At 45.5% G+C, this 576,716-nt stretch overlaps 1 long non-coding RNA gene across 1 annotated transcript; it reads right to left on the bottom strand.

Annotated features, from left to right (window-relative positions):
* Positions 1-272,966: 272,966 nt before the first annotated feature.
* Positions 272,967-555,288, bottom strand: LOC138503382 (uncharacterized). The gene is made up of 2 exons (XR_011279629.1): positions 554,835-555,288; positions 272,967-279,222 (listed from the first exon to the last, which is right to left on the bottom strand). It is a non-coding gene; the product is annotated as an uncharacterized lncRNA (long non-coding RNA).
* Positions 555,289-576,716: the final 21,428 nt, after the last annotated feature.

The raw sequence follows: 576,716 nt of genomic DNA, 5'->3' as shown, positions 1-576,716 counted from the left end.
TGTAGAGCCCCCCCCGTGCCCACCTACCTGGTCCTCGAAGCGGCCCGCGCGGCGTTAGGAGGGGGGCAGCAGAGGAAGGGTAGTCATGCGGCGGCAGCACCGGAATCAACAGCGGCGGCAGGAGCTCCACTGGAGGCTGGGATCGGCTGTCCCGACGCCACCCGGCGTCTCAGGGTTCCGTAGATGAAGGGTGCGGCGGTAGCAGCCGGCTGAAGTGGCCGAGGGGTCCAGAGATACTATCCGTGGCCGCGCGGGGCCCGCTCCCAGAGGAGGGCTGAGGAACCACAGCGCCCCTCCCCCCACAGAGGCCCGACACGCCGCGCTCAAAGTTACGTGAGCGAGTCGGAGGCGCCGGAGCCGCGGGCCGGGGAGATTAAGCGCCGGCGTCCGCCCTCGCTGCCGGCCGCCGCGTCAGGGTCAGGCCGCAACGCCGGGGCACCAGACTCAGCCAAGGGATAGCAGAAGGTTTCACACGTCCGCTCCGCGATCGTGGGTTTTCACAATAGCACTGGAAGGGTGCTGGGACGGGATCTTCAACTCTCTCGGCTCAGAGCACTGACATCAGGCGGCCATCTTCGTTCGGCGCAACAGCGCCCCCCGGGTTGTGTGTTTTAAGGAACTCAGTTAGTGGGTAGAAAACTATACACTCTAGGATTCTGGAATAGTGAGCACTGTACCATCAAGGCTTTGACCAATATCAGTATCTTTAGGATAGTCCATATAGCCAGAGTTATTTAACCTATGCACAGTCATATTTTGCAACCTAAAACCTTTGGTAAATGACCCTCATGACTTTGGGTTCTGATATTCTGACATGCTGTCTCCTTCCTCCCCTCTGATGTTTTTTTCAGTGTTGCCCTGGCCATCTTTAGTCAGACAGTAGTCTTGCCAGTCCATTTTGGTTCCCAATCTCTTGAGGGTTGGGACCTGACAAACGATTTTAGACCTCTTCTGTTTTCCTCACTGTTGTTTTCATGCTGTAAGTAATTGATTCTGATGTAGCTCCTTTTGGTTCTTATTTCTTTTCATGCTTTCTGATGCACATTTATGCTTTCTTGTCATATTTCTTCCAGCAAGCATGATACAATTTTAGCGAAAATGTGAGTGTTATTTAAATCAATCAATCACTTTATAAAGTTGAATCCCCTTAAAAATAGAATACCTTTTGTTCCTACACATAAAAACAAAACTATATTTAATAAAAAATTGTTTCAGGAAGCAAACATTTTGTAGTCCCTTCCCAGTTTGTCACTTCAGAAAAACCTTAAGGTTTTTAGCTGAATACTCATCTTCCTTTTAATTTTCACATCAACACTGTGTTCAAATCTGCTGATTTTCAACTTTTTTCATTAAGAACAGTAAAGCTTTTCATTCTAGAGACTCATTTCCGTACTTTGGCCCAGTGGATGGCCATTTCTCAAATTGATTCCTGAAACTCTCTGTTAATTGGAGTTCCTAGGTATACTTTGCATCCTTTAAAAAGATGTTTCAATGCAGCCGCCCGGTTAGTTCGCGGAGCTTGAAAGTTTGATTTTATCGCCCCCATTTTAATTAAATTGAACAGGTTACCCACTGATTTTAAGATACATTTTAAACTGTTATTTATTGTGAATAAAGCACTTTATTGTCGATCGCCTGAGTATTTATCTTGAAAATTCAAAATCTCTGGGGGGTCCAAGAGGGCTTTGGAGTCTGTACCTAGTTTTAATCATTCGTTTACTCAGAAAATATCATTTTGGGGAGTGGCCATTAAACTTTGGAACTCACTTCTGATACATATCAGACTGATTGAAAATGATCTTATTTTCAGGAAGAAAGTAAATCATGGTTTTGGTTTCAGGTTTTCTAGTCTGGCAGGACTGATTTTATAAGGGTTCATGAACTGTTTCTTTTATGAAAATCTTGATTGTTTTATATAAATGTTGAATTTCAGGGTACAGGATGATTTTTGGATGGATGAACGCAGCAAAGTAATTTCACCAAAATGCCAGGGGTAGCGAAAGTGGCATCACACTACCCATGACCTCTGATGACATCACAGGAAGTGATGTCATTTGACCACACCCCAAAGTGGCATCACAGGAAGCGATGGAACACGACCTTTCACCCCTTGACAAACAGGAAGTGGCATCACATAGCATTGTTCCTAAGAACATTATGAAAAATATGATATGATATGGCATTTCTAACGCACCTGTACACAAGTGCTTCTAGGCGCAACAAGACAAGGAGGGGGAAACAAAGGCAGGACAAAACAATGATCTTACTAGTCCTTGTGTCATTCAGGTCGCGCAATATGGTTACAATATCACTGTAATGTGATATTCATTTCATACAAGAATAGATCACCATATGTATCATTAATATCAGTGTATGTATGCCCATACTACCAGATTACTGTGAATGGAAGCAGACGTCCAAGGTTAAAAGATAATGAAATGTTATTATATAGCACTTACGCTTAAGTAATTTATATGGAGCAAATATACAAACAATATCACCTAGCACTGTGTTGCTACTCCTTAATCAGCCTCAGAAGGATGAAAGGCTGAGTTGGACTTGCCAGTATTCGAAACTGCAGATCACATAAACATTGCAGCAGCAAGCGTTCAACCCACTGAGCTATCTTAACGGCTATAGCTATCTTACTGGCTATAATAAAGTGAGCAATTACATGTCTCAATGTTCTCAAAGACAGAAAGCAAAGCACACTCAGTAGTGGATACCATTACATTGGTAACTGAGATTTGACAGCAGGTCAGTTCACCTGCAGGACTGGTTTAAAGTTGGCCACATGTCAAGCCTGCGTGGATCTACTTTTCAGGCTTCAGAGGTTGGTAAAATACATAATATTGGGAGGGTTCATAACACTGTATTAAAGAATGTATATTAGCATGGCGAATGCAACGCACTCAGATGGCATTGCGTACTCTGGGCCCTCTTTACCTGATACATACAAACAAACATCCTAAACAACATGCCAGGGAGATAGAAAAGATAGACACATTACAAAAAAACATTAATTGTGGCACAACGAATTCAAGGGCCAATTGATGTGTTATGGTCAAACATTTCTACACTGTACACAAGCTTTTACGCACAAGGATTTTGTCAAGTGACCGAGGACACTGAGATAGAAGGTCTTGTTGTGATCATAACAGAGGCAACAGCAGCTAAAAACATGCTATTCCTGCAACCTGTGAAAAGCAAAATACATACTACGAAATGGATGCTTATTTTACTCTAAATGCTTTTTGGAAGTTTTTGGTTGAATTGTGAATTTGGGGTGTTTAAGAGCAGACTAAATCAATGACTCACCCCCTGAAGTGTGCCAGAAACATAACTTTAATGAGTCTAGCAAATATTGTATAGAATTCCAGAAAGACAAATTATTTCTGATTAAGGGTCACTGCTCAAAGTTTTACACTTGTGGAAGCCCCTGTTTTTTTTAAAAAGAGGACTGAACAAGAAAGCCAGCCATTCCCAAAACAAAGAACTACATGGTGCTGACCACAGCCAAGGAGCATCCATTTGTGTGAGAAATAGGGGGTTGCACGGGAAACCACAGAGGTACCAAGGGAGACCTCAGGGGTCGCAGCTGCGACCATTGGCGACCCCCAAATTACATACCTGGATGAACTATGTTTCATGAATTGAAGTTTTTTTGTCAATCATATTTTACTGTACATGTGTTTTGTAAAGTGCTGTTATGCTCTAGTTAGCCGTGTTAGTGCTATAGAAATATGTTAAATGAAATCAATCAATCAACAAACTTTGCAAAAGAGCACAGAAAGATTTTAATAAACAGAAAGCCTTCAAATAATTTTGCAGCTAAGTATTCTCTGCTGTGGGCCGAGAAGCTCTACTGGCTAAACTAGGGTTCACACTCAAGCTTCTTTCACTTCGCCATAGAATAGGTTATTGGGGATTTTTCATTGTGAGTAATGGGACACTCAAATTGTTGTCAAATGTTGAAATGCTTGGGGTTTCACTTTGGGTTAGTAAGAGTAATATCGATGTGGACACTGCTCACTGAGAGGCTGCACTTCAGCCCACCTCACTGTTGGCTCCCAACAAGGCAGAAACACGTTCATTGGTTTACTGTCATTACTCTTGGTCAGAGTATAACTGCCTAGTATTTTGGTTCTGGACTTTCCATAGAGGATGTACTAGACCATTATGCAAATCAGTATTTCTCCTCTGGTAAGGCACGGTGAGCTGAAACGTGATTGCAGACCTTCTTGAGGGTGTATCACCCCATACACCAGGTTATTTGTTCTGGGTGCCACCTCCTAGTTGCTTAGTTTATTGCAATGACATAAGTGAATATTGACAATAAAGTCACATCCATCATGACATTTATCTACCTTTGGTCTGGGTAAGACTATTTTCTGATTTCACCCTCTTTTCCTTACTTCTCTCAAATATTCTTCCTCAGCAATGGGTACACATTATGCACGTATCCCTTTTTTTTTAACCACATGGAAACCTGAAGTGCCGGTGTGTGGAACAATGGGATCTATGGACTTGAAGTCCCATCGGTAGGTTAGGATAGTTTAAACCAATAACTTGTCTCACTACTTTGTACACATTAGTTGACATTTCCAGTGGTGAACCTATTTTCTGATGCTCATTTGTTCTGATTAGAAAGGCTTTCACATTTTTGGACAATACTAGGTCTTATTTCTCTTAACTGGGATAAACAACCTCTGCTTCAGTTTGTTGGATGCTATAAAAAGGACTCACTCAAAAATGGTTTAATTGATTAGTGTTTCTCCATATTTAACATAAGAAAGTCACCTGTGGCAAATGTTGTACTTTACAAATGTGCCCTACCAAGCATGAGAATAATTGTGGCCAATGAAAATGTGCACAGCAGAAGATGAAGGGCCCTTGAGCTAACGGATAACAATGCCACTTGTGAGCCATGGTTCTCATCTCACAGAAAGGACAAGATCTCAAAATATTATTTTGGCACAAATTGGAGATGCACAAGAAATGTGCAAGAAACAGATGTTCATGATCCTCAGAAATGTGCATGTCAACAGATGTGCAGGCGCTCAGGACATATGCAAAAAGGGTCACCTTATCAAAAATATTTTTGGCCAAAAGAATGCATGTGGATCCCTTGCACTGCAGCTTAGTCCCCTGGAAATGCGCAAGCCACCTTTGAGAATAAAGTGATCGGCGCATTTGAAAAAATTAGGCATCTAAAAAGAGCGCATTCTTTGTGCTATTTTTAGGTGCCCCATTTTTTGAGAATTGGGCCCAAGGAGCACAAATGATGTGTGAAGTGGGTGAAACGCACATATGTTAAACACATTAAGCATGCCAGGGGAAGTGCCCAGCATAAGTTTGCAAAAATAGTCCAAAAACCAGATAAAAAAATGTGAGCACCTGATTTCCTCCAAAAATGCCCTTTATTATTTGCTCCAATCACAAAGTGGAGCAAGTTATTCACCGAGCAAAACAGCAACACAGGTGTCAGCAACCACAACACATAACTCAGTATTAAATTGATGCTGGGCACTTCTCAAAAAAGGTCAATCCACTGAGCATCATGCTGCTGCGATGTTTGATGAGGAGCAGGATGGAAAGGATATATAGGAGGATGATATCCATATTTGCAGTTGACCGATGAAGAGGCTGATGTCCAGACAGTGGGAAGTATGGGTCTCATTTCACATACACTGTAGCAACATGTCTGAAAAGCTTCTTGGCACAAGTGTTTCCATGTGCCCTTTCAGTGGAGCAGTGGTATCGCATTGTGGATCTCCCTGGCCTCAGAGTCACTTGTACTACACCCGGTCAATGTGGTCCTTTCATCTACCAGGAAACATATACACATGGCCCATGATGGATGCACAAGAACAGGAACAGTGCCGGTATTTCATGATATTTATTTATTTATTTATTCTTTTTAAGTTTTAAAAAGATTTTTATTATGAGAAATCACATACAAGATGTTCAATAACCATTGATCATAAACATGAACAAGTGCATTATATAAATAAGACATATTAACAAAATTATTTAAATAAATGCAAAAGATTTACAACAATATCCGGTATGTGTAATTAAATGGATATAGCAAATCAATAACTCTATATTTTTTAAAATAAAAGAAGGGGGGTAACGAAAGAAAGAGAACATAATGACAAACTATACACATAAAAAAAACAAACAGGACAGAACACAAACAGAAGGAAAAGTGAGGAGGGAATAAATAAATAAATATGCAATGATGATATTAGTGGCAATCTGTACAAGGTAAGAAATCAAGAAACAGTTGCCAGTTCAAATTCTGTTTGCATAGTAGAGCAGGAGAGGAAGCTATACAGTTTTCTAGCCTATGGATGTTACAAATGTTATTCCACCAACCCTTATAATGAATGCTTTGCATATTTTTCCAATTAGTAGTAGTGGTTTGGAGTGCAACTATGAGACATAGATCAAAAAGATTTTTTGTGTGGTCATTGATAATTGTGGCATGTAGAAGGGTGTTCCCAAAGATGAGAAAGTCAAAACAAAAGTCTTGTGTTTTAAAAATGAGTTTGATTGTTTGCCATACCAAAGTCCAAAAGGATTTAACATGTTGACATTCAACAAACATATGTTTAAAATAGTCTGATTGTAGAGAGCAATTCCAGCAAAGGTCATTGGGTAACAGGTCATATTTGAAAGGGGAAACACGGGTAGTAAAGGCTCTATGAAGGAAAAAGAATAGGGTTTGGGTTAAACTGGCTGACAAAGTAATTCTCAAGATGTATTTCCACTGTGAAGGCCAGTCATATTGATGTTCTGGTAATGTACAGTCATCTTTCCAATCATTATGTAGCGGACCAGGCTCTGGAGTTGCCATCAGAAATTTATAAAAGAAGGACACAGTACAATTCTGTTTTAGTATATAAAACAATCTTAGTACATCGGGTGTATTGCAGTTATGAATAAATTGATCATAATTTTCAAACAGGGCAACAATAATAGTTAAGTATTGTTTCATGGCAGATGCAGGAAGATGATATTTGATAGCAAAGTTTTCAAAAACAATGGGTACATCATGTTAGAAGAATTGGTTATAGTATTTAATATTTCTAGATAGCCATGGCTTCCACAATATTGATTTGCCTTTCACCTTAATCAGGGGATTAAGCCAAACAAGGGGAGAGGTGAAGGCAAACAATTTGGCAAGAGATGGGAACATATATATTTTAAGATATAGTGCAGATTGATGTATACAGGAACATTTTATAAGTTTATTTTTACTTTTGATAAGGTAAATATATGATAGGAGAATTGGGGAAGCCACAGCTTTTTCCAGCTGTACCCAATTGGGAGTATTTTCCAATTCTTCTTGAGTAAACCACATTTGTACTTGCTTAATAACAAAGGCTATGTGATATTTTCTAAAAAGTTAAGAACACCCATACAGCGAGGTTTCTTTAGTTTACTAAGTGATATTCTACGTCGTCCTTTACCCCATAAAAATGTAAGTAGGCAAGAATCTAGGGACTTGAAAAAGGAAAGGGGAAAGGAGATAGGTAGCATATATAGAAGATAGAGAATTACGGGAGATATCATCATCTCTATGGACTAGTTTGTAGATAGTTTGTAGAAGGTGTGGACCACTTTGTTCTTGGTTTTTCATGAATATAAGAACATCCGCATATGCAGCTGTTTTAAAATGAAGGTTTTGATATTGTATTCCTAAAATACTATCATTTTGTCTGATAGTCTCTAAAAAAGGTTCAAGAGCTAAAATAAAGAGGATTGGAGAAAGAGGGCAGCCTTGACGTGTTCCTCTGGATAGAGAGAAAAAGGCAGAGAGGTGTCCGTTCACAAAAAGTGCAGATTTGGGCATTGAGTAAAGTACATTAATGAGGGATAGATAAGGAGGGCAAAACCATGCAGTTTGAGGGTTTTAAATAAAAAATCACATTTGACTCTATCGAAGGCCTTTTCGGCATCTAAGGCTACTGCAACATGTGGATCCTTCGATTGCTGTATTAAATCAATAATATTCAGGAAAAGTCTGATGTTCGAAGAAGATACTCTACCTTTAGCATATCCAACTTGATCTTTTTTAAGAAGTTTGGGAAGAAAGGGGAGAAGTCTGTTGGCTAACATTTGTGCATAAATCATACAATTCTTATTGATAAGGGAAATTGGGTGATAACTTTGAGGGAGTTCAGGGTTTTTATTGGGTTTGGGAAATACAATAATCATGGCTTCAGGAAAAGAACCACGGGCTTTCCCTTCTGATATAAAGTGGGAGAAAAGATTACTGAGTTTAAGAACTGATAAGTTGGAAACATGAGAGTAGAAGTCTATCGGAAAGTCATCAGGGCCATGGGCTTTGCCTTTTTTGAGAAGTTTAATGGCTTGGAGAATATCAGCAGGGGTAATAAGAGCATTAAGAGAGTTGAGATCTATCGTGGGATAGGAGTTCCTAGGTATGTTAAGTAGAAAATCGTCGCTAGAGGTATTGTCAGAAGAAGTCGCAGAGGAATACAATTTAGAATAGAATTTTGAGAAAATTTGAAGAATATCTGTATCTGAGCATTTTCTGTTTCATGAGTGGTCTTGTAGGGTGACAACTCTAGCCTTTTCTTTTTTGAATTTGAGATAGGAGGCTAAAAATTTGCTAGCTTTATTGAAAAGTTGATAGATTTTTGAGCATAAGAGCACAAGAGTATTGAGTAACAATTTTATTATATTGAAGTCTCAACTTTAAGACTTCTCTAAAGATCGTGGGCGAATTAGTACTGGTGAATTGAATTTCTAACGGTTTTAGATGTCTAGGAATGGATTCCGACTCTTGTTTCAGTTTTTTCTTTTATTGTCTACAAATTAGATAATGTTACCTCTGAGAACTGCCTTATAATAATCCCAATTATTAGTAGTGGATGTGTCTTGATCCTTATTTTCAGTGAAATAATTATTATGTTGCTGGGTGATAAAGGGTGTGAGTATAACATCGTTCAGTAGACTAGTATTGAATCCCCATCTATTTGAGGGTTTAGGTTCACTAGGAGATTGTAGTTGTATGTGAACAGGAGCATGATCAGAGATTGTAATGGATTCAATTTGGGTTTTAGGAGAAGGTTTGCCATGGAGTTGGGTATGAAAATATAATCCAGTCTTGAAAAAGATTTATGGGCTGCTGAGTAAAAGGTAAAATCAGAATCAGTGGAGTGAAGTAAGCGCCATGCATCATTAAGGCCCAGTTCTGATATAAAATTGTTGAATTGTTTATGAGAATTAGAATTGGTAAAACAGACGCTAGATTTCCTATCCAAGAAGGGATCTATAATTTGATTGCAGTCATCACAGACAATTGAATTATGGGGATTGGTTTGTAGCATGTGATTTCTGAGCTACCTCCAAAAATTAGTATCAGGGGATGTTGGGCCATAGATGCTAAGTATGGAGTATTCCTTGGAGTTAATCGATATTTTGAGCAAAACCCACCTTCCCATATCATCAGATTCATTTGAAAGTATGTTGCACTTAGGATGTTTACTAACTAAAGTGATAACTCCATTTCTTTTTCCATTTGCAGCACTATAGAACACCTGACCAACCCAATTTTTCTTAAGTTTGGTTGCTTCTTCATTGGAGAGGTGGGACTCTTGAATGCTGGCAATTGAGGGTTTCAATCTGTTTAGATGAGATAATACTGTTTGTCTTTTGATTGGATTATGTAATCCTTTGATGTTCCAAGATACTATGTTGAGTGACATGAAAGTGCAGTAAAGAATCTATAAACCATATTACGTAGATAAACAAAGGTGGCAAGTGGAAGATTGCAAACATTTTGTTGCTTAAGTGCTGGTCTGAAGGTAAGAAGCTCCTTTCTTCTTGCCGCTGTTGCTTTGGCTACATCTTGTGTTATAAAATTATTTTTCCTTCCCATTTTAGATTTCTGATTTGTCTGACTTTTTCCATAATAAGAGTGACATGCGTAAAATCAAGAAGAGCTTGTTTCATGGTCCTGGGTAGGTTGTTGGAACCTTGTGAGGGTCTAAAAGGGCAAATTCAATGTGCTCTTTGGATATTAAGTTATACTGAGGCCGAGAGGTTAAGAACTCGAGGTAATAGCACATATAGGAAAGCAGTGGGATTGTCCTTTTCAATTCCCTCTGGAAGGTCAATAATACAAAGATTATTTCTTCTGTTTTGATTTTCAAGATTTTCAGCCAGTTTTTGTAAAGTTAATACTGTGGCTTCCAATGAATTGACCTTGTTGTGAATATCTTCTGCATTTACGACCTGTCTTTCAACCTCATTCATTCTAGTCTAAAAGATAGACCACTGACTATCCAATTGTTGTAGTTTAGCATTAGTGCCTTCCATGAAATGTTTAAGGGCTCTAATTTCTGAAAATATCATTTGCAGGTAGATTTGCTTTTTTGCCTTTTGAGCGCAGCAGATTATGAAGGAGGGCCATTTTTGGATTGTGCTTTCTTTGTTGCCATAGTGTAATTTAATAGAGTATTCTTCCTCTCTTTTTTCAGTTCACTTCTTTATTTAATTTCTTATCTGTTAACTCTTTACACTACTTTTCCTTTCTACCTCTTTCTCTTCTTTTTATCCTTTTCTTCTTTCTCTCTTCCCTCTTTCTCCTTTTGGTTTTATCCTCTTCACCTCCTCCCTTGTCTTTAACAGTCTCTTTTTTCTTTCAATTTCTCCTCCTTTCCTTTTCCCCTCCTTGTATTTGTGTATAGTTCACTTCTTCTTTTTCCTCTTTTCCTTCTTATTTCCTTCTCTGTTTCTTCTCCTCCTTACTCTTTGCCTAACCTTCTCTTCTCCTCTTATTCTATCCCTTTCTTTCTCTTTTTACTCCTCTTCTCTTCCTTCCTTTTTCCCTTTTTCTTTTTCTTTCTCCCTCTTGTGTTAATTTTTTTCTTTTCCTTTCCCCTTTCTTTTTCCTCTTTTCTTCCCCTTCTTCTTCTCTGCTTTCCTCCTTCTTCCCATTCTTTTCTTAATTTATCTCCTCTTCTCCTTCCTCTTTTTATACACATTCCCCTCTCTTTCCCTTCCTCCCTTCTTCTCCCCTCCTCTCTCTTCCCCTCCTTTTCCTCTTTTCTTTTTAAAGGATTGTTAAACAATAAAGCAACAGTTTTAAATATAAATGTAAAATCCTTTCGTGTTGAAATAGAGAGAACAGAAAAGAAAAAAAAAGAAAAAAACCTTTTGTTGTTCTTTCTTTCTCCCCCAGTACCATGTTGTGTGAGAGGAGGGTTCCTGTAGACAGAAGTGGGCTGCGCCTGTCACAGCTGCCGCCCAGCTGACTGGAATAGTCAGTCTCGCCGGGTCGGGGATGACACGGCTTGAAGGGCCCAGCCTCCCGGAAGAAGACCTCAATGCAGCACGGCTACCAGGACCTCTACGAAGCTCCACCGATGCCCGGGACCGAAGCGGAGGGTAAGCGGCATCCAAAGGATCAAAAATAAGGTAAGTGGATTCATTTTTAAACGTACTTATGAAAGTGTTGAAATTCCACCGAAGCGGAACACACATACTAGGCCGCCATCTTACACGGCGCCAAGCCTCGCCCCCCGGTATTTCATGATATTGCTGGGTTCCCAGGGGTGTGCGGTGCCATTGATTGCACCCATGTGATCTTCATACCCCTGTCAGCTACAGAACTCTTGTAGAGGGACATGAGGCAGTGACATTCTGTGAAAGTACAGCTGGCGTGCACCGCTGACACCAACATCTTGAATGTGGATGCAAATGTCCCAGGGGCAACACATGACTGCTACATCTACCGACGCTCTGCTATTGCACAACAATTTGAGGGTGGAAATTGCCAGGCCTGCTGCTTGCTAAGTCCTGACATAACCTTCTACACACATCCAACTGAACATATGGCAACACATAGCACGTGATGCTTCTTGCATCCATAGGTGACAGTGAGCACCTCTGAAAAGACACATATTCACTCCTTTTAGCGATCCCAGTGACTAGAGGCCATCAGCATTACAATGCAGCATAAGTAGCACTTCAGGTCCATAGGTCATTGAGAGGGCTACTTTACAACCCACTGACCCTATGCAACATAATAGTTGGCTTTGCAGTGCAACATAATATAGTTTCTCATATGTGGTTTGCAAATTGAGATCTGTCTAGGACCGTCGTGGCTTATGGGGTGACCTGGTTGTGATATATTCCATCTGAGCAGGCATGCATGCTGGACAGGACTGCTCAGAGCATATATGTGTCTCTGAGGTCCTTCTGTGTGTATGATGGAAACATAGTCAGGCCTCTGGCCAGTGACTACATCTGACATAAAAATGCCCTGAGATTTTCTCCACCAGTGCATGATTCTTAGGCAAAACCTAGCGCTCGGTCTGAGGTTGATAACCCGGAAAATGTACCGTCAGGGAAATGTAATGACAACAATGAGAGCTGTATATTCTCTGTTTTTGCCAAGTGGTGAGCTAGCTGTGGACAATTTGGGTACAATATTGTAGAATAACAGCATAATCATGCTGTATCTGTACTACAACACAGGCAGTACTCATCAACATTCCTGAATGGAATGACCATGGCACTCTCTGTTATATGTATGATGTATACCTCTGTCCCAATGGCAAGTTATCTACATAGCAAATAAGACCCACAATAGAGTTGCAGTTAAATAAATAATATTCTTGTCTTATATTCATATATAAAACATTTGGAACATAAAACATGATAGGACCATTCACAAAGTACAAACATCAACAAAACAAGGAACACAATTTCTGTAATGTAGGAAAATTTAGTTATTTATGCACATGGTGCTTTCCGTGCCCACTCCTACCCTTGCCATCTCCACTCACATGTTGCCCTGATGGTTTTGCGGTTTGCATATGAATGGCTGGGGGTGCTGGACCAGCCCACAAATGCGCCACTGGATTAACTGCTCCTACTGGGGCTAGTGAACATTCCAGCCAAATAACACTCTAGGGCAGCTTTAGGGCAGCTCCAATTCTGGTTGCTGGGACATGCTTTCAGCATATTACTATGAGTGTAGGTATAATTCTATATGATCCATGCAGAAGGGTCTATTGTGCAGTTAAGTTAACTCCTCTTGAATTCCTCCCAGGTAGCCCTGACCTTCTCCCGGGTAGCCCTTGCCTCATCAACGATTGCCATGCTGTTATCAGAAACCTCTATTGATAGGCTGAGGTGCCCCTCACATACAGTGTCGCATAATGAGGTTAGCTGATGGTATACATCAGATGCTGACGATGCATCTCTTCCACCTATTAGGTGTAAGCAGTGGAGTAACTGAAAATGTTGGGGGGACAAGACATTTGAAGGAAAGGGGCAGGGTGGAGGAGGGTCAGAGGGTAGCTGAGAGGGATAACACTTAACCACTGGACCACACAAGTCATTTGCCGACGCTCTGTTATAACTTTTATATAACTGGTGTAAAAGACAGCCCAGTTTTAAGAAAGTTATAACAGTGCCGTGCATTTAGAGTTCAATTCTAAAGAGATGGCAAGCACACCCTATTTAGCTGAATGTAAGTAGAAGTTCAGCGACATGCGACCAACAAGTCCTGTATAGCTGAATTTCTACTTACATTCAGCTAAACAGGACATGTTTGCAAATAAATGGAGATGGGAGGTCTGCTCAGTTGCTTAGTCTCTGAATGTGACACAAAGCTCAGGTCACAAGCATAGGTTATGTAAGAAAAGCAACATTTGGAACAAAAGCTGCTGCACATTTAATGTGAAATGCAGCTAATGGGAAACCCCACTATCTGGTAAAAAACACTGGGCCTCATTACGACCCTGGCGGAAATCGTGGTGCAATATGCACCATGGAGCACGGCGGAAAGCTGCCGATACCGCCATGGGGGTTGGCGGATTTACCGCCCCATTCCGACCTTGGCAGGGCGGTAAATCCCCATTCCCCATTTTACCCTTCCCCATTCCCATTTTCGCCCCATAGGGCATAATGGGAGTGGGGAAGGCGTTAATTACGCCACCGTAAAATACGGTGGCGTAATTAACAACAAGGTCCCGTAGCGCCATGGATTTCTCCGCCCGGAAAAACCAGGCGGAAAACGCTCCATGGCGCTACGGGAACTCGTAGTAGGGCGGACGGGTCCGCCGCGAATACCGCTGGCGTAAACCCACTCCGCCAGGGTCGTAATGAGGCCCACTGTCTCTGGAGAACAGCAGAACAAAACATAAAATAGCTAACCTTTAAACTCCTACTTACAAAGAAGAAATCAAAACAGAAGAACCATGCAATGTGCAGCCAGTAAATACACACCTTGATAATGATCTGAACAGGGTTAATTTTCATCAGCATAACATTGCTTAATGTAGTTATTCCAATTGCGGGGAGAAAATGTTGACAATCCATGAGCAAGCTGCTGTGGTGAGGTCTTTGAAGATGCAGTTTGATGATGTCCCTCCAATGCAGCATTTTAAAGTAGAGAACTGCACCCTCTTGCCTTCACGAGTTGCTGACTGATAATGCCCGGTACAAAATGTCATGACAGAAAGTGCCACAGTAAGGAATGGCTAGACTGGCTACACCAAAATGCCAGTCTAGCCACATAATAGCACACATTATGCTTCCTTTATCATAGATGCCCACTATAAAGTGTCATGCCACAGTAAGAATTGCTAGACTGGCTGCACCAAAATGTCAATCTAGCCACATAATAGCATGTATCATGCTTGCTTCATCATAGATACCCAGCATTAAATGTATCGCGCCTTGAAACACTTGTGTATAGGCACGTTATAAATGTCATATCATATCATATCATGTCATATCATCATGCCAAAGTAAGAATGACTAGAGACTGGCTGCACCAACATGCTATTCTAGCCATGTAAAAACAATTATCATGCTTGCATTATCATGGATACCCACAAAAAATGTCATACCTGCGGTCTGCCCCCTTAGCCCACAGAAGCTCTTGCATACACACACACATAGCCACCATCCATACCCATTCACCCAGTCACACCTGCGTATGACCTTCACTGACTCTCACACACGCACCCAGAAGTCACAACATAACATTCACACACTTCATTGTCCATGCACTGACTGTGCATCAGAACATACAAACACATTGCATTCACATTCCTTCACACAGATGCACCACACACTCATACCCATGCACAGCATTCGCATGCACTGTACACACAACACATACATATGTATATACATACACATAAACATATTACAAACACACACACACATTTTGATACATTGAAATAAAAAAGAAATCCTGCGTTTCCAGTGCTGGTGCTATGATGCTCCATCTTTCTTGGCCTGATTTCGCCTAAGTTTAGCCGCCCGCACACTCCATGCAGACAGAAAGCAGGAAGCTCTGCAGGAGAGCGTCCCAGCTCTTATTATACAAGCCCTACTACGCAGCCAGCGAGTGACATGCTCCACAACTGCCAGACATGCAGCAGCCTAGCTGCAGTTAGCTGCAGTGGGCCCCGCCACCACCCAGACCAGCACTCTCACTTTAGTCAGGCCAACCACAGTGAGGACAGAGGCCTGGGGCCCGAACATGATCTCACGACCCCTAGGGCTGGGACTGGGAGCCTTGGCAGTGGGCCTTCTGTTGGGTTATCACCCCCTCCCATATAAAATGAGGGGGATAGATTGGTGTGCTATCAAAGATAGGGGCGACAAGCACTCTTGACCCCACTTAAAAATGTACTTATGGTGTAAGGGCTTGTACAGGGCCTGTTCATGCAGGACATCCTTCCCGCGTGCCGGGAGGTGTTGTCATTATGTGTCAGTGGTTTGTGTTGAGTAGGTTGAGTGTCAGGGTTCGTGAACTTGTTCATATGCCCTATCTGATGCACTTATGTCTAGTTACCCCTGGGTTTGTGCTGATGCCGCTTCCACCTCCTGTAGGTCGTCATCCCTCTCCTATGGTGGCATTTAAGAGTCGTCATGTTGCATGGTGACTTCCTGCTGGGGCACATTTGTATGGGCGTGAGCATGTTTATTGTTTGGAGTCTGTATTCTGATGCATACGTTTTAATCAGGTACTTTTCACAACAGGTATTTGTGAATATTGTCCCCTTTATTGTCCCCTTTATTGATGACCTTCTGGAATTCCCTTAATTGGTCATTGAGCCACATTGCCACTTTGACTACTGTGAACCACATACACATGTAAGGCCGCCACACATCTGTTTGCGTTCCCCTATGGGAATTGAAACGCGTGTGCCTTTACATGCACTGAAGCTGTCATATAGCCACACAAGAGTTACATGACTACATGTCATTATAGGTGGGGCTTCACATGTGAGGTTTGGGGACAACATTTGCTGGGGCTGCTTGTGTGAAACATGCTGCTACACATGACAGACGGTGCAAGTATGTTGGTTACACCGCCCGGTGCCCTAATCATTGACTGTACACAGAGCATAAACATGCACAGTGTCTGATCCTTAGGATGCATGCAAGTCTCACCCGGCTCAAGTGCTGTTCTATCTGATTTGCCAATTTCCTCAACAATAGTGTGCCGAGATTCCAGCTGCTGCCCCCCACCCCATGTTTTTAGTTAATGCCCCTACTTCCCGTGCCACTGTCATTGGCATGCTGGACTGCATTGTATTCTCCTTGCACACCTCATCATAGCACCCCAACGCTTTTTATTTTCTTCAGGGGAGCATGTGTCAACTCCTAAGGCATTCACATTGACCGCAGTTTCAGGCCATAAGACATTTATTACAGCGACTCTAGTCCTTTGGCCTTGTAGGTTGAAGTTTGTATATCCATGATCAGTCATGCAGTTAATAAGGAGGTTCTGCTCATCCTGAGTAAAGTTTCTTGCGTGTAGGCATTTGTCGCCTTCTTGGCAACCCTTGTTTTTCTTGCGTGCCATATTTTCTGACTGGATGCCTCTGGATGGTCTTTCCCCCTTACGTTTTTGATGCTGCGTCATTTACGTAACTGCATTTAAACTTCTATTGTGCTGAACTGACAGATTCGCATAAAACCTTCTCACGGCATCAGATTCACTATTTTTTGCCCACTTATTTGCACTTTATTTGCGTATAATTTTGCACAATGATACACGCAGCACATGTGTTTGTCATTTCTTTCAGGATCCATGAAGCGCAATGAGATGTCCGACGGGATGGCGTAAGCACACCTTTACTCTATCACGCATCTCCTCGTGATGCGCATGTCATTGAGAATATGCCCATTTATGTTTCAACGAACATGTATTTCAAGCCTTTGGCACAAAATCTCAACATCTTTTTTGGTACAAATCTGAGATGGCAAGAAATACACAAGAACTGTGCAAGAAAAACGTTCAAACATTTCACAGACATGCGCATCTGTGAGTTGCACAGAAAAGGGCACAATATGTGCAAAGTGGATGTAAGCATATACATCTGCCAAACTATTTGTGCAAGAGGGGAGTGACCAGCAAACGTGTGCAGAAATACTCCCAAAACACTGTTGTGTAAGCTTGAGCACATGATGTCCTTCATAAATTGCCTGTCACTATTTGGTCCAGTCCCATCCCAAAATATTAGCAAATATGATGACAAGGCAACACAAGAAAAACTCATGCAAATGACACTTTCAAATACCATATTCAATCGAGAGTGAAAGGCAAATGTAGACAAGTGAAACAGAAGTGCACGCGAGTCCTTTATACACTGTAGTGTGGCCGGTTCCATGTGATATAATCGCGGCAAAAAATGCCTTGGTAACAAAATATCGCGGCAAAAATGCCGCTGTTTTTGCGCCGAAGTCCAAGTAAAACATGAGGGGGACACCCCCACAACCCCGCTCCCCTTAAATGGTATAATGAGACACACTTTTACCGGGTCAAACGGCGGCATTTTTGCTGCAATATTTTTTTACCGCAACATTTTTGCCGCGATTATATTACCTGATACCGAGTGGCCTTCTTGTCAGAAAAAGAGCTTAAAGATACCAAAAAGAGCATACATCTACAAACACAGACAATGTCAACTTGTCAAGCATCCCAAATCACACCAGTGCCAAACATGTCTCTGAACATCACCCCCCAACCCCGCCTGGCTAACCCTGCGCTCTGGCACATTCCCAGTGCCCATCTTGGTGGATTGCCCCATGTGAACTGGTGAAAGGCCTCATGAGGTGTTTCCATTCCTCTTTGCGTTGGATCTGGAATAGCATCCTGTGGATATACATCTGATTAAATACTTCCATGGCTCCACGGTGCAGCGCTAACGGTCACATACCCCTCAAGGGCAGTGGAAGCCCCGTCCCCAACTGCCGTTGCCTCTGTATGATGAGCAACTGCTGGTGAGCTGCATCCTCACACACATGTTCTAGTACCTCTCCCAGGGCTTGCTGGATGTTGCTCACAGTGTCATGCAGACCTATATAGTGGTGTTTATCTGTTGTTGACTTTGCTAGCACAGGCAGAGCATCGCTAGGGGCATGCCAAATTAATGGCAGGCGTGGACGGGTTCCAAAGGATTTTCTGCAGGTGCTGCCTCCTCTCTGGTTGGCTCCTCTGTGTTTCATTTGGCCCCCCACAATTGTTTTCTGCTTCTGATTGTTCCAGCACAACTTGTTCCTGGGCCGTCTTGTGCAGTTTCACCACCTCTTTTTCAGGGCATTGAGTATTTGATGTCAGTTCCTCAGGGCATGGATTCTAAGAACCTGATTTACAAACATGTTTTCAATGGGACTTTCCCACGTTAAAACATTTTTCTGAATCAGGCCTCAAGTGTTGCTACCAGCCCAAGGGCATTCTTCTCACCCATGGACTGTTTTGGCACCCAGATTGAACCGTGCCATTTTATGTTCCTCCATGAGGGGCATATGGGCCTACCCCAAGGCATCAGAGACGTTTTAATTGTGTATGCTTCCCTATGGGGCTTTCTGTTACTCGTGTGTCATTTCTTCTTCCACAATCGGTGGGGTTTCCTCTGGAGGACATTTTCTCTTATAGTGGCTTTTTTCGAGAAATGCACATTATGTTTGATCCATTTTCAATTACGCGCGTTTTTGAAGTTTGTTTTAAGAGTGCGACAGCATTAGTGCATAACACGTGCGTATCTAGTGTATGTGCCGGAAACATGTACATTGCGTCAGGTGCACCATTAAATTCCTACTTATTTGTGCATCTTTTGTGCAACACAATGTACTATCTTGTGCAGTTCGAGTTTTGGTATTTTCTTTGAGAATTAATGTTGCAATGAAATGTGCAAACGCCATCTCAGGCTTTTGAGAATCTGTTCCTCTGATTGCCCATAAAACCGATGTGTATGTTCTAAAAAAGGGGGGTCCATTTTGTCCACAAGACATCTATATAATATATATGTCCTATGTTAACTTCTGTGTCCCATAGTAACAGTAGACCCCCATTCCAAAAAACATTTTTAGGCCGCTGAAGAGTGGGGGGCACCCACATGGTTAAATGTATGCTCAAAATATCAAGATCAGGCTTCACAAAATCAATGGAGAGAACTTTTCTCAATTATTAACAGCTTTGTGCAGCCAACATTCCTATTTTCTTCCATGGAACCCTACGTGGAGCAGGCCAATTCTTTTAACTCTTTTTTTTGCAAAAAGATTGAGCTGATCCAGGAAAATATTGCACTCAGTTTTCAGCATCACTTTGATGCTGCATCCTGTTCTAATGATTACCCTGCAGTAAAGGAAGACAAATTTCCCCAAAAGGGGAGCCTTTTTCCTTCTCATCGAAGATATGGTATTGGCACCAATGGGAAATTTGAAACCCATTAATGTCTGTCTTTTTTACTATTCCGGCAAGTGTGGCAAAACGGCTGGTGCCAGAGATCTCACCTTTGAAGACACAATTTGTAAATACATCTATGTCAACCAGGTCTGTACCTTAGGTGCTAAAATGGCCATGGTCACTACCCTTTAAAAAAAGTCTAATTTTGACCTGGGGATTTTGTAGAAATATCGAATGGTGGCAGGTTCACCCTGGCCGGGCAAAATGCTGGAGAGGATTGTTACATCCCAACTACAGGAATATGTAGAGAGAGAGAGTCCATATTGGACCGCCTCCAATCTGGCTTCCGACCAGGGTTTGGGACAGACACTGCATTGATGGCAGCATGGGGTAATCTCCTTGAGGTGGCAGACCAAGAAGAATTATCTCTACTGGTCATGTTGGATCTCTCTGCAGCTTTCAATATGGTGGATCACTGTTTCCTACTTAGACGGGTAGGGAGATCGGAATTACCTCGGACCAAGTCATCAAATGGTTTGCTTCCTTACTCTCAGAGTGGCAGCAAGAAGTGAAAATGGGCCGATTGACCCCAGACTCTCTCACTCACAGGAGTGCAGAGTCCCCCAGGGCTCATCACTCCACCTCTTCTGTTTAATTTATACTTGCACCCCATGGTGGATATACTTACAAAGCATGAGGTCAACTTCCACTCCTATGTGGATGACTCCCAGGTGTTTGTCAAAACAGGGATTGTGGAAGAGGCTATTCAGAAGGTCAAACAGTGCTTGGTGGAAGTTAGGGAATGGATATGCTCTAACTGGCTGCTATTGAATACCAGTAAAACGGAAGGAGCACTGTTTGCGCCTAAAGCCTTCTTGATCAAAGTAGGTGTCCAGGTCCACCACATTTTCTGGGCTCAGACCTACTGTTTGCCCCTAAAATAAAGAATTTAGGCTGCGCTTGGCAGGAAAATATGTATTGCACAGCCCAGGTAAGCGCCAATATATTTGCCACCTTGCGCCTCCTGCGAGAGGGTCTTCCGTTCCTTCCAGCTGAGGATCATTCAATGTTTGTGGGGAGCAAAGTGAATTCCTGTCTTGATTACTGCAACAGGTTGTTGGCAGGCATCCAGCTCACACAAGTTCAGTGCCTGCAAAAAGCTCAACATGCTGCTGTGAGGTTGATCTTTAGAGTAAGGAAGGCTGCTGGGAGGTTGATCTTTAGAGCAAGGAAGTCTTCCATAATTTCACGCTTACGGCAAACCTATGGTGATCCTTACAATGTCTCACTGCTAAGGATCGAATTGATTTTAAAATGTTGTGCTTAGTTTTTAAATGCGCAATCAATCTGACCCTACCATACCTATCTAAAATAATCCGCTAGTATCATCCAACTTGGCAGCTGCTACTGGCAATAACCTGCTACTGCAAATTCCCCTCTCAAACTGTGTGTTCAGAGGGGACCGCAGATTCGCAGTATATGGGCCAAAAGTGTGGAACATGTTCCCTCTGGAGATTCGAGCCCTTAAATCCCTCTATCAGTTTCGCAGGGCTTTAAAAACCCACCTATTTAAGTAATCTGGATGGGTGGGAAATACTAATGGAGATTGATCACCTGGTTTGGGCTGACTTCCTGGTTTGTGGCTCTCCCTTCACGTTGTCAATTTTTAACCTGCGTCTAGATACGATTTATTTAGTTAAGTTCACTATACAAATGTTTACAAATCAAAATCAAATCGAATGTATACTTGCAAATAATTTACAATTTTCTGTCCGCACCCCTTAGTTGTATTTGTGATGTCAACAATGATTTCTAAAACCTATCTGATTGAAGGCCACACCAACATTGCTTTCTTTTCTCCTTGCTTGTGTCAGCAAGTTCACTGCCAACTCATTTTGCATGTACCTATTTTTTCTCACCTTTAAACTGAACAAAAAACGTCTCACTGTATACAAGCAAAGCCATCATTGAGGGATAAATATTAAAAGATAGTTACTGCATAATGATGAAACTGCATAAAGGGACTGGTTATGAGTTTGGCGGTAGTTGTAAAATATCTAGACTTTACCACTTCTAAACATTGGATCATTTGTAACATTCAACCATGGCATACAGTACAATAATGCACACAGTATTGTTTTGACTGCATGCAGAAATTTAAAAATAGTGTATGATTTGTATTTGTTTTAATGATCTAGAGGTGGTATATATGTTAAGTGGGTAGACGTTACTGCATGTGGTAACAGTAATGTGGTATTGCTGAAGAAATCCTACAATCTATAAAATGACACTTTGTGGTGGATTTTCAAATCTTAAAACATAGCTATGAACTGTAGTTCCCCAGAGGAATTAATTTCCACAATAAAAATGGGCCCCAATTTCTAGCACTGTCCACAATAACACCCCCCCCCCCCCACCTGATAACTCCACCATTACCACTTGGAAAACGGAATGAGTGTTATTACTTATTGGAAACAATACGCAACATCTAAATATCTTCATGTGAATAGTTTGGAAAAATAGATATAATTGTCCCTATGTTTGTTCCATCATATTTGGTTTGAAAACCAAAGTGTTAATGACAATACATATTAATGTGCACAACTAGTGTACACATCTGTGCACAAAGACAGCTATTGATTTTAAAAGTACATTTCAAGCTAAATTCATATTAGTTAGAATGACTAAATGGCCAATAAATCAAAACATAAATATAAAACATGCTAGCAATAAAATAAAATGTGGGGTAAAAACATAAACATAAAACGATTACGTCCCTGGTAGAGACCTCGAGAAAACAATTAGGACCCAGTTGCAAGGCCTCCCCAATCACCATCAATTACTGAAGTCCTACACATCTGTTTTTTATCTTTGCTTTAGCAAAGAAACAGTAACAATACACATTGTTGATGATGCCCCCGAGATCACTGACAAAAACTCCTGTGGCCTCAATGGCATTCAACATCCTTGACCACTAAATTCTTATACCCAACCTGCATATGTTTCTCACAGATAGTAGTGCGATGGCTCACTGCCTTAGTTTCCAACATGCAGCAGCATGGCCTGAAGGATCCTCCTAGATATCCAAAAACCTGGGAGTCATCTTTTCTGGAGAAAAATCCTCGATCATGGGCAATGGTCACTTCAAACAGAATGTCCTCCAAAGTACCATCCTGTCCTTAACCATGAATCACAGGGTCCAGTTAATCCACTCTTTGGTCATGCCAGTACTGTACTACTATAACAGTCTCCTGTTGGGCTGCCCTAAAAAAAGAGATTGCTTGTCTCCAAGCATCCCAAAATAGACCAGCCCAAATCATATGTGAACTGAACAAATTCCACGATATATCCTCAAACTTGAAAAACATACATTGGGCAATGTTACGCTCACCTAGTCTCTGTGGAGGCATTGGGGCACGGTTGCAGCCCTCCCTGAACCTGAATCACCCCCTTCAGGCCTCTCCCTCAGTAGAAAAGCTGTGAGCAGTGGTACATGGTGATACTGCTCCTGTGTGGAGATAAGAGTTTGTGAGTGCACCAATCTGTGATTGTTGGACCTCTCGAACCCTTCACCCTGTAAGGGGATTCAATTCAACACTACAGCTAAGTCAACGCCTAGTCTATAATACTGAATGAAAACCCTTATTGATATATCTTTAGGTCCAGTTCATGCGTTCTGGATGACTACCCCTATATAACACCCCTCTCTTGGAATCCCCCTGACCCCACTGAGCCAAGAAGTCGTTCTGTTTTGCAAGTTTAAAAGGTTTATTTGATAATTTAAACAATAGATATATATCACCCTTTATAGTAAATTAATAATTGAATATCACACTTAATCTGATATGATAAATATCAACAACGGAGAATCTGGCACTAACACGCTTCTCTATAATCAATAAGGAGTTGACATGAAATGGATAAGGTAGCACACGGGTAAATAGGTACAGAAGTATAATGTGGTAGAGAATGCTTTATAAGGTTCAAGGAAATGCAAGGTTGAATGAATGAAATGCAGTATAGAAAACAACTTGATATGATTTCAGCAAAACAATGTAATCACTTTTCTCTGGCAATCCCCTCCCCCCTTTTATGCAATGCAAGGAAATGGAAGGAAAACACACAGTTCTCAGAAATGCAATCAAATGTGATTCAGTTCACCCCAGCAAGCTTAGACTACAGAAGTTTGAAAACACAGGCCCAAATTGCTTTGATATGTGCTGGCAATGAATTGAAAAGTATGCTAAAATACTTTTAATTCCCTTTCAGAGGTTCAGGGTGATTGGTATCTAGTTAATATTATTCCAGGCTCACACTAGCAATGATGCAGGGATAGTTAGCAGGTTAAACGAATTTCTGGCAATGGAAGGCAAGCAGCAGCAGCTTTTTACACGTGAAGAAATTTGCAAATCGCGGCAAAATTCGCGGATGCGCCGAGCGCTATTACAGAGAAACCACAAGGACTATCTCTATCGTTTTGGGGTCCTAGGAAAGCCTAGGATCCCAGCTTCAAAATGAAAGTTACTGCAAGTCTCTAGCACAAACGGTTGCGGAGATATGAGCGATTAAATAAAGGTCGTTTTTCAGATTTGAAATTTTAAATGCACACTTTTTCAGCTTTAAAAATGATGGCAGGATAACACAATTGCTAAGCTGCAGTTCTACTTAGGTTAAAAATGGATTGAATTATATTATTTTAACTAGGAGATTGGTTCTGCACAGTTTTCTAGGTACTCACACTATATTCTTGAGTGAAATGGGCCTCATCACGGATCTGGTCAGGGTTTTAAATTCGCCTCTGGTCTCTGCACTTCACAGTTATCTGGGTCAGCTCTCTCTGGTTCTCTGGTCTGGGTCTCTAGTTCTGGATAGATTGAAGTCTCTAGTTTGGCTCTCTGGAGGTTTGATGGAGGTAAAGCATGGATTTTTCCGGCAGAGCGTCCCGCTGCAGATGGAAGTGAAAAAGTCCCTATCTGTCCTGTCTGTATGCTTTTATGTGTTTAGAATGTGGGTGTGTTCTAGCATCACTGACCCTACCTCTCTCTCAGCTTCTAATTGGTCAAACTTCCATTTATCATTTGATTGGGGGAGCTAGGTTGGGTCAGAGTGATGTCATTTTACAGCCTGCAGAAAGTCCACTCCTCCTGTCAACTTACACACAAATCTAGATTTGAAACAAATACATATTTGCAGAGGTACATATTGTTTTAAAATCATATGCACCCATCATGCATTACAGGAGGTATACCCTGTTCAAACTCTGCTCTTCCTGGGAGCTTGCATTCAGAAATGGCACATATTTCACTTTTTAACTGATTTTGCAATTTCTGACATTGACCCAACTTTACATACATGTGCGCAGGGAGTACGGACATTAACTGATGAAGTTTCAGATTTTTAACATGCATACATTTAGAGTTATCCCCACTTTTCCGCTGACACCCCCCTGAACATACCACCGGTTCTAAAAACCTCTTAAACTGTGGGCAGAAAAATCACAAGAATTATGGTATCATTTATAAAATTTTCACATGTCCGCTCTATGAGTTATTCATCTTTTTAAAGTTATGTTCTGGCTCCAAAGGGGTGTGGTTTACCCTCAGCACAAGGTTGAATTTCTGGTTTTTCCAGTTCTGCCAAGCCAGCTTGCTCTCACAGGCAGTGCCCCTCCCCTTTCCTCAGGAGGAAGCCACTTTTTACGACCATTTACGACTCCTGCCAATAAAACCTTTGCCTGAGCCAGGACAGGGCTTTGTTCACTTTCCTGCAGAGCACAGGTAATTCAATTATCAGATAGATGGCATATCCTTAGTGTGAGCAGCAAAAGGGCAGCTAGGCCTGGGAACACAGCTGTGACTCAAGTTTCACTCCTGATGGGGGTAGTTGCCAGGCAGAATTCAGTTCCTTAAGCCAGGTTTCAAATAAAATGTCACTTTTTGTTTCCCAGTTTAAGTCAAGACAATTTTCTTTACATATGCAGCTAGAATGCTGATTCTAAGTTCAAAACTATGACATTTAAACAATTGCAACCTATGTGACACTCAAAAGTAGGTCACTCAGTCAATTTAAACATTTAGATTTTAGTGTCTTTAAATCCAGTGCAACTTAAACTGCTGACTCCATAGCTCAGCCAGTTTTGTTATAAGCATTGTTCTGGGCTCTTCATTTCCCAGATTTTGTAGGCACACAACACTCCATTCTACCAAATGTCTGCTGGTGTCCAGTGAGTTTTTAGATGTGTTGCAATGTTTAAAATAGACAGTTTGAGCCTGCCTTCAGAGAAACACAGGGTGGTTTTAAACTGCCGGCTTTTGGATAGTGGTGAGTACTGGTACTGCACCCATTTTTGGGATTTAAGAAAATGAATTCCCAACAATTCTAGGTTGCATTTGGCAATCAGCATTGCCATTCCCAATGGTTTCAGACTACTGTGCGGGTAGTCCAATGGTGGTTTTAAAGCGCTTTGAAGCTAACCGGCGCTACTGTTTTTCCTTTGGCAACCCATTTCCCTCATGGCAACCCGGCCTTTCATTCTCGCACTGGTGGGTGGCAAGTGAGGCAACCATTTTGGTGTGCGCACAAACTGCGCAGCTTTCCTGGATTTCGGCGCACATGTGGGTTTTCCGCCATCTTGAATTTTCTAAGCCCACAGCACCAAATGTTGTGGCATGATAGCTTAAACGTGGGTCAGGACACCCAACAAGCCCCCCCCACGCGACTGAACTTTGAATTTGAGTCGATGGGGAGTCGCGTGCCCAAGGGTTTTGACCCACGCACCGGTATGTCCGCATAATCTTCTTCCTCTTCTGTAGATGGCATAGTTCAGCATCTTCTTCTCCATCCGGTACTGATCGATCGGTTCTCCTCGCCAGTCCTGATGGGAGTATTGGGCGGTCCACTGGGCCCATCGGATCTTCGTTCCCGGTCTCCGGATCGTCCTCCTTGGCCCGTCTTCAGGTTTTCTTTCTCCTAGGACGACAAAGGAAGAGCGGCAATACCTACTCATAGACGTTTTTCCACCACTGTTGAGATAGTGGGGCAGCATATGCATTTCATCATAACGAAACATTACATTCTTATTTTGAAAAAAAAACAGTATAACTAAGAGACAGTTTCATGCAAATCACAATATTTTAGAGACTAGATGTGGTATGTTTTATGGTTGGAACTGAATTAGTCTGATACAGTACCCGCTAGGATTCCAGAGGATTCCTCCAGTTGTTGCAGAGTGTGCCTGGGATGGCAACATTTCAACTGGTTTATGTGGACCCACTTGTCTTCCCCCTCTGCCAAAGGACCTTTGGGGATGTGGATTTTGTAGGCCACAGGGGAGATTTTGTCTATGATCTCGAATGGTCCCTTCCATGTAGGCAAAAATTTGCGCTGCTTGGCCTGGTTCCTTTGGAAGTTGTATAGATAGACCCGGTCCCCCACCTGATATTCCTTCCTGGAAGTTTTCAGGTCATAGTGGGTCTTCATGCTATCAGCTGATCTTTCTAGATTCCACTGAGCATAAGCAAAAGCATGTTGGAGGTGTTTCCTTAAATTCTCCACATACTCATGAGTAGTGGAGGCATTTATCAGTGTCTGCTCTTGGGTCCTGTAGAGCAAATGCTGAGGAAGCACCATCTTGCGTCCAGTCATCAACTCAAATGGTGACATTTTGGTTGCAGATGAAGGGGTAGATCTGATAGCCATTAGGACCAGGGGTAATCGGATATCCCAACTTGGCCCAGAATCTGCCACAAACTTCTTTAATATGCTCACAATTGTCCGGTTATATCTCTCTACTGCCCCAGAAGAAGCTGGTCTACAAGCAATATGCAGCTTTCTCTTGACCCCCAGTATCTCCCACATCTTTGTCATTACTTCACTGGTGAAGTGGCTACCTCTGTCTGACTCAATCCTTTGAGGTAGACCAAAACGGGAAAAGATGTGGTTAATCATCAAGGCAGCTGCCGTTTCTGCCTTGCAGTTTGGGGCTGGGAGACATTCCACCCACTTGGTAAACAAGCATGTCACAGTCAACATGTACTTATTCCCCCTAGCCAAGCGAATCACAGGGCCTACAAAGTCGATTTGTAAATCTGACCATGGGAGTGTCATTCCCCTCTTTTGTAAAGGTGCCCGGTGCGTGAGGGATGATGGCTGAAATTGTGCACACACAAGACACCCCTTCAAGTATTGGTCGAGGTCCTGCCCCATGTGTGGCCAGTATGCAACCTCTCTTAAGATTTCCAATGTTGTGTGAAACCCCCTATGACCGGCAGTGGCCGCATCATGGGCGTGACTTAACATCAGGCTTCGGAATGAGGTAGGAACCACCCACTGATCGTGGCCAGCTTTGGATTTCCTTACCAACAAACCGTCTTGGATTCGGAACATTTTTGGACATTTCATCAACACTCTTAGGTCCTCTTTCCCAATGTAATCGGTATCCGTCAGGGGAAAGTTCTCAGGGTCCTCAAGGTGCTGGTAAAATTTACCAATAATTGGATCCCCCTTTTGAGCTGGAATCAAATCAGCATCAGGGGTCTCCTTACTCCATTGTGCAATTGAAAGGTCGTTGTGAGCATTTGTCTGGGACCTAGTGATAGCAGTGACCTGGATTTCCCCCAACAGGGACTCAATCTCAATTAGATCCCCTTGGATGGCCCCGGTTTTGGCCAGCTGATCAGCTAAGTCGATGGAAAAATGTCGGTCATCAACCGCCATTCCAATAATGGTGCCTGCGGCTAGAGTAATACTCTTTAAGTCGCTGTTATCCACCTCTATTGGAATGGTGTCATGTTCTATGTTGACTAATGGTGTTGGGTTTACCCCCAACCCTTGCTGTTGGAGAGAAGCATTTAGATGTATGTAAGCATCAGGGTTTTTCAACTCTTGTCCCCTTTTAACTTTCACTTCCAGGGAGAATTGTCGGGTCCTTTCTGGGATGGTGACTTCCTCTCTAACCTGAATTTCAACTGCATAAGGTAGCAATTGAGCTGACCTAAATGCTTTTTCTGGATCATCAAAGCCCATGGGATTATCCGCTAATTCGGGACCAAGCTTTGAAGTTTATTAGGTCCAAACTAATGGCAAAGCGATTGAGAATGTCACTGCCTAAGTAAAAGGCGGCAGGGACGTCTCGCACGACCCAACAATTGTGGACTATGCTCTTGTTGCCAATGGAGATTTTGAGCATACACCTGCTTGGCAGGAGATGTTTGGAATTAGGTGCTTCCAGGTCCATCTCCCATTCGTCTATCAGTTTGAAGGTGGGAATGGCTGGATCTTTTGGAAGTTGGCGAAACATGGCTTCGCTGATGAAGCTCTTACCGTTGTTCACATACACTCGAGCGAGAACAGAGTCCTTCCCATCATTTAACTGAACAGGGATGAACACTGCTCTCCAATTTGCTGAATATCAGCCAGGCTTTGAGCTGATTTCACATCTTTCTGGACTATAGGAGTGGGAGTTTCAGATTGTGGATTGGTATAAAATTTCAGAGTGTTTCCTTCCAGCGTGGAGTACCACTTTAGACTGGAAGGAAGGTTGATTTTCAGAAATAGAGAGGACCCCCCATCACCAGTCTGTTGTCCTACTGCTATTACTGTCACGTCTGGAATTTGGTTGTTCTGGAAGTGAAATTCTACTTGGTCAGATTTTTGTTCAACCATGTGGCAGGTGCCGTTTAAACTAACATGGTTGACACTCTGTTTTAATTTTATTGGTCGGCTAGTCTGGGTCCAGAGGACCCTGTTTACGCAATCTATTAGGGGTGACAACCTTCTCAGGAGGTCATTCCCTAGTAAACAAGGGGTGCCCTCTGGGGTCACAACTATGACCGGGTGTTTCAACTTATGTCGCCCAATTTTAATGTCCAAGTCTGCAGTCCCCTCAACGGGAATTTCCTTCCCGTCAAAGTTCTGTAGTTGTCCCGGAAGAGAGGTGAGAGGAATTTGGTAATTCTCTCCCCTTCCTGCATTCAGTCCATCAAAGGCCCTTCTGGACAGAAGGGTAGCTTGAGATCCAGTGTCCACCAGTGCCGAGATTGTACCCTGCCCCTGTACTTGTACCGGGGCATAATATCTTCCCTCCTTCTCCTCAAGGGGGCACAGATAGTGTACATTTTTGGACAACTGGTGGGCTAATTTTCTGGTTTTGGACATCGCTAGCGAAGAGATTTGGGCAGAATCTTGTGGAGAGCCTTGGGAATCTGAAAGAAAAATTTGGCAACTGGAGATCAGAGCCATTGTGGGTTCCCCTGGTTCCGGTTCTGGGCCGCCCCCCCCTTTTTGGAGGCAGTCACCAGGATGGGTTTGAACCAGGGGATTTTCTTGCTGTTGGTTCTGGGATGAGATGGTGGGCGGCGGTAGCTCAGTCTCCACATCTCCCCAGTCTGGATTTGCATCCCTAGGGACCCATTTTTCTTTGGGAGGAGTTCCCCCCTCTCTGAAGGAGAAGATCCTTTTCCCAGGATCCTCTGAGGATCCCTCTCCCTCAAATTGGAAGATCTGTACCTCCTCCTCAAACTGAGTCTGTTTGGGTCTTTTGTTTCTCCTACCCCCCCTCTGCTCCTTAGGAGGCAGACTTTCAGGGGCAAGAGATTTTGTTTCCGGTTCCTGGGTTTCCAGGGGCTGTTTACAAGTGAGGAAGGAAGCTTCCTCCAAGGCTTTACACCCCCCTTCCCTTTGTGCCTCCTCCCTGGGAACCGGTGAGTTATCGGGGTGCTGCCCCCGTCATTGTTCTGGAGCACCAGGTCCAGAGTTGGGTGCGTTCTGCGCCGGCATGCTGATCTGAGGGTTCTGCTGAGCCCTCAGTATGTGACCCATATCCCGCGCCATGTTTTGAACCTGGCGCTCTAACTGGGAAACCCGCTCAGGCTGATACGGGGCCCTGTTTTCTCCCCTGGGCTGATCCCGGGAAGGGTAGCTGTCCCTCCTCTGGTAATACCCCGGGTTGGGAAGATTTGGGTACCCCTCCACCCTTGGCCTCCCCTCTCCCGGATTCAGTGGTCTGGGCTCAGGGAATTGGGGAAAGAAGGATGGATGGTTTTGGGGCTGAAAGTTGGGTGGATACCTGGGGAAAAAGTTCTGCCCAGGATTTGGAGAGTTTCTGCCCTCCGGTGGGAAGTTAGGAGGGAAGTTCCCTGGGTTAGGTGCTTGGCTGGATCCCCCCCCTTGGGCTGGAGGAGTCCACACATAACCCAGGTTGGGTCTGTTTCCCTTGTAACGGGGACTTACATAATCAGGAGAGCGAGGGACCCCATTTGTGGGGCTGCCTCCCTGGCTCCCTGTCTGTGACTGGCCCGAGGACCTTCTGGGCCTAGCATTATTAGGTGCAGGTAGGTTTTTAGGCCCCCCCATCTCCAAATCTAAAACGGGGGTGACCTTTACCTCTGCCACCTTGGCAGCAGCAGGGGTGGTGTTGGCTTTGGGGTTTTTCTGGGCATTACTTTTGCTATCTACCGGTTTCTGCACCTCATAGATCCGGGTAGCCTGTTCAATGACCCAGTCTAAAGATCTTTTCTCGTGGAAATCCCTCACGAGCTGGGTCATGATATATTTGGGCAAGGCATGGAAAAACGTATTAATAAATTCCCTGCTATCTGTGCGCACCCTTCTTGTGGTCTGTGCAAAAGCACGCTTTAACTCCGCACAAATTCTTGTGGGGCCTGATCCTCCCCACATTGCAAATTGTAGGCTGCCTTGCGAGCCTCTTGAGGATTTCTGTGGACAGAAAAATGTTTCAGGATGGCCGCCTTATATGTGGACCATCTTAAATGATTTTGGTCCTCCAGCCCCGCAAAGAAACTGGAGTATTCCGGGGAGAATGTCCACTTTACATATTGAATACAGCTTTGGCTGTCCTTCAAATGGAAAGTCTCCATCATTTGTTCAAACAACTCTAAGTGCTCCCAAACAGAATACTTAGCGTTCTTATGGTAAGGCGTGATGACGCTCCTGATCGCCTTAATTTGCTTTAAGGGGTCCTTAAGCAAGGCCCTTTTTGCCTTATTGGCCTTTTTGGTTCGGGTAACCCTTGTCCATTCATCCTCGGACTCAGAGGCACTGCTCCCAGAGGTTCCCGTCTGATCTTCCAGGTTTTCCCGGATTCTGCGAGCCTGGGAATGGCTGGCAGAATGTGGGGACCTGGTCTCCTGTGTCCTGCGCAGTTCAGAGGAGTCTTCAGATTCCTCCTTGCTGCCAGGATTTGATGGGTACCCCCTCCACTGACCTAACTGGGCAGAGGTTTTCAGGATGCCCTTAATGGGCCTACTCTCCTGGGGTTCCCCACTGAACTGTACTGTACTTGGGTGCCCATACCCGGATGCCCACCCCTCCATCCTGAGTGGTACTGGCCTATGAGCCTCATACTTTTAGCTGGATAGTAATCTGCCATCCCTGTGGCCCTGTGCTCATGTGCACCAGGGGACATGGGGGTGGCAGAGTCCAGGGACTGAGAGGTATGAGGGCCTCTGGTACTAGGGCTCCTGAGGTTATGCTCCGGAGTTTCCATTTCCCAGCGAACCTCATCTCTATCCGCCCCTGCTCCCTGTTGCAATGCAAGAGCCTGCATTTGTGCCTTCAGTTCCTCTGTTAAGGCCTTACTCGACTCTATCAGTTTCTCCTGCATCGCTACCTGTTGCTGGAGCCTATCATTGTGTTGACAGAGGGCCTCATTCTCCCTCTGTGCTTCATGGTTGGTCCTGGAGAACTGGGCCAGTCTTTGCTGCAGGAGGTTTACCTCCTGGGCAATGTCCCTATTGGCCTGCTCCTTTCTTGCTAGAGCATCTTCCACCCTTCTGGTGTGCTCTACCAAGTTCTGGTTTTCTTTTTGGAGATCACCCAGCCCCTGGAGGGCCAGGTGATTTTCTTCCATTTTTCTTTTTAAATGGCAGACTTCCTGGCCTAAGGCGTCTCTTTCCTGACTAAGAGCCTGCATTTGTGCCGCCAGGTCGTCCCTTTGCCTTTGGAAGGCACCAGCTTTCTGGCGCTCCTGATCAAACTCTGCCTGGGTATCCAGGTCTTTCAGGATCAGTTTATTGCTCTCCTCTTTCTCTCTGTCTAGTGGGATTTGCAGGGTGGCTACCTGCTCTGTGCATGCCCTGTTGAAATTGATCTGTTGCTCCAGCTTTTTCTGGCTCTGCAGTAGGGGGTTCAAACTGTCTTGGTGCTCTTTCTGCAAGGCCAGAAATCTGGTATCCTGGTCTGTCTTTTCCTGTTGTAGGATGCCCATATCCTCTTTTATTTTAATGATATATTGCCTACTATCATTTTCTGCCTCCTGGCTCCTCTGCAGCCTCTGCTCAGAAGAGTCCAGATCAGATTGGGCCTTCTGTAATGCCATCTGTTGCCTATTTGCCAGATTTTGGCTTTCAGCACATCTATCCTGCATGTCTCCCATATATAGGTACAGGTATGCTGCTATCCTGGCAATCTTATTGTGTTCCTCTTTGGCTTTAGGAGCCATATATAGTTCACTCAGGGCCACATGTAAGGGACCCTGATCTCTATATACATCTGACCCTGTTTCAGTGACCTGTTGTGTGATGGCCTGCAACCACACATCCTGGCCCTGTTCGGTCCATTCACCTCTCACAAATAGCTTATGCAAGAGGTGCTCTCTGGCTATTTTCATGTCTACTAAGGTCGTCATTCTAGAGATTGGTCTCTGTCCTGACTTACAGAAGTTTGTATTTTATTTTTGCAGAACAGAACTTTTCTTGGAGTGTCCCTTTTGAGGAATGCTTCACAGCGTAATGCAGCGTGGTGATCCGACCGGATGTATGTATCCCGTCAGTTCGCACACTGTATTAAGCTGCACAAATGGTAAATCTAACCCAACGTCTCGGCTCGAGCCCCCAATTTGTAAGGGGATTCAATTCAACACTACAGCTAAGTCAACGCCTAGTCTATAATACTGAATGAAAACCCTTATTGATATATCTTTAGGTCCAGTTCATGCGTTCTGGATGACTACCCCTATATAACACCCCTCTCTTGGAATCCCCCTGACCCCACTGAGCCAAGAAGTCGTTCTGTTTTGCAAGTTTAAAAGGTTTATTTGATAATTTAAACAATAGATATATATCACCCTTTATAGTAAATTAATAATTGAATATCACACTTAATCTGATATGATAAATATCAACAACGGAGAATCTGGCACTAACACGCTTCTCTATAATCAATAAGGAGTTGACATGAAATGGATAAGGTAGCACACGGGTAAATAGGTACAGAAGTATAATGTGGTAGAGAATGCTTTATAAGGTTCAAGGAAATGCAAGGTTGAATGAATGAAATGCAGTATAGAAAACAACTTGATATGATTTCAGCAAAACAATGTAATCACTTTTCTCTGGCAATCCCCTCCCCCCTTTTATGCAATGCAAGGAAATGGAAGGAAAACACACAGTTCTCAGAAATGCAATCAAATGTGATTCAGTTCACCCCAGCAAGCTTAGACTACAGAAGTTTGAAAACACAGGCCCAAATTGCTTTGATATGTGCTGGCAATGAATTGAAAAGTATGCTAAAATACTTTTAATTCCCTTTCAGAGGTTCAGGGTGATTGGTATCTAGTTAATATTATTCCAGGCTCACACTAGCAATTATGCAGGGATAGTTAGCAGGTTAAACGAATTTCTGGCAATGGAAGGCAAGCAGCAGCAGCTTTTTACACGTGAAGAAATTTGCAAATCGCGGCAAAATTCGCGGATGCGCCGAGCGCTATTACAGAGGAACCACAAGGACTATCTCTATCGTTTTGGGGTCCTAGGAAAGCCTAGGATCCCAGCTTCAAAATGAAAGTTACTGCAAGTCTCTAGCACAAACGGTTGCGGAGATATGAGCGATTAAATAAAGGTCGTTTTTCAGATTTGAAATTTTAAACGCACACTTTTTCAGCTTTAAAAATGATGGCAGGATAACACAATTGCTAAGCTGCAGTTCTACTTAGGTTAAAAATGGATTGAATTATATTATTTTAACTAGGAGATTGGTTCTGCACAGTTTTCTAGGTACTCACACTATATTCTTGAGTGAAATGGGCCTCATCACGGATCTGGTCAGGGTTTTAAATTCGCCTCTGGTCTCTGCACTTCACAGTGATCTGGGTCAGCTCTCTCTGGTTCTCTGGTCTGGGTCTCTAGTTCTGGATAGATTGAAGTCTCTAGTTTGGCTCTCTGGAGGTTTGATGGAGGTAAAGCATGGATTTTTCCGGCAGAGCGTCCCGCTGCAGATGGAAGTGAAAAAGTCCCTATCTGTCCTGTCTGTCTGCTTTTATGTGTTTAGAATGTGGGTGTGTTCTAGCATCACTGACCCTACCTCTCTCTCAGCTTCTAATTGGTCAAACTTCCATTTATCATTTGATTGGGGGAGCTAGGTTGGGTCAGAGTGATGTCATTTTACAGCCTGCAGAAAGTCCACTCCTCCTGTCAACTTACACACAAATCTAGATTTGAAACAAATACATATTTGCAGAGGTACATATTGTTTTAAAATCATATGCACCCATCATGCATTACAGGAGGTATACCCTGTTCAAACTCTGCTCTTCCTGGGAGCTTGCATTCAGAAATGGCACATATTTCACTTTTTAACTGATTTTGCAATTTCTGACATTGACCCAACTTTACATACATGTGCGCAGGGAGTACGGACATTAACTGATGAAGTTTCAGATTTTTAACATGCATACATTTAGAGTTATCCCCACTTTTCCGCTGACACCCCCCTGAACATACCACCGGTTCTAAAAACCTCTTAAACTGTGGGCAGAAAAATCACAAGAATTATGGTATCATTTATAAAATTTTCACATGTCCGCTCTATGAGTTATTCATCTTTTTAAAGTTATGTTCTGGCTCCAAAGGGGTGTGGTTTACCCTCAGCACAAGGTTGAATTTCTGGTTTTTCCAGTTCTGCCAAGCCAGCTTGCTCTCACAGGCAGTGCCCCTCCCCTTTCCTCAGGAGGAAGCCACTTTTTACGACCATTTACGACTCCTGCCAATAAAACCTTTGCCTGGGCCAGGACAGGGCTTTGTTCACTTTCCTGCAGAGCACAGGTAATTCAATTATCAGATAGATGGCATATCCTTAGTGTGAGCAGCAAAAGGGCAGCTAGGCCTGGGAACACAGCTGTGACTCAAGTTTCACTCCTGATGGGGGTAGTTGCCAGGCAGAATTCAGTTCCTTAAGCCAGGTTTCAAATAAAATGTCACTTTTTGTTTCCCAGTTTAAGTCAAGACAATTTTTTTTACATATGCAGCTAGAATGCTGATTCTAAGTTCAAAACTATGACATTTAAACAATTGCAACCTATGTGACACTCAAAAGTAGGTCACTCAGTCAATTTAAACATTTAGATTTTAGTGTCTTTAAATCCAGTGCAACTTAAACTGCTGACTCCATAGCTCAGCCAGTTTTGTTATAAGCATTGTTCTGGGCTCTTCATTTCCCAGATTTTGTAGGCACACAACACTCCATTCTACCAAATGTCTGCTGGTGTCCAGTGAGTTTTTAGATGTGTTGCAATGTTTAAAATAGACAGTTTGAGCCTGCCTTCAGAGAAACACAGGGTGGTTTTAAACTGCCGGCTTTTGGATAGTGGTGAGTACTGGTACTGCACCCATTTTTGGGATTTAAGAAAATGAATTCCCAACAATTCTAGGTTGCATTTGGCAATCAGCATTGCCATTCCCAATGGTTTCAGACTACTGTGCGGGTAGTCCAATGGTGGTTTTAAAGCGCTTTGAAGCTAACCGGCGCTACTGTTTTTCCTTTGGCAACCCATTTCCCTCATGGCAACCCGGCCTTTCATTCTCGCACTGGTGGGTGGCAAGTGAGGCAACCATTTTGGTGTGCGCACAAACTGCGCAGCTTTCCTGGATTTCGGCGCACATGTGGGTTTTCCGCCATCTTGAATTTTCTAAGCCCACAGCACCAAATGTTGTGGCATGATAGCTTAAACGTGGGTCAGGACACCCAACAACCCTCAAATTGGATCTAGCTCCTTCACTGATCCCTGATAAGGATTAGTCCAGTTCAAATGCGACTATGCTTCTCCTTATGATTGGTAAGTCTTTGTTGAGCACTTGTGAAGCTGTTCGTTCTGTTTAATGTCTTTATATCTTGCGCCTATTTATGCCCGCAATAATGTCTCTCTTCTGTTTTCTTCCCTTAGATGGAGATGCGGCCTCAATGCAGCTGTGAGGGCCGAGACGTGGCGGGATAGAAGATGGATGCTACAGCACTGTTCGACAGCAGGTAAGTGATGGTTTAAGGAAAAGCGCATAGTATGGCAAAGCGCAACCTTAAACTGACTGTTTTTTCGATGTCTAACCTTGTCTTCTGTTTTTCCTTGCAGGCGCTGCTGTTGATGATGGAGCGTGTCGTTCTGCGGTGGCAAGATGAAGATTTCGGCATTCCGAAAACTGTAAAGATGAATACTTGGTTTGCCGAAGAGATGTACAGGTAAGAACAGCTTCCTCCAGTTGGTAAGTATGCTGGCAGGAAGCATGATGTCCAGGAAGCAGGATCTTCAAAGGTAAGTCTGACTCAGGTGACGGTGAGTGTTACGCTGCTTGCAAGTGCAGAATAACAGGAAGCGTCTGTCTTGAGGATCGGGGCAGCTTATATGGGTGAGATCGTGGGCACGCCCATTAGGGCCGGCTTACCAGCCACACCCTGCCACTCCTAGAAAGTGAGCACGTGCAAAGGTAATCCATTAGCAGCCACACCCAAGAATACACTTGGGGCTATTTAATGGATGGAATGTTCAAGGTTAATGCATTCTGCTTAATGGATGGAATGTTCAAGGTTAATGCATCTGAAGTGCTTTGTCCATAATAAAGGTTTTTTGGTGTTAAATGGATGTTCTTGTTTACTTTTGTTCATGAGCCTGGCGCCAAAGGCGCTAGGACAGTGTTCACTCAGGTCTCCTGTGCATGCGACTCCTGCATGCCTGTGTCCCTGACTTAATGACCATGACAGGCACCCATCCAATGCTGCATTAATGTCAAAGTTATGTGCATCATTAGAGAAATCCTGGACAGCACTATGTTTCCAATACAATGTGTAAGTACCAGTAACCCAGTACCCTCCTGCAAAAAAGCATGCCCAAAAAAAGTAACACGTTTCTCCTCCAAGCCGAAAAAGGCATGGAGGAGATACTTAAGTGTTGTATGCCCCCTATTCTGGAATGCTCCACCACAGATAAGCCTCATCACCACAAATTCAGCAAAAGGCCTACCAGATGGATCATTATTGAGGCATTCCCAGACATTGCCCTGCTGTAAGTGAGCCACTCTGTAGCATGCTGTCAGGTGTATTGACCCACGTATGAGTCATTAAGCTGCAACATTTGGTGCTGTGGGCTTAGAAAATCCAAGATGGCCAAAAAGCCCATATGTGCGCCAGAATCCAGGAGAACCGCACAGTTTGTGCGCACACCAAAATGGTCGCCTAACCTTCCACCCACCAGTGCGAGCGTGATGGGCCAGGGGTGCCATGAGTGGAATGTGTGCCAAAGGAAAAACAGCAGTGCCTGTTAGCTTAAAAAGCCCTTTGAAATCACCTTGGTTTCTCTGAATGCAAGCTAAAAATGCCTATGTCAAACATTGCAGAATATTCAAAAATCTCACTGAACACCAGCAGACATTTGGCAGAATGAAGTTTTGTGTGCATACAAAATCTGGAAAGAAAAAGAGCCCAAAACAATGTTCATAACAAAACTGGCTGAGCTGTGGAGGTCAGCAGCTTAAGTTAAACTGAACTGAAAACCAATAAAATCGAAATGTTTAAATAAAATGAGGGACCTACTTTTGAGTGTCACATAGTTTGTAACTGTTGAAATGTCATAGTTTTGAACTTAGAATCAGCACTCTAGCTGCATGTGTAAAAATTGTCAGTTTGATTTGAATGTAGAAAACTGGGAACAAAAAGTGACATTTAGCTGAAACCTGGCTTAATGAAACTGGATTCTGCCTGACAACTACCCCCGACAGGAGTTGAAACTGGATCCACAGCTGTGTTCCCAGGCCTGGCTGCATTCTGCAGCCCCCACAAAAAGGAGGTGACACCTCTGTGATTGAATTACCTGGGGACTGCAGGAAACTGAACAATGGACTCAGGCAAATGTTATATTGGGGGGGCCGTAAAGTGGCTTCCTCTTGGGAGAAGTGGGAGGAGAAGTGCCTGTGAGAGCCAGCTGAGCTTGGGGGAAGTGGATAAACCAGTTCTTCCACCATGTGATGTGGGAAGCCACACCCCTTTTTGACCAGGGCATAAGTTAAAAAGATAGATAACTCATAGTGCGGACTGGTCAAAATTATATAAGTAATATCATTATTCTTGTGATTTTTCTGTGCACGTTTTAAGAGGCGTTAGGACCCTGTGGTGTATTCTGGGGGGTTGCTAGCGGAAAATAGGGTCTCACTCCAAATGTCTGCATGTTAAAAATCTGACACTTCATCAATTAATGTCCATACTCCTTGCGCACATGTGTGTAATTTTTGGTAAATGTTCGATATTGGTGAACCAGTCAAAAAGCGCAAAATGTTGTCATTTTTTAATGCAAGCCCCCAGGAAGATCAGAGGCGGACAAGCATGGACCATAAGGAATATATAATGTGTACATGTAATTTCAACAAATTGTGTATCTGGGAAATATGTATTTGAATCAAATATAGATTTGTGGGCAAATTGACCAGGGGAGGATCCTCTGACCCATAAACAGACCTCATCATGATGACAATCCCTTTCCTTCCCCCAATCATGGGAGAGGGGAGAATTGGGCCAATGACAAGTAGAGAGGGGCAGGCTCAGTTATTACCAAGGCACACACCCACTTTCCAAAACACATAAAAAGAGACTGCTGGGACAGGCAGAGACATTCAATTCCATTTTCTGCGGGACGCTCTGCCGGGAGACTCCAGACTTCACATCCATCAATCTCGAAAGACCAGAACTTTACTTCAGAGCTTAAAGCAAGGGCCTAAACCCACAAACTGAGAACTCTTCTCAGCAGGCCTCAGCATCCTTTAAAATCATCTGCAAACTATTCCACAGCTGGGCGAGCTGTTTGAATTCTCTGCCAAGACATTTTGCCGGAACCGCAGACCAGACCCAGACCGCTGTGAGCAGAACCAGAGATCCGGATCGCCGGATCGCTGTGAGCAGAACCAGTGCCTGATTGACCCGCCGAGCAGAGAGAACCGCCGCTGGACGTGTTGACCAGATCCGTGACGAGGCCCATTCATTTCAAAATTAGGAGTGAGTATTCGCCAGAACTGTGCAGAACCCAATCTCTTAGTTAAAATAATCTAATCCAAACTATTTTAACCTAATTAGAACAGCCTCCTAGAAATTGTGTCATCTGTCATTTGTAAAGCTGCACAACTGTCACCTGTCAATTCTGCAGCTGCAAGCTGTCACCTGTCATTTTGAGTTTACTTTAAATCCAAAAATCTACCTTAATTAAATCGTCCGTATCTCTTGAACCGTTTGGGCTAGGAACGTGGTTTAACTTTCATTTTAAAGCTGTGATTCTAGGCTTTCCAATGAACCTAGAACCGACTTCCTTCCCTATACTTCTTCCACAATCGATTTACGCACTCGAGAAATTTACCGCGATTTGGGCTCAATTTCTCCACTTGTCAAAATAGCAGCTCCATTCTTTCCTTTGTTAAAATCCGTTTGCAACCTGGTAATAACTCATAGAGCATTGCTAAAGTGAGCCTGAACTAATACCAACAAGCTTCTCTCACTCACCCTGAATCTCTAGAGGGAATTAAAATCAGTTAGCACATTTTCCCATCCATTGCCATCACATTTAAAAGCATTTTGGGCCTGTGTTTCAAACTTCTGCCTGTTTCCCCTAAGCTTGCTGGGGGGGAACTGAATTCCGCATTGTATTTGATTGTATTCCCGAAGACGGTGTGCGTTACTTCCATCCCCTTGCATTGCATATAAGGGGGGTGAATTGCCACCAGGGGAAAAGTGATTACATTGTCTTTTGTTGAAGCAATATCAAGTTATTTTCTGTACTGCATTTATTCCACCTTGCATTTCCTTGAAATCATAAAGCATTTCAGCTACCTCATCCTCTATACTACTTCTAAGTAACCCAAATCAGTTTACCAGTAGAACGTTATCCATTGTTGATCACTGTCATATTTTAAGTGTGATATGCAATATTAATTTATCATAAAAGTGTGATAGATATATATTGTTTATATTTCTCAAATAAACCTTTTAAATTTGCAAAACAGACCTACTTCTTGGCTCAGTGGGGTCAGGGGGATTCTAAGAGAGGGGTGTTATATTAGGGTTGTCATCCAGAGTACATGAACTGGACCTAAAAATATATCAATAAGGGTTTCCCTCAGCATCCCAGACTAGGCATTGACTTAGCTGTAGTGTTGAAGTGAAGCCGCTTAACAAAGTGGGGGCTTGTAGTCGGAGATTCTGGGTTAGATCTATCACGTGTGCAGATTAATACAGTGTGCTAACTGACAGGAGACATACATCCGGTCGGATCACCACGCTGTGTTATGCTGTAAAGCACTCCTCAAAGGAACGCTCTAAGGAAACGGTCTGTTTTGCAAAAATAAAATACAAACTTCTGTAAGTCAGGAAGGAACTCAAATTCCAGAATGACGACACTGGTAGACATCAAAATAGCCAGAGAGCACTTCTTAGATAAGCTATTTGTGAGAGGTGAGTGGACTCATCAGGACCAAGCGGTCTGGTTGCAGGCAATTGCGCAACAGGTCACTGAAACAGGGTCAGATATATGAAGAGATCAGGGTCCCCTACATGTGGCCCTGAGTGAACTATATATGGCCCCTAAAGCCAAAGATGAACATACTAAGATTGTTAGGATAGCGGCATATTTGTACCAATATATGGGAGCCATGCAGGACAAATGTGCTGAAGGCCAAGATCTGGCAAATAGGCAACAGATGGCGTTAGAGAAGGCCCAATCTGATCTGGACTCTTCTGAGCAGAGGCTGCTCAGGAGCCAGGAGTCAGAAAAGGACAACAGACAGTAGATCACTAAAATAAAGGAGGATATGGATGTGCTGCAACAGGAAAAGACTTACCAGGATACCAGATTTCTGGCCTTGCAGAAGGAGTACCAAGAAGGTTTGGACTCCCTACTGCAGAGCCAGAAAAAGCTGAAGCAACAGTTAGACTTCAATAGGGCATGTGCTGAGCAGGTAGTCACCCTGCAAAGCCACCTAAATAGGGAGAAGGCAGAGAGCAATAAACTGATTTTGAAAGACCTGGATACCCAGGCAGAGTTTGACCAGGAGTGCCAGAAAGCTGGTGCCTTCCAAAGGCAAAGGGACGACCTGGCGGCACAGATGCAGGCTCTTAGTCAGGAAAGGGATACCTTAGGCCAGGAAGTCTGCAACTTAAAAAGGAAAATGGAAGAAAATCACCTGGCCCTCCAGGGACTGGGTGACCTCCAAAAAGAACACCAGAACTTGTTAGAGCACACCAGGAGGGTGGAGGATGCTCTGGCAAGAAAGGAGCAGGCCAATAGGGACACAGCTCAGGAGGTAACCCTCCTGCAGCAAAGACTGGCCCAAAACTCCAGGACCAATCAGGAGGCACAGAGAGAGAATGAGGCTCTCTGCCAGCACAATGATAGACTCCAGCAACAGGTAGCGATGCAGGAGAGACTGATAGAGTCTAGTTAGGCCTTAACTGAGGAACTGAAAGCGCAGGCTCTTGCAATGCAACAGAAAGCAGGGGCGGATAGAGATGAGGTTCGCTGGGAAAGAGAAACGCCGAGCATAACCGCAGGAGCCCTAGTACCAGAGGCCTTCATCTCTCCCAGTCCCTGGACTCTGCCACCCCCATGTCCCCTCGCGCACATGAGCCCAGGGCCACGGGGATGGCAGATTACTATCCAGCTAGAAGTATGGGGCTCATAGGCCAGTACCTCCCAGGAATGGATGGGCGGGCATCCAAGTATGGGCACCCAAGCACAGTGCAATTTAGTGGGGAACCCCAGGAGAGTAGGCCCATTAAGGGCATCCTGAAAACCTCTGCCCAGTTAGGTCAGTGGGGGGGGGGTACCCATCAAATCCTGGCAGCAAGGAGGGATCTGAAGACTCCTCTGAGCATTACAGGACACAGGAGACCAGGTCCCCACATTCTGCCAGCCATTCCCAGGCTCGCAGAATCTGGGAAAACCTGGAAGATCAGACGGGCACCTCTGGGAGCAGTGCTTCTGAGTCAGAGGATGAATGGACCAGGGTTATCCGAACCAAAAAGGCCAATAAGGCAAAAAGGGCCTTGCTTAAGGACCCATTGAAACAAATAAAGGCAATAAGGAGTGTCATCACGCCTTATCATAAGAACGCCAAGTATTCGGTTTGGGAACACTCGGAGCTCTATGAGCAAATGATGGAGACTTTCCATTTGAAGGACAGCAGTAGCTGCATCCAGTACGTCAAATGGACCTTCTCACCAGAATACTCCAGTTTCTTTGCAGGGCTGGAGGATCAAAACCATTCAAGGTGGTCCACATACAGGGCGGCCATCTTGAAACATTTTTCTGTGCACAGAAATCCTCAAGAGGCTCACAAAGCAGCCTACAATTTGCAATGTGGGGAGGATCAGGCCCCACAAGAGTTTGTGCAAGAATTAAAGCGTGCTTTTGCGCAGACCACCAGAAGGGTGCGCACGGATAGCAGAGAATTTATCAATACGTTTTTCCATGCCTTACCCAAATACATAATAACCCAGCTCGTGAGAGATTTTCATGAGAAATGATCTTTAGACTGGGTCATTGAACAGGCTACCCGGATCTATGCGGTGCAGAAGCCCATCGAAAATAAAAATAATGCGCCGAAAAACCCCAAAACCAACAGCACCCCTGCTGCTGTCAAGGTGGCAGAGGTAAAGGTCACCCCCGTTTTGGATTTGGAGATGGCGGGGCCTAAAAACCTACCTGCACCTAATAATGCCAAGCCCAGAAGGCCCTCGGGCCAGTCACAGACAGGGAGCCAAGGAGGTAGTCTCACAAATGGGGTCCCTTGCTCCCCTGATTATGTAAGGCCCCACTACAAGGGACACAGACCAATCCTGGGTTATGTGTGGACTCCTCCAGCCCAGGGGGGGGGATCCAGCCAAGCACCTGACCCGGGGAACTTCCCCCCTAACTTACCCCAGGAGGGCAGAAATTCACCAAATCCTGGGCAGAACTTTTTCCCCAGTTATCCACCCAATTTCCAGCCCCAAAATCATCCATCCTTCTTTCCCCAATTCCCTGAGCCCAGACAACCTAATCCGGGAGAGGGGAGGCCAAGGGTGGAGGGGTACCCAAATCTTCCCAATCCAGGGTATTACCAGAGAAGGGATAGCTACCCTTCCCGGGATCAGCCCAGGAGAGAAAATAGAGCCCAGTATTAGCCTGAGCGGGTTTCACAACTTGAGCGCCAGGTCCAAAATATGGCACGAGATCTGGGTCACATACTGAGGGCTCAACAGAACCCTCAGATGAGCATGCCACCTCAGAATGCCCCAAACTCTGGAACTGGTGCTCCAGAACAATGACGGTGGAAGCACCCGGATAACCCACCGGTTCCCAGGGAGGAGGCACAAGGGAAAGGGGGGTGTAAAGCCTTGGAGGAAGCTTCCTTCCCAACTTGTAAACAGCCCCTGGAAAACCAGGAACCGGAAACAAAATCTTCTGCCGCTGAAAGCCTGCCTCCCAAGGAGCAGAGGGGGGGTAGGAGAAACAAAGGACCCAAACAGACCCACTTTGTGGAGGAGGTAAAGGTCTTCCAATTTGAGGGAGAGGGATCCTCAGAAGATCCTGGGAAAAGGATCTTCTCCTTTAGAGATGGGTGAACTCCTCCCAAAGAAAAATGGGTCCCAAGGGATTCCAATCCATACTGGGGAGATATGGAGACTGAGCTACCGCTGCCCATCATCTCATCCCAGAACCCACAATACCGAAATCCCCTGGATCAAACCCATCCTGGTGACTGCCTCCAAAAAGGGGGGGGCGGCCCAGAACCGGAACCAGGGGAACCCACAATGGCTCTGATCTCCAGTTGCCAACTTTTTCTTTCAGATTCCCAAGGCTCTCCACAGAATTCTGCCCAAATCTCTTCGCTAGCAATGTCCAAAAGCAGAAAGTTAGCCCACCAGTTGTCCAAAAATGTGCATTAGCTGTGCCCCCTTGAGGAGAAGGATGGAAGATATTATGCCCCGGTACAAGTACAGGGGCAGGGTACAATTTCGGCACTGGTGGACACTGGATCCCAAGCTACCCTTCTGTCCAAAAGGGCCTTTGATGAACTAAATGCAGGAAGGGGGAGAATTACCGTATTCCTCTCACCTCTCTTCCAGGACCACTGCAGAACTTTGACGGGAAGGAAATTCCTGTCGAGGGGACTGCAGATTTGGACATCAAAATTGGGCGACACAAGGTGAAACACCCGGTCATAGTAGTGACTCCAGAGGGCACCCCTTGTTTACTAGGGAACAACCTCCTGAGAAGGTTGTCACCCCTAATAGATTGCGTAAACAAGGTCCTCTGGACCCAGACTAGCCGACCAATAAAATTAAAACAGAGTGTCAACCATGTTAGTTTAAACGGCACCTGCCACATGGTTGAACAAAAATATGACCAAGTAGAATTTCACTTCCAGAACAACCAAATTCCAGACGTGACAGTAATAGCAGTAGGACAACAGACTGGTGGTGGGGGGGGGGGTCCTCTCTATTTCTGAAAATCAACCTTCCTTCCAGTTTAAGGTGGTATTCCACACTGGAAGGAAACACTCTGAAATTCTTTACCAATCCACAATCAGACACTCCCACTCCTATAGTCCAGAAAGATGTGAAATCAGCTCAGAGCCTGGCTGATATTCAGCAAATTGGAGATCAGTTGTTTGTTTGTTTGTTTGTTTGTTTGTTTGTTTGTTTGTTTATTTATTTGGTAATGCGCTCCGAGCCCGTGGGCATCTGGGCGCAGCAGTACAAGAGGGCTCGAAACTTAGTTACAAAGCCTGACACAGGCTGTTACAGAAGAACAGTGGTTGGTTACAGTAGGTGATACAATGCATATAGAATATCAAGTTTAAACGCAAAGAGAGCAGCATTATAACAGGTTGTGCCGTTACCACTAGGGTGAGGGACGTTGCATGTCGTGCAACCATTTGAGAGCGTAGGATCTGAATCTTGTGTAGGGTAAAGGGCATCTAAGGTCGGGTGGGAGTGTGTTCCATGATTGTGCAGCTCTAACTGGGAAACTTGCACCTCCCGCTGTGGTAAGTTTGAATCTGGGGACTTCCAGTAGGAAGGAATTGGCAGATCTCGTCAGTCGGTTACAGGGTCTCCAGTTGATTCTTTCCGCTAGGTAGGGGGGTGCTTGATTGTTGAGGCATTTAGAGGTGAGGGAGATAGTTTTAAGAAGGATTCTGTCCTTTATCTTTAGCCAATGGGCTTCAATCCGATGTTTGGAGATATGGTCTCTGCGTGGGATGTTCAGAGCTGCTCTAAGAGCGTTATTTTGCAATCTCTGGAGTTTGTCAGTGACCGACTTGTTGGCACCTGAGTATAAGGCGTTGCAATAGTCGAGTCTAGACATGACAAGGGCATTGGCCAAGGTGAGGCAGCTGGCACTGGACAGGAAGGGTCTGGCGGCACGGATGAGTTTACACGTGTAGGTGGTTGAGGAGGCGAGGGAGTTCACTTGCTTTTTGAGGGTGAGGGCTGAGTCAAGGTAAAAACCCAACGTTTTGACCTCGCGCATAACCTTGATAGTATTGTTATCAATGTTAAATGAGGTGTAGTCCGGGGTGAGTTTGGATAGTTTGTGGTCTGAACCGAGGAGCAGGATTTCAGTTTTATCGTTGTTCAGGCAGAGGCCATGTGTGGCCATCCATGCTTGAATGAGGATGTAAATTTTGTTCACCAGAGCCAGGTCCACTTCGTAGTTGCCCGAAAGGGGTATGAGGATCTGGGTGTCATCTGCGTAATTAGTGTAGGTGACGCCCAGACTGTCCAACTTGTCGAACAATGGCTTGGTGAAGATATTGTACATAGTGGGTGAGACACAGGAACCCTGTGGGACTCCACATGTGATTTGGATGGGGTCAGAACAGGTAGTGGAGGAGAACACTCTCATAGTCCGGTTGGCTAGAAAGGATTGGACCCAAGCTATAGCGTCTCCTGTGAAGTTGGCAGCCAGCTTGAGGTGGTTGCATAAGACTGCATGGTCCACCAAATCAAAAGCTGCTGACAAGTCCAGTAAAAGTAGCAGCGCTGTTTTCCCATTATCCTTAAATTCCTCAATTTTGGTTTTGAGGTCTATCAGGGCAGTTTCCGTGCCATGGAGCGGGCGGAAGCCCGATTGGCGCGAGCCTAGTAGATGATAAGCTTCTAGGTACTCTTGAATTTGGAGATAGGCTACTCTGTCGATAATTTTTAGTAGGAAGGGCACTGTGGTAATGGGCCTATAGTTAGTCGGGATAGAAGGATCGAGGGTTTGTTTTTTGAGAAGGGGGAGGACCCAGGATTCTTTTAGGTTGGCTGGCACTGTGTTAGATTTGAAGGATGAGTTAATGAGCTTTGAGATGAAAGGGGCTAAGTCTCTGGCAGCGTCCTTTATTATTTGAGCTGGGCAGCTGTCGCCCTTACAGTTAGAGGGCTTCAGTGAGAGGATGGCCTTTTCAGTGTCGATGATGGAGATCGGTATAAAGCTAAAAGGGGGGATAGTGGTAGGTTCAGTTACTGGAGGCAGTTGTTGATCAGTGAGAGAGAGGGCGTCTTTTTTGTTCGTTATTTTAAGTTGAAGGGTGGAGATTTTGTTAGATAGGGCATTCTGTATATTAGTGCACCATATCTTGTCCTTTGGGACCGTGTCAGATGGTTGGATAGGGGATTCCATTTCCCGGAGGATGGCAAATAGTTCCTTGGTATTCGATTTGGCATTGGTAATTCTGTCATTGAATACATTTCTTTTGGTGTTGATGATTTCAGACTTGTAGTGTTTTGTAGCTTGGGTTAACTTGGCTTTGTTGTTGTTAGTGGGCGAATTACGCCAGATGGTTTGGAGTTTTCGTTTCTTCTTTCTAAGGTCCTTAAGGTGGGGGGTGAACCAGGCGTTGAGGTGGGCTTCTTGCTTAGCTTTGCGTAATTTTGCAGGTGCAATGGTGTCTAGTGCATGAGACATAGCTTTGTTAAAGGTGTCTACTAGTGTATCTGGGTCAGTGTTGTCCTTCAGACCGTTAATAGTGGAGAGGAGGAGGGGGATAAGTATTTCTGTAGTAATATCTTTTTTATTTCTGGTGGGGAGTGGTTGTATCATTTTGATAGTCTTGGGACTGGGGAGGTCAAGTGTGGCAGTGAAATTTATTAGAAAGTGGTCGGTCCATAGTTGAGGGGTGATGGAGGTGATGACTATGTTACAGTTGAGTTCTGAGACCCAGTCAAGGGTTCTGCCTTTAGCATGTGTAGGGGAGAGAATTTTTTGGGTAAGGCCTTGGTCGTTTAGGACAGCTGTTATAGAAAGGGCATTTTTATTGCCTGATTCATTGAAGCCGATGTTGAAGTCACCCATCAGCAACATTTGCGAGTGTTTTTGGGTATTGTTCGCTATGAGGGTAGTAAGGTCATCTTCAAAGGTTCCCAGGGGACCTGGGGGCCTGTAGATCAGGTGAATGGCTAGCGTGCGGTTATTGGAGAGTTGCATTTTTGCTGAAAGTACTTCGCAGGAAGCGCAGGGGTGTGAGGTGGTGAGTCGGATAGGCAAGGTGGTTTTTGCGATGATTGCTAGGCCACCGCCTTTAGCATTAGGTCTGTCTACTCTGTGGATCTGGTAGTTGTCAGGTATGGCTAACATCAGTGAGGGTCCTGCTGCCTCATGGAGCCAGGTTTCTGTAACGGCAAGGAAGTCAATGCTACTGTTGTTCAGTATGTCAGCAATTTCAATTGCATGTGCTACCATGGATCTGGCATTGATAAGGGATCCAGTAAGAGTTAGGGTGTTGTTGGGAATGGGATGACTTACAAGTCTTTTTGTGTGCTTATTTTGACTCTGGCGTATCTTTTGGTAGGGGTGAGTAGGAGTTAGGGTTGGAATTAAAGTTGTCGTAGCTAGAGTTTGCTTATCCATGTGTGTCTGTAAAGATGGAAGTCTAGCAGTATTGTTCGTACTGTTTCTTTTAGGTTCGTAAATGCAAGGTAGCCTTGCCCTGAGTCTCAGGTTTCTATCAATGGGGGTGCTAGAGCTGAGGGTAGCAAAGGTCATGATTGTAGCTAGGAGGGTCGAGGAGGTCAAATTTCTACACATGGTAGTTAGTGTGGTCCGCAGATGCACTTTACTTTCCTTGTTTGGTTGAGATTTCTGGCTAGGGTGGCACAAAAAGTATAGTGCAGGTGGCTGGTTGAAGCTGGGGCTGCGCCTAGTGGTAGAGGGCGTGATATTCACGAAGCACAGTGTGGGCTAGAGTGCATGGTCTGTTAATGATGATGGGGCACAACACAATCAAGGTGGTCCGTTAGCGACCATAGGGCACAACACAGTTAAAGTGGTCCGTTAGCGACCATAAGGCACAGCACAGTTCAAGTGGTCCGTTGGCGACCATAGGGCACAACACAGTTAAAGTGGTCCGTTGGCGACCATAAGGCACAACACAGTTCAAGTGGTCCGTTGGCGACCGTAGGGCACAACACAGTTAAAGTGGTCCGTTAGCGACCATAAGGCACAACACAGTTCAAGTGGTCCGTTAGCGACCATAGGGCGCAACACAGTTAAAGTGGTCCGTTAGCGACCATAAGGCACAACACAGTTCAAGTGGTCCGTTGGCGACCATAAGGCACAACGCAGTTCAAGTGGTCCGTTGTTCATCTCTGTTAAGTTAAATGAGGGGAAGGACTCTGTTCTCGCCCGAGTGCGCATGAAAAACGGTAAGAGCTTCATCAGCGAAGCCATGTTCCGCCAACTCCCAAAAGATCCAGCCATTCCCACATTCAAACTGCTAGACAAATGGGAAATGGACCTGGAAGCACCTAATTCCAAACATCTCCTGCCAAGCAGGTGTATGCTCAAAATCTCCATTTTCAACAAGAGCATAGTCCATAATTGTTGGGTCGTGCGAGACGTCACTGCCGCCTTTTACTTAGGCAGTGACATTCTCAATCGCTTTGCCATTAGTTTGGACCTCATAAACTTCAAAGCTTGGTCCCGATTAGCGGATAATCCCATGGGCTTTGATGACCCAGAAAAAGCATTTAGGTCAGCTCAATTGCTACCTTATGCAGTTGAAATTCAGATCAAAGAGTTAGTCACCATCCCAGAAAGGACCCGACAATTCTCCCTGGAAGTGAAAGTTAAAAGAGGACAAAAATTTAAAAAACCCTGATGCTTATATACATCTAAATGCTTATCTCCAACTGCAAGAGTTAGGGGTAAACTCAACACCATTAGTCAACATAGAACATGACACCATTCCAATAGAGGTGGATAACAGCGACTTAAAGAGTATTACTCTAGCCGCAGCACCATTATTGGAATGGCGGTTGATGACCGACATTTTTCCATTGATCTAGGAAATTAACTGTTAGGACAAATCCCCAAGGACTGTTTTGACAGTGAGGACAATACAACACCAGACAGGATTTTCACCCGGCATGGGGGGAACTTCCTGGTGTACACTTCTTGCCCTTATGGTAAGGAAGATGTGACTTGTGACTTCAGGAGGGTTGAGGTGATTTTCCAGGTCCATGAGGGCTGCCTTCCCCACCTGAAGCCGCCAGTCCAAATCAGCACTCTTACCAGGGACTTCTACACCCAGCTGGAGGAGGCCGCTGAGATAGCCAAACCAGAAGTCTTTCCAGGCTTCAGGCAGATGGTGGAAGACTGTAGAACAGAAGCAAAAGTTGAAACAAGTTTTCTTGGATTTTCAAGATCTCTTTGCGGTAGACTCAAATGACTGTGGTCACACCGACATCCACACCACAACAATTCCCACGAACCCTGGAATGACTCCAGTGTTTCTGAAGCAATATCGTTTGCCTCTCGCATCCATGGAGTCCCTTACTGAAATAATTAAGAACCTTGAGTCCCCGGGAATAATCAGTCCAGTCCACAGCACTTTCAATAATCCAGTGCTGGGAATATTGAAGCCAAATGGCCAGTGGAGACTCTGTGCCAACCTTAGGGAGCTCAACAAACGGGTCCATACTTCCCGATGGCCTCTGCCCTACATTGACCAAGGGCTGGTATTCACAGCAATACACCTGACCAATGGATACTGGACCTTGCCTGTCAGTAGGGAGGACCAATACAAACTGGCTTTTACCTTTGGGGGCCAGCAGTACACCTGGACCCGGACTCCCTTCGGATACCTCAACTCCGGCAATGAATTCAACATTTTCCTACATAAGGCCATGCCTGACCTGGGTGCGAGGGGTAACCTGGCTTATGTAGATGATGTCCTCATCAAAAGTTCATCTGTGGAAGAACACATAGCGGAGATCCGTTATGTTCTGAGGCAGTTGAGGGGGCCGGAGCAAAACCTTCCTTTCAGAAAGCACAGTGGTGTAGAACCTGTGTTAATTTCTTGGGGCATGATATTACTCCTCAGGGTGTCTGTCCCCAAGAAAAGAAAGTGGAAGCACTTCAGAAACTGAAGGATCCCACAACTCTGCGGGAACTAAGGAGCCTCCTTGGACTGACTAATTACAGCAGAAAGTTCATTGAAGGCTACGCAGAGATCACTAGACCCCTGATTCATCTCTTGAAGGGGGGGTCAAGTGGGAATGGGGTCCAGAACATTCCAGTGCAGTAAGACAACTCAAAAGAAGCCTCTCACAATATAGGCCTTGCCTAGCTTACCCTGTCAGAAACAAGGAGTTCTTTCTGGAGACAGAGTCCTCTAATACGTGCTTGACGGCAGTATTATACCAAAAGCATGACAAGGTCAATAAAGTAATCTCCTATGCGAGCAAAACTTTATCCTCTGTGGAGGAAAAATTCAACGATTGTGAGAAGGCATTGTGGGCATTGAAGAATTACCGCCCGTTCATCCAGGGGGAACACATCATAGTGGAGACTCCACACCAGCCTCTGCAATACCTCTGAAGTGACATAATCCGGGCCGGAAATGTGAGTAATTCCCTAATTACTTCCTGGATTCTGTCAATGCAAGGCTTTCCTGTAGAGGTCAGATATGGCCAAAACAAGAAGAGTCCCCTCGCGCAAGGTCTGGCTGACTTATGATTGTGCCAGAGAAAACTGTCTCGAGGACGAAAGTCTAAAAATCAAGGACAACATGGGGGCATACCTTAATTCCCCACACAAAGTCTTTGAAGAAGACAAGTGTGAGGGAATGCCCACTGTCTTTGTGGATGGATGCTCTTACCATGTTGACAACAACGGGGAGAAAGAACTGGTGGCCGGCATAGGGAATGCATGGGTGAATGAGTCCCCAGAATCCTCCGCTGGATACAAAATTGGTCCCCGAAGTAGTCAGGTGGCAGAATTGATGGCTGTGCATCAGGCCATCCTCACTGCTGTCCAACATCAACTCCACAAACTAGTCATAATCACAGATTCGGATTATGTACGGAACGGGTTTGTGGAGCACCTGGTTAATTGGAAAACCAGAGGCATGTTATGTACTAATAACAAACCCTTGAAACATGGGAAGTTAATGCAAAATATTGATGATCTGGTCACATCAAATGGGATGACCATCTACTGGAAAAAGATCAAGGGTCATTCCAAAGTAGAGGGACCAGACAAAACTGGAAATGACTTAGCTGATCAGATGGCCAAAACCGGGGCCATCCAAGGGGATCTAATAGAAATAGAGTCCCTGTTTGGGGAAATCCAGGTCACTGCGATCACTAGGTCCCAGACAAATGCTCACAATGATCTTTCAACTGCCCAATGGAGTAAGGAGACCCCTGATGCTGATTTGATTACAGCTCAGAAGGGGGATCCAATTATTGGTAAGTTTTACCAACACCTTGAGGACCCTGAGAACATTCCCCTGACGCATACCGATTACATTGGAAAGGAGGACCTTAGAGTGTTGATGAAATGTCCATAGATGTTCCGAATCAAAGACGGTTTGTTGGTAAGGAAATCCCAAGCTGGCCATGATCAGTGGGTGGTCCCTACCTCATTCCGAAGCCTGATGTTAAGTCACGCCCATGATGCGGCCACCGCCGGTCATAGGGGGTTTCACACAACACTGGAAATCTTAAGAGAGGTTGCATACTGGCCACACATGGGGCAAGACCTCGACCAATACTTGAAGGGGTGTCTTGTGTGTGCACAATTTCAGCCATCATCCCTCACACACCGTGCGCCTCTCCAAAAGAGAGGGATGACACTGCCATGGTCAGATCTGCAAATCGACTTTGTAGGCCCTGTAATTCGCTCGTCTAGAGGTAACAAGTACATGTTGACCGTTACATGCTTGTTTACCAAGTGGTGGAATGTCTCCCGGCCCCAAACTGCAAGGCAGAAACAGTAGCTGCCCTGATGATTAACCACATCTTTTCCCGTTTTGGTCTACCTCAAAGGATTGAGTCAGACAGAGGTAGCCACTTCACCAGTGAAGTAATGACAAGGATGTGGGAGATACTGGGGGTCAAAAGGAAGCTACACATTGCAAACATGCCAGCTTCTTCTGGAGCAGTGGAGAGATACAACCGAACCATTGTGAGCATATTAAAAAAGTTTGTGGCAGATTCTGGGCCAAGTTGGGATATCCGATTACCTCTGGTCCTAATGGCCATCAGATCTACCCCTTCAACTGCAACTAAATTGTCACCATTTGAGTTGATGACCGGACGCAAGACGGTGCTTCCCCAGCATCTGCTCTACAGGACCCAAGAGCAGACACTGATAAATGCCTCCACAACTCATGAGTATGTGGAGAATTTAAGGAAACACCTTCAGCATGCTTTTGTCTATGCTAAGCGGAATCTAGAAAGATCAGCTGATAGTATGAAAACCCACTACGACCTGAAGACCACCAGAAAGGAATATACTGTGGGGGACCGGGTCTATCTATACAATTTCCAAAGGAACCAGGCCAAACAGCGAAAATGTTTGCCTACATGGAAGGGACCTTTTAAAATTATAGACAAGATCTCCCCTGTTGCCTACAAAATCTGCATCCCCAAAGGTAATTTGGCGGAAGGGGAAGATAAGTGGGTCTATATAAATCAGCTAAAGTGTTGCCATCCCAGGCACACTCTGCAACAACTGGAGGAGTCCTCTGCAATACCAGAGGGGACCGCTCCAGAGTAATTCAATTCCAACCCTAAAATATCCCACATATAGTCTCTAAAATATTATGATTTGGAAAAAAAAATGTCTTATAATTGTATCTTGTTTTTTTGTTAAAATAAGAACGCAAATGTTTTGACTATAAAATGTATTTGCCACCCCACTATATCAATGGTGGGGAAGAAATGTCTATGAATAGGTATTGCCGCTTTCCTTTGTCGTCCTAGGAGAAAGAAAACCTGGAGACTGGCCAAGGAGGACGATCCGGAGACCGGGGGCAAAGATCCGAGGAGCCCGGGGTACCGCCCAATATTCCCATCAGGACCGGCGAGGAGAACCGATCGATCCAACCGGATGGAGGAAAAGATGCTGAACTGTGCCATTTGCGGAATTGGAAGAAGATGATGCGGACATACCAGTGCGTGGGTCAAAACATTCTCTGCACCCGACTTCCCCTCGACTCAAATTCAAAGTGCCGTCAGGTGGGGAGGCTTTGTCAGGTGTATTGACCCACGTTTGAGTCATTAAGCTGCAACATTTGGTGCTGTGGGCTTAGAAAATCCAAGATGGCCAAAAAGCCCACATGTGCGCCAGAATCCAGGAGAACCGCGCAGTTTGTGCGCACACCAAAATGGTCGCCTAACCTTCCACCCACCAGTGCGAGCGTGATGGGCCAGGGGTGCCATGAGTGGAATGTGTGCCAAAGAAAAAACAGCAGTGCCTGTTAGCTTAAAAAGCCCTTTGAAATCACCTTGGTTTCTCTGAATGCTAGCTAAAAATGCCTATGTCAAACATTGCAGGATATTAAAAAATCTCACTGAACACCAGCAGACATTTGGCAGAATGAAGTTTTGTGTGCATACAAAATCTGGAAAGAAAAAGAGCCCAAAACAATGTTCATAACAAAACTGGCTGAGCTGTGGAGGTCAGCAGCTTAAGTTAAACTGAACTGAAAACCACTAAAATCGAAATGTTTAAATTAAATGAGGGACCTACTTTTGAGTGTCACATAGTTTGTAACTGTTGAAATGTCATAGTTTTGAACTTAGAATCATCATTCTAGCTGCATGTGTAAAAATTGTCAGTTTGATTTGAATGTAGAAAACTGGGAACAAAAAGTGACATTTAGCTGAAACCTGGCTTAATGAAACTGGATTCTGCCTGACAACTACCCCCGACAGCAGTTGAAACTGGATCAACAGCTGTGTTCCCAGGCCTGGCTGCATTCTGCTGCCCCCACAAAAAGGAGGTGACACCTCTCTGATTGAATTACCTGGGGACTGCAGGAAACTGAACAATGGACTCAGGCAAATGTTATATTGGGAGGGCCGTAAAGTGGCTTCCTCTTGGGGGAAGTGGGAGGAGAAGTGCCTGTGAGAGCCAGCTGAGCTTGGGGGAAGTGGATAAACCAGTTCTTCCACCATGTGATGTGGGAAGCCACACCCCTTTTTGACCAGGGCATAAGTTAAAAAGATAGATAACTCATAGTGCGGACTGGTCAAAATTATATAAGTAATATCATTATTCTTGCGATTTTTCTGTGCACGTTTTAAGAGGCGTTAGGACCCTGTGGTGTATTCTGGGGGGATGCTAGCGGAAAATAGGGTCTCACTCCAAATGTCTGCATGTTAAAAATCTGACACTTCATCAATTAATGTCCATACTCCTTGCGCATATGTGTGTAATTTTTGGTAAATATCCGATATTGATAAACCAGTCAAAAAGCGCAAAATGTTGTCATTTTTGAATGCAAGCCCCCAGGAAGATCAGAGGCGGACAAGCATGGACCATAAGGAATATATAATGTGTACATGTAATTTTTCAACAAATTGTGTATCTGGGAAATATGTATTTGAATCAAATATAGATTTGTGGGCAAATTGACCAGCGGAGGATCCTCTGACCCATAAACAGACCTCATCATGATGACAATCCATTTCCTTCCCCCAATCATGGGAGAGGGGAGAATTGGGCCAATGACAAGTAGAGAGGGGAAGGCCCAGTTATGACTAACGCATACACCCACTTTCCAAAACACATAAAAAGAGACTGCTGGGACAGGTAGAGACATTCAATTCCATTTTCTGCGGGACGCTCTGCCGGGAGACTCCAGACTTCACATTCATCAATCTCCAAAGACCAGAACTTTACTTCAGAACTTAAAGCAAGGGCCTAAACCCACAAACTGAGAACTCTTCTCAGCAGGCCTCAGCATCCTTAAAATCATCTGCAAACTATTCCACAGCCGGGCGAGCTGTTTGAATTCTGTGCCAAGAACTTTTGCCGGAACCGCAGACCAGACCCAGACCGCTGTGAGCAGAACCAGAGATCCTGATCGCTGTGAGCAGAACCGGTGCCTGATTGACCCGCCGAGCAGAGACAACCGCCGCTGGACGTGTTGACCCGATCCGTGACGAGGCCCATTCATTTCAAAATTAGGAGTGAGTATCCGCCAGAACTGTGCAGAACCCAATCTCTTAGTTAAAATAATCTAATCCAAACTATTTTAACCTAATTAGAACAGCCTCCTAGAAATCGTGTCATCTGTCATTTGTAAAGCTGCACAACTGTCACCTGTCAATTCTGCAGCTGCAAGCTGTCACCTGTCATTTTGAGTTTACTTTAAATCCGAAAATCTACCTTAATTAAATTGTCCGTATCTCTTGAACCGTTTGGGCTAGGAACGTGGTTTAACTTTCATTTTAAAGCTGTGATTCCAGGCTTTCCAACGAATCTAGAACCAACTTCCTTCCCTATACTTTTTCCGCAGTCGCGATTTACGCACTCATGAAATTTACAGCGATTTGCGATTTTGGATCAATTTCTCCACTTGTCAAAATAGCAGCTCCATTTTTTCCTTTGTTAAAATCCGTTTGCAACCTGGTAATAACTCACAGAGCTTTGCTAAAGTGAGCCTGAACTAATACCAACAAGCATCTCTCACTCACCCTGAATCTCTAGAGGGAATTAAAATCAGTTAGCACATTTTCCCATCCATTGCCATCACATTTAAAAGCATTTTGGGCCTGTGTTTCAAACTTCTGCCTATTTCCTCTAAGCTTGCTGGGGGGGGGAACTGAATTCCGCATTGTATTTGATTGTATTCCCGCAGACTGTGTGCGTTACTTCCATCTCCTTGCATTGCATATAGGGGGGGGTGAATTGCCACCAGGGGAAAAGTGATTACATTGTCTTTTGTTGAAGCCATATCAAGTTATTTTCTGTACTGCATTTCATTCATCATTGCGTTTCCTTGAACCATATAAAGCATCCTTTCCCACCTTATCCTTCTGTTCCTATTCATAAGTTACCTCTTGCTGATTACTGGTCATATTCACAAGTGTAATATCCATTATCAATTTATTTATAGAAGTGTGATATATATATATATATATATATATATACATATATATATATATATATATATATATATAGTTTATATTTCTCAAATAAACCTTTTAAATTGACTTAGCTGTAGTGTTGAAGTGAAGCCGCTTAACAATGCTGTAAGTGTCAACATGCTTAATATCTTAACTCTATTTCATTTTGTTTCTCTATATTGAAGTGCATCTAAATGGGAATATGCTGTTCAAACCTTTTTACCGGTACTCACCTCTTTGATGGGGGTTGGGATTCGGTATGTAGAGAAGTGGAGGGGGTGGGTAGGCATGGGGGGGTGCAGTGATTCCCACTGTTTTTGTGGCAATAAATTGGTAAAACAATTCAATATTTTTGCCCACGAAGAAAATAAATCCTGTCTTCTAACATCGAAGCTTTGTACCCATCCCCCAGTTCATTACCTATTTTGCAATGCCTTCTCTATATGCAGAGGTATCCTTCATAAATGTTGATGCGTTATAAAACCCCAAAAATGAAATAAAATAAAATATCCACCCTCTTCTGTGACAACTGTGGAGTGCCTCAGAATAACAATGCAAATCATCCTGCTGGGTGGCAGTCTGCCATCTTGGGATTGTCAGCCTAGTACTACAAAGAAAGGAGCGTCCATTTTGAGAATCCTGCTGATGAGTATAGCATGATTTTAATGGGCGGCCACACCCTGATGCCCAGCTGTCATGGTGCCAGGTGTATTATTCTGTTAGAGAGCAGACGACTCTTCAATACTAAAACGTAAACATGTATGACCCAGGCGGATGGCAGAAAATGCAGTATTATATTAGAAAAGCAGAGAATTTCATGGCAGTTGCAATTCCTAATTGCGATGACAACTCCTGTACCTGACCTTGTCTTAATATTGTGCTTCATCCTCCAAAACGCCCTCTCCAAATCATTCTGCCCACGGCTATTATTCGGATATTGCTGTGCTTCCTAATTTCTGCTTGACTGACTGCTTGTGCTGTCTGAGAAGTAATCAATGGTCTGCGAGCACAGAAGGAACTGAAAGCCAAACTGAAAGTCTGGCCATGTTAACATGAGATTGGAAAACTTAATACAGCAAGGTAGATAATTATAAAAATTGATTGCTTGCGTGCAAGGAGAGCAGGCGCGACTATAAAAATGTGTGCAGCATGGAGCCGAAAAATGAACACTAAAGAGCAGAGAAAGGGCCAATGACTGCCTAACGTTTTCACAGTAAAACAGGGAGACTAAGAATAGAAGTTTAGATTTTTAAATTAATTTGAAGAATATGTTTGCTTAGAAAGGCTATTGCAAAGAACTTGCCGTGATAGGGCAGAGCATAAATCAGGTTAGTCTTCCATACAATCCCTCACTTTCTTTAACATTGGTGTGCAGAGCTTGTCTTGAATGTAAAATATGTTTCATTATAAACAAATGTATATATATATATTAAATTAAATGATTACACTTGCAATACAGACACTATGAACTAAAAAGTCTCACTGAGCGGTGTGAACAAGAAACCAAATTAATAACAGAGGTGGGCGTGATGAGATCTCTGCAAAACTGCCAAGTTGACATACATCATGCCTGACACCTTCAGCCAGTCTAATTTTTGAAAATTGCAAGTGGGACTTGTAAGCCCGTAGTTTTAACTAAATGAAACTAAAAATTCCACTGTGCAGCATGCATACTAGGACTGGCTTCAAGCTGCATTATCACTACCCTATAGTTAAGGTGAAACCTATCATCCATAGGAAAAGGGAAGATTGTCTGGTTAATAACTTTTGAGCTGCAGGATGATTCAGCACAGCGTTTGACATTCCTATATTAGAGGGCCGGCCCCCCAGGACTGGAAAGTTTCATGCACATCCGTTACAGTCCAAAAGATGTAAAGGGTCAAATAAGAGTGTTTTTTTCACTTTTTCATTTGTTTTCCCATAGAGAAAATGTCAAACATTTTGCTCATAGACACAGCCCAAACTGCTGGATGGATTTGCGCCAAATAAGTAACAAGTCGGGCGCAAAGCACTCAAAGGAAATCCTTTCTTGGTTTGTTGCAAATCCACCCAGTGTTTTTTTTCAAATTCGGCACAGTGTGGGGTGCCCCTGGAGCCAAAAAGAGAGCCAAATCTTGCATGATGCATTGCTGTTGCCAAGCTTTTTCAGCTTTGAAATTGGGCCATTATGCAATTCTTAAATCAAGTTCAGAATCAACATTGTAAAGTGCCCTAAAATGATACAAAGGTTGTACATTGGGGATTTGTGAGGGTAGGGAGCATGTGGCCAGGACGAGGAAGGATGATTGGTGAAGGTTTGGGGCTTGGGGATAGCATAGGGGTTTTTAATGCATGTTTCCGAGATCGAGAAGCTTCACACATGGTAAAAAGAAAGGGTACATGGTTTGTGCAGAGGTTTGAAAAGTTGCTTTTGGGATTGTTTAATGTTTGATTTGTTTTAAGGGTGGATATGAGGAGTATAAAGGAGGTAGAGTTGTGTTGATAGTTCCGGGAAATACGCAGTGGGCACTGAGATAAATTCACACTATTTTGAATGATTTCTCGATTTGTAAGACGTGACGAACGAAGAGTATACAATGTAAAAAAGGTGACTTTTTTATTCAAAGGTAAAAGATGCATGAGTATTGGGTCAAGAACTGTGATTTTCAATTCAGATTGTATATTCGTATATTAGAAGTTGATGGTATTGTGTTTACTTTGTTATGTTTATATTTATATGAAAAAGAGTGCAAAGAGGATTCGGCAGTGGTGTAGCTTAAGCTAAAGGTATATTTTCTTTTTCATTACATTCATGCAGAGGGGCGCTAGCCAATTAGGATGCTTGGAATTGCGTTATGAGCAGCCTGAGTGCTGCTGACCAGTGCCCCCTTCCCCTGTGCATCCTTCCCCTCCCTGCTTCTGCTTCGCCTCCTAGCATCCATGTGGTTTCCTACACGTGTGCTAAATGCGTTTAATAAAAAAATATATATATGTATATACATATATCTATATTATCTTGTGATGTGGAACTGTGCCATGCCATACCTTTAGCAGTTTGTTTTCCTGTTGATGATGTCACAGTCATCAAAAGATACAGTTGATTTCAGGAACTAGGCCGTGTAGCTGAGGTGTGCCGCAAATAAGTGTTTCCCCCCCTACATTTTAACACCCTTAGCACCTGCATAGGAAACTAACCAGGTGCCAGGAGTTGCAGGAGAGCTGGGGAGGAGAGTGGACACCTCTTAGATTACATTCAGTGCTTGGTTGGAGTGTAAATGTCTCGGTGAGTGTGCATACAAATGTCATCCATCAGTGAAAGTCATATGATGACAGGCACAATGCAATGTCAATGCACACATGTGACACACTGGGAAATGTAGATGTGGGGGCAACTTGCCTAGATACTTTGACATATAAGAGCAACAGTATTTTTAAATGCAAACTCCGACCAAGCTGAACCTACCTTTATATGCATCTCCCTTTCTTGCAAGCGTCATCTGCTGTCCCGGCGATGTCACTCATGATGCCAAAAGTGATGTCATATGTGATCTCATCAGATGTCAATTACATGTGTGATGTCATCTTTGATGTCCTGGGTGTAAGTCTTAGCAGTGCACGGTGGTGGCGCGAGTTATGGTTGCTTAGCTTACCATAACTTGCACATTTCTTTTTTTTGCTGGTTTTACTTGTAACTATAACATCCTTCAAATATTTTCTACTGAATTTCATAGGTTTTTATTAGTGCAACTTAACCATAACATCCTTTTAACAAAGTTGTTTTTACTGAATATATGCATATATATATTTAAATATTTTTTCAGAAGTATTAAGGTTACACCAACAAAAACCTACATTCTAAAAACATCAGAACTAATAAAACAAAGGTAATAACATAATAAACTTTATTAATACATCTGCAAAATATTATATTAAAAGCAAATATCATGCAATGAAGCGGAAGGACCACACTAAGGGGATGGAATTGCTGAAGCAAATACACAAACGTCAAGTTAGTTTAACTACTACATTTATTTCAAAAGACATCATGCAGAAATAGGGAAATGCATATTGTGGTTATGTGTTTTGCACTTCACAGTGCTTGTTCACACAAACTGATTGCTGGCGGATATCCGTCTAAATAAGCTGAAGTCCGTCCTCTATTTTCATCACATTCACAACCCACTGATGGTATACATGCTATACAGGCAGACATCTTTGAATGTTTCACCTACAAATGGTGAGTGGGCAGAGAACAGAACATGATGATGGCAAAGGAAAAAGGCACATGGCATATCTCCATAATACTAAATAGTATACTAATGCTGACAACGTGTTCAATATTCAGAGAGTTGACTAATGCATAATAATGTCATTGAAATGTTAGTGTGATGCCCCTGTATAACGTTAATCTCAAAATATTCTCATATAATTATGATGATCATTATTTCTGATGTTTGTAGACATTAAGTGTATGTGGATTTAACCTGAACTCTCTTGTAAAATATTTTTTTTAACAATTTCGACTTTTTTATGATTATGTGATTAATGATTTTGAGTGTTTGTTGTAATACTAGCATCTAGTATAAGTGTGTGTGTTGCATAAGATCATGTTGCATAACAGTGCATGCGTAAGTCTATGTGTCGCAAGTGCATGTGTTGTAAGAGTGTGTGTCGTAAGATTGGTGTCATGTGTGTTGTAGGTGCATGTGTTGGAGGTGCTCATGTTGTTGGAGCGTGTGTTGAAGGAGCATGTGCTGAAGGAGCGTGTGTTGTAGGAGCATGTGTTAAAGGAGCATGTGTCATAGAAGCATGTGTCATAACAGTGTGTGTCATTCAAGTGTGTGTCATCAGATGGCGTGTTAAGGGAGCATGTGCCATAAGAGTGCATGTTGTACGTCCACATGCAGTAGGCCTAGATGTCATATGGCCATGTCTTGTAGGTGCATGTGTTATAGGTGCAAGTATTGTACGTGAACATGTTGTAGGTGCACTTGTTATATGAGCATGTGTCAGGAGCGTGGGTGATAACTGGGCGGCACAGCAGAGGGTGGGAGGGAAGGTGAAATGGAGAGCAACAAGAGGGCTGGCAGTTGATTACAGGAATGGTTCATTGTCAATGGAATACACTGGCTTTTACTTGTTTCCTGAAAGGCCAGTATGAGGGTTCTGAGTGCTTACTCTATGTATGAAAGCTCACATTAACGTTAACGTATACTTTAACTTTAATGTGCGTTTTAATACATATGAAATGCATATATGACTTCTACAATGCATGCTTGTATGTAATTTATAGCTCCTGAAAACATACATCAAAGTAAGACCTTACTTTGCTGTCAGTTTTTAAAAGATGTAAATTACAGTTGGTATGAAAAATGTACATTTGTTCCATCCCCTGAAAATTAAATCAAAATTAGCCCTTACTGATGTGAATTATTAGATGTAAACTGCTTAGTGTAAGAACTGTGAAACTCATACGTCTGTTGATACAGTTCTAATGAAAAGTGTACATTTATTCTCTTTAAAATTGACATCCATTTTAGCCCTGACTTGCCTTTGATGTGAGTTTTCATCCTATTTTAAATATCCAAACTGTAAAACTCATAAGCTGTGCGTTTGTGTTTGCAGCACATATTGTAGGCCCCCGTTTGGTAGGAGTATGTGTTGTAAGAGTATGGGCCTCATTGTAAATTTGCCGGTCCGGTAACAACGGTACCGGTAAACTACCGGTACCGTTGTTACCGGACCGGCAAACTGAGTTCTGCTCGCATGTGCCTTCCCGCTCGCCAGGACTGGCCTGGCGGGCGTACTGGCACCCGCGAGCAGAGCATGTCGGATGCACCAGTACCATTCTGAATGGTGCCGGTGCATCCAACCTCCCCATTTCCATTGAGTCCTATGGGCTCAAATGGGAATGGGGAACATTTTTTTCTGGCGCCCGCGAATGGGCAATTGCCAGGTCCGGCAGGGCAGTAATGACCCGGTAATTGCCCATTCGCAGGTGCTAGAAAATAGCGCAAGTTTGGCGGCAGCCTGCCGGGTTTATCTGCCGCCAAACTTGTAATGAGGCCCATAGTTAAGAGTATAGGCACAATTATGACTATGCTTAATTACAGAGCATGTGGGCATTTAAGTATCCATTAAAGACTTACTATGGCTTTGCATTTATTCTGGCCTTAATGGCAATGCCAGCATTATAAGTGTTCTTACATATGGGGTGGCATTTATATTCCCAGTAAAGCAATGTTTTATTTCTATGAAATGGCATGTTATACTGTTGTTAATGGCAAAACCCACACGATGAGTGTTCTTACATGGAGGGGGCACATATTTGCAACCAGCAAAGAGATGTTTTCTTACTGTGTTATGGCAATTTGTACAGTTGTTACGGGCAAAGCCAATATGATGAGTGTTCTTATCTGTGTTTTGAGGTTGTTTTTGAAGCCACCAAAGGCATGTTTTCTTAATGTGACATTGCATTTTATACTTTGTTAAGGGCAAAACCAACATGATGAGTGCTCTTACATATTGCATTTGTGCAGTCAGCAAGAACATGTTTTCTGTGTGTGGCCTGGCATTATTTACTCATGTTAAGGGACAAGCCAACATAATAATGAGTGTTCTTACATGGGGAGCATTTGGGCAGCCAATAAAGACATGTTTTCCTGGTGTTAAGAGCAAAGCCAACATAATGTGTGTTCTCACTGGCCCATACTGGTCAACATTGATGTAACCAGCCTGGACAGGTTTTCCTTTTATGGGATGGAGTGTCTTGGGTAAATCCATAATGAGTGTTCTTATGTGACCATACATGCTTATAGGGCCAAGAGGATAGCTCAAGGGCAACATGTCTGTCTTGAAAGCAAGACAAGGCAGAACAACAGAGGTTCAAATCCGGTTCCCGCACTTAGAGACTGGTTTCTGGTGTTAAGCATGTAATAAAAGATGAATTAATTAAATAATGAATTACCTTAGTGCAGCAGGTCTGGAAAGGGTTTCTTGTTGTGGCATGTCATTTTGTACTAGCATCAAGGGTAAAGCCTACAGGATGTGTTTTACTTGGTCATACTGGCTCACATTGGTGCAGACAGTAGACATGTTTTGTTACTGTGGCATGGTTTCTGGTATTAACATTAATGGCATTTTGAGCAAAGCAATCATGAGTATAATCTCATGCTGCAATACTGGCATATATTGGTGCAGCAAGCATGAACATTTCTTTTTACACTGGTAGAATACAGGGAAATGGTCGAAGGGATCATGGAAATTCATTGGAAAATGCTTCTGTGCACTTTTGGTGACTTGGCATCTAATTGCTTTTTTCATGTCTTCCCCTACAAAACTCATTGTAAACTATGTGGCTTTTACTTAATTGTTCACATAAAGTGCGCTGTAAAATGCACCATTTTAACCCATTATTTAAAAAATGTTCTTGTGGTTGGTTGGGGCTTCCCTCGATGTGCTCGGTCGCTCTGCCATATTCATGGTAAATGTTTGGGCTCCTCCAATTAAAAAAATAATCAGCCGTCACTGAGTCGTACGTGTTAAATAAAGCCTGTCAGCTTGTTGGTTGTTTTTCCATACCACGGACATGGAAAATTATCATTATATCTTACTTCAAGAAAGTGCCTTCATATGATGATTTTCCCACTACTCTTTCTAATACTGAGACACCAGTGCTTAGAGAGGCATCAGCTTCACCTCACTGATGATCTCCAACAAGGTGAAACACGTGTATGGGGTTGCTGGTGGTACTCTCGTTCAGATTGGAATTGCCATTGTATTTCGGTGCTGGACTGCCCCTGGGCAGGACAAAGACTGATATGCAAATGGATATTTTCCATCTGTGAAAGGCACAGTGAGTAAAAGCAGTGGCTGCGAACTCTCAAGTGGTTAATAACCACTGAACAGGTTATCATGTCTGTTCTTGCGAGAGAGGGGCGCCCGCTACCTTTGTAAGACACCAGTATAACAGAACATAACAGCAGTCACTGAAGTTACCGCACTATGGGCGTCTCATTTAGTGATAGTTGCACTTTAGGAAAATCCTTAAAATCAAAATATCAGTTGCTCAGGTCCCTTCTGCTGCGCATCAATGTTTATATTGTAATATTGGTATGTAACAGTTACTAAGTGGACTGGACACAGCCATTGACAAATTGCAAAGAGTGATACATTTGCTCACTATGAAAGCACATCCAACTGGAAGTGATCCAAAGTTCCTGGGAAGAAGCCTTTATCAACCAGGGATTGACCGGCTTTGTCGGACATGCCAAAATCGGTTTGACACTCTGGGCACACATGTCAACAAATGCAGAGGAGATGTTTTCAGATGTTAAAATATGCAGCTCACCTTATCCAAAAAGGTGACCTATGCAGTTTTATGGAACTGTGCTTTAGCATACTCGATGCACTGGCTAGCACCCCATGCATATATTAGTGCCAGGATCCTGTGGGTGATGGGAGTGCATTTTACAGTGACAGACCCTTAAAGGACCCATCATTGTGAAATGCTAAAATAAAACTACCTTTCTATCCCGGTTTAAGAGATAGAAATTCAAGTGGGACAGCAGCGGCTCATACTGCTGCGCTCCCGAAAAACGCATAAAACGGGTAGCAATTACCCTGCCATGCATTGCACCACCACCATTACATTGCTCCTGTTCCAAACAGGCACAGTAAAATGTGATCATGTTCTGCACATTTTAAATCACATCACCTTTGTGAATATGTATTGTGCTTTCAAATGCAGATAAATATTCCCTGATTTGTGCAATTGTGAAAACAGAGCGAAAACGTACATCTGAATATGCACATGCATGATGGCACATTTAAATGCCCTATTTGAATCCTGCGTAATAATTTGGGAGCAAGTGAAGTGAATGGGCTTGCACAACCATCAGCTGCACACAAAAACATTTTGAGATGTGTGCCCCTTGTGTCATACGTTCCCTAGCTTGATTGTGTCAGGATAGTCGTAATGACAATCAACACTGAAGGAAATGCATTCATTTGGCTCAGAAGTGCTCGATGACCTTGATTCTTGTAGCCCTAATTGCAAAATGGACCCTGACTCCCTGGAGTGAGTCATCCTTATAACCCTGGAAGGGGGTTCAGTTCTGAATTCTGACGAGGTGAAGAATCGTGTTCTGCCATGCCTGCATGCCTTGCGTTTGGTTCTGCCTTTCCTCGATCAACCACTTTGGTCCCATTCAAGACAAAATACTAGCCATTTTGGAAGGAAATTCTGAAAGGTGTAATCGAATTTGACATGTTTGTGAAATCCCCAACTAATCTAAGTGAGTGGGTAAAGAAGGCTGGTGGAAGAGCTGGCCGGATGCAGGTGTCTGGCTTCCAGGATGAGGTCATTGAGATGAAATGTCCTCTTGGATAAGACCCGTGTCTATGCCACTCACTAAAGTGTAGTGGATGAGGAGGGGAGGAATTTATGTTACACTATTGCCACTACATGAAAAGAGAAAGGATATCAACCCTATAATGAGATGATGGTTTATCTGAAGAAATTGTTCCTTTAAACATGTAAGAGTAACTAGCTACAGGCATTGAATCATATGCTGTCCTTGCACTGACTCAATCTCATGCATGCTCTTTCTTTCTCTCTATTTCACTCTATGGCCCCCATTCTGAGTAGGGCGGTAAGGGATAACTGGCACCGGTAAGGAGACCTGTGCCGGTAATCCCTTACCGCCCCACTACAAGGTCCCTTAGCGGGTCCCATCCTTAACGCCTGGTCTGACCAGGTGTTATGGACGTGACCCGTTAAGGGACCTGGGCACAAATAACAGGTTTGGCATACGCCGGCCTGTTATTTGCGCCCTCCCCATTCCCATTGAGGCCTATGGGGGCTCAAATGGGAATGGGGAATGGTTTGGTAAATGGGGACTTACCGGTCCCTCCAAGGTTGGTATAGACCGGTAAGTCCCCATTGAACCAAACCGGAGTTGGTACCGGTATGTGAGGCAGTCATGGCGCAAATAGCGCCATGACTACCATCATACTCGGAAGGAGGGCCCATGTCTGCCTCCCTATGGGCAAGAGTCATGTTGTCAGGTGTGCTTTGGGTAGATTCACCCCAGGCATTGATGGCGGTAGCGCGTCCCTAGGAAAACACAAAGATATCTTGAAGAAAATATTGTAGGAGTGCTGTGTTTTCTTGCTTAAAAGTAGAATGAGAGTGGGAGGGACAGAGACCTCTGGGGACAGTCCTGTTTTTAGGAGTCATAGATTGTCATCACATGTGTCCCGTAGGAATGTCACATCACACTATTGGTGCATTGTCTGCAAGGGGGGATTGAGAAGGGGCATGGAGAAGCTCTGAATGGAGCTGCTGAGGTAGGCCTTGTAAGGAATCGGATGTCCAGACTGCAGGGTTTACAATTGCATTTATATTTTTTTATTTTTGATAATGATTAGAGTATGTGTGTAGTGTAACATGATTCCGCAGCTCCAACAACCGTCAGAGGCAAGCACGCAAAATGTAATATTGCCTTGGTGCACGCAGAAGAAACAGATCACTGGTTTTAATGTGGTGACATCCTTTCCAAGAAGGACGGACATTTTGAGAGACAAAATGGTGTCTATTCATTGCAAAATCTGTATGTATTGAAGTCATAAACCGAATTCTACACTTGTCTTACTGAGCATTCCCAAAACCTTGATTAAGCATATACATTATTTTCTGACAGAAGGTTATCAGACAGACAGTTTGTTACACCCCAGTGCACTGCCTCGAAACACAACCAATTAGAAAGGGGAAAGGAAATAAATGCCACAGTGAGGGACCCTGGATGCTTTACATAGGGCCTCATTACGACCCAGGCGGTAAGTTACCGCCTGGGCCGTGACTTTACCACCATGGCGTAAACTACGTTTACGCCATGGTGGTTGGCGGACTTACCGCCCCATTCCGACCTAGGCGGGGCGGTAAGTCCCCAATCCCCATTTACCCTTCCCCATTCCCATTTTTGCCCCATAGGGCACAATGGGAGTGGGGAAGGCGTTAATTACGCCACCGTAAATTACGGTGGCGTAATTAACTCCATGGTCCCTTAGCGCCATGGATTTTAACACCTGCTAAAAGCAGGTGTTAAAAGCACCATGGCGCTAGGGGACCTCGTACTCAGGCGGTAAGGGTCGGCGCTGTTAACGCTGCCGTAAACCCCTTACCGCCTGAGTTGTAATGAGGCCCATAGTCTCCGATAAGCGACGTTTGGAAACAAGAATGGCCCCGGATGTTTATTTTTGACAATTATGCCTTCAATAAAAAGGTTGTGTGTTTGAATCATTAGGTACATAATGCACAGTGGGCTTGGTGCACATTTCGTTCCTAAGAGCACTCACTGTAACATTAAAGTGCTATTAACCATGCATCATAGATACTCATTTGGACAGCTTTCATATTTAAATGTGAGGATAACATGGCTGTGATATCTGTCATTGGTCATTAGCCTAATTTCTGTAGCCAATGCTTCAACTTCCCTATGAGGAGAGCCTCGCTGAGTTTGGGGCCTTGTAGAATTGTAGATGAGGAGGGGCAGTGCCCAATACACAGGCATCCTTAGAGAATTAAATGTGTTGAATAGTATGGTAATAACGTGATGAATGAGGATTCGATCAAAGCTGACATGCCAGTGATGCAGAGTGGACAAATGAGCATCAATTGGGTACAGGCCTGAATCTCCACGAGGTAAATGCATGCGGTGTCAGACTACGATCATGTAAAATGATACCCATAAAGAGAGCATCGGTGTCACCTTTTCTGTGTTTTCAGATAAGCAATTAGGGTTCACATTTATCTTCTACAACTAATTTGTCTACTCCTTGAATAGACAACGAAGTCTTGAATGAGCCCATTGTGTACCTGTGTGTCAATAACTCTATGATTGTGCAGCCAGAAAGTACATCATATGGGCTTTATCTATGATTTTGATAACAGAGTTTAATTACCTGTTTGGAAAACTCGAGTTAGATATCAGGGTGAAAATGAAAGATAATAAAAATATTCCCATAAGGACACTGAAACAGATTCTTGTTCTGGTGACCACAAGAACATTAAAGGGTGAGAATGTCGATTGGAACACATGTAACCATCTTCATGTAAACTGTAAAGTGGAGGGGAGAACCGTGGCATAGATAGAGGTATGCTTAAAGCTCGATCTTCAGAGGTTCTCCATCATCTTTGTAAGATTGTGGGAAAACAAAACCTTGAGGATAGTTATTTGCAAATGGTCCATGGCGCTCTAGCCTGCCCATGGCATGTTCAAGCTGTCTCATGATGCATCTCCTTCTAGCTGAGATAGAAGGAGATGTCTGTCTTTACATTGGCTAATCTGTGAGTACTTGTGAAGAGGCTTATGATGTAAAGCAGTGCTCTTAGGAAGAGGAAACAGTGTTTGTGAGTTGCAAATCAATTGTGTTTCTTAATCTCTAGCGTCTTGGCCAATCACCTCATTGTTTCTGAGGCACGCAGATGAATTCCCCAAAAATTGAAATGCTCCAATGTTCTTGCTTCAATGTCCTGTTACAAAGTCCTCTTTTCAGTCTAACCCTTTATCCTTGTTCTTTCAGGTCTCCCAATCGATGCAGAGATTTCAGTGATTACCCTCAATATGAACAGGCAAGTGGTTCAAATATCAATACCTTGCAAAGTGTTTCTTGCAAAGTCTGATCTAATCAGTTACTTTCTTTTCTTTCCCTTTGTTTACTCTTAGAATATGAAGCTTTTAGCGCCAAGATGCCTAGAGGTCAAGTGCCCGCTGTCCGGATGAGCTGGAAAGTTGGGTTCTTCAGGTAAACTGTTTCCCTGTCTCTTTCTTTCTAGGTATTTGGACCTTGCTGCAGAAATATTCCGAAGGTCTGTTATGATGCAGAAAGTGCTTACCAAGTAGGCTCCTTGGAATGACTCGATCACCTGGATGAAGGCAAGGCTTTATGTATGTGAGTTTCCTGAAATCTTGTTCCAGTGTGTGGCCTTGAGGTCTTGCTGGGAATTGTAGTCTAAAAGGCCGTTTTACAAATGCATGTAATCCCACAACCTCATTCTCGGCTGTTCCTCCATTGGGGCAATAGAGCCCACCAAAGTGGGTTTGCGTTTTCTCCTGGTGTGCCTTGCCTATCAAGGATGGCCATAACACGGACCCAGGAAATTAGGCCATATTTGTGGGATGTAGCTGGTTAGATTTTAATGGACATATCCTGTTCTCTTTCATCCCTCCAGTAATGTTTGTCATGCAGTTCCTGAAGTTGGATGCTGATTTGTTAACGTTGCTCTTGATTCTTAGGACAATCTGGGTGTCTTCAGTGTATGTAAAGAAAGAGATGTTACAGCAATTTATGAGGTCAACCAATTGTTTGGAGTAATTGTTTAAACAAGAAGCTAGGGGTACTATTGAGCCCTACAAGGTAGGGATATTTCCTCTGGTTTGAAAGGAGGCAGTGCACCTGAGTGCATGTGATGAGACATGAATTACATGAAGGATTTGATCCATGTTAATGCACGTTTCTGGATTCTTGCATGGTGGAGGTGGCCAAGGAGGAATGCATGATTAACAGTTTCAAAAGAGATCAGTCGGGATCATGGCACATGAGCTACTTGAGTTGGACAGTCACCTGATATGGGCAGTTACCATCATATTGCCAGATTCTTTTCCTCTGCTTGGTTATCGGCCTGCTTGTTGGTGATAAAGAATTTGGTTGTCTTAAAATGATGGCTCCACTTTTGAGGAATTTGCTTGGAAATGTGAACTGCAAGATTGGATGGTAGTTGATTTTTCATTTAGGTTGGGGGATTGAGATTCGTTTATTAGCGGCAGACTGTCTATTGCATGTTTGGGTGCATTAGGTATGCATCCTGAGGGAAAGGGATTGTTAATTAATGTGCAGTGGACTTCTTGAATCAGCGTCCCAAGATGTTTTCTACTTTTTCTGGTGACATATGTCTCTTGTGGAGCCTACTGGTTTGCATTTTTTTTAACAGGCTAGGGAATGACACTTAGTTAAGGGTGGTGAAGGACTGTATACTGTGGGTGTGAGGAGAGGTTTTTGAACGGGGAGTGTTGGCATTTGGATCGAGAGGTGGGGAGTTTACACTGATATTTCTTGGAATGTAGATTTTTTAAAAGAAACAAGTAACTCATTTAGTTTTCTAGCTATATTGACTTCCATTATTTGTTGCATATCTCTACTCCTTTACTGCTTCCGACAAGGTTAAGCTATCGATTCAGAATCTGAAAAATGATCAATGATCTACCGCTTGTGGACATGCAATAGAGAAGCTGAGCGGAACATACTGGTGCCTAACAAAGCTACTCAAGCTGCAGCTTCAATTGAATGACTACAATTAGAGATGTGATGCACTGTGGGAAACCCTGCCGCAAGTATTCTCCTCATGCTCTTGGCTAAAAGACTGGTCAAAGAAAACCGAGGAACGATTCTCCTTGATTCCTGACTTAGACATTAGGCTGTCACCAAAGACAATTTTCTTCAATTATCTGCCTTCACTCCCCACCTTATCGAGGCACCAGAGGCTCGGGCTGACTAAAGCCCTTACGTCTGCAAAGAAAGTGGTATTGACAGCCTGGAAATGCTGAAGGAAACTGAAGATTGAAAAATGTATTACTTACCCAGTTGCTTTAACCTCTCTTGAGAGAGACTGTGTCATAAATATGCTCTTATGCAGGAACTGTCCTTGTCAGTTACAGCAGTGGGTTGTGTAGACAGTGAGCCGTTTCCCTTTTTACCCTTATCTCTCTGAGCATCCTCAATATCAGATAACCGATATACAGGTCCCAGGGAAACCCTCCGTCGAAAGAAAACTTGTAGTCTTGTCAGGTGTTGAACGGAAAATAGTAGGTTTTAGCGTTCTTCTCTGCAGGATTTTGGTTTGCGCGAATGTGTTCACCGGATTCCCTTTTAATCAGCATTCATTTCCCAGTGATTTAATCTCAGGAGTTCTGCCAAGTTTCTATCGGAATTGCGCATACATTGTATAGGAGCTGGTTCAGATGTCACACGAGTTTGCAGAAGACACGCGTAGCTGTGCAGGCTGGATTTGTTAGACTGGAGCATCCTGCTGAAAAAGTAGCAATACACTGTTGTCCTGGCAACACTTGCTTTTGATACCTACCAGGAAGCACGTTTGTGCTGAGCGTTCAATGCATGGATCGATACATGGCACAATAGGTGCCATCTTGGGAGGACGATAGAATAGTGTACTAATGAGTCTCCATCTTTTCCAAAGAGAATGCTGGCGGAATCGATTCATGACACTATGCCCCCTTCCACGCAGAGACATACCAGGCTTGCACGGATGAAGTCTATGAAGAAGTTTGACCAATATAGGATCATGGACACCGGAGGTAGGTTCCCAAGTACGGTCGGCTGGAGTATACCCCTTCTAATCCACCAGATACTGGAGGCGACCCTGATGCTAACAGGAGTCACATATAACAGCCACTTCAAATTCTAATACCGTTGTTAATACCAGAGGTGGGCGAGGCACAGTCTATGAAACCTGTCCCGAACATTTGGCTTCAGTTAAGACATGTGAAAAACCAGATGGATCCAAGACCAGGAAGGGGGAAGGTGTAACTAAATGGCAATCGATCCCCTCGTCTCTAAAATCACAATAGCACCACAACATTTAGGTGATAGATAGGAAGGCAAAAGATGCCCTGGGAGAAAATGAGAAGCCAGCCATACCTTATCACCCAGGCCTAGAGCAGGAGCAAGAGTACGGTGAAAATCTCTTGATCCAGTCCTAAGCTGGTTGAAGTGCTGCAAGAGCAGTCTTATGTCCAGCTTGGGCATCATTCACTAATTAATTGACATCAGGGTGGGTAGCAACTGGAGAAACTGTTGGAAAACACGTAGAGCGATGCCCATAGGTACACAAAAAAGGACTAAAGCCCAGAGTATATTGGTTGGCGTTCTTATAGGCAAATTCTGCTAATGGTAGGAGGTCCACCCAATTATCCTGAGTGGCTGCAATGAAAAAAACGCAGGCACCTTCCAGAGTCTGGTTTAATCTTTCAATCTGGCCGTTGGTTTGAGGGTGGAATCCAGAACTCAACACCCTTCTGATATTTAACAGTGTGCATACTTGATGCCAATATTGGGAAGTATATTGGGGATCTATGACAGAAAAGATGGTTTCAGATAAGCCATGACAAGAGAAAATAGTCTTGACAAATAATCTTGCCATTTGGGCAGTCGAATGAGGCTCTGGTAGAGCATGGAAATGAGACATTTTCCAAAAGAAATCGATAGATACCATAATAGACGTGAAACCTTTTTGACAGAGGTAATTCAACAATAAAGTCAGTTGAGATAACTTGCCAGGGTTTGGTAGGTGTGGGTAGTTTGACAAGCTGGCCAAGTGATGGTTTCCTTGGAATTTTAGTTTGAAGACATGTGATGCAAGAGGAGATATAATCGTGAACATCTCAAACCAAATCAGGCCACCAATAATGTCTTTGAATGAGTTCCAAAGAGTTAGTTATCCACTGATGACTTGATATGACTGAATCATGGCACATACTCAAGACATCTTTTTGCAAAGAAGTTGTAGGGAGAAACACTTTTTTGTCATGTAAATAATAACCATCATCAAATGAAAGATCATATTTTGCTGAAGGTTCCTGACAAAAGTCATTATGAGTTTGTTTGACTTTTAATGGTCTGCAGAAATTTGGAAACTGCATAAACAAATGTGACTTTAGATAACAGTTTCTCCGATTGAAAGCATGAGGAGTATGACCCCTCTTTACATGATAGTGCATCTGCTTGTGGATTAGCCTTTCCTGGAATTATCGTAAATGTGATGTTATAGGGAAAGAAGAAATGTGTCCAGTGTGCTTGACGGCTGTTCTGAGTTTCAGCATAGTGTAGACTTTTTAAGTTCTGATGATCCATTCTGACTTCAATTGTGGATTTGCTCTTTTAATCACCCACAATTCATTTTCCAAGACTGAATAATTCAATTCAGAATGAGACAATGTCTGAGACAGATGTGCCACATGATTTTTCAAACCTTGAGTAGATATTTGGTTCAGAACTGTTCCCAAAGCATTACGTGAAGCCTCAGGCTCCACTATAAAACATCTGTTTTGATCCGGAGTCTGAAGAATAGGAGCCGATGAAAAAACAAGGACTTGAGTTTACCGAAAGGCCTATCAGCAGTCTCTGGCCACCTGAGCTTTACTCCTTTCTTGAACAATGCTGTCAGGTGAAGGATGATATCAGAAACATTTTCTATGAATTTCCTATAGAAATTAGCAAACCTTAAAACATTTTGTAATTCTTTTACTGTTGATGGAGGATTCCATTCCAGTACTGCAGATACCTTGCTTGGATCCATGCAGGTTCCATTTGCTGATAACACATATTCAAGATAAATTACCTCAGGCTGATGATTTTTGCACTTTTCTAGTTTACAACATAGATGATTCTCTCGCAGGCATTTAAATACTGCCTGGACGTGAAGAATATGTTCTGCCAAACTATGCAAGTATATTAAGATATTATCTCAGTACAGTATGACCGAATGAAGAAGAAGGTCTGCAAACACATGGGCCATAAAATGTTGGAAAATGGCTGGGGCATTGTACAGACCAAATGGCATCACTCTTCAGTCAACATGACCGAAGGAGTGTGTAATGCTGTCTTCCATTTGTCTCTTGCTTTAATACGAATGAGAGGATTAGCACCCCTTCAATTAAGTTTTGTGTAAATTGAAGCCCCCTTTGCAGCCTGTAATATGTCAGGTATTAATGGCATAGGCTCACAAGGCAGTGCAGCAGGGCCATCTTGCCTTACATTGGAAAGCCACAACCATGGCTTTCCCCCTCCCCCCATCAAGGGGATGATTTGTGCTATGGAGGGAGTTATTTCCAGTCACCTGCCAGCAAAATCCAGTGCGAAAAATACAAGTACCAGAATCCTCAGAGCTAATTAACTTGTCACACCTGAAACAGAAATGCAGACCCGCCTGAAAAACAAAGAAACTCAGCCTCCCTGAAGATTGATGAAGTCATGAAAACGTGCGTTAGGAGGAGAAGCTAAAGACTGGTAACAGAGCGCCTGCCTTCACATCTTTAAACATTAATGGCATAGGATACCTTTCTGGGACAGTGACATTATTTAGTCCCCTAATGTCTATACAAGGACAACGTTTGTCTGTGTTCTTTTTAGGGATGAAGAATAGTAACACACCGGCAGGTGAAATAGATTCATTTATTAAGCTCTTCTTGAGATTGGTCTATAGATAGTCTTTCAATAAATGTTTTTCTTTTTCTAACAGAATATGCATGCAACCAAAGGGAATAAGATGATCAGGAACAATATTGATGAGACATATCTCCGGTGTGGAGGTAGTTCAGAAAACTGATTAGCTGAGAAAACATCTTGGTTTTCAAGATATTGATAAGGAATAGCTTGGATATTGTCAATCATTGCGATGAGTAAGGTGACAGATGAGGAGGTAGGTGCCGGGCACCAACCTACCTATCCTTCTGATAGGAATTTATGATACAATGCTCCGAACCTAGGAATATGGTACCTGCTGTCCAATTGATGTAGGGATTGTGAAGTCGTAACCATGGTAATCCAGGTATAACTGGATACTGTGCTGCTTTAATAATGTCAAAAGTGATTGATTCACTGTGGAATGCAATGTTCATAAGCATTGCAGAGGTTTGTTCATTAATTGGTTCTGAACTTAAAGGACTGCCATCTACTCCTTCAGCTGGAATAGAAATTCCTTTGGAAACGCAGGGTATTCCTTTACTGCTTGCCCACTGATCATCAAAAAAATTTCCTGCAGGTCTGCAGTCTACCAAAACTGGCACATTATGGAGTTCCAAATCGGAAAAGGATAAAATAACCTTCAGAACCACCATGGAGAGGTTCAATGAGGGTGAAGATTGCATTACGGATACATTGGGCCTCATTACGACTCAGGCGGTAAGGGTTTTACGGCGGCGTAAACAGCGCCGACCCTTACCGCCTGAGTACGAGGTCCCTTAGCGCCATGGCGGATTTAACACCTGCTTTTAGCAGGTGTTAAAATCCATGGCGCTAAGGGACCATGGAGTTAATTACGCCCCCGTAATTTACGGTGGCGTAATTAACGCCTTCCCCACTCCCATTATGCCCTATGGGGCAAAAATGGGAATGGGGAAGGGTAAATGGGGATTGGGGACTTACCGCCCTGCCAACCTCGGAATGGGGCGGTAAGTCCGCCAACCACCATGGCGTAAACGTAGTTTACGCCATGGTGGTAAAGTCACGGCCCAGGCGGTAACTTACCGCCTGGGTCATAATGAGGCCCATTTTCTTGTTTTCTAGGTGGAGCTATGGAGCATTTGCATACTAGATGATTTTCTGAGGCACATTACATGCAATGGCCTAATGTCCTCATCCGATTCCGTTTTTTGGTGGGTAATGGACCACGAGGCAAAGCCCAATTGTATTGGTGTATCCTGTTCTTGTGTTTTAGCAGGCATTTGAGAAGATTCTGTGGAAGTCCTTGCTGATCCGCCCCTTCTTTTCTCCAAGTGTCTCTCTTGTGAGCGATAATACAATTGCATTGCTAGCATAATCATTTCGCCCAAATTTGCCAAATGAGGAACTCGAGATATTTCATCTTTTCGTTCTTCTGATAATCCTCTTCTAAACAATGTTATGAAGGCATCATCTGGCCAAGTCGTGTGAGCTGTCATTTGCTTGAACTTTGTAATATAGGTAGAAATGTCATTAGATCCTTGTTTAAAAACTAACGGTTGCTCTTGGGAGGAGACAGGTATTTCCTGTCACTGAAACATAGCTTTTAAACTGTTTATAAAGGCTCGGTATGCGTTTAATATTTGATTGTCACAAGGGGTGTAGCCCAATCTATGGCAGCCCCGGTAAAGTTAGAAATAATGCATCCTACTCTATCTTTCTCTGTAGGGAAATAAGCTGCTTTAAATGCAAACTGAACTCTACAGGCACCTACAAGCTCTTTAAGTTTATGCAGGTTGCTGTCATATTCGCCACCGAGTAATGGACCCAGTGGCAATTCAGCAGTCGGGTTTGGGTATGCTATTTGTTGTCTTAGCATAACATTTTCCTGTTTCAATGTTTGGACTTCTACTGTAAGGGATTGTACTGTAGCAACCAACTGCTGCATCTGATCGATTTTTCACAAGGCGTCGCTGTCATAAATATGCTTTTATGGAGGAATTTAAGAAGGAGACTGACCTTGTTAGTTGCATCAATGGGTTGTAGGCAGTGAGCAGTTTCCCTTTTAACCCTTATCTCTCTGTCTTTCCTGAATATCAGGTAACAGAGATAAAATGGTCTCAGGGAAACCCTCTGGGGAAAAAATCCCTGTAGTCTTGTCAGGTGTTGAAGGGAAGATAGTAGGTTTCAGAGTTCTTCTCTACGAACGTGTTCACCGGTTTCCATTTTAATCAGCATTAGTTTCCCAGTGATTAGATCTGGGGAGTCCCACTCTGTTTCTATCAGAATCACGCATGTATTGTACAGGAGCTGGTACAGATGTTGCACAAGCTTGCGGAAGACACGTGTAGCTTGCTGGATTTGTGAGTATGGAGGGTCCTACTGAGAAAGTAGCGATGCAATGTTGTCCTGGCAACATTCGCTTTTGATACCTTCTGGGAAGCATATTCGTTCTGAGCGTGCAATGCATGGAATGATACATGGCCCAACAGGCGCCATCTTCGGTGGAGGATAGAACAGTGAACCAATGAGTCTCCATCTATTCCAAAGAGAATGCTGGCAGAATCAATTCATGAGAGTCTGTTTCATATCCTGAAAGATGCGTAGGACAAATTTAAGACAATTCGGAGCAGTTATCTAGTCTCTATAATGAAAAGCTTGTCTGGCCAATGTGCACTCTGAAAGTTGTTTATGGCCGGTTTGGCAACTCTCCTTGTGGCGATGGCCTCTGAACTTTAAGACCTCTATGTACTGTGGAAGCTGGTTTCATGATTGTCCTGTTTACTGCCCCTTAGCGGGACTAGTCATCTGCAAGTCTCTTTCTCACAGTCTGTCCCCTTAAAAGTTTCACCTGACCTCATCTCACATGCCTACTTCCCCCGTACCTCTGTTATATTCATCCCTTTGTTTACATCAACCCAATGTAATGTCTTCCCCCGTCACTCTACTCATTTCTGGAGGATAGCTCAGGGGCAACGTGCTCAACTTGGAAGCAAGATGACACGGATCAACACAGGTTTGATCCCTGGGTCCATGCTTAGAAACTTCTGGGTATTGAGCGTGTTATAAATAACCAATTACAATTACAATCTCCCATTTTCTTTCTCGAAATTTGAGTATGTGCTTTATTATCTCGTCTGCCTAAAAATGCAATATAAAAACAATGTTTAATAAAGTGACATAGAGTAGAAAGGAGTGGCCCCTGTGAAAAACACTGAACGGGCTGCCTTGGGATTGGCTTTCGACCACAACCAAATCCTCATATACAGGCTCTAATATTTACACCAATTTAAAATGTTTCTCATAATTCCTCTAGGAAGTATGGGAACTAAACAAAATATTTTTGGAATGTATGAAGCACACGTACACCTGTGGGTTTCTTTTTGGCCAAGATTGCAAGAAAATGAAAGTGAAGTAGAAGAGTTGAACTAGAGACCAAGAAAGAGCAAGGGCTTAAGGGCTTGTTGCAAAGGAAGAAAGCCAGGAAGAGAACAGATGAAAATCAGCAGAGAGTTTGCAAACTGAGGAGCAGGAAGCAGAGAAGATGAACCTCTGAGACATTGTGGCCAAACCTGGGAAGAGACATAATGAAAGTAGAACTATATCTTAAAAGATGGATTTTCTTAAAGCAGGAGACTTGGCTGATAAGTAATAGTTCTTTAGATTTCTTGCAAGCACTTTTCCATGCACAGAACCTGAAAATGGGTGCCCCAGTGGAGACTTGCGGACTGGCAGTAAGAACATTTTATTGGTAGAAAAATAACAATAGAGCATGACACATCCAACGTTGTGTATGCAGGGGTTACTGCGGTCATGGAAGATGATTAGTGTGGTCCTAATTGATGGTCATGAACCTCCTGTCTCCAGGGATAGTTTTGGGGTTTTGATGGTTGTGGAGGAGAGCCTGGTGCCCAGGGGATTATGTTATAGTTGAAATGCACAGCTAAATCACCCAATGATATGGTTTTCAGTGAATGATATCCGGGAGTTTGCAAATATGATGCTTCCTGGAGATGATTCAATAAGCAAACGGGACAACATTGGCCCAAGGTTTGGAAGTCTGCACCAGATACTCTATGCTATCTTTGTCTGCCATTGAGAAAAATGTTATGCCTTATAAAGTATTGACGTGTCCATTTGCACAGCTGACCAATTATAAACTGGTATGCTCAGGCTAGAAGGATTTGGGGGTCCTAAGTAGAACAGACCGCACACCGCATGCAGGGGCAATTAATGTTATAAACCAACGTGTTTCAAGCACACAAGAGTTTTTGTGGTCCTTAAATACTTGAACAGAAGATACCACTGTAGGTGAGATGATAATGTGAGGAGGGATGCTGGGTTAGTAAGCATTGAGAAATGCAAGCAATGGCTGGGGATCCACAAAGAGAACATGGAAGACCAAGGGAGAAAGGTTACTACAGTAATCCACCGTCATGATAGCCATGGGAATTCTAAAAGTGAGTTTGACTCTAAGGTGTGCTATCCCTGGAGGAAAATGGCCAGAGAAAGAACTTAACACGCCTTCCTTGCATTAATTGTAGGAGTTAAAAAGTGACTAAACAGCAGACTCGAACAAAAAATTTAGAGAACACAAGTGTCTTGCTCGGTAGTGTGAAATTCAGAAGGCTTTCGGGCAAAGAAATGCTTGTAAACTCTGAAAATAGGTTAATATGTGTAATATAGGTGGTAGCACTAAAATGAAATCTAGGTTTTCCTCCTGGGAAAGTTTGGTCTTGCTACCTTTGGGAGCTTCGCTGCCAATCCTGTGCCTCGTATGCTGCCATGCAGTCTCTCCCTATCCTGGAGAGGTATTGCTGGGAGTGAACATGTCCAAAGGGGAGAGGGGGTCAATCAGATTATTTCTTGGGGTTAAAGGATTCAAAAACGTACAGGACGGATGGGCTATCAAATGTGGTCCTTGAAGCCTACGTGGATGGGTGGTGTTATTGCGGGCTGGGGGTGTCGGCACTCTACAAGAAGGACTCCTCAGGCAGGTCCTCTGTCTCAGTATTGCGCTGGTGCGGCGCGCAACAAGTCATGGAGGGAGGAGTCATGGATGGCATTTGACTGGCGCACAGGCAGCCGTGCTCACCTTTTATTGACTAGATGATACGTCTCCCACGTGTTGACTTACACGAGACATTTGCATGAGCCCAGGAGGGACTTAAGTCACAGCAGGTTGGAGGAATTTCTGAAATCCGTGTGTATTGAAACTGGTGGAGGTAATAGCTTTCCGGACTCTTGGAAAGGTAGTATTTTGGGTTCCATGTATAGGTAAGGCTACAAGGGTCAAACGAGCAGAGGTTCCGAGGGAGAGCAGATCTGAGACAGAGGTATGGATTGGAGGTAGGAGCCGAAGCACGAGCTTAACCATCATACCAATCGTTTTGCAAATCATGAAGCGCATTATGTTTTTAGATCACCGAGAGACACGCGATATATAAGAGATGCAAAACAGAATGTACCTTATGGTAATTTTTAGAACACGCTCTCTGACAAGAATGGTAAGATGAAGTTTCTCTGTATCAGCATTATTTAAAATAGAAAATGCCCTGGGGGGCAATTTGTCTCAAAAGGTATGCGAACTACATTACATGATGAGCCTCAAAAAGGGTGTAGCATGTCTTCGAGTGTCGAAGGACTTTGAAAACTGGTTATCTTTAGCTGACAGTTGCACCTAACGGGAAACTGTAATAGCTTTCGGATTATGCTTTTTTTTTTCTTGGAATCATACGCACATCATGTGCGCAGTGGCAATTCCGCAATTGAGGACAGCAGTGTTTTGCGATTTGCGATTTTTTTAGGCCAATGTATATCTTCTATTGCACACCACATTAAACTGAAATCATTTGCATACGTCACTGTGGTGGGCCCAACTACATTAGCTTTAGACCCCACTTATTAGATAATCCTGGCTAAGCCTCTGTGCATGGTAAAGGCATAGTTACAAAATTCAAAACTTAATTTGTATAACATGCCCCACCTCAGGTCCTTCTCTAGGAACATGTACGGTCTTCTTTTGGAATAGAATACATGCTGCCGCAGAGGGTCTAGTCAGGCTCGGACTGGCCTACAGGGCAACAGGCCCATGGCTGAACCAAAAGTGCAAAATGCTGGTGTCTGCCCGTTTTTTTTTGGTCGAAGTGGGTCACATTTTTGGCCAATGTGGGCCAGTTTGATGAGTTACTTTAAATGCGGCATACATTTTTGACCAGTGTTGCTGAATAAATATTCTTTAAAAAGCACAATTTGCATCCCATTTAATCAAAGTACTCCCCCATGGGTACTATTCGAACAGTCTCACAAAAGGAATGAATAGCCAGTTGCAACTGTGGGCCACTTTCTTATTGGGGCCCGAGACAATTTTATGGCCCAGTCCGACCTTGCGTCTAGTCCCCACTGCAGTGAACAATAAAACTGAGGCGGGATTTTGCAAATCCTAGACACCTTGTGTCACCAGTGGAAGAAAGCACTTGTGGTATGTAGTGTGACCATAGATCATACAAACAGAGCCTTATTCATGAAATCTTTTCCTTACTTGTGTGTGCCAACTGTCCCCGTACGTAGAAAGGAGTAGAGTTTAAGTGGGGGCCGATTCTGAAAAGAGTAACTACGCAAGCGTTTTTTTCCCTGAACCCAAATCTACTATTAGTGGCAGGCCTACGTTTGGTGGGAAAGCACATTTTTGAACAGGGTCTTTTTTCACAAAGGGCTGCGCTGTGGCCTGGAATCCCTATTTGACACGCCCCCAACCGTCTGCCCTGCCCTCACACAGGTCATTACAATGGGAATGCACAATGCAGACGGGTCATATCAGACCCATGCCCGCATTGCCCTGCAGGCAATAGAAATATCAATGTGTGTATTTTGCTTTACTTTAACCCCCGGCTTGAAATGGGTGTGGTAATGCAACCAGTGACAGAGGCAGCTTTTGGGCCTGGGGTGCAGAAAGCTCCGGAAGGGCACCAAGATTCTAAATGATTCATGGGTGAGCCCTCACGGCGTGGTGGACCTTTTCAGTGGAGGGGTCTAAATGTTTTCTCAAATTAACACGAGTGACCAAGCAGGAGTGTTTCTAGGTCTGGAAAAAGATCCGGGGCTACGCTAATTTTGGGACTGTCGGGACTGGGGGCTAGCTAGCCTTTTTGGTTGTAACTCCTGAGCTTCTATCCGGGGCTACAACCAAAAGACCCAGGGCTAAAGCCCCTCTGCCCCCCCACCAGCAACGCTTCTGTGACCAAGCATCATTTTGTGGAGAAAGGGGTCTCTCCGAGAATTCTTTTTCAATACTGTGCTGAAATAATTCATTTTGCAGCACAGTTTTTGAGAACAATGGGATAATAAAATCCATACAATTTACAGTTGTTTCTATAGGGAAATATGAAAAATATCCAGAAAGTGTCATAATTCAAGGGCAGTAATGCATTGTGAATATTTTCAGTGGAGGTGCCTTAATATTTACTCAAATGAGCATGAGCGACTGAGAGTAGCTAGGGAGCCCAGCATAATTAAGCAAATTCAGGGTGTGCCCCCTTCCAGTGACATTGTTTTTAATAATGCGCAGCAATGATGCATTTTTGGAGAAACAATTGGTAAAAAGCCATACAATTTCCAGTTGCTTCTCCAGGGTAACAACCGAACAACTCCAGTAAATGCCATATTATATTTTCATGAGAATGCGGCCAAATGCATGAAGCTGCTGTTACAACCTGTCTATGCCAGTAATGGTCAATATAACTTACTTGCATAAGGCTGCAGCCAAATTGTATTTATGCCAATAATGGTCACTGTAAATCACATGCATAAGGCTATTCCCACAATGTCTGTTTGCCAAAAATGGTCACTGTTAAGTACATGCCTGACACAACCTCTCTATGCCAGTTCTGCCCACTGCAAATCCCATACAGGTGGCTCACTTGCATGAGGCTGCTGCCACAACCTATCCATGCCAGTAATGGTCACTGTAAATCACAAGCATGAAGCTGCAGATACAATAAATCTATGCCAGTAATGGTCACTTTACTTTAAATCAGTTGCATGAAGCTGCTGCTACAACCTATCTATATGCCTGAAATGGCCAATGCGAATCACATGCATGAACCGCCTGCCACAACCTATCTATGTCAGTAATGGTCACTGTAAATTACATCAATGAGGTCGTTGCCACAACCTTTGTTTGCCAGAAATGGACATTGTAAATTACATACATGAAGCTCTTGACACAACATATCTGTGCCAGCAGACTCCGCAAGGGATTCATAGAGACCACACACACACACTCTCTGCATTACATTCAAACACACAAACAAGCATACACACACATCACAAAAAACAAAACACAATATCTTAGGTCTTCTTTTCTGTCGTCTTCTCTCCAGGGGGCAGGAGAAAGGCCAGGCCTACCATAGGACTGTCACAGAGGGTGCGCCATACGGGTTACATTTAGGTGTTCATTGTCAGCGCACCCCAGAAGGACTTGAATACCCAGGGTGTGTGTGTAGATAGATCTATTTATTAATTTATTTAAAAGTCAGGGCTGGCACTCAGTCAGTGCCAACCCTGACTGAGTACCAGCCCAGTGGGGGACATGGAAAGTGCATCCGGGTAGCAGGAAGGAGCCTGGGGCCACTGACTGCCCGTATGACCCTGGCTCCACCACTGATTGTAAAGTACACTATGCCTTTCAGATGACGAGTGGTTTGAGGTCAATCAGGTGTAATGGGCAACCTGCACTCACATGGATGATGGTGTGGCCTTGGTCATCCACCCACACGCATGCAGGTGGGAAATGCGGATTTTGGTGTTGGCACTTCCAGGCACATATAATTGCAATGCGACCACACCGCTAGACACCTGTGTGCATGATGTGAATATCTCAGGATTAACTACATATGCTCAAATTAGACCAGCTATTTACAGATGTGCGCCCTCTGATCTTTGCAGCTTACAGAATGTGCAAAACATTGAGTGCATTCATTTTTCATACAGTGTAATTGTGATGCTGGAAATGCATTGGAGGGGCAGGGCCTCTTTGTCCTTGTCCTGTAGTCCTTTTTCATTTGTGTTCTGTATTGTTTTCTGCCCAGTAGTCCATATTGGGCTCCTGGCAGTGCAGCTCTTCCTGTTTTTGGTTTGGTGTACAGACCCATGGTATACCCTTATGGCACCCATGGGTGGGGGTGCAACCCTGTGCCCCTAGTGTATGTTTTTGGGAACCTGTGTGTGGCCCACAGAGCAGGGTATGGGCTGGTGGCAGCTCCATGCTGAATTTGACAGGTGCTCTGAGTATCCTCCATTTTGGGATATCAATGCCCTGCCATTGGAATCAGTTGATTCCTGGTAGGAAACAAGATGGCCCCTGTGGGTCTTGCTTTCTATTGCCTGTTACCTTGTTTTCCCAAAGTCCTGAGAAGCCCTGACTCTGTCCCTTCCCCCTGACTGGCTATTGGGTGGAAGTTCCATATATGGTGTTGTTGTGAGGTCCAGGCCAGACTGGCTGGAGCCTTCCCAGTGGGTGTATATTGTGGGTACACCTTGTGGGTGGGACCTGGGTGAATGGAGTGTGTGACCAATGTGCACTTCTTGTTGTGGATGTCTAGTTTCTGGTGTATGACACAATGCCTGAGACAGCCCTTGACACTTGAAGAGTAACAGGAACTGCTTATCCTTGACGCCCAGCTGGAAGAAGAAGAACTGCTGCTGCATTTGTTTCAACCCGATCCGAAAGCTGTCGAGTTCATCAAGGACTGATCCGAGAGGGGACCTGGTTAGGCGCCCTCTTCCCATACTATGAGGGACCATGGAGCACCACTAACCGTCGCTGAAACTTCCTTGAAGTCAAACCCTCGAAAGGCTGCCGACCGGAGATAGGAACCGCTGAGGAGAACGAAGTAAAGCACCTGGACATTGACACCATCGAAGTCCATTGCTGTCGACCAGGGTTCGGAGTATCGCCGTAACCGCTGGAGGCCTGTCGAAGCTTGATGCTGTGCCGCCGACGACTGGAGCCGCATGATCCTTTGCCTAAGACTTTTAATTCACGGACGCGCTCGTCCGCACCGCCGCCCGCCTTATCCCGCCAGAGAAGGCCTGGCCGTCAATGTGCCGAGGCGCATCCGCCGGTGGGTTTCCGGCCACCCGGAGACCACAAAGACTTTGACGACTCGACACCCTTGTCGGGGCACAGTTCTTCAGAAACTCTTTGCGGTCCTGAATTATTAAACACTGAGGTGCCCCGCACACCTCATCCTCGCAGGACGTCGCCGACGAGCACCACCTGGATCAATGCCAAGGTCTCGGCACCATCAAACTTTTCATTGATGCCGTCGACACCAAGTTCACCTTCTTCGACGCCTCTTGACGATTCGTGGCTCCTGCTTTAAAGGGAGTCACTCAAGAAGGATCCATCGACGCCTCATCGAAGAACTCTGCTCTACCAGGTACATTGGGGGGGGGTAGAAACCTTATAGAAGGAAATAAGACTTATAGAACAATATATAGACTGGGCTGGGGATATATCTTTAATTTACAGGTTGCCCAGGTGGAGGGATCTCCACACAGAATTATGCCTAGTTGGTAGGGGTCAATATTCTGCCCATTGTTCTAACCAACTGCTTTCCTCCTATATCTAATGTTGGTTTCTTGTATTCCTTTATCTGTTTGACATTTGACCAGAGTATAGTTGATGCACTTTAATGAAATCTGATAATAATTGTGGTACCACTTTAGAATTGTATATATTTGCCATTGTGGATTTTCTGAGCACAAAGTGATTTATTGTGATAGTGTACATAACCTTGAATATTAATTATATAAAGACTGTGTTTTAACTAATACAGTGTGTGGACATTCCTTTGTGGAGGCTTGGGGACTACACTGTACTTAAGAACCAGCCTGCATCACCTCCTGAGAAGCTAGGCCTTGACTGCTCAACCAGCGCTATCCTATGGAGAATCTTGGCTGGGGTCCTCTGTGCCTCTCCTCTGCCATATAGAGAGCCGGAGTACAGACACCCCCCTCCAGTCTTTACACTGGTGGCGGGATGCTTATGGTTTTAAGAATCAGTGTATAACCGTGCCACTTACAAAATATCAGCACTTTGGCAAATTGAGGTTTAGTTATGTACAAGATAACTGCATTACAAGCAATGGAGTCTATAGCAAATGTTAAATTGACTAGGATGAGCTTAGAGGCTCTCCAGAGTGCTTGTGAAGCCATGGAGTTAGACTTTGTGGATAAGTCTAGGGCTGAGTTTATAGCTGCCCTGGTGGACTACCAGACTGATGGTGAAACTCTTGAAGGGGGGATGCAACCAATGAGTACTCTGCCCCTGGGGTTTTTGCTGAATCTGATTCTGGGTTTCTTCCCAGAACATGTTACAGAGTTCTGGCACCTTTTCACCCGTGCATCCAGAAATTACATTAACAATGCCGTTATTTCTATATTGTGCACAATTTTACATAGTAAGTTATCAGTCTTTTTAAAATGTGTCTTTTGTCCTTGTTAAGCAACAAATGGTTCTTTATCTCCACCCCTTTGGTCTCTCCCTGGGATCCAGGAACATCTCCTCCCTGTTTCTCCTGGACAGAGGCCATTTACGACCCTTCACACCTCGCATTTCCTTTAGCTGGAGGATGTCCATTGTCTCCTTCCCCACTGAAGACCAAATTCTTCCCCCACCCTATAATCATCACTTAGGTGTGATTTCCTGCTGGAGAGAGCTGGAGGGATTGGCCTTGCCTCTGTGAGAAAAGTTGTTATTCCAGTTTGGGTGGCTTTAGCCATGCTTAAATTTACATGTTAATTCAGTTGCATTTTTCCTTGGCTTAAAACAAACTTGTGATTTCAAACGAGCAGCTAGAACACTTATTCCAGATTCTAAACTTTGGGATTAACAATTACAACATAGGTTACTCTCAGGAATAGGCCACTTTGATTTCAAACATTTGACTTCAGTTGATATATATGTTTTCAAGTTTATCATGCAGGCTTGTGACAGCTGTCATTCAGGCGGCCGAAGGTACTGGGCCCAGGTTTTAACAGATTCCACAGGCAGGCAACTTTTGCTGTGGATGTTTCTTTGATACTTTCAGCTTTTCAGGACCTTGTATGTTCACAATGATTTCTCATACTAAGTGAATTGTAGCACCCAGTAAGAATTTTGGATGTTTGCGGGTGTTTTGTACCGGCATTCTGCAGTTTCAGCAACAAAGAAAAAAGGATTTAAAGCAGGATTTTGGGTTTCCTTTAGCAGAGCACTGCTTTTCCCTCTGTACTCCATTTTCACCTATTGTGGAGTCCAGTGACATATTTCAGGAGTGAGATCTCTGTTCCACCACTGACAACATGCGTGGTAGATTGGGCACCCATCTTTTTGTGCTTTGTATAGCACGATTTTCATAGGTTTTGGCCCGCACCAGGGTTTCGCGGCCATTTTGATGTTTCTGGCACCATCAGAACACAGTGATGCCGCATGGCAGAGCAAAAGTGGGTTGAATCATCCCACATAATTGTCTCACCTTTTGTTTTTTGAGCATTTTTTGAGCATTTGAGCAGAAGGCTGTGGAGTCCCAGAAGCAATCACAGTCGAATAAACCAAAACCTTCCTCTCCTAAGACCCAAAAATCTAGTGGAGATAAGTCATCTGTGGGTGGGAATAAAAGTAGTGGTCCACCTGCTGCAAAGCAGGCTCCCAGTGGTTCCAGTACCATACCCCGCATTGCTGGCACTTGTTGGGACTGTGGGCCTCTGGATCACAAGAGGGGTGACCCAAAGTGTAAAGGTAAGGCACTTGGAGTCCAGGCTGTCAGCCTGACCTACCCTTACCCCATGTCTGAGGCAGAGGCCACTGTCCTCCCCTCCTCTACAGGGATCACATTTGGTGCTCCTGTAGAGATTTCCTTAGTGTCCCTTGGGGCCTGCGACTAGTACGCAGAAGTACTGGCGACTATCCCACAGAACACCCGTAGGTTTTTGAGACGTGTCCTCTTGAATGGCCAGCCTTCTACTGGTTTGAGAGACACTGGGGCAAGCATGACAGTGGTGGACAGGACCCTGCTCAAGCCAGAGGACTATGTAGTTGCTCCTCTGAGAACCACCAGGTTAGCTGGTGGGCCTTGCAAATTATCGCCTGTAGCCTTAGTCACACTCATGATTGGAGACAAGACAGCAAAGCCTCCTGTCCTGCTTCAGGACAATGTCCCAGCTAACATTCTGTTAGGTAATGATCTAGTGGAGGTGGGGTTGATCTCGGATGGTCTCCCCCTGACTGCTGCTGCAGTCACTAGGTCACAGGTGACACAGGGTCTGGCTGTGAGTCAGGTACCCGAGCCAAAGGCGAGGCCTAAGGCAAGAAGACGGAATACCAAGAAGGCCACCTCTGTGAAGGGGGCTCCTTCTCTTCCTGCTGTTCCTACAGCACCCGTTGGGATCCATGCTCCGGATGGGTTGGGTCCATTGGAAAACCCAAATTCAACTCCTGAGGGAGAAGAGACAGAAGACTCTCCTGTGGGATAGGTTCTCAACCCAGACGACGACCCTGATCTTCAATGCCTGCTGGCTGAAGGGGGACCCTCCCGGGCGGACTTCTGTAAGGGACAGAGAGAGTGCCACTCTCTCGAGGGTGTGAGGAAACATGCCCTGTCCCATGCACAAGGAGAAGTGCCTAGGACATTCTGGATCTATTGGGAGGGTGAGCTCCTTGTTAGTGAGCCCACTAAGCCTGAACCTGGTGCCCTCAAGAGGTTGGTGGTACCCCAGGTTTACAGGCCCTTCCTGCTGCAGTTGGCACATGAGGTGCCCTTAGCTGGTCATCTTGGTACTAAGAAGACTAAGCAGAGGCTCTCTGCCCATTTCTACTGGCCCCGGAAGGGAGTGGAAGTGGAGTCCCACTGCAGGACATGCCCGACTTGTCAGTTGTCTGGCAAGACTGGAGACAGTGTAATTGCCCCACTGCAGCCATTGCCAGTGATTGGCACACCATTTGAGAGGGTGGGCATAGACAATGTCGGTCCCCTTGACCCTCCCACTTCAGGTGGACATCGGTTCATCCTGGTCTTGGTTGATCATGCCACCAGGTACCCTGGGGCTATACCCCTTCTGACTGTTACTGCCAAGGTGGTTGCCAGGGCTCTCCTGGGCATTTTCACCTGTGTTGGATTCCCTAAGGAGGTTGTCTCTGACAGAGGATCCAACTTCATGTCTAGTTACATGAAAACCATGTGGAAAGAGTGCGGGGTAAACCATAAGTTCTCCACCTCTTACCATCCCCAGACCAATGGTCTGGTTGAGAGATTTAATAAAACTCTCAAGGGCATGCTAGGCGCTTTGGAAGAGCCCCTAAGGAGGAAATGGGATCTCCTCCTGCCATGCCTGCTGTTCGCTTACAGAGAGGTACCTCAAGAGGGTGTTGGTTTCAGCCCCTTTGAGTTACTCTTTGGACATCCCATGAGGGGGCCCCTTGCCTTGATCAGAGAAGGTTAGGAGTCCACCCCTCCAGGTCCCGAAAAGCAAGTGGGGGACTATGTGCTAGGCCTCAGATGGAGGATGACACAGATGATGAGTCAGGCACAGTAAATCTCAAGGCTAGCCAGGAATTGAATAAGTACTGGCATGACCTTAAAGCCTCGCAAGTGGATTGGCCTCCGGGACAGGAAATCCTTTTGATGGAGCCTACCAAGCCTAGAGCTTTGGCGGACAAGTAGACTGGACCCTTCAGGATCATCTCCAAGATGGGTGAAGTCAATTATCTGTTTGACATGGGAGCCCCTGGGGTAGCCCCTCAGTTATTCCATGTCAACAGGCTCAAGCCTTTCCACAGGCGAGCAGAAGTCTCATGTCTCTTACTAGCTTCAGAGCAAGAAGCGGATGAGAGTGATCCCATTCCTGATTTGCTGAATAGCAACCCTCAGGATGGCTCAGTGGAGGGAGTGCATCTCTCTCCCGATCTGACAACAGAGCAGCAGAGGGCCTGCAGGGCTTTGCTCCGGCAGTATGCCTCTCTGTTTTCACTGACTCCAGGCCTTACACCGTGGTGTAGGCACGAAATTGACACTGGTGATAGAGTGCCTGTCAAAAGCAGGTGCTACCGTATGTCAGATACAGTTAAGAACCACATCAAGGCTGAGGTTGCCAAGATGTTGTATCTGGGTGTTATTAAATCCTCAACTAGTCCCTGGTCCAGTCCAGTGGTCCTTGTCCCCAAGGCAAGTTCCCAGGCAGGTACCATGGATTGGAGGTTCTATGTGGACTACAGAGGAGACAATGCCGTCACCAAAACTGACGTGCACCCATTGCCCCGGGTGATGAGCTCGTGGACACCATAGGTGCTGCCAAATTTGTGAACACCTTTGACCTTACCTCAGACTATTGGCAAATAGCTCTGACGGACCATGCCAAGGAAAAGACGGCATTCTCAACATCTGAGGGACTCTACCAGTTTAGGGTCATGTCTTTTGGGATGAACAATGCCCCTGCCACCTTCCAGAGATTGGTCAATCATGCGCTCAGTGGGCTGGAGGCCTTTTGTGTTGCTTACTTAGACAATTGCCGTCTACAGTTCCACCTGGGAAGAGCATTTGACAAATCTGGATAAGGTGTTGCGGGCCTTGAAAAGAGCTAACCTCACTATCAAGGCCACCAAGTGCCAGATAGCTCAGAGTAAGGTCACATATCTTGGTCATGAGGTAGGAGGGGGTCAAATCCAACCTCTACCCAGTAAAGTAAAGGATGTACATGACTGGGAGACTCCCACTACTCAAACCCAGGTGAGAGCATTTTTGGGTCTCACTGGGTATTATTGCAATTTCATGGCAGACTATGGAACCATAGCTGCACCCATGACAGCACTGACTTCACCCAAAAAGCCGAGGAAGCTTAATTGGACTGAAGACTGTCAGAGGGCCTTTGATGGCTTGAATGATTTCGGAGTAGGGCACCCGTGTTGTGTGCACCTGATTACAGCAAGCCCTTTCTCATTCAAACAAATGCCCGCAACACCGGAATTGGAGCTGTCTTGTCCCAGTTTGATGACAAAGGAAGAGAACATCCGATCATATTCATCAGTAGACAACTTAAGGGTAGAGAATTTAGGTGGGCTACGGTTGAAAAGGAATGTTTTAGGATAGTTCAGAGCCTTAGGCGTTTTAGACCCTACCTAACCGGGTCTACCTTCAAGGTCCAAACAGATCATAAGCCCCTGAAGTGGCTTATGCTGATGAAGGGTGAGAACCGAAACTGCTCAGGTGGTCCATTAGCCTGCAAGGGCTAGACTTCACCATAGAGCATAGACCAGGGAAGAGTCAGGATAATGCAGATGGCCTTTCCAGAAGGTATGTTGACCATCTGGATGAGGGTGTCTATTTCGTGGGAGATTAGGCACCCTAACCTCAGTCTGGGACGGGCGACTGTGATGCTTGAAATGTATTAGAGGGACAGGGCCTCCCTGTCCTTGTCCTGTAGTCCTTTTTCATTTGTGTTCTGTATTGTTTTCTGCCCAGGAGTCCATATGGGACTCCTGGCAGTGCAGCTCTTCCTGTTTGTGGTTTGGTGTACAGACCCATGGGATACCCTTATGGCACCCATGGGTGGAGGTGTAACCCTGTGCAACTAGTGTATGTTTTTGGGCACCTGTGTGTGGCCCACAGAGCAGGGTATGGGCTGGTGGCAGCTCCATGCTGAATTTGACAGGTTCTCTGAGTATCCTCCATTTTGGGAAATCCAGGCACTGCTATTGGAATCAGTTGATTCCTGATAGGAAACAAGATGGCCCCTGTGGTCTCTTGCTTTCTATTGCCTGTTACCTTGTTTTCCCAAGGTCCTGGGAAGCCCTGACTCTGTTCCTTCCCCCGACTGGATGTTGGGTGGAAGTTCCATATATGCACTATCATCACGAGTTTGGCGGTAACCCTTAAATCCGGCGGTAGCGCTGTTACTGCCGGATTTAAGGGTCCGCCAAATCACGGCTTCGGCTGATTTCCCCCCCGCTCTTAGCTGGGGTGAAATCCACCGAAATCTCGCGCTCTTACCGCCGGCTGGAAATCCGCCGGCGGTAAGAGCGCAAAATTTCCCCATTGAGCCCAATGGGGAATGGGGCATTGCCGAATGGGCACAATGGGGAATGGGGATTTCCCGTTCCGCCAAACCCATGATCCGGCGCTAATAGCGCCGGTGGGTTTGGCGGTAGGGCAGATAACACCAGCGCTATTAGCGCCGGCATTACCGCCCAACTCGTGATGAGGCCCATGGTGTTGTTGTGAAGTCCAGGCCTCAATGGCTGGAGCCTTCCCAGTGACTTTATGTTGTGGGTACACCCTGTGGGTGGGACCTGGGTGAATGGAGTGTGTGACCAATATGCACTTCTTGTTGTGGATGTCTGGTTTCTGGTGTATGACACAATGACTGAGACAGCCCTGCCCGAAACTGGTATGAATGCAGTGTTTAGTGTTGAATGGCTGGGTACTTGTCCCAATACACTTTCCTTGTTGTGAGTGTCTGAGAGGGAGGGGAATGGCCTGAATGCACTGTATCTACGATTGGCTGACTGACTGCATTGACCCAGCAGTGTGGATGAAAGACAGAATAGTATATCTGGGGACCTCTCACCACTGGAAATTGTTCAGAAGCTGAGTTGACACATTAAGAGTAACTGGAACTGCTTATCCTTGACGCCCAGCTGGAAGAAGAAGAACTGCTGCTGCATTTGTTTCTCCCCGATCTGAAAGCTGTCGGGTTCATCAAGGACTGATCCGAGAGAGGACCTGGTTAGGCACCCTCTTCCCGTGCTCCGAGGGACCATAGAGCACTGCTAACCTTCGCCGAAGCTCCCTAGAAGTCAGATCCTTGAAAGGCTGCCGACCGGAGACGGGGACCGCCGAGACGAACAAAGTAAAGCATCCGGACATTGAGGCAGTCAAAGTCATTGCCGTCGACCAGGGTTCGGACTATCGCCGTAACCGCTGGAGGCCCGTTGAAGCCGGGTTGCCCAGAAGAGGGGACCACTTGACGCCGTGCCGCCGATGACTGGAGCCGCACGCTCCTTTGCCTAAGACTTTTGATTCACGGACGCACTCGTCTGCACCGCCTCCTGCCTTATCCCGCTGGGGAAGGCCAGGCCGTCGACGTGCCGAGGAGCATTCGCCAATGGGTTTTTCCCGCCACCCGAAGACCACAAAGACTTTGACAACTCGATGCCCTTGTCGGGCCACAGTTCTTCAGAAACTCTTCGCAGTCCTGAACTATGAAACACTGAGGTGCCCCGCACACCTCATCCTCGCAGGACGTCACCGAAGAGCACCGCCTGGATCGACGCCGTGGTCTCAGCACCATCGAACTTTTCATCGACGCGTCGACACCAAGTTCACCTTCTTCGATGCCTCTTGACGATCCGTGGCTCCTGCTTAAACGGGAGTCACTCAAGAAGGATCCATCAATGCCTCATCCTAGAACTCTGCTCTACCAGGTACATTGGGGGGGTAGGAACCTTACAGAAGGAAATAAGACGTGTAGAACAATATATGGACTGGGCTTGTGATATATCTTTAATTTACAGGTTGCCCAGGTGGGGGATCTCCACACAGAATTGTGCCTTGTTGGTAGGGGTCAATATTCTGCCCATTGTTCTAACCAACTGCTTTCCTCCTATATCTAATGTTGGTTACTTGTATTCCTTTATCTGTGTGACATTTGACCAGAGTATAGTTGATGCACTTTAATGAGATCTGATAATAATTGTGGTACCACTTTAGAACTGTACATATTTGCCATTGTGGATTTTCTGAGCACAACATGAGTTATTGTGATACTGTACATAACCTTGAATATTAATTATTTAAAGACTGTGTTTTAAGTAATTCAGTGCGTGGACATTCCTTTGTGGGCGCTTGGGGACTACACTGTACTTAAGAACCAGCCTGCATCACCTCCTGAGAAGCTAGGCCTTGATTGCTCGACCAGCGCTACCCTATAGAGATTCTTGGCTGGGGTCCTCTGTGCCTCTCCTCTGCCATATAGAGAGCAGGAGTACATACACCCCCCCTCCAGTCATTACGGTAATAAACTGTGTAGTCCGAGGTGTACCTTGCAGTTTTGAAGAGGATTATATATGTTAGAGCTCTAGCATTATCCGACGACTGAAATGAGTTGCTAATCCAGTCCTGTTTTTCATTTGCATTCGTTTGCCTTCTCGGGCATGTAGTTTTGCTGTGTTTATTAGAGATAGCCACAACGCAATCCCAGACTACGGGGGCAAATTCACAAAATATATTTTTACAATAATGAAGGGGTGCACTTATGGATCCCCTTAACTTTGGTGAACAGAACACGGTCCTATTCAAAATGGGAATTGGACTGAATGCCTTTTAGATGCGCACATTCGGATGCCTTTTTCCGGTGTGCAATTGCGCAAATGGGTTGGAGTTGCGAGGGAATTTCACATATTTCAAAAGTACATTCCAAACACCTGCAATTTGCATGACATGTCATAGCATCCTTCTATGCCTGTCTGAAGAGGCCCGGGGAATGTGCAGGGTATAGAAGGCATGTGTGTTTGCAAATATGGGCATTTTCATAAAACCAGGCCAGCAGCAGCATGAACCACTGATGTCCCCGAGTATATCTATCCCCCAAAGTGGGACAGACATGCATTGTTTCTATTGTTAAATATCTCACCGTGGTACGCTTTTAGAGGCCGGGCACAGTGAAATGCTCACTCAGCACCCACGTGAATGCTGGGAGCCTGTCATGCATTATTGTAGTGTGCGCATGCGTGACACTAATGTATTCAAAGAGGATGACCTGCAGGCTCTTTGGCATCAAGGCCCATGAGAAATCCGCAAGTATCCTTTGTGAACAGGGTTCCCGGTGCATGCCTCAGAAACATGTAACTCAAAAAAGCGCATGCTTTGAGCATTTTTGGAGATGTGTGATTTGTCCAGAGTCGGGTCGCATGACTAGATGAGCCACAAACTCTTGACATGAGGCAACTTGAAGCTTGATCATGACACTCCCAAAGGGAACGCTCAGGGTCTTAGCAATTGAGAATATGTGCTGTGGAATTCCTTTATTTCTCCTAAGTATAACAGAATATGATACTGCAGCCTCTGGTAGAAAACCTGCTTGAACATTTTATAATTATTATTTGGGTTTTTGTTGAGCGTCAACCCAGCATAGGAAAGCAACAGAGCTCTTGACAGGGTGATAGGGGAGCATAGCAACTAGGGGCATAGCATAGGAGCAGGGACCGAGTGATGAAGGGGGGAGAAGTGACAATCCAGAGATTCAGGAACAGTGGCCTGGGCTAGCGCCAGGTAAGGGGGGCAGCACCTGGGGGGGTTAACATTGACAAGGGTATATCATTGGCAGAGCACAGGAGCCAGGCAAGACAGCAGGGGGGCTGTACTGGATAGGGTGAATGCTTGCACTGGCCCTATGCAGTAGGCAAGGGGGAGACACTGTTACGAGAGGCAGGGGTGGGCTGATCTATAGGGAACTCTGGAGATTTCCTGGTAGGCCTCTGCACCCTGGGCCTCTTTTGTGTGGTAACCTATTCTATTTCCAAATGTTCTCATAGGCAAAGGGTTGGACTTGGTGAAAATGTGTAAAATGGGGCCACTTTGGAAATTATTTCTAGGGCCTCTATTGGTTCCCAGTCCACCCTTGACGAGAGGAGGGAAGTACGGAATGTATTTAACTAGATCATACATCTTTTCATCTTTTCGTAAAATAAACATTATGGATCTGATATCGTCTCCTTATGGACAAAACGTTGTGAAGATCTCTTACTTGCATACAACATTAACCTGGACACCCTACATGCAAATCCCACGGCAGCAAAAGTAAAGATCTGGCGTGCAGATTGGGAAGCCACGTGTAGTGAGCGCCTCATCGCCAGAGCGATGATAAACTCACCTGCAGAAGCAAGAGGCTTCAAGGTGCTACAAAAATACCTGCACTTATTTCCAAGTCCGAAAGCCCACAGACTCTTTATGCTGTTTCGCCAAAACGCCTTTAAAACCAGAGAGCGATACAGCCATTGGGCTTGCAACGCAGGAGTGAATCTCTGCTGCTGGTTTTGCGATAAACAAGTGGAATCACTTAAACATCTTGTGCTGTTCTGCCCGGAACTAAAAGACGTCCGCTCAATTCACCTGGGCCGTTGGAACGATGAGCATCAGTTTGTGAGTGCAGAAGAGTGGTGGATGAGAAAGTGGAATGGCACTGACATGAAACTAACCCTGCCATTAACATCTTTTTTGGCTTCAATTGAAAAGAGGTTAAACACGGATGCCTAGCATCAGACTGATCAACCCCAAACAAAGCCATGTGGAGTCATATACGCTGATTAGGCTGGAGTATTATGACAATGGAGGATGGGAGGGAGGAGACGTTTGGCGTTTTGCATTTGGGTTGATGGATCTGATTTGTTTTGTGTAATATTTTAAAGGTTTGAATTTAAACCAATAAAATGAATTTTAAAAAAAAATAAAAAACAAACATTTTGTGGTGCTGTTTACTAATATTTTGGTTGGTGTGTTTTGCTCAGCCGAAACTGCACCAATCAATTTGATTTCCTACACACTAACTGGCAAATCCCATCTGCAAAACTAAAAGAATATTTTGGAGGTGCAATAGCAGATACATTGGAATATTTTAGTTAAAAATGAATGCAAAATGCTGATGCGGTCCTTGAAATGAGGGTACCTCAGGGCTATGAGCAGATGACTCACATCAACATTTTGGTAGTCTGTGGTGTATGAAGGAAGCTTGGGGTTTACACAGGGATTCTATTTGAAAGTCAATTGCTTTCTTTGTTAATACAGTGTCTTATCAAGGCCAGCATAACATAAGAATAAAGGAGAAGGGGGTGGGACCGGACCCTGAAGGCCTGGCTGGGCTGAAGGTTTCTTCTCTGTTGACACCTGACCCACAGCTGAGCAAGGCATTTGGCTTGTGCCAGGAGCAAGTCTTCATTGGCTCATCCACCTCTACAATCACATAGCTATCACCTTGTAGGCCAATTGGATGTTTTCCTGCAAGGGCTTCACTAACTTTCGATTATTTTATCTTACTGCATGGGTTTGATGAAAAACGTCAGTGCCCCAGATGCCAACTGGATTTCAAGCTGGCCTGCCAACTATCCTAATTGCGCCCATTCATCCTTGATTAGTAAATGAGCCGTGACGGGATCTAGTGGGATGCTGTGCTTTGCAACCATATTTGATATCAATCGTATGCAACTTTGAGGAAAATTAGCTGTCTGCAACACCCATTTCCCGATGACGTTGTTTGACTATGATAGTGTATGAAAATACCTGGGTGCAGGTGTGAATGGTTAGCAACGTGACTCCTTCTGAGGGGACCCTCAGACTGACAGGCCTCAAACAGGGATGTGTATTTGCTACCATGCACTTTAATGTATGCGCTTGCTTTATTGAACACACTCTCAAAATCTAGAGCCTTTTGACCTTACATGTGTATTTATCTGGCAACAAAAAATGTGATGACTGGAAGGTTCTGAATGAATCCTAACCTCTTGCATTGCTATAAGCAGCTGTCCATGTAAATGTTTTTCAGCTTGCCATGCTAATACAGAAGGAGCGAGACCATATTGAAATCATGATTGGTAGAACCCAAAGGCACAGCTCAGCCTTGACTGCTAGATCACATTACCTCTGCACAAGACCACAAGCAAACCCAGACATATTTCAGACTTGGCAATTGCCAGTGAGGTGAAGCTTCAGTCTCTAGGCACAGCAAGCTCGGGGCACATGTCTGGGCATAGCAGTCACACTTATTTTATGTATACGTTGTCTTATGCTGTTGATGCAATAGTATTAGATGTCCTGCTATCAGATCCTATCTATATAATATATTATGCGATTAGTGTATGCCTAATGATCTACTTGGGAACCACTTGAAAGTCAAGATACTGTGCTTTGGCAAAGGTAACAGGGGAAAAGTGGGTTATGGAGGAATCTACATATCTAGGGACACACTCAGGGATGCCTTTGAATGTCTGGTCTGCAGGCTCTCTTTCTCTCTCTCTCACCTGTCTCCTCTCTTATTCTGGCCACCTTCTATCGGCCACCGGGCCAGTCCACCCTCTTCCTCTCAGAATGGGCTGACCTGGCATCTTCTCTCCTTTCCTCCTCCTCCCAACTCCTCCTGCTGGGGGATCTTAACATCCATCTTGACTCCTCAGGACATTTCCGCAACCTATGCGACTCTCTCTCCATTCTACCTTCTGGTCCGACGAACACTGCTAGCCACACCTTGGATGCTCTCATGTCCACAGACACCCCTCTCTCTATCCCTCTCACTACCTCACTCTCCTGGACTGATCACTCTCTTCTCTCTTCTCACTTGAAGCTTTCTTCTCCTTTAGCACTGGCACACCCTGCATTGCCTCCCACCTTCAAGGTCACCCGACCCATGAAAAGAGCGTCAGTGGCTGCCTCTGCCTCCACCTACTCTCCTCCTCCTACTCCTGTGGCTGACTCTCACCCTGACACAGCTCTCTCTAACTTTCACCTTTCCATCTCCAACACTCTCGACATTCTCGCCCCTGTCATAAGGGTCCGACTGATGTCTGCCAAAAAGTGAAACTCTTGGTACGACTCTGACCTGGCTGACCTTAAACACAAGTGCAGGGAAGCAATGGAAATGGGGATCTTAAGGCACACCCTCTGACAAGCTGGCCTGACGCCGTCTATAAAGGCAATATAGACTCTACCTCTGGTCCAAGAAAAGAGTCCACATTCAAGCCTGCATCTCCGGGGCATCCAACAACACGGCCAAACTCTTCAAAGTCTGCCAGGAACTGCCCAACTCTACTGCAGCCTCATCCTCTACTGCACCCACCCAAACCCTTTTCACTGCCCTGGCTGCACACTTCCCCACCAAAACACAGGACATCCTGTCCTCTCTCTCCTCTGCAACCACTCATGCACCATCATCTCTTGGGCACCCCTCAGCTGCCCCCATCGCTCCCCCTCTTCTCTCCTCCCTCTCCCCTTTCACACATGCGGAGGTTTCCAGACAAGTCCGGTCTATGAAAGCCTTTTTCAAATAGGTGTTCCCATCCCCTCCAAAACCATCAAGGACAACATTGACTCTCTCCCTCTGGCTCTGGCAGATGTCTGCAACCTCTCCCTCACTACTGGAGTTTTCTTCAATTCTCTCAAGCACTCTCTGGTGCACCCACTGCTCAAAAAACCCTCTGATGATCCTTCCATTCTGGCAAACTATCGCCCAATCTCTATTACTTCTTTCCTGAGCAACCTCTTGTTCAAGTTGGCTATCGCTCAGCTTTCCCTCCACACCAAAACTGTTGGTTGTCTCCATGACCATCAGCCTGCCTCTAGAGCATCCAGAGGTACGGAAACTCCTCTTCCGAACACCTGTGAAGACCTGTCCTCAAATCATAACTCTAACTCTACCTCTGTCCTCATCCTTCTTGACCTCTCTTCTGCTTTCGATACTGTAAACAACACCATCCTGATGTCTGTGTGATACCCTGGGCATCACAGACCAGGCCATGGCATGGCTAACATCCTTTATATCAGATCGTCCCTCCCAGGTGATGTTCCTCAGGGATGTAATATATACCCCTGGTTCTTCAATGTCTACATGGCCCCTTTGGCCCACAGGATCTCTGCCTTCACCTCCAACTTTCAGTGTTATGCCTTTTGCCTCTTTCTCCTCCTCTCTCATCCCTAACTGTCAGGCCTCAATGCAGTCCTGGTGTGCTGCAAATGATCTCTGCCTTAATGCCAGTAAGACAGAGATCGTCCTCATTGGGACCCCTGCTCTCGATTTCCCACTTTCACTCTGACCGGCCTCTGTGGGTCCTGTGCCCTCACCCACCAGTGAGGCAAAAAAATCTGGGGGTCATTTTCGACTCCAATCTCTCCTTCTCTTCTCACATCTCGGACATCTCTAAAAAGTCCCACTACCAGCTGCCCTCCTCAGAGGTAGTCTATTTTTTCTCACTTTCTCCCAGAGGCTAACCGTCTCCAAGGCCCTGGTTCTCTCTAGACAGTACTACTGCAACAATCTCTTTCTCAATCTTCCTACTTCTATACTCCGACCTCTTCAATTTATAAGGAACAGAACCACAAGACTTATTCTTGGCCTCAAACCCATGGGCCGCATCTCTCTGGCACTGAAATCCCTCCACTGGCAAACTGTGGCTGTGTAATCAAGTTCAAGTCCCTCTTCTCTTCCTCTTTCTCTCTCCCTCTCCCATGTTAATCTCCTTTCTCTTCTCTCCTGCTTCCCTCCTTCATCCTCCCCAGCTCTGCCCAGCTTTGCTGACTAGTTACCTGATGCACCTCCAGAGCCTCTTCCAACTCTCTGTAGGTGAGCCGTTTCTCCAAACAGAGATTTTGGGGGTAGAAATGTATCCTCTGTAGGTGCCTCCCTCTGGAACAGCCTCCCAGCCACTGTCTGTCTTGAACCGGACCTCCTCAAGTTCCGGAAACTCCTCAAGACCTTCCTCTTCTCTTCCTCTTTCTCTCTCCCTCTCCCCTGTTAACCTCCTTTCTCTTCTCTCCTGCTTCCCTCCTCCTTCATCCTCCCCAGCTCTGCCCAGTTTCGCCGGACTAGTCGCCTGCTGCACCTCCAGAGCCTCACAGGTCCCAGGCTCTCCCGCCAGTCCTACACTTGCCTCCGGGCCTCTGCACTCTGCCTGGCACTTCTGCCCTTGGGATACGTTCCATGAGAGGGGCAACATCTTTGCACTTAACCCAGGCCCCGCATGGACTCCCCCTCCCCCTTCTCACGCCTTCCTGTCTGCACACTTGTACAACCTTGAATGCACTAGGCCTAGCAAGATCGTTTGCCCTGTCCTCCCTATACCCCCAAGTTGGTTGCGCCTGAAACACTTGTGCATAGGCGCATTAGAGATGACCAATCATCAATCAACCTGATTGTTGTTAGGCCTCGTACGGCAGCTTATTGATTGTACCCCCGTCTCCCCCCGCCCCACCGGCTCCTCTCCTTCCCTCCTGTCATACACTTGCACCAGTAGAAATGCCTAAGGCCTAGTATGCTAGTTATTTTTGTTAGATCATTCGGAAATGTTCAAGGCCTAAGAATGACCACTGTATTCTCTTGTTCCCTTCCTGCCTTGAAGCACTTCACCTGTGTGTAAGCGCTTTGCAAATAAACAATTGCATTACATTTACATTACACAGTTTGGGGCGAAATTGTAATAGCAATCAGTAAACAATCCATTCATGGATAAAATGGTCATTTGACGTAAAGTCTGGAAGTCTGATATGACATATGAGACTGTAGTGTGTCCCCATGTGATTTCAAGTAATGGCAGGTTTGGGCCGGACAGTCCATTTCATAATGCTCAAGCTCGGCACATCTTCCGTTAATTCCAGGGCTGCCTATTAGTCTCGGGGGATGTCTGGCTTAATGAGTCTAAATATAATGAGAATCTTGAGAGGTCTCATTTCATTCTTCTTATCAAGAACTGCTGGTTTCTACTTAAAGTGTTTAAACTATTTTGAGGGTATTAAACATTGGCGTTGGATTTTATAGTTCATATCAGCGGTACAAACCCATCCTCAAAAAAAGGCCCTGAACACAGGGGACCTATCATAAAACATAAGAGAACTTGATTGGCAACACTACCGTTCAGGAATTAATTAATTACGTTTAGTAATTCTGATTATTTCAAGTTATCTTCTTCCTCGTCTCATTACTTACTATACCCACATGCGTCAGACACTTCACGATTTTTGTGAACCAAATCATAATTTATTTTAAGAAACTCTTCCTCACTCGCTTATAATACGCTCTTTTGTGTTCCGAGGGACTTCCTGACCACGCTGAAGAAGGAACACAGCAGACTTACCCCACATGTGGTGGATGAGAGCAAAGAAAGTAAGGTGATGATGAAGAGAATGAACGGAATATTGGAAATTCCCTTACGTAATTAAGGCATGACCTCTTTCTCCCTCTTACTCGTCCCCTTACTTAGGAAGGAGTACCAAAGTGTAGAACACTGCAGTCTGCTCAACGAAAGGCACAATGGCAGAGAAAGCACATAAAAGCCAAAACATCTGCAAAGCCCAAAAGGATTTCTCACACAAAGATGCACATGAAATTAGGCTACATATATTCCAAGTCATGGACAACCAGAGTTTCTGTTCAGACTGAACTCATAACTTGGTCTTCACAATAAGCACAAGTGTCGGAGCCCACCCTCACCCTGTAATGTGCCATAATGGTGTGTTGGGTAATACACCATTATGTCGCCCTCATTTGTGTGGCCCCACAGTCACTGCGATTTTGGGGGTGCACAAAATACTGACTCCCATTACTGCCCCAAGGAAAGCGGGGTTTGGAGGAGTGTGGTAAGCGGGGGACAAGAAAGTAAAAAAGTGAGGTGGGAGGTCGGGTAGGGGTATGCAAGATGAGGGAGGGGGTAACGTGATCTATTTGATCACTGCGCCATAACAGGTGTCAACATTTTTGTCAGTGCAGTTATGGGCAGCGCAGTGATCACATAGATTTGTGTGAGGGGAATCCCTCACTGCTGCTGTGCACACATCCTGGAGAGGAACCACGCTTGGATCTGCCGAGGAGTTCACAAGCTCTTTGTTGACCTACCTCTTACCAATGGAGCAAGGGTAATCCCTGGACCTTCATTTAAAAATGTAATGGAGGAATGGGCACAACTACTTATGGAGTTGATGGAAGGCCCCACACCCTGTTGGGATGCACTGAACGTCAAAAACAAGGTTTATGACTAATGAAAGGCAGATACCCCATCCAAATAAACAATAACTGCCTAGCTGCTATCCAGTAGGTGGAACAACTTCTCCTCTCTGGAAGACGGCTCTGGGTAGAAAATATTAAAGGAAATCTCCTGACCAGCATGAAATCCTGACTTAAGCTTTGTTAAGGCCTGAGCCCAGTACCTATTTATCAGTCAATGCCCTTAAACAGGGTCTGCAAACATCAATGCCCACCGCCTGCTGGAAGTAATAGGCACCAAGAATATCACTTTGTGTTTGAGGAACTCAAGATCCACCTCCTCATAGATTCAAAGTGAAATCTCAGCACGACCCTTAATACTAGCGCCAGGAAGAATCGTCTTCACTGGAGGTCCAACTATAGCAACATATGCATAAGATGAGCGGCATAGCCCTCTACCTCGGAAACGTGCTCCCATGTCTCTTGAAAGGCATGTATCACCACCCAGTGTGCTCTTAAAGTGGACACTGCCAATCCCTTCTTAAACCCTTGATGCAGGATTAGAGGGTCACGTTTAAAAGGGTATTTAGATTCCTATTCACACCAAGTCCAAAGGGTCCCTCAATTCCTCGAGTAAGACTGCAGACGTCTGGACTTCTATTTCTATTTCTATTTCCAGATCATCAGTTAGTCCCCTGTTCTGGAGCCCTTTCTTCTCAACCGTTAAACTGAGAAGTGAAGATGGCTCAGTGAAGTTTGGAGCAAAAGAATGGCCTCTAGAGGACAAGGGAATCTCTGAAGGGTCCATTCTAGTTCCGATGCCAAGTCCCTGAGAAGGGACAGCTAAGGCATTTGTGCCCAATATGGAACTGCCAACAAGACCAGGGGCCGTTCCCACAGAATCTTCTGCAGAACCTCGTTGAGGAGTGAAATGGAGGAAACACAAACAAAATCCCATGCTGTCACAGAAATGACATGGCATCTGCTTTCCAAACCAAGAGGTCTGGTGTCAGAGAGCACATTTTTGCAGTTTTGCATTGTGAGTCGATGTAAAGCTTTCCACCATTGGTGAACAGAACTGATGACTTATTCTGGAAAACCTTTTCTGGGGCGCAACATCATTTAGGAACAGGGGAAAAGCTGCTAAGAGGATCCGCCACCAGATGTCCTACTGCACGCACATGGACTGCCGACAGGGATTACAAATGCTGCTCTTCCCGTGCCTCCATCTGTACTGTGATAGCATTCAATCTCTGGGAATGTGTGCACCCATCCCTGTTGACATACGATGGAGCAACTTAGTTTTCTGACTGAACCTTAAATGGATAACCAAGGATCATGTGAGAAATGCACAAAAGAGCTCTGAAAACGACTGTCACTTCACTCCAATTGTAGGAGTGCAGATTTTACACATGGTTGCAACACCAACTGTGCCTGTCAGGATTGCAGGGTAGTACCACAGCCCTGAATGCTGGTGTCTTTCCTCACAACCTGTTGCGGAGGAGGGGACAGGAGACAACCCTTTCTCAATTTGCCTGTCATCCACCACTGCAATGCGTCTCTAATATCTGCAGGTACTTGTATTTTCTAATCTATGGAGTTGAAGGCAGGCATCCAGTGTTGCAGAATATGCCCTGCCACTGGCTGTGGATGGAGATGTTCCCGGGGACAAAAAAGTGGAAATCTGCCATGTCCCTTTGGGTTCGCAACCAACTTCTCAATGTTGCCACCGGTTTGGAAATCAGTTGTGCTAATCATGATTGCAGTCGCACAGTTCTGGGCTCTGGCAGGGATACTATCTCAATATATGTCTGGAAAGAAAAGAAGATCTGGTACTGGGACCAGCTATGATTCCTCCATGTTCAGGAGCAGACTGAGTTTCCTCGGCATCTCTACCACTGTCTTCACATGCCAGTCTGCCTACCGGGTGGAACCTGCATTCACTAACTAGTCGTTTAGGTTGCAATGTCATTGTGAACCTGTGCATGTAGAAACCCCACCACAGAAATTACACCTCCATAAATACCCTTGGCATGATTCTTAGACTGAAGGATAACCCCTAAAATTGGTAGTGGCTGACCCTGAATGCAAATCTCAGAAATCTTTGATGCACTTTCCAGATGGGGATGTGTAGGTAAGCCTCTTTATGTCCACAGATCAGAGGAAATCCCCTTTGCTGACCAATGGAATTACCTGTTGTAGGGACTGCATCTTGAACTTGATTACAAGCAGTAAGAGGTTCCACCACATCAAATCCATCACTGGTCTCCAGTCCCCTGAGACCTTTGTTACCACAAACAGGATTGAATAGAATCCTGGGCCCTGTTTTCACTCTGAAACCAGGATGACAACTTTCTTGCTGATCAATTCCTTATTCCCCCGGCAGAGAGTTGTTTCTTGACCTTGTGCCTTGGATCTGCTTTTTGTATGACTCTCGAATCCTGGAAGATCACACTGAACTCCAGTTCAGCATGGCAACTTGTTTTAACTGTGTTTAGGAACCTTTCTTCTGAAATCTCCTTCTGCCAAAGGTGAGAGACGATATACAGGCATCCCCCAACTGGGTGGTCCTCTACTCCTAACCCAGCATAGTTAGGATTGCAGCACAAGTAAAGGGAGGATAATTCCCACCTTATTATGGAATGAGGATTGAGAAGGCCTAGCAGATCTTGTTTTATCCGGTGACTTGAAAGGGTTCAGACAGAATCGGCGCATGGATTCCACCCGCTTTCCTCCTGGATTCTGCTTTTTCTGAATATTTGGGCACTCTGGGAGCCTTCAAACGCTTTGCATTGCCTTGTCAATTTTTTCCCCAAAAGAAATTCCTACCCAAAAAGTGCACCTTCACCAGACTTGTATTCTGGGAATCCTCAGTAGGTTTCCAGTATTTAGCCCATAGATTACATCTTCCAGAGATCGCCGCTCCAGATGCGAAGGTTGGTCCGCTGATATTATCAAATGCCAAGTCTGACATCCATTTGGCCTTTTTGCCGTTTTTCACTGTAGAGTAGATCCTTAATGCCTGCAACTGTGTCTGCAGATCCTTCAGCACTGAATGAGCTGCATATACTGCTGAACAGAAAGCTAGACTGGACCTAGTAAAAGATTTCTTGAGGGCTTCTTCCACTCTCTTATCAATGGGATCCAAAAGGGTTATGCTGCCTCAGAAACTGCAGTGAGTCCAATCATGTCCAGCAAAATTGGATCGACTTGTACTTATGTAGCCATGCTATCTTCCAACCCTGCAAGATCATACATTTTCATAATGAATTTCGGGATGGAGCCTTTCCCGAGCTCAGCCCAGTACCTCAGAATTATATACCAAATAGCAAGAACTTATTGCAGCCGATATGGGTTACCCCTTCTGTACTTGTGCTGAAACCTTGATTTAAATGGAGCATCTGAGGAAGGAAATTTCAACTTCTCCAACAAAAGTAGAATGATTGTGAGGAACTCGATCATCCACACAGGGAGAGTGTGCTAGCCTGGGCTTTTTGGATTTTCTGATAATGAAAATGAATAATGGGATACCAATCTCTGAGAAATGAGTGGGCCATTCTGCACACATTTCATCTGCTTCCCTCACCAAACACATAGCCACATGTACTCTGGAAAGACAGTGCCTACAGGCGCTGTCTTCCCTTATCATATTCACATGGAATGTGACAGCCCTGGGTGCATCAAAGCATTCCAAGAAGAGGGAAGACACACCTCCCTCCAGCCATGAGTAGCCTAATTAAAATATCAAAGGCTCTATGGATCTGCATTCCTTTGTTCTCCTTCTGGTGGCAGTGCATACTAATTAGAGATAATTGAGGCAAGCCTGCCGAGTGGGTTTGGTTGCCAGAGAGAGAACAGGAAGGCAGGACTAACACCACTTTGGTGTGCAATGTGTCAACTTGAAGCTAGTTCCCACCCCTCTGTATGAAATTCAGTGAAATGCATATCTGGGTCCACTATTTACCGTGAGCAAACCGCTGCAGAGCTAACCCCTTTCAGAGGGGAAAAGTATGTAGTTTGGGGGAGACAGGAAGTCTGCTCCCATAACATACTTCAAGGGAATACCTGAGCTCTAATCAAGAGTCACTGAGGGCTTAGTTAACCAGAGAGACACTTTGATCTACAACAGACAGGAAGATGGGTGGGACTTAGCTATATGTTGTCACCCCCTTGTCAGTCCTGTTGCAGAGCACTCTGGTCCTGACCTCATGCAAAACAGAAGATTGTTAGTGGGGACCCAGGATTGGTTCATTAAGGTAGGCTTAGCCTACACCAATAACTGGGGCCCATTTGGCTTTAAAAGAGGGCTGAACATTTGAAGGCATTGCAAGGAGTAACAAGAAGGGCTCATTTGGACCCGAGCTTAAGGTAATGTTTACCTTACTTCTTCCGCCAATGAAGGAAGGCCAGGAGTTCCAAGAGGGCAGCAAGATCCTCCCCTAAACATCTCCCAGGGAACAGAGGGAGATACTGGACTCAGAGGACCCGTCCAGCAGCTCCAGAACTGGTACCCAGCCAGCAGACAGCATGCCCTGCCAGGTTCTGACAGCAAACCTCCTAGGTGGGAAGTGCCAGAGAGTCTCTGGACAAAGGACAAGGCCATTGTCTGCTAACACCCTCCTGAGCTTTGGGCCGTCCACCTTGAAAGGACACGAGCGCTGCGAAGAAGCTAGGAGGAGTGTCACACAAGCATCATCAAGCGTCAATCTTTTTATCGACAATTTCGAGGCAGTCGAGTCCTCGAACCGCATCCGGCTGCAGCACTGACTGCTGTCATCCCGCAGTCACTAGAGCCGTCCGAGACACCTCAACCAAGATTCCATATCCGCCAACCAGCACAGAGACAACGGTTCTTGGCCCTGTGTTGCCGCGCCAGACAACCTGCAGGCGTCCATCCAGCCTCGCTTGCCGAACTGGCTGCTGCCTGGAACCCACAGCTGTCTCCTGCCACTAACTCTGTCTCACGTGCTGTGCTGCGCAGTGCCCTGGAACTGCCTCAATGCTGTCGAGCACCAAGAACTTCTTCAGCACCAGGTACATTGTGCTTCTGCCCCCTGGTCCTCCTCTGAAGGGCCCTAGACACAGTGACAACCCTTTGCCCCTTTGGGTTGAAACCAAATTACCTTGGACAGTAAGATTGATTGCTTTACCAACTGCCCTCCTGTCAGTATCTAGAGTGTTCCTTTGTGAAGCTGTCTGTCCTCTGTGTTCCTTTACAGGGTGGGTTGTACTTGTAGTGTGCTAGAACTGTTTGTTGTTGTAATAACAAAGTAGATGTTTTTTATACAACCTTGGCTGGACAGTCACTTTAATCATTGGTTAATAATTGTATTTTTGCTATGTTGCAACTAACCAATGATCCACAACCTTGGAGAGATAAGCCTGCCGTTCCATAAATGTTACCAAAAATTGGACAAGGAGGTCTTATAATTCACTTGTATTCCAATCTGTTCAGATCCCGTCTGGTGTACTGGAGGTGTGCGGTTGATTGATGGTTTAGAAACCGATATTCATCCCTGGACCACTGGTACCCGGAAGTTGATTTGTCACAATGTTATGACTTGTCTTACATATCTCCCCCTTACTTCATCTGCTTTACCAGCTCTTTCCACAGATGTCGAATGGGAAGATGACTTTGAGGAAGAAGAGAAAGAGGAGGTCTGCCCCCTTCTGGAGCATTTTCCTTATCTGCCAGAATGTTGGCAATTTGTCTGACTTGGCTTTTGGAAATCCTTTGAGGAGACCCTGCCCGGGAACGTTTAGCCCACTTGGACCTGCTCCCCCACCCCTTCTCTCTCTGGATCCAAATGTATGAATTTACAGGCCTACATTAGCCTCTCCATGTTGCCCAGCCAGCTCACCAACTGCACTATCAGGAGGACAAATGTACCACCACAATGGCGTAACCTATTTTCACCGGATGGGTAATTACAATAGTACTTACCTGCATTAGCAGCGGCCCCATAGCACAAGTCCGCCCCACCTCTCCTATTCCTGGGCAGGGAGAACATTGGCCTTGTTTTGATATTAGACTTGGCCCGTGCACATCCCTCCTTAACGAAATACCATCAAGAGGGTATTCCCACTGTGGCTGGCCTTGTAGGAGCAGATAACTTTCCTTTTCTGGCGCATAACCTTCTTCTTCCTGAGGGTGTTGTATCACTGAGGGTCCTGTTCACTACTCTCCTGCTCCAGCAGAAACCTGCTGTCCATCAATTCATGGACCTGTGAGCCCGGGGAACAAGAGAGCCTATTTTATGAGCAAGAGAAGGAGGAGCTTAAATAAAAGTATGTTTGGGCTCCTAAAAATCACCAAGTGCTTGGCGGGATGTGGGCATCCCTCATATGTAAGTTAGGGGACGACGAAGCGGAACAATGAGGTAATTCATAAGTGGATTTAAGGTCGGGGAAGTACCTCAGCATTACTGACAGGAGTGGCCATGTCATAGAAGGTGACAGGCATATAATCATTCTGGATTTAATAAACTTGAAACATCATTGATCGACGGCACACGTTACAAAATCCAGAAAGAGACAAGGCAGTGTAACCTGTGGAGGGAAGGAGTAGAAACACTATGGGCCTCATTCCGAGTATGGCGGTAAGGGATAGCGGCCACCGGTAACGAGACCGGTGGCGGTATTCCCTTACCGCCATACTCCGAGTTCCCTCTGCGCCCTCGCCCTTAACGCCTGCTTTGAGCAGGTGTTAAAGTCGAGGGCGCAAAGGGGCCTGCAAGCCAATAACGGTGACCGTAATGAACGGTCACCGTTATTTGCATCTTCCCCATTCCCATTGAGCCCTATGGGGGCTCATTTGGGAATGGGGAAGAGCCTTGGTGAATGGGGAATCACAGCCCCGCCGACCTTGGAATGGGGCGGTGATTCCGCCATCCAACAAGGCGCTGCCGGTCCCGGTACGGCGTCAACCAAGGCGTTAATAGCGCCATTGGTTAGCGCCGTACTCGGAATGAGGCCCTATATCTTCATTATATTTCTGGTCGCAAATTGAGGAATGAAAGATGGAAATTCTTTCAGACATTTCTGATTAAAAAGATTAAGTACTAAAACTACTGTTTTTGGGTACAACGCATGGTTTAAGTGTTACTGTGATTGGTTTTAGAGAACCAGAAATTGAAAGCCATGTAGCCCAAACAATAATTGTTACTCAATTTAAACAATTAATGGAATTAGACTGCCCCCTGGGCAGTGAATTGGACTCTGGATGTTCACACAGCTCTCGCATAGCTGCCATGTATGGCTCCAACTGCTGTCACTCATAAAAAGGCACACCCGCTATTGTTGGTTCACCCTTAACCTCCTTATTGCATACCTATGAAGTAAAGTATATTGTGCTCTTTCTACCGACTCGGATTCATCAGCTAACTGCCTGAACCTTATAACATTTGGAAGGACATCCACGGCCCCCATGCTAAATCGGAAACTCTATTCAGCAGGTGCTCAGCATCTGGCCAATAGAGGAACCTGGTGACACATTGCAGAAAAGGCTGTGAATCATCCAACACTCAATCTGGAGCTAAACCCAAAGGTATACACGAGACAAAGCTAGCCCAGTCTCGTTACCAGACATGAGACCTACATTAGAGGAGTCTGAAACAAAATGGTATGGTCGAAAGATAAAACTGAACCAAAAATGTGTTCACAATGCCTGGCTGCCCATGACATTTAATAACTGCAGCAATAACAAAATGGGAATGATCTGTCATAGAGGAACAATCCCAGGTTCATAAAAAAGAGGGACTCTATTGGAGTCTGGAAAAGGCAATAATCCACCTGTGAAGAGCCGGCTTCACAAGGAGAAGTGGAAGAGTTGAGAGGTGCCTCCATTCTTTTAATTACCATTTATTCTGTATGGGCAAGCCAATGACCGGAGGAGGGCTTACACAGTTATCTAACCATGATGCAACATGAAACTGCAAAGTACTTCCAGAACATCGGTCAACATCAATCTGGAACAATCTAAACAGTCGGCAGACATCTTGCCTTTAACCGAGATCTCAAGTGCTCTTTCTACTCTTATTTAATCATTCTACTGGGTCCAAGGCTCATGGAAGCCCTCAGATCCTAATGATGTATTTCCATGAGATACACAAAACAATGCTACTTCTCATGCGCCATGTGTGTTCTGCTCAAATTCATATGCTCAAGCCCCGAGTTTTCCAAGATGAAACACTGGTGGAGGCCAGACAGACAATGAATTCCCAAGATTCCTTGCTACCTATGACGCATATGCATGATATCAAGAAGTGGGTAAAATGGGACAAACAAAATGTAAAATTGTATATGACTGTTGTAAAGGTAAGTCTCTGTGGACAACCATGAGAACAACAGTAGGGTGTATTGGATAATAGGGCCTGAGAGTGTGCGCAAATAGGTGACAGGTAATGATGGAGAATAATGGCAGGGCAAGGGGATAGATAGAGAGCAGGGTGGACAGCATTAAGGGGGCTGGAGCTGGGAGGTATTATTACTATTTGTATTGTTATTATTTAATTCTTATATAGCGCTGCACGCCAGTAGGCCTCAGGGCACAGAGCTGGTTGTGAGTGGTATCTCTTGATTAGGAATAGAGTACCTATTAGTAGGTTAGTGGCAGCTGTGTGGAGTAATGGAGAAATAGGGGTAGAAATAGTGGTTGTTCGATGGGTGAAGATTAGAATACTATGGGGAAAGGTGTGTGGAGATGATTGGGGCAGTTAGTGAAGTGAGTAATATTGACAGCGTCTGGGAGGGGTTTGGTTGTTGGTGGTTGTAAGCACTAGGAAAAATGGCTATAGAGATGATTGGTGATGAGTTGTATTGTGAGAATCAGTAGAGATGCAACTGGCTATGTGAAGGAGGAAGGGAGCCATGCTGGGAAGTGGTGTTGGTAGTAAGAGTGAGTAATAGGGGAAATCACAGAAGAAGCTTTTTCCACCAGAAACCCTCTGTATTTCTCAGACAATTCGAATAAGAAGGTTTTTGGAAATTGCAGGTGATAGCCAGCAAAAGGAGTTGGAACTTAGGTGACTAAGCGAGTGCATGATTTTAATTGAATAAACCATATTGCGCTAATCTATTCCCAAATGTGGGAAGGTTTAAATATTGGAAATTATTTGTAATTGAAAATTCATTTTAAAGATGATTTTATACCATGAAATCATAGTGGGCACTGCAATCCGTCAGGGGCCGGGGTCCGCCCTATCTGCAAATCTTACTGACTAAATATTCCCGCCCCAGGCACCTGTGTTCCTCTGACACCAACTCCTTGTGTGTAAAGAGGTTTGCTACACAGAGCAGGTGGTCGATTTCTTTCCTCAGCGGGCTCCCTTCTTTGGAACAGCCTCCCTCTCCCTCTTCATCTTGAGCAGGACCTCCTTAAGTTCTGGAAAAGCCTCAAGACCTTCCTCTTTACCTCTTCCTTCCCTCCCTCTCTCCCCTGCTAATCGCACAGTAACTTGATTGGTGTGCAGGGCCCTTATGCATCCTCGGGCCCTGACTTCCCACATCTTATCATGGAAGCTGTTGTCTATCCTCTGAACTTGCCTTGGCTCACCCTCCACCACTAGAGGTTGCACTTACCTTTCTTCATAGCACTTTACCTGCTGCTCTCCATGAGCACCACAGCATCCACCCCATAGCACTGTCCCCTCTGCACTTACACTTTCTGAACACTCACTATGCACAGTAGGTTTGCCTTCCACTCCCCATTGTCTCTTCTTATATTGTTGTATTTAATTATTTAACATTGTTGTAATTACATTGTCTATCATTCCCTGTCCCCTCCCTGTTGCCCTGTGGGCACTTTGAAACATTATTTACTTCCTGTATAAGCGCCTAACAAGTGCAAAATAAATACATACAATACATATCTCAGTTCGGTAATCCACTTGAGTTCATTTACAAAAAGTGGCGGCTGCTTATTCAGGGCGTGGGGGCGCTGCCCCTCCCCCACCAAGGGAGTAGTAGAATTCAGAATACAGTCTGTTCACTTTATAATTTATTTTGTGTAGCATGTCGGCAATATGTTAGCTAAATAAATAAATAAGCATGTCGCATTGCGGCTGGGCCTGATCTGATCACACACAAACTTACAGAGGGGCGCGTCCCAATTTACGCAGTTTTCCACATTATTACTGCACGGAGCTCGTAGGCTCTGCACAGTTTATGTAATCCATGACATGGGCATCACTGTAGGAGGCTGGCGGGGTGCTAGAGCTGTGGCCCCGCCAGGATAATTTGTGCGTAAACAGCGTATAGAGAGGATCATCTCTGCACATAGTCACAGTTATTTGGAATTGTCATTGGCTGTTTGACAGCCAATGACAATCTGTTATTATGAGTGTGGGTGGGGTGGATATGGGCGCACGCGCACCTCCACTTTCTTCTCACTTGTTAATGAGTTCAGTTGCACTTACAGAGCTCTGAATCAGGGCGTGTTCGGCCTAGTTTACTTCCACACAGAAGAGCAGAGCAGGCATGTGTGGCCGTGCTTTAACAGTTGTGTGGATCGAGGAGAGGAGTCCGCTGCTGTCCACTGAAGTCTGAAAGGTAAGTAGCTCCACCAGCCTGTACCACGAGCGCAAGACTGGACTACTGGTGGTTCTGGACTGGTCCATCTGGATCTGGACCACCAGAAAGGCAGGCCGCAGTATGGCCTCCTCCCATTCCCTTCCTGGAGGAAGCCCGAGTCAGGAGCCCTGCCACTCACTACCCAGCTGCCTGCTGGCCCAGTTTTGTATTTGGATGCTCTTTGGTCCTGACCGTCCGTCTCCCCTTAGACGAAGTCCAGGTACTGAAGTGAACTAATATGAACAATTTTCCCCTTAGCATCTCTGCGTATGTAGACCACCACGGTGCACGCAGTGCTGTAATCGCCTGGTCTGGGGCAGCCAGCAACCTTTGGAGAGATAATAGATTGTGACTGTATTTCAAATTAGCCAGGCCTTCCCCTGCTCAGATGACACATCGCTGTGTGTGCTCGCAATTCAAATCGTGGTGTATAGCTTGTGGAAGACACCCACAAATAATGTATGTTTTATTTTGGTGTGCTGCGTGTTTTTGTGTGATGATGTTGAAAGGATAACGGTCTGAGTAAGTATGTTGCATGACTCGCATCGATCATTAACTGCCCATGACATGTAACATGTTTATTCAAATTTTATGACTAGAAAGCCTTTGGGAGCTAAACGCTGCCTTGTGTAGTATTTCTGTTTTTTTTTTCATTTAAAATTTGGTCATGTGTAAAAATGGGTAAGCAAGAGTCAGTGTTATAATATTCTTTAATGAAAGGGTTCGGCTCTTCTCTCACTAAGCTAGAGTGAAATGTTATAAGATCCTCCCTTCTTCCCCCAAAACACAGCGCAATGATCTCTGGCGAACGGCAGGCACCCCGCTATTTCGTCTGTCATTCAGGATAGAAATGGGCCATTTTGTTGGATGATCTAGGGCAGCGCATGTGTCTAGGGCCAACCTTGTGTATGGAGCACGCACAAAGGTCATTCTTGTTACAATTTGAAGTGGCAGAGGGGCCAGCTACAGAGCCCTAGCACATTTAGGGCCTAATTCACAGAAGTGTTTTATAAGGCAAAACCCCATTGGAAAACGCTATGTGAATCAAGCCCTTAGTAGTTGAAATGCATGAGGGCAGGCCCCCTTTACTACTACTTTGCATATGGGGCGAACCATGCACAACCCACAGTGGAAGACCACGTTTTATTTTACTTGCAATACCAGGCACATCTTCAGACATTTTGGGGCATATTACCTCAAGTTTGCACCAGTGCAAAATAAAACATGTATAGCAGGATATCAGCATTGGTCCAGTTTGCTTCTATTTTTGTAGGGATATGGCACAGTCACTTTTCCGTCCACATTACATAAGTATTTTGGCAATACAGCAAAAACAAGTTTTGCCCATGTTTGGCTTTTGCGCAATTGAGAATGGAACAAACACGGTGGCTCCAGAGTCCAGACTTAGCTAGGGCCACATTAACTCAAATTTTCAACCAAGGAATGTCAATGGAGAAATCTGATTTTTATCTCATGTTGTTATTTACTTTATGAGGAATAGAGCAAATGAATACTGGTTCACTTAATAGGGTGGATGCAAAATCATCATTGTTTCACATGGCTTGACGAGTAAACAAAGTGCCAACAGCTTTTTGCTCCATTGCAGCCCAAGTGCAACATTCCTCGCGCATAGTGGAGTGGACCAGCACCTGTTTGCTTCATTTACTAATTCACAAGGAGTACAACTAACCTGCGTTATAGGAAATATGCACCAGTGTGGTGCAGTTGTGCATCGTCTTTGCAGGTTAATTGGCCTTGTGAAAAAATGCCTTCAGTCCATGCATATTTACTGAAGGATATTAGTTTTTGCCTTACAGTGAAGGGTGGTGTAGTGAATGGTTATTGTGATATTGTTCTGATGCAAAATAAATGTTTCTCCTCACATTTTGGCACTTTTATAGTTCGGTACAGCACCTAGAGACTGAGTCCATAGTGTGCACTTATTAAATGACCCCACTCATATATATATATATGAAGACAGTTCTGTAACAGAGCTAAGCAGAAGAGAGATTAGGGTAATGTGCATTGAAGCACTGAAAATACTTTTCATCAGATAACTAATCCCAAATTGGTATGTTAGTTGCTTACTGTAGACGACATGGAAACTTCAAGTTGGTGGGTCTCAGTTTAGCTAAGTGACATTGACATGTGCTTTGATTGAAACTTTTATGTGATACAAATATACAGCATAGATGAGTGGTTATCGAAGTCCGCTCCCCAAGATAGTAATCGATTGCATATTCTCAGGGATAAAATACATTGCAATACAGTATATCCAAATGTAAATTATTTGTATATTCAGTGGTAATCTTGCAAACCTGGTGTGGTTGGGGTTCTTCAAGACCAGACTTGGAGTAGACTTTTGACAAAGACCTTCATAAAACGTAAAGTCGCCTGTTTAACTTCGAAATGTCAGATCCTGTGGCATGAGGTAGTTGTTAATGTTTATAGGTCTAATGAATCCTATTCCAAATTTCCTGGCAATGTCATTAATTCCTCCTCATCCATTTAATTCCATTACACACGTTTGATTGCTGGATCTGAAACTTATGGGCAGCCATACATTTATATTGGGTCTATACGAGGCGCATTAACCACAAGTCGAGGTGAGGAGGGTCCATGGACCAGAAATCCAGGTTGTGTTGAACTTAATATCGTACAGGGTTACGCACGACCACACACCACCTATTCTTATTTTTTCCTATGCATGGTATTCGGTTGTTTTGGTTTCAGAGATGGAAGTGTAATATAAATCATGACGCTGTGAAACTAGTTTGTTTGTGTTTTATACACCATCACACTTGCACGTGTAAGAATAATGTACCAGCATTAGTACCTAAAATCTAGCGCTTTTTAGATCATATTTGTATGGATTTGGACAGTAAATTGCACATTTTGGAAGCCATTTTTCCAAACTGTTGACGGTGGTAAAATCATGCACCCCTCTTGATGTGGGTTGGACTTGCTTGCTGCGCTCACTTGCTTCCAAATTCGCCCTGATACATTACGCCCCACCACCTTTAAAAGTCACCAGCCGCCACTGTTTACAAACTTGGAGGCTACCAGATAAAATTCTGATTTGAGACAGCTCAGCCTTTCCTTCCGTCTAATGTTGAAATAATGACTTGAATTAACTTGTCCAGTAGTAACATCTAAAGACCTAGCAAGATTGTTAATATACCCTCTAGGCCTCTTATGTATCCAGGGTCTAGAATTTGAGTACCACTAAATTGTTAAGTGTAAGAGCTGTCATTTAGAGTGCTATGCAATGGCAAATTGTGGCATGAAGCACTATATAAAAACAACATTCAGAGAGCTCAGCTGCCTTGCTGAGGGGCTAGTAATATAGAAAGATTAGCTAAATTATCATTACTTTTTTTCGTTGCAAGAATATTTGTACCCTACTGCCTGCAGAAATCATGCGAATCTCGTTAGATAACTGTCTGTGTAATATTTATTTCAGCCATGCCAACATGCTCTGTTCCAGTTTGGAGCTGCTAGTCCCGTCCCAGTTTCAATATCGCATGTGGTCCTGGGTTTACAATGGGGAAATCCAGGACTACAAGCCCCGGAAGGATTGGACTAGAATCTCGCGGCTGGAATGTGGAATTCTGATATGTTATTTATATTCCTGTTTATTGTAGGCATTTCTATATCTTTGCTTTTTTTTCCATAGATCGCATGCACCTATGATACCATGAAACCAGGGCCCTCTACCAATGCTGGGTGATGACGACTGTGCCTAGCGATTTGTAGCCCAGCTTTCTGCCTAAATCTTCCAAGGATCTGGGTCCCCCAAACTGCTTGAATGAGTGGGTCCTCGTCTCAATGGGTTTAGTCAAGCCAGCGCAAATAAAAGAACAACTTCCACTGCATATGTTAAAGTGTGCAGTGGTCACATTGTCCAGTACCACCTGAGTCACCCGGCAGCAGATCTCCAGTATGACTTTTGGTAAACCTTTCATCTCCCGCTTGAAGATCTCCTGACCGGCTGAATGATACAACTAATTTCTAGAGGATTGGGCTGAAAGCCTTGCCTACTTTGAGCCCGGCAACACAATGGGCCTCATTCCGAGTGGGGCGGTAAGGGATACCGGGCACCGGTAAGGAGACCGGTGTCGGTAATCCCTTACCGCCCTACTACGAGTTCCCTTAGCGGGTCCCTCCTTTAACGCCTGGTTTTACCAGGCATTATGGACGGGGCCCGTTAAGGGAATTCAGAGCCAATAACGGTACCGCAATTTGCGGTACCATTATTAGAGCTTTCCCCCTTCCCATTGAGCCCTATGGGGGCTCAAATGGGAATGTGGAATGGTTTGGTGAATGGGGATTTACCGGTCCTGCCAAGGTCGGACTGGACCGGTAAGTCCCCATCTCACCAAACCGGACACGGTACTGTTATTGGTGGTAGTCATGGCGCTACTACCACCAACCTCGTGATGAGGGCCAATGTTGGCAAATGTAAGCAGGAGTCCCGGAGACAGCAAGGGCCGTCTGCCCTAGAGTGAAGGCACCTGTTTCTGACACGAGCACCATCACTCAGACAAACACTTGAGTCCAGGAGGAAGGAAACAGCTGTGCATGAAAGCCTGACCCTTCGTATCACGCCTGCCCGCTGCACGAATACTGTCCATGTTTATGTGTTTTGGTACTGACGCCAGAAGTGGCTTTGTGGTTACAGCATGTGTCTACCACTCGTGACTTCTAATTCTATCTCTTCTACCATGACATTGCAAAAATCATTGTTTTGCCTTCTGCCTTCAAATTCTAGATTTCCTGTGGCTTCATATATTGTTTTTAGGTGGGAGAAACCTTGCTTCAGAGAGCACGTGCAATGACTGCTGGTATGTTCCAGTACACCTGCGTCTACTGAAATGCTTATTTCATGTCCCTCCCAGAATAAAAGTGTTTTAAGACAACAACCTTGTCCCCTTTGTTGCTGTTTTCTGTGACAAACCAAACTACATGATTGTTAAGGGGTACGGATAGGACTTCATAAAACTGACCCTAACAAAAGAGACCGACAAAGACATCATATAGGATACTGAGTTTTAGGATAAACCCTAAGGTGTCAGCATTATGTAGCTCCTGAATTGGTACAAATATCCCTGCATAATCTCAGGGTTCTTCCATCAAGAGTGAATGACAGGTATATGATATGATAGGTTATTTATAACACGTATGGTGCTCCGTGGCGTCTTGCTTCCAAGGCGAGCACGTTGCCTCTGAGCTATCCTCCCGGTGACCAGACATCTGCATCTGTGCATGATGAGACTTTATGGGGGAAGTGTTGATTATTAACGTCTGAGAAGAAAGTTGGCAATGTGACGGCAATACAGCCATTTTAGCCACATCTAGGTCAATCAATGCAAGGGCATATTAAGCAGTATGAAAATGTGCCAGTAATCTCTCAGGCACCATTAATGCTTTGCATGCCTTCCAAGCCAACAAAACAGAAAAAGGACCAGCTGCAAAGCCAACACAGTGGCATTATGGGAAAACGTTTTTTTTGTATTTCATATTAAGGAGTCTTATAATGAAAGGGTCACTAAACCGACATGTGGTATTTTGGCATTTTCTGCCTCATTTAGAGGCTGGCGGAAGAGGGCAGAACCTTGCCTGGACTGTCAAATTTAGAGACAGAATTACAGCAAGTCCTACCTCCGCCACCATGCTGCTCCACTGCCTTAACCAATCTTAGCAACAGAAACATCGGCTATTTGGTAGAGGTTGATGGGCAGTGGTGGCAGTAAAGCTACACCCCTGAGGGCTTAAAGATGTTTTTTCCACCCAGTTGAAACCCCAGCCCTAGACTTGGGAAAGTCAAACTAGTTCCCTCCGTGCTCAGCCATATTTGTGTGGTGGAGCAGAGGGATTTTCTTTGGGCTCCAAGAGGACTGGGAATGTGCTGGCACTGCCAACTTTTAACTGTCTTATGTCTGCCTAAGCACCAAATGGTCCAGAAAGTAATCAGGGAGGAAGCACTTACACCAGGTTGATTACCTTCACCAATGACATCGGGTGCAGACTCCACTATCCAGCCGCCATGGTTCTGCATTGCCTCCTAATCAGGTCTCATCGATGGAAGCAATTACAGAAGCAAATGAAGATGAAATAGCAAGTAAAATCATCCAGACAGAACAATGCTGTACAAGCCAGTGGGGTACTCCAGGCTTCCTTCATCGCCTGTGAAGAAACATATGGAGGGCAGTAACTACGTGTATTTGCAGCAATCACTGCACACTGAAATCGTCTCCATTCTACGTCTCGATCTTTAATAGCAGAACAAAGCCACATGCTTAAATCAATCCAATGGAAATGAAATAAAATGTTGCAAATACAAGAAACATGGCTTCACATAGAGCTGTTCTGAGAGCCGTAAATCACTCCAGACAGATGTCTGCCGCTTATTTCTAAATGCATAGCTCACGCCATACCCATTAGCTGCATCAAGGCACTTCACAAAGCACTTGCAAAACCTCGGCAGTTCACACACGCCATTGCAGCGCCCACAGTGTCCCTATCTTTGCCACCACTTGAGTTCCCAAAGCTCACCGGATTCCACCTCAAGGCAACTTCCATGCCCCCTATATCAATGCAAGGGGTGGCCTAATTACCAGACAAGAAACCAACGTACTTAATAGTCTATTAGCATTAGGTTACCTGCATAGTTAACTCTATAATTTGCTCAAAGGCTTCAAAACATACCCAGACTTAACAACGAGTCACAAGAATCCAATCTTGTAGATGCAAAGGTGTCAATCAGGGTCACCTAATAGGGAAAAAAAGTAACATGTGTAGGATCTCATCTGGTCGAGTATTGGTCAAGGTTTCATCCAGGATGACTCACCAATGTTTGAATTCCTTAATGGGCACCCCCATTTCCCTTCATGGGTTTCACGGAGGAGCATCTCTGCTGTTGCTGGACTGAATTCGAGCAGATTGCAATTCATCCAAGCACCCACTTCTAGAATGCCATTTTATAGTCTAGTAACTACATTTTAAAGGTTGCAGTCGAGCCTCAGGTGTCAATGGCATATGCGTAAAATTGGAAATAATGTCGTCTCAGGAGTGTTTCTAGGGGGTTTAAGTGCAAACTAAAAAGTAAGAAACACAGGGGAGATCCCTGTGGTACCCCCACACACATGAGTATGGGGCTGACTCATGGGGTAAAAGTGCAATGTCTTATTTCCTGTGAATGAGGTCAGACACACCATGGCTGTACTGTTTATTCTAGGCTGTACTACAAACCCAACGCAATTGCATGATTGATGGTGTTGAAGGCTGTTGATAGAGCGAGCAGATTTCAGGGGCCCAACACTGTCTGTATCCATCAGCCTATGTGTGTCAGGGCCCTAGATAACACCACTCTCTCTATACTGTGTGTTGGTCTAAACCCTAACTGATAGGAGTCCAACAGGCATCTTTTTTCCACAAAGCCCAGTAGTAGTTGCATCACTTCCGAGTCCAAGGTTTGTCCAGAGAGGGCAGAAAGGAGATAGGTTGAATGCTAGCAGGAACAATCCAGTGTACCAAATATTTTTTAGCAGGGGTCATTGCTAATTTAAATTTGTCTGATACTATTCCTGTTCAAAGTGAGAGGTTGATCAATCCTCCCACTTTCCATTGAGATGGATGCCTATAAGTTTAGACATTTTGGCTAGACACATATGATTTGGTGACCCCAATGTCTTTGGCTTCTTCACGAGGGTATCAGCTTCCAGGCTTGCAAATTCTTCAAATTGCCATCGTAATTGGCTGGTTGGCATTGTCCCGAGGTGATGAATTTAGATCTATGGGAAAGTATTTCAATTCCAGAGCCCTCTTGAAGCTAATAACCTTTCGCTTTTGGTTCCCAACCCTGGGGGTGGACGAGCAAGGGAGGATCACCTGAGTGGAGTGTCACAAGGTATTGGAAGGAGGATCCCAAGGGTGAGACATGGTATTCCCCCTTCCCAATAATACCCCAACTCACTCTCCTTCAGCCTTCATGGGGTATTTTCAATCTCACCCCATCTTCCCCTCCCCATTTTAAACAAAAACAGAGACGAGGAGGACACAACTAAAAGCAGTAAAGATTACCCATAGAAGCAATATGGGGAAAGTAAGGGTAACCTTCTATAGAAAGAACTCAAATTGTCCCACGAATAGAGTCAGGCGGGGTCAGGCATTTAAGAATGACCACTCACACATGACTGTTTTTTCAACTATAAAAGGTGTGGTTTTTCACAAGGAGGCAAACAGCTTGGGATGCTGTTCGCACCTGAGAAGCCAAGGAGCAGAGAGCAGCAGCAATGGATGCCTGGAGGAGAACAGTATGCTGAGACTCTGGCCTGTTGTTTGTGAGGGGCTACAGCATGGCTAGTGAGCTGTGCCTCCAAGGAGCCGGAGAAAGGCAGCCTGTATCCTGCTGGTGGCGCTCGGCTAAATGCTCATTCCCCTGGGACGTGTGCTGGTCCCAAGGGTGTCTATGAGGCAGGTGGTGAGACCCTCACCTCAACCCCATGTATCCAGAAGGACCACTTGTCAACGCGATGCTGCCAATGAGGGAGAGAGAGGAACTCGGGAGAGTGCGTTTGACTGAAGCGAAGCAGGAGAAGACACAGTTTTAAAGTGGCATGGAGAACAAAGTGAGATAAAGTGTACGAGGGACAGTGTAAGGGATAAATAGTATAAGAGAAATAGAAAGAAGGAAATTGCGCTAATGGCACAGAAGAAAAGTTAAAAGAAAGAAAGGCATTTGAACAGTGCAAAGAAGGGAAAGGGGAATAAAGACTTTTAAAGAGTGCAAAGTGTGCACAGTCAAGAGAGGACAGCGTGTTAAGTGTGCAGGAAGCACGAGAAAGAAACAGACAAGTGCAAGCAAGGGTAAACGTCAAGGGAAAAGAAAGTATGTCAGGTGCACAAGAGGCACGATAAGAAAGCAGAGGAAGGTGAAAGAGTGCACAGTAGAAAAAAGGAACAGCAAAGCAAAGGTGCAAGTGTGCATGAGGAAGAAGCAAAGGAGAACAAGAAGGGATGCAGGAAGCACCTGAAGGTGAAAGGTTTTAAAGGAGGAGCAAGGAATAAAGAGAGGGGTTACAGATCACAGTGGTCATGCCTAGGAGGGGCAAAGAACCCAGGGGTTTCAAAAGTCTCTGATTGTACCCCACAAGTGAAGTGTTGTGAAAGAACTGTATCAGAAAGAAAAGGAGCATCCTGACAAGCTGAACTTATGTTGGAAACTGAAAGGGGCCTGAGCTTGGGGAAGGGAACCCTGAGAGGCCTAACAAAGTTGGAGACTTGTTGTTTTGTAGTGTTGTGTAGTGTACTGTTGAAAGGTTTGAAGCTTGGGGAAGGGAACACTGAAAAGTTTCAAAAGGAACTGTTATATTTCTTTTGTGGTGTTTTTAACGTGAACAAATTGAGGCTTGGGGAAGGGAAATCCAAGGAACCAAAGACGCTGAACGTATTTGAGAATATTGCAAGGGCTCTGTGGACAAGGTCTTACAAACAGCCCTTTTGATTGAACTCATTTTTGTGACATTGACCAAACTACACCTGGTGAGAAGACCACCTGAAACCAACCTTGGTTTCCTCTTTCCTGGTGAACCACTGTTTTCTTCTTTTTTAAAGACTTCCTATCACATTTTTGCAAGGAGTGAGGGCAAGCATTCCGTCACCACTTCAGTTTGGTGCTCACTTTTCTTGACACATGGGGCTTTCACTGCCCCAGTTCTACTGCATGTCACTGCCTGCACCAGTTCTGCCCAAACAGCACTCTTATTGCCACAATCCTGGACCATGTGGCTCTCACAATGTGGCTCTCACAGTTACTGTTTGTTTAAATATTAATTTGCAGTATTTTATACAGTGATGCACACAGATCTGAACCACTTAAGAGAACTAGGGGAGGCAAGGAGGTTTTGGGTAGGATGAGGAAGGAACGTTAGGCAGCTAATAAAAGGTAAGGAGGAAATATATTATTCAAAATGAGCCTTTACAGCTGCATTCCTTAGGGTACAGTTACATAATGCCTACAGAAGTGCTAATATATTGGGATTCAAGCGCTTAGCAGTAGAGCTGAGAGAAATTGTTAAATTCTATTCGACCTGACGCAGAAGTAAAATCTGAAAGATTTCAATCCGTTTCACTGAAACCCACCATTCTGCCACCCTGGCATTATCAAAAAGTGTGGTGCAAACTTCCTTGGCCATCTCGTGACGAGAAAATGAGCCATGCAAAGTATCTCGTGCCTGAACCTAGCATTAGTTGAAAAGGGCGGCACAAATGTTCTCATGCTGCTGCGCAATCCTCGTACGAATCGAAAAGAGCATCACAAAGTCATGGATCATGGAAAAGTCACTGCACGAAACTACACCAGATGAAAAAAAAAAATGGACAGAAGTTTATCGTGCCACTGCAACTAACTATTATGGATCGAAAAAGACCTGCACACATTTTCTAATGTTGCTGCATGAAACTAGCACAGATCAAAAAAAGGACCTGTGCGAAGCTTCACATCATGCTATATGAAACTAACATGTGACTAAAACACCATGCAATTTTGGGTTACGGTGTGTAAGTGATTTCAATACGGCACTCCAACCAAGTCAACGCCTAGTATGGGATGCCCAATGGAAACCCTTATATATATATTTTGATGTCAAAGTTCGTTTAATTCTGGATGATGTACCCTTATATAACGCCCCTCTCTTTGAATTCCCACGGTCTCACTGAACCAAGAAATAGGTTTGTTTTGCAAATTAAAAGATTTATTTGAAGAATTGAACAATATATCACACTTTTATAAATATGAATAATATCTGAATATCACACTTATGAATATGAACAATGATCAGCAATTGGTAATGTGACAATATCAACAATCTCTTTAATCAATTAGGAGTAGGGATAGGAAGATTAAAGTAGCAGAGAATACTTTGTATGGTTCAAGAAAATGCAATGATAGGAAGAAATGCAACACCGAAATAAAACTTGATATGACTTCAATCAAAAGACAATATGATCACTTGTTCCCTCTGTTACTACTCACTCCCCCCAACATGCAATATGAAGATATTGAATGAGGGCACACAGGTATCCGGAATAACAATCAACAATGCAGTTCAATCACAATTCGCCCCAGCAAGCAGAGAGAAAGAGGGCTGATTTTAAACAGGTCAAAATGCTTTTAAATGTGGTTTGAATTGAATGGGAAAAATGCTAAAAATTATTTTAATTCACTAAATGAGATTCAGAACTAGTGAGAGTTGCTTTGGATTGGTTCAGGTCAACACTAGCAATGATTGTAGAATGATTAGCAGATGGAAAATGAAATTCAGCAGTTGAAAGCAAGAAATAGCTATTTTTACACGTGGTGAAATTTAGCCAAATTGCAAATCGCGGCAACTTTTCCCTGTGAGGGAAACGCGATTGTGGAAAAACTATAAGGAATTGGGATGTCGTTTCTAGGACGTACGGTTCAAAAGTTACAGAGGTTTTAGTGAAGGTAGATTTTTCAGAAACAGAGTCAAGATTTAAAATAAAAGATGTGCTTTAAAGATTAGGAACCAAGATGGACTTATACTAAGGAACTATGAAAGTACAAGATACCCAACGGGACAACCACCAGAACAGGGCGCCTTACACTCTGATTGCTGTGTGCCAGGAGACTTGACTTTCTTCAGAAAATATCAGCGCACAGATGATTATCACTACAATTATCACAGACTATATAATGAGAAGAATTCAGGATGGACACAAGATTCTACAATGCAGTTCTGGATAGGTTGAAATGGATTGAATAGGATTGCTTTAAACTAAGAGGTTGGTTATGGACAGTCCTACACTAAATACTTACAACTATGGCTTTGGAATGGAATGGGCCCATCAAAGATCTGGTCAAGGGTTCACTCGCCACCGGACAGGATTCAGGGCACCTGGAATCTGCTCTCCGCAAAGCACTCTGGTCTGCGTGGCCTCTTGGACTGGATCTGACGGGTTGGTTCTGGGTACAGCTCTGCTCTATGGGTCTCGATCTTGGTTCTAGCATGAGGTTCTTAGCTAGAACAGCAAAACAGCTCAGCCGGGCTGTTGGATTTTGTGGTGCCCCTTGGAAGTTTAGGAGTTAAATTCAGGTTTGCAAGATTTTTAAAAGCCTGCTGAAAAGGGTTCAGCTTTTTGGATTAGGCCTCTACTTCAGGGTTCTAGAGTCTGGTTCTAAAGTCTGGATCTGGAGTCTGGTTCTTCCTGCAGGGTGCTTCCCCAGGGGATCAGTTGATGAGTGAGAAAGCGTGTGTCTTGTCTGTCCTCAGCAGTCCCTATTTATCCATTTCCAAAGTGGGTGGGGAGGTTGATTATCTATGCCCAACCATCTAAGGATCTGATAGGTCAAAGAATTTCCCCTCTCCTGATTTGAGACAGGAGCAGTGTGTCATATGTGTCAGAGTGTCACTGTGTTTATGGTCCAAAGGAAATCCCTCCCCTTTGCTTTTACTTAGGAAATCTATTTTCCCCAAAAAACATATTTCCAAGATGCACAACGTATTAATAATACATAATTACATGACAGATTGCTTAAGGTACATTGCTGTCCAACGCTCATCTTCCTGCGAGCTTTATTTCATAAATGACAACTTTTTTGCACTTTTGGTGGGTTTCTCAATATTAGTTCTGCACCAATTTTTATACATGCATACACATCCCATCTGGGCATATTCTTGTAAGTTTTCATGTTCCTAACATAAACACAATGGCTGGAATATGAATAATTTCCAGGGTTCAGTCTCAGAACATCGCACAGATTCTAGATTAGTCTTAAACTGTGAGCAAATTTTTCATTTTAACAATCTCTAAGTTTCATATTTTTGTCAGTTCAGTACAATTTGCTATAAGCATTTTTCTAAAACATACATTTACTTAAACTTCAATCCACATTTCCAGTCTGGCCCGCCTCCAAAGCTGGGCTGAGTCAGAGGGTGACATGGCTTGCCTTCCTGCCAGAGCAGTTGTGGACAGTCACACCAAATTAGCATTCCTATTCAGTTGAAGGAACCCATTGTTTCTTTCTCAGGGCAGCAGAGGAAATCTCCTCCCCTTCTGATTAACAAGCCAATGCAAAATCCTCTCCTTTTGGTGGGAATGAACAAGGTGGGAGATTCTCAGGGAAAGAAAGCCTCTTGGGAGTTTTAGCTAAATCAGGTTACCTTATAGTCAATTGTGATATAGTTCCTTGTGAAAACATTACATTTATAAATTTAAAATAAGCAAACATATCTTTAATTCCAGTCTTTTTCAACATGAAATCAATGTGTGGCACTCTATATGCATTTGATGGAAATCCCTTCTTTGACAAATTTAGCTTTGAAAACACAAGTTTCTCCTGTCAGATTTAGAGATCGCCAGCACCTGTCGTAGGCGAGTAACGGTACTGCACCCATTTTTGACAGATTTCTTTCCATCAAGTATCTTTAAAAGTGGATTTTGTTCTGATAACATATGATTCTTGTTGACATTGTAATTGTATGGATTCCTACAGTAGAATAATGTGGAACACCCTACAAGGAGGTTGGATATTTTGGGTGGTTTGTGAGCCATGATTTTTGTAAATTTGACAACCAAGAAAACGGATTTCCAAACAGCTGTGTGTTTCTTTTAGCAATCAGCATTTCCTTTTCAAGTGGTTTCAGGCTACGTTGAGGGTAGCCCAATGGCGGGTTTTGGCAGTGGTCTCCTGTCTTCACTGAGATAGGCAAAAGTGGATGGCGGCCCATTTTTCAGATTTTTACTGCACAATTTTGGGTGATTTTTTAGCGAGCAGCATGCTTTCCAGTGGCCATTTCTGAGGTTTCTGCTGCCAGCAATGCACAGTAATGTTGCAGGGCCTGGACCAGTGGGTTGAAACATCCCACAAGCCCCCCTCTTGCGATTGGCGTTGGTCGTCCATCAATGGAAACTCGCAAGAATGGGATGTCAGTTTCATCTCTTCTGATTCCACCAATGGCAAAGTTCAGCATCTCTTCCTCCATCGGGGTGGATCGATTGGTTCTCCTCGCAAATCCTGATGTGAGTATTGAGTGATACTCCGGGCCCCTCAGATCTTTCCTCCCGGTCCCCGGGTATTCATCCTTGGTTAGTCTCCATGGTTTATCTCTTTCTCTTCTAGGATGACAAAGCAAAAACATATGTGTGGACATTTCCCCACCAGTATTAATGTAGTGGGGCGGACACATACATTTGATAAATCAGAACACATTTGTATTATTGTATTTTATAGGCTATATGTGGATTATTTTATAGTTGGAGTTTTATGGATCTGGAGTGGCCCCCTCTGAGGTTCCAGAAGACTCCTCCAGTTGCTGCAAAGTGTGCCTAGGATGGCAACACTTTAGTTGATTAATATGGACACACTTGTCTTCCCCTTCTGCCAAACTGCCTTTGGGGATGCATATCTTGTAGACGACTGGTGAGATCTTGTCTACAATTTCAAAAGGACCCCTCCAGGTAGGCAGAAATGTTCACTGTTTGGCCTGGTTCCTTTGGAAATTGTATAAGTAGACCCGGTCTCCTACACTGTATTCCTTTCTGGTAGTCTTTAAGTCATAGTGGGTCTTCATGCTGTCGGCTGATCTTTCTAGATTTCGCTGAGCATAGGCAAAAGCATGTTGGAGGTGTTTTCGTGTTTTCTCAGATTTTCAACATATTCATGAGTTGTGGAGGCATTGATCAATGTCTGCTCTTGGGTCCTGTAGAGCAGATGCTGGGGAAGAACCATCCTGCATCATGTCATCAGCTCAAACTGTGACATTTTAGTTGCAGATGAAGGGGTAGATCTGATGGCCATTAGGACCAGAGGTAATCGAATATCCCAACTTGGCCCAGAATCTGCCACAAACGTTTTTAATATTCTTGCAATTGTTCTATTATATCTCTCTACTGCACCACTAGAGGCTAGCCGGTAAGCAATATGTTGCTTCCTTTTGACCCCAAGTATCTCGCGCATCTTTGCCATTACTTTGCTGGTGAAATGGCTACCTCTGTCTGACTCAATCCTTTGGGGTAGACCAAAACGCAAAAAGATGTGGTTGATCATCAGGGCAGCTGCTGTTTCTGCCTTGCAGTTTGGGGCCGGGAGACATTCCACCCATTCAGTAAACAAGCATGTCACGGTCAACATGTACTTGTTCCCCGAGTGGAGCGAATCACGGGCCCAATGAAATCTACTTGCAAATCTGACCATGGCAGTGTCATCCCCCTCTTTTGGAGAGGCGCACGGTGTGTGAGGGATGTTGGCTGAAATTGTGCACACACAAGACACCCCTTCAAGTATTGGTCGAGGTCCTGCCCCATGTGTGGCCAGTATGCAACCTCTCTTAAGATTTCAAGTGTTGTATGAAACCCCCTATGACTGGATGTGGCCGTATCATGGGTGTGACTTAACTTCAGGCTTCGGAATGAGGTAGGAACCACCCACTGATCATGGCCAGCTAGGGATCTCCTTACCAACAAACCGTCTTGGATTCGGAACATTTTTGGGCATTTCATCTACACTCTGAGGTCTTCTTTCCCAATGTAATCGGTATCCATCAGGGGAAAGTTCTCAGGGTCCTCAATGTGTTGATAAAACTTACCAATTATTGGATCCCCCTTATGAGCCGTAATCAAATCAGCATCTGGGGTCTCCTTACTCCATTGTGCAGTTGAGAGGTCATTGTGAGCATTTGTCTGGGACCTAGTGATAGCAGTGACCTGGATTTCCCCCAACAGGGACTCGATCTCTATTAGATCCCCTTGAATGGCCCCGGTTTTGGCCAGCTGATCAGCTAAGTCATTTCCAGTTTTGTCTGGTCCCTCTACTTTGGTATGACCCTTGATCTTTTTCCAGTAGATGGTCATCCCATTCGAGGTGACCAGATCATCAATAGTTTGAATTAATTTCCCATGTTTCAAGGGTTTGTTATTAGCACATAGCATACCTCTGGTTTTCCAGTTAACCAGGTGCTCCACGAACCCGTTCCGTACATAATCTGAATCTGTGATTATGACCAGTTCGTAGAGTTGATGTTGGACAGCAGTGAGGATGGCTTGATGCACAGCCATCAACTCTGCCACTTGACGACTTCGGGGACCAATCTTGTACCCAGCGGAGGGCTCTGGGGACTCATTCACCCAGGCATTCCCTACGCCGGCCACAAGTTCTTTTTCCCCGTTGTTGTCAACATGGTAAGAGCATCCATCCACATAGACAGTGGGCACTCCCTCACACTTGTCTTCTTCAAAGACTTTGTGTGGGGAATAAAGGTATGCCTCCATGTTGTCCTTGATTTTTAGACTTTCGTCCTCGAGACAGTTTTCTCTGGCACAATCATGCAAGTCAGCCAGACCATGCTCGACTTCCTCTCCAATCTGAATTTCAACTGCATAAGGCAGCAGTTGAGCTGACCTAAATGCTTTCTCTGGGTCATCAAAGCCCATGGGATTATCCGCTAATCGGGACCAAGCTTTGAAGTTTATTAGGCCCAAACTAATGGCAAAGCGATTGAGCATGTGACTGCCTAAGTATAAGGCAGAGTGACGTCTCTCACGTCCCAACAATTATGGACTATGCTCTTGTTGCCTATGGAAATTTTGATCATACACCTGCTTGGCAGGAGATGTTCAGAATTGGGTGTTTCCAGATCCATTTCCCATTTGTCTATCAGTGTGAATGTGGGAATGGCTGGATCTTTTGGTAGTTGGCAGAACATGGCTTTGCTGATGAAGCTCTTACCGTTGTTCACACACACTCGGGCGAGAGCAGAGTCCTTCCCTTCATTTAACTGAACAGGGATGAACAACTGCTCTCTAATTTGCTGAATATCAGCCAGGCTCTGAGCTGATTTCACATCTTTCTGGACTATAGGAGTGGGAATGTCTGATTGAGGAACGGTAAAGAATTTCAGAGTGTTTCCTTCCAGTGTGGAATACCACCTTAAACTGGAAGGAAGGTTGATTTTCAGAAATAGAGAGGACCCCCCCCATCACCAGTTTGTTGTCCTTCTGCTATTACTGTCACATCTGGAATTTGGTTGTTCTGGAAATGAAATTCTACTTGGTCAGATTTTTGTTCAACCATTTGGCATGTGCCGTTTAAACTAACATGGTTGACACTCTGTTTCAATTTTATTGGTCGGCTAGTCTGGGTCCAGAGGACCTTGTTTACACAGTGTATTAGGGGTGACAACCTTCTCAGGGGGTAATTCCCTAGTAAACAAGGCGTGTCCTCTGGAGTCACAACTATGACCGGGTGCTTCACCTTGTGTCGCCCAATTTGAATGTCCAAATCCGCAGTCCCTTCGATGGGAATTTCCTTCCCGTCAAAGTTCTGAAGTTGACCAGGAAGAGAGGTGGGAGGAATTTGATAATTCTCCCCCCTTCCTGAATTCAGTTTATCAAAGGCCTTTTTGGACAGAAGGGTAGCTTGGGATCCAGTGTCCACCAGTGCCAAAATTGTACCCTACACCAGTATTTATACCGGGGCATAGTATCTTCCCTCCTTCTCCGCAAGAAGGCACAGATAATGCACATTTTTGGACAACTGGTGGGTTAATTTTGTAGTTTCGGTCATAGAGAGAGAAGAGATTTGGGCAGAATTCTGTGGGGAGTCTTGGGAATCTGAAAAGAAAAGGTGGCAACTAGAGATGGGAGAAGTTTTGAGTTCCCCTTGTTCTGGTCCACCCCCCCCCCTTTTTGGAGGCAGTCACCAGGATGGGTTTGAACCAGGGGATTTTGATGCTGTTGGTTCTGGGTTGGGATGATGGGCGGCGCTAGCTCAGTCCCCACATCTACCCAGTCTGGATTTGAATCCTTTGGGACCCATTTCTCTTTGGGAGGAGTTCCCCCATCTCTGAAGGAGAAGATCCTATTCCCAGGATCCTCTGAGGACCCCTCTCCTTCAAATTGGAAGATCTGTACCTACTCCACAAAATGGGTGTGTTTGGATCCTTTGTTTTTCCTACCACCCCCCTCTGCTCCTTGGGTGGCAGGCTTTCAGGGGCAGGAGATTTTGTTTCCGGTTCCTGGGTTTCCAGGGGCTTTGTACAAGTGGGGAAGGAAGCTTCCTCCAAGGCTTTACACCCCCCTTCTCCTTGTGCCGCCTCCCAGGGAACCGGTGGGTTGTCGGGGTGCTGCCCCCGTCATTCTTCTGGAGCACCAGGTCCAGCGTTTGGGGCATTCTGCACCGGCATGTTCATCTGAGGGTTTTGCTGAGCCCTCAGCATGCGACTAAGATCCTGTGCCATGTTTTGGACCTGGCACTCTAGCTGTGAAATCCGGTCAGGCTGATACAGGGTTCTGTTTTCTCCCCTGGGCTGATCCCGGGAAGGGAAGCTATCCCTTCTCTGGTAATACCCCTGGTTGGGAAGATTTGGCTACCCCTCCACCCTGGGCCTCCCCTCTCCCGGATTAGGTTGTCTGGGCTCAGGAAATTGGGTTAAGAAGGATGGATGATTTTGGGGTTGAAAGTTTTGTGGATACCTGGGGAAGAAGTTCTGTCCAGGATTTGGGTAGTTTCTGCCCTCCTGGGGGAAGTTAGGAGGGAAGTTCCCTGGGTTAGGTGCCTGGTTGGATCCCCCCATCCCCCTTGGGCTGGAGGAGTCCACACATAACCCAGGATGGGTCTGTTCCCCTTGTAGCGGGGACTTACATAGTCAGGGGAGTGAGGGATCCCATTTGTGGGACTACCTCCTTGGCTCCCTGTCTATGACTGGCCTGAGGGCCTTCTAGGCTTGGAATTATTCTGTTGTGCAGGCAAGTTTTTAGGCCCCCCATCTCCAAATCTAAAATGGGGGCAACCTTTACCTCGGCCACCTTAGCAGCAGCAGGGGAGTTGGTTGTTTTGGGGCTTTTTTGAGTATTCTTGTTGTTTATGGGCTTTTGCAGCTCATAGATCGGGGTGACCTATTCAATGACCCAGTCTAGTTATCCTTTCTCATGAAAATCTCTCACTAGCTGGGTCATGATGTACTTTGGTAGAGCGTGGAAAAAAGTATTAACAAATTCTCTGCTGCCCGTGCGCACCCTTCTGGTAGTCTGCGCAAAGGCATGCTTTAGTTCATGCACAAATTCTTGTGGGGCCTGATCCTCCCCACGTTGCAAGTTGTAGACTGCCTTGCGAGCCTCTTGGGGATTTCTGTGTACAGAAAAATGCTTCAAGATGGCCGCCCTATAGGTGGACCATCTAGAATGATTTTAGTCCTCCAGCCCCGCAAAGAAACTGGAGTATTCTGGTGAGAATGTCCATTTCACATACTGAATGCAACTACTACTGTCTTTCAAATGGAAAGTTTCCATCATCTGCTCAAAGAGCTCTAAGTGCTCCCAAACAGAATACTTAGCGTTCTTATGTTAAGGCAGGATGACGCTCCTTATTGCCTTGTTTTGTTTTAAGGGGTCCTTAAGCAAGGCCCTTTTTGCCTTATTGGCCTTCTTAGTTCGGGTAACCCTGGTCCATTCCTCCTCTGACTCAGAGGCACTGCTCCCAGAGGTGCCCGTCTGATCTTCTAGGTTCTCCCGGATTCTGTGAGCCTGGTAATGGCCAGCAGAATGTGGGGACCTAGTCTCCTGTGTCCAGAGGAGTCTTCTTATTCCTCCTTGCTCCCAGGTTTTGATGGGTACCCCCCAACTGTCCTAAATGGGCAGTGGTTTTCAAGATGCCCTTAGTGGGCCTACTCTCATGGGGTTCCCCACTAAACTTCACAGTGCTTGGGTACCCATACCCAGGTGCCCGCCCATCCATTCCTGGGAGGTACTGGCCTATGAGCCCCAGACTTCTGACTGGATAGTAATCTGCCATCCCTGTGGCTCTGGGCTCATGTGCGCCAGTGGACATGGGGGTGGTACAGTCCAGGGACTGGGAGAGATGAAGGCCTCAGGTACTAGGGTTCCTGAGGTTATGCTCAGGTGTTTCCCTTTCCCAGCGAACCTCATCTCTATCAGCCCCTGCTCCCTGTTGCAATGCAAGAACTTGAGCTTTCTGTTCCTCAATCAAAGCCTTACTAGTCTCTATCCGTCTCTTTTGCATGGCTACCTGCCTGTGGAGCTTGTCATTATTCTCACAGAGAACCTCATTTTCTCTCTGTGCTTCCTGGTTTGTCTTTGAGTACCGGGCCAGTCTTTGCTGCAGGAGGGTTACCTCCTGAGTCCTGCCCATACTGGGCTGCTCCCTTCTTGCCAGAGCATCTTCCACCCTCTTGGTGTGCCTTAACAATCTATCATGCTCTTTTTGGAGGTCACCCAGTGCCTGGAGGGCCAGGTGATTTTCTTCCAGTTTCCCTTTTAAATGACAGACTTCCTGGCCTAAGGTGTCCCTTTCCTAAACAAGAGCCTGCCTCTGTGCCGCTCATCCCTCTGCTTTGAAGAGCACCAGCTTTCTGGCGCTCTTCATCAAACTCTGCCTGGGTGTCCAGGTCTTTCAGAATTAATTTGTTGCTCCTGCCTTCTCTCTATCTAGGTGGCTTTGCAGGGTGACTACCTGCTATGCACATACCCTGTTGAAGTCCAGTTGTTGCTCCAGCTTTTTCTGGCTCTGCAGTAGAGAGTCCAAACCTTCTTGGTACTCCTTCTGCAAGGCCAGAATTCTGGTTTCCTGGTCTGCCTTTTCTTGTTGCAGGATACCCATATCCTCTTTTATTTTAATTATGTACTGCCTGCATTCATTTTTTGACTCCTGGCTCTTCTGCAGCCTCTGCTCAGAACAGTCCAGATCAGATTGGGCCTTTTCTAATGCCATCAGTTGCCTACTTGCCAAATCTTGGCCTTCAGCATATTTGTCCTGTATGGCTCCCATAGATAATTATAGATATGCCGCTATCTTGGCAATCTTATTTTGCTCATCCTTCGCCTTAGGGCCATATATAGTTCACTCAGGGCCACATGTAAGGGACCCTGATCTCTCCAGATATCTAACCCTGTTGCAGTGATCTGTTGTGTGATTGCCTGCATTTCATCTGTTGTATCATCACTCTGGCACACTTCATTGTCACCTAGCAAGAGGGATTTGGCAAAGCACGTTTTGGTTGCTTCTAAGATCAACCTAGATGCATCTCAAGTGCAACTCTCTGAAAAGATCTCCTCCACCAAAGAACCTAAAATTAGTTCTCTTGTGTTACAGGATCTCAATTTTTATAGCAGGTTGGACTGTTTTATGAAAGGGACTGCTCACATATGGGGAACCTACAGGGCACAGTGCAATCGATCATGGGCCTAATTGACAATTTCAAAAGCAATGTTTTCAATTCTGTGACAATAATGGATTATCTCGTTAGGTCATTCAAGAAAGACATATGAACCATTTCTCATACCACACTGGAACTTGCTGGTTGGATGTCTTTGAGTTCATCTGAGATGAAAACTAAAAGAGGGCACAGATCCCATCTAATGAGTGGGCTTGCAATAGCGACCATGGGAGCGAAGGTGATAACAACCTCTAATATTAGAGCCGAGATACATGCATGCCCAATTGAATATGGTGCTCCATCCGATCTTTCTATTACCAGTGTCACTCTCTAAGGCTCCTAACGATCCGACAGTGGCCTCTAAAATGTTGCTAAATCTACGCCCAGTGCCATTTCCTCTGCTGGGGGTCATTGTAGATGTGCCATGTCATCCACCTGAGCAGTTTGAACCAGCAATATCGTTAATTGGCCTGCAGCTCATCAAGATGGCGAGAAGGACTCCCTGGGTGGGGAACACTCCAAAGCAACTGAAGGGGGATTGCATTGCATTGTGGTCTCATTTGCCAATCAGCAGATTGCCTGTTACATCTTGAACTCCAGGAGTGAAAGACAGCGTTGACCATACTACCTCTGGAATATTTGTATCCAGGAGAGACTTATGTATCACAAGAATCGTTCCTGGGCACATGGCGTTACACTGCACCATCAGCAAGACCCTGTGCATTGGGAAACCGTATCCTGTCCTATGCCCAGAGCCCCCAATTGGAGAAGGCACCGTTACTAAAAACCTTACCCATTGCAACATCGGCACATTGCCGTCTGGTTCCACTTAACAATTGATTTGACTGTCTAAGCTCCCTGGTGGAGATAGATGGAGTCGTACCTGGCTTCAGTACTTTGTTGGGAGAGACAGTTGCGACGACGAAAAGCAACCCAGAGGCTGTGGCGTTCGTAGGGCCGTCTGTTAATGTTGTGACCCTCGTGGTACAGAATAAAGCCCCAGTGTTCAATGCCAGATTCAACACTGTGGCTTTGTTTCTATCATGGAACATAGCAGGGGCAAGGAGCAAATTTGAACGTCATGACATAACAGACTTATCGTACCAGTTTGATTTCATCCTGCTCCAAGAGACATGGGCACCTGGATCTTTAAGTGTTGATGGCTATCGATCATTTCAAATCCCAGCACAAAGAAGAGGGAGGGGCAGATCCTTTTAAATCTGTTTATGAATGCCAATTGATAGACAGATGAAACATCATCTGTTTTGCAATTTCAAATGAAAGTCATTGTAGATTCTAAGTTTGGGGTTATTGTTGTGCGTTTTTACAGGTTTGGGCTGTGCTCCATCCTCATCTTCTTCTCCCCACAATCTGACATGGTCATGATCATCTTTTTGAAGTGCACAAATCGTGCTTCCGCACTGTTTGATCACATTGCCTATAGTCGAATTCCTACACTTTACCCCCTTCTGGTTTCACATTTAAACAATCTCAATAATCTCTCTCTCTCTCTTTTTTCTGGTGTTTTCCCATTGGCTTTTTTGTATGCTACCATTATTCCTATTCTTAAGAAATGTTCCCTTGATCCTTCTATTCCTTCTTATTTCTAACCTATATCTCTTCTACTATTTCTTTCCAAAATGATGGAATGTGTAGTTAGGTCCTAACTTCACTAATTTCTTGACTCACATTCTCCTTTTCCTCTTGATGAATCTAGTGTTTCCTGTATTCATGGCTGTGCCTACTCTGTGTCTTGGGATGGCCAATTCTCTTCCTCTTAACCTCTTCAACATGGCATTCCTCCTCAATGTTCTGTGCATGGTCCTTTATTCTTTTCTCTATACACTACACCTCTAGCTGATATTATTTCTTCATTTAAAATATCCGGTCATGTATGGGTTGAGGGTCCTCAAATCTTTTCTCTTTTTCTGCTTTCTCTAACCCTCTACAATCTACTCGTTCATCGTGTCTTTCTGCTCTTCAGACAGGGATGCTTGCTTATTCTCTTCATTGGAATCCTTCTAAAACTTAAATTCTTTATTTCCCTTCCTCTTTCATTTCCCTCTCTCCTACCGCCTTCTGTTTTCTTTCCTCTCTTCCATCTTTCCTCCCTTCCATCCATCTTTTCTTGTCTACCTACAGGCCGTAATATGGGTGTTATTTCATTTAAAGATGTACTGATCACTCCAATAAATCTCTATATTTTTTTTTAAACATTACATTCACAGGGTTCGCCTGTAAGTGATGAAGCAGCATGCAACCAAACATGTACTTGACGATAAACTAGACATCAGTTATTTTGCATTTATCAATTGCTCAGTCTAACCAGTTCATATTAACAAAATGCATCAGGCAAGCCCCTTTAAAAAAATTACATTCACACTTTTAATGTCATTTTGTCTTTTCTTAAACTTGAATAACAGGCCCTTTGCAAGCACGCACATCTCTTTTTTTAACTTTTTTTCAGAGTTTTCACTTCCATAAACAAAACATTGAGCAACAAAACACGCCTTGTGTAACAGAGCACAATAAAACAGTCAGAACCCATCAGTCCGTGCTGCTAATGGTGATCTACAGCTGGAAAGCCAGCAAATCGCCCCGTTCTTCCATGTGATAGTGCAGGCCCCCACTCTACATTAGGTTTTACCTGCATCATTCATATAGGACCTAAGCCCTGTCCAGTAGTCTATGTGTCCTCTTGCTCATTTCCTGCAACCATGCCTCTATCGCAGGAGCCTGCCGCGCCCACCAGTCAATAGCCACTTGTCAGTGCAAGCTCGAGGATCCGGCTAGCCCGTTTTGGGAAGCTCTGTGTGAGCCCCAGTAGACCGAGCTCCAGAGTGAGAGTAATATCAGTCCCAGTTACCTCACTGAGCACACTTCATATTTTACGCCAGTAACCAGCGACAACAGCACAGTCCAAAGCCATATGCATGAAGCCATTTTACAGCGCGGTCCAGCACCAAGGGAGTTGGGATCATATTTCTTGATCTTCCTAGGGATGATGAAGACCCGGTGTATGAATTTGAACTGGAGCAGCTTGTGTTTATTATTAATGGAGACTTTTTTGACTTGCACATTTATATATCTCCAGTCATCCTCAAGTATTTTGTGCCCAAGGGCGCTTTTCCGCTTGAATTTAACAGCCCGCACCTTGTCCGTACGCCACCCCTGAACCATCCTATACATCACTGACTTGGTGCACTGCATATGGTTTTTATATGTGAGTCACTGCAGTACATGACACAGGCAGGGGATGAGTGGAAAGGTGCTACGTGACACTGCAACCTATGTCCTGACCCTATGGTTGTGACAAATCAACTTCCGGGGCACCAGTGGTCCAGGGAGGAATATCAGTTTCTAAACCATCAATCAGCCCCACACCTCTAGTACATCAGAAGGGATCTGAACAGATTGGAAACACAAGTAAATAAATTATAAACCTCCTTGTCCAATTTTGGTAACGTGGACGGAACGGCAGGCTTATCTCTGCAAGGTTGTGGATCATTGGGTAGTTGCAACACAGTGAAAATACAATTATTACCCAATGATAAAAAGGACTCTCCAGTCAAGGTTTATGAAAATATCTACTCTATTATTATTACAACAGACAGTTCTGGCACACTACAAAATATAACCCACCATGTAAAGGAACACAGAGGACAGACAGTTTCACGAAGGAATGGGATGCACTCTGGATGCTGACAGGAGGATAGTTGGTAAAGCAATCAGTCTTAACTGTTCAAGGTTATTTGGTTTAAGCACCATTGGAGCAAAGGGTCGTAAATGTCACTAGGGGCCTTTGGAGAAGGACCAGGGGACAGAACAACAATGTACCTGGTGCTTGAGATGATCTTGATGTTTGACAGCGTCGAGTCAGTTCCAGAATGCTTTGCAGCTTCTGCGACAGAGTTCAAGATGGGAAAAGCTGCGGTTATCAGGCAGCAGGCCGTTCGGCATGTGAAGCTGAATGGACGGCTGCAGGCTGGCCTACATGGTGGCTCGGGGTCAATAATCATTATCTCTGTGCTGGTTGGCAGATCTGGACTGCTGGTGAGGTGTCCCGGAAGGCTTCAGTGACTTCAGCATGACAACAGTCATTGGTGAAGGCGGTCGCGGTTCGAGGGCTTGACTGCCTCGAAAATGTCCTTGAAAGATGGACGCGGGTTGATGCTTGTTGTGGCACTCCTCCTAACCTCTTCAATAGGGCACATGTCGTCCTTTAAGGTGGATGGCCGGAAGCTGAGGAGAGTTCTTGCAGGCAACGGCCTTGTCCTTTGGTCAGAGAATGCCAGAGAATGCCTTACATATGACTGCTGGAGATATGGGCCCTGGGACTGGCCACACTGAGGGAGAGGCTTTAGGAGGAGGGAAGACAGGTGACACCACTAACTTTCTGGCATGCATGCTGGTTAATGCTAGATCAGCAGGTGCACATAGATATCATCTATATACTATACTGAAAGATACTGCTCCTGATTTCATGTGTATCATAGAGATTTGGTTCACTGAGAGTTCTGAATCAGATTAGTGCCAATCAATGCCCACCTCATATGCTGCACTACGCGCTGATAGGCCCTCTCCTAACATAGGTGGGAGGCTAGCAATAATTTACTGTGATTCCTACCATTGTCCTTTTAACTCAGTAGCCCACTCCCTATGAACTGCTGTTGATTAGAGCACATGTTAATGTTAACATGACTATCCACTTTTTATTGGTAGGTAGACCGCCGTCTTCTAGCCATGTTGATTTTGCAATACATTTTTCTCAGCTTGTGGCCAATTTGAGTCTGGCACACCCTAATTTAGTGGTGTTGGGTGATTTTAATTTGCATCCTTATGATCCTTGTGATCGCCATGCTAATAATCAGTGACCTGCTTATCAGAACTCTCCCTGGGCTTGTGCAACCATCTGCCCATGTCATGATCTCTGCTTCCAAAAGGTCAGGGTTTTCCCAACTCCCTTGGAAGCAGATCCATAACCCAGGTTCCGAGTGCCAACCAGTCCCAATTGGGACCTTTTGGACCCAGTCCTGGCGCCAGTGGCACCAGGCTCATAAATATGCCCAGTCCCAGCGCTGGAAGCGCCGGGCTCATAATGCTTGGGTGGACTTACCTGCAGCAGACCATGCTGCTTACTTGCCTGCCAGTTGAGTCTCTGATCCTCTTCTGTTTGGAACTACTTTTCCTGTTGGGTGGGGCAGGAGCCACTCCCTAGATTCAGAACACTGGAACTCTTCTGGAAAGCAGGAACTCTTTTCTTACCTAGGCGTGGCTGTGGAAGGAGACACCTAAGCACTACAGGAGGCTATTTAAACCACACCCGATGGATGAATCTTGCTTTGCGTTATTCTGCATCCTCAGCAGCAGAACGCTCATCGTGTCTTCTGCATCTGATCCTGGGCCTAAGGAAAAAGGCTTACCATTCTGAATCCAGTCTTCAGCAACACCTATAAAGACAAGAAGAACAGGTTAGCATTACGGTCTTCAGTGACAGCTCTTCACTTACCTGGTCCATCGGCTGTCACCAACGCCTTGCGCTGCATTCCGGCATCAGAAAGACAAAGGCTTACCTACTCTTCGTGCGCTCCGGAGGTCTTCACACTGCATTCCGGCATCTGAAAGACAAAAGCTTACCAACTCTTCGCACGCTCCGGAGGCCTTCGGCGCTGCATCCCGCATCTGAAAGACAAAACAAGGTGCGTTTAAAGACATTGGGGACTTTAATACTCATGTGCCATTACTCCTTTCCACATCTAACCCAGTGGGTATTCCGGCACCCTGCAGCCGCCCCGAACTTGTACCTGCAAAATAAAAAGACAGTTAGAGCGCATCGTGAAGCAGGCAACAAGCGCTTACTTACGTGCTTCCAGGCGCTTCTATTCATCACACGGGCTCCATCTTCAACTCACTTCAGCCCGCCATCCGCCATCGCCGGAACCCTGCAAAACAAGAGACATCATTACTAAAGACTTTAAAGACATTAGAATTACTCGAAACTTACCGTCCGTGCAGTAAACGACGGACAGCAGTCCTCTGAAGTCAAGAGGCCTGCTCCCCTTATCCAGTGAAGAAACTGGTTACAGCACCCTGCCTCGAGGCAGATGGAGAGCACGGCGTTCACTTACCTAAGATATCTTACCCTTCGAGCCAGACATACAGTGCACAGAGGTCCAGCCCAAAGAGCCAGCCGTGTGTTACACATCACCTTTGAAGATACGGTATACGCCCAGTCAAGACCGGCGTCTCTACGGGAATCAGGTGAGCGTTACAGAACGCAAAGCCTACCACAAAACTCCCGTCCAGGCGCTATGGAAACCTCGGATACCGACCAGCTAGCCCAGTTACTTGGGGAACTAATGGCAGAAGTGCATGCAGCCCGTCAGGAAACGAACGCTCTAAGAAGGGAACTCATTATTTCCAAGGAGCGAACAGATGATCTCGCTAGACAATTGCTACAGTCACAAGCCGGACAGACCCCGTTACCCGCATCTGGGGGAAATCTTCCTTCTACATCCTCTATGAATCCAGTGCAGATCAACCTACCAGGGAATGTACCTCTGGCTCCGCCCGAACGATTTTCTGGTGACCCAAAGAGGTTTGCAGTATTTATCAATCAGTGCCGGTTGCATTTCTTATGCCGGCCAGCAGCCTTTCCAACTGATCAAGCTAAAGTAGCTTTCGTGCTTTCGTACCTTAGTGGCAATGCGGCAGACTGGTCGATCCCTCTAGTAAATCAAGATGATCCGCTCCGCCATGATTTTCAAGCTTTTCAGCTCAGTATGGAAAAACTGTTCGCAAGACATTCACAGGGGCAGGCCTTGGACAATGAGCTTCTTTCGTTGCGACAAGGTAATCAAGACCTTTTGGCTTATATTGCGTCTTTCAACAGACTGATAGTGGAAACTCACTGGCCTGAGGACAAAAGGATTACGCTGTTTTATAGAGGTCTACGCGGAGAGCTCAAAGATGTGTTAGCCCACGTAGTGAATCCCCCACAAGATTGTTAATACTATATAGACTTAGTCGTTCAAATAGATCACAGACTGCAGAACAGGAAGGCCGATCGTTCCAAGTTTGATGCTCGAGTATTTTCCAAACCGCCTACTCCTTCCAAAGGAGTAGACTCCGGGGAACCCATGCAAAAAGGGGGTCTGAAAGGTCCTCTAACACAAAAGGAGCGGGAAAGGAGAAAACAGTTGGAATTATGCCTCTATTGCGGAAACTCAGGGCACTTTCTTCGAGACTGTCCGGTGAAACCTGCCAAGAAGGCAGTAGGAGCTGCAGTTACCAAAGTTACAAACTCTGAGCAGGGAAACGACCTCGCCCGACAAGAATAGAGGTCCTCTTGCCGAGCGTGAAAACCAGTTCCGTGACCTTGCATTTCGTGATACCTATGGTCCTCATTAGCCCTGATAATCCGGATCGATTACATGCAATTGAAGCTTACGTCGACAGCGGTGCCATCGGCAATTATGTGGATCATGAAATGGTTTTGAGGATGAATCTAACTCTTTGTCCCAAGGCTGTAAAGGACGTCATTACTACGGTGGATGGTACGGAGATAGCCTCCGGGCCAGTAACGCATACCACTCAAGAAGTGACGCTAGTAAGTCAAGATGGACACCATGAGAAGATCGTGTTCGATGTGATCAAGGCCCCTCAGTTTCAGATTATTCTAGGAATACCTTGGTTAGAGAAACACAATCCTCTGATCGATTGGCGAGCAAGAACGGTCCAGTTTCCAGAATGTGTCTCTACTTGTCACCCTCCACCTGGTGTTGCACTGGCAGCAATTTCTTCAGAGACTCCCCAGTTACCTCCCGAATACCTAGAATACCAAGATGTTTTCCGGAAGGATCAGGCTAACTCTCTACCTCCTCATAGGTCTTATGACTGCCAGATCGACCTGATACCTGGATCTACTCCTCCTTGTAGTAGAATTTATGCCCTCACCGAGCCTGAGAACCTTCACCTTCGACAATACCTGGATCAATACCTGTCAAATGGGTTTATTCGTCCTTCCAAGTCCCCTGCTTCTTCAGCTTTGTTCTTCGTTCCAAAAAAGGAAGGAGACCTTAGACCTTGTATAGATTATCGCTCCCTGAACCAGATCACCGTTAAGAATAGATATCCGTTACCTTTGATCCCTGAACTCCTGGACCAAGTCAGAAAAGCATGCATATATACAAAGCTGGATCTTAGAGGAGCTTACCACTTGGTACGAGTAAAAGAGGGCGATGAATGGAAGACGGCGTTCCGCACCAAGTATGGGCTATTTGAATATCAGGTCATGCCCTTCGGACTTTGCAATGCCCCGGCCGCCTTTCAATATTTTATGAACGATGTCCTCAGAGAGTTCATAGATGTGTGTGTTGTTGTTTACATTGACGACATCCTCGTTTATTCTTCATCGGAATCTGAACATCGGAAACACGTGAAAATGGTCCTCGAAAGATTGCGTCAACACAAACTTTTCGCTAAGTTGGAAAAATGTGTTTTCAACGTGACTGAAGTTGAATTCTTGGGATTCATATTATCACCTGGCGGAGTGCGTATGGATTCAAAGAAGGTCGATGCAGTTCTCAAATGGCCATCACCATCCTCCGTAAAAGGTGTGCAAAGCATGTTAGGCTTCGCTAACTTTTACCGCAGGTTTATCCCCGAATTCTCTCGAATAGTCCAGCCCATCACTGCCTTGTTAAAGAAAAACAAACGTTTTGAATGGTCTACCGAGGCGGAACAAGCTTTCCAGGATTTGAAGACTAAATTTATCTCTGCACCAATCTTAAAACACCCTCGCCCCGAACTCCCCTACATCGTGGAAACTGATGCTTCAAGCCTTGCCATGGGGGCAGTTCTATCACAAAAGGACCCGGTAACCAATCAGTTGCATCCCGTGGCATTTTGGTCCCGCAAATTCTCGCCTCCTGAAATCAATTACACGATTACTGACAAGGAACTTCTGGCTATCAAGTCTGCCTTTAAGGCTTGGCGGCATTATCTGCTGGGGGCCCGACACACCGTTACTGTGATTACGGATCACCGAAACCTGCAATATTTGAAAACCGCAAAAGCCCAATCCTCTAGACAACTCCGTTGGGCATTGTTCTTTGCCGAGTTTGACTTCATAATTACCTATCGACCTGGTACAAAAAACGGTAAAGCTGATGCCCTTTCTCGGATGGGAGTGGAAGAACACTTGATCAACCCTAAACCTGTACCAATCATTCCCGAACAAAGAATTCTGGGTGTAATCGCCACAGAATCCATAGAGGAAGTTGAGGATAAAGCCAGGCAACTTGTAACTCCAGCAGACATACAGAATTGGCATCTGCAGGGAAAGGACTTTGCAGTAAAGGACAACTTATTGTATTTCCAAGAACGATTATACCTACCCAGCACAGATTTACAGAAAAAAATAATCTCTTGTTATCACGATTCTTTAATGGAAGGACATCCCGGTATAGCCAAGACCTCAGAAAAGATCAAGCGCTACTTCTGGTGGCCGTCTTGGAAAAAAGATATCAGAGACTTTATAATGTCCTGTGGAGTATGCGCCCAAAACAAGAGTCAAAAGGAAAGACCAGCAGGCCTCTTACGCCCTATTGACATCCCACCTCGCCCTTGGCATACGCTTTCTATGGACTTCATCACCGATCTACCTCCATGCTCCGGATACAATACGATTCTAGTAATCGTGGACTTATTCTCCAAGATGGCGCATTTCATTCCGCTCAAAGGCTTGCCAACAGCAGCAACTCTGGCCCGAGAATTTCTCGAAAACATCGTCCGACTGCACGGTTTTCCTTCGGTTCTAATTTCGGATCGAGGTAGTCAATTTATTTCTCATTTTTGGCGAAGTTGCTGTCGGTCGGCTCAAATTGATGTGAGACTATCGACCAGTCACCACCCTCAGACCGACGGACAAACCGAGAGGACCAATCAAACTCTGGAACAGTATTTACGCTGCATGCTGCAACAAACTGAAAAAACTTGGAAAGACATCCTTTGGATAGCCGAATATGCCTACAATAACTCTGTCCATTCGGGAACTGGGAAAACCCCGTTTTTTCTTTTGTACGGCAGTCACCCTCGAACCTCGGAGTTGGATCCCCTCCAAGATCTTGAAACACCAGCAGTAGACTACCTGCATTCTACAATCACCCAAGCCTTTAAGGAAGCTGTTTCTCACCTTCAAAGGGCTAAAGAACAATACAAGAAAGGAGCAGATCAACATCGGAAGGAAGCCCCTCAATATCAAGTAGGGGATCAAGTCTGGTTATCCACCAAATATCTACCTCTAAAAGGGCCACGCACATTCAACCCAAGATACCTTGGTCCCTATTCCATCACTACCATAGTAAACCCAGTAGCAGTCAAGTTGGACTTGCCCCCGCACATGAAGATACATCCGGTCTTCCACGTCTCTCTATTAAAACCCGTGCAACCTCAAACCCGACTAACCAAATCTCCAAAACCTATCGTAGTTGATGGAGAACTCGAGTTTGAAGTCAAAAGCATTCTGGACTCCAAGATCTCCAAATCTAAACTATTCTACCTAATTGACTGGAAAGGCTACGGCCCCCAAGAGAGATCCTGGGAACCTGCTGAATATGTCCACGCTCCTCGCCTAATCAAAAGATTTCATCGAACATTTCCTGACAAGCCAAAACCCCCGGAGAAGCCCGGTTTGGAGGGACCTTGAGGGGGGGTACTGTCATGATCTCTGCTTCCAAAAGGTCAGGGTTTTCCCAACTCCCTTGGAAGCAGATCCATAACCCAGGTTCTGAGTGCCAACCAGTCCCAATTGGGACCTTTTGGACCCAGTCCTGGCGCCAGTGGCACCAGGCTCATAAATATGCCCAGTCCCAGCGCTGGAAGCGCCGGGCTCATAATGCTTGGGTGGACTTACCTGCAGCAGACCATGCTGCTTACTTGCCTGCCAGTTGAGTCTCTGATCCTCTTCTGTTTGGAACTACTTTTCCTGTTGGGTGGGGCAGGAGCCACTCCCTAGATTCAGAACACTGGAACTCTTCTGGAAAGCAGGAACTCTTTTCTTACCTAGGCGTGGCTGTGGAAGGAGACACCTAAGCACTACAGGAGGCTATTTAAACCACACCCGATGGATGAATCTTGCTTTGCGTTATTCTGCATCCTCCGCAGCAGAACGCTCATCGTGTCTTCTGCATCTGATCCTGGGCCTAAGGAAAAAGGCTTACCATTCTGAATCCAGTCTTCAGCAACACCTATAAAGACAAGAAAGAACAGGTTAGCATTACGGTCTTCAGTGACAGCTCTTCACTTACCTGGTCCATCGGCTGTCACCAACGCCTCGCGCTGCATTCCGGCATCAGAAAGACAAAGGCTTACCTACTCTTCGTGCGCTCCGGAGGTCTTCACACTGCATTCCGGCATCTGAAAGACAAAAGCTTACCAACTCTTTGCACGCTCCGGAGGCCTTCGGCGCTGCATCCCGCATCTGAAAGACAAAACAAGGTGCGTTTAAAGACATTGGGGACTTTAATACTCACGTGCCATTACTCCTTTCCACATCTAACCCAGTGGGTATTCCGGCACCCTGCAGCCGCCCCGAACTTGTACCTGCAAAATAAAAAGACAGTTAGAGCGCATCGTGAAGCAGGCAACAAGCGCTTACTTACGTGCTTCCAGGCGCTTCTATTCATCACACGGGCTCCATCTTCAACTCACTTCAGCCCGCCATCCGCCATCGCCGGAACCCTGCAAAACAAGAGACATCATTGCTAAAGACTTTAAAGACATTAGAATTACTCGAAACTTACCGTTCGTGCAGTAAACGACGGACAGCAGTCCTCTGAAGTCAAGAGGCCTGCTCCCCTTATCCAGTGAAGAAACTGGTTACAGCACCCTGCCTCGAGGCAGATGGAGAGCACGGCGTTCACTTACCTAAAACATCTTACCCTTCGAGCCAGACATACAGTGCACAGAGGTCCAGCCCAAAGAGCCAGCCGTGTGTTACACATCACCTTTGAAGATACGGTATACGCCCAGTCAAGACCGGCGCCTCTACGGGAATCAGGTGAGCGTTACAGCCCACCCATGAGGGTGGTAACATGCTTGACCTTATTTTTTCAGAGGCTGGAATGGTCTCCAGCTGTACCTCGGTTCTGGTTACCTGGTCGGATGATTTCTTAAACCATTTTTTTTTCCAGATCCCGCCCTGTCCTCCGAAGGCATCTCCTGGTCTTCAATCTCATAGATGGTGGCATAAAGTGGACTGACTGACATGACAGATCTACTATTTGAGGATTTTAGGATTTCTAGGGAGAACGGTGATGATCCTTTTTCGTCTCTCCTAAACTCCCTTGAGACAGTAGCTGATAAAGTAGCTCCTTGGCTCCTCCACTTTAGCAGAGGTGTGCTATACTCTTGAACTTAGATCTCAGAAACAGCATAGTCAGCATCTTGAGAGAAACTGGTGACTGAAATATGACACAGATACCCCTAATCTCTTTAACCAAGCTGTGCTTTATTATCACTAGATGATTCAATCTGCAAAAGCCAAATACTATGCCACCCGGATACCTGAAGCAGCCTGTGCTTCTAGAGAACTATTCTTAGTAGCCAAAGAGCTATAGGTGTGTCCCTCATAATTTACGCTAAACCTCCTGATGCCCAGGTAAGATGCGACGAAATCAGTACCCTTTTCCATAAAAAAATATTTTTATTCACAAGTTTATTAAAGATTGTTAAACTGTCGTGGTTATCCTGTAGACTCTGCCCAGTATTGGCTTCTCCTCTTCATTTTCGGTAAACCATTTTAAACTCGATCCAGTAAAGGATGAAACTATCTGGAAAGCTCTTATGGGCCTTAAATCCGCTCCCCCCTTAGATGCGGTTCCTCTTCATATGTTATGTTATGTTATGTTATTTGGCATTTATATAGAGCCTTATGTATCATTGGTATGATCTCAAAGCGCTGGTAGGTTGAATGCCCTTGGGAACCGTAGTTCAAGTCAGTAGAGAGCGAGAGAGTCATAGGGTGCGTGGGTGCACCCGATATGTGTGCAGCCAGTGTGGCAGTTGCATGATAGCTGGGCTCCGACGCAATGACCTTTGAAATCTGAGACCATGTGCACTGTGATCTGATGCCTCACGTACCCCTCCACTCTCACTTGTATAATGTACACAATATGCTACCCTCTATCCTTACATGTAAAGAATGTATATAATGTAATTACTGTATATAACACATGTCACTGACAAACTGTAATCTGTAACCTGTAACCAAGCGCTAAGTATTCTTGTTATTCTGTGCACTCAGCTACCTAAGGGTTTTCTGGCGCCCTATAAATAAACAAACAAACAAACAAACATAGCTGCTTCTTAGCGGTAGGTGTGGTGGTGGGGCAGTCAGTTGTATGTGTTCAATTCTGGAGGGTGGACACCCAGATTGATTTGTGGCTGCGTTATGCCTGGGGAGACGCATAAACTAGCGGTGTGTGCTAGCTGTGTTTAATTAGGATGATGAGGAGTATGTGGCGGGTGTTAGTATGAGAACACCTATACCGAATGTGTCATAGTATCGCTGTGTTCTAGTTGAGTGGTGGTGTATAGGAGAGAGTAGGCGTGGTAGTGTGAATCGTGGTTATCAGTAAAGTGCTTGAGATTGAGTGCTCCATCTGTGCCATCTATTCTATCCGGTTTATTTACTCTGTCTGTTCATTCCACTTCGTCTGTTAGTCCATTTTGTCTGTTACATCTATTTAATCTAATAGTCCATTCTATCTCTTCTATCTATTCTGAAAGCTCTTCCTCAAAGTGCCATGGGCATGTTGACTGATGCATTACAATACTCGTTTTAAATGGGCATTGTTCCGCCCACCCTTAAACATGCATTAGTCCTGCCCCTTGTGAAAAAAACAAATTTTGACCCTCGAGTGTCTGCAAATTATAGGCCAATTTCTTTGCTTGCCATAATGATGAAGCTGTTGGAGGCAATGCTTGCCCCTCAGATCTCTACATTTCTGGAGGAGAATGACTGCCTGCACCCTTTTCAAATGGGCTTTGTCCCATGATGGAGACTGAGTCTGTAATGATATTTTTGTTAGAGGATCTTGCGCTGCTTCAGCACCATGGAGAGAGCGGATTACATTTTCTGGAGGATCTCTGCATGGCTTTTGATATGGTAGACCACTAAATCTTACTGACCAGGCTGGGGCAAGCAGGTGTTAGCAATCCCGTCCTTGCATGGTTTAGATCTTTTCTGGAAGGCCACAACCAAACAGTCAACCTTGTCCCCTCTTCTTTTTAATTTGTAAGTCCGATTGTTGGCTGCCCTCATTACAGAATGCACAGTACTCTTCTATTCTTATGCTGATGACACTCAGCTAATATTCCGGCTGGACTCCTCCCAAGCTGCGTCTCCCAAGAAACTGCAAGGCTGTTTGGAGAAAGTTGGTAGTTGGATGTCGGCCAATTGGCTGCAATTAAATGGAAATAAATCTGAAGTACTGGTGGTCAGGCCCCATGTGAGGGACCACCTCTGGAACTCACAGTACTGGCCTGAGTCACTTGGCCCATGTCCAGCACCCTGTGCCTCAGTTAAAAGTCTTGGAGTGAAACTTCTTCGAAACGGATCATGTGAAGCCCAGATTTCTGCTATTGTAATGCAGGTTTTGGCAGATTGAAAGCCTTGAGAAAAATTCTCCCTGTGCTTCCATCCATAAACCGCATAACACTGGTGACATCTACCATAATGGGCTCCCTAGATTACTGTAAAGTTATCTACCTAGGACAGCCAAAGTAACAGATCCAGCTACTGCAAGTCCTTCAGAATTCAGCAGCACGACTGGCGCTCCAGGAACCTCGTTCAACTCTGTATCTCACTCTGTTACATTGTTTGCATTGGCTGCCGGTGGCCGCACAAATTGAGTTTAAGATTCATTGTACTGTCTACCGAGCCGTGTACAAGGTCGGTCCTCACTATCTTAAAAAGAAACTGGAAAGGTACTGTCCAGTAAGAAATTTGCATTCTGAATCCCACTTGCTTCTCAAGATCTTAAAATACCATTGAAAATGTCTGGGTGGTTGTTCTTTTTCAGTCCTGGCCCCTAGCACTGGTTAACTATTTCCCCTTTAAGAGAGCACTGAAGACTCACCTGTTCTAGTCTTTCTTCTTTAGTTAAAACCTGAGGCAATTGATCATTTTTGGGCCTGCTCCCACAGCGCCTGGATGCCCCAGGCCTTAGTTTGCGCTTTATACATTTAATAATAATAATAATAATAATAATAATAATAATAATAATGAGACTCTCTGGCACATCCCACCTAGGAAGCTTGCAGGCAGAACCTAGCAGGGCATGCTGTGTGCTGGCTGGGTGCCGGTTCTGCAGTTTATGGGCAGGTCCTCCGAGTTTGGTATCTTCCTCTGTTCCCTAGGAGATGTATTAGGGAGAGATATTGCTTCCCTTTTGAAATCCTGGCCATCCTTCACTGGCAAAAGCTGTAAGACAGACTGTACCTTCAGTCAGAGTCCAAACAAGTCCTTCTTCTTACTCCTTTCAAAATAGTCGGATGATCTGCCAAAAGAGGGGCCCAGCCCTCTTTTACAACCAAATGGGCACCAGTGATTGGTGTAGGCTAAGCCTACCTTAATGAACTAATCCTGGGTCCCCATCAACAATCTTCTGTTATGCAGGAGGTAATAACTAGAGTGCTGTGCAACAGAAAAGGTAAGCGGTGACAACATGTACTACTAAGCCCCACCCATCTCCCTGTCTATTGTGGATCAAAGTGTCTCTCTGGTTAATTGAGCTCTCTGTGGCTCCTGATCAACGTGTAGGTCTCCCTTGAAGTTTGTGGTGAGAACAGACTTTCTGTCTCCATCAAATCACATATCTTTCCCTCTGAAAGGGGGTCCCTCTGCAGGAGTTGCCTACTGTAAACAGTTGTCCCAGATAAGACATTTACTGCCCTTCATACAGAGCGTTGGCAGCTAGCTTCAAGCTGACGCATTGCATATCAAAAAGGTGTGGGGCTTCCCTGCCCTTTGTTAGTTCTGTGACCAGGCCTCTTCACAGGCCTGCTTCAATTAACTCTCATCAGTATGCACTGCCACCACACAGAGCTACAATGGGCAGGGCAGATCCATGGAGCTTTTGATATTTAATTAGGCTGGTCACGGCAGGAGGAAGGTGTTGCTTTCCCCCTTCCTGAGATGCTTTCATGTACTCATGGCTGTCACATTCCAGCTAAATGTGACAGGGAGGACTGTGGCTGTAGGCTTCGTCCCCCCAGCGTACACTTGACTATGTGTTTGTTGTGCAGCGAGCATAGGAACATGTGTTCAGATTAGCACCATGCATTTTCCGAGGTTGATCTCCCATTATTCAATTTCTTACAAAATTTCCAAAAAGTACAGGTGAACACCCACTCCCTGTTCAGATGGTGGAATACCTCACAATGGTATATCATTTGCTGCCTTTTGAGTGTTGAACCCCCATTATCCCAGAATTCTGTCAGCAACACAAAGCTGCCCACTGTAACTCAGTCATACACTGTGACAATACCCAGACTAGCTAGTTCCCTTCACACTACTGTGTCAAACGTAGTGAGCTCGCCACCTATTCTTTTAAAGCAAATGTCAGTGGGTTTAGGGTCAGACTGGCTGTATTTCACATGCAAAGAGCGCAAAGCTGCTATGGATGTGAGGACCGTGTTCACATTCTTATTCGACTTGCACTGCTTTCCCCATAGCTTCACAGTCAGCCTGTGAGGTGTTACAACAGCCTTCTCAGGTGTCACCGATTGTGCATACAGTGCTTCACCATACCAGTGCTTTATATGGAAGGCTTGCACCAACTTATAGTAGGTGTACAAGTCCGCCCTCCTACAGAGGGACTGTGAGAACCTCCAGGCTGCCCTAGCCTGCTTGCTTGCCCAGATGAACCTACACATGGCTGAGCAAATCCTATCGAAGTATGATCTTGGTAGTCTTACTGGAACATTTAAAAATATGTAAAGGAACTTGGGAAGGACCACCATTTTGATGATCAAGATTCGCACTATCATGGTGAATGGTAGATTGTTCAACTTGTCAAGCTTAGCTTCCACCACCTCGTAGTTATCTGCATAAAGGTCACTCATGCATGCAGATACATAAATCCCCAGGTATCTAACCTCGTCCAGGCACCAGTTAAAGCCCCAATCAGTCTAGACCTGGCATGTAGCTGATGTGAGCGAGAGGAGCTCTGGCTTAGTCCAGTTAATCCTCATCCCTGAGTATTCCCCGTACTCTATCACTGTACGCTTTCTAGGCTCAATATTGGACTTCTGGTTCGAGACATATAGCAAAAGATCATCAGCATAAACAACATCAAAATGATTTTGTGTTGGGTATAAAATCTGAGACCCTTATGCATGTATTCTGAATGTAACATGTGCACCAGCGGCTCAGTAGCTAGAGAAAAAGTAAACGGTGACACAGGGCACGCCTGCCTCGTTCCCCTATATAGAATGAAGGGGAGTGAGGCCATGCCATTCACCACAAGCCCAGCAGCTGCATTGGTGCATTGGAGATCAATTAACAATAGAAAGTACATGCCAACCCCCATAGGCTGGTGCACCGCAAAGAGAAGGGGCCAGCACAAACAATGTAATGCCTTTTTGGCATCTAATAGCATGGCCACTGCCTAAAAGATTGGGGTCAGTCTGAGAGAGAATAGCAAAGAGGTGCCAGAGGTTATGCCGTGTCGATCTTCCTGGTATAAAGCCTGCCTGGTCGGGAAGGACCAGTGTACACATAAGTGGGGACAGCCTATTTGCCAGCAGCTTAGCAAGGATCTTGTCTGTATTGAGCAACAAGAGCAGTCGGTAGGAAGAATACAGCCTCCCTGGCTTAAGGATCAGCATTATGATGACTTCTCTATCTGTGGGTGGGAGTGTCTGATTACATAAGGGTTCCTGGTATATTGCTGCCAGCAGCAGGGCCACTGAGGGGCAAGTTTCCTTGTAATATTCCACAGAGATCCCATCTGGCCCTGGGGCCTTCCCACTAAGAAGGTCCCGGATAGCCCTGCTGATTTCTTCCACCGTAGATTGGGCAATTAAGCCCGCTGCAGTGTTCTTACATGACCCAGGCTAATTCTATTTCCTCAAGATAGGGGTGTGAGGCGTTCAATAGCGATTGCCTCGGGACTGCTATTTAGAGCTGTACAGAATCTCACAAACGATTCCATAATCGCCTCCTAATTGGTCTGTACCACCCCATTTTCGATGATCTCTATAGTCAGGGCCGGGCCTTCTCAGAAACTAAGATCCAGGATAGTATCCTACTGGGCCGATCACCTTCATCATATTTTTTTAGCCGACACGCCGCGCCCCAGGTATCTGATTTCCATATTCGCAGCCTTGCGAAATTTGTCAAGCTTTTCTTTCATCGTAATAAGTGTCCCCGGCAGATGGTTCCTTACATATTCCGCCTCAAGATCCCCTAAAGTCCTCCCCACCCTATCTAACATATCTCTAAGCACTCTATTGACCCAATTTTCAGTGGATATAACCTTCGCCCTTAAATACACCTTGTACGTTTCCCAGAGTACAGACACCGCATCCACCGAGCTACTGTGTATATCGAGAAATTGTACCATGTCCAACATCAGGTCCGCTCTGAATGCTGCATCGCCGAGCGCGTCAGGTTTAAACCTCCAATTCCTGCTGAGCTGCCATGTGTGTGGGATACCCAGCTCAGCAGTGACAGAGGAGAGAACAATGTTCGTGGGACTATGCTACAATGTCTCACCCAAATCGCCAGCCGCTTAGACAGCAGCCACTAGACATATGCGGGAGTGGGGGTCATGAATAGTGGAATGTTATGTGTATTCGTGCTGCCCTCTATGGGTTTCCCTCCACAAAACTATCAACCCATACCTAGCACCCATTCTCAGTAATGACATAGCTGCAGTATGGAGAGGTCTAAACTTATCAGCTGATTTGTCAAGCAGCAGGTCCACAACCGTGTTGAGATCGCTGGCCAAACACACAGCGTAGTTGAGAAACTCATATAGCCTGACAGATACGCCATCAAAGAACACCGGAACATCCACATTTGGTGCATATAAATTGACCAGTACTATGCAGTGACCATCGATGGAACCTGCCCTATGAACAACTGTTATGACACCTCCAGAGTAGGTGGTGTACAATGAATGCCATTTCTAGTGCATCCTAGCCCGCCAGACCCCAGTGTGCCCTGTCTGTGTGAGATGGGTCTCCTGCAGCATAATTATAGTGCTCTGGTGCCTCTTCTGGGATGCTGTTTAATGGGGATAATCAGCCGCTGGACGTTCCATGTTAAGAGCGAGAAGCCTCCCTTGTGTTGATCACCACCAGGCCGCACAATCAATAATAGCTTTGACTAGAAGTCTCTGGAAGGGCATTGCATAAAGGCGCCACTCTCCCTGACATTTGCAAACTGTCAACCCTTCTATCCCACACCCAATATGGTCAACAAAAACAACACTCGCTCATTGGAACATCCCTAACCTCCAGTGTAGTTACACTCATCAAGCATCAAATAACCGAATGCTAGTACTAGACAACAGTTTGCGAGCCTCGCCATAAGGGGGGCACTTAACTCATGGCCTGCACAGAGAGCTGTTGATTTAATACATTGTCACTCATGCTAGTACATGCAGCACACAGGTGGAGTGCCCGCGTCTGCCACAGCCTGATAAGCATTACATCATCACCAGACAACGGAAGCACACAAGGTGCCCCACAGTCTACAGTCTGTCTGCAAAGGACGAGGACTCCTCTGGTACTTTGACGAAGTGCGGCCTGTCACCATGCAGAATCTTTAGCCATGCAGGGAATACATAGCATGTGATACTTTACATTCTTTGCCCTTAATTGCTGTTTGACGTCTTGAAAGGTTGTCCTCACGGTCAGGGTAGATTGACACGTTGGCATTCTCAAATCTTAGCTCGCTTTTTTCCAGAGACACCTTCAGGATTAAGTCTCTGTCCCTGTAGTTAAGAATCCACGTGATGATAGTTTGTGGGGGGCCACCTGGTGTCGGTTGGTGCCTGGGGGGAGGTGCACCCTCTCAATTAGGAAGTGATCAGAGAGCACCAGGTGACTAAGCAGTGTGGCCAGCTGTTTCTCCAAGAAGATCTCCAGTGAGCCCTTTGCCACTGACTCAGGTAGCCCCACTATGCAGTCTTCAGCTCCTTCTCTAGTCGAGTCTCTTTGACTTCCATAGCTATGCAGAGTGTCTTCCACTCTCCCAATACCGGTTTCTGCTTCGACTGCAGGGTGCCTTTCACCTCAAGCATGATAGCACGGAGCTCCATCACCTGCATCTCCTCCACAGCTCTGTCAACCTAAGGGTCTGTAGGCACCTACGTGGCCTCTTTTACAGTGCACACTCATTCAACCATCTCTGCTTCTTGGCGTTAGACCCTGGCAAGCTGTCAAGTGTTTGTGAGAGACACAGCCAGCAAGACAGAGATGATAACAGTCCTCAGCAGCCGTGCATTTACCACCGGCCCAGGGGCACCAGGACACCCTAGGATCGATCTGAGGACCCACTGGGGAATGAAAGAACTGGTGCCACAGACAGCAAGACCCATAAATGATCAGTCTGACCCACCATGCCCACACAGTCCCACCATGGGCCGGCAATCAGCCTCTCGCCATTGCACCTCAGCAGCGGGCCCAGCCGCCCAATGCACGCTCTCTCCCTCAAGAAGTGCTCGCACTGGGCTGGCCACTCCAGTAGACGTGCCCAATCCACTAGGCATGCCTCATCGCAATCCGGAGGCAGGCTCCGGGTCCTGCTCCATGCTGATCTTCCCCCTCAGCTCCACTGACCCAGCGTGGCTGGGTCACTGGTACGGAACAGGCCGCATACAACAGTGCGCCGTCACTTCCTGCAGTCCCCACCTCCCTGGGGCTATTCTCTCCAGCAGCTTCGCAGATCTCCCAGGGTGCAGGGCAGTGATCACCAGCCTCTAAGGGGCCAAAGCTCCACTCTAGGTTAAGAATTGCAGACTCCGCAGGCAGAGGTCACCAACTAGACGGCCATCGTAGTTGGTACCCTCTAGCGCCCCCATGAGTGTTATTTTTTACGCTTCTCACATTTCCTAAACTGCACGTAGAGGCACTGAACTTCTTATCGCCACTCGTATCTTGCCACATCTTCCCTGCTGCTTTGCTCTTCTTGTTGGTCTTGCAGCGTATGCTCTTGCCCACTCTGCTCTATCTATAACTCTTCTACACGTTTTCTTTTTCATTCTTCTGCATTCTCTTCTCATGCCTCACTTTTTTGGTGCACTTTCGTCTACTTTTTCTTTACCCCTGAATAGTTTTTGAATGCATGCATTGTCTGGTTCCTTCTCATATTTCTTCTGTGAATACTTTACATTCTCATTTACATTCTCTTCACTCTGCATCCTGATTTCTCCCATCTGTTCCTCCCCCTTCCTCGTGCGCAATCTCGTTTCCGGTCCTTCACTTGTACCTAAACATTGAAATTCCTTATCTCTCCATATGTTTACTGCCCACTTCTTTAACTCATTTTTTGCTCCTTACTTAAAGAGCATCTTCTTCTCTAAACCGCTTTTTCTTCTTGAAACAGTTTTAATATTGCAACATCCCTTGATCTAAAATGGATGTCTTTGATTTGTAAAGTCTTTATATGTACATCACTTTGACGAAAGCGCTATATAATTTCAATAAACTAAACTGAGCTAACTAAATACAAGAGAAATTCTGAAAATGGGATAAAAGTGCAGTACTCAATCATGTTATAGATTGTGTAACTTCCTGATATACATACTAAAAAAGAAATGCTGGGGGTGCAGCAATCACAACTGAAATGATGAGGCAATCGGAGATAGCATGATATTCGGTGCAAGGGTGGTGGGACTAGTGCAGGGGCAGGGTTGATGGGACAGACGGGAGGGCACAAAAAGGAGGTCTAAGACCAGGGAATGATGAAGTGACACCAGATTAGAGGGGCACAAGTCAGACTGGAAATGCTTTGGTCAGTAGCCATTTTATCAGGTATCTTTTGAATCTCCTGCAGTTCACTTGGGTCTGAACTCTTTAGATAAACTATTGGGGGAGTGGTAGTGATAGCAGCCTTGCCTCCCACCTGTTGTTGTTTGCAGCTGGCGCTGGTTAGTCTGTTGTTTTACTGTATCTGAGTGACCTTCCTCGGATGCAAGTTTGCGGGATTTGGATAGGTAGTTAGGTCATTCCCTTTGTCGACTTTTATACCTCAACACCTAGGCCATCACATCGCCCCTTGAGCCCACTTAGACTCGCTAGATGCAGCCTGCACCTCTCCTACCCACCACCCGATACAGTGGTACCACTCCTCTGTGACCCTCTGTATCCTAACCACCCCTGTTGTTTTTACCTCTGAAAAGTGCTCCGTTATGCATCTGTACTGTTGTATACTTCTGTAAAGTGCTGCGTTATGTATCTGTATTTGTATACCTCTGTAAAGCGCTCTGTTGCTTCTCGAAGCTAGGTCTGCGCTCAACAAAAACCATAATAATATTCATAAAATAATTTTATACAATGTACAAACATTTGGGAGCAATTTTACATTCTACTGTAACCCATTTCAGTGCATTGAGGCCAGTTAAGATGCAATTGTGGGGATTAAGGCTCTTGAACACATTAGCCACTCTATTGTGTGTGAGATTGAGTTGTCTGTTGGTGGCTTTGGTTAGGCCTAGGCAGAGGCTGTTGCAGTCTTCCAAGTTGAAGGTAATTGGGACACATGTCAGGTTGATTATTTGGAGAAGAGGCAGGATACTCTTCAACATACACAGTTGAAAATGGGAATTTTGGGACACTTCATGTATCTGCAGAGTAAACTAGAGCTCCACATATGGCAGGATCCCTAGATTTTTTTTGGGAGTGGGGCCAAAGGAAGTTGGCCGCTTGAAGGACAGATGAGAGGGGCTTCCAAAGAAAATGTGGTCTGTTTTTTCCAGCATTAAGGTAGAGATTGTTATCCAGCATTCAATAATGAACTGTTATGAGGCAGTTTTCGGTAGGCGGGTAGCTACTGGAGTGGTAAGAAGATTGAAGCAGAGTTGTGAACCCTTTGAGTTTGAAATGATATGATATGATAGGGCATTTATAATGTGCCTATACACAAGTGTTTCAAGGCGCCACGAGGAAGGGAGGGGAAACAAAGGGAAGACAGACACAACGATCTTCCTAGGCCAGGTGACATTGAGATTGCACAAGTGCAGGGGACATGGGTGGGGAAAAGTGCGCGGGGAAAGGGAAGGGGACAGTCCAGTACATGGGATCAAACAATAAGAGGTGCAGCCAGCTGGTGGTAAGTGCAAGGGTAAGTGCAGACAGCAGGTGGCCAGAGTGCAGGTAGGGGGATAGTAGGGTTACAGGTACAGACCCAAGTGTAAGGTTTGCCAGGGGGGGAAGTGCGGGTGTGCAACTGGCTGGGAGGGAACGTGGACCCGAGATCAAAGGGTTGCCAGGTGACCAGTGCAGTTTCAGTTTCAGCCAGGAATTTAGCAGTGGAGAGGAAGAGAGAAGGCAGAAGCAAAGAAGAAAGTCTTGAGGTGCTCCCGGAACCGGAGATGGTTTTCCTCAAGATTCAGAGAGGCAGGGAGGCTGTTCCAGAGGGAGGCCTCAGATGAAGAAAGAGATCTACCACCCACTCATTGCTTGGAGAAGCGACTGACCCTGAGGGAGTTGGAGGCGGATGCGCAGAGAGCTCGAGAAGGAAGATATTTAGGAAGGCAGAGTTGAAGGTATTGAGGACCCAAACCCCAGAAGGCCGTGTGGACAATGCAGGGAGTTTTGAACTTAATCCTCGCAGCCACTGGGAGCCTTTGCAGAGATTTAAGTGCTGGAGAGATACGATCCCTGGGCTTGAGACCAAGGACAAGTCTCACAGTCCTGTTCTGGATGAGTTGCAGAGGGCAGAGAGTAGAAGCAGGCAGATTTAGAAAGAGGCTGTTGCAGTAGTCCAACCTAGAGAGAACCAGAGCTCAAGAGACAGTGAGCTTTTGGGGGAAGGAGAGGAAAGGAAGAATACCTCTGAGGAGGTGCAGTTGGTAGTTTGACTTTTTAGAGACGTCAGAGATGTGAGGAGAAAAGGAGAGTCTGGAGTCGCAGATGACCCTTAGGTTCTTAGCCTCAAGGGTGGGAGCAGGAAGAGGGCAAAGGGAGGCTGCATAGAGTAGAGTTGGCATGTCTCAGAGAAACAAAGGCTAAAGGCTTCATGTATGCCTGAATAGGCATGGTGAGAAGGTGGGAAGGTAGAGTAGAGTGAGACTCCTCTGTCCTGTAAAATATGCTGAGATGTGTAATCAGATAGTGTGACAGGTATGAAACACTTGAAAAGGAATTACACTAGTCATTAGCACCTCTCCCCTAATTCCCATCATGGGATGTAGGTAATTAGTAAAGATTCTGTAATCTACAGAGTCGAAAAGCTTCGGACAGGTTTAGCAAGGTCAGCACCATGGGTTTGTTATTGTTATTGATGACTGACTGATTCATATGAAGGAGGTTATATATCTCACTCTTTTTTTCCCATTATTTTGGAACCAAACGGACAAGTAGAAACAAAGCGGTAGCCCAGTTGGTCAAATGTATCAAGTTTTATTTTCAGAACAATGTGATGGCTTCTTTTGGGGGGTGAGATGGTCCCCGAAATGAAGCAGGAATTGCAAAGGTTTGTGATGTAAACTGCCAAGGTAAGCATGACTTCTTTCGTGGACTTTGCTGGACATGGGGAGCAGCAGTCCCCACGGGTTTTCTAATTTGTGCATAGGGAGGATGGAGTATAGTTCCCCGTATACATTGGTGCAGTATCCCCTCCTAGGTTGAAGAGGAAATCTGATCGGATTTTTTCTGTAATGTGGGGGCTATTCTAGCAGCCATCTTTTGGTAAGACTGGGGGTATGGTCTACTTGGGTAGAGAGTGCTCAACTCTGTGAAGATTTTAAACACAACACTTAATATGTGTTTGCGTGGGTGATGTGATTTGGTGGAAGTGTTGTTTTCCCTGTACAGGCTCAAAGTGCTAAGCTCCCGGGGTGATTTTAGAGTAAAAGTTGCCTTGTCAAGCTTGCGATTTTCGATTTTCGCCATTTATGTTTAAGATGCCACATTTCTGTTTCATGGAGTACATCTAATTGCAAATGCCCATATGCCCAAATACTACCTCTCGCTCGTTCATTCCTGTTGGATATGTTAAGCAGCAGGTGAGAGTTTGGGGTTTGGGAATCTAAGGCTGGGCATGAGGGCATTTACAAAGCTGCTCGCTGCTCCCATGCATTTTGATACTTGGCACACCTGCATTCATTTAAGTGTACAGACGTAAAGGCGTTCTTTTGTCGCACACATAGGTAAAGGTGTGCAATAAGATTTATACTGCCAAATAACAACTCCTTAAGGATTTGCTGCCAGTCCTTTTAAGATCCTGTTGCATGACTAATTCCCAAACAAGGGGCCTTTCTTGTACTTTTAGGTTTAGTTCTTCAAAGGCAAATCTAGGTCACTGTCTGGGAGCCACCAACAATGGGACACCTCAAAGGGATTAATCCTGGCCCTAAACACATCGGCACTGCCCTTCTTGTAAGAGTGTGGGGTGCTTCGGCTGGGCAGCATAAATGCTTTACATTCTTTCAACATCGCTTACTGCCTGTTTGCAGGGCAGGTTTTACAGCCTGGCAAATCGAGGTGACTGCCTAGTGTGCCTTCAGAATGCGGCGTAGTGCAGATGATGCGGGGGAAGATACCCTGACTGCTTGTTGGGACCCCTGTAGTAGGTCTCTAGCAATCTCAGGGCAAGCTTTCTCTGGTGCTCTGTTGCCCTCCATGACTTTTGCCTCCTACTCCAGTTCCCATCATCTAAACACCTGCAAACACCTTTCCTAAGCATTTTTTAGTTTGGGTGTGGGCTGAGGTTTTGGGGAGAAGGATCACCCGGGGTGACTGCGAGCAACTGCTCTTGAGCCCCTCTTGCACCCAGGTCCCATGACTCGGCCTCCCCCTTGGAACTATCTACTGGGGTGGCATTCTCAGTCTTCTCGTCTACTTCTCTGGTGGTAGTCTATGTCAGGCCGTGACCTGCAGCTCCTAAGACCTCAGCAAAGGTGTGCTTGTTACCCTCTGCTGTCTGCGCCTGGACTTCTGCGTCGTGCGCCGGGACTACCATCTTCCACTGTGTCCATGGTACCATCCTCTTTGACTTTCCATCTTTGTGCCTTTCCTTGGACTGATACCTGCGCTGTTCTCCCATTATCATCTGCTGCTGAGTTTGTGGCATTGTTCTTGGACCTCCAAACTGACTTCCTCGTGGCCATTTCATCACCACTGCAGTGGGTTTCTCAATCTTATCCCGCCTCCCGTGTTTGGTGACTGGCGCAGTCACGTGTTTCCAGATGACTGCTATTTTAGGAGCCACCTTGGACATCTGTAGCCCTGGGCAACCACCTTTATGGGTGACCCCCCTTGAAAGGCTTTTATTTCCATTATGTATTTCTGTTCATCGCAGATCATGCGCCGACCAGTCAATTATTTGTCTACTTTTCTCCTTCCTATTCTTTTTTTTGCTTCTATGTCTCCTATCTCATCTAGAATAGCCTACTGCGCTCCCCCTGTGCTACCGTCTGCTAAATGCATCTAAATTGTCTTACCTCTCATTTCCTCTGACGCTGCTTCGCAACTCCACTCTGGTCTCTTAAATGTTCACTCTATCTGTAATAAATCAGATTCTATTCTTGACCTCTTTCTTTGTTCTAATTTCCATTTTCTCTGTTTAACTGAAACTTGGGTCACCACTGATAACTCTGTAACTCCTGCCTTTGTTCAAACTGCCTGTTCTTTTTTTCCCATACCCCCACCCACTTAGGCGCAGGGGCGGCACCGGAATCTTCTTCAATTCCTTCAGGACTCTTCTATCTCATCGTTATAATCTCCAAAGATTTCTTTCCTTTGAATACCACTTTTCCTAATTTTCTAATCCTTTCCCTGTCTCACTCCTTGTTGTCTGTCGTCCCTCTGGCCCACCTACTGACTTTCTCAAACATCTTGATCTCCTTCTATTCCATCCTCTACCTTCTTCCTCCCATTTCTTTCTCCTTGGGGGTTTTAATTGCCCCGCCACCATCTCTTCACTCTCTCTGCTGCTTTCTCTTATCAGTTGCAGTTCCTTCCTTCTTCCCACCTGTATGGCTCATACCTTGACTTAATCTTCTTTTCTGTTTCCCCCCTCCCTCCTGTCTCCTCTTCCCCCTTTTATGCTTCTGATCATTTACTTCTCTCCTTTTGTCCCTCCTTCGACTATCTCTATGCATCATAACCTCTCTTCTTTTGATTCTTCATCTTTCCACTGGTCATTGAGCTTTTCCCTTCCTATAATGTTGCTATTCTCCCCCCTTTACCCTGAGTTAGCTGCCAGTACTCTACACTCTTCTGTACATCTGTTCTTGACTCAACTTTCCTCCTACATCCTTTCTCCCCGAAACATAACACTTCACAGCCTTGGCTCACTCCAAGTCTTATTTCCCTTCGCCGTAGCCTCCGTAAAGCTGAGCGGCTTTGGAAAACCTCTCACTCCCTTTCCCATCTTGTTACACTTTCAATTCTGCACTCTTCTTTTGATTCTGCTTTACTGATTGTTAAGAAATCCTACTTCTCCGAACTTACACTTTCCCTATATCACCACCCTCGTAGTCTCTATCAGCTTCTACACAATATCCTCTCTCCAAAATCCCCTGATCCTTCTGCTTTCTCCTTCACTTTCTTCCTCTGAATACTTTACATCTAAAGTAGCTAACCTTCATCTAGCTTTTACTTCCTCTCCCTCTCCTTCTCCTGCTCCATTACTTCACTCCTTTTCATCATTCTCTCCTCTTACTGACCATGACACTTCTGCTCTTTTAACTCGTGCTCATTCTACTGCCTCTCCTTCTGACCGTGTCCCTTCTTCTCTCATTCCCCAAGTATATCCCCATCTTCTTCCTTATATTACTTCTCTTATTTACTCCTCCCTTGTACATTCTTGTTTTATTGCAGTTTTCAAGCATGCACTTATTCTCCCTATCCTGAAAAATCCTTCTCTTGATTGATTTTCTCTAGCTAATTTCCACACTATTTCCCTTTTACCCTGTCTCTCTAAAATTCTTGACCAGGACACCTATACCCAGGTAACCCATTATATGAGTCTTCATTCTCTTCTTCCTCCCTTACAGTCTGGATTCCACCCCTCTCACTCCACTGAAACTGCCCTTCTTCATGTTTCTAAGTCTCCCCTCACAGCCCGCCACACCAAGCTTTCCTCTATTCTTATTCTTCTAGATCTGTCTGCAGCATTTGACACTGTGGACCACTCTCTTCTTATCTCCTCTCTTTCCACGTTGGGTATCTCTGGGTTTGCCCTCAAATGGTTTTGCTCCTATCTTTCACAAACTGACTTATTCTGTTACTTGGTCTGGACACTCTTCTCCCTCACTCCCTTGTCTCTATGGTGTCACCCAAGGCTCAGTACTTGGTCCTCTTCTTTTCGCTCTCTACACCACTCCTCTATCTGCCGACATCTCCTCCTTTAACCTTTCCTTTCACCTTTACACTGATGACACCCAGATCTTTCTCTCTTTCTCTACGTTGGATTCTGCCCTGCACTCCACCATTTCAAACTGTCTTTTAGCTGTTCAGAACTGGATTTCTTCCCATTTTCTATATCTCAATCCCTCAAAAACTGAGGTTGTATTCTTTCCCCCTTCCACTAGCACTTTCACTCCATTCCCCCTTCCCTTTCCTTCCCCATGCCTTCTTTCCTTTTCACGTTCAGCATGCAACCTGGGCATTATCTTTGAACATTCCCTCTCCTTCTCTCTTCCTATTTCCTCTGTTGCCCGCTCCTGCCGTTATGCTCTGTTTAACATTCGCTGTGCTTGCTCCTACCTATCCTTTCATGCTACTAAACCTCTTCTCTTTTCTCTTGTTTTTTCCAGTATTAACTACTATTCATCTGTATTGCTCGGGCTCCTTGCCTGGCACCTTGTTCCTCTTCATTCTATCTATAACCCTTCCGTTCATCTCCTTTTTTCTCTACCCTCTCGGTGCCCTATTACCTCCTCTTTGCTCTCAATTTCATAACTTCTTTTTCGAATCCTGTCTTTCGTATCACTTTCTCTCAATCTTTTTCAAATGCACTCATGGCCTGACCCCGCCCTAGCTCTCCTCCCTACTCTCTTTTTATATCCCTCCACGCCCCTTACGTTCTCAGAATCTATTTCTTTTAACTGTTGCTACGCCTCCCTGTGCCTCGTCTTGTTTCTGCTCTTTTTGTCTCTTGGCTCTTAAATATTGGAACAGTTCTATTTCTAGGGAAAGAGTCAGCCAAACGCCACCATGCCTGAGCCATAATACATCACAACACTAACTCAAATTGCACATTTGCCTGGCTCACAGTGCACTCGCTACCATCTTTGTTGTGGACAAAACGATTTTTTTTTCTGGCCAATAAAATCACTTAAGGAACAGAAGATTCAACTGCAGTATATATTACAAATAGGGCATAGGAAACCCTGTGCCTGGTTTTGTTACTACGCAGCCTTGCAAACAACAGTTATCCATTGCATCTCATTAGAGGCTGGCTTTGTTCGCCCTCACTGCTTCGACTTTAACTACTGGCTAAATGGTGACTGCAATTTTGCTCTTAGTGGGACTAGCATAAGTACACTTTGATTTGTTGCTTACTACCGGACGTCTTGAATCTTAATGTATCTGCCAGTCCTTGCTATCTGTTGGCTAGTTGCTCCCAGCCTTGCTAAATTTTAATCTGCTGGTCACTATGCACCTAATTTGATTGTTTTGTTTTGGTATCCCAGTCACTATAATTGGACCTCACTGACATCGACTGACCAACTTTCCCGCCTCCCTGCCTTCCCTTAACTGGTACCCCATCTCTCCACCCTGATATATGCTCATGGACCTCTTATCCACTGCAACTGTACCCTTCATCAGGGGCCTTCAGTCACTCAGCTGCATGATATCCCCTTTCTCTCCCCCATTCTTGCTATCAGACCTTGTTACAACGGCACTCAAGTCACATTCTCTCTCCTTCAAACCTCATTTACTTCTCGTGGCTCCTGTGTGGAGTAACTCTCCTCTCTCTGCTCACACCGGCACAACACATTCCCTAGGGCTATGTAATGCCCAATCCTTCTGCAACAAGACTTCTTTCCTCACTTTGACATCTTTGACACCTACCACCCCCTCCTCCGGGTAATGGCTATTACAGAAACCTGCATCTCCTTCTATGGCTCAGCTACACTTGCTCCCCGTCACATCAACTCCACTACCTTCCCCCACTCCTCTTGCATATCTAAGAACCCCCCCATAGACTTCATCCCCTCCATTTCTCAACTGCTTCCTCCTACTGTAATAGTAAAAGGAAATATCGAGGCTGAGTACCCCAAAAGGAAATACACCAAACACGGGCTATGAAGATTCACAGATCTTTATTCTATAACTGTACAGTTTACAAAGAAACAAAGTATCAGATAGCTATCTGGCCCTCAGTACATCACAGTGAATACCAGCCCTTTCCGTGTGAGAAGTGAGAGGTACGGACATCTAAACAGTTCTGCTTTTTATACACTTCCGATCATAATGTCCAGCCCCCCGGCTACTAATACTCGGTCTAGGGATCGTGCCGAGTTCACTCCTAGTTTGTCCAACTATATGCATGTGGATCATCTTCAGTTTACACACTAACAAATCACAATGGCAACAGTGCATTCTTGGATCTTACAATAAGCCTTAACACATGTCCTATAGAATGTAGTTCAACAAGTGTCCACGTTCAGTGTTTAGACAGCATTGTGGTTGATGTATCTCCATGATTGGACTTGTTGGCATAGGTAATCCTCTGTCTACAAGTCAGACATAGGACAAGGTCTTTTTACTCAACCCAAACATTCGGCCAACAGACAGTTTAGACATTAACTTGTGCACAAAGGTCAGGATGGCTCAGTTACAAGTGGAAAACACTGTCCACAATTTTAGAACACAGAGTTACTTTGGTGTGGAAATCAAAATGGCAGATGGACCTAAAATGGCTGCTAAGTCAATCTAAGATCAGAACTTTGTAATGCGGATTTCTTCACAGAGCGACTGGGCTTAGGCCAATATATACAGTAAAGGAGGCACAATATGATATCCCGTTTAACAAACCCTCCTTTTGGCCTAAGCCAAGCGCTAAACTACTTCTAGTCAATTTACGAGTAACTCCAGGTCTCAATACCCATACATCCTGAATCACTATCAGAGATATCAATTGCCATGAGGTCAGATACTGAGATTTCCTTCAGCACGAATTTGTTGGATATTTTCTCTGGGGAGTATACCTTGTGCCCTAGTGTACCCATTGCTTGTGCACAACATCCTCCTAACATCGAACACATACCAGGAAGACATTGTATACAACAGCAGAAAAACACTAGAATACCTAAAATGATCAGTAAGACCGAAAGTAGCTTCCATCCCTAGGATCGTCGGGAGTCCCAGAACCAAGCGCTAAAATCACAGTTACCCTCGGGAACATGCACTTCTCAACTAAGGACGTGCAGATTTTGTATTGCTCTGAAAATCGTTGGGGAGGAATCTGGCACGAAAACACAGCAAGCGGACCCCACTAATATACATACCCCACCATGTTCAGCCAGGATGACATCTAATGCCATCCGGTTCTGAAGTGCTACTAACCTTATTGCTTTCTGTTTTAAAGTCATATTATAGAGTATGTCAGTGGTCCGGTTGATGGTCCTCTCCAGTACTCTCGCTAGTCTCCTGATATCTTCTGAATTCAATATTTGTCCCCAAAATGGCACAAAGGATTTAGCTACATCGCCCAGAAATTGTGCTGAAGTATAGCCATTCTCGTCCCGCCGTGGACGAGCCTTTGAAACTTCTATGGTGTTAGCAATTAACAGAATCCCTAAATAACAGGTTCCCTGCCAATCCCTGGGTAACCATGGAAATGCTACATTACCACAAACTAAGTAGGTTCACCTACATACAAAGGTCTGTCCTCACTAGTCAAATTCGCAATGTTGGCACAACCCTTAAAATCACCCATTGACTGAGTACCATTCCTCCGTATGCAGAAAGAAACTGAATCGGGGCTGTGGTTGACAGTATAAGAAGGTGGTGTGGCATCCCGATTGCATATAGGAGGCATCTTGAAAGAGATCAAAGATTGAAAAGGACGGGACAGTCTGTCAGGAGGCCTAATAGAAGCAACATTAGGCTTGCTCCTATTCGAAAAGAGTGAGCATCCCAGGAGCATTAGAACATGTTTCTCAAAATCGTTCAAATTAGTCCCATCAAAGTTCCCCGAGATGCTATTGTTCCATCGGTCAAAGAATAGTGCTCTTAGAGAAGCATAGCATGCAGTTGTCAAAGGTAAAGGATGAATATACCAACCCAGCCCCTGATCCCCGTGTTGCGGTAAATGCGAACAGACCCAACAATTGGATTTGTTAAAAATGGCAAATGTAGCATTCATAATGAGTAATAGAGTGTTATTGTGGTAACTCTGTCTGTGCTTAGAGTCTCTAGGGGATAGAGTGTGCAGATGCACAAAGGCGTAGAAATAGTGGGTATATTTTCAGTGGGTAACATATTCTCAAGCGGATGTACTTCTTCCAGATACCAGAAACCTAAGGCAATGACTATTATAAAACCAATTGACATTATCACAACACAACAATACTTTTTCGGGGGCCACCCATTTGATTGTTCGTTTTCACAGCCGGTCACACAGTCTCTTATCTGTTCCATAGGAGTGGGAGTGGTTGCAGGCATTGTTTCTTCAAACGACTGCACCAAAGTTATTTGCTGGCGATCTCCAGACCGCGCGTCTTCTTAGTCCTTTCACAAACCCTAGCCAACAGAATCCCCTTATATACAAATGATCAGGCCAAAAAGGCAAGCCCTTTGATGATTTTCCTTGATGGCACAGCCGAACCGTGCAGTAAGTCTACTTCCTCGGACGCAGATCGTACCTTGTGATCCCTGGTACTGAATGATCTGTGAACAACGTGTCGTTACTCTCTGATGGAAGCGGCGAATGCAAAGCGAGATCGGACACAAGATTTGGAACAACTTTTAAAGATGAAACTGTATGAGAGTGTGGAGATAAAGTGGCTGTTTCCCCAGGCCCCACGGGCTCAGGGAGAGTCTCTGACGCACTCTCAATGCTGGTTAAAGCTTCATGATTGTTGGTTACAGCATTAGTTAGGGGTTCTGTGTCTTCTGTATCATGTGGCACAGGGTGAGGAATTCTTTTGATATGCGGCGCGTGGATCCAGTGCTGTCTGCCCTCCACTCACATGGCTGTCTGTGTGACCAGAAGAACCTGGAAGGGAACCCGCCAAAGAAGTGCAAGGCAAGAAGATCGCTTGAATGACTTCGTGAGGACCCAATCTCCCAGCCGTATGCTGTGACCGGGGCCCTCATATCTCACAAGTAAAGCCTCTCGCACCTGGTGATAAATCAAATACAGATTTTTAAGTAACTGGCCACAGTAATCAGAAAGAAGTACATTCTCGTCCTCACGTAAAGAACGTGGCCTTGGGATGTTCCAAATGTTAGCTGGCCTATCCATGACCACCTGAAAGGGAGATAGCCCAGTCTTAGTTTGAGGGGTTGTTCTCATGGACAATAACACGATTGGTAAGGCGTCCGGCCATTTCAGTTTGGTGCCGGCACACGTTTTAGCGAGCTTGTTCTTGATGATGCTGTTGTGTCTTTATACTTATCCAGCACTCTGTGCGTGTCTGGCCGAATGGAAGCGTTTATCGATCTGTAATCCGCACATATCTGCAGAATTGCAGCAGCGATAAAATGTGGACCATTGTCCGACCAGATGACTCTCGGCAATCCAAATCTAGGAAAATATTCCTTCAGCCTGGACTTTGCCATTGTCATTGCTGTGGCATCTTTGACAGGATAGGCTTCAACCCATTTGCTAAAAGTGCAGATTACCACTAGTACATATTTAAGTTTGTTACAACGCTCCATTTCGATGAAATCAAAGTGTCTGACCTCAAAGGGGACGGAAGGTGGACCAAAACTACCTCTAGGAGTCAATGTGCCCTTTCCCACATTATGCTGTAGACAAATCATACACCCTTGAACGAAGCGCTCAGCTGCTTTAGGGATTTTATCATTTACCCACACATCTTGCAACATTTTGGTGATTTTACGAGCACAAATATGAGTGGGACTATGAGCCATAACAACCATCATCATAATATACGCGTCAGGCAGTAACCATTTCCCTTCAAATTTGTCCACCCAACACCCATCATAATCCAATTCTGCCAAACCCTCAGCCCATTTCTTAGATTCCTCTAATGTGGCATCGGCTTGGATATTCTTTACTGATTTGATACCCTCATCCAAAGTACAGGCATTTGTGGCTTCCCTTGAAGTATACATTTCTGAAGAGAGATCAGTGGCAGTCTGTTTGGCTATCTGGTCAGCGAAAGCGTTCCCTTTTCCTACATTATCTATAATCTTCTGATGTGCTGCACATTTCATGATCGCTAACTGAGTAGGGAGTGCAAGCGCTGAAAGTAACCGTACTATCAAGGACCCGTGCTGGATCTTAATGCCATGGGAGGTCAAGAAACCTTGCTGTGTCCAAAGTCTGCCGAAGTTGTGAACCACCCCAAAGGCATACTGACTGTCAGTATATATGTTCACGGTAAGCCCTTTGGAAAGTTCACAAGCTCGGGTCAATGCTATAATCTCTGCGGCCTGATTCTTTTGGTTTCCACAACCGTGCTCAATGTGGTGATTGCATAAGCAGCTGTGGATGTACCATCTGGGAGTTTGAAGCAGGAGCCATCACAAAACAGCTCCCCTTGTGGATTGTTCCATTCAAAGGAATGTCTCTTAGATCGATTCTGCCTTTGGTCTCTTGTTCTGTAGTGTAAAGGCAGTCATGTGACTCTTCGTCACTGCAAGCAGTACCTTGCGGAAAAGGTACAAGTTCAGCTGGATTAAGGACACAACACCTCTTTATTTGGATGTGCGGTGCAAACAAGATCAATTCGTATCTCGTCAATTGTGCGGAGGTGAGGTGTTGAGTTTGTGTTCTGTTTAATAGAAAATCTACAGAGTGAGGTACCATCAGGGTTAAAGCATGACCTAGGACCATTCCCTCGCTCTGTTTTACGGATGCAGCAACAGCAGCGACAGCTCTCAAACCTCTTGGCAAAGTGCGTGGAACAGGATCAAGGCAGAAGAAAAGTAGCCGCACGGCCTATTCTTCCCTCCATGTTCCTGCGTTAACACAGCCAAAGCATATCCATCACATTCATGCACATACAACACAAAGGCCTTTTCATAGTTTGGTGTGCCCAAAACCGGTGCCGAGCACAATGCAGTCTTGAGCAGATCAAATGCTTGCTGGTGTTCCAAGCTCCACGGCAATGGCGAAGAAATGCCCTTCTTCGTCAAAACCAACATTGGTTTAATCACTATGGAGAAGTTTGGGATCCACTGCCTACAGTAAGAAGCCATTCCTATCAAGGCTCTAACTTCCTTCTGTGTATTTGGGACAGACATACTAGAAATGATTTTTATCCGTTCAGGCGTCAACCTTCTTCCCTCCTTTAAGAGGCAACCTCCTGGCAACAATATTGACATTTTTAAAGTGAAGCTTTGTGTCCATGTTTAGCCCTCCTTACAAGCACTCTCTGAGTCAGCAGATAAGAGAAGATTGTCTACATACTGAAGCAGTGTACTTGTAGTAGGCAACTCAAGTATGTTGAGCTGCTCTTTCAAAGCCCTACTGTAGATGCTAGGACTTTCCGTGTAACCTTGTGGCGCACGGGTAAAGGTAAACGAGCGCCCCCCTAAGGTGAACGCGAACAAGTATCTACTGTCTTCATGTATAGGGATACTAAAGAAGGCGTTCTTTAGATCCACCATACTAAAGTGAGTAGCTGAAGCCGGAATTATGGGTAATATTATCGCCTTTTTTGTACACGGACAAAATCGGACTATTGCACAGACTACCTGCAATTTCCTCAATCACCCTTCGATGCACAAAATCAGAGAGTATGCATTTGAAAGCTTGCTCACCATCGACCGAGATTTTGTACTGTGGAATACGTGGCAACTTCACTCCATGTTTCAAAATAATCTTAACGGGCTCAATTTGCAAAACACCGACATCATTATCATCAATTGCCCATAAACACTCCGGAACATCACTGAATTCCGGCGGCAAAGGTCTAGTTAAGAACTGAGAGACAGAAAGTTGCTGTGCTGAAATCGTGAAACACACTCCATCAGAAGAACAATGAATTACTGCATTTAATTCCTTCAACAGATTCAACCCCAACAAATTCTCTCCGCAATCCGTGGACAAAAGGAATGGACAGTGGTCTGTAAATGGACCCAAAGAAATGGGTACCGGCGAGGAAACCGGACAGACAACTGGTGTGCCAGAAAACCGTAGAGAAACATTGGTTTGCCCTGACAGTGGAATGTTTGGAACCCGTGAATGGTCAATGGAACACTTATGTGCCCCTGCGTCTATCAAGAATAGATGTTTCCTGTTTCCCACTAACATCTCAACGTAGAGACCTTTCTGATTAACGGGAATAGGCGTTGGTTCCAAACTCTGCTTCGGGCAATCCTAGCGAAACAAAATGTCATCAAAAGGAAGTTCTTCAGAGAGGTAAGCAGCAGAAGGATGATCAAAAATGTTTCAATTATCCACACTTGGTGCCTGATTGTCCTGTGAAAAAGGTTGCTGTGAATCCTGTGAAAACTGACTTCTACAGGACCCCCTCCCCCAGGGCAGCCTCTGGATTGTCTACCCTTATTACCAAATGCGTTATTCAACCTCTGCTGGAGGATCGGGCATTGTGCATGCCCATGACCCTCTTGTCTGCAATAAGCACACTGGTTTATGTTTACAGGACCCAATGGCGCACTTCCCTGTGGAACATACTGACCCTTAAATTGTGAATTACCCCCTCTAAGGCTTCTAACAATTTGCTGTAATAGAACTTTTGTCTTTAAGTCTCCTTTCCTCTTTTCAACTCTTTCTTTTTCATTATTGACACGATTCTCATAGTACTGAGCCATATGTAATACCTCTGACTGAGACTTCACTTGCCAAGCGCTCTCGGAGAATATAATTTGTGACTTGATGTCAGGCAGCAATCCACGCACAAATTTGTCCAAGAATAGTCATTTCCCAGACTCTGTGGCTAAGACTTGCCCACTGAAATCTGAAAATACCTGTCGGAACCGATTAAAGAATTCGGTACCATCCTCAGACTTCCCTTGGACACAGGCAGTAAGCTTGTCCCAAATAATCCTCTTTTCAGGAATTATGGCTTTCAATTTTGTAACTATTCTGTCAGGCAAAGTTAGTATTACCTGTGGCGGTCTCTCGCCAGCTGGCCTTTCATGTTATTCCATGTATCTCCTAACCCAGGTACATCATCTACAGTCCTAATCTGCTTCCACAAGTCAACAGGCAGGCGTATGGTAAATAACAAATCAATATCACTTAAGGTGAATACTGAGGATTGCAAAACAGACTCCATTTCTTTATAGAACCTTGTCGGACTCTTCCTAATATCAGGAATAGATTGTTTTATGGTGTTCACTTCCTGTCTCGAGAACGGGACGTGAACAAACTGTGACACATAGTGTGCAGGAATATCTTGAGCAGCTGCACCTGTTGCAGGATCAGCCGGAATCTCAACTTTTGGGACAAATGTCGGAGGAACCTCTCTCATAGGCAACTGAGAAGTAGGCAACTCCGAACGCTTACTAAGCAACAGAGCCAGATCGAGCGCTAAAGCAGCTGAAGAAGTGTCAAACGAAAAAGCTCTCTTATAAATACTCAATAACTCTGCGGGACAACAAATCTTTCTTTTTATGCATTCATCCTGTAGGTACTCTACCATTACCTGTATCTCTTTCCTCTGCATTTCTGGCGTATACTGACTATATGTGTCATATACTTCAACAGGAGTTATCGACGTGTCTGAGATCCACCTAATCGCATCCTTCGTACAAATTCGTGTTTCCTCATTTATCAATTTATGACAAGGAGAGAACCGTTTCTGCAAAATATAGCGTCCAAACTATCACCATCTATTTATTCATTCCTTAACCTTTCCAACTCCCTTCTATACACAAAAAACCTCTCGACATGCTCATGTACTTTCTACGCAGTATCTCTAGAAAATGCTAAAGTATTCAGATCCCTTAACCCTTGTGGGAGATCTATATCATTTAGCCTGTTCCACAATTTGAATTCCTAATCCTTCAATAAAAAAGTTTTTCTCAGGAAAATTGTCTAAGTTATAGAGTGTGGCAAGAACATCGGCTTGTTCACCCTTCTCCATGCAATGTTTAGCCAATGCAGTCAATTCATGCTTCCTCTCTGAAGACACAGTATTACGAGTTACAATTCTTGATCCCGCTCCCCGATCTACTACAAGCGGTGTAGAACCACTTAGAAGAGGGAGACTAGGTACATTTTGTACATTCGGAAACAGAGGTGCTATCACTGGCGCAGTAGGCAAACCCACCGGAACGGTAACAATAGGCAAAGGTAGAGGAGCATGTGGGGAAGCAACGACAAGAGGAGGACCAACAGCCGGAGGAAGAGGAACATTAAAAGGAGCAAGTGGAGGAGCAGGAGGAGCTACGAGGAGGAGGAATAACAGCAGGAAGAGGTAAAACAGCTGGAAGAGGAACATACGGAGGTGGCACAGTGGCACCAGGCCTTCATTCATTTAAAAGTTTGTCAATAAGTTCATCAGATACATGAAAGTCTTTAGAAGGATACATTTTATGGATACCAAGTGAAAATGCCCTACCCATATTCCTAACTGACTCAGACTTGCTTTTTCGGCGTTCGTCATATGACGGCGTGCATGTTTTTCTCTACTCTTAAGTTGCTGCAAAGCTTCTTTCTTCAATTCTGTAATACATCAAATGCTGCAGATCTAGCCTTTTTCTTTAATAATATGGATTCTAAGTATTCAATACAAGGGATTTCAAAACTACCATTGATTGGCCACTGAAGTTCGGAAGCATGTCTAGTTTGTCTGTGCCAAATATCATTAAACACTATACTACCAATGCCGTGCTTATAGTACATAGTACACGCCGGCGACCCCTCCATTGGTGCCGGTCGGCCAAATTCCAAAGATTGTCTGTCACTGCAGAATAATGCCCTGAAGCAGGCAGACAATTTCTCAGGCATAGCAGAATACTGGTGTTACCTGGTCAATAATTTTACTCACGAGTGCAATGCACCAAAACAAATTATCAGGATACTTAAGAATCGGGTCACGACTCACCTGATCAAATCCTAAGGAGGTCCAATCGGATTTCAAAGTTCTAACTAAGGTCCCACATGGTTAGTGATTTCGGCAAATCTGCCCGCCTCGATATATGGACCCTCGTCAAGATGTCGTCTCGGACCGTGGGCTCACCGTCCAGGGATCGGATCGTGCAGCGCTGTTGAGGTGTCGCTTCTCATCCAAGAAAGGGGCCCCCTATTACACCGTCCGATCCCGGTCCGATAGCCGTGTTAACCTTCAATGAGCTGGCATCAATCTTGAGGGTTCCTATTCGGGCGCCATCTGTAAAAGCAAAAGGAAATATCGAGGCTGAGTACCCCAAAAGGAAATACACCAAACACGGGCTATAAAGATTCACAGATCTTTATTCTTTAACTGTACAGTTTACAAAGAAACAAAGTATCAGATAGCTATCTGTCCTTCAGTACATCACAGCGAATAACAGTCCTTTCAGTGTGAGAAGTGAGAGGTACTGGACATCTAAACAGTTCTGCTTTTTATACATTTCCAGTCATAATGTCCAGCCTCCCTACAGGTTAATAATACTCATCTAGGGTTCGTGCCGAGTTCACTCCTAGTTTGTCCAACTATATGCATGTGGATCATCTTCAGTTTACACACTAACAAATCAAATGGCAATGTAGTTCAACAAGTGTCCACGTTCAGTATTTAGACAGCATTGTGGTTGATGTATGTCCACGGATAGGACTTGTTGGCGTAGGTAATCCTCTGTCTACAAGTCAGACATGGGACAAGGTCTCTTTACTCAACCCAAACATTCAGCCAACAGACAGTTTAGACATTAACTTGTGCACAAAGGTCAGGACGGCTCAGTTACAAGTGGAAAAAACTGTCCACCATTTTAGAAAACAGAGTTACTTTGGAGTGGAAATCAAAATGCCGGATGGACCTAAAATGGCTGCTAAGTCAATCTAAGATTGGAACTTTGTAACACGGATTTCTTCGCAGAGTGACTGGGTCTAGGCCAATATATACAGTAAAGGAGGCATAATATGATATCCCGTTTAACACTACTTTTCTCACCATTATTGACACTTATCACCCCCCCACCACCCGAGTACCCTCAACCTCCTTTTCAATGACTTTGATCTCCTACGTGTATCCCTGCCCTTGCTGTGCGAACTACACTCATGGGTGACTGCAACCTCTCATATTGTGAGTTTAAGCTTTCGACTACCTCACTGTACCTGGCTCCCCCTGTGCTACCTGTCACTCGGTCACTCCCTACTGCCCACAACCAGTGGTGGAAATGGAAAAAATGTGGTGGGGGATAATACAACATAAGGGCCGGGGTGGGGGAGGAGTTTGGGGGGCAGTGCCCAGAGGCGTGGACTAGAGGGGCTGGGGTTCGTAGTGGACTTCCAGCAATGCTGGAATATTTATAAAACAGGAATCAGTTCTACATGTACATGTACAAGCATTGTGAATTACACACCAGTGCCAAAGTCATGGTAAAAGGCAATGCTGCTGCCTTCACGGGCACTTTTTTTAAAAAAAAAAAATATATATTTTTTCATTTTCCAGCACGATCATGTGCTTGGGCGGCTGACTCTGGCCGGATCCTGAGATCCGGCTCCAAATCTGGTGCCGGATCCGCCGAGAGCCAGCCCAATGACCAGCACCACCCACAACAAGTCAGTCCCCAATTGATTGGGCTTACAAAGACCCCAATGAATGGATCACCTCCTCTAGCTCGAAGGTTCATCTGGGCTGTCATCTGGCAGTGCCCGCCCCTCCTGAACCCCATCCCCTCCCGCACATCAGTGAATATACTGCCTAGGATTATGGTCTTCAGAATACACATATTCCCTAATGTGAGTTTGCTCACTTCTAAATCTCAATCATGCACCGTCGGTGCTGCCGCTCTTCCAATCTCATTCACCCTTACTACTTATTTCTTTTATCTCTGCCAAGGCTACTTTGTACTTTTGTAAAGCACACAGTTTTGGGACTGCCCAGACACATATACTTGCTTATGTACAGAGCTCTTCCTTCCTTCCTTCCTTCCTTCCTTCCTTCCTTCCTTCCTTCCTTCCTTCCTTCCTTCCTTCCTTCCTTCCTTCCTTCCTTCCTTCCTTCCTTCCTTCCTTCCTTCCTTCCTTCCTTCCTTCCTTCCTTCCTTCCTTCCTTCCTTCCTTCCTTCCTTCCTTCCTTCCTTCCTTCCTTCCTTCCTGAATCCTATGCAGTTCCCTTAGAGAGCACTACCGAAGATTAGGACTACAGGTATATGCAATAAATCACCTTTGGTATCAGTCTGTACCACACAGATTTAATTGGTAGCTGTGGCTGAGCAGTCAGACTTATCCCAAGAGGGAGATGAGCAGTATTCAAGGTTTACACAATAGGGCTACAATACTATGGAACAAGGAAGCAGTGACCAAAGCATTGCATCAAAAAGAATATATATATATTTATTTTACACACTCTTAAATTCAACACACAAATCACTATCCTTAAAGCAAGTTAAAAAGTCAAGAAAAGTATACACAACTCCCTATTTAAATTGTAGACAAGTTTGAGCAAGAGTGAAAACTGAGCAAAACGGCACAGTGTAAAACCAAGCAGAAATGGCACTCTAACAATTTCTTCAGAGGGAGTGAAAGGACACGTCATACAGGTTTAGACTCCTAAACACACCAGCAACACTTCCCAATTGGATTGTGAACAAGTTAGGCAAGGCAGTACTTTAGCATAGGCAATACCTAGGTGAAAATCAAGCAAAATGGCACTTCACAATATTAAAAAGGCGGAAGGAAAGGTGGTTATGAGAGTTTAGGTGCACCAACACGTTTCCTGATGAAAAGCAATCTAGAGAAGGCAGTTGTAACAGATTTAGCCAGAGTCAGTGGTACAAGGCAAAGTGCCCAGGATCAAACTGTTCTAGTAGCTGCAGTCAAGTCTTTGTTTAACGTTTGAAAAGGCAGTTGCAGAAGGTAAAAGACAATGTTAGACAAAAGGGGAGGACATCCCAGAAGGTAAGTAAAGGATTTAAAACACCTTTAGCAGTACCCAACGAAAAGGGAGGCCTGGCGGAACAATGTACCTTAAATGTGGAAGAGGCACCTGCAGTGGTGGTAGTTCCTGGCAGTTCCTCCAGTTCGGGGGATCCAGCAGAGGAAGAGAGGCTCGCGTCATGAAGGAAGGTTCGAGTTACTGCACTTCCCAGGGATGAAGCCAGCCGCGGTGCTGCCAAAATGAAAATAAAAGGTACGCTCCTTTAAATCGCGGTCGTGGTGGACTGGTGCCTGGCTATCTGGTCTCCTAGTGCTGGGCACTGGCGATTCGACCAAGGCAGGTCCTGGAAGGCGATTGGTGAACTGGTTTGCCCCACCAGCTCAAGGAAAGAAGACTCTTGCGGGTGAAGATCTTCTTGGGTCGTTGGAGAAAAGGGGTGAGGATCTGCAGCAAGGTTTCACCGGTAGCCCAGTCGTTGGAGAAGTCTTCGACTTCTCTCCTCTTCGGATTTCTTAGGTCCAGTGGTGACGTCTTGTCCTCCAGTCCTCAGAGACCTGCTTTTATGCAGAAAAACCCCCATTCATACAGCCTAGCTGTCACTCACACAGTGGGATGGCTATCCTGGCGGGATAACCCCCCAGTCTATCAGGGCAGTGTGCGACTAGGGTTGCCTAGGTAACCCTGTCTAGGGTGCCTATTCCCCCTCCCACACATCCCATCTTCCCCAGACTCAGTGGCACCGAAAGGAGGGCTTCTGTGCAGAAGCCCACCAAAATGACGAACAAAGGATCCCTGACCTGGGTTAGGATTTCAGAGAAAGACACGAGAAAGAAATATTATCAAAGATCTGGCAATAAAACCCTACCGGAGTAAAGTTAATAACAAAATAAACCTGCGGTTTGTTAGAGGCTGTAAATTGTAGCCTCGAACAATGAGAAAATCCCATAGGAAAATGTTTGCGGTCGAATATTTATGGTAGTAACCACTGCCATCAGCCAGAAACTTTGGAGAGAGGGACTAGACTGTACCCTCTCGAAAATGAACACTAGGGAAAAACTATTAACCCTTTCCAGTACTTCCATAGTAAGATGGGTTGTACTGGTTTTGTTAATAACTATTGACCAGTAAAGTCAATGGGGACTTTACATGCCCTGGGAGACAGTCAGTCCCAGGGTACGGAGTCTATGTTTGGGGGTCACTATGACACCCCTGTGTTACTGCACTGAGGGTGCTGTGTAACACACATGTAAAAAGATGATACCTATGAGGGTGAGAAAAACCCCATAGACCATAAGCACGCAAATAGCCTAAAACACACATCAGCAATCTGTCTAAGAGTGGGAAAAAGAGTCTCACTCTTATCAAGAGAAAAAAAAGAAACCCTTCAAATCCAGCAAAGCTGCTGGGGGACTCTATAGGTAAGGGAAATTAGCCTTTTAAGAGAATCCCTCCCTCCCTCCCTCCCTCCCTCCCTCCCTCCCTCCCTCCCTTCCTTCCTTCCTTCCTTCCTTCCTTCCTTCCTTCCTTCCTTCCTTCCCCTCTTCTCTCTCTTTCTTTCTCACTCTCTATCGGTGATAAACTGTGCTTTCTGGTGTACTGTTCCTGGCTTTACCCGGTGCGTGCCACGCCGAGGGAGCAGGAGGTGACTGGAAGGGGAAACCTGATGCAACACTCCCCAAGGTCCCCTGCATGCCTATTAGTGAGGCAGCCTGCCACATCCTCGGGCACAGCATGAGCTCCTCGGCTATGCCATGCCTCCCCGAGGGAGAACAGGAGCAGGTGGGCCTGCTCGTCCTCTGCTTGTCAAAGCGAGGCTGTTTAAACTTTCACAACATCCAACGCCCCAGGATATGCTTAAGTCGCTGTGTTGCTTTGCATGTCACATTTGCTTAATATGTGTCACGCACATGGCTGTTGGTCGGTCCAGCTACATCAGAGTTCGGATGCCTCTTAACTTGACTTACTTGTTTTTGCCTTCACGCACCAATACGCCCAGAACAACTGTGCACCAGTTCTTTGTCATTGTTGATGTTACGTCAAATGCTCATGGAATACCTCAGACTTGCAATAACCCCAAAACAAACAACATGATGATAATCATTAACGTTGCGGGGAGGGGGGGGGCTTGGGGGTGAGGGGGGATGAATAGGACAGCGCAAGCTCAGCTAATAATTACTTTGACTTCTTATGCTGTTTCGCAGCAATGTACATATGTATGGGTCTAATTCACAGAGCATTTTTCAATGGAATAGCACCATTATAAAATGCTCCTGTGATTTAGGACCATACCTACCAGGTTTCACGGTTACCGAAGTAGGTGGTACTATGAACTCGAAAAGGATGAAAGGCTAAGGCAGCATTGTCAAAATGTGCACCTGGTACCTGCATGTCACACAGCGATCTCAGTAGCGAATGCACAACTCACTCGCCACCGTACCTTAAAAAATAGCTTTACCCTTGACTGGCCGGGCTACCAAAGGTGAGCTAAACAGGTTCAGAGTTCTTCTTTTGCTTGCATTACTTGGTACTGCATTTAGGTGGACAGATTAGATCAGAGTTTTCTAAACTGTGGAATCACACCTCATGTTAGAAAATGATCTGTACTTCTACTTAGCGTTTCTCTTTAGACAACCTTCAAATGCGCTGTGATCTTATGGAACTGCCTTTCGCGTGTGTCCCGATTCCATAAGATGGGTGGCATGAGGGAATTCATATGTCAGTACCTTGAGAACAATAAAAACCTTTAAGCATTGGCATTTCACCCCTAATGCTATATTCCGCTCTCTTATGGTGGCCTTAGTTCAAATTGCAGTCACCAGGTGTGCACCGCGCATACCGCGCCTGCACTGTGGGTACTAATTGCCGTCTTCTTGTGTGGTTTAGTCATCGAGACTCCAGGTTAAGAGTCAGGAATCGTGCAAACCAGTCCCAGATCCCCACTGACGTGCACTTTGACCTTACGTAAGTCAAAAATATTCATCTGGTTAAGTTTCTTAGTACTTTAATTAGGATGAGAATTTTACACAAAAAATGTGCCTGGACAGGGATAATGGGTGGGGCGGGGGGCGGTGGGTGAAAATGTAACCCTTACATCAGGGCACAGCACATGGATTGCCACTGCATTATTTGTTATGACCCAGCTACGTCGAAGTGGTTTTTACAGAAAAGAATAAACACTTTATAAAAGATGTGCAAACACAACTTATTAACAATACTTTGTTTTGCTAATTCACAGTAAAATCCACTGAAAGCAAAGCAAGGCTTCCAGCCAACTGGGAGGCTAGCACACTGTTAAGGTAACCATTGTTGAGCACAATTTTAGCCTTACCTTCACTAAGCGTCAATTGAGGGCTTAGGCTCAGTCAAAAATAGAACTTTAAAGTAATTCTCACACTAGTACATTATAGATGTCCAGAAGAATATGTGCTGTTTTAGGTTTCCCAAAATGTATGAAGCTAATTAAGCACAATATAATGGACAAAAAGGGGAAAATGACAAAACAGTCCAAGATATATATGTGTGTGTGTGTTTGTGTGTGTATGAATACGCTGGTATCACATGACTCGCTTTAAATCATATTGATTGACTACTTTCTAAAAGTAAGAGTGGTATAATTCCTGATTCCTGACATGTAAGGGTAAAGAGCAAGATCCCTATTAAGCTAACTGTTTCCAGAAAGGCATGGAGATGTAATATGAAACATCAAAAAACGCGAGTGTTATCCACGTACTTGGAGTACCTCCTATCTAATGCCCATTTATAAGAAAGCTGTGCGGTCTTAGCCTGGAACTACCGTCCCATACCAATATTAGATGCGGATCCCTCCCCTCCCTCAACCTTTTCAAACATAGAGCCAAATGTTGGCTCGCCTCCTCCAATGCCTAAGCTACATTCGAAAAATGTGTTGCAATAACCTATGTAAGGATGTACTACTTGACAAACCATGTATCGTTGTACTACCTACCTATGTCTATTTCTATGCCTTATTTATTGTTTGATATATTATCACTGTATGCAACTTATGTAACCATTGCCTTAAGAAATGCGCCCGGTAGCCTCCGGGCCTGGTCTGCGCTATACAAATAAATAAATACAAATAACAAGGTATGTGCTTCCATTCTTCTAGAACGTCAAGAAACATGGTCAGCAAAGGTAGGCAGACTCTGTAAGGCTCACACTAGTTCTCATAAGCGGCATGGTACAAACCCGAATGGGTTTATAATAAAATGATGCAGGCGCTACAAGACCATTCACGTGGCCACAATAGAGCTATCTTCTGCCTTCGACCTTGTTAGCGGGAATCTCCTATAGCAGAAGCTCCTTTAACAGAGGTTAGCACAGGAGCAACTTGTCGGGGAAGCAAAACCATGCAGAGCAACAGAGGTTCAAATCGCGGATCCGCACTTAGAAACCGAAGTCAGGTACGGTATTAGGCGCGTTATAAAAAACTATTAAATAAATAAATTCAACTCCCGAACGAAACATAGAAATATTAGTGCCCTATCCACAATATTTGTTTGAAGAATTTAGCATTGTTATGAAATCGGAAACAGAAAGGGTGACTGTTTTGTGGAGTGATGTGACTACTCGCTAGCCAATTTTGGTAAAACGAGGATAAACTTAATTGAACACCCGGAAAAGGTTAAGTGGACCTTATGTCACTCAGACTGGTGTTTGACGGTGGACAAGTATCACAGTTACAGAAGCCTAGTTACACTCGCGAATCATTGGAAGATTTTTTCTTGTCTGACAGTTAGGTATGATTTCATTCAGTTTCAGTGGAACCTTTATTAGACAAGGGAAATCCTTCTTAGAGGAAAGGAAATTGAATCAGAAGCTGCTTATTGCCATTTCTGTGGGGATCCAGTGAACTTAGAAACTCTCAAACATATGTTAGTCGCTTGTACCCAGTTTAAATGTAGATGCGCGTGGCCCTTTAGAAATTGTTTGAAATTTGGGGAGATCTCTGGCAGTGATATTTTGGGTAAAATTGCTTGAGTGGGGTCCCTGTTGCATTGGCTTTGGCGGTGGTAACATTTGTAAACAGTCATTGTTTGGAAGATTATAAATAATGAGAATGATGATGTGCTTTTGATGTTTTGTATAACAAAATTAACTGAATTATTGTATATGAAATGACATTTTTTATGCCTTTTGTCAAGGATGAATTGTTTTATCTCATAAACAATAAAAAATTTAAAAAGTTATATGAAACATGCATTGGCTCGTAAATTACTGATGCTGCCTGTGTTTTCGGCACTGATTGTTTTGATTGGCCTCTTTAGAGGGTATCACCTCTGGGAAAATGGGGTGAAAGACTTCCGTAGCTATTTTTTAAGAAGTGTGGCAAGTTGCTGACTCAGCACCAGGGAAGCGTCGCAGAGGTGGCACAGTGCCAGCACCCTAAACATTAATTAACATTTGATAACAGCAGGGAATCCTCCTTCATCTACCACATGTGTAGGTCGCACTCCGGTTGGACCTATCAGGAATGAGGCCACGGATGGCCCAGGTCAGACAAAGAAGGACAGCCTATCTTGGGAAAGATTACATTTATGAGGGGCCCTTTTATGAGGGACTAGGACTTGTGTGATGTGATGATAAGAAGGTTTCAGAGCTGAGGGCACAGGGCGAGCGCTTCTGGTAGATGGACTTTGGAGTGGTCCTTTGCAGCGTTGGGCAAGAGGAAGAGTACTCGTTTCCATCAGTTATGTACTTTAAAGGGATATTAATTAGATATTTGGGTGAGTGATGTGTGAGTGTTGTTATTTGTATTTGTATTTGTATTTATTTATTTATATTGCACAGCCTGCCCATGGGCATCAGGGCGCATGTTTGGAAGGGTTACAATGAGAAGTTACAGAAAGGCAGTTACAGGAAGGCAGTTACATATTACAAAGTATAAATATACACAGGGCAAAGAAATATACATATAATTACAAGGTAGTTAGTCATCCCAATATGTACAAAGGTGATAGGATTGGTACAGCATGCAGTGAGTGTTTACAAAAAGGAGGCTGAAGCTCTGTCTTGCTCATAAAGCCATTGTTTTGCTCTATTTTTGAAGGATTGAAGGGAGGGGACATTCCTGAGATCATTGGGTAGTGAGTTCCAGAGCTGAGCTGCCAGGACTGGGAAGTTCAAGCCTCTGGCAGTCTGGAGCTTGAAGGTAGGAATTTTGAGTGTATTAGCTTGTGCAGATCTTAGAGGTCTCTGAGCTGTGTGTTGTGTGAAGCGCTCTGACAGGTAGGCCGGTGCAGCGTTGTTCTGTGCTTTGTAGCTAAGAACCAGTGTTTTGAGGGCAATGCGCCGTGAAATCGGGAGCCATCGTAAGTTGCGTCTAGTGGAGGAGATGTGGGTGCGCCTAGGTATGTTAAGAGCAGCCCTGATGGCGTTATTCTGGGTTACCTGAAGTTTGTCAATGTTTTTTTGACTAGTTCCCAGGTAAAGGGCATTGCAGCAATCAATTTTGGATAAGATGAGAGTTCTGGCTTTCAAGTCTGTAAGAATCCACGTGGGTGCTGGGAGCCTATGAAACATTATAGTCTTGAGCGTGACCTGGACACTTTTGTATGCAAGAGGGCTGACCAGTGCTCCATACATGCGGCTGCCAGCCATTCTGAAATGTGCCTTCCCATATGACAATAAGGTGACCCGAGCATTCCTCAAACCAGCACAAATAAAAGAAGGGCATCCTCTGTGCTTTTTTAATGAGAATGTTACCCTTAGTGTTTGAATACTTGAGTCAGATTATTGGGACTGCATTGACTATATTTGCATGGAGCAGCGGTGGTAGGAACTTACGCATATGCTTTCTCTCCTCACACTGAAAGTGCCACAGTTTCCAACAGTGCTCATGTGCGGTTCTTGCTAGGTTCAACCATATTGTCCTTGATGACATTTGTGTATTTTCCTTCCAGTTGGGCTTCATTTCCTTCACAAAATGATGTCCATACCCAGTCACTTACTGGAATGGAGCTATGTTTACCAATTCCCTTTCTGCTTAGAATTCGCCATTATTTGTATGATCTCTTCGCTATCAAGCACGAGCTTTGCCTCAGTAGGGGTCACATGCATACTTCAGTTGATTACAAGGGACCAATCCTCACAACGAAGCCATTTTTGCTGGCATACCACTTCGATCATGAGGTATAGTTGTAGTAAAATTGACCACATCACCCCCACCTTGTGTGAATTACACTAGCTGCCAATCCCAGCTAGGATCTGGTTCTAAACAGTTGGCTTCACCGACAAGGCAACCAGTGCCTGTAGGTTGGCCTACCTGAGAGTTGAACAAAAACATTGAGCGGCACATGGTCATCTCGCAGTACGACCATTGCCAGAATGGAAACTAGATTGGCTTCAAAGGGGAAAGCTAGGAAACAATCCTCGTGCTATGCTCCGGTCCTCTTGAACTCCATCTTGCTGGCAATCCCGATTTCACTGTTTAGATGCTGTCTTACCTGCAGCGACGTGCATTTCTTCCCTGGTGGGCCCACTGGTGGTTGGGGGATTGTGTCCCCTTGCATCCAGTGCATCACACACGAGTATCCGGTCCCTAAACATGGGGTCCGCCATGGTTTCCATGCACGCAGGCACTGAGGACCAGTGGCGTGGTTTATGCATGTGCAGTGTGCACAGCATGGGCCAATGTCCACAGCAGCCTAACAGCCATACAGGGGCCTCGGTTTGAGGGCCGGTCAGTTCAAAAAGAGCACAAGAGCTCCACCAGGCATGTCACAATTCCTCCTGCTCCCTGGAGGGGATGCTGACATGGATAGTAGCGTCTCCTGCCTACCTGATCCTGCTGCTGTCCCCTCCTGAGATGGTCCGCCTCTCTTGCTCCTGCCTATCCTACTTAGAGTTTCTTGCTGCCTGCTCATTTGTTTGTCCCTCCTTGATCTGCTTTCCCTGGGCCTTGCTTCTCCTCTCTACCTTCTTTTCTCCAGTGCCTGAAATAGTCCTTTTCTTCTCTTCTCAGCCTTTTCCTCTTTGAGCCTGCTTCTACTTCCAGGCTGCTGGGCTGACCTTGTCCAGTATTTGCACTGCCTAGCACCACGTAAATACAAGGGTATTCCCTCATTGTTGTTTTGGGAGATCGCTCCTATTTGCTAGCTGGGGTTATCATTCAGACTAGTGACTGGGGTTGGTTTCCCTTACCGCTCACAACCGGGGTCCCGACCGAAGGCCAGCTTCCCATGCTATACTGGATCACCAGAAGACCTGTATAACAAATACGCAGGAACAACATGGAGTGCACCTTGACAGATTGAGACACCTAACTAACTCTACAGAGCCAGACATGGAAGCATTTCAAGAGCTGAGGGATCAACTGAAACTGTGCCGAAGTCACCTGCCGACCGGCAGAGAACACCAAGTTAAAAGAAGCCCTGTCTGCCATGGCTTCTGCAGCCCTCATGGAAAATGACATAGGTCAGTCTGGTACCCTGAATTACGACAGAGACCTAAGAAGGCTGGCGGAATTTTGAAATCACGCACCATGCAATTTATGCCCCGTCCCATTCATTTCCTGACTGATAAGGGGGATATTGGGTATATCATCAGTCATCTTTCCTGCAACACTCTTGCCTGCGCTGTTCACCAAATTTGAAAATACCTTTTTTGACGTGTTTCAGTCTCCTAACCAAGCAGCAATTTCCTAGAATCACTCAATTGAAATAGAATAAGGTACCCAGAATTTGATTGCATACATTGGCCGATTCAAGCAACTCACCACAATATCCATGTGGTCTGAAGTTGCGCAGTTTACATTATTCCGTCGTGGGTTAGGAGAGGAATACAAGGGTGAGCTTGTTCACATACCAGAAGCAACATCATTTCATGGTTTGATGGACCAAACTATTTGGATTGACCATCATCTGGCAGTGAGAAGCACAGAACGTCAGCCTTTAGACCGCTTCAATACCCATCCATCTCCATGCTTGCCCAGTGGAACACCATCCACACAAGTGTGCGCAGAGGCTGACAGACTCAGCGGGACCTGGAAGCGCAGGATGAGGAGAACGGGTACGTGTGTGGCTGCGTGTGTGTTGTGTGTATGTATGTGTTTTGGATTAGGGGAGTCTTCGGTGGGGAGGGGTGCGGCGGGGGTGCGAGAGGGATGTTCTGGGTGCAAAAACTTGGATTTGGAGGTAATAGCGCAGGAAAGTTGAGGGTGGGGAAGGGGCAGGGGGTGGGAGGAGAAAAGGGGAGCTTGGGGGTGAAACTGAATTGTAAAAAAAAAGAAAAGGCGGTTTGATGTGAAAAGACCTTATTATTAAGGTCGCGGGATGTACGATCACAAGACAAATCGGTCTTTTTTCATGAGACCTTAATAATGAGGTCTTTTCACATGGAACCTCTCTGATTACCAACTTCCCAAATGGAATGATTCTCCAATGCTCCCTTCTCTGTTTGTACTAGAGGTCAGGCTGACCCGGGACAAGGAAAACACTAAACCATCAGAATTCTGGCCTTACTGGATTGCAGAGCCTCCGGCAACTATGTGTATCAGGAATTCGTCCAGACTTATGACATCGCTAGGATCTGCAAGGAACAAATAGCCCATATCCAGGTCATCGATGCTACATCCTTGTCCTCTAGTCCCATTGTTCATCAAACCATGGCCCTACAGCTCTCCATAAACCAGCACAATGAACAATTGGCATGTGATTTCATGTGCATTCCATCTTACCCTGTGGTACTTGGGTTACCCAGGCTAACGGAACACAATCCTAGCATCAATTGGAAAACCTGGGTTAGGGTCTTTTGCTCAGATTATTGTACCACTCACTGTTGTCAGGAGGGATGTCAAACCCCCATTCTGGAACCCAAAGTTTTGAAAGAAATCCAGGATCAGGTTTATTTATGCAACTGCATTTTGCTGCCCCAGAATACCACATGTACCAGGACGTATTTCGAGAGCCTGAGATGAGACCATTGCGCTTAATCATGTCTTTGATTGTGAAATTAACCTCATATCCGACCATACTTTACAGAACAGTCACATTTATTCCATGACTGACAAGGAAAAGAGAGCGCTGAAGAAATACCTGGCAGAATGTTTGAATCATGGATATATAACCCCGCCAAAATCTCCTAATCATGTCTTTGATTGTGAAATTAACCTCATATCCGACCATACTTTACAGAACAGTCACATTTATTCCATGGGGGTCATTACGACCCTGGCGCTAAGGGGTTAACAGCACCGTAAACGGCTCCGGCGCCGTTAACCCCTTAGCGCATAATTACAAGGTCCCTTTGCGGGACCCGATCTTAACGGCTGGTCTGGACCAGCCGTTAAAGTAGGGACCCGCAAAGGGACTTCAGAGGTAGTTACGGTACCGCAATTTGCGGTACTGTAATTACCACCTTCCCCAGTCCCATTGAGCCCCATGGGGCAAAAATGGGAATGGGGAAGGGCCAATGTTCAATGGGGAATTACCGGCCCTCCAACCTTGGAATGGGGTGGTAATTCCCCATTGAACATTGGCGGACTCGTTACAATACCGGCAGCAACCATGGTGCTAATATCGCCATTGGTTACCGCTGGTGTTGTAATGAGGGCCCACGACTGAAAAGGAAAGGATAGAGCTGAAGAAATACCTGGCAGAATGTTTGAATCATGGATATATAACCCCGCCAAAATCTCCTATGGGTTCACCTTCATTTTTTGTGGCCAAGAAAGAAGGTGCACTTCGGCCATGTATAGACAATTGACTTCTGCTAAGGATTGGTATCCTCTCTCCCAATTAAAGATATCCTGAAATCTTTACGTGAAACCAAGATCTCTTCCAAACTGGATCTTCGTGGCTCCTATCATTTAGTCTGAAGGTGGCCTGGACATGAGTGGAAGACACCCTTCAAAACACCTTTTGGGCATTTTGAATATAAGGTGATGCCTTTCAGTCTAAGTAATGCCCCAGCTGTTTTCCAATGCTTTATGGATACCATCTTCTCTGATCTGATAGGCCAGTTAGTATGGGTATACCTCACCAATATCCTGATTTTCTCCCCGTCTCCAAAGTCGCATTTGTCCCAGGTACGAGAGGTATTGAAGCGCTTATGACAACCTCATCTCTATGCCAGACTGAAAAAGTGACAATTCCACGTTTCTGTGAGGGAGTTCCTTGAATATGCCAACAGTTTGAAAGGAGTCCTTATGGATCCCAAAAATGATCAAGCCATTATCAAATTATCAACTGAAAATCTCCCCAATAACTCAAATCGGTCCAACATTTTCTGGGCATCGCAACTTATTACAGGAGCCTCATTGCCAAACATGCTAGGACCTGACCCATCTTTTGAGCACCAAATGAGCCTTCCAATGGGATTCGAAAGCAGAACAGGCTTTCCAGGCACTCAAACAATCTTGTACCAAAGCCCCTGTACTTCAACATCCAGACAACACACTACTCTTTATCCTGGAAACAGACACATTCAACCAGGCCCTGTAAGTGGTCTTGCTCCAGAAAAACAAGATTATGCAGATAAAACACCCGGTCGCCTACAATTCCTGGAAAGGAGTTATTGGCAATCAAAGCAGACTTTGAAGAATGGCAGCAACAGCTGTAAGGCGGACTCACAAAGTAGAGGTTCACACTGACCACTGCAACCTACAGTATCTTCAAACTCAGCAATGCAGGAACAGGTGACAGGCCTGACTGGCGTTTTTTTTCTACAGTACATTTACATGGCATATCTTCCGTGAACCTAGAACAAAAAGACTGATACCTTGTCATGCTCCTTGCAAGAAACCAAAGTTCGGGAATTGCCTGGGTACATTCTCCTATGACACATTATTTGGTCACTATACAACCACTGGTAAAGGTTGTACACCATTATTTATTTATTTATTTATTTATTTATTTATTTATTTACATTTATAAAGCGCGCAACAGCCTGAGGGCATCGTGGCGCGGTTAAAGACAAAGTGCTTAGTTGCATAATACATACTTAGTTATATGAGAATGCAAGAGGGATAAGGATGAGAGGAAGGATCAGTAGAAAGAGGGAGGGCTGTGTTAGTTGAAGAGTATGGTTTTTAGCATATTAGCGACGGCTGAGAGGGAGGTCTCAGCTCTGAATGTGTTGGGTAGGGCATTCCATAGTTTGAGTGCTATATGTGAAAAGCCAATCCCCCCGCTTTGGCCCTTTTGATGGGTGGGAGGCGCAGTTGATTGGTGTGGCAGGTTATTTATGGACGTAAAGAGGTATCTATGACTATAATCTCTGATAGGTAGTGAGGGGCTGAGAGGGTTAGACATTTTGTGAGTTAAGGTGAGGGTCTTGAAGGTAATCCTCTCCTTAACGGGGAGCCAGTGAGCAGCTCGCCTGGCTTGCGTGATGTGGTCTCTTTTCGGGATATTAAGTGCTGTTCTAAGGTCATTGTTTTGGATGACTTGAAGTCTATTTAGATTTTTAGCGGAGGTGCCTGCTATGAGAACATGACAATAATCTAGTTTGGCCCCAATGGTGGCTCTAGCTATAGAAAGGCAGTTCTGTTTGAATAGCTAGAGCTTGGTGGTTTAGGCAGAGGCGGAGGCAATGGTGCTGACCTGTCTCGTCATGGGCAGAGTAGAGTCTAGAAAAACCCTTAGTGTCTTTACTGAGGAGAAGTCAGGGATGATGGAGTTATCAATGGTGAAGTTGCAGTATTGATGACCAAGTTTAGATAGTTTTTCTTTGGGACCCATAAGGATAATATCAGTTTTTATCTCCATTGGCCGCCATCCAGGCTTGGATTGTGGTGTATATCTGGTGGAAGAATGCAGGGTCTTGGTCGTACGAGCCCGAGAATGGCAGAAGTACCTGCGTATCATTGGCACAGTTGGTATATGCTATGTCGAGGGAGTCCAGTTTGGTAAAGAGTGGCTTTGTGAACAGGTTGTAAAGAGTAGGAGCTGTGCAAGAGCCCTGCAGAACTCCGCAATGGGTGGTGGATGGTTCTGCACTCGCCTGGTTTGAGAAAACCTTCATGGCTCTTTCTTCGAAGAAGAATGTGATCCATGAGGAAGCCTTTTTGGTAAAGTGTGCTGCATGAGTGAGATGTGAGGTAAGAATCATGTGACCCACAAAATCAAGAGCAGCCGAGGGATCCAGGAGTAGGAGGTGAGCTGGTTTACCTTTGTCCCTAATTTTGGTTATTTGGTTTTTAAGGTCTGGAAGGGCGGTTTCTGTGCCGTGGCCTTTGCTAAATCCTGATAGTCATTTACCGAGGATGGAGTTGGATTTCAGTGTTGAATCTGGTTGTGGCAGCTTTATCCAGGATTTTGAGGAGGAATGGGACCATGGTGATAGGTCGGTAATTGTTAGGGGAGGTGGGATCTAGGGTAGGTTTTTTTTAGTAGAGGGCGTACCCAAGCTTCTTTAAGGCTGGAAGGGACATTTCCTTTTGTAAATGATGCATTAATGAACGCCGTAAGGAGAGGAGTCAGGGAATCAGCGCATTCTTTAATAATGTTAGGAGGACAGATGTCTCCTTTGCACATAGATGGTTTAAGATGTTGGAGGAGTTCGAGGACTTCCGATTCAGAGACGTCTCAGAATGAAAAGAGCAGGTCAGTGGGATTATAGGATAGTAGGCTGGGCAAGGGGGGATGGTCGTGGTTGGGAAAAGCTTTGGATTGCCCTTGTATTTTTTCTTGGAGTAGTTCTATTTTGCTGAGCAGGGCTGCTTGTATGCTGGAGCTCCAAGCTTCATCTTTAGTGAACTTGTTAGGGCAGGTGGACGGGGTGATTAGGTCTCGGAAAATGTTGAACATGTCTTTATATTGTGAACTGGCCTTAGAGATCCGTAGGTTGAATGAGTTAGACTTGGCTTTAAAGATTGCATCTTTATATTGTGCGGGTAGCCTTTTGAATTCTTCCTTCGTGGAATAACTGGGTTTGGAATGCTAGTTGGCTAGAGCATTGCATTTACTGGTACTTAAGGCCTGTAGTTCATCTGTGAACCATGAGTTAATGTGCATGGATTTTGTCTCTTTTTTGCATTCAATCGGGCTATGGCGTCAATTGCTCTAGTGAGGGTGTCAGCGTAGATGTCTGCAAGTGTGCCAGGATCACTATCGAACGGGGCCTTGAGTTCAGGGACTTCCAGGAAGGGACAGAGGTTTCCCTTGGTTCATTTTCTAGAGCTTCTGACCTGGGCTGGAGGAGCATGGGTGAGTGCTTTGGTGGTAGGTGCTGTAAAAGGGGTGAATTGGATGCAATTATGGTCCGTCCACGGGTAGGCATAGACACCGATTTAAGGGTGCAGCCTTTGCGGTGAGTTGGGCTAGTAACTTTTTGTAGGAACCCCATAACCATAACACAACGGATCCTGCCTTACACCGGGTTTTACAAGTACCTAGGAAATCAAAAGCTGGATGCTCTGTCATTCTGTGAGGACCATTTGTACATTCCTGCATAGCACATCCAACAGCAGGTCCTCTTCTAGATGCACGATTCCCATTTGGCAGGTCATCGTGGGCACCGAGCCGCCATCACTGAATTGCTACAACCGTTTTGGTGGCCACGGATGAGTCATTACTCTGAGGACTATGTTTTCTCTGCCCTGTCTGCGCACAGACTAAGATAGAACATGAAAAGCCTGTAGGTCTCCTGCATCCCCTGGAACTACCACCTCACCCATGGCATACCCTCATCACAGATTATATATCTATTATATTATATAGATTATATTATATCTGCTTCTGCTTCTTCTCCTCCTCTCCCCTGCTGAATTCCTGGCTGAAACCTTAGTGGTTACCTGGCCAGCCTCTGATCTCGGGGCCCAGGTCCCCACCCCCGCTAGTCGCATACCTGCACTGCCTTCCTGCAAACCCCCACACTTGGGGACTGTCTCTGTATCCTGACAGTCCCACTACCAGCACTTGACGCCAGATACCCTTGCACTTGCCACCAGCTGGCCGTACTTTTACTTACTGTTATTTATTCTATTATCCCATGTACTGCATTATCCCCTCCCCCTCTCCCTTGCACTTTCCCCCTTGTCCCTTCCCATGCACTTGCGTGATCTGGATGACACATGGCCTAGTAGGATTGCTGTCTCCGTCTTCCCTCTGTTCCCCCTCCCTTGCCTCATCGCGCCTTGAAACACTTGTGTATAGGCGCAATATAAATGCCATATCATATCATATCATATCATATTGTAGACCTGCATCCATCCAAATGACTAACAAGCATCATTATGGTGGTGGATGGCTTCACCAATATGGCACACTTTATACCAATGCCTGGTCTTTCTTTGCCCCCCAAATGGCAATGGCCTTTTTCTATCACATATACTGATTGCACAGACTGGCGGGAAAACATTGTGTCAGACTGGGGTTCCCTGTTCACCTCCCAGTTCTGGACCTCTTTTTGCAAACTAGTTGAGTTCAGTACGGCATTCAGTTCTGGTTTTCATTCTCAGACCAATGTCCAAACAGAGCATAATAATCAGACCCTGGAACAATGCCTGTGTTGCTTTTCCAGTGTCAATGCAATTGGACTGGAGTGAGTACTTGCTCATGGCCTAGGTGGCTAATAACAGCTTGATCCATTTCCCCAAAGGGATCAGTCCTTTTTATTGCTGCATGTAGTTTCATCCAGCCTTGTTGCCGATGCCTCAAGTGGTTCCCGGTTCAGTGGAATATTCCATCAGCTTGGTGCCTCATCTCCAGAATATCCACCACCAGGTCTTGTGTCATCTCGTTCCCTCTCGATTGGCTTTAAAAACATCAGCAGATAAACGTGTTGATCTGCATCCCTCTATCAGGTTCAGGTCAGGTTTTGACTTGCCACCAGAAATCTGCCCCTGCGCAATATCCCACGCAAGTTGGCTACACGATTCACCAAACCCTTTCGGATTCTGCTCCGTATCTCTGCTGTCGCATTCTGTCTCTGTCTCCCTTCGGTCTGGAAAACTCATCCTGTCTTCCACGTTGGCTTACTGAATCCCTATCACCATGATGGTTTTCAATGTCTGCTGGGCCTCGCCTGGGCCACCCCTGGTCTCCAGTACTCCTTAGTATGAAGTAGAGGACATATGTGATTATCACATTCGTCAAGGTCGACTCTGCTTCTTGGTCTCCTGGATAATTCTTGGGAACCTGTTGGGAACCTGTTTCAGGTGTCCATGCCCCCCATTTGATAAGCCATTTTTTTCTAACTTTTCTGTGAAAGCCCACTTCTCCATCTGGTCCTTGGGGTGGGTGGAATGGGCCGGCTCCTTCTCACCTGTGGCGTTGTGACTTTCCTTTGTGGTGGGCCTGCATGCAGTTGGGGGTCCCTGTGTACCCTGTGCGTCCGTACATGGGGCCATGTTTTTTTCCATGTTGCAAACGCGCCGGGGACCAGTGGCGCTGTTCTGTGCATGGACAGTACGCATAGTGTGTGCAGTTGCCCACATCAACCTGATGGCTATTCCAGAGCCTCGGTTTGAGGACTGGTCGATTGAACAGGAGCACAAGAGCAGCAGTTGTGTCAGAATTCCTCTTGCTCTGTGGATGTGCACTACTTTGGAAGGTAGCTCCTGTGTCTCCTGCCTACCTGTACCTGCACCTGCTGCCATCCCCTCTCTACCTTCTTTTCTTCAGTGCTTGGATCAATTCTTCTCTGACTTTTCTTCTTTGAGCCTGCTTTAACTTTCAAACTCCTTGGCTGCCCATGTCCAGTGTTCACACTACCTGGCACCATGCTAATACATGGGTGGTCCCTACTCGTGGTTTTGTAAGATTGCTCCTTTTTGCTAGCTGGGGTTAATGTTCAGACTAGCAACTGGGAGTGGTTTTCGTCACTGCTCACATCCTAGGCCCGACTGGATGCCAGATTCCCATGCTACACAGGATTGGCAGAAGACTCGGATATGAGGGAAGGCGGAACAATGGGGGTGCTCCTTGACATGCCCCAAGACTCCTTCAGTTTAGGAAATAACTGAAGTCACAGCTCTTCCAATGACACCTTGGTGTATTCTGCATTCCAAAAATTTTGTGCACTCCCCTAACGTTATATTGTTTGGTGATGATTCTGACTGATGTTCTCTTGATGACTTGTTACATTTTCTCTAACAATGTGTATCTCTACAACTTCCAAGCTAGGTGTGCTAATAATAAAAGGTGCTCCTTGAAGTGGAGGGGCATGACTTCTTTCTGAATTTCAAGAGGGCGGGTTTTGGTGTGATGTTGATGGGTAGGAATTTCCACAGACACGGGCAGACACTGAGAATGCCTATTTGATGGTTCCTTTCTTGTACGATTTCTGCCACTCTGCGATGGCATGGTCTGAACATCTGGAGATGAGATTTATTTGTATTTTATTTCATTTATTGGGTATTTATAATGCACCTATACACAAGTGTTTCAAGGTGCAACAAGACAAGGGGGTGCAGGGATGACAAAAACTAAAAACGGTCTTACTAGGTCTTGTGACATTCGGATCATGCAAGTGCAGTAACAAGAAGTGCGGGTGAGAGGAGAGGGGGGGAAGTGCAGGTCAGGGCAGAAGGGCCTGTGAGCTAAGCAGGGGGAGTGGGCCTGGAAGGAGAAGTGCAGGTTGAGGGGTGAGGGTCAGGGGAGACCGAGTGCACGGGTAGACTGGACGAGGAGGGCCTCCTGCCCGGTAAGATTCTGAAGGAACCAGGCAGTTTGTCAAGCAGCAGACATTGACATTAGCAGGGGAGGCGGAGAGGGAAGGAGGAAAAGGAAGATCATGAGTAGCTTCCGTAAGGAAAGGAGATCCGGCTCAAATCTGAGGGGGGAAGGGAGGCCATTCCAGAAGGAGGAACCTAAGGAGGTGATCTACCCCCCACTCTTTGCTTTGAAAAGCATCCGATCTGCAGAGAGTTGGAGCTAGAAGACCGAATTGTCAGAGCAGGAAGGTATTTAGGGAGAGAGAGTTTGATGTAGCGGGGTCCCAGGCAGAGTTTCTTTAACTTGATCCTCGCACCAACTGGGAGCCAGTGGAGGTATTTTAGTGCTGGAGAGATGCAGTCCCTGGGCTTGAGGCCAAGGATAAGTCTTGCAGTCCTTTTCTGGATTAGTTGAAGGGGGTCGAAAGGTGGAGTTTGGCAGATTGAAGAAGCGGCTGTTGCAGTAGTCCATCCTGGAGAGGACCAGAGCTCTGCAGACATTGATTTTATGGGGGAAGATGAGGAAAGGGAGAATACCTCAGAGGAGGTGCAGCTGAAATTGGGCCTTCTTGGCAAGGTCCGTGATGTAAGGAGAGAGTGGAGTCGAACATGACACCAAGGTTTTTAGCTGCACAGGAGAGTGAGGGGAGGGGGCCCATAGAGGGCAGCCAGGAGTGTGGGAGGCAAGGAGGGAGTAGGGGTCACAATGAGAAGGATCTCTGTCTTACTGGCATTAAGGTGGATATCGTTAGCAGTGCACAATGCCTAAATAGCAGATAGGCAGTCAGGAATAAGAGAGGAAGAGTAGGAGGTAGTGAAGGAAAGCTTGAAAGAGAGCTGCATGTAATCTATATAACACTGGAAGTTAGGAGAGATAGTGAAGATTAAATGGGCTAGAGGTAGATGTTGAAAAGCCAAGGTGAGAGGATAGAGCCCTGAGGGACATTGCAGGTGGAGAGTGAGATGGAGGAGAGAAAAGGGCCCAGTTGAACCTGGGAATGTCGGTCAGAGAGGAAGGAGGTCAACCAGTCCAGAGCCAAGGCTGTGATGCCAAGGGACACCATCTATCTCGAGACACGGGATGGAAAGTGGCAAGGGGAGTAGTGGAAGCTCGATATAGCCCCATACAACAAGCAGTCGCCAGGATGACTAAACAGGGGTGGGGGGGACAGGGAGGCGGGAACAAGGAGGCAATGAGGAAGAGGGAACGGGCAACACATATTGCAGCCCTCCAAGTGCAGGCAGTTAAAAAATAACAACATTTAAGCACAAACCCCACAGGCCACACCAAGGATGGCAAAGGATGAAGCCTCGGACAACTCCTACCTCTAGCCATGGGATGGAAAAAGATGAGCACCAGACCTGGAGTCCTTGCCTGTCAGATAGGAGGGACTGTGCATGCCAAGAGCTTTGTAATTGATGCAGCTGTCCTTGAAGGTTATATGTAATTGTAATTGGTTATTTCGAACACATGTAATACCCAGAGGTTTCTAAGCATGGACCCGGGGATTGAACCTGTGGTGCTCTTGCTTCAAAGACGAGTTCATTGCCCCTGTGCTATCCTCCTGAGGTTGTAGGGATTAGCATGCATGCAGAGTGAAGAGATTTTGCTTTGAAATGTAACGATAGATTCCCATCCAGGAGCTGGCACAGATAAATGTCCCTATATATTCTTTTGAATGCATATAGCAGTGATGCTACAATTACAAGCTTCAGTGATGCCAGCATTTTCTGGAAATCATAATGTTCTCCTTTTAAGCTTTGCTTTAAGAGATAAAGGGCCGAATTCATGGAACCTTTAGCACAGTGCAAAGTGACTTTGCACTGCCAACAAACACCCTGGTTCACAGAGCCCTGCAAAGTGACAACAAACACCTTGATTCACAGAGCGGTGGAACGTGTATTTTTGAAGAGCAAAGTCACTTTGCACTGCAAAAGTACTCTTTGCACCGCCCATTTAGTGCGGTGCAAAGAGTACTTTTGCAGTGCAAAGTGACTTTGCTCGCAAAAATACACTTTGCACCACTCTGTGAATCAGGGTGTTGGTTGGCAGTGCAAAGTCATTATGCACGGTGCTAAAAGTTCTAGGAATTAGTCCCACGTGGTACTGAAGCAGACACACTTCATGTACAGTATGTATTCCCTCATAGCGAACATACTGGTGTTTACAGTTGCTTGAACCATGCAGAAATAACATAACAAATATATTGTTAATATCAAAATGTGTTGGTTCTACTTCAGTTAAAACCCCACAAGAACATATCAGAAAACACTCTTACATACACCACAAAGTAAGTAATGCCCCGACCCCTTAGTAGTGGATAGTGCCATGTGGTGAGAATGTTCAGCTCCAGCAAGTCACCACAAACACATTGCCTTATGCAGGCTGCAGGAAGGTTCTTCCTCGACCTCCATCTGATACCCCTGCAGCTGCCAGATATTAGCCAGGAAGTAGGAGATGGACAGAAAAGGCAGGGGAGAGTGAACCGTGTTCGGCGGGCTACGCCATTGCATTGGCCACGGCAAATCAAATACCCATGGCCATGAGCGAGCAACAGGTCATCGCTGTGCCTACTAGGTATGGACACTGCCATGTGAATGTGGAAACATTTAACTCAAAATCAACATGGCATGGCAACGGGCATGTCTCTATTGCTCACGCTAACAAAAGTGCTGAATTTCTGTGCCTAAAGTGCTTATCCGAAAACGTGTTCATGTGGTTTTCACGTGGTGTTCACATGTCTCCTGATGTAAACATGACCTGCTTTGTGCAGAAAATGAGGTCAGGAGGAAGCTAATGGTTCTGCAGTCTGTGTTTCTGTTTGGAGGGCAGCCATTTTATTTCAGAATTCAATCACTCTTGCCATACTGTGATCGAGGATGGAATTCTGAAGAAATTATCTTTCTTCCCTGCGTCTCCCGCTCTCCATCTCCTTCTCTCCCTGACTCTGCCCTCATCCCCTCCCTCCATTGAGGTAGCAAAGAGAAAATAGTCAGTGCACCTACGGCAGCAGAGATTTCAACCTTTCCCACAACTGTGACTTCTACTTCACCACATGGTTCTCCTCGCGTTCTGGTGCTGGGGCTGTACTTCGACCCGGAAAGACAGCATTTTGAATTTCAGGCTGCTAACAACTTCCAATCTGTAGATTAGCATGTAAGAAAAAGTGACAGGATACTTCCGATGGTGATCAAATGAGGAGCCGTTGGGTTACAGAAGGGTAGAACGATTGTAAAGCACTGAGAAACCGCAGTGGGAACGATGTACCACTCATATCGCACCCCTCTCTTGGAACCCCCCCCCCCCCCGGGCACACTGAACCAGGAATCAGGCTGGTTTGCAAAGTTAAAATATTTATTTATGTAGTTACAAATTAATCACACTTTTAATGGGTATACAATAATCACCAATGGGGTGATGTAACACTAAGCAATCTCTTTAATGCACAAGGAGCAATAGTGAGCAAAACAATAAAGCACAGAAATAAAACTTTTGTGTGTGTGGTCAGAACAGATAGCAGTGTGGTTACTATTTCCCCATGCACACCCCTCAACCCCCCAATAGACAATGTAAAGAGATAGGAGGAGAGAGCTGGTATTCCGGAATGGTAGAATTCAAACAAAATAACAATCCCACTTTCCCCCCAGCAAACACAAGAGAGAAACGGAACTGATTGGCAAGCTGTCAAAATGGTTTCAAAGTTATCTGAAGAATGGATTGGGTGAAAACACTAAATATGGCCTACATTGCTGAAATGGTTTAAATTCTTATGGGAGCCGCTTTGGATAGTTACAGACAAAAACTAGCAATGATTTAATACTAAGAAGCAATGTGAAATCTTAAAATTAAGGTCGGAAGCAATCAAAAGCTGTTTTACACATGTCAAAATTTTCCATAAACGAAAATTAGCGACAAACTTTTCCTTGCCCGATAATTGCGATTACGGGAGAACTATATGGATTTGGAATGCAAATTAAAGCTGTGGACGTTAGCTACAATCAGACATTTTGTTTCACAACATTTGAGGGAGTTATGGACGTTTTAGTGGAGGTCGTTTTTCTGAGATAGGTGCAAGAATGGGAAACAGGAATGCACTTTTAAAAGACAAATGGGATTTCTTACACTAGATTATGACTATAGAAAAAGAGAATGCCACACATGAATCTCCATCAGTTCCTGGACAGGGAACCCTTCACGTGGTGGATACTCAATTTATTTCTGGGATTCACTTTAGTTACTCACAAGACTAATGACTTATAAACAAATAAGAGAAACTTGGCACAAGAAAAGTTCTGATAATTCAAAAAATACTCCTAACACTACCGGTTCTGAATACAAGATAGGATGGATTTCAGATACGAATTGGACTAAGCTAGGTACATAGGCTAGTGACACAGTTCTATTCTATAGATACTCACTATATGTGTTTCAAACAGAACCGTCAGGGATTCTGGTCAGGGATTCTGGTCAAGGATTCTGGTCAGGGATTCTGGTCATGACAGACTGCTGGGAACATCAGATTTGACTGGATCTGTTCACAGCACGGCACGGGACTGGATCGGGTCTGCAATGGTTCTGGTCACAGCTCGGCACAACTGGATTGGATCCTTTGGCTCTGGTGATGATTCTTTTGGCAGGCAAGCAGTACAGCACAGCCCGGCTGTATATATTTTGATGCTCGCCTTTGGTTTCTGGGGTTCTGGTTCTGGAATTTAAAGGCCTAGCTGAGAATGGTTCAGCTATGGAATGGGCCTTTCTGCTTTGCCAAGTTTCTGGAGTCTGGTGCAAGGAAGATGGATGTTCTGCTCCAGGGTCCTACGCCAGCAATCGGTTTGTGGGTGAATCTGTCTGTGTCTTTTTAAGTCCTGAGCTGTCTCTATTTATGCTTGTGATAAAGGGGTGTGTGTGCTGGTTTATCCTAAGCACGCCCCCTTGTCAGGGATTGGTCAGGGTCTCCTCTCTTCCTTGATAGGAGGAGAAAAACAGTGTGTCATCATGATGATGTGGGTTTACGAGGCTTAGAGTCCACCCCTAGCCTCTTGAGCACAAAATCTAGCACAAAATCTACTTTTGGTACAATACATATTTCCATGTGTGCAACCTCTATAACAATCATATATATAGATTACATATTTTGTGTAGCAGATACTCCTCCAAACCCCTTTGCTGTAAAATCTTGTGTCTGCTTTTTACAGAAGTTTGCCCTTTTTGTCCGGAACACAATGTCCAATTTCGGAGCAAATTTCTACAAATGTGCACATTAAACATGGGCATAAGTGTATGAAGTTTCATGCTTCTATCCAAAATACATTTTGTGTAATATCACATTTTTTCGCAGTTTCTTCCTAGAACATGTTCTGGTGCCTTTTAAAATGTGCAGTCAATATTTACATTAACAATGCTGTTCTTTTTGTGTTTTTAACAATTTTACACAGTAATTTATCAGTCTTTTTAAAATGTGTCTTTGGTCCTTGTTAAGCAACAAATGGTTGTTTGTCTCCGCCTCCTTCTATCTCCCTGCAGTTCAGAAGCAGTCTCCTCCCTTTTCCTCCTGGGCCCATGCCATTTTACAACCCTTCACACTTGGCAGTTCCTGTAGCTAGAGGATGTCCATTGTCTCCTTCCCCCTGCAGCCCAAACTCTCCTCCCACCTTATAATCATCACTTACGTGTGATTTCCTGGTGGAGGGAAGCAGGCGCCTGCCTCTGTGGGGGAAGCTGTTATACTGGTTTGGTTGATTTTAGTCAGGCTTAATTCAAATGTTATTCTGTTGCATTTTTTCTTTGCTTAAAACAAACTTGCAATTTCAAACAAGCAGCTAGAACACTGATTTCAGATTCTAAACCATGGGATTAAACAGTTACAACATAGGTTACTCTCAGTTCAACCATCTGGTTTTAGTTTTTACAAGTTTAAGTTTTAATGCAGGCTTCTGACAGCTGTCATTCAGTCGGCCAAGGGTACTGCGCCCAGATTTTGACAGATTCCACAGGCAGGCAACTTTTGCTGTGGATGTTTTTATTACCAATTCAGCTTTCAAGGACATTTTAAGTGCATAATGATTTCTTGAACTAAGTCAATTGTAGCACCCAGCAAGAATATTGGATGTTTGAGGGTGTTTTGTACCGGCATTCTGCAGTTTCAGCAACCAAGAAAAAAGGATTTAAAAGCAAGATTTTGGATTTCTTTCAGCAAATCACTGCTTTTCCCTCTGTGCTCCATTTTCAATTGTTGGACAGCCCAGTGACATGTTTCAGGAGTGAGATCTCTGTTCCACAACTGACAACTTGCATGGCAGATTGGGCAGCCTTCTTTTTGTTTTACAAAGCGCAATTTTCTGAGGTTTTGGCGTGCACAAGGGTTTTGCGGCCATTTTGATATTTCTGGCACCATCAGAACACAGGGATGCCGCATGGCAGAGCAAAAGTGGGTCAAGACATCCCACAGAGCCCCCCCCTGCCGACTTAAGTTTGACAGCCCGTCTAGGGGAAGTCGGGAGATTGGGATGTTCTTTCTTTCTTTCTGGTCCAGATGGAGACAGATGTCTGCTTTTCCCATCAGTGCTGGATCGGCAGGTTCTCCTCGCTAGTTCCAGATGGGAGTATGGAGCGATACTCCTGGCCCCTTGGGTCTTTCCTCCCGGTCCCCGAGTGGTCCTCCGTGGTGCTTAGAATCCTTGGTTTCAGTACTATTAGACAGAACAGAGCATGGTTATGGACATTTCCCCACCACTATTCATGTAGTGGGGAAGATGCATACATTTGACATACAATTGACAATATTTCCCGCCCGTAATTACTACTGATTTTAACAGGTGGAATGGTTTTAACAATTGGAATTTTCTAGGGGGCCGGAATGTCCCCCTATGGGTTTCGTGTTGGCACCACTATTTGCGGCAAAGTATGCCTGGGTTGGCAACTCTTCAGCTGGTTGATGTGGACCCACTTGTCTTTTTCCTCTGCCAAACTGCCCTTAGGGATGCATATTTTGTAAGTGGGTCCTGGGATGGTCACCTGTCCTCCATTTCTGAAATTCCATGAATCACTAGTGTCCAAATTAATATCCAGTTGGTTGAGGTGGTCCCGGCTCATATAAAAGGTGGAAGGAACACCTCCCACAACCCAACAAGTATCTACTATGCTTTTGTTATTTATTTAATTTATTTTATTTTTATTATTTGTTATAGTTGAAATTAATCAACCTTTCAAATATACATAATACAAATATATTAGAAAGAGGAAGATAAAAAACCAATAAATAATACAAAACCAGCACAAAATACCACAATTACATAACACAAGAAAAAAGCTTAAAAAGTAATTTGTAAATACATTTTCATTGTTGTGTGACAAGTTCATGACTTATGATTTCACTGACTTATGCTGACTTAAAGTCGCTATCGGTTCCAACTTTAAACTCAAAAGAAAATTAATAGTTGCAATTTGTAATGGCTGATATCCTGAGCCCAAGACAAGAAACCACGACAACTCTTGTGTAGCAAGTTGGAGGTAGTTGCAATGTCGCGCAAAATGAATTTCGCGCAGGGGACGCAGAACTGTGCATTCTGTTATGAGATGCCTCATAGTTTCAGGAGTATTTTGAGATGTACAAAAACGACAAAAATTTCCAACTCCATGCAGTTGATTCCTTTTATAAAGCAATTCTCTAGTGCCCCATAAATTAAAACGTAATTTTAAAATATGATGACGGTAATTCGGAGAAGGACAACATACTAAATATGATGGCAGGGTTCGCATTTTCTTATGCGGAAATCTATTAGCGTCAGCATCCTGATACATAAGACAACTCTGTTGAGTTATAATCCAGTCTATGGCATACATTTTTCTTTTGGCTGTGTCTGGATTGTAAATTAGTAGCTCAATGGATACTTCGGCTTTGATTAGTACCGCATAAACAGACATTAGCCATGTCTTGACAAAAACATGATTTGTTGAAAAAATATAAGATGATAAATATTTCATCAAAATTCGTGATGTGGTTGACATAATGCATTTTCTAAGGAAGGCACATTTGTGCCAATTGAAAATAGCCTGTAATGAGATCAAGCCAAGCTCATATCTTAGCCAGCTCACAGGAATACAGTTGGGCAGATGCAGGAGATGACGCCAATATCGCGCTTCCCATTTGGCCAAATGCATGGGTGAAATTTCTTGAAAAGTTTCCAAGCCGTACAGTAGGGCCGGGACTGTTTTTACAGTCCAGAACTGCCATGCAGGAAGGACTGAAAATTTGCCATATTTGTACATTAAGACAGTTGCTTGAGATATGAAGGCAGTTAGTTTGCATGCCAAGCGTGCAAGATGACTTGCGGGAGATTGTACATTCTCGAATACAATTCCCAAATAGGTATATAAGGGCACTCTGCTAATCCGAACATGGTTCATGTGCCAAATATGAGAAGAGAAACAACGCCTTTTTGGACAAACAGCCACAATTTGAGTTTTAGTAAAATTGACTTTCAGTTCATTATGCACAGTGTAAGAGTAAAATGCATCCAAAAGTCGTTGGAGCCCTACTTGAGTCTTTGAAATCAAAACCAAATCATCTGCATAGAGGAGGGACTGAATTGTATAACCATTCAATTTAGGTGAATCTGAAACGGTTTTCAACAAATCAAATCTTAAATCCTGAATGAAGTAATTAAAAATGGCAGATGCCAATAAGCAACCTTGCTTTAGGCCTCGTGATGTAGAAATTTTTTCAGATAACATACCGTCTAGAGTTAGACGAATTGTAATTGAAGTGTTAGAATGGAGCTGATGTATGATGTCTAACAATGTCTCAGGACAATGATCTCTGTACATTTTAGCCAACAGAAGCACCCGACTAACAGAATCAAAAGCTGAATTAAGATCAATAAAAGCAAAATAGACGGTTTGTTTTTGGTGAATGCAATGTAATTTGATGGCATTAAGAGTAAATAAGTTTATGGAAGTGCCCATGCCCGCTACGAAACCCGTTTGATTTGGATCACGCAGCTGAGCACGGCAAGTCCACGCATTAAACTCAGACAAAACAATCTTCCTGAATACCTTCCCCGGAGCATCAAGAAGAGCGATCGGGCGATAGTTGGCAGGGATAGTGCGATCACCCTTCTTGAAAATGGGGATGATAATCGAGGTCTTCCAAGAAGCAGGAATTTTGCGGATGACCAAAATTTCATTGAAAATTAGAAACAAAATACGGGCCCATTCTTGTGGAGAAGCCTTAAACATATGGTTAGACAACCCATCAGGTCCTTGGGCTTTCGATGAACTGATTTGTTTGAGAGAAGCTAGAATTGACTCTTCTGACAGACGAAGTTGCCAGGGTGATCGAGAAGCTGATGTATACTGCAATTTATCATAGATCGGATCAGCGTACAATGTCGAAAAATGTGAGATTCATTCTTTTTCGGTGACGCCGTTGATCTGAGCGTCACCCTGTAAGTTGATTTTGGGATTATTCAGCATCTGCCACATCTGTGCCGAATTTTTATTCCTCACTGCACCGAGCCAAGAGACACTGTCATGGTGAAACTGTAAGGATTTCCTCTGTTTAAGCCAGTTTTTGTAGCGGCTTTTGGCTGTCTTTAATAGCTGATAACAGAATGGACCATTATAAGAAATAATCTGTTTCTTAATGTTCCTATATTCAGCTTTTAACTTCTTGATTACAGGATCAAAAGTATGTGGATGATAAATGCGATTATGGCGTAAGATCGTGATGTTTTGTCTGTAGGGCTTTAACAGATCATAATAAGATACCCCATTGGTGTGCCAATCATTTTCTTCTAGAGTGAACATGAAAGAATGTAATTTCTGCGAGGTCCATCTGAGACGATTTCGTGCCGTGTTAATGGATGCTACGTCACGATGGACCTGGCGATGGGATTCATGTTCGAATATCCATGCAAATTTCACAGTTAAAAGACAATGGTCACTATTAGGATGTGGACAAATAGTGAGCTCTTGCGCTCTTTGAAACAAAAAAGAGTTTGTGTATATATAATCTAGAGTGCTCGTACTTAAACATCGATGCCAGGTATAGTGAGATTGAGTGTCACCCTTTATGGACCCATTTAATCTATGTAGGTTCCTTTCAGACATCAAATTTGTCCATTTTAAGGCCACTGGAGAAGGTGTTAATGAATCTCGACAATCCAAATTAAGGTCCCCCGCAACAATAATGTGGGATACAGATTTTCTGGTTAATGTGAGGTTAAGCATTTTATTCATACCTTCAAAAAAAACCTCATCATCCATCATGGACGGATTACGATAAACATTTATGAATGCTAATTCTTGAGAATGATCCCAGATAACGACCAGCTGAATCTGGACATCAACTGAGGCCCACGGGGCAATGCAAAAACCACTGGCCTGATGTACCCCCACTAATAAGCCTGATGAAGGACGGCCTTTGCTAGACTTGGCAGGGAGAAGGGAGATTTCATAGCCATCCCAAACCGGACAGGAGGTCAGCCAGGTTTCTTGTAAGGCAATTAGATGATACTTGATGGAAAATTGTGCAAAGCTGGAGGGTAAATGAGAGTGTCCTCTTGTGTTCCAACTCGAAGGTAAGCAGCCTCAGTCACTTCTGACGTTGATGGTTACAGTTGGTAAATATCATCGTTCTGTGCATCACCCAAAAGAGGCTGCGCGCCACTATATATATTGGGTTTGTGCCTAAGCTGTTGAATAGGCAAAAGCTCCTTGACTGGATCTTCTGCAAGGAGAAAACCCATACTGAATAATGACATTTTACATTGCCAGATGGCATCATGAACTAGACCAGATGGTATCCATAACCTCACAATTGAGGTTGTTAAATCAGAAACAAATTCAATTTGGTCAATATCATGTGATGCCACTTTTTTCAAATCCTCAATATCTCTAAAAATGTTGAGAACGCTATTGCGATTTAGATCATAGCTGGGAAAATTTCCCTCTCTACATTTGAGAATGAGTGTGAAAAAGGAAACACGCCGAGGATGTAAGTGACGTGATATTATCTGGCTCGAATTTTTCTGAGGAGCCCACTGTAAGTGGGGCGTAACAGGATAATTGGACTCATGATCTCCATGAACACATACACTGGCTTGGTGTTGACTTATCGAAGGCTGCAATAGATGATGAGTTTCGGCAGCTACTGTTGATGACCTCAAAGCATTTTGTGCTTGAGCTAAACTATTGGCCAGATAGACATCTATTTGTTGTTTGAGAGTATGCAACTGTGAAGGAGGGACCAGATCAACTGGGGGAACTGGCATTTTGGCTTTCTTCTGGTGGCCGAGATCAGTGATGTTAGAGTCAATGTTCATCAACGGCCCATTAGTAGTAGAGGAGCTTAATGGATCTCTATGAAGGGGTTTGGTGGTCTGACCTGGCTCTCTTGTATTTGGGACACCTTTGGACATGAAAAGTCTATGGTGTGCTTCATTTTGTGCTTTTAGTGTCACAAGCTGTCTGTCAGCCTCTATGTTCCGGTCTATGGAGGATATTAATTGGGACAAAGGAGATAAAATACCTTTCGTCGAGATCAAAGATGGCTGTGAAAAATGTTCCGTGGAGATCGACAAATGTTCTTCTGGCAGCTTGGCCGGTATCGAAAGTGATGACTTAAGGATCTTGTTTGCTATGACAGGTATCTCCCTCTGTTGGTGTATCATCGGCCTACTCTGACCAAAACTCAAAGGGTACTCCTGAGCAGCCTTCTTCGATTGATGAATGTCTAAGGGGGGCACTCCTCGAGGCCGGCACGCTTGTAAAGGCGAATGGCAAAACGTGGGGTTGCTCGCTCTGTTGGGGTTTCATTGACCAGCTCTCCCCAGCTCTCCCCAGAACCGGTGCGTTCATAGAGGTGGATGGCAGAACGTGAGGAGGACCTGGTGGTACAATTTCCCTTTGTTGATGAGCTGTCGTCTTGCCCAGAGCTTTAAAAAAGGAATTCAGTGTTTTTTTGGTTTGCTTCAGACCAACCATGTTTTTGGTCTTTTTTCGTGCTAAGGTTTTTTTTGGCATGACCTTTGGGTTCCGAACGTTCAAGGCGTCCAGATGACTGAGGCCCTGACCATTTTTTCTAATGTCAGATCTTGTCAAAGCTGGACTGGGCATTTTGTTATCTGATAGAATCTGACTTTGTATCTGTACAGAACACTTTTGAGGCGCTGATGTTATATCATGAGGTGCCTCACATGGGCAAATGATGCCAGGAATTAAAGGAAGGGCACAAAATCCAGCAATAGGTACGTTAGTGATGTGGACAGATTTGACTACTGGCGACAAAGATGTTGATAGATCCTCGCGCTGTTGAGAGGGATCGGTCATACTTTGTTTGCTTGGCGAGGGGATGTTTTTAGCAGCAACAGAGACATAATGAACCGACAACCATCTCACTAAATCGTCAAACTGTTTGGATTGATAAGAGACCTTTGTGTCTAGGGATTCAAATAGCTTGCACAGGCTCATGAGGGTAGTATTGATGGCAGACATAGCTGGTTGTGTCATAATCGTGTGATGTAGTCGTGTATCTGTCGTCACTTCTTTTGGAGCTCTTGGGGTCGGTAAAACAAAAGAGGGTAACAGAGATTGAGGGGAGTGGGGGCGAGACCGATCATTTTTAAGAGACATGGTCCCTAATAGATTAGCAGGTGGATGGATCGACATGCTCCCATCTATGATAGACTCATTTTGTGTTGATTCTGTCAATGGATTGGAGCGATCTTGTAATAAGGGTGGAAAAGGAATTGGTGAGATGCCAATATGGGATGAGGAAAGGCGTGAAACATTACGCGTCGAGGCCAACATGGTGATATCTGATAATGGAGAAGGATTGTTAGTTACACTGGGAGTTTTAAAAGAGCATAAGGGTTCCTTGGGGAAGACCTGTGATCCAATACCAGAGGTTCCCAAGTGCGATGTTGACATGGCAGAGATCGAAACTATGGGGTCATGCACATCGTGTTCAAATGAAAAAATGGGCTTTACTGGAAGCAGTTTCCCCGAATCAATGGCGGAGTGTGCCGAGTAAAAAGGTTGAGGAACAGGATCTGTTTCCACAACCATGCAGGAGGTAGAGCAGGTTTTAGACAAAAGGTAAATATCGGTACTTTGGGGGGGCATATTAGATGTAAGGCGGTAGGACATTTTTTTTGTTTGTTTTTTTTTGTTTTTTTTTTAACGACTCCGCGCTCTGCGTGATATAATAATAATAGTCAGGTAACCCACCGCTTCTTGTTCAACCTGGGATAAAGAGAGTCTACAGTGGTGGACCCCCACAGGGAAAATTCCGCCCCACCGCTCCGCGCACCGCGAACAGCACTCGCTGTACTCAACGTGTGCGCGGCGCCTGTGCTCGGAAGGCGGGGTAGTTATGGATGATGGGAAGGGCGGAGTTAGTAAGGGGCGGCCTCACAAACAGGAAAGAACCTTTAAAAGTAAAACAAACAAAGAGCACGATAAGCACTTAAATTCTTATGAGAATAGCATCCAACGTTGTAGTCAAGGAAAGGGAGGGAACGTTGTTTATGACGTAACTCAATAGGACCACCCTTTTTCCCTTTGAAACACTGGGAAGCTCCTGGGAGTGCACACGTGACTCAATAGGACCACCCTTTTCTCTTTGAGACACTGGAAGCTCCTGGGAGTGCACACACAATCACTACCCCTCCCCTGGATAGGGATAGTGAGCCCCCAAGAACACAGTCACCTTGGTCAGGCACACTAGGTGCAACTGTAAAAGACGTCCTCCAGGCAAAAAAAAGTTCCACGTTCACAGCAGCGCAGACAAGCGCAGGCAATCCACACGAAGTCTCCCTCCGGCAAACAACAGCGCAGGCGATCCAAACAAAGTCTTCCTCCAGCAAACAGCACTCGCTGTACTCGACGTGTGCGTGGCGCCTGTGCGCGGAAGGCGGGGTAGTTATGGATGATGGGAAGGGCGGAGTTAGTAAGGGGCGGCCTCACAAACAGGAAAGAACCTTTAAAAGTAAAACAAACAAATAGCACGATAAGCACTTACATTCTTATGAGAACAGCATCCAACGTTGTAGTCAAGGAAAGGGAGGGAACGTTGTTTATGACGTAACTCAATAGGACCACCCTTTTTCCCTTTGAAACACTGGGAAGCTCCTGGGAGTGCACACGTGACTCAATAGGACCACCCTTTTCCCTTTGAGACACTGGAAGCTCCTGGGAGTGCACACACAATCACTACCCCTCCCCTGGATAGGGATAGTGAGCCCCCAAGAACACAGTCACCTTGGTCAGGCACACTAGGTGCAACTGTAAAAGACGTCCTCCAGGCAAAAAAAAGTTCCACGTTCACAGCAGCGCAGACAAGCGCAGGCAATCCAAACAAAGTCTTCCTCCAGCAAACAGCACTCGCTGTACTCGACGTGTGCTTTTGTTATTCCTAGAAATTTTAACCATGCAACTGCTAAGCAGAGGATGTTTGGAGTGGAGTGGGGTGGTTCCAGATTCCGTACCCATTGCTGCACTGACTCTACGGCGGGTAGGGTCTGGTCTTTTGGGAGTTTGTTGAATAGTGCTTTGCTAATGAAGCTTTCTTCGCTATTCAAGTCAACTCAGGCGAGGACAGACTCCTTCCCGTAATTTAACTGAATGTTCACCCTTTTTCAGAATGCCAGCTAAGTTCTGTGCTGGTTTGATGTCAATTTTGCCTATGGTTTTTGAATAAAATTTCAATGTATCTCCCTCCAGGGTGGAATCCCACTTGAGACTCGAAGGGAGGCTGATTTGCAGAAATGGAGAAGAGTTCACCTCACCGTTGGTCCAATATCTATGACGGTGACGTGGGGTGCGTCGTTGTTCTGGAAGTAGAACCTGACTAGGTTTAGACTCCATGGTGCCATTTAGACTCACATGGTTGACGCTTTGCTTTAATTTAATTGGCCTGTGGGTCTGGGTCTAGAGGACCCAGTCAGGCAATCTATGAGGGGAGACAGCTTGCGGAGGATGTGATTCCCTAATAGACACGGAGTTCCCTCTGGCACCACAACCAAGACCGCGTGCCTCATTTCGTGTCGCCCAATTTTAATTTCCAGCTCTGCAGACCCTTCAACAGGAATTTCCTTCCCGTCAAAGTTCTGGAGCTGTCCAGGAAAAGGGGTGAGAGGAATTTGGTATTTCTCCCCCCCTTCACGAATTTAGCTGCTCAAAGACCCTTTTGGATAGCAAGGTGGCTTGGGATCCAGTGTCCACCAGTGCTGGAATTGCGCATTGCCCTTGCACCTGGACGGAGGCGTAGAATCTACCTTCCTTCTCCTTCAAGGGGCAAAGGTAATGGGTGCTGTGGGCAAGCTTAATGGGGAATTTGCTTATTTCTGACTCTGACACCTGGGTGGTTGGGTCAGGAGACGGTGTCAGAGTGGGAGAATCTAGCACAGGAGTCTCACACACCTCTATTTGGGGCGTCACAGGCTCCCCTTGTTCTGTTTCTGGGCTGCCCCCCTTTTCTGGAGGCAGACAACTGAAGTGGTTGGTGAGGTTTGGGGTTCCTCTTGGGCTGGTCTGGGTTGCTCCCCCTTCTAGGAGGCAGTCCCCAGAATGGAGTGGGATAATTTGGGTATCTGAACACCCAGTATTATGCTCAGTGATTTGAGGAGTCTCAGGCTCCTCCCTTTCTGATTCAGGGATGTCCCCCCCTTGTTGGAGGCAGTCCATAGAAAGGTTTTGGGGAGCTAGGGACTCTTCTTCCTTTGATTCTGGGCCGCCCCCCCTTGTTGGAGGCAGTCCCCAGAATTGGTTTGGGCATGATCCTGTGTGGGATCTTGGGAACCTATAAGAAAAAGGTGACAGCTAGATATGGGGGAAGTTTTGGATTCCCCTGGTTCTGATTCTGGGCTGCCCCCCACTCCCCTTTTTGGAGGCAGTCACCAGCATGGGTTTGAATCAGGGGTTTTTCGTGCTGGTCGTTCTGGGTACTGATGACGGGGGGTTTCAACTCGGTCCCCACATCTATCCAGTCTGGATTTGGATCCTTTGGGACCCATTTTTCTTTGGGAGGAGTTGCCCCATCCCTGAAGAAGAAGATCCTTTTCCCAGGATCCTCTGAGGATCCCTCTCCTTCAAACTGGAAGATTTGTACCTCCTCCTCAAAATGGGTCTTTTTGGGCTCTTTATTTCTCCTCCCCGCCCGCTGCTCCTTGGGTTGAAGACTTTCGGGGGCAGGATATATTGGTTCCGGTTCCTGGGTTTCCTGGGGCTATCAACAAAGGGGGAAGGAAGCTTCCTCCAAGGCTTTATACCCCCTTCCTCTTGTGCCTCCTCCCTGGGAACCGGTGGGTTGTCGGGGTTCTTCCCCCGTCATTGTTTGTGGCATTCTGAACCGCCATGCTCATCTGAGGGTTCTGTTGAGCCCTCAGCATGTGACCCAGATCCTATGCCATGTTCTGGACCTGGCGCTCTAGTTGGGACACCCGCTCTGGCTGGGACGGGGTCCTCAAGTCTCCCCTGGGTTGATCCCGGGAAGGGTAACTATCCCTTCTCGCAAAATACCCCGGGTTTGGAAAGTTTGGGTACGCATCCACCCTTGGCCTCTCCTCTCCCGGATTGGGCTGTCTGGGCTCAGGAAAGTGGGGAAAGAAGGATGGGTTGTTTTGGGGGTTGAAATTTGGCGGGTACCTGGGAAAGAAATTCTGTCTGGCATTTGGGGGATTACTGCCCTCCTGGAGAAAATGAGGAGGGAAGTTCGCTGGGTTTCCTGCTGTCTGGTTGGATCCCCCCTCTTGGGCTGGAGGAGTCCACACATAACCCAGGACGGGTATATTTCCCTTGTAGCGTGGGCTGATGTAGTCAGGGAGTAAGGGGTCCCATTTGTGAGGTTATCTCCCTGGCTCCCTGTTTGGGATTGGCCCAAGGGCCTTCTGGGTTTGGGGTTGTTTGGATTCTGTGCAGGAAGGTTTTTAGCCCCCCCCATCTCCAGATCTAAAATGGGGGCAACCTTCACCTCCGCCACCTTAGCAGCAGCAGGGGTGTTGGTTGGTTTGGGGCTTTTGCTACTATTTTTATTTTCCAACGTCTTCTGCACCTCATAGATGCGCATTGCTTGTTCAATGACCCAGTCTAGTGATCTTTTCTCGTGAAAGTCCCTCACTAGCTGGGTCATAATATACTTAGGGAGAGCGTGAAAGAAGGTGTTCACAAATTCTTTACTGTCAGTGCACACCCTTCTAGTGGTCTGCGCAAAGGCGCGTTTTAATTCCAGAACAAATTCTTGTGGGGCCTGGTCTTCCCCACATTGTAAGTTGTAGGCTGCCTTGCGAGCCTCTTGAGGGTTCCTATGAATGGAAAAAATGTTTCAGGATGGCTGCCCTATAGGTGATCTGATCCTCCAGCCCTGCAAAGAGGCTAGAGTACTCAGGAGAAAATGTCTATTTTACATATTAAATACAGCTTTGGCTGTCCTTCAGATAGAAAGTTTCCATCATCTGGTCAAATAACTCAAGGTGCTCCCAATCCGAATATTTTGCATTCTTGTGGTAGAGCGTAATGACGCTCCTAATAGCCTTTATTTGTTTTAGGGGATCCTTGAGTAAAGCCCTCTTGACTTTGTTGGCCTTTTTAGTCCTTGTCACCCTGGTCCACTCATCCTCTGACTAAGAGGCACTGCTACCAGAGGTGGCTGTCTGGTCTTCTAGGCTCTCCCGGATTCTGCAAGCTTGGGAATGGCTGGCAGAATCTGGGGGCCTAGTTCCTTGGGTCCTATGGCACTCAGAAGAGTCTTCTGATTCTTCCTTGCTCCCAGGATTGGCTGAGTCCCCCCAACCCCCACTGTCCTAGCTGGGACGAGGTTCTCAGTATGCTCTTAGTGGGCCTGCTCTCATGGGGTTCCCCAACAAATGTTACTGTCTGATCTCTGGGTAAGTTATATTTCTGAGGATCCATTTCTCTGATCTTCCCCTGATTGGAGTCTCCCTGATCAGAGAAGATGGCCCTAGCACTTGGAAACCCATACACAGATTCCGAGCCTATCCATTTCCGGGAGGCGCTAACCTATTAGCCCCATGTTTCCCATTGTGTTGGTGTACCATCCCCATGGTCCTTGGCTCATGTGAGCCAGTGGACATGGGGTTGACAGAGTCCATGGAATTGAGGAGATTAAGGTCTCTGGTGCCAGGGTTCCTGAGGTTCAGGGGTTTCCCTCTCCCATCTGAGTTAATCTCTTTCAGCCCCTACTCCCTGTTGATATGCAAGAACCTGACCCTTTTGTTCTTCTATTAAAGCCTTACTAGTCTCTATTAGTTATTCCTGCATAGCTATTTGTCTAAGGAGCCTGTCATTTTTCTCACAGAGAGCCTCATTGTCTCGCTGTGCTTCCTGTCTGGTTTGGGACTACTGGGCCAATTTTTGCTGCAGGAGGCTCACCTCCTGAGTTCTGTCCTTACTGGCCTGGTCATTCTTTGCCAGAGCATCTTACACCCTCCTGGTGTGCTCTAACAGCTTGTCATAGTCCATTTTGAATTCACCCAGTCCCTGAAGGGCCAGGTGATTTTCTTCCACCTTGGTTTTTAAATAGTTGACTTCCTGGCCTAAGGCATCCCTTTCCTGAATTAGAGTAGCATTCTGTGCAGCCAGGTCATCCCTTTGTTTTTTGAATGCACCCGCTTTCTGGAGCTCTTCATCAAATTCTGTTTGGGATTCAAGGTCTTTAAGAATTAATTTATTATTTTCTTCTTTTACTTGGTCTATGCAATTCTCTAAAGTGACCACCTGTTCTGCGCATGCTCTGTTAAAGGTTAATTGCTGTACTAACTTTTGTTGGCTCTGTAGTAGAAAGTCCAACCTTTCTTGACACTCTTTTTGTAGTAATTTGGTGTCTTGCTCTACCTTCTCTTGCTGCAGGAGATCCAGATCTTCCTTTACTTTTATCAAGTACTTTCTGGTTTCACTCTCTGAATCTTGGCTCTTTTGCAGCCTTTGTTCTGCAGAGTCCAGATCAGGTTGGGCCTTCTCTATTGATTGTACTTGTCTTTTTGCCAGATCTAGGTTTTCGGCATATTTTTCCTGTATTACTCCAATTTGGAGGTACAAGTACGCCGCTATTTTGGCAATATTGCATTGCTCTTCTTTTACCCTTTGGGCCATGTACAGCTCACTAAGTGCCTGATGTAATGGACCCTGATCCTGCCATTTATCTAATTCTGTGGCAGTGGCTTGTTGCTTGATTTCTTGCAGCCAAACATTCTCATCCTGCTTAGCCCATTCACCCCTGACAAAGAATTTGTGCATTAGGTGTTCTTTTGCCATATTAATTTCCACTGGGGTCGCCATTCCGGAAATATTAATTTCCTTCTGACTTATATCAGGGTTATTTTTACCTTTGCAAAACAGACCAACTCCTTGAGTGTTTCTATTGAAGGATATTTTTACAGTGTAGGACATTGTGGTAACCCAACAAGGTGTATGTACCCGTCAGTTAGCATGCTGTGTTAGACTGTCATGAGTGGTATGTCTAATTCAGGATCCCGCGACGAGCCCCCAACCTGTAAGTGATTTCAGTACGGCACTTCACCTAAGTCAACGCCTAGCGTGTAATGCACAACTGAAATCCTTATTTATTTGTGTCTAAACGTTCTTTTATTCTGAACGATGTACCACTCATACCACGCCCCTCTCTTGGAACTCCCCCCGGTCACACTGAACCAGGAATCAGGCTGGTTTGCAAAGTTAAAATATGTATTTATGTAGTTACAAATTAATCACACTATGTTTAATGGGTATACAATAATCACTAATGGGGTGATGTAACACTAAAGAATCTCGTTAATGCACAAGGAGCAATAGTGAGCAAAACAATTCAGCACAGAAATAATACTTTTGTGTGTGTGTTCAGAACAGATAGCAAAAGGAAAACCTGGGCGTCGTGAAGTAGCAGTGCGCTAGTAAATGCCACTATTTGATATAAGTATGTGGATCTGCTGCATTGCAAACCTTTTGTTGGCGCCCACCGCCCACTAGTAAGCACCAAGAAACTTAGAGCAAAAAGTATGAAGTAAAGGTATATCCAATGCGCAATTCCGAAAATTACAAATTCACATCAGAGAGTGAAAACAAGGTTGTCTGCTTGTTTATTGGTCATGACCACAGATAGCAGTGTGGATACTATTTCCCCCTGCACACCCATCAACTCCCCAATAGACAATGTAAAGAGATAGGAGGAGAAAGCAGGTATTCTGGAATGACAGAATTCAAACAAAATAACAATCCCACTTTCCCCCCAGCAAACACAAGAGAGAAACAGAATTGATTGGCAAGTTGTCAAAATGGTTTGAAAGTTATCTGAAGAATGGATCGGGTGAAAACACTAAACATGGTCTAAATTGCTGACATTTTTTAAATTCTTATGGGAGTCGCTTTGGAAAGTTACAGACAAACACTAGCAATGATGTAATACTAAGAAGCAATTTGAAATCTTAAAATTAAGGTCAGAAGCAATCAAAAGCTGTTTTACACGTGTCAAAATTTTCCCTAAACGAAAATTTGCGGTAAAACTTTTCCTTCCACGGTAATCACGATTATGTGAGAACTATATGGATTTGGAATGCGGTTTAGAGGCAGAGAATTATGTTTCTAGCACATAAATTGAGGGAGTTATGGATGTTTTAGTGGAGGTTGTTTTTCTGAGATAGGTGCAAGAATGGGAAACGGGAATGCACTTTTAAAAGACAAATGGGATTTCTTACACTAGATTATGACTATAGAAAAAGAGAATGCCACACATGAATCTCCATCAGTTCCTGGCCAGGGAACCCTTCACGTGATGGATACTCAATTTCTTTCTGGGATTCACATTAGTTACTCACAACAGTAATGACTTATAAACAGATAAGAGAAAAGTTCTGACAATTCAAAAATATTCCTAACACTGCTGGTTCTGAATACAAGATAGGATGGATTTCAGATAGGGATTGGACTAAGCCAGGTACATAGGCTAGTGACACAGTTCTGTTCTATAGATACGCACTATATTTGTTTCAAACGGAACCGTCAGGGATTCTGGTCAGGGATTCTGGTCAGGGATTCTGGTCAGGACACACTGCTGGGAATATCGGATTTGACTGGGTCTGTTCACAGCACGGCACGGGACTGGATCGGGTCTGCAATGGTTCTGGTCACAGCTCGCCACAACTGGATTGTATCTTTTGGTTCTGGTGATGATTCTTTTGGCAGGCAAGCAGTACAGCACAGCCCGGCTGTATATATTTTGATGCTCCCCTTTGGTTTCTGGGGTACTGGTTCTGGAATTTTAAGGCCTAGTTGAGAATGGTTCAGCTATGGAATGGGCCTTTCTGCTTTGCCAAGTTTCTGGAGTCTGGAGCAAGGAAGATGGATGGTTCTGCTCCAGGGTGCTCCCCCAGCAATGGGTTAGTGGGTGAATCTGTCTGTGTATTTTTAAGTTCTGATCTGTCTCTATTTATGCTTGTGATAAAGGGGTGGGTGTGCTGGTTTATCCTAAGCGCGCCCCCTTGCCAGGGATTGGTCAGGGTCTCCTCTCTTCCTTGATAGGAGGAGAAAAACAGTGTGTCATCATGAGGATGTGGGTTTACGAGGCCTATAGTCCACCCCTAGCCTCTTGAACACAAAATATACTTTTGGTACAATACATATTTCCATGTGTGCAACCTCTATAACAATCATATATATAGATCACATATTTTTTGTAGCAGATACTCCTCCAAACCCCTTCGCTGTAAGATCTTGTGTCTGCTTTTTACAGAATTTTGCCATTTTTGTCCGGGTACACAATGTCCAATTTCGGAGCAAATTTCTACAAATGTGCACATCAAACGTGGGCATAAGTGTATGAAGTTTCATGCTTCTATCCAAAATACATTTTGTGTAATATCACATTTTCCACCGTTTCTTCCTAGAACATATCACAGAGTTCTGGCGCCTTTTAAAATGTGCAGTCAATATTTACATTAACAATGCTGTTATTTTTTTGTTTTGAACAATTTTACACAGTAAGTTATCAGTCTTTTTAAAATGTGTCTTTGGTCCTTGTTGTTTGTCTCCGCCTCCTTCTATCTCCCTGCATTTCAGAAGCAGTCTCCTCCCAGTTCCTCCTTGGCCCTGGCCATTTTACGACCCTTCCCACTTGGCAGTTCCTGTAGCTAAAGGATGTCCATTGTCTCCTTTCCCCTGCAGCCCAAAATCTCCTCCCACCTTATAATCATCACTTAGGTGTGATTTCCTGGTGGAGGGAAGCAGAAGGGAGAGGCCCTTGCCTCTGTGGGGGAAGCTGTTATACTGGTTTGGTTGCTTTTAGTCAGGCTTAATTCAAATGTTATTCTGTTGCATTTTTTCTTGGCTGAAAACAAACTTGCAATTTCAAACAAGCAGCTAGAACACTGATTCCAGATTCTAAACCATGGGATTAAACAGTTACAACATAGATCACTCTCAGTAAGAGGCCACTTAGTTTTCAACCATCTGATTTTAGTTTGTACAAGTTTAACTTTTAATGGAGGCTTCTGACAGCTGTCATTCAGGCGGCCAAGGGTACTGCGCCCAGATTTTGACAGATTCCACAGGGAGGCAACATTTGCTGTGGATGTTTTTATGACAAATTCAGCTTTCCAGCACATTGTAAGTGCATAATCATTTCTTTAACTAAGTGAATTGTAGCACCCAGCAATAATATTGGATGTTGAGTGTGTTTTGTACTGGTGTTCTGCAGTTTCAGCAACCAAGAAAAAAGGATTTAAAAGCAAGATTTTGGATTTCTTTCAGCAAAGCACTGCTTTTCCCTCTGTGCTCCATTTTCCCTTGTTGGGCAGCCCAGTGACTTGTTTCAGGATTGAGATCTCTGTTCCATCACTGACAACATGCATGGCAGATTGGACAGCCATCTTTTTGTGTTGCAAAGCGCGATTTTCTGAGGTTTGGCACGCACAAGGGTTTTGCGGCCATTTTGATATTTCTGGCACTATCAGAACACAGGGATGCCGCATGGCAGAGCAAAAGTGGGTCAAGACATCCCACAATGCATAAGTCTGGCAGGACACTATGTGGGTTTTACTCCCTATTCTCACTGCAGTGGGATGCCAGTGGCTCTCAAAAGTTGAGTCAGTAGAGTTGGGATAAAGCTGGAGACTGTTGTGGGGCTCGAGGCGCTACATTACATAAAGGTATCGCCTTCTCCTCCACTCAATGCACTTAGTTTCATGAATTTTCATGAATTTTCTAAACGCATGTCTTTTGTAGAGCAGTTCCCTAATGTGGCTGGGAAACACCATATAATTATGGGCAGAACACCAGGTATGAATGAACAGCTACAGTTGTGGAGTAGCCCGGGAGGAGCAGGCTTCAGGGTGCTGCCAGTGCTGATCCAGACTCAGGGAGCGGAATACTCAGATGCTAGTTGGGGGATCAAAGAGGGTCTTCAGCACTAAAGCCCTGTTCTCTTTGCTTCATGTACTGTTGCCAGCCTGCTGGGTTGAGCTCACACCCTCTCTCTGTGGATGAAAGAGACCGTCTGAGTGAGGGACAAGTGTCCCCTGCCAGTCTCTCAGGGACCCTTTGTTTGAAGGACCCTGTTGCTATTCAGACCCTGTTTGCCCAAAGGATGAGCTGCGGCTTCTTAAAGATTCCTGCTGAAACTTTGGGGTCACTCATCCCCCCTAATCCATGTTCAGGGTGCGTTGTATAGGGGTGTCCACTTTTAGAGGGTGCTCAGCCCTCTGCTGCCCCAACCCCACATGAGACAGGCTTTTTTAAACAGGCCATAGTCCTGGGCGTACTGGGGTGCCACCAGAAGACCCGTCAGTTTGGGACTTCACCCCAGTTCAACAATGTTTACAAAGTCCCCTTCATAAACTCTTACCCTATGTGAGCCTTTCTATTCTGCCACAACAAGCATCAGCAAGGCCAACAGTTTGTTTCTTGTGTAGGCATGGAAAAGGCACTTTCCTTAGTGGTGTTAACTGGCCATTAATGGTAGCAGGTGAAAAATGGTGCAAGTTCCTGGGCATCTAATAGCAGTGCCTGACAAAGGCCTAATACATACATACAAGCCAAAACTGTTGGCTTTGCCATTCCTTGTTGGGTCACGGTAGGGTGAATGATACTAAATTTCTTGATCTTCTGGTTATCAATGGGAGACTCCCATGAGGCAAATACCCATATTTTGTTTGGTTCTTTTGCAAATACAACCTACAGGGATATTTCCAAACGTATTCATTTTTTTCTTTTGCAGGTGTACAGTAAATCATCTTATCAGTCATGAGTTTCATTTTTCTCACTTCCAGGCGTTTCTCCTTCTTTCCCAGGAATGCTCTGGATGGATCTGGACTGCCACTTGAGATGTTTATAGCTATTCTGCAGGGTTCTATAATCAGGATTGGTCTTCTTGTCTCAGCCTTTTGGTATTCCATCAGAATCTCCACTGATTCATTTCTGGTCAGGCTATGGTGTTTCCTAATGAACCTCTGTATAACTAGTGTTAAATAGCGGAGAATTGCACCAATCCTCCTCATTATGTGTTGGATAGTATTAGTCATCTGTTAGACCCACTTTTCTGCTAAATCCTTGACTCTCTTATACAATTAGTGGACTATTTCATGTGTACCGAACATAGGATCTAAAAACCATAGCCAGTGAGTCCCTTGTTCACATCCCAACTGCCCCAGCATACCATCCTTGTAGTGCTTGCAGCTGGGTATGTCAGCTGCATATCTGTTGTATCTGCATATCTGCCTATCCGCATATCTTTAATTTTTGAGAAAGATACTGCCTTCTACATATATCCAGCCAGCTACTTGTGTAGGCAATCCTCTCAACATTTATGTAAAATTAAATCTAGCCCTTCTCCTGGGTGATACTTCTGCAGCAATTACGGAGGACATTTGGATTAACTCTAGCAGAGGCTACATCATCTTGAAACTGCATTAAAGTGGCCTGATGTTAACTAAAATCATTCTTTTCCAACTTATCATATTGCTTCTTTGGAGGTTTGGATCTGTTCCCTCTTGTGGAGTTACAAATGACCGTCTGCCAGGATCACGACTAAAGCCATGATGGCAAGTCATTCTTCTTTCAATATTAATTTAATTCTAGGTGGTCTCAAGACTAAAGTCATGATACACTTCTTTTACCGTTATACCTCTTCTGTGTGTATGTTGAATCGCCAGGTCGGTCCTGATAATCCTCCTTCTAAAACTATATGATGAGAAAAATTCACCTTAAATGTTGTAATTTCTATTTACAACTATATTATTTTGTTTTTCAAAAGAATGATTAGATAATTTTGTCCACATAAACTAATTACAAACTGACTATTTGGATCAGCTGTTCATTATTTCTTAATGATTTGTGCTTTAGCTTTGGGTTGGAACGACAGAGCAACATGACCTGATAAGCAGTTGGGCATGTGCTTTGCTGAAAGAGGACTCCACCTCAAACATAATCTCTAAAATAAGAAAACTGAAGTTTTATATTTGACCACGGAACATCATGTCCAAGCTAAATTGGAAGCTCACATTCTGGAAGGATTGTAATAACAAACTGCTAGGACTTGTACAGTTAAATAGTACCTTAAACAAGGAGTCTCGGAAGTAGAAGGGAAGATCTTTGGAGAAGAAGATATGAAAGATTGTGGGAGATATGCATCTAGTTTATGGAACTACAATGGGGGGGCCTGTCACGTCGGGTTGTGGTTATCGTTCTTAGATGCTGCTTGTGAACTGGAACTGTGAATCGTGTGCAATCGGCTTGAACATTAAAAGTAATGGTCTTGTGGGGAAGCATGCTGAAGGGGGGTCTTGATTATAGGGACAAAGTTATTTAGTGGCCATCTAAATAACTTTGAATCAGGGTCAGGTGAGAAACCCAGGAAACTGGAGAATTAAAGGAGGTGTCAAATCCTAACCAGTGCAAGCATCATCCCAAACAATAATTATTCATAGCCATCCAAATAGCCTATTTTCCTCAGCGGATTCCCCAGTTAATCTTACCGGGAATAGCCTTTCCAGATTTCCAGCTGGCTGTGTGGGAGACCGCTGCTGCACTGCGCAATGGCCCCCCTTTAAATTTGTATCCTGATTGCTGTTCATTTTTTATTTTATTTCTGGTGCCCCCCCTGCCCAGGTGTTCTTCTTCTCCCTTCCTGGTCTCCCTTGCTCTTCCCCGCCCTCTGTCCCGCCTCCCAGCCCGCCCTCCAGCTTGATTGGCCTGGGCCTGCCCACGTTTTGATCCTAGCAGCTCGTGGCGCTCCTCACTCACCATTTCCAGCTGGCTCAGCAGTAGACCGCTGCTGCACTGCATCACGGCTGGTGAGTCCCCCTTTAAATTTGTATCCTGATTGTCATTCTTTTGTTTTTAATTTCTGGGGCCCCCTGTGCCCCGTGTGTTTTTCTTCTCCCTTGCTGGTCCCTTGCTCTTCCCCGCCCTCCCTCCCGCCTCCCAGCCCTCCCTCCACCTTGATTGGCCAGTGCTTTGTATCTTACTGCACCCCCCCCCCACCCTGGGCAGCCATCTGCTCGGCAGCCCCAGTGGCTAAGGGCCCAAGGCAAAGGTAGGCTCCCACTGTAGCAGCTCCTGTTGTGTCTGCAGGTGTCCGCAGGGGACGCCAGTTGCCAGTCACCTTCCAGGATAGTCCCACAGAGCTACCTACCCCTACACCTCTGACTCTAATTACCCAGGTATTACCTGTGTTGTTGAATATGCACCGTAGCAGTATTTTAAAAACTTTCTTTGTGAAACCTAGGACTTTTCTCCCTCCATTCAGGATTCTCAAATTTGGGTGTGTTTTTACCTGTGTTGCTGAATATGCACCATAGCAGTATTTAAAAAACTTGCATTGTGAAACCTATGCCTTTTCTCCCTCCTCTCAGGATTCTCAAACTTAGGTGCGTCTCCTCTCCTGTCATAAAACAAGCTTTTTTTGGAAGCTCTTTAATCCTGAGTGTCGTCGTCTTGTCCAATTGCTTGACTTGTTTGCCTCTCGTTGTCTTGTCTGCCTACTCCATTGTCCTTCTCTAGTGCCTCCCTCTCTCCCTTCCAACTCTCTCCTCTCCCTCCTACCCTATGGTGCTCTCTGTCTTTACTATCTTTTCTAACTGCTTCTCTATTGACTATCCTGCTCTCCTCAATAAATCTGGTTGGAAGAAGTTTAAAAAGGACATCCTGACCTCTCCTCCTCACTCTTGGCCTCAACCACTCAACTCCTCCTTCTTGGAGAGTTCAACATCCACCTGGATGCCTCCTGTCCTCCCTCTGGACTCTTTCTCGACCTCTGCGACACACTCTTACTCACTATTCTCCCCTCTGGCCCAACTCATTCTGCAGGGCAGACTCTGGATATTCTGATCTCCTCAGACCTTCCCCTCTCTGTCCCTCTCTACACAACTCTCTCCTGCAGTGATCACTTTCTCCTCTCCTCACACCTCACCCTGCCTAACCCTCAGGCCAAGCCACTTCCATCACTGCCGCCCACCTTCTCTGTCATCCGACACATGAAGCGCGTGTCAGTTGAGGCTTTCGCCACCACCTTCTCACCCCCCCCTACCCCTCTGGCCTGCTCTCACCCTGACAAAGCCTTCTCCATGCTCCACCCTGTCATGAGAATCTGCCTGAAGCCCAAAGCCAAGTGCAACTCCTGGTACGACTCAGACCTCGTCAACCTTAAACGCAAGTGCAGGGTGGCCGAGAGGAAATGGCGTGCTTCATGTACATCCTCTGACAAACTGGCCTGCTGCCTGCTCCAACGGCAATACCGGCTCTCTGTCTTAACCAAGAAGAGAGCTCATATCCAAGCACAAGTCTCTGTGGCATCTAACAACTCGGCTGAACTCTTTAAAATCTGCAAGGAACTGTCACGATTCATGCCCCTGACCCCCTCAAGCATAATAGCCCCCCGGCAACAGTGGGACTACAGCCCTTAAAAATGGCCCAAGGGCCTTTAAACACTGTAATAAGAACACTTGGAGTCAGTCCTGGCGCCTTTGGTGCCAGGCTCATATCGGTATAGGACAAGTATCAGTCATGGGTCTAAAACCAACATGGAGGCCTATAACACAGTTCTGTTCCTAGAACTGAACTATGCAGACCAGTGTTTTTAGTGTGGTCGGGGCCTTCAGGTGTGGCTGGCTATATAAGCCATGCCCAAGCTGGAACACACGTTTCGTGTTATTCTGCACTCCTGCAGCGTAATGCTCACCGTGTCCAGCTCCTGCTTACCTGCTTATTTCCGGCCCGATCCTGAAGCCATCGATCTGGATGCCATCACCGACCTGGAAGAAACAAGAACAGCATTACTAACAACACTTACCTGGGTAAGCAGTGGATCCTGGAACTATTCCGCGCTTCACTCGCTCGCCACTCCGGAACCTCACCGCACCCTGCAAAGGTGGAAGAAACAAGGACAGCATTACTAACAACACTTACCTGGGTAAGCAGCGGATCCTGGAACCATTTCACGCTTTGCTCGCTTGCCACACAGGAACATCACCGCAACCGGCACGGGTGAGAAAGAGGAGAGAAAACACAGGTTAGCAACACTCGCAATAAATCCAATAACAGCGCTGCACTCCGTGCATCAACACTTACCTGTAATCTTCGCCGCCCGGCACTGCAAGCTCATCTTGATCCAGCGCCCTTGTCAAGAACTCTAACCGCAACCATTCCTGCAGAAACAAAAGACATTATTAGAGAAACTGTATAGTCGGAAAAAAGCAACATCGAAAAGAAGGACAAAAACGGAGGGAGGAGAAAGGGACAAATTAGAAACTGAAATGACACAATAACTCACCTGAAGACAGCAAGAAGAGTCAGAGTCACAGCCGGTCTGGACCCGATACATAGGCCCACGGACCATTGAAGAAACTAGGTCCAACGGAACGCCCGCACTCATAACGCCCCCCTGCACAGAGAAGCAGGACGGAGAGCTCTACGCATAAAAACCCAAGGTGAGAAATAACCCCAGGGGAAGGGGATTCAGGATCAGAGGGTGGTGGGCGTTTCACCTACCACAGACCCAAGCCTAATTACTCCATTCTCCTGTCATAGGCGCTACCCCCCACCAGGCAAATAACTAAGCTGAGAATGCCCCGAGATAGCGCACAGCTGCCCCATCCAGCATTGTGTGGCGCCCCCGTGGATACCAGGTGAGCATAACAGAACGCAAAGCCTCAATTAAATATCCAGCTGGGCATCATGGAAACGTCGGAGACTGACCAGCGAGCCCAGTTATTGGGGGAACTATGGGCCGAGGTGCACTCCGCCTGGCAAGAAACCAACGTCCTTAGGAGGGAGCTGATAGTTGCCAAGGATCACACCAATGAGTTAGCCAGAGAATTACTTCAGGTGCAGGCTGGCCAGGCCCCGTTACCAGGAAGCATGCCGTCAGTTCCAGCCATATGCGTCAACCCAGTGCAGGTGGTTCTTCCTGGGGTAGTCCCCTTGGCCCCACCAGAACGTTTTACTGGGGATCCAAAAAGATATGCAGTGTTCATGAACCAGTGCCGCCTCCATTTCCTTTGCAGACCCAAAGCCTTTCCTAACGATTTTGTACTATCATACCTGGGTGGCAGTACCGCAGATTGGTCAGTACCATTAGTCAGCCAGGATGACCCACTCCTGCGGGATTTCAGAGGGTCTCAACAGGAAATGGAGAAGCTGTTTGCCCGACACACCCAAGGCTAAGCCCTGGACAACAAGCGCCTATCTCTCCGCCAAGGCAGCCAAGATTTGTTAACATATATTACAACCTTCAACAGACTTGTCATTGAAACTGGTTGGCCTGAGGAGAAACGTACCACATTGTTCCATAGAGGTCTATGAGGGGAAGTGAAGGATGTACTAGTGCAGGTGGGAAACCCTCCAAAGACTTGTGCAGAGTTCATCAACCTGGTTGTACAGTTTGACAACAGACTGAAAGATCGAAGAACTGGCCGAGCCAGAACGGACAATCGTGCTTTGTACGTATGCCCAAAGGAGAACATTTCGCGTTCATCAGAGAACTTTTCTGAACCCATGCAAATAGGACGGGTACAGAGTCTGTTAACCAAAGCCAAACGAGAGAAAAGGAGGCAACAGCAATTATGCCTGTACTGCGGGAAATCAGGTAACTTCCTCAGAGAATGTCTGGTGAAACCCCCTAGGAAAACAGTTGGGGCTATAGATAAAGAGGAAGCAGAACGAGAGTCAGAAAACTTCCAGGCCCGGCAAGCGGAGAGGTTCGTTTGTCGAGCGAAAGGAAGGAGCCACAGAACTCGCACCTTGCCCTGCCTGTGATTTTGATCAGTCACCAACCACTGTCTCGCATGCATGCTGTGGTGGCATACATAAATAGCGGAGCCGTTGGTAACTATATAGCCTAAGACCTGGCATCAAGGATGGGGCTTCCCCTCTGTCAGAAAATGACAACTGAGAAGGTCACTACTATCGACAGCACCAAGATATCTTCTGGTCCGGTGACGCAACATACAGCAGAAATGACCCTTCTGTGTCAAGACGGACATCGGGAAGCCATTGCTTTCGACCTTATCAAGGCCCCTCAGTTCCGGGTGATTCTAGGGATGCCATGGTTGGTGGCTCATAATCCCAACATCAACTGGCGTGCAAAAAATCTGACCTTCTCCAACGAGTGTGCTCACACGTGCTACCAAGTTGAAATGTCAATGTCAGATCCGAAGAAACTTGTTCAAGGTAAAGAGGCGATGGTACGAGGCGTAATGAATACGCTACCAAGCGAATATCAAGACTATCAAGACATCTTCCAAAAGGAGCAGGCCAATACTCTACCCCCTCACAGGCCATATGACTGCCAAATCGGCCTCTTACCTGGTGTGCAAATCCCATGTAGGATTTACGCACTCACCGAACCTGAGAATCTCCATCTGAAATCCTATCTGGACCAATACCTGACAAACGGTTTTATCCACCCATCCAAGTCCCCGGCAGCTTCACCCCTCTTCTTCGTTCCCAAGAAGGAGGGGGACTTGAGAACGTGTATTGACTATCGAGCATTAAATCAAGTGACATTAAAAAACCGCTATCAACTACCCCTTATCCCAGAATTGCTGGACCAAGTCAAGGATGCCCAAATTTACACCAAATTGGACCTCAGGGGGCATACCATCTTGTGCGCGTACAGAAAGGAGATGAATGGAAGACCGCCTTTCTACCAAGTATGGACTGTACGAATATCAGGTGATGCCCTTTGGGCTTTGCAATGCACCCGCAGCATTCTAGTATTTCATGAACGACGTACTGCTTGAGCTAATTGTCGTTTGTGTCCTAGTTTACATCGACGACATCTTGGTGTACTCCACTTCCAAGCAGGACCACGTCAGGCACATTCACTCCGTCCTTGCAAAACTCCGGCAGCACCAACTATACACCAAACTTGAAAAATGCTCCTTCCATGTCACTGAAGTCGAATTCCTTGGTTTTGTCCTCACTCCCAGAGGTGTCCGGATGGATATGCATAAAGTGGATGCCATTCTTAACTGGCCATCACCGCCATCAGTCAAAGGTGTTCAGAGCATGCTCGGCTTTGCAAATTTTTATCACAGATTTATCCCGGGTTTCTTCCAGATTGTATACCCGATTACTTCTTTATTATGTAAAAACAAACATTTCCAATGGACAGATGAGGCGGAAAAGGCTTTTCAGGAACTCAAGAAAAGATTTACCTCAGCCCCGTTGCTGTGACACCTCCGTCCAGATCTCCCATATGTAGTGGAAACTGACACCTCCAGCATGACAATGGGGGCTGTTCTCTCCCAAAGAGATCCTGGTTCCGGCCAGCTGCACCCTGTGGCCCTTTGGTCGTGTACGTTTTCTACACCCGAGCTTAACTATGCAATAACAGATAAGGAACTCCTAGCAATTTAAGTGGCCTTTAATGCTTGGTGACATTATCTCCTCGGCGCCAGACATACCATCACGGTAATCACAGATCTTCGTAATCTGCAATACCTTAAGACAGCAAAAGGTTCAATCATCCTGTCAACTCCGATGGGCCTTATTCTTCGCAGAATATGATTATGTGGTCACGTACCGACCTGGAGTCCAGAACTGAAAGGCCGACGCCATGTCACACATGGGTATCGATGAGAACACATATTCACCCCCAGACCCTGTAGCCATTATTCCGGGTGAAAGACTACTAGGGCTTACGACAAAGTTATCTCTGGATGATCTCCAAGAAGGAATTCAGCTCCTAATGAACAATGAGGCTTTACAAGAATGGACCACCCGGAGTGAACATCACACGACAAGGGACCAACTCCCATACTTCAGAGTACGTCTATATCTACCGAGTAAGGCATTACAGGAACAACTTGTTTCCAGCTATCACGACTCCCTGGTAGAAAGATACCCAGGAATTGCCAAGACCCTAGCCAAGGTAAAAAGGAACTATTCGTGGCCGATCTGGTGAAAGGATATCACCAGTTTGTGCTATCATGCAGCATTTATGCACAGAACAAATCCCAGAAACAAAACCTTGCGGGCCTACTACAGCTGTTGGAAATTTCGCCCGCACCTTGGCATACACTCTCCCTCGACTTCATCACAGATCTGCCTCCCTGCTATGGATTTAACACCATCTTGGTGGTAGTTGACCTATTCTCCAAAATGGCCCATTTCATTCCACTCAGGAGCCTACCAATTGCGTCCAATTTGGCAAAGGTGTTTTTATAGCAAATTGTGCGATTACATGGTTTCTCTTCCATCCTGATCTCAGAACGAGGTAGTCAATTCATTTCTAACTTCTGGAAGAAAAGTTGTGAGATTAAACAAATTGATATCCGTCTATCCACTAGTCACCATCCCCAAACTGATGGTCAAACAGAGCGGACGAATCAGACACTGGAACAATACCTAAGGTGCATGCTACATCAAGTTGAAGGGAATTGGAAGGATATGCTATGGATAGCCGAATATGCCTAGTACAATTCTCTACTCACCAGCACTCAACAGAGTCCGTTTTATACCATGTATGGAAGGCATCCACGTACTTACAAATTGGATCCCCCCATGGCCTTGGAAATGCCTGCAATAAAAACCTTACATACCACCATCACTCAGGCCTTTAAAAGGGCAGCAGAACACCTGGTTTGAGCTAAAGAAAGACAGAAAAGTTTCTCTGACCAACATCGAAGGAAGGTCCCATAATACCAAGTCGAAGATGAAGTCTGGTTGGCATCCCGGCATGTGCCCATAAAAGGAACTCAAACATTTTGTCCCAGGTACCTAGGACCATTAACCATCAAAGCCATTATAAACCCTGTGGCTGTAAAACTAGCTTTACCGTCAAAAATGCAGATCCACCCAGTATTCCATGTATCATTCCTAAAGTCTGTTCAGCCTGGAACTCGGTCAAGTCACCACCAAATCCTGTATTGGTTAAGGGAGAACCCGAATTTGAAGTCAGAGATATCCTGGATTCAAAATTCAACAGATCCAAGTTATTTTATTTAGTAGACTGGAAGGGATACGGCCCTCAGGACAGGACATGGGATCCTAGCGAAAACATCCATGCGCCACGTTTGGTAAATCGTTTCCATCTAAACCATCCCACCAAGCCAGGACCAGATGGAGGGATCACTGTGAGAGGGGCCTTAGGGGGGAGTGCTGTCACTATTCATGCCCCTGACCCCCTCAAGCATAACAGCCCCCCAGCAACAGAGGGACTACAGCCCTTAAAAGTGGGCCGAAGGGCATTTAAACACCATAATAAGAACACTTGGAGTCTAATTATCAGGAATAGGACACGTATCAGTCATGGGTCTAAACCCAACATGAAGGCCTGTACACAGTTCTGTTCCTAGAACTGAACTATGCAGACCAGTGTTTTGGGTGTGGTCAGGTTCTTCAGGTGTGGCTGACTATATAAGCCATGCCCAAGCTGGAACACACGCTTGTGTTATTCTGCACTCCTGCAGCGTAACATTCACCATGTCCAGCTCCTGCTTACCTGCTTATCTCTGGCCCGATCCTGAAGCCATCCATCTGGATGCCATCACCGACCTGGAGGAAACAAGAACAGCATTACTAACAACACTTACCTGGGTAAGCAACGGATCCTGGAACCATTCCGCGCTTCACTCGCTCGCCACTCTGGAACTGCACCGCACCCTGCAAAGGTGGAAGAAACAAGGACAGCATTACTAACAACACTTACCTGGGTAAGCAGCAGATCATGGAACCATTCCATGCTTCGCTCGCTTGCCCCTCCGGAACACAACCGCAACCTGCATGGGTGAGAAAGAGGAGAGAGAACACAGTTTAGCAACACTTGCAATAAATCCAATAACAGCGCTGCGCTCCGTGCATCAACACTTACCTGTAATGTTTGCCGCCCGGTGCTGCAAGCTCATCTTCATCCGGTGCCTTGTAAAGAACTCTAACTGCAACCATTCCTGCGGAAACAAAAGAAATTATTAGAGAAACTGCATAGGAGGACAAAAACGGAGGGAGGAGAAAGGGACAGATTAGAAACTAAAAAGACACAATAACTCGCCTGAAGACAGCAAGAAGAGTTGGAGTCACAGCCGGTCTGAACTCGATACATGGGCACACGGACCAGTGAAGAAACTAGGTCCAAAGGAACGCCCGCACTCACAACGCCCACATGCACAGAGAAGCAGGACAGAGAGCTCTACGCATAAAAACACAAGGTGAGAAATAACCCCAGGGGAAGGGGATTCGGGATCAGAGGGAGGTGGGAGTTTCACCCACCACAGACACAAACCTAATTACTCCATTCTCCTGTCATAGGCGCTACCACCCACCAGGCAAATAACAAAGTAGAGAAAGCCCCAGACAGCACACAGCCGCCCCATCCAGCATCGTGTGGCACCCCCGTGGATACCAGGTGAGTGTAACAGGAACTGGACAATCCTGCCGCAGTTTCTACCTCTCCTGTCCTTTCCCAGCACTCTGCAGGGCACTGGATTCTCACTTCATCTCTAAAACTCAGGACATCTTTTCCTCACTCTCCTCCTATCCCCTCCCTCCCTCTACTCCCTGCTCTTCCTCTGGCCCTTTTGCAGTCACCTCTCCTCCTTCCTTCTCTGCCTTTCCCCTGTTCTCCGCAGACGAGGTTTCTAGACAAGTTCCTTCTACGAAAGTCTCATCGAAACAGGTTCACCCCTGTTCCTCCAAAACTATCAAGGACCACATCGACTCCCTGGCTCCTGCCCTGGCTGATTTCTGCAATCACTCCTTCGCCACTGGAGTCTTCCCATCGTCCCTGAAGCACTCCCTTGTGCACCCTCTTCTTAAGAAACCCTCTGCCGACCCCTCCTGCCCGGCTAACTATCGCCCAATCTCCATCACTCCCTTCCTGGACAAGCTCCTGGAGAAACTGGCCATCTCCCAGCTTGATCTTCACACTGAATCAGTTGGTTGTCTTCATGACCATCAGTCTGGCTTCAGAGCTGCCAGAAGCACGGAAACTGCTCTCCTGAACATCTGTGAAGACCTGCTCTCCAATTGGACCCTAACCCCCCCTGCATCCTCATCCATCTTGATCTCTCTTCTGCCTTTGACACTGCCAACCATGCCATCCTACTCAACCGTCTCCGTGACAACCTGGGTATCACTGGTCAGGCTCTGGCGTGGCTGACTTCTTTCCTCTCTGACTGACCCGCCCAGGTCCAACTTGGATCCTTCCTCTCTGCTATCTTTTTCTCTACCTGTGGTGTCCCCCAGGGGGTCTAACCTCTCTCCCTGGCTGTTCACCCAATACCTAACACTTCTTGCCCACCGCATCGCCACTCTCTGCCCCAACTTCAAGTGCTATGCGGATGACACCCAACTCATTTTCAGACTACCCTCGGCATCCTCCTCTCCTTCCCTCATCTCTAACTGTCTGTCTGCTATCCAGGAGTGGTGTGCCTCCAATGACCTCTGCCTTAATGCCAGTAAGACTGACATTCTCCTCATCGGCACACCCGCTCCTTCTTTTCCTGTAGCTCTCTGGCTGGCCTCTCTTGGCCTTCTTCCTGCTCCCACCTGCAAGGCTAAAAACCTCAGGGTCACACTCTCCTTCTCTCCTCACATCTCTGATGCCTCTAAGACGTCACACTACCAACTGCACCTCCTCAGAGGTATTCTTCCGTTCCTCTCCTTCCCCCAGAAGCTCACTGTCTCCAGAGCTCTGGTCCTCTCTAAGCTGGACTATTGCAACAGCCTCTTTCTAAATCTGCCTGCTTCTACTCTCCGCACTCTGCAACTTATCCAGAACAGGCCTTCAAGACTTGGCCTTGGCCTCAAGCCCAGGGATCATATTTCTCAAGGACTGAAATCTCTGCACTGGCTTCCAGTGGCTTCGAGGATTAAGTTCAAAACTCTCCGTATCGTCCATAAGGTCTTCTGGGGCCTGGGGCCTCAATACCTTCAACTCTCTCTTCCTAAATACCTTCCTTCTTGAGCTCTTCGCTCATCCACCTCCAACTTCCTCAGGGTCAGTCGCTTCTCCAAGCAATGAGTTGGTGGTAGATCTTTTTCTTTGGTTGGTGCCTCCCTTAAACTTGAGGAGAACCATCTCCGGTTCCTGAAGAACCTCAAAACCTTTCTCATTGCTTCTGCATTTTCCCCTCGTCTCATCTGCTGACCTCCTTTCTGTAACCTGAACTACACTGGCTACCTTGACACCCTTTGATCTCAGGCCCAGATCCCTCCAGCACCAGCGGCACACACCTGTACTGCCCACCTGGCAACCCCCACACTTGGGGACTGTTTCTGTATCCCTACAGTCCCCTACCAGCCTTTGACACCTGATGTCTGCACTTATCCATACACTTGCCACATGCTGCCCGTTACTTTACTTATTGTCCTCTATTCTCATGTACTGCACTGTCCCTGCCCCTTCCCACACACTTGCACAATCTGAATGACACCTGGCCTAGTAGGATCGTTGTCTGTCCTCTCTTTGTTCCCCTTCCTTGCCTGGTCGCGTCTTGAAACACTTGTGTATAGGCGCGTTATAAATGCCATATCATATCATATCACCCCAGAGGTGATGCTCTAGAGTTACATATGGTTAAATTCCTTTCCATGATATTGATATTGATATTGATATTTTATTTCTATCGCGCTCGTACACCAGTGTTTCAGAGCGCAACAAGGCAAGGGAGGGGAACAGGGGAAAACAAAACAACTATCTTACTAGGCCCAGTGACATTGAGAACACGCAATTGCATGGGAGAGGGGGAGGGGAAAAGTGCATGGAAGGAGGGAGAAGTGGAGAGTGCAGAGCAAAGGAGAAACAGATAAATAATAAATAAATAAATAAATAAATAAATAAATAAATAATAAAGGCAACAGTGGTAGTGCAGCCAGCAATTGGCAAGTACTGGGTTTAAGGCAGCAGGCAGGGTAGGTCTGATAAGTGCAGGAAGAAAAAAAGGGGGGGACTGTATAGGTACAGATACAGACCCCAGTGCAAGGGGTGGGCCGGAGGTAGTGCGGGAGGGTGGCAGAACTAAAGAGAAAGCTTTTGAGGTGCTTCCGGAACCGGAGATAGTTCTCCTCAAGTTTTAGAGTGGCAGGGAGACTGTTCCAGAGGGAGGCCCCAGCCGAAGACAGAGATCTACCCCCAGCTCGTTTCTTTGAAAAACTATTGACCCAGAGGGAGTTAGAAGTAGAGGAGTGAGGAGCTCAAGAGGGGAGGTATTTGCGGAGGGATAGCTGAAGGTATTTTGGACCCAGGCCCCAGAAAGCCTTGTGGAAAACGCAGAGGCTTTTGAATTTAATCCTTGCATCCACTGGGAGCCAATGGAGAGATTTCAGAGCTGGAGAGATGCGATCCCAGGGCTTGAGGCCAAGGACAAGTCGTGTGTCCTGTTCTGGATTAGTTGTAGAGGGCGGAGAGTAGAGGCAGGTAGATCTAGAAAGAGGCTGTTACAATAGTCCAACCTAGAGAGAACCAGAGCTTGGGAGACCATGAGCTTCTGGGGAAAGGAGAGGAAAGGCAGAGTACCTCTGAGGAGGTGCAGTAAGAAGCAGGAACAGATTGCATATACTGTTGTAATACTTTCTGAAATGGTTTATTAAATAGAAAAGGTTTTGCCTTGTTTCATCACTGATAGAAAAATTGTCTCTTTCCAAAATACGGCAGCTGAATCTGAATAATGTGCCCTTCGGTTTTCCTCTTGCTTGCGTCCATCAAGTTCACATCTAGCAAGCACCTACAATGCTAATCTCAGTAGTAGCTCATTCTCTTTGAGTATGGGTCCCAAGCAGGTTTGTCTGGGAGCTGAGTCTGCCCGCTATATAATGACGATCACTGCTAATAACAACTTATGGTCAATGAGAAAATGGAGCATAGCAGAGAATAAAGCGTGATTTAAATCTATGTGTAATGGTTCTCATTCCACCAACAACATTTGCCCGAATCTTCCTCCAGTAGCAAATCTGTTGACCTTTGTTTTGGCAAATGTTTACCCTTTTTCTGGGGGGAAAGGATGGATTGGGAGAATTCTTCTTCTTTCATGTGAACATCATTTATTTGAGAATTACAGAACATGAAACATAACCAATTTCAGTTCTGTGATCTTCTCAGGGGAAGGAGAGTAGCCTGGGAGGGTCCTTATCTTAAAAAAGAAAGATGGGGATGCAGAGGGCCTCTCATCTGGATTGTTTGCCGTTGTCACTGCCTTTTCAACCTTTGGGGATGCAGGACATTGCTAAATTACAAACCTGAAGATTGAGATCTGGCGCTTGAACGCATATTACCCTATAAACATGTCTTTCCCCACCACCATCTGGACAAAGCACAATAGTACAACAGAACTGTGAAAATAACATTGAAACATTGTGAACTCAAGAGGGGCAGGCTATTCAGTAAATCAGTGGAGGTACTACTTTGAGTTCGAATCCTTCCAAAAAATCTAATCTGGGCCATTCCATCAATAAGGATTGATGTTATCAACACGGATAGTCTGTTTATAGATTTAAAGTACTAATGCCTATAGAAGATAATGACTGACAGGAAATGTGGGAGACTCCAAAACCAGTTCTATTTTTAAGTGTCTTACTACAAATTCAGCTGATATTGGATTTTGACTGGACTATAACACTACCACCTTAAACAGATTGTGGCGGATTCACAAAAAATAGCGCAAATTAAACGAGCACATAGAATGCGCTAATTTCATTTGTGCTATTTTTAGAAATGCGCATGTCACCTTATTCTTAAAGGTGATCTGCGCTTTTCAGAAAAGCTGGACAGTGGTGCAAAGATGTGCAGTACGCTCCCAACACTAATGTATGTAAGGCTCCCAGCAACCACGTGGTTGCTGTGAGTGCATTTCACTGAGACAGGCTGTTAAGGGGCCCCTCTCGGTGAAATGACTACAAAAGCATTTCCGGACTCGTTTAACCCACGACTGTCAAACTTCAAACACTAATCATGCAGAGTCAGAATTACCCTGTCATTATTTACCCCCCCTGAGGCTGTTTTTAACAGTCGCATCTGAAGAGCCTTGTTTCTGCTCATTTTAAAGCGCTTCCCGTTTGAGAATTCAGTTGTGCTTTAAAATGCACAGAAACGCCCCCTTCACTGTGCAAATGTGCAGTGGAAGGAAAACAGGCATCTTCAGATGCCCTTTGTGAATAGGGCTTCGGCTTTTTTGAAGCAAATGAGGAGATGCACCTCCTAGCTCATCTCCTCATTTGCCTCAAATAAAGTTTTGAGAAACTGGTCCATTGTCCTGAAATATTGCACGAGCAGGAGAATTCGATGATCTGCATGTTGATATTGCACTCTTGCAGGAAACATGGTCGTTGGCCTCTCCTACGCACTAGTTTTCAAACATTTGCTTGTGCTGTGGTTAAAACGAAGGTGAGCCGGAATTCGGGTGGTGTATGCATTTATATTGATATCTCACACAACTTGCAATGTGCTATTCTCCACCTGAATTCCTCGTATTTGCATGTTTTATTAAATGGCAAATGGCATTGCTGAATGTCTACAATGCACCTACTCACAAGGTATATATACTCCCATTGAATAAGCTTCTGAATCTTCTGAAAAGAATATGCGAGGCTGAAGACCTCAGTGCTTACCCCTCGGATTTCTTGAGGTGGGACTTTTTGATCCTGAACAATATTTAACCAGGGCTGACCCAGGGATTGTAATGGATAACTATTGCTGTGATACCCATGTCTGAAATTACATCATGGTTGCTTTAACTGGAGCCTGCGGTCCATAAACAGAAGAACTCGAAAATACAACTTTTTAAAGTTCTCGTTCCTCCTCCTGCGCAGATTATTTTATAACTAAAGGGCTTAAAGTGCCCTGTAGTTGCATACATGGAAGTTGTACATGGAACAGAGTCTAATCAAATGCCACTACAGCTAATTCTCCACTTCTGTGCAGTTGTTTAGAGCCTATCTATGAATACTTAGGTATTCGTGTCAATAACATTATATCAACTAATGGTCATATTGTTAGACGAGATAATGTCCTACCTGAGGTCGTCTTTGCATCCATACAATAGGTTACTAAAACAGAACTGTTCCCTTGTCTGGGGGTTGACAGTGCTTTTCCTGATGTTTATTTTTTGCTTCCTGTTACTTATACAAATGATTCACTAACTTTTTAATCCAAGTATAAACCTATTGCTTAAGAGGAGGTTGAGATCTACTCTTAGTTGGTATAATCATAAATGTTGAACCACAAGAAGGAAACAAATTATGGCAGTGAAGCGTGATACTAAGAACCTCATTACCATAAACACTTTCTTAAGACCTTAATATCAGGAAGTCTGAAAAAAGCAAAAGATTCTTGGGCAACAATTACCTGCTGTGATTTGGGTGAAGTCATTCAAATTTAAGACTCAAAGAAGGTTTTGGGAATTTCGAGCTCAGATTCAGAATCCCAGCTCTCTGTTAAGACATGATGCTTCTATAAACCTTTTCTTGAGGGGCGAGTTTGTTACTGGCATTTATAACTGTGATCATATTAGTGGGAAACAGCTTAATCCCAAATCACCTACAACTTTATTACTTGACCGCTCAAATTCTGATTTGAAGAAGTAAAAGGATCTTTTCATCTAAGCCATTTAATAAATAGCCTGGTCCTGACTGCCTGACTGTCTTCCCATGGATCTGTTTATGTTAAATATAGTTTTTGGCCCCACATATTGACTACATTTTAGTGCAATTTGGTATGCTAGAATCCTCCATAGCTGTGGAAAAAGATTTCTGATAGTGACCATATGCAAGAAGGGTGATCTAAAACTGATGAAATCTTGCTGGAGAATATCAGGTTTGGATTCCACTGCACAACTCTCCCTGAAATGTGTCCATCCTCACTTTGCTGCATGGGTAAGTGAAAAGGGACATATTGGCAGAATCCCAAGTGGGTTTTCGGGCTGGCCTGGGTACCACATAACAGGCAGTGCATTTGTATTGAATTAATTGCTCTTAAGTACTATCACAACACAGCATCTCTTTCCTTAGCATTTCTGGACCTTAGCACAGCCTTTGATGTGGTGGACAGAACTCATTTATAGGCCGACTTTGAACTCCCTGCTGCACCATCTTCCATTCTGCAGATTATTCGGTTCTAACATGCAGGGGAGTTGCTAGGTCTGGAAAAGATCCGGGGCTAAGCTAATGTCCAGGCTGTCAGGACTCGGGGCTAGCTAGTCTTTTGGCTGTAGCTCCTGAGCTTCTATCCGGGGCTACAGCCAAAAGATCCGGGGCTATAGCCCCCTTAGCCCCCCCCTAGCAACGCCCCTGCTAACATGCAAGCCAGAGTTAAATATGGTCCGAACAAGGGGTTTACTGGGTACTTTCATTTGACCAGAGGCGTTCGGAGTGTTGTATGGGTGTATGCTGGTCCCTTGTCCATTTAACCTATATATGAATGCATTCCAAGCAAGGCTTGAATCATCAGGATAAACTTGCCTAAGATTGGTGGATGGCCAGTACCTCTCATGTCTTATACCTATGATGGGGTATTAATAGCACCAACACCTTTTGCTTTGCAAATCTTAATTGATTAATATTTTTCCTTCATGTCGGATACATCTCTACCGATTAATTTCAACAAGGCAATTACTCATTGGTAGCAAATCGAAAAAAAAGTTATATGCGAACCCTTAATGTGTCACCTGCAAGGGAGTAATGTGTCACCTGCAAGAGAGTTAAACAGTTCACTTACTTCGGTGTCGCATGCATGTTTTTGATTATTTAAAAAGGCAGATAAGTTCACCCTCCCAAGCAAATGGAGGATTACCTTAGTTTATGGAATGCTTGGGGAGACAACCTATGGCTCAAATCTAAGGAGATTTGAGAAATTGCTAGTCCTACAGAAACGGGAAGACTCCTTCTTAAAATGGGTCATGTTTACCCAGCAGAAAAGAAGCCAGTGAAAACAGCCCAAGGAGAAAAGTAAACCATTGGATAAATCACCCATAAGGCAAGTAGTGGGGGATTAGAGGAAAAAACAGGATGACAGTGCCAGAAATGTACACATGAGGAAAATGCATCACTATACAAAATGATTCAACAGGAAAAAAGATGCTACCTATGCAGAGCACATGTTAAAAGTTCCAACAGGTTCCAACAGCAGTAAAGACATATTTATAGTGCTTAGCAAGTTACTTTCCCCCCGGCCCTAAATGGCTCTCTTGTTCCAGCTTAAGCATTTTGTGAAGAGTTGGCTCCGTTTATTTAGGAGAAAATAGTATTACATATAGAACTTTTTAAACCCACAGTGTGATCTGGACAGGTTCTGTGGCTTAGATGGTTATGTCTCTGCTACTTTTACAACTTTTGACTTTTTCCAGTTAGTAACACATATTTCTTTACTAGAGCTCATGTGTACTCAGTGAGCAACTGTCTCGCCCATGACTCCTGTTCAGCTAGGATTATTAAAGAACCGAGATCATTAATAATATCGAACTTGAACACAATTTAAAATTGCTCATTGATCTCTGTATAGGTTCCTGACATTCTCACGATGGCAGTAAGGACCCTGCAGGTCCTGTCAATTATCATCCTAGCTCACAACTCCCATATCTTGGCAACTTACTGGAGGTAGTGGTAGAAACTCAGATAAATACTTGTTTAGATCATGCTGGCTGCCTGGACGAGATGCAGGCAGGAATTTGTCCAGGGTGTAACACAGAATCGGCGGTGGAGCCACTCCAAAATGGCAATAGAGGTTGGGTGGATGTTAGCGGAATGGGGCAGTTATTTTTTTAGTTTAGATTTTATTCCTTGGATTTTATTCTCTGGATCCTGAAATCTTGTTGGGGTGGCTCTATACATCTGGTACGAGATGCAAGGCCTGGGATTGGATCAAGTCCTTTTTAACTAATCGTATGCAAGGAGTTGCCCTTCTACCATTTCACTCATCGCAGAGGAACATCATATGCAAGTGCTCCAGGTATCCTCCTAAAGCACTCTATTTATTTAGGTGTATTTGGAGACGTTAGTGGATCTGATTCGTGCCTGTGGGATTACTTTTTTACATGTACGTGAATGAAAACCCAGTGATTCCTCAATTTAGGAATACAGAAAGGGACTCGGGACCGCTTTAAACAATGGGGGTCATTACGACCCTGGCGTTAAGGGTTTAACGGTGCCGTAAAAGGTGTCAGCGCCATTAAACCCTTAACACCTGATTACGAGGTCCCTTTGCGGCTCCCGACCTTAACGGCTGGTCTGGACCAGCCGTTAAAGTAGGGACCCGCAAAGGGACCTTGGTGCTAAGTACGGTACCGCGAATGGGGAAGGGCAATGGTGGAAGGGGGAATTACCGCCCCGCCAACCTTGGAATGGGGCGGTAATTCCCCTTTCTGCCAAGGCTAATAGCGCCATGGTTCTCCGCCATCCGTGTAATGAGGCCCATAGTGTGGCGGTCCGGAAACAAGGGTGCCAGTGAACTTATCGCCACCCTTGTTTCAGGACTGCCACACTCATAATGAGGCCCATAAACTAAAAACCTTTCTGTTTCCTACATAATCTCTATCATCAGTCCGCAGAATACATTTAAAAGAGCTTTTGGCTCAAAAATACCTCTTCTCAGGCGTTATGCCTGCTCTTTATAAATTAATTTGCCACACCATACCCAATTCCCTACCTCATTATATGGTTCCCAATAAACGTACACACCTGTATTTGGGGGCTGTGTGCAAGGTGAATCCAGTTCCGTTGTGAATTTCTATATGGACAAATCTTTTTGCTGTCTTTTGGTGCATGATGCTTTTTTAGGGCCCACTTAGAGACAACAGCGATACATCCCTGTAGTTATTAAATATTAAGTATTTATTAAGTATTCTCAGTTGTTCGCATTGATGGAGTAGACCTAGCTCCCTTTGCGAGGTGGACAGAATTTTGTCTAAGCAACCTCTAATGGACACGTTTACCTTAGTAAGGAGAGACTTGGACATGGAGTAAATAAGTAATTCTAACCACTAGCTCGTTCTGCTGTCACAGGGAATTCAATCATATTTAATTTGTTGTCCTATACCAACCATATAAAAACTACTAGTGAGATTCCTTTTCAAGTGTTTTCATATTAGCAAGGACCTGACAAAATGGTTCTCTAGTGATACACATGTTAAAACTGTCCATATTGTCCTTTATTTGAAGATACTGTTATGTCTTTTCTTCTGTCCAAAATACTCTGATTTGGTGAAGAACATTTATACCAATCTTAAGCTTAGAGGATTCTGACGGTTTATCCCTAAAATGCCTCTGTTGCAGGCCCTACCTCTGCATTTACCTACACCATGAATGGTACAAAGTAAAGCATGCTAGAATTTAGTTTTAATATCTTTGTTTCTGATTTATTCATTTAGAAGTTGTTGGTTTTATACGGATTTTAAACTGATAATCTCACTGAGTTACAGTGTTTGATGAATTACTTTCAAGATGATTGCTATTATAGAGGTAGTATTGATATAAAGACCTCTTTCAAAATTGATGTGGATATTTTAAGTGGTAGAACATGTAGACATCCATGCTTTATTGCAAATCCAAAGAAAAAGTGTATTAAGTTACAATACAACTGCATCACATCATATCACATCAGAAGGGAGATACACTCCATACACTCCAAACAAACAAACAAACAAACAAACAAACAAACAAACAAACAATAGTGTTTGCTGTAGGTGAAAATGTATGCTACACATGGGGCACTTTAGGTAACCTAAGACAACGCATAGTGCTGTTCTATGAAACTGTAACCAATGATCTGCCTTTGAAATGAAATCACCAGAATTACTATGTACCTATTAAAGTTTTTAATGATGTGAGGTGTCTGTTTCTGAAACCTCCAAAAATACATTAAGAATACAAGTGATGTTGCTTAAAAAATAATTGGTATTTGCAGGCTAATACCAATACCATCCCCACTCTCAGCATCAAATTGTTTGTATTGAAATTGCACTGTCAATATAAGTGATGTTACAAGAAATAGATGTCCAAAACTCCATTAACAGATTACATTGAAATTACAACCAGCCTTTGAGGCATTTAACAACTCAGCCGAACTTTTCAAAATCTGCAAGGAGCTGGCCAATCCTGCTGCAGTCTCTACCTCTCTTGATCCCTCCCAGGCCCTCTGCGCAGCCTTGGCATCTCATTTCACCACAAAAACTCAGGATATCCTGTCCACCCTCTCTTCCTCTACCTCCCCTGAGGTTGTCTCTCCTCCCCCTTTCTCCTCATTTCCCCTGTTCACCCATAACAATGTTTCTAGACAAGTCTGATCTATGTTGGTCTCATCACAGCAGGTTCTCCCCTGCTTATCCAAAACCATCAAGGACCACATCAACACCCTTGCTACAGCCTCAGCCAATTTCTGCAATCACTCCTTTGCCACTGGAACTTTCCCCACACCCTTAAACTCTCCCTTATGCACCCCCTTCTAAAGAAGCCCTCAGCTGATCCTTCCTCTCAGGCTAATTATCGCCATATCTCCATCATTCCTTTCCTGGGCAAACTCTTGGAAAAGCTGCCCATCTCCTAGCTTAATCTGCTTACTGAATCTGTTGGTTGCCTCCATGACCACCAGTCTGACTTCAGAGCTGCCAGAAGCCAGGAAACTGCTCTCCTGAACACCTGTGAAGACCTGCTCTCCAATCCTTTTCAATCCTGATGCTAATCTCACTTTTGTCCTCATTCTCCTCGATCTATCCTCTGCTTATGACACGATCAACCATGTCATCCTGCTCAAATGCCTCAATGACAACCTGGATATCACTGATCAGGCCCTGCCCTGGTTGACTTCCTTTCTCACTGACCGACCCTCTCAGGTCCGACTGGGGTATTTTGTCTCTACTATCTCTCTCTCTACTTGTGGTGTTCCCCAGGGGTTTAACCTCTCTCCTTGGCTGTTCAACCAATATCTGGCACGTCTTGCCGACTGCATTCCTACTTTCTGCTCCAATTTTCAATGTTATGCGGATGACACCCGACTTTCTTTCAGCCTCCCCTCAACCACCTCTGCTCCTTCTCTCATACCAGACTGTCTGGCCTCAGTTGAGGAATGGTGTGCCACAAACAATCTCTGCCTTAATGCCAGTAAGATTGAGATCCTACTCACTGGAACACCTGCTCTCTCCTTTTCTCTCTCTCTCTGGCCGCCCACTCTGGGCACTCTTCCTCCTGCTTCATGTGAGGCTAAGAACCTTGATGTCATCTTCAACTCAACTCTCTTCTTCTGTTAAGGATTTCAATCAGGCGATACACCCTGGTCTCAGCCTAGTACGCAGCGCACAACCAAAATGCTTATTTTGTTATATATGTAGGTTCAATATTTGAGAAATACACCACTCATATCACACTCCATTTCAAATACCCTGGGTCACGATTAACCAGTTATCAGGCTGGTTGGTAAAGATAATATGTATTTATTTATTTAAAATTCAAATCAAACATATACTTTTTAATATATGGGGCAGCAATCACCAATGTGGAAACAATAACAAATTAGAAGGTATATAATGCACTTACATTCACTCTCAAGCAACATAAAATAGAAAACACCAGAGAAATAGGAAAACTTTGAATTTTTGGAACGATAGCACTCAAGTTAGAATTTCCCCCTGCAATATTCCTCAACCCACAAATAATCAATTCTAAAGAGATATAAGGAAGCAGCAGGTAATCAGGAATGACGAACAATAAACAACATTTTAATCCAACCTTCCCTCCTCAAACAACAGAGAAAAACAGATTTGAAACCATACAATGATAAACTGACACTCGAAAATGGCTGAATAAAACACTGGAAGTGTGCAAAAATCCCTAAATCAGTACAAACTTCTATGGGAGTAACATTGGAAAAATACTAGCACTCATAAGCAATAGTTTGAGCAAAAGTAAACAATTCAAATTTGAATGGAAGGTTGAAAATAATCTAGAATAAAAATAACACATATTAAACTTTGTGAAATTGTTAATTCCCGCCGTTGGGGTGTAGCTATAGGACTGAGGTATAATCAAGAATTGAAATGAGGTCTCTAGCTATTAAACAACTGAGGGAGATATGCAATGTAGAATAAGAGGCGTTTTTAGAAAAATCGGGTAGTGAAGACAGAAAAGAAACTCAGTTTGGACAAGAATAGTTTTACTCTATACTGGAACATTCCAGCTAGAATACCAAAGAGGGACGCAGTCAGATCTAGAGTTGATTCATGAGTTCAACCCCAGATCCACAGCGCCCGCCCTGGTGGAACCAGTCAGATCACTCAAAATAGGGTTGAGAATTTAGGATTTACACAAGATAAAAATTACTAAAGAAATGGCACTTAGCAAGATAAATCAAGGAAGGGATGGCAATAAGGACTCTGACAATGTTACAAGTTATTTAGGTAAGGATGGGATGGTTTAGAGATTGGGATAGGACAAAGCAAGGCAAGGTAGGCAATGGTTTTCTATAATTAATATTAATACTTACAGTCCACTTTAATTTAGGATATTGGACCGTCAAGGGTTCTGGATCACCACACGGATCTGGTCTAACACAGGACAGCCAGAAAAAATGAGTGGCTATGGACTGGATACCGGGTAGCACTTCTGGTTACTGAATAGTACAGATCATCAGGTTAGGACAGCAGCCGCATGCAGTGAGTGGCAGCAAGCCAAGCTGGATCAGGATGCCTCCCTTGGGTTTTTGGGATTTTTTAATAGAATTTGAGGCATAGCTGAAAATGGGTTCAGCAATGCATAGGCCTTGTCTTTGTAATGAAAATCTGGAATCAGGATCAAACAGGATGAACCAATCAGGAAAGACGCTACGCAGGAATTCAGGAATAAAGTCAGGAATCAGTGTGTGTCCTGTGTGCTGTCAAGGGCCCTTATTTATCATGCCAGATGACATCACTAAAGTATATGACCAGGCCAGGCTTACTACTGCTGCCTCTAATAACAGGATTGGGCAAGGTAGAAGTCTCCTCCTAGCTCATCGCTGATTGGATCACAGCAAAAGGATGTCATGTTTATGGGGTGATTTTTAAAATGTCTAGAAACCTCCCCTAGCTATTGAAACCAATACCTAATTTTGCCACAAACACATATTTATGCGGTTGCAACCTCTGAGAAAATCAGATAGACAGGTTACATATTTTGTGCGTCATATTTCAATACAAACCCCAAGTTTGTCGGACTTGGTTTTGCCTTTCTGACACATTTTGGTAATTCTAAACATGAAGGATTTGGCCTAAAATTCACCAATTTTGTACACATATGCACATTTACCCCAGGGACGTATGTATAACTGTTATGTTCACAACATCAATATTTTACCTGTTTATCTGTCATTTTTTTAACTTCTGTTCCTTGTGCAGTAATGAGTTCTACCAAGTTTTCAAAGAAAGAGCGTAAAATTACATTTAGAACTACAAACATTTCATATATCCAAAAGGAAGTCCAGTGTCACTTGATCAGTTTTTTTGCTCTTTTTTCCCCAACTGCTGTCAATTGTCACTTCCTTTGAAGAAGGATGAGGGGCTTCTCTCTTGATTGAAGGTTTTATTGCCCCTCACACTTGACAAGTGAGAGTCTCAGCCTGCTATTGTCCCAGCCTGGAGCAAAGACGTATGTCTGATGAACATGTGAAGTTTCTTTGTCCTGGTGCATTCAAAGTCTTTCAAGCTGGCAATTAGCGCTTTCCTGTGCCAGAAGTTTATGAGGTGTCACCCTTTCTCATGGCTAGCAACTGGCAAAGCTATTTTTTTTATAGTTTGCCAGCTTAGCCTATGAGTTTTACATCTTGGCTTAAACCTGTGGAATCAAAACATTCTATAGGTGTACTTTTACCAGCAACAAATCCTTTTACATTGCTAAGTAAACAGGCCTTCACACAACAATTTCCTTTTACATAGGTGATTTTCTGTCTACAGTCAGAAAAAGAACATTTTCCTATTTCTTTAAATTCGGTTTTCATCTCCAGCAAATACACACTTTATGCAACTATAGTTCTTTTCTTGAGTGCTGGAGTTGTTTTTCAGCATGGATACATTTACACAGGCATCTATTTAGAGTCTTTCTCTGAACAGCTGATTTAAATACTTTTGCAAAGAAAATAGACGTGTTTCCGTTGTAAAATGAAAACAAAGCCCCTTGTTGATTTTTCAAAGATACTTTTGACAGGAGCTCTCATTCAAATGAGGCCCGGTTCCTCTGAGACACAATGGATGATCCTGGGCATTGTAGGGCCTTTTTAATCACAGTGGTTCATAAGGACTGGATGAGTTTAGCGCCAAGAAGCACTTTTAAGGGTTGAAAGGGGTGTAAATTTAAAGTGGCATTTCGAGTTTTCAGCAAAGTAATGCTGCCTCTTTGACTTCACTCCATGTTAAATGTTGCAGATCACACTGAAAAATTCCTGCAGAGAGTACTCTGTTCCAGCTCACCTGAAATGTGTGTGGCAGGGTGGTGCAGACATTTTCTGGTTGTTGCAAAAACACAGTTTAGAGATCCTGGTGCACAGGATTCAGCGTGGCCATTTTGCTGTTTCTTGCACCACTGCAGCAAAGTGATGTAGTAAAGCTCAGCTGAGTAGGTTAATTTATCCCACAGATCCCCTCTGACTTCTTCTGGACTTCCAGTCATGGGGGAGTCAGGCAAGTGGGATTTCTTCCATGATAAAAACAGGTTTAGTTGGGTATGAGTCCTTCTTCCATCAGCGAACGGTGGAACAACACTTCCTTGCTTTCCCTGGGATCTTCTTTTCCTAGTGTGGAGCGACACTTCCGGATCTCCTTTGGTTTCTCCCTTCCAGATTGCCGGGGCGGCCCTCCTTGTTTGTTAGGTAGGCGCAACCAGTACAAATATATAAAAGAGAACACAAACCGGTTACAACAATTTCCCACTGTCATCCAATCGGGATGACAGCAGTGGGATATGCATGCTTTCAGTGACAATTGAAATATTCCTATGCTTTAGATGTATCCCCCACTGTGTTTTCTATGGACTCCTCTATCTTTTTCAAAGTGTGCCTGGGGTGGCAACTCTTTAACTGATTGATGTGGACCCACTTCTCTTCTGTCAAGTCACCTTTGGGGATGCAGATGCTGTAGGCGACTGGTGAGATTGTGTCCACAATTTCAAAAGGTCCCCACCAGCTAGACAAAAATGTGCACTCTTTGGTCTAATTCCTTTGGAATTTGTACAAGTATACCCTGTCTCCTACTTGGTATTCCTTTTTGGTTGTCTTTAGATCATAGTGGGTCTTCATGCTGTCTGCAGATCTTTCTAGACTCCGCTGAGCGTACGCGAAAGCATGTTAAAGGTATTTTCTCAGATTCTCAACATACTAATGAGTTGTGGAGGCATTTATCAATGTGTGCTCTTGTTTTCTATAGAGCAGATTCTCGGGTAGCACCATCCTTCGTCCACTCATCTGCTAAAATTGAGACATCTTAGTTGCAGCAGAAGGGGTAGATCTGATGGCATTCAGGGCAAGCAGTAATCGGATGTCCCAACTTGGTCCAGAATCTGCCACAAAGTTTTTTAGTATGCTCACAGTGGCTTTATTGTACCTCTCAACTCCCCCACTAGAGTATCTTCCACATCTTTGTCATCACTTCACTGGTGAAGTGACTACCTCAGTCTGACTCAATCCTTTGGGGTAGTCCAAAACCTGAGAGGATGTGATTGATCATCAGGGCAGCTGCTGTTTCTGCCTTGCAATTTGGGGCCAGGAGACATTCTACCCATTTAGTACCCAATCATGTTATGGTTAACATGTACTTGCTCCCCCTAGAGGAGCAAATCACAGGCCCAATGAAATCTACTTGTAAATCTGACCAAGGCAGTGTCATCCCCCTCTTTTGGAGGGGAGCTCGGTGTGTGAGTGATGTTGGCTGAAATTGTGCACACACAAGACACCCCTTCAAGTATTAGTTGAGGTCCCCCCCCATGTGTGGCCAGTATGCAACCACTCGCAAGATTTCTACTGTCGTATGAAACCCCCGATGACCGGCTGTGGCCACATTATGGACGTGACTTAGCATCAGACTTCGGAATGAGGTAGGGACTACCGACTGGTCACAGCCAGATATGGATCTCCTTACCAACAAACCGTCTTGGATTCGGAACATTTTTGGACATTTCATCAACACCCTGATCTGTATCCATCAGGTGAAAGTTCTCAGGGTCTTCAATATGTTGATAACATTTACTAATGCTTGGATCCCCTTTTTGAGCCGTTGTTAATTCAGCATCTGGGGTCTCCTTACTCCACTGGGCAGTTGAGAGTTCATTGTGAGCATTTGTCTGGGACCTAGTGAGAGCAGTGACCTGGATTTCCCCCAACAGGGGCTTGATCTCAAGGAAATCCCCTTGGATGGCTCTGGTTTTGGCAAGCTGATCAGCTAAGTCATATCCAGTTTTGTCTGGCCCATCTATTCTGGAATGACCCTTGATCTTCTTCCAATAGATGTTCATCCCACTAAAGGTGACCAGATCATCAATATTTTGGATGGGTTTGCCATGTTTGAGCAGTTTGTTGTTAGCACAAAGCATGCCTCTGGTTTGCAAATTTACCAGGTGCTCCACAAACCCATTCCAGACATAATCTGAATCAGTGATTATGACCAGTTTGTGTAGTTGGTGTTGGGCATCAGTGAGGATGGCTTGATGAACTGCCATCAGCTCTGCCACCTGACTACTACGGGGACCGATTTTGTACCCAGCGTAGGGTTCCAGGGCATCATTCACCCAGGCATTCCCAACGCCAGCCACCAGTTCCTTTTCCTTGTTGTTGTCAACATGGTAGGACCACCCGTCCACATAAATGGTGGGCATTCCTTCGCACTTGTCTTCTTCATAGACTTTGTGCGGGGAATTCAGGTACGCCTCCATGCTGTCCTGGGTTTTAAGACTTTCATCCTCGAGACAGTTTTCTCTGGCACAATCATGCAAATCAGCCAGAAGGACTCTTCTTGTTTTGTCCATACCAGACCTCCACAGGAAAGCCTTGAATTGACAGAATCCAGGAAGTAATTCTGGAATTACTCACATTTCCGGCCAAGATTCTGTCACTTTGGAGATATTGCAAAGGCTTGTGTGGAGTCTCCACTATGATGTGTTACTCTGGATGAACAGGCGGTAATTATTCAATGCCCACATCGTTGCCATGAGTGCCTTCTCACAATTGTTGAATTTTTCCTTCAGAGAGGATAAAGTGTTGCTTGCATAGGAGATGACTTTATTGACCTTGTCATGCTTTTGATATAATACTGCAGTCAAGCATGTATTCGAGAACCCAGTCTCCAAGAAGCACTCCTTGTTCTTGACAGGGTAAGCTAGACAAGGTGCTTGTGAGAGGCTTCTTTTGAGATGCTTTACTGCCTCAGCTTGCTCTGGACCCCACTCCCACTTGACCCCCCTTCAACAGATGTATCAGGGATCTTGTGATCGCTGTGTAATCCTCAATGAACTTTCTACTATAATTAGTAAGTCCAAGGAGGCTCCTTAGCTCACGCAGAGTTGTGGGGTATTTTAGTTTCAGGACTGCTTCCACTTTCTTTTCCTGGGGCAGAGACCCTCAGAAGTTATCGCATGGCCCAAGAAATTGACATGGGTCCTGCACCACTGTGCCTTTTGGAAGGATAGGTTTGTTCCGGAAACCCTCAACTGTGTCAGAACATAATGGACTTCTGCTATGTGTTCCTCCACAGTTGAGCTTTTGATCAGGACATCATCTACATAGGCCAGGTTACCCCTTTCACCCAAGTCAGGCATGGCCTTGGGTAAGAAGATGTTAAATTAATTGCCGGAGTTGATGTATCCGAAGGGAGTCCGGGTCCATGTATACTGCTGACCCCAAAGGTAAAGCCCAGCTTGTATTGGTCCTCTCTACTAACAGGTATGGTCCAGTACAGTTTGCCAGGTCAATGGCAGTGTATACCTTTGACCCCTGGATCTGGGCCAGCCCCTGATCAATGTAGGAGAGGGGCCATTGGGACATATGGACCCGTTTGGTCAGCACAGAGTCTCCAGTGGCTGTTGGGTTTTAAAATCCCCAGCACCAGATTATTAAAGGTGCTGTGGACTGGATAAATTATCCCACGGGACTTGGGGTTTTTGATCATTTCCGTCTGGGACTCCATGGATGCGAAAGGCAAGCGGTATTGCTTGACAAACACTGGAGCCATGCCAGGGTCAGTGGGAATTGTGGTTGTATGGATTCCGGTGCGGCCACGGTCATATGAGTCCACAGCAAAGAGATCATGAAAATCTAAGAACACCTGCTTCAACTTTGGCTTTTGCTCCAGAGTCTTACAGGCATCAGCTAGGTTGACTCTCTATTCAACCATTTGCCTGAAGCCTGGAAAGACATCTGGTTTGGCTATTGCAGCAGCCTCCACCAGCTTGGTGGAGAGGTCCCTGGTTAAAGTATTGACCTGGACAGAGTGTTTCAGGCTGGGGAGGCAGTCCTTGTGGACCTGGTAGATCACCTCATCCCTCCTGATGTCACAGGTTACCTCTTCCTCACCATAAGGGCAGGAAGAGTACACCAGGAAATTCCCCCCTTGCCGGTTGAAGATCCTGTCTGGTGTTATGTCATTGTCGCTATCATTGTCATTGGGGATTGGTCCTACCAGTTTGTTGATCCATGGAAAAATGTCGGTCATCAACCTCCTTTCCAATAATGGTGCCTGCGCCCAGAGTGATACTCCTAAGGTAACTGTTATCCATCAATATTGAAATGGTGTTGTGTTCTACATTGACTAATGGGGTTGGGTTTAACCCCAACCCTTGCTGTTAGAGATGGGCGTTGAGGTGAACATATACGTCAGGATTTTGCAGTTTCTGTCCTCTTTTAATTTTTCATTCAAGTGGGAATAGTCGTGTCCATCCTGGCATGGTGACTTCCTCTCCAATTTGAACTTCAACTGCATATGGCAGCAATTGGGCTGACCGAAATGTTTTTTCTGAATCATCAAAGTCCATGGGATTACCCCCTAATCGTGACCAGGCTTTGTAGTTTATCAGGTCCAAATTAATGGCAAAGCGATTGAGAATGTCACTGCCTAAATAGAATGCAGCAAGGACATCTCGCACGACCCAACAATTATGCACTATGCTTTTGTTACCTATAGACATTTTGATCATACATCTGCAAGGCAGGAGATGTTTGGAATTGAGAGTTTCCAGGTCCATTTGACATTTATCAATCAATTTAAATGTGGGAATGGCTGGATCTTTTGGGAGTTTTCGGAACAAGTCTTCGCTGATGAAGCTCTTACCGTTGTTCATGCACACTCGGGCAAAAACAAATTCCTTCCCCTCATTTAACTGAATAGGGATGAATAACTGTTCTCTAATCTTCTGAATGTCAACTAAACTTTGAGTTGATTTCTCATCACTCTTGACTATGAAATTGGGATTTTCAGATTGTGAATTAATATAGAATTTCCAAGTATTTCATTCTAGTGTGGAATGCCACTTGAAACTGGAAGGAAGGTTGATGGTCAGAAATGGAAAGGAGTTCCCATCACCAGTTTGCTGTCCTACAGCAATTACTGTCACTTCAGGTTGTGCTGAAAATGGCACTCAACATGATCTGGGTTTTGTTCAACCATGTGTCATGTGCCATTTAAAATAACATGGTTGACACTATGTTTTAATTTTATTGTAGTCTGGGTCCAGGGGACCTTGTTCACACAGTCTATTGGGGGGGACAACCTACGCAGGATGTCATTCCCCAGTAGACAGGGTGTGCCCTCCTGAGTCATGACTATGACCGGGTATCTCACCTTGTGTCGCCCAATTTTCATTTCCAGATCCGCAGTCCCTTCGACAGGAATTTCATTCCCATCGAAGTACTGAAGTTGTCCAGGAAGAGGGGTGAGAGGGATCTGGTATCTCTCCCCACTTCCTGAATTCAGCTGATCAAAGGCTCACTTTGACAAAAGAGTTGCTTGGGATCCAGTGTCCACCAGTGGCGACACTGTACACTGCCCTTTTATTTGGACCGGGGCATACAATCTTCTCTCCTTCTCCTCAAGGGGGCAAAGATAATGTGCGTTTTGGGCAAGTTGGTTGGTCAAGTTCCTGATTCTTGACTCCGACACAGGGGTAGTTTGGGCATGATTCTGTGTGGGAGCTTGGGGATCTGCAAGACAAATATGACAGTTAGATATTTGGGGAGTTTTGGGCTGCCCTTTTTCTGATTCTGGGCCGCCCCCCCCCTTTTGGCTGCAGTCACCAGAATATGTTTGGACAGTGTGGTTTCCTTGATTATCATTCTGGGGTTCAATAATGGGCGATTCTGACTCAGTCCCCACATCCCCCCAGTCTTCATTAGGATCTCTTTGGACCTATTTGTCTTTGGGAGGAGTTGCCCCGTCCCTGAAGGAGAAGATCTTTTCCCAGAATCCTCTAAGGATCCTTCCCCTTCAAATTTGAGGACACTAATCTCCTCCACAAAATGGGTCTTTTTCGGTTCTTTATTTCTCCTACCTGCCGTCTGTTCCTTGGGTGGCAAGTTGTCGGGGGCAGGAGATTTTTGTTCCGGTTCCTGGGTGTCCAGGGGTTTTCCACGAGTGAGGAAGGATGCTTCCTCTAGGGCTTTACACCTCCGTTCCCCCATGCCTCCTCCTCTGGAACCGGTGCATTGTTGGGGTGCTCTCCCTGTCCTTGCTCTGGAGTACCAGACCCTTGGTTTGTGGGGTTCTGAGCCGCCATGTTCATCTGAAGGTTCTGTTGAGCCCTCAACATGCGACCCAGATCCTGGGACAGATTCTGGAGCTGGCACTCCAGTTGGGATACACGTTCCGGCTGGTACGGGGGTCTCTGGTCAATTCTAGGTGAATCACGGGAAGGGTAACTATCCCTTCTCCCATAGTACCCTGGGTTTGGAGAATTTTGCCAACCCTCCACCCTTGGCCTGCTCTCTCCTGGACTTGGCTGTCTGGGCTCTTGGAAGTGGGGAAAGAATGGTAGTTTGTCCTGCAGGCTGGGGTTTTGTGGGTACCGGGGAAAGAAACTCAACCCGGCATTTGGGGGATTACTGCTCTCCTTGGGAAAGTTAGGAGGGAAGTTTCCTGGGGTGGACCTACCTGGTTGTATCCCTCCTTGGGCTGGAGGAGTCCACACATAACCCAAGATGGGTCTGTTACCCTTGTATCGGGGGCTGATGTAATCAGGGGAATCAGGGGCTGCATTTGTGGGATTACCTCCCTGACTACCACCTGTCTGGGATTGGCCAGAGGGCCTTCTGGTTCTTTGATTGGATGGATTTTGTACAGGTATATTTTCAGGCCCCCCATCTCCAGATCTAAAATGGTGGCAACCTTCACCTCTGCCACCTTAGCAGCAGCAGGGGTGTTGGTTGGTTTGGGGTTTTTGTTTGTTTTTTTGTTATCTGCCGGTTTTTGTACCTCATAAATGCGGGTCGCCTGTTCTATGACCCAGTGCAGTGATCTCTTCTCATGAAAGTCCCTCACCAGCTGGGTCATTATATATTTGGGGAGTGCATGAAAGTAGGTGGTTATGAACTCCCGACTATCTGTGCGCACCGTCCTGGTGGTCTGCGCAAAGACGCATTTGAGCTCCTGCACAAATTCTTGTGGGGCCTGATCTTCCATGCACTGCAAATTGTAGGCTGCCTTGCGGGCCTCTTAGGGGTTTCTGCGTGCAGAGAAATGTTTTAAGATGGCCGCCCTGTAGGTGGACCATCTTGAGTGGTTCTGATCCTCCAGTCCCACAAAGAAATTGGAGTATTCAGGGAAGAATTTCCATTTCACATACAGTATGCAATTCTGGGTGTCCTTCATATGAAAGGTGTTCGTCATTTCTTCCTATAATTCTAGGTATTCCCAGACAGAATACTTGGCATTTTCATGAGATGGAGTTAACATACTTCTAATGGCCTTGATCTGCCTAATGGGATCTTTCTGTATTGCTCTCTTAATTTTGTTTTCCTTCTTGGTTCTAGTCACCCGAGTCCACTCGTCCTCAGACTCAGAGGCGCTGCTACTGGAGGTCCCTTCTTCCTCTATGCACTCCCAGATTCTGTGAGCTTGAGAAGGGCTCACAGAATGTTGAGGCCTAGTTTCTCTACTCCTGTGGTGCTCAGAAGAGTCTTCTGACCCTCCCCTGCACCCGGGTTGGTAGAGTATCCTCCCTACTGCCCTAACTGGGGAGAGGTCTTTAGAATGCTCTTTTTGGGCTTTATTTCCTTGAGTTCCCCACCAAATTACACAAACTGGTCCCTTGGAAGTTGGTATTTTAGTGGATATAATTCCCTGACCCTCCCCTCACAGGGGTCTTCCTTGTCAGAGATGTCAGCCCTAACCTTTGGGTATCTGTACAGGGACGCCTGTTCACTAATTTCTGGGGGGCGCTGATCTGATCAGTCCCATCTTACCAACCCTATTGAATTCTGCCATCCCCATGGCCCCTGCTTCATATGACCCAGTAGACATGAAGCTGGCAGTGTTCATGGTATTGAATAGGTTTGAGTCCATGAGTACAGGGGTCCTTATGTTATGATCAGGGGTTGCTCTGTCCCTCTCTACCTGTTCACGGTCCCTCCAGTTAGAATTTAGTCTATCACCCTCTTTCTCCAATTTTGTTACCTTATCTTTTTCATCCCCTATTTCCTGGTGATAAGCAAAAATCTGAGACTTTTGTTCATCTATCAAGGCCTTACTGGTCTCAATGATTGGCTCTTGCACTGCTACTTGTTGGTGGAGTCTATCAATCTTTTCACAGAGGGCCTCATTGTCCCTCTGCACTGGGACATTCTCTGTTGCAAGTGATTCATCTCCTGAGTTTGTGTGTCTTTGGTTTGGGTGTTCCTTTCAGAGCACTTCTACCCACTTCTCTAGCATCTTCCCATGCTCAGTTCTTAGTTCTTTTAACTCCTGGAGGGCCAAATCACGTTCCTGTAACTTGGTTTGTAACTCGCTTATTTCCTAGCCTAAGGCGTCTTTCTCTTGATTTAGGGTGCCCCTCTGCTCTGCCAGGTCATCTCTTTGTTTTTTAATAGCATTGGATTTCTGACGCTCCTCATCAAATTCTGTCTGAGAGTGTAGATCTCTCATACTTAATTGGTTATTTTCCTCTTCCAATTTCTTTATCTGATCTTGTAGAGTAACTATCTGCTCTGCGCAGACCCTATTATATTTTATCTGTTGATTTAACTTCTAGTGACTCTCTTGCAGAGAGTCAACCTTTTTCCTACACTCCTCTTTCAATGCCTGTACTTGGGTGTCTTACTCTGCATTATCCTGCTGTTGGCGAGGCAACTCCTCTTTTAATTTTGTGACATAATCTCTAGATTCTGCCTCTAATTCTTGGCTCTTCAGTAGCCTTTGTTCTGCTGAGTCTAGATCATTCTGGATTTTTCCTAATAATTCAATTTGCTTCTGTGCCAGAGCTGTGTTTTCGGCATGCTTTTCCCGTATCACTCCTAGGTAGAGGTATAGGTAGGATGCAATTCTGGCAATTTTGCTTTGCTCCTCTTTAACTTTTGGGGCCATGTATAATTCACTACGAGCTTGGTGTAATAGGCCATTGTCCTGTTATGGATCCATGTTCATGGCTGCGACCTGTTGTGTGATTTCCTGTAGCCAGACATGTTCATCCTGTTCTGGCCATTCTCCTCTGACAAAAAGGTTGTGCAGGTGGTGCTCCCTAGCCATACTGATTTCTACAGGAACAGCCATTTTGAAGATGTTCTTTCTTTATTAAGTATTTCGGGGTTGGTTTAATTTTACTTTTACAGACAGGCCTGGTTTTGGAGTATTTGTTTTGGAAGGCGCTTGTACAGTGTAGCACAGTATTCCAACCACACAAAGTATTACTACTCTGCAGGTTAGTCTACTGTGTTAGACTGTCACGGGTCGCAACCAAACTCAATCCCCGGATTCGAGCCCCCAAATTTGTTAAGAATTTCAATCAGGTGATACACGCTGGTCTCAGCCTAGTATGCAGCGCACAACCAAAATGCTTATTTTGTTATATTTGTAGGTTCAATATTTGAGAGATACACCACTCATATCACACCCCTTTTCAAATACCCTTGGTCACGATGGACCAGTAATCAGGCTGGTTGGTAAAGGTAATACTTATTTGTTTATTTAAAATTCAAATCAAACATATACTTTTTAATATATGGGGCAGCAATCACCAATGTGGTGACAATAACAAATAAGAAGGTATGTAATGCACTTAAATTCACTCTTTAGCAACACAAAATAGAAAACACCAGAGAAATAGGAACACTTTGAATTGTTGGAAAGGTAGCACTCAAATTAGAATTTCCCCCTGCAATATTCCTCAACCCACAAATCAATTCTAAAGAGATATAAGGAAGCAGCGGGTAATCAGGAATGAGGAACAATAAACAAAATTTGAATCCAACCTTCCCTCCTCAAACAAGAGAGAAAAACAGATTTCAAACCTTACAATGATAAACTGACACTTGAAAATGGCTGAATAAAACACTGGAAGTGTGCAGAAAATCCCTAAATCAGTACACATTTCTATGGGAACAACGCTGGAAAGATACTAGCTGTCATAAGCAATATTTTGAGCAAAAGTAAACAGTTCTTATTTGAATGGAAGGTTGAAAATTATTTAGAATAAAAATAACATATGTAAAACTTTGCAAAAATGTTGATTCCTGCCTAAAATAAACCAAACGGTTTTCAATAAAAATGGGTGAAATTCACTGATTTTGGGTTGGGGTGCAGCTATCGGTCTTAGGTATAATCAAGAATTGAAATGAGGTCTCTAGCTATTAAAGTGAGGGAGATATGTAATGCAGAATAAGAGGCATTTTTAGAAAAATCGAACAGAAATGAAACTCAGTTTAGACAAGAATAGTTTTACTGTAGGTTTTACTGTATACTGAAGCATTCTGGCTAGAATACCAAAGAGGGACACAGTCAGCTCTAGAGTTGATTCATGAGTTCAACCCGAGATCCCCAGCTCCTGCCCTGGCGGAACCAGTCAGATCACTCAAAATAGGATTGATAGTTTAGGATTTACACAAGATAAAAATGACTAAAGAAGTGGCGCTTAGCAAGATAAATCAAGGACAGGATTGCAATAAGGATTCTGACAATGTTACAAGTTATTAAGGTGAGGATGGGATGGCTTAGAGATTGAGATAGGGCAAGACAAGGTATGCTATGGTTTTCTATGATTCCTAATAATACTTACAGTCCACTTTAATTTAGGATTTTGGAACATCAAGGGTTCTGGATCACCACACGCATCTGGTCTAACACAGGACAGCCCGACAAAATCAGCTTGCATGGACTGGTTACCGGGTAGCACTTCTGGTTACTGGATACTACAGATCATCAGGGTTGGATAGCAGCTGCATGCAGTAAGTGGCAGCAAGCCAGGCTGGATCAGGATGCTTCCCTTGGGTTTTTGGGATTTATTTTTTTTTTATAATTTGCGGCCTAGCTGAAAATGGAGTCAGCAATGCATAGGCCTTGGCTTTGTAATGAACATCTGGAATCAGGATCAAACAGGATGAAGAAATCAGGAACCGGACGCCACGCAGGAATTCAGGAATAAAGTCAGGAATCAGTGTGTGTCCTGTGTGCTGTCAAGGGCCCTTATTTATCATGCCAGATGACATCACTGAAGTATATGACCAGGGCAGGATTACTACTCCTGCCTCTAATAACAGGATTGGGCAAGGTAGAAGTCTCCTCCTAGCTCTTCGCTGATTGGATCACAGCAATAGGATGTCATGTTTATGGGGGGATTTTTACAATGTCTAGAAACCTCCCGTAGCTATTGGAACCAAAATCTAATTTTGCCCCAAACACATATTTATGCAGTAACAACCTCTGACAAAATCAGGTACACAGGTTACATATTTTGTGCGTCATATTTCAATCCAAACCCCAAGTCTGTGGGACCTGGTTTTGCCTTTCTGACACATTTTGGTAATTCTAAACATGAAGGATTTGGCCTAAAATTCCCCAATTGTGTACACAGATGCACATTTACCCCATGAATGTATGTACAAGTGTTATGTTCACAACATCAATACTTTCCCCATAATCTGTCATTTTTTATAACTTCTGTTCCTTATGCAGTAATGAGTTCTACCAAGTTTTCAACGAAAGAGCATAAAATTAGATTTAGAACTACAAACTTTTCATATTTTACCTAATTCTTGCTGCAAAGTTAAACGTCTTTAAAGTTCAGTCACAAAATAGCCTTTGAAAATAAAAGGAAGTCCAGTGTAACTTGATCAGTTCTTTTTTTTCTTTTTACCCCACCTGCTGTCAATTGTCACTTCATTTGAAGCAGGATGAGGGCCCGCCCTCCTGATTGACGATTTTATTGCCCCTCACATTTGATAAGTGAGAGTCTCAGCCTGCTATTGTCCCAGCCTGGAGCAAAGACAAATGTCTGATGAGCTTGGGAAGTTTCTTTGTCCTGGTGCATTCAAAGTCTTTCAAGCTGGCAATTAGTGCTTTCCTGTGCCAGAAGTTTATGAGGTGTCACCTTTTCTCAAGGCTAGCAACTGGCAGAGCAAGATTTTTATAGTTTGCCTATGGGTTTTACATCTTGGCTTAAACCTGTGGAATCAAAACATTCTATAGGTGTACTTTTACGTAAACAGGCCTTCACACAAAAATTTACTTTTACATAGGCGATTTTCTCTCTTCAGTCAGAAAAAGAACATTTGACTATTTCTTTAAATTCGGTTTTCAGCTCAAGCAAATACACACTTTATGCAGCTATAGTTCTTTTCTTGAGGGCTGGAATTGTTTTGCAGCATAGATACATTTACAGGCATCTATTGAGAGTGTTTCTCTGAACAGCTGATTTAGATACTTTTGCAAAGAAAATAGACGTGTTTCCTGTCTATAATGAGAACAAAGGCCTTGGTTGATTTTTCAAAGATACTTTTGACAGGAGCTGTCATTCAAATGAGGCCCGGTTCCTCTGTGCCACAATGGATGATCCTGGGCATTGCAGGGCCTTTTTAATCACAGTGGTTCATAAGAACTGGAAGAGTTTAGCACCAAGCAGGACTTTTAAAGGTTGAAAGAGGTGTCATTTTAAAGAGGCATTTCAGGTTTTCAGCAAAGTAATGCTGCCTCTTCCATTTCACTCTATGTTAAATGTTGCAGAGCACACTGGCTTATTCCTGCAGTGAGTACTCTGTTCCACCCCACCTGATATGTGTGAGGCAGGGTGGTGCAGTCATTTTCTGGTTGTTGCAAAAATGCAGTTTAGACATCCTGGCGTGCACAGGAGTTAGCACAGCCATTTTGCTGTTTCTTGCACCACTGCAGCAATGTGATGTATTAAAGCACAGCTGAGTGGATTAATTTATCCCACACTTCTCTTTTCACATTTCTGACATCTCTATGAAGTCAAACTATCAGCTGCACCTCCTCAGAGATATTCGTCCTTTTCTCACTTTTCCCCAGAAGCTCACTATCTCCAGAGCTCTGGTCCTCTATAGGCTGGACTACTGCAACTGCCTCTTTCTAAATCTGCCTGCCTCTACTCTTCGACCTTTACAATTTATCCAGAACAGAACTGCAATACTTGTCCTTGACCTCAAGCCTGGGGATCATATGTCTCCAGCACTGAAATATCTTCACTGGATCCCCCCATGGCTGCAAGTATCAAGTTCAAAAACGTCTGCATGCTGGGCTCTGAGACCGCTCTACCTCCAACTTTCTCTTCAAAAACCTCTTCCTTCTCGAGCTCTCCCCTCACCCACCTCCAACTCTCTAAGGGTCAGACACTTCTCCAAGCAGAGAGTTGGGGGCAGTTCTCTCTCCTCGGATTGGGCCTTTCTCTGGAACAGCCTCCCTGCCTCTCTCAAAGTTGAGTAGATCCATCTCCGGTTCTGGAAGCAACTCAAGACCTTCCTTTTCGCTTCCACTTTCTCTCATCCTCGCCCCTGCTATTTAACCCGACTGCTCTGTGCGCTGGTCACCTGGATACACTCTGAACTCGGGACAGGCTCCTGCATGTCCAGTTGCCATTGCACTGCCTCTAGGGTACCCCAGCACCTAGGGGTCTGTCCTGCAACCCTAAAGTCCCTTCTTTCTGCATTAATGAGCCACCTGCTGGCTACACTTATTGATTTAACTGCACTTTTCCTTTCCCCTCCCTGTGGCACTTCTCCCCATCCATCTTCCTTGCACTTGTACAATCTAAATGACACAAGGCCTAGTAGGATCATTGTTTTGACCTCCCTTTGTTTCCCCATCCTTGTCTTGGCACACCTAGCAACACTTGTGTATGTGCACATTATAAATGCTATATCATGTCATATCATATCATAGCATATCATATGAAGTCCCTAAAAACAAATTTTGCTTCTAAAAAGCCTTTAGGCCTCAGCTAATGGTAAATAGCCCAATAAATAAGACATCTGTGAAGTGAAATTAGCTTTTCAAAGTCAGAGGGTTGGCAACTGATAAGTGATCAGGCTCACATAATGAAGCATACATACCAAAAGTTAAAAAATATTGCCTGAACTCACTTAAAAAAGTGCATGGAGATTACCAATTTGAATTACATTGTCTTCTATAACTTTTGAGTTATTCATCTTATTAAACAATGAATATAGTTCTGAATTGGGCTTGATCTGCTGTATAATATACATGCAAAAATTATATTTCAAATGGTATTTCAAAATGCACACTTTTTGCATTGTCCATATACATTAATAATACCACTGTCCTTGAAGTGGCATTAGACTCATCACATTTCCAAGAATTATTATTTGAATATTTCCTAAATATTTACATAAAGAGTTATATTAAAAATTAATGTTTCAACCCTGCAGAGTTACCCCTCCGAGGGAGGGGGCTAGTTTTCAACTGAAACAATGCTTAATGCTTTCATATATGCCAATTTCAGTGGGCAAGGGAAGGAAGGAGCAGGTCCCTTTGGGAGCTTGAGATAGTGAAGAAAAGCAATCATAGGATCCATACAATCAACATTCTAGTGTCATATGATGCTAGTGCATGGGGTGTAGCCAGTATATAAAGTCATGACTCTATGGGAGAAAGGAGAACTGGATCATTTTCCTGCTATCTGCTGACCCGCATGCTTTAGGTGAGAAAAAGCTACACCACACATTGCATAGAGGACTGAACCCAGTGGAGTTTTCCTATTATTGCCAGAAGTGGACCACAGCTGAGGGCTACCTTCATACCTGCATCCAAAAAGGATAAAGAGAACTAGATAACCTGGAAGTTCAGTGCCTTCCCATCTTGAAGAGAGCAGAATTAGGAGAGGTCCTGTTTTGTCCTAGGTGCTGATTCATGTCCACAAGATTAATTGGACAATTCAAAATAATGAATTAGTTTTATCGAATATATATGAATCAGTCTACCAGATTGGAGATATGTAAATAAAGCAGAAATGATATCAAGTGGGGAAAGTGACCATGAAGCATTAGCTTTAACCCAGAAAGGTCTCACATCTTCCTCAGAAACATTGAATAGTGGTCAGGTTATTTGTCCTATGAACAATAGGAGGTGATTGAAATGGGAATACTGTGAACTTGATTAAATTATCCCTCTAGCCTATTCTAATTTAATCCCAGTCTTTGAAAAAATCATGGTCGAAAACCATCCAGATCCACTATCAGTAGGGGCACATATGATAACATTATAATAGTACTTGAACCACTATTCACAAAACCATCAAAGGAAGAATAATATCGTAAAGGCCCTAAGAACACATACAGATGAGGATTGTGAGAATGTTAAAAATCTATGGTTAAGATATAAGACCCTGATTACGCGAAAAAAGGTTTCAAAAGCAGAGCAGAAATCAGAAGCCTATATTCAGACCACTAACTCCAAGGATTGCAAAACATTTTGAAAAATATTCCAATGAGGCATTAATACTGAGAATAATACCCTGAAAATATCCATACCCGAGAATCCCAGGTACAATGATTCGCAGCTCCTATATATGTAGGATAGACATGCCTTCTCATTCAATTCAATTATATTGCTGAATGTGAAGAAGAAACTAAATAGGAAATCACCTTTGAAATTCTCCCTAATAGAGGTTGAAGCTGCTATCAAGAGCCAGGCTCAGGCAAAAGCACCCGGCTTGGATAGGATTCCAGTCGACTTGTAAATGAAATAACAATATTGGCTCTGTATTTTCTGTTGTTGTTTAATGCAATAGTTGAATGAGGCAAAATTCCAGCATCTTGGAGTACTGCCGAGATCATACCTATATATGAAAAAGGAAAACGGGCAGATCCAGGCAACTACCACCCAATTTCATTACTTGATGCTAGTATCAAGATCTACAGTAAGGTACTTTTAACTAGGATAGAAGATTGGGTAAGCCAAACGGATTTGATCAGCCATTTGCAAGCTGGCTTTTGTAGGGGTATTAGCAATGTCAGCCAGGATTTTAAAGTCCTTGTGAAAATTAACAATTATATGTTCACTAACAAAGGGGCATTACGTTTGATGTTCAGCAGCCTGAATGCAGCCTTCGATGTGATCCCTAGAATACAAGTTTGGCAAGTATTAAAGAAAAATAATGTACTGCTACCCTTGCTCAAGGCAATAGTTCAATTGTACACCAACAGCATGGCCTCAGTTCGATGGAGAGCATGAGGTGCATGAACAACACCCTTCCCTGTGAAAAAGGGAGTTAGAAATGGTTGTATTTTAGGTCCCACGCTGGTTAATATCTTCTTTAATGAGGTTGTAGATTGGTAGATTTACTGCCATTGTCATCATCTGATGCACCATAATTGGGGGCCGGGGCTGGGGTGCCTAATAGTGTTCATGAATGATATTGTGTTTATGTCACATACCCCATATGGCTTAACAAAGCTTAAGAACCATTTTGTGAAATGTTGTGACACATGTGGTTTAACGCTAAATTCTGATAAAGCTAAAGTCATGCATTGTGCCAAAAACTCTAGGTCCTGTGCACCATTATAACTGTTAATAGAAGATGCTAAAATTGAAGAGGTTTTGTTCTTCAACTAGCTTGGCATTAGGATTACCTGTAATGGGAAATGGGAACCACACATAGATAAGGCTAATAAAATCTTGAACGGAAATTGTAATGCCATATTGGCATTCTCAAAATCATGAGTTTTTGAAAATGGCTTGTTTAAAAAAAATTGTTATTCCTACCAACAAGTACACTGAATGTGACTTTACAATTTGAGCTTGGAATAACATCTATTGAGGCCCAAATAACATTAAAACCCATATTATTTGAGTTGTGGGTATAGTCTTGTGAATCAATGGCAATATGAAAGCTTTCTTAACTGGCAGTTAGTTCACCCCCTGGGTTTAGATGTATCGAAACGTTGCTGTTGGTGTTGCATTTGGATAATGTATCACTCAGGCTTTGCTATAACGTGTAACTGCTGCTCATCATAAATGGCTCTAACCAGGAAAATTGACAAATGCTTGAGTCTCTCAACAGGACAGACTTACATATCTAACAAGCAAATATATGGTATAGAGAAATATCTGACATTGGTAATTAAATCATTTCAGAGGACATCTGCAACTAAGAATAAGAACATTACCTATCGGTGCCTTTAAATCACGTTGATCCAAACCTGCAATGATTAGCTGGGCTTTTTATCTTGAAGGTGAAACAACTGTACAGTACAACATGTTCTTTTCGTGTGCCCAATGTATGAGCCATTATGGTGTAGAAATCTGAAATCCTGCCTATTTAACTATGGTGTACAAACATTACATGAAGGCAGAAAACCTATGTCTAAATGCACAATCCGTTGATGTTTTATTTGCAGTATCTAGTTACATAGGGTGTGCATGGGTTAGGAGAAAAGGATATTTCAGGAAGTCATGAAGTATTTTAATGGTTTGGAAAGTGGCTCCCGCCACTTACTTCTAAAGGCGATGTGCTGATGATGATTAACTAGATTAGCTGTTTTAATTTGGAAATAAGTGGATTTGAGATTAGTGTTTAAAGGAAAAACGACTTATTATTACTATGATTTTAGATATGTTTAACAGAATGAGCTACTTTTATATTATTTGTAAAATAATTTTATCTCCATTTTTGTTCTATGTGTAACTTTTAAGGTTGACTTAAACTGAAATAAAGTTAAAATTAATGAATGCATGAATTAAAAATATAAGTGAACGCATTCCAATTGTGAATTTAAAATATTCAACCCCCTAGAAATTAAACCATACGGAAAAGGGTGGTGGTTATTTCTATCCATGGGTAAAATAGAACATGTATTCCCTGTGTTTGTTTCAGAAACCACATAGTATTTTTGAAAGAAGAGGAATGTCAGGACATTTTGAAAAACTGTTGTTCATATTCATGGTGGTTCATTCCCTGTAAGCCTCTGTTTCCATTGTGTAAAAACATTTGAAATGTCCCTTTCATTTATTCACAACTTGAAAAACCAAACACTTTTCAATTTATAATCATGTACCCTGAATATGAGCTCCTTCAGTCCTAAAAGATGAAGTTCTTTTTAGGTCCTTCATCCAATGTAAGTATGCTCTGATATAATTTTGCACAGCCCAATAGAACATTTCAGTCACATTTTTTAATTGTTATCGTCAAGGTATCTGCTATTTTAAAAGAAATAAAGTGTTTCAGTTTGATTCCCCAAGTCATGCACAGCTCACAAGGGTATGCTATAGTTTTCTTTTGATAATTATTTCTTACATTTTATTTCACATTGAAATACATTGTTTAAGATGATGGTTGCATTGTACAATTAATCATGTTTTCCCCCCAGGCCTCAAGGTTGGTGGCTCACCACAGATCAGTCATGTCTCTTCAGCTCTCAGAGGGCTTCATTAAGATTCACTTTGCATCATCGCTAGCATTACTTTTTCTTGAGGTTCTACTCACTCCCAGATTCTCCCAGATTCTCTGGCAACGTTCTGACACAGTATCCTGATCTCAGCACTAGGAAATCACTACTGTGGGCTACAGCAGCTACTGCCTCTGTGTCATCTCTTCCAGGTCTCCACAGTATCCTCCCCTCTGCCGTGTCTCTTCCACTTTTCATACTGCTTCTGTCTTCACCCCATTGGTGCAGAGTAACATGACATGCTTTCCCTGGTCCCATTGGTCTACTGGACTTTGACTCCTTCATATGCCCAGCTTTTGCAGTATCCAATCTCTATTCACATGGTCTAGGGAAGGTGGGTTATACAAGGACAGGCACCTTGTTGGATTTTTATTGGATTATTCTCTGGGTCTCGTTTTGATAGTAGTCAGTTTTCTGTGCAATACTGGTTTATCAAGTGTAAATCGCAATACTACTTCTTTCACCAGGGTGTGCATGCAGCATACAAGTCCCATTTTATGTTTATTTGCGGTCCTTGATGGAACTACTTTTCCACAAGAAAGTAAGACATAATTTTCTGCACACTTACCTTAGCATTTCTCAGATCAGAATGATAGTGGTACTTCAGTGTCTCTGAGCTTATAGCAACTTTTCTCAGTTGAGGGTTAGATAGAAGACCCATCCATCTCCAGGCATATTCAGTTCTTCCCAGGCTGCAGGACTGGTGTGAGCAGTCTAGAGGCTTCTTCAACCCTTCTCCGGTTGAAGGGTAAGTGTGAGATTCCAGCAGCCTCAATGGCCTTGTCAAAATTCCTCAGGTTTGAAGATGGGTGTAAGATTCAAATGTTCTCAAAATCTTCTTCAACACTTCTCCACTTGAAGGGAAGGTGTGAAACTCCTACGGTCGCAAAATCTTCCTCAGACCACAGGTTGCAGGCTGTCGATGAGACTATAGCAATCTCAATGTTTGTTCAGCCCTTCTCAGGTTTTAGGATTGTTATGAGACTCCAGAGGTCTGAAGGCTCTTTCAGCTTCTCTTCAGACTCAAGGAAGGCCTAGAAGCCTGAGTGCCGTCAATATTATCTCTTCAATCTCAGACTGAGCTGCTGACTCCCTGTCTAGATTTATATGTCCTGAGATCCCCCCTCCCCTTTGTTGGTGTCACTCTTTTTTGGTTTCCAGGTTGACTATCAGCCTGGGTGACCCTAGGGCTGCCCATTACGTCACTAGGGCTTCTAGGCGGGAGGTCAACAAATGAGGTGCAGAGGAGAAGAGACAAGGCACATGCTCGTATCTTGGATTTATTTTGTCTGCTTGCCTCATGTAGGCTTCTTAGATTTGCTGATTGGGTGTCAGTAATGGATACCTTCTCCGGGGACCTCTGCTATCATTTCTGTAGTCTCTTGCTCTGTTCGGTTAATAGTGTTGACCCAGTCGACATCACCATGGGGTCTTTGTTTTACATGGGAGGTGCATTTTACATGGGAGGTGCACAGGTTGAATGTTCTTTTATTTGAAGGGGTGTGGGTGATTCACCACAGCACTTAGAGCCTATTAGGGCCCACTGATGAGGACAACCATAATTGTCCTGTTGGTAGAATTGATGAAGTTTTTCCCAACCAGTTTTTATTCAATAGCCAAAACAATAGAATGGTAGCACAACACATACACATTGCTCATTATAAAAAATAAAAAACAATCAGTGTTAATTGTTTCTGTTTGACTTATTTTTTCCCTTGCCACCACCCAGCTTTCCCTTATTATAATACACAGAGGTAGTGACCTTGAGACATTACATTTGTAATAATGGGAACACAGACAAGGGGGTCCTCATAGGTGAAACTATCCCAGAGCTCATTTTCTATATTAGAACCTGGCTAGGGTGCAATCAGAATGAAAAAAGCATTCTGATTGGCCCTCGCCGAAGCATTACCCGGCCAGGAATTCCTCGGTCAGGATTCCACTGCCATTGACCCCAGTGGGGGGCGTGGCAGCCCCTCAGCCAATGAGGAGGCTCGAAGCTCCCTCGCTTCCACCCTCCCAACCCCACTTACCTTCTTCTCTGTTTTCTTTCAGGAAAGGACGCGCTGGGAACACTTCTGTTCCCAGCGCGTCCGCTCCCGATGGCTGCCATGGAAAGTGAACAGACTCCGTTTTCCCTTTCCCGGCAGCCATTTTCTTGGTCTTTTTTTTTGTTTCGGGACAAAAAAAATGCTTTTAATGCTCTGGTCACGCAGATATTGCAGGCCGAGGTACTAATAGCTATATGCCCCTCGTGGTGGGGGAATTACTGACTCTGGCCTATAACTATGGGCCCCGGGCATTACCTGAGTTGGTAATGCCCCTGCCGCTCGGGGAATATTGCTTAAGGAAAACATAAATCCCATGCATTGTCTTGAGATGAGCCCTAGGAAGGGTGACCAGGTGGAATAGAAATTGCATGTCATATTGTGAAGGCAATTAGTGATTTTCTCCTCCATGATCAATAATTGCCACACCCACACCATGTTTGTTGTTGGTTCCTGCTCTCCCTATAGTTAGGTTATACAACACCATGCCATTGTCACTGGGTTAACAATGAAATGACAGTCTAACATATCATATGCAGTGTTATGGTCATATAGCTTAAATGAAAAAAAGTGGGGTAATCAGGGATTTAGCCATCTGCAGCCCAAGCCAGACATTCTGGTCCCCCCAGATATGGTGGTAGAAACCTTTATTCCCACAATCCCTGCAGAGCAGTTTTATCCATTCAAGTAGTGATTATTAAGTACATCCAGAGCCCAGGTCGAGATCACTGTTTTATGAGTTCTCCTCATATTCTTTCCCAATCATATGCATTTCAGGCAAATCCTTCTGCGTCAACTTGTCTGCGAATCTAGCAGATACCAGGGTATGTAGCAGAAGGTAGAATTGTTTCCAGCATGGATACCAGAACCTTGGTCGAGGTAGCACCCTGCAGTGCTTTGTTAAACAAGTTAGGATGCAGTGACCCACCCATTTTGTTGAATTTGTGAAGTGTCCAGCATCGGAGATGGGATGCAAATGAGGTGATATCGGTACTTACACAAACCTCGTCCCACGCAAAGAGCCTTGTTGATGACTTTGTAAGCATAAATGATCTTGTCCCTATCATTCCTAGGCAGCCATGTCTGCTTCCAGATATATAAGCCTGAAACATTCTGTTCCATAATTAGCTACAGTTTCCATGAAGTAGCTTGCATCCATTCTCCAATTAGCAGCCACTGTGTAGCGTCATAGCGCCCAAATATACAAGGGCCCCCATCACTGCCCCGTTTTCCTTGGTCTGAAGAGTATTCTTGTATTGATTCAGTGTTTCTGCCCTAGCCAAAGAAATATAATAAGGTCTCTCTGGAGTTGTGAAAAGTCCCCTTAGGTACCATAACCAGGGGTTTCTGAAATGTATTTAATATTTGTAGGAAGATATTCTTTCAAAGATCGTGATACTCCCCATTCATGTCAAGTAAAGACTCTGTCACCTGCGCAAACCTTGCTTGATCTGAGCAAATAGATCAGGATAATTAGTCCCATACAGTGAGGAGCCCTTATTCATTAAATGTACCCATAGGTATTTCATCCATCTACTGGCACACCTAAATGGCAGTCGCGTACTCAAATCCTCGTTTTTCCCTTTCTGATTGCAAGCTGGAGTCAAATCCTCTTTTTCCCTTTCTGATTGCAAGCTGGATTCAAATCCTCCTTTTCCCTTGCTGATGGCGAGTTGGAGTCAAATCCTCGTTTTTCCCTTTCTGATTGCGAGCTGGAATCAAATCCTCCTTTTCCCTTTCTGATAGCGAGCTGGAATCAAATCCTCCTTTTCCCTTTCTCATAGCGAGCTGGAGTCAAATCCTCATTTTTCCCTTTCTGATAGCGAGCTGGAATCAAATCCTCCTTTTCCCTTTCTAATAGCGAGCTGGAGTCAAATCCTCGTTTTTCCCTTTCTGATTGCGAGCTGGAATCAAATCCTCCTTTTCCCTTTCTGATAGCGAGCTGGAATCAAATCCTCCTTTTCCCTTTCTGATAGCGAGCTGGAGTCAAATCCTCATTTTTCCCTTTCTGATAGCGAGCTGGAATCAAATCCTCCTTTTCCCTTTCTAATAGCGAGCTGGAGTCAAATCCTCGTTTTTCCCTTTCTGATTGCAAGCTGGAGTCAAATCCTCTTTTCCCTTTCTGATTGCAAGCTGGAGTCAAATCCTCGTATTTCCCTTTCTGATAGCAAGCTGTAGTCAAATCCTCGTTTTTCCCTTTCTGATAGCAAGCTGGAGTCAAATCCTCGTTTTTCCCTTTCTGATAGCAAGCTGGAGTCAAATCCTCTTTTTTCCTTTCTGATTGCAAGCTGGATTCAAATCCTCCTTTTCCCTTGCTGATGGCGAGTTGGAGTCAAATCCTCGTTTTTCCCTTTCTGATTGCGAGCTGGAATCAAATCCTCCCTTTCCCTTTCTGATAGCGAGCTGGAATCAAATCCTCCTTTTCCCTTTCTGATAGCGAGCTGGAGTCAAATCCTCATTTTTCCCTTTCTGATAGCGAGCTGGAATCAAATCCTCCTTTTCCCTTTCTAATAGCGAGCTGGAGTCAAATCCTCGTTTTTCCCTTTCTGATTGCAAGCTGGAGTCAAATCCTCTTTTCCCTTTCTGATTGCACGCTGGAGTCAAATCCTCGTTTTTCCCTTTATGATAGCAAGCTGGAGTCAAATCCTCGTTTTTCCCTTTCTGATAGCAAGCTGGAGTCAAATCCTCGTTTTTCCCTTTCTGATAGCAAGCTGGAGTCAAATCCTCATTTTTCCCTTTCTGATAGCGAGCTGGAATCAAATCCTCCTTTTCCCTTTCTAATAGCGAGCTGGAGTCAAATCCTCGTTTTTCCCTTTCTGATTGCAAGCTGGAGTCAAATCCTCTTTTCCCTTTCTGATTGCAAGCTGGATTCAAATCCTCATTTTTCCTTTATGATAGCAAGCTGGAGTCAAATCCTCGTTTTTCCCTTTCTGATAGCGAGCTGGAATCAAATCCTCCTTTTCCCTTTCTGATAGCGAGCTGGAATCAAATCCTCCTTTTCCCTTTCTGATAGCGAGCTGGAATCAAATCCTCCTTTTCCCTTTCTGATAGCGAGCTGGAGTCAAATCCTCTTTTCCCTTTCTGATTGCAAGCTGGATTCAAATCCTCGTTTTCCCTTTCTGATTGCAAGCCGGAGTCAAATCCTCGTTTTTCCCTTTCTGATAGCAAGCTGGAGTCAAATCCTCGTTGTTCCCTTTATGATAGCAAGCTGGAGTCAACTCCTCCTTTTCCCTTTCTGATAGCGAGCTGGAATCAAATCCTCCTTTTCCCTTGCTGATAGCGAGCTGGAGCCAAATCCTCGTTTTTCCCTTTCTGATAGCGAGCTGGAATCAAATCCTCCTTTTCCCTTTCTAATAGCTAGCTGGAGTCAAATCCTCGTTTTTCCCTTTCTGATTGCAAGCTGGAGTCAAATCCTCTTTTCCCTTTCTGATTGCAAGCTGGATTCAAATCCTCATTTTTCCTTTATGATAGCAAGCTGGAGTCAAATCCTCGTTTTTCCCTTTCTGATAGCGAGCTGGAATCAAATCCTCCTTTTCCCTTTCTGATAGCGAGCTGGAATCAAATCCTCCTTTTCCCTTTCTGATAGCGAGCTGGAGTCAAATCTTCTTTTCCCTTTCTGATTGCAAGCTGGATTCAAATCCTCGTTTTCCCTTTCTGATTTCAAGCTGGAGTCAAATCCTCGTTTTTCCCTTTCTGATAGCAAGCTGGAGTCAAATCCTCGTTTTTCCCTTTATGATAGCAAGCTGGAGTCAAATTCTCCTTTTCCCTTTCTGATAGCGAGCTGGAATCAAATCCTCCTTTTCACTTTCTGATAGCGAGCTGGAATCAAATCCTCCTTTTCCCTTTCTGATAGTGAGCTGGAGTCAAATCCTCGTTTTTCCCTTTCTGATAGCGAGCTGGAATCAAATCCTCCTTTTCCCTTTCTGATAGCGAGCTGGAATCAAATTCTCCTTTTCCCTTTCTGATAGCGAGCTGGAGTCAAATCCTCGTTTTTCCCTTTCTGATAGCGAGCTGGAGTCAAATCCTCTTTTCCCTTTCTGATTGCAAACTGGATTCAAATCATCGTTTTCCCTTTCTGATTGCAAGCTGGAGTCAAATCCTCATTTTTCCCTTTCTGATAGCAAGCTGGAGTCAAATCCTCGTTTTCCCCTTTATGATAGCAAGCTGGAGTCAAATCCTCCTTTTCCCTTTCTGATAGCGAGCTGGAATCAAATCCTCCTTTTCCCTTTCTGATAGCGAGCTGGAATCAAATCCTCCTTTTCCCTTTCTGATAGCGAGCTGGAATCAAATCCTCCTTTTCCCTTGCTGATGGCGAGTTGGAGTCAAATCCTCCTTTTCCCTTTCTGATAGCGAGCTTGAATCAAATCCTCCTTTTCCCTTACTGATGGCGAGTTGGAGTCAAATCCTCGTTTTTCCCTTTCTGATAGCGAGCTGGAGTCAAATCCTCGTTTTTCCCTTTCTGATTGCGAGCTGGAATCAAATCCTCCTTTTCCCTTTCTGATAGCGAGCTGGAATCAAATCCTCCTTTTCCCTTTCTGATAGCGAGCTGGAATCAAATCCTCCTTTTCCCTTTCAGGTAGCGAGCCGGATGCCAGACCATGCAATGCTTTGGAACCCATGCAGAGGAAGAACCCATTCCCTCCAGGTTACACTAAAACTGGAGAATAATAGGAGCGTTATTATCAGTCACAAACAGGTGAGCGAGTGATGGGAAGGTTGTAGGTGTGTGTATGGGTCAATGGGAGTGTCTTTGTGTGCTTTTGACACTTGAGTATATGTCAGTGTGTGCCTGCCCATGCACCTCTGTATGCTTATGTGTGTGATGGGAAAACCTGGACATATTAATGCAATGCCGCACATTTAGTGGTATAGTTTTGTCATATTACAGGTATTGACATAATGGTCCCGAGCATGTCAATTTCAAAGACAATGCAATGTGTGTTTAAAAAAAATGAAGCTGCTATGGCAATGAATGTGGAAAATTGTATTGCACTGTGAAAACTGACATAACAAGGTGGGAATTGCTATGGTGAATTTCTGGGGGCAATGTCAAAGTACCATGGTAATTTTCAAAGTACAATTTAAAACCATGTCAATTTTATAAGGACATGATAACGTATGCTTAAATGGGGCAATGTAGAAATTGCTTTGACACTAGGGCAATATGAAAGTGGTAATGAGGAAACTGGAATGAAAAATGTCTGCAGGCAATACACTGTCATAACAACATGTGCTAAACTGGCCCAATTCATACTTGGCTAGGCAATGTTGGAACCTATTTGGAAATGTTCTGGGGGTATTGTGAATTGCTTTGGAGTGGCATGTAAACTAGGCTGATAAAATGTGCACACATGGGGCATTGTGAAATGATCGAATGTGAAACTGGAATGACAATGCTGAACATGGCATTATAATTTGCCGGTGGAAATGTGATACTGACATAGCAGAAAATGACAAGGCAACAAGGACTGACATGACAATAAATGCTTTACTGTGGCAATGCAGAGACTGCAAGATCACCTTATGTACTGGCCTAGGCGAATTAGATACGGAACCTTATGTACTGGCCTAGGCCAATTAGATACGGAATAGTAAAACTATCCTGGCTATTTTCTTGACTTAATAAAGAAACTTGCATGCCAATGCTTAAAGGGAGCAATGTGACACTGGCAGGGCAATGATAACACCAAGGTAGCAAATTAAAGTTGCAAAGTGGAAACTGGCGTGGCGATATGTGCATAACCAGTGTAATGTGAAGCTGGAATGGTAATAATGAAACTGAGGTACCTTCTATGGTTTCAATATTATTCCTATGTCCCCCCAACCCCCCTTGGGTAGCGGCATACACTATCATGTAATGCTTAGATGGCGTGGCATAAAATCACTCTGCCAAGTATCCAATGATAACTGTCAGACGGACACACGCATTATTTGCTGTGTCAGCGAAACAATGTTCCTCTGCACTGTGGCAGAACGGGCCTCATACGCATATGATGCGTCCCGCTCCAGAACTGTCTGTAAAACCCTTGCTTGTCTTTTAGCAAATATCTTTTGAAAATGGTGCGATACAAGACCAGCTTCTATAACCATTGTGTCCCGAGGCAGTGGTAGAAGGAGCACAAAGCGCCGAAAGCTCCCCAGGGAAGCACAGAGTACTTTCAGCAGACCCTGGCTCGTTCAGTCAATGCTTAAGAAAATGCCTTTCATTGTGACCAGGGCTTGCTCCCTGCCTCTGTGCTGTACAGGGCGGGTATCCAGGCCTCGCTACTTTCAAAGTTCACCAGCCTTCACTGTTATTCAAACATGACCAGAAAACTGCGGCTTAATTTTGTCATGGAAACGTAGTTCCTCATAGACGAATGCAGATGGCCTGGTCGCTCTCTGTTTTTGTTTTGACGGTCTGATATTGTACCACGTGACTGGCGGTGGCAGCTTGTTAGGTAATGCAATGAAAAGACTGCATGTGACCATGGCCATTGTCCTGTGACACAGTTAAGCAACCATTGGCTGGTGTCCAAAAGGGATTACTGTGTTTTGTTATTTGCTTGAGACCTTAAAGAACCCCAGCTAGCATATCGTGTCTGGTTACAGCATTGCTATTGTGAGGTGTGACTCCCATTGGAAGCAAGAGAATAGCTCCCCCCTTTTCAACGCTCAGCATTCCAATGGTATTAGGGGCGTGTACTAGATAATTATATATTTCACTGACTGTTGGTGGGCCACCTGTGAATGCATTCTGCATTTAAAGATCTCAGATTGCCCTGCGCCAGGAGTGGGTGGTTTGCCCTCTTCTGTTTCTTTGCATTTAGGTCCTTTCAGCTTATGTTAACTGATTATAAATACAGAACTACAATGAGAACCAAAATGCAAATACCAAAACCCCAATGCAAAGCCCATAGGTCTGGCTCATTGTAAGTGCATGCGGTGTATTTTATGTAGATGGGTGTATTTGTGGAGAGTGGACAGATGTGTTTAGTTTGGCATGCACGTGTTTGTGTCGATGCTTGAGTTTGTACATATATGATTTCTATATACATGGCTGGAGTGGTTTGCAAAGGGGTGTCTCACTGTTTCTATACAGGAATAGCACCATGCACCAAATAGTGCCATAATTTGAACAGGTACTATGATTGGCAGAAATGAAGATAATATGCCCGTGTCCTCTGATTACTGAAATCATTTAGCATGTACTGTCACCAAATGCCCAGACACTACAGAAACCTACCTTGAACTGCTTTCATGTTACAATTTGAACCCATCCTAAGCCCCCTATTGACATCATATAGATCCAAGTTGTACTCACACTATATGCCAGGTATTGCTATCATATGCATAAGTATTCTCACTATATGCTGGGTATTACCATCACATACCTACCCAGGTACACCCACCGTATTACACCGTATTAAAAGTACTCCCATCAGATACCCAGGATTTTGCAACAAATGCCCTGCCCTTTTCTTATCTCATCTCAGACTACCCTCACTTTCAGAGGAGGAAGTGCAATTTTTTAAAATGTTGTATTATTGTTAATGTGCTTTGGCTTCCATACCAACCGTTCACACAGCTACATACACAAAATACAAAATCACCATTATCTAAAAAATTCTAATACAAATCATTTTATTCAATGCCACTAACATTTATAAAACCACGTTAAAACATCATACATTGGTATCATTAACACATTTAAGACGAAATATACAATTCTTATCCTAATGGTTATCAAATTATTTTTTGTTCAAAATGTTAATACCTCTATTGTTAAAACGACCTCTTAGCCAATACTGTTCTTTCCCCAAAATACTCTGAATTTAGCCAGGCCAGGTCATGCACCAAGCGCTCAAATGTTTAAATTCTTAACACATGCAATGCCGGGCATTTGGTTAGAAGATGTTTTAGTGATTGTACTTCGTGCATCATATCACAAAGAACCGAATTTCTTGATATCTCCTCCTGCTTATTGTGGTTAGACAGAATCTCTTGCTTTGGTTTTATGCTAAGATGAAATCTAAGAAACAGACCCTCCAGTACCTATTGGGGGACATAGAAAATTGCCACACAGCTGGCCCAATGGCTTATCTGGAGTAGAAAACACTTTCATATAACTTGGAGGATCACATTTTCTCCACCATGCAAATCAAGTCATGTTCAACCAATAACCTCTTAATTAAAGGAAAATTAGTAGCCAAGTCAGCAGTGGTAGACTGTATGTTCTTGAGCAGACCTTCAGCATACAATTAAAAATTAGTCAAGCAAGGAGTTTACTACCCAGCATCATCGCATTCAGATTCTCAAAAAAAGAGTGTGGAGTAGGTAATAACATTTTGTAATATATTGATAACATTTTCTATTTGTATCAGTAATTTAAAGTGCTCAGGCCTAATTCAAATCTGAATGAGGCTATAGAACTGCTTAAGGGAAGATCAAGCACACTCTTCCATATTTGGCCCTCTAGATAATCCCAGTTAGAATCTCTCATCTGGTGCTCTACTTCAGCACCATACAAGAGGGCCGGAAAAGCTTTTAACTTATACAATTCGATTAATGGCTGAATGGTGAATCTACAACATTTTCCATGGATTTGTATCATCTGGTATGCAAATTGATTTGCTTTTATTTTAAGTCTGGTAATATTGCCTTTTTAGTTGCAGTGCCTTCAGACTGGAGGCTCAGCTACTTCACTGTTTGAACAGGGTTCAATTTACAATTTTTGATAACCCATCTAAAGTGATATGGATCGACACTCTTCCTTTTAAAGCGGATAATCTCAGACTTTTTAACATTATTGACAAGCTCACTTTTCACAGCATAGTCTGCAGTAGCATTTACTAATCTCTGCAGACCTTAAGGAGTTAAATGAGCTAGAATCAAATCATCGCATTATCAGTGTATGCCATCCATTTTATCGGAAGTCATAGATTTTGGTCTAGCAAGTGATGCAACAGCAAGAGCTCCAGGTAGATCCGACAAATAAATATTGAACAGACAAGGTGCTAATATATTGAAATTGTAATTGGTTACGTATAACGTGCTTAATACCCATAGGTTTCTAAGTGCGGACACAGGGATCGAACCTGTGTTGCTCCGCGTCGTCTTGCTTCCAAGGCAACAGTGTTGCCCCTGAGCTATCATCCCACCCAGATATACACATACTTCCGTTTCTCAGACCTTGCGACGTCGGAATTTCTTCAGTAAGTACACCTTGCCTATTCAGCCTATCACAGCAGCATTACTTCTCTGTGGGTCCTCACTTAGGCAATTCAAGGTGCAGCCATATAAAACAGTGTTCATTCCCTTTTGGAATCCCATTCCAATCCTATGGAAACGACCAGTAGCTGTGGCCCATCTTTCCAGCCCCCTGAGCAGCAGACTAACAAAAATGTTACTTTCTGCATCTAGAAGGGCGATGGGCCTATAATTTACAGGATTAGATCTTTTGCCCTTTTTGAAGATTGGCACTATAATAGAGACTCCCGATGTAGGTGGAAACCTTCTGTTTATTAAAATGTCCCTAAACAATATTGTCAAAACATTTGCTCAAAGCCTAACATTGCTTTTCAGCGTGTGGCTCCTTATACCATTGGGGCCCGGGGCTCTTGAGGCAGATGCCTTTATTATTCTCTGCTCTACGTCAAAAAAATCAAACGCTAAATCCCAAGGGCCTATCTGGTTTAAAGATGTGTTCTTCTGTAAACCCGATAGGCCCGTAGGATATGATGCTGGATTTCCGTTTTCTTATGTCATAGACTGACTACCCTCACTTCCAGAGGTGGACGTGTAATACAACTCATTGGTACACTCTACCACTAGCACATTTTTATTTTAAAATGTGTAACTAGAGGCTCACGAAAAGCATTCTGGATGCATGTTTTCACTCCCAAGTCAAATTTGGAATCAGAACAGCTCGGACGAGCAAAGGATGCTCATTTCCCGAGTCATGGTCATGTTGAGACACACCGCATCTGTGGCTCTACCGCCTACCCAGTAATGACCTCGGAAACACATTTCTTTTGTTATTATCCAAGCTTTACTTATGCTTGATGGGACATTCCCATCCGAAAAAGAACCACTTGACCAGTTACCTAGCAAGACAGTACCTGCTCACACATCAGTTAAAGGGAATTACATGATGAAAGCCCCTTTTAATAATTAGCTGATATTCAGAATGTCTATCAGCTCTAAATGAAAAAAGTGTTCTTTTATGTCAATAATCATATGTTCTGAACATCATGCACAACAAGGAGCTGGTAGTTTGTGACAAAGAATCTCATTACCCAAGTGTGTGTTTAACACAACTTCTTTTAGTGTGTGTCCAAAGTGGTGGATGTACAGTGGTGTTAAATAGGAGATTATTCAGGTTTAGATTATTTTGAACTCTGTATCTTACAGTTTTCCTTTCAGGGTTGAGAAAATAAAGCTACAATGATGTTCCTTTGACTTAACATGTCTCTATAAGGAATTACATGTTGTCAGGTGGCTGAAATGTGTGCAATTTGCAAGTAGACTCTATAAGATAGTATTATTATAGGCTTTGAAATACATAACATTAATATCTATACCAAGTAAGAGTTGGAAGATGTGTGGTGAAGTACTTGCAGAGTAGTTTACAATCCCTGCTTCAATGTTTAGCCAGAGTGTCTGATCATGGCCAAATAGTGTTATCTCCCTCTGATTTAGCTGCCAAAGTCGTTATAAATGATTACGGTCACAATAGTTGAAAATAATACACCCTTACAATGAAGTAGATGCAATGATTTTTAGGGATAAAATGGTGTACCTTCATGCTACTCTTTTAGTGGCCCCCAAGGCCGTCACCTAGAATTGCATCACCATTGGACTGGCCCTCCCTCAGTCCCATTTCACTTGATTTGACAGGCAGATACACAGTCTGACCAGCCATTCAGTGCACCAGAAATGTGAGAATATAGAATATAGAGCAGAGGACCAACATTCCTTTCCTCCCCTGTTGCTGGCCACTGAAGTTGCTGGGGCTGCCCAGAGCTCTGCCCCAAAGAGGAATCAGTGAAAGTGTTTTCTATGCCCTGTTCTGCTATGTTATTTCACCTTGTATTGCATGCCTTTTGTCATTTAAATGTTTTCTAGGAGCCTCAGGATCTGCAAGATGCAGGGTAGGGGACAAAGCTAGTAGCAGAGGGAGCAGGGAAAGTTGTTTATTACAATGTTGATGTGTAAAGATCTGAAATAGCAACATTGCTATCTGGTAAGAAAGCACAGTATGTTGAGCACTCACTGCTGACATCTGTGAGCGATTTGCCGGTTGCAGATTTGAATTTAGACAAGGACAACACAGCATTTTACTATGATATGGTCATAATAATTGTATATACAAAACAAGATATCAATAAAACAAGCGGGCATCTGTGCCAAGCCCCAGTATATTGCCTCCCCATAATCCCCACTTGCATCCTCCAACCAGCTTTTCAATTTTCATCACATCACTGAAACAGAAGTCGCCCACATCCTTAAAGTACTCAAACCGTCAAAGTGTAAAGGTGATGTCTGCCCAGTCCCACCATCAAGGACTGCACTGAGGCCCGTACACAACTCATCACTGCCATCATCAACATATCCTTTGTACTGTCCCGACCACTCTCAAGTAAGCCTGGATACCACCCCTTCTCAAAGAATTTTCACTTGATCCTTCTATTATTACCAACTACTGTCCAATCACCACTGTCCCTTTCCTCTTGAAAATCCTCAACCGAGCATCTGTCAATCCAAAACTATCTGGAATGACACCACGTCCTCAGCCCTCGCCAATCTGCTTCCGCCTAGGATATGGCACTGAATCTGCCTAGCTGAACCTAAAAAAAAACTTAATGACATTAGAGATTCAGGTAGATCAGCCCTCCTCCTCTTACTACACCTCTCTGCCACCTTCGACCATGTCGACCATCCAACACTCTGACATCATCTCACTGCCATAGCCGACCCCTTCCCTAAAGCCACTAAATGGATCACCTCCTTTCTAGCAGATAGAACCTCCTGAGTCTTCTCCCGCAACTTCACCGCCCCTCAGGCACCAATCTCCTGTGGAGTCCAACAAGGCTCTTGCATCTCACCCCCACTCTAACATCTACACAAGACCCTTTTTTGACCACCTTATTCACTAGGCATCAGTTACCCAAACTATGCAGACGATATGCAAATCCTTATCCCCTCCCTGGCAAATATCAGCAGTCACATTACCAATCTCAATTCCATTCATGAAACCATCCAGGCCTGTATGGCTTTCCACCTACTTTGTGTAAATGCTGACAAGACCGATATCCTTCTTGTCGGCACTCACTCCCTACTCCCAAAACTTGACTCAGTTTATCAATATTTCACAATAGATGGCATCACTATTCCGGTCTCACCAGCGGTAAAAACACTGGGTGTCCACCTCGACGCCACGCTTAACATAATGTGACATGCAAACACTATTGCCTCATCCACTGCATACACCATGACACTCTTAAATGCTAGTGAACCATTTCTCTTCACCAACAACCGTCTCACCATCGCATGTACCATTATCAAATTTAAACTTGATTACTGCAATGCTCTCCTGGTGGGTACCACAGAAAGGAATATCAACAAGCTGCAAGCCATTGAGAACAATGCTATCCGTGTGGTCCTTGGTCTCTCTAAACCCAAACAAATCACAAGATCCAGAGGGAGGCTTCCTGGCTCCCAGTCTGAGAATTCATCAAATTCAAAGTTCTTGCCATCACACAACATTACCGTTCCAACACACCTCGTCCATACCTCTCAAAAACTCTTGCAAAAACAACTTCCACAAGACCTACATGCTCAACCAATAGCTATCGCCTCATCATGCCCAGATTTAAGTGCAAAAGAGCAGGAGGCTCCAGCTTTCCCGTTAACGCCCCCTTGCTCTGGAACTCTTTGCCGCTCTCCCTTTGGTCTGAACCATCCGACTGTGACTTCAGAAATCACTTAAAAACCTGCTTCTTCAATTAATTGGATGAACTGGATAAGTTGAACCTTCTTGTTTGGAACTTCTCAGTCTGCCTGACATTGTTCCATTCTAACCAGCGCCCAGGTGTCAAAGGTTAAGTGTGCTTTATAAATGCAAAAATAAATAAAAACAAATATAAAAATGTTCAATGTAAAGTGCTTTGGTGAGAGTTCTAGCTAAATAACAAGTAATATTATTATAGGGATCTCTGTAGGCTGTACATTGTAGATATTTTGTGAGATGACTGGAGCAGTCCTTAATGTGCTCTCCAGGTTTCTACAGTAATTGTGTGGTTGTCTGTGGTGTCTGCCAGAGTAGTGCTTGAAGAGTGTGGAGAGTCAGGTGTGACGGAGTATCTGTGGTAGGTTAATGTGGTGTTTAGGCTGGGAGGTTGGCTCAGGGTTAACACATTTGCCTTTGGAACAAGTCAGCGCCGTGCAATGTCGGTTTTCTACCTGAGCTCTCATTTTGAGGCCGTAATCCAGCATGAAGTGTGATATAAGAAAGCAATTTAAATATCTAAAGGGAATATGTAGTGTTGTAGTTCAACGTACGGGTATGGATTTCACCAAGGTACAATGTTCATTTTTTCTGATGGGTATTGGATGTTAAAAGGAGGGGTTAGGCTGAATTCGAGATCTAATGCACAACACAAGGGGATGAACAAGGTGAGGGAGCCTCTTTGGATTAGGGTCAGTTGATGAATGTCTTGACGACCTCCCGAGACACGAAGCCTCCATGATTGTGTGTAGATCAGGGAAGTCAGGACGATGGAAGAGAGAGGGTTAGGACTGGGGATTGGAAGGAGTGGTGAGGGCAGCCAGAGGTATTCTCCACAGCACCAAATCACAGGTTGCACCCTCTTCTTCAGCCCCTGAAACAGTGGAAAAGGGAAGAAACAACATATGAATCAACCATAAGTGCCGATGCATCTGGACTCTCAATTGTATTAGTTGCATCTGTTGCATGCTGTCAGCATTTGTCAAGAAGCAACTGCCTCACACGCATAGGCCCATGCTTGGAAATCTGAATGAATACAGTCTCAGAAGAGAAAGCAAAATGGTGAGACATGCACATGTGAACATAGTACATTGACGTGTGGCCACATACATATGACTACAACTCATTTCACATCACAATACCAACGAAGCCTGCAGGCAGGGCAATGGAAGGGGCACCTGGCGACATGTGTCTATAACACCATAGGTTCTGGGGAAAATCTCACAATCACACCCTCCCATATTAATCATTGAGCTTTACCCCTGAATATATTTTTCTTGCAGGTCTAGTTTGAACCAGAAAGAGATAGCATTACTTGAACACCTGCTTGATGCAGCCATCATTATATTGCAGATTACCTTTAGAGTCTACCGGTGATAGCACAGTTATCTTCCTCATTCGTAATTCAACAAATCAATAAATCCTGGTACCTGCATCTATCCCCACATCATCTTTCAGCATGCCTCTGGTATGGGATGTGTTTCTCCCACTGTGCAACAGGGTCCTTGTGTCTGTAAGGGTTCTATTTTAACTCACCTAGATCCTCAATGTATATTGAGTTACTATTTGTTTCAACTCAATCGTAATCTTTTCCAGATCCCTAAATGTTCAATTTCCTTATAAAATGCCTAGCCATTGAAGTATAGCTTGGAAGTATCCCACAGTGCTTTATGCTTTCTAAAGAATGCTCATTTTTCCCCAGTTTAACCTAATGCCTTCCTCGTTAAGTAACCAAAATGTATATTCATGCTTCTCATTGCATCCAAACGATAGAATACAAACCAGTGCATTCTAACCATTTCTGGGCCATTACATGTATGGATTGAGTTGAATGCCTGCTCTGTCTAAATGGAAGGGTAAGGCGAAATTTAAAATCACCCACGTACAATATCAATAAGGAATCGATGCAATCATTTTGTAACTCCCTAAAAATGTCAGGGGAGTCAGTGTAGGGCAAGTACACATTAAGAAATTCAATGTTTGTACTCTTGATTTCTGTCACCAACACCAAGACTAGCCTATTCACATAGGACCTGACTCATCTTATGTGTCTATCATCCTTAAGGTTCCTAACATTCCACACCATTATAGTCAGCTTCATCAGAAGGATGTGCACATTGTTAGTTATAATCAACAAGGTGTCCTTGAATATAGGCAGAAAGCATCTCATGTTCGAATTTAGACTCAGTTGGCCCCTGTCCAACGCCAAGTATATCCGTAAACAGCGTAGGAATGAGGCTTTTCTCTAGTGGTTCTCGTGAAGCCCAGATTGCGGCTGTTTGTAATGCTGGTTTCAGCAAACTTAGAGTTCTGAGGAAAATCTTGCAATTTTTACCACTTGATAGACGGACCAAGATAGTTACCTCCACAAGAATGGGATCTCTGGATTACTGAAACAGGACCTATCTGTGGAAACCAAAATACCAGATACAACAGTTGCAAGCACTTCAATAATTCAGCAACCAGACTGGCTCTGAATGCTCGGCGACTGACCCCTTCTGCCACTGTACTACGCCAACTTCACTGGCTCCCGGTGGCAGCTCGTATCGAGCTTAAGATTCTTTGTGTTACTCATCAGGCTCTCCATGATGTTGATGTCAACAAACGCAATGGATGTCACGTCGCAGGAAATGAGCATATCAAGGTGAAATATGCACATTTCATTTATTTACTTTACATTACCACCCAAATTGCACAAAACGAATGGCATTTGCCTTTTATAAAATCAACTCACACACAAAACCAAGAGAGGATATTTTCTTCTTATAGTGTTTTTGAAAACGTTAAAAGGTGTGCATTTTTTTTAAAAAAACTCCAAGAATCAATACAAATGTTTTCCCTGGAACTTGCAGTGCCAGAAATGTACATTTCTCCTTTAGTTGTATGTTATTTTTCATCAGGTTATATCCATTGGTGAAGTGTTCAGCCTGCTAACCTGACGACTGCAGTTCGATCCCCAAGGTCGGCTTTAATTCATAAATTTAAAGAGGACTGAACCGTTAGGTCCTTTTAAATGAGGAAGTGTGTCATTACATGGATGGGGGTGCAAAGTAGCTCTCACATAAATAACCAGACTGACTCAGGAAGTTGGCAAACAAAAGCTGTTTTATTATCAATTGTCTAAAACAGGGAGTACAATGGACAACAACGGACGTCTCACTGCATACTCTCAAAGCGTCATATGAAGAAACATCCTTAAATAGCAAAAGAAACACATCATAAGTGATGTCATACTACGTGGCAAGCTAAGAAAACTTACTCGGGATTGTGATAGGTCTACAGGAAACATCTAGGTATACTTTCTGTAGGGGATCGGGTTGTGATTGGGTCTCTACTGCCAGGTGGACAACTTGTTCCCATCCCTTGTGCAAGTCATCCTCAATATTTGTTAGATACACAACACACCATTGGGTCTCAAACTATAGGGCTCTTCAATTGATTGCCCTCTATCATTGGTTGGCATGCTTAATTGCATTGCAGCATCTGTACAGTTATAACGGCTTGCATGTTCTTCATTGTTCTTCACACATGAAATCTTCATTTCGCATATAAACTGTTACTAGATTCCTTATCTCGTCATCAGTTTCCATAAGGTCTGTGCATTCTCTTATCTGATCATCCTTCTCAGTGTGTCACTCTAATTTCTTGTGACGTCACCAACCTCTCGCGTTCACTGCTTCATACTTCTTCAGGGACCTCCCCTAAGCAGCTGTCATGTCATCTCTCTGCGGGTACATCTTATAGGACCTTCTCAATGGGTACCTTGTTTTGAGGATTATTTGCGGTGTTGGGATCATTACTGGCGTTGTGCATGTCGTAATTTCCGGCTTCCAACATATAGGCAAAATAGGGGAGGGATTTCCAGTAGAGGCACTTGGCTCCTCCTCTACAGGATGTTCAATGTTTCTCCTTTTAGCTGTGGGGGACTGAGTCCACCCGCTGAAAAGAGTGGGTGGACTCTGTCCACCCACGTGTACCCTTGACTTGAGCCCTGGATGTCCTGCACCAGTTGTCAGGTTCAAGAGCATGTGTGGCAGATATTCTAAATACTAGATACTATGACTACTAAGTTTTCACACCCGGATGCCCATGGACATGGCTCGCGCTACAAATAAATAAAATACGAAAACATATTCTCTGACCCTTATGTGCTCTTTCCATTTTGTGAACCTCAATGCCTCTGATGGGTAGCAGAAGAAAATGACCTCACCCATCATACCTCAACATTAGGTTAACGTGGAATATCCTGGTGTATTTGAGGCCCACAATTTTCAGTGCTTCTTTAGCTTCTTAAAACAGTTTCCTGTCTTTCTAAACCACAGAAATTAGGCCAGGAAAAATGGAAATATTGGAAATGTCATTGAGAAGTTTTCAATATGATCCCTCTCTCCTGAACTTTCAGTGCTCAGGCTATGGGAGAGTGAGAGAGCTATTTCGCAATGATATGTGGGGAGATAGTGGCAGATGATCCAATATCGCTACCAAAAATATCTTGATGAATGGTTTGCTGCATATTTGTTCAACCTGCGCATGTGAGATTCTGGCTACAAAATGTGTGAGGGTGTAGAGGTGCTGACTGCTTCCACCCACATTTTTCTTTATGGTTCTGTTCAAGCTAGCCAATTGATCATTCTGGCGGAGGTGGCTGAGAACCAACTCTTTGGGTGGCAGATTCTAATGCACTTGTTCACTCCCGGTGTGGTGGGCAGTCTCCCTGCAGCTGAGGAGTGCCACTTACTCAGATTACCTGGATTATCCAAAAGCTTAGCTTTAGCTCTTCGAATCAGACAATTCACCCAGTCAAACCAGAACCTGAGCCTCCATGACTGAAGTGTGGCTGATGATCTCAAGCACTCATTTCCCTGCTTGGCAAAGTGGGTCCGCAGTCGGTGGGTTCTGTAGGGATTTCTGGATGTAGTGGCATGGCTGTCCTCTGCACAGGACTAACAGTGACATGCTCAGTCTTGCTAGTTCTCGGCGCCGCCCCCTATGAACCCTCAGCACAAGCTACATCAGTGATCTCATTACCAACAGGGCTGTGTAAATGACGGTGAACGACTCCCATGTCTCATGTCCAGTTGACCGCTGCCTGATGAGCAAAGAGGTTACACAGTTGCCGCCGGCCCTCTTGTGATGGGGCTGAACATCATATTTGGAATCAGTGGTCAGCAAAGGCAAATCCCACAACGTGTACTGACACTCAGTCTGGGCCTGGAGAGCCCCAAGCTACAAGGACTCTGATGGCATGATTTGAAAAAAGCCTTTTTCACTGGGATTGTGGTTCTGTAAAACACTTTTATAAATCAGGCCCTGAGTGTGCCCTACATGATAACAGCATAGAATTGCTACATCATCAAATGTGTATTTTTTGTAGCTGTGCTTCGTGCCTTTCTGGTTGAGAGTTGGGACTTTCCTGTCACGATACTCAAGTGACCTTCCCTTTGCACAATTGGAGTGTGTTAATTGTAGCCCACTCTACTCTCTTAATCCAGCCATTCCGAGATCTGGCAGAGCCAGAGGGTCCAGGAGGGCGGCTGCCCTCCTTAGTCCCCCCTGGTGCCCAGTGCGCCCCCAGGCTCCTGCTGGCACCCTATTATATGCCCTCCATGTCACTAAAATAAAGCTGCCGCCGCCAGTGATTCCGAGCCAGAAACATGCAACCACTAGAGACCCCCTACATACCTTCTCTGAGACTGTTTAATGAATCAGAGAACAGTGTGATCATATCATTGCATGTGCAGGTGACAATGCTGCATGTCTGCGACAGACAGAACTTCCCAAACCTCTAATGAGCCTTTTGGCCACAGAGACTTTGATTATGCAGGCTCACGCAAAGGAAGCTTTCGCTACAATTCGGCCATGGTGAAATGACAGACTTTATTTATTTTAATAATTGTATTGCTTTTAGCTCGAACATAGCGCAAGAGAAACGGAACGCTTTACAACAAGAGGATGCCAGAATTGGGATTTGGCATTTTATACAGTAGCGCAGTTATGTTGGGGGAGGGAGAGAGGGATTTTTATTGGTCCAGCTGGCATTGTTGGTAGAGGCACGTTTTAAGTGTTTTGCTGAACTGGAGGATGGTAGGGGCCTTTCTAGCCTCTACCAGGATTGAGTTCCAGAAGGTCGGGACATGAAAGGAGAAGGACTACTTGCGTGTATTCTCTTTGCAGCTGGTGGCCCTTCAAAATATGTGTCTAAAAATGTTACTGCTACAGCATTGTAAAGCAACAGACGTATTTATTGATTTATCTATTTCATTAGTATCACGCACATACAACCCAGAGGCATTGAGGCGCTCTTACAGGTACATGGCAATTGGACAGTCTTTGATGAGAGTTCTGTTGCTGTCATGGAACACAGCAGGGGTAGCATAAATAACAAGGTAGATCCAGCTGCTTTGGCGCAGTGGGAAGGTCATACAAGTTAATCAAGCAGTACAGTGGAGTAGTAGGGGAATAGGTCAGACAGGTGGGTGTGGTGGATGGGTTAGTAGGGAAAGTTAGGGGTTAAGAGAAGAGCTGAGTTGTGAGCACTTTACGAAAGACCAAGTAGGATTTCTCAGCTCTCAGGGTGGGGGTAGGTCGTTCCAAAGTTTGGCAGCAGTATAGGGGAAGCTAGAGCCTCCGGCTTTGGATCTTTTTATTTTAGGCACAATTAGACGATCTGTATAAGGGGCCCTGGTGGGCCTAGTGGAGTGAACCTTGGTGATTCTTTGGGTGAGGCATGGGGGGCTGTCTTTGAGAGGCACTTGTGGGAAATGGAGAGTGTTTTGAAAGTGATGTGCTCCTGAATGGGGAGCCAGTGTGCTCCTCTTCTGGCTTTGGAGATGTGTTCTCTTTTTCAGATATTAAGGGCATTGTTTTGTATGACTTGAAGTTTGTGTATATTTCCAGCACAGATGCCTATGAATAGGACATTACAGTAGTCACATTTTGAGCCTATGATTGCATGTGCAATGGTTAGGCAGTTTTTTTTTTTAGAGGGAAAGGGTCTGACCGCATTGAGGACCTTGGTGGCATAGGCTACTGAGGAGGCAATGGCGCTTACATTTCTATTCATGGTGAGTGATATGTCAAGCTAGACTCCTAGAGTCTTTACTGAGGTTGAGATGGGGATTGTGCAGTTATCGATCTGGAAGGCGGTATATTGATTATTGAAGGCATTATTGGCATTTGGAGTGCCGACAATCAGGATTTCTGTTTTGTCGCTGTTGAGGCAAAGGTGATTTGCTGCCATCCAGGACTGAATTGTAGTATAGATCTTGTTGAGGGTGTTGTAGTCATCTGTGTAGTTGCCTGAGAGAGGAATCAGGAATTGAGTGTTGTCATCAGTTGGTGTAGGCTATGCCGAGGTACTCTAGGATGTTAAAGAGTGGCTTGGTAAAGATATTGTATAGGGTTGGGGTGATACAGTATCCTTGAGGTACTCCACATGTGATGGGAGAGGGAGAAGCATTAGCAGTGTCTGAGAAGACCCTCATGACCCTTCCTTCCAGGAAAGAGGTGATCCAGGAGGTAGCTGAAGGGGTGAAGTTGGCATGAGTGGTGAGGTGGTTGATCAAGTCAAATGCAGCGGAAAGGTCCAAGAGGAGGAGCAGAGCAGAGTTGCCTTCATCCCTGATCATGTCAAGCTGATTCTTTAGGTCATGAAGGGCAGATTCAGTGCTGTGCCTGGGGCAGAAGCCTGATGGTTGCATCCCTAGGATTTTGTTGTCTTCCAGGAATTGCTGAACTTGCAGGTAGGCTGTATGGTCCAGGATTTTTAGTAGAGTGGGAATGATGCTGAAAGGCCTATAGTTGGAGGGAATGGCTGGGTCTAGAGCAGTTTCTTTTAGGAGAGGGAGAACCCCTGCTTCTTTTAGGCCAGCTGGAATGGTGCTTTTAGAAAAGGATCTGTTTATCAAGGCAGTGATGAGGGGGGCTAGTAAATCAATGCAATCTTTGATGAGAGATGCACGGCATATGTCGCCTTTTCATTTTGACTTTTTCAAGCTTTTGATATGTTGTAAGCACTTGCTTTATGAGATGTTTCTGAAGAGGAATTGAGAGGAGGAGGGAGTGGGGGTGGAATGCAGCTGGTGTCTATGGCTAAAGGGTCATTGTTGAATTCTCCCTGTTGCGCATGGATTTGCATGTTTAGGGTGTCATGTGTCTAAAAGTGCTGCTGCACACCACGTTTTGTCTTTGGTAATGTTCGTATGGGTGGAGCAGGAGATTCAAGTTCTCTGAAAATGGTGAACATTTCTTTAGCATCAGAGTTAACATTGCTTATTCTAACATTGAATGAGTTAGATTTAGCTGTGATTATGGTGGATTTATAAAGTCTGGATAGGTTGGTAAATTCCTTTCTTGCAGTGTCGGTGGGATCTTTCTGCCATGTTAACTGGGTTTGCAGTTCTGGTTGCACAGATCGAGGAGGTCATGTGTAAAGCAAAAGTTGGAATGTCTCACTGTTTTGGCTTTGTGAGGAACTAGGGACGCTATGGTGTTCACAGCATTAGAGAGGATTGAGGTGTATTTATCTGCATGTGAGATGGGGTTGGAGTCAAAGGGGGGCTGGAGGGCAGGGGCATTTATCAGGGGCAACATGTTGTCTCTTGTGAGCTTCCAGGAGCTACGAGTAGCTGGTGGTGGTAATGGGTTAGGAATCGTGGATGATATGGTGGGCTGACCAAGGACAGGGTGTATTGGCACTAGTGGAGATCTCGCAGTTGTGGTTGGCAGTCCAGTCTAGCAGGCATCCTTTTCTGTGGGTGGGGTTGGTGATGCGCTGACAGAAGCCTAGGGTGTCAAGGGCGTCATAGAGTGATGTAGCTTGGGTGTCATTAGACTCATGAATGTCCAGGTTAAGGTCTCCTAACAGAATGATTTTGGAGGATGGTTTTATTTTGTGGAGAATTTGAAGTATGTTGGACTCAAAGTTGAGAATGGGACCGGGTGGGCGACAGATGAGGTGTAGGGTGATGGTACATGTGGGTGAGGGTGAGAGTTTGACTAACAGAAGGTCAGTTTTGCCCTCGATGGAGGACTATACTGTCTGAAGGGGAGGGAATCTTTTGCTATTAGTGCGACACCACCTCTTCTAGAGGAGTGTCTGTCATTCTGGAATATAGTGTACCTTGTAGGCAGGACTAAGGATAGGGCTGAGCCACAGGCCTCATGAAGCCAAGTCTCTGAGATGGCTAGAGTATGCAGGTTTTGTTTCGTAATCAAGGTTAAGATGTCTAATGCATGGGCAGGCAGAGAGTGAGCCTTGATGAGGGCGCAGGTCAGGAAGGGCTGAGTGATTGTGGTTGGGTCGAGAGGGCCTGGGTCAGAGGAAGTGCTCTGTTTGAGAGTAGATTGGCAAGAGGGCAGGGCTGGAGGCTGGTTTATGGGGATGGGTTTGTTGGGAATGCTGTTGGGAGTTGTGGATGTCTCCTTCCTAGTTTAGGGAGGAGGATTATGGTTAGGCGGGTGTTATGAGATTGTGGGGAAGTGTGGTGGCATGGCCTTCTATATGAGGTGTTACGGAAAGCCTTATGGAGGCCAGTATAGCTGAGGTCGCCTGTGGACTCAACCCAGGTATTGGGGTGGGGTGGGGTTGAGTGCAGTGCCTGGCACACCTAGGGGGGTGTGCAGCGTTGCAAAATTGTCCTGAATGCCACTGTCATTGATGGATGTTGGTGTGGTGGTATTCATCTTTAGGCTAGTGTTGGTAATTATATTGTGAAGGTTATCAATTTGCAGGTCATTGGTGGTGGGGCTGGTGCCCAGCCTGAGTCTGGAGTTCCTTGTTTGCAGTGTTAGGGGGTAGTTTGTGGCAGATTACTCCCCATATGGGAACATAGTCTCGAATTTCTATGTGCTAGTTTGCTGCCACTAGGGGTTAGCAAGCAGTGCATAGCACGCACGTTTGAGGTGGTGTTTCTGTAATGAATGCAGGCTGTGTTCTCACGCAGAGGAGTCATAGGGCTTCTTGAGAGGTTGGGGGAACGTTTCCCTCAGAGTGCACTGCATACGGGTGGATCTATTGGAGGGGAGCATGCAGAGGGCAAACCTAGTAGAGGCATGCACTCCGTAGCCCTCATTCTTGGTGAGTGCGTAGCAATGCGGCTGTCTGATGCTGTAGTGAATAACGTTCCGTGGGCCGTAGGAGGCCACTTCCTCTCCTGCGCATGCACGGCTGAGGAGGAGCGAATTTTGTGGCTACACGGTGTGTGGGTCGGAGGAGTCCTCAAGGGCATGGCAGGTCAGCGCTTGTATCAGCAAACACAGTGGGGTTATTGCTAGCATTGTGGGTGGCACGGCTGGGGATATTAACGCTATTGTGGGGGCTACACTTGCAAGGCTCAACTGCTTGTTGTGCGCGTGGCTCGATTAGCAGATAGATTTCTTCCAGGGCATAGCGTGAGTTTTCAGCTGGACCTCTCTCAGATTTCAGGAAGCTGCAAGGGCGGGGGGGGGTGGGGGCAATGGGATCATTGAGTGGCAGTAGGTGAGGACATAAGGTGACACATTATAGCAATGGGGAGAACGCATACATTTCGTGAATGATTTGCTGTCTGTACACTTCCTACCATTCAAAGAGACATCAAGGTTCTGATTGGTGCACGTGTCAGATAGTTCAATGTGTAACAACGTTTTCACTTCATTCACTTTCACATTAAACATTCACTTATGATGCCTGCCCTCTCAGTTCTCCGCTCAGACGTACACTAACGTCCTCCTGGCATCTCACTGACATTTTACAATAAAATACATTTCAATTAAACATATTTTATCGAGAGAAAAAAAACTCCATGCCATTGAAATTACAAACATTTTGAAATATGGAAAACTCAAAATTAAATATATGATTGGTAAGTAAAAAGTAAGACAGTAACAAACAAATAAACTGCTAAGCAGCGCGGTGCTTAGCACCTTTTACAATTTAGTCATACGACAAACATATTTTACATTTCAGTTAAATGCAATGAGATTAAATACACTTTTCAATTCTAAGTGGATGTAAACAATTTTGGTGAAAACGTTGCAAAAACTTTGATTTCATTGAAAGGTAAACAGGTGAAATGACATACATCTGCACAGTCACTTCCTTGCAGCCAGCAGACTAGTTTTCACCCCTGCTCCCAACAGAGAGTTCTATGCTGTAGCTATGCTTAGATGCACTGTTCACAAAACGTAACGGAAATGCAAACATCTTTGAGCAAGAGACATGGCGCACACAAAGCATTTGCAGCGCTGACATTTTGTCCTTCAGATTTCGACAGTACCTTTGTTCAATGAAACGCATTTTCAAGAGCATTCCACCGAAATTGAAACTCATTAATATGACTGTAAAATTGAACAACATTACACCTAGTATTATTTGGTAAAAGGTAAGAAATTAAATCAATACAATATAGCTTCTAATGAGAAATAATTATTTGGAGTTGTGGTCAAGAGGGCAGTAAAAGGGGTGACTTAGAAATACATTTTAACAACATTACTATAGAGCGAGATGAAGGGAGAAAGGGCTATATAGGGTCACACAAAGTTGGAGTACAGTGTAATGTGCATTTCGATCAAATGTATTGGAATGGAATTCATTAAAATTATTAATTGCAATTACTGTGAATTTTTCACATAGTCATGTCCTTGGAATAATGAAACACCTTTCCTCACTTGCCCTCAGCAGACAGTAGTAGTACCCTGTAGTATTACTACCGGCTTGTAGACTGTACACAAACTACATTGAAATGCAAACAGCTTTGAGACAGGAACGAGGCTCACACAGAGCATTTGCTGTGCTGCCATTTTGTTCCGCAGATTTCATCAGTGTCATCAATTGTATTGGAATTTCGCGTGCTGTGTTGAGAATTTAAAATATGTTTCAAGCCACAAATGTGACACTCTGGAAAAGGGGCGCCATATGATTAGCATAATGCAAGTAGTAACGAATGTATCAAGGGCACGGCTGTGTGCGCTTGAAAACAGATGATCGTGGCGTCGCGCCTCGCAATGCCTACGCGCAAACAGGCAGCGTCTCAGGCATTGCAAGATATCCATAATGTATGCTCAATGGAACAAAACTGCACAGGGCACATTATAGTAAACTACATTTCAAGGGAGGAACGGGATACTGTATGTTGAGGCTAAGCGGTTTACATATGTTCTGGGGTTGCGACCGTGGATCATGTCCAAAATATTGCCTTTTGTACTGCTTGACAATTCTTAACAGCTCAATATGTTTTTATTGTCTGCTTTGTGTCCTTGTTTGCCCTCCGTTAGTGCCTAGAGATGACACACTCAATGGAGCCATGCCATATCTTTCTGACTTGATTGTTATTTCATGTGTTCATACATGCTCTTTTAAAGATGAGCCTTTCCCCTTACCTTCCTAATGCTATGTTATGTTATGTTAACATTTCTCAGAAAGAGCCGCCTATGTCCAAAAGCCTCTTAGCCTAGCAAACAACTCTACAACTCAACCGCCACAGTAAGACAGAAGCAACCACGCCAATGATGACAGGAGGAAACGATATTTTCAAAGGCACTCGTCTGAAAACCTGATCCAACTAGGTATGGAATTGCAAAGTCTGGAGGCCCAGTATGAGAACCCAATGTCCGCCAAGACTTTAGTAGAGTAGGTCAGAGATTGGAAAGAGGCGTACATTAACAGACCAAAGGGATCTAGCTAAAAAAGTTATTCTGGGGTCTCAACTTCAAGAAGAAAGGTCTGACTCCTTATGGACTACGAGCTCCATCGACTCCTCTTCCTCTCACAGTTCTCCACTCCCAACACCACCTCCTCATTAGAGTCAGGCTTTGTAAGTCAGAGTCAAACAACTTAATACATATTTCTGGGGATCGACTTCCATCTCTTAAGGGGTTAAACATTTTTGGGGGATGGGATGAAGATAACAGTTTTTTCTCATGTTAAAGCGAAAACTCGAGTGAAAATGGCAATTGAACCCAGGCATTAGCTGCTTGCTCAATCAATAGGTCATGTTGTAATAGTTAGTGCTAGTTCTGAAAATTGAGAACTAAAATGGAAACTCTGCTCGTTCAGTAACGCTCTAAATGTTTGCACTTGAACATGTCATACATGATTTCAGACAACATCATTCCCCAGGTCTGAACCGGTCAGTATTCTACACAGCCACTCCCACCGCCTCTTAACTAGTGGCATTCCCATTCCATGGGAATCCTGTATCTATTAAGATGCAATGAACCACCCCCTTTTCAAACCCTTTTTTCTGAATTGGCATAGTGTTTCCATTCTTGTTCCGCCCTCCATTTCCCCATCACGGTGGTGGGGGGTCCCACCTCACTAACAGGCGCTCCTGCCTTTCCCCCATAGCCTTTCCTCCCAAGCTGTGAATAAGGGCACAATTCATTATCTAGAAACCCTGCCCTCTGTTTCGGATAGTTCCATTTTTGGGAATTTTAAAGGAAAATATTCTCTAGAACACTGGGTCAGACGTGAACCCTGCATCGTCAGTCTTTGTCTGAGCCCAGACATCACATTGACACACTGGGCCTCATTACAACCTTGCCGGTGTGGTAACAGCATCGTTGTTACCGGACCGTCAGAGTACAAGTTTGCTGGCCGGGTGCCTTTCCGCCTGCCATGTATAACCTGGCGGGCGGAAAGGCACCCGCTCGCAAACTTTGACGGTAGCACTGGCACCATTATGAATGGTGCCGGTGCTGCCATCTTCCCCATTGGCAAATGGGAATGGGGAGTAACTTTTTCCGACGCCTGGCTTCAGGGACCACCGCGGCTGTAATGCCCTGGTGATTCGCCATTGCCAGGCACTGGAAACAAATACACAACTCTGGTGGCAGCCTGCCGTTTTTACCGGCATGGCTACCACCGGAGTTGTAATGAGGCCCACTGACTCTGGAACTTAGGATTTGTATTTATATTTTATTTATTAATAAGGTGCTTTCTCCAAAGCTCTGCACATAGTGTGGTACTAAAAGTGAGTGAAACAAAAAGAACAAACCAACAGAAGGCAGTTACGGCATAGTGCAAAGTAAATCGTTTTTACGATGAGAGCGAAAGATAGGATAAGAGGTGATGGATCTAATGTGTAGGGGCAAAGTGTTCCAATGTTTGAAGGCAAGAGACAGAAAGCAGGATTGGGCACAGAGGGGCCTAGGAACAGCTAAGAGAAATTGAGGCTCGGAACGAAGGGACCGAGCAGGTACATACAAGGAAACCAGAGAACAAAGATAGGGAGTGGCCAGACCATGAGGACATTTAAAGGTGACGCAAAGGAATTGGAACTGTGACCGAAGGTCAAGAGATAGCCAGTGAAGAGCGGGTGAAATAGAAGCACGAGGAGGGTTATTGCAAAGAGTTTGAATAGTGGGATTAAAGATAGCATGCAAAGGAGCAAGATGGGAAGCAGGAAGACCAACCAGAAGACAGGAACAGTAGTCAAGATGCGAAAAAACTAGCAAAGTAATAAGAAGTTCACAGGTATGAAATATGAGGAATGGGCGAGCTTTACAAATGTAAAAAGGTTGAAAATGAAAGGAGCGTGCAATACAAGAAATGTGTGAGGAGGAGGAGAGTGATGAATCAAAGAGGACACCTAGGTTGCGGGCTGCAGGTGTGAAATAAAGGGAGGCAGGAGGAAATGAAGGGATGGGAGACGGAATCGTCTCAGTGCTACATGATCCTTTGAGTGGATCAAACAGGAGTATTTTTGATTGTCTTTTTGAATCCACGCTTCTTATCTCTCTATGATCATTTTGGGGTAACAATATAAATCCTTTTCTCTTTAAAGTGTACCTTTATCTCATTTATGTGGTCAGACAGGCGCTCAAACAATCGCCTGTACTCAGGGCTTTAAGTGAGCTGGCGCTAACTGGCCCGGGGCTCATCAGTCTCCAAAAACTGTCCCTGTGTCAGGGTGTCCTCAGTGCCCCACAAATAAGCACCTGGCTACCCTCTGATTTCATGCCCAGGTCCCTGCCCGCCCAGTTGCACAACTGCACTGTCTCCTGGCAACCTTTGCACCTGGGTCTGTATCTGTAACCCTAGAGGCCCCCTACCTGCACCTTTGGACACCTGCTGTCTGCACTTACCCTTGCACTTGATACCTGCTGGCCAGACCTCTTGTTATTGTTTTGATCCCATGTACAGCACTGCCCCATCCCTTTTCCCCTGGCACTTTTCCCCTCCCACCTTCCCTGCACTTGCACAATCTCAATGTCACTTGGTATAGTAAGATCATTGTCTCTGTCCTCCCTCTGTTCCCCCTTCCTTGCCTCATTGCGCCTTGTAACACTTATGTATAGGAGCGTACCAAATGCCATATCATATCATATCACATATCAACTTCTCCTCTCTCACTTGGTTTATTCCCTTCAATCTGCTAAATGTCAACCGTTCTTCTATGCATTTGGACTGTTCATGTGCTTATTTTGTCTTTATGTGGCCAAATATCAACCTTCATTCGATATGAACATCCGCCTTTATTTTCCTTTCCCTGGACCTATAGTCTTTCTTCCCTTATTCTGGACCTATCTTTCCATCATTCCTCTTCACAATCGGGCAATTTGTTTTCCTCTCCTGACACTTATAGGGTACGTCACTTGTTGGTGTTACATATATACGACAGCAGCTCATGGGCATTTTCAAATGTCAGATAGACCATGAGTGAACCAGTCTTGTGGCAGAGCAGCGACACAAGTCAGTCGGTGGGAATATAAGACGTCATGTGTCGCGCGCAGAATCAGAAATAAGATGCTGTGGGGGACTAGAAGCTTGTGAATTTGCGTAATGTGCTCATGTGCCCGCAATTTCTACAGTAGTCTTGTTGCTGCAATGTAAATCTGATGCAAATTCCTAAAAGGGGCAGTATGTATCCCCAGACAGGCACCACTGCAATAGTGGGTATCCAGTAAACTTCTCGTCAAGGAAAATGCAGCCAGGGGTGACATTTCCCCAAATATGCACCCTGAGTAAAAGCAAGCACTTTTCCCCAAATATTCTAGGATTGGATTTTATAATTGTAAGTGACATCCCTCGTAGAGTATTTTTGGGGTCAGAAAAAGAAATCTGCCTTCCTGACAACATTATTCAAGCAACATATTCATATGGAACCCAATAGTAAAGGTGGAAGGAAATTAAGACATTGGGCCTCATTCCAACCTCCACCATTGTTTCGGGACCGGCAAACTCTGAATGAGGCCCATTGACTATTGTCCACTAATGGGGAAAGGATATGTATTACAATATTCTCTAAAATTAGTTTTAGTGGTCATCAGGCAACACATCCTCAACTTAGTTTGAGGGGATCCTGAATCTGGTTACTGAGATCCAGAGATACATAGCCAAAACACAGGTCCTTGGCCTGGGCTCTGAGACATGTTCTAGTCTCTACCCAAACACACGAGGATCTGAGTGTCCTCAACCTACCTACAGAAAGAAAGGCCAGTGTATTCAATCAGTTTCAGCAGAGGCTTTAAATAAGCACCGAAAGTTCCAGGTGATAATGCTGATCTGTGGGGTGCATCATGATGGACAGGCAGAGGGATGGATCTGAACCAAGGAATGACTACAGACTGAATCCTGTCTGATGAGTAGGATTCGATGCAGTTAAGAGGGGAAACGTGGATTTCAAGATTGTCCAGTGGAATCAGGTGGTGTCATTGAACAGTGGTGTGGAATACTGAAGCCTTTTGTAGCAAAGTAAGCACATCAACACACTTGCCAGCAGACACCAATACCAAATCATCCTGAACTGCACTAAAAACATTGTAAGTTGCCATACTAAACCTGAATGTAGCTTGGAGCCCATGTACAAGATCAGGTGTCTCTGAAGCCTTGGATTTGCATTCCCAGTGCTTTCCCCAAGCGTTTTGCAATAAGGGATTTTTACACAGGTCTGTAGTTGTCAGGGATGGGTTTATCAGTTGTAGGAGTAGGAAAATATCTCCTGCGCTTAGTGCTTGAGGCCCGCCTACTGCAAATCAAATATGGTTCTTGGGTCTTCAGATATAGAAGTGTCCAGATATTTAATTAGCGTTAGTAGGCAAGAGTAAAGAAAAGAGCCTGATTTCTTATTGCAAATTAATATTTTTGAGAATTCCTCTCATTTAACAGAAGTTAATGCAGTGATGATTTTTGTGAAATATATTAATGCTGTTGGCCCAATGGAAGGAAAAGCAAATTGTGACATATCTAAGTCTGAATGTTTGGTCATAAATTTATCTGCAAGGATAGAAGGAGGGAGAGAGTGTGAGAAAAGGAGAGATTGATCAGGAATAGATTCCAGATTTGGTGTTTGAAGTACATGTACTACTTTAGAGATGTCCTTAGATCAGCAATGCTAATTACTCTAGCCCTAAAGGAAAGTTATAATGTTGTCCATTGCTTTAATTTTATTGTGAAAATAACAGCCACCTTCTTTTAAGAGAAATGTTTTGTCATTGAGAGATTTTTACACCAAAATCTTTCTAGTGATATTCTACTTTTGCCTTGAGGGTGTCTTTGATTGTAAGGTCAAGAATTGGAAAGTTAATGAGGTGTCAGCGATAATTCCAAAGTACGGTTATTAGTGAATGTGGTCTGGGTCCAAAACCCACTATTGCTGAATTTGGTGAACAAATATGAAGAGAAAGATGGGTGTCTCTGGTGTAGTCAATTTCCAGCCTTGTAGTAGACTATCTGTCTGAGCGTTAAAGTGTCCTTTTAGACCAGATATTAGGTTTTTCACAGATTTCTCAACACCGGCACCACACAAGGAAAACTCTATTGAACTCTGCCAGCCTGCCTGCCCATTCAGGTTTCTGTCTGCACAACATATGAGCGCACTGAGGTTTGCGGACAATTTCATGGTGTTTGCGGTGATCCTCTGTATTCATGAAAATCACAATAGGGAACATCTACTAGCTCAATCACAATGGAAACAAAATGCAGTGAGGGACATCAGGTGCAAGATCACAGTGGGAACAAAACCCAATTGAGGGCACCAAAGAGCAATATCACAGTGGGGAACATCTAACAGCAAAATGGCCAAAAACAGTGTGGGGCACCTAGGGGAAAACGTGGGGACACGTAGGACAAAATCAAAGTGGTGAAGAAAACAGCAGGATCATATAGGGCCTCATTTAGCGGTTGTCGATTTTTGGAAATATGGAAAAACTCAGATACTTTTGCTGAATGCATGATTCAGAATAATTCAGCTGTCAGGAGGTACCACCCATCCCCAATGAAATCTAAGGATTGGAATGATATGACTTTTGGCACTGATGACTTCAAGGAAGTTATGTGGCATGGCAATCTCAAGAGTGGGACAGGTTATCCTCCAGCATATAGCTCACAAAATAGGGATGGGTTTGCCCAAGATCAGAAAGTGTATCAAGCACAAGCACCACAAATGCAACAGGCATTGCAACCACAGCAAGCACCATTGAATCCGCTGCAAGGGCAGTCACAGCATGGACCCATGCAGATACAGCAAAATGCAAACACAGCACAGTTATGACTCCTAGAGTGGGGGATGTCGCTGTATGATATGATACAATATGGAATTTATAACGCAACTATACACAAGTGTTCCAAGGCACGATGAGGCAAGGGAGGGGGAACAAAGGGAGAACAGACAACAATCATACTTGGCCAGGTGTCATTCAGATTGTGCAAGTGCATTAGCAAGAGGAAGGGGGAAAGTGCAGGGGGTCGGGGGGAAGGGACAGTGCAGTACATGGGAATAAAATAAGTAAAGTAACAGCCAGCCGGTGGCAAGTTCAAAGGTGAGTGCAGACATCAGGTGTCAAGTGCTGGTGGTGGGACAGAAGAGATACAGAACAGTTCCAAAGTGAGGGGGATGCCAGGCAGGCAGTGCAGGAGTGTTTGACTGGCGGGGGAGGGACCTGGGCCCGGGATCAGAGGGTGGGTAGGTCACCAGTGCAGATTCCGGATCCACCAGGAGGTCAGCAGGGGAGAGGAGGAGAAAAGGCAGACGCAAAGAGAAAGGTTTTGAGGTGCTTCTGGAACCGGAGATGGTTCTCCTCAAGTTTTAGAGAGGCAGGGAGGCTGTTCCAGAAGGAAGCCCCAGCCGAAGAAAGAGATCTACTGCCAACTCGTTGCTTGGAGAAGCGACTGACCCTGAGGGAGTTGGAGGCGGGTGAGCAAAGAGCTCGCGAAGGAAGATATTTAGGAAGAGAGATTTGAAGGTATTTTGGGCTGAGGCCCCAGAAGGCCTTGTGGACAATGCAGAGGGTTTTGTGGGGGGAGGGGAGTCCTTTTACAGGTATGGGGATAAGCATGTACCCATAATAGGACAGCTCACAGGGCGACTTGATGTGTTCAGTACTATTGGTAACACCGGACCCTCAAGAGGAGCCAAGGGTTGATGTTACCATAGGAGGCAAATCTTTTTCTTTTTTAGTAGACACAGGTGCAACTTTCTCATGTATATGAGAGGGAAAATATCCATTATTGGGAAATGCCATGAATGCGCAAGGCTTCCCTGGAGCTACAAGCACAGTTCCTATTACTACTGAATTGCCGGTCTTTATAGGAGAGAGTGACATGTCAGTTCCATTATTGTATTCAAGACACACACTGGTTAATATTCTGGGCCGAGATTTAATGACAGCGCTAAATATGATGATTTCTTTTACTGATGAAGGCACAGTGTGTTCTGCTCCAGGGATACATTATCTGAACCTGGGCAAATTTATATTGGCATTTGCAGGGCAAATGGCACTGCGAGGAGTGCGGTTAGAGCCGGAAGTCTTTGTTTATGGGGAACGCATTCTGTTGACATGGATGCCTGGTCTAGTGGGAAAAACTATGAGAATACCTGATGAGTTCCTGTTCAGGACACAGGTACCTATGGACGAAGAGCGGTGACAGATTATTCCCCTGGGGTTAGATGCAGCCATAGCGTGATGGGAATTGGCCATGCTCGAAGGAACCGATGACGAGGGCAGGCAATGGAGAACAGTGATTGCCATTGGGGAAGGGTATAGATTGACTGATGTCACAGATGATCTTTAGAGATGATCCGTCAGATGATGAAGTAATATTTGAAATGAGTATTACATATTAAATTAGAATAGAGAAAAGAGAGGTCCAACAGCGAATGATGACTCTGCGGCAGCACCCAGCATTTTCTGGGCTGTAGGACTATTGAAGGGGGTGGTAGAGGTTAAGATTAAGCTGAAGCCAGGAGCAATTTTACCTTGAAAAAGAAGGTACCCCATGTCCGAGAGGCGGATGAGGGTATTTTTAAGACTATATCAGCCATGATGGAACAGGGTATCTGAGGGACGTCAGAGTCACTGTGTAATACCACAGTGTACCCTGTGAAAAAAATCAAAAGGGGGGTTGTGGAGATTAATTCAGGACATGAGACCAATTAACCAGACTGTAGAGGTAGAGTTTCCTTTAGTTGTGAGTCCTGCGATGATACTATGTAGTATCCCAGCAGAGGCACGATATTTCACTGTGAAAAATTACTTGAAAAATGTGTTTTTCTAAATCCCATTGTATAAGGACTCCCAAGACCGTACTTTATTCATGTTTTGTCAAACTAAGCAGAAGAGTACTCGTTTGCCCCAAGGGTACTGTGAATCTCCATCCATTTTAATAGGGTCCTGCAGATGGACCGAAGCAACATTGATTTGAAAAGTGTTTTGCTGCAGTGCGTAGATTACATTTTAGTTTGCAGCATGACAGAAGATGAGTACAGGCAAGACTTGATTCAGCTAATGATTATCCTAACAGACAAGGTATATAAAGTAGACAAGGAGAAGTTGCAATATTGTCAAGAAGAGGTGTTGTATATAGGTCAGTAATACCACAAATGAGGAGAAGAGAGTTACACCTGAAAGAGCTGAGGCGATTATGAAAACAGAAAAACCACACACAATAAAGCAAATGCAGCAGTTTTTGGGATTGTGCAACTATACTATGTTAGAGCATTGTTATTTGATTATAGTTCATACACAAGACCCCTTTTGCAGGCTCTGAAGAAAGCACAAGCGAGAAAGGAAAAAATAGAATGGACTGAGGAAATGGAGGGAGGGTTTGAAGAAAGCAATTTGTACAGCTCCAGTTCTAGGAATACCCAACTATTCTGAGTAGTTTTTCTTATTTTGGCACACAAATTGGACAGTTATGACAGTAGTGCTTACACAGAGGACTACACTAGGGTACAAACTTTTGGCATATTATAGTGGTATTTTAGATCCAGTTATAAGAGGAAACTTTCCTTGCGAACAATCACTGGCAGCAACTGCGTTTGTCATTGAGAAGTCTACCAATATTGTGATGGGGTGTTCTATGACATTGTTTTTTGAACATGCATTGTTTGCCGTTTGGGAAAACCTAAGGGTACATTGACAGCTCACAGGGCTTCTGCATATGAGGTAGTCATATTGAATCCAGCAATTAAAGTAGTCAGGTGTAAAATAGAGAACCCTGCCATGTTTGTAGCTGAGCCTGTAGCAGAAGGTGAGCATGTGCATGATTGCTTCAACTACAGTGAGTTCTTCGATGATATTCCAAGAGTAGAGGAGAATTTGCTAGCAGCGGGGGAGGTTCTCTTTATTTAAGGTCTTCATAAATTTATCAAAATGATGGGGAAAGGCATTCAGGTTCAGCTGTGGTAAGGCACAGAACTAATGGGGAATTTGAAGTGATAGCAACTACTATCTCACTTTTCGGCATAAGCAGCAGAATTGGTGGTGCTTATTGTTGTGCTCTAGAAACATGCAGGGCAGGAAGTGATGGTGTACAGTGACTCCACCTATGTGACATCAACCGTGCGCCCAGGGCTAGCACGTTGGAAAAAGAGGGGCACCATGCTGCATTATTGGACAGGCTTATTAAAGCACTACAACTCCCAGTAGCCACTGCAATAGTTAAGTGTGCAGCACATACTAAGAGAACTGATTTTATCTCACACAGGAATGAATCCACAGACGAAGAGGCCAAAAGGGTTGCATATTCACCAGATATTTCAAGCTTTGAGTCTCCGAATGTAAAAGAAAAAGTAGTCACAATTCTGATTGTAAATTAAGGGTTTAATAATTTGTCCAGAACGCAGTTGGTGGAGGTCCAAGGCAGTGTTCCACAGGAAGAGCAAGAATTGTGGAAACAATTATGGAAACAAAGGGTGTGTTCTTTATCCTCCTCTGAAGCATTGTGGGGACAGCACAGCACTGGAAAACTGGTGATTCCTGTAGCCTTATTAAGGGTAGCGCTTGAAAAGCTTCACTACCCTGAGCATGTAACTAGGGAAAGCCTTGCAGCAGCTATTGCGGAGGACTGGTTCGTATTGAACCTGTTAGAACACGTTGCTTTTTATGTAGTAAATTACATTGTATGCCAAAAGTTATTCCTTGATAGAATGGTCCTTTTCAGCATTTACATATTGACTATGTTGATATGCTGCAAGTATGTAGTGGATATAGGTATATACTAGTGGTGGTGTTCCCCTTTTCGAGATGGATCGAAGCATGTCCATGTACACACCCTGATGCCACTTGCGCTGTGAAGTTTTTAGTCCGAGAAATCTTTCCTAGATGGGGAGTATGTGAGGTGCTGAGATCCAACAATGGGTCCCATTTTGTCAATGAAGTATTTGAACAGATCTGCCTATTGCTTAGCATAAAACAAAAGTTTTCTTCTGTTTATCAGCCACAATTGAACACAATATGTGAGAGACTTAACGGTCTTCTGAAAGAAAGAATTGCTAAACTTAAATTGTTACTGAAGAAGGGATGGCTGTATTGCCTGCCCCTTGCATTATATGCATTAAGGAATCAGCCTGTGTCGGACCACCATCTCACACCCCATGAGATAGTAACAGGGAGGCGAATGAGAACACCCCTCTCTCCTCCATCGAGGAGCAGGGCTGATGCCCAGACGACTGTAGAATTGTTCGGAAATAAGTAAGTATTTGACATGTATGACCGCTAGTACCTCTGTCAGTTCAGATCAACTCAAGCGCAAGGGGAGTCGGTCTCAGGACACAGATGAAGACCATTCAACAACCGCACTGCAAAAATGACTACCTGTATCTCAAATATTTATCAGAGATTCAGTTCTAGTGCGCAACTTCACAAGGTAGTGGCACAAGCCCTGTTTTAGTGGATCTTTTGGAGTTGAGAATATCATCAGCAGCAAATGTTCAAGAAAGGCGCGCCTGGATACATCTGGGTGATGTGAAGCCGTATGCTGGTGAGACCGATGCACCCCCACCTGTTGATTTGGAAGCAAGACAAGAAGAAGAAGTTCAGTAGGTGCAGACTCGATCGATGACGAGGAAGAAGGACGCTAAGATTGCTGATATTAAATGAATGCAAGTGTGCATTTGGACTGTGTCTCATCTCTGACACTCTTTATAGATATTTTAGCAGGAGTGCAAAAAGTTAGCATTCTCGAGCTGCAGGAATCTTTGAAGTGGACTTTAGAAAGTGTTGATGTGCTAAAAATGCCAGATCTGGATCTTGCGTACGACCACTGGAAACTCACTGAGTTTCTCTTTGGTTAGACTCATGGTTCTATCTAATGTGTAGGCACATAGACAACTTACAGTTATCTTTTTTTACATACTTCGAGTTTATCCTGCTCTTGTTTGGCATAATACTAACATTTGTGTGTTTCTGCAAGATCCTAAAAATCACCCTGCATTTAGACGGTTACTTATGGAGATAATTGAGTGGATGCTACAGTTACCTGAGCATTTAACAGAGTTGCCTGATTAAAAGGCTTTTTCCTTTGTTAAAAGTAGTACACAGGCACAATGTGGACTGTTGACAATAATGCAGTTCTAGATAGTGAGCAAACTCGACGACATGTGGAGAAACGCCAATGGTGGTGACTCATGTATTGGTGCATAATATATGCATGCTCAGCATTTATTATTTTTTTCCTGTATTTGCTAATCCACACTGTCTACTTCATTGGTCTCAAAAAGGTAGGAGTCTCTTTGATTCTTCCCGCTCCAGTGACTTATGCAGAATTATCTGTTGCAAAGAGGCCAACGCCATATGTGATTATCCCTACACCAGTGACATATGTGAAGTCACCTATTTCTCTGACAAGTGTTCCTATGATTCCTCCTGTAGATTAGTCTATGTTTGATATACTCCATGATCATTATGCATGAGCTCATTTTGCAAGGAAGCGACCCAGGAAAAGCACAAGGGAAGATGATTATGAGTTAAATAATTATCTAGATAGTACAGCACATTTGGGATATAACATGTGGTATCAGCACATGAAAGAGGTGGGAAAAGGTCCTCTGAGGAGAGTTGCTATGTTTGTGCTCTCCTACCTTATGCTACAGGGAAATCCAAGATATTTATGGCTATAGAAATAGACATCCAGACTGCTTGTTGCCTGACTCACCTTGCACTCTGTCATACAAGAGGTCAGTTCTAGGGTAGAATAGCATTCTTGGTATGGGTGAATGAATGGTCAGCTCCAGAAGATGATTATGTTTCAGATTTGAAGAAAAGAGCAAGAACACACATCGGAGATCATGTGATAATATACAAACAACCTGGAATGAAGGGATCAGGAATCAGATGGGAAATAAAAAGCTCAATTGCCAAGGAAAGAATGATGAAGAAATACAAAGATGCAAGGAGAGAGACCAGGTGCAAATCTGGGGAACAGTGCATTCTCCAGATGGATGGGAAGAAGGCATAGTGGTATGCAGGGCTGTGGCAGTAACAGGACATCACAAACCTGTTATAAATCATGTGGAGAAGGGATGCAAACCTCTCTGGCCAAAGCTTGCAAAACTGCTGACATTGGTTGAAGATAATGGTGGTCCATTGCAGATAGTGCCTCTAGCTAGTGCAGAGCTATGCTTCAGAAACAATGGCACAAGGAAAGTCAGAGAGAATCAGCAGTGTAGTTGAATCTTCAATGTACCAAGAATGAAGGATGGAACAGTAGTGATAAACGACCACTACTGAGCCTGTGCATCCAGAGCATATTTGAAGCTGCCCAAGGACTGGGGAGGGCTGTGTTTTATAGTGATCATTCATGTTCCAGCATTGGTGATTCTGAAGAGTGACCTGAACATTGGGGAGTTTCCAAAAGCAGATTCTCACCTGAGGAAGAAGAGAGCAGTTGGATTCCTCAATTGAACAAAAAGGGAGAAATACTTTTCAGCTAAATTGATAGAAGCTTTCAATGACATGCCGTACTAACACAGGTTCTTCAACCAGACTTCAGTGATATTCATGACAATTTTCATGCCAGGGATCCAGATGATGGTGAATGCCATATGATTACAGATAACCAGTTGGGAGCTCCTGCAGACAATCAACACTACCGTAAAGGTATTTAATGCTAGCAAGACTGATGACTCTCCAGAACAGATATGTCCTCTATATGATTACAGCTATGGATGGAGGTGTTTGTGCCAAAATCAGTGAATCATGTTGCACATTCATACCTTCTCACAATGAAGAGAATGGGTCCTTGACAGAGGCCCTAAAGATGCTGATGAAATTGCACATCAAGATGGAAGATGAAGCAGAAGATATTGCAGATGACAGATGGTTTGCAGCAATCTTCTCATGGGTTCCACAATGGATGGCAAACATCTTCAAGTTCCTTGGAGCCTTGTTGGTGATGATCATGTTCAGATTCTGTGTGATCAGAATAATAATCACACAGTGCAAGAAGACAGCAAAGAAAGCAACAGGAATGAAGATCATGATCAATGTCGAATCAGGGTTTGGACCCAAAGAGCTGACAGATGAAGAAATCAAAAAATATATAGAAGCAAGTATTCATGGACCTGAGGAAATGAAGTTCCTGCATCCAAGAAACCATAAGAAGTATGTGGGAAGATGGATCTACTGGAGCCCGAATGGACAATGTAGTCTTATGACCTGAAGTACTGATGAGCATGTAAAATCAGCAGGATCTCTGAAAGGAGTAATAAAGTTATGGACTCCAAAGAAGCACTTTTTCAGATGAGGATATCTAGAACTGAAGTCTGAGGGGAGAGTGGTCGATGAATCTACCAGAGGGGGAGTGTAGAGGAGGAGCCAAGTGCCTTTACCGGACATCCCGGCCCCATTTTGCCTATATGTTGGCACCCAGAAATTGTGACATGCGCAAAGCCAATAATGGTACCTATACTGCAAAAAGCCTTGAAACAAGATATTCATTGAGAAAACCATACATGATTTATCCATGAAGAAATGGCAGTCTTCTGAAGGAGATTCCGGAAGAAGTGTGAAGATGAGTGAAAGAGAAGACCCGGTGACGTCACATGAAGTGGAAATGACGCACCAAGAAGAGATGCCAATGAAGAAGGTGAACAGACCTTATAGAATCTGATGGCAAAGTAAATAATTGAGTAAAATTTCACGAGTAAAATGAAGATTGCACGTGCAGAAGAGCACTGAAGAAAATGTAAAGTTGAGTTATAATTGTACAGATGTAGTAATGCAAATAGACTAAGTAATCATAAGGCTGGCTATATGTAGTGACTAGTCTACAGGCGATGCCACCAATATATATATATATAAGTGTGTACAGAATTTGGATGTTCCACGAAGCATTCTAGCAAAACTTGGACCCTGTGAATAAAAGGGATGACAGTGTGGCGCGGTACAATAAAACAGCAGACTGCGAAGGAAGATTCAATAAGGCTCGTCTGGCCCAGTGTCAAGGGTTGTAGCAGTCAAGAAACTGGTTATGTATTCGAGGCGATACAATGAACAATACAGTGAACATGAGAAGCAAGCCAAGCTCCTGTTGATGTGTAATGGAAAATCATTATAAATGTCAGGTTTTATTCATTTTATAGCATTAAATACAATGATGGAGCTCAGAATGTGGTCTCCTCTCACATGGTCATGTTGAAAATAGACTTTGGGCAAGCTACACCGAGACCAGCTGATAAGCCCATGCTCACACTCCCTTTTATTCTCAGGCACAGTGATCCTTTGCAAGGCCGAGTTCAAAGAACTAATTGACTGGCAGGTGGATGTTGGGCTGATTGGGTGGGGAGGCATGACCAAGCCAACCCTCCACCACCTGGTGTACCAGCTTGCGTGCTGCTAGTGAGTGGAATATTGCAGAAGGGTACAAGCATGCCAACCAATAGTAGAAGGCCGCGTAGCAAAGAGCCCTATAGGTTGAAAGCCAATGAAACATTGTGTATTAGTATGACACGGAAGATGACTTGCACTAGGGTTAGGCATAGCTGGCCACCTGACCTTAGAGATCCAATTACAGTCCAGTCCCCCATAGAAAGTATGCATAGATGTTCCCCTTAAGCCTATCACATCCCCTAGTAGGTTTTCTTATTTTGCCACCTAGTATGATATCACTCATGATGAGTTTTTGCTATGAATATGTGTTTTTTTCAATCGTTGAGAGACTTATGATTGTTTGGCGTCCGTTGATGCCCGTTATGCTCCCTGTTTTAGACAACTGCAATTAAAACAGTTGGTTTTTGCCAACTTCCTGAGTTGGTCTGATAATTGATGTATGAGTAAGATATGCATCCTCATCCACCTCAGATACTGTTACCTCATCATAAAGGGCCTTCGGGTTCACAAGCATTGGGTGTTTAGGTTCCTATACAGAACAGGGGACAGTTACCAATATTGCACATGTTCAAATGCCATAGGGGTGCACTAGTTGGTACACATGTACACCTCGAGGTGTTTTGAAGGGTTGGGGTGTTTTTCTGATTGTACCACCCGAGGGTTGCTTTTGCTTTGTTGTTGATCGATCATGTTTTTCCACCACGGGGGTTGTTCTGATTTTCATATTAACCAAATATTGTTTGTATGTCTTTTACTTGTGTCTTTATAGGTATTTATATGTTGCCGCTGATTATCTGCGATATATGTGTGAAATGTTTTTTTGAACACATGATTAAATATGACATTGTTTCAATGATTTTCTGTGGTATTATATTCAACATGACTAAAATTGGAATATTGTTGAAATTGCATTACACAACCACATGTTCTTTGTTTTGATGCACTGATTTTAGACACACCGGCAGCTAACATGTGTATTGGCCATCTTTCAGATACAACAATATCATCTGCTTCAAATGTGAACATGCAGAAGCTCTGTAGTGCAGTTTCTTGATTAAAGCTTATTTGGCAATAAGGAAAAAAACTTTATTTCATGCAGATGCCTATTTATGCCCCTTACCATATCAAGCAATTATTATAGGATGAGAGAATGAGAGTAAGTATAGCACATATTTCCAATCTGATAAAAACGAACTTAATGTTTAGCAAGGTCCTAGTAGCCTACAAATTGGTAACATAAGGAGGTGGAAATTATATAAGATACTGTTTTATCTGCTGCAGGAAACAGGTGTGTGAAGAATAGCTAAGTGGGTAGACAAGTTACTCAGGAAAGAAGGTATTTGAAAGCTCAGGAAAAACAAACTGACGCTGTGTTTTTGCCACACTCAGTACTGTGCCTTTAACAAAAACTATATCTGGCTGAGGGAGGCGTGTAGTGCCGGCACGGAGAGTCCGGTGCCGAGTTCAGTCACACGCCAGTCAACTGACTGGCACCGAGTGGACGAGGCATGATGGAGCTCCACCTGACCCTCAAATCAACGAAACAGATGAGGCGGAATATTGAAAGTTTGCCTGGAAGATCGGAAAGAGCGAACCCTCCGGAGTGCCTCCACACTGCAGACCCGCCAACAACCGGAGGAGGTAGGTGGCTTGTGCATCGAAGAGCAGGGAGTGGATTTCCTAATGAAACCAACTGATTACTTTACGCTCCCCCGCTTATAGCCCCAGCGAAAGAACCTAGCCATTCGGATGACACCTTGCAGTGGAAGGAGGGACACGTCTTCCCCAATGTACTGCCCTGCACAGCCCCACCCACGGCCACCGGAAGACCATCGGTCTTCTCTCTGGACTCGACCTTGGTGAGGGTGGAGGGAGCCGGGGAGGCAGAGGCTCTTACCAGTGAGCACGGGAAGACTTTAACTGCGTCCATTCCCACTCAAACTCTGCCTCAACCTTTTTGGCTGTGGGTCCGATGCCACCTACACTCCAATTATTTATTCCATCTGCACGTGGGAAAGCACCAGTGGCCCCAGTCTCCCCAGGGCACCCCCAGCATTGACGCCAGTACAAGGACAAGACCCCCCCTGTTGGATGGACCAGGTGGGGGAGTCAGCCAACCCCCATTAAGACCAGCGAGCTGACCAGCTCGGGTGGAAACAGCAACCATTTACAAGAGTCTGACCACTTTGGACTCCAAGACGCCATAAATTCAGGCACAACCTTGGGGTCCTTATTGACAGTTGATCAGAGGCCAGCACTGCAGGGTCACAGAGCAATGCTGCTGATACATTTGATACAGTGCTCTCCTCAAGAGATTGGCATGCTTGCTTCATGCCCAAAACCAGCCGACCCGCTTGTAATACCAATGGGGAAATAATTGGTGCAATGACCCGCCAATAACCTGAGCAGAGAGCCCCAGACCAAATGGTGATGGAAAGGAATCCAGCCTCTTGGGTCAGGTCTTGATAAATGGGCTACCTTGGGGACCAAATCTTCGCCGGCGGATCCACACCCCCCTTTGAGGTCATCTGCCTCTATAAGAGGGGATGCCAGGGAACTAACGGACGGTGAGCTGCTAGAAGAAGTGTTGGTATTTGAGGTGTGGTCTGCGTCAGGGAAGGTAACCATACCAACTGACCGGCAATCGGCGGTCAGAGAATCGGCTTAAAAGAGGCCCCGCACTGCATCAGCCAAGCTGACCCAGGATGGGCCCACAGCAAAGGTGCCGACACACTCGCCCAGTCCTGCCGATCAAGGACTCTCCAGGGAGCTGCAGGAGGCTCCCCACCTACAAGGCATACAACCTATTCCAAATGACTGTTTCAATCTGCCCTGGGATATTGACCTTTTGACTAAAACAATCAATGCTCTCACAGCGGCTTCTAGATGGTCCAACCATGCCGAACCTGGTGGGTGGGCCTTATGTCCAAGAACGACACTAGAGCCTGAAGTATTTGAGCTAATCAACCCTCTACTGGAAGCTTCCACGTTGAAAAGACCTCAACATTTGCTAACCCAAGAGGAAGAACATCAAAGCATGCATCAATCAGAGTCCCAACTGATTCCACCTGCTAACTTAGATATCTTGCATGACGCCCAAGAAGACAGTTTACGGAGACCTGGCCCATAGGACAAGTCTGTTCACCGACATTCAGGGAAAGATGTGTTTAGTAAGATGCCAGTGATAACAATAGCACTGATGCCTTTCACAAAGCTGTATGAGGCCCTTAACAACACCTTAAAGGAGAGTTCCGGGACTTTTTTTTTATTGTCCCTACGGGTCGGCCATGTGTTTGTAAGCATAAATCGGTAGATCGTAGGAAACTTTCCTATGGACCTTACCCGACTTTTCGCCCCTTATCGCACTCGAAATCAGCCTCCATTTTGTGATAATCCTATCATTCCGCCGCATCGACCTGGCTCACCTGCCTTTGCGGCACTAAATCAAATCCCCCGCCCCTGAAACAGACTTTATCAAAACATTCATATTCCCCGCCTCTATCCGTGACGTGACTGAGCTGCGTAGGCAAACGCGCCCAGGCGTCTTCTACGCGACTCCACACAGACCCCGGAAATCAACACAGATCAGCTCACAATACAGCGCGCCACAATTCGGAATATGAAACTGTACTTTGAAATCAAACCGCAAGATTGTACATTTGGCAAAGTACGTTTATTGGACATCAAATGTTTAGAGAATATTCAGCGATTTGCATTTTTATTTGCTCACGTTCCAAAAAGTTCGTATTGAGGAACGCGATGGTCCTTTGCTGTACACAGGGTCTTAGAGCATCTCACAATACAGCGCCACAATTCGGAATGTGAAACCGTGGTTTAAAAGCAAACGGCAAGATTGTACATTTGGCAAAGTACGTTTATTGGACATCAAATGTTTAGAGAATATTCAGCGATTTGCATTTTTCTTTGCTCTCGATCCAAATTAGTTCGTCTTGAGGGAAGCGATGTTCGTGTGCAGTACACAGGGTGTTGGTTTACGATAAAAATAAGCTCTTCGGTCGCACTGATAATCGCATGGCTGTTCCAACAACGAGGCACTAGGCCACCACAACGGTAGGTATGTTGCATCTAACCGTTAGTACCGCATAAGGGCATACTTGTACTTGGCGATCGTCCCATAAAATGGTCAGGGTGGTAACGTTGTTCACGCGGAGAAGCAACTGGCGGCTGTAGAAGCCGTCCGCCGGTGTCTGGTACTCGTGACACAGACAGTAGTGAATGATGTACCTAAAAACATAAAAAATGAAATTAGTCTCACCATCAGATCCTTATTAAAATTATTCATTTCATAGCGAGGACAGCGCTACTGGGTGTACACAAGTGTTTAAAGGCGTGGCGAGGCATGGAGGGGGGGGGAGTGGAGTACAAGGTAAGTAGCATAAAATAATAAATAAATAGGGCCAGCTGGTGGCAAGTGCAAGGTAAGTGCAGAACAAGTGCTGGGAAGGGGGGGCTGTAGGATACTGAGACAGTCCCCCAGTGCAGGGGTTGACAGGGAGGCAGTGCAGGTGGAGAGTGGAAGGGCCCAGGACTGAGGTCGCAGACAGTGGACCAGTTGTAGCAGGGGAGAGGGAGAGAGAAAGCAGAAGCAAAGAGGAAGGTTTTGAGGTGCTTCAGTAAAAGCAGATGTTTCTCCTCAAGATAGTGCGCGGTAGAAAACAATATGCCACATAGAACGAACAAGTACAACTGAACCCGTCTTTAAAGCCACTGTATAGTAATGAAATTGCGGTATAAACTCATCAAAAGTTACTTACATTATATTTGCATTTTCCATTGTGTCTCTGTGTAGGGCAGACCCGAAACACCACTCCTTCTTTGCCGACGTTACTTCTTCTAATGAACGTGGCTCATCGTTTCGTTTCTGAAATTTTATTCATTATCTTTTCTTAGTCTTTCAGGATGGTCCCGGCCTGTCAAGGTCAAATCACAATAGAACCTTATATTGGGTCGTGGGCCGTTCCGCCACCCGAGCAAAACATCAAAGCAGCTGACCTTCACTTTGAGCGAGCACACATTTCTAGTTAGCTGCAGTTAGTTTTAGGGACATCTTGTCTGCGTGCCTTTTTTTTAATTGTCCCTATGGGTCGGCCATGTTTTTGCAATACGGAAACATTCTATAATTTTTGTAAAAATGATTTATATTACTGTTTGGTTTAATTGCAATGGGCCTGCAACATGAGGAGACTCGAGAGAACAGACAATCAAATTACAATCATTTAAACCGTGATGTGTATTTCTCAATGAGCTCTGCTTTAGGTGGACATGGAACAGAGGCAATGTTGGGTGGCAATGCAGTTGTCCCCTGCATAGGTTCGTTCACCACTCCATGTATGTGCCTATCGAGGACATCTACGATAAGTCTCTCAATAAACTCATATTGCATATCCTCAAACACTGGTTTGATCACCCATTGTTTACTTCTTTTAGTGAAGGCCTTATTGTAGCGAAGCGTCCCTAAAGTTCCGGTCGTCCTACTTTGTTGACGGCCAACATTATGGTTATGTGCCAAGACCGCTAGAAGAGTCCGATTTTTCATGCCTTCCATGCCAAAATGCAATCTTTTGGGCCTGTACTTTAGGCACATATTGTGGAACACCTCCAAATCTCCTGTGTGGCAGAATTCCGTGAGTCCCCTCAAATCTCTTGTTATAGTTTTATCAAATACAATCTTTTCAATGGCCTTGTGAGTGGGTGATGAAGGAATCAACCACTTCTTCTTCCGTGCCTCCTCTGTGGACAAATGGCCATGTTCACATTTGTGGAAATGCTCATTTGTCGACCATCGATGTACGTTGCTACAGTGCAACATTACTGACCGCCATTTTTCCAGTAGAATTTCCAACGACCCTTCACATGTTTTTGAGCTCCACCAAAGATGGTTGCTGATTGACTTGGACCACTGTGAAATACCTTGCATATCTTTTTTTTTTCCTGCAGCCGACAATTTTTTATTGATTGTTTTTGCAAGATGCCATACGTCAAATTGGTGATTTATATTTTTGTACTCTTCTCTCATTGTCTTGGCAATTGAAACGTGTCTGTCCGTGGCTATCAGGTCGATCACCATTCCCCGCGATTGTAGTTCTTGCAATGATGCTACAAAGCCAACTTTCTCCATGGCCACTGAGGATGTACTTTGTGACACCTGCACGACCACCGAACTCACAATTTTCTTACTTTCCATGTCCTGAAAGTGGTAGGTGCAGTACTTGGCTGAAAATCCTGGGCTGTCGCACTGTCCATCACCGGCTAGCCTGAAGCGTTTGCCCACGAATGTACTTTCCATTGACATTTTTTCCATTCTCCAAGCTTCGCTGATGGCTGGAAATAGATAATCGGTTTGGTATTTGTAGAACTGACTTTTCGCAATGAAATGGATTCCCACAAACTGAAAGAAATACTGTAACTTTTTAAAACTTGAACCACTAAAAAGTGCGGCCGCTGCACAAAGTAGATTGCCTGCTGGCAGTTGCCCCAGCATGGGTTGTGCAGACCATGCGAACGGATGATATTGTGTACAGGTGGCATGTATTTTAAGGTTAGTGCCTCGAATTGCACGAGTCACATTAATCAATGGCTCCCCACATACTTCCCCACCAACCCAATGCCCACATTTCATCATCATAATAATATCCATCAAACAGCTATCGAATACAATGAATTTGGCCTCTTTCCTTATACTGTCACTCTGCATCCCAGCTGGTTCGGCCTGTAACGTTGAGGACATGTCACTCGCATGAAAGGTACAATCTCTGATATCGTCTTCCGCTATGCTGAGTGATATTGATGGTGTTTCATTGTCGTCCACGTCATTCTCTTCCATTGCAACATCTGTTCCTTGTCCGGAGATGGGAGAAAAAAACAATGTCTTCAACTTTCGCGCGCTCTTATTTTTTGCGGGTGTGGATTCTGTGAATTGATCTCCGACTGCATCCAAACTACCAGGAGGACATTCACTATCAATGGCTGGTGGTGGTATAGCTCCGTTGTCAATCACTTCATATTCTTCCCATTGGCACGATGCATCTCCAGTCTCAAGTCCCTGCCAAAAGGTTTGACAAGCAACATCTCTCGTTCGCTTCACTGTCTGTGTAGATCTAGTTCTTACACCCACTCGCAACTAGAGGACAGATTAGAAAAGGGATGTTCAGTTTAAACACAACTTACAGTATTGAACTATTGACAGTGAAAGACAACATAATATAGTGAACAGGACACTAACCTTCTTTTGCTTTCTTTTCTTTGAAACTTTCTTGCCTCGAACTTCAACATCTGGACGCTGTTGCTCCGACTCGTGTGTGCATGTCTCCACTTCCTCTCGCGCTGCAACGACTATATTTTCATGATAAGCACATCCATCACTCACTGAGGCTCCATCGACTCCCTGAAACATAGAACTTTCATTAGTATGTATAATAATATTGAAAACACAAAATGTACTTGGGGACCAATACCCATACGTACATCTCAATAGCAAAACACGAATGAACGCATTGTGTAGAACATTCAAACGACAATAGTTCACGCATTGTTGATCTAGTTAGATTGAACTGTCAAGATCCATACCTCGGGCTCCGCATAGACTTCCATTGATGATATTATTGAAGATGACGCTTCAGCAACTCCCTGAAACACAGTAATTGCATTAGTATGCTTTTCTATTTTGTTAAAAAGAACATAAACTTTGAGCAGGCGTCAACGGCTCATCTAAATAGACCTGCACAAATGATCAGTTGTCTAAAATAAATAATGGATATGTAAATATGATTCGATTTGCTCGATCGTTGGAAGTGTCACCACCCAGAGATCTGCATCAACTACTAGGGGTGATGTTCTTGTAGAAGAAGCTCCGTCATCTCCCTGAAACATAGTACTTGCGTTAATAAAGAAGGAAGTATAGCGGATGTAATCACGTCATATGATTTCGCTTGATCGAACTGTCAGTATCCATACCTCGAAATGCATAAGAACATCAAGGGACGATGTAACTGCGGTGCACACTTCTGCAAGCTGTTGCGCCGACCCGTAACTGCATGCTCCCCCTTCTACTTGGACTAATGCTCCATCGACTCCCTGAAACATAGGACTTTCATTAGTAATGAACACAATATTGAAAAAAGAAGACAAATAGGAGGGCGACGACAGAAGGACATATCAATGGCTAAAAACGAAAGAAACATTGTGTGTAACAATCACGCTACAAGAATGCAAGATCTGATGATCTCCATCGATGGAACTGTCCGGAAACGTACCTCGAGCATCTGAGTGACATCTACGGTTGTCGTCAATGCGTTGGACTCCTCAGCATCTCCCTGAAAGACAGTACTTGCATTATTTTGGATAACAATAATTATAACTGAAAACAAAGACTAGAGGACGAGTACAAGGGTGTACCATTAGGTAAAATAATTACACGATCAATTAAAACTATTGATTTACATGCCTAAAACAAGTCAGTGTCAGAATAGCTAAGTAAGATTACCCGATAGGCGCTTGAAGTGGCTGATGACTGCAATAACGACACGGATGGAGAATCTTCCGCCTTCATATTGAGTGGATACATAAATGGGAAAATTATTGTTAGCTAATGCTACACACTACCGCAAGGCCGAGAGATAAATACGTAAACTTGACTCACCAGTGGAGGGATGTGGACGAATAGAGTGGGAATAGCGGTTGAGAGCAATTTTCGCCTCGCTCGCGGTGTTTTCTTCTTTATTAGCAATGATGTGGAGTACATGTCTGGGCTAAAGTGCCTGCTGCAGATGCGGTATCGATCACCCCTCTTGTCCGCAAAGACTTCTAGGACTCTACTTTCTAGCTCAGAGGCTGGATATCCGCAATATCGGACCCATTCTCTTATCTGATCTATTGTCTTAGGGAAAACATGCATTATAGTACCTTCAGATTTGTTATGGGTCTTCGAAGGGCAACCGCCAATGGAACAGGCAGGCATTATGGAAAGTTCTGAAAAGTAAAGATCAACAATTCTCTATGAATACCAATGTGTTAAAACAGTAAATGACACATAAAAGGTTCAATGCAAGGTCCGTTTTGGTTCTTGGAACTATACACGTTATTCACATGCGGATAAGTATTTCAATAACTTTCAAAAAATAGAAAAAGTAATTTGACTAAACTCAGAACATGTGACTAGTTCCTTGCATGTACTGTCGTGAACGAAAAGAAAACATGGATGCAATTTGATGACTACTAGCAAATAGATATAAATTAAAAAATTGGACGCAAAATGATTATGGTACATGGACTTACCTTGACGAACAAACAGTTAGATGCAGGGATCAGAGTAGTTTCTTGTCGTAGAACAGGGAGCAGTTCACAGGTTGCAAACTGACGAGTTTGCTCAAAGTGGTCACGGAAGTTCACAGAGACGAAGAGCAGATAACCAGCACCTTCACGGGTTGACTAGCAAAGCGCAAAGAAGTTCTCATTAGAAATATGAAGTGGGTTATAAAGAATTCGAACCAGGGGTGTGTTTGTGAATGAATGACGTGTATATGTCGTGGCATTATGTGGATTGCAGGGGGCCGTCCAGCGTGAGGGGGATGCTTGGCAGGAGACACGGGGTCTGGAGGTAGACATGGGAACAACAAACCCATGCTCTATAGACCACTTTGAAGTGTACATGGTCTTTGGCACCTCTTGGCCTTTATCGCTCCCTGACAGCTCCACTTGCCAGCAGCTCAAGTACCCCGGTGCGAACTGCCTTTGATAGGGCGGGGGGTGGATCGGGGCGGTGGTCGTGCAGACAAGACACAGGAAGACTCGTGAATGGAGACACACTTATGTGGATTGCAGGGGGCCGTCCAGCGTGAGGGGGATGCTTGGCAGGAGACACGGGGTCTGGAGGTAGACATGGGAACAACAAACCCATGCTCTATAGACCACTTTGAAGTGTACATGGTCTTTGGCACCTCTTGGCCTTTATCGCTCCCTGACAGCTCCACTTGCCAGCAGCTCAAGTACCCCGGTGCGAACTGCCTTTGATAGGGCGGGGGGTGGATCGGGGCGGTGGTCGTGCAGACAAGACACAGGAAGACTCGTGAATGGAGACACACTTATGTGGATTGCAGGGGGCCGTCCAGCGTGAGGGGGATGCTTGGCAGGAGACACGGGGTCTGGAGGTAGACATGGGAACAACAAACCCATGCTCTATAGACCACTTTGAAGTGTACATGGTCTTTGGCACCTCTTGGCCTTTATCGCTCCCTGACAGCTCCACTTGCCAGCAGCTCAAGTACCCCGGTGCGAACTGCCTTTGATAAGGCGGGGGGTGGATCGGGGCGGTGGTCGTGCAGACAAGACCCGTTTGCCGCAGGGCCTCACCAAGGAGAGGCCATCTAACTGAATGTAAGAGGATGGCTGCAGGATCTACTACATGGAAGGCAGGGGGGTGAGTTTATAAATACCTCACCCTCCCAGGAGAATATACACTAGATTCATTTAAAAAATCAAAACAACCATTGTTAAAATATATGTTGGGCTTTATTTTAGATTTTAATTAAACATAAATAATAAACATTACACATTGTAAAGTTGAGGTTGCAGCACATCGAGGGAAAATCCGCGGTATTGTCCACTGTCACTGGGGAAATGTTGTCTAATGGCAAGTACCGCACAGGCAGGTATTACTCTCCGAACGCGGTGTCCGAGCCTCCCGTGAAGCCACCAAGTGAAGCAACGATAGGCCACCAGCCTGTACCACCTGTGAAAAAAAAAGATGCAAACTGTATTAAACTGACCAAACTTTCTTATCAATGTCGATTCAGGTAACACATGTCATTTTCCTTAGAAAAAAATTATATCTAGAAAATGCACTATATGGAACCAATTTACATGCGTTCCAATGATATGTAAATGTAATTTTATATGTGGGAGACGACCATGAAATAGTGGTGGCATCACTGACATCACAAACAGAGTATACTTACTCGTTACTCGGATTACGCGGACGAACAGTGCCACGAAGTTCGTGCATAAGCACCATCATCATCCTCAACACTGTCCGTGAGAGGCAGGCTTCCCTGAACTCTGGCAGCTCGGTGATGCATTGCGGACTTTGCTCGCCTTCCTGCTGACTTTGCTCGCTTTCCGAAATGTAGGCCAAGCACCCGGAATTTTCACGGCAGCAGCAGTTCTCCTCCTCAGTTGGCATTAGCTCGCACCGATTGCACGTGCACCAGGTGGAGACGCCGTCCATGCGACATGGTCCAGGCTCTTCATCCGTTGACTGGTCCTCCCAACTGCCGTCCGAATCCCCATCGTTTTCGCGTGCTTGCCTTTCCAGTAGTTCTTCCTCGGTGTACTCGGGCTCGTACATATACGGCATTATTGTGGCCATTGTGCGGTAAAGATAGTAAAATAATTTATAGCGGTGGTACTGGTATCTGTTCACACGGGCTACAAGCGGCGAAGGTAGCTGACCAGAGCACTGAAACGAGTCACAGAATACTCAAAGTAACACAGAGAGAGGAATGGAATCGAAAATCTGCTGCTGTATGTTGTGAAACGGTCTGTTTATACTTATTGGGGAAAGAGGCGTCCTGCCATTTCCATGGCAACACGTCAATAGCTGAGGCGCAGCGATTGTTGACACGAGACGTGCTTGAAATGGGCAGTACGCGTCTGCTGATGTCAGGCTCAGGGGCGGGGGATTTGATTTAGTGCCGCAAAGGCAGGTGAGCCAGGTCGATGCGGCGGAATGATAGGATTATCACAAAATGGAGGCTGATTTCGAGTGCGATAAGGGGCGAAAAGTCGGGTAAGGTCCATAGGAAAGTTTCCTACGATCTACCGATTTATGCTTACAAACACATGGCCGACCCGTAGGGACAATAAAAAAAAAGTCCCGGAACTCTCCTTTAAAGGATCAGACTACCTTAATGGTGATGCTCCACACTAAAATAATCTACTTAGAGGGCTTTGTTGTGGCATCTGACAAAATGAGAGTGGAGAGACAACGGGAACCTGTGAGCACTCCCTAGTGCAAAAAAATGAAAGCCGACGACGGCCGACAAGCCAACAAGAAGCATGAGCCAGGAGAAGAGCTATGGGGTGAAGGATCACCCTGTTTTTCACCCTTGAAGCCAACCCACGATCAAACGGCTGACCTAAAGGTGGTGGACAAGGAAAAATTGCTGCTAAAAGCCTTTTCAGTATTCGGGAAACTTAAATCAGTACCACCAACCCGAAGGAGGATGGCCAGGAAACTGAAAACGACCATGATGGCCCATGCAAAAGAGTCCAGAAGTTTTTGGAGGAAAGTAATCCTTCCCACCGGTGAACCTTGACCAGCTACAAACATGCAGGTCAACCCGAGTAACTTTTGTGCAGAATCTCCTCTGGAGAGCGACCAAGACAAGACTCTCAATAAGGAAGACAGAGCTATTTTATTAGATCTTACTACTCACTCGGTTCACTCAGAAGACGAAACCACGAACAATGAAGAGCAAGAGGCTCTTGATCCCGCACCCCCAGCAGCAGTGGCCTCATTAGTAATCTGCAATATCACCACAGCACCCAACCAAAAATTCTTGACACTAGCTGAGAAGAGAGAGAGGGCAATCAGGAAACACGTCAAGACCACTGGCACAGGAGAGCCTTAAGGGAAGCATGAGCAGCCAATCCGAAATCCCGGCCCCCCTCGATCTGGACCGGTGAAGGTGGATAGAGCAGCGATCGCCCCTCTTCTAAGACCGGCTAGTTTTTTCAAACAACCAAATCAAAAAGCTCCTCTGGGTATGGCTACCCGCGAACGCTGAACCGTCCCTTCAACCAATATACTAGCCAGCAGACCTTCCCAGTCTTCAGCGCAACAACATAACTACAAACTAGCCGAAGGAGCTCTGTGTTTTCTCAAATTGGAGAGGGTGGTTGGCCAAGGTGACAAGTGCATATTAAACAGACACAACTTGTTAAACCTTTGCCACAACATTCCACCCCTACCAAAATCATATCTGTTGATTTTATAATAGTGGAGTTTATCCAAGAATACAGGTTGGACCTGGTGTCTCTCCATCAGTGCTCAAGGTGGTTAGAAACCTGCTAATGGCCTCAGCAACCTCCCAGTTATCACTAGCCTTTGACCTTATGGAAATCAGAGGCCCTCCAAAGACGTTTAATTCCAAATAGAATGCAGTCGACCCAGACAACATAGTTCTTGTTGAGAGGTTGAAGATGTTACCACATGCTGATAAGGATCAGGATGAAGGCAGAAACAGCGACAAGGATTCTTTCTACTCTGAGAACTACCTGGCCAGACCTGAGCCCAAAGGACCATAGTCGCTGACAAGTTAACCGAATTTCACTCTTACTAACTATAATTAGACCTGCAAATCTAATCCTGATTAAAATGACCAAACTTAGAAGCTACAAAACCATCGGACCTGCCAGAGGAGAGTTCATGGTCCTGGCAGTCAGTGGAGCTTTGGGGCTGACCCACCTGTATTGCCAAAAATTGTATTATTGGGTAGGCCCACTTTCTCGCTCCTCTCTCGGAACACACAAAGCTTTTCACACCTGATGAAGACAGAGGATACTCCCTGGATACAGGCAAACTTTATATGCCTACGAGAAGTTTGGCTGACAAACAAACCAGCCCTGGACAGCTTTGAGAGCTTTTTAAACCTGGCAACTATAAATGGTCAGGGCTGTCCCACTGTGGGCCTGCTGACTCTGATTGAGGTGGGCATGGACTTTGAAGTAATCAAATCTATGAACCATGGCCCCTACATTCAGCAAACCATTCTGAAAAAGTTAAAATCTTCAACAATGGCCAGGGCTGTAGGGTTTAGCCATCTCTCTCTAATGAACACTTGCTGGAATCTGGCAAATATCAGGACAAAGCAGATGCTTGATAACATCAGCACAATCATAGATGAAGCATACTCGCTGGAAAACTCCACAATCATTGTGTGTGGAGATTTAAATTCCCTGTGTGGGGCCGAAAATGCTGCAAACTTCAGCAGCATTAGTACAGGGGCTCACAAGTATGCCCAGAGAGGCAGATAATGGTCACTATTAATGTATTCTTGTGATCTCCACCTTTGAAATGGTAACTTTGAAAAAAACAAATTGCGGCATCCAACTTGACAGCGAGGTGCGCAATCCCCAGTAATAGATTAAGTTTTTGTATCACAAAATCTCATTGAGCTACTAACATCTTTTGAAGTGATAGTATCTCTGGTAATCAATCACAACTTGCTAAAATACGTGCTGGCAGAGAGAGAGGGTCAGGCCTGTCTATTGTATGCCAACTCAAGTTGAGCCAACAAATAATGGATCCAGGCTGAAGTTGTCAAAACTGGATGTGGAAAAATCGAGCCAGTCCCTGTTGAGAAATAGCATGTCTAAACCCTCCTCTGATGGTTACCTAACTGTGGACTATATGCCACTACTGGTCCCCTTCCAGGTCCTGAATGGATATCGTGTGGGGTGGAAACATGGTCACCATCACGCCCACGACAAGGAGGCGGCGGGAAAAAAGGGAGCACTAAAGAAAGTGGTCACTGCATAAAAATGATCACAATCAACCTCAGCAGGGGAAACTATCCTCTGCCTGAAGAAATCCTACACAAATTGCATAAGACGTTGAAGGAAGGAAATGCTTCTGAGAGATGCTCAGAGGACCTTGAGAGCTTTAAAGGAAAGAAAACCAAATCTGCTATGGGGTCTATAATAAACTTAACAGGACCAGGTATGAACTCCATAATGATAAACAGAGTTGCAGAAGGCTCTGGGGTCACCTTCTTTGCAACTCTTTTTTTTAGAAAACATAGAATGGAAGAGGCCACCTACCTTCAGCCAATTTGCACCATGGACTATGAGATTGCCAATTTAATTGGCATAATAATTCCCTCAAAACCCTATCGAGCACCGGGTCCAGGTGGTCTTTCAAATGTAATGCTAAAAGAAAATCCAGAACAATGGGCGCAGATTCTGGACCACATTTTTAAAGGGGTATTACTCTCAAGAAGTATACCAAACTCTTGGCGGGAGGCAACTGTGGTTCCAATCTTTAAGAGTGGAGATTGAGGCGACCCTAACAACTACTGCCAATTGCCCTACTTGACGTGCTGGGGAAACTTTACGCCACCCTTCTTCTCCGCAGGCTGTCCAAGTGGTTGATGGCTGAACGTCGGCAAGACCTCTATCAAGCTAATTTGTTAAAGGCTTGAGGACCTCTCCCCCGATTTTCCTTTTGTCTTTACTGATGTGTAGAGCCCAAGAAAGAAACCAGAAGACCTACATTACTTTTGTCAATCTATCAAGAGCTTTCGCTGCAATCAGCAGGAGCAGGCTATGGAACGAACTTCTATCATGGAGCTGCCCCATAGACTTTGTAGACCAGATACAATCACTACATACAAACTCGTCTTGCAGAATTCAGTTGAACGCTGTGGGTCTTCTAAGTGAGAAGATCCGATTCGAATGAAGAGCAAAATAGGGGTGCTCCCTGGCACTAGCACTATTCAATCTATAAATTTCAGATCCGGATCTCTCAATGACTACCATTAGGTGCTTCCCACCAAGAATTGTAGGAGTCGGGGTAAATCGGCTCCTTTATGCAGATGACTTGGCTTTGATTGATTTGATGCCAATCGGCCTACAGAGGCAACTAAACAATGTGATTGAATACAAAAAGCTAAAGGCCGACAAATAAACCTAGGGAAAACCAAAATCCTTTGCATGCAGAAAAACAGAGTGAAAGGTAATAATATATTTAACTGGCACCTAGGGAGTCAGAAAATTGAAGTTGTTGACACTTTTAAATATCTAGTAGTCCTAATTTGCAAAAACCTGATTCATCCCAAAACAATTGAAATCCTGAAACAAAAAATGTGCACCTTGGCAATTCAAGCCAAAATCCTGAAGCAGAGATTGTGTGGCTTCTCCCTAATTCCCCTGATTGAATTCTATACTCCTCCTTCTTGAAGACTTCAACATCCACCTGGATGCTTCCTGTCCTTCCACTGGACTCTTTCGTGACCTCTGCGACTCTCTCTCTCTCTCTCTCTCTCCATTCTCCCCTTTGACCCAACTCACTCTGCAGGGCACACTCTGAATGTTCTGATCTTTTCAGACCTTCCCCACTCCTCTAACCACTCCTCTCTCCTGGAATGATCACTTTTTCCTTTCTTCCCATCTCACCCTCTCTAACCCAAGCCAAAGCCAACAAACTCCAGCACTGCCACCTAACTTTTCGTTTATCCGACCCATGAAGCGTGGGTCAGCGGAGGCTTTCGCCACCACTTTCTCCCCCCGCCTCCTTGGCTGACACACACCCTGACACAGCCCTCTCCATGCTCCACTCTGCTATATCTGATACTCTCGATGTTCTTGCCCCTGTCATGAGGATCCGCTTGAGACCAAAGCCAAGTGCAACTCTTGGTATGACTCAGACCTCATCACCCTTAAACGCAAGTGTGGGGTGGCTGTGAGGAAATGGCATGCTTCCAGTACATCCTCTGACAAACTGGCCTGCCGCCTGCTCCAAAGGCAATACCGGCTCTCTGTCTGCACCAAGAAGAGAGCCCACATCCAAGCCTGCATCTCCGCAGCATCTAACAACTCAGCCAAACTCTTTAAAATCTGCAAGGAGCTGGCCAATCCTGCTGCAGTCTCTACCTCTCCTGTCCCCTCCCAGGTCCTATGCACAGGCCTGGATTCTCATTTCATCTCTAAAACTCAGGATATCCTGTCCTCTCTCACTTTCTCTCCCCCTCTGCCCTCTACTCCCTCCTCTTCCTCTTCCTCTGGCCTTTCTTCAGACACCTATCCCCCCACCTTCTCTGCCTTTCCTCTGTTCTCCTTAGATGAAGTTTCTAGACAAGTCCGATCTATGAAAGTCTTTTCAAAACAGGTTCACCCCTGTTCCCCCAAAACCATCAAGGACCACATTGACACCCTCGCTCCTGCTCTGGCTGATTTCTGCAACCACTCCTTCACTATTGGAGTCTTCCCCTCCCCCCTGAAGCACTCTGTTGTGCACCCTGTTCTTAAGAAACCCTCTGCTGACCCTTCCTGCCCAGCTAACTATCGTCCAATCTTCATCACTCCTTTCCTAGGCAAACTCCTGGAAAAGCTGGCCCTCTCCCAGCTTAATCTTCACTCTGAATCTGTTGGTTGGCTCCATGACTATCAGTCTGGCTTCACCGCTGCCAGAAGCACAGAAACAAATCACCTGAACATCTGTGAAGACATGCTCTCCAACCTTTATTCCAACACCCCCTGTGTCCTCATTCGTTGACCTCCTTCGTCTCCGATCGACCCTCTCAGGTCCAACTTGGGTCTTTCCTCTCCTCCATCTCTATCTCTATCTGTGGTGTTCCCGAGGGATCTAACCGCTCTCCCTGGCTGTTCAACCAATTCCTGGAACTTCTTGTCCACCGCATTGCCGCTCTCTGCCCCAAATTTCAGTGCTATGTGGATAAACTCATTTTCAGGCTCCCTTCGGCCACCTCTTCTCCTTCTCTCATCTCTGACTGTCTATCCACCATCCAGGAGTGGTGTGCCACCAATGATCTGTGCCTTAATGCTAGTAAGACCGAGATTCTCCTCACTGGCACACCTGCTCCCTCCTTTCCTGTCACTCTCTGGCCGGCCTCTCTAGGCCCTCTTCCTGCTCCCACCTGTGAGGCTAAAAACCTTGGGGTCATCTTTCACTCCACCCTTTCTTTCTCTCCTCATATCTCTGACGTCTCTAAGAAGTCACACTACCAGCTGCACCTCCTCAGAGGTATTCTTCCTTTCCTCTCCTTCCTCCAGAAACTCTCTATGTCCAGAGCTCTGGTTCTCTCTAGGCTGGACTACTGCAACAGCCTCTTTCTAAAGCTGCCTGCCTCTACTCTCCGCCCTCTACAACTCACCCAAAACAGGACTGAGAGACTTGTCCTCGGCCTCAAGCCCAGGGATCGTATCTCTCCAGGACTGAAATCTCTGCACTGGCTCCCAGTGGCGGCGAGGACTATGTTCAAAACCCTTTGCATTGTCCACAAGGCCTTCTGGGGCCTCAATACCTTCAACTCTCTCTCCTAAATATCTTCCTTCACGAGCTCTTTGGTCATCCACCTCCAACTCCCTCAGGGTTAGTCACTTCTCCAAGCAGAGAGTTGGTGGTATATCTCTTTCTTCTGCTGGGGCCTCCCTCTGGAACAGCATCCCTGCCTCGTGGAAACTTGAGGAGAACCATCTCTGGTTCCGGAAGCACCTCAAGACCTTCCTCTTTGCTTCTGCTTTCTCTCCTCCTCTCCCTTGCTGATCTCCTGCCTGAATCTGAAACTGCACTGGTTACCTGGCTACCCACTGATCTCAGGCCCAGGTCGCCTCCCCGACAGTTGCATACCTGCACTGCCCCCCTCTGGCAACCAACTCAGGGACTGTTTCTGTATCACTACAGCCCCTACTAGCACTTGACACCTGATGTCTGCACTTACCCCTGCACCTGCCACCAGCTGGCCACACTTTTATTATTATTTATTTTCTTTATTCTTTATTTATTTTACTGTTATCCTATGTACTTCACTGCCCCCACCCATTTCCCCCGCACTTTTCCCCTTTCCCCCTCCCCTGCACTTGCGCGATTTCAATTTCACCTGGCCTAGTAAGATCGCTATCAATGTCTTCCCTTTATTTCCACTCCCTTGCTTCATTGCGCCGTGAAACACTTTATAAATGCCATATCATATCATATCAAATCAAAGCAAAAGTGGTGCCTACAGTGACCTATGGAGTGGACGCCCTGCTAACTATTCCAGCGACTCAATGTCCATTAGTAGAGGGGCACTTTTGAAAAAAAAGTTCTGGCTCTTCAGAAGTCATTTTCAGTCCAGATTATCAGAAGAGAGATAGGGCTGATCTCACTGAAGGTAGCTGTAGACTGGAAAAAGTTGCAGCTGTTCGGAAAGTACTTAGATGCTCCCCACAGATGTTTAGGCTAATAAAAGGCGAAATACTGTCAAGAAACAGTAAGGTGAGGACACTGTGGGACCAGTGCCACAGAGCTCTACTTGAAGACCTGGGGTCCTCAGCGGAAGAATTGTTAGCGAATCCAGCAAAAGTAAAGGTAAAATTATGGGAAAGAGACTGGATCACGACCTGTGAGGAAGACAACAAACTGAAACTATTCCGCCAGTTAGCACCTAAAACAAGATCCAATGCTATGGTTACATTTCTTGGAAAACTGCCTTGGCTTGAAGACAGAGAAGTCTTTAATGCTCTCGTACAAATATACAACATCTGATATTAAAGGTTGGGCAGAAATGGAAATGTATTTGATGTCATTTGCTAACAGTTTTTGTATTAAACTATGTTAAGCAAAAATAAAATAAATAAAAAAGAAAGATACTGCCAAATAGGAAATTCTGCTTGCATTGCTTCCTGTTGTCGGTATACAGTTTGCTGCAGAATTAGGATTCTGGGTGGGTACGACAGAGCAAAGAAAGGAATACTTATTAAAGTAAATATGTTTGGTTATTGACAGGAAGCTTGCAAAAAGACCAATGCATTCTCAGGAATCAGCTATTTAAGATTTAAGAAGTGAGAAGCAGTCTCTCCCAGGAATCATCTTAATAAAAGTAAGAAGAAGCTGACTTGGATCTTGTTAGAACTGATCCTTCAAATTGGGATGTGTCTTGGACCATTGGAAAGCACTTAGGAGATTTCCCAACAATATCAAGACACCAAAAAGAGACTAAGGTCAAGTTAAAGTGGATTAGAGGCCCCTAGCAAGGCGGTTATAGGTCCTGACACTTTGGCCTTGGTCGCTATAGACAGTTGACAATCCCTCACTCCACCTTAACAAGGCATTCAAAGTAATACTTGTGTGGTTTCAGTATTTGATCCATTCTTGCCTTTATATTTCCCTCTAGTTCATCTATTACTCATAATATACAGCCATGCCTAAAATTCCTTTTTGGATGGTGTGTGTCTTAGTGTTTTGTGTTTTGGTAAATTGCATGTGTTTAAGTAGAGTAAACATGTTTATAGACCTTTGTTTTCACATGTTTTCACTTGTCTTTACATAGCGTTACCAAGGCAGAGGCTAAGAAAATATATGTCTGGGACACTGCTTGGCTTAGTTGTTGTAAAATGCTGGGTATTGCACATAGTTGGCACCACTTTCCCTTGTTGTACAGCTTACTAGCCAATTAGTGGCTTGTCCATAATGGGTGACACGGTCGTGAGAAGACACTCATTATGGAGGAGCAGAATCAAGAAGTGGGTGAGCACTCCTGGTGTGACCCGTGTTGTGCGGGAAACCTGGTTTCCTTTTGTATAAGTACCACAGCCGGTACACGCTCAATGGACCATGCACGGGTTGGGGTGTTTTCCTTCCACAGATTTGCATGCCCATTGGATAGGCTATTTGGGATACTGCAAGTCATTAGGAGGTAGAGGGCACTCCTGCACATATACAACATAATGGCCAGCAAGGGATGTTGGGTTCCCTGTGTTCACAGCCTTGCTATATGAACCAGGAGTCAGAGAGAGGTGTGTTCTTGGATGCATTAAAGGGGTATGTGTGCCTGTTGCTTTGTAAGTGCGACTGGATGTGTTTGTGAATGTGTGTGTAAGTGTGTGCATGTGTGTGTGTGTGTGTGTGTGTGTGTAGCAGTGTGAGTAGGTCATGGGAGGAGGACCAGTAAAAGGCAGATGGAGGCCTTTGGGAAAGAAGCATCCTTGAGGTGTGGCCTGCAAAAGAGATTATTTCTTCCCATTTTTGGAGCAGTCAGTAACATTTATTGGCACCGTAGACAGCAAAATAATGTACTATTACAGGGACACTACCTCCATGGCAATGGCCATATTGGGAAAAACCATCCTGAGGTTATTCTTGTAGTAGCAGCATTGGTCTTATAGCACAAAGCAGCCATGATCATCTTCTTTCAACAGCTGCGCTGGCCTTATTGGGCACAGCCATCATGTGTGTGTACTGTTGCATTTGTATTAAATAAAATAATTGGCATGCTGTAGCATTGCACATGTTACCAAACACGTTAATGACCGCGGCAATCGAAATCCAATTGGTTTACCATAAAGGAAAACAGCCTTTGTACTTAGAATACATACAATACATTGGGAAGTAACATATGATTACTGTGCATATGCCATTTAAGTCACTCAATAGATGCTTATTTGTTAAATGAAAATTCTACGAAAATCTTTATTATGCTATCCTTACATGTTAGAGGAAAATGTTTCCTATATTTCTTTAGGTTTGAGTCTAGTGGACACCGTTTGACCTTTATGAAATGGTAAACCACATTAAAAAGATGAAATAAGGAACACACTCAATTACTTTAGTGATAAAATACAGACCAGTGGAGTAATGATTTAATCTGTGGTCCTAGAAGTAATTAGAATCTTCTAAGTGCCTTCTTAATTTAATGGATCATGATCTGCTGTCTAAGCAATGGCCTTCAATAAGCAGATGGTTCTAGCATCTACTTTTACTTTTGGCTTAGGAATAATTTGTCAAAGTTAATGGAGGTTTCATGTGAGTTCAGACCCACTATTATAGAAGGAAAGCAACGTATTCAGACAAAGTGTTATTTCAGGTTGAAGTTCTCAGATGCTCTATTGATTTGGTGAACAATGAATGGCTGTTCTATACCATGCAGTTCCTGACTTATGATCGAATGAATCCCTCCCTCCAACCAAACACTTTCAAAAGCAATATCAGGAAATACACTGATTGGTCGAATAGTAGATCTAATGTCGGGAATACCTTAAAAGGAGAACGCAGTAGAAGACTCAGTACCTAAACTTGCTATTTGTAAGTCATTTGAATCACATATTTGTAACATTGATTGAAGGTAACAACTCTCAGAAGCATGGCTCAAAATAGTGTATTACTAGTGCCATGTGGCAAAGTATAATTAAAGGATAATAATAAACTGGCCTATCATTTAATATTATTAGCAAAATATTCTAGATTCTCGTAGATTTTGGAGACAGGTAAGTCCGAATTCGTCGGCTGAAACGTGTAGCCTTATTTTAAACCTGATGTGTGTAAATAAAGCCTTCCGATATTTGCAAGAAGTATTTGCTGTTTCCCAACAGCAATGCTCTGATAAATACAAACAAGCTGTGGCAGTTCTGCAGGAGCTATTTCCATCTTGCCCACATAGTTAATAGTCAGCCGACCTGTACTATTCTAATAAAGCGCTTTCATTCTGGCTGTGTTCAATATATGCCAGTATTACCACTGTAAAATGTTTTCATGCTGGCTGTGCCCAATATTTTCCAGAATGTTAATATGAGGATGCACTTTAATTCTAGTTGTACCCAGTATTTTCAACATTTCACATTAAATATGTGTTATACAGTCAGGTTCAAACATGTGTCAAGATTGCCCTATAGAAGCATTGTAATGTTGCCAGTGCTAAGTATTTGCCAGAATTGCCCTGCAAAATGTTTTTTTTTAAATGTGTTAATAACAGAAACATGTTCAGAAAAAAATCATATTTAAGGCTCCTAATTCAAATTTGCAAAAATATTCGTTTTAATTGCATGTACGGCACCATCTTTGTGGGGAGTGTTACTATACTTCTGGGGAATTGCATTAATACTCTGTTTAGGAATCCAGTGCTTTCATTTTCAAATGTAAATATGCATGTTTTACAACAACACACACTAATTACACAATTGTCTCTTCATATACAAGTAATTTTAGGACTCTTAGAGGGTTCTCACTGAGTGAAGTATAATTATTTTGAATTTTCTACAAGTCTCATTTGCATGTCACTTAAAGACACTCATTTTATCAGGTAGCCACATTCCATGTGCTTTGCAGTTTCAAAAATTAAAAGAAGTGAGACAGTTTGATTGGAATTGGCCTAGGATCATGCTATGCGGCAAAGAGAGGAATCTGAGAATTATATTTAGTTTTCATGGCTCCATAGACACCATCTTAACCACTAGAATAGATCCTCTGCACAGTAATAGTATGATTATAAAGATGTTACTCCCTACTGTGGGATGATGCATTGTGACAGTGAGATGTATGTCTCGAGAGGGATTTTATGTGGCTTGATGAACTCCTCATAGAGCTGGTGTGTGATAATGACATTAAAGTCCCCACAGAGATTGAGTGCGAATATAGAGGTGTTAAAGTCCCCACATCGATGGTGTACGATGACAGTGAAGATTGAAGTTAAGATCAAACAGAAATGTTTGAGTGACCACAGATATTTTGTGCAATATTAGAATTACTTAAGTGTCAACAGAGAGAATGAGTGGGGTGGGAGATTGCAAAGTCCTCCTAGAGATGATGTGTGAGGCTTGTGATATTGAATTAGCACAGAGGTGGTGTGTTAGGACTGTGACTTTGGAGTCCCAACAGAGATGATGTAGTTGTTGGAGATGTTTGAGTCACATGTAGTGGGTGTGATAAAGAGTATGGTATAGTCCTTACAGGGGTGGTGTGTGATGGTCATGCATTTGAAGTCCCCACAAACTTAGTGTGTGATCATAATGGCATTAAAGTCCCCACAGAGATGGAGTGTGAATATAGCGGTGTTAAAGTCCCCACATCGATGGTGAATGATGACAGTGAAGAATGATGTTAAGATCAAACTGAAATGTTTAAGTGACCACGGATATTTTGTGCAATATTATAATTGTTTAAGTGTCAACAGAGGGGGTGAGTGAGGTGGGAGATTGAAAAGTCCTCCTAGAGATGATGTGTGAGGATTGTGATATTGAAGTCCCCACAGAGATGGTGTGTGAGGACTGTGACATTGAAGTCCCGACAGAGATGGTGTGTGAGGACTGTGACATTGAAGTCCCGACAGAAATGGTGTAGTTGATGTTTGAATCACATTTAGTGAGTGTGATAAAGGGTATGGTATAGTTCTTACAGGTGTGGTGTGTGATGGTCATGCATTTGAAGTCACCACAGAGATAGTGTGTGATAATAATTGCATTATAGTCCCCAGAGATATGCAATTTGAAAATAGTGGTTCCGAAGTCCCAATGTGGATGATGTGTGATGAGAGCGAAGAGTAACATTAATATCCAAGAGAGATGTTTAACTGACTGTAGATATCATGTGTGGTATTAGAAATGTTTGATACCGAAAAGAGGTGTTTAGTGGGGAGGAAGATGTTAAGTCCTCTTAGTGTGTGAAGATTGTGCTATTGAAGTCCCCACAGAGATTGTGTGTCAACTGGGACATTGGAGTTGCCACAGAGATGGTGTAGCTGTTGAGAGATTCATTTTCCCCCAAAAAATGTCTTGCCATTTTTCAACAATTTTAATGAACCCCCTCAACCCCCCACCAATGCCCCTCTCCAACCTCCCTTTGATACGGGCTGAGTTCATTTGCATTGCTACCGGTTACAAATGTGTCCTTGCGGATTCCCGGAGTCTCTTCCTCTCCCGTCCTTGGCCAGCCTTGTCGGGGTAGGTCCATCACAACCCCCCTCCCCTGGGCGTTCCACTATTCCCAGAACACCCATGGTCCTGGATCACCATGCTGAGGGGGCTCCTTCCCTTAGATACCGTAGAAGGGAGAACCAGTCAGAATTGAATCTTTTGTACTCCCCTTGGACAGAGAAGGTGAGCCATTCCACGGCTGCAATGCTCCAAATCTTTGCGATCCATTTCTGGTCTAGAGGGGGGTCTCTCGATTTCCATTTGCGGGCCAATACTAGAGCTGCCACCATCATCATTATTGCGTATAGCTTGCGAGCGGGTTTTGAGTTGAGTAGCCCTAGGGTGTCGTCTAAGCCTATCATTGCGAGGCCCCTGTTCCCCTTAATTTTTACCCCAGTACCTGTTCAATTGCTTCGTGGATGCCCACCCAGTAATGGTCTATCTTGGGGCATTCCCACCAAATGTGGCTCCTTGTTCCCTCCCCCACACATTCCCTCCAGCACCGCTGGGAGGCCCCCGGATACATCCTGTGATGCCTGACCGGGGTCAGGTGCCACTGGAACAATAGTTTTAGCCATATTTCGCGAATCTGGAGAGACTAAATTAGGAATGAGTACCCATAGTTTTTCCCACTTTGTTTCTTCTATTGAGCCCCGGTGGAATCCTCCCTTCTCTTTATGTACATTCTCGGTCGGGGTCTTCGCCTATCTTTATGTGTTTACAAGTTAACTACCACACGGCTGTCTCCTGTGTCCTTGTTCAGGTACTTTTTGAATGGGGTTAGTTGGCGAACCCCTGCCAGTTTCATGGTTGGATGGAGTAGCCAGTGTCTCATTTGGACGTAAGTAAATATTTCCTTTTCGCCTAAAGTGAAGTCTGACTTGCATTGCTGGAAGTGTTTAATGTGGCCCCCTTTCGAACATATCTCTAACATTCAGGCAACCTCCCTTTTGCCAGGCCCCGAATGTGTGTGTTATGTAGCCCGGTGTGAATTGTGGGTTACCGAAGAGCGTTGTGTACGGAGAAGGGAAAGTGGTGATGTGCGCCCTCTTGACCGCTTTGTTCCGAGTATCCCCCACTACTGTCGTGATGGAGCTGCTATGCATTTGTGGGGGTCTGTCGGTCTTAGTTTTTCATAATATTCCCTCTAGGTACCCCCCCCCATCCCGTGACAAATCTGTCCATGGGTTTCCAGATCTTTTCTCTGTCATCCTTTTGCCAATCTCTAAGTACCCTTATATGGGCTGCTATGTAGTAGGATCTGAAGTCGGGTTCCCCCTCTCATCCCCAGGCTGACAGGGCTTGCATCAGCTTTGCGGCCAATCGCGGTGGTTTGTTGTTTCACACAAATTTAGTGGTTGTTCTGTAGAGCGCTCTGAAGTAGCCCCGAGGAAGGTGGATCGGAAGGGCTGTAAAGTGAAAGAGGAGTTGTGGTAGGCTCACCATTTTTAATGCAATTATGTGCTCATCTATGTGATCGCTAGTGGGCCCCAGTCTACCATCTGTGATTTGAGCTTCTCTAGGAGGGGTGGGTTAATTTGCATGAAAGCGCTTCCCCAGTGATCTGGTCAGTTTTATCCCCAGATAAGTTATAGAGTGTTCCACCCATCCATATGGGAGGACCTTTTGAGGTCCTGCTTAACCTAACTCGGGAGGGTACTTTGAATTAGGCAGTTTTTATTTAGGCCTGCAACTTCCCTAAACAGGTTAAGTTCCCTCTCTGTGGCGCTGAGAGAAGCCTCTGGTTGGGACAATGTGAAAAGCATGTAATCCGCAAAGGCTGCAATTTTGTGTGTGTCCCCGCTGAAGGGAAGGCCCTTTATCCGCTCGTTTGCACATACCCTTGCTAGGAAGGGTTCAAGGTGTAAGGCATGCAGCATGGTGGACAGTGGGCACCCCTGCTTCATGCCTCGGCTCACAGCTACAGGTTCGGAGACTTGGCCGTTGATAGAGCGCCGGAGCACTGGGTTCCTATAGTTGGCCCAACCCTATTCCGAAACTTGGGTCCGAAGCTGATCTTGCTCATGGTTGCAAAGAGGAATCCCCATTCCACCCAGTCGAAAGCTTTCTCAGTGTCGATCGCCAGTAAGATGGGCGGTATCCCTCACTTGTGCGATTTTTCTATTAGGTGGGCTATTCTCCTAACATTATCGCCTGTCTGGCATCCCCTAATGAAACCCAATTGGTCGGGCCAGATCAATTTGGGAGAATCTGATCTACTCTCATCGCTAGGATTTTCGTGTGGATCTTTGCATCCACATTTATTAGTGCAATGGGGCAGTACGATGCGCATTCAGTGGGATCCTTGCCTTTTTTCGGGATGAGAATCACTTTTGCCTCGTCCATCGAGTTGGAAATAGCCCTGTCCTTGGCTCTCTGGTTGAAAAGATCTGCGAGATAAGGAGTAAGCAGATCTTTGTGCGTTTCATAGAATTCAGCTGCAAAGCCGTCTGTGCCAGGGGATTTATGGATAGGTAGGGATTAGATTGCTGCCCGAACTTCGTCTCTAGTTATTTCCCCTTCTAGGTATTCCTTCTCCTCCTCTGAAATTAGCGGTAAGTCTAAGTTATCTAGGTATGAGAGCTGGACCGCCGGTAGTGGATTTTCTGAGCTGTACAGGTCGGTGTAAAAGTTACCGAACCCCCTCTGTATGTCTTTTTTGCAGGTGCTAGTTTTCCCTTCCTTGACTTTTACTTTCAGGATTGTTTTGTCTGTTTTGTCTCTTCTTAGCTGTCTGGCCAGGAGGTGGTCAGCCTTGTTCGTCTGAATTCAATGTTTTTGTTTAAGACGTAGAATATTGTGTTCCGCCGCCCTTTTGATTGCTGGGGTCTGTGCTGGGCCCATTTTGGCCATGATTTGCTTAAGTTTATCCTCTAGACTGTACTCCTCCAGCCTCCCTTCTCTGTCCCTTCTAGACTTGATCGCTATAATTCTGCCTCTAATCGTTGCTTTGAATGCATTCCATCGGACCTGTGGAGTCGTGTCCCCTGCACTGTTTGTCTCAAAGAAATCCTGAATTTCTTCAGCCACTTCCTGGGCTAGCATGACACCCTTGAAAAGGGGTTTGGGTATCGCCACCTCCACAGGCCCGGCGGCGAACATGTCCTTGACAGGGTGATAGTTATGAGGGCATGGTCTGAGATTACAATGGCGCCCAGAGAGATTTTCTTTTAAGTCACATCTCCTTTCCTGGGCAAACTCCAGGAAAAGCTGGCCATCTCCCAGCGTAATCTCCACACTGAATCGGTTGGTTGTCTCCATGACCATCAGTCTGGCTTCAGAGCTGCTAGAAGCACAGAAACTGCTTTTCTCAACACCCGTGAAGACCTGCTCTCAAAACTTGACTGCAATACCCCTTGTGTCCTCATCTTACTTGATCTCCGTTCTGCCTTTGACACGGTCAACCATTCATTCCTGCTCAACCGTCTCTGTGATAACCTGGGTATCACAGATCAGGCTCTAGCTTGCCTGACCTCTTTCCTCTCCGATCGACCCTCCCAGGTCCAACTTGGGTCCTTTCTATCCTCTATCTCTATCTCTACCTGTGGTGTTGCCCGGGGGTCTAACCGCTCTCCCTGGCTGTTCATCCAATACCTGCCACTTCTTGCCCACTGCATTGCCGCTCTCTGCCCAAACTTTCAGTGCTATGCGGATGACACTCAGCTCATTTTCAGACTCCCTTCCGCCACCTCCTCTCCTTCTCTCATCTCTGACTGTCTGTCTGATATCCAGGAGTGGAGTGCCACCAATAATCTCTGTCTTAATGCCAGTAAGACTGAGACTCTCCTCATTGGCACACCTGCTCCCTCCTTTCCGATCACTCTCTGGCCAGCCTCTCTTCACCCTAGTCCTTCTCCCACCTGTGAGGCTAAAAACCTCAGGGTCATCTTCGACTTCACTCTCTCCTCACATCTCTGACATCTCTAAGAAGTCTCACTATCAGCTGCACCTCCTCAGAGGTCTTCTTCCTTTCCTCTCCTTCCCCCAGAAGCTCACTGTCTCCAGAGCTCTGGTTCTCTCTAGGCTGGACTACTGCAACAGCCTATTTCTAAATCTGTCTGCTTCTACTCTCCACCCTCTGCAATTCATCCAGAACAGGACGGCAAGACTTGTCCTTGGCCTCAAGCCCATTGATCATATCTCTCCAGGACTGACATTTCTGCACTGGCTCCCAGTGGCAGCGAGGATTATGTTCAACACCCTCTGCATTGTCCACAAGGCTTTCTGGGGCCTGGGACCCAATACCTTCAACTCTCTCTTCCTAAATATCTTCCTTCTCAAGCTCTTCGCTCATACACCTCCAACTCCCTCAGGGTCAGTTCCTTCTTCAAGGAACGAGTTGGTGGTAGATCTCTTTCTTTGGCTGGGGTCTCCCTCTGGAACATCCTCCCTGTCTCCCTGAAACTTGAGTATAGCCATCTCCATTTCCAGAAGTACCTCAAGACCTTCCCCATTGCTTCTGCTTTCTCTCCTCCTCTCCCCTGCTAAACTCCTAACTGAAACTGCACTGGTCACCTAGCTACCCTCTGATCTCGGGCCCGGGTCCCCTCTCCCACCAGCTGCCCACCTGCACTGCATCCCAGGCAATCCCTGCACTTGGGGACTGTTTCTGTATCCCTAAGTCCCCCCAGATCCTGACACTGGATGTCTGCACTCACCCCTGCACTTGCCAAAAGCTGGCCGCACTTTTACCTATTGTTTTTATTTATTCTATTTATTGTTTTGACTGTTTATACTATGACTGCACTGTCCCCTCCCCCTTAACCCCTGCACTTTTCCCTTTCCCCCCTTCCCCCACACTTGAACGATCTCAATGACACCTGGCCTAGTAAGATCGTTGTCTCTGTCTTCCGTCTCTTCCCCCTCCCTTTCACTCGTCGTGCCTTGAAACACTTGTGTATAGGCACATTATAAATGCCATATCATATCATATCATGTGTTTAGTCCATACAATGATAGCGTTTGATGGCCATGCCATTGTAGTCCCTACACAGAGAGAGTGTGTGATCATCATAACATTAAAGTCCCCACAGAATGGTGTCTGAAAATAGTGGTGCTGAGTTTCCCACATGGATGGTGTGTGATCAGTAAAGGGTACAATTAATATCCAAATGAGATGTTTGAGTGACTATTGATATTATGTGTGGTATTAGAAGTGTCTGATACCCAAAGAGGTGTTTTGTGGGGATAGTGTGTGATGACTGTGCTGTGGAAGTCGCCACAGAGATGGTGTGTGAACTGCGACATTGGAGTTCCCTCAGAGATGGTGTAGCTGTTGGTAGATTTCTAAGTCGCATCATAGATTGTGATGAAGGATGTGTATAGTCCTTACAGAGGTAGTGTTTGATGATCATGTCATTGAAGTCCCCACAGAGAGAGAGTGTGTGATAATCATAACATTAAAGTCCCCACAGAGATGGTATCAGTATATGGCAGTGTTGAAGTTCCCATATGGATGGTGTGTGATGAGTGTTAAAAGTTAAATTAATATTCAGAAGAGACGTTTAAGTGACCAGAGATATTATGTGTGATGTTAGAAATGCTTATGTCCCAACAGGGGTGGTTAGTGAGGAGGGAGACAGAAAAGTATTTAAAGAGATATTGTGTGATGATTGTGTTATTAATGTTGCTACACAGAAATGGCATGTGTTGTTGGGGATGCTTAAGTGCCCACAGATATTGTGGGTAGTGGTATAGTCCTTACAGCTCTGCAGTTCTGTTCCCAGTTCTGCAAAACACTAAAAATGTGGCTCTTTCAACAATAGCTGCTGGATGGATAAAAATCCATCTCTCCCTCCACCAACAGTAAGGCTCTACTGTATAAAATGCCAAACTGAATTCTGGCACTCTCCTGTTGTAAAGTGCTCTGCTGCTCTGGAGCTAGGTTCACACTATAAGCAATAAAATAAAATACAGCTGTGGTGTGCGATGATTGTGCCAATGAAGTCCCTGCAGAGATGGTGTGTGGTATCTTTGATATTTAAAAAAAGGTAGCAGGCGCTCCTCTCCAGAAAGAACATGGCATGATAACCTGTTCTGAGATGAGAGTTTGCAGCACACGCTTTTTGCTCACTGTACCTTTCAGAGATGGGAAATATCCATTTACATATCAGTCTTTGTCCCGCCCACATGGGCAGCCCAGCACCGAAATGCTATAGCAATTCCTCTCTGAACAAGAGTACCTACAGCAACCCCATACACGTGTTTCAGCCTTGTTGGGCCTCATCAGTGAGGTGAAGCTGAGCCTCTCTGAGCACAGTGAGCAGGGAGACCACGTCTGGTTGCCCCCAGGTAATTTAGGGTGACCAACCCCAAGTTCCTTGCAAATATTTTAAAAAAGGTAGCAGGCGTCTTCAAAGATATAGTTCTTAAGAAGGGTTGTGGTACAGTCCTCACAGAAATGTTGGACGATGAGGGTAATGTTAATGTCTCCACCATGGAAGATAAGTAAAGGTTCCTCACCATAGTGACTAATGTACTCCTAATCTACAACCCCCTTTCCTCCATACCCTATAGGTGTCCCCCCATTGGGGACGGCAGTAGAGCCCTTGGCCATGCAAGAGTGCTTTCCCCTTTACATTTTGATGGTGCATGGGCACAGCTGCGGGACATGAACCCACCCCACAATCTTCACTCTTTGGTGCCACCCATCAGTCCCACTTTTTACATTCATTGGCTCAGATGGCCTCAGCTAGCTAATTTATGTGGGCTGCATGGAGAAAAGGGGACTATGAGGTAGGTGTACAGTAGGCACTATTACAAGTTACTCCTATGTCCTGTCCCCTTTCATCCATACTGTATGGGTGACTGTACAGGTCATAACACCTATGTGGGGAGGACTCCTGAGTGTTCCAAGAGAACATATTTTTGAAAACTGCTTGTCTGAAAGCTGCATCAGATGTCGAGCTAGCGTGCCCGCAGTAGTGCCTGTAAAACGTGGAGGGAGTAGACCAAGTATCTTCCTCAATGATCATGTCCCAAGGGCCATGTCACTAATATGAGACCACCATGGCATTTGCCCTCACTTTGTGTGTGTAAGCTATGAGAAGACATTTTGTCCTGTGATTTATATGCTAAGACATTACACAATCCGCCGAGCAATAGGTGCTTTTGAGGCTTTGTGGCAGGAGAGGAACCTTCAAAGGTGCCAAACAGCGCTTCCAATTCTCAAAAGACATTTGTCCTATACAAACAAAATGTAGGAGCACATCTTTGTTTATCAAAAGAACATGTATTTCACGTTGTTGCACATATGGCAAAGATCACCTATCATTGTCTAAATTCTTTTTTAATTTCTTTTTATTAACATTTTTCAAACCAACGTCATCAATGCAACATGTTACGTCCGTATAGAATTGGTAGTGTATTAGATTCCTAGACCCTCAGAGTGTTCACTATATTCTCTGTATCTATCTTGCCTGGGCTGTCACCAGAAACTGTACAGTCATAACTTTGTGCTAACATGCTCTTCCTCTGCCATGTGTGTTGTATGGGAGGAAGGTCACACACACACACACACTCTTCAAACTTACATGCAAGCAAATACACACAGACACAAACGCAGTCATATGTTCCCAAATGCACATGCATGGTCGTACAGATACACACATACATACACACGTCCAAAAACATTCACACAACCCATACACACACAGTAATTATTTTTGATTACACTTACCCTTTCCCCTCAGGTTGATTCCCTGTTTGGCAACTCCTATTCTTTGCTTACAGGAAGCAGGGGGGGGGGCAAGTTATGAATGATTGACACCTTGCCTCCCTGAGTCCTAACTTCATCAGTCGTATGAAAGCAAAGAGCGTGCTAAAAAACTGCCTCCTATAGACCGGCGCACCCAAGACCATCTAGGACAATACCAAACATTAGGGCCGGCAGAACCAATTGCATTCTGTTTCAGGCGCAGGGCTTCTGGCCTGGAGTGCTCTGCATGACCGAGCGTCTGTCATGCAGACCATTGATAATGGGAGGGATGTGTCCCAATGACCAAATGCAGCAGCCGCCAATGAGGGCTGACAGCATTGGACCCAGCTGGCAATGTACAGCATGCCTACAGGCAACGCTTGCTTACCAGGAAATTAAAGCATGTGGTCCAGTAGCGTAGCCCTCGCTAAAGCGCCTTGAAACAATTGTGTATAGGCGCGCTACAAATGCCATATCATAGCTGATTACAAATGAGCTCACACGTGTGATCCGAGCGCATGCTCGAGCTGACTCATGCAGAGGATTTCATTTTAGTAGCTTCCCAGTTCTGAATACAAAGCCATATTCAATCTTCAACCAGTATTGCTTTGGAGCCAGCAAACTGGAGCAGGCATCACACGAGGCACACAGTGATGTTATCTGAACCCTTCCAGGATCACTGCCGCCTGACATAGGAGCTGAGAGGTCACCCTGTGACATTTACTACAGCTCTGCAGTGAGCCAAAGCTTATTGTTTCTTTTTTAGGGCTATACACAATACATCACTTCTCACATTTCCCACTGTACTTCAGTCCTTTTGTTAAACAAAGGCTGCCAGAGTTCCCTGGCCTATCTCATGGCTCCGTCATGCACAAAGAGACCTACTCCTCCACCACATTTATTCGGAATCTCCTTGCTTGTTAGTTTAGCACCTCCCGACCTCCACCTTGCCAATAACGTCTCTGATTCTTAATACAGCGCATATTATAGGGATGCTCCACTTCCGCATGTCTGCGGACTACAGAATGCGCCATTGTTCTCCCTGACCTTGCGCTGTGCTGGGACGATGCACAGGGCATGCAGGAGTCGGACAAACACGCGTTGCTACCGATGCACATCAGAGGAAGCGTGCTTGCCTTGTGTTCTCGTGACATGTCAACATTACATGCACTTACTCTTGACACAAGGCATTCCAGACATAGGAATATTTGTTTTGTGAGGTGTACTGACGGATTTAGGTGTACTGGGGCTAGAACCCCAACAGTCTTCAAAGACTTCCTCTGAGCACGGGCTCTGCCAGGGCTCCCCCAGCCCCCACAAAATCACCTGGCATGATCTTAACTGAGCCCAGGCCAAGAGCTTGCTGAGCACGGTCGCAACGTGCGCCCTTCAAAAGCCAGTGAGCAGGGGCTGGCATGAGTTAATCACTATCAAGCGATTAACACTGCTGTGACCGAATTACGTGCAAGGAAGCTCTTACAGGCAATCATCACCTGACTCCCAAAGGGTGAAGGTCACCAAATGCACGTGTATGATTCATGGTTTGCATTCATTTTACTGTTAGGGTGTTATCATACATGAAAGTAGCTGGCAGGTCAGTGTACATTATGAGCTCAGAAGGGTTGTAGACTTGAATCATTGCCACAGATATGCCATATATTAAAATGTGTGCCAGATCCTTTGTTCCCAGAATGCTCTTAGATGATATGCAAAGTGACCTTCATTTGTTCTATTTGTCCCACTCTCCTTTCTCATGGGTGATTTCAGGGCATGAAGAAGATGCATGGGGGCTTAGTGAGGACCCCTTTAATAATTATGCTTGAGGGCTTATGTACTGAGTGAGAAACTCATTTATTTACAGAGAGCAATGTATTAATGTATTCATTTAATAATTGTTGCATTTATCGCAGTGTGCAAAGCCTGTGGAATCAGGCGCTAGTTACATGGGTATTTACAGCAAGGAAAGGTACAGGGGATGGGAAATAGTGGGTGCAGATCTAAGAAAGTTAGTGGAATAGGTGGGTTTTGAGTTTTTTTTCTACATGAGAGGTAGGAGGTATCAGACCGTAGCTGAAGTGTAAGGTTATTCCAAAGGGTGGTTGCCCAAACAGGGAAGCTGGATCCACCAGCTTTCGTGTGATGAAATCTTGGCAGGGTAAGGCAACGGCCATGTGCCGAGCGTAGGGGTCTGGCATGTGCATGTCTGTTTAGCCTGTGTGCCAGATAGAGGCAGCGGTGCGAGACATAGAGGACTTTGAACTGGATCCTTTTCCTGACGGGGAGCCAATGGGCTAATATTCTGGCATCAGAGATAATTGGATGCAGAACCAGATGGAGCTTTATTTAAAGTGTGCAGAAAAGACAATCTGAGACAATACTGATCCTGAATACACGTTTGCAGGACTTCACAGTGTACTGTTTGGAACAGGCGGCTCTTGACCAACCAACCTGTCCCTCCTTTAGGCCACAGCCAGCCTACTTTGGCCACATCCTCTTTTTAGAGTCTCCACCCTTGATTTTGTATCCCTCTCAAACATATCAAGGTGAGTCTCCATGATTCCCATGTACCTGTATGTCGGCATTGTTGACGGTCCAGGATAGTCCTGTAAGCAGCGTAATATGGCAGTCCACCTCTTGACCCTAGCCAGAAGGTGTAGACTAGCGAGGGACAGGAAGCAGTTCCACAGCACCACGAATGAACCCCCCCCACAATTAACGTGATGCCAGGCAGTGCAAAACACTGAGCGAGGGTGGTCAGAAGCTGATAGAGGAACGTAGCAGATGATAGAAGAACGCTACAGACTGAGGAAACCAGCACCAAGGCGAGATGTTCAGAGAAGGAGGAGTATAAAGATACTAACTAGGCTGGGCAGCAAGGATTGGCCACAAGAGCTGCAATATCAGCAAGAAAGCAGCAGAAAGGCAGCAGAATCCATGCAAAGCAAGAAAGAATTGACTGAGCAGAGCTCAGCACCATTTCCCCTAAGGAAAAAAAGGTTGTGACACACCACGGTCGGTGTCCGCACTGTTTTTATCTGCTGTGGCATCCAATCACGGCCAAGCACCTGTGCCCTGGTTGCCTGTGGCAACGGACCATGCTGTCCGAACCATGCATGCGCGGAAGGCAGCCACTGGTCCCCAGCGCCTGCATGTTGAGACCAACATGGCGGCCCCCAGGAGAGGGTAACGACGAACAGCGCATGCCAATGAGGGCGAGCCCAGTGCTCCCATCGGAAGAAAGATGTGGCGGGCCAACCGGGTAATCACTGTGACAAAAGCACTTGATGTACTTATTCCAATCCATTGTTTTGGATATTGGAGGCTTTCCAGGGGTTTTGAAGTTTTGTTCAGGAGAGCCATCTGTTTGCCTTCTTTAGCAAAGTGGAAAGCAAAAAAAAGGTAAGCCATGTTTACTGAGAGGGAGCTTGATGTGCATGTCACAGGATTGTGGCACACTTTTTCAGGCATTAGACCCACCTTACTCCCTTACAAATCATATATTAATTCTATGTTACAATCTTACAAAAGGTTAATGTAGAGGCTGGCACAATGATCGAGGTGGGCGAATACAAATAATGGTGGCATGCGGTCCTGAGAAGAGTGAGGAGAGAGATGATAAAGGCAGGTCAACACAGTTGCAGCATTGGGGACGGACAACCAGTGGACCTCAACCTCATGCCGTGTGCAGGCCTTGCTGGATGAAGGCCCTTTAGAAGGTGTTATGATATGATATGATATGATATGGTATTTGTAACGCGCCTATACACAGGTGTTTCAAGGCGCGACGAGGCAGGGAGGGGAGGAACAAGGGGAGACAAAACAAACGATCCTACTAGGCCAGGTGTCATTCAGATCGCGCAAGTGCAGGGGTGGGGGAGGGGGGAAAAGTGCAAGGGGGCACCGTGTTGAACAATTTGATTCAAGCAAAGTTCAAGGTAACATGCCAGAATACACTACATGACACTGTTTGATACAGTTTCATGTCAAATGAAAGCCTCGCCCTTTCAGATTTCTGCATTCAGTGAGTACAAGAAGCACAACAATTCTTCCATAAACTCGTCCGCCATGTGCCTTGCAGAGGACAGTTCAGTGCCACTAGATGGGGCTAAGTTAATAGATGTGTGCACTCATATCACTCCCTTCCCTGATTGCAAAAGGAAATGTGCATATACCAATCGGGGATACATCATGTGAGTGAAAAGCAAGTATGTGCAGGTTCATACCCTAGAAGGTGATAAGAAAGGGACACATTTCAATCATTGACATGCTAAGTGCCGCAACATGCGTCCCACCTATGCACAAGTTACACACTGCCATGCGCAGCACACCCTACCTATCAAGGTACCTGTGCCAGGAATAGATTCATAATTGCCATGGATAACAGCCTGTCCCAATCTATCCTGGTATATAGATTGAAGTGTACATGTCCTTCCAAAAATTGAAAAATTGACTTGTTGTAGAATTGTGCACACGTTCAGTGGCACCTGAACATATATTTTTGGGATAACCATTATGTTGAACCTAGTAAGACCTCCTTCCAATGTGTGCAGTTTTTGCCTCTGTGCAAGAGGAACAGTAAGGTACTTTGGGGCAGTGCATGGATAATAAGCATCAAGGCAAAGTTCTCCTGGCCCCATTATCTCTCTGCACCCCAATTTGAACCCTGGGCATGGAAGGTAAATCTATATTGGAGTTTGTGCCAGGTTACTAATATGAACTTTATCAGGTACACCAAGAGTATTTAAAGCGCCATCGCCACTTACCAATGATTCTATTTTGGAGGGGTCCAATAAACATACATGCAAACCAATCTGGAAAAACTTCTACCATGAATGTACCCTCATAAGGCCTGTCGAAGAGACTAACATTCTACCAACACAACAGCCCACAAAGGAACAAGCAGATGAGATGCCCTCCGAGGAAGAGGGCCAACTCATTTTCAAGGTCAACTTGTGTCAATTGCCACGATGCATTGCAAACCCGTGTGCACCGTGTCAACATTGACACTGTGCCTAAAGAAACAGGAGAACGACTATGCTCTGCAAGAACCAGCGGTATCAGGTAATATAATCGCGGCAAAAATGTTGTGGTAAAAAAATATTGCGGCAAAAATGCTGCTGTTTGACCAGGTAAAAGTGTGCCCCATTATACCATTTAAGGGGAGCGGGGGTTGCGGGGGTGTCGCCGGCATGTTTTACATGGACTGCGGCGCAAAAACGGCGGCATTTTTGCCGCAATATTTTGTTACCACAGCAATTTTTGCTGAGATTATATCACATGGGACCGAACAAGTGCCAGAGTGGAACATGAGTGCAGCACACCCAACTATCTCACCTACACTCTCAAGCAGCAGACATATTCATAGTTACAATAACACAACATTGCCAGTCCTGGTAAGTGCTGCACACTCTCTTGATTGATGTGTACTTCGTCATTGTGCTACGTTTCATGGACCCCATGCAAAAGGAAAAGAGGTAGCCATCATATGTTGATGCAAATATGTTAAAAATTGAACTTTATAAATGTAACAATTGAGGCGCAATGTATTATTCAATGTTACATGCAATATGTGAAAAGGTGCATATGTGCCTATATTACCTGTGACAAAGAGAAAGTAGGTAAAGGGGACTAGGGGAGACTAGGGGCTCCTTTGCTGTCCTCCAATATACCCCTGGCCATCTTGCCACCCTCTGCTGAGACCATTATATCCTGTGCCCCCCCCCCCAGGGAGACCTTCAAAGATGGAAAGCTGCTCTACATTGCCACCCTCAACACCCGCTCTGCCATCAAACACTCATCTGACATATGCAACCTCCTCGAAATCATGGATCTTGATGTGCTCACCATTGGTTCAAGGATAGCTCCGTCGCAAGCTTTGACACACTCCTCCCTGAAAATCCTCTCTGCGCCCAGGCCTAAGAAGACAGCTGGGGAAGTGGCATTTATCTTGCCAGAATGGATACCTGTATCCATCATCCCTAGTCAGGCCTACTCCTCCTTCAAGTGCCTAGCCGGCAGACTCTCACTATCCCCAAAATCTTCTCTCACTATGGCCGCATTCTATCGACCACCAGGTCAATCCACTTTCTTGCTGGCTGACCTGGCCTCCTCGCTACTTTCCTCCTTCTCTCAACTGCTCCTGTTGCGTGAGCTTAACATCCATCTGTACTCTCCCGACTCCTCGGGTCCTTTACGCAACCTTTGCGACTCTCTTGCCCTTTCTATCCTTCCCTCTAGCACCACACACACCCTGGACCACACCTTGAATGTTCTCATCTCTACTGACATCCCTCTCTCCATCCCTCTCACTACTTCCCATTCCTGGACAGACCACTCCCTTATCTCAACACACCTGAAGCTCTCCTCTTGCTGCAATGCATATGGCACAGTCACTTGGCTTCAAAGTCACCAGACCCATGAAATAAGTGACAGTGGCTGCGTTTGTCTCCTCCTACTCTCCTCCTGCCCATTCCTCCTTCTGGCTCCCACCCTGACACAGCCCTTACTAACTTCAATCTCTCTATCACCAACACATCTGACATTCTTGCCCTTGTCACAAGGGTCTGACTGAAAAGTTCCAAAAAGTGCAACTTTTGGTACGACTCCGACCTGGCAGCCCTTAAACGCAAGTGTAGGGCAGCTGAGAGGAACTGGAATGTGTCAGGCGAACCATCTACAAAAACTTGCCTGCCTCCTCCTTCATTGGCATTATCGACTGTGCATACACACCAAGAAAATAGTCTTTATTCAAGCCCACATCTCCACACCCTCAAACAACACGGCCAAACTTTTCAGTCTGCAAAGAACTGGTCAATCCTGCAGCAACCTTTTCTTCTGTCACACCCACTCAGGACCTTTGCTCGGCCCTAGCTGCACAATTCACCACAAAAACCCAAGACATACTTTCCACCCTCTCTCTCACACCACGGCATACACCAACACCAGAGCCTCACTTGCGCCCCCTTCCTCCTTACTGTTTCTGGTGTTTGTAGCTCCATTCTGCCCGACTTGAATGCAAAAATCTGCCCCAATCAGAATCAACGACAGACCTCTGATAAGATGGTGGAATGCAAATTAATGACTGGATACTTTCCCTGATCATGACCCCAAGAACCAGGAATAGAACACAAATCTGACCCTCTGGATCTAACTTCAGAAGCAGAGGGGGCGGATGGGTCTAACATCTAAACCTCTGCACACAACAGTACTGTTACCACTAACACTTGTATCATTATAGCCAGAATGACACATACTATTAATCCTTCCCCTACTAATGCTGTGACTATTCCTGGCACCACTACTCTTGGCCCCACTGCCTCCACTACTTATACTATTGCTACAAGTTCTACTACAAGTGCTACTGGTGTCATTGTGTCAAAACTAGTACACTAGTGAATTTGAGGGTGGATGGCATTCCAGGTATACCAATCGGTGTAGGTCTTAGTCAGCCAGATCTGCAGATGTATATGCTGGTCATGGACTTGTTTTGGGAGAGGGACAGCGATGGGAGTCAGATTAGCAATTATGTAAACTTGTTGGTGGAATGTAAAAGAGTTGTCACTTCCTGTTTCAAGGGTTGAGGACAGTTCATTTCCAGAGTAAAAGTAATGCTTACATAAAAGTAAAAGAAAACAGATCAAGAGTTTTCAATTGGAAGAATTATTGCAGATGTCAAAAAAGCAGTAGGGTGAGTTAAAACATTTTTTTAAATATTGTCTCCTTTAATGTATCTGATTTTCCGTATTTATTTTTTCAACCTTGTTTTCCATCTGCTTATCAAATGTTACTCGCTGTTTGCTCAACTTCCCCACCTTTTTGCTGCCTTGCTTCATTATGTTTATGAGCTGTCCTCTATGCACCGACAGCCATTGGCATAGTGGTGGCCCCTGCAGCCTCCGCGATAAGGCGAGCCCCGTCAGTACATGTCCTGTGAGGGGGCCGCCTTGAGGAAAAATACAATGTTTTTTTTTTTTAAATTAAATATTTTCTTTTTGAAGTCACTCTGCCTTCATAAAGAAAGTATTTCTGTTACAGCATAAGAGAAATCATTTCTTTATGACGGCAGGGTGATTTTAAAAATAAACTATTTCTTTTTGAAGTCGGAGAGCTGTCCCTACCCAATGACATGCAAGCCTCCAGGCTGGAGACCTCCATGTCATGGGGTTGGGAGAGCCCATGACATGGAGGAAAAATGAAATCGTTTCTTTTTGAAGTCACGCTTTGTTCATTTAATCGAAATAATTTCTTTATGAACTCGGAGTGACTTCACAAAGAAACCATATCTTTTTGAAGTAATAGGGCTCCCCTGCACCCTTTGACATGGGGGCCTCAAGACAGATCATCTGCTATCATGGGAACAAGTGTTCCTGGATGCTGCAGGGAGCTGACAACCTCGTTCCCTTAACCAACGGATTAAAGGTAAGAAAATGTATGTTCTTTAAATATGTGTGCATGCATTCAAGTGTGTGCGTGTGTTTTTGTGCATATGTATATAATGTAATTTGTATGAATGAGTGAGTGAGTGAGTGCATGATGTATGGGTGGCTGCCTAGGTGTGCCTGTATGATTGTATGGTAAAATCGTGCTCACTTAAATGTATGGATGGCTGGGTGTGCATGTGTGATTGTATGGTGAAAGCGTGCACACTTAAACATATGGGTGGCTGCCTGGGTGTGTGTGCCTGTATGCTGAAAGGGTGCACACTGACATATATAGGGTGGCTGCTGGAGTGAGCCTGTATGGTGAATGGGTGCACACTTAAGTGTATGGGTTGCTGCCTGGGTGTGCCTGTATGATGAAAGGGTGCACACTTAAATGTATGGTTGGCTGCCTTGGTGTGCGTTATGATGAATGGGTGAACACTTAAATTTATGGGTGGCTGCCTGGGTGAGTGTATAGTGAAATGGTGCACACTTAAATGCATAGGTAACTAAGCCAGGCATCACATCCATGTCTCACACTAAGGCAGCCACTTATGCATTCAAGTGTGCACCCTTTCACCATACACTCACACAGGCAGCCACCTATACATTTAAGCGTTCACCCTTTCAGCATACAGGCACATCCAGGCAGCCACCCATACATTTAAGTGTGCACCCTTTCACCATATGTTAGGCAGCATCATTACCCTTTGGGAACACCACACACAATTAAGACTACAAGTGACAGTACACATTCACCTTTGGTACATGCCTGTACTACACAGTAAAGTGGTAGTGATGGCTGAGCAGCCAGACTTATCGCAAGAGTAAAGTGAGCAGTATCAATAGTTACACAAAAGACAACAATTACTATGGTTCAAACAAACACTGACTCAAGGTTTCTGAGTAAAAGAATATAAAATTTAGTTACACATTTATTTGCAAAACAGTTCACTAAATAAAGCAGCAGAAAAATCACACTCTTAATATACTACACAACACCCAATCAATTCTGGACAAGTTAGGCTCAAAATGAAATGTGAGCAAAATGGCACTCCAGAAATGTAAAAGGGAGGGAAAGACAAGGTTATACAAAATTAAGAAGCACCAACAATTAAGTAGGCAGGGCAATCTAGAAAAGGATTGCTGCAATGAGGATTCAAATCAATAGGCCTGGGCCAATGTTAATGGTTCAGAGTCTTTGCACAGTTCAGAGTAGTTTGCAGTTAAGTCTTTGCCAAGAGTTCAAAACGAAGATGGTCCAAGGAAAAGTTATTTAAAAGAGTAGAGAAGGACAAGCCCTTGGATTGGCGAAAGATTTCAAACACTTTCACAGCAGTCGGACGGCATGAACAACCGGGTTAGAAAAGTACCTCAAACAAAGAAGAAGGCTGTAGCTGAGGCAGAAGTTCCTGGCAGATCCTTCAGGCTCACGGTTCTTGAAGCGATTGTCGGACTGAAATGAAGTAGGAAGACTGGAGGACCTGCACTGCCTAGGGAGGAAACCAGCAGCAGAGCAAAGCAACGAATAAAAGGTGCGCTCCTTAAAACCCAAACAGGGTCAGGTCCTCCTGGATATCCGGTTCACTGTAGCTGTGCAGAGCTAATTCGACCAGGGGAGGGAGGCCTTGCTTGGTGTTTGGTGAACTGGTTAGTCCCACCAGCTCAAGGGAAGAAGATTCCTTGGAGATCTTCTCTTTCGTTGAAGTTTGGAGATTCGGACCCACAGCAGGGCTTCTCCGGGAGGTCCAGTCGTGGTAGTGGTCCTCTTCTTTCAGCTTCTCTTCGGTTCTCTCGCTCCAGTGGCGACTCTGCCTTCCAAGTCCCAGAGACCTGCTTTTGATGCAGTTTTCCCTCATTCACACAGCCTGGCTATCAATCATGCAGCAGGGTGGCTGTACTGGCGAGACAGTCAGCACAGCCAGTCATACAGAGTGCAACATGGGTCTCCAAGGAGACCCTGTGCAGGGAGTCTGAAATCCCTCTCTCACATCCTGTCCCCCTCAGACATTCAGGCGCCTAAGGAGGGCTTCTGTGCAGAAGTCCGCCAAAGGACGGCGAACAAAAGAACCAAACCTGGTTTGGCACACAGAGTAAAACACAAGGAAGACCTTTACATTAAAAAAATGGCAAATAAACCCAGCCTGAACCAAATAAAAGTAAATGGGGTCCAGCGGATTTAAGTTCGAGGCTACTTATTTAGCCTAAAACAGTACCAAGGCTATTTACATAGACTACAGTAGGAAAAATAGGGTAGATATCACTGCCACCAGCCAAATCTTAAAGAAAGGGGAACAAAATAATGTTCCATGAGAAACAGGCCAAAAAAGGATAACTATTAACCCTTTCCAGTACTCTATGGAAGATAGTTTGTACTGGGTCTGTGGATTAAAAAAGACTAATACAGTCAATGGCAACTTTACATGTTCTTGGAGACAGTAGTCAGTCCCTGAAAATGGAGTTTAAAAGTGGGAAGTCTGAAAAAGACAACCCTGTGTCACTGCACTAAAGGTGCTGTGTAACACACAGTAAAAAGATGATGCCTATGGAGTAGGTGAAGCTCCACAGTCTATGAACACAAACATGTTTAAATACACACAGCAAAACAAAAACAAATGTAAGAGTGGGGAAAAAGGCACTCACTCTTACCAGGTGAAAAATAAATCCTAGAAATCCAGCAAAGCTGCTGAGGGACTCAGTAGGTAAAGGAAATTAGCCATTCTGGAGAATTCTCCCTAACACTGCCCCCCAGTCTAAGGGACAGGAGGATTTAATCCACTCCTGGATGAATCTCTTCACTCTAGTTGGTTAAAAACATCCTAGAGAGACCATCAGCATTTTGGTGGTAACATCCTGACCTGTGCTCAATGGTGACATCAAACCCTTGAAGGCAGATTGACCATCTTAGAAGTTTTGGGTTTTCCCCTTTCATTTGCATTATCCATCTCAAGGGTTGGTGGTCTGTTTGAATCAAAAAAGTAGATCCACACAAGTATTTCTTTAGAGACCACACAATGGCAAAACACTCACACTCTATGGTTGCCCGCCTTGTTTCTGGTTCCTTCAGTTTCCTACTGATGAAGCAAATAGGGTGCTGCCTACCTTTCTCATCCAGTTGACTAAGGACTGCACCTATACCTGTATTGGATGCATCTGTCTGCACAATGAAGGGTTGGTGATAATCAGGAGCTCTTAGGACTGGAGCTTGATAAAGGGCTTTCTTCAGGTTTTCAAAGGCTTGATTGCACTCCTCATTTCATCTAAACTTTTTAGGGAATTTTGGAGAGGAGATTACATTCAAAGGAGAAGCTATGGACCCATAGTTCTCAATGAAGTTCCTGTAGTACACAGTAAGACCCAGGAAGGCTCTCACTCGGGTTTGAGTAGTAGGGGTGGCCCAGTTTTGTACAGCTTGTACATTACTAGGAAATTGCCTTATTTCATCTCCTCCTACCTCATGACTAAGGTAGACCACTTTACTCTGACCAATTTGACATTTGCTTGCCTTTATGGTCAAATGGGCCTGCTCAAGGGCCTGCAAAACCTATCCTAAATGATCAACATGTTCTTTCCAAGTAGGGCTGAACACTGCAATGTCATCCAGGTATTCCATGCATAAGTCCTCCATCCCATTCAGAACTTGATTGACCATCCTTTGGAATGTAGCAGGTGCATTCTTTAATACAAAAGGCATAACCTTAAACTGGTAGAGACCTGCTGGGGTTGAAAATTCAGTTTTCTCCTTGGAATGGTCTATCAGGGCTATTTGCCAATAGCCTGACGTCAGATCAAATGTACTGAGGTACTTTGCTGCCCAAGTTTAGCCACCAGTTCATCTGTCCTTGGTAAAGGATGGGCATCAGTCTTAGTGGCTGCATTTAGAGCTCTATAGTCCACACAGAATCTCAACTCCTTGGATCCTGCCTTTGGTACTAGAACAACTGGACTAGACCATGGACTTGTAGATGGCTCTATAACCCCGAGATCAAGCATCTTGTTGACCTCTTCCTTTATGTGGGATCTTACATGTTCTGACATTCTGCAACTTCTGCTTTTTCCAGGTAAACCGTCACCAGTGAGAATGTCATGCTGGCCCCAAGGGGTCAATCCTTGTGACAGTGAAAACAGGGAGACAAACTGATTTAACAGACCTTTGCACTCATCCTGCTGTTCAGATTTCAGATTAGAAGAGAGATTGACTCCTTCTATGTTCTCATCTAAAGGTTGGCCTCTGAGTAGGTCAGGTAGAGGTTCACTCTCCTCCTCCTCTTGAGCTGAAGCTGAAGCAAAGCTACTACTTCTGGTCTCGAGACATATGCCTTAAATGGTTGGTGTGAAAGACTCTGGGAGCCTCCTTAGGTCCGCCTAAGTCCACCAGATAGTTCACCTCTCCAAGTTTGGCCACAACCTTGAAGAATCCTATCCATTTGTCCTGCAAGGACCTCTGCCTTGTTGGCACCAGAAATAGTACAAGCTGGTCTTGAGTAAACTCAACCATGCTGGCCTTCTGGTCATGCCAATGTTTGACCAGAGCTGGACCTGCTTTTAAGTTATCACTAGCTTCTGCCATCATGTGTGACATTCTCCTCCAGAGACCTATCACATAGTCAGTCACTCTGACTGCCTTGGGGGAAGGAGCACCCTCCAACCCCTCCTTCATCAGGGTGAATTGACCTCTGACTGGATGGCCATAGAGAAGTTCAAAGGGACTATAACCAACTCCCTCCTGAGGGACTTCTCTATAAGCAAAGAGAAGGCATGGCAGTAGAAGGTCCCACTTTCTTTTAAGGGGTTCCTCTAAAGCACCTATCATGCTCTTCCTAGTACGATTAAACCTCTCTACCAGTCCATTTGTCTGTGGATGGTAGGCTGTAGAGAACTTGTAAGTGACAACACAGTTTTTCCACATGGCTTGCGTGTAGTGGGACATAACACTGGATCCCCTGTCGGATATCACTTGCTTAGGAAACCCTACTCTCAAAAATAGCAAGTAGAGCCTTAGCTACAGCCTGAGCTGTAACAGTCCTTATAGGTATTTCTTTAGGATACCTAGTAGCATGGTCTACTACAACCAGGATAAACCTGTTTCCTGAAGATGTGGGAGGGTCAAGGGGACCAGCAATGTTGATGCCCACCCTCTCAAAAGGGACTCCCACCACTGGGAGAGGCACCAAGGGTGCCACATTCTTGGCTCCACTCTTGCCAGAGGTTTGGCAAGTGTGACGCTCCTACAGAATTTGTCGACTTCTGAACCCATCTTAGGCCAGTAGAAGTATAGAGAGAGCCTTTCCTTGGTCTTTTTGAAACTCAAATGACCAGCCAAAGGTATGTCATGGGCCAACTGTAGGAACTGGAGTCTGTTTTCTAGGGGCACTATAAGTCTTTTGCAGTCCCCAGGGATAGACTCAGTCGTTCACTGTGGAAGAGGCCATCTTCCCAGTGGAACCTATGCTTTCCAACTTCATGCCCATCAAGTTGAGAAGCTGCTTGTTGTCAAAGACCTTCAAGAGTTGGACTCTCTCTTTGTCCTCTGCTGAAGTCTGCCCTGTTGGGTCCACCTTCTGCCAGTAAAGACTGCAGCTCAGTATGGTATACAGGATCCAGATCTCCAACTAGAGTTACATCTTCTTCCAGATCTGACTCTTCAGAAGCTGGTTCAACCACACAGGGTTGTACCTCACACTCAGCCTCAGCAGGTGGAGGAGTAACAGGTGTGACTTTGGACAATCTTGGGGATGTCCTCATTGGTAGCACAGGGGTGCTATCTGCTTTCTTGTTGGAGATCTTGGGTTTCCCCTTTGCCTCTTTCTTTCCTGAAGTAGCAGTGAGCAATTCCTGTGGACTGGGGGTGATAGCTTTCTCTTTCAATTCCCCTGGAGAGCCTCTCAAGATCCTCTCCCTTGCAGGCCTAGTGAGCTCCTGTTTCCTTTTACTGGGAGGCCTGGGGGTAATAGACACAAATCCAAGAGTTTTCAGGTCATTACCCAACAGGACTCTCCCAGGCACTTCACTCTGCACACTAACAGGTATTTTGACAGTCATGTCATTACACTGGATGAGAGCTGGCAACTGGGGAAGCATTTGCACAAGGCCTCCAGCTAACTAGTTAGGTTTTTGGGTGTCTTAGCAACATCCTCAACCTTATTCACCAACCACAGTTATGCTGGCTCCAGTGTCTCTGATGGCAGGGGTCTCCTGGCCATTTACAAGTACACTATCTTTAAAATACTCTTTAGTATTATCTGGGATGGAATTATAGACATCTAAATTCAGTTGTTCCCATAAACCCAGGGACAGTAAAGAAACACTATCTGAGACTCTCATGGGTTCATCAGCCAGTAGGTCAAGGTTTCCACTTGCCATAGGTATTTCTTCCTCTGGGAGAAGGCTAAGGAGACTGTGTGGACCCCTGAAGGTTTACTCTTACACCTGGGATCCCCTTTCATATGGTCAGTTGACCCACAAACATAACATTTTCCAAATGTTTTGATGAATTGGGGGCTTGTTCCGACCTCCATCTGGTTTGGGTCCAGATGGTACACTAGCCTGATTCGGTTTCCCTTGTGGTTTACCCTTATGTTGCTGTTTGGGGCCCTCTTTTGGATTGGAGGTATGATAATTCTCCTTGTTATCTTTCTTTGGCTGATTTCCCTCATCCTTCTTCTGAGTTGCCACAGAATCCTTGTGAGTAGCCCTATTGGCAACCCACAAGTCAGCAGCCTTAGCTAACTTCTTTGGATCTATTTTCTGAGAATCAGCCAAGTGCTGTTTGAGCTCAAGAGAGCAAGCATCATAAATTGACTCCAACGTAACAAGATTTCTCATACCTTCATACGCGTTTACTCTGTAATCCTTAACCCAACCATCTACGTTCTTCAAACATTCACATACCCAGGTAGCCCAAGGGGTACCATCATGCTTTCTGAAGGTCCTAAACCTCTTAAGGTACTGGAAAAGGGTCTTCCCAAATCTAGCAATTAAAGGTAGCTTCACATGCTCATAATCCATCCTATTGTTAAGTGACTTCAATTCAGCAATCCCACTAAGTCAGTGCCTCGTCTGGGATGCCCAAGGGAAGCCCTTATTTATATATTTTTATGAAAAGTTATACTCTGGATGATAAACCCTTATATTACGCCCCTCTCTTTGAATCCCCCTGACCTCACTGAGCCAAGAAGTAGGTTTGTTTTGCAATTTAAAAGATTTATTGGAAAAATTAAACAATATATATATGTCACACTTTTATAATAAATGAATATTTGATATCACACTTAAGAATATGACAGTGATCAACAATGGATAATATTACAATTGTACGCTTATTTAATTACTTAGGAGTTGGTATTGGAAGGAAAAGGTAACTAAGAATGCTTTTATGGTTTCAAGGAAAAACAATGATGGAAAGAATGCAGTACAGAAATAAACTGATAGGGTTTCACAAGAGATAATATGTTCACTTTTCCCCTTGTGGAAATTCACTCCCCCCCTATGCAATATAAGGAGATGGAAGTAAAGCACATGGTTTTCAGGGATACAATCACAATACAATACGAATTTCAGTTCCCCCCTAGCAAGCTTAGAGAAACAGGGATGGTTTTAGACAAAGGCAAAAGTACTTTTAAATGTGGTATGCAAAGAAGGGAAAAATATGCTAAAAATGATTTTAATTCCCTGTAGGAGGTTCAGGGTAGGTGATAGCTATTTAAGATTAGTTCAAGTCACACTGGCAATACTCAATGAGGGATTAGTAGGTTGAAAACGAATTTTAGCAGTTCAAGCAAAAGACGGCTATCCTTGACAGGAGCTAATTTTTCAATCCGCGGCAATTTTTCGGAATGCGTTGAGCGCGAAAGTTAAATCTCATTCCTAACACACGCGGTTCCAAAGATACGGACGATTTTGTGAAGGTAGTTTCTCAAAATTAAAGTAAACTTCAGAATGAAAAAATGACACATTTACAGGTTTAAATCAGAGAAGGGACACACGATTCTATGATGCAGTTCTGGACAGGTTAAAATGGTTTGAATCATATTATTTTAGACTAAGAGATTGGTTCTGGCACAGTTCTAGCTGAGTACTCACACTATAAATTTGAAATAGGCCGTCAAGATCTGGTCAGGTTTGCTGCGGTTCTCTCGCCACGGACGGTCTTTAGTACCGGTTCTGCTCACAGCGATCTGGTCTGGGTCTGCTAGCGGCACTGTGGTCTGGTCTGGGTCTCTGGTTCTGCTGGTCTGGATCAAGTGGATTCTGGATACAGCACTGCTTTCTGGGTACTGGCACAGGGTTCTAGGCCAGAATCAAACAGCTGGCCCGGCTGTTGAATAGTTTGGTTAGGTTTGCTGGATGCTGAGGCCCGCTGAGAAGAGTCCAGCTGTTTGGGTTAGGCCTCTCTGCTTTAAGTTCTGGCTTGGTTCTGGATCTATCTGGAGTTGAGTTCTGGATCTTGAAGTCGTCCGGCAAAATGCTTCGCAAGAAAATGGAAAGTGAGTGTGTTGCCTGTCCAAAGCAGTCCCTTTTTATGTGTTTTGAAAATGGGTGTGTGCGTGGGCATAACTAAGCCTGCCCCTCACAACTTATCATTGGCCAAGTTCTCCTCTCTCCCTTGATTGGGGGAAGGAATGGAGTGTCATCAGGCATTAATTTTATGGCATACAGAAAGAACACTCCCCTTGTCAATTTGCACACAAATCTATTTTTGATCCAAATACATATTTATCTATGTACCATTTTTCTAATATTATATGTCCAGTTAACATATTTTCTGTAGCACCAAACCATCCGATCCCTGTCTTCGTAAGATGTTGTGTCCACTTATGACAGAATTCTGCCCTTTTCATCAAGAACACAACCTCTAAACTTTTCCAGAATTTACACAAACATGCACAAGGAATATGGGCATCAGATGATAAAGTGTCAGATTTTTAACATACAGACATTCGGAGTAATACCTTATTTTCCGCTACTACCCCCCAGAACATACCACAGAGTCCTAACACCTCTTAAAATGTGCACAGAAAAATGACAAGAATAATGATATTAATTATAGAATTTTGACAAGTTCCGTACTATGAATTATCCATCTTTTTAAAATTATGCTCTGGCCCAGAGGGGTGTGGTTTGAAAAAAGCACATGGTGGAATTTCTGGTTTGTCCACTTCCTCCAACTCAGGTGGCTCACAGAGGCACTGCTCCTCCCAGTTTCTTCCAAGAGGAAACCATTTACGACCCACCCTAATTTAACATTTGCCTGAGCCAAGGAAAGCTCATTGTTCTGTTTGCCTGCTCCCAGGTGCTCCTCCCCTGATTCAATCAGAGAAACAACAGAAGGCACCCAGGCCTGCGAATGCAGTGGCTGGGCAAGTTTCAACTCCTGTCGGGGGTAGTTGCCGGGAAGAATTCAATCTCTTCAAGCCAGGCTTCAGCCAAATGTCACTTTTGTTCCCAGTTTTTCTTCATTCAAATCAAACTTACAATTTTTACACATGCAGCTAGAACGCTGATTCTAAGTTCAAAACTATGACCTTTAAACAGTTGCAACCTATGTGACACTCAAAAGTAGGTCACTGATTTATTTTAAACATTTCAATTTTAGTGGTTTTAAATCCAATTTCAGTTAAACTACTGACATCCACAGCTCAGCCAGTTTTGTTATAAACATTGTTTTGGGCTCTTCATCTTTCCAGATTTTGTATGCACACAAGACCACATTCTGCCAAATGTCTGCTGGTGTTCAGTGAGCTTTTTGAATATCTTGCAATGCTTAAAATAGGCATTTTTAGCTTGCATTTCAGAGAAACAAAGGTGATTTCAAGGCGCTTTTTGAGCTAACCGGCACTGCTGTTTTTCCTTTGGCACCACGTTTCACTCGTGGCACTTCTGGCCCATCCTGCTCGCACTGTTGGGTGGTAGGTCAGGCGACCATTTTGGTGTGCGCAAAACTGCGCGGTTTTCCTGGATTCTGGCGCAAATGTGGGCTTTTCGGCCATCTTGGATTTTGTAAGCCCACAGCACCAAATGTTGCAGCATAATAGTTCAAACGTGGGTCAAGACACCCAACACTATCCCCCTCCCCCAACTCCATCACAACATCAGATGCAACAGTGGGTAGCCTAGAGAAGAGCCAAGGAAGCAACTGATTCCCTGCAATGTCTTGAATCCCATGGTTATATTCAAACATTGCCAACCAAGCCAAAATATCAAGCTTAGCCTCATACATACCAACAATTTCTTTAGGCATACAGGGTCTCTTAGGACTGGAAGACCTTGAAGACTCTGGGAGAGAAGAATTTTCGATAGACAACTTATACATTTCTAAAGCATGATTCAACTCTATTTCTCTGAGTTTAAGTTCTTGATGCTTTTGTTCAGTTTGAGCATGAATACGTTTGAATTCCAATTCAAGCCTCATCTTTTCAAGAGGAATGAATTCAGGACTGAGCGTATGACCTGATGGGGTACCAGTGGACAAAGGTTGAGTTTGATGAGCAGGTAGAGGAGCAGTAAGGCCTACATTGTGAGACAAATCTGCCTCATCTAACTCATCCATAATAACAGAAACATTATCATCCTCATAATTTTCCACATTTGCTGGAGGGTCAGGTATTTCAGACCCACTCTCCAGACTTTGTTTCTCTAACGACCTTTCAATTAATTCTGACTCTTTGGCTTTAACTGAGAGATTCCTTTCTCTACACAGATTTTTCAGATAATCCACAGTGTAACTAAGGAGGGTCTCCTGACTGTAGTTTTCCATATCAGACATGATTAAATGTGCTTTTTAGTGATGTTTAGCCTTGTGGTTAGTTGATCCAAGGTAATAGCAGCATTCTAAGTGCAATCACTATACATTATCCTCACCTTTGTACATGCCTGTATTACACAGTAAAGTGGTAGCGATGGCTGAGCAGCCAGACTTATCTCAAGAGTAAAGTGAGCAGTATCAATAGTTAAACAAAGGACAGCAATTACTATGGTTCAAACAAACACTGACTCAAGGTTTCCGAGTAAAAAGAATAAACATTTATTTACACATTCATTTGCAAAACAGTTCACTAAATAAAGCAGCAGAAAAATCACACTCTTAGTATACTACAGAACACCCAATCAATACTGGACAAGTTAGGCTCAAAATGAAGTTTGAGCAAAATGGCACTCCAGAAATTTAAAAGGGAGGGAAAGACAAGGTTAAACAAAATGAAGCAGCACCAACAAGTAGGTAGGCAGGGCAATCTAGAAAAGGCTTGCTATAATGAGGATTCAAATCAATAGGCCTGGGCCAATGTTAATGGTTCGGAGTCTTTGCAGACGATCACAAAGTTCAGCTTAGTTCGCGGTTAAGTCTTTGCCAAGAGTTCAAAACAAAGTTGGTCGAAGGAAACGTTATTTAAAAGAGTAGAGAAGGACAAACCCTCGGACTGGTGAAAGATTTCAAACACTTTCACCGCGGTCGGACGGAACGAACAACCAGGTTAGAAAAGTACCTTAAACGAAGAAGAAGGCTGTAGCTGAGGCAGAAGTTCCTGGCAGATTCTGCAGGCTCACGGTTCCGGAAGTGACTGTTGGACTGACATGAAGTAGGAAGACTGGAGGGTCCCGCACTGCCCAGGGAAGAAACCAGCAGCAGAGCGAAGCAACGAATAAAATGTGCGCTCCTTAAAACCCAAACAGGGTCCAGTCCTCCTGGCTATATGGTTCACTGCAGCTGTGCACAGAAAATTCGACCAGGGGAGGGAGGCCTTGCTTGGTGTTTGGCAAACTGGTTGTTCACACCAGCTCAAGGGAATAAGATTCCTTGCATATCTTTTCTGTCGTCAAAGTTTTGAGATTCGGACCCGCAGCAGAGCTTCAGCGGGTGGTTCAGTCGTGGTAGTGGTCCTCTTCTTTCAGCTTCGCTTCGGTTCTCTTGATCCAGTGGTGACTCTGCCTTCCAAGTCCCAGACACCAGCTTTTTATTCAGTTTTCCCCCTTTCACACAGCCTGGCTGTCAATCACGCAGCACGGTGGCTGTCCTGGTGGAACAATCACCACAGCCAATCATACAGAGTGGGACATGGGTCTCCAAGGAGACCATGTGCAGGGAGTCCCAAACCCTCCCTCACATCCTGTCCCCCTCAGACATTCAGGCACCTAAGGAGGGCTTCTGTGCAGAAGCCCGCCAAAGGACGGTGAACAAAGGAAGCAGACCGGATTTGGCACGCAGAGTAAAACACGAGAAAGACCTTTAAAAAAAAAATGGCGAATAAACCCATCCGGAACCAAATAAAAGTAAATGGGGTCCAGCGGATTTCAGTTCGAGGCTACTAACTTAGCCTAAAACAGTACCAAGGCTATTTACATAGACCATGGTAGGAAAAAAGGGTAGATACCACTGCCACCAGCCAAATCTTAAAGAAAGGGGAACAAAATAATGTTCCATGAGAAACAGACGAAAAGGGAAAACTATTAACCCTTTCCAGTACTCTATGGAATATAGTTTGTACTGGGTCTATGGATTGAAAAAGACTAATAAAGTCAATGGCAACTTTACATGTTCTGGGAGACAGTAGTCAGTCCCAGAAAATGGAGTTTAAAAGTGGGAAGTCTGAAAAAGACAAACCTGTGTCACTGCACTAAAGGTGCTGTGTAACACACAGTAAAAAGATGATGCATATGGAGTAGGTGAAGCTCCACAGTCTATGACCACAAAAGAATGTTAAACACACACAGCAAAACACATGTAAGAGTGGGAAAAAAGGCGCTCACTCTTACCAGGTGAAAACAAAAAATCCTGGAAATCCAGCAAAGCTGCTGAGGGACTCAGTAGGTAAGGGAAATTAGCCATTCTGGAGAATTCTCCCTAACACATACACTTGACACGCACACCCAGCCACCCAGACATTTAATGTGTACCCTGTTACCATACACTCACACAGGCAGCCACCTATACATTTAAGTGTGCACCCTTTAACCATACACTTTTTAATAGATAAGAATTACATTCTTTAAAGTGTTAATGTTCCTGTGAACTTGGTGACTTGCATGTATTGAATTTTTGGATTGGTGTTACACTACAAAACAATTGCAAACACTCTGGCTTTTTAGTCAGTTTTTCTCAGATTGTGTGCTGTATAATGCATGAAAACAGATGTTTATACCGTTCTCCTAGTACTGTGTGCGGAGTATCCCTGCAGGAGCACGTTTGTGCGTATTGCGCAAACATGGTAATCTAGGTTGGCCCAGAGGGTGGCACGACCCATGATTTGTTTCCGAGCTGGAGGGGAGAAGGGGGCCCACATTTTGTGCTACGCCACTGCTGAGACTAAATGCTCCATACTCCTGATGTTGCCCACCCAGTGTCTGTCATCAGGGATCTACAATCTGAGTCTCCCCAGATGTTTTGGTCTACTCCAATCAGTTCTAGCCAGCAAAGTCAATGGTGAGGAATCGTGGGACTCGTAGTCCAAAACATCTGGGGAGCCTGAGACTGCTGATCCCAGGGACTCCAGGCACAGAAGTCTATGTTCTTCCAGGTGCTTGGAAACTAGCGTTTTTGCTATTATGTTTCAGGGATCTGGGTCCAATTTCAGAATCTGAGGGGCAGATGCTGTTTTGCTGGGGTCGTTACCTTTCTCTTAAATATAGAAACAACAAAGAAAACAATTTCTGGCAGAGAGTGGTTCTTGGTAATATAAAAGGAAATAAAGCTGGCGAGTTAGCTCAGTGAGTCGATGGCTTGAGAGGAGACCTCTGATAGACCTGCAGATCTCATGTTCGAATCCTGGCATTACCAACTCAGTCGTTCGAGGATGGTACATTAGATAATGTTAAAGAGCGCAATGTTAATGTCCATATAAAAAGATCTGTTTACAACTGTATGTAAAAGAGCAAAACACACATCTGTTTAGTGGGAAAGTCACAAGTTTTATATAAACTCTGTTCCAGGCGACCAAACTTCCTCAAAAGAGAATCCAAAATCTTCTAAAAAGAAGAATTGAACTAAATATATGTCTCAGTTGATTTTCCGCTGCGGGGTTGTGAAATTATGTTCACATACCCAAACAATAATCGCTCATCCACGTCATGTCTGCATGACTCTGCAGAAAAAGGCACTGGTGTCAGGTCATATGGAAGTGGGGGGTGCCCTCTGCGTAACATAATCTGCACAAGAAATGCCACTGGGCTGTCCCTGCCACACAAATAAATAAACAAGAGGGTATGCACCCAAGCATGCATGCCAATATGGCAATTTCCATTCTGGAGATTAAAGTTCAGGGTATCCCACCACCTCCCATCCTACAACCCCCGCCCCCCCCCCCTGTCAAGTCAAAGGGTTGCCAGTTAGTCCACAGTGTGGGCAAGCCCCGTTATGGTAAAAGAGCAGTAAAAGCACACGGGAGCCAGTTTATTGAGTGCACTTTGTGTTTCTATAGGTATTGCCCCAAAATGGCAGGAATAAAATGCGGAATTTGCGTTTACTGTGCATTCTGCTGGTCCAAAAAATTCGAATCCCATAATGCCGAACATGGGGAGCGGGGGTTGCGGAGTGTCCATCACTTCCATGACATTGGAAGCGAGTGACAATAAAATAAAACCCAACAAAAATTCAAAAAGGAAGAAAGAACCCTGCGGCGCCAGCTCCGACCCACGTTAGTGGGAGGGAACGGAACTGACGCTGCAGGGAAAGAGGAGAGTCGGCGTCACACACTGAAGTGTGCCGCCAAAAAGATAAGTAGGGGGTGGGGGATGAGGATGCCAGGGACAGTGATCTATATGATCACTGCGCTGCGAAATTTTGAAATTCGAAATTTTCAGACTTGCATTGTCACGCTGCGCAGTAATCACGTAGATCCTTTCTATAGATATACATTCATACCTTTTCAAAACATTGAGTGTATTTGTTTCTTGTGCAGACTGAACGTTGAGTTCATTTGTTTGATGTACAGAATGTTCACATATATTTGTATCCATTGAACAATATTATGCCACCAGGCCTCCTCATTGGACCCTCTTGGAATGGACAAAGAACAGGTGGCATGTCCAGGAAAAAAAGTGGTTGAATGGAGGCAGTTAAAAAAAAAAACTCCCTGGGAGCGGGAGTTCACTGGAGCAGCACAACTCAACTTTGTATTGAGGGCCTCATCTCTGAGGCTGGTTTACCCCGCAGCTCGGAGCAGATGGCATTCTGGGGTCGCAGAGAGGGGACAGTCTATGGCGCCTGCAGGACCTTGCGGCTTCCCTACATTACCCACAGCGGGCCTCCTTCTCCACTTGCAGGAGTGCAGAACTCGGCATGCATCCTGCAGTTTTACTTGCACTCCTTCCAATAGATCTATGCACTCTGCTTGGGTAACTCCTTGGTTCTGCACACCGCCCGCATTCACTTTTCGGATCCTCCACCGAGAGTCATTACGGGGCCTCATCACAAATGAATCAGTTCTGGACAAGCTGCCAATATAACAGCACGCAAGCCATGAATAACTGGCACATTTTCTCTCATCTGTCCAAGGGCATTCTGGGATTGAAAACCTGACAATATAGCTACTACACTGAATGTTCCTAAGCTTTCCTCCACGCTCCGGAGGTGTGTTATGTGCTTAGTCACGAATGTCTGGTGTACATATAATACGGGAGTGCCTGGCACCACCACTGGCTAACACCAAGAGGGAGATAAAGAGAAAACACTAAAGAACAGATCATCAAACCCAACTTGTGCTGTGTGTTCCATGCATTGTGCCACCGTTATGTATTGCCTCATTGCAACCCTGTGTTAAATTGACACCAATAGCATATTCTCCTTTACCTCTACGGGGATTAGGGTCAACCTTTTCTTGTATTAGTGTGTTATGGGTAACATGTCACCTTTCACACATATTAGTTACAAATCAATGCAATATAAGTACACAACCATTATACATCAAGTAAGACAAATAAGAAAATGATGCATCAATTCATAACAAGATGCTCAGACAAATAGCAAATAACATGTATCCACATTGTTCCAAATAATAGTTGGGTAGGTTTCATTGACAGCAAATTTAACCTGCTAACTGGCATCACCAGTAGTTTCATAATATTCGTGTTAGCTATCAGGATTAATCATTACCAATGATGCTTAACATCCCATAGGCAGCTTGGGGAATTTGTATGCAATATTGAGTGTCCACAAAAGGACCACAATCGTTCGGATGGAATGTTACCAATATAGTAAACATAAGCTCACAAAATTGTTTTGTATTCCTCATACAGTCTAGAACATTGCATAACAAGATTTTGTGAACTTTCTAGTTTGCATTTTGTTTGCATAGGTGGCAGGTTCTTAATGCTATTGGTAATCTATATCTAGCTAGTTTTTGTTATAATTGATACATAATGTTGTAGCGCAAGTCCGAATTGTTGATTTCATTTTTTTGTTAAGTGCTTAATACGTGACCATCAACATTCCAATCTGGGACTCAGTGTAAGCTGTAAAATGGGTTGTTACAAGTTTTAGCACATAGTTTTGTTTATCTTATTCTTACGACTATTAATTCGTTTGCCCTGAATAGTGATACCCTGTGACTTGTGAAGTTGTATAAAGAGTGTGTTGCGTTTGTATAAGATCATGGCACCTAATGAAATGAGTTCTCATTCAAGTCTTATTGCTTGAATTGGGACACTTGAGGTAGACCCGATGTTAGCCGCCATACACCTCCTTAAGTGGATCAAACGAAGTCCTGTGATTTTCAAAGCATGTTTCTCGGGCATATGATACTGAAGGTAATATTGATATTTTGAAAATGGTTAGCAGACCCAATAATGAGTAGCCCAAAGTTTGTCTGGTAAAGGTGTTTATGCATGAGAATGTAGCTTTATTGTTTGCATTAATATTTGCTTGTATAATTTCATCACTTTTCATATCAGACAAAAGATAGACACACTATATAACTGCTGGATGGAGGCGCTGTCAAGTCTTTCTCCCTATGACCAAGATTTTAGTTATATCATAGTTTATTGTCAATTTGTTGTTCTTTGCATACAATGTCAGTGAGTTTAATGATCTTTTGAGGCGAATGGGGGTGTGATCCATCAAGATGATACCATCCATCTACAGAGTATGCGTGGAAGACATTTTTGGCAGAAAGACATTCACTATGGCAAGTGCTTCAGGCGTGTCGGCTATCATTTGCTGTCCTTTTGTCGACAGGAGTTCTTTCAAAGTATTTTACTTCAAAAGAAAACTCATTGAAATATATTAGGTGGGTGAAAGGGGTGAGATGCGCTTGGGGAAGGGTGATTAGTGTCGAGGAAGGGGTGACTTGGGAGGTACCTCCTCCCCAAATAAAATAAATTATATATATTTTTAATGAGTTTTGTCGCAGAATTCCGTTGCCGTAAAATACTTCGAGGGAATTCCTGTCAGCAAAACAACATAGAACCGTCAGCTAAAGAGCAGGGGTGCCAAGACACATCCCTGTTTAAGACCTGACGAAGTCTGATAGGATGGAGTATAGTTTCCCAATGTTATTTAGCCGAACCTTTACACTAGTGCCAGTGTATAGCTGTTGAATCACGGAGAGTCGATCAGGAGCCAGATTACAGAAACGTTGCACCTGTGCAAGTGCACATTTGCACGGTATTAGCACTAAGCAAAAGTTTGCCCTATTTTTAAAAACACTGGGACATATTAGAAAACCATTGCATCATGACAAGTGCATATTGGCATGGTATAAGCACCATATCAAAATGGTCCCAATGCAAAAAAAGATACATTTACGATGCGTTTTTGCACCAGGGCTAAGTTTGCCATACTGCTAATACCAATCCGTATTAGTACTAGGAACTGTGCCCTGGTACAAAAATGTAGCCTAAATGTATCTTTTTTTTACAAGGGCAATGTTTCCCTGGTGCCTATACCATGACAAACATCACTTGTCATGGTGCAATGGTTTTCTAATATGTCCCAGTGTTTTAGGAAATAGGACAAAGTTTGCCCTAGTGCTAATGCCGTGCAACTTTGCACTTGCACCGGTGCAACGTTTCTGTTATCTGGCCCCTGGTAGTATTCGAAGAATGTTAATTTATCCATGGGTTTTGGAATGTGGGTTAAACCCCTTGTCACACCTTTCCTTCCATTCCATGGGCTGGCTATTCCCACAGAGTACCTGCCCCTTCCTACCCAAAACTAATCCTCCTAGGATCTCTTTGAGCTAGGTCTATTGAACAGTACCATGAAACTTTGTGCGGTGTGTGCACTATTTTTAAACAGTGTTCTGAGGGTTAACAGTTAGACTGTAGCTGTGAATGCACTCCTGCTTTAATACAACATTCTTAACCAAGTGTGCCTTCACCACTTGATTTTTAAGCAGGATGTGTGTCCTCAGATCTGTTCCTTGAATTCCTTGTAGTAAAGACCCATAAAAATGCATTAGTAAAAATGGACTAATCTTTCCTATATTTCTTGAAACAACTTCATTGTGATACACATATACGAGTTTGCCTTTCTCAAATAGGTAACTGGGGCAAGTCTATTTCAACCAATAGAGGATTGAAGCATGGCGGTGTGCTTGCCCTCATCCTATATAATCTATGTGTCAGATTTCAAACCATCTCTAATATCTGTGAACAATTATCCCCCAGGTTTGGCAGTGAGGTTTTTTACTGCCTTACATATGCCGACGACACAGTCATTTTCGACCATATGCCAATGGGACTTCAGAGCTCATTGGACGCATTCGATATGCAAAGGAAAATGGGCTAATGGTAAATGTTGCAAAGACCAAAATCATGGCGATTGGGAAGAGAGTTTACGGGGCTCCGTCCTTTATTTGGAAAATGGATAGCTTGGTACTGGGTCAGGTAATTGAATACAAGTACCTGGGCATGACTATTAGGGCCTCTAGGGAACAGAGTCATGTGGGAGAGATTGTTTCCTCCAAAGCTTGGATCAAATGTCTCACCCTCAGGAGAATTGTGAACAGATTGGGAGGGGATCTGTTGAGGCCAAGATCAATGTGTACACACACTCGATTACACAAGGTATATTGCACGCATTGGAGGTGCACCCGGAGAGCTCAGTGGGCTGGTGCTCAGTTGCCTGGAGGCAAAAATATTACACTCACTGCTGGGACACCTAGCTCAGTACCTGTTCAGGCAATTAGCCGCAGACTTGGCTTACAGTCCCTGAAATCTCTCTGGAAGGTTGCTGTGCGTAGGTTGTGGGCTAAGATCTCCTTTGAAGACCCACAAAACCAAGCCTCTTGAACCTCACAGTGAGAAATTCTCAAATGGTTTCCAGGAATGTCTGGTTTATAGAAACTGAACAGACAGTCCTGAGACGTTTCTCGGACATTGGTGTGAGTGATGTACCGAAGTGTGCGGTCGAATTCCATCTTGCCAAAATTGAGGAGAAAACTCGTTATCAAGACGGAATATCATCCTTAGCCCAATTGGCGCACTGACCCAAATATGTACAATACTCCCATCAAGGTCAGTTTGGGGACACACCTCAGACGTATCTTATTAAGCTGCTCACTCCTTTGATGGTCCATTTTATTCTATCTCTAAGGTTAGATATTTTGCCAGTCTTGAGAGATGAGACTCTGTAGAATTTGCGGGGAAGTTGTAGAGACCTAACACAAAGTCCTAGGCCTCACAGTTTGTATGATAAAGGATATGTCAAATTCAAAAATGTTGTACATGACAAATCCTGGAGTCTGTTATATGGGGCAAAATCACATGTTGTAACCTCAGGGGCGCTCCCTATTTGGAACATTGTGAAAACAAGATTAATGGTATGAGCGGGTCAAAAAATACTATCGAACTGCCCTGTGTGAACAAAATTAAGATGTATTTGTATTGCAGTTTTATGTATGATTTTTTTTATATGTAGCGTGAAAGGTTAATTTAACCAAATGCACTTAATAAAAGAAAAAGCCATCAATTTTGACTTTGGTATTGATACTCGATACTGTCATCCCATGCCCTGATGCTCACACCATTTTCCAGCTGTTATCAATGTATGGCCAGGTAGGATTATTATGGATGTGCCCAGCAAATGCCCAGCCAATGCCTATCCAATGCCTATGCAAAAGCCAAACGTGTGGTTTTGTTATCGTTTGTAATTAGTTGTTCTTTTTTTGTTTTTGTTATTACTTGGTCTTGCAGGTTAGTATTGTTATATTTGTATGCTGCTTTGATGCCTTTACTGGCTTTTTCCCCGCACCTTCATTGGTAGATTGAAAGGGGAAATATGACATTGGAAGTTTGAAAGGGTGTAGGTTGGCCGAGTACTGCATACACACCAACTCTGAATCCTGAAGGGCTTGGCCAGGTCAACACTGCCTTACGTTTCAGTGTTCTGTAGGGTATCATAAGAATAATCTGATGGGTACAGGCAGAGCTCCAGATAAGGGATGCACCAGCCTGTGTCACTTCCTAAATACAGTCCAATAATCCCAACAAATGCCCAGTTATGCAACTTTAATTGCTGAGATGATGTGTTCAGACCAGTGGCATGAGCAGCACATTCCACAAAGTGGACCTCTACTATGATGCTACTTGATGTGAATATGGCCTAAATTAACAAAACCGTTTATTTAATGAATGTTATTTCTAGCTGGGTTACATGAAAAATATCTGAAGTTTTAAATTAAATATATTTCCACTGACTAAAGATACAGCAGTTGATCCTTATCCATGTGAAGCTCTTCTAGATTGGTTGAGGGATGAAGATTACCTCCAGACTCTAAATGCAGAGATGCAGAATTCAGCAGTAAGCACTTTTCCTGAAACCTTTACTAAAACAACCTATAGTTGCTAGTTCAGGGGTCTTCAACCTGCAGCTTTCCAGATGTTTTGGACTACGACCCTCCTCCCCCATGACCCCTCACCATTGACAATGCGGCTAGTGCCAATGGAAGTTACAGTCCAACACATCTGGAGAGTCAAAGGTTGCAGGGTCCTGCTCTAGATCAAGTAAAAAACCTGATGTGCTTAAAGTATATCACGTGCCATCTCATGTTCCTAGCCTAATATATTATTTCGAAAACACTATACTGTTATACTGAAGTGCCAGGTGCCACAGTGGTGACAAGGAGGAAAACACAAGGTGGTAATTATAACAAGGACGCTGATGCAGTAAATTCCCCTCTGGGAAAGCACAGAAAAATTGTACCAGTAAAATGAAGTGTAGAGGATTTGAAGTGAGTCGCTGAGAAGAGTCTAAAAGGGATTGGTACAGTCATATTGTCATCTGCTGACTATATTCGATTCTAGAAACAACACCCAGATGTGAAAGGTGTGTTGTAACTCCCCCAATGCTTTGTACTGGTTTACTAGTGATTAGGACAATATGATATGTATAATGATTCTGCATTTATTGTGTCCTACAGTGATGATTATGGAGTTTATTAAGAATACTCAGATACATGAACACTCGTTCTTGAATGATACTGTTACTGATATAGATAGATCAGGATACAGGTATCTTGTCTCCCATGGCAACTATGATGTTCACTGTACCTATATCTGTCTTTCTGGTCACTACATAGATTCCTAACTGCATTGAGGAGCCAGTAATTTGCCTTCTGCAACAGAGTAAGGTGTTACACAGAGGGGGACAGAAAAGGAAAGAAGTAGACCAGATATGGAATGGGGCGAATTGCACGCTTGCAGCTTGGGGTACCTATAAGGGGCAAAATCTAAAAGGCCACCAAGGTCACTTAGAAGAAGCCACTGGGCGTATCTCTGGTGAAGAACTATCCAACGCCAATACTAATATTGGTGAATTACACATAATAGGAACACTCAGCAAGCTGACCACAGACTCTTTGCAACAGATGATTAAAAGCATGGTGACCGCTGGAAGAGAGTTGCAGTTGGATATGTCATGTGAAGAGGTGGACGGCTAATTGAAAACGAGCTGATCATCATCAGAGAAGATGTTCAACATAACAGCTGGCTGTGAATCCTTGGAAATAATTCTGGAGTACCTGAGTGCCTGTGGTACTAGGGAAACTTTGTGGAGGAACAGTGGATGGTTCTGTGAGCTGAAAGACTGCACCTTTACAACTAAAGGGGCAATCAAAGGCATCTGGACCTCCACCAATAGAGAGGGCCCGGTCCGTGGGCATGGTGCAACTGGGACTGAATATCACAACAAGTGTGAGAAGTAAGAATGCCTGCCTGGCAGATCGGCCAGGTATTGCACATCTGCCCCGGGGAAAACCCTTGATTTTTGGTTCAGAATTAGCTCATCCTGCCCAGTTGCAGACTCTTAATTTAATAGGAACAGGACAGGTACTTTTAGTAGAGAATCAAATCGGCTGGTAGGAGGAAGCCTCTGGATTTAAGTTAACTGTAAAATGAGTGTTTTGAGGAAAAGATAAGTATAAACTTGGCTTCCGTGTCTCAGACAGATGTATATTTCATAGTACATGCATACTCCACACAGTTTAACATGTTCTGGCAGCAGTAGAGAACAAGCAAGTGGAGATCCAACAAGGCTTTCTGAAAGATTGGCCCAAGTTGGTACCCGGGAGGATTGAGAATGTGGAGAGTTTAGCATCAGAAGTTAGGAAGATTACAGATAAACTTACAGGTGTTGAAAGTATTGTTTATATAGCAGAAGGATGATTTAGAGTAGGGCATTGTAGGGCCACTCTGCACTCCAGGACATATTGGGCCTCATTACGAGTTTGGAGGTAGCCATGCCGTCATTACCGGCATGGCTACCTCCAAACTCGTGTCTGGGTCCGGGTCCCGAAAAAAGGGAATTACCGGCCATTCCGACTTTTGCGGGCCCGGTAATTCCCATTTTTGGGACCCGGACCCGGTATGTCCCCATTCCCATTTGAGCCCCCAAAGTTTTGAATGCAAAGGATCGAATGACCAAAGGGTCGAATCAAAAGGACCGAAAACCAAAGTGTAAAAAAAAATGTTTTAATTTTTTTTTGTGGGGTCCACCCCTAAACCCCCTTTTTTGGTTAAAAAACACTTTTTTCAAAAACGGAAACCCAAACAAAAAAAATTACAAAAAAAAAAAAAATTCGACCCTTTTGCTTTAGGTCAAATTGACTCTCACCTTTGGCATTCAATCCTTTTGAATTTGGTACTTTAACTGGACACCCTTTAACAACATGTGAAACTAAGAGAGTGCTTATTAATAAACATTGCCTTACATGAGAATGTAGAGGTAGAGAAGAAAGGCAGAAGGTTCATGGTCCTTTCTGAGAAGGATTTACAATTCCATCTAAAGAGAAAAATGAAAATGACAACGTTTTCTTTGGTATGTTGTATTAGTTGAGCAGGAAGTGTGGAAAGTGGGTCTGTGAAAGTGCGGATCCCCATCTCAGAAGCTAAAATGAAGTTGAGGGACATCATTGCAGGACACGAACGGGTTTGGGGAGGGTGATTAAACTAGTCAGAGGATATACAAGCTTTTTTATATATGAACACTTTCTTTTTCCCTTTCAATGCCTTTGCCATGACCATTGCCCTCGTATTTTTTTATTTTTTTATTATATCTCAGCAGACTCTGTTGAGGATTTCCCCCAGCACATTGGCAGAAGGCAATGCTTGAAAGTGACATTACGAACTGAGCATGCGAACCCAATGAAATGCTGTTGACTGTACTGGTTCTACCCAGTATGGACAGTGAGCCCCTTATAGATGACCAGCTGTGCATCGAGGGTGCATGACCCTCACACAAGTTGTCATCATGATCCAGAACTCGACTAGAAGACCACGTGATGCTTGGGGAGCATGGAAATAGCCGATTGACTTTCGGGACAATTCCATTTGTTTATGGGTGTGGGAAACTGCGTGCCGGAAGGCCTATGCACGGTCTTCGAAGATGCAGCGTTGAGCACCTTGAGGAGTACAATGGGAGCAGAGTTAGGGTTGGAGCAGGATGGTTGGGTGTCAGGGATAGGATGGGAGGCTGTCTATTTTTCTGGAAAGAACCCACTATTCATAAAACCTATGCCTTCTCATCTACCGAAAACCAAACCTGCTATTTTTTTCAACTTTGACAATGGCAACAGTTGGAAAATGGTCTCACTATCTTGGCATATGAAATGAGTGCCTGGAAAATGCTTAGCTAATACCTACATATATGACAACACAGTTGGTTTTACCAGTGCTTGTTTCTAACTAGCATTCAATGTGATGACACACATATTACTTATAAATCAAGGGGCTGAGGGCAGATGGGTGAAGACAATTTTACTATTGTAGGAGCCATTTTACGGCTGAAATCAAGCCATTAACTCGCAGAAGACCGATTAGAAATAGCACTGTTGGCTCTATGCAGCACAAAGTTGGATCTTACAGCATGATAGTGTTAGCTCAAAAAAGATCCCTGGAGGATGGGAGTTGAAGGGCAGGCTGCGGGTGTTTACGAAGCCAAAAACACCCAAAATACGTGTATCTAGTCGCCTATCCTCCCACTATTGGTACTCCAGTGCAATAGTTTCACCTTCTAGGTGTCACAAAATAGCTCATACTAAAAAGGGTTATGATAAAGCAGTCAGGTTCTCTCTTGGGGAAGAGCAGGATACTGAAATTCCAGGGGATTAGAAAAATAACATTTTGCTACATAACAATGTGGAAAGCAAAAACCTCAAGTTCAATAAAGTTTAAAATCACACCTAACAGACACAACCAACCACGAAAATATATTTTTTTCTGCGACAATGTACATATCTTTATGTTGCCCTACCACCATAAAATCAACTGCAACAGAATCGTGAAATAAAATGTGGGATACAGCTGGACATGATGGGAAATCGGTCAAAGTGTTTCAGCTGATTGATTCAGAAAAGTCACATACAGCCTTCCTCCGGACTCCATATTTGGACATTCTGACGTACGCGGGCACTATTCAATTCTGCAAAAAACAGAGGCATGGTAACAATTGTAAGTATTAGTTACTAATGTCTAATTACCGTTATATGTAGAATGAATGGAACGATGTGGCCTGGCATCAGGTGAGTCTATCTTTGGAAGCATCTTCAATTGATTTGATTTGTAGATTGTTTTTCAATATATCTCCCAGTGTTTCCCTTCCAGGTCATCAGCCTTACACCCACTGCACCCAGGGTTCCCATGGCTCCCTCTTCACCTCCATTTGAAGGGGAACCAGCAGTGCTGCAGCCAGTATTCAGTCTAAGTTTCTCATCTGCTAGCGTTAAAGGAATGGTTCGGTCAACATTTTTTATTGTCCCTACGGGTCAGCCATGTGTTTTTAAGCCTAAGTCGCTTGATTTTAGAAAAATTTCCTATGGACCTTACCCGAGTTTTCGTCCATTAAACACACACGAAAACAGGCATCAGGGAGCTGCCATTTTGTGATAATCCTATAATTTCCCCCATCGCCCTGGCTGACCTGCTTTTGCGGCACTAAATCATATTCCCCACCCCTGAGCCTGTCATCAGCAGACGCGTACCGCCCATTTCACAACGCCAAAGCACGTCTCGTGTCAACATTCGCTCCGCTTCAGCTAATGACGTGTCGCCATGGAAATGTCAGGACGCCTCTTTCCTCAATAAGTATAAACAGACCGTTTCACAACACACAGCAGCAGATTTTCGATTCCATTCCTCTCTCTGTGTTACTTTGAGTATTCTGTGACTCATGTCTGTGCTCTGGTCAGCTACCTTCGTTACTTGTAGCCCGTGTGGACAGATACCAGTACCACCGCTATCAATTATTTTAGTTTGTGCAACACACAATGGATACAATAATGCCCTACATGTACGAGCCCGAGTATACCGAGGAGGAACTACTGGAAAGGGAAACACGCGAAAACGATGGGGCTTCGGACAGCAGTTGGCAGGATGAATCAACGGATGAAGACACTGGACCTAGTCGCATGGACGGTGTTTGTACCTGGTGCACATGCAATCGGTGCGAGCTAATGCCGATCGAGGAGGAGAACTGCTGCTGCTGTGAAAACTCGGGATGCGTGGCCTACATTTCGGAAGGCAAGCCATGACCGCAATGCATCACTGAGCTGCCAGACTTCAGGGCAGCCTGCCTCACACGGCCTGTGTTGAGGATAATGATGGTGCTTATGCACGAACTTCGCGCAACTATTCGTCCTCGCAATCCGAGTAACGAGTAAGTATACTCTGCTTGTCATGCCACTCCCATTTCATGGTCTTCTACTATATCCAAAATTACATCTACATATCATTGTAACGCATGAAAGTCTTTCAATAGTGTGCAGTGTCTAGATAGCATTTGTCCGAGCAGAATGCCATTAGTTACTTATCTTGGTCAATTAAAAACAGTTTGTTTCATTCCTTTCACAGGTGGTACAGGCTGGTGGCCTATCATTCCTTTACATGGTGGCTTCACGGGAGACTTGGACACCGCGTTCGAAGAGTGATACCCGCCTGTGCCGTTCGTGCCATAAGAGAAATGTTCCTGAGTGACAGCGGTCAGTACAGGGGATTTTCTCTCGCTGTGCTGCAACCTGAACTGTACAATGTGTAAACTTTTGTATTTTTGTGTCATCAAAATAAGCTACAAAATAAAACACCACATATATTTTAACAACGGTTGTTTCGATTTTAAAAAAAAATCAAGTGTGTCTCCATTCAAGGATGGACGTCAGACACCTGTGCTCGGAATGGGTGAAGTTCAGGTCGCTGTGAAGCGGGGTGGTCACTATCTAAGCTAACATAATATATTATCAATAATGCATGCACTAAATAACACTTGTTCAAATTCTTTCAGTCAGTTATGTCTCTATAAAAGTCACACATATATCAATACTATCAATGAACATTGGATTATACGGGCCTTAGGTCAAGGGTCTTGACCACTATAATACTACGATATACTACAGTAGGGGTCTAATGTTAGTTGGGGATCTGCTAGGTGGCCATCATGGTGTGGCACATGAAGAGAATACCTTGCAGGGACACAGGGTCAGAATGGCAGTAACTTTCCACTGGCGAGGGTGCGTGGGCAAGGACACATTTGTGGAGATGAACGAGCCATGTGCTTGGTTCAGGCCGGTTCACATGCAGGACCGTGATCTCAGAGAGTGATGTGTTACATTTATTAGCTGTTGCAAATACCTCTGGAGTTTTCCAGTCAGAGTGGGAACGAGGCTGTGGGCCATGTGCTCTGCGCGCTGTACTATCGCAGTGAGGCCTGGTCACCAAAATGGAGCCGAAAGGGGGTACAAAAATGGATGCCCCGTGTCCTGCTCAGTGTTCCCATCTACGCAAATGTCATGCAAAGTTAACATCACATAAGGGCAAGGGACGGGCACAAACGGCCAAGGTGCCAAACTGCATGTACACTTCAAAAGGTATCCCACGCCCAGGGGCCATCGCTCACATGGCCTCCTCAGACCCCGTGTCTCCAGGCAGGCCTCCCCTGAGGTAGGTCGCCCCCCTGCAATCCACATAAGTGTGTCTCCATTCAGCAGTCTTCCTGTGCCTTATCTGCACGCCCCAGGCCCATCCATCCCTCCCCCTCTATCAAAGGCGGTTCGCACCCGGGGATGAGCGCTGACATGGGGGGCTGTGACGGGCGCAAACGGCCAAGGTGCCAAACAGCATGTACACTTCAAAAGGTATCCCACGCCCAGGGGCCATCGCTCACATGGCCTCCTCAGACCACGTGTCTCCAGGCAGGCCTCCCCTGAGGCAGGCCGCCCCCCTGCAATCCACATAATACCACGACATACACACGTCATTCATTCACAAACACACCCCTGTTTCTAATACTTTATAAACCACTTGATATGTCTCATGAGAACATCTTTGTGCTTTGCAAGTCAACTCCTGAACCTTCTACCTGAGAAGCACTGTGATCTATGCTAATCTGCTCGTCGCCGTGCTATCTGTGACCGCTTCGAGCAAACTCGTCAGTGTGCTACATGTGGCCATCTACCTGTTCTCCTGCAACATACTGCTCGCCTGCTGAATCCAACTGTTTGTTGGTCAAGGTAAGGCCAAGTATCCTAGTCATATTTCGGTCATTTTCACATTTCAATCTATTTATTACAGTACCCGATAGAGCTATGGTCATTGGTCTCATTGCTTTTGACTTGAGTTTCAATTGTTATGCTATCAATAGATCTATTTATTTTCATCTGTGTCAATTGTCATCGAATTGCATCCTTCGGGGGTCCAGTCTATAATGTAAGCATGGTTCCTTTTCGTGCAAGACAGGACATCCAAGGGACGAGTCACATGTTCAGAGTTTAGTCACATAATTTAAAAAATGTCTGTAAATTATGCAAATACTAAGCCGCACATGATGAACTGGTATAGTTCCGGTGACCAAAACAAACCTTGCATTGAGCATGGTATGGTTCATTTACTTTTTTATGACATTTTTATTCATCAAGGTTTTGTAATAATCTTGATATTTACTTTTCAGAATTTTCAACAATGCCTGCCTGTTCGATTAGAGGTTGCCCTTCGAAGACCCATGCTAAATCTGAAGGCACTACAATGCATATGTTCCCGAAAACTGTTGATCGAATAAGAGAATGGGTCAGACATTGCGGATATCCACTGGATGAGCTGGAAAGTAGAGTCCAACAAGTCTTTGAATACAAGAGGGGTGATCGATACCGCATCTGCAGCCGGCACTTTCCCTCGAACATGTACACCACATCCTGGGTAACAAAGAAGAATAAACGGCGATCAACACGAAAATTGCTCACAAACGCTATTCCCACTCTATTCATCCACAATCCGCCACTGGTGAGTCAAGTGTCCGTTTTTAGCTTTAGGCCTTGCGGTAGTGTGTAGGTAGCCCAATGGATTCATTGATATTTTAGGTGTTGTTTCCAATTTGTAATACTTTCGACATTGATATGAGTGTATCGCTTTTTGAATAATGACATTTATCAATATATTATTTTTAGATTTCATAACCCACAAACGAAATGTATATATGGGCACAGGGAACTGTGCTATATTGCGCATTACTCAAGTATTCTGTCTCCTTACATGGCAAATTTAAATATTGGCATTTCATTATCAAACAATAATTTACCTTTACAACTTCTTGACTATCACTTGAATCTGAAGCAAGAACATTCTACTTCCGTCACGTGCTCGCAGTTATCAACCACTTCTAGCGCGTATCAGGTAATCATACTTGGCTATTCCGCTACAGACTTGTTTTATGCATGTCAAGTAATAGTTTGTATGTATCGTGTGATTATTTTACCAATTGTTTGGTTAGTGCTTTCCAATTGATATACACCTTAGTTGTCGTCCCCTGGTGTTTGTTTTTAGTTATAATTAGTGTTATCCATACTAATGCAAGTACTGTCTTTCAGGGAGATGCTGAAGCGTCCACCACATTGACAACAGCCCTAGATGTTCTTCAGCAGCCCGAGGTATGGATACTGACAGTTCTACTGACCGTGATCATCAGGACTGGAACACTTGTCGTTTGATTGTTCTACACCATGTTTCATTTATGGTTAGCCGTTGATATGTACCTGTGCGGTCGACCCCAAGCGTGTGTTGTGTTCTCAATATTGTAATCCTTACTAATGCAAATACTATGTTTCAGGCAGTTGTTGAATCGTCAACCCACAAACTTGATGCAAAGCCTGACATTCAAGTAATTCCGGTGGAAGCGGGACCATGCGGATACGAATCGGCGCAACAGCTTTCGGAAGTGCGCACCACATTGACAACAGCCTTAGATATTCTTCAGCAGCATTAGGTATGGATACTGACAGCTCCATGGAGCGTGATCATATAACGTGATTCCATTTGCTATACTTTCTTCCCTATTAACGCAAGTACTGTGTTTCAGGGAGATGATGGAACTTCCTCTACAATCACAGGATCCCATTTAGATGATGCAGATGTAAAGAAATCGTAGAAATAAGTCGATTAAATCTGATCATTTTTAAATATTCCTTGATTATTTTAGACAATGCAACATTTGTGGTTATCTCTTTATATGTACCTGTGCCGTCGACCCGAAGTGTGTGTTATGTTTACGATATTGAAAACCATACTAACGCAAGTACTGTGTTTCAGGGAGTTGCTGATGCCTCCTCTCCAATACAATCATTCGTGGCAGTCCATGCAGAGCCAGAGGTTTGGATACTGACAGCTCCATCGAACTAGGTCATCAGAGCTCGAATACTTGTCGTTTGATTCTTCCACACAATGTTTAAATCATGTTTGGCTATTGAGATGTACATGTGTGTTTGTCCTCACGTGCGTTTTATGCTAACAATATTTTGATACACAGTAATGAAAATACTATGTTTCAGGGAGTCCATGGAGCCTCATTCCGTGCTGTCTATGCGGATACAGAAAATATAGTCGTTGCAGCGCAAGAGGAAGGGGAGACATGCGGATACGTATCGGAGCAACAGCGTGCAGATGTTGAAGGTCGAGTCAAAAAAGTTGCAAAGAAAAGAAACAAAAATAAGGTTAGTTACAAATAGTTCATAACTTTAGAAATTTTTTGTGCTGGTGACTATTTTATGTTTTTTTAAAGTCAATTGTACTATACTTTCTCTTGTGTTTAAACTGAACATCCCTTTTCCAATCTGTCCTCTAGTTACCCGTGGGTCTACAAACTATACATACACAGACAGTGAAGCGAATGAGAGATGTTGCGTGCCTGACCATTTACACTATGGAGGCTATGGAGGAACTATTAATTCAGATGCGGCGTGTTGAGACTCGGGATGCTCATGTCCAATGTACAGAAAATGAAATGAATGTGTCCGGATAATCCAGCAAAGTTGAATTGGACCATTGCTACAGTGCACCGCACCACCGCAAGAACATGATACTGAATGTATTGAAGATAGCTTTGAAGTAGTCGCAGATCAATTTACACAATCTACACCCGCCAAAATATTTCCACCAAAAAAGCTGTCGACATTGTTGTGTTCTCCCATCAATGTTGAAGTAGCAGATGTTGAAATGACAGAGAATGAACCAGGAGCAGCATTCACTGACGCATCAGAACTTGATAGCAGCGATATTTCTTTCAAATGTGGTGATATGTCCTCAACATCACAGGCCGAAACAACTTTGACGCAGGATGACAGTCTAATGAAAGAGGACAAATACATAGTATTCGACAGTTGTTTGATGGATATTACAAGTATGCTGAAATGTGGGCATTCCGTCAGAGGGAAAGTATGTGGGAAGCCATTGATTCATGTGACTCGTCAAAAACAAGGCAGTAACGTCACAATACATGCCGCCTGTAGATTACATCATACGTTCTCATGGTCTGCACAACCGATGCTGGGGAAACTGCCAGCAGGCAATCTACTGTGTGCAGCTGCATCACTTTTTAGTGGCTCCAGTTTTAGAAAGTTAAAGTCTTTCTTTCAGTTTGTGGGACTCCATTTCATTTAAAAAACGCAGTACTACAAATACCAACATGATTATCTGTTTCTGGCCATTAGTGATGCTTGGAAAATTGAATAATTGTCTCTAGCAAGTACATTCGAAGACAAACGATTCAGGCTAGCCGGCGATGGACAGTGCGACAGCCCTGGATTTTCTGCCAAGTACTGCACCTACCACTTTCAGGACATGGATAGTAAGAAAATTGTGAGTTTGGTGGTCGTGCAGGTAACACAATGTACATCCTCAGTGGCCATGGAGAAACTAGGATTTATAAAATCAGTGGAATATCTGCAATCGAGTGGAATGCACATCGACCTCATAGCCACGGACAGACACGTTTCAATTGCCAAGACAATGAGAGAGCAGTTCCCACATATTAAACATCAATTTGACGTATGGCATCTTGCTAAATCAATCAATAAGAAAATCTCGGCTGCAGGGGAAAAAAAAGGTTTGGAAAGTATTTCAGAGTGGTCCCAGTCTATCAGCAACCATCTTTGGTGGAGCTCCAAAACTTGTGAAGGGTCAGTGGAAATACTACTTGAAAAATGGCGGTCACTGATGCACCACTGTACCAACGTGCACCGCTGGTCAGAAACCTACATTTCCACCAATATGAACATGGCCCTTTATCCCCAGTGGAGGCACGGAAGAAGAAGTGGTTGAATCCATCTTCACCGACACACAAAGCCATTGAGAAGATTGTTTTCAATAAAACTCTATCAAGAGATTTGAGAGGACTGACAGAATTCTGTCACACTGGAGGTTTGCATACAGGGCATGAGACATAGGACTCTACTTTCCGTCTTGGCCCATAACGAGAATCTCGGCCGTGAACAATCTAGGACTAAGGGTAATGTAAGGATGCCTCGCTACACTAAGGCCTTTTCAAAAAGTAGTAAGCAATGGGTGATGAAACCAGTCTATGAGGAAATGGAGTTCGACTTTGTCAAAAGAATTATTGTTGCTGTATTAGAGAAGCACAGATATGGAATTTTGAACGTTTCTGTGCAGAGCACTGATCCATTGCCACCCACCATTGCCACTGTGCCATGTCCACCCAAAGGAGAGCTGGTTGTGAAGTACAAATCCCAGTTTAAATAATTGCAATACAATTGTCTTTTTGTAAATACATTTTATTGTACAGTGTGCATACAAAGTACGTTAACCCTAACCCCTACCTTCACCATCCTGGGTGCCAAACTACCTGGGTGTCATCTTTGAATTCTCTCTCTATTCACCTCATATTGCTGACCTTGTCTATATGTGTTTGTATATATTTTTGTTGATGTAACTAATTTTCGCAATTTCTTATAAATGCTGGACACTGTTAACCGAGGGGAGGCTTGCGTATTGCAAATAATAAAACAAACAATAAATCTCACTTTCAACTCAACTCCTCGGGTACTTTATACTTGCCCTGACCTTCCCCAAAAAATTAAGTCTCAATAGTTATGATTCTTTGGGGCTTCAAAGCTCGCAGACAGCAAGGACAAAATTGGGGCCTTAGAACGCGCCAAGTGAGCCGTTGCAGATGGGAGAGAAGCCAGTTCGCATTTGCACATTGAGGCGCACTACATAGATGGATTCGAAGCTTTAAGTTCTCACAGATGGCTTTACTACGGGGTGTTGCAAAGAAAGAATATATGCTAATTTCTAGTGAAGGTCAGCGGCTTTGATTTTCAGCTTGCGCCCTGAAGAGGCCCACAACTCGCACTGGCAGTATAAGGTTCTATTGTTTTTTGACCTTGAGAGACAGGGACCATGCAGAAAGAACTTCATTTGAAGGGGGGTTTGAGGGATGCAATAAAGTTTGAGACGATAAGGCAGAAAATTCTTAAATTAGACCGAGTTTCATGTTAGTTCAGTACACAATAAATTGTTGCCAAGAGCACTGTGGGATTTACGGACTGCATTACGCAGAGACACAATGGAAATTGCAAATATAATGTAAGTAACTCTTTAGACGCTTTTATACCGGAATGAAGAATTAATGAATGGATGCATGAATAAATGAATGAATGAAGAGCTTTGAAAAGGTTTGTGGGATCGTCCTTGTAGCGGGCACATTGGCATGCAGGTCCACATTCCACACGCATGTCATGTAGACAAAAAGTCGTTTCTCATTGTGTACCAACCTCGATTTATTTAGTTAGCTTTCGCATTGATTTTAGAGCCAAACATACTCCATTGCACTATCCTTGAAAGCAAATAGTTTCAGCTCGGCCGTAATAAATAAAATGAATAATATTATTAAAGATCGGCTGGCGAGACTAATTATAAATTTTATGTTTTCAAAATAGGTACATCCTTCCCTTTTGCCCCTGCCACCAGTTTCAGACACCGGCAGACGGTTTCTTCAGCCACCAGCTGCAGCTTAATGTAAACAACTGCACCATTCTGATGATCTTATGGGACGATTGCCAAGGGCCCATATGCCCTTACGCGGTACTAGCGGCTGGAAGCAACATATCAACTTTTACGCTGGCCTAGTGCCTACTTGATGAAACAGCCTTGCGGTTCAACGTGCGACAAAAGTGCCTCTTTGAACGAAAACCAACACCCTGTGTACCATAAAGGAACAGCACGTGACTCACGATAACATTTTAAGGATTTGCGGATAGAGATAAAAGAAAATAAATGACTTTCGGAGTTCATATGGCAATTGCAGAATATTCTATAAACATTTAATGTCAAATAAATATACTTTACCAAATTTACCGTGTTGCTGTTTGATTTTAAAGTACAGTTTCATATTCCGAATTGTGGCGCGCTGTGTTGTGAGCTGATCTGTGTTGGTTTCCGGGTTCTGTGTGAAGTCGCGTAGAAGACGACTGGGCGCGTTTGTCTACGCAGCACAGTAACGTCACAGAAACAGGCGGGGAATATGAATGTTTTGATAATGTCAGGCTCAGGGGCGGGGGATATGATTTAGTGCCGCAAAAGCAGGTCAGCCAGGGCGATGGGGGAAATGATAGGATTATCACAAAATGGCAGCTCCCTGGTGCCTGTTTTCGCGTGCGTTTAATGGACGAAAACCCGGGTAAGGTCCATAGGAAATTTTTCTAAAATCGAGCGACTTAGGCTTAAAAACACATGGCGACCCGTAGGGGCAATAAAAAATTTTGACCGAACCATTCCTTTAAGGAGAATGGTCCTATGGCCTGTGACAAGACTCCCAGGTTCTCACACGGAGCATCTCCGATAACAGATAGTCACAGGGAGGCCTTCATTGTTCCACGAGCTGCTGACACACTGAGAGCCATCTACCGGTAGCATGCACCAGAACAAGGCAACAGTAAAGAAAGGAAAGGGACTCCACTCTCCAGGACTGAGTAAGGGGCATGGCGGATTACAACAGAGGCCTCCCTGCCCAGGCCAGACGGCGTAAGAGGCCAGCTCAAATAACCCTGCTTGAGCATGGTAATTAAGATGAGAGGAGCACAAGGGCATTCCATTGGGAGCTCAGGGACAGGGGTGGACAACGGGCTAATCTTGAGGCTTAACCGCCTCACTGAATGTGCTCTCTGCTCCTCTGCCCTGATCTCAATGTAAAATCCTTCTTGTCTTGAAATCGATTCATGAGCTAATACCCACAACTGGCTTACTTAATCTCCTGTTAATCACTTCCTCGCACACTGAGATCTCAACTAACCATCAGCCGCTCTGTTCTCTGTCCTCACGGCACTACCTCCCATTTGCCCATTACTCCTGCTCACTCTCCACACTGGAACACACTACCATGTGACATTAAGTCCATCCCGACTACCTAACGTTTTGCCCTGAAAAGACACCTCATGTCCCTAGAACGAGCATCCTGAGCTGTATGGCATAGTTTTCTGCTCCGAATCCACCCCCTCCCCCCACCTACCCTTTAACCTGCAAATAGTTGCAAATACAGCAAATGGTAATCTTGTAACAAGTGAATAAATCAAACGAATAATCTTGAACTATATATGTGTGTGTATACCATTTCAGCTTGCCATTCTCTCTTCCTGAGCCGATGCCTTACTACCACATCGAGTTATATTTCATGTCCTTACAAGTCAATTAACAATGTAAGGCGCAAATCCAAGATTTGGCTCATTCACCCATTGGCGGTCATTTACAGAATATCTTGTTGACGCTCTTTTCCTAATCCAACTAAATACAAATACACAAACACAGATTTATGGATAGCTAGTAAGCCCCAGAGCATGAATCACTTGCCTCAATGTGATTTTGTGGTGGTCCGCATTGTTACAGGCAGTGTGGCTTTTGTAGATCTCTTGTATGCCCTTGCAGCCCTGTTGCTTTTCATTTTGGTGGGCATCATAATATAGCCTTTTAGACTAAAGGAGGGGTCATTATCACGGGCTAATGATCCACCACCGAGTTATGCCCGAGGTGAAGCCGAAGGCCATAGGTTGGGGAAGAGTCATTACCCAAAGTGGTAATGATCTCTCCCGAGGTCTGTAGGGCTAATAGCACATGGCAGTAGTAGCAATACCTCTTTTGGAGTTTTGGTGGTGAAGTAAAAAAAGTTCATTTCAATAGCGGGAAAATAAATAGAAAAATTGAGTCAGTAAATAAATGTTTTTATTTTCTAGTATTTAAATAACATGGTTGTATTCATAAGTTAAGCACTTTCATTGCAAATCTGAAACAGGTTAAACATGAGCATGTATTAGGTGTCATGTAAAAGTACATGGTTTTTCTTTTAGAAAGGGAAAGCATTTTCCCTTATTTTAGCTTTCTCTTTCGTGTGTTAAATAGGATGTTACAGCAAAGAATAAAAGTGTCTACTTGAAAGAGCTCTTGCGTGAAAATTGCATTGTTGTTTCTCTGCCTGCCCTTGAAGACAGAATGTTCAGAATGCATTCAATCCCTGTAGTTATTGACTGAGCTCTAAACATTCTGATTGGTTGAGAGGAGTTCAATAACGATCTCCATGTGCTAATATTGTTCCTTAGGGAAGGATGTTTGTTAGGTATAAGGCTTCGAACCACTCAGATGTTAAGTTGGGCACCACTATATGGCCCCTGAAAGTGTGTTCGGGACCACAAGAATTACAGAGTTTTGCAAGTGTCTGTAACCCTAGACACTGACTCTACCACACATCTGCTTGTCAGGTTGTCCTTGAATGCAATACAATTCAGACAACAACATATGGATTCTGCGGCAGAACCTAGGTGCCTGAGGTGCCTGAGGATGATTTTGGCACTATATCTCCACAAGTGGCCACCACAATTATTCTGAGCTCCAGAAGCTGCATTCTCCCAGGCAAACAATAAAAAGAACTATACATAACATGATGGCTTTCGTATAGCAATTGATGAGGGATTCCTCTTGGATGTTGAACACAATGTAATAATCAGTGTTATTATGAACTTATTTAATTAAATGCACTCACTGGATCAAGGGCTGAGTCTCCCATGTTAAGACTCAAACCAGTTCCTGTGGGCTGAATAAAGATTGGGATGAGTGTTGAGTCGCTGACCCATTGCACACTTATTATTATTATTATTATTATTATTATGATTGTTGTTATTATTATTAATATTAATATTATTATTAATTATTTTTATTGAAATCAGGCCTAGCTTCAGGAAGCAACAAAGTGCTTTATAAGTCATAGGGAGAAGCACTCAGCAAGGGAAGCGGATTGCAAGGGATCATTATAAGGGATGAGGGAGCTAACAAGGGGGGAGGGTAATTCGGCAGCAAAGGATCGACAAGCAAACATGGGGAGGAATCAGAGGGGGGAAATCAACCAGTCGCCAGATTGGTGGGGAGTGGCATGCCACTGAGGCTGTACAAACCCATTTCCTAAGGAGGAAACACTAACAAAATGACAGAACAATGTGAAATGTGGTTAACTATCATTTATGTACACAATAAAATGAGGCACCACTGAGAAAAAGTCACATAGAAACGTGAGTGTTGTCATTCGACACAGGGTACATTTGAAAAAAATATGAAACCTCTCTAAAAGCATTCTTCTTATAGGAGACCTGAGTTGAGTGGGGTCCAATGAGGTGAACAGAAGTGCACTGGCACATTTAGAACTGTGTTCTCATCACCAACACAGGACAACAAAGGATTCACATAACTCCAGAAGCTTCCTCTCAGTTAGTTGCATGGAACAGTGTGGAACGTTTGCATATGTTCACTTTTGCAGGGAAATTGTCTGGCACCGCTGCACTTCGTGGCAGATGAAGGCGTATAAGCAAATAGGACTCGCCGGTAATGCAACAGATGAATACAAAAAACATACCCTGATTAGAGTGCGTGCTTTCCCTAAAATGAGGGTGTACCCTGAGCTAGAGACTCAATACTAACAGTGGCATGTGCTATACTTTAATGCTTTGTATGAGTTCCATTGAGAATAACCAGTTGCCTTGCTTTGGCTTTTCTTTTATTTTCCATTTTAAATTCAAATGTTGTTAAGTTTTTCAGTGTTAGAAAATCACACAATGTTTAAGTGATTGTCCACCTTAGAAATAAACCTTAGTGCCGCCAGCAAGAAAGATCAATTAAGTCCAATTGCAATAGGAGACACTTGACTCCTTACATGTCACATCGGAAAACGGAGCACCCTGCTGGCCATGAAAAATGGAGGATCATTGTAACATTTATAAAAACCAAAGCCAAAAAACAAACACATAAGGACTTCCAAGCAAAACATGCAGTCATTTTGAGAAACCAGAATGATTTCTAAAAACCTGCACTGCAAAGAAATTGTTGGAAATCATTTCAAACAAAAGAGGTCTTGGTTGGAAATAATGAATCCTTAGGATAAGTCATCTCTTTTAACATTTTAACCACAGTAATAAGGCGCAAGAGAATTCGGGACATGGGAACCAGTCTGAATCCACTGTACTTTCAAAAACCAGGATGTAATTATCTCCATACTATAACGATCCTGAGTCTTACGTAGCTAATATTCCCTATTTTGTGGACAGCAGTGAGAAGCTTCTGCATGTTATGTTATGTTACATATTCGTCTAAGATCTGCTCAAACCTAGTTAATGATTGCGCGATCTTCTGGTGCCACTTGTCTCAAGAAAGTACCCCACTCAGATGCAAATAAAGGAGTAGGATTATCTTCCCAATATACAACTGCTGCTCCAAAACCAAACGAACAATGGCACTTCCCAGAGAGCCCCGCCCTCTACAGGCCAGCTTCAAACCAGCACTTGAAACAGGTGGCGACACGAAATTCGTAAATGAACAGTGTCCCCCAGATGTTACTGAATTGAGTAGGCCAGCAGTGGTGGATGTTTTTTAGGTACACTGTAACAACAACTTTTTCTGAAAATATATAAGTTAAAAATGAAGGAAGCCAAAGCCTCCCCTTGGTACTGCTAAATCAATAACAAATCAAAAAACATTTCGAAAAATAATCCATATACGTGCACATATTTTCTTTTTAAGTAAAAATAAATTGTTAAAGAATGCATTTAGTTATTTTTAGTTTCTTCATTTAACAATTATTTATTTTGTACTTGTTTACATTACATCAATATACGGCTAGTTATTTTTACCTCTTCATTATAAAAGCTTCATTTTCAGAACGGCTGTTATTAGAGAAATCCCTTATGGTGACCCCACACCTTGCACATCTACCTAGTGCTGAATGGTTATAAACCACCCTGGGGACCGTGGACCTTGAATCCCACTGCCACCCCAAACTGGGACCAGCCGAGGAAATCATATTCTTTAGGGCCACCCATTGTTTTGAGAAGGTGTGTTTTCCAAAATGCCTGGTAGGATCATAATCTGGGCTGCCCATAGTAGGTCTTCATGCCTGGAAAGTCAACAGTGCCCTGTGTTAGTGGGGGAGCAACGTTTCATATGCTATGCTAGGATTTTTATCATCCCAGAGGAACCTAAGAAATCCAGTAGTTACATCCAACAACATTGGCCTGGGAATTCCGGATATTGAGCATTGCATTGTAAATAAAAAATAAAAGCAGAGGAAGGAGATTACTTTTAATGACTGTGAGTATGCTATCTAGGCTAGCTCAACATACTTCAATTGATGAAGGTCAAAGTGTAGTGCATACCAAAGAGGGGGATCATTAATTTTATATGAAAGGGAAAGGTCTCAGGGACTTCAACACTGACTTCAATTTCTCAAAGAAATATTAAACTGAAAATGAGCGAAATCCATTGCTAATTTCTATGCCTCTGGTCCAAGCGGGAGTGAAACAGATTTATCAATATTAATTTGACAGCCCAGCTTCTACACATAAAATCCTCAGAACTGAAAATAGAGCCAGTATTCATGACCTGGTTGATGTCGAGTGGAGAACAGCATCATCATGAAAAGGCTTAGCTTATATTCCACAGAATTTGCAAGCAATATGGGGAATGGGGCTGCAAGTGCAACTATAGACGCATACAAGCTTCAAGCAAGTCAGGCTCACTCTATGGTGCTGAAATATGGTGTCATATGAACATTATATCACTAATAACCATAGAAAATGGCTTTAAAAATATACTGGGCCTACCCCCTAGCACCCCTTTGATCCTATTGCTCATGGAGCTTAACTTACGTAACATCATGCTAGTTAGCAAAATGAGAAAATTATGATTATTTATTTATTGTGGCATAGTTAATCATGTGATCTTTTCATGAATAGCAAGTTACCAAACACACATCACATAACTATAAAATGATCAACGTTAAAGATACAAAATTAACCAAATTCACTATACTTCAATGGTTTGCTAGATGAATTCAAAAATGATTTTATAAAAAATATATTACAGTTCATTAGAAGGGCCTAAAATCTCTATTCAATATAATTTTAAAAATCTTATGAAATTCATTTTCCATGAAATTTGGGGGTGCACCAACCAAATTTGCCGTAAGTCATCAATCTATTTAACCCTAAAATCCTTTAAAAAAGTCCAAGAAATAATGTTCCTGCATCAACCAAATTTGCACATACCGTTACTAAATGTTTGAGGTTTACAACGTCCCTTGATTTACATAAATGACAAAATCTTTCAGTACTTGTCTTCTGGCTCCTAAGATTTCATTAGGTGATAACAAATTAAGCCTAATTGTAGGTCATCTGGAAATTTAATTAGATAGTTTGGAACCTTTTGTAGAGGTTCCCATCCAATGTAATATAGTAATGGTGTGCATATTGTTTACATTCGTCAATTGTTTGGATCCGATCAGCATCCATTTGCCTCTTTGATTTGTGACAAGGAAGTCCATAGAAACACCTAATGAGGAAATAATTGACATACAATTATTTACCCAATTGTTAACAGCAGACATTCTTAGATAATAATTCAGTGAGTCCTGGCAAGCCTGGCAGGCCGTATATATTTTCCTCAAGATTGAAATGGCTTTTCAGATGACCCTAGCCTTAATTGAAAGTAAACCCAGCTTAAACTGAAGTAAGGAGGTGGGGTACCCCAAGGGCAAACCCAGTACCTGTTTCCTAAATAAACCCTCCAGGGCTCACCATTGATTGTCGTCCCAGCGAAGGATCATATCTGTTCCGTAAACAAGTACTAGGATGACCATGGGAAGGCACTACAATCTTCTGTATCATCTATTAACCATATCAGCCTGCACAATCAGAGCTTTGAGCTTGCTCCGCAGATGTAATCTCTGATTGTTGCAATTAGGGGTGTCTGAGATCAAGAACCCAAAGTAAGTACATTCAGAAACGAATTATAGATTATCTTTGTCAAACAACTATCTGAATCCCCTTGTTCCGGTCTTCTTACTAGGCCGCAGAATCATGTCCTTAGATTTCTTAGTGTTAACTACAAGTTTATTTTGATTAGCATATTGCTGTAAAGTCGTTATATGCTGCTGCATACAACATCCAATTAACAACAAAAGAATTTAGCGTACTACCAATATCTGCAATAAATAGATTAAAAAGAATGGGTGCGAGGACACAGCCCTGCTTTAATCCACAATGTTTTGCAAAAGGTGATGATAAAAGGCCTTCCACATTTAGGGGGTAATTCATAGAATCCAGCGCACAAGTGGCGCACGCGGCTGGCGCACAGTGTGCGCGTGTGAATCCTTGCGCCAGCCGCGTGCGCTAAAATCCATTTCCGCGCACAGCGTATTCATGGATTCCAGCCACCAAAACCAGCCGTGGCGCACAGTGGCGCAGCGACCCTGCAGCAGCGCCAGTTACGCCCCCAAGAACGCCTCTCGCGCAGGGAAAAGCCATCAAAATACCCAATCCAGCGCAAAGGGCTGCGCTAACCCTGTACCAGCACAGCAAGCGGGCTACGTGTATCACTGGGGTGCGCAGGAAGTACCTCACGCGATTCCATCAGGGTACATGTATTTCGGGGTGCGCGTGAAGTTCCACACGCGATATCAGCAGGGTACGTGTATTTCAGGGTGCAGGGGAAGTTACACACACGATTTCCGCAGGGTACGTGTATTTCAGGGGTGCGCGTGAAGTTCTACATGCGATTGGGCTGCGTGCGTGTATTTCAGGGGTGCACGGGAAGTTCTACACGTGAATGGCCTGGGTGCGTGTATTTCAGGGGTGCGCGGGAAGTTCCACACGCGATTGCCCTGGGCGCGTGTATTTCAGGGGTGCGCGGGAAGGTCCACATGCGATTGGCCTGGGCGCATGTATTTCAGGGGTGCGCGGGAAGTTCCCCACACGATTGGCCGGGCGCGTGTATTTCAGGGGTGCGCGGGAAGTTCCACATGCGATTGGCCTAGGCGCGTGTATTTCAGGGGTGCGCAGGAAGTTCCACACGCGATTGGCCTGGGCGCGTGTATTTCAGGGGTGCGCGGGAAGTTCCACACGCGATTGCCCTGGGCGCGTGTATTTCAACGGTGCGCGGGAAGTTCCACACGCGATTGGCCTGGGCGCGTGTATTTCAGGGGTACGCGGGAAGTTCCACACGCGAATGGCCTGGGCACGTATATTTAAGGGGTGCGCGGGAAGTTCTACACGCGAATGGCCTGGGCGCGTGTATTTCAGGGGTGCGCGGGAAGTTCCACACGCGATCTGGCCTGGGCGCGTGTATTTCAGGGGTGCGCGGGAAGTTCCACATGCGATCTGGCCTGGGGGAGCGTGTGCGTGTATACCAGGGGTGCGCCGAAAGTTTTACACGCGAATGGCCTGGGAGCGTGTATTTCAGGGGTGCGCGGGAAGTTCCACACGCGATTGCCCTGGGCGCGTGTATTTCAGGGGTGCGCGGGAAGTTCCACACGCGAATGGCCTGGGCGCGTGTATTTCAGGGGTGCGCGGGAAGTTCTACACGTGAATGGCCTGGGCGCGTGTATTTCAGGGGTGCGCGGGAAGTTCCACACGCGATCTGGCCTGGGCGGGTGTATTTCAGGGGTGCGCGGGAAGTTCCACACGCGATTGCCCTGGACGCGTGTATTTCAGGGGTGCGCTGGAAGTTCCACACGCGATCTGGCCTGGGGGAGCGTGTGCGTGTATACCAGGGGTGCGCGGAAAGTTTTACACGCGAATGGCCTGGGCGCGTGTATTTCAGGGGTGCGCAGGAAGTTCCACACGCGATTGCCCTGGGTGCGTGTATTTCAGGGGTGCGCGGGAAGTTCCACATGCGATTGCCCTGGGCGCGTGTATTTCAGGGGTGCGCGGGAAGTTCCACACGCAATTGCCCTGGGCGCGTGTATTTCAGGGGTGCGCGGGAAGTTCCACACGCGATCTGGCCTGGGGGAGCGTGTGCGTGTATACCAGGGGTGCGCGGAAAGTTTTACACGCGATTTCAGCAGGGTACGTGTATTTCAGGGGTGCCGGGGAGTCCTACACGTGATTTTCCAGTGTGGGTCCTCCCAGGTGTTCCCTGTACACCCTCCACGGCCCCTGCAGGCAGCCCACACCACAGGGGACTACCCTGCATCCCTGGTCATGTCCTGCAGGCAGCCCACCCAACATGGGCATGCCCCCCAGCAAAGGCACATGTCTCCTTGCACTAATGATCACCAACTCATGTCCCCTTGCACCCCCACCCCCAGAATTGCGGGGCACCTGCCAGCAGGCCCCCACCCATGTCCAACTCATGTCCCCTTGCACCTCCACCCCCAGAATTGCGGGGCACCTGCCAGCAGGCCCCCACCCATGTCCAACTCATGTTCCCCACCACCCCCACCCCCCAGCACTGTGGGGCACCTGCCAGCAGGCCGCCACCCATGTCCAACTCATGTCCCCTTGCACCCCCACCCCCAGAATTGCGGGGCACCTGCCAGCAGGCCCCCACCCATGTCCAACTCATGTCCCCTTGCACCCCCACCCCCAGAATTGCGGGGCACCTGCCAGCAGGCCCCCACCCATGTCCAACTCATGTTCCCCAACCCCCTACCCCCCAGCAGTGCAGTGCAGCAGTGCAGGGGCACCCTCCACCAGGCCCTTGCCCATGTCCCAATTACATGTTACACACCCAATGTAAATAATGCAAATGAACACATGTCTGTCACACACAATGGCTGCAAGTGAATGTTAAAACACCCAACATGACATGCATGAAAGTAATGAGATGATACGACACATTGAAGGATGAAAATAAAAATGTATTGAAAATCAACTTGAATGGAAATGAAATGAGAAAAACCACAAAGCAAAACAACCAAAAGAAGATGAATGTCCATGAAAAAAATCCAAAAAATAAAAAAATCCATTGAAGAACTATTTACAAGATAATCCCGGGTCCATGAGCCCAACCAAATGAAACCTAACTATGACAACTAACTAAAAACTGAACTATATACAAAAATGTCCAATCGCAACCAAATAAAAAAAAATATCAAAGGAAACCTACCACTAACTATATAACTATATACAAAGGCAGCGGGCTAGTCCGACGGCTCACTGGTTGTTGTCATGGGCCAGGGCATCATCGAACTCCCGTTCAATGGCTTGGAGGCGGGCATGTTCCCTGGCCCCGAGGTCCAGCAGGGATAATGCAGTGTCCAGCTCCAACTCCCTGCGAAGACCCTCGAGGCACTCAGCCCTCCTCAGCACCCTCCGCATGGAGTCCTCCGCTCTGACCATTGTGAGCCGTTCCTCCTCTGCCCGCTGCCGCTCCGCACCTATCTGCTGGCCCAACCGCTCCCACACGGAAGCCACTCCCATTCCAGGGTTCTCCTGCCCTCCGGCCGATGCCTGCACCCCTGATGTTGATGGCCCCGAGCCATGATGCCTCCCACGTTGAGCCTGCTGCTGCCTCCGACGCAACTGCCTGTGCCAGCACGACGGCATCCAGGCTGATGGAAACCACCGACGCATTCGTGCATGTGCCCTGCCCGATGATGCCGTCACATCCTCATCTGCTGGGGTCCGGTTGCTGTGGTGTCCACCCCTGCTGGACCTCTGACTCCCGACTATGGCAGGGATGGGATCCCCACCGAGCTGGCTGCATTGGTCAGGGCAGGTCCACAGGGGGCCCTGGTGGCATCTGGGCCGGAAGACGGCAAGGAGAACGACTGGCGTATAGTCTCCACAGAGGAGGAGAGGGCCGCCAGATTGGCCGACACATGCAGGAAACCCCCGAACATGGACGATCCCAATTGGGCCACGTCGGCACGGTGCTCTTCGTGATGACGTGCATGCTCCTCCTGGGAAGCACGCCGCCTTGCTCCACAGCGCCTTCTCCGCCCTCTTCTTCACTAGCCGCTGCGTAGAGGGAGACATAGAACACAAGCATCAGGGTACTGTACAATGGTCCCCTAGACAGGAAGCAATAGCAGATGAGTGCCACTGTCAAAGTACACTTCCATCATGTCCCTCCACAACACATGTGTCAGTCCAGGCAAAACACACACAGTGGCCCTCATTAGGACCCTGGCGGTAAGGGGTTTACGCTAGCGTTAGCTGCGCCGACCCCTTACCGCCAATTCCCGAGTTCCCAGAGCGCCATGGTCATTTTTCCGCCCGCTTTTTGCGGGCGTAAAAATCCATGGCGCTATGGGACCTTGGTGTTAATTACGCCACCGTAATTTACGGTGGCGTGATTAACTCCTTCCCCACTCCCATTATACCCTATGGGGCCGAAATGGGAATGGGGAAGGGTAAATGGGTCAATGGGGACTTACCGCCCCGCCGACCTCGGAATGGGGCGGTAAGTCCACCATCCGCCATGGCGTAAACGGACTTTACGCCATGGCGGAAAAGTCCGTCGATGGCGGAAAAAATCCGCCAGGGTCCTAATGAGGGCCAGTGACAGTCATGGTGCATGCCATGGACATTTCCATACATGTCCAATGGACTCTCGAAACATACAATGTAATGGTACTCACATGCATCATGGGTCATGCCTATCACATGCACACACTTCACCTCAGTCACATCCATCTGGCCCCGTACACCCCAATCACAGTGGATACAAGGATGACTAGGCTGCATCAGTGAATCTGTACATTGTCACAGACATGTGTCATGCATCCATGGCATTCACAAGTCACAGACACGCAGGTCAGGCACACAGACATGGACACCATATATGTACCTGGCATCAGCACCCATCCCTCACCCCCACCCATGTCCAGGAACAGAGACTGCCATGCTCTCATGTGTACAATCTGCATAGGGCTCCCCATGTCGCATTTAAACACATGCAACGACTGTGCGGTTCACACATTACTGGTCGCACATGCATTACCATGATGTCCCTGCACACATACATGCGTACATGGCCTATGTCACACATACAGGCAAGTATCAGACAACCAGCACACTGCAACATGCCCTGTCTCACACAGCAATGCTTGGCCACTTACCGCTCAACTCCAGACGGGTCTCCCTCTCAAGGACCTGGGCGTGGAGCGCTGGGTGTACGCGTTCCAGGACCCTCATCTGGATGGCACTCATGCGGCCCCGGCCCCCCTCCATGAGGCGCCGGGCCTTTATGAGGGTCCTGGACCTCAAGTCTTCCCAGCGCTTCTTGACCTTCTGGATGGTGCGGGTTGCCACCCCCTCCGCGTTGATGGCAACCACACAGTCGGCCCAGATCCTCTCACGTCCTTCCTTGTTGGCGCGGGACGATCCGAAGAGGGCATTATACTGCCCCAGGACATGTTCCACCAGGACACCAACTTCGGTGGCAGTGAAGCTGGTGCCCCTCTGCCCCTCTGGCCGGGGGTTGCCACTGGTGCCAGATGTGGATGTGCCCGACATGGCAACCCCAGGGGCAGGAGTGGGTGGGCAACTGGGTCCTGGGGCTGGGCTGTGGAGCGATGTTATCTGAGTCGGGAGTCTTCTGTTCCAGCAGGGGTGGACACAGCAACTGGACCCCTGCAGGTGGCTGATGTGCAGGCACCAAATGGCAGGGCACGGTGGCAGCAGGCAGGCAGGCAGGCAGCAGCAGATGGCACGTGGGAGGCTGCTCGGGGCACTGGGGGGCAGTAATTCGGCCTTCTGGGCAGGAGCGTGGTCTTCCGTGTGTTTTCGCGTGGCCAGCTTGATACGGAGTGATTTGGCACGTGAAAATCCTGCACGTCAGCGTGAAAATCGAGGAAAGGCCCTTAGCGCGTAAGCATGTCAGCACGCGTACGCGAATTCATTGGACCAAAGGCCCTTACAGCGTAAGCGCGTCTGTGACGTTTTGCGCACGGGCGTTGCCCTGGCAGGGCTTGGAGATCCCGCGTGCCTTTATGTTCTGTACGTGCTTTTCGTGCGGTGCGTGTGTTTTCCATCCGTTGGGGTTCACACGCTATTACTTCACAGCGGGTGTTGGCTACGCGTTCTTCTACACGCAAGGCAGACGGTGAGTGGTACCCCGCTCCCCCAGGCCCGATCGTGTGAAAAAGTTCACGCGAACCCCTGAAATACACGTAGCCCGATCCCCCAGGCCCGATCGTGTGAAAATGTTCACACGAACCCCTGAAATACACGTAGCCCGCTCCCCCAGGCCCGATCGCGTGAAGAAGTTCACGCGAACCCCTGAAATACACGTAGCCCGCTCCCCCAGGCCAGATCGCGTGTGTGACTTCCCGCGCACCCCCGGAATACACGTACCCCGCTCAATCACGTGTGTAACTTCCCGCACAACCCCGAAATACACGTGCCCCGCTCGCACAGGCACAATTGCTGTATGTTGCCACTTTTGTAATGCGCAGGGACGCTACTGCCTGCCTTTGTGTGGCGGACGTGTTTCGGCTTGTGCGTGTCTTTCGCTGTGCGTGGCTTTGCCCTATTCGATTCCATGAATACGTGTGGTTCGGGTGCATGTGGGTGTTCCGTCTCCTTCCCTGCAGTACATCCCCAGTTACGCCCTTGTTTTCGCGAGTTGTTCCCCATTCCGCGCATTACGCCCCGTGTTCCGCCCACTTTCTAGTGTATGCGCCGAGGTTGTGCGCTTTCACTGTGCGCGTCGCGCACGTCTTTCGGGATGTTGCAGTGACGTGTGCGCCATGCACGGGTTTGGCGCATATCCCGAGGATAACACGCGCAGGGACTTCCATGAATCGCATGCGTGCGCGTGCGCCTGTTTTTTTGCGCTTGCGTCTGCTTGCGCCTGCTTGCGCCTGCTTGCGCGAAGATTTTCGGCGCACGTTTGTTCCATGAATCGGCCCCTTAATCTGATTCTGATAGTGCTGCCCTCATAGAGTTATTGAATATTAGTACCCGTCGAAGGACATTCAGATTGTATCAAATTATCTGATTGTCCCTCACGTGTCGTTACCCATCTGACAAAGACTCTGCCTCTGTGGGTCTGAGCTCCATGTCCCACAGAGTTCTGTCCCTTTGTTTGGCAGACCGCCATGGAAAGGGAGAAGGGACTATGTGCCGTCCCTTCTCCCCGTTCCATGGTGGCCATGTTGTTTGTTTACTTTTTCCTATGTTTTAATGGCCACCATGGAAAGAGAAAAGGGACTATGTGCAGTCCCTTCTCCTCGATCCCTTGTGGCAATTTTCTTGCTTTTTCCCCTCCAGTTGAGTAACGGTTTCAATGCCATTTCTCATCTCGAGAAAACGTGCTATAAATACCCCAGTACGATGTGCCGGGGTCCAAATAACAATGGAACCCTCGGAGTGGGGCATTACTGGTCTGGTAATGCCCCCAGGGCTACATTAAAGCCTTTGCTTCACTCAGGCTTGTAAATATCGCCTCAGGGACTTACCAGACCAGTAATTCCCCCCTGCTCGGGTTATAGTCGGGTTATAGTGCTTTCATATCAACCAAGTTCATTGGACAGCCCCACACAAGTAGTTTAGACCATAGGAGCGACACTATGAAAAGACATTGAAAAATTGATAAAACAAATGTATAATCTCATACCTTTATCGAGATAACTTGCCTTTGGTAAATTCAATAAAAATCTATTCAAACCCATACCTACCCTTTTATAAAACCGGTTTGATATAGGTCCATGATTCCAGCAGTGCAAGCCCAGCTTCTTAAAAGTTGCCTAATCATGGAAAAAAAAATCTTTCCCAGAATGTCCAATAAAGAAATAAGTCTGTAATTGGCTGGGTTACTCCTATCACCCTTCTTAAAGACCGGAAAAATGATTGAAGTTTCCACGAACATACAACTATCGTTAAGAAGATAAACAGGATATGTGACCATAGAGTAGCAGTGCCTTTAAGGGTGTCATTAGACAGTCCGTCAGGGCACAGAGCTCTAGAATTTTTACTCTGCATAATAAGGAGTAAAATTACATCCTTCTCAACTGACATGTTCCACTTCACACTATCAAGAGCCTCCCTAGAATACACAAATGCAGATTTTAGGGCAATAATAGTGGGATAGAAATGAACCCAATCACTTTATGTGATGGGGTTCAACTGAAAAGACACCTGTGGTTTAAGATGGTTATTAATAATTCTCCAAAAAGTAATCAACATTGTAGTCCTTTAAGCTTTATGCGTCACTTCCGCATCATTTTGCGCTAAGGTATTTCTATATTGCTATAGCCAGTTCTTCAATCTATATTTAATAGCACGCTGAGCAGAAGCCGACTGATCAAGCAGAGTACATTTGAGAGATCGCAGGTCTCTTCTCTGTTTCCTTTTCTGCATCTGGATTACTTATCAGAACAATGGGAGTGATGACCTCATGTAATCCTGGGTTTATATAGACGTTTATATACTTCATCAACCAGATGAACATATGAGTGATTTTCAAGTTTTGATGGCAGGTCTACTTCCTCTAGCGCCCCCTGAAGGAGGTTGTTGAACTGTTCTACAGAGTTAGAGCCCCATGTCATGTGATTCCTAGCATTATTACTTATCACTTCCTGGCTATAATATTTAGGGTGTGTCAATCGAGACTTTACCTCCCAATTCAGCCACTGACATAAACGTTCACTCTGACGATTGCCTCAACTGCAGAGTGACACAATTAAGTAATAATTCCTCAGAAACAAAATATATTCAATTGTAAAAGAAAAACCTTTGCCCCTCCAAGTAGGTTTATATCCCCTTAGAGGTTCCCATTCACCCTGACAAGACCCCATGCATTCAACACATTCAGTCATTGAGTCCCTCGAAGATAAGAAGATTTCTGATATCCCTAGGAGGGCACAACAGGGCCTGCTTGAGTCATGCAACAGCTATTGAATAATTACTTCTAGGGCTTCCGGGTTGGGAACAGTTGGTGTCAACCTTTTTTGTCCATCAAATCAATAATTTCTCTTAAGGATATGGCTGCTGGGTTCCATTAAATATAATAAACAAAGTAGAATTCTTGTTAGAATACACAGTTATGTCCCAGTCCAGTTGGATCATTTGGATACACGAATTGGGAGACTTCAATTCTGTTGCATGACTACCCCTTTCCAATGCTAAATCCTACCAACAGTCCCCCAGATGGGTGCCCCTGAGGTTTTTTATGTGCTGGGTTGAGAACATTTTTTAAACTATCTGATAGAGGCTTTAGCAAGAGTCAAGCTTTTTGTAAAAGAAAAATATCAGCCCGTGTTTAATCGACACTCCCATCTTGAAACAAATGAGCGTGGCCTCTGCTATTCAAAACGAGGCAATGAATTAGATCGAGTGACCACCAGGAACAAATCTGTTTTTTAGATTTAGGCTTGTTACATTCATTTTTTGCCAGCCATAACCAATTGTCTTGAAGCTCACTGGTTAACAAATTAGGGTCTTCAAACATTACCATCCTTGAGCTAGATGGCTCTCTTGAGCAAGTAATCTTTACAGAGCCATCACAGGCAGGTCGTTTTGGGCAGGATTCTGGATTCAAAATTGTGGCCGTTGCATTCTCATTCCCCTCCCGAATGTTATATAAAGTTAAGTCATAACACTGAGGTAGTAGTTGCTCTGCTGCCCCAAGAAGCATTTTCACCACAAAATTCTATTTGACATGCAAAGTTACCCTTTCGAGTAAGTAAGCATCCCAAAATTCAACCAATTTAAGGTCGTTAGAGACAACATCTTCCATCAATCGTGGAACTCAGTGCAATAAAGCTAAAACATTGGCTGTATTCAAAATTACCCGGTCTCTAACAATCAGCCATTTTGCCAGCAGTTTCCCTTTTTAGTTAAAGCAGTTTATATGGGTATAGTCAGCCATTTTGCCAGCAGTTTCCCTTTTGAGTTAAAGCAGTTTATATGGGTATAGCCGAGCTGCGGGAGACACATTTAAACTCTAAACCAAGATGATGCTGTTCCATAGTGGTAAAAGCCTCCTCGACAGTCTCAGTATCAGACTCTTGACATATGGCCAATTTTCAACAGAGCAGGATCCTGAACCCCAGTTGAAGAAACTCTGGGGTGCAAAGTAGTCTGAGGCCTAGACATTATCGAAGGGCCTAGGGTTGGTTCTCCTTCGCCTGTTTCATATATGGAGATGTTTAGCAAAAACGAAATGTGCAAAGAGTTGGAAGTGGCATGTTCGTTACGCTCGTTTTGTAGCTCTGTATGAACAGCATCTCCAGGAAAAGGTTGCTCAGAATCGTCCATAATCAGGTTTTTCAATTTTATCTTTAGCCATTTTTTCTGCTGGTTAGGGATAGCATCAATTAGGATATCCTCGTGCTTCGTTATTGTGAGTTAAAGCAGAAATTTACGAGAGCCTCTTTTATTATTCGTGTTAGCCCTTTCCAGTTTTTTTTTTATTTCTTCTACAAACTGTCCTTCGTTAATCGGGCTCCACGCCTTTGCTCCTTTTATAAAATACTTCTCCTGGAGCTCAGCAGGAGCCTCTAAACTCTCAGTTTGAGGCATTAGAATAACAGAAGATGGGGAGAGTTCAACACCTCATCCAGTGCATTATCTTCCACAATGGAGACAACCTTGGGTTGACCCTGGGGTAAGGAGGAGCATGGAACAACTAACATTGAGGGTTCGATCACCTTCTCTCCCCTGCTATTGGTTCCCAAGAATTTCGTCCTTTGACCCACCAAGAGACCTTTCAAAAATGAAACTTTGGAATTAATTTCAATCATTAAATTACTTTGGTCAATGATGTTCCAATTAATAGTCTCTAATTGTCGAACCAGGTATTGCAACAGGAAATCAAGTGCAGAGAGCATCATAGCACCCACTGGATCAGCTTCCGGTGATGATAATGGTGGTGGAAAAAGACTAAGGAAGATTAATTGGATTTATTGGAGTCAAACACAAGGTTGGGGGATTTACCCAATCTTTGTGTATCAAGAACTGTTATTCCTGGTTCATCGTGCTCCACTTCAGTACATATATCGACACCTATGCCACCCTGGCAGATATTTAGCAAGGAGGTACCTGAAACCTAATTTCCCATCTCCTCACAAGTGGTGAGTAAGGGAATTATGTATTGTGGTGGAAGCTGCAGCAAGAAGAGGGAGCAGGGGGGCATTGGTCTTATTTGGAGAAAAGAAAACGTTGTTATATTGGAATAAGAAACGCCCTCCCCCACCTCTTGCAGCACTCATTTCCCACCTTTTTTTTATCTAGAGTCACCATTGAACACCCCTGCTTTTGGGTAGAAGTATGTGCAATGTCACACTCATTTAGTTGATCCGGTGCTGAAGCTGTGATTCGGGATGTTGAATCAAGATCCTGGACAGGTACTGTACTTTCTGTGGTGAGTGATTTACTTCAAAGGGTGTACCCAGCTGACAGCAGGTCAAGAGAGGAGATTTGGAACACTTGCTAAGACACACAAGCCTACAGCTATTACCGTCCTGACAGCTGGCTGCAGCAGACCAAACTCATACAGCCACAGTCAGCACTGTGTACTCTTCAACACAACCTCTCTAGGAGACCTAGGGGACCACAGCTCACAGGATTTTCCATCAAGTGACACTAGTGTCATCATTAGCACAAGTCACTAATAATACTGGTAAAACCTCTCTGCTCTAGTGCCATAACGGGTGACAGCAGCCCTAAAACTTTGCTCCCCCTCCGCACCTCACCATCAAGCCATCCACATCAAAGAAGGATACCTGTAGATGCTGCGCTGTTCCTCCGCCTCTAGTCTCTCCCCCGGGAACTCAGGCTCTGGGCACAACTTTCCTTCAGGCTGACTCAGCTCACATGCAGAGGAGACTGTGGGAGGCTAGGGGAGCAGACCTTGCAGCATGAAGCTGCGCACTGCAGAGCAATTTACTCACACCGACCATCAAGCCGCACCAGGCATAATCACAGTCACAAATGTCTGGCCACTTCCGACAACATAAGACTATTGGGCGAGAATCTCAAGCTCTCTAGAACTGGGGAACTACAGAGAAACCCTGAAAGTACTACTAACCCATCAGCGGGTAGAGGGGGAATTACCAGGTGCCTACAAGTGAAAAATTGTGCAAGATTAATCTCTCAGAATACTAGGACAAACTTGATCTGCTAAATCCAGCATCAAAAGACCTTTGAGCAGCCTCTTTTCCTTTGTAGTTGATGAGCAAGTGCAAGTGAATCTAGACCAGGTGGCCTAAGCCCCACCCACCTGGCAAGCAATGCTAAGCTGTTGGTGCCTCCTGTTTTGCTGCCCTTTTCCCTGCAGCCTTCCAGCATCTTTTCCTTTGCAGTTGGTGAACAGGTGCAGGTGGATCTATGTCACGTAGCCTAAGCCCCACCCACCTTCTTAGCCTTGCCTCTTCCTTTCTGTTCTGAACTATTCTATCAAGGGTGTCTCTCACCCGGTTTTCCAAAGTGAAGGGCAGCCAAAGAAAAGGGCAATTTTTGTTTGGACCGGTTTGGATCAGGCAGACCCAGGACCAGCATTCCTGCCAATCTTAATTATCTTAACATCAGATAGGCTCCCTGAATGTGTTTCATCCCTCACTCTCAAGAGCCCATTCCACTCATCACCTGCTATGCTGCTCACCTGCAACATCATGGACCCCGCATCACAGCAACCTCACCCATGTCACCATGCACCCCATCACCACTCCTTCATCAACCATTACACAAAAATTGATGCTTGCTAATGTCCACTCAGCAATGAACCACGCAGTTGACATTGCCGACCCCAACACCACAAATCATTTGGTTGCCATCTTCATTGCTGAGACCTGGATGACATGCACTTCCACCCACATCCTAGATGTCCTCAACCAAAAACGGCTACAGAATTCTCCAACAAGACCATCCAAACAAGATCGGCAGAGGCCTCTCCATCATTGACAAAGCATCATGGCCATGCACCCAACTGGCCGTTGCCACCATTGCCTCTTCCAAAAACGTTTCCTGCCACTTCATGCTCTCTACAATGGACACAGTCACTTTTCATCTCATCTACGGACCACCTCCTTCATCGAAGACTTCACAGACTTGGTACCACTACATCTCTCACGCATGTGAACATCATCTTCCTCTATGACTTTAGCATCCCTGTAAACCCAGAAACCAAGTCAATGAAGGAAGTTCTCCACCACCTAATCAACATACTGAACCTCATAGCAGATGAAAGAACCAACTCACAGGAAAGGTAATATTATCAACCTCATCATTACTGCAACCTCCATCACAGCTCTCCTATTTCGCTCGACTGGTCAGACCATCTGGTAATCCCCTTTGAAATCAATCACACCACACCTCTCAAGAAAACCCATTGCAAAACAAGCAATCAAGACATCAGATCCTTCAAGGACTTTTTCAGTGGAGCCTCTCACAGAACACCTTGCCAAACTCCACCTCACATGGGCTGTACCTCTAACAAACTAGGACTGGAGCTCACTTCTTCAAGAACTGAACACCATCCTCACAAACAACATCAACCGCCTTGCCCCACTGAAATGGCATGGCCTGTAGCCTAAACCATCCGCATCTGAGTACACTCAAGAACTCAACCTCCACAAACGAGCCATCAGAAAAGCATTTGTGAAAATGAGGCAGCGCATCCGACCTCGCCCTGCTCAAGGACCTCTGTGCTACATGCAGGTGATTGACTAACACTGCCAAAGCCAACTACTACCAAAACACCATAGCCAAGGCCATAAATGCAAGAGCCCTCTTCAAAGTCATTCAGCACTGTATCAACCCTCTACCTGAACCATCCATAGCACACGTCATCAAAAATCCATCACCATCAACTCTTTCTTCGTCTACAGATCAAAGTGATTCGCCAACATACAGATACCAATGCTACAACTGACAGAATGCTACACAACCCATCTTGCAAAACCCAAACGACCTGGACAACTTTCAAGACCCTAACTATGGAAGACCTCATTGCCAATTTAGCATCCCTCAAGCCCACATCATATGTGGACGACAACTTCCCTGCCTGTGGACTCAAAACACACACTTCTGACTGAAGCAATCTTCCCTTCCCTGACGATCATCAACAGCTCCCTAAATCAAGGCACCTTGCCCTTGACCCTCAAGCCCGGAAAAATCCTCCCATTTCTTAAGAAACCAACAATGGACCCTGATGATCTCAGCAACTACTGTCCCATTACCAATCTTATCTTTCTATGTAAGATTCTTGAGAAAGCAGAAGCCACACAACTCCTCCAACACATTGAAGCCAATAACCTCCTTCAGTCTTACCAAAATGGATTCAGACCCAGATGCAGCACAGAAATGGCTACTATCAAGGTTATTGACAATGCCCTTAAAATCCTTCATGATGGTGTGATGAATCAACTTCCGGGGCACCAGTGGTCCAGAGAAGAATATCATTTTCTAAACCATCAATCAACCCCACACCTCTAGTACAACAGAAGGGATCCAAACAGATTGGAAACACAAGTCAATTTTGAACCTCATTGTCAACTTTTGATAATGTGGACAGAACAGCAGGCTTATCTCTGCAAGGTAGTGGATCGTTGGTTAGTTGCAACACAGCACAAATACAATTATTACCCAATGATAAAAGGGACTGTCCAGTCAAGTAAAAATATCTACTTTATTAGTATCACAAAAGACAGTTTTAGCAAACTACAAAAAACAACTCACCCAGTAACGAAATGCAGAGGACAGACAGTTTCAAGAAGCAAATGGGATGCACTATGGATACTGACAGGAGTGAAGTTGGTAAAGTAATTAATCACAATGTTCAAGGATACTTGGCCTCATCACAAATGGATCAATGGGTCATATAATGTCAGTAGGGGCCTTCATAGAAGGATCAGGGGGACCAAACTACAATGTATCCGGTGCTTGTAGAGGTTCTTGGTGCTTGACAGCATTGAGTCAGTTTCAGGTTGCTTTGCAGCTTCTGTGACAGAGGTCAAGACAGGAGACAGCTGCTGGTATCAGGCAGCAGGCACTTCGGCGGGCAAGGCTGGATGGACGGCTGCAGACTGGCCTACACAGCAGCTCAGCGTCAGGAATCATTGTGTCAGTGTTGGTTGGTGGGTCTGAAACACTGGTCAAGGCATCTCAGACGACGTTAGTGACTGTAGTGTGACAACAGTCAGTGGTGCAGTTGGTTGCAGTTTGAGAGGCTCGACTGTCTCGAACATATCCTATCAGGCGGACTCTGGTTGATGCTTTTCAATGCACTCCTCCTAGCAGCTTTGCTGGACTCTTGTCATCCTCTAAGGTGGATGGCCCAAAGCTGAGGAGAGTGTTGCAGGCAATGGACCTGTCCTTCTTTCGGTTCAGAGACTCTCTGGTTCTTCCCACCAGGGAAGCTTGCTTGCAGAGCATAGCAGGGCATGCTGTGTGCTGGCTGGGCACCGGTTCTGGAGCTGCTGGAGGGTCCTTTGGATTCAGTATCTCCCTCTGTTCCCTGGGAGATGTTTCGGGGAGGGATCTTGCTTCTCTCTTGTAAATCCTGGCCTTTCTTCACTGGCGGAAGCTGTAAGAATGTACCTTCAGCCTGGGTCCAAATGAGTCCTTCTTCTTACTCCTCTTAAAGTCTTCAGATGGTCTGCTAAGAGAGGGGCTCATCCCTATTTTAAAGCCAAATGGGCCCCAGTGATTGGTTCAGGCTAAGCCTACCTTAATGAAACAATCCTGGGTCCCCACCAACAATCTTCTGTTATAAGTGAGATCATAACCAGTGTGCTTTGCAACAGGAAAGGTAAAGGGATGAAAACATGTACTATCAAGTCCCACCCATCTTCCTGTGTGTTGTGCATCAAAGGGTCTCTTTGGTTAATTGTGCTCTCTGTGGTCCCTGATCAAAGCACAGGTCTCCCTTGAAGTTATGGTGAGAACAGACTTTCTGTCTCCATCAAATCACATACTTCTTCCCCTGAAAGGCCCCCCCCCCTGCAGGGGCTGCCTACTGTAAACAGTTGTACCAGACATGTCAGTCACTGCCCTTCATACTAAGGGGTGGGAGTTGATTTCAAGTTGACACAGATGCATATCATATCAAAATGGTGTTGGGGATCCTGTCCTGTTTCAGTCCTGCCATCAGGCCTCACACAGGCCTGCTTCAATTAACTTTCATCAGTATATGCTGCTACCAGCAGGCAGACAAAGGATAGGGCTGATCCATGTAGCCTTTGATATTTAATTAGGCTGACCATGGCAGGAGGCAGGTGTTGCCATTCTCCTCTCACTTCTTTCATGTACTCCTGGCTGTCACATTCCAACTGGACATGACAGGAGGACTGCGCCTGTAGGCTGTGTCCACCCAGAGTACACATGACTATGTATTTGTGGTGCGGTGTGCATAGGAAAAGTTGTGCGGATGGTCTAATTCCTCACAGATGACCATACTTGACTCCTAGTTCTCCTTGACCTCTCAGCAGCATTTGACACAGTAGACCACAAGACACTCACCGACAATATACATCGCTGTATGGGAATCAGCTAGATCATTCTCAGCTGGTTCAAATCCTACCTTACGAATCGTACAAATGGATTCTTACATATCACCAACTCTACCCATCTGATGTGGAGTCGCACAAGGATCCATCCTGTTCCCAGTGATCTTCAATCTGTACATGGAACCACTCAGAACCCCCCTCGCTCCAGACAACATCCACATTCACCAATATGCAGGTGACACGCAGACCTACCTCAAGATATTCTCCATTGAAGACATACACAGGATCGGCCCTGCCTCACATTGATCCAGTCTCGGATGTCCAGTGCTTACATGAAGCTCAACTCCTCCAAGACTGAATTCCTACTGCTGACCAACAACACTTAACTCCTTGACACTCAGACCTGGCTCTCTGCTATGAACCTCGAGGGATTCACACCCCAGCTGGCCACCTGTGCAAAGTTTCTTGGGTTCAACATCGATAGACACCTCATGCTCAAACAGCACATAGAATGGAAGACACAAATGGCCTAGACCCACCTTTCTCTCCTGAAGAAAATCAAGCCTTTCTTCCCAGAAAACAACTTGAGCTGCACTGTCCATGCCTTGGTCCTCTCCCACCTGGATGGTGGCATTGCCCTTTTGGAAGGCCTTCCGATGACTACCCTGGCACTGCTGAAATGTGTCCTCATGCTGCAGCAAGACTCATTAAAGAACTCCGCAAATTCAGCAACATCACCCTGACCCTCAACAAACTGCACTGGCTCCCACTGTAAGCCTGTATCAATTTCAAATTATGTTGCATAGGCAAGGCTGTCATCCTGAAGTTACCCTGAAGTACCTGAGCTACCTCACTGAGAAACTTAGCATCTCTGGAGGTCTGCGATCCCCCAGAAATAAAGAAATGTGCAGCCTTGAATTACTACGGTGGTGGAAGGAAAGAACCAGAAGACAGGCCTTCGCTGTCTACACTCCAGGACTCTCATTGAGCTGTCATACACTCCTCTGACATCTACAGTCTCCTGGAGGAGCTTGATTTGTATGCGCACAGTCTCGCCGAGACTTGGTTCATGGTCAGCTCTGTCACAAATGTTGACACTCTCCTTCTCAATGGCTATAAGATCCTCTCCGAACCCAGAACCAACCGTCGCAGTGGGGGTGTGGCCTTGATTTTCCTGGAATGGATCCCTACTTCTATCATTCCAATGCAGCACTGTGCCTCCTTTGAATGCCTGGTGTGCAGGCTCTCTATCGCTCCTGGCCTCTCTTTCACTGTGGACATGATCTACAGGCCACCTGGCCAGGTCACCCTCTTCCTCTCTGAGTGGGCTGTCCTCTCCTCCTTGCTGCTTGCCTCTACCTCTCAACTGCTCCTCCTCTGAGGCCTGAACATCCATCTGGATGCTACCAGCCCTTCTTCAGGAATCCTTCACAACCTATGTGATTCGCTCTCTTTTATTCTCTGGCCCGACTCACTCTGCAGGGCACACCCTGGATTTTCTGATCTCCTCAGACAGCCCCTTCTCTAACCCTCTCACCACTCCTCTCTCTAGGAGTGATCACATGGTACTTTCTTCCCACCTCTCTGTATCATCCACAGCCCTCTCTAACCTTCATCTCTCTTTCTCTAACACTCTGGATGTCCTTGCCCCTGTCATGAAGATCTGCTTGAAGACCAAATCCAAGCGAAACTCTTAGTACAATTCTGACCTCGCCACCCTTAAACAAAACTTTCGGCTGGCAGAGAGGAAGTGGAGGGCATCAGGCGCACCCCCTGACAAACTGGCCTGCTTCATGCTCCAAGGGCTCTGTCTTCTCTAAGAAGAGAGCTTACATCCAAGCCCGCATTTCTGCAGCATCTAACAACTCGGACAAAATTTACACAATCTGCAAGGAGATGGCCAATCCGTGGCCTATCATTTCACTACTTAAACTCAGGGAATCCGTCCACCCGCTCTTCCTCTACCTCCTCTTCCTTCTCCTCTACCACTCCTGGTCCATCTGAGGCCCTCTCTCCTCCTCCTTTTTCCTCCTTTCCCCTGTTCACCCCTGACAATGTTTTTGGACAAGTCTGATCTGTGAAAGTCTCATCAAAGCAGGTTCTCCCCTACTCATCCAGAACAATCAAGGACCACATCAATACCCTCGCTCCACCCTTGGCAGATTTCTGCAACCACTAATTTGCCACTGGAACTTTCCCCTCTACTGATCAGGACCTGGCCTGGTTCCCCTCCATTCTCACCGGCCAATCCTCTCAGGTCCAATTGTGATCTTTCCTCTCTTCTTAGCTTAACTCACTCACTATGTTAAATCAATGAGGTTCACCAACACCACAGTCAATTACTTTATTGACTACAGCAGAAACCAATCACAGGAGTTGTTGTTCTTCGTTCAACTTCAGATGTCTAAATCTTCCAGGTATCCCAAATTGCAGGAGAAAGTCCGCATACAATGATGCTACCAAGGGTTTCAGTTTTAATTATAAATCACAAACCACATACAACTTACGCTGGGTTCCCCTTTTTAAAAAACAAATGTTTTTATGTAATGCGCTTCATCCAGACTCCAGCCTTTAAGCGGAGGACTGGCATCAGACATGTGCTGCTTGGAACTGTATTGCTTCCACGACAAGTGTGTTGCCCCTAAGCTATCCTCCTTTTCAGCAATATAACTTTTAAACAGAGCTCCCAAATTACTTTTAAATGCATCTGGGATTTATTTAATGCTATGGAAAATGTCAAATAATCTCTGGAATAGGTATTCACATTTTGTCAGTCTTTCAGATACTCATGACAGGTATTGAGACAAACTGGCTTCAGTCAGCTCCTTCAGGTAAATTATCCCTTCTGTCTGTGAAACAGATACAAACGCCCTCTTAGGTTATATGGTACTTCGAGAAAGATCTCTGATTTCATTCCATTCTGGATAAGAGATTTTAAAGTTATTTCCCCATCAGCTACATGTAGTGGCAATCCAATCTGATGTCACTCTTTGTGGAAACCTGTTGGACAGATTCTCTTCCTTCTTCCTATGTGTTTTTGTTTAAATACCAAGCAAACTCCACCCATGAAGGGAAATGGATACATCTGTTTCCTGTTGGTCAATGCATTTCTCTCGTCTCTAGACGCAAGGGAAAATGGCACATCTCATGTTCACTTCTTTTCTGTTGTCTCTTTCATAAAAGAGGGCTGAATACAGGAGTGTCTGGCTTAATTTCTTGTTACATTTCCTACTAGGCCCTCTGCCAGTATGTGGCATCACTGAATCACAGAATTTAGACAGAATATTACACCATTTTATAAATATAGGTTCTGTGTATCACACAAGTTATAACATCACATATCCATGGGTCGCTCACGTTGTTGAATACATCCCAATCCAACACATTTCACTAGAACATGCCATTGCAAAGTTATGATAAGAATATTTTAGCAACAAAACTTCATTTTATGCTAGTGATCTTCATATATAAAAGGATGCAACATTAATTCATAATACTGCACATATCTATTTTTATGTTCTAGGGTATTGGGAGGCTAAAATAAATAACTCATTTGAAACAGCTTTACATTTAAAGTAAATACAAACAAATGTTGAACGTTATTGACAGCACAATAGGCTAGGGTTCATTTTCTCAACCCTGTTTCTAATACCTGCCTTTCATGTGACTTGGGATAAAGGGAGGAGACATCTCTTCCATTAGGGCTTAACTTTGACAGCCATTTTCATTTTGGAATGCATTCTTGAATTAGCTTACTACACTTTATGACCTGGAACATAACTGCACATAATAGATTCTTTTTAGTCAGCTTCACAAACTCATATTATGTCATTAATTACAATGATACCCTGTCAAGCAAATAGATGATCATCTGGGAAAACTGATGTTGGTTAAATGTATGTATGTCTAAGCCTGGGAACTTGTCTCAAGTTATTTACGATCGCATATGTTTTGTATTTGACTTTTTTATACAATGTTTCTCTATTCCATGTTGACATGTATGTCACCCAGATCACTCTACAGCAAAATTACTTATAACAGGTCTGTTTAGATATCTGAGGAGGAGGAACACTTGCTGCTTCGATCTGTCTGTGATCTGCAGGTCGCACGTTCAAATCCCATCAAGGACAATTCAGCTTTCATCCTTACAAGGATAAATGTGTACCAGTTTTCATTGGATGGTAATAATTGTTTGTAAAATTGTTTATGCACAGCGCTTTGGTGAATGTGCTATATAAATAACAAATCATTATCACCTGTTTTCTTTGAAATTAAATGTTTTTTCTCTCTTTCTCTAAGTTTTATGAACACATTGGTCTTTCTTTGAGGAAAGGATTATCTACAGGATATTAATTTTCAAATTAAACACACATTTGATTTTGCTGTGCATATTGTACAACCTGTGCCTGAAGTTACATGTTTTAAACTTTCAGCACACATACACCTATGTACCCTTGTAATATAAGTACATGAAATAATTTACATATTTAAAGCCCCAGCTTTACATGCTTTTATTTTTCATATCTGTTAATGCATTTTATATTTTGTGGATAAATCACCCAAGAGGTGGGTGGATGGGACACTCTTATCTGCATAAGATGCCTGTTTCCTTTTTCCTATTGTCTTGCAGTTATTTGCTTCCAGTCTTCTGACATTGTGGCTTCTGGTAGGGCATTGGACTGAGAAATGGTGTGTTTCTGGCCAGGTAAAGTAGTGCTTGGTTGTGACTGCTTTGTAGGTGATATATGCTGTCTTAAACATGTGTGCGTGAAGGGATATAGCAAGTGCAGCATGTTGGGAATGGGAGTAATGTGGTTGAAATTTCTTTGTCTTGGGATGAGGTGTGCTGCAGCATGCTGGATGACTCACAGAGGGACCAAGTTGGCATCTGGGATTTCTGCGAGAAGAGCATTGCCACCATCCAGACAAAAGAAGGCTAGGGATTGGATAACTGCCCTGGAAGAAGGAAAGGCTTGGCTTTGTGGAGGAGCACAAGCTAGTATCATGCTATGTGGGCCTAATTGGCGAAGTGTGTTTTAAATGAGAGGTCACTGTCAATGGTAAATCTGAGGGATTTTGCAGTGAATGAGAGATGATACTCAAATTAATTGAGCATCATGGCCATCAGACAATTCTGGATTTAGCATGATTGGTGAGGGATCCTTTGAGAATGAATTCAGTCTTCATCAAGTTGAGGTTCAGGCAGGCAATTAACATTAAATCTTGTATGAGAGACAGCTATTACTTGAGTCAATGCATATAATTGATGCAATTGATCTTTAATGAAGGCTGTGTGTCATCTGCTTAAAGGTGTATTTTTAGGACAGTTTTAATAAAGAGTTCTCTCAGAGGACCCATGAAGAGGTTGAATATGACAGGGGAAATGGTGGAGACTTTCAGAATGCCACAGGTTACTGGGAGGTGCTGGGACCTGTATGAGTCCATCTGGAGGAGATGATCTTTATTGTAAAGGTGGCAGGCAGTTTCAGAAGTACGAGTAAGCAGGTGTCCCCTTTATCTAGGATGTGGAGAGTGTCAGTGAGAAGTTGAATGGTGGTAGTCTCTGTGCTGTATCTTTGTCAGACTATGGATTGGTAGCACTATAGGAAACGTTGCTGAGAGATCATTAAATGCATCTGAATGGCAGTGGTCTTTACAGTTACTTTAATGAGGAATGGCAAATGCATTATGGGCGATAGATGACCAGGTCATCCGGGATAAGTGTGGGCTTCTTTATCATAGGGAGGATCTGATTAATTTTCAGTGCATCTGGGAAGGTGCCTTTTGAGTAGAATGAGTTTTGAAAATTGATGTGCAAATTGGTGTGAGACATGGGATGTCATCTTTGTATGTGGTTCGTTTGAGGGCTGGGAGAGTGTTGGTGAGGAATTTGGGAGGTCTTCTGAATTTGGTCCAGATTGATATGTTGCAGACTGGCATGGTTTGGATGTTTATGGTGTGCTTAGAGCTGTCATTTGGCCTCATTACGACCCTGGTGGTAGGGGGTTAATGGCACCGGTAGAGCTGCCGGCGCCGTTAACCCCCAAACGCCTCATTACGAGGCCTGCTCGCGGGTCCCGCTAAAAGCGGCATGGCTACCTCCATAGTCGTAATGAGGCCCATTGTGTTACCCTATTTTGTTTGTGTTGTTGTTGAGGCATTGAATTTCTCAATAGATTGTGGTAAAGCAGGGTTTGTCCAGTGGTGCTAGAGTGCTTTAGATTTTGACTATGGCTCTGGTCTTGTTGGATACTTCCATTAAGGTTGTTGTTTTGAAGCTTGCTTCACTGTGGTGATCAGTGTGCTGAATGATAACCTGAGGATTCTCGGGGTAATGAGGTATTCCTGTTGGTGTATTTTCTCAACATCTTTTCTTGTACGTGTATAACACACTTGCTTTTGATGAGTTACTGTGAGAACGTGGGTGTCATGACTCACGTTGTCCCCTTCCGACATCGCTTCTCCTACCGCATTGCCTGGTCCTTGCCCTGGCGTTTCTCACAACGCCTTTCTCGCCGTCTGTGCTTATTAGACTACATCTCCCAGACATACCAGATTCCTAGCAGTCACGTGATTCCGATCGCTAGCGTATGGCATCTCTGTTTATACAGCAGTCCCTCCATGGCTTCTGTGCTCCTAAACCGTTGCCTTGTCTCGATAGTAGTGCCTGCTTAGTATTCATTTGGATTTTCTTGTTGCCGACCCGGACTCCTCATTGTGACTTCCTCAATGAAAGCTCCCTGCCGGCTCTCTGCTTCATGACTTCTGGTTGCCGAGCTCAGTTTTGTATATGGATTGTGATGGTGCTTCCCTCTTCTGTCTGATGCCCGTTCCCTTCCTGTGTGTGTTGGCCCCTCTACGAGCCTCGTTGAGTGGTTAAAAGCACTCCTGCTGGCGACTGAACATTATGCTTTTTTTGTGTGTATTACTGTGAATTGCACGGCTGTTCATCATACACTCCTCGCATCTCCCTAGTTAGTTGGTTGACACAACTTCTACTGTACTGCACCTCTTTTTACTTCTCTTTTGTCACATTGGATTTGGTGGCATATTTTGGCGGATGCTCTGCAGGGAATTCAACTGGTGTTACCCTTTGTTGGATTTTTTCTATTGGGATTTAACTGGTGCTTGATGTGAACGCTTTGCTGCTTATTCGCGGATCACATCCAGGAACTGTAAGAGAACATTCTGGGACGCTCTGATGTATGTTTCTTCCTTTTGTTTTCTGAAAGACTTTTAGTTTGCGCCCTCGTGCCGTTCGGGTCAGGGTTGTTGAACTGGACCTTTTCCTCTGGAACATTTGCTCTCACTTCAAAAGGCACTCATCTCTACAAGTAGGTTTCCAGCCTTTTCACCATTCACTGCAGGTAAGAGTGGGAAGGAGGAGGGTGGTGCGATTGGGACCAGTTGTTTATCAAGGTATTCATCTTTCACTGTGTCTGTTTGTTTTTTCTCCCATTAGCTCTGTTGTTGCTCCTGCCTTTCCACTTAAGCCCCTAGCCTGCAAGGTTATTTGAATCCTGCCGGCTGCGCTCTTGGGGGGAAGTCTTTATTTCATCATTCATCATTTTCCAAGAATCAAAGACCACGTGGAATAATCTGTTGATTTTGGTACTGGTGGTGAATACGTCCCCAGACATAACAGTGGCTGGAGAACGTATGTTTTTTAATTTTAGGTTTAGATATTGTTTGGGTGTCAGTGGTCTCAGTTGGGTTATGGTTGAGTTCATTGAACTGGGTGTTTACATTCTCGTATGAGTCGGGCATGAGGCCAAGGTGATGATGTTTCCTTCCAATGCATCCATGAGTCTGTTTTTTTTAGAAACTACGGGATGTCTTTGTTCATTTGGGTTGGCCCCAGTCAGGGAGAGTTGTGTGTTAGATTGGAATGGTTGAGCATTCTGTTGATCCAAATGTAGAGGGAACACATATTATAGCTGGTGAGGTGGTAAATATCAGGTTGAGTGTTTTGCCTTTATTTTTGGTTGGTTCTGTGACACAGTCCTTGATGTTCATAGTGCAATTACAGTCCCTCTGGTGTCGTTGGTGTTGTGGTCTTTGTGGAGGTTGAGGTCTCCAAGGAAGAAATTTGTTTTGTTATTAACAAATGCTTTCATGACTTCTAAGATGTCACTGGATAAGGCCTTGTTAGTTTGGGGGCATTGGTATATTAGGTGAAATGTGGCTGTCAGAGCATGAATGTTTGGTAAGAGACAGGTAAGGTGTTCCATTGATGCAGATGTGGTGTGCACCTGGAGGTTGCAAGTCCATGAGGTACTATGGATAATATTGAAGCCTTCACTATTCTTCCCTTTGTGGTCTTTATGTTGGATGCTGTAGACTGTGGGGATGAGAATAATCAAGATGTGCGTGGAGGTGGGTGTGCGCCATGTCTCTGTGATGAAGAGCATGTCTAGGTTGTTAGTGGTGATATGGTCAGCAACTATTGAGGAGCATGAGATTGGCTGTGTATTTTGTAGTGGGTGTATGGGTGGTGATGAGTGGGATGTGGATGATGCTAAGTGGGTGGAGGTGAGGGTTGGATGGGGTGTGGACTTGGTGATTGAAAGTGTGGGTGAGGATGCAAAGGGGTATGGTATGATGCACATGCAGTTGGCCTACCTGGGATGCATTGAGCAGGGTTTCTGTCCCCTTTCAGGTCCTAACAGGACCAAACAGGAATTGCTCTTGTCCTACAGAACAACTCATAATCAGGTGGAGATTAACCTGTAGCCACCGGTGGTAACTGTAATTCCATTTGTAGGAACTAGCACTACTAAACTCTAAATGTGTAATATGACCCAAACCATTTACAAGCTTGCTTGTCGGGTAACAACAGTACCGGTAACCTTGCTGGTACTGTTGTTACCGGACTGGTAAAGTACAAGTTCTGCTCGTGGGTGCCTTCCCGCCTGCCAGATCTGTCCTGGCAGGTGCACCGGCACCCACGAGCAGACCTCAACGGATGCACTGGCTCCATTCATAAATGTTGCCAGTGCATCCGACCTCCCCATTCCCATTGAGTCCAATGGCACACAAATGGGAATGGGGAGTAATAATTACCTGCACCCGGCAATGAGCAATTACTGGGTCAAGCGGGGGCAGAATTCCCCGGTAATTGCCCATTGTCGGGTGCTGATAAATTCATGACTCCGACGGCAACCATGCCGGTATTTACCGTAATGGCTACCGCCGGACTCATAATGAGGCCCAATGTCTTAAACAGGTCCTTACACAAATATATAGAACAGAATTGAATAACTGAAAATTCACATTAGAATCAGTCAACGAACAAATATAGGAGAGTGACCCTTGACAGCTCCACCAAGCAGGTATACTCTGGCACAGAAGAGCAAGGTTCCCTCATACATGACACATACATTGTATATGGCGGCACAGGCTTCACTGGCACTCAAAAAAGGGGCAACACATGTAACCACAGCGTGAGCTTGATCCACACACTGAGCTGGTAGAGGATATTACGAATGAGTCAGTGTCTCCACATGCACCCACACACACAAACACACACATACAGTATGTACAGTAGCACTTCCAGCTTCTCTCAAGCAGACACACAAAACAGGAACAGTACGGGGACGAGCAGTGTGATCTTTGCACAAACAGAACAGAGACAGTAGGAAGATCATCAGTGTAAGTTTCCTCACACACAGAACAATTCCAGCAAAGGCATCAGCAGGGAAATCTTCACACATGTGCACATGAACACACAAAATATGCACTGTTCTCCATCACCATTGTAATCTTCTCTCACAAATAGAACATATATTGCATGAGCAGCAGTATTGCAAACCTTAGACACAAGGGGTATCCTATAGGCAGCATAAGTCCAAGTTTCAATCACAAACATAAAACTAGTAAAGTGTCACTGTGCACTTCACACAGAAAAAACTGAAAAAGCATGGAAAGCAGTAGGTTAAGCTTCACACACAGACACAGACACACACACACACACTCACACACACTACATAATTGTGGTTGTTAGGCAAAGTTTGTCAGTACACAAAACTGGCCATAGCATGGTCTGATTTCCTCGTATCTTCAGGAGAGGTATAACACAAGCAGCAGCTGAGCATGCTTTTCCCACACACATGTATAAAATGACCAGCAGCAGTGCACCCTTGATGTGTATACTATTCTAAGGAGAAGCAGAGGCAAGAGCATTGCCGATATCGTTTGATTATGTATTCAAAATACCAATATTCCAGTATGGGAATTTCAAGTTTAATGCACTATTGACTTGCAAATAAGTACTGGTAAAAAGTTACATTTTAAGCATTGCAGTTTTACAAAACAGTGCAGGTACACTCTCATTCAAAGAAGAACAGGCCTGCAGAACAGTACATTTACCATAACAGGTGTTACAAGACTGTGTTTACGAAATGTGTTAGTTAGAATTCCTTCTCTAAGAAAGACCAGAAGTTAATAATTTGAACTAATCCTTATTAGATTTTGAACTGCAAAAAGCACAAATTAGGGCATTTATTTGAGTTTTCTCCCTGATGAATGTCAAAAGGAAGTTATATAGACAGAAACATGTTGCAAACCATGTTGGAATACTGACACAAATGTGAAGTTAAATATGTAAACAAGTTTATGAAGTTAACCTATTATTCTGCTTCATGTATGTTGATGTAAAGAAATGTGCTATCTGTCAGTGGGCAAACTAAATACGTTTTATTTGAAAAGTTGCAAATACCAAATCTTAGATTTCTTTTTAGGCCATAGAGTGCATTCAATGTCAAGCAATTTGTGGTATTTCAAGTCATATAGTCAGCAGAAAGGCATGTACTTAGCACATTTGGATATACATATATTCAGGCAATGAGAAGAATTAATAAAGAACAGAGAACACATGTTTTATTTTGATGTCTAGATGGTTCCATGTGTTAAAATCAAGGGAAAAAATGGCCGTGGACACAAAATATTGTGGCAAAAAGGCTGTCGTTTTGCCACTGCAATCCATGTAAAGGATGCCCCCCGCAACCCCTGGTCCCATTATACCATTTGAAGCAACTGGGGGACACCCCCGCAACCTCTGCTCCCCTTGAATGGTGTAATAGGGTACACCTTTAACGGGTCAAACCACAGCATTTTTGCTGCAATTTTTTGTACAGGTGACATTTTTGCTATGATTTTATCACTGCATACAATCTAGACTGTGTTCCAACCTTCTCTTTGTTGTGGAACTCATGACCAGATCACGTAAACAAAACCTCTGACTTTACTGTAATAGTCTGAGAAATGTTCCAAAGTGCTCTGTTTGTTATAGTGAACAAAACGAAATGTTCTTGCTAACAATAACAATACGCAAGGAACTTATTATTATTATTATTATTATTATTATTATTATTATTATGAGCTACGTTTCCCAGAGAGAATGGGATTCAAACGTTATTTAGCAACGAGCGCAATGCAATAAGCAAGCGGCTTGCAACTGGTTTGGGGTGTCCACTTGTTGCTGTTGGTCTTGCTTTAGTGATAAAACAGCATCTTACTCCTAAGCTAAATGTTTAGGTACCTAACTGGCTGCGAGGGGAGAGGGGCAGCAGCTCACTCGTGGCACTCTGCTTGGCTGGGGAGCTAACGGCTTAAACTAAGCAATGCTCCAATACCATAAATAGCTGGCTTCGAGGGTGGAGGCAGGAGATAAGCTGTATGAGGACCTGAAGGAGCTGATGAGGCAGACGAGGCAGACAAGGCAGACCTGAGGGTGGAAGACCACATAGAAGCTTGATGGAAACACAATACAAGCAGTCCCATACGAGGTGAGGGGACTGCTCCTATTCACATTCGACTACTTCTGACACCATGGTCAACTCCAATTGCTACTGAAACATTTTTGATTGATTGTTTATTTATTAGGCGCTTATACACAAATGTTTCAAAGTGCAATCATGCAAGGGAGGGGAAGACATAAGGAAGACATAAGGAAGACAAGACAAACAATCTTACTAGATGTGGTACATTCAGATCATGCGGGTGCACAGAACAGGAAGTACGTGGGCAGAAGGCAATAGGGACCAAGTGCGCCTAGTCCAGTCAGAACATGGGTTAAGTGCAGAGAGATACAATTCACATGGCTCTTAACCAAAGTGCAGTAGTGCTGCAGCAAGTGCAAGGTCCGGAGGCAAGTGCAGGAGACTGGCAAGGAAAGCTTGGGACCTATGAGGATCTGTAGGTATACTAGGCAACCAGTCAGTGAAACTGAACAGAAGTAGAGGAAGAGAACGAGAGAGCAGAAAGAGGTGGTTAGGAGGGGAGAGGGAGAGGGAAGGAGGAGGCAGAGAGGAAAGTCTTGAGGAGTTTCCATAACTTAAGGTGATCCTACTCAAGAAGGAGAGAGGCAGGGAGGCTGTTCCAGAGGGAGGCACCTGCAGTGGATAAAGATCTCTCCCCAAGTCTCTGATTGGAGAAGCGGCTCACCCACAGAGAGTTGGAGGAAGATGAGTGGAGGGGTCGGGAAGGAGAGTATTTAGGAAGAGAGTGTTGCAGATAGAGAGGACCCATGCCCCAGAAAGCCTTGTGGACAATACAAAGGGTCTTGAACTTAATCCTTGCAGCCACGGGGAGCCAGTGAAGGTATTTCAGCACCAGATAGATGTGGTCCCTGGGCTTGAGGGCAAGGATAAGTCTTGCAGTTCCATTCTGGATGAGTTGAAGAGGACAGAGAGTCGAAGAAGTAAGGTTGAAAAAGAGGCTGTTGCAGTAGTCCAGCCTAGAGATGACCAGGGCTCTTGAGACGGTGAGCCTCTGGGGGAAATTGTGAAAAGTTAGAATACCTCTTAGAAGGTGCAGTTGGTAGTGGGACTTTTTAGAGATGTCCACAATGTAAGATGAGGAGAGGGGTGAGTCAAATATGACCCTCAGATTTTCTGCCTCATTGGTAGGTGGAGGCACAGGGCCATGGGAGGCTGGCCAGAGAGAAAGAGGGAAGGAGGGAGCAGGGGTACCAATGAGGACAACCTCTGTCTTACTGGAATTGAGGCGTAGGATGTTTGCAGCACACCACAACTGAATTGCAGACAGACAGTCAGGCATGAGTGAGGACGAGGAAGAGGCTGATGGTCGCCTGAAGGAGAGCTGCATGTCATCTGAGTAACACTGAAAGTTGGAGGTGAAAGTGGCTATCCTATGGGCCAGGGGGGCCATGTAGCCATTGAAAAACCAGGGGGATAGGTTAGATCACTGGGGAACACTGCACAAAGAGAGAGTAATAGGGTGGAGAAAGGACCCCAATTCCACCTGGGATGAACGGTCAGAGAGAAAGGAGGTTAGCCACCCCAGAGCCTGATCAGTGATGCCCAGGGTATAATGGAGACATGCGATCAGGGTGCTGTGGTTTCCCTTTTCGAAGGCAGAGGAGAGGTCTAGTAGAATGAGGATAGAGGGAGAGTTAGAATTAATATTTCAGAGCAGATCTTCACAGGTGTTCAGAAGAGGAGTTTCCTTTCCTTGTGGTGATGGTCATTTTAAAGCATCTTTTCCTATTTTTGCTGCCTTTTGCTATCCATAGTGATTCTGATAGGTGGTTTTTGGATTCAATATTTTTAGATTTGTTTTCTTGCATTGTGCAGACCATAGACCTTCAGGCATCCCGCCTCCTCCTCTCATCTCCCTACCTTTTAAGGATAGTAGTGAGTATGAGAACCTTTTTTACCAATCTTAAATATTACATTGGGAAAGAGGAGCGCTCGGGGCAGATCATTCAATGCGATTGCCTAGCAAGATCTATTAAGGTAGGCAGTTACTATTGAAATTGCTATTATGGTTCTGAAATGATTGATTGGTCTTGAGTGGACATGGAGGCAAAAGACAATGATAGCTGCATATTCATTAATAACGTTTAGCATATTAAGTGTGTTATGTGTAGTGACACTAATGGAGGAAATGCTTCTTTATTACTTATTTCTCATAATTAAAAGATTTACACTATAATCAAGAGTGTAAAGGCATTAATTGGGCCTCATCATGAGTTGGGACTTAGCCCTTAAATGTGGCAGTAACACTATTACCGCCGCATTTAAGGGTTGGCTCAATCATGAGTTGTGCGGTAAGTGGGAGTTACTCGTGGTCCAGCACTAATAGAGCCAGACCAAGTAGAGGTAGCGCTATTTGCATTGGTGGTATGCCAGCAATATTACCGCTGGGATACCGCCAAGGCTCTGATAGAGCCCATTGTGTGTCCATTACTGAGAAACGTCTCAGAAGCATTTGTTTGTTTGTTTATTATTTGTATTGCGCACCCCGCCCTGAGGTATCTGGGCACATTACAAGAATATGTGTATTCATAGTTACAGAGTAGAAAGTATACACAATGATTAGAGGAATGTGGCAGGAATAGGTAGTATACACAGTATATACAGTAATTACGTACAGAGGAGTGTGTCAAGAATACAGTTACACACTTTAAGCAAGAAGTGCGATACATACATCCAGGGGCAAGGTAGTACAGTATAAGGCTACTATACTGTACAACCTGGCTACAAGGGGGAGATCTATACATATGGGCGCAGGAAGGAGGTAGGGTATAAACAGGTGTGTTTTTGGAGATCAGCCAATGTTTGGTGTCTTTTCTGAATTTGTAGAAGGATTGGTCCATGCGTAGTGTAGAGGGGAGGGAGTTTCAGAGTTGGGCAGCCATCACTGGGAAGCTGCTACCCCCCACTCTTTTAGCTTTGTATCTTGGTACCCTAAGGCAGCCATTGTTAGTCGTCCTGGTTGGTCTGGTTGTGTTGTTTTTGATACATTTTTCTGCCAAGTATTGAGGTATGGCGTTATTAAAGCATTTATAGGTAAGGGAGGCTGTTTTGAACTGGCTTCTTTCTTGGATAGAGAGCCAGTTGTTGTTCCATCTGGTTGTTGAGATATGTTGCCATCTGGGGATGGCCAAGTCAGTTCTGAGGGCATTGGTCTGCAAAATTTGGAGTTCATTAATATTGGATTTACTTGCTCCTAAATAAAGGGCATGCAGTAGTCAATTTGAGATAAAGCTAGCGCATGCGCTAGGGTCATCCAACTTTCCGGGGAGAGAAAGGGTTTGCAAGAGTGGATAATCTTGCAAGTGTATGTAGTGGTTGAAGCAGTTGCATTATCCTGTCTGTGTAGACTCAGGGAGGAGTCTAGGTAAAAACCCAGTGTTTTAACCTCGTTGGCCACCTTTATATCATTACCATCAATGTTGAAAGATCGGTATAGGTTGCTCAATTTCTTCACGTTGGTAGGGGAGGCTAACAGAAGTAACTCAGTCTTCTCATCAGTCAGGCAGAGGCCGTGAGTGGCCATCCAAGTCTGAATGATGAGGTAGATTTTGTTGACAAGTGACATTTCTGTATCATAGTCTCCTGATGGGGGCAGGAGGATCTGGGTGCCGTCTACATAGTAAGTGTAGGTGACACCCAGGTGGTCCAGATCATCAACGAGAGGTTTGGTGAACCCATTGTACATGGTGAGGGATACACATGGAACACCACAGGTGATGGGGATGGGGTCAGCTTCTGCAGAGGCAGAGAAGACTCTCATGGATCTGTTGTTGAGGAAAGATTGGATCCATGCTGTTGCTTCAGTTGAAAAGTGAGCCGCAGTGGATACGTGTCTACAAAGCACCTTGTGTTTGTGATTATGGGCCTCGAGGTAGGTTTGAATTTTGTTATAGGCAGCCTTGTCAATGATTTTAAGGAGAAACAGTACCATGGTGATAGGATGTAAATTAGTGGGGATGCTAGGGTCGAGTGTCATTTTTTTTTAGTAATGGGGGTACCCATGAGTTCTTCAGGTTATTGGGGACGGTGCCTGTGCGAAAGGATGCATTGATGAGGGTGGTTATAAAGGGGGCCAAATCTTTGGCTGTGTCTTTGATGACCGAGGTTGGACATGGGTCACCTTGGCAGTTAGCGGGTTTCAGTGAGGCAATAATGTTAATTACTTCTTGGATGGATACTGGGGCACATTTGAATCGTTGTGGTGGTTTCGGCAAGATGGGAGTAGGTCTGAGCGTGGTCTGCTGTGGAATCAGGGACTGTTTTTTAGCTGCTATTCTCTTTTGAAGCTGAGTGATTTTATTAGTTAAGGCATCTTGAATTTTGGTGCTCCAGATCTTGTCCTTTATACAGTTGTCAGTTGAAGGGATGGGAGATTCAAGCTCTCTTAAGATAGTAAATAATTCTCTGGAGCTTTTGAACGAGCCTTCTGAGTCCTGTTATTATAGGTTTCTCTTTTAGCTATTAGAATGTCTTCTTTATATCTGGCTGAGATATTGAGCATGATGTCTTTATTGATCGGGGAAGGGTTACTTCTTCAGGAGGTTTCGCATTTTCTCTTTTAATTTCTTAGGGCTTTCAGTTTCGGGGTGAACCACGAGTTGAGGTGTGCTTTAGGTTTGCTTTTGCACATTTTTAAAAGGGCAATGTTGTCTGACGCCATAATCAAGGTTTTGTTATAAACGTCCACCAAATCTAATGGGTCAGAAGCGGTGCAGGGGGCATCAAGTAGAGGTTGGAGGAAAGGCCAAAGTGTATCTACAGTAATATTCTTTTTGTTCCCGGCAGGCATGGATGGGGCAATGAGGCAGTCAGTATTAAGAGGGATGCGATCTTGATGGTTAAATGAGAGGAGGAAGTGGTCCGTCCAAGGTTGAGGTTCAATAGAAGTGATGGTAGAGCTGCAGTTAATGTCCACTATCCAATCGAGGATTCTACCATTGTTATGGTTGGGGAGAAGAACTATTTGAGTAAGGCCAAGCTCCACTAAGGTGTTGGCTATGGATGTATCCTGAGTGTCAGTCGGGTCATTGAAACCTAGATGAAGGTTGCCTAGTGCAAGGATTTGTGAAGTGGGTTTCGTGTTAGTGGACAAGAGTGCGTTAAATTCTTCCTCGAAAGAGCCCAGCGGTCAGGCAGGTCTGTAGATTAGATGCATTGTTATGGTTCTGGAGTTTGTGTGGGGGAGTTTTACAGTCAATAGTTCAGAGGAATTGGTAGGAATGTGTGAGACAACTCTCAGCCCAAGTGTTGTTTTGGCTATGAATGCCACCCCACCTCCTCTGCAGAGTCTCTGTCTGATCTAAGGACGGTACAGTTATTAGGGGTAGCTAGAAGGAGGGATGGTACAGCTGCTGCATGTAACCATGTCTCAGTTGTAACGAGGAAGTCCAGATTCCTTTCTAGGATTAGATCAGCAATATATACTGCGTGGGCGACTAGGGACCTGGCATTAATCAAGGCACCTAGGATGGTATTAGGGTTTTGTTGTGGGCAGAGAGTACGGGTGTGGCCTGACTAGTCTTCTTCAAGAGTTTAGGTTTAGTTTTGGATGGCCATGGAGAAGGATTGTTTGTGGCCAATGGGGCAGAAGGTATCTTATAGGATTTACCAAGTCCGTTACCAATCTTTGCATTTCGGGTCGCAGAACATTTGAACATGAGCATAATGTGTGGGACATTTATTTGAAAGTATTGTGTATTGGTATGTTATATATGGTGCATGTCTTTAATACACACACAAAGGTTTACTGGAAGATTTGAGCAGTGGACCATCAATAAAATATATTTGACATTAGCAAACCACTCCTGTGTGGAAGACAGAATAGCTGCCCACTGCAGGGGTGGTTGCCTGCTCTCTTTATTGATGCAAAATGACAGGTATATGCTTTTCCCTACCTCTATTCCGACCACAGCCCCTGCTAGTGGGGGTCTTGGGCACTCCCCGGGGGAGGAGGAAGGCTCTGCGAGGTAGGGGTGATAAGAATCACGTCAACTGCTGAACTTATCAGAGCCCATCAAATCTCGCAACACTGATGGGACCACCAAAGCGAATCCTGCCTGCGTCGACCAGCAGGATGAGATTGGGCATCATTATTGGCTGCCAGCGAAGTCCCACAGGAACACTGAACAGAGAAGACTGTATTCAGTAACAGCTGTGAGCACAGCTGTCTGAGGTTGACCCTTGCTTAATGATGACTGAATGCTATTCTTTCTTGCCAACCTAGCTGAGCAACTCCTCTTGAGATACATGAGGAATTTCTTTTTAATTACTTCATATTTTTCAATATTCCAAGGGGATTGTGTGACTAACGAGGGGGCCTACGGTCTCTGGCATGTCCCGTAAGAGATATGAATGGTGGGTGATTGGAAAGGGTAATCGTTCATAAACCCACATGGCATGGGCACAAATGAATGAAAATAATGATGGTCGTAGGGTGCATTTTCTTTCACTATGTTTCTATTCGTTTTGATACTAGAGTTGTAAAGCACAGTGTTGGGGGTGACGTGACTGGATGCCAGTTAGATGGTTTTGTATTGGGGGAGAAAGGGTGGGCAGGGGTTACTGAAAGGGTGAGGTGGGCAGAGAACCACTACTTTTTAAAAAACATTTTGACTACTTCATATTCCAAATTGTAAGGTTACCTTTTGTGTGAAAAAAGTATGTATATATCACTTTTTAATAGGTCTTGTTCATGAGTTTAGAATGCGAATGTCTATATATATTTTGTAAATAGAATTTACGGTTGAATACGTAAACTTGAACTTGACTTGAGGTATTACCTCCAGGAAATGGTCGAATCTAACCCATGAGGTCATTTCACTGAGTCATACTTTCAGTGAGGATGTCTTGTGCAGAAGATATTTGTAAATGATCAAGTGTACTTTGGTGTTAGTCTTAAATAGCTTTTGTTCAGTGGTGCTGTGGTGATTAGTAATTCGTAAGGGGGGTTCACATGGACACTTGTATGTGTGTTTTGAAACTTGCATCATGCAGAATACATGCTTCATATGATCTACAAATAGATATATAGTGTCAATTGTCCCCGATACTAATCGCGTTTTCAGTGGAAAGTGGCATGCTTTGGATCAATTGTTTGTGGTCAAGAGCCCCTATTATCAAAGAGCCTCAGAAGTGTTATATAATTGTTTGCCACAGGAGTATCTGCATTACTCACTCAGGGACATGCAATGTGTACCTATGTGCCTTCGAGGCCAGAGTGATAACACATTGTTGTGGTTGCTAAAATTTGCTAGCAAGAGCTAGGCTCAAAGATGTTAAATGTTAATTGAAGGACCTATCATCAAATAAGCAGGTCGTGTATGTAAGGAAGCTGCTGGTGGTCTCATATGACCTCTCCCACTTCTCAGTACATAGTACAACATAGGGCTGAGAGAAATACCAGTCATCATACAACATACGTTATATATCTGCCATTGCAGAAATGATACTTGTCACAGAGTTGTGATTAGGCTGCCATTCTGGAAAGCCTGGCCCCAGGCTTGCCCTGCACATGAAGTTTCATTCGGTTTGCCTTCGGGGCAGTGTGTAATTATCATGGGCATGTCCTTTCCTCTGCTTGTGCGACTTGGCAGCCAATGAGTGGGTTTGTCTTGCAAGGTGCACTTGCACATCCTTTTCCATTTACCATTACTAAACGGGAGGTGCTCTTTTTCTGGGCCCTACGTGGCTTGGTAAGCGCAAGCATGGTGCGATTTACCCATCTGCAGTTGTGCATGCACATTTCTGATGCAGCCATTTTGTGGTTGGTTACTTCTGGTTTGCCCTACAAGTTTTTATTGCGAATCAGACGCCATGATTGAGTGTGTAAACGGTCTTACCTCTCACGTACGTGTTGATCTTTTCAGTTAGGAAAGGTAGTAGGGAGCGGTATATGTTTGACCTCTTGAGATGATTTCTCAGCCCGAGCACGCTTGTTCTGCTGACACAATCATCCCGGGCAAGTCCTCACTGCCCCTTTATCCTTTTTGCCCTGTAGGTATTAGGCCACAGACTTGTGTCATCCCCCAGCCTTGGTGAACATAATTGTCCATGCCAGGCCCTCGCTCAGCCATGATTCGAAAAAGGCTCATATATTTTCCTTATAGCCCAGATTGGTCAAAGAACGAATGAATGCACGAGTACTGCAAACATATGGCTGTTAAACGCCATCGTTTAAGACTGAAAATCTCATTCCTGTCCCGCTGTTCCCTTTTTTGGTGACCTAAGATCAAATTATACTTTCTTAAGAGACATGTCATGTTCAGCCCTCCACAGCGCCCAGAACTGGTGCAACCAGTTGCATTACAGGTTGGACGTGTACGATATACACACGAGAGCGCGTTTCCCATCAACACAGAGATCATTTTTTTATTGGAGTGTTTTCTATTCAGTGGTCGAAGTTTACGGAAAGAAGTAGTGGAACTATGTTCCCTGCTGGCCTGTCCCAGCTCTCAACATACCCCATCGCAGCACCCCTCCCACTCGCAATCCAAACCCCTAAACAAACACGCCTTCTGTAGGGGGGCGCCTTTGCCCAGTCGGCAAGGTGGCCGCTTCTGTGTAAGCTCTGCGGGAGCCGTGAAATCCCAGGGACATCCTCGATGTTCCTGAGAAGGGCCGAAAGCATATTCTGTCAGAGAGAGACATAAAGGTGTCCTGCATTCTCTGTCCAAGTTTCGGAGGAATTACTGCAGAGGAGGTGGAGATAAAAAGCTGTGTTGAAGGGGGGACATTGGAGACGTGGAGTGCCTGAAAGGAGGTACGCTCACACCTACCGGACAGTGGATGTGGTCCGTGACGACCTGTGGCATTCTAAGTCTTGTCACCCCAACCGGAGGAACTCTTAGCACCCTGCGTAAAGAGAGGTGTGGGGAGTGCCCCACGCTGATGGCCACTCCCCCTGCAGGAGCTGTGGTAGGGATTGTGGGGCGAGCGGGGCAGCCCGCCTTGCTGATAGACCTGCTGCTTCCCGCGGTCCATGTGGTCCAACGTTGTGGCCCAGCCAAAACCAGCAGAAGAGCTGAACGACTGAGTGCTTCTGGTGGCTGACGCGTCCGACACCGCCCTGCTAACCTCATCAACGGGACAATCAGCACTGCCCTCACCTCTGACTGCGCAGGGAAAGAATCAGAGAAAAGTGGTGTGTGGCAAGCGCACCAATACATGGACAACGTAGGTTCTGAATACTGTGGAGAGAGCAACCCTGACACAGGACGCTCGACATTCCATGATGGCAAATTGCACTATACTCGTCTGAGCCACGCAGCAATCAACACACTGTGGGCACATAGAACTGTGTATTAGATGAGGACATTTGGGAGAGCCCAGCAACGGAACAACAGAGGCCAGCACACTCTCCCGGTACGTACGTGCATTGTGTACCGCGGCAGGCTTGAATGAGCGTATACTAGACCAAGTACAGTAATCTCCCTGCACTAGAATAAGATCCCACAGTGCTGCTAGCCACCTCCCAGAGTCCTGGGCTGTGCCCCAATCCAGTGAAGGGGTGAGCTCCTTGATCTCCTGGTTGCACCTGCACAGAGTGCACGGCCCACAGTGTTCACCCTCAGGGTTACTTTTAGTTACATTCTTAGAGGCAGAGACAGTGGTCGGACCTTACAATTTAGGGGTTTATAAAAATGGCAACCCATACCAGGACTAGGCGGTCGCATCTGTAACCAGAATTAATCAACTCCCACTCTGTTGATTTCCCACGACCCACCAAATGTAGCGAGGTCCGGTTCATGGCAGAGTGAGCAACCTGACCACCCACAGACTCGACAGCCTCACGCCAAGCGTGAACTCCCCTTCTGCCCATCCAGAGCTGGGGGAGTTTGGCCCTCCCGGCTGTATCATCATTTGCACTGAGAACGCTGGCAACATAGAAATTAACCAGGTGTAGCCCGTTGGCTGGATATACAGTGGACATAATAAGATCTACAGCGTTCTAGAGGGGCAGGCATGACAAGGTCCCTAACAACAAAGAAAAGCACCCCGAGACGCACTGGGTATAATTCCATTGCAGACCGCAGTGGAAAATGGGCTTGCTTCACTGTCACTTCACGTTGAATCGTTCTGCGCCCGGGAAAGACACCCATGCCTAGTATAATGACTAAGAGGGCACTATGGACAACTTCACCAAACCTACTTCTAAGCAAATAGATAACAGCAATGAGGGATCAGGTGGCCAAGAAGCACCCGCGCTGCCCCCATGTCACCTCCCACAGATCTACAAGAAGTGGTGGCAATCATGCAGCAAAGGTTTGCATTTATAAATGACAAATTAGACGGCATCACAGTCAGCGTCTCCACGATCAGAGCCCAGCTGGCTGTTGGGTGGAAGTTCCATATATGGTATTGTGGAGAAGTCCAAGCCAGACTGGCTGGAGCCTTCCCAGTGACTGTATGTTGTGGGTACACCATTGGGGTGGGACCTGAGTGAATGTAGTGTTTGACCAATATGCACTTCATGTTATTGGTGTGTTGTTTCTGGTATGCAACACAATGAATGAGACAGCCCTGACCCAATCTGGTATGAATGCAGCATGGAATGCTGAATGGCTGGGTACTTGTTCCAATACACATTCCTTGTTGTGAGTGTCTGGAGGGAGAATAATGGCCTAAATGCACTGTGAGCCTGATTGGCTGCCTGCCTGCATGAATGCCCTTCTGAATGATTGGTTGCCTGAGTGTGACCCAGCAGAGTGAATGAGAGACCAAACAGTATATCTGGGGACCTCTCACTGATGGAAATCGGTCACAAGCTGAAGTCGAAACTGATGCTTAATCTCGAAGCCGAGCCCAAAGAAGAAGGTTGACTGCTGGTACCGTCACCACAATCCGAAAGCTGCAGTGCTGTTGAAACTGATCCAAGAGAGGACCTGGCTAGGAAACCTCTTCCCAAGCTATGAGGGACCATCATGCACTGCTAACCTTCGCTGAAGCACCCTGGAAGTAGGCCTTCGAAAGACTGTCAACCGGAGATGGGGACCGCCGAGAAATCCGAAGAGATGCACCGGGACAGCCATCCACCATCGTCAACCAGGGTTTGCAGGTTTGCCATAATGGCTGGAGGCCCATTAAAGCTGTGTTGCCCAGACACATGGACAGCTTGACGTTGAGCCACCGACGATTGGAGCAGCAACAATTCATTGATTAAGACACTTTGAATTCAAGGACACTCTCGCCAGCACCGCTGACCGCTTTGTCCCACCACAGAAAGACGAAGACGCCGACTGGCTGAGGAGCAACTGACAGTGGGTTTCCCGCCACCCAAATACTGCAGAGACACTGACAACCTGACGCCCTTGCTGGCCAAAGTTCTTCATAGACTCTTTTGTGGAAACAAACTATCATCATCAAGGTGCACTGCATGCCTTGTCTTCGCAGGACATCCACAACCGATCGTTGACGAGCACCGCCAGGACCGAAGCTGCTGCCTCAATGCCTTTGTTCACCATTTCCTCGAGGGATCTCAATGATCCGTGGCTCCTTCATTAAAGGGAGCCCCTCAAGAAGGATCCATCAACGACCCCGAAGTCGAACTCTCCTATTTCAGGTACGTTGAGGTGGTAGAACCTTTTTAGAGGGAAATACGACTCTGGTAAACAATATATGGACTGGGCTTGTATGATATCTTTATTTACAGGTTGCCCAGATGGAGGGATCCTCACACAGAACTTTGACTTAGTAGCTAAAGTAGATTTCTGATAATTGTTTTAACCAACCTGCTTTCCTCATAGGTCTATTGTTGGTTCACAGTATTACCTGATTTGTATGACATTTGATCTGAGTACAGTTGATGCATTTTAATGGAGAGTAATTGAGGTACCACATAGAAACTGTATATATTTACCATTTTAGATTAACTTGAGCACAACGTGTGTTATTGTGATGGTATACATAACTTGAGCCTTATTTATGTAAAGAACTGTGTTATTTCTAACATAGTGTGTGGACATTCTTTTGTTGATGCTTGAGGACTACACTGTACTTAAGAACCAACCTGCATCACATCATGAGAGCTTAAGCCTTGATTGCTCATCCACGCTTACCAAATAGAGAATCTTGGCTGGGGTGCTCTGTGTCTCTACTCTGCCATATAGAGAGTAGGAGTACAGATACCCCCCTCCAGTCTTCACACCCAGGCGTGTAGCAAATGTTCGTAGTAGAGTGAGCACACAGGTCACTGGTGGCAAAAACCAAGCCAGAGGCATTCCCACATCCAATCATTGCGAGGTTTATGAACTACATAGACCTAGATATGGTGTTGAGAGTAGCACGAGACAAGCAGGAACAGAGACTGGGCTCAAGCGTGATTCGTATTTTCCCAGACTTTACACTAGCGGTACAACAGGAAAGGCGCTCATTTGTTGGAGTCAAGAAATTTCTAAGGGAACGCGAGATACCGTACACAATGCTATACCCAGCCAGGTTGCACATATAATTTAAAAACAAAACCCATTTTTTTACATTCCCGGAGGAGGCGGCCTCGTTTGTAGAAGCCAACATTGCTGTTCCGGAGAAGCAAATTCTACAAGATGGGCAATGACAGGGGGGGAGTGGCATAATTATCTCAGAAGAAAAAGTCCAGAGGAGTTTAATTTATAAACAAAGTATCAAAAAGGATTTATTGTGCCTGATACATCATTTAGACAAACAAATTAATCGTGACTTAATGAGAACTTTGGCATATTATTTACATTGCAGGTGAATTAAGAACATAGTAATCCGTACAATTCATACAATTGGCAATAAAGCATTCACTCATTCGTCCACACACAGCCATCATACATAAACATTCTAAAACATTTATATACCCAACAACAATACATATATGGTAAAGCCTGTTAAAAATGATAGCTAACAGATTTAGTTTTATAAAGTGCATTCAATGTACACAATCACTATAGTTGTAGATGTGGTCTCTTTCCGGGTGGGTCAATTAGATATGCAACACGACCACGTCCCCAATTTCTCGACCGGTTTCGACGTATTTGCATCACTTAACAACGTCTTCATTAGGAAAACAAGTGTACACTCTAAAAGAAAGGGAAGCATACACAACTGTTGAAACAGAGAAATTGATATGAGGCCGGGAAGCCCAAAAGGAAACACACCAACACAGGTTACAAAGGACATACAAAGCGCTTTATTTCAAAGTTACAAAGTTACCAAAGTCAATTGACATACGAATAGCTATTCGGCCCTCTGACTAACACACGAACCTTCAACGTAAGGTTCTCACTGAAAGTGGGAGAGACCGATCATCGGGATGCTTGGGTTTTTATACGTTTTGTCCTGCATTGGCCAGCCCTCTCGCAAGTTAACCATTCTTGGAACTGTGGCTAGGGTTCGTAGCCAGGTCGAACACACAATTTACATAATTTGATCAGTTCCGCTGATACAGTTACATATTTACACACAGGTTAAAGAGAGGACAAGGTCTTAGTTCGTGACCCTAACAAGTGGCCTGCGGACATATTATTTATTCACGTGTGCGGAGGTCACCATGGCCGGAGTTTTATTCGAAATGTCATTCGGCCTCCATTTTGTGATTCAGGGTGACTTCCACACTGCAAGAGTACCTAAAATGGCGGCTAGATCCAAGATGGCGGCTTACACAATACAATAAGGTCAAGACCTTGCCACGGAACCTATGTACATGGTATTCTTTAGACAACTTGGCGTAGGCCAACATACATTCAAACAATGCGATTGGGGTCACAATATTATATCGATTTCCACAGACCCTCCTTTTTGGCCTATGCCAAGTGCTAATACATCATTTCCTAATGCTTTCGAAAATAACTGAAGGCATTATCATCCATAGGTTCCGCATCATTGTCCGAAATGTCAATAGCCATAAAGTTGTTCATAAGAACTTCTTGCAACATGAACTCTTTAGATGCTGTCTTCGGGGTGTATATCTTATGCCCTATTGCGCTCATTAACTGAGCACAACATCCCCCCATCATTCCACATATACTCGGGAGGCATTGAAAACAACAGCAAAGAACTAGCAGAATCCCTAAAATACCTAAAATGACAGAAAGCACCTTCCACCCCCAAGATCGTAAAGAATCCCAAAACCAAGTACTAAGGTTCCAGTCTCCTACAGGGATATGGACTTCAGAACTGAGAGTGTGTAAATTCTGAATTGCTTTAAAAATTGTTGGCGAAGAATCTGGTACGAAAACACAACAAGCGGACCCCACTAATTTACATACTCCACCTCGTTCGGCTAAAATGACATCTAATGCCATTCGATTTTGAAGTGCTACCAATCTTATCGCCTTTTGCTCTAAGGTCATATTGTAAAGTATGTCCGTGGTCCGGTTGATCGTTTTCTCCAACACCCTCGCTAATCCCCTAATGTTTTCTGAATTTGCTATTTGTCCCCAAAAGGGCACTACTGATTTGGCTATATCCCTGAATACTTGTCCAGGGGTGTCTCCATTACTATCCCGTTGCGGGCGAGCCTTAGATACCTCTAAGGTACTGGCTATAAATACACCTGGTAACAATATCCCTAAATAACAAGTCCCCTGCCAATCCTTGGGCAACCAGGGAAAAGCTAAACTACCACAAACAAAATAAACGGGTCCCCCTACATACAAAGGCCTATTTTCCCCAGTCAAGTTTACAGTATTTACACAAGGCTCGAAGTCTCCCATTGGCCTAGTGCCATTTCTTTGTACACAGAAGGGAACTGAATCAGGACTATGATTCACAGAATAAGAAGGAGGCATAGCATCCTTATTGCCTATCGGAGCCATCTTAAAAGAAACTAGATTTTGGAAAGGAAAAGATAGTTTATCAGACGGCCTAATAGAAGCGACGTTAGGTTTACTTCTATTTGCGAAAAGCGAGCATCCCAGGGGAGTCAATTCACGTTTTTCAAATTCATTCAAATTAGTCCCATCGAAGTTCCCTGAGATGCTATCATTCCATCAGCCAAAGAAGAGTGCTCTAAGAGAGGCATAGCAAGAAGTTGTTAAAGGTAAGGGATGTATATACCATCCCAGTCCCTTGTTCCCATGTTGTGGTAAGTGGGTGCAGATCCAACAATTACTCTTATTAAAAATAGCATGCGTAGCATTCATCACTATCATCAAAGTGTTATTATGATATTTCTGTCTATGCCGAGAGTCCCTAGGGGACAGAGTGTGAAGGTGTACAGAGGGAGTCAAAACAGTTGGTACGATTTTGGTCGGTAACAGAGGCTTCAAAGGATAAATTTCTTCAAAATACCAAAGTCCCACGGCAGCAGTTGCAAAAGTAACAATAATCAGAACGAGAACACAACAGTACGTTTTCGGGGCCCAGGCACATTGTTCATTGTTCGATTTGGTCACCTCCTTATCTAATAGTTCAATACGGGGAGCAGCGGTGAAGGCGGCAGGCATCATGGTCATCCCGATCGACGGCCCCAATGTTCGTTGCTGGCGGCACTTCGGCCGCGCGATTTCTTAGTCCTTCCCAACCCTAGCCAACAGAACCCTCCTTTTCTTTGTTCGAAAAAAGAAAGACAACAGTACTTCAATCACTCTTTTCCTTCCAGATGCACGATACTCGTGCCGTAGTTCTATTTCCGTGGTCGAAGGTTGTACCTGATGGTACCCAAGTTTGTTGAATCCAAAAGCAAAGTATCGTCGCTCCCTGAGGGGAGCGTCGTGTCGGTGGCGACGGAAGTCGCAGAGCTCGAAACAAGATTTTCCGGAAGTGATTGATCAAGAGAGTGCGGAGACAAAATGGACGGCTCCCCGAGCTCCTCAGGCTCAGAGAACTTCTCCGACGCACTCACAATGCTGCCTGCTACTCCGAGATCAGAGATTGTAGCACCAGCGAGGGGTTCTGTTTCTTCTGTAGCGTGTGGCGTCGGGTGAGGGATCTTCTTAACGTGTGTTGCATGTATCCAGTTCTTCTTTCCTGCCACCCGCACTGCCGTCCTGGTGACCAATAATACCTGGTAGGGTCCGCGCCAGCGAGGCGCAAGACAGGAAGACCTCTCGTAGGCCTTCACCAGGATCCAGCTACCGGGTAGTATATCGTGTCCTGGGCCCGTAAACCGTACAGGTAAGGCAGCATTCACCTGGTGGTAAATGAAATACAGATTTTTAGTCAATTGATTACAGTAATCTATGAGCAATACATTATCCACATCCCTCAGGGCTTTAGGTTTAGGGAGACCCCAGATATTAGCAGGCCTTCCCATTACCACCTCGAACGGAGAGAGCCCAGTTCTAGTCTGGGGTGTGGTGCGCATAGCTAACAACACAATAGGTAAAGCGTCGGGCCATTTTAGCTTAGTGTCGGCACATGTTTTTGCAAGTTTATTTTTCAGAATACCGTTGTGTCTCTCTACCAACCCCGCACTTTGAGGGTGCCTAGCTGAATGAAAACGTTTCTCAATCCCTAGGGCAACACATATTTGCAACATTACGGCTGCGATGAAATGGGGGCCGTTGTCCGACCAAATTATCCTCGGGAGCCCAAATCGAGGGAAGTACTCTTTCACCAGGATCTTTGCGGTGCTCATAGCGGTAGCATCTTTGACAGAGAAAGCCTCGACCCATTTGCTAAAAGCACAAATGATGACAAGAACATATTTCAAGTTATTACATCGCTCCATTTCAATAAAATCAAGGTGAATGGTTTCAAAGGGGACAGAGGGGGGCCCGAAACTTCCCCTTGGAGTCACTGTCCCTTTACCCACATTTTGCTGCAGGCAAATCATGCAATTCTGAACATGTCTCTTTGCAGTTTCCAAAATTTTATCATTCACCCAAACCTGCTGTAATATCTTCGTAATTTGCTGGGCACACACATGCGTTGGACCGTGTGCCATTGTAACCATTGCTAACACATAAGAATCAGGAAGCAACCATTTCCCGTTGGATGCGTCCACCCAACACCCTTCGTCATCCAATTTTCCCATGCCTTCAGCCCACTTCCTAGACTCTTCAACTGAGGCATCAGTCTGCATGTCTCGCACAGACCCAATGCCTTCATCTATTATACAAACATCTCTCACTTCCCTTGAGGTGTACATGTCTGTGCTAAGGTCTGTGGCTGTTTGTCTAGCTATCAAATCTGCAAAAGCATTTCCTCTGCCCACATTGTCTATGACCTTGCGATGTGCTGCACATTTCATGATCGCTAATTGTTCAGGGAGTGAGAACGCTGAAAGTAGTTGTACTATTAAGGGACCATGCTGAATCTTGGTCCCATGTGAGGTCAGAAACCCTCTTTCCGACCACAGTTTTCCAAAGTTGTGAGCCACCCCAAAGGCGTACTGGCTATCCGTATAAATATTGACTCTATGCCCTTGGGAGAGCTCACAAGCGCGGGTCAACGCTATAATCTCCGCGGCCTGCGCGGAGTTATGCGGAATCCTTTTAGTTTCAACAATCTTGTTCAAAGTAGTAACTGCATAAGCAGCTGTAGATGTGCCATTCGGAAGTTTGAAGCAGGAGCCATCGCAAAACAGCTCCCCTTCCGCATTCTCCAAAGGAGTATCTGAGAGGTCTATCCTGCCCTTTGTTTCTTGTTCGATGGCATACAGGCAGTCATGTGATCCTTCATCACCGCAAACAATATTTTGCGGGAGAGGTAAGAGTTCAGCCGGATTGAGAACACAACACCTTTTAATTTGGATATGAGGAGCAAATAGGACTTATTCGTACCTTGTCAACCGGGCAGAGGTAAGGTGTTGCGTTTGAGTTTTATTCAATAGAATATCAACAGAGTGAGGTACCATCAAAATTAAATCGTGGCCTAGGACCATCCCCTCACTCTGTTTTACAGACGCAGCGGCAGCAGCAACAGCGCGCAGACATCGCGGCAAAGCGCATGCAACAGGATCGAGGGCGGAGGAATAATAGCCGCACGGCCTATTCTTCCCTCCATGTTCCTGTGTTAACACAGACAAAGCACATCCATCACATTCATGCACAAACAACACAAAGGCCTTATCGTAATTTGGTGTACCCAGAACGGTGCTGAACACAGCGCGGTTTTGAGAAGCTCAAATGATCGTTGATGTTCCGATTCCCATGGCAGTGGCAGAGAAATGCCCTTCTTCGTCAAAGCCAACATCGGTTTTACCACTAGGGCAAAATTCGGGATCCACAGTCTACAGTAGGATGCCATCCCTATCAGGGCTCTGACTTCCTTCTGTGTTTTTGGGACAGACATGCCAGAAATGTGTTTTATTCGTTCAGGTGTCAATCTTCTCCCCTCCTTTGACAGGAGGTAGCCTAAATAGGCAACCTCCTGGCAACAATATTGAAATGTTTTAAGTGAAGCTTTGTGACCATTTTCAGCTAAATGAACAAGCAACAATATAGTGCCTTCCTTACAAGCTTTCTCAGAGTCTGCAGCCAAGAGCAAATCGTCTACATATTGAAGCAGCGTGCAAGTAGGTGGCAATTCAAGGGTGTCGAGCTGCTCCTTTAAGGCTCTACTATAGATACTAGGACTTTCAGTATACCCTTGAGGTGCCCTTGTGAATGTAAACGAGCGTCCCCCCAAGGTGAACGTGAACAAATACCTGCTCTCCTCATGTATCGGAATACTAAAGAAGGCGTTTTTCAAATCTACAACACTAAAGTGTGTAGCCGTAGCAGGGATCATTGTTAAGATCGTTGTTACATCAGGCACGATTGAAAATTGTGGGGCTACCACCCGGTTAATAGCACGAAGATCTATTATAAACCGGTACGGAATTGCATTGTCGCCTTTCTTATATACTGGCAAGATCGGGCTATTACATAAGCTACCTGTTATCTCTTCGATCACTCCACGATGTACAAAATCGGAGACAATGCATTTCAGAGCACGCTCACCTTCAATTGAAATTTTATATTGCGGAATGCGCGGTAGCTTAACCCCATGTTTCAAGACTATCTTAACAGGCTCGATGTGTAATATCCCGACATCATTGTCGTCTATTGCCCACAAACATTCCGGGACAATGTCAAACTCGGGAGGTAGAGGTCGGGTCAAGTACTGGGAGTTAAAGGGTTGCTGTGGTGAAACTGTTAATCTTATTCCGTCAGGGGAACAATGAATCACTGCATTCAGTTTCTTTAACAAATTCAACCCTAGCAAATTTTCTCCGCAGTTTGAAGTAAGAAGAAAAGGGCACTGGTCTGTGAAAGGACCCAAAGAAACAGATACCGGCGCAGAAACCGGACAAACAGTTGGTATACCAGAGAACCCTATAGAAACGTTTGTTTGCCCTGACAGTGGGATGTTTGGAACCCTAGAATGGTCAATGGAGCACTTTTGTGCTCCAGTGTCAATCAAGAACTGGTGTTTCCTATTCCCCACCAATAATTCAACGTAGGGGCCCTTCTGAATAACGGGAATAGGTAAAGGTTCCAAACGCTGCTTCGGGCAATCCTAGTAAGGCAGAACTTCGGAAAAGGGAAGTTCTTCAGAAAGATAGGCAGCAGAAGGGTGATCAAATATATTTCTCGAGTCCATACTCGGAGTCTGATTTTCCCGTGAAAAAGGTTGTTGTGGATCTTGTAGAAGCTGACCCCTATCAGGGCCCCCTGCTCCGGGGCGGCCCCTTGGTCGCCTGCCCATACCTCCAAATGTGCCTCCTGACCTCTGACGAAGGGCAGGGCACTGTGCTCGCCAGTGACCTTCCTGGCAGCAATAAGCACACTGATTAATATTTATAAAATTCGGAGGAGTATTTCCTCTTGGGATGTACTGACCTCTAGTCTGTGTCGTACCTCCTCTGGGGTTTCTGACAATTTGCTGCAACAATACCTTAGTCTTCAAGTCGCCCCTTCTTTTTTCGATTTTCTCTTTTTCATTATTAACCTGATTCTCATAATACTGAGCCATATGCAAAACCTCTGACTGAGATTTTGCCTGCCAAGCGCTCTCTGAGGACATAATTTGTGACTGGATGTCGGGGATCAATCCACGTACAAATTTGTCCACAAACAACCTCTTCCCCGACTCTGTGCCTAAATCCTGTCCACTGAAGTCAGAGAACACCTGTTCAAATCTATTAAAGAATTCAGTAGTACCTTCAGTTATCCCTTGGACGCAGGCCGTAAGCTTGTCCCAAATAATCCTTTTTTCTGGGATTATAGTTTTTAGTTTAGCAACTATTCTATCAGGTAAGGTAAGTATTACCTGGGGTGGTTTCTCACCAGCTGGCCGTTCCCCATCTATTCTAATCAGATTTACCCATGTATCCCCTAGCCCCGGCACATCATCTACTGTCCGTATCTGTTTCCATACATCAACTGGCAAAAGCACCGGAAACAATAAGTCCATGTCACTTAAGGTGAACACAGAAGACTGTAAAACGGATTCTATCTCTTTATAAAACCCTGTCGGGTTTTTCCTAATATCAGGGACTGATTATCTAATCGTGTTCACTTCCTGTCGAGAGAACGGGACGTGAACAAACTGCGATACGTAATGTGCAGGGATATCCACCGCGGGAGTACCAGCCGCCGCGTCGGCGGGGATTTCTGCTTTTGGGACAAGGGTTGGAGGGACCTCTCTCATAGGCAACTGAGATATAGCGACCTCCGACCGCTTACTGAGCAATAGGGCCAAATCAAGCGCTAAAGCAGCTGTAGAAGTGTCGGGCGAAAAAGCTCTTTTACAAATACCTAATAACTCCATGGGGCAACCAACCTTCTTCCTTATACATTCCTCCTGTAAGTGCTGTACCATCACTTGGATTACCTTTCTTTGCATTTCTACCGTGTATTGACTGTATGTGTCATACACCTCATCTGGCGGTATCGATGAATCCGAGATCCATCGAATCGCATCTTTGGTACAAATTAGTACTTCCTCAGGTGCTGATCTCCGGCACGAAAGGAACTGTTTCTGTACATATATCCTATCGTCCTCATCATCCTCGTTTTGTAACCTTTCAAAATCCCTCCTAAACTCAAACAACCGATCAACATGTCCATATACTTTCTGCTCTGTATCCCTCGAAAGTGCCAAAGCATTCAGATCTCTCACCCCTTGTGGGAGATCTGAAGTCTGCAATCTACCCCACATTACACCTAAGTGAATCCCCAGTCCTTCAATAAAAACATTTTTCTCGGGAAAATCGAGCAAATTAGATAATGTTGAAAATGCATCAGTTTGATCACCTTTTTCCATGCAATGCTTAGCCCAAGCAAATAGTTCCTGTTTCCTGCCCGCAGGAACAGTACTACGAGTCACAATTGTTGACCCTGCACCGGGATCTGTTTTAACGAACACGGGGCTCCCCGGAATCGAAAGTGTAGGTGAACTTAACAAGGGTGCAGGGGAGAGAGGCAGGGTAATAGACAGAGGAGCGACAACCAAAGAACTAGGAGCAGTAGGCTGTGCAGGGGGAGTAGGAATAGCAACGGGAACAATAGCAGGAACGGGCAAGGTGCCCACAACAGGAGCATACGGAGGTGGCGCTGAAGAATCAGGCCTCCGTTCGTTCAATATTTTCTCAATAAACTCCTCGGAAACATGGAAATCTTTAGAGGGGTAAATTTTCTGGACCTCGAGCGAGAAAGCTCTATCCATTTTCTGGGCTTCTTCTAATCGTTTTTCCTTGTCATACAACAATGCCTTTTCGGCATTTGTTTTATGACGACGTGCATGTTTATCCTTACTTTTAAGCTGCTGCAATGCTTCCTTTTTCCAATTTTGTAACACATCAAAGGCTGCTGGCCTAACCTTTTTCTTAAGCAAGATCGATTCTAAGTATTCAATACGGGGGATCTCAAAACTACCATTGATTGGCCACTGAAATTCGGAGGCATTTCTGGTCTGTCTGTGCCAAATGTCATTAAATACAATACTACCAATGCCATACTTACAGTACATAGTACACGCCGGCGACCCCTCCTGTGGTGCCGGACGGCTAAATTCCAAAGATTGTCGATCGCTGCGGAACAGAGCCCTAAAGCAGCTAGACAATTTCCCAGGCATTTCTCAAAGAATTGGTGTTACCTGGTCCAATAATTGTGTCTGCAGATACAATACGCCAAATTCAAATTGTCAGGGTTAAATTAAGAGCCGGGTCACGACTGCACCTGACCAAACCTAAGGAGGACCGTACGGTTTACAAAGGACTTCAACTAACGAATTTTTACCTGCGTTCGGTGGTTTCGGCAAATCTGCCCGCCTCGGATTTGGACCCTCGTCAAGATGCCGTGTCAGACCGCACGACTATCGCCCAAGGATCGGATCGTGCAGCGCTGCCGAGGTATCGCGTCTCGATCGGTCGGGCCCGCAAAATCACACCGTCCGATCCCGATTCGATAGTCTGCGTCAACCTTCAATGATCCGGCATCAATCTTGAGGGTCCCTATTCGGGCGCCAACTGTTGAAACAGAGAAATTGATATGAGGCCGGGAAGCCCAAAAGGAAACACACCAACACAGGTTACAAAGGACATACAAAGCGCTTTATTTCAAAGTTACAAAGTTACCAAAGTCAATTGACATACGAATAGCTATTCGGCCCTCTGACTAACACATAAACCTTCAACGTAAGGTTCGCACTGAAAGTGGGAGAGACCGATCATCGGGATGCTTGGGTTTTTATACGTTTTGTCCTGCATTGGCCAGCCCTCTCGCAAGTTAACCATTCTTGGAACTGTGGCTAGGGTTCGTAGCCAGGTCGAACACACAATTTACATAATTTGATCAGTTCCGCTGATACAGTTACATATTTACACACAGGTTAAAGAGAGGACAAGGTCTTAGTTCGTGACCCTAACAAGTGGCCTGCGGACATATTATTTATTCACGTGTGCGGAGGTCACCATGGCCGGAGTTTTATTCGAAATGTCATTCGGCCTCCATTTTGTGATTCAGGGTGACTTCCACACTGCAAGAGTACCTAAAATGGCGGCTAGATCCAAGATGGCGGCTTACACAATACAATAAGGTCAAGACCTTGCCGCGGAACCTATGTACATGGTATTCTTTAGACAACTTGGCGTAGGCCAACATACATTCAAACAATGCGATTGGGGTCACAATATTATATCGATTTCCACACAACAGCTAAGAGACCCTAACTCTCAGGTAACACAATAGACACTGAAGGGAACCATTTGTAATGGAAATGTCCCTGCAATTCAAATAAATTCAACCACTGTTATAAGAAAACATAAAAGGACATTAAAATGGTGCAGCCCAGGAGAGTTCTCTGGGGTGCACCATTTATTTCCTACGGTGTCAGACAGAAAGTGCCACCATAAACAACTGGTGCACTGAGGTGAGGTGAAGGAATAGGCCAAGGCAAAGGCAACCACGTGTCACAGCACCAAAATATAATAATAACCAAAGGCATCCAATAGTCATGAGAGCGTGTTTATAAAAATCCCCCTACCTATACCATAAACTGGTAATGTATATTTAGAAATAGTGGCATTAGGAAGCCACGCCATTAGCAAGTCAAGAGGTTTTTGACAAGTGAAGAGTTTTTCATGCAAGGGCCCTTAGGATAGTATGCTGTCACTGACCTTGTAACTAGGAGGGGCAGCTTCTCAAGGTATCAGAAGCTACTGCAGCAGTGGCCAGACAGGCACATAGTCAACATAATCTGTGGTACAATGACAAAGATTGAGGCCCAACTCGTCCATGATGGCTACTAGAACCAAAAGTGCAGCTATGTACAAAGAACTGAACACGTTAGAAAACGTAATGCGCAGAGTAGGTTCAATCGCGGTTCCCAACGCAATCGCAAGTCCCAAGGGCAATAGTCCAAACTGGACCTCTCAGGTTTGAGCCAGCACTGAAATCACCTATGTGGCAAAGGGAAATAAAATGCCATCAACCCTTGTAGGTATGCGGGTATCCCTAGTACTAATTACCATCCTGCAGGGACAGCAAAGCATGGAATAGACGCTGCCAATCAAGAATAAGGCAACTGTACACCTCTAAGTGACTTCAATCCAGCACTCCAACTAAGTCAATGCCTAGTATAGGATGCCCAATGGAAGCCCTTATTTATATATTTTTATGTCAAAGTTCTTTAAATCTGGATGACGAACCCTTATATAACGCCCCTCTCTTTGGATCTCCCCGACCTCACTGAGCCAAGAAGTAGGTTTGTTTTGCAAATTAAAAGGTTTATTTGAAGAATTGAACAATACATATATATCACACTTTTATGAATAGAATAATATCTGAATAGCCACTTATGAATATGACAGTGATCAGCAATGGGTAATATTACAATATGAACAATCTCTTTAATCAGTTCAGAGTAGGAATAGGAGAATAATGTTGCAGAGAATACTTTGTATGAGTTCAAGGAAATGCAAGATAGGAAAGAATGCAACACAGAAATAAAACTTGATATGATTTCAATAAAAAGACAATATAATCACTTTTCCCCCTGTTATTACTCATTCCCCCCACTATGCAATATGAAGAGATGGAAATAAGGGCACAGAGGTTTCAGGAATACACCCAATAATGCAATTCAATCCCAGTTCCCCCCAGCAAGCTTAGAGAGAATAGGTATGATTTTAAAACAGGCCAAAATGCTTTTGAATGTGATTGCAATGAATGGGAAAAAATGCTAAAATGATTTTAATTCACTAAATGGGATTCAGAATTAGTGGGAGTTACTTTGGATTGGTTCAGGTCAACACTAGCAATGATTCATGAATGATTATCAGATTGAAAACGAATTTCAGCAGTTGAAAACAAGAAACAGCTATTTTGACATGTCGTGAAATGGAGCTAAAGTACAATTTGCGGCAATTTTTCCGCATGCGAGAAATGCAATGACATCTAAACTATATATTTTAGGTTTGTTTGAAAGCTTAGGATCTTAGCTTCAAAATGACAGTTACATTTCGGTTCTAGGACGTGCGGTTCAAAAGTTACAGAGGTTCTCGTGAAGGTAGATTTTTCAGAAACAGAATCAAGATTTCAAAATGACAGATTGCGCTTGAAAGATTCAGAATCAATATGGACTTATACTAAGGGTCTATGAAGAAGCAAGAGACTCAACGGGCATCTACCAGAACAGCGGCGCCTCCACTCTGACTTCTGTCCATCAAAACACTTGTCCCTCTTCAGAAAAATATCAGCGCAAAGATGATTATTGCTACAATTATCGCAGACAATATAATGACAAGGATTCAAGATGGACACAAGATTCTATAATGCAGTTCTGCATAGGTTGAATGGATGGAATAGGATTACTTTAAACTAAGAGATGACTATGGACAGTTCTAGACTAGATACTCACTCCTATGGCTTTGGAATGGAGTGGGCCCCATCAAAGATCTTGTCAAGGGTTTGGCTGGGATTCTCTCGCCACCGGGCAGGACCAGGCACTGGGTTCTGCTCTCCGCATGGGACTCTGGTCTGCGCGGCCTCTTGGACTGGATTTGATGGGTTCTGGATACAGCTCTGCTCTCTGGGTATGGATCTTGGTTCTAGCACAGGGTTCTTAGCTAGAAGCAGAACAGCTCAGCCAGGCTATTGGATTTTGGGATGCCCCTTGGAGGTCTAGGGGTTAGGATCAGGTTGCAAAAGATTCTGAGGCCTCTGAAAAAGGTTCAGCTTGTGGTTTAGGCCTCTCTGCTTCAAGGTTCTAGAGTTGATTCTAGAGCTTGGTTCTGGAGTCTGGTTTCTGGATCTATGTCTGGATCTTCCTGGAGCCTGGATCTTCCTGCAGGGTGTTTTGCCAAGAAATCAGTTAAGGAGTGGAAGTGTGTGTCTTGTCTGTCCTCAGCAGTCCCTATTTATGTCATTCCAAAGTGGGTGGGGAGGCTGATTCTGTTACGATGGGTCTCCGACGCGGTCTATTATGGAACCGCTGGCGGCTTCAACCAAAGTTGCGGCTGTGTTCCTCCAACATGGCGCCTATACTCGGTGTCAATGGTCTAGTTGTCAGGACGGGAGACGGAAGCGAAGCTCCGCCTCCCATCCCGGAAACACTACAAGAATCCACGGCTCCTGAACAACAACGCGTTGCTACTGCTATCAGAGGCTTCGCTTCGTGAGTTACCGCTAGGAACCTCTCATTACTATTGCCTTAGAACCTTTGCATCTACTAACCCTTGATTTCTCTCCTTTCCTTTTCGAGCAGAGAAGCCCCTCCTCCTCTGTCAACCACGCTTGCATTATCGACTCCATTCGACCACCGGTGTGTCTCAGCCTTCACTCATGTAAGCTTCTTTCCGCTTTACACCCGGTTATCAGATATATAGTTCAGACTTTTCTAAATTACTCTTTCCTTATTCCTCCCAAAGGAACCCAGTTTTTCAGCTTACCGTCCTGCTCCTTATCGGAACCCCGTCTGGGATCCATCTTTAAAGGCACACACTCTTACAAACAGCGATCGGAAATCCTCTACCGACACCCAGTCCCTACCACTTGCAGGTATTATCATTCTCATCCAACCCTCATAGGAAGTCCGACACCATTACCTTTGTTAACTTCTATATTTTTATTCCCAGATCTCTACTCAGCCTGATACTTCCTAGACAACGACTTACTTACCATTAGAAGACTTCATCCCGCAAGATCTTTGAGAGTTTGAAACCAGCTTTGCACCCAACGCTCTCTACCGGCAGCCGGGTTTTCTCCCCCACGAGGGTTTCCCGGGAGTCTCCTTTCGATACCTGAGTTAGAAGAGGTCGGAAGCAGGTTCCAGGTAGATCCATCCTTTCTTCAGGTTTGGACGAAGACAAGGTAGGCCTTGTTGTATTGTTTTTACCGACGAGTTCGCATGTGGGGATTTTTCCAGAGAGTAAAAAGATAAAGAGTAACAGTTAGCAACGCCCGAAAAAATAAAGCTCTGGAAGACTCACAGGGGATACTCGACGGGCATTAACAATGGAACAACAGCTACAACAAATGATGGCCGCCATGCAGAACCTTTCTGCAGAGGTCCAGCAGTTAAAATTGGAAAATACTGCTTTACGACAGCAAGGGGGACAGACAGCCCGAAGCTCAGAAGTCCCTCCCGGGCCTTTACCAGGCGGTCGATTTGATGGCAATCCCCAAGCCGTGAAAGAATTCCTTGAATCTTGCACAGTGCAGTTTGCCTTTAAGGCAGCCTTTTTTCCCACGGACAGAGACAAAGTGGGCCATATGATTGCACAAATGACAGGAGCAGCCTTAGCATGGGCCACTCCTTTAGTCATCAATAACAACCCCATTTTGGACTCTTATCCGGCATTTTGCAACAGTATCCGCAGCATGTTCAGCAGACAAGAGGTGGTTGTCGCCTCTCAGGAAAGGCTCCTTGACTTAAAACAAGGAAACCTGGATATCCTAGCCTATATAACTACTTTTAAAAGGATGGCCGCCGACACCTCTTGGGCAGACGATGCACTGATTACTCTCTTTAGAAGAGGGTTATCGGAAGAACTAAAAGACAAAGTGTCTCGAGTTCCGAGACCTCCCAACCTGACTGAATTTATTGCTCTAGTGATGCAGTTAGATTATAGACTCCAGGAAAGGAACAGAGAAAAGCGAAAAGGAAAGAATCCTACATACCAAATGGAATCTTTTTTTTCTCCTCATAAATCGAATACTAGCGAGGAGCCCATGCAATTAGGTAACGCAAGGGGTCCTCTCTCTCCTGCAGAACGTACACAGAGAAAGACACAAGGATTGTGTATGTACTGTGGATCAAACAGTCATACTGTTAAAGAATGTACGGTTGCACCCCCGAGGAAACCGGGAAACGCCAATACCCGACCGTAAAGGGGACAACGGCTTCGGGTTCTTTAACTACTATTAGTCCCCTTCCAAATTACACTATCAGTCCTTCTACCCTAGCAGATGGAAACACCATGATTACTTTAAGTGTTTCATTAGCTTGGGATAACATGTGTCTTGTTAACGTGCCCGCCTTAATAGACAGCGGAGCCGCGGGCAACTTTATTGATGATGTTTGGGCTAAGAAACATGCTATCCCACGTACTACTAAGACCGTAGCCATCCCCGTGGAAAGCGTCGATGGTAGCCCTCTTATATCTGGGCCTATTAAGGATCACACAAGAGCCTTAAAGATGACGGTGGTCTCCCATCATGAGAACATTGAGCTAGACATCATTAAGACCGCTCATTATCCGGTCATTCTAGGTATCCCGTGGTTAAGGGTCCACAACCCCTACATCAACTGGACGGCGGGTACTCTTTTCTTAGGTTCCGAACATTGTGTTCACGGTCACTTTTTAGCGAAACCCCCTTCACCAAATCCGGAGCAGGAGGCAGGGATTGCCAATACTATTGTAAATGAAGTCTCTTCCCTACCAGCAGAATATCATTCATTCCGTTCTATCTTCTCTCAGTCTGAGTTTTCAGAACTTCCCCCTCACCGGAGGGACGATTGTGCGATAGACCTCATCCCAGATCGTCCACTCCCTTTCGGGAGAATGTATATCCTATCAGCCAAAGAAAAGGAAGTACTAAAAAAATATCTACACACACATATCAAGAACGGTCTGATTTCCGACTCCACTTCCCCCACAGCAGCTTCATGGTTTTTTTTACCAAAAAAAGACACCACCGAGCTCCATCCTTGCATCGACTTTAGGGGTTTAAACAAAATCACCATCCTGGACAAATATCCCATGCCTCTCATTCCCGATATATTAGAAGCAGTACAAGGAGCCAAAGTTTACACCAAGCTTGACTTAAGAGGAGCCTACCACCTAATTCGAATAAAGGCTGGGGATGAATGGAAGACGGCTTTTCGCACGCCGTTTGGTCATTATCAGTATCGAGTCATGCCGTTTGGACTTATGAATGCCCCAGCAGTTTTTCAAAGATTTATGGATCACATTTTTGCAGACATCAGCTTACATTATGTTATCATTTATCTGGACGACATCTTGATTTTTTCTTCTACCTGGAAAGAACATGTTTTACATGTAAAGGAAGTGTTAACACGACTGCAACAGAATCATCTGTTCTGTAAACTGGAGAAGTGTGAGTTTCACAAAACCACCATTTCTTACTTAGGCTACGTTCTTGCTCAACAAGGTATTGCAATGGATCTTGACAAGATATCGGCAATCACAGAATGGCCCTCTCCTCGATCTATTAAAGACATTCAACGATTTCTAGGTTTCGCCAACTTTTATAGAAGATTCATCCCTCATTTCTCCTTGGTGACCAAACCCTTAACGTAACTGCTGAAAAAAGACATCCCATTTGTTTGGGCCGCTGAGACACATAGATCATTTGAACAACTCAAGATTCTTTTTACTCAGGCTCCTATTTTACAAGTACCAGATCAAAGTCGAAGATTCATTGTGGAGTCCGACGCATCCCAGTATGCCTTAGGGGCCGTCTTACTTCAACCAGACGAGCAGAACATAAAAAGACCAGTGGCCTATTTATCTAAAACTCTCTCACCGGCTGAACTGCACTACACGGTGTTGGAGAAAGAACTCCTAGCCATCAAACGGGCTTTTGAAGAATGGCGTCACCTTCTTCTAGGGGCCCAACACCCTATAGAGGTCAGGACTGACCATCATAACCTCCGATCTTTACAGTACACACAAACCTGCAATAGTCGGCAGGCCCGATGGGCCTATTTCTTTTCTCCGTATCGGATCAAATTTACTTTTGTTTCAGGAAACTCCAATTTGAAGGCAGATGCTTTATCCAGAAAGACTCCTCAAGAAAAGGTCCCTTTTAAACCCGAACCTATGTTTCCAAGGACAATGTCCATATCTGTAGTTCGTCTCTTTCTACAAAGACTGGAAAATAAATCCAAAGACCTCGAGATCCTAGACTCTACCCTACTATCGACTTATGGATTAACGAGAAGTCAGGGTCTTCAGTTCAAAGGAGAAAAAGTCTACATTCCTGATCCCGAACTCCAAAAAGAGGTGTTACGATTATGCCATGATTCTCAAGCGGCAGGACATCGAGGGTTTACTAATACCCTGGAACTCATTCAGAGACATTTTTGGTGGCCTTCGGTACGCACTGATGTGCGAGACTATCTCGCTTCCTGCACTGTCTGTCTACAAACGAAGACACCTCGGTGTTCCCCTTTGGGGGAATTGGTGACACCTCTACTACCAGTTAAACCCTGGCAGATAATCTCTACTGATTTCATAGTGGACTTACCTCTTTCTAAGGGGTATAGCACCATCATGGTCACCGTGGACAGTTTAACTAAAATGGCTCATTTTATCCCTTTGCCTACTATTCCCTCAGCAGCCATTATGGCACAGGTTTTTTTGGAACGCATTTTCTCTCTTCACGGCCTCCCAGAAACTATAATTTCTGATAGAGGACCACAGTATACTTCGAGGTATTGGAAACACATCTGTCAGGCATTGGGAATTTCGAGAGCATTAAGCTCCGGCTTTCATCCACAAACCAACGGACAGATGGAGAGGCTGAATCAGACCCTGGAAGGGTACCTTCGCTGTTATGTCTCGTCGGCCCAGGACAACTGGGAGGATCTGCTACCCTTAGCAGAATTTGCCTATAACAATACGACACATTCTTCCATCAAGACCAGTCCCTTCTTTTGCACATATGGATTTCATCCTTCAGTTTTTCCTCATGTGACCTCCACCCTTACCAAATTCCCGGACATCGACGCTTTGATCGATACCATTCACCAGGGTCATATCAAAGCAGGTCTGGCCCTACAAGAAGCCCAGACCAGGAGCAAGAAAAAAGCCGACAGACATCGAACTCCTACCCCACAATTCAACATCGGGGATCATGTGTGGCTGGCCAGCAAGTTTCTCCCCAGGCGACTCATTCCCTCTAAACTGTCACCCAAATATTTCGGTCCTTTTCCCATCATTGCTAGATTCGGACCGGTAGCCTTCAAACTGAGACTCCCTAGGTCTTGGAGTCGCATTCATCCCACCTTTCACGTCTCACAACTAAAGCCAGATGTGCGTAACCAATTCCACCGCTCTACGTGTGGTTCTCCCCCTTCTGTTATGACGGACTCAGGTCCGGAGTATGAGATTTCGGGGATTTGTGACTCCCGTTACCATAGAGGGGTTCTTCAATACCTTGTGGACTGGAAGGGTTATACCCCCGCCAACCGCTCCTGGGACCCTGCATCCGCGGTTCATGCTCCGCGGTTGGTTCGTGCTTTTTATCGCTTCCACCCGGGCAAACCGGGATTTTCCTCCCTTGGAAGGGGGCATACTGTTACGATGGGTCTCCGACGCGGTCTATTATGGAACCGCTGGCGGCTTCAACCAAAGTTGCGGCTGTGTTCCTTCAACATGGCGCCTATACTCGGTGTCAATGGTCTAGTTGTCAGGACGGGAGACGGAAGCGAAGCTCCGCCTCCCATCCCGGAAACACTACAAGAATCCACGGCTCCTGAACAACAACGCGTTGCTACTGCTATCAGAGGCTTCGCTTCGTGAGTTACCGCTAGGAACCTCTCATTACTATTGCCTTAGAACCTTTGCATCTACTAACCCTTGATTTCTCTCCTTTCCTTTTCGAGCAGAGAAGCCCCTCCTCCTCTGTCAACCACGCTTGCATTATCGACTCCATTCGACCACCGGTGTGTCTCAGCCTTCACTCATGTAAGCTTCTTTCCGCTTTACACCCGGTTATCAGATATATAGTTCAGACTTTTCTAAATTACTCTTTCCTTATTCCTCCCAAAGAAACCCAGTTTTTCAGTTTACCGTCCTGCTCCTTATCGGAACCCCGTCTGGGATCCATCTTTAAAGGCACACACTCTTACAAACAGCGATCGGAAATCCTCTACCGACACCCAGTCCCTACCACTTGCAGGTATTATCATTCTCATCCAACCCTCATAGGAAGTCCGACACCATTACCTTCGTTAACTTCTATATGTTTATTCCCATATCTCTACTGAGCCTGATACTTCCTAGACAACGACTTACTCTCCTTTCGATACCTGAGTTAGAAGGGGTCGGAAGCAGGTTCCAGGTAGATCCATCCTTTCTTCAGGTTTGGACGAAGACAAGGTAGGCCTTGTTGTATTGTTTTTACCGACGAGTTCGCATGTGGGGATTTTTCCAGAGAGTAAAAAGATAAAGAGTAACAGATTCTCTATGCTCAACCCTCTATGGATCCGATAGGACAGAGGATTCCCTTTCCCCTGACTGGAGCAAGTCGCAGCATGTCATCCTGTGTCATCATGTGTCATGTTTATGGCTTAGGGGACCACCCCTCTCCTTTGCCTCTGTACAGTATATCTTATTTTTCATAAAAAACATCTTTACAACATGCACAACTTGTTAATACTATATAAATTACCTGACAGATTGCGTTAGGTACATTTCTGTTCAACTCTCATCTTCCTAAGAGCTTTGGTTCAGAAATGTCAACTTTTTTGCGCTTTTGGTGGGTTTCTCAATATTAATTCTGCACCAATTTTTATACCCACATGCACACTCCACCTGGGCACATTTCTGTAATTTTTCATGTTCCTAGCATAAACACAGTAGCTACAATATGAATAAATTCCGGGGTTTAGGCCCTCATTACAACTCAGGCGTTAAGGGTTAACGCCACCATTAACCCTTAACGCCTGATTCTGATTTTAACGCCTGCTTTTAGCAGCCGTTAAAATCCATGGCGCTAATCCGCCATGATGCTAATTACGCCACCGTAATTTACGGTGGCGTAATTAGCGCCTTCCCCACTCCCATTATGCCCTATGGGGCAAAAATGGGAATGGGGAAGGGAAAATGGGAAATGAGGATTTACCGCCCCACTCACCTTGGAATGGGGTGGTAAATCCGCCATCCACCATGGTGTAAACGTAGTTTACACCATGGTGGTAAAGTTGGTGTACTTAGCACCAAGGTTGTAATGACCTCCTTAGTCTCAGAACATCGCACAGATTCCAGCATAGTCTTCAACTGTGAGCAAATTTTCCATTTTAACAATCTCAAAGTTTCACATTTTTGTCAGTTCAGTGCAATTTGTTATAAGCATTTTTCTAAAACATATTTACACCAATGTTAAATCCACATTTCAGTCTTTTCCCCCTCCGGAGCTGGGCTGACTCAGAGGGTCACATGTCCTTCTTCCTGCCAGCAGTTTGTTGTCAGTCACACCCGAATTAGCATTTCTATTCAGCCCAAGGACTCCTTTGTCTTTACTCAGAGCAACAGGCCAGGGTGCCTCTCCTAGTTCCTTTTAACAACAGCCTGTCAATCTCTTAGCCAAGGGCAGGGGGAAGTTTCCTTTGTTCAAGGAGAGGTGTGGAATTTGTTTGAAGCACAGTGTGGGAAACTTTAACTCCTAAACCCAATGTCTAAAAATGGTTTTATCTTATAATATAACTCACGTTTTGAACACATACATCAAACAATTTCTTACTTCAAGCCTATTCAGAATATAGTTTTCAATTGTATCCACCTCTTAGGCTTCTGATGGCAAGTCTTTCTTTGGCATAGTTTGGGTTCAATGTACAACTTTACACAAAATGGTTTTAAATTGCCGGCTTCTGATAGAGGTGAGTAACGGTATTACACCCATTTTTGACAGATTTCGTCCAGCAAGCAATCCTGAAAAGTGGACTTTGTTCAGATAACATACACTTCTGTAGACCTTATGTTTATGTAGATTCTTGAAGTAGAATGATGTGGACCACCCAACAAGGAGGTTGGATCTTTTTGGGTGGTTTGTGAGCCATGATTTTTGCAAATTTGACAACAAATAAAAACAGATATTTGAAAACAGCTCTGTTTCTTTTGCAATGATTTTGCTATGTGGACAGCCAATTGATGGGTTTTGGCAGTGGTCTCCTGTGTTACCATTGACATAGGCAAAAGTAGATGGTGGCCTATTTTTCAGATTTTCACTGCACACTTTCTGTTGCTTTCTAGCGAGCAGCATGCTTTCCAGCGGCCATTTCTGAAGTTTCTGCTGCCAGCAATGCACAGTGATGTTGCAGGGCTTGGACGAGTGGGTTAAGACATCCCACACACCAAGACCAAGGGATACTGCTACAAGTAAGTATCTACTATTGTTGCCCAAAATAATGGTAGACACCAAACTACTAAGGGCTCCGAACCCGCCATTTCCAAGGCCCAAAGCCATCCCCCAAAATATGAGTCTCAGCATAATTATGGTATCACGGCTAGTATATTTCCGATCTCTTATATACGAGCCCCAAAAGGGGGTCAGTTACTTGTCCTCCATATGCTACCGATGCTGCCTCCCAGATGCATCACTTACCATGTTATACATGTGTCATCTGTGAAAGCTCCCCGTCGTGCACAACAGCAGTGGAATGTGGAGCCTCTCAACGGACGCCACAGCCTGTCTAACAGCTGATGTTAACGAGACATGCATATCTATTAGCACTGGGATATCATTTCCTCTGTTATGTGGCGACCAATCCACTAGCACGTCGGCCCATCCCGCAGAGAATGGTCACCTGATCACCCACGTCTCAGTCTGCTGAAGATACTGGGACTCAACACCATGGTTCCAAGCTGATCACGTGGTACTGTACAAGCAAATATGTGGCGGGTTGCTATGTCTGTGTTGGCCCGACGTGTAGCAGCAGCAACAGCTATGCACCCACATGTAACCGCAGTGGGTTTTGAGCCATAATGGAACATAATGCAGGTTGACAGTTAATAACCAACAATATTTATGATGCTCCTTATAAATGGTGGGAGCTAAAAATTGCTATCATATAACTCCAATATTTTCCTGATATTTGCTGATGTTACAACCCAAAGGGGGCATACTTTTGGCCATGGAGGATTAGAGGCCATAAAGAGGAATACTGGCAGTCATGGGAGGGAAATGACTTTTTGTTTGTTATACACCACCGATTGGTGATTGACAACATGCAGACAGATGTCATCAAGCTACCACTAGCCATACAAGAGGATGTTATTTTAATTTTAATTGTTCAATTTGGCCATGGAAGGAAAACTACCAATAGCTATAAAACAAGGTGTTATTTTTAATGTTTTGGTTGGAATGGAGTCGAACCTCACCATGTGCCTAATTGGCACCTTCAGAGCCAAGAGGTGTACTTGACTAGGTATGGTGGGGTCACAATGTGATAGAACCAGGGTCAGCCCCAAAGTGGCCGGAGACTGGCCACACCGGACCGGGCCACTTGGTGTTCCTAATTCTTATGACACAACAGCCAGCATAGGGGCAATGGTTGCCCCCACTCTCAATTGGAGTGATGGGAAGTGTGAACCAATGGGCCCTTATAGGGTCCCAATCTGGAGCCCCTAACTCTTTGGATTCCAAGGCTCTACTGTATTGAGACCTTAAGTTAGTGTTTTGAGATTAAAGGTCCATAGCTGTTCTTTGTAGGACAAGTTATTTGTCATTTGTATGGTGTTAGGAGCCCTTACTTTTTCTGTACAAAACCATTGTAGTTGGTCCGCGCTATGGCCCATCTCTACAAAATGCATAACCATGGTGGCATTCAAGTTCTGTGTTCTTATTTTCGAGCGATGCTCGTTGATGCGTAAACTAACTTATCTCGTGGTCTTCCCAATGTTCAACATTTTATATGGGCAATGTACCGGATAAATTACATTTTTCTTTTGCATGTTGCAAAAGTACGTAGGTCCCAGGTTTTACCTTCTGCAATGAAAGAGACAATCTTTTTGGAATACTTGCATGCCATGCAAGAGGTACATGGGTAGTGTCCCACTACTGGATTGGAGTTAGTTTCTCTGATAGTTGGCGGTTTTTATGGTGTTCTACTAGCTCGAGTCATTTTCTGCTTAAGATTTTTACTCTTCTTGAATGCAAACAACGGTTTTGTATTTTGGTCTCAGATGAATTAAGAATCTGCCAGTTTTTAAGAATAATAGCTCTAATGGCATTGCTATGTTGGCAGAATGTCGACACACAAACCAACTGTTCTTGTTTGTCAGTTTTTGTTTTAGGAGATAGTAATGACTCACGGTTAGCATACTGCGTCCTTTTCCTAGAATGTTTAATGAGTTTTTTTGGGTATCCCCGCTCACGAAATCTAACTTCCATAATGTCTGCATGCTTATTGAAGTTTGTAATACCAGCCAATTACAGCGAAGCCATAAAGACATACCAAAGGGTAAATTATGGAGCAAACTAGTGGGGTGTTGATTTTCAAACTTCAGCGTTTCTTTCAGTCGGCTTCCTGTATAATTCATTCTGGAGGAGACCAGACTGATTGAAAATAGACAAGTCTAAGAATGAGATTCTTGTAGTGGAATAGTCGAATGTAAAATGTTTATTTGGATCAACTTGGTTCAGCCATTCGACAAACAATAATAGAGACTCAGCATTGCCTTCCCATATTAATAGAATATCGTTGATGTATCGATGATATAGTTTAATCTGCTCCATAAACGGATTAGTATTAGCCAAAACTTTCACTTCCTCCAACAGGGTCATAAAGATAATGCCCAGGTTAGGAGCAAAGGTACAGCCCATCGCGGTACCCTTGCTTTGTAGAAAATATTCATCTTTGAATTTGAAAAACTACTGGCCAAGACTAGCTCAGCACATTTACATAGAAAATCCGTGGGGACAGTGGGCCTCATTACGAGTCATCCGGTCTGGAAATAACGGTAGCGGCAAACCCGCCGCCACTGTTGTTTCCGGACCGGGTGAACTCGGGTTCTGCAGGTGGGAGGTGTCATTCCCGCCAGGTCTGACCTGGCAGGTTTAACACCACCCGCCTGCAGGCGGACGTGGAAACACCGGCACCATCATGAGATGGTGCCGGTGTTTCCACTTCCCCATTCCAATTGAGTCCTATGGGACTCAATGCGAATGGGGATTTACCGAATTCTGCCTCTAGAATTCCTGGGTCACCGGGGTCATAATGCCCCGGTAATTCCGGGAATCACGGAGGCGGAATGGTAATACGAGTCCGTTGGTAACCTGCTGGAATTTCAGGCACTGTTACTGCCGGACTCGTAATGAGGCCCCTTGTGTGGAAGAGGCCTTCTGTCCAACATGGTTCTTAAACTATGGACTGCTCTATCTTGGGGTATATTACTATAGAGGGCCTCAATATCTATTGTCACTAAGATTTGTTTATTGGGATCGAATGGTTGGCCCTCTATACGATTAATGACATCCCTGAAGTCCAAGAGAAAAGTGGGTGTAGCCATGGTCAAAGGTTTTATGAAGAAGTCGATATACTTCGACAAGGGTTCAAGTATCAACCCAAAGCCCGATACAATCCTGTATGTAAGAACTCTGAAAGTGTTGGTAAAACGGCACTCCGCCTAGGAGTCTGGAATTTGTTCTTTGAGACCTTAGAAATGGCTGATTGGAAATTATTCGATACTCAATGACATAGTGGGAGGTGGCAGAAACCAGGATGTGTGTCCTTACACACCTAAAGTGGGCTAAGCTGGCTACCCCTCAAATATCACATGATTTAAGATGTGTCTTGGTAATGTAGTTTTAAGTATTTGTATAGATTCGGTCAAGTTTATGCTTCAATAATGTACTAGCTGGGAGCGCTAGGCACCGAAGATGCAGTTACCCCAAACGCGATGGCATATTTTGGTTAAAAGTGATGGGGAAAGAGGAGGAGCTGGGGGACAACATAGTCAAAATTCAGGGCACCATGAGGTTGGGGAGGTGTGGATTGGGATAAGTTGGGGTGAAAAAGTTTCAAAAATGCACAGATTGAACACAGCACGCTATAGCCTAAGCGAGAGATGGTGTATGAGTGTGAGGATTGCACAAAGACTTATAAGAGATGATGGCTAGTCCCGGTTCGACTGGGGTGAAGCGCCTGAGTTGGAACGTTAGGCGATTGGGTCACCTATAAAGATACGTAAGTTAATGGCATATGTGAATAGACAAGGGGATCAGCTGTTGTTCTTGAAGGAGACGCACTTGCTGGGGCCACAGGCACAGACAATGGCCCCCGGATGAGGAGGGCAGCGTCATTACACCTCGTATTCCACTAAACCAGAGGGGTTATGATTCTGATCCACAGGGCCCTACCTTTCACACATTAAATGACTGAAAGTGATGAATGTGCAAGATATGTAATTATGCACGGGAAACTGGGGAATGCTGAAGTCATATTAATGAATGTGTATGGCCCTAATGTAGGTGACCCTGAGTTCTATGAAGAGGTGTTTCGGAAATGTGCCAAATATCCCACTGCATTGGTAGTATGTGGTGGCGACTTTAACACAATTCTTGACACTGCCTTAGACCGCACATCAACAACAACAAGAACTTTAACTAAAGCAGCACCCACGATACATACACACATGGTGAATTTGTGAATGAAAGATGTGTGGCATTCGCTGCACGGGACGCAAAAGGCCTTTACCTTTTAATCAACGGTACACGAAATGCACTCCCGTATAGATTACTAGCTGACATCACAAAGGGTACTGGATTGGGTGGTCGAATCGCAAATACTCTCCACAAAGTTATCCGATCACTCTCCGGTGACACTCACACTAAATATTCCTGAGACAGGCCCCCAGAGACATCAATGGCGATTTAAAACCGCACCCTTTTTGGATACAGTGTTCCGATCAAGTATGGCACAGCACATTACCGCTTTCTTTGAGAGCAATGAGGGGTCTGTGAACACCCATGCTGTTCTTTGGCAAGATTTTAAGGTCTATATGTGGGGTGTTGCGATGTCAGCAGAATTTTCTGTGCTTCGCGACATCAGGGGGGAACTTAAGAGACGAGAAGGAGCCTTAGTGAAATTGTTAAAGGACTATGTGGATAACCCGACACCACATATCCTCCGGGAAATAAAAACACAGCTAGATAGGTATCGTGAAGCGGTGGACAGGGAGCTACGGTACTTCGATAGGCCGGCAGCCGCACGTAGATCTGGAGAGCAGGAGAGGCCAGGGAAACTGAGCCCAGATGGACTGCAGCAATAAGGGGATACAGCTATACCATGTATAACCAGGTGAGATGGCAGGGTGGTGAACAAAGTTGAGGAGGTCTGTGAGGTATTTTACGACTTTTCTGGAGAACTCTATTCCCTGCAAAGTATAGCCACAGAAAGCGAAATAGATGAATACCTAGCTAAGATACCCACGACGCTAGTATCCCCTGAAGCCCGCAATGCACTTGAAATGCCTATAACACTCGGTGACATAAAAGGGGTGATAAAAGACCTGCCGGGGGAAAGCACCGGGCTCTGATGGACTAAGCGCAGAGTTTTATAAAGAATTTAAAGAAGCCTTGGCTCCCCATTTACTGTCGGTCTGTACTGAGGCGTTGGAGACTGGCATTCTACCAGAGTCAATGGGACAGGTGGTTATCACCTTGCTGTTGAAGCCTGGGAAACCACCGGAAGAGTGTGGATCATACTGTCCACTATGTCTGATAAATACGAACGTGAAAATATTTGCTAAAATACTAGCCTCCTGTCTTAATCCGTTAATGCCCTATATGGTGCATGAGGACCAATCAGGCTTTAAACAGGGGCGGTCGACAGAATCTAACATATGGAGGCTTTACAATGTTATGGCGAGAATACCACAAGACGCTGAGGGGGAAGCATTGTCCCTAGATATGCAGAAAGCCTTTGACACAGTATATCCACCATTTCCATTTAGACTGTTACATAACTACGGGTCTGGCCCTAACTTAATACGATGGGTGCAGCTTCTCTACACACACCCATATGCTAGGATGTGTGTGAATGGGATGCTGTCTTCAGTGTTGTCACTTGCAGGAGGCGCCAGTCAGGGCTGCCCACTGTCTTCATTGCTGTTCGCGCTGGTGATAGAGCCCCTAGTGGACCTTATGAGGGCAGGACATGCCCGAGCCGGCATAGTCATAGCTGGCCGGACAGTATTAATAACTCTCTATGCGGATTGCATCCTGATGTATGTGGGGAGACCTGAGAGATACCTACAGAGGGTGATAGCCGCAGTCCAAGAATTTGCTAGTTATTCTGGTCTTCGCCTGAATAGTAAAAAATCAGAGGTGTTCCCTCTAACAGACGGCACAAAGAAACCTAGCAGCCTGTTTGGACTAAAATGGTCACCCAAACATGTGAAATACCTGGGGGTTAAAGTAGCGCGTTTGGCAACCCAGGTGCGCTCCCTGAATTACGACACCTTAGTCAATGAACTATGCACCAAACTTGAAAGGTGGAAACAGCTCCCCATCTCGCTGATGGGGCGAGTGGCACTGGTGAAAATTATTGTCTTGCCAAAATTATTCTATCTCTTTAGCACAATACCACTATGGCCAGTCAGGTCCTTCTTCACGAAGATGACCGGAGCGAGCTCTGAGTTTATGTGAAAGGAGCAGGCTAGGGTCAGCTTGAAGCACCTAATGCTACCATACGAACAAGGGGGACTTGCCGCACCAGACTATTAGCTGTATTATCTGGCGGATCAAGCATACCACGCAGCACACTGGGTGGAAGGCGGACCAAGTACATCATACGTAGTACTGGAAATACATAGGGAGATGAAGGCCACACTTCTTCACAGGGTGGCAGTGGAAGGGTTGAGGCACGTGAACCAACTAGACCCAGTATTGAACACACAGCAAGCATGGCAGAGGCTAGTCCTAGCAGCTCAAAACACTATACTATACAGCCCGTTGATGCGTATTTGGGATTTTGGGATGCTCCATATCTAGACCCATCCAGAGATTTACAGGCCGATTCATGGAATTAATGTGCGTGCGAAAACGTGCGATTCGCAGTGAAATAGCAGAAATCGCAGTGCAAGTGCGATTATCGCACAGAAAACATCGCACATCAATTCATGGAAGTCCGTGCACACGCAAAATGTGGGATGTGTGCTGAAAAAGTGCGCGGCGCACGCTGGCGCACAGGTCATCGAACGCCGTGTGATAAGGCCACAGCGAATTCGCACATAGCGCGGCGCACATAACAAAAGTAGGCGTAACACGGGGCTTCACACGCAGAATGGGGAACAACTCGTGAAAATGTGGGCGTCACCGGGGAAGTACAGGAGGCAAGTGCGCAGAACGCCCACACGCTCGACTACAACACGTATTCATGGAATCGAATAGGGAAAAACAGCGCACGGCCAAAGACGCGCACAGGCCCATATATGTCCGCCACATGAAAGCAGGCGGTAGCGTCCCTGCGCAGGAAAAAAATGTACGCCAAAGTTCTACACGCGCGAGAAGGCCCACACGCGATCGGGCCTGGGGAGCGTGTGCGTGTATTCCAGAGGTGCGCGAGAAGTTTCACACGCGATCGGGCCTGGGGGAGCGTGTGCGTGTATTCCAGAGGTGCGGGAGAAGTGTCTCACATGCGATTGGCCTGGGCGCGTGTATTTCAGGGGTGCGCGAGAAGTTCCACACGCGATTGGCCTGGGCACGTGTATTTCAGGGGTGCGCGAGAAGTTCCACACGCGATTGGCCTGGGCGCGTGTATTTCAGAGGTGCGCAAGAAGTTCCACATGCGATTGGCCTGGGCGCGTGTATTTCAGAGATGCGCGAGAAGTTCCACACACGATTGGCCTGGGCGCGTGTATTCCAGAGGTGCGCGAGAAGTTTCACACGCGATTGGCCAGTGCGTGTGCATTTCAGGGGTGCGCGAGAAGTTTCACACGTGATCGGGCCTGGGGGAGCGTACGCGTGTATTTCAGAGGTGCGCGAGAAGTTCCACACGCGATTGGCCAGGGCGCGTGTATTTCAGAGGTGCGCGAGAAGTTCCACACGCTATTGGCCTGGGCGCGTGTATCTCAGGGGTGCGCAAGAAGTTCCACACGCGATTTGCCTGGGCGCGTGTATCTCAGGGGTGTGCGAGAAGTTCCACACGTGATTGGCCTAGGCGCGTGTATCTCAGGGGTGCGCGAGAAGTTCCACACGCGATTGGCTTGGGCGCGTGTATTTCAGGGGTGCGCGAGAAGTTCCACACGCGATTGGCCTGGGCGCATGTATTTCAGAGGTGCGCGAGAAGTTCCAAACGCGATTGGCCTGGGCGCGTGTATTTCAAAGGTGCGCGAGAAATTCCACACGCGATTGGCCTGGGCGCGTGTATTTCAGAGGTGCGCGAGAAGTTCCACACGCGATTGGCCTGGGCGCGTGTATTTCAAAGGTGCGCGAGAAGTTTCACACGCGATTGGCCTGTGCGCGTGTATTTCAGGGGTGCGCGAGATGTTCCACACGCGATTGGCGTGGGCGCGTGTATGTCAGGGGTGCGCGAGAAGTTCCACACGCGATCGGGCCTGGGGGAGCGTGTGCGTGTATTTCAGAGGTGCGCGAGATGTTCCACACGCGATTGGCCTGGGCGCGTGTATCTCAGGGGTGTGCGAGAAGTTCCACACGCGATTTGCCTGGGCGCGTGTATCTCAGGGGTGCGCGAGAAGTTCCACACGCGATTGGCCTGGGCGCGTGTATCTCAGGGGTGCGCGAGAAGTTCCACACGCGATTGGCCTGGGCGCATGTATTTCAGGGGTGCGCAAGAAGTTCCACACGCGATCGGGCCTGGGGGAGCGTGTGTGTGTATTTCAGAGGTGCGCGAGAAGTTCCACACGCGATTGGACTGGGCGCGTGTATTTCAGAGGTGCGCGAGAAGTTCCACACGCGATTATCCTGGGCGCGTGTATTTCAAAGGTGCGCAAGAAGTTCCACACGCGATTGGCCTGGGCGCGTGTATTTCAGAGGTGCGCGAGAAGTTCCACACGCGATTGGCCTGGGCGCGTGTATTCCAGAGGTGCGAGAGAAGTTCCACACGCTATTGGCCTGGGCGCATGTATTTCAGGGGTACGCGAGAAGTTCCACACGCGATTGGCCTAGGCGCGTGTATTTCAGGGGTGCACAAGAAGTTCCACACGCGATCGGGCCTGGGGGAGCGTGTGCGTGTATTTCAGAGGTGCGCGAGAAGTTCCACATGCGATTGGCCTGGGCGCGTGTATTTCAGAGGTGTGCGAGAAGTTCCACACGCGATTGGCCTGGGCGCATGTATTTCAGAGGTGCGCGAGAAGTTCCACACGCGATTGGCCTGGGCGCATGTATTTCAGAGGTGCGCGAGAAGTTCCAAACGCGATTGGCCTGGGCGCGTGTATTTCAAAGGTGCGCGAGAAATTCCACACGCGATTGGCCTGGGCGCGTGTATTTCAGAGGTGCGCGAGAAGTTCCACACGCGATTGGCCTGGGCGCGTGTATTTCAAAGGTGCGCGAGAAGTTTCACACGCGATTGGCCTGTGCGCGTGTATTTCAGGGGTGCGCGAGATGTTCCACACGCGATTGGCGTGGGCGCGTGTATGTCAGGGGTGCGCGAGAAGTTCCACACGCGATCGGGCCTGGGGGAGCGTGTGCGTGTATTTCAGAGGTGCGCGAGATGTTCCACACGCGATTGGCCTGGGCGCGTGTATCTCAGGGGTGTGCGAGAAGTTCCACACGCGATTTGCCTGGGCGCGTGTATCTCAGGGGTGCGCGAGAAGTTCCACACGCGATTGGCCTGGGCGCGTGTATCTCAGGGGTGCGCGAGAAGTTCCACACGCGATTGGCCTGGGCGCATGTATTTCAGGGGTGCGCAAGAAGTTCCACACGCGATCGGGCCTGGGGGAGCGTGTGTGTGTATTTCAGAGGTGCGCGAGAAGTTCCACACGCGATTGGACTGGGCGCGTGTATTTCAGAGGTGCGCGAGAAGTTCCACACGCGATTATCCTGGGCGCGTGTATTTCAAAGGTGCGCAAGAAGTTCCACACGCGATTGGCCTGGGCGCGTGTATTTCAGAGGTGCGCGAGAAGTTCCACACGCGATTGGCCTGGGCGCGTGTATTCCAGAGGTGCGAGAGAAGTTCCACACGCTATTGGCCTGGGCGCATGTATTTCAGGGGTACGCGAGAAGTTCCACACGCGATTGGCCTAGGCGCGTGTATTTCAGGGGTGCACAAGAAGTTCCACACGCGATCGGGCCTGGGGGAGCGTGTGCGTGTATTTCAGAGGTGCGCGAGAAGTTCCACATGCGATTGGCCTGGGCGCGTGTATTTCAGAGGTGTGCGAGAAGTTCCACACGCGATTGGCCTGGGCGCGTGTATTTCAGAGGTGCGCGAGAAGTTCCACACGCGATTGGCCTAGGCGCGTGTATTCCAGAGGTGCGAGAGAAGTTTCACACGCAATTGGCCTGTGCGCGTGTATTTCAGGGGTGCGCGAGAAGTTCCACACGCGATTGGCCTGGGCGCGTGTATCTCAGGGGTGCGCGAGAAGTTCCACACGCGATTGGCCTGGGCGCATGTATTTCAGGGGTGCGCAAGAAGTTCCACACGCGATCGGGCCTGGGGGAGCGTGTGTGTGTATTTCAGAGGTGCGCGAGAAGTTCCACACGCGATTGGACTGGGCGCGTGTATTTCAGAGGTGCGCGAGAAGTTCCACACGAGATTGGCCTGGGCGCGTGTATTCCAGAGGTGCGAGAGAAGTTTCACACGCGATTGGCCTGTGCGCGTGTATTTCAGGGGTACGCGAGAAGTTCCACACGCGATTGGCCTAGGCGCGTGTATTTCAGGGGTGCACAAGAAGTTCCACACGCGATCGGGCCTGGGGGAGCGTGTGCGTGTATTTCAGAGGTGCGCAAGAAGTTCCACACGCGATTGGCCTGGGCGCGTGTATTTCAGAGGTGTGCGAGAAGTTCCACACGCTATTGGCCTGGGCGCATGTATCTCAGGGGTGCGCGAGAAGTCCCACACGCGATTGGCCTGGGCGCGTGTATTTCAGGGGTGCGCGAGAAGTTCCACACGCGATTGGCCTAGGCGCGTGTATTTCAGGGGTGCACAAGAAGTTCCACACGCGATCGGGCCTGGGGGAGCGTGTGCGTGTATTTCAGAGGTGCGCGAGAAGTTCCACACGCGATTGGCCTGGGCGCGTGTATTTCAGAGGTGTGCGAGAAGTTCCACACGCTATTGGCCTGGGCGCATGTATCTCAGGGGTGTGCGAGAAGTTCCACAGGCGATTGGCCTGGGCGCGTGTATTTCAGGGGTGCGCGAGAAGTTCCACACGCGATTGGGCCTGGGGGAGCGTGTGCGTGTATTTCAGAGGTGCGCGAGAAGTTCCACACGCGATTGGCCTGGGCGCATGTATTTCAGAGGTGCGCGAGAAGTTCCAAACGCGATTGGCCTGGGCGCGTGTATTTCAAAGGTGCGCGAGAAGTTCCACACGCGATTGGCCTGGGCGCGTGTATTTCAGAGGTGCGCGAGAAGTTCCACACGCGATTGGCCTGGGCGCGTGTATTTCAAAGGTGCGTGAGAAGTTTCACACGCGATTGGCCTGTGCGCGTGTATTTCAGGGGTGCGCGAGAATTTTCACACGCGATTGGCCTGGGCGCGTGTATCTCAGGGGTGTGCGAGAAGTTCCACACGCGATTTGCCTGGGCGCGTGTATCTCAGGGGTGCGCGAGAAGTTCCACACGCGATTGGACTGGGCGCGTGTATTTCAGAGGTGCGCGAGAAGTTCCACACGCGATTATCCTGGGCGCGTGTATTTCAAAGGTGCGCAAGAAGTTCCACACGCGATTGGCCTGGGCGCGTGTATTTCAGAGGTGCGCGAGAAGTTCCACACGCGATTGGCCTGGGCGCGTGTATTCCAGAGGTGCGAGAGAAGTTCCACACGCTATTGGCCTGGGCGCATGTATTTCAGGGGTACGCGAGAAGTTCCACACGCGATTGGCCTAGGCGCGTGTATTTCAGGGGTGCACAAGAAGTTCCACACGCGATCGGGCCTGGGGGAGCGTGTGCGTGTATTTCAGAGGTGCGCGAGAAGTTCCACATGCGATTGGCCTGGGCGCGTGTATTTCAGAGGTGTGCGAGAAGTTCCACACGCGATTGGCCTGGGCGCGTGTATTTCAGAGGTGCGCGAGAAGTTCCACACGCGATTGGCCTAGGCGCGTGTATTCCAGAGGTGCGAGAGAAGTTTCACACGCAATTGGCCTGTGCGCGTGTATTTCAGGGGTGCGCGAGAAGTTCCACACGCGATTGGCCTGGGCGCGTGTATCTCAGGGGTGCGCGAGAAGTTCCACACGCGATTGGCCTGGGCGCATGTATTTCAGGGGTGCGCAAGAAGTTCCACACGCGATCGGGCCTGGGGGAGCGTGTGTGTGTATTTCAGAGGTGCGCGAGAAGTTCCACACGCGATTGGACTGGGCGCGTGTATTTCAGAGGTGCGCGAGAAGTTCCACACGAGATTGGCCTGGGCGCGTGTATTCCAGAGGTGCGAGAGAAGTTTCACACGCGATTGGCCTGTGCGCGTGTATTTCAGGGGTACGCGAGAAGTTCCACACGCGATTGGCCTAGGCGCGTGTATTTCAGGGGTGCACAAGAAGTTCCACACGCGATCGGGCCTGGGGGAGCGTGTGCGTGTATTTCAGAGGTGCGCAAGAAGTTCCACACGCGATTGGCCTGGGCGCGTGTATTTCAGAGGTGTGCGAGAAGTTCCACACGCTATTGGCCTGGGCGCATGTATCTCAGGGGTGCGCGAGAAGTTCCACACGCGATTGGCCTGGGCGCGTGTATTTCAGGGGTGCGCGAGAAGTTCCACACGCGATTGGCCTAGGCGCGTGTATTTCAGGGGTGCACAAGAAGTTCCACACGCGATCGGGCCTGGGGGAGCGTGTGCGTGTATTTCAGAGGTGCGCGAGAAGTTCCACACGCGATTGGCCTGGGCGCGTGTATTTCAGAGGTGTGCGAGAAGTTCCACACGCTATTGGCCTGGGCGCATGTATCTCAGGGGTGTGCGAGAAGTTCCACACGCGATTGGCCTGGGCGCGTGTATTTCAGGGGTGCGCGAGAAGTTCCACACGCGATTGGGCCTGGGGGAGCGTGTGCGTGTATTTCAGAGGTGCGCGAGAAGTTCCACACGCGATTGGCCTGGGCGCATGTATTTCAGAGGTGCGCGAGAAGTTCCAAACGCGATTGGCCTGGGCGCGTGTATTTCAAAGGTGCGCGAGAAGTTCCACACGCGATTGGCCTGGGCGCGTGTATTTCAGAGGTGCGCGAGAAGTTCCACACGCGATTGGCCTGGGCGCGTGTATTTCAAAGGTGCGTGAGAAGTTTCACACGCGATTGGCCTGTGCGCGTGTATTTCAGGGGTGCGCGAGATGTTCCACACGCGATTGGCCTGGGCGCGTGTATGTCAGGGGTGTGCGAGAAGTTCCACACGCGATCGGGCCTGGGGGAGCGTGTGCGTGTATTTCAGAGGTGCGCGAGAAGTTCCACACGCGATTGGCCTGGGCGCGTGTATCTCAGGGGTGTGCGAGAAGTTCCACACGCGATTTGCCTGGGCGCGTGTATCTCAGGGGTGCGCGAGAAGTTCCACACGCAATTGGCCTGGGCGCGTGTATCTCAGGGGTGCGCGAGAAGTTCCACACGCGATTGGCCTGGGCGCATGTATTTCAGGGGTGCGCAAGAAGTTCCACACGCGATCGGGCCTGGGGGAGCGTGTGTGTGTATTTCAGAGGTGCGCGAGAAGTTCCACACGCGATTGGACTGGGCGCGTGTATTTCAGAGGTGCGCGAGAAGTTCCACACGCGATTATCCTGGGCGCGTGTATTTCAAAGGTGCGCAAGAAGTTCCACACGCGATTGGCCTGGGCGCGTGTATTTCAGAGGTGCGCGAGAAGTTCCACACGCGATTGGCCTAGGCGCGTGTATTCCAGAGGTGCGAGAGAAGTTTCACACGCAATTGGCCTGTGCGCGTGTATTTCAGGGGTACGCGAGAAGTTCCACACGCGATTGGCCTAGGCGCGTGTATTTCAGGGGTGCACAAGAAGTTCCACACGCGATCGGGCCTGGGGGAGCGTGTGCGTGTATTTCAGAGGTGCGCGAGAAGTTCCACACGCGATTGGCCTGAGTGCGTGTATTTCAGAGGTGTGCGAGAAGTTCCACACGCTATTGGCCTGGGCGCATGTATCTCAGGGGTGCGCGAGAAGTTCCACATGCGATTTGCCTGAGCGCGTGTATCTCAGTGGTGCGTGAGAAGTTCCACACGTGATTGGCCTGGGCGCGTGTATCTCAGGGGTGCGCGAGAAGTTCCACATGCGATTGGGCTGGGCACGTGTATTTCAGGGGTGCACGAGAAGTTCCACACGCGATCGGGCCTGGGGGAGCGTGTGCGTGTATTTCAGAGGTGCGTGAGAAGTTCCACACGCGATTGGCCTGGGCGCGTGTATTTCAGAGGTGCGCAAGAAGTTCCACACGCGATTGGCCTGGGCGCGCGTATTTCAAAGGTGCGCAAGAAGTTCCACACTCGATTGGCCTGGGCGCGTGTATTTCAGGGGTGCGCGAGAAGTTCCACACGCGATTGGCCTGTGCGCGTGTATTTCAGGGGTGCGCGAGAATTTTCACACGCGATTTCAGCAGGGTACGTGTATTTCAGGGGTGCGCGAGAATTTTCACATGCAATTTCAGCAGGGTACGTGTATTTCAGGGGTGCCGGGGAGTCCTACATGTGATTTGGCAGTGTGAGTCCTCCCAGGTGTCCCCTGTACACCCTCCAAGGCCCCTGCAGGCAGCCCACACCACAGGGAACTACCCTGCATCCCTGGTCATGTCCCGCAGGCAGCCCACCCAACATGGGCATGCCCCCAGCAAAGGCACATGTCTCCTTGCACTACTGATCACCAACTCATGTCCCCTTGCACCCCCACCCCCAGCATTGCGGGGCACCTGCCAGCAGGCCCCCACTCATGTCCCACTCATGTCCCCCTGCACCCCCACCCCCCAGCATTGCGGGGCACCTGCCAGCAGGCCCCCACTCATGTCCCACTCATTTCCCCCTGCACCCCCACCCTCCAGCATTGCGGGGCACCTGCCAGCAGGCCCCCACTCATGTCCCACTCATGTCCCCCTGCACCCCCACCCCCCAGCATTGCGGGGCACCTGCCAGCAGGCCCCCACTCATGTCCCACTCATGTCCCCCTGCACCCCCACCCCCCAGTATTGCGGGGCACCTGCCAGCAGGCCCCCACACATGTCGCCCAGCCAACATGTCATCACAATCTAGATCCCTGGCCCTTATGGTCAGCCTCCAAATGCAAAACACCCACTCGAGTATTGCATCCACCCACTTAGAAATGGCAATGACAAGATAGAACCCCAATAGCAAGTTTGGAAATGAACACATGGCCCTCACATACACCCAATGGGTGTCAGTGAATCTCAAAACCCATATCATGATATGCATGATACCAATGAGATGATACTACACATTGAAGTTTGATGAAAAAAATGTATTAAAAACAGCATAAATGGAATTAAAAATAAACAAATGACAATGGGAATCAAAAACCAAAAGCAGCATGTCCATAAAATAATGAAAAACGACAAATCATAATCCAAAGGAAATGTGTCCAAAGTCACAGTTCAAGAAAGTAAATCCAAGGTAAAAACAAAACCGAAAACCATTGCTCCATGGGTAAATCCAAAAAAAAATTTAAAAATCTAACAGTCAACTATATACAGATAAACAAACCAGGGTCCATGATCCCAACTGAAGAAATGAAACCTACATAAAAATACTACCTAATAAAATAATACTATATACAAAAATGTGGCCCATTGTGCGAAAGGTCCAAAATAAATAAAAAAGCAAAGGAAACCTAACACTAACTACATAATTATTTACAAGGGCAGCGGGCTAGTCCGACGGCTCACTGGTTGTTGTCATGGGCCAGGGCATCATCGAACTCCTGTTCAATAGCTTGGAGGCAGGCATGTTACCTGGCCCCGAGGTCCCGCAGGGATAATGCAGTGTCCAGCTCCAACTCCCTGCGAAGACCCTCGAGGCACTCAGCCCGCCTCAGCGCCCTCCGCATGGAGTTCTCCGCCCTGACCATTGTGAGCCGTTCCTCCTCTGCCCGCTGCCGCTCCGCACCTATCTGCTCGCCCAACCGCTCCCACACGGAAGCCACTCCCATTCTAGGGTTCTCCTGCCCTCCGGCCGATGCCTGCACCCCTGATGTTGATGGCCCCAAGCCATGAACCCTCCCAAGTCGAGCCTGCCGCTGCCTCCGACGCAACTGCCTGTGCCAGCACGACGGCATCCAGGCTGATGGAAACCACCGACGCCGTCGTGCACGTGCCCTGCCCGATGATGCCGTCACATCATCCATCTGCTGGGGTCCAGTTGCTGGTGTGTCCACCCCTGCTGGACCTCCGACTCCCGACTGTGGCAGGGATGGGATCCCCACCAAGGTGGCTGCATTGGTCGGGGCAGGTCCACAGGGGGCCCTGGTGGCATCTGGGCCGGAAGACGGCATGGAGCACGACTGGCGCATAGCCTCCACAGAGGAGGAGAGGGTCGCCCGAGTGCCTGACACATGTACAAGACCCCCGACCATGACCGCTCCCAACTGGGCCACGTTGGCACGGTGCTCTTCGTGATGACATGCGTGCTCCCCCCGGGAAGCACGCACCTCATCACGAATGACAGCCGTGCGCAACGCGACACCAATCAGGACCTTCTCCATACGGCCAGGGGTCCCCTCGTCCGCAGGTGGAGGGGAGTCAGATGACATGGACATCCCCCTACCTGCGGACGGGCCTGGGATGGGGCATCCCTGCTGGTGCATGGTGGTGCAGTCACAGTGTCAGGGACAGTGACATGCACAGGCACCTCCACGGCGACCTGTGCTGCCTCCTGCCCCTGGACTGCACCACTTGCACCAGCAGGGATGCCCCCACCAGGCCCCATGTGCGGCTCAGTAGCGGCCTCCTCCTCCTCTGTGGAAACCACCAACCTGGATGGCTCCACACCGTCTTCCGCCGTTGCAAGCCCCTGTGGGGGCTCACCCACCCCTTCCGCTGCAGCCGTGGGGGCATCCCCGCCGCTTAGCTCTACAGCGCCGTCTCCGCCCTCTTTTTCACTTTGCGCTGTGTAGAGGGAGACATAGAACACAAGCATCAGGGTACTGTACAATGGTCCCCTAGACAGGAAGCAATAGCAGATGAGTGGTACTGTCAAAAATCACTTCCATCATGTCCCTCCACAACACATGGGTCAGTGCAGGCAAAACACATGCAGTAACAGGCATGGCACATGCTATGGACATAAGCAAACATGTCCAAGGGACTCTTGATGCATACAATGTTGTTTTTGGACTCACTTGCATCATGGGTCATGCCTATCACATGCACACACTTCAACGTACTTTCATCCATCTGGACTCGTACACCCCAGACACAGTGGATGCAAGGATAATTGGGCTGCATCAGTGAATCTGAACATTGTCACAGACATGTGTCATGAATCCATTGTATCTACAAGTCACAGACACGCAGGTCAGAAACACAGACATGGACACCATACATGTACATGGCATCAGCACCCATCCCTCACCCACACCTATGTCCAGGAACAGAGACTGGCATGCTCTCATGTGTCCATTCCGCATAGGGCTCCCCATGTTGCATTTAAACACATACACCAACCGTGTGCTTCACACATTACTGGTCTCACATGCATGACCATGATGTCCCTGCACACACACACACGCATACATGGCCTATGTCACACATACAGGCAAGTATCAGACAACCAGCACGCTGCAACATGCCCTGTCTCACACAGCAATGCTTGGCCACTTACCGCTCGACTCCAGATGGGTCTGCCTCTCAAGGATCTGGGCATGGAGCGCTGGGCGTACGCGTTCCAGGACCCTCAGCTGGATGGTGCTCATGCTGCCCCGGCCCCCCTCCACGAGGCGCCGGGCCTTTATGAGGGTCCTGGACCTGAAGTCCTCCCAGCGCTTCTTGACTTGCTTGATGTTGCGGGTTGCCACCCCCTCCGCGTTGATGGCAACCACAAAGTCGTCCCAGATCCTGTCCCGTCCTTCCTTGTCGGCGCGTGGTGATCTGAAGAGGGCATCATAATGCCCCAGGACAAGCTCCACCAGGACACCAACTTCCTTCTGACTGAAGCTGGTGGCCCTCTGCCCCTCTGGCTGGGGGTCGCCAGTGGTCTCGGATGGTGTTTGCCCCGACATGGCGACTCCCGAGGCAGGCGTGGGTGACTGGGTCCTGGGGCTGGGCTGTGGAGCGATGGTATCCCAGTCGGGAGTGTTCTGTTCCAGCAGGGGTGGACACAGCAACTGGACCCCTGCAGATGGCTGATGTGCAGGCACCAAATGGCAGGGCACGGTGGCAGCAGGCAGGCAGGCAGGCAGCAGCAGATGGCTCGTGGGAGGCTGCTTGGGGCTCTGGGGGGCAGTAATTTGGCCTTTTGGGCAGGAGCGTGGTCTTCCGTGTGCTTACGCGTGGCCAGCTTGATATGGAGTGATTTGGCACGTGGAAATTCTGCACGTCAGTGTGTGAATCGTGGAAAGGCCCTTAGCGCGTAAGCGCGTCTGCACGCATACGCTATTCCATTGGACCAAAGGCCCTTAGTACATATGCGTGTCTGCGACGTATTGCGCACGGGCGTTGCTTTTCGTGGGGTGCGGTGCGTGTGTTTTGCAGGCGTAGGGGTTCACACGCTATTACTTCACAGCGGGTGGGTGTTGGCTATGCGTTCTTCTAGACGCAAGGCAGACGGTGAGTGGTACCCTGCTCCCCCAGGCCCGATCGTGTGTAAAACCACCCGCGAGCCCCTGAAATACACGTACCCCGCTCCCCCAGGCCCGATCGCAAGTAAAACCACCCGCGAGCCCCTGAAATACACGTACCCCGCTCCCCCAGGCCCGATCGCATGTAAAAACACCCGCGAGCCCCTGAAATACACGTACCCCACTCCCCCAGGCCCGATCGTGTGTGAAAACACCCGCGAGCCCCTGAAATACACGCGCCCAGGCCAATCGCGTGTGGAACTTCTTGCGCACCTCTGAAATACACGCGCCCAGGCCAATCGCATGTGGTACTTCTCGCGCACCTCTGAAATACACGCGCCCAGGCCAATCGCGTGTGGAACTTCTCACGCACCTCTGAAATACATGCGCCCAGGCCAATCGCGTGTGGAACTTCTTGCGCACCCCTGAAATACACGCGCCCAGACCAATCGCGTGTGGAACTTCTCGCTCACCTCTGAAATACACGCGCCCAGGCCAATCGCGTGTGGTACTTCTCGCGCACCTCTGAAATACACGCACCCAGGCCAATCGCATGTAGAACTTCTCGTGCACCTCTGAAATACACGCGCCCAGGCCAATCGCGTGTGGAACTTCTCCCGCACCCCTGAAATACACGCACACGCTCCCCCAGGCCCGATCGCGTGTGAGACTTCTCGCGCACCCCTGAAATACATGCACACGCTCCCCCAGGCCAGATCGCGTGTGGAACTTCACGATCGCGTGTAGTACTTCTCGCGCACCCCTGAAATACACGCGCCCAGGCCATTCGCGTGTGGAACTTCTCGCGCACCCCTGAAATACACGCACCCAGTGCATTCGCGTGTAATACTTCTCGCGCACCCCTGAAATACACGCACACGCTCCCCCAGGCCAGATCGCGTGTGAAACTTCTCACGCACACGTGTTCCCGACTGCCGTAATACTCGTTCCCCGCTTTGCGTTTGCTGTTTGCCAGTCCGGTAAACTGGTACAGGGTTGGCGCAGCCCTTTGCGATGGTTTTGCGATCTTGATGGCTTTTCCTTGCGCGTGGGCGTTCTTGGGGGCGTAACTGGCGCTGCTGCAGGGTCGCTGTGCCACTCTGCGCCACGTCTGCTTTTGGAGGCGAGAATCCATGAATACGCTGTGCGCGGAAATTGATTTTATCGCACGCGGCTGGAGCAGACATTCGCACGGGCACGCTGTGCGCCAGCCGCGTGCGACACTTTTGTGAGGAATTACATGAATCGGCCTGATAGTTGGCTGTGCACTGGCGCAAAGCAAGCATAATACACTTTGGTGATTTGTATTGGGATGGCAAATTTGTCACTTAGGAGGGCATTAAAAGTCAGTTAGGAGACACCCTGCTACAGAAATTGTAATTTCTCAGAGTCAGATCAGCTGTGGCATCGGTATGGACTAGATTCCCTTCAGAGCCCCCCCATACCTCAGAGTTTGAGCTATGTACTCTCCCCTGACTTGACTAGAAAATCCACTTCGGCTATGTACAAACTGGCATTGTCTGCAAGGGGAGTTCACACACCAGATGTTAAAGGGGACTGGAAGAAGGATCTAGGAACAACCTTTACGGACACGCAATGGCTCCAGCTATGCAAACTAACTAAACAAGTGTTGTACAACTCTAGATACAGACTGATTCATTTCAAAATACTAAATAGAGTACACCTCACCCCTGCCCGACTTAAGAAAATGTATGTCATAGCCAAAGGAAGGTGTCCAAGATGTCAGAGTGAGGATGCTGATATAATGCATATGCTATGGTCATGTTCGGTACTCACCGAATGTGGGCATAAGGTATGTGAGTATGTGAGAGGTATGTAAGGTATATTGGCAGAAATGGCGGATCAGCCAGTGAGATGGGAACCAGCAATATGTGTACTGGGTTATGTGCAAAAAATGCAACATAAACTCATTAACATTGGTCTGTTATTGGCTAAACAAGCCATATTAATGAAGTGAAAGAGTGTTATTCCCCCAACATTTGAAGAATGAGAGAGAGATATGATCTGGGCAAGCGATAAGGAGGAACTACACTCTAGCTTACTACCCATTAGGAAAAGACAGAAGGATATTTGGGGAAGTTTCCGTCAATTCTTGACACACAAAGAAGCTTGCTGGGATGACGAGAATGAAACACTGTGATAAAAATTTTGAAAATGTATGATCTGGCTATGCATAATCGAAATGTTTGATATGTACACTGCCTTCTGAAGCTATGTAAGGAAGATGTTTTCTCTCTGTGCAAATTTTTTTTTAAAAAAACACTCCTGCTGTTTAAAGGAACATTCAGTGCAGTGCACTGAAGGGCAAGTTTCATTTTAAAAATGAAGCCCTTCCGGCAGAACAGTTTGTTTTTAAAATAGAAGTACAGGGACCTTAAAAAGTAATTAAAAAGTAGATAAGCACTTTCGCCAGCCGCTCCAGCACACTGATTGTATTGTGTGCTTCAATAACCAAATCTTATTTGTAGCATTTATAGGTTATCTTGATTGCATTGTAAACAACGGATATTACTGTTACCCAGCTCCATGATACTTATTTTATCGACTGTGCAAGGATAAAAGTCTTAAAGGGCCCTGATAGAATTGGAAAATATGCATGACGTCCCCAGAGAGATCTCTGGAGTGCGACATGTACGGCCCAATGGCATAACACCTCTAAATTGCCCACCGCTCCCATTCATTGTCTCTCTGTACTCTTCACCTTCTTTTGTAAATCACTCAGTACCTTGCTCGCTAAGTTTGTTTGAAATGGATCATGTACTACGCACATATGCACATATATACATAGCATACATTGGAAAATGTTTTCTATTCTGTAGCACAAGAGTAAACTGAATACAAAATAACTGTTGAGTGTGAAGATCCTAAAGCTAGTGGAATAACCACTGTCCTCTTACCAAACGACTTTGTTCGTACTGTTGTTTCATGAATATACGCTGTAAGAGTTCTCAAGTCATGGCCCTCATTACAACTCAGGCGCTAAGGGTTTAACAGCGGCGTCGGCGCCGTTAACCCTTAACGCCTGATAACAAGTGTCCCTTTGCGGGTTGGTGTTTAACGCCTGCTTTTAGCAGCATTAAAAATCCAACCCGCAAAGGGACTTTGGAGCTAATTACGGCACCGTAATTTACGGTGCCGTAATTAGTGCCTTCCCCATTCCCATTATGCCCTATGGGGGCAAAAATGGGAATGGGGAAGGGCAAATGGTGAAGGGAATTACCGCCCCACTTACCTTGGAATGGGGCAGTAATTCCGCCATCCACCATGGCGTAATCGTAACCTTAGCGGCATGGACCATGGTGCTAATAGCACCATGGTCCTCCGCCAAGGTTGTAATGAGGGCCATGGTCTACAATATGTTCTGGTGTTAGGATATAGCATTCTGCTTTCCTAGAAAGTCTAGAAACACAGGCCTACAAGAACCAGAATGAAATATTGTGTTAGCCTAAAACTCAAGACTAGTTGACATGGGACAACTTGAGGTCCTGCCCAATGAATTGTGCTACCTTTCAAGAATTAGACACGAGCCGGAAGTACCTGTGGAATACCGTGATATACTGGCAGTCATGGTTTGACACACACACACACATTATTCACAAACTTTACATTTTTATAAACTCTAGAAAAGGCAGAAAAAAGCAATTTCTGTGCACAATATTTTTTTATCCGCAATGTTTTGACACGTGCACCTAGTGAATTTTGCATAACATTTGTGCATTTCTAGAGTGCACGCTCGTCTCCTGTCAGAAATAGGTCTTGACACAGCTGAACACTGGTCAGAATCGCAGGTCGGTTCTGGGTTAACGAAGATCGCCCTTCTGCCCCATGCATCACAAAGACTATACCACTGAGGCCATACATAGCAGTAATCTTTCAAATGCTTGTCAAAAAAACCCTGCTAGGAGGAAGGCCCGTGCACAGACCTTTCCCGGGTTTGACATATAGGTACAGGAAGAATAAACTTTACAGTGATTACACATTTCCATGATCAATCTTGCACGCACAAGTTGTCTGCTGCACTCAGTGAGACGAAGAGGAACGCATAAGCTACCGAACTGCTGGCAACATTCACAAATGCCATAACAAACAGACAGATGGATCACTCTATTACTCAACATTCTTTTTGATAAACTTAATGTAATTTAGTGGTAGAGCACCATATGAACATGAAATCTGGAGCACTAGAAAATAAAAAAGACAAATCTTCTCAGAATCCATACACAGTTTCGGATTAGCCCCTCGGCCTTTCGCCCCGTGGCCAGGCCGAAATCGTCCCTGGGGACTGGGGCCGGTTTCTGGACATGCCTGGGGCGGTTTAAAAACAAATATTAGAAAAAATATATATTTTTGATCTTCAATTTTTTTTTTTTTTCAAAAATCCTGTTATCCATTTTAGGTCGATAAATGAGTACCAACACAGGTTGGGTGTTATTGTATGTATGTGTTCAATAAAAAAGAGCTTAAGCATAAGTGCTATACAAGTCCAAGGCGAATATTATCATTTGGCCTTGGACGTCTGCTTGGATTCACAGTAATTTGACAATATGTATCTATACACACATATATTAATGATACATATAGTGATCCATTCTTGTATGAAATGTATATCACATTAGTGAAATCATAACCATATTTTTTGTAGTGTACTTAGGAACAAGGCTTTTTGATGCCACTGCCTGTTTTGTCAAGGGATGAAGGGTTGTGTTTCATCGCTTACCGGGATGTCACTTTGGGGTGGGGTCAAATGACATCACTTCCGGTGATGTCATCAGAGGTCAAGGGTCATGAGGCGAGGGGTGGGCCACTTTTTTGAGCTGAGGGGTGGGCCACTTTTTTTGGGTGATCGGGCCTATTTCTTGTCCCAGTCCGACCCTGTCCATATAAATATCAGATCTTGAGCAGATCAATAGACAATAAGTGCATTGGAAACTAACTAAACTCACTGAAAGAATGATCACAATGCGAGAACAAAAAAAGACAAACATTCCAAAGAAGTGAAGCGCATGCTCTAAGATAGGATCTAGTCTAAGTATGAAACACATGCAAGTTGCATTAGGTGTTGCAATAAGTCACTCTGAATTGCACTTTACTTTTGAAGTACCTTAACTGCATTCCTGGATCATCTCATGTCCTACCTAGTTGTGTTTTAATCGTCTACATGGGTCACATTAGGTTGTCATGTATACTTGAACAGGATCAACTTGCACTTTTTACATGAGCATAATGCAATTATTTTCACGGTTTCTTTATTTCTGTAACAGTGGGATCATTTGAATGGTAACAACATAATTATTGGAATTAGTTGTAAACCAAAAATAATAATTTCCATGCTTGGATTTGAAAATGTCATTAAAATTGAACAACAACATTCTGGCGTATACCCTGGGCCTGATACATGGAATATTTGCCCGGTTCAAAGTGAATTTGCACTGCTGAAAAGTGACTTTGCATTGCTGACACAAACCCTGATTCAAAGTGTATTTTTTCTGTGTAAAGTCTGGGCAAAGTCATTTTGTACTGCAAAAATGACTATGCCCTGACTTTGCCCAGACTTTGCACTGCAAAAATACACTTTGCACAGTTCCATTAATCAGGGTTTGTGTTGGCAGTGCAAAGTCACTTTTCAGCGGTGCAAATTCACGAATCATGAATAAGGCCCCCTGTGTATAGGGTATAAATGTCTAAGAATGTCAAAAGCATGGCTAAGCATGTCAAAAGCATCCTTATTTTGTTTGTCAATCCATTATTACAAAATGGTTTGGTATCTGTCACAGAGTGGGTGGGAATTTTGTGTTATGGAACCATTAAACTCGGTTACCCTCAGCAGTATCCAAAACAAGTTATTGTGTGATTCTTGTTTTGGGGTGGGTTGTTAAACTACTGTGTTGCCTGATTAAAGAGTCGATAAAGTATACTCCTTTACTTACAGAAAAACATAATATGCAAGCAGTGACTGTCAGTGAATCTTTTTTTACCTATGTCTTTTGGGTGGAGGATAATTACGGGGAAATAACTATTAGACATTATTTTAACACCTACTCATAGCATATTAATATCCAAGGACCAATTGTCTGGTTTTATTCTGTTCGTATTCATTTTTATAAGATTCTAATCTATTGTTATCATTTAGTATATGGCCTAATTGTTCCTTACCAAGCAACCCCTCTACTTTAGTTTGAATGCTCGATGAGCACCGAGGGAAGCACCAGGAAGCACCTCTTTGCCTCTCCCGCTGCTCAAATCCTGTTGGATGTACGAAATTGTCTTCACAAACTTGGAACGAGGCCAGAGAACGTTATTTTGACTCTAAACAGAGCGTTATTGTGTTTGTTTTCAATTAAGTCACGCCCACAGGAGGGCAAGGCTACAAGAACTGCTTTCCATGCGCACCAGCGCGCGCGCACCGAGGGAAGCACCAGGAAGCACCTCTTTGCCTTCCCTGCTGCTCAAATCCTGTTGGATGTACGAATTGTCTTCACAAACTTGGAATGGTATCTGGCTCTCTTACTGTGTACTGTAACGTCCTACTTAACCTCCACACTCAAATAGGTGTCTTACACATTATTTCCTTCTTTTGTAGAGGCCAGTGAACGTTATTTTGACTCTAAACAGAGCGTTATTGTGTTTGTTTTCAATTAAGCCACGCCCACAGGAGGGCAAGGCTACAAGAACTGCTTCCTGCGCGCACCAGCACGCGCACACTGAGGGAAGCACCAGGAAGCACCTCTTTGCCTCTTCGCCGAGGAGGCGAGGCGGCGAAAGAGGTTTTGTGGCTTCTGTGCTCCTCAATTGAAAAACTGAAGCTTGGTTCTTTGATAATGCTGACAAGATCGTCAAAAATAGGTATGTCCCCAAGAATGCCCCCTTTGCCTGCTATTGTTAACTCACTCGCTGTAACTTCTTCCACTCTATACGAGTGTTCAACTCCGGTTAGGAGACCGGGCAAAAAGGGAGTATTGGTTAATGCAGATATCCGCATGTTTTTGTAGTGGCTTGCTGTCGGCTCACAGAGCGAAGAGAGCTCTAAGCAATATCCCGATGCAGCTTGTGGGGGAGACTCGGTGTGTGGAACTTCCAACAATGAAGACCGTGCTGACTTCTGCCTGCCTTGCAGCAGAGGTAGTCACTGCACCGGCACATTTGGAATCGGTTGCAAGTAAAAGCTCCCGCCCTCATGAGTCTTCGATATCTGACACTGCTTTGCTGGTTTCATTAACACAGGCTGTGAATTTTTCCACAGGCCAAACAAGTTCAGCCAAGATGGGTGGTGATGCTGTAGTCACTGATCTTGATGGCTCTGTTTTTTCTGACAAATGTTTATCAGATAATCTGTCCGGTTCGCCAATGATGTTTACGGATTCCACACATAGCCTTGATGTGTCCACGGGGGCTTTGGATCACTCGGATCCCTCAGTGATTAGCAGTCCTTGTGTATGCTCCTTGGGCACCAATACATCTCTATGCCCTGAGGTGCGTTCCTGTGGTACTGACACCCATTTAGATTTCTCACCCCCCCAAATTGACATTTCGCTACAGGCATTAAATTTGGCTGTCCATTCTCTAAGTGAGTTACTCCGCCTCTTGGACTAGAAAGTTACACTTCAGGGGAATGTAGTCAATGATCTGGTCTCTGTTTCGAATGGGGGGAGATATGCATCTATGCGTTCGATGGCCTCCCAAACTGTGTCTGGGGAGGTTTGTCAAACGCATACTTGCGCGCCTAAGAGAGTGTCACGAAACCCTGGAATCAAATTTGAGTCAATAATATATGAGGATGTAACTGCACCCCAGAATCAAAAACTGAAAAGGGGTGTGCATCACTCCGAGACTATCCCTCCTTTGAAGGCAGTCCTGGCGCAGAAACTTTTCTCAATTTTTAATTGCACTGATAACAAAGCTCCTGAGTTGCAAATTGCACCCGTGGTTTCTCAAAAGCAAATGCTTAGCAATGCAGTTGAAAAAAAAGTAAAGATGAAACTACCCAAAAATCAGCCCACTCCCAAACACACGCGAAAGGCGGCGTCTAAAAGGTGTTTGAAATCCATTTCTGTGCCTAATAATGCAAATAAAAAACAAAGTGTGAATGCTTCTGAAGCAATTAAAAAAATATATCTATTGTTAAATCAAGCTAAGTTAGGCACGTTCCCCCAGGTGTCTAGTACAGTTGCATCTCACTCACCTCTAGATGCAGAATGAGCTCACACAGTTGACGCCACACAGCTCTTGCCAAATAAATTCACTCCCGATAATCAGAACGAGTACCATTGGAACAAGTGTGGATACTACCCAGGTCAGCAGCGGGGATGTTATGCTTCACAGGGCTGAAATATGGAAAGCAGTGGATGCTTACATGCAAGGCCATACTATTCCTCCATTTATATCGGCTATTCCCGCCCCCTTACCTTGCAGATCTAATGATAGTACCAATAAAATGGCGAGCTCCTGGGGGCGACACTCAATTGAAACCGACTCTAAGGGGCCTGCCACTACTAACCCTACAGCTGCCACTTCGGAAAGTATGCCTGTAAGCCTCGAAAAAGAGTACCGAATGGTGAGTGACTCTGAGGCTGTTTCAAACTCTGTTTTGCAACTGCAGACAAACTCACCAAGTGATTTCTCTAAGGAAGTATTAACACTCATTAAGAAGGCTCTGGGAGAATTGGGCCCGAACACTAAAGTTAAGAGTCCCGAGTCCTCTGGTACACTACTGAGGGAACAGGAGAGTAAGGGAATTGAGAAAGCTGTCACTCGTCCTGCCCAATGTTCTATGGTTTTGAAATGTAGACCAGCACCATGCACTCAGTACGATCTTAATCGAAGAGCCATCTTGGCAATTTTTTCTGATATTCAGTCATTAGAGGATGTTACATCTGCAGATCTGACTCTGGTTGAATTTACATCCAATCAAAATTTAAACACAGTTCGTGTGTGGATGCAATCTAAAGTGATCCGAAAACTGGTTTGGCAGGCCAAAAGTTCCCTGTTCGACCTGGGCTTTTTGCTCAGTATAGAGGCGGACAATGTGACAACAGTAGCCATTGGAAGTAGTAAGGAATGTGCGACAAAGTCCGAATCCACGACTCCAGCCATTCCAGACACAAAGCAACGATTGCATGGGAGGGATCCTTGTGTCTGCAATTGCAAGCCAAATTCGAACTAGCTACCTAACCCTTCAAATTTTCTCTCTCTCTCCTTGGTCAGTTGGAATTCGCAGGGATTTAAGCACCTCTTGAATAATGACGAAAGTGGATTAAGCAACTTTGATGTAATCTTACTCCAAGAGACCTGGCTAACAACACCTTTAGTTTGGCCGGGTTTCCAGGTCCATCTGAATCATGCCTGGAAATCTGTCGCAGGTAGACCATCAGCGGTCCTTGTTGTAGCCTTGAAAGATGGCCCGGGATGTTAATCAAAACTTTGGGCAGTGCCGAATGCGCATATGATGCTGGTTAGAGTAATCATTCATGGTGGTATTTATGCAATTTTGAATATCTATTTCTATCCGGTAGCCATCTCCATTGATTGTTTTTTCAGAGATCTTGACGCTTTATTTGATATGGTGTCTGCTGACGAAAGTATTGGATACTTTGTTTTGGCGGGAGATTTGAGCATGAATTGCCTTGCAAAGAATGGTGCTCGAAATAGTGAAAGACTATTGCGATGGAAATCCGTAGTCTCACTTAGAAACTTTCAAATTATGAATGAGGCTTCCAATACAGATATTCATCCTGCTCCAACATGGCATAGAGGTAATTCCTCCTCAATAATTGACTTCATCTATGTAAATCCTATGCTATGGTCAGCGATGCAATCCTTTTGTGTGTCCCCCTCTGTGGCAAGTGATCATGATCTGTTGTGTGCCAGGTGGCAAGTAGTGACAATAAGCAATGACAACAGGCCAAAGGCACCGAAGGGTGGATGCTTGGTGGTAAATGTTGGGAGGAACCGTTTATGATGGACGGAGAATGCCTTGCTGCACTGCAACCAAATTTTCCATGACTCAAACAGATTGAACAATTGTCAAATCTCTAATATGGGCCTGATATACAGCAATGTGATGCAAACTTTTAGTCAACCAAACACCTCTAGTTTGCAAAGAAGAAGTCATCTTCACACTTTTGACAGGTCCGTATTCCTTAGGTAAAGAGCATATCGGGCTGGTATAAGAAGACTATGAAGGCTTCCCCTCGCTGTCAGAATGGTGTTTATTAAAAGGGTGCGTTTGGCATACAACAACTGGCCAAAAGAGCATCGAGCTTTACTCTATCAAAGAGATGGAGCCAATATGTTATCAATATTGGCTGAGAAAAACATATAAAAGATGTGGGCCTTATTAAATCAAGCAAATAATAACCATCAAATGGATCACAAACAACAGTAGTTGATGTACACCAGTGGGTGACCCACTTCGAACAACTTTATGCACCACCCATAAATGCCATGGTTATGGCTTCTGACCAGGGCAAGTCATGTTTTTTGTTACACTTTGATCAGAGTGAAATAAGGCAATTAATTATGACCTCGAGCAATTCTCGGGCTGTGGGCCCTGACGGAATTTCAAACTTTGTAATGAAAAAACATCTCGAAGTTTGGAGTTCCATCCTGTTAAAAATATTTTTGGCCATAAATCATCCCCAGAAATTGCCTAAGTCTTGGACTGAAGCAATCACAGTTCCCATTTATAAAAAGGACGATCGCCAACTACCGATGAGTTACCGTCCCATTTCACTACTGGATGCTCCTGGGAAAATATTCTGTAGAATTATTTTGAAGAAGCTTAATAAGTGGGTGGATGAGAGGCGGTTAAAGGACCCTCTACAGTCTGGATTTTTGAAGGGCATGGGCACGATTCCAAACATCTTGGCCCTGTCAATGATTCAGTCTGAACAAGTTGATGATGGACTCCCATTGTACTTAGGTTTTATTGATTTTAAATCTGCCTTTGATTTTATAGATAGATCTATGCTTCTAGCTAAACTTAGGCGACCCATCACTAGCTAATTTGGTGATGTTATTACATACAAACACATCGATGCGAGTGAAATTGAATTTGGAAGGTAAATTATCAACACCAATTCTTACATACAGAGGGGTAAAGCAGGGTTTTGCCCTTGCATCATTCTTGTTTAATTTTTTCAATCTTGATTTGTGTCCTGCCTTAATGAACTGCATTGCAGACGCTCCTCGCATTGGTCGCCAAAAGGTTGCTTACTTACTATCTGCAGACAATTTGGTTCTATTGTCGCGTACTCCTATTGGCTTACAAAATATGTTGAAACAACTTGGAACCTATGCATCGACAAATAACTTGATCATCGATACCTCTAAATCGCAAATTGTAATTTGCAATAATAGCATTTCAAAAAAATATCATCTAAAATGGTTTCTTCAAAACTTTGAGCTCTTGGTGGTTTTAAAATATAAGTACCTTGGAGTGTACATCGAACACAAGAAGACATTGAGCATAATGACGTGTGAAATTAAAGCAAAGCTCAGTGCACTGATTTCACAATCAAAAATTATTTTGAGAAAATTCGGTAAGTTCTCATTGAAATACATTGTGTCCTTCTATAAGTCAAAGGTAATACCAATTCTTCTCTATGGAGCAGAGGCCTTGGTGCCACAGGACAGAAGGTTTTGGGACAGTTTGGAAGCAAGATATTGGAAAACAGTTCTATCACTTTCGCCTGGAACACCTCTGGCGATTCTGCGATTTGAATTGGGTTTGGTATCTTTGTATTCTCAATTGTTATGGAAGCAGTGTGCACTTTTGCGAAAACTGCTCAAAGGGTTAGAGAAACCAACCTTTTTGAATGATTTAGCTCAAAGTGTATTTACATCGAGAAATGGTATGTCGAGAAAGTGGCGAAACCATATCTCAGATGCCGCATCCGATGCCTCTGTTTCAATTGAGCTACTTCTAACCAACCCTGATCGTGCGAAAAATAAAATCTATCAATACGACTGGGTTGGCAACATGGCATTATGTGTAAAACTCAAAGATTTCAACCCTGTTGCATTTGGCTCTAAGAGGTACGGAGTTATATCGGATTACCTACTGAAATTTCCATCACATACATGTCGACAGAAATTTCTAAGATTTAGACTGAATCAGTACGAAACAAATGACATCTTGTTCAGAAAGGAACTAATCCCGAAGGAACAGAATTATTGTCGATTCTGTTTAATTAGGGATCAAAGAGAAACTTTGCAACATCTGGTGGTGGAGTGTATTGCACTGAATGATATAAAGATAACATGTTTTGGGAAAAAATTAAATGTACAGAGCCACTTAGATCATGATCAAATTTGGAATCTGCTATTCTCCAATCCGAGAATAACTGTGCAGATTGCAACTGTACAATTTTTAAACATAATATTCCCTGATATCTGAAATGAATAAGTGTGAACAGAGATAATCATATGATACGAAGGCCGACATTGTAACACTTTTATTCTCTCTTCTTGTGGTAATTGTTGAATTGACAAAAGTAATGGTTGTATTGTGTTTATGTTTTTAAAAATTGTATTGTATTTGAATACTTTTTATGGAAATTTAACATGGAATATTTGAAAAGTTGGTTCTCCAACTGTAACAAATTAATTAATAAAAAAATAGTTTGAATGCTCTTTATTTTCTGATCCAGGGAACCAATATTCTAGGCCAATTCTTGTATTGTTAGTAGTATTAAGTCCAATGAACACGTAGCCATAATTTGTTCCCACTTCTTCAAAAATTCTATGTTCTCTTTACATAATGTAGGCATAAGATACTCCAATTGCTTTATCTTTTTAGAAGGATCACCCTTGCGTGTGGACTTGCTGGAATCACTAATAAAGTTTAGAATAGCACCTGCTTCCTCAATGGCAAATCCCCAAACTTCATCTTCCTTATTGGTCAAGTGTTCAATGTCTTAATATGAATATTAGGCGTGCCTCCACTTAAATCATACCAAAAGAGAAAATAGCAATGAACTGGAATCAGTGGGCAGCGTCTTATATGCATATTCTAGTTCCTACCACATTGGAGTTTATTGCCACAGATAAGGCGGTGCCCACTGAGTCCCTTTCCTTAACATTTAAAGAATATGGCATGAGGTCATTATCATACAACAAAATAATCCTTAATATTTGAAACATCACAGTAAATCACAAATGTTGCCATTCTCAAAATAAATGAACCCTGGAGTGTTAATGCATCCAACTTTGACTCATGCATGTGTTCAGTATACTGGGAGGAATGCAAAATGGTGAAGGCCTGATGCCGACCGTAAAGCACACTTGCTCTTGAACACTTTGTCCTCTGGTAAACTATACGTGCATAGGAAAACTATAATGTACACATATGGTAAATATTGTAGTCTCTAGTCCATTTTAACAACTATCAGAAGTCCTACTTCCATTAACCAGGGAGTGGACTTACAAAATTGGACAGCAGTAACCCATTGCCAAATGCCGACACAACTGTGAAGTGTACACCACTTATTTTTTTTATTTTCTTTATAACGCGCTTAATACCGGAGTTTGGTTTCTAAGCGCTGCTCCAGGATTCGAATTTATGTTGCTCTGTGTGGTCTTTCTTCCAAGACCAGCACGTTGCCCCTATGCTATCCTCCTTAAAGACAAAAGAAGCTATAAGGAAACCATTTAGAGATGAGTGAGCTGTTTCAAGGGTACAAGCATCTATGGAAGCCACAGGAATCGACTTGTTGCTGCTGGGACAAGTAAGTGTAAAGCTCTGACAGGCTGGCTGGAACTTCAGACTGACAATGAAACTAAGCCTGTGTGTCCAGAAGACCTCCTCCATTGTCCTTGTGTAAAGGCATCACCAAGATAAACAAGACTACCATAATATCTACCAGATTAGTCAAAGGATCAACCGCCTTTCCTTCGAATAGTTCAATCACAGAAGTACTGTCTCTCAAATACGTGACGGTGTTTTGGCTTATAGGTTGCAAGAACGTGTCAATGTATTGACATATAGGTTCCAAGATGGGACCGCATCCTGCCACAATGGGTCTACCCAGAGGGTTTTGTGCATCCTTATGAATTGTTGGAATGGCGCAAAAGGAGGGGTGGAACCTTGATTAGTATTGAGAAACAGAGCTTCCATGTCAGAGAGCCAGTTGCGTTCAAGTGCATAGTTGGTAATTTGTTGGATGGTATTTTTAAGTGCACTCGTGGGGGCTCTACGGAGGCGGAGGTAGCTGCCCGATACATTCATGAGATCCATGACCATGCAATGATATTGGTCTGGACTCATGACTCAACACATCTGTTGGTCCTGAGTGGTTCTGGTCTGTGTAACGCTTGGGTGGCACTCTTCTAATTGACTCCTTGTCACATGGTGAATTGTTCATCCCTAACTAGGTACTGTGAATGATTTTCCACTAGCAACACTTCCTGGTTGTAGGAGGTTGATTTTGTTTTAATGACACTAAGTGAGTGTCTTGTCTATCCCTTTAGGGTCTGATAGTGATATCTAGCCCTGAAGAAGGTGCTTAGCAACTGTTAATCCTGCTGAAATGCCATTGCTGTTGTTTACGCCTAGCTTGAACCACTTGACATTCCACGGTACTGCACTGGTGGGTGGCGTAGACCAACTTTTTTTTGACAATTACAAAATAGTGTTTCATGTGTTTACTAAAATAATAAGTGTTCATAAACGTATGTTACATTACTATATTGTTGTCCATGTGTTCACTGAAATATTAAGTATTCATAAGCTCATGTTATAGTTTGAAGATTGTGAAATGTATCCAATAAAGTCAGGGCCAGTTGGATTCATAGCATGATCATCCACACCTACTTACATGAGTCTCTAGACATTCCACCCCTTTCTGGTTGTTATTGTTCACTTGTCTTTTGCATTAATATGTTTTTATTTCCTCCTTTGTTCCTATGTATCCACATTCCCTTGTATCCTGTTTCGTTCTTGTATATTAGAGAATCTATGTCTTGCATACTTTAGAGTTGTGTGTTTGTGTGTAGTTAATGAGAACATGGAATTGAATATTACACATATTGTCACTTATCTCTTTGCTCATCTTTGCATTTTAATTATTGAATATATCATGCACACTAAGAATAATTTGATTTGTTCTTATTCTGAATGTTTCTTTAGTTAAACATAAATATTATTCAACGGGAACACTTCTTGGTACTTGTATGCTCTATTGCTCCTCTCAGTTCCCGTTGAGTCTAGGGTACATTTTGCCGTAAAAACTCATCAAAATACATAGGTGGGGAGGGGGGGTGGAAAAGTATATATAAGGGCTGAGGGGGGTCAGGAATAAGTACAAAACAATAGGGGATGTGGACTTGGGGGAAACTCCCACTTTAAAATAAAATCAATTTCGATGCGTTTTTTCGGTAAAACATACTCATTCAAAAACCATCAAAGTTGCATCCGTGAATGAAATGACATAGAACTGAGTAATGGAACTAGAGCAAGGGTCTGCAACCTGCAGCTCTCCAGCTGTTTTGGAATATAACACCAGTGATCCCTTGCCATTTGCTATGATAACTAGAGCTGATATGAGTTGTAGTCCAAAACATCCGGAGAGCCAAAAGTCACAGGTCCCTGAACTAGAAATATGCTCGGCGCTTGATGCAGTACATTCTCATAGTTCCCTAAACAAGAATATCACAGACAACCTCCTCTGTGATCTACGTACAATAGAGGAAACAAACACCAACTATGTTTTATCACACCACCCAAACCGATGCAGTCATCTGCGGGTATTTGAGGCATGGCTGAACCAACAATAGCTCGAGCGCACAGCAGAAGCATCCCATGGAAATATGGCCACCATCTGTCAAACTCACTGACCACTGGGGACACCCAATACCCTCGAACACTGTAGTGGGCACATTCCAGAGCATGCTTGAATTGTAAGGTAGTAGTACCCCGACAATGTGACATCAGAGGCATTGCCTTTTGAATGTGATATTGGCACTTGGCTTGGTTAACCTGGTTCCAAGGCGAATCTGGCCGACCCAGTAATAAAGGCACAAGGGAGTAAGCAAAGGCCCATCGTGCAGCTCACAAAACGACCAAGGGGGACAACCAACTCCAGCACCAAGGTCACACTATGTAACAGATGACACTTCAGCCACCATCCAGGGCAGTGGGTACAATCGCACTAAAAAGACGTCCAACCCAACGTTCTAATAATCCACCCAGAGTTTACATGTGAATCTGTAGGCCCATGAAAACACAAACAGCTAAAGTGAGGCATTCCTTGCTCCCAAAGCCTCAAGTCAAGAGCCATCACACTGCTCCCCTAGACGATGAATATGAATGTCTTTAAAGTGTGATCGATATCTCAGCAATGTTCAATAGTCATAGACACACATCCCCTCCTCATAGATTTACAGGTTTCCAAATGAAAGTAGCACAAAGGGTAACCAATGTTACCACTTGCACTTTTTCTGCAAATCTGCCTAATTACCAAAAAACTGGCGGCTCCCAGGAAGATGAATTGCAGTTCTGCAGGAAACCAGCAAACAATATTTCTCACATTAACGTTTTGGTTATTTCCACCCTACATTTAAGGATAGACACGGATAGTAAACAGTAACGGTTCCTAGCGCTGCTGTACAATTTTATAAAGTGAGAAAACGGGTAAGAGATGCCCACTTTTCTTACCCCGTATTATAGTCCCCAGCCAATCCTTGTCTTGCTGCATTCAATGCAAGGCAGGAAAAGAAGTTACAAAGCTTCAGTGGAGCTTTACTGTGTATCACTTCCACCATCTTGGCTGGAGGAACATTGGTGCTAAGGGTTTGAGGTGTTTAACCTAATAAGAATGAAGAAACTACCGCATGCAGTAATTTCACTTACCCTATGATCAGGCAGGTGGTAAAAATAGGTACATCAAAATTCCCCCTGTTCTTCTGTTACAGACCCATTCATAATGGGGATCATAATATCCACCAGGAATGTGTGTTGTTTAAGCAACTTTTGCGACAACAAGTCCAACAGGATGTGGGAGGCAAGCTAGCTATTGTTAATGCCCAAAAGGAGATATTCTTATCTTCCAGCTGCACAGGCTTGTAGTGAACGATGTATTTATTTTCATGATATCCTACACAACGATGCATACATATCATGTTTTTTTATATCTAGCTGCTTTGTAGATGTATTTGTTCTTCTTCTGTGCAAAAAGTGTATGTTTGTAAACCAAAAGCAGGCTGATATGTATATGTCCACATAGATTAGTTACATGAAGTGAGCAGGTCCACATGATGGATTGGCCACTGAAATGTGTTGGAACGGTCACAGGAGAAAGTGGGAAGGGGGGCTGAAAAGTGCTTCAACAAGACCCCACGCTGCACAAATAATCGAGATAAGATTATGTTTTATACGTTGCTTACAAAAGGCCCACTTTACACATCTTGAACATATTCTGCTATTAAGCGGTTCGGGCTCTCGAAAGCCTAAAATATAATCTGCCTTCTTTCGGGTAATGAAAGACGACTAAAAGAATATTTCACATTGCCAGCAATACAATGCCATGGTCTTTAAAATGTTATGTTTTAAAATTCATAAATTGCTACTCTCGCCACATAATCAAACCAAAATGAAATAAATGCGCTATGATCCCAGGTAGATTTTAGCGAGTGAGACAACTTGTTGCAGAGTTTTGCAGGACAGGTGGGAAAAGCTTTATCTCCTAGTTTGCATTTCTTGATGCTCTGAATATTTAATCATTGGTTTACACTGAAGGAATTTACCATATTGCCAACAGTGAAAGACCATGCCCTTTAGATGCTGGAATGAATATGCATATTGAAAGCAATGAAAGGCCATGGTCTTGAAGATACCGAAAATATATCAGCTATATTGCCAGCAAAAATGATCATAGCATTTAAAATATTGAAAGGAATTTGCCATATAGCCATCAATGAAAGACTATAACATTTAAGGCAGTGAAAGAAATCTGTCACATAGCCAGAAATGAAAGCCCATAGCATTGAAGGCAGTGAAAGAAATCTGTCACATAGCCAGAAATGAAAGACCATAGCATTGAAGGCAGTGAAAAGAATCTGTCACATAGCCAGGAAAAAAAGAGCATGACATTTAAGATACTGAAAAGAATCTGCAACATTGCTATCGATGAAAGCCCATGGCAGTGAAGGTAGCGAAAGGAATCTGTGATATTGCCAGCAACGAAAGATAATGGCATTTAAGATATTGAAAGTAATGTGCCAAATTGCCATCAATGAAAGCCCATGGCATTTAAGATGCTGAAAGGAATCTGCCATATTGCCATCGATGAAAGCCCATGGCATTTAATATGCTGAAAGGAATATGCCATATTGCCATCGATGAAAGCCGATGGATTTTTAAGATACTGAAAGGAGTCTATCTGCTAGATTGGTAATAAAAAAAATACCATGACCTTTAAGATACCAGGAACTGTCTGCCATATTGCCTGTAATCAAACACCATGACATTTAAGATGCTAAAAGGAATCTGTTAGATTGCATGAAATGAAAGGACATGGCAATTAAGATACTGAACAGAAAGGAATCTGTCATATTGTCAGCAATAAAAGACCATGGCATTTGAGATACTGAAAGTAATCTGCCATATTGCCAGCAATTTAAGAACAATGGGCCAGATTCTCAATACATTTTTTGTGGCAAGTGATGAGATGCCCTACCTACCTCATCTCATCACATGCACCAAAAAAAAAGAAACAGGATAATTCGCATAGGGCATCTGAATGAGCGCATCTCACCACTTTGCGCATTTCAGGGGGCGTTTCAGCGCATTCAAAAACATTCCCCGGATTCTCAAATGGGATGTGCTTTTAAAGGGTTCGGAACAAGCGCAGGGTGACGTGCAAATCATTACAGTATCATTTCTAATCCTGCCATAATGTTTTCATTAAGTGCAACAGCCGCAATTTAAACAGGGCCTGTCACACTTGCATTTCCTTCCCCGAGACGGGGATGGAAATGCTTTGTTCTAAGCATTTCACAGAGACAGGCCCTTCTGTGAAATGCAATCAGCCACAGGCTCCCAACACCAATGTATGAAAGGGGACTGTACAGCGCATGTTTGCACCAATGTCCAGACCCACCTGAAATGCGCAGGTCACCTTTGAGAATGAGGTGGCCTGCGCATTTCTGAAAGTAGCGCAAATGAGCTGGCCCACTGCCTTTAAGGCACTGAGAAATGTCTGTCATATTGCAAGCAATGAAACACCATGGCCTTTAAGATACTGAAAGGGAACTCATTTTGCCAGCATTGAAGGACCAAGTCCTAAGCTGCGGGAAAGGGTGGAGCCTATAATGATTCCTAATGGGATTTCAGGATGAACATACTCGCCCCAAGCACTTAAAGGATGAAGGAATCTGCCATGTTGCCAGCAATGTAAGACTGGGGGCCTCATTACACGGTAGGCGGTAAGGGTTTCCCAGTACCAGTATTTTACCAGTACCGGTAAACGCTTACCGCCTTACTACGAGGTCCCTTTGCGGGTTGGGGAAGGCGTTTTTTGCAGGCGTTAAAAGCCAACCCGCAAAGGGACTAGGGAGCTAATTACGGTACCGCAATTTGCGGTGCCGTAATTAGCACCTTCCCCATTCCCATTATGCCCTATGGGGCAAAAATGGGAATGGGGAAGGGCGATGGGGGAAGGGGGAATTACCGCCCCACCAACCTTGGAATAGGGCGGTAATTCCCCTTTCCACCAAGGCGGTGCCGGTATTTTACCGGCATGGACCAAGGTGCTAATAGCACCTTGGTCCACCGCCATCCGTGTAATGAGGCCCTAAGGCTGCTAAAATACTAAAAGTATTCTTCCATATGTATTATTTACTTTTATCTGCTTTGTTTTAAAAGAATCCTTCTGCAATTGACAAGATCCTATAATAACACATGTTTAAAAATGATCGTACAGAGATACAATTTCAACTATTAATCTTCATTGCTCTTCGTAGATTCCAAATACTACCCTATAATTTTAGCATGGTCAAAATAAAAGAAGCTTTCTACCCTTTCTTTATGTGGTGCCAAAAGACTTCCGTTTTTAAAACAGTAAAACCATTCACCAATTCAGCCAAGACGTTTTGGCGAAGTGTATCCAGTTCATCACAAAACAATATAACGTGCTTCAAAGTTCATTATGACCTGAGAATTCAGAAAATCTACACAGTTGCAGATTCCCCAGACTTCTATGTTGTTCCCCTGAAATTCCCAGTGTTTCTATGTTATTAAATCAAAACATCATAAATTGACGTCCCTTGATACTACATGGAAATTGCTTGATCTTTGGTTGTTTATGCATCAGAGGCGGGTGAGGGGGGGGCTATTATTTGCAGTTGCTGATCTGCCATATTGCCAGCAAAGAAATACCATGGGCCTCATAACAATATGGCAGTTTGGTAAAAAAATTTCTATACTACAACCTTGGTGGTGAGGTGGAGGAAAAGCCTCTGGCGGTATTCTGGCAGATTTACCACCTGAATATCGCCAAACTTGTAATGAGGCCCCATGAACTTTGGGATGTTAAAAGGAATCTGTATTACCAGCAATTAAAGAACATGATCTTAGTATACTGAAAAGAGGTTGCCATAGGGATTAGTCAGCAATGAAGGTGCCAGATAGGCTGTTCAGCATGTTACTGTCTTAAAAACCATGAGAATGAAACTGCACTATTCCATGTTGTCTGGGGTTATTCCCAAAACACCTACAAATTAGTCTGCCTTGTTGGCTGCTCACCGAGGCTCTGGCACTGTAAATCTTCTTTCAAAAGCTAGGATGTGTCAAATATCAACCCTGCTCAACATGACCATAATTCTCTGAAAAACAAATACTGTGACAGGGAGGAGAAGACCTGCCTGACCCTGCTCAGCAAGATATTGGCTTTTCAGAAATTGCCTCTACATCACACCCAGAAGTGGAGTTAATGTCAAAAAGGCAGCCCTTCCTGGACAACCTCTGGAGTACAGTTAAATCCAGACGTGTGTGGGGAGGAGGCTAGGGTGCTATGAACAGGTGCAGGGTAGAGTGGAACCATGGGGCATGCAAAATGTAATGGACCAGAACATTTTGGGATTTGTCCACAGCCAGCTAAGCACAGCCCACATAAAATGAAAGGATCTTTAGCCAGCTAAGCACAGCCCACAGAAAATGAAAGGATCTTTAGCCAGCTAGGCACAGCCCATGGTAAATGGTAGGATCCTCTAGCAAGCTAGGCACAGCCCATGGTAAATGGTAGGATCCTCTAGCAAGCTAGGCACAGCCCATGGTAAATGGTAGGATCCTCTAGCAAGCTAGGCACAGCCCATTGTAAATGGTTGAATCATCTAGCAAGCTAGGCACAGTCCAACTCCATGGCAATCCGCTAGCTGTAGAGTGCAGGGGTCCCCCACCTATTTAGCTTGCGTTTGCTAAAAGTAATGTTTTTCTTTTTTCTTTCATCCTATGTGCGTGTGGTGAAGCTACATCTTTGTGCCTCACTCCACGTGCAAGATGGCAATCTACCTCAGAGGCTTCTATGTGATTTTGACAAAAAGATTTTATGGAAGTAGATTTCATTGATTTTTATTTTTTACTAGTTGATTTTGCCACAGATAGGAAAACCCCCCACACAACTGACCCTTAACACCCCAACATTAATAAGTAATCTAGACCCACCCCCCAATTCTACTTCAATCAAATCTGCTGCAGCCATAACTCCTGTTACCAACTCAGAGGACCACTCTCCAACAGCAACAGAGCTGTGACCAGAGACACCCTCAACATGAGTCCTAGAGTACTAGGGTAAGCTCTGAAACAGCAGCATTGCAGGAATTGATTGTCTGCTCTAGTCTGAATCATTTTTCCAGGTGTTACCGATAACAAGGGGGTTCCTGGGAGTCTCTCTCCCAGACATTAGTGCTGGTTACAAGAGCCTTACCCAGAGTCTTTAGCTAACTATCTTTCAGAGAGGAGAAATATCCCAAACATATCAGTCTTTGTCCTGCCCTGGGGCAGTCCAGCACCGAAATGCTAGGCAGTTCGCCTCTGAACAATAGTACCAACAGCAGCCCCAGACATGTGTTTCGGTCTGGTTGAACCTCATCAGTAGGGTGTAGCTGTGCCTCTCTAAGAATATTGAGCAAGGGGTCCACGTCTGGATTCCCCTAGTAACATAGGGTGAGACCCAAAGTTACTTTAAATATGCAAAACAAGGGGGGTCCTGGGAGTCTCTCTGCCAGACATTAGTACTGGTTATGTGAGCCTCTTTTACACCTCTTCCACATCACCGCATAAACCAACACTGGAGCCACCCTTGCCCCCCTCCACTTACCCTCTCTTCTCTCTCACCTGTTACATCAGATGTGGTTACCAGATAGGTCTGATCTATGAAGGCTGCATCTAAACAGGTGGACCCTTGCCTCTCAAAATCAATTAAAGACAATATCCACTCCCTCACTCCAGCCTTGGCTGATCTCTGCAATCTCTCCTTCTCCACTGGAGTGTTCCAAACTGCACTGAATCACTCCCTTGTGCACTCTCTGCTCAAAAAACCCTCTGCCGACCCCTCCATTCTGGCAAACAACCGCCCTATCTCCATCACTCCCTTCCTGGGCAAACTCCGGAAGAAACAGGCTATCTCTCAGATGACCCTACACACTGAATTTATTGGTTGCTTTCATGACCATCGATCTGGCTTCAGAGGCATGGAAACTGCTCTTCTAAACACTTGAAAAGACCTGCTCTCAAATCTTGACACTAACACCTCATCTATCTCATTCTCATTTGACCTCTTCTCTGCCTTCGACACGGTTAACCACAACATCCTGATCGCACTTCTCCGTGATACCCTGGGAATGTCAGGTCAGGCTCTGGCACTGTTAACCTCCTTCATCTCTGACCACCCATCGAAGGTGGAACTCACAGCCTTTCACTCGACTATCACTCTCTCAACATGTGGCGTTCTCCAGGGATCCCTCTAGTTCTTCAACATCTATATGGATACACTGGCAAGGCTGATTGCCACCTTGAACTCTAACTTCCAGTGCTATGGTGATGATGACAGGCAACTATCTTTCAGGATACACTCAACCGCCTTCTCCTCCTCGCTCAAATCTGACTGTCTGTCCACTATTCAGTCATGGCATGCTGCAAATGACCTCTGCCTCAACGCCACGAAGACTGAGATCGTTCGCATTGGGACCCCTGCTCCCACTTTCCCACGTTCACTCTGGCCGGCCTCCCTTGGCCCTGCAACTACACCCACCTGAGAAGCAAGAAACTTTGGGGTCATCTTTGATTCCACTCTATCCTTCTCCTCTCACATTTCAGACATCTCTAAAAAGTCTGACTATCAATTACACGTCCTTAGGGGTTCTCTACCCTTTCTCATTTTCTCCCAGAGGCTCACTGTCTCTAGAGCCCTGGTTCTCCCCAAGCTGGACTATTGCCACAGCCTCTTCCTCAACCTCCCTTCTTCTGCCCTGCGCCCTCTGCAACTCATCCAGAACAGAACGGCAAGACATATTCTTGGCCTCAAGCCCAGGGACCACATCTCTCCAGCACTGAAATCCCTCCACTGGCTCTCTGTGGCTGCAAGGATCAAATTCAAGACCCTTTGCATTGTCCACAAGGCTTTCTGGGGCCTGATACCCAACTACCTTCCACACTGTCTACCTAAATACTGTCCCTTTCAAGCCCTCAGCTCATCTACATTCAACCTTCTGCGAGTGAGCTAGTTCTCCAAGAAGAGATTTGATGGGAAATCCTTATCCTCAGCAGGTGCCTCCCTCTGGAATAGCATCCCTGCTGCCCTATGTCTTGAGCCGGATCTCCTGAAACTCAAGACCCTCCTCTTCTCTTCTTCCTTCTCTCTCCCTCTGCCCTAGTTCTCTGTCCTTTCCCTCTATTTCTTACAGCATGCTGACTGACCGCCTGGTGTACCTCAGAGTCTCACTGGTCCCCGGCACCCCGCCAGTCCTCTCTCACACTTGCCTCAGGGACCTACCCCCACAACCATACCCAACACACTGAGAAATTAACCAAGAGAGGGGCTTTCTCTGCACTTACCCCAGTCTCAAATGACTGGGTGCACTTGACCCTCCCCTCCCTGTTACCGTCTGAGCATTTGTTCTATCCGTACGCACCACGCCTGAAGATCATATGTCTGTTTCTCCCATGTCTCCACCCCTACTTGTATTGTTAAAATTGCAGAATCACTGTCAGACCTATTTGCTATATCCGATACTGTTAAATGTATTGTATGCACTTACTCTGCCGGTGCAGACTATTATTGTCTCCGATTTTCAAGGGCTCTGAGCAACTGTTGTATTTTCCCCGTGTTCCCACCCTCCTTGTGCGCTTTGACACACTTGCCTGTGTATAGGTGCTATATAAATAAACAATCCCATACCCTACCATTAATTGAGATAAGACGTATCTCTCTTTTGTAGCCCTATCAGACTCCCCCATATCAGCATTTAACAAGACCCAAAGCACTGTTGTATATCAAACGGTAGGCTCTGCCCTTCAGATGACATTTTTTCAAGTGGCTCTGCCAATCCCACAGAAGCGGAATGACCCTCAACACCCATCAACATCACTGGTTTTGCATCTGCCTCTTCCGGTATGTCAGTAACAACCCGAACTGTCAGAGACATGCAGAGTGAGGCAAACAAACATAGCAGAAGGGTGCTGTATAATACCATGTTACATTACATTAGAACTGTTCTCGGGGAGGGAAGAGTGAGGGTTTGAAATGCTACTGCTTCATTGAAAGGATCAGCAGCGTTGCCAGTTTCCTGACATTGATTTACCCTGATGAAACAAGTTGTTTGTGGGGGTACAGAGAGGATGTGGAAACATTCTCTGAACAACTGAAATGGCATTCACCAAACCAAAAACATTATCATTTGAGGACTAATCCAGATTAGTTATTCCCTTGGTATGGGTGTTCACTTGCGGGATAAAAGGAATCGTGTGCAGAGTCAGTCTGTGTCAGTCCACTTTGTTTTTCTTTTCCAGAGGAGCTGCAGCGACGTGCTCTTCTCATTACAGAGGTTTTGATTACTGTGGCTGTACTGTGGCTTTAACGTGTTGGGAGTGTCTACATAAGCTGAAACAACGTGTGGAGCATGCGCAGAGTCGTGCGCAGAGTCAGTGTGCGTCAGTCCACTTTGTTTTTCTTTCGTAGAGGAGATGCAGCAACGTGATTTTCTCATTACCGAGGTTTTGATTACTATGGCTGTACTGTGGCTTTAAGGTGTTGAGAGTGTCTACATAATCTGAAACAACGAGTGGAGCGCGTGCGGAGTCGTGCACAGAGTCAGTCTGCGTTAGTCCACGACAGGCCATTGCGAGTCAATACTGAAAATGACAGCACAAATGGGTCATGCGGGTCCAGTTACTACAACAGCGCTGCATGCAAAACCCGTGGACCGCCTTGCAGGCTGACACAGATCCAAAAGCCACGAAGGTAAGCGTTTCCCCGCTTGTTCATACCTCAAAGGACTCATTATAGCCTCTGCCTGTCCCTGTGACTGGCTCCACGGCTGCCTCTGCGGTCGCCGTTGCTGTTCTCGCCAGTTGGTGAAAAAGGCCAGGATCTCTTGCAGTCCTGTAATCTGTGTAATCACTCGGCTGAATTATCAGAGGCCGGCCTGGTCACGGATGTGTCTGTCGAGGTGATTGTTGAGATGGATGCTGTCGATGTGTCAGCTCAGAGTGCTCAGAATGCTGACACTTTTCAGTACACGCGCCTATTAACGTTACAAGACTTACCTTCTACACCTCATAGAACATCACCATTAAATGTCACAGCACATATGGGGTCGAACTGAATTACTTCTGATACTGCATATGAATTTTTCTCACCATTTGATTTTACGGACGCTGAGTTAATGGAAGCATCCCAATGTGAGGACGTAAATGAGTTTCAGCATGAACCCTTAGTTTTTGTTACCCATGTAAACTCCGAAGTTATGGCTGAGCGTTATCATGAGGCGGACGCTGCTGCTGATAATGTGCTCCGGACAAAGAGGAAGGCCAATGTACATGACTCAATCTCACCTGCAAGTTCCAGAAAGACGTTGTTCAAAAAGAAAAAGGACGATTCAAAAGTAAATCAACAGATGACTGCAGAGGAACATGAGTCAACATGTCTCCCTCAAACATTTGTCGATTCAAAGGCAAGGTCGAACCATAGCAAGAAGAGACTTTCTGAGTCGATCCACAACTGCAACGGCGACCTTGGCAATCAGAGTGCAGCAATACAACCAAAAGGAAACCAGAAAACTCCTATGGTGACTAGGAAAATCTTAGGATTGCCTTCAAATGAAGACGTCAGCAAATGTATTGCAGCTGACGAAATACAGCAGGCTTTGCATATCAAGGCAAGTGTGTAACAAAATAGAAAGGCTTCCTCCAGTACCCCGAGAAATGCAGGCTCACGGTCGATGACATCACACCTATTGAGAGAATCGACCGCTGTCCCAGCCGCGAACACATCTCTAATTACTGACTCACATTTAGACACTGCAAATAATATGCATTTATGTATGGATGAGAACTCTGGGTTTAGATCAAAACCCAGCCTTTCTTCTGCAGCAGCAATGCAGATATATAACAACGTACTGGCGGCTTCATCATCTGCCTTGATTCCATTTTTAAAGATGGGTGCATGAAGCTTTTAAGGACCAGACATTGCTTACAATAAACCTAAAAGAAAAGATGGAAAAATTTGAAACCGTGACCACGTTTCTTCAATCTCAATTAATACGTGAGGCGGATCAAACTGCACGATGGCAAGAGCGGTTGAGTGACTTTGCCGCCCGACACCATTGCCAGAACGACACCTTGTCTAATGGCTTGTTAGGAGCAGTAAAATGGATGCGCCATTCCACTTCCATGATGGCTCAGAAAGCGGAGTCTCGACTGGTCCAAGTCTCGAACACTGCTGATTTTACAGGCGTGCCGTCACTTCAGTCACAATGGCATGTCCCACAGTCCAATGAAATTCACAAAAAGAAAAACTCTAAGACAAATATAGGAATGAAAATTGTTAATTCACATGAAGCTTTTGGTCTCAACGTTCAACGAGTTGTCTCACAATCGGAGGACAAGCAATCAAACCCTGCTATTGCAATATGTAACTCTGAGAATGAATTAACAAATGAGAAAGAACTAACTACTGAGACACCTGATCAAGCTAACAGGTCAAATCAACAAAACAAGTGTAAAAATTCAAGCTCTACCTCGGCAAGTCCTCTAGTCTCTTTTGGCATATTCGAGGGACCTGCCAAATCGATTGTATTAAATTTGAAGACTGATCCGAAAATCACTTAAAAAACGCTCACTTTACAGGAATCGTCTTCGACAAAAGGAGCCTAAGGCACCAAAAGAGGATAAGGTGCTACGAAACAAAGGAAATACATCAGAAATATGACTCCTTCAACAAAATCAGGGTTGGTCTGCAAAAATGAGACGTCCAAGACTTGCAATTCTACAGTCATTCTAACTGAGGACAACTTGATTCTCGGTCAACGCCGTTCATTGCCTCCTGCAAATAAACGATGAAGATCAGAATTTGAAACAGAAAGATTAGTGAGTGGGTCACCTGGGTCAGTTACTGATCTTTGCGATCTTTCGACCTACTCTGATGAATCTCCTAATGATCAATCAGTTGTTCGACACCATGTGGTAAAAGATGCTCCAAGAGACGGCCCTTTGAAGGCCACAAAACTGGCAGTGCAGTGCGACAAGAACCTGGAAGGAAAGAAGGGAGAACCTGATCGAACATCTAAAATGACTTTAAAACTGAACCCAAAACAAACTACAATTCAGAAAAATAATCAGACCCGTTATTCCTCTCGTGTTCATTCAATCTCAAGCTCTCATTCAGGGATACCAATTTGCAAATTGAGATTGCAAAATCTCCACTTAGACGACTGTGAATTAAATTTGAATCGTCATGATGTGATGAAATTATTCAATTGCATTCCTTCCCTTCACACAATCACGTCTGATGACATCAGAATAGTCGAGTATGCGACCGAGAAATGTTGTGATTGAGTCCTTCTACATATTGTCTCAGCCTCGGTCCGTAATACCATTCTGAAAGCTTTGGAGGAATTGTTAGTCTTTGGCTTTGACATAACTGTTGAACCAGCGTCCACGGGTCCTAGTGCGGCCGTCTTGAGTCCGAAGTCCGGGACACATGAAAATCAAGAACAAAGACGTGCTGACCTATGAAAAGCTATGACAATGTCGGCAAACACACAACACTGTGGTGATAATGCCTTTAAGAGACCCGTCTACTCAGAAGTCAATTTGAATAAAACATACGATGATCATTAGCCACAACAGGAGGTGAGTGAATGTATGTGTGAATTTCTATCCTGGAATGCAAGAGGATTTACACATTCATTTAACAACTTTGATGTCCCGCTGGAACAAGTCTTCGTAATTTGTCTCCAGGAGACCTGGTTAAGTGAGGCACCATCAAGGGGTGGCTATGTCACCCTACTAAATCCAGCCATCAAAAATCCAAAGGGGAGACCATCTTCAGGTCTCCTGATGTTAATAAAAAATCAATCCCTGTTGGTCAATCGTGGATTCTTTCAGTCCTAATACTTTTGTTCAAGGAGCCTTGATTCAGACGTATGATGAAAACATCCTAACACGGAAACACATGCTTATTATAAATGGGTACTGGAACCCTGAGAAAATTAGTACCAGGATGTTTCTAAACATGATCACATTGTACATTGATAGGGCTCTCACCACATATAGAAATCTATCAATTATATGTTGTGGGGACTTAAACTGTACATGGTTTAAATTTGACCATATATCCCAGTTTTTTACACCGTTACCAGATGACGAGGCAATTGCAAGGGGGCAGTTGTGGAGTCTTGCACTCCAAAATCGTAACTGTAAAATGGTCAATGGAGACGTAAAAGGGGATCAACCACCACAGGCAACCTGGTCAAATGTAAAAGATCGGACAATCATAGATTATTTTTTGGTATCTCAAAAACTATTTGAACAAGAAATGACACTTGCTGTATGTGAAATGTCAACCAGCGATCATGATCTCCTTCAACTTTCCTGCATGGTTGAATAGACAAAGTGTATCAAGAAATATGAAACTTCATTAACGGTCAATGCAGGTGGCAACCGACTTCGGATCAATGGTCCCCAAATTCAAACCCTAAGTCAACGTTTATTCATTCAGAACGCAGCCTCGACAGTTGATTATGCTCCCACTACTCTCAGACTTCATCACTGTCAAAGCTTCTGATCGTGTGATCGGTATAACGCATAAACATCTATCATCCACAATGCTAATAAAAGCAAAGAGAGCGATGCGACGAGACATCAGAACACTAAAAAAGTCTAAGAACACTAACACTTGTGGGATGGACATCAAAATCACAATGCGATCACAACGGCAAGCATACAGAAATTGGTTGAAATCCCAAAAAATAATAATCGAACAAGACAAAGCTGAAACTTTAATGAAGCACTTGGTTTCAAAGAATTTTCGTGAAATCTGGGCAATACTAAATACAGGAAACTCACGTCATTCTGCTTCACTATCTAATGAAATTGAAGCTGTCAAAGGGGAATCTCATTTTGCGAACATCTTCAGCAACACTTTGAGTGAACCTATGACAGATATAGAAAACGATTTGACCACATGGGACTAACAAATTTCCTTGGATGACATCAAACTTGCAATACGAGGCCTGAAAAGATCTCATGCTGCTGGTCCAGATATGATGACAAACATGATGTTCAAAAAACATAATGTTCAATGGGCAGTCTTAATCGTAACATTGTTCTCACTATTATCTTCTTCAATGTGGATCCCTGAGTCTTGGCATAAAGCAATCATCGTGCCAATATACAAGAAGGGCAATCGGACAGAACCTAACAACTATCAACTATCAAGTTTCAATAAAAAAAGAAATGTCATAAAAAAATAAAAGGAAAAACTGCTCGTAAGTGAATCAATGCTCCAGGATTCGGGTTTGAGGCAAGGAGTATGGGATTTCCGAGCACAATGGCTATCTCTATTTTATAGCTCGTGGCATAGTCAGTGTGGTTGCCAGCTCTCCAGAGTCCTACACAGTGTATGCCAGCCACATGGGGAGCATGGGGTCTAAATGCAAGGACGACAGAATGACTCAAGGGCAGGGCCATCTTAAGCAGTTTTGGGGCCCTGAACATGGACATCTTTAGGGCCCCCCTCCACCAAACCAAAGGAATTAAGTGATCAAGAATATCTGGTGGCACCCTCCCCCCACCGTGATCATAGCCTATAAGTTGATATGCTGCCTCACAGCATTCAAAATAAGCATGTTTACTCCCTTTAAGTCCCCCTACCCTCTTCATTATTCCTCTAATCAGAATGATAAACAAGTAGTATTTGAAGGTCAACATTAGAAATCTATCTACGAAGAGGTTACTTCCCTTCTAGTATAGAAACAGGATACTGTTTATCAATAGCATCCGGGAAGGTATGCAGCCTGTAGTATTAGTGCAAGACTGTATGTAAAAGGTGCATGTAACCCAGAATAGGCAGAGAACTCACATTAGCTACCTCAGAGAATGCAGAAGTGCTCAGGCATGGATAGAGTAGACCAATTGTAAGGAAGAAGAAAGCTACACAGCATAGCATGGACAGTGAATGCAGATTAGAAGCTACCAGGGAGGCGCCTCTATCCAGAAAGACTGATATTAGAAGTGGGACATGGTTTTCAAATAGTGCTGCCATTAGAGATCAAGGGAACAAGTGCCTGTGGTGGGCAGTATATCAATGCTCACTATTAAAGTGGAAGCAACCCTATAGCTAGTGAAACCATGAGTGAGGATTTTATGAAGATCATACCCTGAGAAGGAAATCACTCTGAAGGGCTGACAATTTTGAAAGATTTAGGGAGTGGCAATACTGAGAGTTTAGGTAATAAAATATTAAATGAGATGCCCAGGATCACACATCGCTTAAGGGGTGAAGCCGGGATGTGTGCCAACTATGCAATTTCTGCATTTTAACACTTTCTTTTCCAGCTCTTACCATGTACTAAAACAATCTCATTTTTAAAACCAAAATATTACAGAAAGGTATTACGCAAAATGGGAATGATTCTAGCTTCATTCTCTCCATCATCAAGGGAAGTATATAAGTACCAGCATACCAATCAATGTGAATTGACAGATTTAATCTAGGTATGTCTTTTGTACTTTTAACCTTTAAATACTTCCAAAACAATGGCTTGTGAAATTGTCATTCATAAACGTGCAGAAAAACCTTTGACTCTTATACAAAAAGCAAAACATTTTTTGTGTCAAACGAGCAGACCATAAAATATGCTTGGCCAAGGCCTACAACATCTGGTCCGCTCTCTCCTGTCTACCACCCCTTCCACTCAAATGGCCTACATAAGAAGAAATATCAAGTAATGAGCTAAACGATGCCACCAGCATGCAAGAAGGCAAACCTCACAGAAGACAGCACAGTAATGCAAGAGATAGTATATGATTCGACCAGGATCACTGTATTATCTGCTGTCAAAGCCAGGATACAAGCTTGAACACTTTGTTTCCACAGTCTTGAATTTGGATACTTATTCACCTCTTGGACTCATAGTTTATGCTCATTGCCTAGGTTTTAGAACACTCCATTGTGAACAAACCAATTTCTAGACCACCATACGAATGACATGTTCGTTTTTATAGCAACCCCTATCTGGTGCAGGTATGTTGCTGATAATAGCACCTCTTATGCAGCTAAACCAAGCACATATGCATGTATGTTTATAAACTTCAGACATAGGAAAGGTTCAGCAAGCCTTGCTGGAATGTGCTCTTCTAATCTTTCATATGAACACATATCTCTGCAATGAGTGCTTATCACACTGAGCTAACGCCTGAACCATTGTGGCACTTAATTTATCAATATGGATTTCAACTTTGGCTATTGAACATGATCAACATGATTCCCACAGGAAGGAAAGAATGCTACAGAAGTTGTGCCGTATAGAACACACAAACTATGTATTCCACAGTGAATACAGAAAGCATTACATCATTAATTGATTAAGGCAGAACGTACTTGTCAAAACAGACAGGCAATAGGTTTAGCGCCTCAGCAGCATGCCATAAAATCTCCTGGTGTGGGCTATTTAAGTCTGGTGAACAATGGAATCTTACTTTAGATCAGGCAGCCTATGGGGGCCCCTTCCAAGGTGGGTGCCCTGGGCAAGTGCCCCTTTTGCCCTCCCATAAATACGTCTCTTCTCAAGGGGATGTGTGCATCTTCCATCTTTTACCTTGCCTGCCCAGCGTGTTGGCAAAAATCAGGGACTCATATTCCACTGTCATTGTAGTGGCTGCAACGTGGCTCCAACATGACCCAGAAAATGTGCGTTTTGACCTTTGCCGGAATCACGGGTAATGACCTTGAATCTCAAAGTGAGCAGGAGAGAGTTTTGTCTCAATGGGGCTCTGGAGACTGATATGCAGCGGTGGCCAGGGACATGGCTGTACACCTCAGCTTGCACTCCTCAAGTTTTCAAGTTAGGATCGGCAGTCCCCTCCATAAGCGCTTTATGGACTGCTAGCTCAGACTTCAGGGAACTTTCGGGTTTAGAGTGTGAGGGATAGTGGTTGGTCAATACCAACTTAAAAAGCTTCTCGCAGTCTTGCTCATACGCCCCTACAGGAGTTCCAGGATGGGATTGACCTCTGGTTTAGAGGGCTCTTCAGGTTCTCCTGTCACAACGTTTGGAAACTGTCAGGCTGAAGTATCTAATCGTAAAAGTGGTCTTTTTAGTGTCTACTACTTCAACTTACAGGCTGGGTGAAATAGACATGGACGTCCTCTTGTGTGAACTCCTGTTTTTGCATATTCTACCAAATGCTCTCATTCTGCACTGGGACCCAGGTTTTCGAGCCAATTTTCTTTCGAAATTCCAACAATCTCAGCAGGTAGCACTTCCAGCCTTCTTTCAGAGCCGTTCTTCTTCAGTGGGCAGCTGTTGGATGGGAAAAGAGCAGCTTTGACTTGTCGAGGAATGCCAGCAACCTGCTCATCACCTTCCACACAGATGATCAAACCTGGGGCATGTCCACATCCTGGACAAGAGCAAACGGGTCCCCATCCAGGACATTTGCCATGTGGTTACTTGGGCTGAACCCAATTCTTGTATGTGCCGTGACCACCTGAGCACCCCTGGCAATAGTTCCACAGCCTTCAGCGTGTGATTGTTGTGGGCAGGAAATGAAGTGTGAAGTTTATGGCATGCTTCAAATAAAGATTGTGGTGGGGTGTGTTAGACCCATCCTTATAAGAGTTTGGGCAAGCCTCCAAGGGCAAGTATTGAGACAATGAAGAGGGAAATGAAGGCAATGTGGTGATTACTTATTGGTAATCTTTATTGCTCGGAGTTCTACCCTTCCTGTCAGAGTACGTATGAACCACTGCTCCCATCCAATCATGCAGTGATGCGTCCATAACGTGCTAAGATATATAATGATTGCATTATATATATAGGGTAGCTTTATGCACTCACTAGCACGTGGGCGGAGATATGAAATATGAAGAAGGAAAAGAGATTCAGAAGTGTTCCTCTTATAGAAGTGTGAGCCTAACATAGCAAGTGAGGAAAAGGAAGAGTAGTATTTGTCAATTCATCACCGTGTGGTGGTCCCTGTTCACACCCTGCTGCACAGCACTGTGTCTAGCATGCCTAACTATGCTCTCTGGTAGAGCCAGGGCGTGCCTCCGCTCAGCTCGACGCAAACGCCTGTTTTAAATTTGCAGAGTGTTAATCACATCACACAGTTGAGATGGAAGCAATCAAGCAATAATTACTTTGCTATCTAGTGGCTCACTCTGTGGAAATGAGTTCTATTTCTGGCAGCGAGATGGGTGTTATATGGAGGCTGAAGTTTTCTATGAACATGAGCTGGGGTTTCCAAGTGCACTGTTCCATGAAAACAGTCAATTTTGCATGCATTTCTTGAAAAGCATGGGATGGGGCCCTGACCGGTCCAGGAAATCCCAGTAAAAAGCTATGCTTGGAAAAAAATGTGTAATCCTTTTACTTTTGCTATAGGTTACATGGGATTTTATCGATGCAAATACACTTAAATATGTCTGCATCAGTGCAGGATTATCTTTTCTTTTAATGGAAAAAGTTCGGATAAGCCAACATGCGCTCCCCTTCTTATTTTATTATTTCCGATACTCTTTGTTCAATCTGTTTTTCTTGTTTCCTGAAAAAGAGCAAAATGATACTCCTGTCCTGATACCTTTACATTGATGCAAAGACTTTGTACCTAATCGTTCAGTGCTGTCTTACTGCTGCCTAGCTGAGCTGAGTTCTTGTTATATGTAAGACCAGGTGGCTGAACCCATTCGCCATGGTGGTAGTGGTGCAGGTCATCAAATCTGCAGATTCCTGTTTTAGCAAATTTGTGTTGTGAGTGATTTGATGAGCCATTGTTTGAGGCACTGTTCCATCTTGACAGAAGTTGCACAAAATGTCATCGACTGAGGGCTCCTTGAAAAGAGTTGTTTTATTTGTTGATTTGTTGACATTTGTGATGTCCTCTTTCATGTTCTTGGTGTTAGCCTTAGCCGTGCATGGTGGTGGCAGGAGTTATGGTTCCTTAGCTTAAAATAACTGACGAATTTCTGTTTTTTTTTTCGCTTTTACTTGTAACCATAACATCCCTTTCACGTGTTTTCAATGAAATTCATAGGTTTTTATTAGTGCAGCTTAATCATAGCGTCCCTTTAACACAATATCCTTTTGACAAAGTTTATTCACTGAATTTCATAGGTTTTAACCAGACCCCCCTTTAATTTGCTACAAGGTCCTACAAGTTCATTATATCATACCCCCAATGTAGCAGCTATGGAATCAGCGGACAGTACGAAAGTCTGCGGACAGCAGGTAGCATCAACAAAACCGAGAAGCACAAGGGACAAGATACCCTTCAACCAACAAAAACATACACATAAAACAACATTGCTTACATTTACTACACCCAAATATACCTTTTTGTACAATTCAACATTTGAAAATGTACAAAATATTTGTTCATTTAACACACGATAATATGGAATGCACCAAGCACAAACCATAACTGTACACTTCCTATCATCGGTTTAGTACAACTCTTCATACAGACTGAGATACACCAGGAGCTCATTGCAAAACATCTCTTGCCAAATATTGTATTTATTTCACTATTATTACCATTTATTATATAAACATTTCTCATAAGCAAATATCACACCATTTTTTATTTTCACAGAAATGGTAAATACACTTGAGTGGCTAGGACCGAAGTCCGACGTATGAGAATTGAAAGGTGGATTTTAGAATGCGTGTGTGCATTTTAGTCAGTACAAAAGTAGGAAGGGTCGGCTAGGTCCTTGGTAGCGACCCATGGAGATCTGGCTAGTGGATGGGTGCTGTGATAGCCTGTCAGGAAAGTAGGAGTCAAGGGGACTGATTATGCGTCCAGCTGGACTGAATTTTTCCATGGGACTTAAGCTACATTCTGATTGCAGAAGTGATATGCGTTATGAAGTTGAGTGGTTCATTATTGCAGATGTGTGGGCCAGCCCCAGGAATGACACGACTATGTTCCATTGAGATGGAGTGCTATACGTATCTAAGCATCCAGGTTGTTACCTATTTCTGATGAGGGTATGTGGAGCGTGTCATGCAAATCGACTGGAGTCCTTTCCGTGCTGGCTAAGTACTGTCTTGTTGTTCTTCAAGTGACTCATCAGTGCTCCCCCTACTTGACTGGGGTGATAGTTCACTAGGAGGTGGACTAGGTTACTCATGATCCAGAAGGGAAGAGCCAGGTCTTGAGTGCCTTCCAGAAAGTGAGGTAATTCTCTATGCAGCAGATGCTATTTGGAATTGAGTTCCAAATGGTGGGAGATTGGACGGAGGAAAAAGATCACCCTATTCTGGTGGATTTAGAGACTGGGTTGGGAAGGAGGAGAACTGTGCCAGATCTCTGGTTTCTGGTTGGCCTGTAGGTTGTGAGCTTGAGTTGTAGATATTCTGGCCCTGTGTTGTGCACAGCTCGATGGGTGATGAACAAAGCTTTGAAGGTGGAACAACGCCCAATCAGTAGCCAGTGGAGGACATGGAGGGCGGGTGTGATGTGTTCTCTGGGGCCAAGGATAGGAAGGAGCCTTGCTGCAGTGTTTTGAACCCATTGGAGGTTTGTAAGATGTGATGCAGTGGCGCCCAGGTATAAGGTGTTAGCATAGTCTAGGCATGTGAGGATGATAACCCTGATTGGGGCGGATTCTTTGTGGGAATGTAAGGTTCGGGAACATATGTCAGAGAATGCTTAGGTGTAGAGAGCAGGATTTTGACACTGAGTTGATGTGATGTGATAGTGTCAGGTCTAAGTCCATGGTGCATCCAAGGTTTTTTACTGTTATGGAGGTAGTGGGGGCAGGGCCTAGAAAGATCGGCCAAGGGGTGGTTTGAGGGTATAAGGCAGTCTACTCACAGATCATTATTTCAGATTTTCCAAGTTTGAGAAGGAGGTGGTTAGTAGTTATCCAGTCGTCGATTTCTGTGAGGTAGGAAGCGAGGTCAAGGGTGGTGTTGGAGGGGTGCTTAGGGATCTTGAAGATGATGTGGGAGTAGTTGTAGCAAGACCGGTTGTGCGAGTGGTTGAAAGCACGGAGAGGGCTCAGGTACAGGTAAAAGAGCAGAGGGGAGAGACATCCAGTGGTACTCCGTGGGTAACAGGGCGGGTAGACGACGAGAAGGGAGGGATGTGTATTATTTGGGATATGTTGGAAAGGAAGGAGGAGATCCACTTGCATCACTGATTCCAAGAGAGTGGAGTCTGTCCATGAGGGTGAGGTGTTCAATGGTGTCACAACCTGCTGAGAGGATCGAGAAGAATTAGTGTGGCACAACCTTCAGAGTCGGAGGTTCTTTTGAGATCATGCCAGATGGAGATAAAACACGATTCAGTTCCCCGTAGGGGTCTGAAATCAGATTGGGTGGGGTCGAGGAGTAGTTTGGTTTCAGTGAAAATTCTTTCGAAGTGCGTTCGAAGATGTGGCTCTGTGTTCTGAGAGATTGGAATGCTGAGGTGAAACGTTTCAGGGAGTGGCCCTGTCATCATCGATGGCACCGTCTAATGAAGAGTAACCCCTCAACGCTTATACCAGACAAAATACAACCCACTAGGGAAAAATGGCCAGCACACCTCTTGCAAGGAGAACAGGGTTTGTTCTTGTAAAAATACAAGTATGTGACAGCAAAGAACTCTGCTGCCATAAAGCAATTTGACAAAAACAGCATAAGCAATGGTTTATAAAGATACAGGGCATCACAAATTATGTACATCATATATGCTACAAATCCAGGTAGCTGGATGGTGTGACCCTTTACACATATAGCCTGCTCCATACGGAAGGTTGGGCGATTGGACCCAGCATCTTCTGTCCATCTTCTTGCACGTGGGATCTTCTTCGTCTGTCATCGAATACAAAGGCTCTAATTGGCAATTTAGTTACACAATTCAGTATTTCATAGCTTCTACAGTGCACCTGGTACCAATGACATGAGTGAGGCGGATACTTTCGAGGTTGTTATAACTTAGAACTACATGAACCCCGCTCCAAACCCAGACATGCCAGCGCCTCCACAACTTTCCCACCCACATCTTAAATGTGTTACCTTCTCTCCTGGCACCTCGCAGCACAAATCACATGAACCGATGGTGGGGGCAGCCGGTCACCACTTTCTGATCTTCCTGATCGACCGACCAATGTTCCATTTTATGCGCTGGTCAGTGCCCTCAAATGCATGTGTCCTGTGCTGGAGAGTCCCTGGACATTATAACGTAAAGATCTGGACTGGCAAGGGCCTAAAACCCCTATCCTCCCTCCATACTCATGGGTTAACTATTCAAAGATCAACTGCAGGCCTCTCCTGGCATTGCAGGGCACATTCCTCTTGGATTACATGCACTACTGATAAGCCACAATGATGAACTTTGTATTTTCAATGAATTAACCTTCTACCGGGGCCGCTAGGGCTGTGAACAGAAAATGCATGACACCCTTCTAACTCTCGGGACGGGATTAATCATTCTGGCATAGCTCTAACACTAGGCCTTGATTTCAAGATGGTGTCTAACTTCTAAAATTGAGTCTTTGTCCACAAATACTGTTAGTACCAAGATTCACTATATTCCCACTATAATTCAGCTTCTACGGGTGGCCCACTCCCTCCTCCATTCTCTTTGTTCCTCCACACCATCTCCTTCTACAACCGTCTCATCCTGAATCACAGATGGGCATGGGACTTCCGCCCCTGTCCCGAATATTGCCCCCTTCCGTTGGTTCTATATTAACGAACTCCCGTGTCATCCTTTCTGCCTCTTCAAATCTCCATGTTCCTTTCTTGGGCACCCACACTCTACACACTGAGCGCAAACCTTCTCACGCTTGAGCATATTTCTCCAGGGTGCAAGTAAGATATATACAGCCCCCATCTCCTTCTATGTCAACCCAGTGTATCTCATAGTTCTCGGAATCTGGTGGGGCTGTAGTAACTGTTCCTGGGGGAATAATTCTTTGCTCTACTCTCACCATGCGCAGCATATTTGCATCATCCGTTTGTACCTGCCCATCTTTTGCACTGCGCTGCTTACCCCAATTACAACCATCATTATTGCACTATTAGGGATCGCTTTAGCACAGCAGCGAAGTCACCACTGTTAAGTGCAGAAGATCACCAGCGTGAACACCACCACCGGCACTAGTATCCATGAGAGTGCCCACGAGAAGAGATTGTCGAACCAATCACTCTTATGAATCTCTTCTACCGTCTGCATATGTTCTCTGAGGGGGTGCAGAGCCTCTATTATTTGTGTGAGAGACCCATTTGTGGTGTTGTTTGGGGGTACATATATATATAGCAGGACTCTTCTATTTTTTACAAACGGCCCCTTCCGTGGCTGTGAGCTAATCAAGCACATACCGGTTCTGTAACGTCATTAACTGGATGGCTCTCAGCTTAACCTTCATCGTGTTAAATCCTTGTACAGTGTCATTTGCCAGTTATATTAGTTCCATTCTAACTATTTGCCGCCATTTGGCATTGGCTGCTGCCTGTATTCCTGGCACTAACAGAGAAGCGAAACATGTCTCTTATTTATTGTACAGTCTGTATTGATAAGGTATTTCTTGAAGCAATTGAGCTGAGTTTTTTGAGAGATAAATCTCCTTTTCCTCTTCAAAATGATGTTTTCCTTTTTTCCTGGCAAGGAAAACAAGGCATTGAGCATCCAAGAGCAGAACTCTTGTGCCCTTGTACCTTGGGGCTCCCGACGTGTTTGGTATTAAGGAGCATATAGAAAGCTCCCATTTACACTATGTTTCCCCAGCGTGCTCATATTCGCGTACCAACTGTTACTCATCTCTGGGTGGTGCACCTCCACTATCATGTCAAAACCCAGTCCTCTATATTGATCATATTTTTTTCTTAGTTTGTCTTCTAAAATGTTTTAATATGCTTGCATAAGACAGAGGTTTTGCCTCAGGTAGTATATCTGTATTCATTTTTTGTGCCATCACATTCCCATTTATTGGTGTATTAATGTCAATTGCCAGTACTGTGTTATTGTCCCCATTCTGATATGTACACCCGCCCCTGGTACAACTCACTCGGGTATCCCCCTTTTATATGTTCCAACCATATAAAATTACACACTAAATATAGCCCTGAACCAAACATAAAAATACAAAATATTTTCAATGTGAAGTGCAGCACGCACATATACATTGAGGAAAACACCGTACTATCAGATCTCCTCTTAGCTTCATATCACACATTAGCAACAGGCGCATCAATGAGTAAACACATGTGCATGATTCAATTAAAAAAAAGAATAAAAACAATAATTCACTCAAGACAGTGGGAATATACCAGTGCATAAAATAAAATGCAAGATACAATACTATTCAGTTAAAATAGGCAGATTGTGAAGTTCTGTGTGCGATTAACATATGTACATCCAGTGAATTGCTCTGCAAATATATGCTCACTTTTAGTAGACACTACATATGCACTACTGTCTGTCTCGCTAGTGGGGGGTGCGGAATTCAGAGCTCTTCGGACATCAGAAAGGTGCACCCAATATTGCAGCTCCCGGACCTTCACTGCAAACGCAGTGGAACGGTAAAAGTCCTGTTGTGTCTGGGTTCACTTCACCTGTGCATGAAGTTCCTAACGAACATGGAATCACCCGGTGACAATTGAAGAGGCTGTGAGGTGGGTGAAGCAGATGCTGCGCTGTTTGTTTCTTCAAACCACTGTGGTGCTATGTGTTGGGAAATACAAGTTATCTATCTAGTCAAAACAGTTAATGAATCCTTAAATTCCTCCCCCAGAATCGATGCTGCCCTGTGAGCATCAGAGGCCTTTCTTAATGGTGATAAAGGTGTATGTATACGCTGGCCTGTTACCACTGTAAGGACGGAATGGTATCAAGAATAGACAGACACAAGTGATCACAATTCAAGGGTGTTTATTAAACTGTATAGGTAGGTTGGAAAACACCTAATCTAAACCTAATTCTAAGACGGAAGCAAGCTACGACCATCAAATGAAAATAATGCAGTCCTGGTGGTGTTGTGTCAAATAAAAGGTCCTATACTAAGAAAAACCTGTTCCCAATCCTTACTCGAAATACAAAAAGAGTGTGACAAGAAAGAAAGAAGCGTTCACAAATAATAAGTCAGGATGTGTTAGCCAGTGGTCTCCCTTCCCCACGTTTTGAGCATGGGATAAAGTGGGACTCTTGAGCACAGCACACTCTCGAGCTTTCCCAACATGAGACAACAGTTCCGTTTACAGCTATCGGGACAGTTGATGGCCAAGTCTCTTTCCTCTAACAAGTCTCTTGTCTTTGAGGACCTGACGTATTCAAAATAACAAATCAAAGTTCCTTTAAGAAATGTATGTTGGGTGATGCCTTTCACCCCTGGGTTCCCATCTTCCAGGGTCAGACCCACAAATAGTTCTTGTCGATATCAGGATCTTCAGAGGTTAGCTTTCTTGCTTTCTATGGCCTGACCAATTCAACGTAACAAACAAAAGTCCAACAAAAGTTCATTTCTGATTGTACTTTGGGTGGTGATTCCTCATACTTGGGTCGCCCTCTTCTGCGCTCAGCCTCTCTCAAATATCAGCCTCCCTCCTGTCGGGTTCACTCTGGCTTATACTCAAAATTGCCTTTTGGATTGCATTCACATGTCGCTTGAGGTGATGGCTTCTCACCTGGGGATCCCCCTCTTCTGGGCTCAGACCCCTTTTGAACGTTTATCCCCCTCCGTTGGGTTCACCCCAGCTTTTGCAAAGATATTTTCTCCTTGGCATTCACAAATCTTAATGAACACTTTGACCTTCCTTGGCAGCTCTCCTACGGCCTTCTGGTATCAGTAGTTTCAATAAACACAGGATCAACCAGAGTCTCTTGAGTGAGCACCCACATGGTGCTGGTCCCCTCTGCAGCTGGTATTCCATTTAACAATTTACAGTTCTGTGAACTTTTCTCAATGTGCCATTTTGTGACTTTCATTCAACACAGTTTGGTTTCTTATCGGTTCTCCCCTTGACTCACAGGCTTTAATGAACCACTTGGCTTTCCCTTATCTGCAGTCAAGGCCAGTACCACGGTAGCTGGAGTCTCCCTCAGTCCTGCTTATCAGCATAGGTATGCTCCGTGTACCTTTGACATCTGCTGCAACACACTTGAGCTATTGTTCGTAGTCTTACGATTCCTTCCACAGAGGTCTCACAGGCCTGGTTCGGAAAGGGGGAGGTTGTTTCTCTCCTGGTCACCCTGTCGGTTGCACCGTTTTTCTCCTCCTCTTGAACTGCCATGCTGAGTTAGCTCTCTCATCGAGCGGTCTGACTCGCTCATCCTGTGCTCTCGTGCTCCACCTTTCATCCATGTGGGGAAGGGAAAGGGCCGTCAGGTGTTTGTGATTCTGGTCAATTGCCTGACTTTGCTGACCCTTGTATTGGGCAATGTCAGGTAAAAGGCTCTGGTGTTAGTCCATTGTCTTTCATGGTGTGCAAATGTATTCATGTCAGAAAAGGGGAGGGGGCATTGTTTTAGAATATCCTACGTAGTAGGATGGGGAAAAGGTGCTGAAAGGAGGGGGATACCACATATCACCAGCCCGTGCCCGACTTTGACTCCCAGAGGACCCCCCCATAAAGGTTATCCTTCCTTACTGGTCCACCTCCAGGAATTGGATCCAATAGCGATGGCTGTGTACTGGCCACCTGGATGCCAGATCCCCGGGCATTATCCAGGGAGGCACCTTCAGGTTTCTCACACCACCTCATGAGGTGATAAGTGATGATCCTTGCAAGGCTGCGTGCGCAAACTGAATAAAGAGGAAGACAGTGCACCCAGTTTCTTTTAAGGGTGACACACAACTTAGATAGTGTGGCCTTTAGCAATCCATTGATCCTTTCTAGAACCCTGTTGACCTAGGGTGGTAAATTGTGCACATCAGATGCTTGATGCCCAGCAATGCGGTCACTCGCTTAAAAGGTTTGTTGAAGAAATGGGTGTCATTGTCTGACCGCAGCACATTGCAAACACCCCAGTGAGAAAATACCTCTCTCACTAGAAATGTAACGGTGCATTTAGCATCTGGATGTGTACATGGACCTGCCTCAACTCACTGGGAGAAGGGACACACTATAACAGTTATATACCTGCACACATTGCACCGCTCTTCCGTGTCAGCGTAATCTATATGGAGCTCCTGAAACAGCCCAGTAGGGCGAGGCAACACTCGTATTGTTCTTAGAGTGTGCTTTTTATTGTAAGTCTGGCATGTAATGCAATTTATCACCAACTTGGTAAGAACTTCCTGCAGATTGGGGACAAACCAGTCCTCATGTATATATCTGCAGCAATATTGGGTTTTGACAAATGAGACGGATGATGCAGCTGGTTGAGTGCGACCAGCAACAGTTCATGGGGCATAACAACATTACCCTTACTTCCTTGAGGCCATAATAAGTTTGTGGGGGATTGTGTACACTCTCTTTTCTGCCATAACTCCTTCTCCTCCTGTGGGGCACGTCCTTGCAATTCAATAATTTGTGCTATCGGAAGTGAAGTGTGTGGTGCTGGCAACTGCTCTGGTCCCCATGCTACTTCTGGAGTGAAACTTCGTCTGTGTCGTTTGTATGAGCAGTGCATTTAATGACCGCTGCCAACAAGGGCTGTTAAAGTGTGCAAAACAATTTGTCTCACAATGCTGAATGCTGAACTGGGGACCCTTTAGCCCTCTTGAACCCCATCCTTTCCCACCTCGTGAGCCCAGAGTGTAATGTTGTAGGCACATAGGCTGAATCTGAGTAAATTGTCACCTGACACCCTTGGGATGGTAGAGTTGCTAGAAGATGCTAGAAGTGCTTCAATAAGCGTTATGACCTCCGCTGCTTGGACTGAATTATATATGGGCAGCCTTTTTTGTACCACCACCTAGTATTAACCATGCACTAGGCGGACAAATGCTGTGCCCGTATGTCTCAGGCCTGTCCCCTGGTCAATAGTTGCTGAACCGACAATTAAAATAACTTTCCCCCCTTCAAGTGGCTATATTTTGCTTTTGATATGTCCTTCTCCTCCCACTCAAATTGTACACAGTTATGCCTAGCGTGGTCCTCCTCAGTACATAATTCTGTCAAGAAAGTACCAGGGTTTACTGTCTTGCACCACACTATGTGGATGTTTGGACTGGATTAAATAACCTCATATGTGAATGCCGCTGTGTGGTCAATGTCAATTTAGATCATTCCAGAATAGCAGGAACTTCATGCTCCACAGTTATGGAACACCCCATGGTGATTGTGGAGCTTTTTCTCTATTGCACAGGCAGCGGTGGCAAGCGCCCGCTCGCAGGGTAACTGTCCCTGCATTACTGAGTGTAGCACCCCACTATACTAGGTCAATGGCATATAGCCCATGGTGCTCTTCTGAGTGAGTACTGCTGTCATCATCTGGCCATTAGAATGGAAAAGAAGAACAATTCTTGATTTGTGGTCAGGGGTTGCTAACAACAAGGAAATTACCTCTTTGAGGTAAAAAAGCTTGCAAGCTATTTTGTCTTGTGTGCTTCCTTAAGGCCCTGCAACAACAGCCTGGTGTACACAGCGTAATCTAGGACCCACGCCGAGGAATGTATGCATTTCTTTGACAGTTTTTGGCTAGGGAGAACTGCGCACTGATGCAGCATATTCTGGTATTATTTTCTTACTGTGGATGGATATCAACTGTCCCAAGTAAAGAATTCCTGAAGGCAGTATTGCAACTTGGTCTTATCTACTTTATATCCTTCATATGCTAACATCTGTAAGACCGTGACAGAGTCCCTCCGGCACTGCTCCACTCTTCCTCATCGTGGGGCGAGGGCAGGAGCCCCCCCAGCACCCCCAGCCCAGCAGAGGAACCACGCGACAAGCGGGGAACAGGACAGGGCCTGCCTGACCCTGTCCCCACACGGCGCCTGACTCGCCCATGCCGGGCGCAGCGCGGGCTGAAACCGAGGCTGAGCCTCATTTACATCAGCGGTAACCGCCGGCAGGCGGATCACGCCGGCGGCCAGCTCCAAGGCCACTCTAAGGCCTGTTGAGAGCCTGCCTACCCCCTCACTCCACTCTTCCTCATCGTGGGGCGAGGGCAGGAGCCCCCCCAGCAACCCCAGCCCAGCAGAGGAACCACGCGACAAGCGGGGAACAGGACAGGGCCTGCCTGACCCTGTCCCCACACGGCGCCTGACTCGCCCATGCCGGGCGCAGCGCGGGCTGAAACCGAGGCTGAGCCTCATTTACATCAGCGGTAACCGCCGGCAGGCGGATCACGCCGGCGGCCAGCTCCAAGGCCACTCTAAGGCCTGTTGAGAGCCTGTTTGGAGCATCAGGAGCCAGGGGCCACGGACCATTAATCTTTTGTGAGTAGTGGGAATACCCTCAGTCTATACTATTGTGCTTTCTGGTATGCCCTCTGCTACTCCGCACCCATAAACATTTGAACTCGGTTTCTTTAACTGTTTGCTACATATGCTCATGCTTCCAACGCCACCGCCTCTATGCATTACTGCTGCCACCTCTTTAATAGTACAGGCATCCTTAGCCCTTAGTGCTCCATGCCTCATGACTGCTATTTGGCCGTGCCCTATGGTCGCTAACGTACAACCGCAACTGTGTTGTGCCCTATGGTCGCCTAGACCCCACTTGCATTGTGTTGTGCCCTAGGGTCGCCCAGACCCCACCTGCATTGTGTTGTGCCCTATGGTCGCCCAGACCCCACTTGCATTGTGTTGTGCCCTATGGTCGCCCAGACCCCACTTGCATTGTGTTGTGCCCTATGGTCGCTTAGACCATACTTGCATTGTGTTGTGCCCTATGGTCGCCCAGACCCCACCTGCATTGTGTTGTGCCCTATGGTCGCCTAGACCTCATTCGCATTGTGTTGTGCCCTATGGTCGCCTAGACCCCACTTGCATTGTGTTGTGCCCTATGGTCGCCTAGACCCCACTTGCATTGTGTTGTGCCCTATGGTCGCCTAGACCCCACTTGCATTGTGTTGTGCCCTATGGTCGCCTAGACCCCACCTGCATTGTGTTGTGCCCTATGGTCGCCTAGACCTCATTCGCATTGTGTTGTGCCCTATGGTCGCCTAGACCCCACTTGCATTGTGTTGTGCCCTATGGTCGCCTAGACCCCACTTGCATTGTGTTGTGCCCTATGGTCGCCTAGACCCCACCTGCATTGTGTTGTGCCCTATGGTCGCCTAGACCTCATTCGCATTGTGTTGTGCCCTACCTATAACGCCTATGCCCCCTTCACGCCACTCCCCTGTACATTACCTTAGCCCCAGCATGCTACTCTGCCTGACTGCGATCATGTTCCCTTTCTGTGTCATGCAAAGTAACATACCCTGCACTGGCAACAGTTACCTAGCCTATAATAATGGTTTAGTCAGACCCGCCTGCCCAAGACACCACCCGATCACCTGCCCTACACCATTCCTGCCCACCACACCAGCCTTCCCCCCGGATACCAAGTCCGCCCTTCCCACCCATAGACATGCACACGTTCCGCATGTCGCAGCTAACACACACCTAGCTGTCTATAAGCAGAACCCCATCAACACGAGAGCATCTTGCCCTACCATTGACTACAACACCTCTACATTAGCTAACCCAACCAACTCCCGTAACACTACCCTCATCCCCTCCGATCGGAATTCGAGACTTGGCGCTAGAACCCACTACAGACCTAGCAAAGGCCCTACCAAATCACTCAATAAGATCAACCCTCACACTGTAACACCCATCAACACTATCCATCCCAGTCTTAAAGGAGCTCTCCTAAATGTCAGATCATTAGTCGCCCATGCCTCAGAAGTCGCTGACATCATTCTAACAAACAACCTGGACTTCCTTGCGGTAACCGAAACATGGCTGCACGATGCTGCAGGTCCATCTCTTACCCTAGCCATACCTGATAACTACACCATCCTTAGAGCAGATAGACCGAACGCTCGAGGTGGCGGCGTAGCTATCATCTTTAAGACCACGCTTGACATCAGACTATCCTCTGCTCCCCCACTCAAATCCTGTGAACACATTACAGTCAAATTTCAAACCTCCCCTAAAAGTACTATTACGCTGCACTTAATTTACCGACCCCCGGGCCCTCCTGGCTCATTTGAGGAAGACATCACTTCACTAGTTGCTGAAAGTTCCAAACCATCAGCACAATTGATTATACTCGGAGACTTTAACCTTGGGTTTAACGACCCCCTAGACACCCCAGCCACTGCCCTGGCCATGGCATTAGAGGAGCATGGCCTCCAACAACTTTGCTCCAAACCTACCCACTCGAAAGGCAGAATCCTTGACTGGATAACTACCCTTAACTGCAACATTACTACAAAAGATCCCACACAACTTATCTGGACTGACCACCACCTCCTCCCGTTTGACATTCTTACCAGCAACTCAGCACATAAAAGGCCTATCATGGCACCTGCCTGCCCTACTAGGAAAAAGAGCAATATCACAGCGGAAGCCCTAATACCTCTGGTGATCCCTACTTTAAACGCACTACCCGCCACAATGGACTTGAACCAACTGGTCAACGCCTACAATGAGTCCATGGCCAAAGCCATTGACATCATTGCCCCACTGAAACTGCGCAAAGGAATACCCAAAGCGCACCTGAACACATGGTTCACCCCGGAGCTCAAAACCCTGCGTCAACAAAAAAACAAACTTGAAGCACTCTGGAAATCAGTGCCTTCTATAAATAACAGAACCAATCTCACCAACATCTCCACCCTCTACAAAAATGAGATTATACGGGCCAAGAAAGAATCTCTCAATACTAGGATCTCCCAGGCAAGCTCCAGTACTAAGGAGCTCTTTAACATACTAAAGGAATTAGAAAACCCCATTACCCCCACTGACTCTTGCACTAAGGATAAACCCTGGTGCACAGGGATCCAGAATGCCCTAGCTAACAAAATCTCAGGGCTCCAAACTAAAATCAACAACAAACGACAACAACTCACTCTCGATCCCACCTCCTTCCCCACGCCCCCTCCACCTACTGCCACTAATTCAGGCTTCACCTTCAAAAAGGTATCCATATTGGAGGTTCAGAAAATTATAGCATCCCTCAAACCATCGAATTGCAAGGGGGACAGCTGCCCCGCACAGATCATAAAAGATGCAGCTAGGGATCTCTCCCCATTTATCACCAAATTAATAAACCTGTCCTTCGCCAACAACATGGTCCCCAGCAATCTGAAACAGTCCTGGGTCCTACCGCTACTAAAAAAAACTACTCTCAACCCTGACATCCCCACGAATTACAGACCCATTACCACCGTCCCATTCCTACTAAAAATCTTGGATAGAGTGGCTTATTTACAAATCCAGGACTACCTTGAGGCCAATCACCTACTAGGAACTCGCCAATCTGGCTTCAGACCACAACACGGGACAGAAACGGCCCTTGTTGATCTCAAATGCCAGATAGACGAACTCAAAGACAAAAACAAGGCTGCCATCCTTCTACTCCTTGACCTCTCCGCTGCCTTTGACCTGGTCGACCATAAAATCCTGTGCAACCATTTATCTCTGGCAGCACACTTCTCCCACTCTGCAGTCACATGGATCCAATCTTTCCTGGACAACAGAACCATGCGGGTCTTCTCCCCCCTAGCAGCGGCTGACCCCATCCCCATCACCTGCGGTGTCCCACAAGGATCCTGCGTCTCACCTACCCTTTACAATATTTTCACCAAGCCCTTATTCGACAAGCTGGACAATCTGGGTGTCACCTATACTAACTACGCAGATGACACCCAGATACTCCTCACCTTATCAGGCAACTACAACAAGGACGCCAAATGGATCAATGAAGTCTTTTCCATCATTCAGGCATGGATGGCCACACATGGCCTATGCCTGAATGATGACAAGACTGAATTGCTTCTTGTCGGCTCACCGAACACTATCAGTAAACTCTGTCCCGGCTACACTAGCTTCACTATTGACGGTAACACCATACCCATTGCCAAGAGCGTAAAAACCCTCGGTTTCTACCTAGACACGAACATCAACCTAGCTAAACAAATCAACATGACCGCCTCAGCCACTGCCTACACCGGTAAACTTATCAGGGCCTGCAGACCACTGATCTCCCCTAGCAACTGTCTCATCCTAGCCAGAGCACTCATTCAATCTAAACTGGATTACTGTAATAGCCTCTATGTAGGTGCCAACAAAACAGTAATCAATAAATTGCAAGTTTTACAAAATAACGCACTCCGTGCCGCCCTCAATATTCCTAGAAGGGAACACATCTCCGCCACCAGAACTGCCTGCAAATGGTTGTCCATCCAACAGAAAATTGATTTGAAAACCATATGCCTTACTTACAAAGCCCTCAATCATCTTGCCCCACCCTACCTCTCGAACAAATTTACACTAAGACAGAACACTAGAACCACTAGATCGTCCAACTCATTACAACTAACAGTTCCCAAATACTCCCTCAAAAGAGCCGGAGGATCCAGCTTCCCAACCTTGGCATCACAACTCTGGAATTCCATCCCACTGGATATTAAATCCACACCTACTTTCCAACCTTTCAGAACCAAGGTCATTTCCTGGTTAACCAACAAATAACTGTCCTACCACATATGTATGCACTCCGAATGTCCAATTTTATGTATATTGTTTGAATACTATTATCTATGCCCTATCAATACTGTACTATTGTCTTTTACCTGTAACCTGATGTTCAAAGCGCATATATACCCCCGGGTCAAGAGCGCTATATAAATAAATAAACAAACAAACAAACAAACTGTTGTTCAATGTCACTGCATACTAGCAAGTCATCCATATATTGGGCCTCATCACGAGTTGGGTGGTATTAGCGCCGGATCAAGGGTTTGGCAGAACGGTTAGTGCCCATTCCCCATTGGGCCCATTCGGAAATTCCTCATTCCTCATTGGGCCCCATGGGGAATTTTCACGCTATTACTGCCGGCGGATTTCCAGCCGGCGGTAATAGCATTACCTCTGCATTTAAGGTTTACCGCCAAACTCGTGATGAGGCCCATTGAATGGTAGTGCTGGGCAGCTGGATATTTCCTAAATCTGCATGTAGTATTCTGTTGAACATGCTAGGGGACTCACAATACATCTGTGGTAATTTTGTTTGCTCGTACCGCTTTCTGCCATGGGTAAACACAGGGAGATATTAGGAATCTGTGAGTAGGGGTTTGGAGAAAAGGGCATTTTTCAAATTTACAACAGTGGAATGTGTTGCTTGTTTCAGGATGCTGCACAAAATGGTTGCAGACTTTGGTACTACTGGAAATTCTGCCTTTACGATGTCATTTAAGGGGGCAGAGATCTTGGATCTTTCTCCTACTTGACCCCTTTGCCTTCTATGACAGGTATATGGCTGTGTTGCATGGGGAGCTGAATAATCCCTTGATTTAGGAGTGCAAACATTGTATCTCTTATTCCCTCCTATGCTTCTTTAGACAGTGGGTATTGTTTAAACCGGGGTAACACTGCACCTAGTTTAAGTGTAATTCCAACGGGCACCACTCCCTGTAATAGGCGTACATCATGGTTACTGGTTGTCCATAATCTCTCAGGAACCAGCTCTAGGCCGTTTTCAGTGAAAGGGGGTGCTGTTACAAGGGCCACCATAGAACACTGTAATTTGCGGTATTGCACCATTATCTCACAGGGTATGCAAATAGCCAGCAAAATCTCTCCATTATCAATCCGATCCTCAAAAATGTTGCATCTGTTACTTCTTTCAACGGTACCGTTGGCTCAATGCACAATATGGTGCACCATTCACACCCATCTGAATCAGTCCCAATTACCACATTCTTGTTCTTTAACATCACCAACCCTTGCAAGTCCAGTGAAAGTATTGTCCCTTCCACAACTGTGGGGTCACAACGGGTCTAAAGATGAAATCATATGGTATCCGCCAACACGCTTTCCTGCTCTGATGCACTGCATCAAGTCAAACTGTAATCCCATATATGAATGAATCAGAGTGAACAGGAATACTGTGAACCACCACCTTCCCTACTCTGGCAAGTATTATCAGCATTACTCTCACAGTACACATTCCTGGATTATTACATACTATTGCCCCATCTGTGAAGGAGATGGTCATATTAAGTTTGTTCAAGGTATCACACCCTAACAGGTTTACTGGGGAGGTTTCCGAATATAGTAGAGATGCACCACCTTTCCTTCTATTTTGATGGATATGTCTTCTGTAAAATGAGCCGTTGCTAGAGCCACAGAGAAGCCTTGCGTGTTGAGAGTTTTACGTGATAACGAGAGTCTCCTTCACTAATACATGATTTAGTGGCACCTGTGTCAACCATAAAGATGAATAGTGTGTTTCCTATCTCTGCACCCACCAATGGTTCATCAACTGGGTGGGTAGTTATGGACAAGACCGGGCATGCAAGAGCTTTCTGTGGGCTGTCCTAGTTAGGATATTTATTTGTACCTGGCAACGCAAAAGGGTTGCCTCCCTCCTCCCCGGTAATGTGTCACTGTCCCATTAGGAACAGCATTGCTACCGAGCATCTGAGCGCTGTATGATTGCCTGATGGTGCAGCTTGTGTTGGGATGCCGGGTGGGCAGGCAACTATGTCTGAGGGGGTCATGGTGGCAGCTGTGTATATGCTTGGTGTATTTCATATGGTATTGACGTGAGCATCGGGGGAACCAGGAAGTGTTGCTGTTGTGTTATTGGGTCAGTGGGAGTGTACGGATTGTATCCCGCTCCCATCATGTTTCTGCACTACCTCACTAAATTACCCATTTTTCTGCATCTGCAACACTGGACTGGTCCCACTCCCCCTCTCGGTCCCATTCCTCCAAATCCACCTATGCCTCCCATTCCCCTTTGAAACCCTCCTCTTCCACGCTGCTGACTTCCCTGGTACTACACAGGGCACTGTGACTAAGACCCACCATTCCATTGCCTTCCGCCTGGCCAGAATGCTGCTTTTTTGGAGTCAGTTTGTGCCGCTGTCTTCACTGCGAAGTCTGTTTGCGTAACTGCCACGACCGCCCCAACAACTGCTATTTTTGCTAATAATTTCGGTACTAGTTTTTCTTCCTCAGCCTGCAACCTTTGTACCGTTTCCTTTTCTCTTTATTTGATCTGTTTACAGTGGTCTATAATTATAGTCTGGACTTTGGGCCACCCTTTCATCTCTATACCCCTGATCTTATCGGAAGCTTTCTGTACTTCCTTGGGCCATCCCCTTTTAATAACAAAATAGATAAGCAGAACCGACTGGTCCCACTGTTCCCCCATCTTTGCCCTCCACATCTCCTGTAGTTCCAAAATGTATTGATCAGAGTCTTCATCATCCCCCATTTTATACTGCATTACGGTCTGCAGATCTGGTGTATCGGGGTATGCCCACCAACGTGCAGCCCATACCCTCACTCTGATGTCCTTAAAATGTGCCCCATCATGTACATCATCATCTTTATTAACTTCTGGGTATCCAGCCTTAACCCAAACATCCTCTGCCTAATCCCCCACAATTGCTACAAGCAAACTTTTAATATCTCCCACTGCTAAAGGGATACTAGCTGTTTCTTTTTCGAAAGTGCATATCCATTTCCCAGCAGTGAGGGATGGGAGCACTTTATCAGGTTGTTGATGTCCATCTGAGCCCAAGGTACATACTGTGCCCACTCCGCTTCTTCCCTTCTTCCCTTCATGTCGTTACTTGTTTTTTTCCTTGCCACGGCTGCCTGACCAAATCTGTTTCTCAACTGTGGACCCCACAAACTCTCTACCTGTAGGGTAACTGCCGGCACCTCCTCTTCATCCTGTAATTCATCCATCGTGTCCCGCTCGTCCTCCCACAGCTCCCTGTTTGTATCTCCATCTGACCTCACTGTCCCGTAGTCTACACTCCCCGCCCCTAGTTCATTACCCTTCCCTTCTCCTTTACAATATGAACATCGTTGATCGCAGTAGTATCTAATCAAAACAAAATGTTTATGCACCTCTATTCGTCTAGTCCGCACCCTGATTTGCTCCCTTCTTTCCTGAGGTCCCTCAACCATACAAATTCCATTTGCACTGGCTTTAAAGCCTCTTCTAACTCCTTCTGCGGTTTCCTATCCAGTGGTGTGGCAGTGTTATTATTTGTTTGATATGGGGACGGTAAAACAGATGGGGTGGTGCTGTTTTTTGGGTGTTTAGCAGTCCATGATTACCTTTTTGGGTCCTTACCCTTGATTGCCTGTTCGCGATAACTCTGGGCCTTGGTTGTCTTTGCCATCTCACATTGCCTATGAGCTTCTCACTTTTTTCAACTGACCCATCCTCATCTTCCTCCTTACCCTCCTCTACCCAACCTACTCATGGGGACTTCAGCAACTGCTCCCCTACATCATACCCTGACTCTATCCTTTTGAGTACTACTCCTAACGTGACCCCATCGTTACCATCTCCTCCAAATGACAACCTTGTTGGTCCACGCCCCCATTCTCTTTGATGATTTCACTCATAACTGCTCCATCTTCTCTTATGCTGCTAGTCTCACCTTGCATCATTGCCTCTTCCCGCTTCCCACACTACCACTGCTCTGGTGCACACATTGTGACTCTTGAATGCCCACATCCTTGTCCCTTATGAAATACTTTGACTCCCACCACCCCAACGCTGTCTGATGGTGATTAAAGACACATGGATTACCTCCATGGCTAAAAGAGCACTCTTGCTACCCACAAAAGGCTTTGGGGGCAGAGGTGGCTCCTACGTTTAGGCGCAAGAGTGCAGCTACCCTTGGGCAAGTTGAAAGATGTAAAGGCAGTGTGTCACTCTCACTTTTACTTTTACAGTGGCAATGCACATGCGTGTGTTGGCCTGCACTAGAAGGCCCTGTATAGTGGTAACATGATTTCTACAGTGAGCTGCATTTGGTTTATGATTCTCTATGTTGTCAGAGGGTGTTGTGGGGTCCACACATAGAAGGATCCATTCCTGCCCCTGCCGCGATTCCCAGAAAAAGCAGGGATAGCAGATTGCAATTAATGTCCACCTCAAAGGGACATCTAGGATGTGGGAAACATTCTTGTTAACTATTATTTTAAAGCAGAGATGTCATTTGGGGGCTTTTAGGGGTAGCAGCTGCTACTCCTGGCTCTCCCTCTGCTACCCCTAGACCTGTCCTTGTGGCCCCTGGACAACTGGACAGAGGGGCAGTGCCAAGAGCAGATATCTGTGTTACACCTGAAAAAGGCGGGGAAAAGGTAGTTATAAATGCAGCTAAATGTGCCACTGCTTGTTTCACCTGGAATCTAGATCTCGTAAGCTGGAGAAATAGCAGTGATGCAGGAAAAACCATGAAGCCACCATCACTAACAGGTTGGCAGTCCATTAGTGAAGAATGCCTGAATAGTTGGGTTCAGAGGTGGGGCTGTCTGTGCAGCTCATACCCAGTACTGTAGATACAGGAAGGGTATGGAGGCTAGGTCTAGCTATCTAGGAATGGGTAACAGCAGCCTGCAGTACTCAGTGACAGCGCAGCATGAATGCACATCTCATCAGTGTTTCTCGTTGACTGCTTTGCACATAAAGTGAGTCACTGGGCCTATGATGAGAGGGGTTTGCCCAAATGGCTTCTGCCTCCAATCCTGCCTGGGCACTGTGTGACCTGACCCAGATCTACCAGACCTGCATCCCAGGCACACTATAGATAGACGCAGGCTTAGATAATAGTAGTAAACCATCTGTTGCATCATCAAACAAAAAAATATAATATGGTTGGAAGGATAGCTCAGGGGCAACGCACTTGCTTTAGGAACAAGACGATGCAATGCAACATGGGTTCAGTTCCTGTAACAGTGCTTAGAACCTGGAGGAGGCTAGCATTAAGCAAGATATAAAGGACCTAAGAAAATTATGAAATGGCATTTTCGAGGGGTGATGCTGCTGCTGCTTTTTAAATTTTAAAATAAAAAAAACCTGCAATTACTGTGACCTGCATCCTACCCCTCTATCTCCCATCTAACTAATTAACCTGTGGTTTACTTACCAATAAGCAAAACAGAAAGGTGATGGCTGGAAGGTTTCAAATCATTTATAACCACTGGCACAGACAGCTTCGGGCAACCCTACAGACTATCATTTTACCGGTTGAACTTGTGTTGCTCAATTGCTGTTTCCAGTCTGTGTCCAGACACTTGTCAGGCACTGGATGTCTGCACTTAGGGGTTTAGGCATCTTCGAGATGCTCTGTCTGTTTACAGTTTAGACAGAGTGATGTACAGTAGTCCAGGTTGTTGTGTTGGCTATTTGCTTACATTCTTCATAGGGCCTTATCACGAGTCTGGCGGTAACCCTTTAATGCAGCGGTAGCGTTAGTACCGCTGCATTTAAGGGTCCACCAGATCATGGCCTTGGCGGATTTCCCCCCAGTTCTAGCTGGGGAGAAATCCACAGCAAATTTGCCGATTTTCGGCGCCCTTACCGACGGCAGGAAATCTGCCACTGCTAATAGCGCAAATTTTCCCCATTGGGCCCAATGGGGAATGAGGAATTCCCGAATGGGCCCAATGGGGAATGGGCATTAACCGTTCCACCAAACCCGTTACCCAGCGCTAAAAGCGCCGGGGGTTTGGCGGTAGGGCTAATAGCACAAGCACTAATGGCGCCGACGTTACAGCCCAACTCGTGATGAGGCCCACAGAAATTTGGTAATATGGGCGTATACACACTGATATTAACGCTACATATGATGATCCATTCTTGAATGAAACTATACAATATTACAGCGATATTGTATATTTTTTCTTAGTGTGCTGAGGAACAATGATATACAATGCTTGTTTTTTCAAGGGGTGAATGTCACTTGGTGGTGGGTCAAATGACATCACTTCCTGTGATTTCACCAGAGATATACAGGCCGATTCATGGAATTAATTTGCGCCGAAAATTCCGGCGCAAGCGTGCGAAAACGCGCGATTCACAGTGAAAGAGCAAAAATCGCAGTGCAAGTGCGAATATCGCAGGGAAACCATCGCACATCTATTCATGGAAGTTCGTGCACGAGTAAAATCAGGGATGTGCGCTGAAAAAGTGCGCGGCGCACGCCAGCACACAGGTCATCTAACAGCGTGCGCTAAGGTCAAAGCGAAAGCGCACATAGCGCGACGCACATAACAAAATTAGGCGGAACACAGGGCGGAACACTCGGAATGGGGAACAACTCGTGAAAATGTGGGCGTCACGGGGAAGTACAGGAGGCAAGTGCACAGAACGCCCACACGCTCGCCTACAACACGTATTCATGGAATCGAATAGGGCAAACCAGCGCACGGGCAAAAACGCGCACTGACCCAAACCCGTCCGCCACACGAAGGCAGGCGGTAGCGTCCCTGCGCTGGAAAAAAATGTGCGCCAAAATGTGCGCTAACAAAAAGCACGAATAAACAGCTCTGATGAATGTCCCATTCTGTTGCCCCCTACGACAAATGATGTGCAAAGGGGTACGCGACAAACAGCGACACCCTCTGTGTGAAAAATTAGCTTGTGCATGTATTTCGTGTGTGCGCGTGAAGTTTCACACGCGATCAGGCATGGGGGAGCGGGACACGTGTATTCCAGGGGTTCGCGGGAAGTTTCAAACGCGATAGGCCCTGTGCGAGTGGGGTGCGTGTATTCCTGGGGTTCGTGTGAAGTTTCACACGCGATTGGGCTGGGTACGTGTAAATCTGGGATGCGCGGGAAGTTTCACACGCGATTGGCCTTGGTCGAGCGGGGTACATATATTTCGGGGGTGCGCAGGAATTATCACATGCGACAGGCCCTGTGCGAGTGGGGTACGTGGATAGCTGGGGTGCAGGGGAGTCCTACACGTGAATTGGCAGTGTGGGTCCTCCCAGGTGTTCCCTCTACACACTCCACGGCCCCTGCAGGCAGCCCACACCACAGGGGACTTCATGTTCCGCAGGCAGCCCATCCACCATGGGCATGCCCCCCAGGCAAGCCACATGTCAGCTTGCACCACTACTACTACTGATCACCAACGCATGACCCCCTGCACCCCCACCCCCCAGCAGTACGGGACACCTGCCAGCAGGCCCACACTCATGTCCCACTCATGTCCCCTTGCACCCCCACCCCCCACCAGTGCAGGGCACCTGCCAGCAGGCCCCCACTCATGTCCCACTCATGTCCCCCTGCACTCCCACCCCCCACCAGTGCGGGGCACCTGCCAGCAGGCCCCCACTCATGTCCCCTTGCACACCCACCCCCCAGCAGTGTGGGGCACCTGCCAGCAGGCCCCCAGTCATGTCCACTTGCACCCCCACCCCCCAGCAGTGCGGGGCATCTGCCAGCAGGCCCCCACTCATGTCCCACTCATGTCCTCCAGCACCCCCACCCCCCACCAGTGCAGGGCACCTGCCAGCAGGCCCCCACTCATGTCCCCTTGCACACCCACCCCCCAGCAGTGCGGGGCACCTGCCAGCAGGCCCCCACTCATTTCCCCTTGCACCCCCACCCCCCAGCAGTGCGGGGCACCTGCCAGCAGGCCCCCACTCATTTCCCCTTGCACACCCACCCCCCAGCAGTGCGGGGCAGCTACCAGCCGGCCCCCACTCATGTCCCCTTGTACCCCCACCCCCCAGCAGTGCGGGGCACCTGCCAGCAGGCCCCCACTCATGTCCCCTTGCACACCCACCCCCCAACAGTGCGGGGCACCTGCCAGCAGGCCCCCACTCATGTCCCCTTGCACCCCCACCCCCCAGCAGTGCGGGGCACCTGCCAGCAGGCCCCCACTCAAGTCCCCATGCACCTCCACCCCCCAGCAGTGAAAATGGCGATCCCACGACACAAACCAAAAGTCAACTATGTACATCAACACATGTCCGCGACATGAAGGAAGGCGGCAGCGTCCCTGCGCATTAAAAAAATGTGGGCTGACAAAAAGCAGTATATACAGCTCCGATGAATGTCCCATACTGTGGCCCTCTAGGACAAATGACGTGCAAAGGGGTACGCAACAAACACGGACACCTGCTGTGTCAAAAATAGCATGTATTTCGGGGGCTTGCAGGAAGTTTCACACGCGATTGGGCCTGGGCGAGCAGGGTACGTGTACTTCAGGGGCTTGCGGGAAGTTTTACACACGATTGGGCCCGGCCGAGCGGGGTGTGTGTACTTCCGGGGCTCGCGGGAAGTTTCACATGCGATTGGGCCTGGGCGACCGGGGTACGTGTATCACTGTGGTGGGCGTGGAAGTACAGGAGGCAAATGCGCGGAACGCGCACACGCAAACAAAGATGCGCTAATCCGGAAACACGTACGCAAGCCGGAAGAAGGCGTACGTCGACCCGCGCAGCATAAAAGTGCGCGCAAACAACAAACAAGCTCAGACGCCAGGATGAATATACCGTTCCTAGCAGCAGTGGCCGTGGGATACCGCAGGAGGAGGAGGAGGATAGCCAGGGCCAGAATTTTTACACCCAGAACCAGACTTTTTGGGATGCCTGATGACCACGTGTATGGGAGGTACAGGTTTCCATCTCACATAATACTCGACCTGGTCAGTGAGTGGGAGGATGACCTCACATCACCCACCCTCTGCTCCCAAGCACTCAGCCCCCTGGTGAAGGTCCTTAATGTACTGCACTTCTTGGCCACTGGATCATTTCAGCGGACAAGTGCCATAGTGGGGGGGGTGTCACAGGCCACACAGTCACGCTGCCTACACCAGGTCTTGGCCATCATGACTGCACGCCCATCAGCACGCAGGCACATATACCTGCCCAGAACACCTGCAGAAAGGCAGGCTGTCGTCCAGGATTTTTATGGGGTGGCACACTTCCCCAAAGTGCTAGGTGTCATTGACTGCACCCATGTGTCCCTACGTCCCCCCAGGGCATGTGAGCACATCTATAGAAACCGCAAGCACTGGCATTCCATCAATGTCCAGGTAGTATGTGATGCCAAGGGAATCATCACCTCAGTATATGCCAACTATCCAGGGTCCACCCACAACAGTTTCATTTACAGAATGTCAACCCTAAACCGGGACCTGGAAGCTGGGCGGCATGGCGATACATGGCTGCTCGGTGAGTATAAATGCCACAGCACATGCATGCATGTCAGATACTGAGTAATGTCACAACCCCACTAATGATACCCATCACCACCTCCCCAGGGGACAGTGCCTACCCTCTGACCACCCACATGATGACGCCAATTCGGAACCCCACCATGCCACCTGAGGTAAGATACAACACAGCCCATATTGCAACCCGTGGCATAGTGGAGCGCAAATTCGGAGTGCTCAAGTCACGCTTTCGCTCCCTTGACCATTCTGGCGGGCAGCTGTTATACGCTCCCCCAGTAGTGTGCAGGATCATTGTGGCAGCATGTGTCCTGCACAACGTTGCAACACGCAGGGGCCTGCTGGTGGACATGGTGGTGCCCCCACATCCCCAACCACATGCACGCCCGCTGCGCATGGGAGGGGAAAGGGCACGGGTGAGGCAGCCCGTACGCAGCTGGTGCTTATTACTTCACCTAAAATCACACCCTGGTGGAGTGCACACAGCCCTGGCATATACCAACTGACTATCAATGATGATGAGTCAACTGACAGTCAGCTGTCACAACCATACCAGCCTGAGATTGTTCACCTGGTAGTGTTCCATTGTGTGCATCCCTACCTATACAAACACCACCAATGCTGTGTCATCAAAAGACACACTTCTATGCTGCTAAAATCATTACCCCCTTGCAAGATACAACATGACAACAGTGCAATGTCACCCAACACCTCCCCAGCACCGCCCCCCAACACACCACGGCATCTCATGCTATGTGAGAGCAAACAAAGGAATCCCCAAAACATGACACAAGTGTCACAAAGTACAGTGTCCCGATTGGAAAATGGCCACACACAATATGCTCCCATTAATGTAGAACTGACAACACAAATGACCAAAGACTTACCACAATACAATGCAGCTAGCCACCCCAAACATAGCATTCACATGACAGTACTAAGTTAAAGGATACATAGACTTACAACCTGGTGATGCTAGCACATCAACCACCCCCAACTGTACAGTGTTGGTGCCACGCAAATCTGGAAGTGCACTGCTTACAACATGAACTCCATCTCCAAAGTAGACGGCCTTGTGAAGACATGCGGAATGAACCTGCAAATTAGGAGGGAGACATGGATGCACAAGCACACATCAATACACCATGCAGTGTACAATACTACAACAATATGCACTAGGAATGTATACAAAGTATTGACTACAGACTGCCCACACATGTCATGGGAGTCCAACGTCACTGTGTAAGTTACTGTCACTTGGGCACACCCTTTGCAAGCCCATGGTAACGGGAAGCAGAAGGGGTGTGTGTCTCAGGAACCCAAGCATCTAACCCAAACTCAGGACAAGCCTGCATGTGCCCAGCCGGAATACAGTGTGTGAACACGGGAGCCACACAAGGCAACACACTGTAACAAAAACTCAAAAATCAAAAACCAAAATCAAAAAATCAAAAATCAAAAATCAAAAAAAATCAAAAATGGCCATGTTAGGGCCAGGGGGTGGGGGAGGCCACCCAGGAGGTCCGAGGAGAAGGTGCACACCAACAGCCACCTGTGTGGATGTTGCGAAAAAAAAACACCTCCATGGGCTCATGGCCTGCACGGCTACACCATTGTGAGAGATTCAGAATCGATGTGGTCCCTCTCATCACCCTGTGCCACAGGAGGTCGTGGTGCTATGGGAGGCAGCCCACGCAAAGCCCTAGTCTGGTCCTCCATGGCAGCAAGCATGCAGGTGTGGAAGGTCTCGTTCTGGAGGATTATGGTGTGGAGATGCCCATGCACCACCTGACGTGATGCCCGGACCTCCTCCCGAGTTGCCTGCATCTCTGCTGAGAGCGTACGTGTGACACGCTCCACCAGCTTTTCTGTCCTCGTGACAGTGGAAGCCTCAAGCTCCACAAGAGTCTGCCTGAGGTGAAGGACTTCTACCCTCAGAGCTTCCCTCTGGCCCTGGGACTCTAAAGAAATGGCTTCCAGCAGAGTGTCCAGGGCCGCCCGTCTTTCCCTGTTGGACGCCAACATGTTCTCCCTGAGTGATTGGGAAATGGAGTCTGTTGCCTGCTGCAGTTGCTCCATGTGCCTCTCTGGGGGGACAATGGAAGTGGCCACCCTCTCCATAGCTTGAGCCATCATCTCAGATGCTGCTGCCTGTTGGTTTGCCATACCGTATATGGATTTCTCCCATGTGGTATTGCCTGGTGGCGTACGGCCACCGCGTTGGTGGGCACCACACCTGTCTGGGGCAAGGCGAACTGTGCCTTGCTGGGTCGGCACTACCTGAGGCTGCAGGACTGCATTCCCCCTCTGATCTGCTGCCCCAGGAACAGGATCAGATGTTGCGGAGTGTGGCCCTGCATCCGTAACCACCAAAGGTGGACCTACCAACACTGACATCCCCATAGTGGGCTGTACCCCTGGTGCAGATGGGTTGGACAGAACAGAATCCCTCCCAGAAACACCTACCTGCGAAGCCACATAGGTCTCATCATCCGAATGAACACCTGAAAAGAGGTCTTGGGAGGTGCACCCAGAGACACCCCTGGAGAGAACGGTCTGCAGAAAGAGTGGGTTCTCACCCACCACCACACCCCATCCCCCACTGGTGCCCGGTCATGCTTGAGATCCCTCCTGGGTCTACACCATCTCCTCACCCTCAACAGCATCAAGTGCATCATCCCCTGCAGAACCATGAAAGACAAAAAATGGAAACAGGCATTAGCACCATGGCACACAATAAGGCCTCACGAGGTACAGAACCAGTACTTGATTGACACATGTCCCACATGACTATAACCCTCCCATGCATGCACTGTCACTGAGTTTGAAGGGGAGGAAAATGTCAGACACTGATGACACCGAGATGGAAAAGCAACACATTAGCTGCATGCTGGCTAGCAGAGCCATCACACATTGGCCTGTGAGTGGCATGTCCAATCCACATACATGACACATGCCATCACACAGATGGCATGTACCATAGGCATGTCACATATCGTTTGACAATAGGGCTGAGATATGCGTAGTGAAAGTGGGGGGATCGAAACGATCAGCCTGAATGAACAATGAGAAATACGGAACAATGTTGTTGCAAGATGCCACTTCAAGGGAAATGGCGTGATGTTGCACAAAAAGTCTACTGTGGGCAGAAGGGATACTGTAATACCCAAATCCAGGGGCACAGAATGTTGCGGATGAAGCACATGGGTGACCCAAACCACTCAGGCACACACACCCTCACCTGGCACTCAATCAGAATCCCTCACACACACAACATACACATGGATCACACACACATGCATGTGCACTCACCGGACAATGCCTCGTAATCTGGCAGATCTCCCACACCTTGGATCTGTTTCTCTGTGACGTAGGTCCCAGCAACAGACTCATGTACAGTGAGTTCAATGTCCTCTTGTGGAGACCCACCTCCAGTCACCAGAGTAGCGGCATCACTTGAGGCCAGCTTTTTCTTTGCCCTGCGCTTAAGGTCATTCCAGCGCTTATAGCACTCACCAGCTGTGCGCCTCACTGATCCAAGGGCACTTATGATGTCCGCGACGGTCTGCCAGTGTGCCTGACGTCGGGCAGGTGTGGTCTTGCACCCTGAAGTGATCAACATTTCGCTGTCGTGTGCGGACACATACTGCACAAGTGCATCACGTTCGGCTTCATTGAAGCTAGGCTTCCTTTGCGTGCTGGACTGCGTAGCCGTGTCTGGGGTATCACCCTGTAGTAGACGAGCACTCTTCCTCTTTTTTTTGGAAGATGGACTGGGACCAACACTGCCCTGGCTGGGAGAGTCAGAGCTGGGGTGGATGGAGCTGCAGCTGCCCCTGCAGCCTCCCCACCATGCCTACTCGGGGCAGCAGATGACATAGCTGTCCATGATCCACGTGGCCTGGTGACACCAACTTGTACCGCCACACGTGGCCTAGACTTGGCGACCTGGAAGTCAGACTGGGAGTCACCCTCTGCCAGGTCAGGTGCCACAATGGGCCGGTCCAACAAGGGCTGATCAGAGATGGTGTCAGCCACGTTTCCCTCAACTATGGGGGGGGGCATGGGTGTCCCTGACTGGTCCTCCACACATGGGGGGATAGGGGTACCCTGCAAATCCCAGCCACGTCCCCTACCGCGCCCACCACGGCCACCTCTTGAGGCTCGGCCACCTTTGCCACCCTTACCGCTTGGTTGCCTCCCAACCATGGCACTGATGTTGTTGTGCGTATGGGAGTTGCAGTAAACTATTGTCCTGGGCAATTGGGTGTCAAAGGGGTAGGGTACTAGATGGAATTCGTACCCTAGTGCTCTAGCAAGGCTGTATGTGACCCCTTGGGAAAGATCACGGATCACGCAACGCACAGGCACCCCAAAAACATAATATAACGTGCATGCAACCCCTCGTAGACCACGTGCGTGAAAAAATGAACCTGCACTACGCTGTGGCACCCAGAAACACAAAAATGAAGGTACGCGTGTTACACACAGCCTACAATGACCTCTGAAGGAGTACGCGACACACGGGGCAAGCACAGTTGGTAAATACGTGCGCGACTCACCGTCTGCCTGGAAAATGAGCGTAAAAAAAACGCACGTGTGCGCGTTGGCAACACCCCCGCCAAAAGAAGAATTGTACACTGTCTGAGGAGACAGGACAAAAGAAGAAGTGAATGCTGTTTGAGGAAACAGGCCCAACAGAAAATCAGAAAAAAGCTGTCAGAGGTAACAGGGAGTACGAACTAGAAACGCTGTGAAGTGAATCGCGTGTGAACCGACAAGAAGTACAAAATTCACCCATGCGCTCTATACGAAAAGCACGTACAAGGAAATGACATCCTACACGTGCCTTTTGAACTGGCCCACACGTCCAACGTCACTTCCGCGTATATGCGCTAAGGCCCTAACCTCCAATTACACAAGCTGACACTCGGACGTGCAGTTCTTGGACGTGTAACATGCACCCGTGTTCATGGAAATGCCCGCGCGCACACGAAACAGCCCAGTAGGGCGAGGCAACACTCGTATTGTTCTTAGAGTGTGCTTTTTATTGTGAGTCTGGCATGCAATGCAATTTATCACCAATTTGGTAAGAACTTCCTGCAGATTGAGGACAAACCAGTCCTCATGTATATCTGCAGCAATATTGTGTTTTGACAAATGAGACGGATGATGCAGCTGGTTGAGTGCGACCAGCAACAGTTCATGGGGCATAACAACATTACCCTTACTTCCTTGAGGCCATAATAAGTTTGTGGGGGATTGTGTACACCCTCTTTTCTGCCATAACTCCTTCTCCTCCTGTGGGGCACGTCCTTAAAATTCAATAATTTGTGCTATCGGAAGTGAAGTGTGTGGTGCTGGCAACTGCTCTGGTCCCCATGCTACTTCTGGAGTGAAACTTCGTCTGTGTCGTTTGTATGAGCGGTGCATTTAATGACCGCTGCCAACGAGGGCTGTGAAAGTGTGCAAAACAATTTGTCTGACAATGCTGAATGCTGAACTGGGGACCCTTTAGCCCTCTTGAACCCCATTCTTTCCCACCTCGTGAGCCCAGAGTGTACTGTTGTAGGCACATAGACTGAATCTGAGTAAATTGTCACCTGACACCCTTGGGATGGTAGAAGTTTCTAGAAGATGCTAGAAGTGCTTCAATAAGCGCTATGACCTCCGCTGCTTGGACTGAATTATATATGGGCAGCCTTTTTTGTACCACCACCTAGTATTAACCATGCACTAGGCGGACAAATGCTGTTCCCGTATGTCTCAGGCCTGTCCCCTGGTCAATAGTTGCTGAACCGACAATTAAAATAACTTTCCCCCCTTCAAGTGGCTATATTTTGCTTTTGATATGTCCTTCTCCTCCCACTCAAATTGTACACAGTTATGCCTAGCGTGGTCCTCCTCAGTACATAATTCTGTCAAGAAAGTACCAGGGTTTACTGTCTTGCACCACACTATGTGGATGTTTGGACTGGATTAAATAACCTCATATGTGAATGCCGCTGTGTGGTCAATGTCAATTTAGATCATTCCAGAATAGCAGGAACTTAATGCTCCACAGTTATGGAACACCCCATGGTGATTGTGGAGCTTTTTCTCTATTGCACAGGCAGCGGTGGCAAGCGCCCGCTCGCAGGGTAACTGTCCCTGCATTACTGAGTGTAGCACCCCACTATACTAGGTCAATGGCATATAGCCCATGGTGCTCTTCTGAGTGAGTACTGCTGTCATCATCTGGCCATTAGAATGGAAAAGAAGAACAATTCTTGATTTGTGGTCAGGGGTTGCTAACACCAAGGATTTTACCTCTTTGAGGTCATTAAAGCTTGCAAGCATGTCCTCTGTCCATGCTATTTTGTTGTCTGTCTTGTGTGCTTCGTTAAGGCCCTGCAACAACAGCCTGGTGTACACAGCGTAATATAGGACCCATGCTCTGAAGTAATTACACACGCCGAGGAATGTATGCATTTCTTTGACAGTTTTTGGCTAGGGAGAACTGCGCACTGATGCAGCATATTCTGGTATTATTTTCTTACTGTGGATGGATATCAACTGTCCCAAGTAAAGAATTCCTGAAGGCAGTATTGCAACTTGGTCTTATCTACTTTATATCCTTCATATGCTAACATCTGTAAGACCGTGACAGAGTCCCTCCGGCACTGTTGTTCAATGTCACTGCATACTAGCAAGTCATCCATATATTGGGCCTCATCACGAGTTGGGTGGTATTAGCGCCGAACCACGGGTTTGGCAGAACAGTTAGTGCCCATTCCCCATTGGGCCCATTCGGGAATTCCTCATTCCTCATTGGGCCCAATGGGGAATTTTCACGCTATTACAGCCGGCGGATTTCCAGCCGGCGGTAATAGCATTACCTCTGCATTTAAGGTTTACCGCCAAACTCGTGATGAGGCCCATTGAATGGTAGTGCTGGCCAGCTGGATATTTCCTTAATCTGCATGTAGTATTCTGATGAACATGCTAGGGGACTCACAATACATCTGTGGTGATTTTGTTTGTTTGTACCACTTTCTGCCATGGGTAAACACAGTGAGATATTGAGAATCTGTGAGTAGGGGTTTGGAGAAAAAGGCATTTTTCAAATTTACAACAGTGGATGTGTTGCTTGTTTCAGGATGCTGCACAAAATGGTTGCAGACTTAGGTACTACTGGAAATGCTGCCTTTACGATGTCATTTAAGGGGGCAGAGATCTTGGATCATTCTCCTACTTGACCCCTTTGCCTTCTTTGACAGGTGCATGGCTGTGTTACACGGTGAGCTGAATAATCCCTTGATTTAGGAGTGCAAACATTGTATCTCTTATTCCCTCCTATGCTTCTTTAGAGAGTGGGTATTGTTTAAACTGGGGTAACACTGCACCTAGTTTAAGAGTAATTCGAACGGGCACCACTCCCTGTAATAGGCCTACATCGTGGTTACTGGTTGTCCATAATCTCTCAGGAACCTGCTCTAGGCCGTTTTCAGTGAAAGGGGGTGCTGTTACAAGGGCCACCATAGAACACTGTCATTTGCGGTATTGCACCATTATCTCACAGGGTATGCAAATAGCCAGCAAAATCTCTCCATTATCAATCCGATCCTCAAAAATGTTGCATTTGTTACTTCTTTCAACGGTACCGTTGGCTCAATGCACAACATGGTGCACCATGCACACCCATCTGAATCAGTCCCAATTACCACATTCTTGTTCTTTAACATCACCAACCCTTGCAAGTCCAGTGAAAGTATTGTCCCTTCCACAACTTTGGGGTCACAACGAGTCTGAAGATGAAATCATATGGTATCCGCCAACACGCTTTCCTGCTCTGATGCACTGCATCAAGTCAAACTGTAATTCCATTTACGAATAAATTGGAGTGAACAGGAATACTGTGAACCACCACCTTCCCTACTCTGACAAGTATTATCAGCATTACTCTCACAGCACACATTCCTGGGTTATTACATATTATTGCCCCATCTGTGAAGGAGATGGTCATATTAAGTTTGTTCAAGGTATCACGCCCTAACAAGTTTACTGGGGAGGTTTCCGAATATAGTAGAGATGCACCACCTTTCCTTCTATTTTGATGGATATGTCTTCTGTAAAATGAGCCGGTGCTAGAGCCCCAGAGAAGCCTTGCGTGTTGAGAGCTTTACCTGATAACGAGAGTCTCCTTCAATAATACATGATTTAGTGGCACCTGTGTCAACCATAAAGATTAATTGTGTGTTTCCTATCTCTGCGCCCACCAATGGTTCATCGACTGGGCGGGTAGTCATGGACAAGACTGGGCATGCAAGAGCTTTCTGTGGGCTGTCCTAGTTAGGATATGTATTTGTACCTGGCAACGCAAAAGGGTTGCCTCCCTCCTCCTCGGTAATGTGTCACTGCCCCATTAGGAACAGCATTGCTACTGAGCATCTGAGCGCTGTATGATTGCCTGATGGTGCAGCTTGTGTTGGGATGCCGGGTGGGCAGACAACTATGTCTCAGGGGGTCATGGTGGCAGCTGTGTATATGCTTGGTGTATTTCATAAGGTATTGACGTGAGCATCGGGGGAACCAGGAAGTGTTGCTGTTGTGTTATTGGGTCAGTGGGAGTGTACGGATTGTATCCCGCTCCCATCATGTTTCTGCACTACCTCACTAAATGACCCATTTCCCTGCATCTGCAACACTGGACTGGTCCCGCTCCCCCTCTCGGTCCCATTCCTCCAAATCCACCTATGCCTCCTCTTCCCCTTTGAAACCCTCCTCCTCCACGCTGCTGACTTCCCTGGTACCACACAGGGCACTGTGATTAAGACCCACCATTCCATTGCCTTCCGCCTGGCCAGAATGCTGCTTTTTGGAGTCAGTTAGTGCTGCTGTCTTCACTGCTAAGTCTGTTTGTGTAACTGCCACGACCGCCCCTACAACTGCTATTTTTGCTAATATTTTCGGTACTAATCTTTCTTCCTCAGCCTACAACCTTTGTACCGTTTCCTTTTCTCTTTATTTGATCTGTTTACAGTGGTCTATAATTATAGTCTGGATTTTGGGCCACCCTTTCATCTCTATACCCCTGATCTTATCGGAAGCTTACCGTACTTCCTTGGGCAATCCCCTTTTAATAACAAAATAGAAAAGCAGAACCGACTGGTCCCACTGTTCCCCCATCTCTGCCCTCCACATCTCCTGTAGTTCCAAAATGTATTGATCAGGGTCTTCATCATCCCCCATTTTATACTGCATTACGGTCTGCAGATCTGGTGTATCGGGGTATGCCCACAAAAGTGCAGCCCATACCTGCACTCTGATGTCCTTAAAATGTGCCCCATCATGTACATCATCATCTTTATTAACTTCAGGGTATCCAGCCTTAACCCAAACATCCCCTGCCTGATCCCCCACATTGCTACAAGCAAACTTTTAATATCTCCCACTGCAAAAGTGCATATCCATTTCCCAGCCCCAGCAGTGAGGAATGGGAGCACTTTATCAGGTTGTTGATGTCCATCTGAGCCCAAGGTACATACTGTGCCCACTCCGCTTCTTCCCTTCTTCCAGTCATGTTGTTACTTGTTTTTTTCCTTGCCACGGCTGCCTGACCAAATCTGTTTCTCAACTGTGGACCCCACAAACTCTCTACCAGTAGGGTAACTGCCGGCACCTCCTCTTCAGCCTGTAATTCATCCATCGTGTCCCGCTCGTCCTCCCACAGCTCCCTGTTTGTATCTCCATCTGACCTCACTGTCCCGTAGTCTACACTCTCTGCACCTAGTTCATTACCCTTCCCTTCTCCTTTACAATATGAACATCATTGATCGCAGTACTATCAAAATGTTTATGCACCTCTATTCGTCTAGTCCGCACCCTGACATGCTCCCTTCTTTCCTGAGGTCCCTCGACCATACATATTCCATTTGCACTGGCTTTAAAGCCTCTTCTAACTCCTTCTGCGGTTTCCTATCCAGTGGTGTGGCAGTGTTATTATTTGTTTTGTTTGATATGGGGGTGGTAAAACAGATGGGTTGGTGCTGTTTTTTGGGTGTTTAGCAGTTCATGATTACCTTTTTGGGTCCTTACCCTTGATTGCCTGTTCCTGATAACTCTGGGCCTTGGTTGTCTTTGCCATCTCACATTGCCTATGAGCTTCTCACTTGTTTCAACTGACCCATCCTCATCTTCCTCCTTACCCTCCTCTACCCAACCTACTCATGGGAACTTCAGCAACTGCTCCTCTACATCATACCCTGACTCTACCCTTTTGAGTACTACTCCTAACGTAACTCCATCGTTACCATCTCCTCCAAATGACAAACTTGTTCGTCCACGCCCCCATTCTCTTTGATGATTTCACTCATAACTGTTCCATCTTCTCTTATCTTGCTCGTCTCACCTTGCATCATTGCCTCTACCCGCTTCCCACACTACCACCACTCTGGTGCACACATTGTGACTCTTGAATGCCCACATCCTCGTCCCTTATGAAATACTTTGACGGCCACCACCCCAACTCTGTCTAATGGTGATTAAAGACACATGGATTACCTCCATGGCTAAAAGGCCACTCTTGCTACCCACAAAAGGCTTTGGGGACAGTGGTGGCTCCTACGTTTAGGCGCAAGAGTGCAGCTACCCTTGGGCAAGTTGAAAGATGTAAAGGCAGTGTGTCACTCTCACTTTTACTTTTACAGTAGCAATGCACATGCGTGTGTTGGCCTGCTCTAGAAGGCCCTGTATAGTGGTAACATGATTTCTACAGTGAGCTGCATTTGGTTTATAATTCTCTATGTTGTCAGAGGGTGTTGTGGGGTCCACACATAGAAGGATCCATTCCTGCACCTGCCGCAATTCCCAGAAAAAGCAGGGATAGCAGATTGCAATTAATTTCCACCTCAAAGGGACATCTAGGATGTGGGAAACATTCTTGTTATCTATTATTTTAAAGCAGCAATGTCATTTGGGGGCTTTTAGGGGTAGCAGCTGCTACTCCTGGCTCTCCCTCTGCTACCCCTAGACCTGTCCTTGCGGCCCCTGGACAACTGGACAGAGGGGCAGTGCCAAGAGCAGATATCTGTGTTACACCTGAAAAAGGCGGGGAAAAGGCAGTTGTAAATGCAGCTAAATGTGCCACAGCTTGTTTCACCTGGAATCTAGATCTCGTTAGCTGGAGAAATAGCAGTGATGCAGGAAAAACCATGAAGCCACCATCACTAACAGGTTGGCAGTCCATTAGTGAAGAATGCCTGAATAGTTGGGTTCAGAGGTGGGGCTCTATGTGCAGCTCATACCCAGTACTGTAGATACAGGAAGGGTATGGAGGCTAGGTCTAGCTATCTAGGAATGGGTAACAGCAGCCTGCAGTACTCAGTGACAGCACAGCATGAATGCACATCTCATCAGTGTTTCTCGTTGACTGCTTTGCACATACAGTGAGTCACTGGGCCTATGATGAGAGGGGTTTGCCCGAGTGGCTTCTGCCTCCAGTCCTGCCTGGGCACTGTGTGACCTGACCCAGATCTACCAGACCTGCCTCCCAGGCACACTATAGATAGACGCAGGCTTAGATAATAGTAGTAAACCATCTGTTGCATCATCAAACAAAAAAATATAATATGGTTGGAAGGATAGCTCAGGGGCAACGCACTTGCTTTAGGAACAAGAGGATGCAATGCAACATGGATTCAGTTCTGAACAGTGCTTAGAAGCTGGAGGAGGCTAGCATTAAGCAAGATATGAAGGACCTAAGAAAATTATGAAATGGCATTTTCGAGGGGTGATGCTGCTGCTGTTGTTTACATTTTAAAATAAAAAAAACCTGCAATTACTGTGACCTGCATCCTACCCCTCTATCACCCATCTAACAAATTAAACGGTGGTTTACTTACCAATAAGCAAAACAGAAAGGTGATGGCTGGAAGGTTTCAAATCATTTATAACCACTGGCACAGACAGCTTCGGGCAACCCTACAGACTATCATTTTACTGGTTGAACTTGTGTTGGTCAATTGCTGTTTCCAGTCTGTGTCCAGACACTTGTCAGGCACTGGATGTCTGCACTTAGGGGTTTAGGCATCTTCGAGATGCTCTGTCTGTTTACAGTTTAGACAGAGTGATGTACAGTAGTCCAGGTTGTTGTGTTGGCTATTTGCTTACATTCACAGGGCCTTATCACGAGTCTGGCGGTAACCCTTTAATGCAGCGGTAGCGTTAGTACCGCTGCATTTAAGGGTCCACCAGATCATGGCCTTGGCGGATTTCCCCCCAGTTCTGAGCTGAGGAGAAATCGACAGCAAATTTTCCGATTTTCGGCGCCCTTACCGACGGCAGGAAATCCGCCGCTGCTAATAGCGCAAATTTTCTCCAGTGGGCCCAATGGGGAATGAGGAATTCCCGAATGGGCCCAATGGGGAATGGGCATTAACCGTTCCATCAAACCCGTTACCCAGCGCTAATAGCGCGGGGGGTTTGGCGGTAGGGCTAATAGGACCAGCGCTAATGGCGCCGACGTTACAGCCCAACTCGTGATGAGGCCCACAGAAATTTGATAATATGGGCGTATACACACTGATATTAACGCCACATATGATGATCCATTCTTGAATGAAACTATACAATATTACAGTGACATTGTATATTTTTTCTTAGTGTGCTGAGGAACATATGGGTTTTTTCAAGGGGTGAAGGTCACTTGGTGGTGGGTCAAATGACATCACTTCCTGTGATTTCACCAGAGATATACAGGCCGATTCATGGAATTAATTTGCGCTGAAAATTCCGGCGCAAATGTGCGAAAACGTGCGATTCACAGTGAAAGAGCAAAAATCGCAGTGCAAGTGCGAATATCGCAGGGAAACCATCGCACATCTATTCATGGAAGTTCGTGCGTGAGTAAAATCAGGGATGTGCGCTGAAAAAGTGTGCGGCGCATGCCGGCACACAGGTCATCTAACAGAGTGCGCTAAGGCCACAGTGAAAGCGCACATAGCGCGGCGCACATAACAAAAGTAGGCGGAACACAGGGCGGAACACTCGGAATGGGGAACAACTCGTGAAAATGTGGGCGTCACGGGAGAAGTACAGGAGGCAAGTACGCGGAACGGCCAAACGCTCGCCTACAACACATATTCATGGAATCGAATAGGGCAAACCAGCGCACGGGCAAAGACGCGCACTGACCCAAACCCGTCCGCCACACGAAGGCAGGCGGTAGCGTCCCTGCGCTGGAAAAAAATGTGTGCCAAAATGTGCGCTAACAAAAAGCTCTGATGAATGTCCCATTCTGTTGCCCCCTACGACAAATGATGTGCAAAGGGTACGCGACAAACAGCGACACCCTCTGTGTGAAAAATGAGCTTGTGCATGTATTTCGTGTGTGCGCGTGAAGTTTCACACGCGATCGGACATGGGGGAGCGGGGTACGTGTATTTCAGGGGTGCGTGTGAAGTTCCACACACGATCGTGCCTGGGGGAGTGGGATACGTGTATTCCAGGGGTTCACGGGAAGTTTCAAACGCAATAGGCCCTGTGCGAGTCGGGTGCGTGTATTCCTGGGGTTTGTGTGAAGTTTCACATGCGATTGGGCTGGGTACGTGTAAATATGCGGTGCGCGGGAAGTTTCACCTGCGATTGGCCTTGGTCGAGCGGGGTACATGTATTTCGGGGGTGCGCAGGAATTATCACGCGCGACAGGCCCTGTGCGAGTGGGGTACGTGTATATCTGGGGTGCAGGGAGTCCTACACGTGCATTGGCAGTGTGGGTCCTCCCAGGTGTTCCCTCTACACACTCCACGGCCCCTGCAGGCAGCCCACACCACAGGGGACTTCATGTTCCGCAGGCAGCCCATCCACCTTGCACCACTACTATTACTGATCACCAATGCATGACCCCCTGGACCCCCACCCCCCAGCAGTGCGGTGCACCTGCCAGCAGGCCCCACTCATGTCCCCCTGCACTCCCACCCACCACCAGTGCGGGGCACCTGCCAGCAGGCCCCCCACTCATGTCCCCTTGCACACCCACCCCCCAGCAGTGCGGGGCACCTGCCAGCAGGTCCCCACTCATGTCCCCTTGCACCCCCACCCCCCAGCAGTGCGGGGCACCTGCCAGCAGGCCCCCACTCATGTCCCACTCATGTCCTCCAGCACCCCCACCCCCCACCAGTGCGGGGCACCTGCCAACAGGCCCCCACTCATGTTCCCTTGCACACCCACCCCCCAGCAGTGCGGGGCACCTGCCAGCAGGCCCCCACTCATGTCCCCTTGCACCCCCACCCCCAGCAGTGCGGGGCACCTGCCAGCAGGCCCCCACTCATGTCCCCTTGCAACCCCACCCCCAGCAGTGCGGGGCACCTGCCAGCAGGCCCCCACTCATGTCCCACTCATGTCCCCCTGCACCTCCACCCCCCCACCGGTGCAGGGCACCTGCCAGCAGGCCCCCACTCATGTCCCCTTGCACACCCACCGCCCAGCAGTGCGGGGCACCTGCCAGCAGGCCCCCACTCATGTCCCCTTGCACACCCACCCCCCAGCAGTGCCGGGCACTTGCCAGCAGGCCCCCACTCATGTCCCACTCATGTCCCCTTGCTCCCCCACCCCCAGCAGTGTGGTGCACCTGCCAGCAGGCCCCCACTCATGTCCCACTCATGTCCCCCTGCTCCCCCACCCCCCACCAGTGCGGGGCACCTGCCAGCAGGCCCCCACTCATGTCCCACTCATGTCCCCCTGCACCCCCACCCCCCACCAGTACGGGGCACCTGCCAGCAGGCCCCCACTCATGTCCCCTTGCACACCCACCCCCCAGCAGTGCGGGTCACCTGCCAGCAGGCCCCTACTCATGTCCCCTTGCACACCCACCCCCCAGCAGTGCGTGGCACCTGCCAGCAGGCCCCCACGCATGTCCCCTTGCACACCCACCCCCCAGCAGTGCAGGGCACCTGCCAGCAGGCCACCACTCATGTCCCACTCATGTCCCCCTGCACCCCCATCCCCCACCAGTGCGGGGCACCTGCCAGCAGGCCCCCACTCATGTCCCCTTGCACACCCACCCCCCAGCAGTGCAGGGCACCTGCCAGCAGGCCCCCACTCATGTCCCCTTGCACACCCACCCCCAGCAGTGCGGGGCACCTGCCAGCAGGCCCCCACTCATGTCCCCTTGCACCCCCACCCCCCAGCAGTGCGGGGCACCTGCCAGCAGGCCCCAACTCATTTCCCCTTGCACACCCACCCCCCAGCAGTGCGGGGCACCTGCCAGCAGGCCCCCACTCATGTCCCCTTGCACCCCCACCCCCCAGCAGTGAGGGGCACCTGCCAGCAGGCCCCCACTCATGTTCCCTTGCACCCCCATCCCCCAGCAGTGCGGGGCACCTGCCAGCAGGCCCCCACTCATGTCCCCTTGCACACCCACCCCCCAGCAGTGCGGGGCACCTGCCAGCAGGCCCCCACTCATGTCCCCTTGCACCCCCACCCCCAGCAGTGCGGGGCACCTGCCAGCAGGCCCCCACTCATGTCCCCTTGCACCCCCACCCTCCAGCAGTGCGGGGCACCTGCCAGCAGGCCCCCACTCAAGTCCCTATGCACCCCCACCCCCCAGCAGTGAAATGGCGATCCCACGACACAAACCAAAAGTCAACTATGTACATCAACACATGTCTGCGACATGAAGGCAGGCGGCAGCGTCCCTGCGCATTAAAAAATATGTGCGCTAACAAAAAGCAGTATATACAGCTCCGATGAATGTCCCATACTGTGGCCCTCTAGGACAAATGACGTGCAAAGGGGTACGCAACAAACACGGACACCTGCTTTGTCAAAAATAGCGTGTATTACGGGGGCTCGCGGGAAGTTTCACACACGATTGGGCCTGGGTGAGCGGGGTACGTGTACTTCAGGGGCTCGCGGGAAGTTTTACACATGATTGGGCCTGGCCGAGCGGGGTCGGTGTACTTCCGGGGCTCGCAGGAAGTTTCACACGCGATTGGGCCTGGGCGACCGGGGTACGTGTATCACTGTAGTGGGCGTGGAAGTACAGGAGGCAAATGCGCAGAACGCCCACATGCACACGCAAAAAAAGACGCGCTAATCCAGAAACATGTACGCAAGCCGGAAGCAGGCGTACGTCGACCCGCGCAGCATAAAAGTGCGCGCAAACAACAAACAAGCTCAGACACCAGGATGAATATTCCGTTCCTAGCAGCAGTGGCCGTGGGATACCGCAGGAGGAGGAGGAGGATAGCCAGGGCCAGAATTTTTACACCCAGAACCAGACTTTTTGGGATGCCTGATGACCACGTGTATGGGAGGTACAGGTTTCCACCTCACATAATACTCGACCTGGTCAGTGAGTGGGAGGATGACCTCACATCACCCACCCTCTGCTCCCAAGCACTCAGCCCCCTGGTGAAGGTCCTTAATGTACTGCACTTCTTGGCCACTGGATCATTTCAGCGGACAAGTGCCATAGTGGGGGGGGTGTCACAGGCCACGCAGTCACGCTGCCTACACCAGGTCTTGGCCATCATGACTGCACGCCCATCAGCACGCAGGCACATATACCTGCCCAGAACACCTGCAGAAAGGCAGGCTGTCGTACAGGATTTTTACGGGGTGGCACACTTCCCCAAAATGCTAGGTGCCATTGACTGCACCCATGTGGCTCTACGTCCCCCCAGGGCATCTGAGCACATCTATAGAAACCGCAAGCACTGGCATTCCATCAACGTCCAGGTAGTATGTGATGCCAAGGGAATCATCACCTCAGTATATGCCAACTATCCAGGGTCCACCCACGACAGTTTCATTTACAGAATGTCAACCCTAAACCGGGACCTAGAAGCTGGGCGGCATGGCGATACATGGCTGCTCGGTGAGTATAAATGCCACAGCACATGCATGCATGTCAGATACTGAGTAATGTCACAACCCCACTAATGATACCCATCACCACCTCCCCAGGGGACAGTGCCTACCCTCTGAGCACCCACATGATGACGCCAATTCGGAACCCCACCACGCCACCCGAGGTAAGATACAACACAGCCCATATTGCAACCCGTGGCATAGTGGAGCGCAAATTCGGAGTGCTCAAGTCAGGCTTTCGCTCCCTTGACCATTCTGGCGGGCAGCTGTTATACGCTCCCCCAGTAGTGTGCAGGATCATAGTGGCAGCATGTGTCCTGCACAATGCTGCAACACGCAGGGGCCTTCCGGTGGACATGGTGGTGCCCCCACATCCCCAACCACAAGCACGCCCGCTGCGCATGGGAGGGGAAAGGGCACGGGTGAGGCAGCCCGTACGCAGCTGGTGGCTAATTACTTCACCTAAAATCACACCCCGGTGGAGTGCACACAGCCCTGGCACATACCATCTGACAATCAATGATGAGGACTCAAGGGACAGTCAACTGTCACTACCATACCAGCCTGAGATTGGTCACCTGGAAGTGTCAAAATGTGTGCATACCTACCTACAGAAACACCACCAATGCTGTGTCATCAAAAGACACATATGCTGATAAATTCTTTACCCCCTTGGAAAATACAACATGAGAACAGTGCCATGTCACCCAACCTCTCCCCAGCACCACCACCCAACACACCATGGCATGTCATGCTATGTGAGAGCAAACAAAGGAATCCCCAAAACATGACACAAGTGTCACAAAGTACAGTGTCCCGATTGGAAAATGGCCACACACAATATGCTCCCATTAATGTAGAACTGACAACACAAATGACCAAAGACTTACCACAATACAATGCAGCTAGCCACCCCAAACATAGCATTCACATGACAGAACTAAGTTACAGGATACGTAGACTTACAACCTGGTGATGCTAGCACATTGACCACCCCCAACTGTACAGTGTTGGTGCCACGCAAATCTGGAAGTGCACTGCTTACAACATGAACTCCATCTCCAAAGTAGACGGCCTTGTGAAGACATGCGGAATGAACCTGCAAATTAGGAGGGAGACATGGATGCACAAGCACACATCAATACACCATGCAGTGTACAATACTACAACAATATGCACTAGGAATGTATACAAAGTATTGACTACAGACTGCCCACACATGTCATGGGAGTCCAACATCACTCTGTAAGTTACTGTCACTTGGGCACACCCTTTGCAAGCCCATGGTAACGGGAAGCAGGAGGGGTGTGTGTCTCACAAACCCAAGCATCTAACCCAAACTCAGGAAGAGCCTGCATGTGCCCAGCCGGAATACAGTGGATGCCCACTGGGAGCCACACAAGGCAACACACTGAAACAAAAACTCAAAAATCAAAAACCAAAATCAAAAAATCAAAAATCAAAAATGGCCATGTTCGGGCCAGGGGGTAGGGGAGGCCCCAGGAGGTCAGAGGAGAAGGTGCACACCAACAGCCACCTGTGTGGATGTTGCAAAAAAAAAACACCTCCATGGGCTCATGGCCTGCACGGCTACGCTATCGTGAGAGATTCAGAATCGCTGTGGTCCCTCTAATCACCCTGTGCTGCTGCCGCCACAGGAGGTGGTGGTGCTATGGGAGGCAGCCCACGCAAAGCCCTAGTCTGGTCCTCCATGGCAGCAAGCATGCGGGTGTGGAAGGTCTCGTTCTGGAGGATTATGGTGTGGAGATCCCCATGCACCACCTGACGTGATGCCCGGACCTCCTCCCGAGTTGCCTGCATCTCTGCTGAGAGCGTACGTGTGACACGCTCCAGCAGCTGTTCTGTCCTCGTGACAGTGGAAGCCTCAAGCTCCACAAGAGTCTGCCTGAGGTGACGGACTTCTACCCTCAGGGCTTCCCTCGGGCCCTGGGACTCTAAAGAAATGGCTTCCAGCAGAGTGTCCAGGGCCGCCTGTCTGTCCCTGTTGGACGCCAACATGTCCTCCCTGAGTGATTGAGAAATGGAGTTTGTTGCCTGCTGCAGTTGCTCCATGTGCCTGTCTGGGGGGACAATAGAAGTGGCCACCCTCTCCATAGCTTGAGCCATCATCTCAGATGCTGCTGCCTGTTGGTTTGCCATACCGTATATGGATTTCTCCCATGCAGTATTGCCTGGTGGCGTACGCCACCGCGTTGGTGGGCACCACACCTGTCTGGGGTAAGGCGAACTGTGCCTTGCTGGGTCGGCACTGCCTGAGGCTGCAGGACTGCATTTCCCCTCTGATCTGCTGGCCCAGGAACAGGATCAGATGTTGCAGAGTGTGGCCCTACATCCGTAACCACCAAAGGTGGACCTACCAACACGGATATCCCCATAGTGGGCTGTACCCCTGGTGCAGCTGGGTCGGACAGAACAGAATCCCTCCCAGAAACACCTACCTGCGAAGCCACATAGGTCTCATCATCTGAATGAATACCGGAAAAGAGGTCTGGGGAGGTGCACCCAGAGACACCCCTGGAGAGAACGGTCTGCAGCAAGAGTGGGTTCTCACCCACGACCACACCCCATCCTCCACTGGTGCCCGGTCGTGCCTGAGATCCCTCCTGGGTCTGCACCATCTCCTCACCCTCAACAGCATCAAGTGCATCATCCCCTGCAGAACCATGAAAGACAAAAAATGGAAACAGGCATTAGCACCATGGCACACAATTAGGCCTCACGAGGTACAGAACCAGTACTTGATTGACACATGTCCCACATGACTATAACCCTCCCATGCATGCACTGTCACTGAGTTTGAAGGGGAGGGAAATGTCAGACACTGATGACACCGAGATGGAAGAGCAACACATTAGCTGCATGCTGGCTAGCAGAGCCATCACACATTGGCCTGTGAGTGGCATGTCCAATCCACATACATGACACATGCCATCACACAGATGGCATGTACCATAGGCATGTCACATATCGTTTGACAATAGGGCTGAGATATGCGTAGTGAAAGTGGGGGGATGGAAACAATCAGCCTGAATGAACAATGAGAAATACGGAACAATGTTGTTGCAAGATGCCACTTCAAGGGCAACTGGCGTGATGTTGCACAAAAAGTCTAATGTGGGCAGAAGGGATACTGTAATACCCAAATCCAGGGGCGCAGAATGTTGTGGATGAAGCACATGGGTGACCCAAACCACTCAGGCACACACACCCTCACCTGGCACTCAATCAGAACCCCTCACACACACAACATACACATGGATCACACACACATGCATGTGCACTCACCGGACAATGCCTCGTAATCTGGCAGATCTCCCACACCTTGGATCTGTTCCTCTGTGACGCAGGTCCCAGCAACAGACTCATGTACAGTGAGTTCAATGTCCTCTTGTGGAGACCCACCTCCAGTCACCAGAGTAGCGGCATGACTTGAGGCCAGCTTTTTCTTTGCCCTGCGCTTAAGGTCATTCCAGTGCTTGTAGCACTCACCAGCTGTGCGCCTCACTGATCCAAGGGCACTTATGATGTCCGAGACGGTCTGCCAGTGTGCCTGACGTCGGGCAGGTGTGGTCTTGCACCCTGAAGTCATCAACATTTCTCTGTCGTGTGCGGACACATACTGCACAAGTGCATCACGTTCGGCTTCATTGAAGCTAGGCTTCCTTTGCGTGCTGGACTGCGTAGCCGTGTCTGGGTATCACCCTGTAGTGGACGAGCACTCTTCCTCTATTTTTTGGAAGGTGGTGGGGACCATGAGTGGCTTACGCCGCTCTGGCCACTAGGGGCAGGAGCACCGGTGGACTGGGTAGTTGAAGTGTGGGAATGCACACTGAGCATGGGACTTGGTGCATGCATTGGCTGAAGTGTTACGTTAGTCAGGGGGAACGTTAGCAAGATGGACTGGGACCAACACTGCCCTGGCTGGGAGAGTCAGAGCTGGGGTGGAAGGAGCTGCAGCTGCCCCTGCTGCCTCCCCACCATGCCTACTCGGGGCAGCAGATGACATAGCTGCTCCTGATCCACGTGGCCTGGTGACACCAACTTGCACCGCCACACATGGCCTAGACTTGGCGACCTGGAAGTCAGACTGGGAGTCACCCTCTGCCAGGTCAGGTGCCACAATGGGCCGGTCCAACAAGGGCTGATCAGAGATGTTGTCAGCCACGTTTCCCTCAACTATGGGGGAGGCATGGGTGTCCCTGACTGGTCGTCCACACATGGGGGCTAGGGTACCCTGCAAATCCCGGCCACATCCCCTACCGCGCCCACCACGGCCACCTCTTGAGGCTCGGCCACCTTTGCCACCCTTACCGCTTGTTCGCCTCCCAACCATGGCACTGATGTTGTTGTGCGTATGGGAGTTGCAGTAAACTATTGTCCTGGACAATTGGGTGTCAAAGGGGTAGGGTACTAGATGGAATTCGTACCCTAGTGCTCTAGCAAGGCTTTATGTGACCCCTGGGGAAAGATGACGGGTCACGCAACGCACAGGCACCCCAAAAACAGAATATAATGTGCATGCAACCCCTCGTAGACCACGTGCGTGGAAAAATGAACCTGCACTACGCTGTGGCACCCAGAAACACAAAAATGAACGTACGCGTGTTACACGCAGCCTACAATGACCTCTGAAGGGGTACGCGACACACAGGGCAAGCACAGTTGGTAAATACATGCACGACTCACCGTCTGCCTGGAAAATGAGCGTGAAAAAAACGCGCATGTGCGCATTGGCAACACCCCCGCCAAAAGAAGAATTGTACACTGTCTGAGGAGACAGGACAAAAGAAGAAGTGAACGCTGTTTGAGGAAACAGGCCCAACAGAAAATCAGAAAAAAGCTGTCAGAGGTAACAGGGAGTACGAACTAGAAACGCTGTGAAGTAAATCGCGTGTGAACCGACAAGAAGTACAGAATTCACCCACTCGCTTTACACGAAAAGCACGTACAAGGAAATGACGTCCTACACGTGCCTTTTGAACTGGCCCACACGTCCAACGTCACTTCCGCGTATAAGCGCTAAGGCCCTAACCTCCAATTACACGAGCTGACACTCGGACGTGCAGTTCTTGGACGTGTAACATGCACCCGTGTTCATGGAAACGCCCACGCGCGGACGTCACAGACCCGCTTATGCGCTAAGGGCCTTTGGTCCAATGAAATCACGTACGCGTGCTTACGCGCTAAGGGCCTTTCCTCGAAATACACACTGATGTGCTAGATTTTCACGTGCCAAATCACTCCGTATCAATTTGGCCACGCGTTCACACACGGAAGACCACGCTCCTGCCCAGAAGGCCGAATTACTGCCCCCCAGAGCCCCGCACACGCTCCCACCTGCCATCTGCTGCTGCCTGATTGCCTGCTGCCCACGTGCCCTGCCGTTTGCTGCCTGCACGTCAGCCCGGGGTGCTGTTGCTGTGACCACCCCTGCTGGAACAGAAGACTCCCGACTGCTATTCCATTGCTCCACAGCCCAGCCCCAGGACCCAGTTGCCCACCCACAACTGCCTCTGGGGTTGCCATGTCGGGCACTACACCATCTGGCACCACTGGCAACCCCCAGCCAGGGAGGCAGAGGGCCACCAGCTTCACTGCCACCAAAGTTGGTGTCCTGGTGGAGCAAGTCCTGGGGCAGTATGATGCCCTGTTCGGAAGGTCGGCCGCCGACAAGGAAGGACGGACTCGGATCTGGACGGACATCGTGACTGCCATCAATGCGGAGGGGGTGGCAGTCCGCGACTTCCAACATGTCAAGAAGCGCTGGGAGGACTTCAGGTCCAGGACCCTCAACAAGGCCCGGCGCCTCTTGAAGGCAGCGGATGCTAAGGGGCGCCGGGGCCACCTGTCGGAACATCATATGTGGGTCCTGGAACGCATACGCCCAGCGCTCCACGTCCAGGTCCTTGAGAGGCAGACCCGTCTGGAGTCGAGCGGTAAGTGTACATGCATACTGATTTGAAGCTGTGCGTGTGGTGGTGTGCCAGTAGTGTGCAGGTTGTACATGTGGTTTTGTAGGGCCATGTATGGGTGTGTATGTACAGGGCTGTGAGGCTGACACATGCAAGTCCTTTCATGTGTAAGACACATGGATGGTGTATGTGTGGGTAAGCATGCAGGCCAAATGCAGATGTGTGAGCACACGTTTGGATTACTGTGTATGTAAGTTGGCATGGTTGTGGTGTCACACACGGATGTTGGTTCCAGCTGCATGTATCTGCACCGTGTACATGTGCATGTGTGTGTATTTGACATGGGTGCAACAGTGATGCAACATGGATGCATGTGAGACTGATATGTAGAAGACTGCCAGATGTGACATGGATGCCCATCCCATCACTGCGACAGTTGGCGGAGCTGTACACATGCATGTAATTGTGGTGGCGTGTGTGCATGTCTAGTGCACTCCCTGTGTTTCATGTGATGTCTGGCTCACCTTTGGCTGCTCATGCTGTTTGTATGTGTATGGATGGTGCTGGCTGTTGCAATATGCCTGTGGAATAGCTCATGTGTGTGAGTTGCAATGACATGTGTGCTGGGGATTGTGATGCCATGTCTGAAGTTTGACAATGCCACTCATGTACAACTGTCATGCGTGTATGAGTCCATTGTACAGTGCCCTGATGCCTGTCTCCTATCTCTCCCTGTCTGCTGCATCAACTGATGAAGAGGGCAGAGAAGGTGCTCGCGGCCATCAAAATCAGAGGGGCAGGCATCGGCTGGAGGGCAGGAGAACCCTGGACGGGAAGTGTCTTCCGTGTGGCAGCAGTTGGCCCATGCGATAGATGCGGAGCGGCAGCGGGCAGAAGAGGCACGGCTCACGATGGTCAGGGCGGAGAACTCCATGCGTAGGGCCCTGAGGCGGGGCGAGTGCCTCGAGGCCATTCGCAGGGACCTGGAGTTCCAGATGTCATCGTCCCTGCGAACCCTCGGGGCCATGGAAGAGGACTGCCTCCGGGACATTGAGCAGGAGTTCGATGATGCCCTGGCCCGGAACATCAACATGTGAGCCGTTGGACTTGCCCGCTGCCCTTGTAAATAGTTATTTAGTTAGTATTAGGTTTCCTTTGTTTTTTTCTTTATTTTGGACCTTTTGGACAATGGACCACATTTTTGTATATAGTTTTTTAATTAGGTAGGAGTTTTTGATAGGTTTCATTTCTTCAGTTGGGATCATGGACCCTGGATTGTTCATCTGTTTATAGTTGACTGTTGCATTCTACTTTTTTGTTTGGATTTCCCCATGGAGCAATGGTTTTCACTTTTCTTTTTCCCTTGGATTTCATTTTTTGAACTGTGACTTTGGACACCTTTCCTTTGGATTATGATTTGTTGTTTTTCATTATTTTACAGACATGCAGCTTTTCTTTTTAAATTTCCATTGTCGTTTGTTTGATTTTAATTCCATTCATGTTGCTTTCAATACATTTTTTTCTTCAAACTTCGATGTGTGGTATTATCTCATTGGTTTCATGCATGTCATGATATGGGTTTTGAGATTCACTTGCACCCATTGTGTTTGTGTGAGGGACATGTCTTCATTTACATACTTGCCATTGGGGTTGTGTCATGTAATTGCCATTTCTATGTGGGTGGGTGCAATACTTGGGTGGGTCTTTGGCATGTGGAGGCTGGCCATAAGGGCCAGGGATCTAGATTGTGATGACGTGTTGGCTGGGGAACATGTGTCAGGGCCTGCTGGCAGGTGACCTGCACTGCTGGGTGGTGGGGGTGCTGGGGGACATGAGTGGGGGCCTGCTGGCAGGTGCCCCACACTGCTGGGGGATGGGTGTGCAAGGGGACATGAGTGGGGGCCTGCTGGCAGGTGCCCTGCACTGCTGGGGGGTGGGGGTGCAGGGGGACATGAGTGGGACATGAGTGGGGGCCTGCTGGCAGGTGCCCCGCACTTCTGGGGGGTGGGGGTGCAAGGGGACATGAGTAAGGGCCTGCTGGCAGGTGCCCCGCATTGCTGGGTGGTGGGGGTGCAGAGGGACATGAGTGGGACATGAGTGGGGGCCTGCTGGAAGGTGCCCCGCACTGCTGGGGGGTGGGGGTGCAGGGGGACATGAGTGGGACATGACTGGGGGCCTGCTGGCAAGTGCCCTGGACTGCTGGGGGTTGGGGGTGCAAGGGGACATGGGTGGGACATGAGTGGGGGCCTGCTGGCAGGTGCCCCACACTGCTGGGGGGTGGGGGTGCTGGGGGAGACGAGTGTGTGCCTGCTGGCAGGTGCCCTGCACTGCTGTGTGGTGGGGGTGCAAAGGGGTAATGCGTTGGTGATCACTAGTGCAAGGTGACATGTGGCTTGACTGGGGGGCATGCCCATAGTGGATGGGCTGCCTGCGGGACATGACCAAGGGTGCAGGGTAATCCCGTGGAGGCTGTAGACGGAACACCTGGGAGGACCCACACTGTCAATTCACGTGTAGGACTCCCCTGCACCCCGAAATACACATACCCCACTCGCACAGGGCCTATCACGTGTGAAACTACCCTGCACCCCAGAAATACAGGTACCCTGCTGAAATCGCGTGTGTGACTTCCCGCGCACACCAGTGAGACACCTACCCTGCTGAAATTGCGTGTAAAAGTTCCCCGCACCCCAGAAATACACGTACCCTGCTGAAATCGCGTGTGTAACTTCCCACGCACCCCAGTAAAACAGGTACCCTGCTGGAATCACGTGTAAAAGTTCCCCGCACCCCAGAAATACACATACCCTGCTGTAATCGCGTGTGGAACTTCCCACGCACCCCAGTAATACTGGTACCCTGCTGGAATCGCATGTAAAAATTCCCTGCACCCCAGTAATACACGTACCCTGCTGGAATCGCGTGTGGAACCTCCTGCACACACCTGTAATACACGTACCCTGCTGTAATCGCGTGTTGAAATTCCCCGCACCCCAGAAATACAGGTACCCTGCTGAAATCGCGTGTGTAACTTCCCACGCACCCCTGTAATACATGTGCCCTGCTGAAATCGCGTGTAAAAGTTCTCTGCAACCCAGTAATACACGTACCCTGCTGGAATCGCATGTGGAACTTCCCGTGCACCCCTGTAATACACGTACCCTGCTATAATCGCGTGTTGAACTTCCCCGCACCCCAGAAATACACGTACCCTGCGGAAATCGCATGTGGAACTTCCCGCACACCCCAGTAATACACATTCCCCGCTCGCCGTTTACTGTTTGGCAGCCCTGTATACTGGTCCAGGGTTAGCGCAGCCCTTTGCGATTAATTGTGAATTTTGATGGCTTTTCCTTGCGTGAGGGCGTTCTTGGGGGCGTAACTGGCGCAGCTGCAGGGTCGCTGCGCCACTCTGCACCACGGCTGGTTTTGGAGGCTGAAATCCATGAATATGCTGTGCGCGGATATCGATTTTAGTGCACACAGCTGGCGCAGACATTCGCACGCGCACACTGTGCGCCAGCCGCGTGCGCCACTTTTGTGTGAAATTCTATGAATTACCCTGTAAGGGTCATGTGTTGTCACTTCCGCTACCCCTGGCATTTTGGTGAAATGATGTCCCTGCTTTAAGGGCCAGTGTGGAGCAAGTAATTCCAATTTTAGTGGGGAATGTGACAAACCTTTGGCCCCACACTTACCTTTCAGGAGTGCAGCATTCTAAAATCAAAGTACACTGCCGTTTTCCCAGTAGCAGAGACATAACATATCGTGCTGTGGTAAACATTGACATGCAGGCCATTGAACTTTTGAAATTTAAATGGCCCCTCCCACTGTCAGAGAGCTCCTCTAACTCTGACAAAGGAAGCTTAACGCTAATAGGTGTTTTAGGTGGTCGTTTAGGGTGTTGGGTTCCCGGCTGGCTGCCTTACTTTGTTCTGATGTGCATGGACCATTAAACATGTCCTGTTATAATCCACAACCACTCAACCTTTCCCTCCATTACTTTATGCATGGTTTTTCCACAGAATAGAGCTCAGTATGCACATATTCAGGTCTGGATTAAGCTTCTGGGGAGATGGGGGTTCCGATGTGAGGAGGGACAAAGACATTGTGGGTGTTGTTGGGCTATTTATCTAGCCATCGACAGGCCATGGCCATGCATGCTAATCCCTATGTCCATTCCCACCGTCTACCGGCTCTTTCCTGTCTAAAACATATCCTTCTAGGATCTCCAAGCACTAACGTTATCAAGCAGTAAAATCAAACTTTTTCCTGCCAGTGTTATTTCTAAGCAGTCATCTGAGAGTAAATGGCTTACCTGCAGTTCCTAATGTGTTACTAGTTCAGTATGCATGTCTTAACCAAGTGTGCCTTCAGCTACTTGTTTTATAAGCATTTTGTGTGCACTTACACTTAAGGCCTGTACAAATTGGGCCTGTCATTGGGCTAATGGCTTCATTTGTTTCCAGCGCCTACCGACCTGCTCTCTGACATATGACCTTCTCAAATGACATCCAAAAATTGAGGGATTGATGAAAAACTGAGGATTGACAGGTTCCTTTTTTATATATCTGGGATCTAAGTATGTGGACAGCCCTCTTTACCCTGGCATGTAAAGGAAACATTATCTCCTGATGGCCATTGAACCCAAATGATCTGACTACTCTGCAAGCCCCTCTATCATTTTATACATACCTTGAAGCTGTCTGACTCCGTACACAGGCCTCCATGTTCCAAATATTGTAATGTTAGGGTGAGGGTTTTGTTGTTTGCTCCATGTAGAAAAGTGTCATTCACTTATGGGCAGTGGTTTTAGCAAATGTGCACCTGACAACGTAACTCAAAGAACGAGACAAAGATATAATGGCCCACATTACGAGTGACCCGGTCTGTAAGAAAGCGCCGGTAACAACGGTTACTGGCACCGTTTCCGGATCGGGTCACTCTGAGTCTGCTGGTAGTTCAGGCCCCTACCGACAGACAAATCACTGAAGCACGGGCACTGTTTCTAATGGTACTGGTGCTTCAGTGTTGCCATTCCTGTGGAGTCCTCTGGGACTCCACGGAAATGGCAACCTACCGTTCTGCTGCTGCCCGTAATATCCCGGTATTAACTGGATATCGGGCAGCGCAAACAGTAAGCTGAGGTTGCCGGTAGGCCGCTGGTACTACTGGCAGCCTAACAGCAACATCATAATGAGGGCCATAGAGTGAAACTGAGAGAGACAAGGAAAAAGAGAGAGAAAGAGAGAGCGAGAAAGGGAGAGAGAGCAAGAAAGAGAGAGAGAGAGAGAGAGGGAGAGAGACAGAGAGAGAGAGAGAAACAGAGAGAAGAGCAGAGATCAGGATGATAGAAGGCAGGGGTGATGTTAGAACGGCCACCAATCAAATGCATCTACTCTCTACACGCAACAGGGGCACGATAATTACCACTATGCAGATGACAACTGTATATATATATATATATATATATATATATATATATATATATATATATATATATATATATAAATATATCACCACCAGAGATAAAGTTAATGTTCATGTTCAATATTATACTGTTGTTAGAATGGATATGAATTGGACAGCACAACCCATTCCATTCCGGAACCAAGATTGGTTTAGAATGTTAGAATGTTGAGATGTGAAATAGAAATTGTTAAGTAGCAGCAGGTTGGGCTGCTTTAACCTTGATACTTGATTAATGATGAGTATAAATAAATACGTTTTCCAAGTACCTGCAGCCTTCCATTTCCTCCATTCAATACTGGCGACGAGGATGACTGAAGTGCAGCAGCCCCAGCGTGCCAGCTGAGGTGGAGCTGTGAACCCCATCACAGGAAGAGCAGCAAACAGGAGCGCAAGAGTTGCTGAAACCAACGGGGTTCAATGCAAGTTGTACCGGAGCCCGACGGCAGGAGCGCAAGTCTTGCCGAAGCTAGTGGCACTCTAGGAGAGGTGTAGCTGAGTCCTGATCATGAGTGCAGAGGCCCCCGGCATCCGGCTGAGCGCAGCGGAGCAGCTGGGAAAAGGAGTGGTGGCCACAGCTGACAAGGCGTACTAGGAGGCAGCACCGAGTGCTGTTGGGGGCCCTAACGCTATAACTTCTCAGAATTACAGAGCATAAAGTAGCACGCATGCGTGATCGCCAGCGGCCATCACAGTAACAGGCAGTACCTAAGGGACAGCATTGCTAGGCGACTGTAGGCAATGTGGCAGCCATTTTAAAGTTAGGCACCTGTTGGACATTTTAGACAGACACGGCAGAGCGGACATTGCAAGGTCAGGCACAATACAGTAGCATAGCGAAACGCCAGCAATATGAACATCCCAGGCGCAGTGTTGTTTTTGCCCCATCCAGGGGAACCTAGTATGAAATGGGATGACTGGAAAGAAGGGTTCATAAGGCACATTCACGTTGTCTATGGCAGAAACTTTTCAGTGTTTTATTGCTTGGGCCAGGAAGGTCATGCACTTTTCAGGAACTACCAGATTTACCAGCTAATGAATCCGAGGGTCTGTCGAGTGTTGAGCAAAGTTTGGCCAGATTGGATAAACACTTTATTGTAAAGGAAAACCTGTTTCTAGCAAGATACCACGTAACTATGAGAGAACAAAAAGGTGATGAGTCCATTGAAGAGCTGGTGCTCTGTGGATTAGCAATTAAATGTAATTATGATCACTGCACAGATGAACATATCTGACATCAGCTAATGATAAGATGCAGTGATCAAACGGTTAGAGAAGCTTTGTGGCTTGAAGAAGGATGCGCCGCGAATATATCTCTAGAAAGAGCCATTGAGGTAGCGAAAGTGGTAGAACACACAGAAAGATCTATTAGGGTGTTGGATGCAGAAGCAGGAAAAGCTGAGACTCCATCTGTCAATGTAGTCGAGAAGATTCCCCCAAGAAAGCAACAAGTGAATAAAGAGGAGGGGAAAGTAGTACAAAGGAAGAAGTTGGAAGCGAAGCAGAAGTACGATGGAAAGCCTTTCAGTAAAAGGTGCTACAGGTGAGGCAATCCAGACTATATAGCAAGCGACAAGCAGTGCTTTGCCCACCAGATAGTGTGCAGAGAATGCGGCAGAAGGGGCCACGTCCTTCGCTGTTGCAGGCATTGCAATAAGCCAGGGAGCATCAAGGTAGTACAGGACAGTGCAAGCTACTGGCAGCATGGTGGTACCAGCGAGGAAGACAAGACTTGTGTGGTGAATGCCATTGGTGCGTGGCCAAGAAGGGTAAAACCTCATGTCGAGATTGGTGTTAACGATGTTCCTGTTGACATAGTGATAGAAAGCCGAGCGGATTATACCCTGCTGAATCTGGACACATGGAGAGAGAACTGCAGGAAGTCACTGTGAGAGTTCATGCTTATGGAGATGTACCAATAAACATTGTTGGAGAATTGTGGGCACAATTTAAATATGGAGAGGGTCACCACTGGAGGAGGGAATTTGCTTTCGTGGGATGCCCAGGCTGATTTGGGCCTGAGGCTGGATCCGGACCATCCAAAGTTATGGTCATACGAAAGAACTGTAGAAAGGTGGAGAAAATAGAAGAGAAGAAGAACGACATCATGAAATGGTATCCCAAAGTGTTTCAGAATGAAACTGGATGCTTGAAAGGTTTTGCACATTTAATAAAGCTAAGACCAGGTGCCATGCCGGTGTGGTCAAAACCACGTAGAATAACTTTGGATTTGCGTGCGGCTGGTGAAAAGGAACTTGAGCGTATGCTGAGCAAAGGGATTATTGAGGAGGCAGAGGCTGCAGAGTGAATACACCCTAGAGTGACAGTGCACAGTGTATTGGTATGAGGGGGCTAAACAAGTGTGTCTTACCAGATTAGTTTCCGCTACCTTAGATTGACAGTTTATTGTCGGAAATGTAAGGAGCAAAGGTATTTTTAATGTTATACCTGAAGGCAGCTTATCAGTGGAAATTGCACCCATCTTCCATGGATTTAAGGGCATTCATAAAGCCTTTTGGTTTGTATAGGAGTTGGAGAATGCCGTTTGGGTTCATCTCTGCATCTAGCCTATGTCAGACAGTGATGAGCAGGCTACTTAAGGACGTACAAAGGGTATGTTATTATCAAGATGATATACTAGGATTGTGAAAAGACACTGAGGAACATGATGAACGACTACAAAATGTATTGGGGAGAATAATTGTGCTGAGTTAACTATATCTGTTGAAATGTGCCGTTTCAGGGTGAATAGCGTTCAGTGTCTTGGGCATGAGTTGTCGGCCGCTGGAATAAATCCCAAGGTGTCCACGGTAGAGGCAATCAAAAGAAGGAAGGCAACAAAGGATAAAAAAGAGATGTCTTCATTCTAAGCTCTAGTGGAGTATTACGGGAAATTTGTTAGAAATTTGGCGGAAAGGACAACAGCCACGAGGATGTTGGTGAAAAAAGGGTGGAGGTATGACTGGAGTGAAGAGTGTGAGAGGGAGTTCGAGGGTGTACAAAATTGTTTATTGGAGGTGCCCATGTCGAAAAGATTTAAACAAGATTGGGATGTGAAACTGTTTACTGGTGTCAATGAGAACGTTTTAAGATGTGTGCTAATGCCGCAAAAAGGAAAGGAACTAGAAACAGTGGTGTCTGCTTCAAGGGTATTGAAGATTTCTGAGCGGAGGTACTCAGTTATAGTTAGAGAGGCATTAGAATCCGTGTGGAGAGAAGAAAATTTGAAGCAGTTGATGTGGGGAAGGAGATTTGTAAAAGTGACGGACCATAAGACACTGGTTGGTGTTTTCAACAGGAAAGGTTTTTATGGCATCTATAGGAGGTTTGCTAGGTGGATCAGTGGAATGCATGGTTTTGATATGGAAGTGAGGCATGTAAAAGGTGAATTGAATGTGATAGCGGATGATTGGAACGGGTGCGAAGAGAATGGAGAGGTGTTTGCAAAGTGGCAGATGAAAAGGAATCAAGGGAGCAGTATGGAAAGAATCAGTTGTATAATATGGTTGTGAAGTATGTTCAAGAGGGATGGCCGTTGGAAGGAGTGGTTGAGGGATTGAAAGGTTACAGGAGAATAAAGAATGAATTGAGCGTGGAGAATGGGATCTTGACTTGAGGCGAGCGCATGGTGGGGTTCGGAAGGAATGAGAGAAGTGGTGCTAGGAATAGCTCATGAGGGTCCTCTTGGTGTGTGTGAAACAAAATATCTTATTTATTAGGATTGCTGGTGGCCTGGATTGGATGAGGAAGTGGAGAAATGTTTAAAGGAATGTGAGGGTTGTAAAAAATAGTGGTAAGATTCCTGTGGAAAGGACCGCCCCCATGAATGTGACTGAGCCGTCCAACTCAGTTTGGGATGTGTTTGCAGCGGACATTTTGGGTCCGATATCAGCAGGATACATCAAAGTGCTTATGTTATTGTGGTTGTGGACTTGTTATCCAAGGGGCCTGAGGTCGGTGTGGTAAAGAACATAAGTGCATGCAGGGTTGTGCATTTTTGTGGAGGAGTATTTTGGAGGGAAGGTTTCCACAGAAAGCTGGTGTCAGACAATGGTCCACAATTTGTGAGTAGAGAAATTGAGTTTTTGAAGGAGAACGGGGTGGAGCATTCCACAACGGCGTTGTATAACTCGAAAGGTAATGCCACTGCAGAAAGGTTCAACAGGACCCTGATGGAGGTGGTACACATTGCAATAGCAACAGGCAGGGATTGGTCTCTGGCTGTGATGGAGAGGATCATGCAATATAGGATTGCACCTCATCTGGTTACAGGAGCTTTTCTATTTGAGGCATTGAGAAGGAGGGTGCCCAATTCGAGACTCAAGCCAGGTTGGATGGGGAAGTTTGGTGGAGATCATAATGTTGTGTCTCAGGAGGTTCTATGGGAGAGAGTGATGCGTGGTCAAGTCAAATTAAAAAATAGGTATGATAAGACAAGTTGCGTGAAAGAATGGTTGATGCGAGAGGGTGTAGAGGTGAAGGTAAGGTGTGGAAGGAGAGTACAGAAAAGATGTATGAAGTATGTAGGGCCATTTTGTGTGGTGAAGGAACCGGGGAGTATGGTGCTGCTGAGCATTGCTGAGAAGTGGAGCAAGGAAAGAGTGGCGATATGTGGGGTATGGGCACAGGTGAGAGGAGCTGCCATCTTCAAGAAGGAGGTGTTTATATATATATACCACCACAAGAGATAAAGTTAATGTTCATGTTCAATACTATATTGTTGTCAGAATGGATATGGATTGGACAGCACAATCCATTCCATTCCAGAATCAAGATTGGTTGAGAAGGTTGAGATATGAAAAAGAAACTGTTAATTAAGTAGCAGCAGATTGGGGCTGCTTTAACCTTGATACTTGGTGAATGATTAAAATAGATAAATACGTTTCCAAGTACCTGCAGCCTTCCATGTCCACCATTCAATAACAACTAAATAGATAATTGGTTCAAACTGGGGGATGGGTCACACTCGTCATATCCATCTCTAGTGGCATAAGCTTTGTGAGATGTGTCACTTGCGGGCCATGGAAAGTCTGGCCATGGATCTCAATGAGGGCCAGTAGTTGCAATATACGAAAAGAAGTAGTGGAACTATGTTTCCTTCTGGCTTGTCCCTGCTCCCCACTAATGCCATTGCCACCCCCATCTCCCACACGCCTGTTTAAGGGAACGTTTGCACTGAAGTGCAAGTTTCAACTTCTACCTACACTTTTATTTTAAAACAAAAATATTCCGGAACGGTTTCTGTTTAAAATAAAAGTATAGGAAGAGTAAAATTTAATACAAATATTTAGAGGAGCGGAGCAGCGCTCTCAACCACAGCTCCCGCCCACTTCGACCACTGATGACAGTGGTACCTCGTTTCATAGCAACGGGCAACTGGCATATTTGGCTAAAAGCTAGAGTAAAATAAAATTCTACACCTTGTCCAACTAAGAGCCTTGATTCTGAGTTAATACACCGTCTAACGTTCTTTAGATACTCATACCACTCGCCTCTTTCACAACTGCAGCGGTGAAAAAGAACATTCTCATGGGACAACCAACTTCTAGAGTGGGTTAACAACATTTTTATTTATTTATTTAACGTGATTCAAGTGGTTATATAATCAACGACCTTTGATCACAACATCCTTCAGTACATCATGAAGCAGACAATGCCAAATAAAATGAGCATTAATCAAAAAAACAGAAAGAAGTTCATGTATCCTCTGCTAACTTCATTTGCATGACTATTAACAGTTTCACCAAGGCCAAAGTTATTGGTATTTTCTTGCCTGACAACAGCATTTTCCACCATAGGTTCTTGGGTCTGTATCCGTATTTGCTTTCTACGGCAGGCATTAGGAGCCCTCTTTGTGATGACAAAGCCAAACAGTCCATGATCAAGTGCTGCATATTTTCAATGGAATCGTCTCTTTTGCATAATCTAAATTTTGGGGAACTTTCTACCAGGATTCTACACCATGTGGTCTCCTTTGCTTTCAATAGGTTCAGTTGAAACCTGAAGAACTGGTCTCTAAAAAACCAATGGGGAAATAATCGTAGGTAGGTAGGAAATGAATTTGGTTTTCTTTTATCCTCCCATAATTTTCCAGAGGCCTTATAGACCAATCATTTTTCTTACATTCTAAACCAATCTTGATAAAACAGCTTTTTTTTTAACTTTATCAGGAATATTGATTAAAGTGTCACTTGATTCCCCCAAACATAGTAGAAGATTCTGGCACTTGACTTCCCACTGGATCAGTGCTGGCTCTCTGTGTTCAATTAGGGCTTTTTTCAAGCACACAAACCCCCCCTTGGAGGTTTCCTCTATGCATTGTCTGTAAAAGGAAAGCATCTTCCATTCTGCTACTGCTGCCAACGAGGTCAAGCCCAATTCCATTCTCACAGCCTAAATTGGGGTGCCTTTGGGCAGTCTCAATATCTTTTTCCAGAAGTTCCCCTACAATTTTGGCCAGTTTTTCATATCAAAATTAAGAGAGGTTTCTGCTCCATATGTAAAAATGGGAACAACCTTGGATTTGTAGAATTTAATTAGAGGGATTAGACTGAACCCACAATATCGATTGAGCAGGATCTTCCCCAAGCTTGCCAGATTCATGGCTTTTTTGGCCAAAGCTTGGTACCTCAGGGCGTCTACCCTACTTGCGTTGAATGAACAAGTGGGACCTTCACCGCTAGCAAAGACCAAGATAGTGTGTTAGATCTTGTTAGTCCTTTTTGAGTGCCCAATGGCATGATGGAAGATTTCTTTGGATTTATGGTAAGTCCATTTTTGCCAACGTACGTCTGTAGGGCGTTTAATTGTCTCTGTAGGCACATCCGGGTCTGATCAATGAGGACCACATCGTCTGCTTATATAAGTCTTCCGAGTTGTATATCAGCTAATGATGGGGGGAAGCATTTGATGTCCCCAAATGCTAAATCTACATCAGAGATGAAAAGATTGAATAATTCTGATGCCATCGGACAACCCTGCTTTAGGCCTTTATTGGTGGATATTGGTCTAGTTAACAGGCTTGCTTTGTTAAGTCGGACTTTTATGGTAGTGTCTTGATGGAAATCCTTGATAGGAGCCACTAAAGCAGTGGGAAACCCCCGCTGGGAGAGTTTTCCGCCCATAGTAGGGGACGTGACAACATTCCTTAGGGAGAGGAATAGCGGTGGGGGCTGAAGACTGGAAAATGGGATGCAATAGCCTAAAGTTCTATAAATGTGGAATTAACCCTTTACTGGCATCCGGATGGGGGTAATGGGTTCATACTGTAGTAAGGTCAGAATGCTTGTCAGGGAAAACCTCAATAAAATTTGTTTGACAAAAATAATTTTCAAATTTGGAAGAACCGGGCATGAGGAGCTACGTATAGGCGTGATATTATTCTAATTATGTAGTCATGAGGTTCCCTCCGCCCCTACCCCAGCATTCAATGCCAAGCTTGCAGATCATTAAGCCAAGTGATCCGTAGGCAAACATTATATACCAAAGTGGTCATCTTTTCCTTGCGCTGGGCCTTTCATTTTGTTCGCTGTAGTCCGAATGCATTAGCTCTTGCTTTGATAACATGTTTTCAGACTACTCCTGCTTCCTCTCCTGCCGGCAGCGCCCACATATTGGAAGAATTATTTCAGATCCTAAAAAAGACAACTCATTTTTGCTTGCCGCATTAAAAAATCAGTGTCTGTCCCTCCAGCAAAAAATGAAATCGTGCACCTTGAATTTTAAACTTTTCCCTTGCAGACCTGTACACTGTGTCCTTGTGCTTAACATCTCCTTCCATAACCGGAGCCATAATGTTGCCTCCATCTGATGTGTGTGGAAGGACAAGGAGATGGATATTTCAGCACATCAGGGGTTGTTTTTTAGTCCCCGTACAAAGAAGAGCCTCTTCACTTCTTGACAAGATAGTGTGTTAGGCCTGTGGAGGGAGAGCTTCCTGGTTTCACACTATGAATTGTTTGCTTTTCTTCAAGTGTTGGCCCAATGTGTTTTGCTCCTTAGCAATGTATACACTGTTTGCTCTAGTTGAATTGAGTGGCCTAGTTTAATTGCTGCCACCCTGTGTTTTGCTCCTTCGACTCCTGGATTAATTTTCTGTCCATGTTATGAATTATGAAATGTGTACCTCAACACTAACCATCTCTTCTTCACGTCCAAACACACCACATGCTTGTTGCAAAGTAAACCCATGGGAGCATGGTAGCTCCCAGGATGTTGTCATGGGTCACGTGGCAGTAGCCACGTGACCAACCTAATAAAAGTAACGGCCCGCTTCCGGCTCGTCAGTCTTGCCACCATCAGGCTCCAGCGTCGTTCCTTGGAGCACCATGCTGGTACTGCGCTGCGTGTGCTGGGCCCAAGGACGGGGCCCAGCTCGAGGACGGTGCCCCTGCCGGGCAATGCCGTCCGGACGGTGCCCCTGCCGGCAACGCCGTCCCTGTGGGTCCACCCGGCCCTGTGAGGCAGGCTAGGGAGGTGACCCCGGCCTGGCTGCCCTCAGAGCTGGGGCCGCTGTGCGCCGGTTGTCCCCGGCTACGTGTGGAGCTCTGGTGATCCGGAGCGGGTGGGATGAACCCCCACCCCTGAGTCTGCGGCGTGAGCGCCGCACTAGTGTGTCCTGTCGGGTGTCCCCCGACCAGAGCATGGTGCTGCCCGGCGACCCGGAGCAGTCCCCAACAATGCTGACAAACTCAACTCTGCCTCTTGCACACAACATTTTAAATCACTCCCTAAGAACTGTGCACCCTAGTGCCACGGGCGCATGAGCCTTCCCACGTCCACCAATCCGTCTATGCCCTCAGTACGGACCAGCTAAGAAAAGACCCACACACAGTACCCAAGTACTTCTGTACTGCCTGCATCAACAGAGCTGCCAAGCTATGTAGCCTTTTACCTCTCTCCCAGCTACCCTAACCCACTCGTTCAGATCCACCAGGGTGTCTGCAGACCGGGCAAATGTCAGCTGTGCTCTGTTAAAATACACCCCAGTAACATAGCATATTGCATAGGTAGTGCACTTATCTTCATGACCATTTCTATTGTGGAGTCAAGCTTTGCAATGTTTTTCTGTGTTACACCCCAGATTAGAGACTTCAATGTTAACCATAGTAACTGCCTCCCTGCACTTCCTGGGCCACATTACTCAAGGTGCCGACTCTCTATGTCACTAATGTTGCATAGATTAACCTATAAGTGGCCTAGACAGTGCCAATTCATAACTAGAAAATGGGAAAGGATCGAAGATGAACAGTCCTCTCCCTCCTAAATATAGGACTGTAGACAAATCAAAGGCTTCATAGGTCAACGGAGGCCAGAAGTTGGTGGAAGGATACAGCACAAAGATGATTGGCGCAAGAGTTTCTCTGAGCTATATGCCCCCTTGATCTCTGTGAACGAGCTAGAGCTTTTTCTAAGTAGATCCACCAAGAATGGGGGAAGAACAGATGTGAAGAATTTGTAATCATTTCAGAACGGAAAGAGACAAATATTGTTGAGAGCAGTGGTCAACGGCACAAGACATCTGACAATGGCCTAGTCATGCCACCATACAATATCCTGCCAAGAAATGCCCTGGTCGACATATCAAATAGCAGATCACTTGGAAGGCAGATAATGGTATTATTTGTCATCATGTCCATGGGTGTAAACCTCATTGGTAGTTACCGTTATTGAATGTCTGGTACCCACACTATTGTAATCTGAATGGCCCCGGAATGTTCATGTGCATCAACATTGTGCGCTTTGTGCCCTGGAATGACTGCATAACTATTTTATATATGGTTCATTCTCATTTTATTTTTTTAATGTTCTTGGTTCAATTTGAACCTTTAACAAATGCATTTCTATAACACATGAATACATATTTAAATCATCAGATATCAGAACATTCAATAGAGCATAAAACATACAGCACCCACAAATGAGGGAACAATAGAATAAACATTAACCAATAAAAAAAACGAAGATTTCATAAAATCATAAAGAAGATATTTCCCCAAAAATGAATTAGCTATAATTATTCCCAAAATAAAGTACCAAAAAAAACAACTGCCACCACACCAGACGTGACCGAGACCCTGAAACATCCCTCCCAAAAGCGGTCATTATCAATAAAATCCAGAGAATTAAAAAATGGATTAAAATATCCTAAACGCAGAGAGCGTAAAGGAGTACATTCAAGTATTAAATGCGACAATGATTCTGAATCTGATTTACTAGTCTCAATTCCTCATCAACAGGTTCACACGATACACCACCATCAGCAGACATTTAAATCCTGCATAAAAGTTAAAACTAGGTGTGCACAAAATTAAAATAGGTTAGGGCTTTCTCGGTTGAAGCTATTTTCTTAAACTTGCAACCATGGATGGCAATTTCATCTTTTGTAGACACCTTACGACAGGCGTGTTTACCCAGTTAACAACCTTCTTAATAGATTAATGAGAAGTGTACAGAGCCCGACTCGACCCTTAGAAGTTGCTTTTGAGAGTTTATTTTTACCACCAGCAATTCTACCCCAGAGGACAGTGCCAAGAGGGCACTTCTGGGGTAGATCACAAGATATTGTTTTTGTTTTTTTATGTTATTGTTTATTTTATTAATTAATTTATTTATATAGCGCACAAAACCGGGAGGTATCTAGGCGCTTATGCTTAAGAGATTAGTTACAGTGCTTCTGGTTACAGAAAGGAAGCACATGAAGTAATTACATCATAGAGAAACATACAGAGGTTATACATCATAAGCAAAGTGCAAAAAGAATTCAAAGAGAGCTCATTCATGGAGCCTAACCGCATGTTGCAAGGCGGCTGCGACATAGAGATGCAAAAGTCATTTAGAGAGGCGCATTCATGGTGCCTAACCCCATGTTGCAGGGCGGCTGCGTCACAGAGATGCAAAAGTCAATTGGAGAGGCGCATTAATGGAGCCTAACCCCATGTTGCCGGGCGGCTGCTACACAGAGATACAAAGTCATTTAGAGAGGCACATTCATGGAGCCTAACCCCATGCTGTGGGCCTTTAGTGAGGGGCCGGCTAAAGCCTGTCCATTTCCAGTTGGCCCAGGTGTATAGAACAGTGGCTAATAGCAGGGCACGAGTATGCAGAAAGCCATACCAGACACAGTGGAAAAGCTGGTGGCCATCTTGAAAATGCTGCAAGGTCAGCGAGAAATGAGAGCAGCAACGTGAGGCAGCAACCAATATGATGATTATAAGGACCCGTTGGGCAGAGTTAGTCAAAGCCCAACAGCACGATGACCAGCGCTGCAGTGAAACAATTGTGAGCCAAAAATGAAACATGTTTCACCGATGTTCAATATTCATTTCAATTGATTAATCAAGTTGCCAAAGGTGCTCAGAGCACTGTTGAGGTCATCAGGGGCTTCCTACCTCTAGGATTGAAGAAGAATCACGCCAGCAAAGTCTTCTGATGTGCATTGGAGATGGCCCAAAGAGGGATGTTGCTCCTCGTGCTCCGGTGCAGGCAACAGTGAAGAGCAGATCAAAGCAAAGGGCCTAGTTTTGTATAGTGTTTTTTGCCAGACCACATAGCTTCGAATCGCTGAAGGTGGGAGGAAGTGTTAAGGATAAGATTGTAGGGGGTGTGGGACGGAGGAAGGAAGAGCAGTATGGTGGACTGCAGAGTACTTTGGCAGTACAGAAAAGTACATTCGTGCAGTACAGCGCTGTGATACCTTCCGGGTCTGGGTGGTACAAAAATGCAAAAATTAAATTAAATAAATAAATACACAGCATAGTATGATATACATATAACAGGGAAAATAAAAGGAGGCCATCTACCCTAGGGATTAGATATGGATGAAGTGAATGGGGAGAGTCAGAGAGGTGCATTAGTCATTTGCAGTGCTGAAGTAGTACAATTGCGCAACACAGTGAATGCATGATATAGCACAGCATACCTACAACAAAGAAATGAAAGGAAACCCAAGGGAATAAACCCGGGGCTGGAAATATGGCCGGTGCCAAGAGAGGGAAAGAGATATGCAAACAGTCTTAAGTGCTAGGGCGCGGGAAGGGATAGGTGGATGCAGGTGGGAGTCTGAGCTAGGGGTGGAGTACTAAAGGAAGACCCTTCAAGGCGATTCAAGGGTGAGCCAAGATTCAAGGTTCGGTTTGCAGTAATTTATGTTATGTGTTCAAAGTTATTTAGGGGTGATGTTCCACAGCTTAGTCATAGGGGAAGCTATTGAGCCCATGCATTCAGTCCGCTCAGGCATAAACATAACATTCTTTACCACCCAAGAAGCACCATTTAATTATTAATTTATTAATACAAACTTGATCTTGTGGATGGGAAAATACTTTTTAATGAACTATTTCAAATGCAAAGTTGCTAAATCTGTATATTAGCTTTGAGGTCGATTTTCTTTAGATAGAAACGCCTTTTTTAGTTGAACCTAATTTAGGTGTGGTTTTAGCGCCACCAATATGTGAGCCAAAGCTAATGCTACAGATGTGAAGTGATGAAGGTTGGCATACCCGAGGCAAATATAGAGATGGCCTATTGTTTAGCTTCACTACCTTGGATCTCAGCATCAATTTTAAGGTCAGGCCTTTTGGATTTTTTGTATTGGTGTAGGAAGTGAGCATGACTTCTGGCTGGCTCAGCCATCAACCACCACCAGCCATCGCTGACCATCACCACCCATTGCCAGACCATGGGCAGCCATTGTCGCATTGCCTGTGACCATTGCCAGTACAGGGCTGATCATTGTCAGACTATGGTCAACCATAGTAGACCAGTCGCCAATCCTTGGTTGTAAATTGCCAACCATGTCTGACCATCGCAAAAACATGGGCAGCCGTGAATGCCCAATCGCCAATCCATGGTTGAGCATTGGCAAATCATGGTCTAACATTTTAAAACCATGGTCGACAATCAACTGACCATGTCAAACTGTTATGGTGTTTATCACGAGAAATTTGAGTACCTGTTGGTTTGGTTGTAGATCTTGATGTGGCAGCCAGACTGACAACTGTTTCCAGACGGACGTATGACGCGAGGAACCGACCCTTCCACCACCCAAAATGGTACTGGGTGAAAGATGGACCGACTCCCAACATCACAGGGTGCTCTCTCCTGATTAGCGTGACGTCAGGACAGTGCAAGCACTGACAGGATAGGCAGATGTTCTGTGTAGTTGAATGTCCGATGAGGTTGATTGCCGGAGTGGGATGTTCAGCAGAGCAAGTCCAGGAAACAACGGAACTGATGCTGGGAATGGTCGTAGATCCAACGAAGACCAAGGCAAACGTAGCTGAAGAGGTATGGTCAGGCCAAGGAAGGCAGCCTGAGGAGGTTCCAAGGAGTACAGGCTGACAAGCAAGAGGGCGAGGAACTGACACAGGAACTGACACAGGAGAAGGGAGAACCAGCAGGAGAAGGGACACACAGGAGAGGGGAACCCAAGGAAGACAGCCCAAGAGCAAGAACCCAAGGGGGCTGAGGAAAAGGACCCCCGGGAGGGATAGCCAAGGCGGGAGACCAAAGGAACCCACAAGGGAGGCAGCAAGGAGGACAAGCAGGACAACAACCAGGACCCAAGCAAGAACAAGGCAGGGAACAGGAAACTGAGCAGGAACAGCTCGGAAGTCGAGCGAGCAATGCGATAAACAAACCGCATTGAGACACAACTAACTCTCGATCTTGACTCCTTTTATGGGCCGTCAGCAACCGAGAGGCTTGAGGCGCAAGCCGTCTCGTTGCCTGGTACTGGCGAGCCCAAAACGAGGCTCGGAACGCAAGCTGCAGCAGTAGTGAGGGCCCAGTCTACTGCGCATGCGCGGAGCCGGGAACATGGTCGTCCGCGCATGCGCAGAGACACACCAGCACGGACCCCCGATACTCTCCCAGCGGCAGACCCCCAGGTGCGAAAGCGCAGATAGAGCCGCCAAGAGGAAGCGGAACGGACTGGCGTAGAGGATCCCGGTCTCCAGGTAAGTGGCATGACACTATGACCCCCCCCCCCAGAAAGACCCGGGGCCCCAGGTTTCCAAGGAAAGCGACCATAGAACTCACGCACAAGGCGGGGAGCGTGCACATGCCGGTGCGGTTCCCAGGTGCGATCACAAGCCGGGTACCCCTTCCAGTCCACCAAAAAATGCAGTACCCCCCTGCGGAAACGGGCATCACAGATCTCCTTGACCTCAAATTCGGGGACACCCTGCACTAGGACTGAAGTTGGACGAGGACAAGAACGACCATGGGTATCGTGAACATAGGGCTTCAAAAGGGAGACAAGAAAAACCGGGTGCACCCGCCAAGAGGGAGGCAGCTGGAGGCGGTAAGCCACAGAGGACAGGCGCTTGGTTATCCTAAATGGCCCAAAATATCGAGGAGCCAACTTCATGGGTAAATTGTTAAGTGGCAGGTTCTTAGAGGACAACCAAACTCTGTCACCAACCTGAAAGTCAGGTTCCACACCCCTCCTCCTGTCAGCCTGCAATTTCATACGTTCCTTAGCTTCCATCAAGGACTTGCGTGCCATCTCATGTTGCTTCCGAATGGTCGATATTAGTGAATCGGCAGAAGGAACCGAACTGGGAGGCACGGGACAGAAAGGCATCAATTTAGGGTGCTGGCCTGCAGAACAGTAGAACGGGCTGTATCCTGTAGAAGAATGGACAGAATTGTTGTACGAAACTTCAGCAAGATCCAGACAAGTCTTCCAGTTGGACTGAGTAGCGTTGGCAAAACAACGGAGATAACATTCTAAAGTCTGGTTAGTTCTTTCAGTAAGACCGTTGGATTGCGGGTGGTAACCAGAGCTCAATGCCCTGCGGATGCCAAGATGATCACACACTTTGCCCCAAAAATGTGAGAGGAACTGAGATCCCCGATCCAAAATGATCTTTTCAGGTAGGCCATGCAACCGGTACACATCATGCAAAAAGGCGACAGCCATCTGGGCAGCTGTGGGTATCTTGACGAAAGGAATGAAGTGGGCATACTTAGTAAAGCAATCAACCACCACCATTATGCAGGTATATCCGTCAGAGGGAGGCAGTTCAACAATGAAATCGGTGGCGATGGTGTGCTATGGATAAGGAGCTAATTCCGTAGGTACAAGTAATCCCAAAGGCCGCCTCCTGGGGACCTTGGACTGGGCGCAGACGGGACAACTTCCCACGTACCTCTCGACCTCTCCAGCCCAACCAGGCCACCAAAACTGTCAGGCTACCAGTTCTCGAGTAGCTCTAATTCCACGATGTCCTCCAATCGGTGAATCATGAAAGCCGTGCAGAATGCCATTGCGAATAGACCCCTCGGGAATGTACAACCTCTTCTTGAAAAACAGGAGACCCTCATATTCAGATACTGATTTCCGCTGAAGAAGACCCGTCCGTTCCGGATCCCGTTGGGTGGCATCGGAAATGGACTGTAAATGCGGAGAGAGCGTCAACAAGAAATGGTGTGGGGAAATCAACGGCTGACCCAGACTGGGGTTTCCATCCTCCTTCTCCAAGGATCGGGACAAGGCATCTGCCTTCAAATTAGAAGCACCAGGGACGTAGGTAACATGGAAATCATATGGAGAGAAAAAGAAGGCCCATCTGGCTTGGCGAGGCGTACGGCATTGTAGAGAACGCAAGTACTGCAGATTACGATGATCGGTACGGACCTCTACGGAGAAGCGACCTCCAAGTAAAAGATGTCTCCACTCCTCGAATGCAGTCTTTATGGCCAACAATTCCCTTTCAATAACCGCATAATTCCTCTCGCTGGGGGAAAGTTTGCGTGAAAAGTTGGCCACCGGATGTTCAATGGAAGTTCCGTGATCACATTGCAGAAGAACAGCCCCTACAGCGAAATCTGAAGCATCTTACTCCACTATGCAGGGTAATTCATCTTGAGGGTGACACAAAATAGGGGCGGTAATGAAAGCCGTCTTCAGGGAATTGAATGCCTTAGTAGTAAGAGAGTCCCACACATAAGTTATCTTGCTGCTGGTCAACCTGGTAAGTGGCGCAGTAATTTGGGAAAAGTGTGTAATAAAACGCCTATAAAAATTGGCGAAACCCAAAAAACGCTGCAGCGACTTGACGTCATGAGGCTGTTTCCAATCTTGAATCGCTTGAACCTTCTTGGGGTCCATTTGTATGCCAGTATGGTTAATCACATATCCCAAGAATTCAATACTAGATTAGTGAAAGGAACATTTTTCTGCTTTGGCAAACAATTGGTTACAAGATAAGCGACGAAGAACCTCACGTACATGTCCTACGTGTTCCTCCTCCGTACAAGAAAAGATCAGAATGTCGTCCAAATAAACCCAGACCGAAACACCTATCAGGTCACAGAAAATGTTATCCATGAACCGCTGGAAAACAGCCAGGGCGTTGCACAATCCAAAGGGCATAACCCTGTACTCATAATGCCCAAAAGGTGTTTTAAATGCAGTTTTCCATTCATCCCCGGCCTTAATTCGAACCAGATAATAGGCTCCACGTAAATCAAGCTTGGTGAAAATCCGGGCAGTGTGGAGGGTCTCCAGGATACTGCGAATCAACGGCAATTGATATCGATCCTTTGTAGTAATATTGTTCAATTGCCGGTAATCAACACAAGGTCTCAAGGTTCCTTCCTTCTTCTTAACAAAAAACAAAGGGAATCCTGCGGGTGACTTTGAAGGTGCTATGTATCCCTTACTTAAGCATTCTGACAGATAGTCCTGTAACACTTGTCTCTCGTTCTGAGTCAGGGAATACAGCTTTCCGTGTGGAATCTCAAAGCCTGGCAACAATTCAATGGCACAATCAAAAGAACGATGTGGGGGTAATGGTATGTCCCCTGGCTCAGAAAACACACGTTCAAAATCGGCTTACACTTGTGGAACATGAGAAATGGAACAAAGACCAGACCCTTTGCCAAGGGATTCCAAAGTAGTCGAAGGAGTCTGAATCTGAGCTGGCAAGCCGCAATTCTGAGAGCAAAAGGTGGAGGAAAACGTCAGAGTATGAGTCCTCCAATTGATGAATGGATTGTGATGTTGAAGCAAGGGTAATCCCAAAACCACTCTGTATGTAGGTGACTTAATGACATCCAAGGCAATATTCTCCAGGTGTTCGGCAATCCGAAGCGCCAGACCCACTGTGTGCAGACGGACGGGTCCGGAAGACAAAGGAGTCCCATCGATGACTTCCACAGCTAGGGCAGCATCTCTGGAAAGGAGCGGTATCTTGTTGACGGTAGCAAAAGCTTCATCGATGTAATTACCTGAGGCCCCACTATCCAGCAACCTGTACACTTCCAGGACCTTGTCTGGCAATTGTAGTTGAATGTTCAAGGTCAGTAAAACGGCTGGTTGCATGGAATTAAGCACTGAACAAGATGAGGAAAGGACTGAAAAAGGAATGGGACCTGTCGTTGCCCTTCCATTACACAACAGGTCCTCTAGTTTTCCGCCTTCTTTTTCTGAGGGCGCAAAGGACATGTGCCCAGGTAATGCCCAGAGGCCCCACAATAAAGGCACAGACGTAACGTCCTTCTTCGTCTCCTCTCCTCCTCCGACAAAGGACCTCTCATGGCCCCTAATTGCATCGGCTCTGTTCCAGAATCCGTGGAACCTAACGATCCGGCAGGAGCACTGGTCATTCTGGAGGTAAACCTCTGGGAATGACGTCTTTCCATTCTTCGTTCCGCTAACCTTTGGTCGATCCGGAGCACCTGTTCAATAAGGCGTTGAAGGGTCTCTGGCTCAGGGATATGAAGCAACTCATCCTTATATTCTTCTCTCAGGCCTCGGCGGAACAGAGTCTTCTGTGTGATATCTGGCCATTGTGAATCGGTTGCCAATTGACGGAAACGACTGATGTATGTTATCAAATCGATGTTTCCTTGTTTCAAATCCATCAATTGGTTCTGCGCTGCAGATGCCAGATTGGGCGTCTGAAAAACCTCCAGGAAAGCTTTCTCAAAGGCTACAAAATCGTTCAAAATGGGACTATTGGTAGCTACCAAAGGTGTTGCCCAGGCCAGAGCATTCCCAGTTAAATTTCCCAGAATGTACCCGATCTTGGCTTTGTCGTTGTTGAAATGAGTTGATCTGAAGAGAAAATGGATCCGACAATGATTACAAAATTCCGCCACTCGTCGCGGATCACCATCAAATTTAATTGGAGATGTATGTGCTAATGAACCTTCCGATTGCGGGACACTCATTGCCCCCTGTGTTACCATTTGGCGTAACGCTTGATTCTCCTGGTGTAGTGCAGTCATCTCGGCTCTGAGACTTTGTAACTCGGTTCGTATTGCTTGATCGTCCTCCATCTCCAGATCTGAAGGCAGGCGTCTCAATCTGTTATGGTGTTTATCACGAGAAATTCGAGTACCTGTTGGTTTGGTTGTAGATCTTGATGTGGCAGCCAGACTGACAACTGTTTCCAGACGGACGTATGACGCAAGGAACCGACCCTTCCACCACCCAAAATAGTACTGGGTGAAAGATGGACCGACTCCCAACGTCACGGGGTGCTCTCTCCTGATTAGCGTGACATCAGGACAGTGCAAGCACTGACAGGAGAGGCAGATGTTCTGTGTAGTTGAATGTCCGATGAGGTTGGTTGCCGGAGTGGGATGTTCAGCAGAGCAAGTCCAGGAAACAACGGAACTGATGCTGGGAATGGTCATAGATCCAACGAAGACCAAGGCAAACGTAGCTGAATAGGTATGGTCAGGCCAAGGAAGGCAGCCTGAGGAGGTTCCAAGGAGTACAGGCTGACAAGCAAGAGGGCGAGGAACTGACACAGGAACTGACACAGGAGAAGGGAGAACCAGCAGGAGAAGGGACACACAGGAGAGGGGAACCCAAGGGAGACAGCCCAAGAGCAAGAACCCAAGGGGGCTGAGGAAAAGGACCCCCTGGAGGGATAGCTAAGGCGGGAGACCAAAGGAACCCACAAGGGAGGCAGCAAGGAGGACAAGCAGGACAACAACCAGGACCCAAGCAAGAACAAGGCAGGGAACAGGAAACTGAGCAGGAACAGCTCGGAAGTCGAGCGAGCAACGCGATAAACAAACCGCGTTGAGACGCAACTAACTCTCGATCTTGACTCCTCTTATGGGCCGTCAGCAACCGAGAGGCTTGAGGCGCAAGCCGTCTCGTTGCCTGGTACTGGCGAGCCCAAAACGAGGCTTGGAACGCAAGATGCAGCAATAGCGAGGGCCCAGTCTACTGCGCATGCGCGGAGTCGGGAACATGGTCGTCCGCGCATGCGCAGAGACACACCAGCACGGACCCTCGATACTCTCCCAGTGGCAGACCCCCAGGTGCGAAAGCGCGGATAGAGCCACCAAGAGGAAGCGGAGCAGACTGGCGTAGAGGATCCCGGTCTCCAGGTAAGTGGCGTGACACAAACCATCACTAGACCATCTCAGAACATCGCCAACTCATAGTCAAACATCAATAGAACCTGGTCAACCATCCAGGTGCCATGAACAACCATTGCCAGACAATAGAGACCCATCAACTAAGGACAACGTTTGCCAGACCATGGTCAACCATGGTCAGATCATTGCCAAGTAGCGCCAACCATGGTTGAAGATTGCCAATATTGGTCCACAATTGCAAACAATGGTCAACCATCATTAGCAATGATCAACAATCATCAGCCATTAATTACCAGAGATTGGTGGTAGCTGACCAGCACCTACCCAAGCAGACTATCACTAACCATGTTCTAACCATCTCCAGACCATGGTCCACCATCGCCAGGCCATTCTTGGTATTGGCTGAACATCACCAGCCATGGCTCACCATTGCGATCAACGCTTTATCTTCAACAACTATGTCCTAATCATGGTCGACCATCACTAACCATGGCTGACAATTGCCAACAAAAGGTCAATCATTGCCACACCATGGGCAACCATTGACAGATCAGGTCAGATCAGCACCAGACCAACCATTTTTGGCCATGCTCGACCATCACCAGCCATGGCTAATGTTGGGATGCTAATGTTGGGATGCAAGACTGGCTCCCTTCTCTGGAACAGCCTCCCCTTTCCTCTCCATCTTGAGCCAGATCTCCTCAAATTCCGGAAGCAACTCAAGACTTTCCTTTTCTCCTCCTCCTTCCGCCACTCTCTCCTTTGCTAAACCACAAAGTCACTGAGATTGGTGACCACGGCCCTTATGTGTCCTTCTGGGTCCTGCCCCCCCACCCCCATCGCCTTTAGCCTCCGTCCACCCCAGCACTTGCACTTTGCACCCACTGCCCTCTGCTGTCTCACAGGGCTGCACTTATTGTTTTGGCAGTTGACCACTCTTACCAAGTAACCTTTGACAGGCACACATGTATTTATTTATTTTGTCATTTGTAAGGTGGGCCTAACCCTGAGGCATTTGGGTGCTCATTTTTAAGACTACATACAGTGTAGAAATGTGTAACTTAACCGTTGCAATGCAGTTTGGTAGTAATGTGCAATTTACCAGTTGCAATACAGTTCGGGCGTACAACACATATCAATGCAAACATGCGTAATAAGGTATAGCTTACAGTTCAATTCAGCAAGAAGCTTAAAGTTAAATGGTGATGGCAAGCATGAACATGTAAAGTGGCATGAGAGAGGATTAGATTAATTTAGGCGATCTTGTGAGAAATGAGAATAGCCAGGTTTTCAGATTATTGTGCAAGGACAAGAAGGAGGATTCAGATCTTAATGAAGATGGTAGTGTGTTCCAGTGTTTCACAGCTGTCACTGGGAAGCTGCTACCCCCTGCTTTCTGTAGTTTACTTTTAGGAATGGTGAGTAAATGCTCATAGGCTGAGCGCATAAATCTATTGGATTGTTTTTTTGCACATTTGTTGGATAAGCACTTAGGGGCTGAGTTAGAGATACATTTTTGTGTCAAGGAAAGGATTTTGATCAGGCTTCGATCTTGGTCCAGCAACGAGTGGGAATTCCTTCTCACCGTAGGAATGTGATTATTTTTTGGGATGTTCAGCGCTGCTCTTAGTGCGTTATTTTGAATCGCCCGAGGCTTATTTATGTTACGTCTATTAGTACCAGTGTAGAGGGCATTACAGAAGTTTAATCTGGATAAGATGAGACCTCTAGCCAAGGTAATGCGACTGACTGAAGACAAGAAAGGTCTGCAAGCATTGATGAGCTTAGACATGTAGGCTGCCATGGATGCCGTGGCATTGATTTGTCTGGTTAAGGTGAGAGCAGAGTCAAGGCAAATGCCCATGTTGTTTACTTCCTTGGAGACATTGATGGTGATGCCATCAATAACAAAGGATTTGAAGGAGTCATCAAGTTTGTTTAGGCAGTTTTGCGAGCAGATGAGGAGTAGTTCTGCTTTTTCATCTTTTAAACAGAGGCCATGTTGGGCCATCCAGGCCTGGATGGTTTGGTAGATTTCATTTAGTGATTTAGAGCCTTGGTGGTATGTGCCAGTTATGGGTATGAGGATTTGGGTGTCGTCTGCGTAGTTAGTGTATGTGACACCCAAGTCATCAAGAAGGTTGAAAAGTGGTTTTGTGAAAATATTGTAGAGTGTAGAGGAGAAACAGGATCCTTGCGTAACTCCTCAGGTGACAAGGGCTGGCAATGCTGCTGCAGTTGGTGAGCAGACTCTCATGGTTCTATTGGTTAAGAAGGACTGTATCCAATTTGTGGCATTAGTTGAGAAGTGGGCCGTTGAGATGAGGTGTTTGCACAGTATTTTATGGTTGACCAGGTCAAAGGCTGCTGAGAGGTTTAGCAGGAGGAGGATTGCTAAGTTGCTGCTGTCTTTAATCTCATCCATATATATTTTTAGGTCTAACAAGGCTGACTCAGTGCTGTGTCCTGAGTAGAAACCTGATTAGCGGAGGTCTAAGAGGTTGTTGGTTTCCAAGTAGTTTGGGATTTGCAGATAGGCTGCTCGGTCCAATATTTTGAGGAGGAAAGGTACTGTTGTTATGGGATGATATTTTGTAAGGATTTTTAGGTCTAATGTAGGTTTCTTCAGTAGAGGGAGAACCCATGCATCTTGGAGGTTAGTGAGGACAGTTCTTGTTTCAAAGGAGGCATTGATTAGTGTTGTGATAAAAGAGGTGAATTTGGTCACGCAAAGTAAATGAATAAGGCTGGGCACATATGACCTTGGCACCTAGAAGGATTGAGGCCTGTGGTCATTTTAC

Source organism: Ambystoma mexicanum, chromosome 11 (assembly GCF_040938575.1).
Source record: "Ambystoma mexicanum isolate Mex_15411 chromosome 11, UKY_AmexF1_1, whole genome shotgun sequence".
NCBI lineage: Eukaryota > Metazoa > Chordata > Amphibia > Caudata > Ambystomatidae > Ambystoma > Ambystoma mexicanum.
The sequence above is the reverse complement of the archived record's forward strand: the minus strand, read 5'-3'. Positions and strand labels throughout refer to the sequence as shown.